The sequence below is a fragment of the Thunnus maccoyii genome, chromosome 5, assembly GCF_910596095.1.
Source record: "Thunnus maccoyii chromosome 5, fThuMac1.1, whole genome shotgun sequence".
Classification (NCBI taxonomy): domain Eukaryota; kingdom Metazoa; phylum Chordata; class Actinopteri; order Scombriformes; family Scombridae; genus Thunnus; species Thunnus maccoyii.
In genome coordinates this window covers 34,564,340-35,141,055 of record NC_056537.1, presented here as the reverse complement: position 1 = coordinate 35,141,055, position 576,716 = coordinate 34,564,340, and the positions used below count along the sequence as shown (strand labels likewise).

The 576,716-nt window shown below is 39.3% G+C and overlaps 5 protein-coding genes, 1 long non-coding RNA gene and 1 pseudogene across 17 annotated transcripts; 4 read left to right on the top strand and 3 right to left on the bottom strand.

Moving 5' to 3' along the window:
* Window positions 1-11,445: 11,445 nt before the first annotated feature.
* LOC121898090 (G2/M phase-specific E3 ubiquitin-protein ligase-like) lies at window positions 11,446-13,287 on the bottom strand. Its single transcript, XM_042413000.1, has 5 exons — window positions 12,942-13,287; window positions 12,125-12,297; window positions 11,964-12,037; window positions 11,824-11,931; window positions 11,446-11,659 (listed from the first exon to the last, which is right to left on the bottom strand). The coding sequence occupies exons 1-5, from the start codon at window positions 12,984-12,986 to the stop codon at window positions 11,475-11,477; spliced, it is 585 nt and encodes a 194-aa protein (XP_042268934.1). The 5' UTR covers window positions 12,987-13,287; the 3' UTR covers window positions 11,446-11,474.
* A 53,113-nt stretch (window positions 13,288-66,400) lies between these two features.
* LOC121897579 (anoctamin-1-like) lies at window positions 66,401-232,177 on the top strand. Its single transcript, XM_042412150.1, has 26 exons — window positions 66,401-66,438; window positions 77,539-77,646; window positions 85,470-85,865; window positions 89,085-89,183; window positions 103,642-103,793; window positions 114,133-114,187; window positions 116,139-116,187; window positions 125,086-125,141; window positions 125,401-125,442; window positions 136,003-136,067; window positions 138,212-138,346; window positions 149,497-149,657; window positions 156,577-156,659; window positions 160,754-160,765; window positions 177,293-177,367; window positions 189,119-189,187; window positions 189,323-189,524; window positions 193,787-193,898; window positions 194,110-194,167; window positions 197,954-198,054; window positions 198,847-198,989; window positions 216,245-216,397; window positions 216,609-216,661; window positions 224,116-224,300; window positions 226,293-226,398; window positions 229,860-232,177. Exons 2-26 carry the CDS (start codon window positions 77,548-77,550, stop codon window positions 230,097-230,099), a joined length of 2,901 nt encoding a protein of 966 aa, XP_042268084.1. The 5' UTR covers window positions 66,401-66,438; window positions 77,539-77,547; the 3' UTR covers window positions 230,100-232,177.
* Window positions 232,178-246,927: 14,750 nt separating this feature from the next.
* On the top strand, window positions 246,928-248,846 carry LOC121898089 (annotated as a pseudogene).
* Window positions 248,847-253,961: 5,115 nt separating this feature from the next.
* On the top strand, window positions 253,962-301,825 carry LOC121896932 (kelch-like protein 25). 4 transcript variants are annotated; one of them, XM_042411042.1, is made up of 13 exons: window positions 253,962-254,173; window positions 260,436-260,505; window positions 272,500-272,731; window positions 273,356-273,461; window positions 280,073-280,318; window positions 282,003-282,092; window positions 282,374-282,537; window positions 284,334-284,481; window positions 284,737-284,933; window positions 291,141-291,246; window positions 291,388-291,531; window positions 291,723-292,139; window positions 300,913-301,825. In XM_042411042.1, exons 3-12 carry the CDS (start codon window positions 272,550-272,552, stop codon window positions 292,107-292,109), a joined length of 1,770 nt encoding a protein of 589 aa, XP_042266976.1. In that variant the 5' UTR covers window positions 253,962-254,173; window positions 260,436-260,505; window positions 272,500-272,549; the 3' UTR covers window positions 292,110-292,139; window positions 300,913-301,825. The 4 variants fall into 4 exon arrangements, with proteins under 4 accessions (XP_042266976.1, XP_042266975.1, XP_042266977.1 ...); XM_042411041.1 differs by having other exon boundaries at window positions 260,436-260,550; XM_042411043.1 differs by lacking the exon at window positions 260,436-260,505 and having other exon boundaries at window positions 282,398-282,537.
* Window positions 301,826-317,665: 15,840 nt separating this feature from the next.
* On the bottom strand, window positions 317,666-488,751 carry LOC121896710 (A-kinase anchor protein 13-like). 3 transcript variants are annotated; one of them, XM_042410646.1, is made up of 47 exons: window positions 488,519-488,751; window positions 447,987-448,030; window positions 438,073-438,229; window positions 433,325-433,422; window positions 431,732-431,809; window positions 431,241-431,508; window positions 428,758-428,950; window positions 417,919-418,144; window positions 411,773-412,583; window positions 407,085-410,390; window positions 401,292-401,362; window positions 381,812-381,884; window positions 376,011-376,114; window positions 370,205-370,391; window positions 368,461-368,638; window positions 364,295-364,354; window positions 361,054-361,113; window positions 360,623-360,803; window positions 355,729-355,837; window positions 354,016-354,058; window positions 353,600-353,711; window positions 348,570-348,732; window positions 345,974-346,041; window positions 345,796-345,853; window positions 342,630-342,804; window positions 341,431-341,537; window positions 341,102-341,248; window positions 340,886-340,995; window positions 340,623-340,766; window positions 339,886-340,011; window positions 339,642-339,759; window positions 338,019-338,139; window positions 335,765-335,895; window positions 335,594-335,670; window positions 335,410-335,476; window positions 335,072-335,186; window positions 333,623-333,705; window positions 333,314-333,505; window positions 331,576-331,731; window positions 331,408-331,478; window positions 329,427-329,471; window positions 328,791-328,841; window positions 328,465-328,659; window positions 327,923-328,204; window positions 325,428-325,547; window positions 325,077-325,305; window positions 317,666-324,191 (listed from the first exon to the last, which is right to left on the bottom strand). In XM_042410646.1, the coding sequence occupies exons 2-47, from the start codon at window positions 448,017-448,019 to the stop codon at window positions 324,133-324,135; spliced, it is 9,558 nt and encodes a 3,185-aa protein (XP_042266580.1). In that variant the 5' UTR covers window positions 448,020-448,030; window positions 488,519-488,751; the 3' UTR covers window positions 317,666-324,132. The 3 variants fall into 3 exon arrangements, with proteins under 3 accessions (XP_042266580.1, XP_042266582.1, XP_042266581.1); XM_042410648.1 differs by having other exon boundaries at window positions 328,791-328,838; XM_042410647.1 differs by having other exon boundaries at window positions 345,796-345,850.
* LOC121896711 lies at window positions 340,254-341,228 on the top strand. 3 transcript variants are annotated; one of them, XR_006096090.1, is made up of 4 exons: window positions 340,275-340,333; window positions 340,435-340,479; window positions 340,592-340,716; window positions 341,142-341,228. It is a non-coding gene; the product is annotated as an uncharacterized LOC121896711 (long non-coding RNA). The 3 variants fall into 3 exon arrangements; XR_006096088.1 differs by lacking the exon at window positions 340,435-340,479 and having other exon boundaries at window positions 340,254-340,333; XR_006096089.1 differs by lacking the exon at window positions 340,275-340,333 and having other exon boundaries at window positions 340,342-340,479.
* Window positions 488,752-495,545: 6,794 nt separating the features above from the next.
* ska1 (spindle and kinetochore associated complex subunit 1) lies at window positions 495,546-512,825 on the bottom strand. 5 transcript variants are annotated; one of them, XM_042412582.1, is made up of 10 exons: window positions 512,809-512,825; window positions 509,150-510,043; window positions 509,006-509,046; window positions 506,629-506,719; window positions 503,860-503,945; window positions 502,318-502,433; window positions 501,742-501,836; window positions 498,540-498,677; window positions 497,109-497,278; window positions 495,546-496,305 (listed from the first exon to the last, which is right to left on the bottom strand). In XM_042412582.1, exons 5-10 carry the CDS (start codon window positions 503,939-503,941, stop codon window positions 496,157-496,159), a joined length of 750 nt encoding a protein of 249 aa, XP_042268516.1. In that variant the 5' UTR covers window positions 503,942-503,945; window positions 506,629-506,719; window positions 509,006-509,046; window positions 509,150-510,043; window positions 512,809-512,825; the 3' UTR covers window positions 495,546-496,156. The 5 variants fall into 5 exon arrangements, with proteins under 5 accessions (XP_042268516.1, XP_042268515.1, XP_042268514.1 ...); XM_042412581.1 differs by lacking the exon at window positions 512,809-512,825 and adding an exon at window positions 510,230-510,317; XM_042412580.1 differs by lacking the exons at window positions 506,629-506,719; window positions 509,006-509,046; window positions 509,150-510,043; window positions 512,809-512,825 and adding an exon at window positions 505,159-505,312.
* Window positions 512,826-576,716: the final 63,891 nt, after the last annotated feature.

The window sequence follows — 576,716 nt, the reverse complement described above, 5'->3', positions numbered from 1 at the left end:
CATTCTGATACTAAAAAACCATCTAACACTGTCTCCTGGCTGCCTAATCAACCCACAGGTTTTTTTCGCTGTGGACACTGTGCACAATGTTCTAACTCATCGGACACCAAGTACTTCACACATACACGTACTGGTAAAAAATACTTCATTAAATCTTTCATCAATTGCAGTAGCACACATGTTGTCTATATGCTGAAGTGTCCCTGTGGCTTGGTTTATGTTGGACAAACAAAAAGAGCTTAAAAGACTTGCATATCTGAACGTAAGACACAAAACATGGACTATGCTATGGCTCATCATTATGCACAGGCCAATCATGACTCTGCAGCATCATTAAAGTTCTGGGGAATAGAAAAAATTTCACCTTCTCCTAGAGGTGGTGACATCATCAACTCACTGCTTCGCAAAGAGGCATTTTGGATTCACACTCTGAACAGTGGAGCCCTTTGGCATAAATGAAGAACTGAATTTGTCATGTTTCCTCTGACTTGTCATACTTCATGGATGTTCGCATTTGTACTTTAGGTACTTTTATTTCTGTAACTCTCTAGTAGGTGTTCTGTTTTGTTTTTTTCTCTTTTTTGTTTCTGATATGGTGTTGTTCTTTTGGCATTGATGAAGACCTAAGTATGTCATGTTTTTCTAGTTTGTCACTTTTGATGGATATTTGTACTTGGATTTGATGCATTTTATTAATTGTGAGTGGTTTGTGCTCTTTCGTTCCTGACATGTGTTGGGGGTGTGGCACTCAGACACTGACCATGGACACTCCCACCCTTGGATTCATTATCCAATAGATTTGAAACCCTGTTCAACCTATTATCTAATTACAACTGCACTCCTGGTTCAGGTTGATTACATATGTTGTTTGCCTCATGTCTTTGTCCACCCTGACTCTGATGAAGACACAGGAGTGATGATTTGTCCAAGCAAGTTTGTCCAGGCAAGTTTGAGTCCAGCATCTTCTTTGCCTCTTTCTGATGAGCTTACTGCCATTCCTGGCTGATGGGGGAAAACACCAGCTACAACTATAATTGGTGTGAACTGGCATTGCAGTAGGTCTTCTAGTAGCCAGATGTTTGGTTAGATTTATGCTTTATTGGAAGGGTTGAACTGGATTCCCAACTGGACTAAGTGGGCAACTACCCTCGCACCCCAGACCCCCACTTAGTTTCTGGTAATTGGCTAAATGATCTTTTTAAATATGACTTATCTGACGAAAAATTAACGTTTAAAAATCATATATTCTTTGGACCTTGTATGTGTCTTGTAGCAGCACTCACAGCTTGTGGTCATTGCATGTCTTTCAGCAATAATATGTAGGTTAATCATAACTATAAGGTGTTGTTGGTGGAAACCTTGAACTTCAGTATTTTGTTTACACTTGATGAAGACAGGATGTCTCCATCCACGCTGACACTCCTCCCCACAGACTATTCAAAACTAATTCAGCCACAGGAGGAATAACAGGCTTGTTGCTTGTGTGTCTCTACTGTATGTGGTGTGTGTGTGTGTGTGTGTGTGTGTGTGTGTGTGTGTGTGTGTGTGTGTGTGTGTGTGTGTGTGTGTGTGTTTGTATCTCAGACCAAATGATTATCATTGGACAGCCTAATACCATCTAAAGTTAAATGACTTGGAAACAACATCAGCACCCTCAAACGATGCACACGTCCAAACACATAGTGCAGCCTTTCTGTGTGTGTGTGTGTGTGTGTGTGTGTGTGTGTATGACCTGTGCTGTTTGCTTGACTGGCTGCATGTTGACTTGACAAGGCTCTTTGTCCTTTTGAATGAAAGCCTGTGGACACACACATACAAAGACAAACGCACACACACACACACACACACACACACACACACACATCAACATGTCACAGCAGGAGGTGAGAAAGGAGTCTTTTAGCTAATGAGCTTTTTTCATCCCTCTCTCTCTTTCCCTCTCTCTGCCTCTTTAGACAATTCTCCCCATCTCTGTCTCTCCTCTCTCTGTTTCAGGTTTTGCCTCTGTTGCTCTGATGCTGTTATTTATTTATTTATTTGGTCCAACTCAGTCTTTAGCAGCCTCTGTAATGTTTCTGTCTGTCAGATATCCTTCTAAATCTAGAAGGGTGCTTATCTTAAGTTGGTTGCAGAACTTTAGAGGTGGATATCATATCTTGAACTCTATTGGCTCACATTAGGGTTAAATGTATTGTAGCTGTGTATCACCATATCTGTGTGAAAACATTTTGCATGAATACATTCAAATGTGTGGATGTGTAAAAATGTTCTGATCAAATGAATTCAAATATTTGAGTCACCAGCAACCACTGGTGCAAATTGTTTTCATTAGTTCACAAAATGTTATGCACAGCTACAGATCTCCTTATAGATTCAAAAATTAAATGTATTTGTTCAGATATTTTTTACACATTCAAAAATTTGAATTCATTTGATCAAAACATTTTTACACATCCACATATTTGAATGTATTTGTTCTGCTCAGACCTAATGTCAACTCTGTGTCCTGTATTAGACTACACAGTCAGCTAAACCCTTCCTCATACTTTATCTCCAAGGAACAGACCAGTGTGTTGTGTCTGGACAGGTTTAATATTAAGACGTGTGAAACTACAAAACAACCAATATACAAGCAAATATTAGTTCTCACTATGGATTAAGACTCCTGTATAGGATTTGGAATATTAATTTTCCTCCTGCAGGCAAACATTCCAGCAAGCATGAACACTTATTATTCACTTTAAGTCAATATGTAATATAATGTAAACATCCATCCATCTGCCATCTACCCATATTTAATCAGCTACATGTTGCACATGCCATCTTTGTAATTACAACAAACTAACAAAATAAACACTCAGAAATATACTTCAACTACCTCTCACTCTAGTAGAACAGAACCATCTTGTCACAAACCAGGAAAAAAAGAATACTACTTCCTGTCACGTGTGCTACTTACATACTGGGCGAAAACTACAGTACTTAAACTAAACACTAGGTTTTAGTAACTGCTTCAAATAAAATACAAGTCCATTACACTACCTGCCTGGCATTAGTAATGATGCCGTTTAATCATCTAGTCTTCTGGGGACACAAGGAGGATACGCTCAGGTCTAGGTCTGAAGAAGGTTTTGATTATCTTGTTCTGGATTACTCTCTCTACTTTCTGGTTAACTCCATCTTTACCTGGTAGAGCCTTCACCATATGCCCATTGGCCATTCATTCCTTCTTACTTGATTATCCTTCATCAGAACAACATCTCCTTCCTTGAGGTTTGGTCCATTGTAGAATCATTTCTGGTGGTTTTGAAGTATGTTCAGGTACTCTTTACACCATCGAGCCCAAAGTTGTCAGCCAAGACCTGAACTCTCTTCCACTGGTGTTGGAACATATCACCCTTGGTGAAATCTCCAGGGGACCCTTCAGGAACGCCATTTTTGGGGTGTCAAGACTAGAAGGGTTCAAGATCAGAGGAGCTTCTGAGTCGCAAGAGACAGGCATGAGCGGTCTTGCTCTGAGGACAGCTGAAACCTCTGCCATCAGAGTCCTAAGGATTTTGTGGGTCAACTCTGGATTTCTGGCTTGCAGGAGCATGGAATCTAGGCTACATTGTGCTATCCCTATCATTGTCTCCCACAACCCACCCATGTGAGATGAGGGGTGGGGGGGCCTTAATTAGACCCTCTTCTGTGAGCACCTTTTTACATAAGTGCCATCTAGTGCTACTGCTGTCATTAGCATAGCCATGAGTGATGTGAATAAGGTGAGCCACTGCTTTGACTAGAGAATTCCATTTGGAAAAGTGCTCAAAGCGTCATGTTCCTAAAGTACCTTTTGAGACTGTGGTAGTGATTGTGGTCACTTTAGGGCGTATTTCAACATCTGACTCTGGGTTGATGAGATTGAATTGGACCCCTTCTTCATCTGTAACATTCTCAATTTTCATCAGAAATGGTGGGCCAGGCAGCCAATTAGTAGGTAGGTTACATGCAGTTACTAATCAAGAGCCATGGTTGGCAGGATTGTGCTCAGGTGGGAATGTACTTCCACTGCTCTAGCTGAGAAGACTTTTATTCTCTGCACACGATTGTTCACGTACACATGGAATTGTCTGTTCTTCTTCTTATTATCATTATTATTATTTAGAGAGTGACTGTCCATGTTCAGCTAGCTTGGCCTTACCTAAAACGACACCACCTTCACTACGACCACTCTAATGAGTGATCTTCAGGTAAGCTTTAGCAGATATGAAGTATCTTGGTGTACTTGGCTTGAGACATAGAGGATGACACATATGAGCGAGGCACATGCTGCTCTTTAAGATCTTGCAGAGAATCTTGCCATCTTCTCCATTCGTTGTACATGTCCTGAGGCAAGGAGCTGTCCCACTCAGGGCCACTGCTGGACAGCTCCCTTAGAAGTTTTCCTTTTATCATTACAGAGTCCAGGAATCCTAAAGGTTCAAAAAGGCCATTGATTGCTGAAAGCACTCCACAACATCTGAAGGTCTTCTGATTCTGTGGAACTTGGAATATGAATGTGTCAGACTGATATTTAAGCTAACTCCCAAGCTACATTGAACTGGAATCTCGTCCTCTGACAGATCTAAGTCTTTAATGTCCTGGGCACAGTATTCAACGGGAAAGGCATTCATCACTTCCAGTCTGTTGGATGCAATTTTGTGGAGAAAAATGTTGGATTGAGCAAGCATTTTTTAAGTTCTTTAAAGAACATCAATAGCTTTTGATTCAGTAAGAAAAGACTTCAGGCTGTCATCAACATAGAAATTCCTTTCTGCAAAGTGCATTAAATCACTGCCATACTGCCCTTCTGTTTTCCCTACTGCCTTTCTCAGTCTGAAGATTGCCACAGCTGGCAAGACATGCACTCTCATGTGGTAAACCACATCCTTGCTGAGGTTGTTTTCTTCATACCAGGGAAATCGCAAGATGTCTCTCTCCTCTTCTTTAACAACAAAACAGTAAAACATTTGTATGTCCACTGTGATGGTAACAGGTTCCTTGCGGGAATGGAGAAGGACCCCAGTTATTAAGGTCTGGCCCTGCAAGTTGCATTTTGTCCAGTGAAACTCCATCAAATTGAGCACTTGAGTCAAATACCACACCTATATGCTCAGGTTTCTGTAGGTGGTAGACCCTGAATATTGGGAGGTACCGTCATTCCTTTTCTTCTTTGATCAGTGGTGCTAGCTCTGCATGGTTATTATGCAGCATCTTCTGCATAAACTTGAGAAACTGTGGCCTAATGTCCCCTTTCTTGTCCAGTATGCACCATAGAGACAGAAGCCGTCTGTGGGCGTTGTCTCTATAATTTAGAAGAAAACGTCTGGGTATGCGAAATGGCATTGGGGCAACCCAACTATTGGTATTGTCTTTACTGAAGGCTTCAGCCATCTTCTGCAAGAACATCATGTATTCAACAGATGGTGCTAACTGGTTGTCCCTGTCAGTGTGGCAAAAAATAGTTTCTCTTAGTATCTCCAAAGTAGACTCAGTGGCTAGAGCTGAGACATTCATCTGGGGGGAAATGGCCTTAGGAATATTCTTGAAGCAGAGTGTCTCCTCCACACTGATGTGACTGTAACATGGGGGAAAAGCCTGGGGCATCCATTGTCTAAGTTATGTGTTTTCATGACACAAAGTTCTGCTGGCTTATGAGTGTTGCCAAGACATACGTCAACTAAAATGACCCAGCCCAAGTGCAGTTTCTGTGCGTATGGGTCCAGGAGTGGTATCTGTTCAGCTATTGGCCTCAGATGTTGGTGATGCCAAGCAGCTTCAGGAGTGGGTATTTCCTCCCGTTTGTTGGCAATAGCACTGCACTCAATGAGTGTGGGAAGAGAGAGACTAATTTTCTTGTCAATGGAATCCACAATGAAGCCATGTGCTCCTCTGCCTGATGTTTCCATGACCCCAGCACAGGTCTTCAGTGTGTGTGGCTCTAGTGTGTTATCAACATTGAACATGTCAAAAAAACTTTGATCTTGCAAGTGAGAAACTGCTTTGTTCATCAAGGACTGCATACATCTGTTTATGTTATGTTGCTGGTCCTGGGGGAAAACTTGAAAAGGCAAATCTTGGAGCAGGAATTTTCCTGAGAAGTTACTTCCACAGACTTAAGTGGACATTGTTGTCACATTAGGCTGGTCTTTGTCTTCCTCTTCCTTGCCATGCTGTTTAGGAGGGCAGAATGTGCTGGCTGACTGCAATAGCAGACTTGGATGAAGAGTGGATAAGTGCCTGTCACTCCTGAATTCAAGGTGCTTGATGTCAACCTCACATTTTTCACCTGGTGAGTAGTGGATGCAAGACAGTGTTAGCAATATTTTCTTTAATGAACTTGTTTCTGTCCTATGCAGCTTGCGATGCATAGGGCACAGCTTACTCATATCTTCCACTGACTTTTCTGTCTGTGATTTTGCCTCTGCAGAAAAATCTGTCTTGTGAACAGTGACTGATTGCTTTGTATTGGAAAAGTGTGAGGATCCTTCTCTCTTGGGGGTGGTAGAGAAGTGAGAAGTAGTAATGAAGCTTGGATCATTCCTTGCTTTGGCTTCCTTCTTCAAAAACTCAGAAGAGAACCAAAATTGTGGAATTATCACTTTATATTCTTATTTAAATTTTGACCCAACCATTGTCCACTCGTCTTGCAGGGAAAAGGGAAGCTTTTTCACAATTGGGCGTATTCCTCTAGATGTGTCAAGTTAACTTAAACCTGTTTAAGTACCCATCTAGCTTTGCAGTCTCCACTTCAAGCAGCAAATCTCCCAGTTCGCAGAGCTTGAGATGGTCTTATCTGCTTAGTTTTAGAAAATTCTCTATTTTCATGAACAGCCACCTCTATCGCCTCAGGAGAACCACAGCACTCTTCTAGTCGGAGCCAGTACATATTCAACCCAATAGATGGCTGACGGCTGTTGACTCCCTTAATTCTCTAAGCATACTCCACTGAATCTGGTCCCAGCCACTTAATATGCAGGTTCACTTCTGAGAACCAGTTCTACTGTGATGCTCTTAGGGATTAAACAAAAAAATATATATTTTTACCAAAAAATTTTTAAGCCACAGCCAAGTCCTATTTCCCATTGGCAATTTGTAGAGCATGTTACAGGTTACATTACTTGACACCTGCTAAACAAATAACACAATATGTAAAATTATGAGATTTCACCACCACTCCACACATAACCATAGCTGCTCTTCTCTAATGCAGCCATACATTTAAATACTCTAGATCAGTAGTGTTTTAAGGGAAGAAAATGCTTTTGAACATCTTTTCTATTGGCACTTTTCATTTTTGTCATCTCAATGCCATTTTCAATCTATGAAATGAAACTGATACTTTTTCTTTTTTGCAAAGCTTTTCTCAGTTTTTACTTTGAAATAATCAGCCATCTACATAACTTTTCAGTGCATACTAGGGATGTGCAGAGGGCCGAGTATTTGTATTTGTATGTATTTGTTGAGGCAGCAAAATTATTTGTGTTTGTATTCGAATAAAAGTGGAAAGATGTTTAAAAATTCTGGTTTTGTTTTTAATACACTTTTAATTTTAGAAAATTAAAGTGCTCATGAATAAATTACCTTACGAAGGAGGTCCCCACACTGGGTCTCAAACTGGAGTCTACCAGATGGCTGCACCGACTACTGAGCTAAACCTTTTCTCATTGCCTCATTGCAGACATTCCTCTACTTATTTATACACCCATAACACAGAGACAGCACACCATGTAACCACTGTCGATAGCTCAGTTTTATCTCTGGGGAACAGCCCCAACTCCAGGAGTGATGTCCAAATTAGGAAATGTGCATCATGTAGCAGGTGGATGTGACTCCCCTCGTTGAGACCTGCTGATAGACGTAACAGCAGGGCAGAGAAGAGAGACTGTGATAGCAGTGTAACCGACCTGCGCACTGGTATTTGACATGTTTTTTTTTTCTTCCCGAAAACAAATAACTTTTAAAATATTTGTATGAAACAAATATTTGTAAAAAACCCACTATTTGTGCTTTGCTAAGTAATGTATTTGTATTTGGGCACAGCCCTAGCACATACGTTTCTATTTTTCATATTAATTAATAATTATTATACACATAAGATTAAGGGAAGACAATGCACCTGAAATAGTTATATTTGCTCTGACTTGTTACATGAGTTTGCCTAATTTGCATAATTTCATGATAAAAAATAAAGGTTATAATACAGAAATATATTGTATGTGGGTCTATATTAATAAGGTTATTAAGAACTTTAACATAGGCTAGGCTATGTTGCAAATTGGGCCTACTAGTACAGAGAAAATAGATGATATAAAGTAGGCATGTCAGTGATTCATCAATTATGGCTTAATTGCCTTTAACAATTCAACCAAGTAAAATATATTAACCAGTAATGCAGAAGAAGAGGGATGTGTGGTCAGCTGTCAGAAAATGTTCTGTAGATTTGCTGCAGTATGCAGTTTTTCCCACCAGGTGGAGCCTCTTACTTTTTAATACGACTGAGTTACAGGTGTGTTTGAGGAAGAAAAAAGTCACAGTGTGCCTCTATCTGCTCAGTGTTGTGCTGTTGAACTATAAAGCATAAAGCTGTGAAAACTCCAAGGAGTTATTGTCTGGTGGCTGTATGGTTTAGGTATCTGAGGCTCATGCTTATGCTAGTGCTAGCATATTGAACAGAAGCAGCTGCTTGGTTAATGCAGGCTGAGAGCTGCCTGTCAGACAGCAGGACTCTAATTACACATGCTTCCAACAAAATCAACACAAAAGTGATGACCTGTATAAGTGACACTCCCCTGCTCTGTAAATGCATAATATAAATGCATTTTGGCAGTAGCAGTAAATGGACCTATAAAGTCGGTGTGACAGTATTGTTTGTCCTAGGACATTCGTCCAGCTGAGCAGCTGTTTCCAGGAGCTGGACTAACGTTAGCTACAGTAAACACACATCACTCCATCATGTAGATCAGGACTGCAGATTATTTTATATAAAACTAGTCAAACTGAAGTCTGTTGTGGGGAGATTGCGGTAACCTGTTTTTCATTTACATTTGAACACTATAATACCCACTGTGCCTACAAATTTTATATATTTATTTTAGTCTAAAACACAAAATGTGCAATATTTTACTGACTACTGTATATCTGAACAATTTATATACTGTACATAACCACCTACCATACAATATGTACTGTACATAAAATAACGTCATTTTAGAATTTACCATTACTTATGTTTGACACAAAATAAGAGTAGGCTACATTAGAAGTTAAAAGAAAAGATCAAGTAAACACCAAGTTACTTAAATGATCAATTAAATAACACAAATTTGTGTGAGATTGTTTCTTGCATTTACACAGAGATCTGCAAAATGTCAATCCAAGGCGCTTTTATTAAAGTAGCATAGATTAATTACTTTGTATGATTAATTTGATCATTCTCTTAATTTGCACAGGAGTCAACATTTTATTTAGCTGTTAATATTCTTTTTATTTTATACTTAGTTGTGACAAACCTTATAAAGTCGGTTTAGATATGAGCACTGCAAACTATGATTACATTTCCGAAATATCACTGCTGAAGATGATTTACAGGTCCATGTGATGAATTAACGATATGGACACTATAAACAGCCGCACAGTCGTGCGTAATAACAGTTGTTCCGCTATTGGAGAATGTCGTGCTGTCACTATTCTGTCTGGTTTGTGGACGAAGTTCGTCAAGTGACGTAATTCCTGGCCTATAAAGGACATTAATGTAGTGATTTGTGTGAAAACGTCAGGTGGTTAACAGTTCACTAAGCTACACTAAGGCATTAGAGGCCACAAACTTTTAACAATTCCCCAAAATATAAAAACATACTGGCATTTGGCATGGTATTTCAGCGAAAAATCCTCCTGCAGTCCAAAAAGCATTTTCTCCATAGACTACCATTGCAAAAGAGACTTCTGTAAAATTGTTGACAAGACACCACAAACTGCAAACAACATCAGTTATGACTCTTTCTATTATAAACTTGATCCATGGAGGTTTTATGTTTGTAAAACTTTCCTCGAGCCAAGAAAAGCGATTTAAAAATCTGTGATGTCATCACAATGTAACGTATATGGGCCAAGTGGGAACTCGTGGGCGGGGCAAGTGGGAGAAACACTACTGCGCAAATTCAGTGGGCTGCACAATGTGGAAGCAAACCCAGAAACTAGAAACCTTTTTGGTGTATTCTTACCGGACTGATTGGATGCCATTTTTAGTCCATTATAGCTGTGAGAACGATCGAGAGAGAAAGACATGTTTGCGCGCAATTTGAACATGTGTACCTCAATGAAAGTTTTGTTTTTTTTGTTGTTTTTGTTTGCTAAATGTCATTCAAACAACGTATGACGATATTTTGAAGAACTTCACCGAACCATACTAGACACCAAAAACGCCATACGCACGAGAAACATAAACGATCTGGAACATGGCCACCGTCTACTGGAGGAACACATTCGTCTTCTACAGACGACGTTCTAAACTCTCGGTTAAGATTTTTTTTGTTCTAAGTTATGTCATGGTAAATTACAATGCCTTATCTCTTCTCCTTGGTCTTAAAAGTGTTGGAATCAGATCGTACCAGATGTAACTGTTAGTGCTACGTTCTTACAGTAACGATGATTTTGGGATTTGCGTTAAGTTAGTCCAGTGAACAAGCTCAATAATGGCAATCCACACCACTTTGTGATAAAATTTAAACATATGTTTTTTTGGCTGAACAACATTAGTATGGGGTTTTAAATTGTAGCCCAGGTAAATGCAAACATTTTGAGCCATATTGGGTCTACATAGGCCCAACACCGATCTCTGCCACCACAGGTAAATGTTGATTTTTGTTTTATTTTGAGTCACTATCAAGGCATAGTCCAGGAAAAACTAGCAGATTGTACAAATAGGCTACCCTTACCCCCGACAAAGTTGTCAGATTATCAGTTTTACTAGACTATAGTGAGTGTGATGTGTTATGTACAGCTAGTAGTGCTGACAATCCTAACATTTGCATAATTGTATCTATTTTGTAGGGCCACAACAATCTGGCTCAGATCATTACTGAGCAACTGGATGCAGTGAGGGAAATGTTTGTTGAAGTGGACTCCATTCTCCATCCACAAGCACCCCCACCTTTGATGTTACCTTTGCAACAAACGGGTGGGTGTCCAAGGTATGTTATCCTTAGCCAAGGTATTCATTCATAGTAAAATGTTTTGTTTTGTTCTCTGTATTATGTCCACATCAATGTAATTGTTAACTGTTGGGGATAATGAGTTACTGACAAACGCATTACTACTCAACTCTGATTGTCGTAGCTCACACCCAGCAACTATAGAGGCCCAAACTTGCAAGCTATCTAAAGAAAATCTGTCATGCCATATGCAAACTATTGTAGCCATTTCATCAAAACTCCCAGCAAATAAAATTTGTGCTAATGTATGTCTGATGCATAGTGGGTAGACGTATACAGTTCACACGTGTTGGCTGTGGGAAATTTCTTCTGCCGGTCATGAATGAACTCCACGGGTGGCTCTGGAGAAAACCCAATGGGGGGAACACCACTAGATCCAGTTGCAAATATTAAAATAATTGACAGTGTGGTGTCAGTTTCTCCCTCTAGAAAAAAAAAAAAAAGAAATTTGAGATTATATACATATTCATAGTCCAACATACATAGTATGGTCCTTTATTTTAAATTGTATTTTGTATTGTGGCTGGACCTGAAAGGAAATGTTCATTCAAGAAGTCCTGAAATGATACTAGATTAATGTGTCACTTACCTTCTGTGTCCTGGAGGTAGTCTCTCCAAAATAACACCGCCTGGTTTTCTGCAGGCTGCTGGCTGCTCCCAGACATGGAAAACCTGATGTTGAATAGGTGGTCCATTGCATCTGCTGTCAGCCCAGTCGGGCTGTAACACATCCGGGGCCTGAATGCTTCGGGGTGCTCCCAGACTTTTGCAAGACGAAAAGACACTTCAGGCCAACTGTGAATCTGAGTAGCAAATTAAAAATTACTTGGAAATCAAATTTTCTTCGCTGTAGAATATTAGTACAGTTTTAAGAGGTGAAATGAACATACCGTTGAAGTGGTAGATGGATTCTATTGATGACCTGGAAGGTCAGGATGTCTTTAACCAAGACAGTCTTGTCCTCTACCTTCCTTATGTGTCGCAGGCAGCCTGCATTCGCAAGGTAGTCTTGTATAGCACTGGTTAATGTTTGAATATCTTCAACTGAATCAGCATCAGCAATCTGAAAAGATAAAAGGCAAACCTGTTTAATGTCTAATGACACTGACTTTTGGGCGAATGACTCAATCCTGCCAATTAATTATAATCGAGACACATTAGCACATCTAACAGAGAAAGCGTCATAAGCTTAGAGGCATACTCCACAGATTTAGTGAAAATGCATCATTTTGTTCTTAGTTGGGGTTTTGCTGATTGCTCTGTTGTTTAGCTTTTTCGCTAGACAGAAAATCACGGTTGCCATTGTAAGTATGAATCTCAGAGTTCCCTCTTATGGACAAGGAATTTGGGTTCCATACTTACAATGGCTAGCAAAAGCTAAAGATGCAGAGTATGGGTCTCTGGCACAACTGCACTCACTTCCAAGGTGCACAGAGAAGGGAAGGGACCCTGATGAAGGCCACAAGCTGAAACGCGTCGGTCAACTAACAAAGTTGTTCTTCATGCTACAAGTGTTGCTGGACTTCTCATCTCTCTAGCAAAAGCTAAAGAACAGAGACATCAACAAAATTAGCACCTGGATCAATCAACAACACCACAAATAAGTAGAAAATGATTTATTTTCACTAAATCAGTGGAATATGCCCTTAAGACAGTCCAATTACAGTTTCAAGTATGTTTTATAATTACATTACTACTATAGCTTACTCTTTGGATGTTTTCCCGCAGTTCCAAGTCATTCACATCCTCCATGGTCGGGGACACATTTGCTGGTCCTTTTACCAAGCAATCAAACAATGTCTTGGACAAAATGCCAGGTGATGGTCCACCATGTACTATACTAACTGCAAAGGCTTGCCCAACGAGAAAATAGCTGTCCTCTCGAACAGCTGTAAATTACAGACAAAACAATTACTTTATATCCATTTTTTAAAAATCTTGGAAAATGACTGCATTTAATATACACTGTGAATATGAACAGTACAGTGCACCTGGAAAATATATACCCAATCAAGACCAGGCTCTTAAGAAACAACCCCCCAACCTATCAATGTCCAACCAAAACTCACTATTTTTCTTCGTACAATAAAAACAAACTTCCGTTAGTAAATTTACTAACAACAAATTGTGTCTTACCTTTGCTGTTTTTGTTGTCTGGTCTAGTGCATGGTCACATAAATCACTAATTATAGCTACTCCAATGTCTCTGGGTCATTTTGAGTTGGTTCCAGCCATTTCTTAAATATGGGGAAGGAATTACAGTAAGTGATATTATTTTTTCCTAGGATAGCGAAGTCATGACCCGCCCTACTCTGCCTCTGATTGGCTTAACCCTGATATTTTTATCCTAATCCTAACCAATCTCACTCCTCATGCCTAAATTTAACCAACCCAACCAACGAAGGCACCAAGTACTAGGCTATCAGAGGCATAGTAGGGCAGGTCATGCCTTCGCCTTCCTGGGATTAATAATTTGGTTTACAGTAAGCCTGCTTGCTAGTCTTTGATGTGAACACACGGTCTCTGTTTCCATCTAGTGACATGGACATGTAAATGAAACTAAATGAGTTTTACAGTATGGCACACGAGAAGTCGGTTTTAACTACCTTTTTATGAATGACACGTTGGGTTAGCAAAAGTAGTTCTCATGTTTTATTCTTGAGACATGATGCAGAGCAAACGCTGTTGCGTAAAATTAATTACTACACTATGTGACCATTTACAAGATCAGGCTAAATTAGAGTTATACCAAAAGGCTATGGGAGGATTTGAGTAGATTTATTATTATACATTTTTTTCTCTTCTCTTCTACCAGACAATGCAGGGCTTCCCTTACGAACCAGACAGAATAGCGACCCCACGTGTGTCTACATTGAAATTACATAAACCATAGCCTATGTGATGTTACAGTTTTTTTTTGTTTGTTTTTTGTTTTTTGTTATTTGGTTTGTATAATGTATACATCTCGGCTAATATATTAGGTCTGGACTTGGATTTGATTTCTCTTACTGACTGAGGTGTCTGATTTATTGTTCTCTATTTGCCAGAGTGAACGTTAATATTGCCAACATCTCTGCTGTGAATACTGACACCTGATATGTCTGTTTTTAATTCTTAATTCAAGGAATGGTTACTCCAAATGCCACTTTCCGGCTCTCTGGATCCTTTGATCCATCTGTATTCTGTAAATATGAACTCCATCCTTGTTGCAGATGAGACTTAACTTCCTTGACTATTTCTCCTAATTTCTATCTTTTGTTATTATTCAGTGTGCATAGATCGACATCAGGTTCTGCGATTATCCATGATGGTACAACTGACCAACATTAATAATGATACAAATTTCCCCCGCCTTAGATCTTCGCTTATTTCCAAAGTTTCTTCTTACTTCTGATTTAAGAGAGACCATTGAATTTCTGTCTAATCAGCGCTATCAGCTGGGTGGCGTCGTCATCGAATTGGACATCGCACGCTGTCAGCTGGGTGCCGCCGCCGTCAAATTGGACATTGCACAATGTCAGCTGGGTGGCACCGCCGTCGAATAGGACATCGCGCACTGTCAGCTGGGTGGCGCCCCCGTCGACTGGGTCACGCATACCGTCGACTGGATAGGTGGTGCACGGATTCGGTAGGCTTTTAAATGACACGGCTCTCCATAACTTCCGGCTAGGACGATTGTAAGCCTGCAGTGATGCAGACTCACTATTTAAGGGTTTCATAGTCCACTTATACTCTGCGCTAATTTGATTGGGATGGCCCTTGATATGGTGAGTCGCCACATGAAAGCCCAAATGGAGGGGGAGTGGCTAGGGCGAGGGGATAGGGGCTGGTTTGGGATTGGCCCTGTGTCCTGTATTAAGCTTTGCAGTCAGCTAAACTCTTCCTCATACTCTTCCTCCAAGGAACAGACCGCTTGTTGTGTTTGGACAGGTTTAATATGAAGAAGCGAGAAACTACAGAACAGCCAAAAATATACAAGCAAATATTAGTTCTCACCATGGATTAAGAGTACTGTACAGGATTTAGAATATTAATTTTCCTTCTACAGGCAAACATTCTAGCAAATATAAACAAGTTATTCACTTCAAGTCAGTGTGTGATACAAGGTCATGTAAACATACATCCATCTGCCATCGACCCATATTTAATCAGTCTTTCTATAAACAACAAACTAACACAATAAACTCTCAGAAAAATACGTCAAGTCATAAAAGTTAATTACACTCACTGGCATTGCCACTCAGAAGGCCAGAAAATACAGGAGAGATACGGATAAAATTGTACTCTCACTCTGGTAGAACAGAGTGACAATAATATAAAATATATATAAAAAAATAAAAAAATGTTTTAGTTTTAAACGCACTATGTTATTTCTGCCACTAGAGGTCTCTGAATCAAAACAATGGAAAAGACAGAGTTTGATGATGTTGTTAAGTAGTGTGGGATCATGGGAGTTGTTGTCTTCATTGTTAAACAACCAGCTTCTCCCAGTTAGGATTCCTTCAGTGTTCATCGTTCAGGAGATTTTTACTGGGAGCCAAATTATCCGCAGATGTCTCCTCCTCTCAGTGTTTCTCTGATGCTGTTTGGTGGACACTGGATGTTTGGAGGGGCTGTAAGCTGAGCTGTTGCTAACATTTGCTCCGCTTGTTTTTCTGACAACTTAAGATCCAGACATTCAGTAGGTTTTTACTGGGAGCCGTATTATCCGCAGAGGTCTCTTCCTCCAAAATAAACGTACACAGGGATTAAAACCGAACTACCCCAGAAGTCCAGACTTATCTACTGCTGATAACCATACTTTAAATTCCTTGCTGGTTACCTGGACCGCTGCAGTGTCCTTCAGTGTTCTGTCAAAGATTTTGCCTATACTCTTGACTGGCTTCTCTGTCACTCATGGAATCTGGACACCTCACAAAGAGAAGCAGCTGGTCAGCCACTCATCCCTTCCTCAGGACTGAAGACCTGGACCTGGCTAGCTTGAATCATTCTAGCCCATGAAATGAGCCTTTCACAGCCATGGAGGCGCCTCCTGAATCCTGGCACTGATATTGTCATCACAGTCAAGTCGTTCTGCAGACTTGACAAGCATGTTCATCACCAAGGCAAATAAGGACACTGAAATCATGCAGCCTGTGATGATTTCCTTCTCTAGGAAATTCCATGCAGATGTTGTTGCTCCAGAGGTGACTCCCATACTGAAACTGTTGTAATATTCCAGGACGAGGTCTTTGATCCTCCCTGCAACACGGTCTTTTATTAGTGCTGTCTCCACCAGCTTAAATGGAATGGATTAATGCTGTCCAGTCAGGTCTCCTCTGCTCTCTCTTGCATCATTGTTCAACTGAATGACCACTCCTGTGTGCTCAATGCAGCCAGGCACGCGTGGGACAACCCCCTTCTCCACTGCTGTGTCAACATCGGCATTCTTCAGAAGGTAACCTGTCAGGCATTGTGCAAGAATCTTGAAGATTTAGCCTTTCATGCTGAGAAGTGTGATGGTTTTGAACTGTGTGATGTCATTTGTATTTTCCTTACAATTGACACAAACAACCCCACACTGAAGCAGTCCTTTGCTGCATATGCTTCTACTCATTCCATATTTTTATTTGAATAAAACATGTATTTTTAAATGTACATATATACTGTGTGTATATATACTTTATATACACATATTCAATTCAGTTTTTATTTATATAGCACCAAATCATAACAGAAGTTATCTCAGGGCACTTTTCACATAGAGCAGGTCTAGACCGTACTTATGTTAGAGAAACCCAACATTCCCCATGAGCAAGCACTTGGCGACAGCTGCAAGGAAAAACTCCCCTTTAACAGGAAGAAACCTCAAGCAGAACTGGGCTCTAGGTGGGCGACCATCTGTCTTGTGGGTCTGTTGGGTTGAGAGAGAAAGAGGGAGGCGGGAGAGGGGAGAGAGAGACAAAGAGAAGCATAATAACAACAATAATAATAACAACAAAATTCACTTCTCCACTCTATATGCAAATAATATGGTTGGGGAACCAGGACACCCTAATGAGAAATGGGCTACTGGAACAAGACATAGATGGAGTAGAGCAGAGAATAGGGATCTGTTGGAATGCTACTATACAAGTATCCCCGATGAGAGGGGCTACATGCAGAGGTTATGGGATATATGGATGCTTCGAAACCCAGCATCTAAGCTGACAAAGAAACAACTACTCGCTCATTGTTCCAACAACCCCGAACACGAGAAGCTCAAAAAATACCAAGGGCTGAAAGAGGAGCTAGAAAGGATGTGGGGAGTAAAGGCAACAGTGGTGCCAGTGGTAGTTGGAGCACTGGGGGCTGTGACCCACAAACTGGGAGAGTGGCTCTAGCAGATTCTGGGTACAACATTTGAGGTCTCTGTCCAGAAGAGTGCAGTCCTAGGAACAGCTAAGATACTCCCAGAGGACCCGAGACACCCCGGGGGATTTTTTAAAAATTTTATATATACATGAGGGCAGGACCAGCGTACATGGAACGCCATAACCAGATGGCTGGCATAGTGTACAGGAACATCTACACTGAGTATGGGTTGGAGGTCCCAAGGTCAAAATGGAAGACACCTCCTAAGGTGGTTGAGAATGACCAAGCCAAGATCCTGTGGGACTTCCAGATCCAGACTGACAAGCTGGTGATGGCTAACCAACCGAACATCATGTTGATTGACAAACAACAGAAGAAGGCAGTGGTGATAGACGTAGCAATCCCAAGCGACAACAACATCAAAAAGAAGGACAGTGCAGTCCTAAGAACAGCTAAGATACTGCGCAGAACCCTCAAACTCCCAGGCCTCTGGTAGAGGACCCGAGCTTGAGGAAGACACACCACCACCCCCCATGGGAGGGGGGTGAGAGGGAGATTTTATTTTATATGGTACTATGCAAAAGTTTCAGGCACTAAAAGTAAAGTGAGAATGCTTACAAAAATATTGTTATAAATTGTTTTAATTTATCAATTAATTTCTTACAAAGTTGAGTAAACAGCAGAAACCTAAATGAAATCAATATTTGCTGTGAGCAGTTTTGCCTTTAAAACAGCAGCAGTTCTCCTCGGTACACTTTAACAAAGTTTTTCATGGTAACTTGCAGGTAGGTTGTTTTAACCATCCTGGAGAAAGAATGTTCTTCTGTGGATTTATTATTTAGGCCATCTCAGGTGCTTCTCCATGTAATCCTAGATTGACTCCATGATGTTGAGATCAGGGCTCTGTGGGGGCCAAATCATACCATCTGTTGCAGGACTCATCATTCTTCTTGTTGCTGAAAATAGTTCTTTATGACTCTAGCTGTATGCTTGGGGTCATTGTCATGTCATGAATAAATTTGGGACCGATCAGACACCTACCTGATGGTATTGCATAATGGATAAGAATCTAAACATCTAGGGTGCCTAAAACTCTTGCACAGTACTATATATATAACAAATATAGAGTTATATGCAGCGATCTCCCTGCAGCTGCATCTCCCCATTGATAGATGCTGTGCGCATTAACGCACGAGGCACAGCAGCCTAACATCAACATGCCAACAGGATTATGTTGCGTGTTGTTATTCTACACATCCAATAGGTCAGCTGTTACACACACAGTCCAGGTTCATACTGTAAAGCAGCCATCCTCCTGATAAATCCTGAGCTTATGTTGAGCAGCGCAGCAAAACTAAAAACTGTACTTATCAACTTGACAGGACAGAGGAAACTATCCAGCATTCTAATTGTGGAAAAACAGGAAAAAACGGGTGCTGGATTACGTTTTTTTAAATTCCCCTAAAAAAATGGAAAAACAAAATAATGCATTTCTTTATCCTGTTATCAAACAAGTTGAACACAGAAGGCAGCAATTCCTGTGCCTAGTCTGCTGGAAAATAGAGGTTGTCAGTTGAGTAGGCAGACCTTCAATGTGGCCCAGAACATATTGCGTTTAAACTGCATGAATGCATGAATGTGGCCAAATGTGGCCCAGACCACCTCCGAATGTGGTCTGAGTGATCTATCTCAGTGTGTTCTCATAAATTATCATAAATACGTACATATGTCACATGTACTTCACTAGTATTTGAAAAATGTATTCGTTTAGCATTCATTAATATTAATTTCCAGTCATCTCTGCTTATTGTATTCCCAATGTTCACTTCCCATGAGCACCTGCTTTCATTAGTAGAATATTTCTCCCAGTTTACAATTTTGCTATAAAAATAACTTTTTATGGACTGAGACAGATTTAATAATTCTTTTGAAGGACCAATTTTTACTTTGTCTTCATAGTCAGAGACTGATATAACTGCATATTTGCAAATACCTGAAAAAATTTTCTGCTCAAGACCACACTCTGTAGTCAACTGACAGAAAGATTTCATTACTGCTCTAATGCATGGTTATTTCATGTGAGTCAGCCCCACTTCCTGTCAGACCCTGAATCCAGTGTCTGTGCAGGTTGGGAGAAAATGAGTGTTATTTATCACAGGTGCAAGAAGGGAAAAGGAAAATTAATTAAGACATATACACCATATAAATTCAGACAGGAATCATGCAGAATTCATCTTAAGACTCATTTTATGAGTCTCTTATTCTATTTATTATTTGAAATAATATTATCAGTATTCCTAAAAAATATTTGCAATTAATCAAATTACCAAATCAACGAACACACAAATAGGTTATATTTTGATCCTTTTGGCAGTTGCCTGCTTTGGCTGTTTGGTAATCCAGTCCTGGCAGTAACATGACAAGAATGTAACAGTGCACCAGCAAAAGGCAAGGAAGAAGACTGCTGGCTAGCAAACCACAATTTAAATATTGTAGGCTTCAAAATAATCAAACAAATCATCCTTGCAAATGTTTTATGAGGAAAGAAATCCATTCAATATATTTATTAAATTATATTTGACCACATGAAAAGCAGCACTCTCCAAGTTAGAGCTCAGTATAGCTCTCCTTTTTTTCTGTCACACAATTTGATAAGCGTTATCAGACTGAATGAGCAGCTTTTCTGTAAACACAATTAAGTCACATTGATCTTAACAGCAGAGGGTCACATGACTTATATCCTCAAGCAGGAACCACCCCCAGCAGAGCTCTGTGGCTTTTCTTGTGGAAACACCAAGTGTTCCACAGCTTCGATTAGTTTAATGAGCACACACTGGAAGTAGACACTCTGACCCCCTCTGTAATGACTGGTCATCTGTGTGACAAGCCACATCATAAATATCTGATGTTAGATGACCTGTGAATACATGTCTCTTGACATAGACAAGATGGGCTTGAGAGATGAGAATGTTTTAGCAACAGGGAGTGTAAAACCAGTAATGTGCAGTTAGGCTGAAAATCAGATAACAAGACTAAAAGTCTAGACATAACAACAGCTCCAGCTCTTTATAAATTAATAAGAGTGATCTTTACAGTATCTGTTGTCCACAGCTGCTCTATATTATATGAAAAGCTTCTTCTTCTGTTCATTAAATCCCTGCATCATCTGAAGGCAGTAGGACAGATATGTTGATATATCTATAGCCTCTGATTTGTGCTGCGCTAGAGCACAGTGCCATTACACGGTGCCCTCATCATGCAAATGATGCCATGTTGTTACAAAATAACCACACACTCCTTTAGACATGTCAGACTGGTCAGTTATAACTTGATATTCTGTTTATTTACGTGGGAGATGGGTTTCTGTGTCTTATTAATCCGGTGCATCACAGATCTCAGAGACACTATTGGTATGTGAATGATTTCTCTTGTTTGAATGCATTTGTTTATTTTTTTCTTCTGTTGATTTGTAAAACACCTAGAAATGCTAATTATGGGATGTTTAAAAATGACAGCGGTGCGCAGTTTACCGATGTTCATTTGTGCCTTTTGATGTTTGATGGCGCTGCATGTTACTTTATTGTATAGTCTAAAAATGTTTGTTCAGCGTTTGATGTGACAACATGGTGGTTACGTTTGCCTATCAGGGGCATCATTATGGTGTTTAATAGATGATATTTGCATGACATTAACAGAGTCAAGTAGTTGGTAAATATTATGTTTCATGATGTTTATGTAGGCCTATGATCAGTATAATGTAAAGGTATGCATTTAAGGATTATTTCTTATATGTACTGATGTTTATCTGATTTACTTGGATGTGATTAGTAAAGATTATAATTTTGGCAGTAGCCTAATAGTATGTTTATTTTCTCTTTCTCTTATTATGGTTTTATTTAAAGGTTATCAATGGAAAACCAACTGCTGTGGATTGTGGAAAAAACTTAAATAAATACAAAGAAAGAAGATTCATCAAAAAAGGAGTTGAGTTTCCTAGTGCATCCTCTGTTGTCTTCTAAGCCATTTTCAAGTTTAGGCAGACATTGAGGCAAAAAAACCCCAAATAACTCGACACAGGCTCTTTTCCAACTTTTTTACAACAAAAGTAGCATTTCATGTTTTATTTTTGAAATACACTGTGGTACAAATGTTGTTGTGTAAAATTAATTATTAAACGATGTGACCATTTACGATGTCAGTAACAGCAGAATTGTAGCTGAAATAGCTTCAATCCAATAATCCGCTTTACCACATTTTTTTATTTATTCCTATTGTCATTGTACTAATCTAATAAACTAATAAAAAGCCACTCTCTCTGCCTCTTGCTGCAGATGGGTGGTGCTGTGTTCACATCGCTACGCTTTGCCCCTCTAGACAACATTATGATTTCCTGAAGAGGTATCTTTTCATTTGATGAGCTCTTGTTATTATGTTTCACTGTGATTGGCTGAGCTGTTTCAGAGCAATGAGACCAGTGATGTGACTGGCTGAGAGTATATTAATTACCACACCCACTGCTCTATATTCACCTTCATCCAGCTCTTTTGCATGTTGTGCTGCTGCACATACATGAATCAAAATAGCAGGTGTGCCTGGAGATGCCCAAGACCTACCACTCAGTGCAGGCCACACTTGCACAGTCACTATCATGATAAACAAATAAGTAGGATCAACCATAAACACATTCAGGAAATGGATGAAATTAAATTTAAAGTTATTTAAAAGCACATGTACGGTTCCTAAAAGTGGATATTATTAATTCTTTTTAAGTCTCATTAAGGAGAATAGATTTTTAATTCTAGGTGACAGACATGGTGTGGTGCAGTAGACTGGTGAATTGTGGGATACACTTAGCTCTGAAGACCATTCCAAATTGGTATCGGGAAAAGTGTACTGTGTGTTGGCATTATGATGGTGTGGGACACACCTGTTCCCTGCTGGTGGCATGAGAACAAGCTCTTAAGTGCTTAAGACTGCAAGTGTATATACTAGGTTAGACCCATGGGTTTTAAGCTGTCTGACACTTTGACACTTCTGACACAGCAGTGGCCAACAGTAGTCAATTGCATAATATGGATACTGTTGAGGCTCTGTTCTTATCTACACTGAGTTTTGTGGTCATTGGAATTGCATACATATGAGCTGCAACTGGGGTCACATTCGACACCAAACTGATTTTGTTATAAAGGTTAATTACAACATAACTAGTCTTCACTGCATATTAGTGGTTGAAAAACAAAGAGGTTGATAGAAAGCACACAGTGTGAGTGCACATAGAGAAAGAGTAGTGAAAAAAGGCACACACTTAGGGCCAAGTAAATTGATCTAAAATGAGAGGAAATAGTGAAAGAAAAATGAAGAATAAAGACAGATGAGAAAGAGTAGTAGATAGAGTTATGGAGGAGGGGGAGTTGATAATTGTGTTTCTGACAGAGGGAGAGAGAGAGAGAAAGAAGAGATAGAGTTGCTAATGGTGTGTGGGATGTTGGTATTGATCAGTCACACAGACAGAGAGAGATGGGACGTGACACCATGACCTGACACTGCAGCTAATCGAAAACTAATTCCCCGTCTCCATCATCATCATCATCATCATCATCATCATCACCATCATCATCATCATTGTCGACATCATAATCCCATCACAAACACAGGTTTACAGCTGTGATCAACTATCGTCCAGCAGCTATCATCTTTGCCAGGATTTCATCTTAATGGGAATTTTTAAGAAAAAGAAGAATTTTCCAATTAACCAATGGGGATCCATATGACATTCAAGTAATAGTAATATAGTTAAACATATTAGGAAAAACACTTTGTTAATTTCTTTTAGAGAGTAAGTTGAAAAGATGAAAGTCTCTGCATTAAGTATAAAACTGGAGGCAGGACATACAGTAATTAGTGGAGCTTAGCATAAAGACTTGCAGGTGGGGGAAACAGCTAGCCTGGCTCTGTCCTGCATCATCTATATAGCAGAATACCCATATCCATTTATTTCTGCATGGACTATATGAAGGATTTGAAAAAACCTTAAAAACCAAACCTTAAACTGCAGTTAATTACAACTTGCTTATTATATTTTTTTTTTAGCTCTGACCATTGGTTCTATCAGTTATGACAACATTGTACTCATCAAGCAAATTGCTGAGGTCTGGAAATATGGTGACGTCTAAAAAAATAGGTTCAACACAGCATGAAACATAAGTCACAAGCATGGGCTCCCCTCAAGGCTGCATTCTGTCTCTGATTTTATAGAAGCATGGTCCTGCGCTGGAAGAGTTTGTACCAAGCGGCAACTAGTTTAGTTTAGTTTAGTTTTTCTTTTTGCACAATTAAAGAAAAAAATAAACAAAAATGACAAAGAACATATAATAAACAATGCGGCGAGAGGCAGAAAACCCAGTGGGCTTATTTGAAGCCTCCACCTAAAAAAAATGTTAAAATTTCACAATCTCACAGAAAATATTATGACTACATAAAAGTGACGGCAAACTAATAATAACAATATATATAATAACAATAACAATAATAGAAACAGAAAAATGTGTGTGCGTGTGTTTGTGTGTGTGCTGTCACTTTTCTCATTTATAAAATATTCCATTGATTTTATATAATTTTTTAAAGTATTAAAATTTAAAATGGAAAGTCAATGAGAGCAATGTTTGAAAGCTCATATCTCAAAAACTAAAAGTGCTAAAGTGTTCAAACTTGATGGACAGGTGACCCATGTAGACATGCTTAACATATTATAGAATGGGACCAATAGCGCCACCATCTGGTCATTTGTATTTGTTGTACTTTGTAGAAATACAAAGAAAAACTGATCTTGATTTAGGCCACAGACTCGCTTTATGCACCAGTCTCGAACTGCATAGAATACACAGGCTTGCTTCCGGTTCAGATTTTGAAACATTTGTCATAACAGTGCAGGATCTATTGCAGGGACCTCTCTGATGGCTGTGGACTCTGTGACAGCATTAGCCTGAAGGCTGTAGTCTGGCACATTTTCTTGTTCATTTACACAGTCTGGTTGTCTTGCCTCAAGTTCTTCAATACACTCCAACCTCACTAGTGCAGATTCAGGTGCAAGATTAGACCCTTCATCAATCACACCTCTGTTCTGTTCATAATCTTCGACAGCATCATCAATCTCCTTGCTGTTTTTCTCATATTTCTCTGTTTTGTTTGACAATGTGTTGAACAGACACAGAATGGTTATAACCTGGTAGTTGAGCTGTGCCACCATTGTAGAAGGACTGGTATGTGGGAAAAGTCTTTTCAATTCCTGGTCTGATCAGTAAGGGAGGTAAAGTTTCAACAATGTGCCATAGTATTGCTCTGGATACTTTTTCTCTCTCAGAGGGTCGATGAAATCTGATTATGTTAGGCTTATCATTATTTCTCCTTTGAACAAATCCCATGTCATTTAGCTATGTCAGTAGCAGAAGTTTTTTTTTGCAATTTCTCTCTTCACCATAGACAATCCTGCTAATACCTGCAGAATCAGCCAAGCACATCTCCTTAAACTCTGGTGTTTCATCCCTGGCTTTGTGTTTGTCAGTGTAAGATGTCATCCACACATTTTCACTCTCTAGCATAGTGGTTTCCAGGTATGAGAGTGGACGACTCATTCTTACTGCATTGTCATCTGTTGGTATGAACATGACACCACGTGAACACTTTTTCATGTTAATACCACATGCACAAGTCACACATTCTTGAGCACTGACCTCTCTGTTTTTTGAGTATGCCTGCATGATTTCCCTCATTTCATCACATTAATTGACACTGTCCATGTTGGAGTTCTGATGACTGTTTTGAGGTATTCAGAAAGGCCTGCCACCTTCATAGTTAGGTAACTTGTTGTATTGTATTTCCTGGGACAATGTACAGTTTTAAACATAAATGTTAACATCTGATGTACTGCACCAGAGTTAGCTTAAAGCTAATTTTCATCTGCAGTCCCTTACAATTAAAACATATAACAGCACAATAACAAACAGTACAAAGCAAAAAACACAAAGGACACATTATACAAAATACAAAGCTACACACAATAGCACATCACATACACCCACAATGTCAACTAGAAACTGATAATGTAAGCTTGTCAAATTAAAAGCAAGATTATTTGCATTCATGAGTTGACCAAGAGATGAAATTAGATTCAGTGGTTATAGAGCTAGAGCTGGAGTAGTTTTTAGCAGATTTTTTAATTTGGTTTTGAACGTACTGATGGAACTGCAGCTCTTCATATCATCAGGTAGGGCATTCCACTGAGTTGTGGCTTTCACAGAGAAAGCTGACTGCCCAAATGCAGTGCGACAAAATGGTATAGTACAGTCTTGTATAAAGGATATTCTGGAGGATCTAACAGAACTTACTGAGCAAGTGTACACAAAGTCACATAGTGGAGGAGGGGCCAAACCATTTAAAATTTTATAATCTAGGCACATATTTGAGAATTATCTCAAATTCTCAAAGCTCAGTAAATTGTATTTCTCCAGTACCCTACAGTGATGGAAATGCACTGGCTTTTTGTCAAGAGTTTATAGAGTTTGTTTGTATAAGGACTCAAGAAGTTTTATGGCTGTTTCTCCAGCCTGCCCCCAACATGTGATTCAATAAGACATATGGGAAAGAATCATAGCATGCATAATATCTTGGCTGCATCCAAACAGAGACAGTTTCTTATATTGTTTTTTAACATGTTTCTTAAAGTTCAAATTTGGATCCAGTGTCACACCAAGATATTAAAAATCAGTGACTATGTCAATCCTCAAACATTTACCTAAAACATGGTTTTAGAGAAAAACATACCCTTTGTCTTGTTTACACTTAGACTCAGACATGATTGATCAAGCCAATGTGTGATCCCTTCCAATGCAATTGTTACCTTTGCAGCAGCTAACTCAGCTGTTTTTGCATGAGTGTACACAACAGTGTCATCTACATACATTTGCAGTGCTACATCATGACACCGTTGAGGGAGATCATTAATACATAGGCTACATAATAGGGAACCTAAAACTGACCCTTGTGGAACACCCATTGTGCACTTCATGTTACTGGACAGTGTGTCACAAACTTTGACACATTGTATCTTATTAGATAAATATGAAGACATCCATGCCAGTGCTCTAGATTAGAAGTTAAATTCAGAGAGTTTCGATATTGAAACATCATGATTGACTGTTCCGAATTCTTTACATAGATCTAAAATTACAGCACCAACTACTTCTCCTTAATCAAGTCTCGATTTAATTTGCTCTATTAAGTGCAAGGTAGTGGTTTTGGTGGAATGATTTGCTCTAAAGCCAAATTGCATACAATGTAGACCAAAATTGCTTCAATTAAGAAATGTTGTCAGTTGTTCAAAGACAACTTTCTCAGCAACCTTTGAGAGTACTGGCAGTATACTTATTGGTCTGTTGTTACTGGCTTAAAGGCAGTCTCCAGATTTAAAAAAAGGCATGACAATGGTACATTTCCAGTCATCAGGAAATGAGCTTTGTTTAAAAGAGAAGTTAATTAAATGAGCAATAGTGGGAGTTAAAATATTTTTGTGTGATTTAACAACCATGGTGTCAAATTTGAAAGCATCCCTACTTTTGGGGCTTTTTAAGGAGCTGATGCTTTTGCTTACTTGAACCTCATTAGTCTCTACAAGCTCGAAAACCTGGCCTGTAGCATCTATAGGAACAATATCCAGTTTCCTTTTTATAAATTGTTTTCCTAACTCATATACAGACACAAGAAAAGACAGAAGCAACAGTAAAATGATCTTCAATTAACTTTCCCTGTACTTTGAGTTTAAAATCTCCTTAAAGTGTTGGGTCCCTCCTTGTGAGATTATCAATGTTTTTCCAGATCAATTTACTGTTGCCTTTTGCCTCATTCAAAATATTGAGATGAAAATGAGATTTAGCTTCTCTTAGCTCTTGGATAACTTTGTTCCTTAAACCTTTATAAATCAGCATGTCAGTGTCTCTTCTAGTTTTAATTGCCTTCCTTAGTGCAGCATCTCTAGATTTCATTAATTTCCACAAATATTCTTTAAACCACGGTAAATTGTTTTTATTTTTAGAATTTATCTGTATCTTCACATAAAATCTTTCCCTCACAGAGTTGATTCTGTGAGTAAAAGTATCATAGCCATAGTCCAGATCATCAGAGGACAGTACATCATCCCAGTTCAAGCTGTTAATTTCACTGATAAATTCTTCTTGCTTAGCTCTGGGTATTCATTGAAGGATCATTGTCTTGATCTGATAAACCAGTGATTAAATTATAACTTTTGGTTATTCTTTCCGGTGTGTAAGTAAATATCTGATCAATTTGTGTACTGGAGCATTTTGCAATCCTAGTTGAGCCTTTTACTAGTTGTTGGAATTTCTCTGTGATCATTTTTAGTTTTTTCCTCTTAGATTTATCTTCCTAGTTCACATTAAAATCACACATAATAATTCTTTGTTGAGATAGCACTCTTTCGAGACTGAATTGATCATATAAAGTGTCATCTGCTGAAGGGGGCCTATAGACACCTATGATGTTAAAATACATTTGTTGGGATAACATTATTTTTATCCCAACATATTCTAATGTGTTACCCGCATTGTAAACCACGCGCTCAGATTTGATGTTGTCTCTCACATAAAAAAGCACACCTCCTCCTCTTCCATCAGGAATGTCTCCTCTGAAACATTGGTATCCGGGCACCATGAACACACCTGCAGGAGTTGTTGGTTTCAACCATGTTTCAGTCAGACAGAGAAAGTCTAGATTTGAGTCAGACACAAGATGAGTTAGCTGATTGCTCTTTGCAGTAATGCTTCTGATGTTAAAATGTCCATCAAATAGCCCCCTCGGTTTTCAGCTTCGGGTCCCATAAGACTTTTGCATGACTGCTTCCTCACTGCAGGGTTTCGACACATAGTTGTGTTGGTAGCAGGTTTTGTGAGAAAGACATTGGACCTATCAAGGTCTCCACACCCCAGTGGCAAAAAGTCATTCATTGAGACATCATGCCTGGTGTTAACAAAGTTTAGTCTGTTAAGGGAGACCCCGGCTCAGAAAGTTGCTGCTCACTCGTCACTGGCACCAGAGGAGTCCCAGACACACTCGGGCACAAATGAGCACTGAAGTTCTGCAGCACTCCAGGGGTCACTGGTCCAGGATTTAGCTGAACATCTCTGGAGAGGCAGAGCAGCATGAAGAGGAGACCTGCTGTTCTCCGAAGTGGGGTGGCAGATGACCGGTCCACTGGATCAGTGATTCGCTCTGGTACCTAGGCTCGTCCGTGCTGCAGGACAGCGGAATAGATTGCAAAATATCCCAGTAAGTTATGATGAAAACTCACTGTAGGAGCGTCAACTAGCCATGAGCCAGCATATGTCCCAAGCTCCATCACTCGGTGTCCCAGTTGTTTTCCATCAACATTGATTGCTCTGGCCAGACAGACATGTACAGGCAATACAGCAGTGAGCACCAACAGTAGTCCAATAAGCACTCCATGAAACACAGCCCAGGTCTTTTTGCTGATGAAACACTGCTTTGAACTTGACGCAGTTTTTGACAGGCATGCTCTGTGGTCTGTGTCTGTGATAAACAGCCTCGGGGAACAGCCCTATGCAGCAATCCCATCCAGGATCCTGGTGGCCTGAGGGTAGAAGCTCCTCTTAAGCCCCTCAGCACCGGCCCAGTGCACCCGGCTCTTGACCTCAGCGGGGAGAAAAGGCCACCATCCGGGTGGTTAGGATCCCCAGAAGATCCATGTGGCCAGGACCATTTCCTTCTATATTGATGATGGTACAGATGGTCTTGCTTGATGTTTAATCTGATGTTTACATTTGAAAACCTGGTAGCAGAGTCGGCAGGGGGGTGGGCCGACCACCTCACCATCCCGATGAGTGACCCACAGTAATATGCCATCACTGTCCAATAATGTCCAATATTATTCACAAAAAGTTTACAGAAGTGCACAAATTTAGTGAAGCTGACAGAGAGGCGACTGGATTGGTCCATGCCTTCTTGAGTCCAGGGTGCATAGGCTCCAGCATACGTGGGTTACATTACCAGCAAGGATCCTTTAAGTTTTCTTCTTTTCTTCATAAAATAACTCTTCTGTTAGCTTCTTTAGTGCTGTATCTCCTTTGTAATATTGGTAACAGCAGGTAGCAGTTAGCAGTTGACAGCTAGCTAGTTGTTTTGATTTGAAAAATATATCCAAAGATGATGTTTTCTCTTTTGTTCTTTCTGATCAATGCTATTACTTCTTCTAGAGTTCTTTCTGAAGATTATTGAAGATTATTTTGCAAAATGTTCCACTTTTTTAAGTCCAAGTTTGAGATGTAATCAGGAGTTCACTCCCAGTGCAGCCACTCCTCCGGAACTCAGTATTTGATGTACCATGTTCTGGAGAATCATCCATATGGTGTCTGTGAGAGAAAATTGAATAGTAGGTTGTCATTTAATGTATTTCTTGTATATATCATACATGTTACAAATAGTGTTCGTTTGCTTTTTTTTGTTTGTTTATTAAGTGATCAAGCAATTTTCCACTACATGTCCCTCCTACGGAGAATGATTGATGTCCTAACTGTAGACCTGCCTTGGTGAGAGGACTGACAGATTGCATTTTCATTTTCATTTTGACACCAAAAGGGCATGCTGACATGTACATGTAAATGCAATAGACTGGGGCTCTGTTTTGCTAATTGCATTTGAATATTGTCCACTATACGGTCTTGACCTGCTCTATGTGAAAAGTGCCCTGAGATGACTTTTGTTGTGATTTGGCGCTATATAAATAAAAATTGTTTGATTGATTGATTGTACAGTAGGTTAAGTCTTTGAAGATGAAATGTCAAATTTTCAAATTGAAAATTCTATTTTAATTTTAAGTGTGACAAATATCGCTTGCATAAGTTGAAAATCATGTTACATTGTTTATATTGCATTTTAATTTTCAAATTAAAATGACAGCTTTTCCATTTTCATGTTAAAACAGTCATAGAATGCCCATACATTATGTGAACATGAAAATACAAATTGTATTATTGTATTTTCATATTCATTTTTATTCAAATAATACATAAATATATGGAAAATTATAATGCTATTGTGGAATTACATTTTCATTTTCAAGTTTACATATAATTTAAATATAGGCCCATATAGGCTTCCATATCGACATCTGTTCATTGTAAATGAAAATACTCCCCTTTCAGAGATGCACCCCTTTAGGTTAAACTAATAGCAATTAACTAACATGTCATCAAATCTGAAAAAGCACCCTGCATAAGTTTCACGTCAGTCAACGTCAGATGGCAGTCTTACCAAGTCAGATCTGTATCACTTTCAACACAGCACAAGTCTGATTTGAATGCAATCAGATAAACATGAATCGATTAATAACAACAGTAATAATAATAATGATGATAATAATAATAATAATAATAATAATAATGATAATAATAACAACAATTGAAATAATAATAAAGTTTTAATAAATCGATTAATCAGCATTTATAATTTAATGTATTAAAAATATATTATCTAATAATGAAGAAGACGAGGGGCATGCAGAGAGTAACTGTCGGAAAATGTTCCATAGATTTACTGTAATACCTAGTTAAGTCACAAGGTAGAGCCATTTACTGTTTAAGGAGATGGAGTTACAGGTATGTTTGTTGACCACCATTAAGGGCCACACAGAAGAAGAGGGAAAACCTAAGTTAAGCTTAGTTAACTTAACCTAAGTTACTGCATTGCCTATTTCTTGCCTCAAATGTTTCCAGCAACATATGTTAGTGTACTGTCTAGCTGTAATATGAGAAACTTTATGATACAGCCACCAGGTTGAAAACAGATGAGCCAAAACCAAGCACCATTCACACGTCAAGTCTTGTCATTGGTTCGCTCGCTCCACGTGACAGTGTCCTTTTCAGACATACTTTATATGCTGCCCTGCAATGCTACTGCTTTCATTCACAACACAGCCATACTGGCTCTACATTTCCCTGAAATGTTACTAGGTCTTGAGGTGGGAAATTGGTGGTACAGATTTCCCTGAATATCGATTCCTGCTCCCATTGACACATGACCCCATGCAGGAAATGTTCCTGAAAATTTCAGGGATAGGCTGTATGTGTGAAAGGGGCCTATATTATAAATTGATAAATCAAATTAATATCCAACACAGTGCTTTACATAAAGCATGTGACCTAATAGAAATTAAAATCCCACCTTTACGTCCTGTCATTCAGTGATTGTGCACAATCAAATATTATAACACAGGCAGCACAATTCGCTCTCTAATAACATTAAATGATGTAATCTATAGGAAAATGTATTCATGCATTCACTGTGAAAAGTGGGGACAAACGTCCCCGTACGAGATGGTCATTAAAATCCATCATCTTCTTCCTCATCATAGCATTTTTAATTATTTTTTAACCTCTGTTTTTGTGTGATGAGGATGAGATGATGTTCATCACACCACTTTCTCTGCACCCTCTCATGCACCAGGTACCAAATACTGCACGAGCATGCAGCTCTTTCTATAAATGTCCTATCGGAATAAAACTGTAAGGAACATTAATCTAAAATCACCCATGTCTGAATAACAAAAATTCTCACTTTACAGATAGATGAAGCCAGTAATGCTACATGCTCCATGTTTGAAAAAGGATTTAGGCTAAAGTAAGAGAAAGGAGAAAATAAACTAAAGTGTAAACTATTTAAACTCTAGAGAGAAACTAAGGCATTTGTGGGGGTTACTGGGATCTACCTGACAAAGATGGGATATTAAAATGTAGCTGTACACAAAAACTGGTATTGGGAGCATCAACTGAATGTAAGAATAGCTTTTTCTAAAATTGTTTTACCTTTTTACTAGTGTACCTGATACATAACATATATCAATCAAACTATAAGGTGTAACTTACCAGTCACTTTGCTGATTTTACTTGTTTCTATCAGTTGAAAGATTCATGCTAAGTGACTTTGTAGTTTGTTTACCTTTTAAGCTAAGCAATCGATACAACAATCAATACGTACAACAGTAAGTGAGCACATCACCGTTCAAAATGCTGTGACATTCCGTACTGAATCTGACTGTCTTTTTTTCAGTAATACCTTTTAGTACAAAACTAGGCCTATACTGTATAAGTACATCTTATAGGGTAAAAAGATCAGCAGCAAACTATCTGTAACACAGTTATCACATTATGATTGTTTCTGTGGCTTTCACTGTCTTTTAATAAACTTTTTATGAGAAAATAACATACTGTGTATCACAGCTGAGCTGACAACAGTGTTCTCAGTCACCAGTGAGGAGCTCTGCTGCTAAAAGCTGCTGATTGTTCAGTGACAAGAGTGATTCAGTATAGTCAGTTTTGTTGGAAGATTTAGTGTTAGATTTAGATTAGATTCTTTCATTCATGTACTGATCCCCTCTAAATCATACACCATCAGCCTGCCACCAAGCCTTACCATCAGTCAACCCACATAAGCACATGTCAGCATTGGCTTAAATACAGGAGCAATTATAAGGCAATCTGTATGTAGTATGTATAAATTATGTACCTGTATACATACAGTACATGACATTACATATTTTATGTGTATGATGTTGACAGGTCTAATTTTATTCTCCCACTCTTCTTTCTGTCTGTCTGTCTCTATCGCCATGCTGTCTGTCTCTCTATCTCTTTCTTTCTCTTTACTTTCTGTCTGCCTGTCTGTCTCCATCTCTCCATTAGCGAAGGTGGCTCCCCGGGTCGATATTTAGCGGGGTGACAAATGGTAACGCCCACTTCTCTGTAAACATCCAATCATAGACCTTATGACTCCTAGGTGACCCCTGACCCCTTTTCCATCCCCAGGGGGAAGTAGGAGAGTGTGTGTGTTTCTTTGTGCACACAGCGGACTGAGAGCACTGAGTGATTACGATGTCAATAAATGTGTTTATTTGCCAGGGGTGGTGTGGAGCTGTTCCTGGAGTTGAAAAGATGTTTTGACGCACTTTGTTGCAAGGTGAAGTGCAGACAAACGCTGTAATCAGATCGCCGTCTGGAGAACAATGTGTGGTCAAAATAATGAGCAGAAATCACATGGCAAAAACCTTCAACACAATCAATACGACTGACAGGAGAGACAGTGAGAAAAGCAGAGAGATGAAGGCCCTTTGTCAACTCTAACGGGACTTAACTCACAACCTCTGTGGACACTCTCTGGCCTCATAACTACTATGACAACATTGTGAGTGAGTGAGTGAGTGGGTAGGGTGCTCCTTTAGTATTGTTTTAGTACAAGATACTGGAGATTAGAGAAGAGGCAAAATATGTTTTCATTGATATGAACTCAAATAATTACCATCTCACTGTTGGCCTTCAGTTTTTTGCAGGATGATGACATGCAAAGATTGGATTAGTTCAATAACTCAGCCACAGACTTTTCCTTAAAGGTTATATATTAGTGATGTGCATTGTTGACTTTTCCAGAAGTTAACAAGCACCACAGCAGCCTTCTCACCCTGTCTAAACAGCCCTGTTCAGCCAGTTTGAGTGCCTGTTCCTTTAAATGATGATGAGCTGCTGCTCACCTCATCCCCCTCTTCTATTGGGTGTTCTGACACAATTACGACTTAGCTCTGCCATGGCAACTGCAGGTGCATTTGTAATGCTAAACGGAATGCAGTGGAAAAAATACCTCCCAAACAGTGTTAAGAACATAGTGAGTTTGTATTCTCCCTGTCTAAGGTGATCTGCCAGAACCCACTAGCTGCATTCAGCTGTGGAAACATCTTTTTTTTAAAATTTGTTTTATTTTGAACATGTTGAATGAAAAAAAAAACATCTTATAACCAGCCAGTTTGATGTCATCTAGTGTGGGCAGGATGTATTTTTCTCACTCCACAGCCTGGTTGAGCCAGTTTAAGCCCACATATCCTCACCAAGACTTTTTCTGCACAGATACCATTGGCACAAACCACACTGTTGGTCCAGTGATTTCCTCAATAACATAGAATGAAGTTTGGAATTCCTGTTTCCTTGACAGTCTACTTCCAGGGTAGTTCAAAATGGTCTTAGTATATGTCATGTCTTACCTAGATCACCTCTTAAGTGTCATTGCATGACCTGAATTTATATCAACAGTACCCCCTAATCTATGTTACCAAATAAAGGAACATGGTTTCAATATGAATTTGTGCGTGAGTTTAAGAGTACAGAGAAGTCTACAAGTTCATGAGATGGGCATCCTCTCAATAACCAGTGTTTTGTTGAGTTGAGCCCACAACACCAAGATGGCTCAACATGTGTTTCGTCATCCTAGAGCACCTGTTCCTGATGGGGCCTATTCCAGATAGTAGGTTCAACAAACTCATGAATGAAACAAATGAAATGAAATGACCTATTACCTAGAGCTGGGTTCTGCTTGAGGTTTCTTCCCGTTAAAGGGGAGTTTTTCCTTGCTGCTGTCGCCAAGTGCTTGCTCATGGAGGAACTGTTGGGTCTCTGTAAATTAAAGAGTACGGTTTTGACCTGCTCTATGTGAAAAGTGCCCTTAAATGACTTTTGTTGTGATTTTATGCAATATAAGTAAAACTGAATTGAACTGAATTGAAATGAAACATGTCTGACAGCTCCTTCAGGCTTGGAAGGAGGGAGGAGACAGACAGAAACCTAGGATTTGTTGAAGAAAAGCTGTCAGTGAGCAGGCTAGGTTCACAAAGTAAGTTACTGCTGTAACTGACCCAGAGTTTAAGGAACTGGGAACTGAAGTTTCAGGAACTGAAGACCCACAGTTTCCACTAAACCTGCTTTCCACTAAACCTGGTTTCTGGAACTGCTCCCTGGTCTCAGATTAATGCCAGCTATCTCCTGAAGAACTATGCTTTTTCGTTAAATCTACTCTCATTTTCTAGTCATCTGTTCATCCTCATGAGCAAACGAAATCTTATCTTGTTTATTTATGCATCCAGTGAATGTGCTTCTAAGTGCCATTTTGCATTCCAACACAAACTGAATAGGTAGGTTTGAATGGTTTATTTCCTCAGAAACGTTCAAAAATCAACAAAATGTGTGTCCCTCTCCTAAGCCAAAATAAAGTAAGTCCCTCCCCAGTGCTTAAAAAAATATTTGATGTGCCTCCCCCATTTTGCACCACCCCACTCCTCTCATAAATAATGAACAGTCCCTAAATGAAGAAAGCTGTTTATAGTTATTTTGTTGATCAGACTGACAATTAACACAGATTTTTAACTAGTTGCAGGGTTGCCAGTTCTGTGTGACAAAACCAGCACAATGGCCAAATAAAACCAGCCCAAATATCAGTCCAATACCAGAACTATGAATATGCCTCTTCCAAACCAGACACATTGCTGGGTTCTGGACCGAGCCTTTGCGGTCCTTCACAGTCCTGTTGGCACCCTTCCCTGGCTGCTGCTGTGTCATTGTCATTATTGTTATGATTGTTGTTATGATTGTTGTTATTCTGCCCCCCCCCCCCCCCCCCCCCCCCTTTCCCTCTTTCTTTCTCTCTCTCAACCCAACCGGTCAAAGCAGACCGGCCACCCACCAAGAGCCGGGTTCTGCTTGAGGTTTCTACCCGTTAAAGGGGACTCTGTTGGGTCTCTGTAAATTAAAGAGTACAGTCTTGACCTGCTCTATGTGACAAGTGCCTTGAGATGACTTTTGTTGTGATTTGGCACCATATAAATAAAAATTGATTGAATTGATTGACTGCTTTTAAAGTCCACAGCACTGCTATCATTGCTAAATGTACAGTAATATCTACATGGTAACACCATAAATGTTTAGTGTGCCAGCATTAAAATGAATTTTCCCTTAACAGTTCTTTCACCTAGGTCCAAAAGTGGCCTTGAATTAGATGCAGTGTATTATAAATAAAATATAGCTCTGTGGTGTAGACCAGTGGTTCTCAACCTTTTTGTCATCTCAGGGATCCCGTCTGATAAGATTTAGCTATTCTGTAACTGTCTATACTTTAGATTGGCTGATTAACAGCGAAGAGTGTGAAACTTATACATTATCTCATTGGGCTAACTTCTAGTCAATAAAATAATAGTGAAATTAAAATATTCCACATTTTTCTGGGGACCTTCTCAAGGACCGCTGGGGGACCCAGACCCCAGGTTGAGAACTGTTGGTGTAGACCAGTTCACTGACGCACAAACTAACCTGTTGCTTTGTCTTTTCACTTTCTCTTCCCTTTTCCCTGTGTGTGTGTGTGTGTGTGTGTGTGTGTGTGTGTGTGTGTGTGTGTTTGTCACTCAAAGTCCCCATAAAGATAGAAAAAACAGTTTGTGTGTGTGTGTATGTATGTGTCAGTGGCAGCTGGTGACTCAAAAAATTGGGGAGGACAGGAGGAAAACCAACATGGAATCTTACAACAAACCACATCAAACTATATCATTATCCCACCTGATGAAATCGGAGGGGTGGGGGGCAATTTTATATGCCAATAAAACAATTTGCTTGAGTGGTGAAAAGGCTGCTTCTTTAAAGACGTTTAGCATATACATATTGTCTCTAAATAAAGAAGTGCTTATTTTAGCCATGGAGTGGATCAAATGTGTCATTTTACCAACAAAGTGAAACAATTTATGGTTTTGTTCTATTGTGACAACAAATTTATGTTCTCATCAAAAACAGACAACATATCACATGATTTATGCGTGTTTCCTATATATTTTCTTAGTATACAGAAATATATAAAGTAGCACAAAGCTTATAATCTGGTACAGGAACAGATCAGTGCTGAATACAAGAAAGATTGAACACTAAAAACATTCACAGATCTAAAAGTGGAGGTTCACATCAGAAAGTATTAATGCATCAAATACATGACTTACACACTCTTATCTATATGTACGATATACAAAATATAGTCTACAAAGCTGACATGTTAACACTAGGGGTGTTAACATGAACACAAAACTCACGGTTCGGATCGTATCACAGATTTGAGTCACGGATCAGATCATTATTAGGATCAGCGAAAAAAAAGGGGGGAGACAAATAAAACTTTGTTTTCCATTTACTCTGTAACACACTTACAGACAGAAACCGCAAGGAACTTTTGCCCATGGTCTTAAATGAAAACAACATTTAAGATGTCCAATGTTTAAATAAAATAAAATAAAATATATAAAATATCCAATGCTCAGTTATTGCAATATGAGGCATGAAACCTTCCTTTTTTAAACAGTGAGTGAAACAGCCTCTGTCCACATCATCAAAACTTGATGATAACAAACATTCACCGCTAACGTCAGTTAGCAGCTAGATAGCTAATAAGCTGCTCAGCTGCAGCACATTAAACAGCAGGTAAACATAACTCAAATGTCACGTCGGACCCGTTAAATGCTGGTTTGTTCGTTGCTCTTAAAAATCCCTGTTAACGTTAGCGACATGCTGTCGGACCATGACTTGTACTTATAGTAGTTTGTTTATTTTGTCTTAAATGAGACATTAAATTTTGCAATTAATCCGCAGTTCATATGCCTGCCGAACCGTGGGGGGGCGATCCGTATGGATTACGGATCAACTACAATCCGTTTCTCCACTAGTTAACACTTGTTGTTCTAGTTACTTTAAGCTTATTATTCAAAATATGACTCAGCTTAAAAACGAACTAAAGAAACTGTCAGAAGCAAGCAGCCAGACCTCCTGCACTCTTTCACTAATCCAGTGCTTCTCAATTATTTTCTGTTACGCCTCCCCTAGGAAGAAGGAAACATTTCACACCCCCCCACTCTCCGCCGCGACTATAAATAGTATAATTTGTCTATAAAATTGTTATAAGTACACCTCTGCATAACACTGTATCCTTATTGACATTAAGAAATAAAAAAAAATAAAAAAGAAAGAATAATTTTATTAACATTGTTTTTTAGTCTGTAACAGAAAAGATTTAAAATGCATCAATTTGCCTGAAATTTAAATAAAATTAAATCCTTATTTAAACTATTAACATTTTTTGACTGACTGCCATTTGATACTGAAAAATAAAATCAAATAAAATCAATAAATAATAATAAATTCAAATTTTTCAGCAACATTAACTCAGGAGCACAATATATAAAACACTTTAACCTACAAAACAAAACTGAATAAAACAATTTGTGCTGATTTTTTTTTTATCAAAATGAGGAAGTCAGGATTAATGGCTACAATGAGCACGTTTTGCAGTGCACAGCTTTTCGAAGCGGGGTTTGAAGCATGATACTGCAACTCTCAGCTCCTGTTCAATGTTTAGCTGGGACCTGTACTCGGTCTTCAGTGCAGCAACAGCAGAGAAACCAGTCTCACAAAGATATGATGTTGCAAAAGGAATAAGAATGCCCATAGCCTTCTGCCCTAAGAGTGGATACTGCCTCTCTACACTCAGCCAGAATTCACTCAGTGTCTGTGATGTGAACCTCAGTCTCAATGTGGAGTCAGACGTCATGTCAATGAACTGGTCCTCCTCTGCAGAGCTGAAAACAGTTGGAGCTGGTGCATTGAAAGGATCTCTGACCCAGTCATACTGGGAACTGTTTTCAGGGAAGTACTTTTTAAAGAATCCCATCAATGATGAAATATGCTGCTTGACATATGGAATCACTGAGGTGGCATCATAGTCAGTAGTGTCAACCTCACTTAATTCAGAGGAAAGGTGCCTTGAGGCCAGTGCTTCTCTGTGTATAACACAGTGTGTCCACTCAGCATTGGGTGAGGCCTTTTTGATGAGTGCCCTAAGTCCTTTTCTCATCCCTTCCATGGTCTGTGCACCATCACTGCAAACACCAATGCAGTTCTCCCACTTTAGCCCATTCTCAGTCAGGAAGCAGTCTAGCATTTTGAATAGCTCTTCAGTTGTGGCTCTGTCTCTGACATATTTACAAAAAAGTAGATCCTCACACAGGGAGTTTGTCATGTCAATACGTACATAAGACACAAACAAACAGTCTTTGTTGCTGTCAGTTGCTTCATCGAATTGTAAGGCAAAACATTTGTCTTTGAGTTTATCTACCAGCTGTTCTTGAAGATCGTTAGCAATGTCATTTATACATGTCACTGGACAGAGGGATAGTTTTTATTTTTGCAGCACTTGCGTCATCCAGCATGACAGAGACCATGTCTAATGCTGCAGGCAGTATCAGCTCCTCTGCTATGGTGTGGGGTTTTTTGCACTGAGCAATTTGGTACGCCACCTTATATGATGCTAACAGTGCTCGCTGGTTTTCTGAAGAAGCATTCACAAAGCAGGATGATTGTTGGCAATATTCGGCACATTTTCGCTGAAAAAACTCGAGCGGCTTATCAGTGTGATTGGGGTGTAATGTCTTTAAGTGACGCCTTAATTTATTTGGCTTCATGTTGTCCGCTGCCAACATTTTAAGACACAGTAAACACAGTGGTCTTTCCTCGTCTCCCACCGTAGTCACAGTGAAGCCAAGCACTACAAACGCTTCATCATATTTCCTCGTCTTAGCTTTCGGGTGACTTTTGTTTGTCTTATTATCTTCGTCTCTCTCTGCCTTTCTTTTCATCCCTGTTAAATATTTTTCCATGGTGTCTCTTGAGGGTTTGTTCACTGCACTTCATATCTCCTGCTCTGTGCTGTGTGTGCGCATGCTCACACAGCACAGCTCAGAGATGAAATTAGCGACCAAAGAGACAGAAAGAAAGAAGCTGTATCTGACTCACATTATCTGATGTCTTCTTCTTTCTATCATGGAGATGAAGTATTCATGTCATAACGTCCATTTGTGACTGTTGGTCATCTTGTATGTTAGTCAACAGAACTTTGTGGCTGCCGCTTAACCAGTCTGATATCATTAGCAACAATGACAAACAAGCTAACTCTCCTAGTTGTTTCTCCTGTTGCTTCTCTCTCCAGCCTCCCCGGCAGCGTCCTGCTGCTGCTACGCTGCCCAGTCAAGATCATTTCTCCCATTAGCTTAACAACAGTCCTTAACAGTCCTTCCATGGATGTATAAAGAGTCCTTCAGGCTGCTACAACAAGCCAGCTGTTGCACTGACTAACACAAGGAGCTATCTACTGCTGCTACTCTGCCGTACAGTGGAGAGAATTGAAGATGAAATCTGGAAACTATCATTGGACCAACTCAATGTCAATATTTCATTCTGGTTGTTGATTGGTAAGGGAGAACAACCTCCCTTGGAGCATCATTTTACGTGTCATGGCCAATCACAGATTAGCATGAAAAAAAATGAAATTCATTAAGTCCAATGTAAGAGATCCCGCCCTGCGGGGGACAGCAGGCACCCATCCTCCTCTGTCCCCCACTCCACCTCCACCAATTGTGCCCCTCCCCCCCCCACCACCACTTCACACACTGCCCTTTCTCCTCCCTCCCTGCAGGTGTTGCTGTTGAAGCATTTCAAACAGAATTTCAGTAATGGATTTTTTCCAAAGAAGAGAGAAAAAATACTTTATAAATAATACTGAGATTTGTAGGCAACCCTGTAGACATTTCAGAGGTGCTAAGGCTTCGGTAGGGCAAGGTTTGTAACCCAGTGTGTCATTGAGGCAGTCCCAGCATAGTCCCAAAGTCTGTTCTTGGAGGTCATTGCTGGCTTTAGACAACCACAACTCCCTACTTGCTGACCAGGCCTCAGGAGGCAGGTGCTCAATCATCTCAGGCACATTACTTGCCCATTGCCGGATCTCGAAGCCCCCCATGCTAAGCAGCTGTCACAGACCATCGACTAGGGCCCTGGCATCTCTGACTCCGCAGGTACTGTGGAGGCAGTTGTCCATACAGAAGGAATGCTAAATCACCTCTACAAGCACTGAATCTGGTGTTTTATGGTCCTCAGCATGCTACTGCACAGCAGGGACTACTCATGCTGAATGGCAACACCTGCCACTCAAAGATACCTGGTTCTACAGTTCTTTACATGTCCCGCCAGAGGAATCGCAGCACTGGTTGATCACTGTGCAGCAAGCGGATCTGGTGGAACATTGACTTGATGTCCCCACTTACTGCCACGGCATACTGGCGAAACCTAAGTAGGACACCAATCATGGATTGGCCCAGGGTTGGTCCAGGCAGCAGTTGGTTGTTGAGCGACCAGCCATTGTAGGAGAAGGAACAGTTAAAAACAGCCCTGTCCTTTCCATTATGGTGTATCATATGATGTGGTATGTACCATGACTCCGTAGTCAGTGTGACCTCATCAAGAGGGATCTTTGCCACATAGCCAGCCTGTGTAAGTTTGTTCATTTCTCTGCAGTAAACATCTGCCTTTCTGGGATTCTTAGCCAGCCCTTGTTCAGTGCTGCGTAGATTTGCACAGCTTCTTTAGGAGCATGTAAAGTGGTAGGTGTGTGGCTGCAGAGCAAGGGGGTAGCATAGCGCTGGATCCCGTCAACACCTACCTGTATAGAGGCTGTCTGCAGTAGAGTGAGTGCTTGCTGACTCTGCTTAGAATGACAAGCTGTCTTCTCACCTACATAGGGAAGTGTATCAATTTGCCAAAGGCATTTCACATTCCTAAGAAGTTCTGTGGCTGTACACACAGCAGCGATGTGCAGATAAGAGGGCTGAGTGGGTGATGTCTGCATAAAGCCAGTTGGACCTTGGAGAGTCCAACCAAATCCGGTGCAGATGGCTGTGGGTCCACCTGGAGGACTTGGGTGCACTGGCTGTATTGGTACTAGCAGATGTGACATATCTGAGCCAATGAGGAGTAGCAGTTGGGCATGATGGATGGATGGCAAGGACAATCCCTTGAGATGCTCATAGCACTTCTGAAGTGCAGCTACTGGGTAAGTGTGCTCAGATAAGCTCAGGCTGTTGGCTGTGAAAGCTTGGTCAATCCAATATTCCCTGTTGGGCTTACACAGAGGGGAAACTTGCAGGCTGACTGAGGCACCGTGGAGCTCTGTCACTTCCTGCTGAACCATCCTCAGATGAAGAGTTTTGGGCTGCCTAGCAAGTTGTAACTGCTCTACAGCTTGTGGTAGGACAATGGTTTGCTCAGAACCATCGTCGAGCACAGTGTATGTCTCTAAGGTGCGGTCCCCATGGTGAAGGAGAACTTTGACTACGGTAAGCATCACCTTCTGTGTGTGACTGGGTGGATGGAGGTAGAGCTTGGATCTTGAGCTGCTCACCATCAAGACTTTCTGAAATGTCTACTGAATGGCCTCATGTAGCACTGTAAGATGTAACTCCTTCCATGTCTTGCAGGGTCGTTTAAGAGTGCAAGTAGTGGCTTTATGATTGCAGCTGCACTTCCAACACCGGTCCCCTTCCTGGATCCACTTCAGAACCTTGCTAGTGTTGAGCTTCTTGAACTCTGCACATGAGTTTAGATAGTTTTCCTTATTATTGCCAAATGGACAATAAGGCTTTGGTTTAGAGAAAGAAGAAAGCTTAGGTTGAGCAGACTCTTGAGTGGTTGATGAGTTACCGATGCAAAGGAAGATGGCGGTCGCCTTCTTTCTGGGGCGTGTGTCATGCTGTTCTTTCTTGATAGATATGGGCCCTCCATCCTCATAAAGGTAAGTGGCTCTGCTGGCCAAACATTTGGCTTGAGCTTTCATCTGCAACCATGCTGCAAGATCTGGCAGAGTATACGTCAGGTCTGTGCCTGTCTGAAGAATACCGTGGCACAAACAGTATTCCACACATCCATCACAGTGTGAAGGGGGTATTTTACTAAGGAGGCAGTCGACATGAGAGCCACACTTGAGCTCAAATCCACCCTGGCCCTCTAGGGTCTGAAGCATGCCCACTAGAGACTGGATGGAGAGCACAAAGGAATCAAATGCCTCTGCATCCCCAGATCTAATGGCAGGTGAGTTGAGTATGGTTCCCAGTTCACTCTGCACCAACTGCCTTTGCTGACCATACTTGTCCTGCAGGGCATGGAGAGCAGCTGTGTATGGTCTGGGGTCATGCATGAATGTCATGTCAAGGGTCATCTAGAGCAGGGCGAAGTCATTCTCACATCCACTTTCAAAGACTGGGAGTGCTGGCTTGGGGATGCCATAAGAGGAAGCAATTAGGGTCTCCATTATTGGATATGCCCAGGGGAGCGCTACTGAGGCATGAGTAGCAGTAGGTGGAATGAGGCCCATGTGAAATCCAGCAGTGAGTGAGTAAGGAGGCGCCCCAGCATAAGGTAGCATAGTGCCTCCAGAGCCTGGCAGTGGTGGCCCTGTATCTGGAACGGAAGGCTGTGTTGTATCCGAAGATATCTGGTTCAGCATAGCTCTGAGCCCAGGAGCTGGCAACATGGCACCATGCAATGTAGGTACTGAGGTTGGGTGTTGTGTCACCAGGACTAAAGCAGGGAACACAGCAGCAGGAGCAGACACTGCAGGAGGCAACATAGTAGTTGAGACAGATACTTGCACTTCTTGAGCTATGCTGGGAGCAGGTGCCGAACTCTGTGCTGGGGGAACTGTAGTTGGGGGATGTGGCCATGCTGGTATTGAACCATAGGGAGGCTTTATATCCAACAGAGTGTTTAATCCTCTCCTCTAGCATAGCTGCTTGGACACTGGATAGAGCCTGACTTGCACAGAAACGATGTGATGACTGAGCTGAGTGTCGTGAGTCCACACTTGGAGAGGAAAACTGGATATACTTTCTCCATGGCTGCCTTAGTCTGGCTAGTCTGTTCTACTTGGAAGCGGGAGTCTGTGGCAGCAGGCTGCTGAGAGGGAAGATACTCAACATTGTAAGAGGCCAAGTGCTTCGGTGGACGGTGGTCTCTGTGTGGTCGACTGGATTGTGGCTCTTGAGTATCCGAGGGTGCTGGCTCCATAGTGTTTAATCGGAACCCAATCTGGCTTGAAGGACCAATGTGAGGAAGGCAACCTCTGTTAACTGGTCTGGGTTGGTACACTATGGAAATGATTCTGATCAGAGAATCTCTTGTGGTAGAAAAGTTTGTGTATTTCCACAAGTTGAACATAGAGGTATTGCAGTGGTTTATGTGTATCCTTCACGCACACATCAGAGGTTATAGACAGTCCGTATTATTGCCTCTTGGCAGGTTTTCACCGTTGTAACGATAGGGGAATCTGCCCCGCTCATTTACTACTTCAAAGTCGGGTGGGGCTGTGTGTTGGGAAGATGAGAGAGGGAGAGAGCCTGTGTGTGACACTAATTAAGAGGTAAAACTGGTAGGCTTTCATACAATCAACACCAACAGCCATTCTATCAAAGACCTTAACCAGGGTACTGTCACTTGTCATATCTTACAACAGTTCACGTAGCCTCACTGAAACAATGTAACCTAACTAAACACAGTGCAGTTTTACACAGACATTACAACTACATTAGTAACAGTACACTACTAATAAGATGTGAAGTTCTTTGTGACTTTTGCCTACCTGAAAGAATGAATGAAAAATATAAACAGCAGCCAAGCCATTGCTTTAGAGAGCTGAACATCGCCCACAAGCATCCTCATGCCTTTCATACTCAAACAGAAACGAAAGTGTGTGCTCATAGAAAGACTGCATGCTTTTACTTTGAAATGTGGAAATGACGTCGTCAGCAGGTGATCACGTGCTATCCAAAAATGCCCGAATGATACAAGTGGATTTTCGTTCGGACCAGTGGAAAGTTTGTCTCAAAACTCCACAAGCGTAAAACTGATATTCATAAATGCTTTATCGATTCCTAAATAAGAGTTCACAAATGCCTGTTTGAGAGTTGTAAATGTTAAGAAGATATTCACAAATGCTTTTCTTTTATTTTTAAATTAATTTAATGTATTCATAGATATTTTTTTTTAATTTGTGGAGTTTGTATGTGTATTTGCAGACTTGTTTTACATTTGCAAAATATTTTTGTAAGTTTACAAATCTTTTTTTTGTATCTGTGGAAGGTGTTTTATATTTACAGATTACACATTTACAACGAGATTGTTGATCTGTTCACACAAATCATTATGATACACATCTCTCTATATATAAATGTTGAATTGAAAGTGATGTAGTATTTATGCTTTATTTCTAGAGCAAAATAAGGTAATGTGCTTGTACTGTCCTCCATACATGAGTGAGGTATTTTGACAGCCAGATAAACTCCTTACTTTCAAGACTCCATAGACAAGATTGTATTTTGCCCACAGTTTTATTGGCTAAGGAAGGGTAAAACTCAAAACAGATACAGGAGGTGTGATTATTTAAACTGCATTGCATTTGACAACAAGCTATTATGTGCTTAGCTTATTAAGTTATCTTTTTAACTAAATTATTTTTTTGTACTAATCGTATATAAACATGAATTATAATAACGATGGAGCAATTAAATCTCCAGACTAGTGTAAATAAGTCTATGATCAAGAGAAAATATAGCTGTAGCTATCGCTGTGTATGAAGTAATATAGAATGTAGCTAACATATATTGTATACTCACAAAATGATCAAATTATATGAAAAGAAACTCTAGAAATGCCTTTAAGCATGAAAAGCAAAGATACATACAGACGATGTTGCCATACACATAAGATGTGTGCATTTGGATGCAGATTAACTAACTGCAGGTCTGTGATACTGTCTTTCAGGACGCTGAACATTAACTTCCTGTTTCCTGTCTAATCACATGATGTGGAACATGGAGTAACTACTGAAAATACCACATTCAACCACTAGATGGTGCCTAATCAACAATTGAACAAATTAAATACAACTGTAACAGAACAATACTATTAGGAAATAAAGGCTTTGAAGGGTAATAGGACACTTTACATACACTATAAATTAACAGGTCAGATTCTATACTTTAATCTTATACTGCACAAAAAACAATAATGCATAAATATCACTGTTATTGCTAATCATTGGTATATCCCAGACTGTGATAATGAAAAATTTAAAAAAAATAAAAAATCCCCCTTGTCTTTAGTATATGGAAAATGTTTAAACTTTTTTCTTTTTTAATAAAGGTTAGTGGTATTACCACAAAAACTGACATTTAAAGTGTTAAAATTCTGAAAATGAATGGATATTTGGTAGTTATGATCAGAACTTAAATTGGTTAATAAAATAACTGAGTGAAAGTGAAAAAATATTAATATATCATATTTTCATGGCAGTTTTTGATGGGGACCTTTTAGGTCCCTGATATGCTCTATTGATAGTATTTAAAAGTGAGGCACAACAGTTAATATCTTCAAATACGTGATCTGGGGCAACCACTTCCTCTGGATGAAATTACAAAATGAACCCATAATTTTTCTCATGCTATTATAGCCAGATAAACGTATCAAACCACCTGTTAAAAGGCACTAGAATACAGGAAATGACATCTGCTCTGTTAAAATTTTTCTGGGGGAGGTCACCCAGATCCCTGTTAGATTGTTCCACCCAAATTTTCAATGCTTCCTACACCCATGTTCACACTATTATGTATCAAAGGTCCAGGGTCCTCCAATGCCTGTCAGACCATGTATACAGTAATGAGTAATCCACATACACCCGGGTATTAATGCACAGTTGATATTAGGTATTTTCTTTGTGTTGCATGCATCTTAAGGAATGTAAGAAACCTTTAGTTGAGGCACCATGTTCATGTGTCATAAAGACAAATGTGGATAACATCTAGTGTGAGGCCCTTAGGTGTAAATTCATTAGCTTGATAGGAGTGGCGCCAAGATGTTTGGCAGATTGACAGCTACATATCATCACTCCTCATACTAAGGAGAATACCACTGATAATGGAAAACATATGTTGAAGACATGGCAAGGTATAAAAGATCCCTGCTCAGTTTGCTTGTTGTTCATTGTATTTGCATGTGACAGGAAATAAAGCTGTATTCAAACTTATGCTTCTTTGTGTGTCTCACTCTATTCAGGATCATCAAATTTACCTAGTTACAACAGTGATTATACAGTAAATACATCTAGACTCGAACACAACAGTAATTACAGACACTCTGAGGAAAAGATGCCTCGGGTCCTCCTGTCATCTCCTCCTCCCTTTGTCCCTTTGTCTTCTCTCCTTTTTTCCTCCCCCTTTTCCTCCTGTCTTCTGTCCTCTGCTCTCTTCCTGTTGTAAACAATGTTACGTCATTGTGACATCATCTGATACACAGAGGAGAGAATAAGCCTCTCATTACACACGTACAGTACACACTCACACATTTACACACGTACACAACTTGACATATATCCAATGTAAAGCCTTCATCGGACCTCCAGTATGCAGCAATTATACTGGCAGACAGCAGTTCTATCTATATGAGAGCATTAATTACATACTGACCTGATCCACACAAAGAGAGAAAGAGAGGAGAAAATTCCAGAACATTAATTACATACAGTTGACAGAGAAATGGGACAAGGTGACATCTTAACACTCCTCTCATGACATCATCTGAAAACTTTTGTGGCTGCATGTGTGTGTTTCATATTGACTGAGGGAAATTAGGCTATTAGCACCCAAGATTTGGGGCTAGGGTAGCGTGTTGTGAATGGTTGGTAAGAGCGATACATTCAAGAAGTTTAGAGGGTGATGTGTTTTTATCTGCTTCTATGGAACTGAAAACACATGAAGAAAGGTGTAAGGAATGAAATTATGAATATGTTCTACTCTTTATCGGGTTTGGGAAAGTTTGCGGTGTTTCCATCAGCTAAAGAATGATACATAATAGAAACAATGTGAGCCCATAAGAAAGCTAAAGCCCAAAAAATAATGAATGACCTTAGTGTTTGACATATTTGTCACTTATCCACTGTACTCCATCTGACTCTCCTGCTGTCTCTGCTGTGGTACCTGGATGTTCATATTAAGAGAAAATGAAACATTCAGAAACAAATCAGCTGTGTGTCTCTGGATACTCTGCATATGTTAATGTTCACACCATAACAACCAGTTACAGGTAAACAGCTGCTTTAGCTGCAATGTTTATCATCAAGCCTCAGGGTCCATGCATGAAGTACAATTCATTTGCAGTTGTTCACGTTGTACAATGACAAATCCTATTTTTCAGGGTATTTCCTAATTTCATTATCTTAGGTGCAAGTCAATTCAGCACCAAATGTCAGCTTGTTCCATTATCCAACTTGTACAATGAAAATCGAAACGGGAAGTCGAGAGCTAGAAACAGAGACAGCTTGCCTTCAAAGTAAAAGTTGCACGTTTTGAAATGTGTTGGCTGCAACGGTCAATTTAAGGAGAGCTAAACTAAATAAATAAACAAATAGCCTAAATAATGAATATAATTCATAACTTCTTTTACACACTTTGGAGATGAAACTATGTAAAAGGATACAGAGGCGGCGGAACAAGCCCTGGGGATTTTCAAAGTAAGCGCAGCGTTTTTTTACAAACGCTAAGTCCAACTTTATGTGTGTTTGTGGTCTTGTTGTGTGCATGACTTTAGCAACTTAACCTCTCCAACCAAACACATTTAAATAGTTTACATGCCCACCAGTGTAGCTAACTGTTAGTTTCAGAAGAAACGCTAGCAATGCTAGCTGTTGTTGCTAATAAACTGCTGTTGTGTGCTAACTTTACTCTTTTATTATTACCAGCTGTTTGGCACCTCATTTGGATATTTGCTCATCTAAATCTGTGTGAAATGTCTACATTTATGGTAGAGCTTGTCATGGTAATTGTCTGAAAACACTAAACATACGTGAAATAATACACAAAACTTTGCTGGGTTGAATATTAAAAATGATTATTGTACAATAAGGAGACAGATCTCACACAAAGGTTAGCATCAGCTTGTCTCAATGAACATAGAGCAAACCTAATCCATTACTGTTTGTGAAAGAACAGAGAAATTATCTGTGATTGGTCAATATAAATTATTTTAAACATTTTCAGCCAATTGGCATAAGGCCATGAGATGTTATTTGATCTGGTCACGCATTCACCTCATGCATGTCACCTATATGGCGTCTTAATCTCCTTAAAACATAGGAGCCCAGAGCATCACCTAATTTGGGCATGAGTCAGGATGGGAGAGAAACCAGTGGGCCTCAAAGAATAACAAAAGAACATTGCTCTCTAACACACACTGTGTATTAAATACATTTTTTTCATGTACAGATGCTATAATGTGTGAGAGTACATTGATTTAGTTTTGTATTTGAGCACTGTCACTAGTCTTCTGACCACTCAAAGCGCTTTACACTACATGCCAACATTCACCCATTCACACACACATTCATACACTGATGGCAGAGGCTGCCATGCAAGGTGCCAACCTGCTCATCAGGAATTCTAATGCACACTGACACACACACACCCACACACACTATGACATGCTGACTGGAAGAGCAACAATTCATGAAATAAAGTTAATTTTACATGTGTATTGTGCTCCCTCCACCCATTTTAAAAAGCCTATTAAAAGGCTGAATGTCTTAAATAAGTAGAGGTAGTTATAAATACCTGCTAGCTTAAAGAAATGATGTGTTGAATGATGTTATGAATTATTATTGTTATTATTAAATGCAACATGTTCACTAAGTACACAAATAATTTATTGTAATTTGGAATTTTAACTGAAATAGCTGAGTAACACATTAAAGGCGGTTCTAATCCCATACACTGTTTGACAAACTCAGCGAATATCTCCTCACGGTCCACTAGCTCTCCGTTCTGTGTGCGCACTGAAAAAATATCCAGTGTTAATACAAAGCACTGGCTCTGTAAATGGACATGTAAACACAGGGAAGGGGTGTATTTGTTTGGGTGTTTAGTAGGGATGTGCAGAGAACCCAGTATTTATATTTGTATCTATGTTTGTTGAGGCAGCAAAATTATTTATATTTATATTTGTGTTTGTATTTGAATAAAAGTGGAAATAGGCGTAAAAATCCAGTTTTTGTATCTTAATGAACTAACTATCCCCACACCGGGTCTCAAACTCAAGTCTCCCAGATCATAGACAACTGTGCTGAATACTGAGCTAAACTGAGTGCATCACCAATGAGAAGACAGACCTCAACTCATTTATACACCCATAACACAGAGACAGCACAGCATGGAACGTCAACGTCAAAGGCAAGTATTGCTTTGCACTTTTCATTTATTGCCTATTTTTTACAACCTAACTTTGAGGAGAGGAGAAGTGGAACAACACGTTATGGAGAGTCCCTTGAAAGCACTTTGCTAGTGTCAGTAGCTCAGCTTTATCTCTGGGGAACACCCCCAACTCTGGGAGTGATGTCCAAATTAGGAAATGTTTGTCATGTAGTAGGTGGATATGACTCTCCTAGTTGAGACCTGCTGATACATGTAACAGCGGAGCAGAGGAGAGAGACTGAGATAGCAATGTAACCAACCTGTGCACTGGTATTTAACATGTTTTTCTTCCCAAAAGCAAATAATTTTTTTAAAAAATTGTGAATAACAGTGGGTACAAAACAGGTGAGGTACATAAATACATAAACAGCCAAGAGAAAGACAAAAACAAAAAGAATGGGGGATAAGTATCATCTGAGTCTGAGTATCATCGGATAATCTGTAATTCATTTGTAATTAAAAAATGAAAAAATGGTAAATCTGTTATTTGTTTCAAAACCAAAAACGGAAAACTGTTTTTTGTGTCAGAATCACATAAATAAAAACCATTCAAAAACGGCCTGTTTTTGTTTTTTGCCAGTTCCTTTTATCGTTATTCCTTTTTGGATTGAAAAATGAACAGGTCTGTGTACAGAGAAATATGATGGGGTGAAATAATTCATCCATGTTTCATATATTGAGGTAGACCTCAAACTGTGTTGACAGATGGTTGGTTTAAATATCATGATACAAAAATTGCACCATCTTTTGAATTTGGTTTTCTGGTTTTTCGTTTGGAAACAAAAAAGGGATAGATCACATGAAATACAGACAGACAGACGTTTTGCCTTTCATAATTGATGATTATAATTGAATAATAATTAATTATGCTCTTACTGAGAAGTGCTGCACATAATTTTGTTTTATAAGCTAAAATGATAATAAAACTGTTTTTCATATCAAATGAACGAGCTGTCTTTCATTTTCAAATATTCTGTTGGTGCATGAAGTAATGCAACAGTTTTTTATTGTATTGCCGGTTCATGTGCAGCTGAGTGACCATAATTATCATATTATGCATTATAACGCATTTTGGGCCAAATCCACAAAGAATGGATTGCACCCACTAAGCGCAGCATAGCCTTTGCACCTGCAATCTGCCTCATCTTAAGGTCCTATTAAAAAAAAAATGCAGCTGAGTGCAATTTGCCCTTGTTTAGGCGTCTGATTGAGTGAGGAGAGCGGTTTCCAGTGTTTCAGGCTTTTTTCCACATTTCAGCACACAGATTGGTTCATAATGAAAACTGCACAAAACACAAAAGCCTCAATTTGCATGTCTTTAATTAGCAGAGGTGTGCACACACGGAGCTCTCCACAATCACAAACCAACTTTCATGTATTTTTCATCTTTTACTTTACTTTACCTTTACTTTTCTTTTACTCTAGTATTTCGCATCTTTAACAAAAATGTCAAATCTCAAAATACAGCTCTTAATCCTAAACCTCAGGGCAGGTCTGAAACGTGTTAGATTAATGTCTGAATCTTACAATAATGTCGTTCAGGTGTCACTGAATGTATCCGGGATGTTGCAGAAACATCAGTACTGATGTTCTGTTTGTGGCCCACAGCTGGTTGTGTGTCTGGCAAGACACTTAACCCCAAATTGCTCCTGATGGCTGTGCCATCAGTGTATGAATGTGTGTGAATGGTTAGCTTCCTCTGATGGGCAGGTTGGGACCTTGCATGGTGGCCCCTGTACCCATTCAGCGTATGAATGTGTGTGAATGAGTGAATGTGATTCATAGTGTAAAAAGTGAGTCTTGGTTAATCAATATTGCTTAGAAATGTGTTGTGAATGTGTGATGTTTTCTTGGCTTGGTTTGTTACTTGATGAGTATAGGTTAGCATAGAAATCTTTGAAGATGTCGTTTATTTCTTCTGGTGTCTGCATGATCGTCTCTGCTGAGTTCATAATTGTTGTGATTGTTGTTTTTTCTTTATTTCTCTTGATTTGGTTGGCAAGGTATTTTACAGATTTATTACTGTATTCAAAATTTTCATATCTAAGTCAAAATATGAGACATTGAGTTTTCCTGTATGTTCATTCAGCTGTATTTTGTATTTCTGTAAATCATTCTGGGTTTGTGCTGTGGGATTAATTGCATTGATGTTTTCTAATTCCTTAATATTGTATTCTATGTACTTTTCCTGTTCATTGTCTTTTTTCTTATATGTGGAGTATGATATGATTTTTCTAGATTACTTTTCTAGACTACTTTTCCTATTTCTAAAAGTAGTGGTGGTGTTATTTCTGGTGAATCATTTATTTCCAGGAAGGAAGCCCACTCTCTTTTAATGTAATTATCAAAGTCAAGATGTTGAGTAAGGACATATTAAATCGGCATCTACTGGATGGTTTGTGAAGATGGTAAGTCCAGTTGAGAGAGACAAGAGCGTGGTGAGATTTGTGGACTTATTGAGTTACTGGTTTGGAAGAAGTCAAGTAGTAGGAGTGATGAACCGACAAAAAAAAAAGAAAATTCTCTGGCAGTCGCGTGTTTTAAGCGCCAACCATCGCTAAGACCATTCATGAACTGTTTAATTGTTTCGGTGGATTAGTAGATATGTGTGCTGGTTATATTATTAGCTCTGTCTAATGATGGATTTATGACTGTATTGAAATCTCCTCCAATTATTATTGGGAACTCAGACAAATTGGAGAAAGAGGTGAAAAGGGTATGGAAGAAGGATGGGTCAATGGGGCAATTGTTATCGGGCTGTTATTTATTGTATTATATTATTGTGTTATTTTTTATAAACATTATAATACTTATTATGACAGATCATCCTTCAAGATCTTTGATGATATTGTTATGAATAAATTAGATGTTTTTATGTATTAAAATGGCTATCCCTCTTTGCTTGGAGTTGAAATAAGCAGAGAAAATTTGATTAAATTGTGGTGTTCTTAATTTATGACCATCGGATTCAGATATGTGAGTTTCTTGTAAGAGGTATATATCTGGTTGCAATTTGTTAATGTGGTTGAATACCTTGAGTCTTTTTGCCTGTGAACCGATTCCATGGATGTTCCGAGTTAAAAATTTAAGTGAGTTTGTGGTGACAGGGTGTGGGCATCTGTAGCTTGTATGGTTTTTGCGTTCTGTGCTTGGTTGTGTATGTATGCTTGAGTATATGCATATATAGACTTGGCTATGTCTATGAGTAGGTGGGTGGGAAAAAAAATAGCATGAGTGAACATGAGTGGAGTGTGTGTGAGGGTCCTTGTGTGTATGTGTCCGTGTATGTGTATGTGTATGTGTATGTGTGTGTGTATGTGTCTGTGTGTGTGTACATGTGAAGGAGCCAGTAGGTAGGTATGGGTCCTCTCAGTGTATGTTTTGGATGAGGGGGGACTGACATGAAAGGAGGAGAGACAAGGGAGACAAAGACCAGATGAAAAAAATTGAGAAAGTGACATAAAAATACAAGATATAGTCATAAAGACATAGACTTTCTTTTTTTAAGTGCTACAGTGCCTAGTGAAACCAAAGTGCATTATCATGAGTAGGTTAGAACTGTCGATTGAAATGAAAATTAGGGAGTCTGAAGATAGAAATATTGCCGGATGACTAAGACTAAACTATGAGACTAGAATAGCCAGGAGGTTGTTTTTTTGTCACAGAACAGTTTGCCATCAATGCATTTTCTGTTTTCTGACTGGGAATAGTGTTTTACGTCTGTCCAGTATTTCTCGGGGGAATTGGTCGTTCAGTGCCTTTTAGTTGCCTGCCATGCTGCTGTACCTGTTGTTGTAATGTTTGAACTTTGCAACAATGGGTCATGGGCGTTTGTTTGTGGGGGGTTTTTGTCTGATGCGGTGAACTTGGTGGAATTTGTTGTTTACAGTATCCGGGGGGATTTTGAGATGAGTGGTCATGAATTCCTTAATCAGCCTTTCAGGATTGTAGGTTGGAGAAAATTAGATTAATGCGAGACTATAGATCGAGTATGTTTTCTGTCATGTCCTTGTTTTCTTTAGCAACAGAGGCGAGCTGGGTTGTGAGCGAGGTAACGGAGTGTTTCAGAGATTTGTTGTCTTCTGTAAGTTCTGTAAGTGTTGTTCCTAAGTGAATTCCAGGCTTTCGCGGAGGTGATGGAATTCTTTATGCAGTATTTCGACAAGAGCGATTTGTGCGTCAAGACCAGAGAGTTTATTGTCAATTGAAATGAGAATATCACTGACCTCAGTACAGCATGATTTGTCCGGAGAGTTTTGGATGGAGTCGGATTAACAGAGTCTCTTTGATGATGGTGTTGAGGCGGTGTTGTCCATGTCTTAGCTTTTTTAATCATCAGTCATGATGCAGAGTCAGGTGAAACATTCATCAATATAATCCTCAAGGTCTTCCAGGTTGTACAGTTATGTTGATGTAGTTTATTATAGTCCAGAGAAGGGTTTATTTTATTGAAAAAAATCACGGTTGTAGTTCTGTTTGTGATCTAGCAGCTGGGGGCTGCCATCTTGATTCTCGCACTGATTTTGTCAGATCTCACGGGCACAGGTCTAGCATTCTCTCTCCTGACAAATTATTTGTGTGAAATAAATGTTTGTAAAAACCCAGTATTTGTGCTTTGTCAAAAAATGTTTTCATGTTTTGGTGAGCTTAAGTCAATCTGACACGGTGACAATGAATTCTGATGAAAATGCATCCTTTATAATTATAATGTGGAAACAATAAACCATTTATGAAAGAATTCTGAACCTCAACTGAGAAAATTCAGTGAGTCACCAATTAAGTCTTGAAAAACAATCTTTAAATAACATTCTGAAAGGATTTATTTCTTGTACTTATGGATGGATAAAAAAAACAATAAGATAACAATAATGATACCCTTTATCATGCAAAACTCCCTTCCTACTCTAGTCAATTGTGTAGACTGAAAACAACATACAGGAGGAATTAGAATCATACTGATGCATTACTGCCATCTTCTGGCAACTGAATATCAATTCAGAAGAGGAAACATACTGATGACTGGACTGATAATGCCACAAGGAAAACTGCAGTGAATCAAAGGGAAGAACAGTTCCAAACTATATTATTTTTATTAAAGAATTCTAACAATCAGCTTCTTAATGGATTATTAAACATCTAACCTATGTTTGTAATTTATCCTTTCATGCTGGTATTCTGTTAGTTAAGATGAAAATAGGTAATTTCACTCTATAAAAACTGAGATAAAGACAACTGTCTTCACTTTCATGTTTTTAAAAAGTTATTGAAGAGTCAAGTTAATAACATGCAGTGATGGTACATGAATAAATACAGATGGAGAGGAGGAGAGAGGAGCTCATTCCCACTTTAGTGGACTTTCTGGGGAAGATCTGATTAGGAGAGATGGCATACGTCTCATTTTGGATGGAGCTGCTCTCATATCTAAAAATATGGCTGAGTTTATTAGTAGACCAAAATCATGACAATCCAAAGTTGAGACCAGGAGGCAGAGCTGCAGTACTACATGCTTCTCTGCGCTTCTATTAGAGCAGTTACCCACCCAAAACCACATAGTGGTCAGTCTGTCACCTGACCATTTAAATCTATTAAATCTAAAGTAAACAAAAGAGGAGTCATTTATAAAAAATTAAATAAAATTAACACCACTACTGCAATAGTACAACAAAATAGGAGAATTGAATGTGGACTCTTAAATATTAGATCTCTGTCATCTAAAGCTGTATTAATAAACAACCTAATCTCAGATTATCATATTGATTTATTTTGTCTTACTGACACCTGTGTGTCAGTCACTCCCCCCAGTCATATTAATACTCAAATTTCTCGAGACACCAGCCATGGAGGTGGAGTATCTCTATCGTTTAGTCTGGCAAGATAGTCTTAAATGTTGTTGTATGTTTTGATGTGGGGGACTATGGATGCAAATTAGCTTCAAACTAACTGCAGCATCTTTAATGTTTAAAACTGCACACTGTCCCAATCAATAAATCAAATCAATCAGTCAATATATAGGAAGGCCACAGATAACCTACTGAAGGAAACTGTCGTGTGACATTTACATGAGGGGAGATTTGTGCACTGTCAAGAGTGACTCAACTCAATTGTCGTTGAGAAGTGTGTCATCACCTGTACACTGTTGCCAGTGTGACTTTTTTTCCCAACTTTATTGAGCAAATTCATTTTATTCAGCACATGAAGTATGCATGTTCCAGACACTTTTCCATTAAAAAACTTGCTGTAAATACTTCACAGTATAAAAATGATATAAAAATAAGTTAAACTGTACAACACATGACAAAATGTAAGGGAAGAAAATAATCATAACAAAAACAAAAACCTATGGGGCCTGCTAAACAACTGGAGTAAGTTTGAAATGTCTAAATAATTAATGGTTTTAGCCAATTTATAATTTTTGAATTTCAAGTTTTCAATAGTAGTCAAATATGTTTCAAAATTTGTATCTTTAAGAATATAAAAGAAGGGTAATATTTTAAGTCATATCATTTTATGGATATAATAGTTTGCCAAGATATTAATCAAGTTCATTATGAAGGTTTTGTCTGCCGAAAGGTTTGGTTTGTTAAAATGAGTAATATATCAATTTTTGTTTTTCTGTAAATCAAACCTAAAAGAAGTAGCATGAGAACAATCTACAAACACATGCTCAATACTTTCCATCTCACAGTCACAAATATTGGATCTGTTGTTTACAATTGGGAAAAAATGAGATATTACCTTTAACAGGGTAGTACCTGTGTACAATCTTAAACAGGAATTCCTTGATTCTATTGATTCTATTTATAAGGTGACAGAAAGATAATGTTCCATTGTTTTCCATACAACTACCTATATTTACATATGAATATATGAAGATTGCAATATAGTAGGCAAGAATAAGGTGCAGGCTGTTGACAAATCATTGGACATTTGAAGTCAGTCGGGTTCAATCTCTAGGAGGAGTTTGTTAAAATGCAACGTCTGGAAATGGCAAAATCTGCGCAGAAATTGAAATTAAATTCAAAATGGCTGATTTCTGTTGAATTTAGGGTATGGCTCCAAGAGTCTTTTTGTGCATCTGGCTGGACATGTTACATGTGCCTACCAAATTTCATTAATCTACATGGAATTGAAAGGCAGGGCTTCAAATTTGAAATTTTGTAGGGAACGTGCAAAGTTTCATAAGTTTAAGAGCATGTTTAGGCCCTCAAAAATGTGTTTCTTTGGGAAGACAAAAAAATTAAAGCTGCAAGCAGCGATGATTGGGTCATCACCTTTGTACATTTCAGGGTGTGCCGCAGTCCGAGGGCTTTTGTTGCGGGCATGCAGATGTGTTCAGGACTGGGCTCTTATCGGACGTTGCACGAATGACTTACATATCACTTCCTGTGTCCAATATGTGCCGCTAGAGAACAACCACTAATTATACAACATGTTGCTGTATATCATGTGTAAACCACACCATATAAATTTCATGTAAATCCAATGATGTTTGTCTTACAAGGTTTACTTCCTGTTGTCAGTTGGTGGTGCTACGACTATGACCCAATATTGACATGTAGACATGCTCAGGCAAGGACTTTTATCAAGCAGGTGAAATTTGGGGCAGATTAGAGAACGTCTGGTGGAGTTACAACACCTTCTTGATTCATGGTAAAACACTGAAGTTCGGCACATCACCATGTCAAGGGCGTTTGATGAAAACTCAATATTTTGATAGCTTTTCATCACAAAGGTCTTTAGAAGACACTGACCAAATTTGAAGTCATTCAAGTTAAATCTCTAGGAGGGGTTTGTGAAAATACAATGCCTGCAAATGGCAAAAACTGTGCAAAAATTGCATAGTTTATTCAAAATGGTCGACTTCCTGTTGGACTTAGGGTATGGCTCCAAGAGGCTTTTTTGTGTGCCTGGAAATGATACATGTGCCTACCAAATTTCGTTCATCTACATCAAATTTAAAGGTGGGGGCTTTAGACATTGTCCATAAATTTGGGGCAGAATGGACAAAGTCCAGTGGAGTTACAACAATTTCCTGTTTCATGGCGAGAAATGCAAATTGACCAGCACACCATGTCAGGGGCGTTCCACGACGACTCATGATTTTGATAACTTTTCATTGTAAAAGTCTTAAGATGAAGCCAATCAAGTTTGAAGTAGGTTGCCTCAAATCTCTAGTAGTTCATTAAAATACAATGTCTGCAAATGGACTAAAAACTGCAAAGTTAATTGTTCCTGTTGGACTGAGGGTATGGCTCCAAGAGGCTTTTTTGTGTGCTTGGACATGATGTGCCTGCCAAATTTCGTTCACCTACATCAAATTTAAAGGTGGGGGCTTTGACTTTGAAATATTCTAGGGGGCGCCCTTGAGCCGTTTTGCCACACCCAACCCAAGACCCATATCAGATAAAATGATTTCCTTTTCTCTGTTTCATGAGTTTTTAAGCATCTGTAGCCCCTGGCAAACAGTGCATCGCCATGGCAACAGCTTTTGGTGAAAACTCAAAAGCTTCAGTATTTAGCATCATCAAGGTCATACAACTTAGCTGACCAAATTTTAGTTGGATATGGTTAAGCTGACAGGAGTACTTAATAAAAGAATGGTGCTTATGTCTTCCTGTTGCCAGTAGGTGGCGCTGTGATTATGATTCCGTATTGGCCTGTACATGTCGTCAGACCTGTAGAATGTCAAGTTACAACAGTGGAACATTGCACGAAGGAGTTAAATATCATTTCCTGTGTCCACTATGTGGTGCTAGAGAACACCCATTAAGTAAAGATCATGTTGCTGCATATCAACTGTAGACCAGACCTTGAAAATTTCATGTGAATCAGATGATGTTTGTCATTTAAGGCTGACTTCCTGTTGTCACTAGGTGGCGCTATGACTATAACTTAATACTGACATGTAGATGTGTTCAGGCCGGGACTCTAATCAAGCATGAGAAATCTGGCGCAGGTTGGACAATGTACATTCAAGTTAATTACAATAACTTCCCGCTTCATGGTGAAACATCGAAGTTCACCGCACCGCCACAGCAACTTTGTTCAGTGAAAACTCAAGATTTTGATAACTTTTCGTCGTAAAAGTCTTTTGACTCAATATTGATATGTAGAGGATTTCAGGACAGGGTTCTTATCAAGCATGAGAAAATTGGTGCAGGTTGGACAATGTACATTCAAGCTACAGCAACTTCCTGCTTCATGGCGAAATGTCAAAGTTTGCCGCATTGCCACAGCAAGGGTGTTCAGAGGAAACTCAAGATTTTGATAATAGTCTAGATGACACACATTGATTTTGATTTTGACCACTACATTCAAAATGGCTGACTTCCTGTTGGGTTTAAGCTATGGGTCAATGAGACTTTTTTGTGCACCCTGGCATGATACATGTGTGTACCGATTTTTGTACATTTAGGTTTAATATAAGAAACCCACCTTATAAACTCTGAATTACAATATATTAGACTCAAACAATTTGATAAAATATTCTCATCCACACTCAACACAAAACAAAGAGCCGTTTCTATCCTAGTCAATAAAGACATCCCATTCATCCATAACTCTTCACCTATTAATCAGACAACATTCACATTTGCAAACATTTACGGCCTTAACAATGATGACCCATCCTTTTTCCATAATTTATTCTCCTTACTATACAATTCAGCAAATATCATAATAGCCGGAGATTTCAACACTGTTATCAATTCTACAACTGACTGCTCTAGCACACGCGGTAACACAAGAAGCTGGCACTCAGCTGAAGTAATCAAACAATACATGAAGGATCTTGGACTTGGCGATAGTTGGAGAATGAAAAATCCATCATCTAGACAATATTCATATTTTTCCTCCCTCCATCAGTCTTCCTCCAGAATTGACTTCTTTCTTGTAAGCAATTCACTCACCCACCACATCCAAGAAAACACAATCCATCCAATCATAATCAGCGATCACGCTCCAGTTTCCTTATCAATAAAAACTCAAACACATATCAAGTCTCCCACAAGATGGTGCTTCAATACATCACGCTTGGAGGATCCAGATTTCATCACATTAATCCAGGGAGAGTGGGCATCCTTTCTGGAGATGGATGACTCTCCAGAAATCTCACCATCACTCTTATGGGAAACAGGAAATATCAGAGGAATAATGATTTCATATTCATCACATAAGAAACGACAGCAACAGGAACAAGAAACTAGCTTAGAAACAAAAATCAAACACCTAACACACCAACTAACCAGCAATCACTGTGAACAAGAACAAAATGAATTAGCTCAACTTAAAACCCAATTGGAAAGCATCATATACAAGAAAATACAATTCATTATTCAACAACTCAAATATGAAAACTTTCAGTACAGTAATAAATCAAGTAAATATTTGGCTAATCTATTACAACACAAAAAAGAAATAGCAATAATCCCATCTATACTCCATTCTACAGGTACAGTCACACATAATCCACAAGAAGTCAATAATATATTTCATAAATTTTATAGCAACCTTTACTCCTCAAATCACAAACCCAGTCAAATAGAAATAGACACATTTTCAAGTACTCTGGACCTACCAACAATACCATCAGATTTAGCCCGCTTTTTAGATTCACCACTCAGCCCCGAAGAACTACATAAAGCTCTGCTCAAAATGACAAACAATAAATCACCTGGACGGATTTCCTGCAGAATTCTACAAACATTACTGGAACATATTATCACCACTATTCTTCAGAGTAACTACAGAAATAAAAACTACCTCCATTATACCCACCCACATGAACACCGCCGTAATGACCTTACTGTTAAAACCCAATAAGGACCTAACCCACCCCTCCACTTATCGCCCCCTCTCACTAATTAATACAGATCTCAAAATTATTACAAAAACATTAGCAACCAGAATGGAAACAGTCGTTCCACTTATAATCCATCCCGACCAGACAGGCTTCATTAAAAATAGACACGCTTCAGACAATATCCATAGACTTTTTGATTTGATCCATACATCACTGCAAAAACAGAACAAAACCATTACTGTATCACTGGATGCGGAAAAAGCTTTTGATAAAGTAAACTGGACTTTTTTATTTTCCACCCTCCACAGGTTTGGCTTTGGAGAGTCATTCATCCACAGGATAAAAACACTATACACTTCACCCAGGGCCACAGTTATTACAAACAAGATCACTTCACCAAGCTTCACACTCCACCAGGAACCAGGCAAGGATGTCCACTCTCTCCATCTCTATTTGCAGTTTTTATCGAACCACTCGCCACAGCCATACAACAAAACAATGAAATCAAAGGAATACAATATACTTATTCAGAACAAAAGCTTAGCTTATATGCAGATGATTTATTATTACACCTACAAAATCCTTTCACATCATTACAAGAAACATTCAAAATAATCAACAACTTCTCCACAATCTCACACTATAAAATGAACTGGAACAAATCCACTATTCAACCTTTGACTGAAAATGCCTGGGATTCTGCAGCCCAAGATTCCTCTCTCCAACTCCACATTGGTAGTATCAAATACTTAGGCATTAATATTTCCACCAGGCTGTCAGAGTTGTTTAACCTCAACTACACTCCTCTGCTGTAAAACATAGAGGATGATTTTAAACGCTGGACCAAGTTACCACTTACTCTTATTGGACGCATTGCAACAGTTAAAATGAAAACCCTTCCACAAATTAATTACCTATTGTCATTACTTCCCATTACCCCCACTGACAACTGGTAAACATTAAACTCTTTAACAACTCAATTCTACTGGAAAAATAACAAAACAAGAATCTCACTTTCAACATTCAATCAATCAATCAATCAATCATTTTTTATTTATATAGCGCCATATCACAACAGAAGTCATCTCAAGGCACTTTTCACATAGAGCAGGTCAAGACCGTACTCTTTAATATACAGAGACCCAACAATTCCCCCATGAGCAAGCACTTGGCGACAGCGGTAAGGAAAAACTCCCCTTTAACAGGTAGAAACCTCAAGCAGACCCCGGCTCTTGGTGGGCGGCCATCTGCTTTGACCGGTTGGGTTGAGAGAGAGAAAGAGAGAGGGAAAGGGGGAGGGGGGACAGAAGAAAAAAAATCACAACAACAACAACAACAAGCACGAGCAGCAACAGCCAGGGAAGGATGCCATCAGGACTGTGAAGGACCGCGAAGGTTCGGCCCGGGACTCAGCTTTTCCTGTGAGATGAGAAAGCACAAAAAACTCCGGGGAAGAAGCAAAGTTAGTGACATGCATTGATGTTACATGAATGCATACAGATGGAGAGGAGGAGGAGGAGAGAGGAGCTCAGTGCAACATGGGAAGTCCCCCAGCAGTCTAGGCCTATAGCAGCATAACTAAGGGCTGATCCAAGGCGAGCCTGGTCGGCCCTAACTATAAGCTTTATCAAAAAGGAAAGTTTTAAGCCTACTCTTAAACATAGAGAGGGTGTCTGCACCCCGGACTGAATCCGGTAGATGGTTCCATAGAAGAGGAGCCTGATAGCTGAAGGCTCTGCCTCCCATTCTACTTTTAAAGACTGTAGGGACCACCAGTAAGCCTGCATACTGGGAGCGCAGTGTTCTAGTGGGATAATACGGTGTTATGAGCTCTTCAAGATATGATGGTGCCTGACCATTAAGGGCTTTGTAGGTTAGGAGAAGGATTTTAAATTCTATTCTAAATTTTACAGGAAGCCAATGTAGTGAAGCTAAAATGGGAGAAATGTGGTCTCTTTTTCTGGTTTTAGTCAGAACACGTGCAGCTGCATTCTGGACCAGTTGGAGAGTCTTTAGAGACTTGTTAGGGCAGCCTGATAATAAGGAATTGCAATAATCCAGCCTAGAAGTAACAAATGCGTGAACTAGTTTTTCTGCATCTTTTAGGGACAGGATGTGCCTGATTTTTGTGATATTACGTAAGTGAAAAAAGGCAGTCCTTGAGATTTGATTTATGTGGGAGTTAAAGGACATATCCTGATCAAAGATAACTCCCAGATTCCTTACGGTGGTGCTGGAGGCCAGGGTAATGCCATCCAGAGTAGCTTTATCATTAGATAATGTGTTTCTAAGGTGTTTAGGGCCAAGCACAATAACTTCAGTTTTATCTGAATTTAGTAGTAGAAAATTGCAGGTCATCCAGGTCTTTATGTCGTTAAGGCATGTTTAGAGTTTGTTTAACTGATTGGGTTCATCTGGCTTCACTGATAAATATAATTGGGTGTAATCTGCGTAACAATGAAAATTTATGGAGTGTTTCCTAATAATATTACCTAAAGGAAGCATATATAAGGTGAATAGAATTGGTCCAAGTACAGAACCTTGTGGAACTCCGTGTCTAACTTTTGCCTTCACGGAGGATTCATCATTAACATGTACAAACTGAAATCGGTCTGATAAATAGGACTTAAACCAGCTTAATGCAGTTCCTTTAATGCCAATTAAATGTTCCAGAGCGCAAAATCACAGGGCGGCCTTGAAGCACCAAACTTTCTTCAATACTTCTTGTCAAACCAGCTACAACATTTACTCAAATGGATCCATAAAGATAATTACAGTATACCATGGTTACAGATAGAACAAAATCAATCACTACTTCACTCATAGACCTCCCATTCCTACCACAATCAATCAAGAAACAGAACTACTACAAGAACATCACAATCTCCTCAACTCTAAGAGCCTGGTGGAAAGCCCACAAAATCACCAAATCATCACTGGCACCATGTAGGTTCACCCCGATTTGGCACAATCCGGACTTCCAGCTGTACAACACTCCTGTTCACTTTCCATCATGGCAACAAAAAGGAATCACTCACCTCCACCACTTATTTGAAAACAACCAGTTCGTATCATTTAATACACTTATCCAGAGGTATGGGGTTGGGAGAGACCAATTTCTCCAATACCAACAACTAAAATCCATTATTAAATCTAAAATCAACATATCCAACAACATATTACAGCCTTCCCAATTAAGTGAAGAAAAAAAAATTACAAACCCCAAAAAAATAATTTCTAAAATTTATAAACTTTTTTCACTGTCAGAAACCTCCATAACACTCCCAACCACAAAATGAGAAAAGGACATGGCTCTATCTCCTAACCCCGATTTCTGGATACAAATCAATAAAAACATATTTTCCATGACGACCAATACAAATTTACAAATAATACAATATAAAACCATCCACAGAATACAGATCACTCAAGGGAAGATGTTTAAAATGGGATTGACTAATACAGACATCTGTTCACAATGCACCTTGGGTCACACAGATGATTATTTTCACATCATCTGGTCTTGCCAGCCAGTTCTTTCATTTTGGACAACAGTTACAGAAAAACTCTTGTGTATCTTGGGCTGCAGAATCTCAGCATCCCCATCGCTCTGCTTGCAGGGAGACTTGACACACATCACAATCCCAACTAAACACAAAAACTCATTATTGATTTCTCTAACTATCGCCAAGAAAATAATTTTTCAAAACTGGAAATCCAAACATTCCTGCCATATCACTGACTGGATCAATTTACTCTCAGAACACATCAACCTTTATATTAACACTTCATGACATCCAACCTTAATTGATTCAACTTTCTCAAACCATCTACACATCTCAAACCATCTACATTGAAATAAAAGTTTTAATACTATAGTGAAATGAAATAAAGCAACAACTATGTGACTAGATTAAAGTTTCATAAACAGATTCAAATATAAATTCAACACAACCCTTACTTTATAATATAAAGCATTCAATATGACTGTTGTTTTAATAATACAAGAAAACTTCAACCTGAAATTCTTCAAACATTATATCTTTACATTCGTATCACTTTAGAAAATTCAATCTTTCATATATGATTGTCTATATGATTGGTTTTCAGGTTGATAGATAAAAAGACAAAAAGACTTAGGTGATTTCAAAATACAATTACATAGTTACCAAATATTCATTAACCCTTTGTCACTAAAGGGCAGTAGTGTCACATGTAGTAAAAATTGTAATAAAATCTAGAATTAATATCTCCTAATCCCTGATGGGATTCCAGAGGAGTGGCTACACTGGGAGTGAATTCTTGATTACATCTCAAATTTGGACCCAAAAAAGTGGAACATTTTACAAAATAACTCTCAATAATCTCTCTCTCTCTATGCACCCTGGACTCAAGAAGTCATGGTATATGAGTGGGGGTCACTCATCAGGATGGGGGGATGGTCAGTTCATCCCCCTGCTGACTCTGCTACCAGGCCAGTCCAGGTTTTCAAATGTAAACATCAGATTAAACATCAAGCATGACCATCTGTACATCCATCTCAATATCGAAGGAAACAGTCCTGGCCACATGGATCCTCTGGGGTTCCTAATCGCCCGGATTGGGCCTTTTCTCCCTGCTGAGGTCAAGAGGAGGTTCTGGGTGCACCGGGTCAGTGCTGAGAGGCTTAAGAGGAGCTTCTACCCTCGGGCCACTGGGATCCTGGATGGGATTGCTATATAGGACTGTCCTCCGAGGCCATTTATCATACCACAGAACATGTCTGTCAAAAACTGCGTCAAGTTCAAAGCAGTGTTTCATCAACAAAAAGACTTGGGCTGTGTTTCATGGAGTACTTTTTGGACTACTGTTGGTACTCACTGCTGTATTGCCTGTATGTGTCTGTCTGGCCAGAGCAATCAACATTGATGGAAAACAGCTGGGACACAGTGATTGAGCTTGGGATAAATGCTGGCTCATGGCCAGCATGAACTTCGATGCTAATTTGTGCCCAAGTGTGTCTGGGACTCCTCTGGTGCTGGTGATGGGTGAGCATCAACTTTCTAAGCCGGACCTCTCCCTTAACAGACTAAACTTTAACACCAGGCATGATGTCTCAAGTAATAACTTTTCGCTACTGGGCTGTGGAGACCTTGACAGGTCCAATGTCTCTCTCACAAAACCTGCTGCTGATACCACTGTGTGTCGAAACCCTGTAATAATGAGGCAGAGGTTATTCAAAACCTTCCAAACTGTCAATCATGCAAAAGTCTTATGGGACCCAAAGCTGAAACAAAGGGGGGTATTTGGTGGACATTTTAACATCAGAAGCATTATTGCAAAGAGCAATCATCTAACTCATCTTGTGTCTGACTCAAATCTGGACTTTCTCTTTCTGACTGAAACATGGTTGAAACAAACAACTCCTGCAAGTGTGTTCACGGTGCCCAGATACCAATGTTTCAGAGGAGACATTCCTGATGGAAGAGGAGGAGGTGTGCTTTTTTATGTGAGAGACAACATCAAATCTGAGCGCGTGGTTTACAATGCGGGTAACACGTTAGAATATGTTGGGATAAAAATAATGTTATCCCAACAAATGTCTTTTAACATCATAGGTGTCTGTAGGCCCTTTCTGCAGATGACACCTTCAATGATCAACTCACAGAAGTCTTGAAAAAGTGCAATCTCAACAAAGAATTATTACTTATGGGTGATTTTAATGTGAACTGGGAAGATAAATCTAAGAGAAAAAAACTAAAAATGATCACAGAGAAATTCCAACAACTAGTAAGTAGCTTCAGTACACAAATTGATCAGATGTTTACTAACAAACCAGAAAGAATAACTAAAAGTTATAATTTAATCACTGGTTTATCAGATCAAGACAATGATCCCTCAGTGCATACCCAGAGCTAAGCAAGAAGAATTTATCAGTGAAATTAACAGCTTGAACTGGGATGATGTACTGTCCTCTGATGATCTGGACTATGGCTATGATACTTTTACTCACAGAATCAACACTGTGAGGGAAAGATTTAATGTGAGGATACAGATAAAATCTAAGAATAAAAATTTACCATGATTTAATGAAAATTTGTGGAAACTGATGAAATATAGAGATGCTGCAATAAGGAAAGCAATTAAAACTAGAAGAGACACTGACATGCTGATTTATAAAGGTTTAAGGAACAAAGTTATCCAAGAGCTAAGAAAAGCTATATCTTGTTTTTATCTCAATATATTGAGTGAAGCAAAAGGCAAGAATAAATTGATCTGGAAAAAGATCGATAATCTCACGAGGAGGGACCCTAAATTTACAGGAGATTTTAAATTCAGAGTAAATGGTAAATGGACTGTACTTGTATAGCACCTTTCTAGTCTTCTGACCACTCAAAGCACTACACTACGAGTCAAATTCACCCATATTCATATGCTGAATGGGTACAGGGGCTACCATGAAAGTTCCCAACCTGCCCATCAGAGGAAATCTTATCATTCACACACATTCAGTGTGTGAATGTGTGAACCCCAGCTCCCCATCAGGAGCTGGGGTTAGGTATCTTGCCCAAGGACACATTGACATGCAGACTGGAGGAGCCTGGAATCGAACAGCCAATCTTCCGATTAGTAGACGACCTGCTCTACCTCCTGAGCCACAGCCGCCCCTTAGTACAGGGAAAGTTAATTGAAGATCATCTTACTGTTGCTTCTGTCTTTAATTTTTTTTTTCTTGAGTCTGTATATGAGTTGGGGAAAAAACTACGAAAAGGAAACTGGATATTGTTCTTATAGATACTGCAGACCAGGCTTTTGAACTGGTAGAGACTAATGAGTTTCAAGTAAACAAAGCTCCAAAAGTAGAGATACTTTCCATTTGACACCATGTTTGTTAAATCACACAAAGATATTTTAACTCCCCCCATTGCTCATTTAATTAACTTGTCTTTTACACACAGCTCCTTTCCTGATAACTGGAAATGTGCCATTGTCATGCTTATTTTTAAATCTTGAGACCATCTTGAAGCCAGTAACTATAGACCAATAAGTATACTGCCAGAGAGTACTCTCAAGGGTTGCAGAGAGAGTTGTCATTAAACAACTGACAACATTTCTTAATACAAACAATTTTGGTCTACATTGTATGCAGTTTGGCTCTAGAGCAAATCATTCCACCAAAACTGCTACCTTGCACTTAATAGAGCAAATTAAATCAAAGGAGGAGAAGTTGGTGCTGTATTTTTAGATCTGCGTAAAGTATTCACCACAGTCAATCATGATGTTTTGATATTGAAACTCTCTAAATTTAACTTCTCGTCTAGAGCATTGTGATGGATGTCTTCATATTTATCTAATCAAATACAATGTGTTAAAGTTTGTGATGCATTGTACAGTAACATGCAGTGCAGAATGGGTGTTCCACAAGGGTCAGTTTTAGGTCCCCTATTATTTAGCCTGTATATTAATGATCTCCCTCAACGGTGTCATGATGTAGCACTGCAAATGTATGTAGATGACACTGTTGTGTACACACATGCAAAAACAGCTGAGTTAGCTGCTGCTCATGTCTCATGTCTGAGTCTAAATGTAAACAAGACAAAAGGTATGTTTTTCTCTAAAACCATGGTACAACCTCCTAACGTTAATATTGTCATCAAAGATGAAAAATATCGACATAGTTACTGATTTTAATTATCTTGGTGTGAGACTGGATCCAAATTTGGACTTTTAGAGATATGTTAAAAACAATATAAGAAACTGTCTCTGTTTGGATGCAGCCAAGATATTTATGCATGCTATGATTGTTTCCCATATGTCTTATTGCGTTACATGTTGGGGGCAGGCTGGAGAAACAGCCATAAAACCTTTTGAGTCCTTATACAAACAAACTCTAAAAACTCTGGACAAAAAGCCAATGCATTTCCATCACTGTAGGGTACTGGAGAAATACAATTTACTGAGCTGGATTTACTAGATTATTCTCAAATTTGTGCCTAGTTTATAACATTTTACATGGTTTCGCCTCTCCTCCACTATGTGACTTTGTGTACACTCGCTCAGTAAGTTCTGTTAGAACCTCCAGAATATCCTCTATACAAGATTGTACCATACCATTTTTTCGCACTGCATTTGGGCAGTCACCTTCTCTGTGAAAGCCACAACTCAGTGGAATGCCCTACTTGATGATATGAAGAGTTGCAGTTCTATCAGTATGTTCAAAACCAAATTAAAAAATCTGCTCTGTAAGCTCTGTAACCACTGAATATAAATTTCATCTCATGGTCTTCTCATGAACGCAAATAATCTTGCTTTTAATTTGACAAGCTTACATTATCAATTGCTAGTTGACATTGTGGGTGTATGTGATGTGCTATTGTGTGTAGCTTCGTATTTTGTATAATGTGTTCTGTGTGTTTTTTGCTTTGTACTGTTTGTTGTTGTGCTGTTGTATGTTTTGATTGTGGGAGACTGCAGATGTAAATTAGCTATTAGCTAACTTTGGTGCAGTGCATCATTTATGTTAAAAAGTGTACACTGTCCGGATAAATAAATACAATACTTCTAAACAGATAATCACACAATTATCAAAGTTATACCATTCTTCATGTATTTACATGACAAATAACATAACGTAACTTACATAATGATTAGACATTTCATTTACATCAAATTTAGGTTTGGAAATTTAGATTTACAGGGGGACTCCAGAAGTGTGAGTTAGAGTTTATGACTCTGGGTCTATTTAGATAAGAGAAGGGGTTTCTCTGTCCATGTTTTTTCAAATGACCCCAAAGGTCATCTATGCTTTAAGTTTTGGTCATAATTCAGTTATTGATCAGAAATGATCTCTTAGGAGGTCTGTTCAATTTCCATTTTGTCACAGTGTTTAAGTTTTGGGTAATGACCTGCTAACAGACATTCAATGGGCAAAGATGTCAGTTCAGGGATCAGGGGTGAGGCCCATGGTGTTTTAACCATGAATTATCCATGGACCATCCAATGCATGTATACTGCTTAAATGTGTTCCTGAATGGTTTTACAATATATGGTAAAAGGTGACATGAAATATGCATATTTTAATTTTATTGAAACAAGTTTAAATTGTTTTGTTCTATTTGTAACATTAAGGGCCCTATCTTATGCCCGGCGCAGAGCGGCGCTAAGCACAGCGCAAGTCTCTTTGCTATTTTAAGACCGACGCAGTTGTCATTTTCCCATCCAGCACTCACGTTGTTAAAATAGCAATGGCACTTGCGCCCATCAGTGCGCCCATGGGAGTGTTGGTCTAAAAGTGAGGTGGTTAGGTGCATTGTTGGCGCATTGCTATCTTGAGGCAGCAGAGAGCGATTGCGCTATTGACCAACAAAAACTTGGTCTAAAGTCAATGGCGCAGTGTTTCACTGTTATTTTAAGGGCACATTATCAGGACAGTAATATGCACCTACACAGGCGGGTGCACAACATACACTCTGCTTGTTACACACACAGGATGCGCAGCAGCGCACAAACATGCAAAAGGTAACAAATAAAAGGATTACAATGTGAGAGATTATTATTGTGTATATTAGTATATTTTTAAAAATACATGCCATAATGCTTAGTCATAATATTTATTAGAATTAACTAATCACAGTAATGACAAATTAAATTGTTTAATTATTTGACCAAATCGTGGCAATACATGGAGGTATTTAAACAGGCGGACAACAACGGATCAAGGAAAATAAATCTAGACAGCTTCTAGCTGCTGCCAGCAGCAGGATCAGCACCTTGGAGAGCTGATCAAGTCCTGAGAACTGTGTTGATGATTCTTTACATGATTAAAATTAATGATTTAATTTTTGAACAATATTTAACAAATATTCTTTAACATTTTTGAGAGTACATTGATCAGGTTTTCATACTTTCAGCAATTAAAACCCTGCTGATTTGACTTGTCACTCCATGAACAAAAAGATTTTAAAGAAACCAAAGCTGTAATTAAAAAAATAAACCTTTTCAAAAACCAAACGAAGATAAATTTGCAACAAATTAATGAACAGGACCTTAAACTGGTGGTCTGGGGCTGACCATGGGAGGGTCCAGGAGCAGCAGTGTGCTCATTATGGACAAGCACGAGCAGATTTGTTGCCTCTGCAGAGAAGTGCTCCTTCTAACTACTTGGCAAATGCGCTGTCATAATAGCAATCCGCCAAGGTGCAAGCGCAAGCAGGCTTTTAAAAGGAAATGGGAGATGACACTGTATTTGGTTTATTGCATGTTACACCGAAAACACACCCATGATTAATTAGGAGACTGTGGACCATGCGCCTGGTGCATCGACCATTTTTCTGCCGTTAAAATAGCAAAAGTGGATTGGGACACACCCTAAATGCAATTGCGCCATGGGCTTCAGACCATGCGTTTTAGATCGTTAAAATAGGGCCCAATGTCTTGTTATCCCATGTACCGTATTTTATTTTTGAAGTAAACACCGCTGAAGGTTTTAGTGTAGTCAGATTAAACTTTATTCGGCATCAAAACTAAGATTACAAGAAATCAGCCAACGCCTGAATTTTCCACTTAAACGCCATCTGGAAGCAGATAGTGACGCCTGAACTGCAACTCGGCCGACTTGCTGACTGCAGCCAACCCGAACGGGAGCTTGACCGAAAGACTCTTTTCAGAGCAGCCTGAAATAGCTTGACTCCTCTCCACCAGTGGTTCAATACCACTGCACTGCAGAGACTCAACCCGGTCGAAACCCGGCCTGTCACACTTAACTGTAACTGTAGCTCCAGTTTAATCCACAACAACACTGGACCTGCTGAGACAACATCTCTGCAGCAACGAAACTCAAATCAACAGTAAGGCATATAATAGCTTTGTGATCAAGGGTTGATGTTGAAATTAAAAGATAATTTCTTTGGAGAGGTTGAATTAGCTTTTCCCTTAGCATTCCCTGTTGCAATATGTTAGCCTCAAGTTACACTTCGAGCCACTATTTCTCAACCATTATCTTATTTCCTTATTTTATTTTATTATCATTTATAGGTCTCAATATTCTTTTATTCATTATCTTATGCTTTATCATGTATCCTCAAGACATTTAGCTATTAATAAATGTCTTGATATATCTTAAGAAGCTGTGGTTGTGGTTTTCTTTGAGCACAATAAACAAAAGTCACTGTTGGGACAAGAACTTACGGTTTTGAGACTGATTTATTGACCAAATTGAAATTTAAGTTTTAATGTTTCCTCTGGACATTCTGGTTACTTCTAGGAGGTGGTGCCCAGACGAGATTATGTTTTATATTAATAAAAGTGTTATGTTACAACACAATAGCTCCTTCCATAGCCATAACAATAGCTACAGCCATGGCAATAGCTCCAGCCATAGCCATAGCAATATCTCCAAATATAGCCACAGCAATAGCTCATGTCATAGTCATAGCAATTGCCACAGCAATAGCTCCAAATATAGCCACAGCAATAGCTCATACCATAGTCATTGTAATTGCCACAGCAGTAGCTAAAGCCATAGCCATGGCAATAGCTCCAGCCATAGCCATAGCAATAGCTATAATAATAATAATAATAATAATAATAATAATAATAATAATAACTTTATTTATATAGCACCTTTTAAAAACAGAGTTTACAAAGTGCTTTGACAGACAAAGCAAAAGCAGTACAATGCAAAGCAAAGACATGAAACAGAAAACAATAACAGATCTGACCTTAAAAAGATAGTGGCCAAAGGCAAAGAAAGACGATAAAGAGATGATAAAAAGTTTAAAAGAAAGATGAAAAGTTTCAAAAAGTTTAAAAGAAAGATGATCAAAAGACAACATTACATAAAAGCAAGTCTGTAAAAATGGGTTTTAAGAAGTGATTTAAAAGAAGTTACTGATTCTGCGAGCCTTATCTCCTCAGGCAGGTCGTTCCAAAGTCGAGGGGCCCTATTGGAAAAAGCATGGTCACCTTTAGATTTAAACCGACTTTGGAACAGCCAGAAGGGCCCCACCTGAGGATCTAAGGCTGCAGGCTGGCTCGTACGGGGTCAGCATATCTGTTATGTAGCTTGGAGCCAGACGTGCTTTAAAAGTGATCAATAAAATCTTAAAATCAATTCTAAAACGAACAGGGAGCCAATGGAGAGAAGCCAGAATCGGGGTGATGTGATGTTGTCTGTTAAAACCAGTAAGAAGCCTAGCTGCTGTGTTCTGAACTAGTTGGAGGTGGAACAGGGATTTTTGTGTTATACCGGAAAGGAGGGAGTTGCAGTAATCTAGTCTAGAGAAAATGAAAGCGTGGATGATTTTTCGAGGTCGGAATGGTGGAGCATTGGTTTAATTCTGGAAATGGTTCTGATTTGGAGGAAGCAGGACTGGACAACTTTGTTAATGTGTGGTTTGAAACCTGATAGCCATAGCTCCCAGCCATAGCCACAGCAGTAGTTCCAACCATGGCAATAGTTCCTACCATAGCCATAGCAATTGCCACAGCAATAGCTCCAGCCATAGCCACAGCCATAGCAACTATGACTATGACAAAAAATAACTTGGACTATGGCCACAGCCACGGCGACAGAAATGGCTATAGCCACAGCAAAGGGTGCGCCCAGTGGCACTGTGGTCACAGCCAGTGCTCAATACTCCATATATGTTCCCAGGAGTAGAGAATGCCCTCTCTGGACCAAGAGTCTTTTGGGACCTCGATCAAGTGGGAGGGTCCTAGTTGAGTGGCAGTGTGGCCTTTCTATATGCAGGCAACCCTAGCATTTGTTACACAGATTGCAGTGAAATGATTGAATGAAACAGACTATGGACTATGGAGTTATTTTGTTTCAGCCAATAAGAGTTGACTGGAAGCTTTGTGAAGAATTTTATATTTTATGAAGACTTTGTTATCTTAGATGAATCTAGGTGAACTGTTCTCTAGACCACTGAAGAAGTGTCAAGCCTGACTACAAAACCCAGATTAGTCAACACGTAATTTGATTGGTGTACATAAAGTGCTTTTGCCATTGTTATTAGCAAAGCTGAGTTAGGTTATGTGAACACAAACACCATTTCCTTCTGTTTCCTGTGAGAACTGATCTTTGACCCCTACATCTTGCTCCCAGCATTGAGTCAGACACATGCTATCCCTTGAGAGCTTGGCAGCCTGTGCTCTACAAGGTCCCTGCTTTCCTTTGCTTGATTCTCTGTATATTTTTTTAAAACTCTTAAAGTCTAAAAATACACTTGAGTGCGGATGTTGCTGCTGTGTTATATAAGCTTATGGGATTGAAGTGTCAGGAATGAGAGGCTGTACAGAAAGTTTCAGGATCTTAGTTCTCACAAAGTAAACAATCATGGAAGGACAGTTTCCTGGAACGGCTTCACAGAGAAAATCTGCCCAGAATTATGTTCGGGCTTCATCTTTTGGTTACTTTCTAAAATACTTGAGAAAGAATGTCACAGGTTTCCTGAGGGGAACACTAACAGTAGAGAAGTCTATCACTCAAATTGTATTTAGTCTATATCCAGAGTTTTATATACCATAGGAGTGTGATCATTCCCACGATAAAAAAGATTGTCCCACAAATGTCATGGTAATAATGGTATTTTCCTGACCTTGAAATTCGTTTTGCATGACCAGCGCAGAGCACACAGTTCACAGGTGGGAGGAGAGGTGTAGACAGTTGGGAGATTCATTCAAATGAAGCAGTGCAAAGACAGTTGTTGTATTTTGATTGAAATTTGGTCCTAGATGTTGCACTAAAAACAGATGTCTCAGAACCATGTCTATGTTTGGTGCAACGTCAATCCATGCTGATTTGGTGATTTTATCAACAGGTTTGATTTTATCAAACTAAATATGTGCTTCAAGATGTGCGGCAACAACAGATTAATGCTTAAAATATAAATAAATAAATTTATTTCAATGAAACACAACCAAAATCAGCACAGAAAATAACATTTAATGTGGTTAAAGCAGGAAAGTCAGTAAATCAGTCTGCATTGATAAATGAATGTGGGAGATTCCAACAGTGTCTGCTATCCACAGCCGTTTATACTGTATGAAAAACTTCTCCTCCAGTTCATTAAATCCCTGCAGCATCTGAGGGCAGCAGGACTGATATGTTGCAGCCTCTGAGAAGTGAAGCACCACAGTGCAATGCCATTGTGCTTGGCAATTCATTGTGTTTACCTTCATCAAATCATCTGATGTCACCAGGCTGCTACAGTATAACCACACACACACTTCTACACACATCAGACTGGTCATTATAACTTGATATTCCGATTTTTTATGAAGGAGATGTTGGGTTAGCAGGGCTCATCATAGCCTCTTTTCCAACTTTCTTTCTAGCAAAAGTGGTGTCTCATGTTATATGCTTATAACACATTGAAGTGCAAAGGCTGTTGTGTATACATTAGAATTATTGCTGAAATAGTGTTGGTCCGATATAATCATATATATGGTTTTACCAAATCAATTTCTTTATTTTTTTCCTATTGTTATAACACTAGTTAATTGATGAAAACAACTACTCCATCTGTCTTTGACTGCAGATTTGTGGTGATGTCAGACATTTCCTGCAGAAAAGCTTTCCATTTGTTGAGCTGTCATTATCATGTTTAACTGTGATAGGCACAGCTGTTTCAGAGCTATAAGAGCAGTGATGTGACTGGCTGAGAGAGTATTTAATAATCACCACACCTGTTGATCTATAGTCACCTTCACCCAGCCCATTTGCACATTGCCCTGCTGCACAAACATGAACTAAAATAGCAGGTGTGCATGGAGACACAGTACGTGCGCCTAAGACATACCACCTTGTACTTGTCGTTGAACTTGCACAGATAAAATCGGGCCCAGATGTCTTATTTCTTGCTATGTGATCTAATGAATATATTATATAGATAATATGTTCATAATTCCCTCTGTCGTAAATGTTTTCATCATTGTTTTATGCTAATTTTTGGTTGAGGAATATTCATGCAGCGGTTCTAACAAAACTTAAAATTTTGCTTCAGATTTTTGCTTTTTAATCGACTGTTCAGGAAATAACAAAATGTGTTTTGAGTAACTAATTTTACTACCTTTTTCATTTTACAGGAGATAAGCATATTTTAGTTATGGTCCCAGGCATGGTATTGCTTTATCAGTGTACAATACTTTGCACTGATAACTTTCAATTTTAACTGATAACTTGAAATAAAGCAAGTTGTATGAGCTGTGGTGGGAAACAAATGACTAATCTCTGATGATTTGACATGTCATGGCAAAAAGGATTAAATGTTGTTGCAATTTGGTTGTAAATGGAAGAAGAATCAGTAGTTTTGTGCATTTTACAGAATGGATTACAGTTACAGTGAACTTTGTTATAGATTGTTTACATTCAGCTAGGATTTTATCTACTCTAGAAACATCTCAACAGTGCTCCTCATTTTTAAAAGATGTGGTAACACATAGTTTCAGGTTGTACATCACTGACATCATCTTACAGTGTGTGATGTGTTCTACAGGGTGTCCACCACAGTGCGCTCACACACACACACACACACACACACACACACACACACACACACACACACACACACACACACAAGCTTCTATTAACTTATGAGAGTGTTGCTTGGGAATGTTTTCAGTTAGTATGTCATGTTGACATTTCTTTGACACGTAATGCATCACATTTGAGCTATCACTATTGCAGTGATTAGTAGCCACTGGCAGAGAGAGAGAGAGAGGGGAGGGAGAGAGAGAGAGAGAGATACTATGCATGTATCAGGGTAGTTGATCTTGCAGTGATTGCAGTTGAGTAGAGACAGAGAGAAAGTGAAGGAGGGCACGTTGTGTTCATCAGAGTTTAATCGTTATCTAAGTTTAGATGTTGGCTCACAGACAGCTTCTCAAGTAACAAGGCTGCAGGCTCAGTTCAGCCACTCCACACTGAGACAGAAACAGCGCTACACAGAGAGCTTTACACTGATACAAGCAAAGCCACAGAAAAGTTGCAAGTCACAGGGAATAGTAGGAGAGGCAGGAGAGGGGCCTTGTCTATTTCAAATAATACACGCAGACGTAGATAGAGGAGAAGGACAAACTGGACTATTCTGTCTGGTACCAACTCTTAACCAGTCATCAGTTTATCTCTGCTTTCTACCTGCCAGACCTGGACAATGACGGAGGAAGCAGAAGAGGAAGTCAACGTCTCTCCAAAGACTGAGCAACAGACTCCACATTTTCTACAGGATATCATCTTCCATGGCAAGTTTAGGGTGAGTCTCCACATCACAATGTCCACCATATGTAGTTTATTTTAAGTTTAGAGCCTAATTTAGAGCCCATTTTAAGCTAAGATAGCTAATACGGTATGTCAGGCTGAATCTTGTGGAAATAATGTGTAAAGTGATGCACAAGGCATGAGATAGATCTTTCCATGTGATGGTGATGATGATGATTAGGCATAAGAAAAAACATGGAGTTTTGTTTTTGAATATTTCAAAGAATGAAGTTCAACATCAATTACTTGAACAAAGGTAAATACTCCTTTAGAAGACACCTGATTTTATTGCCAGTAGTTCTAGTTTAACATGACTAAAGCTTTTCCGTTACCAACTGTCTTCACATTTGTAGTTTGTTTTCCCTTGTCCTTACAAAGGGAGAAAGTAATAGATTATAGCATTTTTGGTCCACTTAGAATTCCCACTTTTTACATCCCACATAACAAGTCATATAACTGATTCCCTGGACAATGTTGATAGCCTGTCACCTTACGCCATCACTGTTCCCTCAACCTATGAGGAACATCAAAACAAAGTTCAGTCTGCGTATTTACAGGAGAGCTCATACTGCACTTAACCATAGCTTATTTATGACTCCTCTCTGGTGGTCTGAGCAGCTGAGAGCTGATAAATGAAGAGCTGAATTAGCACTGCAAGGAAGGAGGGGACATAAGGCCTCATTTGTGAAAGATTTGATCTTAAGGGATTTGGCTGGCGATTTTTCTATATTTCTTATCTTTCTTATCTCATGTGCAAGCAAAACCACAAATTAACTAATCTACTAACAAGTATTTTGCGTGCATCCAAAGTCTGAAACTAGTATGACAAGAACAAACTGACACTGACACTGGATGCAGAAAGCACATTAACCAGAAAAGATTTTAGACGTTATGGAATTAACATTCTCTACAACTGATATAAACCTTCCCTCAGATCTGTGGCGAGAGTTTATAAGTAGACTTCATGAGGAGGAATACTGTAAGTAGGCTCAGGTCACAACGTATCTTATAATTCACACACTATTTATGTCTCACAGAATTTACTCAGAAGTGCCACAGTAAGCATGGCAGCTGCCACCCCTACTATGACACCTAACTGCCTCCCCAGCTTCTGAAATCATAGTTTTCATTCACAAGGTCTCTATGCTGTCCAAATCCGTGAAATATGTAGAGAATCCAGAAGTCATAACACAAAACCTAGATAGGGCACTGTGCCAAATGTGAACTACACAGCTGCTTTCACACACAGCAAGCCAGCCAGCAACTGACAGCCTGCTGTTGAGTTGCATCTGGAGCTGAGGATGGACATCACAGCTTTATCTGTGTAAACTTCAACTCAAACAAGTCAGTGATGAATGTGATTTACTGCACACTAAGTTGGATGGTGATGTTCCCAACTTCCTTAGTTTAAAACTGCACCAATTCATAATATAAATATCCTTTTGTGAGAAAGTCCTGCATTCAGAATTTTACTTAACCCACATCAATCATCATTTAGGCAGTGAATAAAACAACAAAAAGGAGAAAGGGGTTGCTCATGGAGCTGAAACTAAGGAAAATTAGCACTTCAGCTAAGAAAGCTTGAGGTCCTTTGAACTGGTTTTACAAACTTTACTGAATAGTTCAGTCTCACAGCCATTGATGTAAGAAGTACTCAGACACTGTACTCAAGACACATAGTACAGTGTAAAAATACTGTTACAAGCAAAAGTCCTACACTCAAAATGTATTCAAATGTATGGAAGTATCAGCTAAATGTATGGCTAAGTATTCATGATGCAAAGTTATTATGTTGAATTATTACTATATTTGGTATATTACTGGATTAAAATAAGTGATGCATTAACACGAATGCAGCATTTTAAGAGGTAAGTTCATTGGTAACTGATGTACAATTAGTATTTATTCATTTAGAAGACACATGTCCAAAGTGACATACAAATGAGATACAATCAAACATACACTAGATCAAGGAGAAACTTTTGAGAGTAAGTGCCTTTAAATTTGGTTCCACCTGACAGGCATGACACAAGGCTTGCAGGTACATAGAGTAACATATAAATTCCTAGAAGATGAAAGTGAAATGAAAGTGAAGTGACCTGAGCTCTTTTTGGCTTGTTGAAGACTAGACATGCTACCATTAGTAGAGGTTTTACTGTGCCTGCTGACAGTGCTGCCAAAGGGCGTTACAGTCAAGGCAAGAGATGACCACTGATGGCCTTATCTTTCTGATGTTATGATGATAAGAAAAAGTAAAACACGCTCTCTGAAGTGTAGTGGAGTAGAAGTATGAAGTAAAATAAAATGGAAATACTAAGAACAGTACTTCAAAATTGTACTGAATACAGTACCTGAGCAAATGTTATATTCCACTCTCAGCAGCCCCCAAAGACAGCTGTTCTGAGAAGATGTGATGATGTCATGATGAACCCAATATCAGGGTACTTGCTCAGTACCCAAACAGCAAACAGCAAACTGCTCGAGACATGACATTAATAACAACACAGTGGAGCACTCCTCCTCCCCTTCATTTTGTTATTCTCATATAGGCAGGAGATTATAAGATGCTTTAAAATTAAGTAATTCATTAATTAATGCAGTTAACTTTTTAAAATAAAAAGGCTGCGGAACATTTATCTTAATTGCCAGTTATGTTTCATATTCTATTTCAGTGGAAAAAGGACACTAGTGAAGGGTTTGGTACACAGTATACTGGAGCAAGAGACTGAAAATGGTACCCCATATTCATTCAGTCAAGAATTAATTCTGAATCTAATTGGACACCAAGAATTGGAATCTAGTCGAATCGAATCATGAGATTGCCAAAGATTCACACCCCTAATGACAGCTTTTATTCAGGAAATGTCTTGACAGTTCAGAGTGCCATGACATGAACACACGTCACCTCAAATTTGCAGCCAAAGACAGATGGAGTAGGTTTTTTTCATCAGTTAGTTACTAGTAGGGGTGGAGCTGAATCCCAGTATGGTATTCGGCAAAGCAAAAATAGTGGGGTTTTACAAATATTCATTTCATACAAATATTTTAAAAGTTATTTGTTTTTGGGAGGAAAAAAAAACATGTCAAATGGCTGGTTTTCCTCATGTGAGTGTGGTGGGTATTGTGTGTGTGTGTGTGTGTATTATACACTGCTAATCTGTATATAATAAACAAAAACATAAACAATATGGGACATTTTCAGAATACAAGGCAGTCTCGAACTTGGAAGTATACCACGAGTCGACCCTCACTTAAAACTTCCAGAAAAATTGCATTGCATTGTCTGTGTTTGAAAGTATTGTTGTCAGCTTGGTTAAATAAAACTACTGTATACGTGCATTTCCTCTGACTTAGCGGCTGTCCAAAGGTAACGGCTTCTAACATTAAATTTAGTTTGCTTCTGACTTAGCAGTTTGTCTGGACATGTGGCACCGGCAATATGCTGGTGATTTCAACTTGTTTTTCCATCACAAGCTTAGTGCGACATGTTTCCCGGTACAAGCTAATGCTATTTTCTCTTTTGTGAAAACAGGAGTGCAAGCATATTATTTTTTGTTCTGCTATTTTGCTAATTGTATCTCATGGCAGCCATGGGTTAGCTTGCACCAGTGTTTGAGCTTTAACAGCCATTAGTGTATCCTTATAGCTGTCCTCTTTTCATAACAGCAGTGGTGGAAAGTAACTAAGTACATTTACTTGAGTACTGTACTTAAGTACAATTTTGAGATACTTGTATTGTATTGTGTATATGTAGTATTTCCCTTTGATGCTACTTTATACTTCCACTCCAATACATTTCAGAGGGAAATATTGTAGTTTCTACTCCACTACATTTATTTGACAGCTTTAGTAATTTTTCAGATGAAGATTTGACACAATAATATAACAAGCTTTTAAAATACAACACATTGTGAAAGATAAATCCAGTGGTTTCCAACCTTTTTGGCTTTTGATGTCTTACAAAAAGCATTGTGTAGTAGGGATCACATTTCAGATGTCTGTGAGTTGTTAACAGCTCGACCCAACAGTGATTTTCCCCTGTGAACTTCTCACATGGTTTCATTTCAATAAATTTTCAAATGATCCAATATTTCACCAAAAATCAAAGATTAGAGAAAAAGTCCAAAAACTGAAAACAGATTTGAATATCAGAACTTTGTTTTTTCTTCTTTCCTCTCCCATTAATCAGATTTATCTGGTGACTCTATGGGGGGACCTGACGCCTAGGTTGGGAACCACTGGACTAAACTAGCTAACTGTATATAAAGTAGTTCAAACTAGCTCCACCTCCAGCAGCTACAGCAGTAACATGCTGCTTACGAACTGATACTTCAGTATTGATGATGTAATGATCTCATATACAGTAGGGGTGTGTCTGAATACAAATACATTATTCGGCAAAGCACAAATAGTGGGTTTTTTATGAATATTTGTTTCATACAAATATTTTAAACATTATTTGTATTCAGGAAGAAAAAAAAAACGCCAAATATCAGCACGCAGGTTGGTCACATCGCTATCTCAGTCTCTCTCCTCTGCTCCGCTGTTACATCTGTCAGTATGTTTCAACAAGGGGAGTCACATCCACCTGCTACATGACACACATATCCTAATTTGGACATCACTCCTGGAGTTGGGGGTGTTCCCCAGAAATAAAGCTGTGCTACTGACACACCCAAACTGCTCCCAAGGGACTCTCCATAACCTGTTGTTCCCCGTCTCCTTTCCACAAAGTTAGGTTGTAAAAAAAATAGTCAATAAATGAAAAGTGCAAAGCAAGAATCACCTTTGAAGTTCTTTCCTACTCGTTACATGATGTGCTGTCTCTGTTTTATGGGTGTATTAATAGGTAGAGGTCTGTCTGCAATTGTCAGCAATGAGTAGAGTTTTAGCTCAATAGTCAGCACAGTCGTCTATGATCTGGGAGACTCCAGTTTGAGACCCAGTGTGGGGACTTCCTTCATAAGGTAGTTTATTCATAAATACTGTGTTCACATAGACATTTATTAGTGTAGAGTTTAGTTTATTGGTTTGAGTGTGTATCAGGAAGTGGATGTTAGTTTTAAGATGATTTTCTTTTCAATTATATTCTTCTCAATGATTTTCTTTTCAATGATATTTCAATGATATAATAATCATATATTCAATCATATATAGTTTGAGTGTACATAATTATTATAATAGTTTATTGAAGAACATTTATTTTAACACTTTAATATCCTAAAATTAGAAGTGTGATAAAAACAAAAACAGGATTGTTATGCCTCTTTCCACTTTTATTTGAATAAAAAAACAAATACAAAAAATTTTGCTGCCTAAACAAATACAGATATAAATACTGGGCTCTCTGCACATCCCTAGTTACTAGGGCTGTACCCGACTAAGAATGTTGTCAGTTGAATTGGATTTGGCTGTTCAATGCAAAGATTCAAATATTCATTCCTTTTTTTCATATAGACTATCTGGCAATCAGAAAATCCATTGGCATGAGTTTCAATGAGGATTTCAACCATATTAATATAGTCAAATTCAATAGAGTCAAGGAAACACATTTTTGAGCAATTAAAGATCATCATATGCAGACAGCTGCATATGATACAATATGCAATTCTTTGCGGAGAATAATAATAATAATAATAATAATAGTAATAATAATAATAATAATGATAATTAAAGCTGCAAGCAGCGATAATCAGGCCTTTGCATCTTCACGCAGGTCAGACGGCACCGCAGACGAAGGGCTTTTATTGCAGACATGCAGTTGTGTTCAGGGCCAGGCTTTCATTGCACATTGCACGAAGGAGTTAAAAATCACTTCCTGTGTCCACTATGTGGCACTAGAGAACATGCAGTAATTATACATCATGTTTCTGTGTATCAACTGTAGACTAAACCTTGAAAATTTCATGTCACTCAGATGATGTTTGTCATATATTGCTGACTTCCTGTTGTCACTAGGTGGCGCTATGACTATAACTTAATACTGACATGTGGATTTGTTCAGGCCAGGACTCTTATCAAACATGAGAAATCTGGCGCAGGTTGGACAATGTACATTCAAGTTAATTACAATAACTTCCCGTTTCATGGTGAAACATCAATGTTCACCACACCACCACAGCAACTTTGTTCAGTGAAAACTTTGATAACTTTTCATCGTAAAGGTCTTTTGACTGTCTGTTGGAATTCATTAAAATACGCCTGTAAATTGATAAACAGTGCTAAAATTGCAACGTAAATCTAAAATGGCTGACTTCCTGATGGACTTAGGGTATGTCTCTAAGAGGCTTTTTTGTGCATCTGGACATGATATATATACCGACCAAATTCATTTACATCAAATTTAAAGGTGGGGGCTTTGACTTTGAAATTTTCTAGGGGGCGCCCTCAAGCCATTTTGCCCCACCCAAGCCCAAGACCCATATCAGACAACTAATTACACCCCTTCTGACACATGTGCCAAATTTCGTGACTTTTAAAGCATCCCTAGCTATTTAAAAAACAGCTTCCTGTTTCATGGTGAATAAAGCGTTGCCATGGCAACAGCTTGAAAACTCAAAAGCTTCACTATTTAGCATTATCAACATCTTATAATTTAACTGACCAAATTTGAGTGTGCATCTGGTTAACCTGCTAGGAGTAGTTAATAAAAGTATGTGTCATATAACTTCCTGTTGCCAGTAGGTGGCGCTATTACAATGATTCAATATTGCCCTGTGTATGTCTTCAGACTGGGACTCTTATCAAACATGTTAAATTTGGGAAAGTTTGTTTTGCAATGGTGAAACACCGAAATTCGCCACGTCGTCACGGCAATGGCATTCAGTGAATACTCAAGATTTTGATAACTTTTCGTCACAAAAGTCTTTAGATGACACTGACCCAATTTAAAGTCTGTCAGGTTAAAGCTCTAGGAGGAGTTGTTAAAATACCACGTCTGGAAATGGCAAAAACTGCGCCACAATTGCACAGTAAATTCAAAATGGCTGACTTCCTGTTGGACTAAAGGCATGGCTCTAAGAGGCTTTTTTGTGCGTCTGGACACAATATACGTGCCTACCAAATTTTGTTCATCTACATCAACTTTAAGAGTGGATACTTTTAATTTGAAATTTTGTAGGGGGCGCCTTCAAGCCATTTTGCCACACCCATGCCCCAGACCAATAAAATATTAAATTTCTGACCACTTCTGATGAATGTGCAAAGTTTCATAAGTTTTCAAGCAGATTTAGGCCTTCAAAAATATGTTTCTTTGGAAGAAGAAGAAGAAGAAGAAGAAGAATTCCTTCAGTTTCAATAGGGCCGAATGGTGCAAAGGCCCTAATAATTCCTTCAAATACAAGATTGTCTTCACACTGTTCGGTGCTCAGGCTCTAATATTAAACCAGGACAAACACAGAAAGGTTCTACCTCTTTGGAGTTTGAGCTCTAATTATAAAAGTTAAATGTCATTCCAATTTTTTATTTGAATTAATTTCTGTAAACCACCAGATGCGCATGAGTTCTTTCCCCTTTAAATCTTTTTTTCAGCACAGACATTGTCACATGGCTTCATCCTTCCATCACTAGCTATAGTCAACTCCAATCATGTTGAATTTCAACAACTCTTGCCCAGCTGTGGTGCTTTATCATATGCTAAACCCGTCAGGTGGAAAGATTTACTTTGCTAGAAAAAAGATGGCTCTAAATTCTGCAACTATGAAACATGACAAAAACTAAACTGCTCATATAAACAAACACACACTTCTACCTCTATATGCTGTTCCTATGTCCTAAATCCTTACCCTTTCCTGTCTGTTCTCATGTATATGCTGTCAGCTGTTGAAGGCTCTAACTCCAGAGGAAAACACCCGCTGCCAGCATGGCCTCTACTTCCAGGATGGTCAGAGGCGTGTTGACTACGTCCTGACCTACCCTGTAAAGAAGCCAGCTGGGGGTCGATCCAGTCGACAGTCAATGCACCTGCTCACTGAAATTGCTGTAGCCCGCAGCCTACGCTGTGGACCCCGGAGCCGTGACAAACATGTCCAATACCACCAAGCAGAAATGGCAAGAGACACATCATTATCTCCACTGTCATCACCGGAGTCCAGTGTGGAGCTGGGCTGCCCAGGAGGGACCTTCGATGGCCAGGAGGATCATAAGTCATTCAGGAGGGAGGAGTTTGAGGGGAAACTAAGAGACATGGGGCTGGAGCTGGAGAAAGACGAGGATGTGAGTTCTATGTATTATATCATAAATCATAAAATATATATATTTATATATATACATATATATGGATGTTAATACTGTATTGATTAATTGTTGTTAATAATTTAATTGATTAAAAATATATAGATGAGGGACATGCAGCGTAACTGTCAGAAAATGTTATGTAGATTTTCTATAGTTCCTGGTTGAGTCACTAGGTGGAATCTCAGAGTTACAGGGGTGCTTGCTGACCATCCGTAAGGGCTACACAAATTGTAAAACAAATGCTAGTTTTGGTGATGAGCACTGCAGCATAAAGTGAAAATTCCACACAGTTGCTGTCTGGTGACTGTCTGCTGGTTTAGTTAGCTATATGAGCTTCATGCTAATGCTAAACTAGCATTTTGAAGATACTAGTTTAGAAGCTGTTCAGTTAACACAGACTGGGAGCTGCATATCAGAAAGCAGAGAGCACCACTGTAGCTCAGCTCAGGACAAGCAGGACTCTTATTACACATGCTTCCAACATAATTAAAACTGTATTGAACTGTATGAGTGACACTCCTGCGCTTTAAGTACAAATGCATTTTAGCACTGGCAGTAGGTCTAAATGATGAAAGATTTCCTGGACTGATAAAGTTGGAGCAACAGTATTTGTTGCTCCAACTGACCTAAAGTTGCCAGTACCAAGTGGAAGGTCTTGATTCCTATTTTCCTGAAACTGAGTGCAAATTACATTTGTTTGCAAATTAATTATCAATATGGACATTACAGAAGGACTGAGAAGAACCTTCTCTTGAGAAGATTCTAAGAACTCTTGCATACAGGTTCATAACAGGAAACTACATGTGAAACTGAACACTCAAAGGGCCTTTTCACACCTGAAAGTCCGAACCAAGGTTGATGTTTTTTTTTACATTGTATACATTTGATCCATTTAGTTTTGGTTTCGCATTGCAATTATACAAGCGCACTACAGAACTTTACATGACAGACTTACGTCCTGTAGTCATCACCTACCTGGGCTGTGTCTCCCTATATTTGACATTGATTGGTTTGTTGACGGGATTGCATTTGACATAAGGTGTGTCGTCAGTTCAGCAGGTGGCCTTTTATCACCATTGGAATTAATGGAGAAAAGTGAAAGAACAGATTCATTTTGTTGCCACTACATTGTAGGACACCATGCTTTCTTTTCTTTAATTCCATTGGATAAAACAGCCCTTCTTTAATTCCAAAGTGAGGAGATGAGTGAATTCCACAGAGACGTGGGGTGAGTGTCTCAACCCATATGAACTGACCTCCCAAGTGCAAGTGGGGGTCTGACAGCATGACACTGACCAAAATCAAATACTGTGACAAAGAGGGAGGTTAAACAGACCTCCTGAGAGACCATTTCTGACCAAATAACTAAAATTATTGCCTTAACAAAAAGCAACCAACACACATCAACTACAACAAAACTCTTCAAAAGTAAGGCATAACATGGCTTTGTGATCAAGGGTTGATGTCGATTAAAGTAAAATTAAGACGATAATTTCATTAGAGAAGTCGAGTTAGCTTTCCTTAGCATTCTCCATTGCTTCATGTTAGCCCCAAGTCACACACTTTGAGCCACTATTTTAAATGATTTTTTCTATTATCATTTAAAGGCCTTATTATTCTTGTGTTTTATTATCCTATGCTTTATAATATATCATTAAGATGTTTAACCATTAATAAATGTTGTGAAGTTGTTGTGGTTTCCTTTGAACACAGAAGACAGAAGTCATTGTTTTGAAAAGAGCTAATGATTTTATGAGACTGATTAATTGATCAAATTGAGAAATGAATTTAAGCTTTAATGTTTCCTCCGGATATTAAAGATTTCCTTTTAGGATATGGTGCCCTGGTCATTACAAGGTAATTAATTAATAAAAGTAGGTTTAAAGTCCTACAATATTATATTATACTATATAGACTACAGTTTCTTTATCTTCAGGCAGTGTTGTAGTACTCGAGTCCAGGACTTGAGTCCTGATTTTAAGACTAACTTCAAGTCCAAAAATCCCCAAAAATCTTTTTTAATTCTTATAAAGAAAGAAAATGAGAATCAGCAAAAATCGGACTTGGTAGGTCAGACTTTTAAAAAATTGGAGACCAGAATCAACCAAGAAAATTGCAATCAGTGCGTGGTCTGGGGGAGGTTTCACACTTGTAATTTTGGTTTGGATCAAGCTGAAAAGTCCAAAAGTGTGGACCAAACGAGGTAGGTGTAAAAGAGCCCAAAGTTTCCCCTTGTGTATGTGTGCATGTGTAACTTCAGTGTCCAACACAATTTAGAAACTTTGAGTTTCACACAATTTTCTGCTTTGAAGCTGTATGCAGATGTTTGCACAAACCTTTATGGAATTATTATTTACGATTTATAATGAAATATGTATTATTATTATTATTATTACTATTATTATTATTTAACATAATTTTACAAGCTGAAAATCTTTTAGACCCTGTATTTTTCCTGAACAGTTAATCCAGACATTGACATGCCAGTAATGTCAGTGCTGCCTTATAGGGATATTTTTCATTTGGCACAGTTTCCCAAACCTCCAAATGTCTCCTCTCTCAGATCAGATTTCAGTCTGTCACAGTACAATCATCTGTTTGAGATGCTGCTTGATCTATCACTAATGGGACTTTCAAACTGTGAGTTGACAATGAATGAGCCAGTAAGTTAGGTGCTCACTATTAATTTGATATTTTATTTAATTATGGAATCTGATGTGTGGCGTGCCATCTTATGCATGAGCATTTAGCACAGAGGGAAATGCATCTGATCTCCCTTTTGTGTCCAGATGTGTCCTAAAGGGCTAGGGAGCGTGTATAAGATCAAGTCAGGAGAGTCTTTGCTGAGCATGTCCAAATGATATGGTATATCCACAAATCATGCCATATTTAAATCCTGTGACGGTCATAAAGCCAGGGATAGTGCCTATGCTTCTCCATACAACATTTTCCCTGCATTTGAAAGTTCCTATTAGAGCATTTAAAACTACACTGTAGCAATTCAATTTTGCAAAAAATGTTTTTGTGACAATTTGGTAGAGAAAACAAAGGAAGTGGGCAGTATCTTTATAGAACTTTCCCCTTTCATGGTCCAGATTGCTCAGTGGATCAGCCACAGTACACTGTGCAAGTACTTGATGCAATTCTGTCTCACTTGGCACATATTTTTTTGCATACATTGTGCATTGTATGTCTCAGGCAAAGATTCCAGGAGTGTGCTTTGTGAAGATCCATGCTCCCTGGAATGTTCTCTGTCGAGAGGCTGAGTTCATGAAGCTAAAGATGCCCACCAAGAGGGTAAGATTTATGGTCTCTCTTCATTGTCTCTGTCTGGGGTAAAGAATGAAGAATCCACTTTTCTTTTATCACTTTTCTATGGAGTCCATAAGGGGACATGGGCAAATTTATATATATATCGAGCTGTTGTTTCAGAAGAAAGGATAGCCCCACTGTTGTTTCAGAACCATGGATAGTGCTGTTTGTGCTCTGGTCTACTTAAGAAATGTATTCTTTCATTTTGAAACAGTAACCTTATGTCGTTGTTATGCTTTTCTGAGGCTATTAAATCAATCAAATAATTGAATTTTATTTTATGAGAAAAAAATCCACCCTCACAATTTTTAACAGCCTCCTCAGTCACCTCATCCTAGTACTGGGCCTGCTTTTACTCAAAAAGTAGCAATACAAAAATATAAAATACTCCTTAACAAGTACAAGTCTTGCATTCAAAATAAAATTAATAAAAGTACTCACAATGTAAATTGGTCTCACTCATTGTTATATTTATTATTTATGCTTTATTGTTGCTTTATTGCTTTATTATTTATTATTTATTTATATCTATGTTATTATGCTTGCTTGCTTGCTTATTATATGTATAGAGAGAGAGATAATCTATAAAAGTCCTCTAAAAAGCATTCATCCCTCTTGGAATTTTTCATGTTTTATTGTTTTACAACATGGAGTCAAGGAGGATTTAATGTGACATCTAGGATAATCACAGCTTGAAAATTTACTCTCAGAAACTACTGACCTAGGACATTTAGGGGATGTATGGCTTACTGAGGTGCATTGACAATAAGTGGGATTTCCTGAGCTTTTTTTTAGAAAGGAGTGCTCACTATCCAGTCTCACACAGTCAGTATCCAGTGCTACACCAGAGCACAGTGGGCGTACACTGTGTTTACTTTCATCAAATCAGCTGAAAATGACATCAGGCGCGACACTAAGCGAGTTGTTGGTGTTTTTGTGGAAAATGGGTCTTAGACATCTCACAACCATGTCTGTTTCCGGAGCAAAGTCACTCCTCTGCCATTTAGTGATTTTATCAACAAGAGCGAACTAAATACTAAATACACTAATGTGCTGCAATAACTGATTAATATATGACATATACATAAGTTATTATAATTAAACACTCCCCAACCAAGTATCTGTATTGAACTGTAAGTGAATGTGGGTGATGTCGACAGCTGCTTTATACTGTATGAGAAGCTTCTTCTTCAGTTCATTAAATCCCTGCAGCATCTGAAGGCAGCAGGGGCTAGATGCATGTGTAGATTCATGACTTAAATTGTGTGCACGCACAAAGCAGAAATATGCATGCGCATGCTTTTCATCAGATTTATAAAGTTGTGTGTTTTATAAATCTCAGTCATTGTGGAACTGGGCACACGTACACAAGCCTCATTTCCACTCCCACAATTATCCATAAACGGATGAAGACACTGTTATTACACACGATCATTACGCACAGCTGCATGGCTCTTTATACTGTTCATGTCAGTAATTCATCACATGGACCTGTAATCAATCGTCAGCAGTGATATCTCAGAAATGTAATCAATGATCAGTTTGTAGTTCTCATATCTAAACCTACTTTACAAGGTGTGACACAACTAAGGATAAAAAAGAATGTTAACAGCAAAATAAAATTTTGACCCCTGTATAAATTAAAAGAACGATAAAATGAATCACAAAAACATGACCATCATCATAGCGCCACCTACTGGCAACAACAAGTCTTAAGTGCCACTCTTTTGCTAACTACTCCTAGCAGGTTAGCCAGAAACACATACAATTTGGTCAGCCAAGGTGTAAGGCCTTGATGATGATAACTTCTGAAACTTTTGAGTTTTCATCAAAAGCCGTTGCCCAGGCAACACATTGTTCACCACAAAGTATGAAGCTGTTTTTAAGGGGCTACACATGCTTGAAAACTCACAAAACTTTGCACACACATGACAGGTTTTAAAGTCTGTAATATTGTATAGGTGGCAGGCATGGGTGTAGCAGAATGGCTCCAGAGCACCCCCTACAATATATCAACGAAGCAGCCTCTGCACCACGTTAAACCTACATGTACAAAAATCGGTACACACATGTATCATGCCAGGGCGCACAAAAAAGTCTCTGGACCCATAGCTTAAACCCAACAGGAAGTCGGCCATTTTGAATGTAGTGGTCAATTTTAGCGATTTGGCATCCCTTGTATTTTAACAAACTCCTCCTACGGAATTCATCATAACGACTTCAAAATCAGTGTGTCATCTAGACTAGTTGTGCAAAAAGTTATTAAAAGATTTAGCTATTGTTTAAGCATGTGGCTGTGGCGTGGCGTTGAGTTTTGATGTTTCTCCATGACAGAGGAAATTGCTATAACTTTAGTGTACGTGCTCCAATCTGCACCAAACTTCACATGTTTGATAAGAGTCACGGACTGAACACATCTACATGACAATATTCCGTCAGTGATGCAAACTGGCTCAATAACAGTGCCTACAATATTTCAACGAGGCAGCCAACGCCACATGTTAAACCTACATGTATGAAAATCGGTACACACATGTATCATGCCAGGGCAGTCAGGCAGGTCAGTTTTTGTGATTTTCATGCCTTGTATTTTAACGAACTCTTCCTACAGAATTCATCATAACAACTTCAAAATCAGTGTGTGTCATCTAGACTAGTTTATGTTTTTTCGCTACATAGTGGACATAGGAAGTCATATTTAACTGCTTCGTGCAACGTCCGATATTCATGAAAAAGCATATGCCTTTCAGTTGACCTCTACTAAATATGTTGCTGCATTAATGACCCTCTTCTGTAGCACCACCTACTGACAACGGGAAATTTAGTCTTATGTGACAAAAATCATCCGATTCACATGAAATCTGCAAGGTGTGGTCTACACTTGAAATAAAGCAACAGGAAGTATAATTAGAGGCTTTTGTCTAGCACCACATAGTGCACACAGGAAGTGACATTTAACTCATTTGTGCAACGTCTGATAAGAGCCTGAACATGCCCACAATAAAAGCCCTTCGACTGCAGCACACCCTGACGTGCATAAAGGTGCGAGGGCCTGATCATCGCTGCTTGCAGCTTTAATTATCATTTTTCTTCCAAAAGAAACACATTTTGAGAGGCTAAACATGCTCAAAAACTAATGAAACTTTGCACATTCATCAGAAGTGGTGAAAAATTAAATATTTTATGGGTCTTTGGCATGGGCGTGGCAAAATGGCTCCATAGCGCCACTTACAAAATTTCAAATTTGAAGCCCCTCAATCAAAATCAACTTAGATGAATGAAATTTGGTAGACACATGTATCTTGTCCAGATGCACAAAAAGCCTCATCCAGCCATACCCTAAATTCAACAGAAAGTCTGCCATTTTGAATTTCATTTCAATTTTCGTGCAGATTTTGCCATTTCCAGGTGTTGTATTGTAACAAACTCCTAGAGATTTAAGCCCACCAGCTTCAGATTTGGTCATTGTCATCTAACGACCTTTGTGATGAAAAGTTATCAAATTCTTCTTATTCACTGAACACCATTGCCGGTGAAGCGGCAAATTTCAGTGTAACACCATGAAATAGGAAGTTGTAACCTTATGCTTCATAAGGGTTCTGACCTTAACACATCTGTGTGTCAATATTGAGTCATAGTCATAGCACCACCTACTGGCAACAGGAAGTTACATGTGCTGTACTTTTATGACCTGTGCCTAGCTGGATGAACAGATCCACCTCACATTTGGTCAAAAAAGCCTTAAGACCTTGGTGATGCTATATTGTGAAGATTGTGAGTTTTCACTGAACACCGTTGCTGTAGCAACACAGCGAATTCGATGTTTTGCCATTGCAAAACAAACTAACTCGACTCCACATGGTCAGATCTTTCCCAGATTTCACATGTTTGATAAGAGTCCCTGTCTGAAGACATATACAGGCCTGTATTGAACGATAGTAATAGTGCCACCTACTGGCAACAGGAAGTTATAGGCCCCATGGTTTTACTAACAACTCCTAGGAGGTTAAACAGATCCACCTCAAATTTGGTCAGCTAAGTCATAAGACATTGATGATGCTAAATAGTGAAGCTTTTGAGTTTTCATCAAAAGCTGTTGCCATGGCCACATATTCACCATGAAACAGGAAGCTGCTTTTGAGGGCCTAGGGATGCTTGAAAGCTCACAAAACTTTGCACACGCATCAGACAGGGTGTATTTAGTTGTCTGGGTTTTCGGTTTGGGTGTGGCACAATGACTCGAGGACGAACCCTAGAGAATTTCCAATTAAAATTAATTAAATTAATTTGACGTACATGAAAGAAATCTGGTAGGTACATGTATCATGTCCACACGCACAAAAAAGCCTCTTGGAGCCATACCCTAAGTCCAAAAGGAAGTCAGTCATTTTGAATTTACTTTGTGATTTTTGCGCACCTGTTGCCATTTCTAGGCGTTGTATTTGAACGAACTCCTGCTAGACATTTAATCCAACCAAGAAAGTAAGTAATGGTGTAGCATGATATCGCTACATTTTAATTTCTCTTGAAGGTTAGAAATTTACAAATTATTATGAGATAATGAGAATTGAGCAGTGACCTGGTTTGACAGTAGGAGCAGAGCGAGAGCATGATTGGCAGCTGAGCTGTCCTGAGGGACACAGCTGTCACTGGAGACAGCGGGATGGGTTGAAACTGGTCTGGTGCTGGTTCCCATCCCTCTCTGCTCCATTCTGTCAATCTCCTCCCGCAGGTGCAGCCAAAAAGTCAGAGACTTAAGAGCCACAAGATATCTATTTTGTACATCTGTATTGCTTTAAAGAGCCACGTCATACTATGTACACTCTTTGAACACATTGACAAGACTCCTGAGCCTTAAAATTATCAAGTTATCCCTCCTGAGCCCTGTGCTGCTACCCATTCCATTTCAGATCAAGATAATGTTTCAAATTACATGTGAAACAACAACTGAATCAACTGATTATGCTGACTGTACAGTACATTACAGTAAGGAATTGCATTCCCAGTCAAATTTCCAAACATTAAGGTTTAAACTAATACCCTAATTGCCCTACCCATTGGGTGAAGATCAAAATTAACCACCGCACACTCAAATGACTTTAGTGTGGCTTTATTATGAGCAAACAATACATTTCGCCTGTAGCTTCTTCTGGTTTGCTCAGCACAGTAATAAATAATAATAAAGTCACAGTAATGTAATTTCAGTGTTTAGTGGTTAATTTTGACCTTTTCCTAAGATGTTTCTGCGACTGACCAGCACCTGACTGCAAATACTGGCTGTGTATGGGGAGTTCTGTTCACTGCCCTACCCATTACTTGGGCCTATAACCCCTGTAAGACATGCACCCCTTTACATTAATCTGATCGCAATTTAACACGTCGGTCTCTGAATAATCACTTTTATGTAGAAATCACAATGGCAATCTTATTAGAAAGAAAACACAAACTTCAGGCACTCATACATGGAGCAGGAATGAAAAACTCTAGGATTAAGTTAAAAAGCCTTTATTCAACATGGATACTTGCAAAAAAAACAAAAAAAACAACCGGTTTCGACCATTTTTTATTGCAAGTAGCCATGTTGAATAAGGCTTTTTAACTTAATCCTAGAGTTTTTTATTCCTGCTCCAAGCATGAGTGCCTGAAGTTTGTTTTTTCTTTCTATGTGATGACCCTTATCTTCAAGAGCACCTGCGTTTTTATTGAGTTTTATATGATCAAGGCAGTCCTCAAGCACACCACTACCTCTTTTTCACAAGTTTTGGCAATCTTATTAGGTTGGACCTAGTAATATTTCATTATCACTTTCAAAGTGGTACAAGTCTGAACTGATTGCTGTTGGGCCTCATACACCATGTACATGAGACAAAGGCAGGCCTGCATGCAGTCATAAAGCCCGATAACAAAGAGAGGCACCAAGTCCAACAAAAGACATCCAAACAGACTTCATGCTCTGCTCAACTCACACCGAGGTGTGAAATCCAGGAGAGTAAAATTCTCAGCTCCAATTTGACAAGACCTGATGGAAATTCCCAGAGATTTCCTCATCTCGGCCGTGACATCACTGAGAGTATAAACATCGGACGCGCTCTCTGAACTGTGCTTCCAGCAGTGGTTGCTCCTTCCAGCTGTTTCCACGGCTATGAGGAAGTAACTCCTATATGCACGTTAAACTGTAACAAGGCTGCACCATCTCAACCTCACTGTACACGTAGAAATTTTCTTTGTGTTCAACCGAGCATGTTACTGGATCCAAAGAAAACTGCTGTGCAACCCAGTGCTCTTCCACCTTTCCTGCAGAAGAAAGACAAAGGATAACCATTGTGCCCCGCTTGTCTTTAACTGAGTCAACTGTGTCACCTGCAACGCCACTGCGGATCAGCTGCTGTGGACACGCCAACAGAGCGAGAGGACTGCCCCGTCAGCATCCAAGCTGAGGAACTAAGCTGGCCCAGAAAGATGGACTGAAATACGCCCTACGCTTCCTTAAGCGACACAAGTAAGAGGCTTAAGTTTGGGCAGAGATAGGCTATTAAAAAGCATGTTATTTTCAGCCTCAGTGCTGTTTGTTGTGAAGTTAACGGACCGTGAGTCTGGTTGTTGCTGTTGATGATACTGTGAAGTAGGGGTGCACAAAAAACCTGACATGAGTTAGCTCACTAAATCCCATAGATGGCGCAATGATGCTGCGCCAGTTTTCACCCAGACCCAACTCCAGTGTGTGTCATGGAGAGACCGCGAGCAATGGAGTACTTGTCAGAAAACCAAATACAACCTGCCCCATCGGCAATGAAGGCAATCATTTGGACATATTTTGGATTTTATTATCTTGAAGGGAAGAAGGAGCTTGACAAGGCTAAAGCCTTTATCAGGCATTGCAGTGCACCTCCGCAGGTTTGTGCAGTTTGTATACTGCAATGTATACTGAACAGACAAAGCTATTATTGCAGGTGACTTTAATCTGGTTCCTTCATGAATGGCAAGACAGAATTCCTACTCAGTTCAACACTCACTCATTTAACCCTTTGATTTCTGATTTTTCCAAATATCTTGACCTTGTTGATATATGGCATAAAATGAATCCAGGAAAAAAGCAACACACATGGAGGAACAACACAGGGCAGACTCAATGCTCTAGATTCAATTTGTCGTTAATAACAAGTAATTTTGTTGAAATGTCCTCTGACTGTGATATTTGCCCTTCTCCCCTTACTGATCATTGTGTTATTACTTTATCTATTTCGCCCAATGGACAGTTTAACACAACCAAGGATATTCCACTGGAAATTTAATTATAACTTACTGAAAAGCAGTTCATTTTGTAAAAAGATTTTATCCTTAATCAGTAAGGTCAAGCTACAAGGTGATTTATCCCCCCATGAATAAATGGGAATGGCTCAAATATAATGTTAGGAAAACTGGCATTCAGGAAGGAAAAAAACTGGCCAATTTAAGAAGAAAAAACAGGTGGATATTACATCCAAAATGAACTACCAAACTACTAACTAAACTCATCTGAATAGTGATGATAACCTCAAACTCCATCAGCTGTAGTCAAAATGAGATGACCTTTACACAGAAAAGCCAAAAGGTGCTTTTATTCGTTCAAGGGCAAGATGGATTGAGGACGGTGAATAGAATTGATCAGAAAGAATCTGAAAAAAATACACAGGCCAAAAAGGTAATAAGTAAATTAAAGCTGCAAGCAGTGATGATCAGGCCTTTGCACCCTTGCGCACGTCGGAGTGCAGTGCATTCAAAGGCTTTTATTGCAGACTTGCAGATGTGTTCAGGACGAGACTCTTATTGAACATTGCACGAAGGAGTTGTGCTATGTGGTGCAAGAGAACACCCATTAAGTATACATCATGTTGCTGTATATCAACTGTAGACCACACCTTGAAAATTTCATGTGAATCAGATGATGTTTGTCATATAAGGCTGACGTCCTGTTGTCAGTAGGTGGTGTTATGACTATGACTCAATACTGACATGTAGATGTGTTCAAGACAGGATTCTTATCAAGCATGAGAAATTTGGTGCAGGTTGGATGATGTACATTCAAGCTACAGCAAATTCCTGCTTCATGGCAAAACGTCAAAGTTTGCTGCGTCGCCACAGCAATGGCGTTCAGCGAAAACTCAAGATTTTGATAACTTTTGATCATAAACTAGTCTAGATGACACACACTGATTTTGAAGTTGTTATGATGAATTCTGTAGGAGTTCACTAAAATACCAGGCATGAAAATCACAAAAACTGAACAGTAAATTCAAAATGGTCGACTTCCTGTTGGGTTTAAGCTATGGGTCCAAGAGACTTTTTTGTGTGCCCTGGTATGATACATGTTGATACCAATTTTCATACATGTAGGTTTGACATGCAACAGGGGCTGCTTCGTTGAAATTTCGGAGGGGGTGTTATTGAGCCAGTTTGCAACACTGATGGAATATTGTCACGTAGATGTATTCAGGCTGGGACTCTTATCAAACATGTGAAGTTTGGTGCAGATTGGAGCATTTACACTTAAGTTATAGCAATTTCCTCTGTCATGGCAAAACATCAAGACTCAACACTACGCCACGGCCACGCACTTCAAAGATACCTAAATCTTTTAATAACTTTTGATCACAAGCTAGTCTAGATGACACACGCTGATTTTGAAGTTCTTATGATGAATTCTGCGGCAGAAGTTCATTAAAATATAAACATGCAAAAACGCCAAAATGTACTACTAAATTCAAAATGGCCGACTTCCTGTTGGGTTTAAGTTATGGGTCCAGGACACTTTTTTGTGCACCCTGGCATGATACATGTGTGTACCGACTTTTGTCCATGTAGGCTTGATGTGGCGCAGGGGCTGCTTCGTTGAAATATTGTAGAGGGCGCTGTCAAGCCATTCTGCCACACCCATGCCCATCACCTATACAGTGTGTCTTTTAACTGATGAGGTGCTTGTCTTGACTCAAATAGCAGCGGGTTGTATACATCATGGCTATGACTAATGGTCAAAGTCTAAGCTGTAAAATGATGGATAGACAAATTTCACTTTGTAAACGCAAATCAACATGGCATGGTTTGAGTCACTGTAGCCAAAAGTGGCAATGGAAAAAGCCTATATTTTGATGTATATCAAATGTACAGCACACACTTTAAATTTCATGTAAATCAAAGGAAATTTGTCACATAAGGCTTGCTTCCTGTTGCCAGCAGACAGTGCTACAAAAGTGCATCATTCATCCAGCAATAAATTTAGTGAAGGTTGCCTGACATGCATATGCAGTGTGATGAATATCTGATGTTGCACAATGGAGTTAAATACCACTTCCTGTGTCAACTATGTGGTGCTAGAGCGCACCCACTAATTATATGTCAATTTGCCATATATCTTGTGTAGACCACAACTTGTAAATTCCATGTGGATCAGATGTAGTTTGTCACATAGCGCTGACTTCCTGTTGCCAGTAGGTGACGCTATGAGTATGACTCAATATTGACATGCCGATGTGTTCAGCTCTGGACTCCAATCAAGCTTGTGAAATTTGGGGCAGAATGGACAAAGTCCAGTGGAGTTACAACAGTTTCCTGTTCCATGGCGAGACATGCAAATTGACTGGCACGCCAGGTCAGGGGCGTTCCATGAAAACTCATGATTTTGATAACTTTTGATCATAAAGGTCTTAAGATGAAGCCAACCAAGTTTGAAGAAGGTAGGTTCAAATCTCTAGGAGGAGTTTGTTAAATTACAACGCCTGCAAATGGCAAAAACAGAGCAAAAATTGCACAGTTAATTCAAAATGGCTGACTTCCTGTTGGATTTAGCATATGACTCCAGAGGCTTTTTTGTGCGTCTGGACATGATACATATGCCCTGTGAATTTCGTTTTTCTACGTTAATCTGGAAGGCAGGGCTTCACTTTTGAAATTTTCAAGGAGGCACTGTTGAGCCGTTTTGCCAGGGCCATGCCAATGATCTATACAAAATTTTAACTGGTGTCACTCCAGACGTGTGTCAAGTTTCGTGACTGTAGAACCATGCCTTGCCCCTCAAAAACAGCATCATATTTCATGGCAAAGAATGTGTCGCCATGGCATCGGCGTTTGATTGTGGGTCATGAGCTGCAGAATGTAGCATCACCATCTTACATCTTAGCTGAGTCAATTTCAGGTGCATCAGCCAAATTTACTAGGAGTAATTAGACAAAATATGTCGCATGTTACTTCATGTCAACAGTGGGTGGCACTAGGACTGTCACTAAATATGGGCCTGTACAAGTCTTCAGACCAGGACTCTTAACAAGCATATGAAATTTGGAAAAGATCAGACTATGTGGAGTCAAGTTATAAGGCTTTGAAATTTCATGGCGAAACATTGAAATTCGCTGCGTCGTCATGGCAACATCTTTCCACAGAGAGTCACAAATATCAAATTTTTCACCACTTCTGATGTATGTGCAAAGTTTAACAACTTTTTGTGCACATTTAGGCCCTCAAAAATGTGTTTTTTTTGGAATAATAATAATAACAATAATAATAATTCCTTCAGATCCAATAGGGCCTTCGCACTGCTTGGTGCTTGGGCCCTAATAATAGAGAATAATAATCGCTTCAGTTACAAGAGGGCCTCCACACCGTTTGGTGCCCGGGCCCTAATAATAATAATTCCTTTGAATACAAGAGGGCTTCGCGCTGGTCAGTGCTCGGGCCCTGATAATAATAATTCCTTTGGATACAAGAGGGATTCACGCCGGTCAACGCTCAGGCCCTAGTAATAATTCCTTGAATTACAATAGGGCCTTCGCACCACTAGGTGCTCGGGCCCTAATAATAGAGAAGAATTCCTTCAATTACAAGAGGGCCTTCGCACCGCTCAGTGCTCGGGCCCTAATAATAATAATTCCTTTGGATACAAGAGGGCTTCGTGCTGGTCAGTGCTCGGGCCCTAATAATAATTCCTTCAGATCCAATAGGGCCTTTGCACCGCTAGGTGAGACGAGAATTCTAACAGAAGCTGAAATTTCCATAGCTGAGCTGGGCACTACCATTTCACAGATGCCTAATGGAAAGTCACCGGGCCCAGATGGCCTCACAACAGAGTTCTTCAAACACTTCTGGACTGAAATTAGAGAACTGATCTATGATGCCTTTAAAGAGTGTATAAACAATTCTATTTTATCACCTACCATGAAACAAGGCATAATTACACTTATACCTAAACCGAACAAAGACAAATTATCCTTAGACAATTGGAGACCCATTATCCTACTATGTGTAGATTACAAGCTTAAAAAAGGGCTAAGTATGATAATTGATGAAACACAATCTGAATTTCTCAAAGGGAGACATATTCATAATCATACTCGATTAATCCTAGATCTTCTTGATTAAATATCACTGATTCCTCATGATAACTTTATTTTATTCTTAGATTTTTTTTTAAAGCCTTTGTTACCTTGGAACACCCCTTTTTATTTAAAACTTTGGAAATGTTTGGTTTTGGAACAAACTTTTGTAACATAATTCATATGTTTTACAATGATATTAACAGTAGTGTGTCTATTTGCCATGACTTTTCAAATAGACTCCTAATTAACCAGGGAATATGGCAAGCATGCCCGATTAGTCCTTTATTATTTATTCTAGCTGCAGAATTGATTGTGATATTCCTTAAAAACTCCCCAGATATTCATGGTATTGAAATACTGTGAAAAGAATTTATAATTAGTCAATTTTCTGATGATACACCACTGTTTAAAAAAAAAAAAAAGGTTACAAAAGCAATTGATAAGATCAGTCTTTTCTGCAAAGCATCAGGTCTGACTATGAACCTTAGAAAATGTGAACTTATGACTCTTCATAGCAGTGATCTGAGTAGCATAGCCAATATATCAGTTATAGAAGAGATAAAATACCTTGGTTTAGTAATAACAAAAAATCTGTAGAGAAGATTTAAATGTTATTCCCAGGTTGAAAGGTGATCAAAAGTCTTCAATTCATTGGTTCAAGTGAGACTTATCTATATTGGGTCAAATTCTTTTGTCTAAAGCTGAAGGTTTATCAAGGTTTATCTATTATTGTCACTCTTTGTACACTTCACCAAAAGTGATAAAGTCATCTAACTCCATATTTTTTAAGTTCATATGGAGAAACAAAAGTCATTATTTACACAAATCACATTTAGTCGGGGATTACATTAATGGGGGATTGAGAGCCATGGAATTCAAAGCTCTAATTGCGGCTTTCAGAGTCAAACGGTTAAATGAATGTATTTCTCAAACTCAATCTATATGGTACCATATCCCTAACAAAATATTTAATAATGTTGGCGGGATTGATTTCTTGCTTAAATGTGATTTTTAGGTGTCTTAAATTCCTGTAAAACTGTCTAACTTCCACAAACAAGCACTACTTTATGGAAAAATGATATTTACCCACAGCTTTTCACCACACAATTCCTTATTGTTATTACCATATATAGAAAATCAATTTATAAAGCTAAATTGTATGACAAAGGTTTAACATTTGTGTATGACTTACTAAATTCAGACAGACTCTTATTATCCTTTGATGAGTTTACCAGTAAGTACAAAATTACTATTTCAAGAAAAGGGTATGACAAAATCTGGAAAGCAATTCCTGTTCCTTTACAAAACCAAACAATAAAAGTAAAACCAATCCATAAATAGAAGAAACAAAACAGCTGTTGTAAAAATGTGGATATATAGAAACAAAAATGTAGAAACAGCTGATATAATGATGTAAAAATATAAAAGTAGAACAGCAGTTGCTCAGGGAGTGGAGGGCCGTGGATTTGTAAAGGACCACCAATTGTGATACTAGGGGTGTGCCCGAATACAAATATATTATTCGGCGAAGCACAAATAGTGGGTTTTTTTTTATGAATATTTGTTTCATACAAATATTTTAAAAATTATTTGTATTCGGGGGAAAAAAAAACATGTCAAATATCAGCGTGCAGGTCAGTTACATCGCTATCTCAGTCTCTCTCCTCTGCTCTGCTGTTACATCTGTAAGTAGGTTCCAACAAGGGGAGTCACATTCACCTGCTACATGATGCACATTTCCTTATTTGGACATCACTCCCGGAGGTGTTCCCCAGAGATAGAACTGAGCTACTGACAAGCGCAGAGTGCTCCCAAGGGACTCTCCATAACCTGTTGTTCCCCTTCTCCTTTCCACAAAGTTAGGTTGTGAAAAATAGTCAATAAATGAAAAGTGCAAAGCAATAATCGCTGTTGAAGTTCTTCTCCACACATTACACGCTGTGCTCTTGCTGTGTTATGGGCATATAAATAAGCAGAGGTTTGTCTGCATGATGGTGATGCACTTGGTTTAGCTCAGTAGTCAGCACAGTTGTCTATGATCCAGTGTAAGAAGCTCCTTCATAAGATAGTTTATTCATTAACACTTTAATATATAAAAAAAAAAAATTCAATTAAATGATCAGTTCATGCAGGAGTGGCAAAGTGATCTTTAAAGTGATCTTTATGTAGATTTAAACAAGAGCTTATATTGGAGAAGTATATTGTATGAAACCAAAAATACAACACCAGAATTCCAAAAGGTCATTGAAAGATATAATGAGCTGGATAGAAACCAAAGGATCTGCAACTTTTGTAATGACAACCGTCAGCTAGATAGATATATTTTGTTTGAATGTCAGAATGTAAGCATGATGTAATACAGAGAAAGGTACTTGCCAAAGTACTATTTAAACTGCCCATCTATGTTGAAATTAATTTCGTTATTACAATCAGACAAGCCAAAAGTTTGTAAATTAGGTGCCTTTTTGAAGAATGTCCTTCCTTTGTTTAAGTAACATTTGTTGTGCTTAAGCCATGCCATGTGCTATTGTTTTGTTATTATTGCATGTTCTGTTTGTTCTCCACACCATGTGATCATGGTTTTGAGTTAAAAATAAATTAAATATATAAAACTGAATTGCTGGGTACTCCGGGATATGCAAACTGAGGTCCGAGAGCCAGCTAATGTTCTTCATGCCGCACCACTTCATGTTCACCATAATACTGACCCCACTGCCCCTGTTTTTCCCTGAGCCCCCCGTCTTGTGTGATGTCATGAGAACCCAGGCAACTGTTTATCATGATCTGGTACTGTACTGGTATTACTGGTACTACTGCAGGTGTAAACCATGTTTCAGTGAGACAGAGACCATTGCAGTCCCTGAAGTCCTGCTAGAACTTTGGGGGGGGGGGGGGGGGGGGGGGGGGTGCTGTGTGTGCTGTCAGCCTGCCCTAATAACTGAATATTGCACAGCTCAGATCTTTTTATGTTGAGAAGTGATACGCAAAAGGGGTGTTTTAGAAATGCAATATATATATATAGTAACTTTGATTGTGTGTATGTGTGTGTGTGTGTGTGTGTGTGTGTGTGTGTGTGTGTGTATTTGGGGGATTTCTAGGTATATGAAGTCAAGCAGTCAAGCAGTGTTGTGGAGAAGATCTGCTCTCTAGTTAGTAAAGTTCTGGACCCTCTCCATCCCCATGTTGAGGAACACCAACCTGAGAACATCAAACACCTTTCACACACATTCTCCAGGGAAAAACAACACCTGTAAGTACACCAGTTAGATAATAACTTTTGTAGCCTAACATGATTTACAGGCCACACAACATTAAAGAAGAATTAAGCTAATGTGTCCATTGTCTAGCAAAAACAGTGTTTGAGTGTATCCTGAGTGAAGGAGAGGCACAATAGAGTGAGGAATGGCATACTCATTGGGGTACAAAAAAAACAGTAAACTGCACCCCTAAGTAAGATAACATAAGCGTGATGGCACCTTGAGTACAGTGACCTAATGGAGTCCAACAGGGCCAAGGGCAAAGAAAGCAAGCAAGTGTCCAAAACTGAAGGACACCTGTCTGATGCAGCCACCCACCCAAAGGACAACACCAGGAGCACAGGGCCGGGTTAAAAGACCTGGAGTGTTTCTCACCAATAGGTACAAGACAAGCAAGGAGGAGGAAGCCATGTTCAAGAGTATGTAAGGTGGACGCCAGAGGGACACTATGCACACAGATATATTGGCAGCAGTTTAAGCTGAAACTGTCTCAGCCCTGGCTAGGGCTGGGCAATATGGAACAAAATCTTATCAGGATAATTTTTGTCATATAAGTCGATATCAATATCACGATATAAATCAAATAACTATTTCTGTCAAGTTTAAAGGTTCCTTTTTACTCCTACATGAGATGTGAAGACATCACAAGGTTAATATTGGTTAAAATGTTATTTATTTTCTGTCAGAAGTTAAACATGACAAATGTATTGTAGAACATTGTAGAACTGTATTTCAAATAAATAAAATGATCATATAATAAACTAAAATCTTAATTCTGACCACTCAGAGGCCTCAAGTGTTAAAGGAGAACATAAACAAAATGTAAAAACTAAAGTCAATTACAAATAAATAAAATAGGTAATACAAAATAAAAAAGTCTAAATTCTGACCAGTCAAGAGCTTCGAGGTTTTACAGGAGAACACAAACTAAATTCTTTGGTCAGTTCCAAATAAATAAAGTAGGTATTAATACAAAATAAAATCTATAAAAAAACAACTACTTCATTGTATCCTTTGTATATATTCAAACTGTTTTAAATTGTTGGGAAAACCCCCCACAAATAAACAGACAAAAAACTAAAAAACATTCTGTATATATCCTCAGTACAAATTCAAGCAGCTTTCAAATATAAACAAAGGAGAACATAAACAAAAACATTCACTTAATTGTGGTCAGCTTATGCTCCAATGCAAAAGAAAAAGAAAGGCACAAGACATTCCCATTAGTGCAGTACTGTCTCTCATTGCTGTCAATGTTTTGGACCAGACATTACCCTACTACAGGTTGAAAGCAAGAAAGTCAGGTCTGTCTACTGCCTCAGATTTTAAAGTTGCCCTGTCGTAGGTCACAATATTACCCCTTGTGCTAAAAACTCTCTCAGAGGGGGTGCTGGTTGCAGGGATGCACAAATAATGCTTTGCCAGGCAGCTTACTCTTGAGAAATTTCTCCCGTGTATCTTCCACCACTGCAAGTGGTCGATTTCTGTCTGCATCTGGTGCCAGCAGGTAATTGTCAAGTTCCTTTTCCACTGTCTCTTTATTGCTGAGTCTTGTGCTGCTGGTGTGTGATTTCTTAAAGAAACTGCCCAATGACTTTCTCTGTTTCTTGAGAGGGCAGCATTGCAGCTGCTTCTCCCTCTTCTTCTCCTGCTTCCTCTGTTCTGACTGAAGTGGATGGGTCTTGGTGGATTTCCTCTAGCATCTCAGACACTGCTCTCATTTTGATGGCATTGATCTTTTCTGGCTTGATGTATTGTACTTTGAGGCGTGGATCCACCAAGTGGTATTCAGTGACTTCCAGTAGTGGATTTAAGGCCTCATGCATGGACTCCATCACATCCATGTCCTGCCAGGTGGGAACCAAGTGCCTGGTCTTCTTATCTGCACTGAGTACCTGAGAGATAGCCTTGTACTGCTCTAACACCCTTCCATTCATTCTCTCACGTAACCCCACCTGGTGGGCAACTCTGTCACCAGCTTGTGTTGGGGTAGGTGATGCTCCTCCTGAGCAATCACCATGTCTCTCTTCTTCTTTCAGGAGAAAGTGAAGGCAGCCACCACTTTCTTACATACCCCCACTGCTCGCTCCACCCTCTTTTCCTGCTCTCTCTGAGGAATAAAAGATAAATAGACAAGTTAAACTTAATTAATTTAAGATTTCTGTGCAGAGATAAAGCTCAAATTCTGAAAAACTACTACACTTAAAATTACTAAACCTAAAAACAAAAACTACTAAAATACTACTAAACTACTATATATCATATATATTACATTTGTATATGATTGTAATTGTATATATTTCTCCTGACCAACTTACCAATATCTGAGTGAAGTACATGCCCAAAGCAAGGCAGCTGTGTCCAGTTGTTGAGTGATGTACTCTTCACTATGTTCGTCCCACTGTCTGTTGTGATGCAGACTTGTTTGTCTTCACTCAGTCCCCAGGATGCAAGTGTTTCTGTCAGTCCCAAAGCGATGACTTTGCCTGTATGGTCTTCAGAAAAGTAGGCATACCTGAAGACATTTGGTTTTTAAATTCCGATCTCGATCAATGAAGTAGGCAGTGAGGCTCATATATGGTTCAGATGTGCAACTTGACCACAAGTCCGATGTGGTAGCGAAGAATGACACACTTTGCAGCTCCTTTTCAACGGTCTCTCTACACTCCGTGTATAACTGGGGAAGTGCCGTCTGAGAGTAATGTTTACGGCCAGAGAGTTGTAACGAGGGTCAATTACTTTAATCAGCCGCTTAAATTTGGTTGTCTGTAACTCTATTCCAGCCACATGATTGGTTCGGCACAGCGCTATTCTCATTATCATTGGATGTTTGTGTTGTCTGTCAAAACATGAATGGAATGACTTCTATTGACATTGTCAACAATGTCTTATATTTCTATCGAGGAAAAGTTATTTCTCGATAACTATCTTTATCATTTTATCGCCCAACCCTAGTCCTGGCTGATTTTGGTACTGAAGATCTCAACAAAATCTTGCTGATCACTATTAAAGCTGTGGTACTGGCAATAGTTAGAGCAGTGCAGAAACAACTTTATGGTATCTGTGGATAGCTACAAGTATCAAGGAAACAATATCACCACGGTGCACTGTCCTGATGGAGCAAGGAAGCAGGGTGAGATCTGACCCATAATAGTTATATTTGTGAGAGTGGAGTTAATGAGGAAAAAACTAATGCTGAGAAATGATGCATACTGTAAGAATATCTTCATCAGTGAGGATCTCACAACCCTGAGGTACAGGCTCTTCAAATATGGGGGAAATTGTCAACACACATTCATCAGAGATGTCAAAGTTATATGCAAGAAGGATGTCCAATATGCCACCATCAACACTTCCAATAATTTTCTCCTCATTGGATATGACAACATGGATTGCAAATCCTTTGGCACTGACATCTAGAACAGACATGGGGTACAAACAAGAGACTACTGACTTTATTGAAAGATGTAAAAAATATGTGTTTCAATGAGACTAAAACAAGTGATATAGATACCATGGATATGCTGGAAAATTTTTAGGGGATGGATTTCCAAATATTTGTTTGGCAAAACTGGCATTCAGGTGGAGTGATAATTGCAGTGAGGAACTCTAGCTCTAATGTCGGTATGTTTGATGAACTAACAGATCATTCTTGATGTTGGCATTGAAAATCACTATTTTCTAATTTTTGGCAATATGAGTCCACATACCACTCTAGAGGGGGCACTCTGGGGTAATTAGAAATGTCTGACACACCATTAAAAAGAAAATTGATTGTCATACATTTCAATAGTTATGGTAATGCCTTGTTAGAAATGTGTAGAAACCTTGCACTCTGCATAGTGACTGGTGGATACGGAGATGATAGTTATCAGGAACGCAACTACAGTTAATAACAGAAGGACTGTATGATAATGACCCCTTTTATTTTAAGTAAGGTAAGACATTTCTATGTACTCGAGTTTGATCATTTGTTTTCTGCATTGTTGTAATACTTTTGGATGCAGGTAGGGTAGGGACTGTTATTGAGTGGGCAAAATTGATACAAATTGGTAAATGGGATAAAGAAAAGAACAAGTTAAGAGGAACCATACAGCTTGACAAAATGTAACTGAATGAAGTAACTAAAGAAGTCTGCAGTATTATTGACAGATTGCATTCCATATAAAGTTTGAAAAGAGGAGAAAAACCATGACCTCCTGCAAAAACAGTATGGTTTTATAACAAATGAAGACAAAAAAGACAATCTGAGAGTTAATGCAGTCAAAAAGTAAAGACAACGTAGTCAAATCCTGCTTAATGCTTTTATGAGCTTTTTGAAAATTTGTTTGAATGGGATGGACCAATGAATGATTGGTCCTTAAAGGGACCATATCATGCTTTCTGTGATTTTCTTTTAATTATATATATATATATATATATATATATATATATATATATATATATATATTATTATTATTATGGTGTTATGGTGTCACATATCTATGCTAAACATGGTCAATAATAATAATAGCTAGTTAAGGTTGAAGGATTTTGGAGTTCTTTGCATAACAGAGGTTGGCAAAATTCACTCTTGTGCAACATTAAACAGACAGCATGTATATCCAAAATCATTTATTAAAAATGAGTAAAAGAGCAAAACATGCCTGGGTCCATGGGTGGGGTTCACAATTAGGTGCGAACAAATACAGACTCCGGAGAGACTGAGTTTCTTGAGGACTCCCTTTGTTTCTTAAAGTCTTGAAACATGTGGTCAGCCAGTGAGACCCAACATTGGCCAACCATATTTATTTGAGTTGAAGTACATAGAGGAGCTAAAACAAATGGAAGAAGAAAAACAAAGTATGGAGGCAGAAAATCAACAGGGCCATCAGGAAAGTCAATGTACAGTAATGGTTACCTCAGGGAAACTGCTGGTGTTCCTGTGGTCACTCCTCTTCTGATGAATGAAGAAGGAAACTTTTTCTGCAGATGTGATCTGTAGCTACCAGACTCTGAAAATCCACGGATGAAAGTAATCCCAGCTATGCAACTAATACAAATGGATTTACAGCATTTATCAATACTGTCATCCTGGAGACTGTTTAACCTCTACAAAATAAACTGGAAGAAATCTCCACATGGTAAGAAAAATGTGATTACAACACGAAACATACTGTGTGAGGAATTACAGAATGTAGAGGCCCTATTTTAACAATCTGTAGTGCATGGTCTGAAGCATGTGGCACAAGTGCATTCAGGGTGTGTCTAAATCTACTTTTGCTATTTTAAAGGGGGAAAAAATGGTCGATGCGCCAGGCGCATGGTTCAAAGGGGTTGTCCATAGTCTCCTAATTACTCATGGGTGTGTTTTCGGCGTAACATGCAATAAACCAATCAGAGTGTCATCTCCCATTTCCTTTAAAAGCCAGGTACGCTTGCACCTTGGTGGATTGCTATTATGATGGCGCATTTGCCAAGTAGTAAGAAAGGCTTTGGTTTTGTTGATGTACACAATAATAGTCTTTCACACTGTAATCCTTTTATTTGTGATCTTTTGCATGTTTGTGCACTGCTGCGCGTCCTGTGTGTGTAACAAGCAGAGTGTATGTTGTGCACCCTCTTATGTAGGCGCATATTACTATCTTGATAATGCACCCTTAAAATAACAGTGAAACACTGCGCCATTGACTTCAGACCAGGTTTTTGTTGGTCAATAGTGCAATCGCACTCTGCTGCCTCAAGACAGCAAAGCGCCAACAATGCACCTGACCACACCTCATTTTGAGACCAACAGGCCCATGGGCGCTCTGATGGGTGCAAGTGCATTTGCTATTTAAACAACGTGCTGGACAGGAAAACGACGACTGCATCAGTCTTAAACTAGCAAAGAAACTTGTGTCGCGCTTGGTGCTGCTTTATGCCAGGTGTAAGATAGGGCCCTAAGTCTCTATTGTCCAGCGGTATAGTCCATTAATGCTGCACAGTGTGTATCTTGTCATTTTATCCTTGCAATTTGGGAACTTGCAAGCAGGAACCATTTTATTCCATCTACTAAGTTACTTCTTTAGCAGGAAATAGTAATGGGCGGACCCATTCTTTTCACAGTATCAGTTCCTTCGAGTTGATACATGTAAATGTATTGAACCTTTCACGTTTTGATACTTTTTGCAAAATATGCTGTCAGTTTCTCTGTGACACTTAGTTATAGTACATGCACATTCGACAGCTAGTGCTGCCTGCCCCACAATATTTCTCTTCAGTGCATTACCAGTCATCATATACATTAAGATAAAATGTTAATTTAAATGCATTGATTCAGCATCCCACTTGTATGTAGGTAGGCTATATAAGCTCAATAAGATGTTACAGAAATGTGATGTTACACTGACCAACATTCTGTCAGTCTTTTTGAGGGGCAGGTAGCAGACCTAGTTCGAGAGAGCAGTAGTTTGTTCAGTCTCATTCAATTTAACCTGCCACCTGTCAAGATTCGAGTCCAAATAAATCGCTTCTTGTTCACTCATAGTTCACGTCCTAGTTCGAGAGAACGGTTCATTTGATCTTGTTCAGTGAGTAGCTGCCAGGCTATCTCGATTCGAGTCACTCACTGATATTCTCATTTGAGACCATGATTCCTGCTTATTCATTGGTGCTCATTCATGTTTTGAGCAACTGCACCACTATAGCAGGCAGGCAGGCAGTGTGAGCAGTACCCTACAATAACAGTGAGTGGGTGTGGGCGGTATGAGAGGGAAAAGTCCAGGATTCATGAGCACTCGGTACGTTTGACAGGCTGACCCGGTACATACCGGACACTAAAAAGATTTGTTCAAAAAGATTTGTTTGTTAATTTTTGCCCATCATTAGCAGTAACTGATTCTGAGCTATCCACAGCTTCCAACGTAAACAAACCAACCTGCGTAGATGAATATGCAGAGTGGTTTGGTTAGCTGGCAAGCTGCTCTGGATACAGATCTCTATACGGTCAGTCATAATGGCTGCTACAGACAGCTAGTTTCTGTGTTTACTTTTGTTCAGACTCAGAAACAAACTTTTGAAGCGATTCATGTAAAAATTATGTTTATTTGGAAAGATGCAGGAATCTCAGTAGTTTGCCACAATGTCCGTCACTGTTTGCAATAAACGTCTTTTTGTGAATCACCCAAATCTCGGTCATGGAGCTGGAGAGAGCAAAATTAGCATGACACATAGAGCCACAATATATGGGAAATATATCAGGTTGAAATGAATCAGAATATTCCTTTAAGATTTGGCAACCTGTGGGAGACACGGTGGATCCCCCTAGACTGAGCTTAATTCTGGCTTACTGAAGGATCAGACACTGGTTGTGACATGTACATGACATATGTAAGCTAACTAGTATGCCCAGTACACGTGTGTGTGTTCGTATCGAGTCTGTTATTTATTTATTAGGGGCCGAGCCCAAAAGTCAGAAGACAATATCCTAAGGGCGAGGACCCTATTGTTTTTCGTGTGTTTGTTTGTTTCGTTCTTTCTTCCTTTCTTTCTTTCTTTATTATTATGGGACTTAAACCCTAAATTTGACCCCCTAAACATGCTCAAAAACTCACCAAATTTGGCAGGCACATCAGGTCTGGTGAAAAATTTGATAAAATGTAAAAATTAACGCCTAATGTGCGCTCCCTGGCGCTACCTATGTAACAAAAATGGCCGCCACGGCCCGTAGGAATTATTGTTCCTATTATTATTTGTCTCATCAAGACCTACAAATTATACACTGACACCCCTGAACTAAATCCAATTAAATCCGTTAATGGTATCAGCTTCAAACTTGATACATGACTTATGACACTGTGCTGAAAAAAAGTTGTTAAAAACTTTGTAATAACTTGAACGGTTTGGATTTAATAAGCCCTGAAAGTTTTAGTGCCACATCACATCTTACAATATAAAACAATGGGGAGGCAATCTATGGGCATGAACTTTGTGTCAGACAGAGGCTTCTGATGTCTAAATTATAAGTCTGACCACTTTCAAACCTGTGTCAATGGATTCGCCACGAAATTTCCTACTAGAAAATTATTTTTAATGTAAGATTTGGCCAAAGTCATGGGATTTATGAGGAGATTTCACAAGAAGTGTTCTCTAAAATCCTCCTCTCCAACTGCTCCTGGTGATGTCACTCCCTCAGTGCTGTGAAACATTCCGCAATACACACTCATTATAAAATCACAGGAGGAGCAAGAAAAGACTTCAAAACTCACACTCTAACATCTCAAAAACAATAAAAGATAGAAAAAACATGTAAATTCAAGATTTGTAGGTCAAAGTCTCATGACTCATTTAAAGTTCAAATGAAGTCTGTATCTAAAACTATGTGGAAGCAGTAAATGTTCAAAAAGGTGTGGGTCTCTCCATTCAAATCAAACTTTCACCAGGTCATGTGGGTTAAAAGTCTGTCCTTTTCTAAAAATAGACTTGATGAAAATTAGGAAAATAATTTATTTTACACACAAACTCATCAGGACTTTTCAATTTACTAATTGAAATTCAAGTGAATGGGCCCAAAACTTGCATGATTTTGATGACACAGGTGTGAGCAAGACAGACATGTCTCACCCTGCAGAAAGTTCTCATCCTGTCAATCAATCTTTCAAAATAAAAGCACACCACACTTGTTATAATTATCCCTCATTTTTAAAAAGCAAAATGATCTGATCCCGACAGGCTAGAGTGTGAGGTCCTGACCAATGCTGCTTGCAGCTTTAATTCTCCAAGTTAAATCCTTCCAAAGAGATCAGTGGGATTTTTTTCATGGACTGTGAATACTAATGTAATGTTAAGTAGATGCAAAGTGATATGCCTGCTGTAATAACAGAAACATCACCAGTCAAAAAAGCTTGTGGTGCTAAGTAGGGGTGCCTGAATAGAAATAAGTTATTCAGCAAAGCACAATTTTTTTATGAATATTTGTTTCATACAAAAATTAAAAAAAAAAAAAAATTTCGGGAAGAAAAAAAAACCATGTCAAATACCAGCGTGCATCTCTGTCTATCTATCTATCTATCTGTCTTTGTCTTCTGCTCCACTGTTATGTCTGTCAGTATGTTTCAACAAGGGGGGTCACATCCACCTGCTACATGACACATTTCCTAATTTGGATATCACTCCCAGAGTTACGGGTGTTCCCCAGAGCTAAAGCTGAGCTACAGTGCTTTAAAGGGACTCTCCATAACTTGTTGTTCCACTTGTCCCTTCCACAAGGTTCAGGTGTATAAAATAGGCAATAAATGAAAAGTGCAAAACAATAATCACCTTTGAAGTTCTTCTCTACACATTACATGCTGTGCTGTCTCTGTGTTATGGATGTATAAATAAGTTGAGGTCTGTCTGTCCATTGGCAATGCAGTTAGGTCAGTAGTCAGCACAGTTATCTATGACCTGAGAGTCTCTAGTTTGAGACCCGGTGTGGGGACCTCCTTTGTAAGGTAGTTTATTCATGAACACTTATTGTAACACTTTAATTTTCTAAAATGAAAAGCGTAATAAAAACAAAAACAGGATTTTTAGGCCTCTTTCCACTTTTATTCGAATACAAATACAAATAATTTTGCTGCCTCAACAAATACAGATACAAATACTGGGCCCTCTGCACATCCCTAGTGCTAAGACAAAATGACTGCATCATTATTACTATTAATTCTTTATTTATCTCAATATCAAAGAGAACCAGGCCTTTATTCCTATTTACGTCTGTTCCCTGGTTAATGCAAACTCAACACTTCCCCTATGTTTACCTGTTTTCATAATATATTTAATAAAATGTACATTTCCACAGCATTCATTTTATCCATATGGTAGTCATGGGATCCTCACCACTCTGTTACTCAGTTTCTCTTTTTAACACTTAAAAACTGTTTTAATTCCCTAATATTTTCCAATTGCTCTCAGTCTGCCACACTGTAATTGGAGAATAATAGATTACTGAACTGCAGCTTAACAGCAAATTTCTTTATTCTTGTTTAAAAATGATGGTTTTTGCATGTTAATATTTTTTTCCTGCTTACCGTTTTGTGTTCATGGTTTAGATCACATTTACATGATTTATTTACTTCTTCTACTGAGCTTTATTTGATGCCATACTTTTGGTCCCAATTTTGAAGAAGAGCATCTTGGTCATTCTAAAATCAAGGCTGAGAGGTGAATTTTGTGGGTCAAAAAGGGTTAGTTCTCTTAAAAAAAAAGTTTTACTGTAGACTGTGGTACAGTATATACTACAATGTGTAGATGTCTTTATGTCTGTATAGATTACCAGACAGTAACAAATATTTGTGCTTTTTTGTTATTTTTGTGTGTGTGTGTGTATAGGTTTGACCTCTCAGACAAAGATTACTTCTTCGACAGCAAAACCAGAAGTTCAATAGTAAGTCCACTGATGTTTGTCTGTTATTTATCATAGACTGAATATAAAGATGGATGTAGAGAGGTGTGATGTCACCCACTCGTTTGCATTGGAGCTGGTTTGAAGCCCAGAGTTGCAGATTAGGTCACTAGTTTGGAGCCAGGACCTTTCACACTCTGGAAACATGCCCTGCTACCTCTGACCAAAGCTATGCTAGTTTACTGGGAACACAGAGGAGTGCACACTTAGGCTAATGTTAGCTTCTTTAGCTAAATTGTGCTAACAGGGCAGGTATGGTTATCATGAAAATGAAACTAAGTGAATTACTACAACAATAGTCCAACTCATTGAGTCCTGGAGCCGGGGTGAGCAGCAGGTAAGCGAACATCCATATGGCAGACAGTAAGTCGTCAGATTTTATTAACGAATTAATCATCACAACCTGGAAAGAATATAGGGATGAAGTAAGCAACATAATGCCGAAGTAGTCAGGCAAGCACTGCCATTTATTGTTTAGGGTCACAGTGAAAGAATTCACAAGCTTACAACTCAACATAAACATAAATCAACAAAGTTCTGTGTGATTAAATAACTGAAGCATGCAACAAAGGAAAGGGCTGTTGGTGGAGCCAAAACAAAGAAAAAAAAGAAACAAAATTTCACTTCCTAATCCCACAGAAGCTCATTGATGCTAAAAACATTATCTTGACTTCAGTTTACATTCTCCTCTCACTCCATTCACACACCGTTCACCCCCATGGTGATTGTGATGTACCACATAATCAGAGCTGATACCTCATACACTCAGGTCCTTTTGGATCCACTCAGTTATTAGATGTATTGACATGCAAACCCAATACCAGCAGCATTAAAGCTATAAGTGGCCTTTGAGTCCTTAACATGTTCTGTTTACACCAAGACCCAGCATGTAACCTTATTTGGACCTAAGCCAGGATGGAAGGAAAGGAGTGGGCCTCCTATTCTTTCTTTCTTCATTCTTTCTCTCAAGGACATGCACACATTAACAGAGCAAAGGAACAATGATCATCCTTGCACAACTCTGCACATTAAAATGATAAACCAATCCCTTGGTCTTTCATTACCTTTACAGGCCAGAGATGTACAAACAAGGTTTGTAACCTGTTAATGTTTTTAACACCAACTAGGCTTTGAGGGAAGCTAAGCACAGTCTGGCAGCTGTTTGTTGCCATGATGAAAGGAGGGATTACTATCTGTTCTGTCCTGATGTGCCTCTGTCATGTCATAGCACTGACTTTTTATTACATTTCAGTCAGCCAGCACATGCAGGTTATTGCACTTTGCATGCCACTGAAGTGGTGGTCACTCCAATAGTTAAGTGGCTACGCTATCCAAATGGCACTGTGGTAAATGAATGGTGTGTGATTGTTCTGTACATTGACAAATGCTAACCCTAAGCATATTTCTTTTCTTGGTGGTGATGAAGCTTGTCTTGAGGCCTCTTATGGATCATCTTTTTTCCTGCAGTTGTATTCTCTTTGTAGGAACTTTTGTATCTCATACCATTTAAAAATAGAGTGCAAAGGTGCATTATATTGTTTAATAGTAATGGCCTCCACCATAGCAAAGGAGTGCAAAGTCCAAGTAATTTCACCCAAAATGAAAACATCCGTATTGGCTTCAACACACTGGATTGTTATTGAACACAGGGTTTATCCAACAGTATTGATGATAGTATACAATAAAGTTTCACTGTGAGTCCCACAGAAGTCATGCAACTTTCAGAACCTTTTTGGCTCAGTTTGAACAGAAACAACCAGGGATTTGGTTGAGGTCATTCTTGTAATTGCAGGTTAGAGCTTTAACATAGATTTACTATATATATTACCAAATTATCAAATTACACTGAGTACATTGAGTTTTTTCATCTGAAAACTTTTTTTCAGCATCATGTTGAATAAATTCAGTTTTTCTGTCTCTCATCCACTTTCAGGTTTTTGAAATACTAAAAAGAACAAAATGCAAAGCCAAGTACAGCATGGGTAAGTCTGGATCTTTATCTCTCAATGCTTGACAAAACAACATTACACAAGATTAGTTTAACACACAGTCTGCTAAGTATTAAAAATCAGACTACTAGTCCAGTGCTTGCTAGTCATAATCCAGGTCTCAGGTATATGCTTGTATTTTGAGTTAATCTCAACCAAATGTATTTATTTTTAAAATATATTACCCATATGCCTTACAAACCTGGTTCTAGTCCTCATTCATTTGGTTCAATGAAACTACTGTGTTAGGTAGCCATTGAGTTTTTTTAGATTTTTTGTGTGTTACATCAAGCCATTTAATTTTTATGTATCATTACCAAGGGTTTATTCATTCAGGAAACATTTTTTCACCCATCATGGTGTCAAGTTGTATCGTACCTGAGTGTAAGGATCACAAAACAAACATTGCGTTGTCTCTATGTATCTATGTAGGACATACATAGAGAAGCATTATTGATGGTGTTCAGCACTGTCACTGCAGTTCAGTAGCTCCAACAGCTACTACTACCTTGCTGTTGTTGACTGCACAGGGGGGACAGAGGATGACGAAGAACCGGTATCTTTTTCACCCAACCCCAAGAAGTACAAAGAAGCTGAGAGATATTTGAGATTATTGTGGATAAGCTAAATATAATAATATAGAAGGCTTCAGTTTTTGGAGCTGATCAGATTCAAATGTTTATATGATATGAATTGATGTGAGGTGATCAACTGATCATTTCTCTAGAGAACAGTCTCCACTCTGAAACAACAAAAACACACAGTCCAGCGGCAGTCGTACAGTGGTATTAGAGTGATTTCACTCACAAACAATCTTTTTCTGAACACAGACACCTGCTGTAGAGAACACATTTACCACAGAACAGACAAACTTTCTATTTTAGCTGTTACAGAATTAATGTTTATTAGCTACAGCTGATTTAATCTGTTGCCGGTGATATGTAATTTTAACCATAGACAACCGCTACATATGTTTTCATTGCTAATGAAAAAGTGTGAGGAGAGATGCAAGATTTGATATGAGATTTGCTAGTCAGTCCCTCCAGGAGTTTGCAGTTTTATTGTTATGACCAGATTTTGTGTGCTGGCCAGGTCCACGCCAAACATGCTGGACCCCAAATAAATTTATTTTGGTTTCATCTGACCAAAGAATGTGCTGCCAGTATTCATCAGGCTTATTTTCATGTTATTTGGCAAAGTTTATTCTTGCAGTTTTGTGCCATTTTGTGAACAATGGTTTTCTTTTTGGACATCACCCATAGAGATTGACTTCATCCAATGTCCTTTGTACTGTCTGAGCAGTCACTGACCACAGAGAATCCTTGTGCCAAGTCTGAAGCACTTGCCCATCTGTTTTTCAATGCAAGTCTGCATAAATAGTGAATTGTGCATGCTGTCATTTTTCAAGGACGGCCACTGCATCTTTTCTTATTGGTAGTGCGTAGGGCTGTAGTCTGCTGGTCGACTGATCGATTAGTTGGTCGATCTTGTCCAACTAAATTCTCATTGGTCAAATAATCGCTGTGTTACTTTCATAACGAGAGAAGTGCTACATCAATAGCTCTCCAGGATTAATCCATTATTTCCTGCGGCTGGAGAGACAGACTAACAAATTACGTGTGAAAACATGTATTCAAAACCCCCCCGTTGTTTTCACAACTTTGAACTCGCCCAACCTAATGGAGACTGCTGGGTCTAATTGTACTCAACGTTTACTGAGCATTTACTGAACATACTGAACATTTACTGAATCAGTGTTTCTCCTATAATTATCACAACAATTGAAAAAAATAATTATGATAATGATTATATTACTTCAGACATGCGGCTAGCCGCTGCTCTGGGTCAATCGGCTCTCTGAAGTTGCTCCTCTGCTTCTTCAAACTTAGTGCCAGCTGTTGCAGTAGTTCTTCAAATTGTCCGACGGACATCCTGAAGTACGTCCTGGAGAGGCCGTGGTACAGTTTAAGCTCCTCAACCAAGCAGTGAAACTCACCAAGTTCTCCTCTCTTTTTCAATATTGAGTGTACCCAGGTATTTCGTTTTTTTTTTCTTTTTGCCACACCCAAGACCCATATCGGATATCATGTTTCCCTACTTCTGACGTGTGTGCCAAGTTTCATGAGTTTTAAAGCATCTCTAGCCCCTCAAAAACAGTTTCCTGTTTCATGGTGAAGAATGTATCGCCATGGCAACAGCTTTTGATGAAAACTCAAAAGCTTCAGTATTTAGCGTCATCAAGGTCTTACAAGTTAGCTGTCCAGAGGTGGATCTGGTTAAGCTGATAGGAGTAGTTAGTAAAAGAATGGGGCTTATGACTGTTGCCAGTAGGTGGTGCTGTGACTATGATTCGTATTGGCCTTCAGACAGGGACTCTTATCAAGTATGTGGAATCTGGGGAAGATGTGATGATGTGGAGTTGAGTTACAACACTTTGTATTTTCATGTTGAGACATCGAAATTTGCTGAGTTGCCACAGTAACAGCGTGCCATGAAAACTCACAAGATTCACCATTTTGCATCTTCAAGGTTTTAAGGCTTTTCTGACCAAATTTCAGGTGGATCTGGGCATCCTCTAGGTCAGAGCTTGTAAAAGTACAGAACCTGTAACTTCCTGTTATCAGTAGGTGGCACTAATACTCATCATTCACATGTAGGTTTTCAGGCCAAACTCTTATCAAGCATGAGAAATTTGGGGCAGATTGTACAACTTAAATTCAAGTTACAACAACTTCCTTATTCATGGCAAAACATTGAAGTTCGCCGCATTGCCATGGCAACGAAGTTCAATGAAAACTCACCATTTTGATAACTCTCATTGCAAAGGTCTTTAGATGACGCTCACCAAATTTCAAGTTGGTCGGGTTATATCTCTAGGAGGAGTTTGTTAAAATACAATGCCTGGAAATGGCAAAAATTGCCAAGTAAATTCAAAATGGCCGACTTCCTGTTGGACTTAGGGTATGATTCCAAGGGGCTTTTTTGTGCATCTGGACATGATACATGAGTTATGTATATGTTCATCTATGTCGATTCTGAAGGAGGGGCTTCGAATTTGAAATTTTCTAGGGGGCACTATCATGTCCTTTTGCCATGCCCAAGCCTAAGACCCATAAATTATTAAATTTTTCACCACTTCTGATGCACGTGCAAAGTTTCATGACATTTTGAGCATGTTTAGCCACTGAAAAATACAATTCTTTGGGGAGAATAATAATAATAATTAAAGCTGCAAGCAAGGCACCTTTGTGCATGCCGGAGTGCACCACAGTCAAAGGGCTTTTATTGTGGGCATGCAGATGTGTTCAGGACCGGGCTTTTATCGGACATTGCACGAACAAGTTAAATGTCACTTCCTGTGTGCACTATGTGGTGCTAGACAATACTCACTAATTATACTTAATTTTGCTATATTTCAAGTGTAGACCACACTTGCAAATTTCATGTGAATCAGATGATTTTTGTCACATAAGACTAAATTTTTCATCGTCAGTAGGTGATGCTACAGAAGAGGGTCATTAATGCAGCAACATATTTAGTAGAGGTCAACTGAAAGGTATATGCATTTTCATGAATATCGGACGTTGCACGAAGCGGTTAAATATGACTCCCAAAGCCAAAGCGGGTGCCAAGTTTTGTAAGTTTTCAAGCACCTCTAGCCCCTCAAACACAGCTTCCTGTATCATGGCGGATAATACATCACCATGGCAACAACTTTTGATGAAAGCTCAAAAGCTTCACCTTTAGCATCATCAACGTGTTACAACTTAGCTGGCCAAATTTGAGGTGGATCTGTTCATCCTGCTAGGCACAGGTCATAAAAGTACAGCACCTGTAACTTCCTGTTGCCAGTAGGTGGCTTTATGACTATGACTCAAATTGACACATAGATTTGTTCAGGTCAGAACCCTTTGAAGCATGAGAAATTTGGGGCAGACTGAACAATGTACTTTCGTGTTACAGCAGCAGTTTCATGGTATAACATCGAAATTCACTGTCGCAATGGTGTTCAGTGAAAACTCAAGATTTTGATAGCTTTTCATCACAAAGGTCTTTAGATGACACTGACCAAATTAGAATTCAGTGGGCTAGAATCTCTAGGAGGAGTTTGTTAAAATACAACACCTGGAAATGGCAAAATCTGCGCAAAAATTGAAATAAAATTCAAAATGGCTGACTTCCTGTTGAATTTAGGGTATGACTCCAAGACGTTTTTTTGTGCGTCTGGACAAGATACATGTGCCTACCAAATTTCGTTCATCTTAGTTGATTTTAGAGGAGGGGCTTCAAATTTGAAATTTTGTAGGTGGTGCTATGGAGCCATTTTGCCATGCCCATGTCTAGGACCCATAAAATATCAAATTTTTCACCACTTCTGACAAACGTGCAAAGTTTCATAAGTTTTCGAAAAGCTTTTGCCCCTCAAAAGTGCAAGTCTTTGGGGAGAGGAACAATAATAATTAAAGCTGCAAGGAGCGATGATTGGGCCCTCGCACCCTTGTGTAAGTCGCCATGTGGCGCAGTTGAAGGGCTTCTGTCACTCGCATGTAGATGTGTTCAGACCTGGGCTGTTTTCAGACAGTGCAAGAAGGAGATAAACATCACTTTCTTTGTCCTCTATTTTGCCTGCTGCTTGGGTTGCTTCCTTGAAATTTCATAGGGGCACTCTGGAGCCAGTTTGCATTACTGATTGAATATTGTCATGTAGATGTGTTCAGGCCGGGACTCTTATCAAACATGGAAAGTTTGGGGCAGATTAGAGCATTTACACTAAAGTTATAGCAGTTTCCTCTGTAATAGCGAAACATCAAAACTCAACGCCACGCCACAGCCACACGCTTCAACGATAACTAAATCTTTTAATCACAAACTAGTCTAGATGACACACACAGATTTTGAAGTTATTATGATGAATTGTGTAGGAGTTCGTTAAAATATAAGACATGTGAAATCACCAAAATTGACAACTAAATTCAAAATTGCCGACTTCGTTGGGTTTCAGCTATGGGTCCAAGAGACTTTTTTGTGCACCCTGGCATGATACATGTGTACCGATTTTCAGGTAGGTTTAATGTGGCGCGGGGGCTGCTTCATTGAAATATTGTCGGGGGCGCTGTAGAGCCATTCTGCCACACTTATGCCAGCCACCGATACGATATTATAGACTGTAAGACCTGCCATGTGTGTGCAAAGTTTTGTGAGTTTTCAAGCATGTCTTGGCCCTTAAAAACAGCTTCGTATTTTGTGGTGAACAATGGCTTCAGGAGTTATAATCATCAAGGTCTTACACCTTGGCTTACCAAATTTTATGTTTCTGACTAACCTGCTAGGAGTAGTTTGCAAAAGAGTGGCACTTAAAACTTCCTGTTGCCAGTAGGTGGCGATATGACTGTCACTAAATATGGGCCTTTACATGTGTTCAGACCGGGACTCTTAACAAGCACATAAAATTTGGAAAAGATCAGACAATGTGGAGTCAAGTTATAAGGCTTTGAAATTTCATGGCGAGACATCAAAATTCACTGCGTCGTCATGGCAACACCTTTCAACCAAAAAGTCACCAACTTCAGACAACACAAACTCCAAGGTTTTGAGGCTATTCTGAGTAAATTTGAGGTGGATCCTATCACCGTGCTACCCACAGAGAGTCAAAGCATAAAACATGTTACTTCCTGTTGCCAGTAGGTGGCGCTATGACTCAGATCCAATATTGACACATGGATGTGTTCAGGGCGGAACTCTTTACAAGCACAAAAGGTTTGGCTCTCTTAGGATCATGCATGCCGGAGTTATGGCTGTTCCAATTTTCATGGCGAAGGATCGAAACTCACTGCCCGGCCACACCCCCTTGGCAATGTCGAAAACTCACTGTTTTGATCTGTTTTTCATCTCCAAGGTCTGTAGATGATACTGACCAAATTTGAAGTTGCTGAGGTCAAATCTCTAGGAGGAGTTCATTAAAGTATGTAACCTGGAAATGGCAAAATCGGCGTCAAAATCACAAATTTGATCCAAAATGGCCAACTTCCTGTTGGACTTAAGGTATGTCTCCAAGAGACATTTTTGTTGCGTCTGGTCATGATACATATGCATACCGAATTCTGTTCTTCTACGACGATCCGTGTCTAGGGGCTCAATTTTCTTAATTTTCTAGGGGGCGCTGTCGAGCCATTTTGCCCCACCTTTTTGCAAGACCCATAAAATATTTAATTTTTTACCACTTTTGATGTATGTGCAAAGTTTTTAAAAAAAAAAAAACAACTTTTCATGCATGTTTAGGCCCTCAAAAATGCATTTGTTTCGGAAGAAAAATAATAATAATAGAGAAAAATTCCTTGAGTTACAATAGGGCCTGAGCACTGACAGTGCGATAATTCCTTAAATTCCAACAGAGCCTTCACACTGTCAGTGTTCGGGCCCTAATTAAAGCTGCTAGCAGCAATGATCGGGCCTTCGCACCTTCATGCATGTCGGGGTTTGACGCAGTCAAAGGGTTTTTATTGCAGGCATGTGGATGTCTTCAGGCATGGGCTTTTACTGGACATTGCATGAAGTAGTTAAATATGACTTCCTGTTTCCACTATGAGGCACTAGAGAGCACCAACAATTGTATGTCATGTCGCTGTATATCATGTAGACCACACCATGTAAATTCCATGTTAATCAGATGATGTTTGTCATATCAGCCTGACTTCCTGTTGTCAGTAGGTGGCGCTCCGACTATGACTCAATACTGAAATGTAGATGTGTTGGCCAGGACTCTTATCAAGCACGATAAATTTGTTGCAGGTTGGACAATGTACATTCAAGTTACAACAACGTCCCGCTTCATGGTGAAACATCGAAGACGGCAATGGCCCTGGCTAGGCGGCAAATCTTGTCAGTCAACATTTTGATAATTTTTCATTGTAAAGGTCTTTCGATGAAACTGACCAAATTTGAAGTTGGTCGAGTGAAATCTCTAAGAGGAGTTTGTTTAAATAGAACGCCGAATTTCGTTCATCTACGTCAAATTTAAAGGTGGGGGCTTTTAATTTGAAACTTTCTAAGGTGTGCCCTCGCGCCATTTTGCCACGCACATGTCCAAGAAGCATAAAATATTAAATTTTTCACCACTTCTGATGCATGTGCAAAGTTTTCAAGCATGTTTAGCCCCTTAGAAATGCGTTTCTTTTGTAAGAAGAATAGAATTCACACAATGAAATATATAAAGGATATACATATGTATATATATGTATATATATATATATATATATATATATATATACATATATATGTGTGTGTGTGTGTGTGTGTGTGTGTGTGTGTGTGTGTACATTGTTGTATTTTAACATACAACAATGTATGACATCCATACATTCTTGTCATATTATGCCACATTTTGATTTGAATTAAAAGCAAATATATACATTGTCATGGATACTGTTATGCTCATCTGTCAGAGATCATAAAATACAGCTGTAGGCTATAACAAAACAATGGACAGATGATGCGGTTCTGCTGCACATTATATTTAATTGACATGATGGTTCCAAAGTGAGTATGTCTCATTTTGTTAAATGCCTGTTGCCTCGACTCCTCTCTCTTCATGTCTCTTCCTTGCCTCCTCTGCTCGCATCTCAGGTGGGAAGGACTAAGACACAAGGAGAGGGGGCAACAAACAATCAAACTAAACATCATACATTTACTGAACAAATTCATGAAAATAAAATGCACATTTCTTGATAGAAATATTGTATGTAGGCCAATAGAAAAGAATAGGCCAAAAGAACCCCAAAAACATTGGCATCTCATAATTTTAGAGCCGTTATAGTAACTAATATGTTTTGTGTTGTGGACCAATGTAGCTATTACACATTTTGATGTGAGACTGGGTTGAGCAACTCCACCCCAGTGCAACATGATAATGTTTGTAGTTATTAAGTAGACCATTATTTCCCATAGACTGTATGTGAAGATGGACAACATATCACCACTTCCTACCACTATGTAAAAGTGAAGCCTTTTGTCTTACAGTACATGACAGCTTTATGATTCCTAATATTATTAGCCCAAATTTATACTCAAGCTACAAATAGATTCAATGGCTGAACCCTAGTGACAAAAATTAAATTGATTTGTTAGAACTCTCAAATACTTTGATGACTTGTATTTTAACATTTCCAGCACCTTACTCCCAGTTCATATCCATCAAGGAAGGGCAGAGTTGCATTCTCAGTGAGTGATGGAGACCATAGCAGCAACCTGAAACAGCTGGAGTGAAGCTTGATTAGGACTGAAGTAGAACCTGCAGGACATTACACCACCTGTTCCTTAGATGAATATCATTCTCTCAGTCTGCCCAGCCAGGAGAGACAGCGTGATGGTAATCTGGGTTGGTGTGTTCATGGGAACATAATCTTAAATTGTTTCAGGCAGAATCACGCAGGGGTTGGGCTGTAGCTGCTGGACATTTGTGTAATCCTTCACATGCTCTTTTTGTGAAATCAAGTTTTGTTCCATTAATTCTGACGTGATGTCATGATTTTCCTTAGTTGACACTACATGCAGTCGAAAGTTTTGAATGTGACATATAGGACTTATGAGCAGTGTTGGGTAAACATTGTTGCAGAGAACCTGAACTGAATTGAATTATTTGCAAAAGTAACACTTAACTGAAAGTTAAAGTGTTCACATCAAACAAAAATGCTCACTTGGCTCCTCTGATGGAGTTGTGACAGAGGTGGGACGCATGCACTGTTCTCAAAGCTTCACACATAACCACCTGGAGGTAGCCTACTAATGAATAATAGAACTCCAGGCCTCAATGAATCTGTTGTGGTCATATTCACTGTGCTTTGATATAAAGATGTGACACCTGTTATAACACCTGTGTTTGTGTTCTCTCTGCAGGTATCACCAGTCTCCTGGGCAGTGGTGTCTATACAGCAGCCTACCCTCTTCATGATGTAAGTAGGATCCTGGCACTAGTAGATCTTTATTATAGGTGGTACTGGTTCCAAATATATATATGCTTGTGTTTTGAAGCTGTTGTAATCAGTCACATTTTTAATAATCACTAAAAGATTAGTTGAAAAAAAATGCTGGCACTAGTAAACTACTAAACTAAAACTTCTGAATTAGTCCATCCTAGATTATGAAATCCTAGTATAATATGCTGTCAGTGTGTGTAGTGACTAGTGTTACTGCTTGTCTTTCCTTTTTCAGGGAGATATTGATGAGGAGAGCGCAGAGTTCAATGACAGAAAGGTAAGAAGGTTATTTCTAAACTTATTGAAGACAGTATAAGAAGCTTAACAGACTTTTATTCATATTTTGCATTTGTACCACAACAGCTTTATGCATGGTCATAGAGTATAGAGTCCACATTGGAACACCCACTAGGACCACAAAATAATCTGTCACCACTTCAGCTTTAATCCTGGAACACAAACAAATTAGGTCTGTTTGAATATGCTAATCGTGTGTCAGTTCACTGAATATTTTTTTTCTCTTGCAATGTGACCCATACATATGGATCCATTTTATTATCACAGTAATTTGTGAAACAGTCATGAAATTTAATCTATAGATTTGTGTATATGGACACAAATTTTCCATTTTTTCATGACACTCAGTATGACTTTCAAACTACTGTATTTCAAATGGAAGTATGTTTCATGCCTGTGCCACTTTTTTTTTCTGTCAGTCGGGACTTGGGAGCACAGAAGCTGTATTGTTTTTTCTCATTAACTATAACTGCCACATCACTCAACATTTAATCACAAGATTTTATCGCTGTTTTTATTTGATTTTAATTTTATCAGTACAGTAGTGATGTGCGGATTGCAGGCACCATAGTTAAGCCACGCATCAGGCGGGCCAAGTCATTAACATTAATATAGCAGGGTTGCAGCTGGGTGAAATATTACATAATTAATGAGGAAAATATTAATAATATTAATATTAGTTGTGTTGTTATTGTGTTTCTTCTCCTTCCTCTAATGAAACACAGTGCTACTGCCACCATCTGTTTTGTCACCAATATGACTATGTTTCTGCAAAGCTCCATTTTCCCGTACACACTACCACACCAAAAAAGAACTTCTTCTTAAAACCAGCCTACTTCAGTGCATAGAATGTATAAAAATAATGAACACAGCCACTGTGATGTCAGCCATCGGTTTTTGGACTTGTGTTTTGAAGCCACGAGTTTGGCATTTTGACTGTCACCACCTTGGATTTTTGGAGCCAAAACAGGCCTAAAACCATTAAAACAAAATGTTCTTACTGGAGAAACTGAACATCCTGCTCCTTAGAGGGTCTTTTAGTACGTCCAAATGCTGAACAAGACTTTTTTTAGGCCACCAAAATGTTACAGTTAACTTTCATGAATTGAAAACACACTGAATTAGCGACGGCTACAGCTACACTCTGTAAATCTTATGGATCTTATGGGTTATGCCATGGTTACATCACATAACCAACATTTTTGCCATGGTAGCAACTTGTCAATCACAATGTAGCCACGCCGAAAAGCATACGCTGCTTTATCGTCAAATTTATGCTGTCATGCTGTATTGAAGAAGACTTGAAACTGGTGATTAAGACCATAAACTCATTAGGAAAGTGTTTACTGATGTAATACATCGAGTGAGAAGTAGTTTGATTTTCCCACAGACTTCCATATTCAGACTTTTTTTGGAGCCAGTGGAGTCACCCCCTGCTGGCCACTGTACTTCCGCATTGACTTTTTCCAGACCCAGAACTATCTGCTTGACTTCAGTGTAATGTGTAGTGTTACACTGGGGGTGTGCCTGAATACAAATACATTATTTGTATGGCAAATACAAAGCACAAATTGTGGGGGTTTTTTATGAATCTTTGTTTCATACAAATGTTTTAAAAATTATTTGTTTTTGGGAGGAAAAAAACAAAATATGTCAAATACCAGCACGCAGGTCAGTTACATCGCTATCTCAGTCTCTCTCTTCTGCTCCACTGTTAGGTCTATCAGCAGGTCTGAACGAGGGGAATCATATCAACCTGCTGCATGACACATATTTCCTTATTTGGACATTACTTCCAGAGTTGGGGGTGTTCCCCAGAGATAAAGCTGTGCTACTGACACACGCAAACTGCTCCCTAGGGACTCTCCATAACCTGTTGTTCCCCTTCTCCTTTCCACAAAGTTAGGTTGTAAAAAATAGGCAATAAATGAAAAGTACAAAGCAACAATCACCTTTGAAGTTCTTTCCTACTCATTACATGGTGTGCTGTCTCTGTCTTATGGGTGTATAAATAGGTAGAGGTCTGTCTGCAATTAGGCGATGAGTAGAGTTTTAGCTCAGTAGTCGACACAGTCATCTATGATCTGGGAGACTCCAAACAGCAATTTCCAATTAAAAATACAGGGAACCTCTCTGTTTGTCAAGAAAGCCACTGTTCCCCCTGCCGTGCGTTTAGGTCACGCCACGGCCTTATTGAAGGGTAATACTCTTTACCCCTTATCCTGCGTTAATATGAAAACTTACTCCATCCTTTAAAATTCATGAATATGTAACCAAGAGAATCTCTTCTTGGGAATGATGCCTAAATACATTGTTTTAGGTATGGTGAACCATGAAGCCCTTACGGAAAGAAGAGATCTGTCCACCTTCAATTTTATCCATAACGATGTGGAATACCTGGCTTTGTGTCAGGACAGCAGACAGGTTCCCGCCAAAGCTATCCAGCTGCAATTTAACCAAGGGATATCTGTCAGAGAGTTTTATAATATGTTTACAGCTATGGGGAGACACCTGAAAGATTTACCTCTGAGCATCAACAGAGAGGAATTTGAACAGAGATACTCCTTGTTTGTGTTCAATCTCAATGCTAGCGAAGATGCAGATGCCTTGTCCCCCATTTCCAATGGAAGTTTAAGACTGGAGATGAGATTTAGAGTACCCCTACCTCATACAACCACTCTTTTTGTTTACATTTGTTACAAATCTATTTTGGAGATCAACTCAAAAAACAAGTTGTTGGTGGATTATTACTGAGAAAATGAATAATCATCAGTTGGAGGGTCTCATGTGTCATTCACTGGGTGATGCATTTTGCAGCGTGTGGGCCTCAGACCAGTTACCTTTACTGATGAGCTTGTTCAGACTTCCTGCCTACATGATTGTCATCACACACCCCACCCACGAACCCAGAGAGCACTGGCTAGCACTCACTCTGGATAAACATGAAAGTGCCACTTTCTTTTGGCTTGTTTGGATTCCCGCCTGATTTTGCCTATTACCCAAGAGCCATCTTGCAATTTTTAGAAAACCGCTCTGAAAAAATATTATACCAGAAAAGATAACTTCAAGACGTGTCTATGGCTTGTGGTCAGCATTGTGTTTATTTTTTATGTCATAGGGCCTGCAGGTTACCTTTGGAGGTTGTGCTATCCTCGTATCATGATGATGTGATTAAAAATGACAAGATGGTATCCAGTTTTGTGAAAAATATCAACATTGTATTTTCCGTTGACTTCATCTTCAACTTCATCTTCTCCTTCATGCAATCCCTCAGTTGTAAGCCAACGATATTCCTCTTGAGCTTGAGGGTTAGTTACTGAGGATAGAGGGATGTTGAGTTCCGAGTATTTAAAAAACCTGTCCAACTCTTAGAAGGTAGGGTCTGATTTTTAAACAAATCAATCATGTGTGACCCTTTTACCACTTTTCCTTTATAAATAAACTCTCCCTTTGAGGTACACCCATCCTTGCTTTTGGCTAATTTATTCATGATATACTGAGCATTTTTACGATCATGTGGAGGAAGGTTTTGTAACACATCATCTGCTGTTTCATCCAGGCTTCTTCTTCTTTCCTCTTCTTCTTCTTCATTTTGAGTCAAGGTTCTCCTTCCGTCATCAGAGTCTTTAGTAACAGTCAGAGCTTTCTTCTCCCTTTGTTTGATCAGGGTTAGGTATCTTTGCAGCAGAGCGTTGTATTTTTTTATTTTTTTTCAGGATTCAGCCCCGGTTTGTTTAATATAGCCTTCATTTTTACATCCAAATCATTTTCGGCCGTACGTCTCATGGATGGTGTCCGACAGACATAAAACTGTCTGACTCATACGGTTAAACTGTTGAAACGTCACCAGAAACATCTTTTGACTCACCCTCTGTGCCATTTGTTTTAGTTTTTATTAATGAGTGCTCCTATAAGCTGTCCCAACGATAGGAACAACCGCTGAAAGCGGTGGTAGAAGAAACCCTCCAGATCCGTGTGCCCTGTGTTTGCATTTTAGGCTGTTTTTTTTATCCGCCAACAATTTGATAATTTTCTTTTGTCTTTTGAGTTTGTTATACTGATCGGCTGACAGGGGTATATTTCCTCTTAAAACATTCAGAGAGAGTTTACAGAGACTGAAGAAAGTCGGAGGAGCAATGACTATGAATATCTTTGTCTCTGAGATGTGGCATAATACAAAGCTCGCCATAAAGGAGCGTTTCTTTTTATCCATGCTGACATGTGGAATTAGGAAGATCTCGATTTGGGTAGATAGACGACCAGCCACTGATCAGGTAACAACCCCGACCTCAGTCTGTATTGCTCTGGACAAGTAGGGGTGAGGTCAATGATTAAATATCCATCAGGATCTTTAGTAGTATCTTCAAATGATGGTCGGAGGCTTGAAAAATGACTTCGTTCAGGATAATCCAGTGATTCTGATCAGGCGGAAACAGGTTTTCATCTTCGAAAGAATCAGGTATTTCAGGTCTTTCAACAAATTCAATATTTTTATTCTTCTTTTGCAGTTCAGTATACATGGGTTGAAACAGAGTGTATATCCATACAATATTTTCAGGTACTCAAGACAAAACATCTTGACAATTTTCCACGAAAACGCCTTTTGGATACTGACATTTTCAGTATCCAAAAGGCAAGGTTTGACCTGTGGAAATCAACCATCTCTTATCAAACACAACTCGAAACTCTTTCTGAAATCTTTCTCTTTTCTCTCTTTCTCTTTCTCTCTCTTTCTGACACACTCAGCAGTGCCGTTCTACACGTACCCCTCCACCAGCTCGAGTTGACCCATTTGCAACATTCGTGTGTCTGAGTAATGCCCTTCATGCACAGCACTATTTGCTTGTTTTTAGGCTGATAGGCATAACTTTAAGGACCCGCAGCCACAAAGTCCTGTATGCTATCACCACCCAATTGGTCTGTCAAATTCCCCAAATAATTTCCCAATTTGAGTCGAGGTTCTCCCTCTTTTGACATAGATCAAGCTGTCTGCGTTGTAGAAGAGAACCCGCTCCAAATAGCTGTACATCTTTAAACGGCTGTAGGCTGTGGTGAATGCTGCAATAAAGACATTGTCAACCTTGTTTGGTGGTGCAATATAGTGATCGCCGTTACTCCATTGAATGAGAGCCGTTGTATCGTTGAGGAAGGAAAAGTATTTGATTTTGTATTTTTCTGAAAACATGTAACTGAAAAATTCTTCGGGGGCACTGACTAGGTCTGGTTCAGGTTATTTCTCTGCGCAAACTTCCCTCAAAAGGTATTTAAACAGAGCTTAGACACTTGTCTTTTAGCCTGGTTTGATTTAATTTTGTTGGCGTCTAGCAAAATGCCCTGATTGGTCTTGTAATCCCTAATGTACTTTTCTCTACTCTCTTGATCTGTAGCCTCAGGGGGGTACCCTGATGCTCCCTGTTTACCCTTCAGAAAAGTGTGCATGTACTTGACAAAGATGGAATCACTCTGTCGATCAAAGTGCCACACCTCCGTGACATTACATAATTGATACCCCATCTCCAAGGCCTTGTTAAATTCGGGAGTGACCCAAACCCTCGTCAACACTCTGGTGTTGTCGTTGTGTGTACATGCACCATCCTGAAAATTAAGCTTGGCGCATGTACAGCAGAAGACGAACACCAGTTTACCTGCAGCTGTTCTGTGAGGTAAAACAGGGAAAAACAAACCCAGAGGTGGGTAGACAACGGCCCTGATTATCCCAAAGTAGTTTTGAGGCTCTTGGAAATCTGTGTAGATTATTTTAGGGTGTCCTAGAGGGTAAGGAAATGCACAGTTGACGTGGGGATACAAGAATGTCATATATACGTACTGTACAGTTTCATTCGGATGCGCCATATAACTCAGCCTCACAGCACTCATCCTACTGCCGTACAGAGCATCATGGGGTGAGAAAGGTTGAGGAGCTTTGTAATGTTCAAGAAACTCCTTCAATCCCTGATGGGATTTTCAACTCAACCCAACGATGCTCTCTCGTGATAATCACTTTGATGCCATGGGCAGACCGTAGCGTCTGTAATTTCTCTTTGCAGACCGCATGCAACGCGTCAAACAGTCTGCCGGTCAGAGGACAGGTCTTGTGAGGCTGAAAACAGGACGGACAACCTTGGTAAAAACAACCCAGAAACTCCCATGCAAATTTCGCACTATCCACCTCTGCATAACCGTCTACATAGTATCATCCTATCTGTTTTTCACCCTCATTCAAAGTGTGTTGAATGAAGATGTTTTCTGTACGCACTACCCACTCTAACCACTGGATGATGGCGTATAAATAGGATTTGAATAATTCGATAATTGTCGGGTGATGGAATGACCAGGGTATTAGGAGGTAGGAAATTTGTGTGAAACACTGTCATGCAGGCCAAAGCGATGGTGACGCAGCTGAATGGGTTCACACCCGTTTCGTTGATGTAGCCTTTTCTTAAAACGCAGCAGGTCTCCGAGAGAATATCCACATCGTTTTGACAGCTTCTTTTTCAAAATTGAACGTGCCGTGATGTACCGTCTCATACCACATGTCAAATTCTTTCTTTCCCTCTTTAGTCATTTGCCCAACACCGTAAGCCTCAGGCAGGGGTTAGGGGCCTACGTAGTTCAGATGATTCTCTGAGCTAAACCCATGGGGAAAAAAACCCTTGGTTTTATCAGCAAAACCTAAAGCTTTTGGCAGGGCCAATAGATGCATGGTGAGAAAGCTGAGAGAATCAATGTACTTGTGTTCGTAATCTGTGTCTGTGAAACAAATGACTTTGCTGCCTTGCACGATAAGACTGGGCTGCATATTCAGAGCAACCATGGTGTTGATCACAGTGTAGCTGTCAAATCCTTTGACATTGTGAGCGATAGACAGATTTTTTGTACAAAGGTTGCCTGAAATGCGTGATAAACCATTCAGCCCAATCCACACCCTGAGCCTTCTATCTTATACCGTAGAGCATTTTTGTGCATACCAGAAAAGGGACATGTATGCCTGATGAGTGTACATATGTCTCAAAATCGTAGAATATCAATTTCTAGGTATGTTCTGTTGGCGTCGACAAAGGTTATATGTAACACCAGTGCACCTCATTCTATTTTACATTTCAATGTATGACAGTTGTGTGGTTTACCTTTACCGTTCATAGCGATGTAATGGCACATTTTGCATTTATCGCATTTTTTACGCAACTCACAGTTACTGACATATTTATTATTACAATGACCTCTGCATCGGTGAGTCAATAAGTTGTTATAACCCATGTAACAATAATCGCACGCATACTGGGTGCCTAGAAAGGCTTTCATGTTTATTACACTGTAGTAGTGGTTTTTGAACAGAAACATATACAGCATTTTTTGTCTTGTTGGGGTATCGGTCACAAATTTAGAGTGTACATTTATCATTGGTCCTGAAAAGAACTACAGCAACAGCTAACCCGAGGTTGAGGTGTCCCTGGTAAAACAACAAACAGGGTGGCTAACCCCAAGGATTAAAGGAAAAAAAAAAAATTTTCAAGCCACAGCCAGGTCATATTCCCCATCTGCAATTTGAAAAACATGTTACAGGTTACATCACTTGTTGCCTGCTAAACAAATAACACAATATGTAAATTTGTGAGATTTCAGCACCACACATAACCATGGAACTCTTTTCAAGTGGTCCTTGGATCTTGGGTTACTGTTCTGACTAATGTTCTTACTGCCTGGACGGCAATCTTGCAAGGAGCTCCTGTCTGTAGCCGGTTGATGGTGGAGTGATGATGCTTCCACTTTCAGATAATGGCCCCACTAGAGTAGGCTTGCCACGGTGGTCGATGTTACCAGTGTTACACAGTGTTGGACATACACCAATTACATGACTTGCCCACTGCCCATACTGTAGTTTTGTTTTTTCTTATAGAAACAAACCCATTTATTTCATTGTTATGTATCAGTGCCCATGTTCATCAGATTAAAAAACTCCAATATGTAAAGCATCAAGTGTGTTAACAATACTTAGTTGGACGGCGGACACTACAATTATAAACTGACAGTGTCTGCTTCAGGAGCGTCTGCAGAAGTAGTGTTGCAGCAAAAAGTAACAGCGACTCTCCCGCTCTCTGCCTGCTCAGCCTGCTCTCGGTGTGTGTCTCTCTCTGGATGACAGGCGAGTTGCTCCGGTTCTGGCTCTAAGTGGCAGTCGTCCTCTTGCTCGTCCCCGTCTGTGTGCACCGCAGCCTGGCTGTACACAGAGGACAACCCGTTGGCAGCAGCCTGAAGCCCGCCGCCACTAACTCTTAAATAAGGGGAAGATCTAAACTAAAAATCTATTGTCAAAGATCAAAATAAGCGCTCTACAAATGAGCCTCATTGATGAATATCTTATTTTGTAAAATGTCCGGTGTAACCAGTAGCACTGCTGTTGAAGTGATTGTGGATGCGAGCAGAACAGAGGGAAAGGTCAGCAGTAAGTTGTCAGTATGGCAGTAAATGTACAGTATAGACTCCAGTGTAACAGTTAACAAATGCTAAAAAGTGCTGGAAAAGTGAAGATGGTTAGCTCCAAAGTTAGCAACAATGGGTTAGCCTAACCTGAAGACGCAAAACAGAGAAATAGAACGGAGAAATGTGACTGCAGAGTTCACTGTGCACTTTAATCGATTGGATGAAGATTATGTATGATTTCAGTCAGCCAAGATTTCCTTTGGTTGACTACAGCCTTAGTTAAAATCCACAGCATGCAAATCGGCAAAAATGGCCGACTTCCTGTTGGGCTTACGGTTTGGGTCCAAGGGGCTTTTTTGTGTGTCTGGGCATGATACATGTGCGTACCGATTACTGTGTATGTCGATGAAACATGCTGCAGGGGATACAGTTTAGGGGTCGCTGTTGAGCCATTTTGCCACGCCCATGTTCAGGACCTATAAAATATCAAATTTTTCACCACTTCTGATGTATATGCAAAGTTTAACAACTTTTCGTGCATGTTTAGGCCCTCAAAAAATGCATTTGTTTTGGAAGAAGAAGAACCTTCACACCGCTTGGTGCTCAGGCCATAATAATGATGATAATAACAATAATAATAATAATGATAATAATAATAATAATAATAATAATAATAATAATAATAATGTCTATTGGATCTGAAGGAAATTATTATTATTATTATTATTATTATTATTATCTCTTCAAAAACAATAGGTTCCTCGCACTTTCATGCTCAGGCCCTATCACTTTAAATACAATAAAATGCCACGCTTACTGGATGTTTGACCTTTACTAAATGTAGAATATAGGTCACACTACCACAAATACTTATGTCTGTATTCTATGTCATTATGAATTTGGTATGAGATGTTTTGACAAATATTTGATTTTGGTTACCCAACACCACAACTGAAATCCCACAAAATACCAATGTCTAATGTTGTCTGTAACCCACATTAGATGGACATTAACACTCTGATGTTTAGCAGATGGACTTAAAACTAACAAAATATCAATGTCTAATGATGTTAGAATTTCAAGTTGTGTAGATGTTAACATTGTGATGTTTACCAGATGTTGGGCTTTGGCCACCATACCTCACAAATGAATGTCGGTATTCTACATCAAAATGATGTTTGGGAGATGTTGGATTATGGTTACTTAACACCATGACTTAAAACCAATAAAATGTCAACATCTAATGATGTATGTTTCACGCCTGCACCACATGCAGGTGTGAAACATACTTCCAATTTAAATACATTAGTTTGAAAGTCGTGTTGAGTGTCACGAAAAAAATGGAAAATTCATGTCCATGTACATGAATCTATAGATTAAATTCCATGACTATTACACAAACTGCCGTACTACTGGGTTGGTGGATCTCTTGCTGTTGGGGTGAATGGTTTTCTTTTGCAACATGTGCTTGTTTTTTTTCTATTGTGATAAAATAATCTCAACTCAAATGTCCACTTACCAGCTCTTTTCTGAGCTTCATGCATATTTGCAACAAAGGCAATGTCAAGAGTGAACTTCTATTCTCCAAGTCTATTTTTCTTCTTGCTTACATTCTTAGCACTTTATAGGGACAGTTTTAACTGACATGTTTCAAAAGCTCTATTCACTTTTCAATTGTACCTTTTTTAGAAAAATGTTTAAAGAATAAAGAATAAGTCAGGTGATATTCTATATTTTTCTAAAATTGAATAAATCCCTACACCAACAATGAATTAAGATTTTGGAGTTCTGTTCTTTAATCTTACATTGATCTGACAAACGAAAGATAAAATTTTAGAAAACTGAATTCAATTTTCCTATTTCCTGTTATTGATTTTTTTTCCCCCAACTGAGGAGCATTACACAGATTAGGGAGGCTCTTTCAGCTCAATTTGTGTTTGCCATATGACCTACACATTCAGGCGCTAACCAACTAGCATGGTTTTTCTAGCAGACAACTCTCCTTTTACTGTCATACATACAGAAGTGAACTTTAGTATTTATATTGCAGGAAAAATGCTGAAGTCATAATAAAACTGGAGAAATGATGCACATAAATATTGTTGATTGTCTTCCTCAGCTTTTGTATGAGGAGTGGGCAAACTACGGTGTCTTCTACAAGTACCAGCCCATTGGACTTGTGCGGTAAGGATGTAAACTTAGCTACCCTGTTAAACAACTAATAATGAATTGTTGTGATTTTAGTTGTCTGTGTGCTTGTGTCTCTGGACTACAAAATCACAAAACACCCTTTGTGTTAAGTCTGGCCTTGTTAGTGATAATGTTTTTTATTTCCTGACTTCCGAGTCCAGCGCAGGTCCAGAATGCAAACCTGTACTTGCCCCGCACTTTCAAAGCTCAACACAAACTGTTTATGATCTCTAAACCAAATATGTGCTGGTCACACCCACTGACTGTATATAAGTAAGTACAATGTGTCTCCACTTCTTACCATTATGCAAAAGTAAAGCCAAAATACCTCCTTTCCGGGAGCTGCCATCTTGCTTATGTGCTGTCATTTGGAGCCAGAGTCTGTGCAGTAGAGTCATGCAGCGGGATGACGGCCCGTGGAACAGGCCCCCTCAGCCATTCCACTACCTGACGGAGGTTTGAAAGCGGCTGTCACAGCTGTCAATCATGACGTCAGACCCCCTGTCTATATCATCAAATAACATTAAAAACAAACTTATCAGAAAATGAGTACTTGGACAAACATCAGCATTATAAGAACTACCTAAAATGACAGAAACCATCTTTGGGAAAAATCTGTTTGATGTTTACTTTGATTTTTTTAGTTTGGCTCATGTCCCATCCACTAACATGGAGGGAGCGGGACTTATGACCCATACTGCAGCCAGTTACCAGGGAGTGATCAAAATGTTTTGGCTTCACTGTTGGGGAGCTGTCATGACATCCATATTTATATACAGTCAATGGTCCATGTGTGTTTGTGCCTAGTGAATTTGCTTGCATCAGCTTGTATTTCACGAAATTAAAGCACAGTGCAGTCATTGATACTACAACAGGATGGCACCAAATCCTACACATACATAAGTTTAAAGCCACCATGACCTGGAGGCAGGGCATCGTCGATGGTGGTTCAATAGGAACGAGTGGACTATGGAGGCACTGGAGGAGAATGAGTCATGGTACGGGTGCCTCTTCCTCTCTGCCCCACTAACTGCCTCAGAGAGAGACAGACAAACAGATAGAGGGAGACAGTTATGAGCAGCGACATATTGGTGAGAAAAGGGAAGCAGGAGCGTGGCTTGGGTACCCGCCGGAAGAAGCAGCAGCAGCAGCAGCTTCAGTGCAAGCTGGGTGCAGATTGACAAACACTGGCAGCATGAGTGACAACGAGAGGAGGAAAAGACACCTGCACTGTGACTCATTCTCCTCTGCTGCTTCCATCATCTCTCCCTCTTTTTGTTTGCTCTCCTCAGCCCCTGTTCATATCTGATTTCAGCTAAAGATGCACTTGCACAAATACAACCACAGGAAATTTTATAGTAACTCGCACACTCTCAAAAAATGTGTACCAAAAAAAAAGGGTGCGACCAAATGAGGAAGTTGGTAGCACCAGTGGTACTAGTGGAAAAGTTACTCTGGAGCCCTGCTTAGAAGGTTTCAGACTTTGGTGAATTTTGTTTAAATTTATTTGTCTGTGTTATTGTGTTAATGATTTATGGGTGTGTAAATGGTACCCATTGTTTTGTAGAGAGAATCACTTTATCCAAGTAACTGCGACCCAAAGCGTATTTGTACACTTCAGGTTTATTATAGTCCGTTTTGTGAGTGTTGGGCTTTGAGCGCTTCCTGTGTACACATAGACGGAGGGCTGAAGCTGGTACTCTGCTAACATGCAGTCCCAGACATTGTGTAAGATGATAAATTCTTCTGGATGTTATGTTTGAAAATGTGGGGGTTGTATTATAGACAAGAACAAGACATTAACAGATGTGGTCTTTGAATGCAGTGAGAACTTACAACCAAGATAGTCTTGTATTAGGGCCAGAATGTCAGTAACCTCTTTGAGTGTTGCCATTATCTTTTATATTGTTCTAAAGGAAGATATTCCAGTGTTGGCAAGGGAAGACTGAACCTTGATCTGCCCTCTAGTGGATATATTTTTTTTTAATCCTCCAGATACACTGAAAGTATACAACCTTGTATGTGAACACTGCTGCTCTCTCTGTGTGTGCAATGGTAAAGATTCCTTTGTCTTGATACCAATATGTTAGTTTTGTCTGAATAATGAAATCATGATTTGCATTTTTTGTGTTGTTTAGGAAGTATTTTGGTGAGAAGATTGGCCTGTACTTTGCATGGTTGGGTCTGTATACCCAGATGCTGATTCCTGCCTCTCTTGTGGGAGTCATTGTCTTTCTGTATGGATGTGCCACAGTTGATGACAACATACCTAGGTAAAGACACATGCATGCACATAAATACACTTTGAGCACAAAAATGAAGCAAAGTCTATGAGCTATTTTGATGGGACTTGATTGTCAACTTATTTAATTCTTTACCCACTCATTCTCTGCTGCAGTTTGTTTTGCCAAAGCAGTTGCTGCTAATTCTACATGTTTTGCTCTTGCTTAATGTACGAGAGGATTCTTTTTTATAACTAGGGCATAAGTGTCATTAGTCAAAGGATTTGACTTGCAATTTTCTGTGTTTTTCTTATTGACAACAAATCTCATGTGCAGATTTCTCATCTTATTGACAACAAATCTCATGCAGAGGCAATCCAACAATGAATTAATCCTACTATATATAATATGCATATAGAGAACCCTTTCAGGTTGATTCAAGACCACCCTGTTGGGGTTCTTTTCACAATAATGGCCCACTCGCTGTACATTATGCTGCTTATTACACAGTTATTTACTAAAGAAATCAATAATCTGGCACAAAATATTGATTTAGAAGTAATTTTATTAATTTAAAAATGATTTTATTGCTTCTGCTAAAAAAAGAAATAGTCCGTTAGATTCTACGGTTGGAACTGTGTGCATAGCAACGTGAATATCTATGAAAACTCTGTAGCCTTCTTAAGATTATAAGCTTTGTGGTTCTTTATATATTACTGTATACTAAGAAGATACATAAGAAACACATGTAAATCATGTGATATGTTGTCTGTTTTTGATGAGAACATAAATCTGTTTTCAAAATAGAACAATACTATATATATATATATATATATATATATACATATATACAGTACAGACCAAAAGTTTGGACACACCTTCTCATTCAATGAGTATCCTTTCTTTTCATGACTATTGACATTGTAGATTCACACTGAAGGCATCAAAACTATGAATTAACACATGTGGAAATATGTACTTAACAAAAAAGTGTAAAACAACTGAAAATACGCCTTATATTCTAGTTTCTTCATAGTAGCCACCTTTTGCTCTGATTACTGCTTTGCACACACTTGGCATTCTCTTGATGAGCTTCAAGAGGTAGTCACCTGAAATGGTTTTCACTTCACAGGTGTGCCCTGTCAGGTTTAATAAGTGGGATTTCTTGCCTTATAAATGGGGTTGGGACCATCAGTTGTGTTGTGCAGAAGTCAGGTGGATACACAGCTGATAGTCCTACTGAATAGACTGTTAGAATTTGTATTATGGCAAGAAAAAAGCAGCTAAGTAAAGAAAAACGAGTGGCCATCATTACTTTAAGAACTGAAGGTCAGTCAGTCCGAAAAATTGGGAAAACTTTGAAAGTGTCCCCAAGTGCAGTCGCAAAAACCATCAAGCGCTACAAAGAAACTGGCTCACATGAGGACCGCCCCAGGAAAGGAAGACCAAGAGTCACCTCTGCTGCGGAGGATAAGTTCATCCGAGTCACCAGCCTCAGACATCGCAGGTTAACAGCAGCTCAGATTAGAGACCAGGTCAATGCCACACAGAGTTCTAGCAGCAGACACATCCCTAGAACAACTGTTAAGAGGAGACTGTGTGAATCAGGCCTTCATGGTAGAATAGCTGCTAGGAAACCACTGCTAAGGACAGGCAACAAGCAGAAGAGACTTGTTTGGGCTAAAGAACACAAGGAATGGACATTAAACCAGTGGAAATCTGTGCTTTGGTCTGATGAGTCCAAATTTGAGATCTTTGGTTCCAACCACCGTGTCTTTGTGCGACGCAGAAAAGGTGAACGGATGGACTCTACATGCCTGGTTCCCACCGTGAAGCATGGAGGAGGAGGTGTGATGGTGTGGGGGTGCTTTGCTGGTGACACTGTTGGGGATTTATTCCAAATTGAAGGCATACTGAACCAGCATGGCTACCACAGCATCTTGCAGCGGCATGCTATTCCATCCGGTTTGCGTTTAGTTGGACCATCATTTATTTTTCAACAGGACAATGACCCCAAACACACCTCCAGGCTGTGTAAGGGCTATTTGACCAAGAAGGAGAGTGATGGGGTGCTGCGCCAGATGACCTGGCCTCCACAGTCACCGGACCTGAACCCAATCAAGATGGTTTTGGGTGAGCTGGACCGCAGAGTGAAGGCAAAAGGGCCAACAAGTGCTAAGCATCTCTGGGAACTCCTTCAAGACTGTTGGAAGACCATTTCAGGTGACTACCTCTTGAAGCTCATCAAGAGAATGCCAAGAGTGTGCGAAGCAGTAATCAAAGCAAAAGGTGGCTACTTTGAAGAAACTAGAATATAAGACATATTTTCAGTTGTTTCACACTTTTTTGTTAAGTATATAATTCCACATGTGTTAATTCATAGTTTTGATGCCTTCAGTGTGAATCTACAATTTTCATAGTCATGAAAATAAAGAAAACTCTTTGAATGAGAAGGTGTGTCCAAACTTTTGGTCTGTACTGTATATATATATATATATATATATATATATATATATAAATAATATGAGAGATAGATAGATAGATAGATAGATAGATAGCCTGTTTAACAGTGTGAGTATCCATAATAGTATGGTTGAAAGAAATGAGAAAAAAGTCAAGAGGAAGAACAGATACAGAGAATGGGAGACAAGGGGAAAAGTTTGATTAATGATTTGAGACAGTAGGGCCTCTTCTGCTTCCTGTCTGCTTCTCATCATCCACAGGATATTGTGACACATGCTGCCATTTCAACTCAATGCAGGCATATACCACACACGCTTAGTACAAGTGTTAATATCAGAGTTTCACTCTGGCACACAACCACACAGTAAGACAAGCCAGATCCCCTGTCAGTCTGTTTCAGAATGTTCTCATTGTGTCCACAGTGTAAGGAAGTTGACTGCTTCAATCAGACTGCCTGATGGGAGTAATTCCATGGAAACATTTAAGGAGGAATAACAACCAATACAAATCTGTATTTTGAGATCTGAAAGACACCAATTAAAGAGTTGTTACTACCATTATATTAAACAGATTTAAATGTTGTGTTATTTTAATATTTAAAATATGCATATACATTTTTTTTCTGTTAGTCTTTTCTCATGTCCTCTCTAAACAACAACAATAGAGAGGAAGAGGTCCTGTTGAAGAGAAAGCCTAAAATTGATGATTGTGTAGCAATTATACTTACACACTCAGGCTCTTGGAAGTGGTCAAAGTGACCTTCTCTGGCACTAAGTATTTTTTAGACTTTTTTTTTTTTAGTCTTTTTGAGCTCATTATCTGTGACAACTATAACTTTTGGCAGCTTGATTGATGATTCAGACCACAGTCTGTTTCTGCAGTGAAGATGCTGGAAGGCGCTTTGGAATTGTTTTCATTCGTCATTAATTTATATCTTTCATGGAAGAACCTTCATAAACTGATGGTTAAACTGGGCTAACAAAACATTTTTAGGCCTGAGTAACTCCTAAAGACGCACAATTACAACACTGGTACTCTTCAATTATGATGTGACAAAAAAAGAAAACAAGGAACAACAACCAAAACCAACATGGAGAGGACAGACCCTGCTAGCAAAGTGGGGGACTTTACCACCGTCAAAGCTACTCAAAGCCTAAGTAGGGGCCACCCATTCAAAACTTAACTGAAGCAAGAAATAAATGACTTCAAAAGTGACTTAAAAAAGGACATTAGGCAGGGATTCAAAAGTGTTGCTGGAGATGTCCATAACCACAAATCCTTCAAGTAAAAGTAGTGGACATAGAGGGAAGGTCAAACCACAATAATATCCACATATGACATAATATAAAGCACTAGTGAAACACTTACTAGTGAAACAAAATATAATGTAACACAAAGGGTCGATGAGTACATGATATTACATGTGAAAGAATACACACGTACTCACACACATATACAGATAGTAATGTTGATATTACAACACAAGGTTTAGGTTAGTGATTTTAAAACAGAGATCTTATAACCCCGACAGGTTTGGGGTAGCTACATGTTAAGGAGGAAAACAGTTAGTGATTAGGGTTCCCAGCCGGTGAAATTAGGAGAGGTCACACTGAACAGAAAAAAGATGTGTTTTCAGCCTGGATGTTGATTTGAAAGTATCAACAGAGCTTGCCTCCCAAATGTGCAGTGGTAGATTATTCCAGAGAAATAGAGCTCAGTGGGCAAAGGTTTGACCACCAAAAGTGTTCTTATTGAATCAAGGAACTGGAACCGAGAGTACATAAAGGACGTGATGGACTATACAGAGCAATAGGGCTGGAGATATATGAAAGAGCCAATCCATTTAAAGCCTTAGGTAAGAAGGGGGATTTTGAAATCAGCTCTTAAAAAAAAGTGCATTACAGTAGTCTATTTTAGATGTTATGAAGGCATGTATGAGGATTTCATCATCTGAATTTGATAAAAAAAAATATTTATCTGGGCTATTTTATGAAGGTGGAAGAAGGCAGTCTGTTATATACTTGATATGTGGCTCAAATGTAAGGGATGGATCAAATACTGTTCCCAGATTCTTAATTGTATGGGTCTGAGAAATTGTGCAGCCATCAAGATTAATGTATAAGTCTGTAAAAAGCTATATGAATCTAGCTGGACCAACAAGCAGCATTTTGATCTTTTGACCTCTGTGCATTCAAATGCAGGAAACTATTGCACCAGTGATGGACTTCTGACAAACATTTCTCTAATTTAACTAGCTGGGAGGAATCACTAAATGTTACAGGAAGATACATTTAGATTTGTGTGTCATTAGCAAAGCAGTGATACATCATGTTTTGTTTTTTGAAAATGTAACCCAAGGGCAGCAAATAAACACAAAACAGAAGTGGACCGAGTACTGATCCCTGTGGGACACCATATTTGACCTTTTTAGAGCAGGAAGACATTGTTTTAATATTTGAAATACTTTGTTTTCTATCAGTCAAGTATGAATGAAACCAAGAAAGTGCCAGCCCATTAAGACCAATACAGTTCTCGAGTCGTCGTAGGAGGGTGTTGTGGTCCACAATGTCAAAGGCAGCACTTAATCAAGTAACAGCAAAACAGATGAGAGATCAGAGTCCATTGCAATTAAGAGATCATTAGTTACCTTGGTCACTGCAGTTTCAGTAGAGTGTTTGGGTCTGAAACCAGACTGAAACTCATCAAGAAGGTTATTACTGGATAGATGGGCAGGGAGTTGACCACCTTTTCTAACAGTTTGGATATGAAGGAGAGATTTGAAATCAGCCTATAATTTTTCAGAGATTGTGGGTCAAGGTTGGGTCTTTTTAGTAACGGTGTAACCACAGCTGTTTTAAAAACAGTGGGAATGATACTAGAGCTGAGGGATTTATTGATGATGTCAAGAAGAGGGTTTCCTATCACAGTGAACATGTCTTTAATGAGGTTGCCAGGGATGGGATCCAGAACATGTAATTGATTTGGAGCTAGTGACAATTTGAGAGAGAATGTTTGAATCAACTGGATCAAACTGAAAAAGGTGGCTGATGGTTTGGTAATAAGTATGAGAAAGAAGTAGAGGGTGAGAGGGATCAGGGAGGGAGGGAGAGGGACACAGCTTTACCAGTGATATCATTCTTGGTTAGTTTAATCGTTTCAATTAAAAAGTTATTAAAAACCTTGTCTGTAAAGCAGGAGACCAGTGTGGGCGGGATTGTTTTAGTGAGCCTATCCATAGTGTTGAATAGGGTAATATTTAGATTTAGCTTGCCTTAGGGTATATTTATATATTATAAATATATAAATATACCCTATATATATTATTATATATAAATATATAATAAATATATATATATTTATATAATATGTGAAAGGTATATAAAAAATGCAGATGAAAAAATGCAGATGCACACATCTTACCTCAAGATGTTGCTACAAGCCTCCTCTCTCAAACAATGTAAATACATTTCCCCTCTCACTCCAGTCTCTAGATTCCAGATACAGATTCTCTCTTCCTTTAAACACTTTTTACACATATCATACATTCTCAAAGTAAACTAATCCTGCTGCCACTAATGATGTAAAAATCTCTGAGCTAAAGCTCTAACTTTTGGCAAACAAATTTCTCCTCAACAAAATGGGAACTTTTTTTTTCTCTTATTTTAGGGATTGTCTGTCGGCCCAGTGGTTTATAACACTGTTCTCATGGTCAGCTTTCCCTTTTTAGATGACAAGGTTCTGTGTTCAATATCCGCTCTTTGTATTGCTCCTCATAATATTGCTTTTATGAACAAAGTTAGACATTTATCGTGTACCATCATTCAATGCAACTTGAGTGCTCTTCAATATTACTTAAAACGTAGATTGATATGGATGTTAGCAGCATCTGTGAATGTCAATTAATGTTGTCTGAGTATTCCAATTGTTTAACATCATGCCACTTCTGTGCCTTTTTAGATCCAAAGGTTGTTAGTTCAACCCCTGCTGAGGGCAGCACTCATTTGAGTTGATGGCAAAATAAATGCAGAAAAACACAGGTGTTTTTAATCTGCTAATTGATGTTGCTAAACTGTGATTTCAAATAAGAAACCTCACCCTTTCCCTTTCTCTGTTTTCAACTGTCAGTCACCTCAAACCTTTAGGTTTCATGCACGATTCAAAACTATCTTTATCTCACAAACACAAACAACACATACAAAAACAACATCAGATACTGGCATGCACAAACACATACACATAATTGTCAAGAAAACTGTCTGGATTTTTCATGCAATTAAATGTCTATACATAATGTTCAAATCTCTGACCTAGAAGCTTCATTTTAGGCAAATCAATTTTTCCTCACAATGTGAATTTGCTCTGTGTTTCATTGACCCCCTGATGGCTCAGTGTTTGAGGTAATGGTGTGCTTTCTCTGTTAGATTGCAAGATTGTGGGTTTGATACTAGGTAGGGCATTTCTCATATCACTGCTTTTATGAATAAAGTTGCTTCATATGTTTATCATGTGCTGTCATTCAATGCAACTCCAGAGCCCTTTAATATTAGAAAGTCAGTGTGACAACTCTTTTCTATGCAAGTAAGTCTAAATATGAAAATCTGATCTTGCTCCTCCTTTGCTGTTATAAGGAGACATTAAGGGCATTTGCTCACTTAATGTAGCATCTAAAGTTTTCTGTTCAAGTTTCCACAGTGCCAGAAGATTTCAGGTTTTTTAAGCTTCAAATGCATTCTTGGCTTTGAGACTTTGCTTCAGTAACTTACAATTGAGTAATGTCTTTTTGGCCTCCCATTTGTGTGATACTGCTACATTAAGAGACAGGTTTTTGATGACATTTACAAAAATGAAGTGTTACAACTCTAGTGGTTGTAGTTTGGACTTGAAGTGTGAGAAAACACAACTCCACTTATCAGGCCCCACTTAAAAAACCTGCATTTGAAAATGCACACATCCAAAGTGAATATTTGAAGTTTCCAGGTCATGAGAAATGTGTGGTTTTCAGATACAAGCACAATTTTGCTTTTCAACTTCAAAGCTTGCTACAAATCTTTGTACTAACCCAAGTTTTCCCAACATCATGAAAAAGCCAAAGATTTCAAATAAATTTATTTTCACTTCAGCAAACATTTACATAGGATCTTACTAGTGGTTTTAACATAACGCAACTCAAGAGTTTAAAAGTAAAACAAAACACTTCCTCTTTAGCATTTCTGAACATTGAGAATTAATTATTATTATTTTTTTTTTTAATCTTAATCTTCTCAAATTTATATTTTAAAATGAACTTGTTCAATGAAATTAAGTTTTAGCCACAAGAGGAAAACATTACTGAAAACAGAAAATTGAAAGCTAAAGTTTAGGTTTAACTTTATAGAATGAAGTGCACACCTATGGCAGTTCTCAGGGGGACATCTTGTCTGGCCACAGTTACTCTTTTGATTGAGCTCAGCTGGACAAAAACACATGACAATATTACCACTTTCAGTGAGTGGCAGAGGCAATGCCATTATTAATAATTCCAATCTATGAAAGCTAGATAGTACATGCAAAAGAATGTTCACTGAGCACCACCTGACCCCTGGCCATAATGAAGGCAGGAAAGTCTGTCACGCTGAGGTGTGTGACAGAAGGTGGTTTGAGGAGAGCCTCCACTTCAGCCTCCAGGGCGGGTGAGCAGTCAAGAGGTGCCATTTTGAAGAACAAGGTCTCACAGCTTATGCAGGTCTAGAACTGTGGCAGTTGACCTCTAAGGCTGTAACCCCTTATCATATATGTATCACATATGGCCACTTTCCCAGCAAATTCTTCAAAGAGAGTGACTTCGGTTACACTGTCCCCATCACTGACAACAGTTAGTAGTTTTTTTGTTTTTTTTTAATAACGTCGACTTTGCTGCCATCATCAGAGCTCCAGGATATAACCCTTTCTTGGGGGCTTGTGGCCAACACCTTGATTGCCATTTGGGGCAGGGGGCGGGAATAGGGGGAATCTGGTCCCCAGTAGTTTTCTCAGAGCCATGTTAAATAAAAACAAAAAACAAACAAACAAGACAATCATACGCACAAAGCACATTTAAGTTAAATTCTTCAATAACAAGTCAACAGGGTCACTGGAAAATTGGTGGTAATGGGATAAAGTCAAAAAAACATCCACACTACTTCAAAGGAAACATTGCATACAACACACTCACCTGTAGCACTTCAAACAGAATCAAACATGAAGGTATTTCTTCTTCTTCCAAATGCAAAGGTAGCACAGATGCAGGGGAATTTGCCGCAATTTGGTCAAATAATTAGAAAATTTAATCCATCATTACTATGATTACCTTATTCTGATAAATATTATGACTAACCATTATTACATGTATTTTTTAAAAGTATGTTAATGTAGCCTACACAATAATAATCTTTCACATTGTAATCTTTTTATTTGTAATCTTTTCCATGTTTGTGCACTGCTGTGCATCTGTATGTGCGTAACCAGCACAGTGTACATGCGTTGTGCACCCGCCTATGTAGGCGCATATTAATATCTTGATAATGCACCTTTAAAATAACAGTGAAACACTGTGGCATTGACTTCAGACCAGGTTTTTATCAGTCAATCACACAATCGCTTTCTGCTGCCTCAAGATAGCCAGACACATAGACCAACACACCCATGGGCGCTCAGATGGGCACAAGTGCATTTGCTATTTAAACAAATGCACTGGGCGCTGGACGGGAAAATGATACCTGCATCTGTCTTAAATTGGCAAAGACACCTGAGTCATGCTTGGCGTTGCTTTGCGCCGAGTGTAAGATAGGGCCCTCTCATGTTTCCACATACAGTATTTAATTTTATTCGGCATTAAATTCAGGTTACTACAAGCCAACCAAAGCCTGAATCCTCAGCTTAAATGCCTAAACAACAAAACAACGCTTTAACTGGATGTCTGTCTGCTTGCTAAGACCAGTACGGCAAATGGGAGTTAAGCCTAAAAACTCTTTCAGAGCAGCCTGAAACGGCTTGACTTCTTTCCACCAGTGTTCAACACCTCTGCACCCACAAAGACATACCCACACTCCACAGCCTGATCCAGGCTCTTTAACTGCCAAACACTGCTGGTGACTCTACACCAAAACAACACTAGACTTGCCAAGATGATGCCTCGACAATGATGAAACAGTAAGGTATAACATGGTTTTGTGATCAAGGGTTGATGTCGATAACATTAAAATTAAAAAAGTAATTTCTTTAGAGAAGTTGAATTAAAGAGACAAAAGGGACCGGAGCACACTGATTAATTCACAGCTTTTTATTGTGCAACAATTAAAGGTTGTGAATTAATCAGTTCGCTCCAGTCCCTTTTGTTCTCTGGAAGTCTGCTGTTCTCGAACTCAGCTGCATTTTGCTGGAACCCTGTTTCAACTTAAAGTGGAATTAGCTTTCCTTTTTCCCACACTTAGAGCCACAATTCCTGAATAATTTATTATTTTATTTTCATTTATAGGCCTTATTTTTTTTATTTTTATTATGATCTTATGCTTTATCATGTATCCTCAAGACGTTTAGCTATTAATACATGTCTTCATTTATCCTAAAAGCGTTGTTTCTTTGAGCTGCAGTAAACCAGAGGTCACTGTTGGGATGAGAACTTATGATTATGAGACTGATTCATTGATGAAATTGAAGAAGGGTTAGTGCTTCCTCCTGGCGCTAACAAATTCTAACCAAAAAGAAGGTGGTGCCCAGACGAAGTTATGTTTTATATTAATAAAAGTATTATGTCATAACATTGGCAACGTAGAAAAAAAACATTGCAAATGAAGTGTTCAGAGCAGGTTGAAGCCCTGGCTTTTGACTTCTATATAAGTTCACCTCTAGTTTTGGAACTCTGTGCATGTTTAACATAGATAGATATAACAGTATGTAAACAACTGAAAATCACAAAAAGCATAATATTTAAATGTAGGGATGCACGATATTATCAGCACGTCATCAGTATCGGCCGATAAAATCTCTCAAATGAAATATCGGCATTGGCCATTTCTGCCGATTATGAGAGGCCGAATTGTTGCCTTCTCCTCCGCCGCCTGACTGTGCTTCCCTCCATGGACTGTTTCACCCTGACAGTCCAGGTGCTTTCTCCGCAGGCTCCACTTCACTTAAGCTACCCATCAGACCCACTGCTTCGTCCCACTTTAACTTGAATAACAAACCGGGGCTCGATGCTCTGGTTAGACCTATGTTCGGCTGCACAGATAGGAAACACTTCAGCTGACAGGATGTACCACTCTGTTTGGGGGGGGAAAATAAATCTTTTTGGTTTATAACGACAGTTGGCAACCAGCGTATTAGGTGCATTACCGCTACCTTCTCCTCCGGAGTGTGGACCAGAGATTAAATCCTACACATTAATTCTGTCTAAAAAACTTCTGCTCCACCCACTTGGCAGGTTCATTAAAGTTTTAAGACTGAGCTCCTGAACTCCAGTCTTCCTAAATTTTTACTTCATATATTGTCTTTCTTGATCATACTTAGTACAATCTATGCTTGCATGCATAATAGTCTCCTCAACCAGCTGGAAAAAAATATGTGCATATATCGGTATCGGCATCAGCAATATCGGATATCTGCTAAAAATCCAATATTGTGCATCCCTATTTAAATGCTTTTTTGCAATGCAAACAAAATGTTTGCTAATCTCACTAGCTCACTGTGCTTTAGTGTGTATGTGTGTGTTCCTTGTTTTTCAGCATGGAGATCTGCCACCCAAAGAACAACATCACCATGTGTCCTCTGTGTGACAGAGTGTGCAGTTACTGGAAGCTTAGTACTGCCTGTGGAACCGCCAGGGCTAGTCACCTGTTTGACAATCCTGCCACTGTTTTCTTCTCTATATTCATGGCTCTGTGGGGTGAGTACTATGAATGCAATAAAATACATGAATGCAATTAATATCCTGTTTATGAGGGCTATTCCGCTAAACTTTGTGGTCAATATGGCTGTAGTTTGTGATGCTGTTTAATTGACCCATCATTAAACCTTTGTTACTGTGACTACAACTGTCAAGCTTTCCATTTTAGAACATGTATGCAGTTTACAAAGATTACTGTGGTAGATTTACCATTCAAATTTTTTAAACAATTGGTACTTACTCATTTGTAGCCGGTGTATCAATAATGTTGGCTAAAAGTTCTTGAGCTGTAACTAGCTAGCCAAAGTTCAAAGTTGTGTCTGGCTGACTTTATAATGCTTATGCTTTAATGATTATGGCTGTCTTAAAAGATGTCCCGAGATTGGGACATCTCTATTCAAGACCACTTAGAATTAATTTTACCATTATTTCCATGATTAACTTGATGAAATTACTAAAAGAAACTTGGCTGTTGTTTGGTTGAAATGCTCTCTGCAGCAGGTGTCTGTACCAAAGATCATTTGTGAAGGAAGAAAGTCCACTCTGTAACTCCACTGTGTAATCGTGAGTGGATTGAGTGGACTTGTAGTCAACAACTCAAACAGAGTGACAAATATTCTCTCTAGATGATCATGTCACATATTGCACACTTTCATTCATATAATATTTATAATTTAGAACCATAGAAACTTGTTGATGGTAAATGTAGTCAGTTTAAGCAATAAATTCCTGTGTGTGACATATTGACCAAGAAAGCTGAGTTTTTTTTAGTTTTCCTGCTTCCCAACCATGCCAGTAGTGCCTACATGTACTAGGATGCATTGCACGCATCCTGTCCAATCAGCTACTAATGTTGTGATCATGCACACAGCCGGCAAGTACAGTAAAATACGAATACGAATACTGAGGTGTATTTACAAAAGTTTTTCCTCATCAAGTTGTACTGGTGTGCAAGGGTCATTACAAAAACGGCAAGCTAGAGTTAGTTATGTGAATCATTGCAAACTTGCACACACATTTTGGACAATGACGGGACCAGCAAAGCAGGATGCAACTGCATACGGTAAGTTACTATCAACGCTCATGCCAAACTCCCTTATAAAAATACACAATTTAAAATAGGCCTTGTTTGTATATGTACAACAAGCAACATGTATGATATTTTTAAAAAAGAATAATTTTAGGGGCCACTGTTTAATTCGGCACCTATTTTGTAGGTGAATGTGAACTTATTTCAGTAAAAATGGCACTTAAATGACTATTTACAGTTTTTCTCATTTGCTTACGTTTCTCATCCGGTACATTTCTCAGATCAGAATTGAAATTCTCAACACTACTTGTTCAACCACCACATCATCTAGTCACCTGTGCACATCATAAAAGCAATTTCTCATTATTTTGAAGAAATTGCAAATGCTGTGGCACTGTCATGCAAATGATTAGGTACAATTCTCTGCTGTTTCCAACATTATCAATTGCTTATGTCATGTTGATCCAAATGTATTTTACTGGTTCTCTGTTGAATAGTCTTATCCCTCAAAACATCTAGGCATTAGTTCATTGCCTAAGTCATTACATGCAAAATGGTTGAACCAGTTGTCATAATCTGTCAAGTATATCCTCTATACATTTCTATTAGACTTTTTTTGTAAATATGTGAATTGATGAATTGCTCTCAGGTGAATCTTGACTTTCACTAATGAAGGGTAATGTGTGAAGTGGTAGATCAACCAATTATCAACCTAGGCATACATAGGCATGTCCTTAGTCCTTAGCTTGTCCTCCTTAGGATAAAATAAGGGCCACAATTGTGGACCATGTTCTCAATCATGGTCTTACACTGGCTGGGGCTGATCGAAGGATGCAGCCAAATGTTGGGAGAACAACGGTGCCCTCAATCATTCAGACATTTTTTAGACAAAACAGGTGTGTAATCCAACAATGTGGACTGTACTATAACACTGTATACTTACTGTAATGGTTCATATTGCAGTATTTCGTTTGCATTTTATAGTATACAGTAAATATACTTTATACTTTATACTGTACATATACTGTAACACACAGGCACCCACATATACAGACAGGTGACAAATTTAAAAAAAAACTGGTACAGGTCTGAATGCTTGACCCCTACAGTGAGGGGATCCGGTGGCCCTGTTATGCTGTGGGGGCACTTTGCTGACCAGATCTCAACCCAGTTGAACACCTATGGAAGATTTTGGACCAATGTGTTCGACATCATCAAAACACCAAATGAGGGAATATCTTTTGGAAGAATGGTGTTCATCCTTCCAGTAGAGTTCCAGAGACTTGTAGAATGAATGCAAAGAAGCACTGAAGCTGTTCTAGGGGCATGTGGTGGTATTAATTTTAATCATGTCAAAAATTATCCTACACAGTTGTCAGGAATTGATCAGCTCTCCAGGGTGCTGATTCTGCTGCTGGCAGCAACTAGAAGCTGTCCAGAGTTCGTTCTTTCTTTAGTTTAATCATTGTTTTCACCTCATTTATTTCCCCATGTGTTCCTCATGTCATCATGTATTAATGCAGCAAGAAAGTCGCTCTATGTCTGATCCGTTGTTGATATCCGTATGCTGAGTCTTGACAGACACCCTCAGCTTGATGGGTCTGTTTTAATACCTACGTGTATTGCCATTAGGTCAAATACTTAGACAATTTCATCTGTCATTACTGCGATTAGCTAACTCTGATAAATATTAGGACTAACCCTCACTTATGACATGTATGTTTTAAAATATGTTGATGTACACAATAATAATCTTTCACATTGTAGTCCTTTTGTTTGTAATCTTTTGCATGTTTGTGGGCTGTTGCACGTCTGTGTGTCTGTAACAAGCAGAGTGTATGCGTATTGTGCACCCCCCTATGTAGGCACATATTACTATCTTGATAATGCGCCCTTAAAATAACAGTGAAACACTGCGCCATTGACTTCAGATCAGGTTTTTGTTGGTAAATCGTGCAATCGCTTTGAAGACAGTAATGCATTCGCTATTTAAACGTGGGTGCTGGATGGGAAAATGACAACTGCATCGGCCTTAAACGACACTTGTGTCACGCTTAGCGCCACTTTGTGCTGGGTGTAAGTTAGGGCTCTTTGTTTGTTTTTCCTTTAATTTGTCACCCGGTTGTGTATGAATGTGTATATACAGTGCTGCTTGAAAGTTTGTGAACCCTTTAGAATTTTCTGTATTTCTGCATAAATATGACCTAAAATGTGATCAATTTTTTACATAAGCCCTAAAACTTGATGAAGGGAACCCAATAAACAAAGGACACAGAAAGATTAAATGTATTCATTAATTTATTGAGGAAAATGATCCAATCTCACATATTTGTAAGAGGCAAAAGTATGTGAACCCTTTCTTTCAGTAACTGGTGTGACCCCCTTTTGCAGCAATAACTTCAGCCAAATGTTTTTGGCAACTGCTCATCAGCCCTGCGCATTGGTTTGGAGGAATTTTAGCCCATTCCTCCTACAGAACAGTCTCAACTCAGGGATGTTGGTGGGCTTCTTTGCATGAACTACATGCTTCAGGTCCTTCCACAGCATTTCTATTGGATTAAGATCAGGACTTTGACTCGGCCCTTCCAAAACATTATCTTTCTTCTGTTCTAACCATTCTTTGATAGAACAACTTGTATGATTAGGGTCGTTGTCTTACTGCATGACCCACTTTGTCGAGTTTCAGTTCACAGGTGGATAACTTGACATTTTCCTATAGAATGTACTCAGAACTCATAGCTTCTTCAATGATTGCAAGCTGTCCTGGTTCAGAGGCAGCAAAGCACGCTCAAACTATGATACTGCCACCAACATGTTTCACAGATGGGTCAAGGTTCTAACGCTGGAATGCAATGTTTGCTCATTGCTCATAATGCTTCTCATTCAAGCCAAAAAGTTTGATTTTGGACTCATCCATCCACAGAACATTGTTCCAATTGCCATCAGGCTTATCCATGTGGTCTTGAGCGAACCATAGACAGCAGCAATGTTCTTTTTGGAGAGAAGTGGATTTTTTCCTTGCAACTCTGCCATACACACCATTGATGTTCGATGTTCTCAAGATGGTGGACTCATGAACATTGACTGTAGCCACTTCAAGAGAGGACTTTAGTTTCCTAGATATTACCCTGGGGTCCCTTGTGGCCTCCCAGACTATTACACACCTTGCTCTTGATGTGTTCTTTGTTGTATGACTACTCCTGGGGAGGGTAACAATGGTGTTTGATGTCTTCCATTTGTGCACAATCTGCCTGACAGTCGACTGGTGGAGTCCAAACTCTGTAGAAATGGTTTTGTAGCCCCTTCCAGCCTGGTGAGCATCAACAACTCTTCTTCTAAGGTGCTCAGAAATCTCCTTTGTTTGAGCCATGACACACTTCCACAAACCTGTGTTGTGAAGCTCAAACTTTGATAGTGAAGACCCAGATTTCTCTTCTTTAGATAAGGCAGGGCCTCCCAGACTTACACTTGTTTTTCATCCCATTGATTGAAACACCCGACTCTAATTTCCCATGCATACCACGCATAAATATGTAACAGTGGATCATTTTCCTCAATAAATAAACAAACAAGTGTAATGTTTTTGTCTCATTTGTTTAGTTGATCTCGCGTAATCTAGTTTTAGGACTTGCATGGAGATCTGATCATGTTTTAGGCCGTATTTATGCAAAAATAGAGCAAATTCTCAAGGGTTCACAAACTTTCAAGCAGCACTGTAAAAGAGCTCAACCAATGATAAAGCAACAGAAAGGTCAACTGTGTAATACAGTTTGTTTTCATTCATCCGACATTCACATTCACATTACTGACAGTTGCATTATATAGTAATTTAACAAGTATAGTAATTTGCTGTCACTAACCAAGATCTGTAAAGCCTGATGATAATAACTGATTCTTAATGTTACGTCACATAGCTACATTTGTTTACAGAAACAGGCTAGATGCTAATTCTAGCAAATCCCAGCAATAAAACACAGATGAGATTACGTACATCCACTGTAATAACGTTATCCACAAACAGAATATTTTATATATGACATTTGTGTTTGCTTACGGTTGAAGTTGTCTTGGGGGAGACACTGTGGCAATACTGCTCCATCTATATGCTAACGTTAGCATGTGCAAGCAATTTCTAGCGAGGCTAAAACATTACAAGTTGTCACGTTGCACTGTTATGCTGAAGAGCTGCCATGTTGTGACTTATCAAATGAAAAGTTGTGAACCGTATGTGTGTCTGTTTATGCTTGTTGTTATAGCAGTGGGAAACAATGCAGTGACTTTTTCAGCTCCATTGCATCCTGCCGTGTTGTTTTGGTCTCTCACCTTAGGCAGTGGAAGTTTTTTAGTGAGGAGCGTCAGCCTGGCATTGTGAGCCTGAGTTCAGGGCGAAGAGAACCTGGAGTTACAGACAAATCGCTACACACATTGTACAGTAATCATACTTTAAACTGAGATAGGAATAACATTCATGACAAAACGCTCCTGCTCCCAAGCATCCAGATATCTATGATGTCACAAAGGTGATGTTTTCTCCTCTAGCACACAAACAGATGGCCACTGTGCAATAAGGCTACAATTATATGTAGCTATTATTTAAAAGAAATATGGGCAACTAGTGTATATATCAACTGTTCTTTTATTCAAAAAGTTGTACAAGAAAGGGAATTACATATAGTAAAGCCCAGGGGGATTTGAGTGGATGAACCTGGTTAAAGGGAGAGTGACCACCATAAGGGATGCTCTACCCATACCTGGCATTCTATTGGTTGGGGAATTTTAACAGGATTGTGGCACACAAACTCTGAAAGCGAGAGCAGTAGTTGAGAGCAAACATTTCATGAGCACAAAGGAATAGCCTGAGTAGAGGGAGAGGGACTTAAGCAACAGCACAGGAAATCTGTGCACAAGCAATATATCTGAGTGCAGGCATACAGGTTTGAGCAGGAGCAGAGACAATCCAGGAGTCTACAGAATCAACTTGAAAGCAAGAGAAGAATTTAAAGTGGAACTCACAGGTCTTGAGGGAAAGTTTTAAACCATCTGAATGTGAAATAAATAACTTGTGCTCTCAAATTGAAAGACTATGCTCTTAAATAAAGAGCATCTATCCCTATATTTATCTTCAGGAGGAGAAAATAGGGAGAGAGGGAGAAGTCAAGTCAAGGCAATTAAAAAGCACATTTGAAAACAAACTGAGTTGACTAAAGTGCTGCAAATTACATGTACAAGAGTAAAGATAAATGACGTCAGTATTGAAGTCACGAATAAAAGACAATAATGAAAAACAATGATAAAATACAAGGTAATATCAAAGTATATACACAAATGTTACCATGATTTAACCCAGTTTGTTGCCCACTAAGTCCCCTACATGACAAGATGAGGTAAAGGGAATCTGCAGCCATGTCTTTCTTCATGACTTTCTCTCATGCCTCCTCTTGAGCCCTGTTTCTTTATTTTCTTTGGCTGTTTTAATTCACTGCAGTCCACCAGTAGACTGGTGTATCACTGAAACATCACTGATGTATGGGGGAGAGGGGACAACAGGTGTGTATGTGTATAGACTAAAATGCCATGCTTACTTGTCCAACATTAGTTCCCAGGCAGCAGAAACCCTAAGATGATAACCCATAGTCATGCTGAGGTCATCATGATTCTGTGTTACAGGGTCATTCCCAGTAAATGTGTGTTACTCAATATAAAACAAAAAACAAAATTGATATGAGGACAAACAAACAGTAGGTGTGCAGCAGGGTCAGCAGCGGAGCTGCGCCTCCATCCCAGAAACCGACAATGATTCAAGTATAGATTGTAATTGAACCATGTACTCTGAAAGATATTTCAGTGTATTCTGTGTATTTGTCTTATTGTATTCTCTGTGATCCAAAGCCGCCATGTTCATGGAGCATTGGAAGAGGAGACAGATGAGACTGAACTATGAATGGGACCTGACTGGGTTTGAAGATGAGGAGGTGAGTGCCCAAATTACATGTTAACTTATTTAGATCTGTCTAGTAAGGATGATGAGTTCACAATTTCAACATTAAGACAATGAATGTACAGGTTGTGAATTGTGATACAGAAAAGGAGGAAGTGAACAAAAGCTGGTTCATACATAACCTTTAAGATTCCTGTGTTTGTAGAAGTTCTGAATTGCCCCCCTTATAAAGCATATAATTATCATAATTATGCTTCTATCATTTTTAGTTTTACAGGGTGATTATATTTTTAGAGTTTCAATTTTAAGCATTTTGGTCAAAGGCAATGGAGGGAATTTTTAACTATGTGATTTGGAATCAGGTGTCAACTGGAAATTGTACAATCTGGAATTAGGATTCAGAACATCACACTTGTTGGAAATATTCCTTGTAAGATAAATAATTAAATAGACCAGTAGATTTGGTGCAAATCTGACAACTTCTCCTTGTCTACCGTTTATACTTAAAGTAAGCACATGTGACCATAACCACTGTACTATAAGACCATAAAACCTCATCCCTGGCCTCCTGTCACTGTTATGGTTGCTGGTAACAGGATTTTTCTGATTAAAGGATATATGACATTCAGAAACAAATCAGATAAATCTGCCATGGCTAATCTTTTGTTAAACCAATGCTCATGCTCATAATTACCCATTCAATGCTGAGGTATTCCTTATCAATTTGTTAAAATATGTCATCATCTAATAAACTGTTTGGGAAATGGTTCAAAAAAATGTTGAAAATATTATCTCTGTTGTGCTTTATTTGCGATTTCATGGCTTAGAACTTGCAATAAACCACAATAACAATATATGCGTTTTGGTGTACGAGTGTCCCCAACCACTTGTGTATTTTGTTCTTACCAAAGAACATTTTGGAAAAAGGAAAACTTTGATGAATGTCAAATATGTTCTTAAGTAACATTTCACCAATAAAATAGTTTTAATTAGCTGTTTGGTAAGATCTGTTTATAAGCCTGAATATTTTTTTAAAATCTCATCAGCACAATCTTTTTTTAAGTGATTAATATATTGGGTTTTTGTGAGGGTTTTTTTCATCAGCACAAATAAATAATGAAAAACTAAAGGAATCTGTGGATACGCACAAATTAAGATGGAATATGTGCACCCAAACACTTAAATGAATTAGGCCTTTGTTACAAACTAAAACCAGACTTATTTTTCAAAGAATGACACTCTGCTAAGGTCTTTTTCACACATTTTTATACAGTATATGAACAGCATCATACTCAAAGTGTGACTTTCTGAGATCTGGGAACATGCTGACATCACTACAGTCTGAGAGAAACACAAGTAGTCAGTTTGAAGACAAACAGTTTACCCAGATTCACTAAACAACTAAATTTGGACAAACTGAAATGTCATTAACAGTCCCTCATTGCACAGGAAAACTGTGCATGTACAACTACAGTACAGTAGTCTCTCATTTCATTATGCCACCTTAGTCCCACGCAGCACTTTCTACCTTGCGGCATGAATGCTGCAAAGTGTGTGTGAAAAGGGGGGACACTAGAGGGCAGCAAAGCTTTCGCATAGTATCGCTGGACTGATTTCCAGTATGGCAGAATCATCTCAGACTGGAAATTAGTGTTTACTTTATATATACTTTTGGATAACGACTACATTTTTTTCCCTACTGCTGTTTAACAGGTAGTATTTATGAGTCACAGTCAAATCATCATTTCATGCTCATTCTGTTGTTTGACAACAGAAACAGGGAAATATGTAAATTAGAATAACAGATTGGGAATTTGGCTGTGGTAATGATACAGCGAGGGGCCTTCTCTGGCTTTGGGACAGAATGGCAGATTGAAATGAGAGAATACTGTAAGTACAGTAGGGGTTTGTCTCCAACCTATCTGATAGTCAGACAGGTTGGTTAGTAGTGAAAACTCTGAGTTTGTTAACCCTGAGATAAGGGAAACTCCTCCTGCAGAGCCTGAAGCAGCTGTCAGACACCACGTTTAGTTTCCTCACACAAATTTCCATTCAGTCCACATTAAAGCATGTATTGAAATGCTTTCATTTGCAGAGGTTTAAATCAGAATCAAAATCCCGGTCAGATATTTGTTATACAAGGAATATCTAGTGTCACTTCTCCACTAGGTATATAGGTAATAGGAGGAAAACCAAGACCTGTATTTTTAGTCTTAATCTTCCCATACCTATTTACCATTCCCTCCTGAATGTACAAAATTTACATCCCCCGAGTTACATACGTCCCCAGAGCTTAGTACGTCCTAAGTGGAGTAGAGTGTCTTTAAGTGTGAAGTATCAGTATGAGATATACCTATTTGGTACTTTAGCCTATATATAGTACTCCCTCAAAGGGGGGAAGTTGCTTCTAGAGCCATTCAACATAAAAGAGATAGGGAAAAAAACACTTACCTAGTAGGCTTTAGCAGCAATCAGTGAAGAAAAATACGCCTTTATGGAAATGAGTATTCTCTTTATTCGAGTATTACAATATAAGTGCTATTCAAAATCCAAAACCAATACAGGGTTTTAGTATATCATGCAAAAATGATCTAAAACTAAGTGTCCTTCCCTGAGCAGAGAGAACTTGAGTTCTCTTTTTTTCTCTCTTTATACCATGCAACATGAGCTGGGCTATGCCCTATGACAGTTGGTTATTATATGGGTACTCTGGAAAGAACCCAGAAGTACTGGAAATAATACACATACACACACAACGCAGGTTGTCATATGATATATATACACAGACAAGGCAGGTTGTAGCATGTTCAAGGACATCTACTTTTGTCAGGACCTAATCACCCAGAGCATAAAGCAAGGTTATTATAGTTAGGTTAAACTAGTCTAAAAACTAAAACTAGGTGTGAAAAAACATTTTAATTAACTGAAAAAAATAATAAAACATAATGAAAAATACAAAACTATAATAACTTGGGCATAAAGTTAATTTAGACAGAACTCTTAATAAGGCTCTGGCCTAGAGCTCATCCTCTTTGAGGGTCCAAGGGTGGGGGGACACTACAGCATGGGGCATCCGGTGTGGAGTGCCATTCTTAACTAAAGTTACCGCTTTTATACGCATCAGTCATTTCTGTCATGTAGTTAGAACAATAGTTAGAACTGAAGTGTTTAGTGCACATAATCGAGTCATCTCTCTTAATTAAAAAAAACAACAAAAAAACTAGACATTATAAGATCAATGAATAATCATTTCATATTTCTAGGGCTGTAGTCTCCTGGTCGACTGGCCGATTAGTTTGTCGATATGCTCTCGTCCAACCAAAGTCTCATTGGTTGAATAATCGCCATGTTACTTTCATAAGGAGAAAAGTGCTATATCAATTCATTAATTCATTTCCTGCGGCGGGAGGGACAAACTAACAAATTACCTGTGAAAACAGGGGCATATTCAAAACACCCCCATTGTTTTCACAACTTTGAACTCACCCAACCTAATGGAGACTGCTAGGTCTAACTTTACTCAACATTTACTGAGCGTTTACTGAATCAGTGTTTCTCCTATAATTATAACAACGAGAACCCCCCAAAAAATTCAATTTAACTAATAAATAAATAAACTCAGAGTTCAGGGTTAGTCTCAGAGTTTGTTAAACCTGCCTTCTGGAATAGACCAGTGATCTGTCAGACTTCCTCACAGGAATGTCACTGTGTTCCTAGTTCTCAGCTATTAAATTGGTGAGTACAGTGTTATTATTACCGATAGAAACTCTGGCTAGAAATACGAAAGTAAGATGCAATGTAAAACTGGAGTAATAAACAAATAGGAAACCAAGTCACCAATCTAAAAATGATCTAGTGCAAGAAATGTTTTTTAGCTACTGAAGAAAGGTAAAAACCCTATTACTGCCATTTCCATATACACATGTTTTTGTTCATGTTTTGCTATTTTTTTATTCACAAGTATTTTCAAAAACATTCAGTTTCTCTTCAACAAAGTAAAAGCAGATAGTGAGATGAATGTCATAATCATAATTAAGGTTATCCATGTTGTTTTTTACTAACAGTTCCCCCCACCCCCCTTCCCCCACCCCCCTTCTCTCTTTCTCTCTTTTGGTTTATTTTTCACAGGAAGCTCTCAAGGTTTGAATAAATTCCCATTACTTATAACTCTCCTCCTCTCGCTACTCTTTGTAGCCTTTCTGCTGCTGCTACCTCTGCCAAATTCTGATCATAACACATCACAAAAAAGTTATGTGTGTTAGTTTAAGTGGTAAATGTATTGTTTGTTCTACTTACATGGCAAAAAACATAGTTGTTAGGATTTGCAGACTCAATTAGTGCATTAATGCTTTCCCCCATGCATTTGATAAAAAACAATATTTTACAAGTAGCCTTGTCAAACCAAAAAGTTCCAGGAACTATGGAACTAGAGGAACTAATCTCAGGAACTAAAACTTCCTTTTGCACATTCCTGTTTGTATTACCACTGTAAAGAAGGCAAATTAGACACGTGATGGTATTGTGCACACGCCCAGAAAAGACATACCCAAACTAAAATGGTTACTATTCTTGAACCCTATGGATTACAGACATGACCCTGGTCTCTTTTGAAAGGTAATTCTTTGTAGTGTCATGATCAAGTTGTCCTCCCAATCTTTCCCTAAGTGTTCCTCAAAATTTGGTTTAAAACGTTGAATCAACTCAGTTGTACTGTCATCTGACCTCTGCACACAGTTAGTGATTTTGGAGAAATCTGTGTTAGCATGTGCAATATCTCAGCTTTTAGGACCAATTATCCAAGTGTTGTTCTAAAGTTTTTCCATTATAACCGTCATGCTGATATTGTTGCTCACATTTGGGAAGCTTAGTTTGCATCTGTGGCCACTGATGTGGCAGCAGAGCAGAGATAACAAGAAGGCCATCATGTGGCATGGCATTGGGCAGAGTCATTGTTCTACCATAATATTTGTAGGAATTTGTGCACTCAAATGATTTTAAGGGGACATTATGAATTATTATTGTGCATGACTTTGTTTAGCAACATAACTCATATTAGAGTATGTATAATAATAGGGAAATAGTCCTCCTGTTTGGCCACACAAGAGAGGTCAATTAGAATTAAAATTGGTATTAATCTTAATTATGATTTTGCAAGGGTGTAGGTCTTGTAAGGTTAAGTGACTGAGACACAAGTGCAAGAAAAACACCAACAAGTTCACTTTTAGTTACAAACACTTATTACTAATGCTACAGCTACAAGTACAAAACACTGCAGAAACAACAAATTACAAACTAACAAGAGGGAAAGGAGAAACTGGTACACAAGGCTATGGCTAATGAATGATTGAAGTGAATGATGCAATTATCTATTGTGCAGTTGGTATGAGAGACATGATAGACAGATTAGATAACTGTTTCCTTAGAGGCAGCGAGTCAAATCAACAGTGCAACAGCTTATTTCTGATTTGCTAATTGAAGTAACCAATTATGAAAGCACCAGTGTTGAAGGAAATTGATGGAGATTTTTTCAGAAATACCTACCTTTCTCCCTGGGGTGGCTTCTTGTGGGGAATGGAGTAAGATTTGCTGTGGTAAGTAGGCTGAAGTCGGGAACTGATGAATAAGTAGGCCGGTCTGGATCTAGGAAAGTTCCCCTTGGAGGAGAGCTCCTGGTTTAGGCTCTCCTAGTTTTGATTCTGAACTCATGACTCTAGAGTTTGAGGTTTTGACTGCCATAGTTGCAACTTGCCTTGTCTCACTTGCGTTGTTGTAACTCGCCTTGTCTCACTTGCGTTGTTGCAATGTCATCAAGCTCTGCACAAGCCTGATAACGACCCATTCATTTGAATCAGGTGTTTTGGTGCAGGAAAACAACTAAAACATGCAGGGCAGGGGTGCCCCAGGACCAGGATTGAAAAACATTGCACTAGAAACACCAGAAGATGACTGCCTCCAGAGACATATAGCTAGGGGGTGGCATCAACCTGGGGAAGGCCACTAGGCCCTCCCACCATTCCCACAGCTCCACACCCAGGCTGTGGTGGCTGTCTTACTCCCTCACCGATCATTTTGACCTTTGGTGCAGAGGGAGACTCACATGCAAACAGCAAGAGCACAGATCTCATCAGTCTAATCTTCTTCACATGCTGGAAATGGCAATTTTAGGATTAGGTGAACTGATTGAATAAGCAAATTTAACAAACTGCCCAGCACACAAACCAATTACACTATTCCAAACTATTATAACTCTATTCTGTAAATATATATATTTAATATTATTTTGTTTTATTTTATTTGTGTTTACCATACTTCTGCTCTATTTTTTTCTTTATTCTTCTATATTCAAGACACATTCTTTGTATGCTTGCATACTTGGCTAATAGAACAGATTCTGATTCTGAGTCGAGTGCCTGTCTCAGCTTGCTCCTTGGTAGGTAGGCACTTTTTTCCACCACACAGTTCTTGTTGCATTTGCCTGTTTTCCTGGCACACTCTGAGCGTTTTCTGTACACATATTCACTTCTGCAGTCGTCAAACCAAGAGCACTGCCCAACAAATTAATTTTTGATTGGCTAGACTGTGAACTATTCTACAATTTCTAATATGTTTTTCATCTCTAAATCAACTTCCTGTTTATTTTCCCTCTCCTATTTTCTTCTGCATTTCTTTTCTCTTCTTCTGTCCTGTTTTGAACCTCACATAATTTTGTACACTCTTCCCATGCAACTAAATATTAGTTCATGTAAGAATAATCCCAATCTGGATCCCCAACCAGCTTCAATGGATCCATATAGCCATGCAACATTGTTATTGCCCAATTTTCAGAACTGCCTTCTTGGAGCCAGCGCTCAGTGGACCACCTGGGACATCATCGCAAAAGAACAGGCAATAATATAAACCAGACTTCTTTTCTATAACAGCTGTAGGTCTGTCTGCATCTGGATCTGTTGATCCTTTTATCTTTTTTTTTTTTTTTTTTTCTGTATTTGTTTCTTAAGTTTCCTACTTAGTTTATCCTGCTCCTTAAAGAGCACTTTCTTTTTACTTTTCTTACTTGGGGAAGCCCCTATAATGAAAAAAAAAAATTCTGTCCTACCTACCTTCTGTCAGTTATAGTTGGTTTAGTCAAAAGTCATATGGGGGGAGGTCAGCAGTCATCGCTGTTGTCCAACAAAACAGATCTTGGTCTCAGGTTCAAATCCACCACATTAGAGGAGAGAAAACATATATTAGTCCTCAAACAATCACAAAAATCACACACAACAACAAACAAACAAATAAATAAATGACTGTACTTAATCATGTCTCTCTCTTTCTTCTTCTATACTTAAGTAACAGGGGTCTTGCTCTTGTATTTCACCAGTTTGAGAACACTCAAATCTTCAAACTTTAAATTAGAGTCCTCTTGGTTCTTTCAGTTGGTCCATAAGACTGAGGTGAGAACCAAGGTATGTTTTAATTGTTTGTTTTTTCGGTACAATTGACACAGACAGAAACCGGAAACGGGTTGTTTTTTTGTGTTTTTAAATTTTGGGCAAAAAACAAAAAACACAAATTCAGCTCAGTTTATTGTTTTCTGTTCTTACTGACAGACCAAATTTACCACTCAATGTTTCGTTTTCATTGGTGGGTGGGCCTTCAGCGACCCTGTGTTTCTGATTGGCCAATGTGTTATATCAGTTATGTTTGAACTGTACTCTTCAAAATAAAGGTTCCACTTCTTTGCCTTTAGAAAATGCAACGTCAACACAAAATATATAGATGGACAGACAGACCTTTAGCCTTTAATAATTGATTATTATAGTTGAATAATAATTTATTAAGACCTACAATGACAATAAAATATTTTTTATATCAAATGAATGTGCTGTCTTTCATTTTCAAATATTCAGTTGGTGAATAAATGTTGTATTATGTCTATTTTTTAAATGAAAGCGCTTTGGTAAGTTTTCCTCAGGATGTACTGTGGATAATAAAGTCTGTTCTCAATAATTAGATCAATGGCATAGAACCAACAGCAAGCGTGCCAAAAGTAGTTACAAAAAATGACCAGTAGATGTCGCACTATGTGAATGTCCTCAGTGGGTTTGTACACTCAATGTCTCAAAAAATAAATACAGAAATGTGGATATGTTGACAGCTAGACAAAAACAAAACAAAACAATACAGATAGGCATCTATAGATCGATGTTTATGCTGTGAATGATCTACAGAGACAGTCAGCTTCATATGAAGCCTCAACTATTGTGCAGTAAATCTGTTAAGTACAAATGTAGTCAGTCAGCTTGTATAGACATCAGAACTAGGAGGTTCTTTTTACTAGACCATATCAGATAGGATAAATCTCTAACCAGTCTGCAGAATTACATTGAGTGTGTTTTGCCAGTTATCAAGTGGCTCCATGTGATCACAGCTGATGGAGGCAACAGTCCAGTGAGAGCTTGATTCTAACTGATGCTACCTGGATGAGATGTCCCAAACAGATTTACTGCACAATAGTTGAGGCATCATATGATGCTCACTGTCTCTGTAGATCATTTGCTGCATAAACGCTTATCTATAGATGCCTATCTGTTTTGTTTATTTGCTTTTGTTTTGTTCTGTTTTGTTCTCTTTTTGTATCTGCCCACATCTCCGCATTTCTATTTATTTTCTGAGACACTGAGTGTACAAACCTATTGATGAGGAGGTTCACACAGTGCAACACCTACTACTGAGTTTTGGCATGCTTGCTGTCAGTTCTATACCAGTGATCTTTAGTATCCACAGTACATACTGAGGAAAACTTACCAAAGTGCTTTCATTTACAAAATAGACATAATGCGTTATGGTCACTCAGCTGCACATGACCTGGCAATACAATAAAACACTGTTGCATTACTTTATGCACCAGCTGAATATTTGAAAATGAAAAACAGCATGTTCATTTGATATGAAAAGCATTTTATTGTCATTGTAGGTCATAATAAATTATTATTCAACTATAATCATCAATTATTAAAGGCTAAAGGTCTTTCTGTCTGTCTATATATTTTGTGTTGACATTGCACTTTCTAAAGGCAAAGAAGTGGAACCTTTATTTTAAAGACTATATTGCAAACATAACTGATATAGCACACTGGCCAAACAGAAACACAGGGGTGCTGAAGGCACACCCACCAATGAAAACGAAACATTTAGTGGTAAATTAGTTTGGTCAGTAAGAACAGAAAACAAGAAATCCAGCTGAAATTGTATTTTTTTGTTTTTTGCCCAAAATTGAAAAAACAAAAAAACAACCTGTTTCAGGTTTCTGTCTGTGTCAATTGTACCGAAAAAACAAACGGTGAAAACATACCTTGGTCATAGCAGCATGCAGGAAAGGTGAAGGAGAGGTGGAAGAGTAGACTTGACTTTAACAATCATTCATTAAAACAGGCCTGGAGAAAAAGGTATCACCATCAAAAATATCTTTGTTCTGTCAAAATAACATTATTAACTAACATTTAAAAAATAGATTTTTCGCATTTGTGAATCCATTCAGAATTGTAAAAGATAAGAATCGCAACTCTGATGTGAACTGATTTTTTTTAGCATTCACTACTATCTGATAAAACCATCTAAATCATAATCTAAAACATGAAAACTAAGATTTGAAAGGTTGAAAGTTGGTTTTGAAAGTATAAACTTGTGGTTGTAAAACTGAAAAATAGGATTTGAACATTTGAAAATAAAATTTCAATGTCTGAAATAATCGCATCACTATAACAATGTGTAATATTTTCAATGTTACAAATCTGCGTTTAGAAAATTGCTTTGCAGCAATTCAACTCTTCAACCCACTTTTTTCAGAGATTGAGATCTGCTCTTTCAGTTTTGTGAGCGCAAAGCTGAAAGAGTTTTGTCACAGTTTTGTCACAGTAACAATCTGAAACTGAAAAAAAGGCAGTGCAAAAGACCAGACTAGCCAGGCCGGGAACTCACAGATGCTTAACCAATCACAGGGCTTCCAGTAGAATGTAAGGCAGCCAGCTGACAGGTATCCATCTAAATGCATTTCCATTGCTCACACTGGACATCAATCAATATGGCATGGAAAGGGACTGTCTTCAAGCAGGGATGGGTATCGTTAGGATTTTATCAATACTGTAAATGGGTCTCTGGATGACGCTGCAATTCACGATCTCGCGAGACCCGATGTGCGATTCAACATTAACAACCCTTTACAAAAAAAAGCTGAGGACATTACTGATCCCAAAGAATTTGGTGATCACAGTCCAATTACACAAGTTCAGTCCTAAGTATCTTGGCATTGATAGCATTTTAACCTGGAATATTCATGTTGACTGGGCATGTTCTCGTCTCCCCCAGAGAATGTATTTTTTATGGAGATTGCATCTGTATGGAGTCAAACAAAAAACTGTTTTGGAGAGTGTAATCAGGTATGGAATGACTGGATGGTTTGGGAACCTTCCTGCATCATCAAACTCAAAGTTGTCACATTTGGTTCAGGCTGCAATGAAAATCATCAGTCAGAAAGATCATCATAATCTTCAGTCTCTCTTTGTACTTACACAGGTAAAGAGAATCCTCTGTGATCCATCCACTATTCTATACTCTCAGTGTGAGCTGTGACCGTTGAGCTGTGATGATACAGAGCTCAGCGTTGTAGAATGAATCGGTTTAAGAAATCTTTGTGCCTCTGTGAATTTTAAACAGTAAAACCATAAACTAACTGATATCTATCTGTCTGTCTGTCTGTCTGTCAGTCCTGATTCAATACTCCAAAATGGACAAACTGGAATACCTTGAACAGTATACTGATGAGTGTTTTGACTATGTTGGATTTAGTCAGAGTGCGTTTCGTTATTAGTAATAAATAATAATTGTCAGAGATAATTATGAATTATGAAATCAAGAAATTATTAATATTAATTAATAACACGAGGCACCACCCAGAAACCGGGGCCGATAACCAAACAATAAGGTAGTCTCATAAACAATTAATTCACTTAGGAGAGCTAATATCTGGGATATCAGCTCCACCAAGTGAACAGTGAAGGTTCAAGTCCAAGCTCTGACTCTCTCAATCCGCCATTTATCACAGTAAACATGCACAATAATGACAAAAGACTTCTCTTTAAAGCTATATCAGTATTTATTAATCTTCACAAAATGAACAAAGACAATAAATGTTCCAATTAACAAACACTATACTACCAACTAATACTAATAAAACAACACACATGAAACAGCAGCTGTGTTTAGTCAAGACATGTAAGCAAAAGTGTGTGTGTGGGGGGGGGGGGGGCATCTGGCAAGATGACTTTGCACGAGATTCAAGATGGCGTGACTTAAAGAGGAAGTCATGTAATGTGACGTGAGAATCAACTGGCAGATGTCACCGCAGCATTCCAGTTAAACAATAGCAAGATGGTGCCAACCAGTGGTTGGTGGTGTCTCCGCCCACATGTGTCTGATGGCGGATAATGAGAGGGAGAGCGGCGCTGTGTCCCACACTATCTGACCATCAGATGTGTAGAAAACGTGCGTGATTATGTAGGTGTATGTGTGTGTTAGTAAAAAGAGAGGGAAGGAGAAGGAGGAAAAGCCAACTCTTGGTCCCGCAACTGTGAGAGAAGTGGTTTCTTTATTCATGGAGAGCGCGCATACGGCCGGTAGTCTGTGTGCACGTTGTCTGGTTGTGAACTGACAAAGCAACTCACGGTGGCACAAACACAGCAGTCCCGAGTGGGACTATACAACAGTCTAGCATGGTGAACACAAACTAAACAAGCAGCAACTTCAGATACTCCTCAGAGTATAGCAGAAAAAGGAACTTGGCTGTCCGTTAAATCACACAACGAAAATACAAGCACTAAGCTAACACACAAAAAAAAACACACAAATCTAATACAATCTCTGCCCAGACAACCTCTTTTGTCACTCTTGGAAGCGAACTGGTGTGTGTTTCAGTCTGTCAGTAAAATCCAGCATGTGTGGTACTGGTGGTGCCTTCCTTATTTCCTCGAGGTTGACAGCTGCTGGTTTCAGTGGGGCAGTGAAGAAACTCAGGGTAGTCATCTCAGTCGGTAGACAGCGGGGCGTAGAAGTTATCAGTGTCTCTGTGAAGAAAATCCTTTCTTCCTTCTGCAGGCACAGTGAGAGCGCTGGGTTGCAAACAGCTGTGTGTCGCGGATCCAATAGTAGTGTTTGGTTGAACACAGGTCAAAGTCTTGTCTCATCCAGCGAAGGGAGAAGCTCCAAAAAAAAAGGGAATAAGTACACATGCACAATTTACCTTCACTGATAATCTGGCTGGCGGAGAAAACGGACCTTCTCCTTGCTTGGTTACACCAGAGAGCCGTGACGTCTGTCTGCAGCAGGTACTTAAAGGGGGGGTGATGTCACAGCTGCGTTGCCATGGCCCCCTGTGGTGTTGATGCGTCTCTGCCGATCAGAGATGAGAGCTTGAGGCTTTCTACTGAGTTCACACTAAGGTGTGAACTGGCAAAGCATCATGGGAAATCTGGGAAGTCTGTGAGCAGCAGGGAACAAAGGAAAAAGGTGGCCTCGTAGCCAGGCTTCCGAGTTTACATGTAGGACAGCCTTGTCTGACCCCATGTTGAGGCCCAACAACCAGCTTATATATATCGTATGACGAGAGAAAAATGTCTATCATTTCATGTTATGCTCTACTGTTTATATCGTTGTGACGCCAATCAAATTCGCTATTTGAAGTCTATCCATCTTTTACACGGATTACATTGATAAATTACTCCTCTTGGCTTTTTACTCACAAAACTTTTATTGCACTTACAGTAACATAACAAGTTTAGTTGTCATGAACTCTCCACCGTTGTCTGTCTCTTCTGCTGCACTGCACACACGCAGAGGACTCTGGCCACACTGAGAACGAGCAGAGAAGCAGTGAGACGGTGACCATAAATGACAGAAAAAAATGCAATAGAGACTGTCTTTATTTATGTTATTTACCAAATTTATGTGCACTCTTTTAATTTCATCTCAGTGTGTGAGAGTCTCTGCTACAGCTGCAGTGTTGAGCAGAGGTGTGTGGGTGTGTTTGTGCTTTAGAACGTAACAGCTGTGAAACAATCAGAAAATAATGTTTTATTGATCTGATTCACCGGCTTTCTCACTACCAGCGTTCTCTCTCTTCATTCACTTTCTAGCTCACTTGACCACAGCTGTGCTCTCTCTCTCTTTTTTTCTCTCGTCTTTTTTAAAATGAGTCGGGAAGCCGATAGAAAAGTCTAACTTTACTTTTAATGTTATCAAACGAAGAGAAATGTTGTCCTAGTAGAATTTCAGGGGTTAAAACATAGCTTGGAGTTTAGCCAGGAGCAGATCCTCACCTTAACCAAAGAGAACAGTTGAAAAAATCCGTCCAAACTCTCACTGAGAAAATAGTAGCCATTATCAGAGACAATAAACAAATGAAAGAAACTGTACTAGATCTGCAAGCACGCTCAATCAATCAATCAATCAATCAATCAATTTTTATTTATATAGCGCCAAATCACAACAAAAGTCATCTCAAGGCACTTTTCACATAGAGCAGGTCAAGACCGTACTCTTTAATTTACAGAGACCCAACAATTCCCCCATGAGCAAGCACTTGGCGACAGTGGTAAGGAAAAACTCCCCTTTAACAGGTAGAAACCTCAAGCAGACCCCGGCTCTTGGTGGGTGGCCATCTGCTTTGAACGATTGGGTTGAGAGAGAGAAAGAAAGAGGGAAAGGGGGGGGGGGGGGACAGAATAACAACAATCATAACAACAACGACAACAACAGCAGCCAGGGAAGGATGCCATCAGGACTGTGAAGGACCGCAAAGGCTCGGCCCAGAACCCAGGGTTTCCTGCGAGATGAGAAAGCAAAAAAAAAAACTCAGAGGAAGAAGCAAAGTTAGTGACATGGATTGATGTTACATGAATGCATACAGATGGAGAGGAGGAGAAAGGAGCTCAGAGAATCAATGCGAGACAACCTCCTTTTTCTCATTATCCCAGAGCCTTTGGACCACTCTTCCTCTGATCCTGAAAAAACTTTTCAGAGAAAAAATTTCTTGACCAATTCATTCTGTTATATTTTCTGCCAGGCCTGTACAGTATACTTACATGTTACACGGTCTTAATTTCATAATGGACATTTGTGTTATGATTTAAACCACCCACACATGAAGGAGCTGGGAATCAAACCGCCAGTCTTCTGATTAGTGGACAACCCGCTCTACCTCCTGAGCCATAGCCACCCCGAACTACAGAGTAGAACTTAATGTGAACGTATAATGAGTGTCGGAAGGAGGGGGAGAAATATGGTGCTGCAAATAACAAAACGCATACAGGCTGTGAAAACAGTGGTTTCACACAGATTCCAGGTTTATACGGTGGAATTGTTTGTAATAAAGCAGTCCTTATGGATAAATTCTGAGCTCCATCAGAGCTGTAAGAACATTTTTATTTTAAGCAGCTAAAAGTAAGCCTACTGCCCCATACCCACTCAATGTCTGACTAAAGACTTCGCCCTTGATTGTATGTTTTTAATAACGTTTCACCACATTTAAAAAAATCAGCAACATTTTCATTAACTAGCCTATGTTTTATGTTACATTTTTGAACATAACAGAAAACAGAGTAAATAAGCAATAAATATCAAAATCTCTATATTAAAACTCTGTTCAATATGCAGGTAGTCGCAGCTGACATGACAACTCACGGTTGCATGGTTGTCATAGTAACACAACACGCTTTCCGGCTTGGGAGTTTTGCAGGAGCTCAGCAGTCAGAAAAAGAGTAAGCGTCAGAGCAGTGATGAAAAGATTTGAGACAGTAAAAAGCTCAAATAAATGCTGAAAGATCTCAGCTCTCAACACAGACAACTGAATCTGAGCCATTCAACAAAACTACTCAGGTAACAGCTTAACGGATAGGTGTTCCCTGCTTGTGGAAGATAGATGTCATTGTTTATGCACTCACTATAGTCTGTTTTTCTTATAATTTCTCTATGCTTATATATATATTTATCTTCTAGAATGAAAGCAACTGTAACACAACCCTATTTCCCCTCGGGATCAAGAAAGTATTTCTGATTCAGATTCTAATTGCTACAGTAAATTAATTAAATTCTTAATTGTTTCTCATATATTTCTCAAATATGGCTCATGCTACCTTGTCATACATAGCCTCAGTTGGACATTTAAGAGAAATAAATCAGTCAAAGAGGAGATGATACGATCTCTTAGGGATCACACTTCTCAGATTTGTCTCATAAAAATCTCAGACTCATCTCATGTTTTTCTCTTTAGCTACAATAACCAACCGCCCTACTTTGAGGGGTTAATCTCTGCAATGGAAAACAAAAAGTAAAGTGAGAACAGTTGAGCCGAGCCAGTACCATGTAGTGGTAAAACAGCTTAGACTGTCTCGTCTAATGACCCCCCACTACCACAGCTAGAGAAGTCAGCTTTCACATGGAAATGATAATGCTGCAAGCTACACAAATGCAAACCAGCCAATGAAAGCAGTAGTAAAGTTCTACATTTAAGAACTCCAAATATTTCAAATGTGGAAAACCAAAAGTCAATTTTACTAATTTAAATTGGTTCAGGTTTTTTTATTTTCATCGCACAGTAATAATGTTTATTACCTGACAAAACAGACTTCTTATATATTACTGATGTCTTCTGCTAAATTCGGCATCATGTTTCACTCAGTAGAAGTGTTGGGAATATGTGTTACAAAGTAAAGCCCTACCATAATTCCACTACTTTTGGCAGTAACTAGTAATGTAACTAATTACTTTTTCAAATTACACAATGCAATTACAATTACTGAAATTTAAATGGGCACATTACTTTTGCCTTACATGAATATAGTTAACAGCTGCAGAGGATAGCAGACAAACAAACCCACACAACATCAACACAACATCATCCGACCTTACCGTGTCTCAGAGCCATGTTGTAAAGTCACATCAACTCTAAGTTTGCACTCTATCTCATCCAATTCCAATCAATAAAATGTTTAATCTCTCAGGTCCAAAGAAAATCCTATCAAGAATTTACATAATTCTTAGCAGTTCAGACACTTCAATATCTCTCCCAGTCTCAAAGTGGGGAACGACACATCTCCATTAGTACTGTTGGCCCTCATACACCATGTGCATGAGACAAAAACAGGCAGGGCTTTAACTTTTTGAGGCACTTGTCCTTCGGACAAGTAAATTTACCTTTCACTTGTCCAGGCACAAAAGTCACTTGTCTGGATAAAAATGACTATAATTATTATAATTACTTCTTTCATTTTGTTTGTGAATGCAGAATGCAGAATTCAGACAAACAAACATTTGAAAGCATCCAAACAGTGTCAACATATAAATGATTCAATGTATGAATTTCATTAAAGCCATTAGTTTCCTGTTAATGATCTTTTCATTTGATCCTGAATTGCAAAGCACTTTTTAAAGTCTATTTCTATATGAGCTTTATAGATTAATCACTGATCATCCTTCCTAATGATGATTGACAGTGTTTCCCCTTGGATTTTTTTCAGAATGGGTAGTAGGCCCCCTGAAAATACTAGTTTTGTCATGGGGTGGGCATGTCATTGATACGTGGTGTTGACAGTGTCGTCAAAGAAAGGTGGTTGTCTGTATGGGTGTATTTCTCTACAATTAGCTGAAATGAAACAAGTGCACAACAATTAGGTAAATAAATATTAAATAAATATTAACAATATTTATTCACCTAATTTTTAAATATTAATAATATTTATTCACAGCACATAAATAAACATAGGCCTTATGGATGATAGATGAACCAATCAGTCTCTATCTTAAAAACAAATCTCGATTCTCACACCGTCTGTATGGTCCTCAAAATAGATCAGTGTTTGAAATTAAACAAAAGAACAAAACTGACCTGTAGGAAATTAAAAACAACAGTTTGACTTATAGAAAAATCAGTCAGATGAAAGATGAATCAGCATTTTGTGTTTCCTAATAACTGAAGCTATCTGTCAATTTCAGTGCTTTAGTGCTGCAACAGTTACTGAGATCCTCCTTTGAACAGCTTAAGAAAACATCATGTTAATAGAGTTTCTGAGTGTTAATACTTGTATTACATATCTGTAAAAATTTTATAGCAGGTTTTAATCTTGTGCTTTGTTTTTTTTTTGTTGAGATGTCCTTTTGTTTACATTTGGATAACGGATTGTGCTTTTAAAAATATTTACAGAACAGTAGTTCATCTAGATACAGGTGGAAGTCAGACCTTACCATTTTTTTCTGCCTCCTGCTTTGAATGTGCTCATGTCTCTCCATCACCTGAAGCCCAGGCTGCCTCTAAGTGTTTCTCTTTCCTCCTTAAACATTTTCCTTAAAAGTTGAATCAGTTGTGTCTTCTTTACTCTCTCCCTGTTTTTCTTTCAACACCATTACGTCCTGTAATTCTTCCTCACTTCTGTCTCCTCTCTCTTAATTCCTTCACTCACTCTCTGGAATTGTAAAAAGACTTCCTTTTAAAAGTCTGACAGAGCATGAAGCAGAACTTCAACTTGTATGGTGTTAATTACAGTAATTGTGGACAAATGACACATAGGGGGAATGCTATCCAAATTATCAAGCTAAATTAACATTACTGTAATGTAAATCCGCAGCAGATAAACGGTTAAAACAGCTGTCAATTTAAAAAACTTTAGCTTCACTGAAGAGCTTTTCTAGCTACTTTGTTGTCTTTTGTAAATTAAAGAGTATGGTCTAGACCTGCTCCTTGTGAAAAGTGCCCTGAGATGACTTTTGTTGTGATTTGGGGCTATATAAATTGAATTGAATTGAATTGAATTGAACTGAATTGAATTGAATTGAATTGAATTGAATTGAATTGAATTGAATTGAATTGAATTGAATTGAATTGAATTGAATTGGAATTGAAACTGAATTTTGTCTAATATTATTATTTGATGCCGCACATGTCAGTTAGTGTCATATATGATCCTCTGAACTCTGATTCATTTTTCTGTCCCATGAAAGCGGCTCCAGTCTGCCTGCTAACTTCAGCATGGAGGGTTCGTTGTTTGTTTTAAACACCCACGTAGCAAAAGTTGGTGGTGGTTTTTTGGTCAGTGTTAACAGTAATAGCTGTCTCCGTGTCATACAAGGATACAGTGCTCAAACAGAAAACAAAATGAGCACTCCTAGAAGCTACAACAAACTGCGGTAGGGAGCCAGTCTGAGCTAGCAGCTATAAAGTGATGAAAGTTTGCATAAACGCTATTTCTGAATGGTGTTTACGTGCATTTAGCACTCCCACTATCCCTCTAGTATACGTTACATTTGTTTTTATTAGTTTCTTCCAGGAGGGACAGGGAATCAGGCAATGGTAGGGGAAACACTGCACATAATGTGAAGACATGTTTTTTTATGACTTTTAAGTAAATTTCTCTTCCACTTGTCCTATTAAAAATCCACTGTCGAGCCCTGCATGGCTAACGTAAGAAAGTAACTCCCATACGTTTGTGACTGTAACTAGGCCATACAATCTCAACCTCGTGTTCAACTGAGCGCGTTACCAGATCTGAAGAAGACTGCTGCCTGCAGAAGAGGGCAATGAGTAACTTCTATGCCCTGCTCGCCTTTAAGTAAGTCGATTCTGCTGTTTTCTCTGCAACGCCACTGAGGATCAGCTGGCGTGAAACCAGCTGACAGAGTGTAATGATGGCCCCCCGTCAGCATCCGAGCCGAGGAACTGAGCCAGACCCAAAAGACGGACTAAGACACATCCTACTTGGTTCCTTAAGCGACACAAGTAAGAGGCTTAAGTCTGGGCAGAGATAAAAATGTGTGTTATTTTCAGCTTTATTGCTGTTGCTTTGTTGTGAAGTTAATGGACTGTGAGTCCGGTTGTCACTGCTGTGAATATTGTGGAAGTATTACTGCTGTTTGCTGCTTGTTAGGTTGTGTTTATCACAATAGACGGTTTTGTGTTCGTCCAACCGCTTGGACTGCTTTGTGTTAGTTTGCCATTGTGTGTGAGACCATGGATTGCATTTTATCCACTGAAATCAGACCGTGGCTGTCAAATAAGGATTTTTGCGCGCCATGTCTCTTTGTAAATAAAAGCAAGCTCCACTTCTCCTCACGATTGCTGAGACCTTTTGTTCTTTGATGCGATTATCTCCTTTCTCCTCTTACTAACCACGCACTTACACGCTCCTACACACACACATACACACGCACGTGGTGAGCAGATAACTTAGTAACAGAGTTCAGCTCTGTCTTGCATGTTGACTGGCAGTCACCATTAAATCACAGCCTCTGTTCAAATCTCGCAGTCACATCCGCCATCTTGAGTGGAACTCCCATGTGATGTAACCCCACATGGTTCACATCCACCATCTTGTTCGTCCTCCTAACTCTCACACCCCCCAACCCCCCCACACACACTACCACTCACACACACACACACACACACAAACACATATTGTTGCTGTATATTGTCTTGATGTTTATAATTGCCATTTATTGTTGCTTGTTCTTGCTTTAGTGTAGTTGTATGATACTACACTATATTATTATTAATTGAGGCATTACTGATTTGTTACTGATACTGCTAACGTTAATAAACTCTTTTGTGCATTTAAAGAGAAGTTTCCTGTGATTGTGTGTATAGATACTGTGATAACAGCTTGGTGACAGGGTCAGTGCTCAAATTCAAACCTTCACTATTCATGCTATGATGTTAATATTGCTCAGATGTTGACATTCTTGGATGAACACCCTTTTTGAGACTGTTTTTTGTAATATTTATGAACCCAATTCACATAGGCTGGGGGGCATGGAATTCGGCTGATCTGAATATTTAAATCCAAACAGATAGAAATTTTTGAGCAAAAAACTTTTGAGCAGAAATTTAGTTTTGACACCCATTATGTGTATTATTGGAAAAATCACCTGCATTAACATCATATGACAACACAAGCAAACTATGTGATTATGTGTACAACGTAAAAAAAAAATCCTCTAACTGAAACATTTCTTGGCATTTTCACTGTAGAATTCCAATGTAGTATTACAATCATGACTCAGTGCATGTACCTCTTGGAAGGAGCTCATTCAGAGTTCTCTAAAACAGCTGATAGCATGACGGAGGGTGCCAGAGAACAAAGCTAAATGTTCTGAAACATCTGAAAAAATATCTTTACACACTTGACTGTGTCTTAAATGAAAGTGAAAAAACTCCTGCAAGTATTTATAATACACATTGGTACTTGGTCCTCGCACTTTATCATCATACTTTATCAGTGTACTTTACATTGTACCTAATCTCTGTACTTCATCAGGTATATGTATGAAGGTCACGTGGACAGAAATATTAACAGTAAACAGTAATATAGTGCCAGCAGTATATCAGACAGTGTGCATATTTCACTTTTGTTCTGTGTCCTGCAAAATTCTTTCAAGTTAAGTTTTCTTGCACTTCACATCTGTGTTATGCCATTAGTGTATTTCATTTAAATTCCTTATTAAAACGGCTCTTGGATGGAATAGTCTCTTCAACCACAGGTATAATGTACATATCTATCTATTAATTCCACTTTTATTTGACTGTTCTCCTAGATTCTCCACTTCTTATGTCCATCTTTTTTTTTTTGTGAATTGCCATCACAGGACCACCCCAGGGCTGAGTATGAATTCAGCGTCATGCAGAAGTCTCTGAGAAAACATCAGGCATTACATCAAAAGGTAAACATGTGGTTGGCTCTTCATTCTTGCATCTTTCAAGTTGTATGTGTTACCAGTTCATTAATATGTTTTAGAGCACTTTTTACAAACCCATGTTTTTTTATCTCTACATTATTTTGCCATGCTGCCGCTTCAAACCCTTTGGTTTGTATTAATACACAAAGAGTGTCTCTGTGTCTTATGTCTGTACACTTACTCCCGTGGCAGAAAGTGTGTTGCTTACATGGCTAGTTACTGGGTTATGTATACATGTACAGTGGGGTTCAAAGACCAAAGAGACCACTTTCCCATTCACTTGAATGGGACAGTGGTCTCAGACTATGTATATACATTCATACTATGTGTAGGTACATTGATTTGGCTCTGTACAGGCTAAGGGGGTAATGTATAGATAATGGTGATGCATTATATTGTATAACTTCTGTTAAAGTACTACCAGTGGTTTGCATTTGTATATGGTGTCTCAGATTATTTTACATACAACATATTTATTACAGTTTAAAACCCATATCAGAACATCAACAGTAACCACTGAAATGTGACTTTATTTAAGAAATGTATAAAATTAGCTTACAGTCCCGACAATTACAAAAAAAAAGAACCAATGCACCACAGTCAGATATGAAGAGATGTTAAAGTAAGTTGGTGCCTAACCAGGTCACCTCCTTTTTCAGAATCTTGTCTTCACTTCACTCTTCACTTCTTCTCTTTTTGGAGGATAGAATATCTTCCTCTCTAGTTTTGTAGTTGTCACAATGGATGGTGGCAATCACATTGTGGAAGCTGAAATATATTCAGAAAAAATGATCCCCTGTAAAAATAAAGGGATAGTTATACAAGACACTTTCTGGCGAGCCAAAGGGAAAAAAAAGGAGTCTGTCTGAGTAGCAGATGGAATTTGAGCTCTGACCAGTTTGATTAGAATTAGTGCTTAAAAGTATCTCACCCAAAGCTGACACACAGCTTTGCACAAGTAAACAGAATGCTACAGTGTGGCTTGGGATGTGATGTGACATCACACTGCACTGAGATTGTACAATACATTTCACTGTAGATTCTGCATTTTCATTGAACAACCAAACCAGCCAGTGTCATATTGAGGAAAACTGTGTAGCCACATGGCTTTACCCCAGCCATAGTTACTGTCATTACTAATATACTGTTTTGTTCCCCCAGACATAAAATATTTTAAAATACTGTGAGGCACAAAAAGCCTTGTGATTGTGGTTGACAATGTTATATTACAGTGTTACTGCTCCAAGCAGGAGGAGAGGGAATTTGTTTTCACAGATTTCCTCACTATAATTTGACATAATAATGGTGCCGGTGATCATTCCTCTGGTACTTACATATCACATTTTAGAACTAGAAGTAGGAAAATTAGTTTAGGCTTGAATTAAATACTCTTTCCTAGATTCCTAGATCTATTAATTCTAATGTTATTGTCTGACTGTACTGTCATTACACCTACTTTGGTCCATAACCCTATCTAATACCTTATTGAAATCTCCACCTAAAATTAAGGGGTAACCCCCAGCCTCAAACAGTTTGCTTTCCAAATCTGCAAAAAAGCTGGGTTAACTCCATTTGGAGCATGTATATTTGCCAATACCATAAGTTGGCCAAGTATGTTTCCAACCACAATAATTATTCTACCTTCATCATCCTTTATTGTCTTTAAGCATTGAAATTGAACATGTGTACTGATCAGAATTGCAACTGCTTTAATTGACTTGTCCCTGTACTAAAAAAATTCTGCAATTCTATGTGAGAGCTGCAGGCTGCTAGCTGCTGCAGGCAGCTGCTGGCAGTTGCTGCTACTGATGCTTATGATGCAAATTTCTGCTCTGGCAGCAAATTTTTCAAATTTCTTTGCAACATCTACAGGTGAAATTGTGTTAAATAATACAGAATTGTTAAGCATCCCCATCTTTACAACTTTGCTGAAATTCTTACCATGGAATATTACATTTAAAATATATTGCAGGTATTAAGTAGTATGGTGATTTTTACTTAATGAACACAAGTTGGGTCTATTGGTGCCATGGTTCTGTATGTCTTAAAGATTCTCATGGAGAACCTATGTACCAAGTTTCATTTCTTTACAAACATCAGAATTGCAGGAATATCATGTTATAATACTAATTTAGCACCCCCTGTGGGCAGAATTGTATGACATGTTACACACTTGTGCAGTGTGGCAATGGTAAATGATACCATAAAATGAACACACCAGCTTTGTCCAGGGTCATCTAAATGTTATGTACCAAGTTTGGTTAAGACTGGATGAAATATGTATTTACCAAATAATCCAAATTGGTGGAGATTTTTGAGGTGCAAATGGGCATGGCCTATATCAGTCTACTTGACATCATTCAAGTAATGCACTTTGCAGATATTATTTGTATAGGCCTAATGGTTCATGAGTTATTGGCCAAAATGTAAAATGCACAATAACTGAGCACATGGTGGTGCTGTTTGGCCCATTTTTTTAGTATGTTGAGCATTTCCACGTGGGACACCTGTCCATGAAGTTTTGCCCCATTAGTTTTTGAGATATTAGTTTCAAACAACTCTCCCATAGACTTTCCATTATAAATTTTAATATTGTAAAAAATTATATAAAATCACTGGAAAATGCTAGAAAGATGAAAAGCAATAGTACAAATGTCCTTACAGAGCTGAAAATTTTGATATTTGAATGGTTTCTGTCCCTCAAAGTATGGAGGAGAAGCAAGCTTGCAAAAAACGTGCAGAAGAATAATAAAAAAGATTCTATATAGTGTGAATGCTTTCAGCATAATAAATAAAGAGTGAACACATCACAGGGTGTGATCTGTGAAGCAAATACAATAGGGGCATTGCACCACTCAGTGCTCAGGCCCTAATTAAGTTTTAAGTTTTTTTCATACCTTTTATAGTAAATAAATTTTAAGTGCACTATGGTGCCAGATCTTTATAGCTTATAGCACTGATCCCAGTTTTAACGTGACCAAGCAAGAATGTATTAAGATTACATTTTTTCCATTAGAAAAATGTATTTGGTTTGATTTTGGCCATTGTGCTATTGTAATGTGCATACTAAACCTTGGAAGACTGAAAGAGTTGCTTTTTGACTCGCAAGTCACATCTCAAAGACTTGAGACTTGACTCGGACTTGGCCTTAAAGACTTCAGACCAAAAGACTTAAAAACAGCTCCTTCAGACAGCACTCAACATTTATAAGACAAAAGACAAAATGTAGGTGTGAATGTACATCTCTCTGTTTCTGATGGCACCATTGCACATACGTGGTTTCCGCATGAAAAAACAATGTTTGCAGTTTTTTGCAATTGCCAAGACACAAAACTGGTACCTGTGGCACAATTATTGAAACCACTAACTCACGTAACCTATCTATAGACCAGGTATGCTACACCATAAGCACATTGTCTGCTTTACACTAAGTTTGAAAATCTAAAACACACTTTTTGCAAATAACTACACACATATATCTATATTAGACACATCATTCAAAATTAAAAGCCTCTGTGTGTTGTTTGCTTAACACTGCCAATGAAAATACCACACTCAATTATCAATCACCTGCACCCAGAATGCACATGTGAAAACACCTGCAAGCAATTAGATCACTTAGAAATCAGAGCTTGAACACTGTAAATAGGATTCAAGTTTGGTCTTTGGTGTGCACAACAATGGAGGCCAATTTTGGAGAGAGTTAGAGGAAGAGGTGTTCGAGTAAGAGGAGGACAAGGACTAGGAAGACCAGGAAGAGGAGCAAGAAGAAAGGGAGGAAGAGGAGGAGGAGGAGGAGAAGGAGGAGGACACACAGAAAGAGGAGTGGCGAGAGGACAAGTCAAGAGAAATCGGAGAACTGTCACAGATGAAATCCAGCCCACTTTGGACGACCACGTAATCAACCATGGGTTGAGTTTACAGGAGGGTGGTCAGGGGGTCCAGCCTAATTTGAGCTGCTAAACTGTAGCAGGTGTCATCCGGACATTTCAAAATGAGAACAGGTAAGAAATCCTACCCTCTATATGATTTTACAGTATTTCATAAGAAGGAGATCTTAGACCCTAAACATTTGCATTCTGTTTTTGCAGAATTGCAAGCCGACCCCTTCACAGGAGGAAGAGATCACCTGTTCACACAAGAACAGGTACAACACGTCATAAACATGGTCATTGCAAACAATTGTACACTTTTGCAACAAATGCAATACCACATCATCACTGATAACACAATATTCAACATAAACAGGGTTAGTTTATCCACACTGTACTGTTTACTGAAGTGCCATCAACTTAGGATGAAACAGCTACACAAAGAAGATGGGATGGACTGTAACTGCAATATACTGTATTTTGTTTACAGTACAGTACGGTAACTATGTTCATGGCATCTTCACTTAAAGTGTGCAGTTGGCGTCTTGAAAGAGCTATTTATTTGGTGTTTAAAGTTGTGATGCAAAAATATAATTTTTAGAAGAGTTTATGTAGGTTTGAATGAAGTGTTTGCTTTTGCAAGAGATGTAAGATATTTTGTATTTTGTGTATATGTTTTTGATTTTTGTGTGTAAAGTTTTGACAAAGAAGGCCCTAGTTTCAGAAATTGGGTTTTAGCAATAGTAAAAAACTTTAATATATCCCTAACTTTTATATCAGATTTCATCACAGTAGCTATCAGAGTGCAGACAGTACTGTCAAATACAGTAATGCACACAATTACAATGACCTGGTGTCAAAAAAACAAGGATTAATTTTTGCATGTTGCGTGGACATTTTAATGGCTTGTGGATTTTATGTCCTGGTAAACTGGTGATAGTTTCCCAGTGGCTATCAAACTCACTGCAGGAACGAGACATGGCCATTGCTCCCTCTCCTCTACCTCACAGCAGTACAGCATATTTTTGATTGGTGATGCAAAAGCATACAATCATGTTAAACCATGATCACAGGGCTTTTTCTCTGATTCACAGTATTTTGAAATGTTGTCTTTTGCCTTATTGGGCAACCATTAAAGCTGTGGAGATGTGCGTTTCTGTTACTGAATAAAATGCTGAAGGAGAATTTAAAATATGTTATTGCTGGTGGGACAAAATAGACATTACTTAGGACAGTAACTATAGCTGTGGTAAGGTAGCACATTGTAGAATTGTGTGGTTACATACAGTTTTCCACATATAACTTCCTCATTTGGTAGTTCAGTAAACATTGCAGTGAAAATGCACTGTTAAATCTCAATGCAGTGTGGCATGACATCATATCTCAAACCACAGTGCAGTAGTCCATTGAAATGAGAGTTTACACTCTTATGTTTTATTTTCTTTAGATTATGTTATATTGTTTTAAGTTATACTGTCTTACAGCTAAGTGAACAATAGATAGTTGAATTCTTTCATGTGAATATGTTTCATTGCTGGATCAGCTAATTAAAGTGAGCTGTGAGATTCGGCCTTCAACTTCTACTTCTCAGTAAACAGATGCAGAGAAGAAAAATCCTCAAGGAAGAAACATAGATTAGGTTATGAATGAACAAAAGGAATACTGTGTATTAATTAAAAGACACCTCTTAGGATGACAAATATGGGATGTTCTGTGACAACACTGCATGTACAAATATGATTTTGAACTTCATACACTCTCTTCCAGCCTAGCAAACTGGGGGATCTGAATTTGCAAATGTGTACTCTGGATATTGCAATAAATCTCTGAAAGATAACATGCTCCCTGTGAATTCATCTTAAATATCCACCACATCCATTTACCTGTTTAAAGTTGTGTGTAAACTCAGCACCCCCTGGTGATATTGTACTGTAACAAATGATATGCTGTGGCACTAGTGCATTGTAACCGTGGCAAAGATGCACCATTCTCACGACAGGTCGGGACACTTTCAAGTGCTACCAAAGTAGGTGTAATTACAGTAAATCACTAACACTGACAGAAATATGCATATCTCTTGGTCTTATATGGAGGACAATCTACCCACATGAGAGGGATTACACAGTTTATTCCCATGTGCATCAAGTGTATATAAGAAATCACATATTACCTGTGGATAGTGTCCTACGCAATTGGGGATATTCTGATTTCAGATCATAGTAACATTACCCTACATGTAATACCTTATTATAAAGTGAGTCGGTCATACAGGTGATGATTTTATTCATCCTTTTTGCAGGACATAACGTTTAGAGAACTATATTTGTAGAATATATATTACAATCAGCCCTTTTTGTTGGTATTGCCTGTGAGGCAATCAAAGCTTTTATTAGAGGATGTGTTATTCAATATGCCTTGCAAAGAAATGGGATTCTGTTCAACTTCTAAAGCTACAAAAGAGAATACAGGTTAGAGTCCAACCTGAAACAAATGAGGACAGTAGATTATCTGAAAGAGTTGACCCAGCTTAAATACAAATATAATTCATTAATTAATTTTTTAATCTTAAAACAAAAAATCCTTATGTTTGGCAGATCAGTTCTTTTCTGATGACCTAAACCTGCCTAGGCTAATAGCAAGCAACAAGAATATCATGTAAACCCATCCCAGAAACACAAATAACTGAAGCCCTTCAAACTATGCCTGCTGGTAAATCACCCAGTCTCCACAGATTTATGGCAGAATTCTTCCAGTGTTATTCTGAGGAATGGATACCTTTTATGCAGAAAATGATTAAAAGGTTAAACAGAATTGGTCTTAAAAATAATAATCACTGTTGGAGATGTAACCATGTGGCAGGGAACCTTACACATATACAATAGGAATACCCAATAATTCAGAAATACTGGCACCAGATACAAAATTTCAGTCAAGAGATAATGGAATATAGGCTAAAATAAATTCTCTAAAACTCTAATAATCATTAGCAGTGCAGACATTTAGTGAGCAGCTTCTCATTTTAGCCAGGACTGGCCATCAATTTCTCCAGTTAAAATAAGAAATAAAAAGTCATATCAAGTGTCTCTAATTAATGTAAATTCGGTGGGTAACTTGATGAGAAAGCAAAATTAAACTCTGTTACACCACTTTACAATAGCAAGTGGACTGAGTGTGTCTTTAGTTCCAACAACTCCAACAAAATGTTTCAGTCCACAATACAATGATGAATGAATATATACACACACTCTTTCAATCACAATCAATTCTGCCTCCCTTAGCTCAATGTTCTATCATGCACACTATCATTTTCCTATGCCATCTAAACTTCAGTGTTCTCTTTTCTTTTCCCTCCATCCTGTCCTCCTCCTTTCCCTCTTTTCTTAGTTGCTATTTTATTATTCGTTGTGTTTTTGCTTTGTTTTAGTTTTATTTGTTCATTCTAATTAAGACTCTGTCCTTCAAAATTCTGCTTTCCCTTGGTGTTTAGTTTTATTTTTATTATGGTAATTAGTGAAGTTGTTTTTTTCACATTTATCATTTTGATTAATGAATCAATATTTAATGGTTTTATTTTTTCATTTCACCCTCTGATCCAAAACATTGTAACTGTAACTCATTATTATAATAATTTTTTTATATATGTTGTTGATGATGAATTGATGGTGATTGTAGTTATTATAATATTACATATTTTACATATTATTATATATGACGATGAGAATAAGAGGGATGTTGATGCTGATACATTATTATTATTATTATTATTATTATTATTATTATTGTTTATTATCGTTGTTGTTGTTGTTGTTGTTATTATGGTTGTTGTTGTTGTTGCTGTGGATGTGTTGTTGTAGTGATATCATTATCATCATCATTATTATTGTATGAATGCTATAAAGACTGGTATGATAAAGATTAGGATGGGATATAATTATAAAACAGAATACTATTAGTTACTATTAATTTAGCACAGTTCATAAGACAATGATTATGATGTTGATTATTATTATTATTATTATTATTATTATTATTATTATTATTATTATTATTATTATTATTATTATTATTATTGGTAGGTTGAGACGGGTGATGATAATGGTATTATTATTATCAAACAGAATACTGTTATTAATATTGCACAATTTATTGAATGACGATATTACACATATAATAGGATGACAAAGATGATGATGATGTTGGCACTTATTTGTTCTGGGTTTTTCTGTTTGTTTGTTTGTTCATTTTGTTTTGGTTGTTTGTTTTAAATCATTACTATTATTATAATTTGCCTATTATTATTATGAATTAGATAAGAATTAGTTTAATTTACCACCAGACAACATGCACATCAACACACAGACATCTGTGTGTTGATGTGCATGTTCATTCTGCATGTTCATTCTCAACCTATATACTGCATCAAACCTGCTGACACAGTAACCAACAATTTTTTACTTTATTATTTTCCTCTGTATTTTTTCTAACTTTTTTTTCTTATCTCAATTTACTTGTTTTTTAATTAATGAAAAGTCAGTATTTGGTAACAGGACGAATTTCGTCAATTCAGTAATTGAACTTACTTAACTATTTTCATTTCTACCATCCTACAAACACAGCAATACACACATCTTCACATTCAGGTCATACACAGACATGCAGTTAAAAATTACACTGGACCTCCTCACTGAACAACCCACTCTATTCACATAATTGTTCTCTTTTCTTTCTATTCCCATTCTCTCTCCTTTTTTAAAAATGTTTAAATATTTTATTCATCTTTATTATTTATGAGTTTATTTTTATCAACTTGTTTGCATACCCATTGATACATCTTTGTTATGTTTTATTCTGTTATGTTTTATTCATCCCTTCATCCCAACCATATTGTCTCTGAACGATGGGACCACTAAGCCTCTCTCCAAATAGAAAGCTGCTCCTCAGACCCAGTTGAACAGACCCCTCCTGTAGGGTTGGGGGCTGCTCTAAAGAGGATCTGACCTGCAACAGGACAGCCACCTCCCCTTTTGCCCACACACACACACAAAATTTAAATCAAATGTAACCCAGGTCACAAAGAGTTAACAACATAGAAGTACCTTAGCCAATCAGAATGCAGGTCCACAGCACCATAGGGAAGCTACACGGCATACACTAATCAGATGCTGGATGACACTGAGGGAGATGACCTGCTGCTGAACAGTAAACATGTAACTCAGATAAAACAGTAAATACACAATATAATGTTGTCAAATTAGAATGGTAACAGCTTGTACTTTGTTATAAGCTCATAGATGTGTGTGTGTGTGAGAGAGAGAGAGAGAGAGAGAGGCCCTGCTCACTGAAACCTGTCGAGTGACACAGAGGAACTCCCAAATTGGTATGTCGCGGTAAAAATTAATAATTAAAGCTGCAAGCAGCGATGAACGGGCCCTCGCGCCCCATGCACGTTGGGCTGTGACGTGGTCGGTGGGTCTGCACGTGGACTTCTTCATATGCAGGCATTTTTCGGACAGTGTGGTGAAGCTATTTGGAGCTAGAAAACATCCACAAAGTAACAAACACACCTGCGAAATAACGGCATGTTGTAGTTTATGTAGTTGAGAACATACTATGTAATATCATGCAAACCTGATGATGTGTGTTGTAAGGCAGACTTCCTGGGCACAGTAGGTGGCACTATGAGAAAGAGACAATACGGAAGCATAGTGAGTTTGTGTCTAAAACAAATGAATTTCCTAGATAGATAGACAAAACATGTAAATTCAAGATTTGTAGGTCAAAGTCTCGTGACTCATTTAAAGTTCAAATTAAGTTTTTATCTAAAACTATGTGGAAGCAGTAAATGTTCAAAAAGGTGTGGGTTCGCTCACACTCTCCATTCACATATATGAGTATTTTTCTGTGTCCAGCTGCAGTTACTTATTGTCTCTACACACCTGACAGTACACATGTCAATCAAACTTTGACCAGGTCATGTGGGTTAAAAGTCTTTCCTTTTTTATAAATAGACTTGATGAAAATTAGGAAAATAATTTGTTTTACACACAAACTCATCAAGCGTTTTTAATTTACTAATTGAAATTCAGGTGAATGTGCCCAAAACTTGCATAATTTTGATGACACAGGTGTTAGCAAGACAGACATATCTCACCCTGCAGAAAATTCTCATTCTGTCAATCAAACTTTCAAAATAAAAGCACACCACACTTGTAAGAAATATCCCTCATTTTTAAAAAGCAAAATGATCTGATCCGACGGGCCAGATTGCGAGGTCCTGACCAACACTGCTTGCAGCTTTAATTAAATGCTGCACCACGAGGTGCTAGGCTAAGTTAGCGAGTTCAATGCTAACAAAATTTGCATTGAGTGATGAACAGTGCAACTGTTGTAGAGTTCAACTAAAGTTAAGCTGTTTGACAACTTGACAGCAACTCGACAACAAGAATGTCAATGTGACATATAGAGTGTCTAATTAGGGACTGAGCCCAGAAGGCAGAGGACTACTGTAAAACAGAACGAAACGCAAACAAAACACTCCTCTATTTTTTTGTGTCCAGCTGTAGTTACTTGTTGTCTCTACACACCTGACAGTACACGTTTCAATTAAACTTTCAAAATAAAAGCACATCACACTTGTAACAAATATCCCTCATTTTTAAAAAGCAAAATGATCTGATCCCAATGGGCCAAAGTGTGAGGTCCTGACCAATGCTGCTTGCAGCTTTAATTGCTCAATGTTTTCCGTGGCTGGTAAAGCAACATATTAAGTTAGGTTTTGTTAGGTATTTTATTTCATTGGTATAATGAATCTGATTTAAAAAGAACAGAAGACATAAGAATATAGTGTGTCAAGTTCACACTTTAGATTTGTAATTCATATAATATTGTTTGTTTTAAAAGTATATACAACGTTAAGATAAAATAGAGATTTAGTTTCACTTTACTCACAAATTCATTTACTGTAAAGGTTATGTAAAATGTGTTGATTGTACAATTTACATGTATATATTTTGTTGAAGTTGCAGGAATTAAGAATTCCTGACAAAAAGGCAATTAATTAATGAAAAACTCTGGTTATGTCAATGACTGCAGGTTAGGTTTTTTGAGTTGATTTGAAGTTGATGGCAAGCCAACCCAGACAAGACCTCTAGATCCCTGGATTGAAGATCCCAGGGCCAAGAACCGCCAACCTTACCCCTCTCCTGCCATGGCAGTAGGGTAAAGGTCATAAACTGCACAAGGCCAGCACCACTCTTACACTCAACTCCCAGCCCCACTTGCACAACCCCAAATCCCAAACTCTGACTTTGATTTTTGTTTTTGACTTGACTTGGAAAAGACACTTACCTTCTTCATTCTTCTTCAAATGCATTCCCTGTGAGGGGGTACCTCCACTACCAGTAGTATTAGGAACTGTTTGTTACACAAACATTATACCCTTTTCTGTTTTTGTTATTGTTGTTGTTGTTTTGCTTTTTATTTCTTTCCTCTTTTGTTTCAGTTTGTTTGAGTCTCTTGTCTTGTGCTGTGTCATATGTTTTTCTTTTGTTTGTTTTGATGTTGGCCACTTGTATTTCACTGTTTGTTTTCATGTTGTAAGTCTAAAAAGAAAGTTTCATGATGAAAAATCAGTCAAATTGACATGTTCTGTTGTAATAGTTTTTGCTTTGCCCAAAACTTTTCAGAAGACAGTAGTCAGCATTCTCTTACAGGCAATTCATGTCAGTTACATTTATACTAGGAACAAACAATTTGTCCCCACTGAGTTTCACAGATCATCTACAATTACAGGGGACTTCATTAAATCGGCATTTTGCAGTTGTAGGGAATATGGGTTTTTTAATTAATTAATCTATTTTTGTAGATGGATAAGCTCACATGTCAAGACCGCCTCCCCGCCTACATGACTAACATTGTCATGATGCTGTTAATGGTAAGAAGAACCTTGTTCTCTGCATATAGTATAGATAATTGATGATTTATTTATGACAGGTTGTAGAATGATTATTTATTTTCCTTTACAGTCTATGTATTCTGTTTCTAATCCTGTGCACCTTTTTATTGTCAGATTGGTGTTACATTTGCCATTGTGTTTGGTGTGATCCTCTACCGGATCTCCACCAAAGCTGCTCTTCATATGAGCTCCAATCCAATCACACGGAACCATGTACAACTAACAGTCAAAACCACAGCAGCTATTATCAACCTGGTGGTCATACTTATACTGGACGAGGTGTATGGAGCTGTGGCACGATGGCTCACTGTGTTAGGTAAGTTTTTTTAGGTGTCGAACTGGCTCAGGGAGTGTGTGGTTGTCTGTCTGTGTGGTGTATAAAATCAACGTCATACTCAACAAGGCTTATGGCTTCGTTATCCATTTATTTTTAAACTGCACAAAAATTGCACATTAAATTAAAAATGGCCGACTTCCTGTTGGACTTAGGATATGGCTACATGAGACTTTTTTGTGCATCTGGACATGATACATGTGCCTACCAAATTTCATTCATCTATGTCAAATTTAAATATGGGGGCTTTTAATTTGAAATTTTCTAGGGGGGTGCTATCAAGCCATTTTGCTACGCCCATGCCCAAGACCCATAAAATATGAAATTTTTCACCACTTCTGATGCATGTGAAAACTTTCATGAGTTTTCAAGCACGTTCAGCCCCTCAAAAATGTTTCTTTTGGATGAAAAATAATAATAATAATTCCTTCACTTACCAGAGGGTCTTTGCACGGTTTGGTGTTCAGGCCCTAATTAAAGCTAGAGGCAGCGATGAGGCCCTTGCACTTTTGCGTCAAGGTGCGCCACAGTTGAAAGGCTTCTATTACTGGCATGCAGATGTATTCAGGACCGGGCTGTTATCAGACGTTGCACAAACAAGTTTAATATCACTTCCCGTGTGCACTATGTGGTGTAAGAAAACACCCACTAATTATACTTCATGTTGCTTTATATCAAGTGTAGACCACAACTTGCAAATTTAATGTGAGTAGTATGATTTTTGTCACATAAGACTGAATTTGCTCTACACAAGAGGGTCATTAACACAGCAACGTTTTAGTTGAGGTCTGCTGAAATGGATATGTATTTTCATCAACATCGGATGTTGCCTGAAGGCATTAAATATCACTTCCTGTGTCCACTATGTGACACTAGAGAACACCCACTAATTATACGTCATGTTACTGTATATTGTGTCGACCGCACCATGTAAATTCCATGTAAATCCGATGTTTGTCATATAAGGCTGACTTCCTGTTGTCAGTAGGTGGGGCTATGACTCAATATTGGCATGTAGATGAGTTCAGGCCAGAACTCTTATCAAGCATGAGAAATTTGCAGGGTGGACAAAGTACATTCAAGTTAAAACAACTTCCCACTTCATGGCGAAACACTGAAGTTCGCTGCATCACCATGGCAATGGTGTATAATGAAAACTCAAGATTTTGATAACTTTTCATCGTAAAGGTCTTTACATAACACACTGACCAAATTTGAAGTTGGTTGAGTTAAATCTCTAGGAGGAGTTTGTTAAAATATAACATTTGTAAATTGCAAAACTGACTTGCTGTTGGACTTACGGTATGGCTCCAAGAGGCTTTTTTGTGCATCTGGACATGATACATATGCCTACCTACCAAATTTTGTTCATCGACGTCAAATTTCAATCAATCAATCAATCAGTTTTTATTTATATAGCGCCAAATCACAACAAAAGTCATCTCAAGGCACTTTTCACATAGAGCAGGTCAAGACCGTACTCTTTAATTTACAGAGACCCAACAATTCCAAAATCCAAAAATCTTACATTAAAAATTTTTTAGTAGGAAATTTTGTGGCAAGTCCAAATGGTTAGACTTATACTTTGGATGTCAGAAGCTTCTATTTGACACAAAGTTCATGCCCATAGTTTGCCTCCCCATTGTTTTACATTCAAAGGTGTGATGTGGCACTGCAACAGGGGCTTCAGGGCTTATAAAATCCAAATTGTTCGAGTTATTACAAAGTTTTTAACAACTTTTTTTCAGCATAGTGTCATAAGTCACCTATTAAAGTTTGAAGCCGATACCATTAACGCCCTTGGAGAAGATAGTGTTTGAGCACATTTTGACACTTTGGGGGTTAATATTTACATTTGATCAAATTTTTCAGACCTGATGTGTGTGCCAAATTTGGTGAGTTTTTGAGGGGGGGTCAAATTTAGGTGTGAAGTCCCGCAATAATAAGAAAGAAACAAACAAACAAACACACGAAAAACAATAGGGTCCTCGCCCTTAGGCAAGGACTATTGTTTTACAGTAGTCCTCTGCCTTTTGGGCTCGGTCTCTAATTAAAGCTGCAAACAGCACTGATTGGGCCCTCGCAACTTTGCGCACATTGGGGCGTGCCGCAGTTGATATGTTCAGGACTGGGCTCTTGTCACTTCCTGTGTGCACTATGTGGTGCTAGACAACACCCAGTATTTATACTTCATGTTGCCATATAGCAAATGTAGACCACACCTTGCAAATTTCATGTGAATCAGATGATTTTTGTCACATAATGTGTTCAGGCCTGGACTCTTATCAAGTATTCCTGGTGGACTCAGGGTATGACTTCAAGAGACTTTTTTGTGCATTTGGACATGATACATCTGCCTCCCAAGCCCGAGACCCATGTCAGATATCATGTTTCGCCACTTCTGACACGTGCCAAGTTTTGTGAGTTTTCAAGCATCTCTAGCCCCTGAAAAACAGCTTCCTATTTCATGACGAACAATGTATCACCATGGCAACAGCTTTTGGTGAAAATTCAAAAGCTTCAGTATGTAGCATCATCAAGTTCTTACAACTTAGCTGACCAAATTTTAGGTGGATCTGGTTAAGTTGATAGGAGAGGATAGTAAAAGAATGGGGCTTATTACTTCCTGTTGCCAGTAGATGTGTTGTAGTGTTGTGACTATGATTCAATATTGGCCTGTACATGTCTTCAGACCAGGAGTATTATCAAGCATGTGGAATTTGGGGAAGATCTGATGATATGGACTCGAGTTATAACAGTTTGTTTTGCAATGGTGAAACATTGAAATTCACTGTGTTGCTACAGCAATGGCATTTAATGAAAACTCACAATCTTCATAATGTAGTATCATCAAGGTCTTAAGGCTTTTCTGACCAAATTTGAGGTGGATCAGGTATACCTGCACAGGTCATAAAAGTACAGCACCTGTATAGCACTATGACTATGACTGAATACTTACACATAGATGTGTCCAGACCCTCATCAAGCATGAGAAATTTTGTGCAGATTGGACAATGTACTTTCGAGTTACAACAACTTCCTGTTTCATGGGGAAACATCTAAATTCGACGCATCGCCACATCAAGGGTGTTCAAAGAAAACTAATGATTTTGATAACTTTTCACATCAAAGGTCTTTAGATGACACGTCAAAATTTGAAGGCAGTTGGGTTAAATCTCTAAGAGGAGTTTGTTATAATACAATGACTGCAAATGGCTCCAAGAGGCTTTTTTGTGCACCTGAATATGATATATCTGCCTACCAAATTTTGTTCATTTATCTCAAATTTAAGGGGAGCCTCTTGCAATTCGAAATATTCTAGGGGGTGCTCTTGAGCCATTTTGGAACATCCAAGCCAAAACCCATATCCAACATCAAGTTTCGCCACTTCTGATGAATTTGCAAAGTTTTGTTAGTTTTCGAGCATTCCTAGCACCTTAAAAATTTCAAAAGTAAGCAGGGGACGCTATAGAGCTGCCATGCCGCGCCCAAGCCCATTTCCAATATCAAATTGAAGTACTTACTAATTTGAACAAGCGTGACTTTTTGTGCATCCTAAAGGCCTAAAATATGTGTTTGTAAAATGAAAATCAATGCATGAAATCCAAAATGGCTGACTTCCTGTTCGGCAAAAAAATTCCAAAATAAAAAAGAATTTCAAGGTACAATGATGAGTGCAATGATCCCACCAAATTTCATGAACATCAAAGAAACTTTTTCAAAAATGGACTATGGAGCCTGCTGGTCACACCCAAGCCCAATCACTGTAAAAATTACATTTTCCCCCCACTTCTGATGCATGTGCAAAGTTTTGTGAGTTTTTGAGTACGTTTAGCCCCTCAAAAAAGTGTTTCATTGTGGAGATGAAGAAGAAGAAGAAGAATTTCTTCAGATACAATAGGGTCTTCGCACCGCTAGGTTCTCGGGTCCTAATAAATCAGCACAATCTTAGAAGGGTTCTTCCCCTTCGGGGTTTGAATCCTAAAAGTTTTGTTGCCTCAACAAATACAGATACAAATACTGGGCTCTCTGCACATCCCTAGTTCAGAAGTGACTGTATTGCCTGTTTTCATTGAAAAATATGATATAATGCACTCAGCTCACAATAATAAAGCAGGGTGCTGAATCCTTAAAGTAGTTAAAATGAATAAAAAAGGCTACAACAGCACACATAGTTACTTATTTTTAATTGTTTTTCATTGCAAATTGCACAAAATCAAATAAAAATATCTGTTCCTTTTTAGAGGTTCCGAAAACAGACAAGAGTTTTGAGGAACGACTGATCTTCAAGACCTTCATTCTCAAGTTTGTCAATGCTTTCAGCCCCATCATCTACATTGCTTTCTTCAGGGGAAGGTTTGTAATGTCACTATATTTTAAAGTGCAAATTTGTAGATTTCAGTTAATTGTTTTTTCTCTTACTTTCCTCCATGCTTTCATTCTAATATGTTTAACCAAACTTAAATAATTTAAATAAATGTTAAAAATAATAAATACATTTTTAAGATAAAGAACACCTGATACCTTAAACCTTGCTCTTAAACTTTCAATTAATTTTTCCCACTAGACTGGTAGGCAGACCAGGCAGCTACCTGTATGTGTTTGAATCCTACAGAATGGAAGAGGTGAGCCTTACACTTACAAATTATCTGCAGACTTAAGTTTTTGTAACCACACTCCTGGGATTAGAGTCCAGGTGCTTCTTGCATGCTCCTCTCATATCACCCCACCATGTTGACCTTTATTTTGTTCACTCTTACATTTGGTGTTGATGAAGTCAAAATCCAAAAAGTTCTATTCACTTACTGTTTTTCAGTTTATCCAAAGCACATTGAGCTGGACTTGTGTGTCAAATTTCAAGTCAATCAGACTTACAGTGTGAGGGGCGTGGCCTTTCCAAAATTGGATTTTTGGACCTTAATTACAACGCCACCATCTGGCTGATTGGGTTCATATTACTTGGGAAGCACATGCACATCATTTCCAGTTATTGTGCCAAGTTTCATGGTTTTAACTTATTCCAGCCCATGGCAAGTTGAGCAAATGCAGCAGAAAAATAACAGTGATTAAAGCTGCAAGCAGCAATGATCAGGCCCTCACACCTGCTTGCATGCTGGGTTGCACCACAGTCAAAGGGTTTTATTGCGGGTATGTAGATGTGTTCAGACCTGAATTCATACATTGCATGAAGGAGATAAACATCACTTCCTGTGTTCTCTATGTGGCGGCAGAGAACACCCACTAATTATACATCATGTCACTGTATATCAAGTGTAGACCACACTTTGTAAATGTCATGTGAATTGGACAATGTCTGTCACATAAGACTGAATTTACAGTGGTGCTACACAAGAGGGTCATTAATGCAGCAGCATATTTGGTGGAGGTTGACTGAAATGCATATGCTTTTCATAAATATCAGATGTTGTCTGAAGGAGTTAAATATCACTTCCTGTGTCCACTATGTGGTGCTAGAGAACACCCAATATTTATACATCATGTTGCTGTATATTATGTGTAGACCACACCCCGTAAATTCCATGTAAATCGGATGATGTTTGTCATATACAGCTAACTTCCTGTTGTCATAAGGTGGCACTATGAGTCAATATTTACATGTAGATGTGTTCAGGCCAGGAGAAATTTGGCGAATAATGGTGAATAGTAAAGTTTCATGGCAAATAAAACATTGCCATGGCAACAGCTTTTGACAAAAACTCAAAAGCTTCAACATTTGGCATCATCAGCATCTTACAATTTAGCTGTTGTCAGTGGGTGGCACTATGACTTCGACTCAATATTGGCATTTAGATGTGGTCAGACTTGGACTCTTATCAAGCATGAGAAATGTTTGTCATATAAGGCTGACTTCCTGTTGTCAGTAGGTGGCGCTATGACTATGACTCAATATTGATATGTAAATGTGTTCAGGTCTGGACCCTTATCAAGCATGAGAAATTTAGTGCAGGTTGGACGATGTACATTCAAGTTACAACAACTTCCTGCTTCAGTGCGAAATATCGAAGTTTGCCGCTTTGCCAAGGCAACGACGTTCAATGAAAACTCAAGATTTTCATAAATTTTCAAAGGTCTTTAAAGGACACTGACCAAATCTGAAGCCAGTCGAGTTAAATTTCTAGGAGGAGTTTGTTAAAATACAATGGCTGAAAATTTCAAAAACTGTGCTAAAAGTAAATTCAAAATGGCTGACTTTCTGTTGGACTGAGGGTATGGTTCCAAGAGGCTTTTTCGTGTGTCTGGACATGATTTATGAGCCTACCAAATGTCGTTCATGTATGTCAAATTTAAAGGTGGGGGCTTTGACTGAAATATTCTAGGGGGTGCCCTCAAGTCATTGCGCCACACCCAAGTCCAAGAATCATATCAGACAACTAAATACACCCCTTCTGACGCGTGTGCCAAGTTTTGTGAGTTTTCGAGCACCTCTAGCCTCTCAAACACAGCTTCCTGTTTCATGGCAAATAATGCGTCACCATGGCAACAGCTTTTGATGAAAACTCAAAAGCTTCACCATTTAGCATCATCAATGTCTTACAACTTAGCTGACCAAATTTTAGGTTGATCTGTTTAGCCTGAAAGGAGTAGTTAGTAAAAGTATGGGGCGCATAATTTTCTGTTGCCAGTAGGTGGCGCTATTACTTTGAATCAATATGGGCCTGTACATGTCTTCAGACCAGGACTCATATCAAACAAGTGAAATTTGGGAAAGATCTAACCATGTGGAGTCAATGAAAAGTCACAAGTTTCTCAATATAGCATCATGTAGGTCTTGAGGCTTTTCTGACCAAATTTGAAGTGGATGCGTAACTTCATGTTACCAGTAGGTAGTGCCGTTAATATGAGTCAGTATTTACATGTAGTTGTGTTCAGATCGGGACCCTTATGAAGCATGAGAAATTTGGGGCAGATTGGACAATATACATTTGAGTTACAACAACATTAAAATTTGATACATCGCCATGTCAAGGGCATTTGATGAAAACTCGAGGTTTTGATAACTTTTGATAACTTTTCATCATCAAGGTCTCTAGATGACACTGACCAAATTTGACGTCGCTCAGATTAAATGTCTAGGAGGAATTTGTTAAAATGTAACACCTGTAAACTGCAAAAACTGTGCAAAAATTCACAGTAAATTCAAAATGGCTGACTTCCTGTTGGACTTGGACGTATGGTTTTTTGTGCGTCTGCACAAGAAACATGTGCCTACCAAATTTCGTTCATCTATGTCATATTTCCGTGTGGGTTCTTTTAATTTGAAATGTTGCAGGGGGTGCCCTCAAGCCATTTTGCCACACCCATGAAATTAAATTTTCGAGCATGTTTAGCCTCTCAAACATGCATTTCTTTTGGAAGAAGAAGAAGAAGAAGAATTCCTTCAGTTTCAATAGCCTTTGCACCGCTAGGTGTTCAGGCCCTAATAATTCCTTCAGGGACAATAGGGCCTTCGCATCATTCGGTGCTCGGGCCCTAATAATTCTTTCAGTTACAATAAGGCCTTCACACTGTTTAGTGATGGGGCCCTAATAATAATAATTTCTCAGTTTCAAAAGGGCCTTTGCACTGCTAGGTTCTCGGGCCCTAATAATTCCTTCAGTTCCAAGAGAGCCTTCACACCACTGGGGCCCTAATAATAATAAACAGGCACAAACTGAGATGGGTTCTGACCCCTTCGGGGTTTGAACCCCAATATCCCATTACAAACAAATAGCAGTTCTACATCTTTGAGGTTTGAACCCTAATTAAACTCAATGTTCTGGGCCTTGGGTTGGGTAGGGAATGGTTGTTGTGTTTTGATTGTTCACCTGTCTGTTTTTTTGATTGATTGTTTGTATTTTACTCTCTTTCTCTGTACATTATGGACTTATAAGCTACCTTATTTTCTATTTACAATATAAGACTAATGTTAGCTTAGTTTTGTTTATTTGAGGAGAATATGGTATATTCATGCTGACTAAAGAAATTATCACTTGTATTGCCTGTGTTCTGTGTTTCTGCTTTCTGAGAAAGAGTTGAATTAATTAAAGAATTGTAGAAACCTTTAAGATAAATTGTGAAGAGTTTTAATCAGTACAGTGATTTGCATTGAACTATGTTTAAGCAGTTCAACTAAATTGTGTGCAACCCTTTTTTTAACTGTTATTACATTTTTGTGCAGGAGGTGTGTCCACATAATCATGCAGAAACTGCTACTTTTTTGATTCTTGTAATAGAAGATAGAAAATATGTTTGGAAATCAAAAGACTCGGCATGTGGCCAAGAATTGTCATTAATAAGCTATTCATCCTGATCAACAATCCTTTAAAACATCACATATATGTTGTAATTTTGCATTACTTTTTAAAATGCACTTTTGCTGTGGTGGACTGTAGTTTTGGACTGTTTTACAGTGTGCTCATGGAGGCTGTCTGATGGAACTGTGTATCCAGCTGAGTATCACCATGTTGGGAAAGCAGCTAATTCAGAACAACCTTTTTGAGATTGGATTACCGTAAGTATGCATGTATTTTACTTTCTTTTACACTTTTACACTTTATATTATGTATTTCATGTACTGCTATTGTCACTAAAGGATCATGGTACTCTACCCATCTGACACAGACATGATTGTGTCAATCGTAGCTGCTGCAGGTGGTCAGGTGGTGTTTGGTTCAAAATAAATTACTTTAGATTGATTATATATCATTACGCATCACATTGCCATAAAGTACACTTGGCTTGAACATAAAATCTTCTTTGTCAAATTACTGTCTCTCTTTAAGTTAGGAACAAAGGCTCCAATATTAAACAAATGCTTTACATTCATCCCCATCTAGCCTGTGGGCACATGGGATATTGTTTGTTTCTTCTCTAATTATGTGCAAATTCAGACATTCCTACATATGTCACTTTAGCCATAATGAACAGAAAAACAGCCTTGTATCCCTTTTATTAATCAACATTATAGAGCAATTAAATTTGAAAAAAGGATACATAAATGTTTATTTCTCATAGAATGGAACTGGCTCATGTATCATCACATCCTAAATATGGCACATTGATACCATGGTAACAGTTGGTTGTGTATGGTGGGGAGATCATTGCCCCTGTTCAAAGATGCTCTCTAGTGTCAACTCAATCAACTTGTAAAACAGTAGCCAGCATAGCCAGCTTAATCAATCCTAACCTATACCTGTCCAGCATTAGCAGGACAGCATGGCAAAATAACACTAGAAGAAAGACAAAAAATATATGCATGCTTGTGTGTTCACATTTCCTCTACATATGTGCATGTGTTCCTCAGCAAACTGAAGAAGCTGATTCGCTTCATCCGGTCAAAACGAGGGGCTTTTCAAGAAGAAGAGAGACAGAAGAAGCTGCAGAGATATGAAACTGACCACTTCCTGGAGCCATTTGCTGGGTTAACACCTGAATATATGGAAATGAGTCAGTACCACACACATGAACATATCCGTGTATACACACACACACTTTGTGTCCTCAGCGCTAGGAAAAAACAAGCAAAACACTCACAAGTATGATTTTACGTGGCCTTTAACCTTGTGTTGATTAAGATCATCTATAGACAAATATTTGGCTAACACCTAAGAGTGAATCAAAGGTTGTATGTTTCATTAGTCCTTCTGAGGCTAAATGATTATTCCTCAAATCACATTAATTTTTACATTGTTCACTGTTCAAGATTTTGTGGTCCTTTGTGGCATTTGCATCTTCATACAAGACTCTCATCTTCTTTAAGCACCACAAATCCTGCAAAGACATATCCATTGCAAACCTTCTGCTCACAATGACCTCCGGTCTCCACCACAGTGAATCCTTACTGGCGGTGCATTTCACGCACTGACTTATCACTTAGCATTACATTCATAAGCTATGATGTTTGGAAACTCAACAGGTAATACAAATAAGTATCAGATTTGAATGTTGTAAAAACTTGTCAGACTTGTCAGTTAGTTGTATTGAATGGTCTTGTTACACAGGACCATCTGAGAAGTCATCCTTGGAAACTGTTTGGAAAAGGGCAGGCACTTTTAAAACATACTTGGCAAATGACTGGATGAACCTTCTGTCTATCACCGTCTATCACCATCTTACCTTGCAAGGCCGCTGGATTCGCAGTATGAATGTTTTTGCTGCCATTAATGGGTTATTTTGTAAACACTGTTGGAGGAGTTGGAGCAAGGCAGTGATGCTGTGGATGAACCAGTATGATAAAATGGTGCATCCCTCATAATTAGTTCTAATTCTGTGAGACCGCACAAGCCCCTGCCCCTCCCTCTTTGACTTCCCTTGTCACAGCCACCGCACACATGCAAATTGAACACCCTGCAGAGCAGCATGACTAGTAACAGCCAGGTAATGATAGTGTTTGCCCTAAGCCCCGGCATTGTTTGTTACTGTTGTGAAATTAAACCACTGTTAAAACATCTCAATACAACAGCCAGCCTGATAGCTGAAGGCTTTGCCTTCCATTCTACTTTTAAAGACTGTACGAACCACCAGTAAGCCTGCATTCTGGGAGCGCAGTGTTCTAGTGGGATAATACGGTACTATGAGCTCTTCAAGATATGATGGTGCCTGACCATTAAGGGCTTTGTAAGTTAGGAGAAGGATTTTAAATTCTATTCTAGATTTTACAGGAAGCCAATGTAGCAAAGCTAAAATGGGAGAAACACATGCAGCTGCATTCTGGACCAGCTGGAGAGTCTTTAGAGACTTGTTAGGGCAGCCTGATAATAAGGAATTGCCATAATACAGCCTAGAAGTAACAAATGCGTGGACTAGTTTTTCTGCATCTTTTGGGGACAGGATGTGCCTGATTTTTGCGATACTACGTAAATGAAAAAAGGCAGTCCTTGAGATTTGATTTATGTGGGAGTTAAAGGACATATCCTGATCAAAGATAACTCACAGATTCCATATGGTGGAGCTTTAGGCCAGGGTAATTCCATCCAGGGTAACCATATCATTAGATAATTTTTTTCTAAGGTCTTTAAGGCCAAGCACAATAACTTCAGTTTTATCCCAGTTTAGTGGTAGAAAATTGCAGGTCATCCAGGTCTTTATGTCGTTAAGGCATGCTTGGAGTTTGTTTAACTGATTGGTTTCATCAGGCTTCACTGATAAATATAATTGAGCATCATCTGCATAACAATGAAAATTTATGGAGTGTTTCCTAATAATATTACCTAAAGGAAGCATATACAAGGTGAATAGTATTGGTCCAAGTACAGAACCTTGTGGAACTCCGTGTCTCACTTTTGCCTTCAGGGAGGATTCATCATTAACATGTACAAACTGAAATCGGTCTGATAAATAGGACTTAAACCAGCTTAATGCACTTCCTTTAATGCCAATTAAATGTTCCAGTCTCTGCAAAAGGATGTGATGGTCAATTGTGTTGAATGCAGCACTAAGATCTAACAGGACAAGTATGGAGACAAATCCTTTGTCCGATGCAGTAAGGAGGTCATTTGTGACTTTCACCAGTGCTGTCTCTGTGCTATGATGCGCTCTAAATCCTGACTGAAAATCCTCAAATAAACTATTGTTATATAGAAAGTCACATAACTCATTAGAGACTGCTTTCTCAAGGATCTTAGAGAGAAATGGCAGGTTAGATATAGGTCTATAATTGGCTAAAATGCCTGAATCAAGAGTAGGCTTCTTAAGAAGAGGTTTAATTACAGCTACTTTATAAGACTGTGGTCCATAGCCTGTTACTAAAGACAGATTGATCATATCTAGTAAAGAAGCGCTAACTAAGGGTAAGGCTTCCTTAAGCAACCTAGTTGGGATGGGGATGGGGTTGATTGGTTATCATCATTGAAGTTAGTTCAGAAAAGTCAACTGGAGAAAAACAGTCTAAATATATGTCAGGATTTACAGCTGTTTCTAAGGTGCCTGTGTTTGGGGAGAGAACGGTGCCTGTTGAGGGCAGGAGGTGGTGAATTTTGCCTCTAATAGTTAGAATTTTATCATTAAAGAAGCTCATAAAGTCATTACTACTGAGAGATATAGGAATACATGGATCAATAGAGTTATGACTCTTTGTCAGCCTGGCCAAAGTGCTGAAAAGGAACCAAGGGCTGTTTTTATTCTCCTCTATTAATGAGTAATAGGCGGCTCTGGCATTACAGAGGGCCCTTCTATATGTTTTAAGACTATCTTGCCAGACTAAGTGAGATTCTTCCACACCAAATCCTTTCAAATTTTCATGATGTTTGCTTTACTTTGCAGGTTTGAGAGTTATACCGTGGAGCTAACCTCTTATGTTTTATCATCTTCCTTTTTAAGGGGGCGATGGAGTCGAGGGTTATTCGTAATAAGCCTGCGGCACTATCAACAAGATTATCAATTTGGTAGGGACTAAAGTTAAAATAAGAGTCCTCTGTAGTATTGAGACATGGCATTGAATTCAGTACTGATGGAACTGCCTCCTTAAAATTAGCTACAGCACCATCAGATAGACATCTAGTGAAGACATTTTTGTCTAATGTTGTGTAATCCAGTAATAGGAATTCTAAAGTTATTAAAAATGATCTGATAAAATAGGATTTTGTGGAAAAAATATTAAACGTTCAATTTCAATCCCATAATTCAGAACAAGGTCCTTCACAATCCTGTTGGCATCCTTCCCTGGCTGTTACTTTTGCTGCTACTGTTGTCGTTGTTGTTATGATTGTTGTTATTCTGTCTCCCCCCCCTTTCCCTCTGTCTTTCTCTCTCTCAACCCAACCGGTCAAAGCAGATGGCCGCCCACCAAGAGCTGGGTTTTGCTTGAGGCTTCTACCCGTTAAAGGGGAGTTTTTCCTTACCAATGTCGCCAAGTGCTTGCTCATGGGGGAATTGTTAGGTCTCTGTAAATTAAAGAGTACGGTCTTGACCTGCTCTATGTGAAAAGTGCCCTGAGATGATTTTTATAAAATCATCTCAGGGCACTTTCTCAATATCTCAATATATAAATAAAAACTGATTGATTGATTGATTGATTGATTGAAGGTCGAGGGTGTGGTTAAGACAGCGAGTGGGATTATTTACACACTGAGAGAAGCCAATTGTGTCTAATAATGAGATAAATGCAGTTCTGAGACTATCATTATCGACATCCACATGAATATTAAAATCACCTACTATAATCAGTTTATCTGTACTAAGGACTAAGTTTGATAAAAACTCAGATAAGAATTCAGAGTACGGACCAGGAGGACGGTACACTATAACAAATAGAACTGGCTGTAAAGTTTTCCAGGTTGGGTGAGAGATATTAAGAACAAGGCTTTCGAATGAGTTATAATTAAATTTAGGTCTAGGGTTGATGATTAAGCTTGAGTCGAAAATGGCTGCAACTCCACCCCCTCGGCCAGTGTCTCGAGGAATGTGAGTATTAATATGACTCGGAGAGTGGATTCATTTAGGCTGACATATTCTTCATGACACAGCCAGGTTTCAGTAAGACAAAATAAATCAATATGATGATCTGAGATTAAATTGTTTTCTAATACAGCTTTAGATAACAGAGATCTAATGTTCAAGAGTCCACATTTAATTATCTTATTTTGTTGTACTATTGCAGTAGTGGTTTTAATTTTTATTAGATTTTTATGAATTAATCCTCTTCTGCTCTAACTGCTCTAATGGAAGTGCAGAGAAGCGTGTAGGACTGCAGCTCTGTCTCCTGGTCTCAACTCTGGGTTGTCATGGTTTTGGTCTACTAATAAACTTGGCCATAGACAAGCCATAGACTAGCCAGAGAAAACTACGGAGTCCGACATTGTTTTTGCATATGTACACACCGACTCAACATTCATTTTCGTTACCGCCAACATGGATGACAATCGTACCATATTTACGTTTATCCTTAGCCAGCAGTTTTAAATTTGATTCTATGTCACCTGCTCTGGCCCCAGGAATACATTTAACTATGGCTGCTGGTGTCGCTAACTTCACATTATGGACTATGGAGCTGCCAATAATCAGAGTTGGTTTCTCAGCAGGTGTGTTACTGAGGGGGGAGAACCTGTTAGAAACATGAACTGGTTGGTGGTGAACCGTGGGCTTCTGCTTAGGGCTATACTTCCTTCGGACAGTCACCCAGCCACCCTGGCTTCCCGGCTGCTCAGTAACTACCGGGGGAGTAGGAGCTACACTAGGTCGGCCCGCACCGGCTACTGGGGGCTGGCTAACTACATTAGTTACTGATTGTTTTTCCATGGTGCTTCAAATTCACTGAGCCTCGCCTCCAGCACTGCAAATAAACTACACTTATTACACGTACCTTTTTCACTAACGGAGGCAGAGGAATAACTAAACAGTTGACACACCGAGCAAGAGAGAGCAGGAGAACAAGAGCGAGAGAGAGAGAAGCCATCGTTAACTGCTTAGTTTAAGTTAGCTGCTAATGCTAGCTGCAGAGCTAAAATAACAAACAACTGTGCAATTAGCGAGCGAACAGTCGCTAAGAGAGCAAGCGCTGAGAGTGCTTGTGTAGAACTAGCGAAAGTTTAAATATACAGCAGGTATTTATCCAGTGATGTGAAATATAGCAAAATCAACTGAGTTGAGAGCAGCAACAACGCTATCAGTAAACACAGTCGGCAACCGGAAATGACACTACGCTTACCGTAGCACGTTAGCACGTCAGTCTCAGTGGGAACAGGGCTGTCACCAGGAAACATCACAGGCAATGTTCTCCCTAAACAAGCAACAGGGGAAAAAACCCTCTGGTGTGCCGGATCCAGCCTTGGTAAGACTCCACACCTATGTCACCCCAGGCCAATTCCATGGCCTGTAGGAGATTTTCCCTGTTATAGGGTTTTCGGTCATAGACCTTTGGGTGCAATGCAGAGAAAAACTCTTCTATTGGGTTGAGGAATGGGGAGTATGGTGGAAGGCAAACATTTATGATGTTGAATTACTCCCATGTCAGCAAACTATTGTGAAAACTGACATCCCAAACTACGACGTAGACAGGAGGCTCTGCCTACTCATGATCCTGTTGTTCATGCCCAAACAAGACATCTGACTGCACTCGGAGTTGACTTATATTGGTTTCATGACATCATTAGCAACAAGTGTCAACAATTTAGAGTTGTAGTGTGTAAGCTATGACATTTTTGCTGTAATTGTGTTAAACATCTGCCACCTGTAGTTACCATTCTGCATCAGAAGTGTATCACAATATAAAATGTGTTTTAGTGAATGAGAATGTGTTTAGAGTTTTGCAAAAAGAGTAAATGAGATCTGCAAATTGTTTCTCACTAGGTGAAAGTTGTTGTTGTGAAAGGTTTTGTCAAAAGAGTGATCGATTCAATAAATGGGTTCAGGCCACTGAGCATTTGGTTCAGAGAATGGGGTTTCATGCTTTAGCAGTTCAGAAAACCTGTAAATTGCACTCTGCCAGCCACCTTTAAGGTGGTATGACTCCCTCTTCCTCCTCTTTCCAACCCGTCCCTGTCTGCAGTTTCCTCTCTGATCCAGCTGAAGCAGGACTACAAGAGTGATAGTTTTAATTATTATCCTCTGAGGGGTTTCCACTCTGAGTCCTGTTCACCAATAAATTCAGACTCTTTCTAAAAGGTCAACCTGATGAACTTTTACTTCCTGAGTGTAAAAGTGTAGATTTAAATCTAATTCAGGTTGATTTTATTCTTAAAAAACTGCAGGATTTGTTCTGATGAGACACAGTTGACAGTTGATTGATTCTCTATTGATTGTAAAATTGATCAAAGTTGCTCTAGTTGGTTCCTCCACTCACTGTGCATGTGTGTGTGTATGCATGTGTGTGTGTTCATACTGCAGCAGCATTGTTGCTGTGCTGCCTGCTAATCAATGAGATGACTCAACAGACGTGTGATGTGAATTCATGTATTCAGTTATCAGTGCCCTTTTTTTTCCACTTGAGCATCTGCCCCCCAAATGTCTGTGCATGGCCCTGTTCCACAACGACCCATAGTAGCATTTCAGAATGACCCATAGTAGCATAATATGCCACTTTCTAAAACAGGAGCATAAAATGCTGCTTTCAAAAACCGTTACAAATGACTGTTAATAAGTAATTATGTTCTATGATGTGACAACATCAACATCATTAAGGTCTGGTTAGGTTTAGGGGCAAAAAACACTTGGTTAGGGTTAGGGAAAGATCATGGTTTGGGTTAAAGTTTTTACTTGAAACATAGTTAGTACTTTCTTAAAGTTAAGCAACCTTTGTCATCATGGCAACAGTAAACACCATGTTATAAAAGTTTTTAAAAACTTTTTGCCATCTGGCTAACCATCTAGCTATGCCCCCAACACGCCTCCATCTAATAAGGAAGTCTACTTATATTGACATCATCTGAACTGCATCACTTCCCCAGGTCATAATTACTACGGTTGCTAGATGCTGTAAATGTAACTATAGGTAATTTTTGCCAGCTGAATTTTAGACCCATACTGTCATTTTTCTTGTGAAGACAGCTGATTGTTAGGCAATCAGTATAAAAGTGCATTCACAACAAAAGTCAGCTTGTACAAACAGTGATCCGTGACAGTTAAGTGACCTGTGTTCATTCATATATCAGAGTTCAGCAATGCAGTGCAGCTCGCAGCAGGCCTTATCGAACATGACACACTCAGACACAATTTTTAAACTTCTACACTCTGATAAAACACACATACCCACTATCACAACAACAATGAAAAACAACAAACTGCTGCAAAATCCCAACTTGTTCTTACAGTATTTTACTGTAGAAATAGCAATATGAAAACAGACTGACATGTCTCTATAAACCACTACACACTGAGAAAACACAGCCAAATATTCAGGAAAACCTGAAATAAAAAACAAACAAAAAAACAGCCGCTTCATAAATTAAAACTGGCTAGATGAGACTGTCCAAAACGTCATCAGTGTTACAGTATATCCATCAATAAAATCTCCAAAACTTCACAGAGCAGCCCACAAAGACCACTGTAACCTAATGAAACATCAGACACAGACAGCTACTTCTCAACATAGTGGGGTCCTTTTATTTTCCTAAATTGTTTGGTGACAGGAAGTAAATGTAAATGGCCTGTACTTGTATAGCACCTTTCTAGTCTTCCAACCACTCAAAGCGCTTTTTACACTACGAATCACATTCACCCATTCACACACATTCATACGCTGATGGCGGGGCTTACCGTCCCAACCTACCCATCAGAGGGAATCTAATCATTCACACACATATGGCACAGCAATTTGGGGTCCAGTATCTTGCCCAAGGACACTTTGACAGGGGCTGGGAATCGAACCACTGGTCTTGTGATTAGTGGACGACCCGCTCTACCTCCTGAGCCACAGCCACCCCTCATGCAACCACTAGGAGGTTGTATAGGAACATTACTCCCCTACAAACACTCTGACACTTAAAACATGATCTTCAAATCTTCACAAGATGACTGAAAATTGGATGCCTTTAAAACTTCAGCCTTAATTATTTTACTATAGAAATATCATTAAAAACACTGCAGCAACCTACAGGCTGACAGCCTTTGAACTCCAAAATTTAATTGGTGTTATATCCACAAGTAGGCAAGCAAAACGAGACAATATGCTTTTATTCCAGGATCAGACTACACAATATTTTTGTCTTTCACAATGGTCACCATGTTAGATTAGGCAATCATAGTGCCATAAATTCTTGCCATTTCTTGGTTGGGAGACTGGCGACACTACAAGTTTGACTCCAACCAATCATTATTCACGACCTTGTGTGAGTTCATAGATCACTGAGGAGGAGGGTTTAAAAAATTGTCAATCATGGCTACAAAAGCGCTATTTGTGATGCTGGCGGTCTTGTATTCTGAAAAGAAAAAGAAAAGGAAGATCCGTTCCTGGGTCAAAGCTGTACAGCAGCTGTCTGGCTGAGCTGAACCGCATTTTATGTTTCAGACAGCAGGGAAAGCAACAGCTCATCTCATCCTCTACAGGGTGATTCAGACAGGGAGACCTGCCGTCAGTCATCAGTGACTGGCTTCTTGATTTCTGAAAGCAAGAGAGCGGTTACTGATTACCTGATGACTGACAGCAGTTTTTCTTCCTGAATCAGCCTGTAGAGAAGGCGGAGATGAGCTGCTGCTCTCCCCGCTGTCTGTGACACTCAATGCAGCTCAGCTTGGCCAGACAGCCGCTGGAGAACGGCTTTGACTTTCTGTGTCCGTGCGTATGTGCGCCAAAGAGCACTCTTTTATCCTATTGGTCAACATCAAGGAAAACATTGTGGGAAATGTTGAACTAGGCAGGAATATTGAAAAAATTCTGACATGCTAGACTTTTGCCACAGGGTGTCGTGGGCATCCTGCCACACGACTGTTCTGTCACATTACAAGCCTGTTCATTGCTCTCGTGTTCATAATCGGGTCAACGCTCGAAACAATGACAAAATCGTATCAAAGTCAAACTGACATTGTATAGACTGATCACAGCATTCGAGAAATTTGACGTCCTTTCCCCTCAAGGGTCATGTGAAGCGATGTCCATTTCTGATGACAGTTGCAGCTGATAACAGCTGGATCAGCTGTCAGTTGGCTTTAACAGCCGTAGCAACTACTGGCAGAATGTGTTTATATTATTTATTAATTATTTGCATCTGTATTTACTGATATTGTAGTTGTGAATTCATTACTTAATAGCCCAGAATATGATTAGGGTGTCTTTTGAACACTGGAAATGTTTTATTTGGCTAAATGTTTGAGGGAAAATGGTGTAAGAAACCCAGTGCCCCCTTTTATTTTGCTATCCTGGAATGTCTCTGAAAGCCCCCCAAAAAAGGTCTGGGGTTAATCAATGATAACCCTTAATCTCAGGATGTGGATATATATTCAACTTTGGGTTTGGAATTACTTCAAAGGTAAACTGTAAGTCTTTTTCTCAATGTTAAAGTGTCAGTCTGAGACTTCACAGAAGCAACACTCCTCTCACTCTACCTCCAAAGACCCCCAATTGTATTTAAATGTGGCATTAATGACAGACTAAAAGCAATCACACTCTTTCATCAACTCCTCAAGTCGCAAAAAAAAAAAAAAAAAATACTAGATTAAAAGACTTTTCCTTGAAAAAAAGGACTGTGTTACCACAACCTCATCATCCTATTTTGATGAGTTGGGACAATCTTATCACTGTCCTGTCTATCTATCTCAAATTCTCTTTCTCTCCCCTCCCTCTGTGACACAAATACATACACACACACACACACACACTAACTTTGCCCTTATTCTCGAAGTCAAAATCTGATTCAATATGTATTGAAAGCGTAATTACCTTAAAAGTTAAAAATTGTTAATCAGGAGATGCACGTCAAAAGGATCCAGTTCTCGAGTCTCTATGAAGAAAATTGATCAAGTTGATATTAATGTGAATATTGATGTCTCAGTATCATGTAAGGAGGGTGCCCTCCAGAGGACACCCTTAGAATAAATTTTATGAAATATTAGGCATGTGCATTTAACTTCAAATTACTGCTAAATTTTGTGTGAAGGATTATTCTAGATAAATTGTAATGAGTAAAACCACATATCCATAGGGTCTAGCAGAAATGCAATTTTGAGTATACATAACATATATGCTTATATATGTGCATTATTTGATTTATTTGACTTGTTTAATCATAAGTCTTGGTCCCATTATATGTGATAGTTAAAGATATGTCTAACCCTGCATGCCTTGATATTAATAGTGAGAACTAGTTAGGACTGTAAGGAGAATTTTTGGTATGATTTGAGTTAAGGGAGTTTTGAAATACTGATTGCAGTACACATATATTATTTGAATGAGTGTAACCATGATTTCTATGCAATTTATGTTTAAATGTGAATGACCATGGTGAAACGAGGAATCTGTGATTTTAAATTAAATCTCGAGTAAGTCATCAGTTAGTGAATCAACCCAGAGGGGTTCATGTGTTCTCTCTCAGACAAAGAACTTTTTGGTTGTGTGGGAGAATGTGTATCTCCACCCTAAAACACGCCCATGCTTGAGGCCAAAATAAAAACCAAGGCCAACTTACTGGATCATGCTTATACCAACATTGAAGGAGCATTCAAAACAGTACGCCATCCCCACCTTGGCTCATCTGACCACATCGCTGTGATGCTTACACCAGCATATAGACCACTGCTTACCAGAACAGAGCCTCTTCGAAACAGGTAAGGGTCTGGCAGGAGGGAGCCATGTCAGCACTACAGGACTGTTTTGACTGTACTGACTGGTCTGTCTTCAGAGAGGCTGCCACCAAAGATCAGATCACAGATGTCAGTGAGTATGCTGAGGCTGTCTCAGGCTACATTCAAAAATGTATGGGGGATGTCAGTGTCACAAAAACCATCACAGCCAGCCCAGGCAAATCAGAAACCATGGATGACCACTGAGGTTCAAGCCCGGCTGAAAGCAAGAAATTCAGCTTTTAAATCTGGCCATACAACTGCCTTTAGGTCTGAGAGAGTCAATCTGAATAAGGCCATCAGAATGGCAAAAAGAGCCCATGGACAAAAGATTCAGAGTCATTTTCAAGACCAGAGAGACACTAAGAGACTGTGGCAGGGTATCCAATCTGTTAGAGATTACAGGTCTGCCCCTCAGGACTGTGATGATAGCACTGACTTCCTAAACTGTCTAAATAATTATTTGGGCGGGTTTGAAGCACTTAACAAAACACCAGCAGTGAAAGCCACTCCACACCACAACAACCAGGTGCTACATCTGGACCCAGCTGATGTCCAACAGACCCTGAGGAAGATCAACCCATGGAAAGCTGCAGGTCCTGACATGATACCAGGGTGCGTGCTCAAGGGGTGCACGGATCAGCTGACTCATATCCTAACAGACATATTTAACATCTCTCTGAGTCAAGCAGCTGTACCATCATGCTTCAAAAGCTCAGCCATCATCCCAGTTCCAAAAAGCCCACAGTTACTAGTCTAAATGACTACTGACCGGTAGCACTCACTCCCATAATAATGAAGTGCTATGAAAGACTAGTCAAGGATCATATCACATCTGTCCTTCCCCCCTCACTCGACCCACTTCAATTTGCCTACCACCTTAATCGTTCCACTGAGGATGCTATATCCACTGCACTTCATCTGAGCCTGGAGCACTTTGAGAAAAAGAACACACGTGTATGGATGTTGTTTGACGATTTTAGCTCGGCATTCAATACCATAATCCCCCAGCATCTGGTGAAAAACTGGGCCCACTTGGGCTAAATTCTCCACTGTGCAATTGGATCTTGAACTCTCTCTCAGACAGGCCTCAATTTGTGCAAAGTGGAGTACGAATCACATCATTAAGTACGCGGATGACACAACAGTGGTGGGCCTGATCCAGAACAACCAGGAGAACACTTACAGAGAAGAGGTTAAGCTCTTTGCAGACTGGTGCAGGAACAACAACCTTGTACTGAACATCAAAAAAACCAAGGAGATGGTGATTGACTTCAGGAGGAAACGGCCCATGCATACCCCGATCCTCATCAATGGAACTGCTGTGAAGACTGTACTGAACACTGAGTTCCTGGGGGTTCATGCGGCCAATTACCTGTCCTGGTCCCTGCACACCTCCTCTCTGGTGAAAAAAGCTCACCAGCATCTACATTTCCTGTGGAGGCTGAAGGGGGCTTATCTCAATCCATCCATCCTCACCACCTTCTACAGTGGCATCACTGAGAGTGTTTTGACCCGTGGCATCTGTCTCTGGCATGAAAACTCTAACACCTCTGACAGAAAGGCCCTGAGGAGAGTGGTGAGGACAGCAGGGAGGACTATTAGGGTCACACTGTCACCTATACAGGCCCAAAAACACCTACTGGCTCAAGCGACCAGCATCCTGAGAGACTCTACTCACCCCTGCAACAGGCTGTTCTCCCTCTTGCCTTCAGGCAAGAGATATAGCAGCCTGCGTAGCAGCACTGTCAGGTTCAGTAAAAGTTTCTACCCGGCTGCTATCAGACTGCTCAACAAAATAACACACCGCTGACTGTGCTTTTGTGTTTTTTGTCTTTTCTCTCATCAATAGCCCTGTTTTTTTTTAAATCTGTGTTTTTAATGGTACCATGCTTGTAATTTCGTTCTGCTTTGCATCACTGATGTTTTCCTGAATGACAATAAAAGGATCTTGAATCTCCCATCAAGGAGAGGCACATCACATCTCTAAGGACTTCCACCATCTCAACTTTCTCATATCCAGTGGTCTCCTGAGTTTAATTTTCTCCTTTTTCTTTACGTCAAGCTACATACAGTATTGTAAGTCCAAACAAACTTTATGTTGAAATTATTTTGTTTAGTAACTTACTTAGTAACTTGAAGTATAGTTTCGTTTCGACTGGCAAAGTTATTTTAGTAAGAAATTTAGTCAGTCAAGGAGACTTCAAAGTAAACGACCTGCTCTTCCACGGACCAAGACATCTTCAAGATGCTGTTCCCAGAGACAACCAAATCAACTTGTTTTTGTCTTCCCCATCTAACACTTCAACCCTGTGGTGATTCGACGAATCACCTGAAGAAAACTGTTAACCCAACTCTGTCTTACAGCTCCTGCAACACTCATGAGTGGAAAACATTCGCTGGGAAGCTGCAGCTTAAAAGCTGATCTCTCAGCTACAAAGCTGACTAACACACTGTCCTGGACACACGAGACAACCACTGAGTCATCACTGGTTCATCTGAGGACAATGCTACAACAAAAGTAGGATAAACAAACCTCAAAGAGTTGGTGTTGTTTAAACTGAAATTCTACAGTTAGCTAAATTTAAAAAAAAATTTAACTTCTATTTCTCTCTCAACCCAACCGGTCAAAGCAGATGGCCACACATTTAGAGTTGGGTTCTGCTTGAGGTTTCTACCCAATAAAGGGGAGTTTTTCCTTACCACTGTCGCCAAGTGCTTGCTCATGGGGGAATTGTTGGGTCTCTGTAAATTAAAGAGTACAGTCGAGACCTGCTCTATGTGAAAGTACCCTGAGATGACTTCTTGTGATTTGGCGCGATATAAATAAAATTGAACTGAATTGAGTTGAAAGTTGATTAGTCAGATTACCTATTTTTCCAGTGGGTTTTTCCAGTGAAAAAATGATATAATTATCATTATCATTATAAATAATAATAATAATATGTTTCTTGGTGTGAGTGTGTATGTAAGCACAGAGGAGCTATCAGGGAGAGTCGTTATAAGCGCAAGGAAAAGGATAATAAAAAATTAATAATGGTGATAATAATAACAACAAGTAAATAAATAAATAGGGAGAGGAACTGAAAAGGAACAAAGAAAGGAAAAAAGATAAATTTTAGAATTAAAAAAATAATTACATTGAATTTTCTTGGCAGGGGTGACTGGTGATGTCCCAGATACAACCACTTTATGACTTTCCTATTCACTCATCTCCCCCTCCTGTCTGTCAAACCGCACCCCGCCCGCGGGGGCGCCCCGGCCTGCCACCCCTCAAGGCAAAGCAAGGAAAGTGGGAAGAAAAGTGATACGGAGGGGAGGAAAAGGGAGAGAGGGAAAGAAGGAAAACAAAGAAAACAGGGGAAAAGAAAAAGGGAAAAGAAAAGATCTCCCAGGTAGAGCCAATTTATCCTATTTTCTTTGTGTGTTTACTGTTTGGTCTTTGCTTTGCTTTTCTTCTGAATTTAAGTTTGGATTTTTGCTTATTGCTGCGTGGGGCTGGGGTTTCCCCTTAGCTGCCTCCAAGCCCTGGGGACGAAGCTGACTGTTGGAGGAAGCACCCTGCCACCCCGCGCACTCACTCTGAACAGAGAGCCTGTTACTGTGGGGAAAAAGATTTTTTTCTCTTCCTCTTTCTTCTCTTTTCCTCCATCCCCTCCCATCCCCTCGCCCCCCAAAGGACAGCAGACCAGGGCACCCCAGCGAGGAAGAAAAAAATTATGTTGATCATAATTAACACAGATCTTCTATTTTCAACTAGATGGTGAATCAGAAAACAATAAAATATAAGACTTGGGAGTAATACACTTGTAAAATACAGTTGAATCTGCTATTTGTCCACTCTGGTATGAAACTGCAGTGATATAGCCCATCAGACCAGTCCAATCAATGACTGTTTTCCAATAATGAGGTGTGTTGGCTGGTAAAAGAACTCAGGAAGGCTAGTCTCATGTATCTTCACACATGGCTCCTTAGAGATCCTCCCTTGCTCCTCAGAGCAGAAATAAGCGCCTCATGATGGTGGACCAGAATGACTTCTGGGTCAAACAAGGAGTAAGGATCGAGGAGCAGTCTGATTGGGAAATTGAAAGGTATTCATAGGGTGCAGGTGCAGGTGTTTTCGCACATCATATGCCACTGATAGAGCAGGTACTACTGATACCTGCAGAGCAGGTTGTCCACTAATCAGGAGGTCAGAGGTTTGACTCCTGTCCACATGTCAAAGTGTCCTTGGGCAACATAGTCAACCCAAAATTGCTCCTGATAGTTGTGTGAGCACCATGCATAGTAGCTTGTGTGCGTGAATGTGAGTGAAATGGAGAAACACTGTAAAGTGCTTTGGATAAAAGTGCCATATAAAATGCCGGCCATTTACCATTTAGGATAAGAATATGAATATGTTCTTGTATGAGGCCCATTGTGTTCTTTCAGATAAGTTAGACTTAAGCCAAAATAGGGCCAAAGTCACATCTATTACTGAGATCCAGTAATAGAAGCACAGCAGAAGAATCCAAATCTATAGCAAGTAGAAAATCATTGACCACTTTTGTAAAAGCAGTTTTAGTCAAGTGACAAGCCCTGAACGAAGATCAAATCAGTTGAAATAGATTATTGTTTGATGGGTCGAAAGTTGCTGACACTATACTTAAAAAAACCCTCCTATGGGGGGTGGTTGTGTGTCTTCTCCGAGTTCGGGTCCCCTACCAGAGGCCTGGGAGTTTGAGGGTTCTGCGCAGTATCTTAGCTGTTCCTAGGACTGCGCTCTTCTGGACAGAGACCTCAGATGTTGTACCTGGAATCTGCTGGAGCCACTCCCCTAGTTTGTGGGTCACAGCCCCAAGTGCTCCCATTAACAATCACACCACTGTTGCCTTTACTCCCCACATCTTTTCTAGCTCCTCTTTTAGCCCTTGGTATTTTTTGAACTTCTCATGTTCCTTCTTCCTGATGTTGTTGTCGCGTGGGATCGCTACATCTATCACCACTGCCTTCTTCTGTCATTTGTCGATCAACACGATGTCCGGTTGGTTAGCCATCACCAGTTTGTCAGTCTGGATCTGGAAGTCCCACAGGATCTTAGCTCAGTCATTCTCAACCACCTTAGGAGGTGTCTTCCATTCTGACCTTGGGATTTCTGGCCCATACTCAGTGCAGACTATGCCAGCCACTTGGTTATGGTGTTCCATGTACACTGTTCCTGCCTGCATTTTACACCCTGCTATTATGTGCTGAACTGTCTCAGGAGTATCTTTGCACAGCCTGCACCTAGAGTCCTGTCTGGCGTGGTAGATCCCTGCCTCTATTGATCTTGTACTAAGTGCCTGTTCTTGTGCTGCTGTGCTGTCTTTCAGTCCGGCCTTGTATTGCTGGATCTTGGTTGTTTCGTCCTGGACAGTGGCTCTGACGCTCACCAGTCCTCGGCCTGCCTCGTTCCTTCAGCTGTCCTGAACATCTGCAATGCGGCCTTCTGGTAGTTCAACCCCCGCAGTTCTGATCATCTTCCCTCTTTTTGATACCATCCGACCACACTTATCACATCAGAATGAAAGGTCTCTTTGTTTCTTAGAGTCTTGAAACATGCGGTCAGCTGGTGAGACCCAACACAAGAAGGTCCTTGGTTTGAACCCTGGCCATTCCAGGTCCTTTCTGTGCAGCTTTTGCATGTTCTCTCCATGTTTGCATGGGTTTCCGCTGGGTGCTCCGGTTTCCATCAAAGACACGTATGTTAGGGTTAATACTCCTGTCAGTGCCCCTAACCAAGGCACTAGCAAAGGAACTTGCGTTGGTCCCCGGGCACTGCACTGTGGCTGCCCACTGCTCCTAGTTTGTTTGTGTTTATAGGATGGGTCAAATGCAGAGGATCAATTTCACCATGGGGATCTATAAAGTACTTCTTTTTTTTCTTGATCTACACATCAAAGGCTTGTTCAAGTAACTCAACTTGCAGCCAGTGTTCCCTTGTTATAAAAATGGCTGTGCCTCAAGTTTCCAGCAGAAACTAAGTTAGCTGGCATCAGAACTAAGTTAAAGTGTGAGACATCAAATTGTTATTCTAAGCAAATAGGGGCTTTCTCAGTGTCAAATCATGGCTAGACTAAAGGTTTCTAAGGAGGTAGTGCATGGAGGCAGACCAAAAGTGACAACACCATCAAATCAATATGTCAAGCTTAGCTCCCTGATAGATAGAAAATCAACTTCATCACAGATACAGTATATGCTAAATAAACAATGCAAGACTCCTATCAGCAAAAGTACTGTCAAATGCCTATGTAAAAAAAAGCACACATTCTCATCGCAAATTTGATGTACACATTGTCTATACATCTGGCCACATCTCTGAACTGGAGAACACTGGTTTCCAGTACATTTGACCTTACCACTAAAGCAACATACAGTATATTTTCATCAGTCTAGGCTGGATTTAATCACAAATATAAGACTGATTTAGTAATGATTCTCTTCTAATATCTTCTTCTGTCTTGTTGTGTGTCCAGTCATTCAGTTTGGTTTTGTCACATTATTCGTGGCATCCTTCCCTCTGGCTCCACTCTTTGCCCTGCTGAACAACATCATTGAAATACGACTTGATGCCAAGAAATTTGTGACTGAACTGCGAAGACCAGTGGCAGCTAGAGCCAAAGACATTGGTGGGTTATATTCAAAGTAGCTCTAGTAAAAAGGCATAAATGCATGAATGTATCCGATAGAAGAAGGAATACAGTTGGACTTTGGTGAAATCTTGTAAATGCTCCTGTAAACAAATTACTTTCAACCAACCAGCTACAAGAAATCATTTTCATTATCTTCACCGTGCAGGCAATAAATCATTCTTATAACTTATTTTTGTTATGTCTACAGGTATATGGTACAACATCCTAAGAGGGGTAGCAAAAGTGGCTGTCATCATTAATGTAAGTAAAATATGAATGTATTAATTTATGCTAATGTCTGTGCTTGAAAGTACAGGTATTCAAACTTTTTGGGGGGCTCTGTATTCCAGCACATTTGATTTCAAATAACGCAGTGACAAGCAGATAGTTTAATTTAAGGATTAGCTTTTATCAGTTTACAAAACAGGTGGCCACGGGGTGCCCAAGCTATGTTGGGGAGTCCAAAGAAGAAAACAATGTGTATGATTATTCAGTTAGTACAATAAAACACTAAAAGAACAAGACATACTAGTCAAAACAATGAATGAATGATCTGCAAGTCTATGAAGAAATTAATTCAATGGGGGAGCAAAATTATAAGCATATCTGAATCATATTGTAAATCATGCAATGTATCGCTCAAAATAAGCAATAAAGGGAAACAGGTAACAGAAACCAAATTAAGAAATCAAAACAAAAAATATATTTTGGCACTGTAAATTACATGTTTAATATGACAGTACAAATAGTAGAGAGCTCTTCACATGTCCAAAATAACCTATGAAAAACTTACACAACCTCGGAAAATGTAACCAGAAAATACCTAAAGATTGAGTGTAAAGAATTCATAAACAAGTTAAGTCAAACGCAAGTGGAAAAATGAACATTGGTCCACTAAATGGAGCTGCAGTGTCCTTGCTGCAGCTTAGCTCTCCCCACAACTGCCATTAAGTGAACAATAACAATACCCCCATTGTTTTAATTAAGAACGAGAGGGAATGAGAGACACGGACAGTACATGTCAGTATATATATGTCCAGATTAACAACTTAATATACTACACATTCTGAAATGGTCTAACCAACGTCCTGTCTGATCCAGATGTCTTTAATGTCACTTTAGTCCTGATAATAAATTATATATATAACCAAATACACTGCAAGCACATCAAGTATCTGAGTTAATACAAGACATGTGCAACATTTTTACAGAAACACACTGAGTCAGTATTGATGTGCAACTGTATTTCATTTGGATAAACAACACAGAAAACAATGATGATCAAAAGTACAGCTTTATGTAGATAATATAACAATTTGAATTTTAACTCTTTTAATTCTACCTGGTGCACTTTTCTCCAGTTTACATCCATAGACTGTTTCCATCAAGGCACTGCAGGCTAAAGCTGATGCTAATGCTAACTCCAGGATGTAAACAGCTTGAAGGGGCTGGTATATATACACAGGGGAGTAAATAAGAGAATGGGGGGTAGGTGCACAGATAGGTGTGGGGATCAGGTGACTGGGATAGGTGTGAAAATACTGAGGAAAACCAGCAAAAGTTGTAAAAATGTGCAAAATCACTGAACAGAAGTGACCTTCCTGACAATTTTTGGTGCCACCTCTTGAACCAAATACACTTGCTCTGTATACACTGAATTAACACTGTACACATTTAAAGCTACTGGCACAATAAAGAAATGGAAGAGAGAGTTAATTTTAAAGAAGAGCACAGAGCCATAGCTTTATCTGAAAAAACATTTTTAGAATGTTGCATGGCACTTTCCATCCTACATAGCTTTGATCATGTGCAAAGGTTATGAGTTCTCTGGATCAGTTGTTTTCAATTTCACTCTGACATTTTACAACATGATAAATGAGATAAATCTATATGGAAGCAACCACTCACAATGCCAGGGTAAATGAAAAAACTCTTCTAGTCTGTGGCAATAGACCCAACTAGCTTTTTCAGAGCTTTCAACAAATCTCAAAGTCTTTACCAGCAAATAGCACTAACATTCAGCGCTTAGTTAACGTGACAACACATGGTCATAAGTGGACGGAAATGGTAACCTCTCTCTCTGTTCAAAAATGGTCTCTGGCATCACATGTGATAGTGCTATTTGATTTGATTAGTCAGTTGCTATTTGAGTCAACTGACTCCTGGTCACTGACCTTTGACCTATTGCTAGTGGAGGCTATGAGAGATTTGCCTGGTGTTCACTGGTGGTCATTCAGTCTCTTGTCCCTGCTATTTCACCATTGCAGTCACACAGCTGTCACGTATGATGTCATATACCACTGTAGTTCTCTCAAGGAGAGTTGAGTCTTTAGGATGTGCCACCAGAGGTGATGGTTTGTAGTGAAAACTGATTCCCTGTAACTTGAACCATTAGTTATCATGTGACCAATGCTCCAGACTTAGGTCACAGGATGACATCTGATCCAGTTTCATTCACCGGTGAGGATTGTGAGATGTGGTTGAAAGCTCTAAAAATCTAGTAAATTGACTTTAGATTGAAATTATTTTTTCATACATATTTCCCAAGGTTTTATTCCATGTTTAATTGTAGCAGCAGAATTAAATATGTTTCAACACTCATCCTAATACCTCAGTTATTTGCACCATAATAATAACCACCTGTGTGGTTAATAATGTTGGGCCTCAGACCACGTACATTAGGCAAAAGCAGGCCTGCACACAGTCACAAAGCCTGATAACATAGAAAGGCACCAAGTCCAACACAAGGACTCCAAACCTTTAACCTCCATCATGCTCTGCTCAACTCACACCTAGGTGTGAAATCTGGCAGAGTCAAACCCTCAGTTCCCATTGGACGAGACCTGCCAGAATCACACGGGGATTTGTTCTTTGGTGTTTTCACCCTTTCCTCTCTACTAATTCCACTTGTGTGTACACACGCATTTGTTTTGATGCTCACACACACACACACACACACACACACACACACACACACACACACACACACACACACCTCTGTTGGGGCTGTATATTGTCTTGCTGTTTATAACCGCCAATGTTTACTGTTGCTTGTGTTTGATAGCTGTAGTTGTATGATAGATGTTGAAGTATTATTGATTTATGATTGATATTGCTGAAGTTAGTAAACTTTGTTGTGCAAGAGAAGTTTCCTGTGATTGTATGTATAGATACTGTAATAACAGCTTGGTGACAGGGTCAGTGCTTGAATTCAAACCTTCACTGTTCATCCTGTAATGTTAATATCTCTCTGAAGTCGACATTCTTGGATGAAAACCCCTTTTGAGACTGTTTTCACTGTTTGGTTATTGGTCCCTGACCTCAGGGTGTTGCCCCGTTATTGTTAATTCACATTAATAATTTTATTGATTTTTAATCGTTAATAATTATTAATTATTTATAATAACTAAACTTTCTCTAAACTGAGTCCCAACAATAAGGTCACATGAAAATCTTATGAGAGTCACTTTCTGCCGATACAGAGTCTGATTGATAAATATATTTTCATAGCAGCAGATTCATATGAATCTGGCACATTGAAATAACAGGTGTAGTCTTGTGACTTTGGCTATGTTCACACTAAATGGTGAAGCGTCCCAAATCCAATGTTTTTGCCTCCAAGTGTCTCAGATTGGATTTTTTACATTAGTGTGAACAGACCAGATCTGTTTTTTTTCATATCAGATCTGGCACTGCCACTTGCATATGTGGTCTTAGATCTGATTCATATCTGATCTCTAGCTATGCGACAGCTGTCAGAACAGACAGATCAAACTTCTTTTTTTTTTTTAACGTCTCACTTCTCTGTGTATGTGCATATTGCCTGTTGTAATCATTCAGAGTCGGTACCTCACAACCTGGTAAAAGTAGAAAAGTCACCCACTTGTTTTCATTCTCATCGTCTGTATTGTCTGCCGACCTCCACAACAAGTAATTCTGAATATGCATGCTAGCACAGCCATGCCTTCCATGTTTATGATGTGACTGTCACACAAATTACATTGTTATTATTAGGGATGCACGATATTATCGGCAAGTCATCGGTATCGGACGATAAAAGCTCTAAAATGAAATATCGGCATTGGCCATTTCTGCCGATTATGAGAGGCCGATTTATTGCCTTCTCCTCCACCACCTGACTGTGCTTCCCTCCACAGACTGTTTCACCCTGACGGTCCCGGTGCTTCCTCCACTTCACTTCACTTAAGATGCCTGTCAGACCCGCTGCTTCTTCCCACTTGAACCTAAATAACAAACCGGGGGAGGCTAGCAGAGGCTAGCTGGCTGTGCTTCCCTCCTGCTCAGCTAATGTTAGCCCTGGCTCTCTATGTGGATCCAACCAGAGCATCGAGCCCCGGTTTGTTATTTATGTCAGCTTGGGGAAGCAGGAGTGGACCCAAATGCAGAGGCCAGAATGCAGATTAAATGAAAAAATCTCCTTTAATCATGGATGGTCATGAATAGGCGAACAGAACTAGACGAAACAAAATGAATGATCCAACAAAGACTCAACTCAAAACCAGACCTTAAATACAGACTAAACTAATCAGGGAATGGGTTACAGGTGACGAGACACAAGGGCAGGCTGGTGAGTGATTGGCTGAGGGAAACACAGGAAGCAGGGCAGGGCTGATGAGACTGATACAGGGCAGGTGTGGGGAAGACACAGAGCAGAGCTGGGCTAACAAGGGTGAAGCAGGGCAGGTGAGGAGGAGTACATGAACACACAAGGGAAACACAGTAACAAAACCAAAACCCAAAAAACACAATACTCTAATACAACCCACACCAACCTGTCCAAGAGCCATCATGAACCCAAACTAACGTACACAACACACCAGGCTAAACAACAAAAGGCAGTCCAAACCCACTACCCAAGAAAACCCATATGACCCAAGGGACTACACAGAAGTGCAAACCAGGAGACCCCAAAAAACACAAGAACCAGGCAGGGTGTGACAATTTAGGTTCAAGTGGGAAGAAGCAGCGGGTCTGATGGGCAGCTTGAGTGAAGTGGAGCCTACAGAGGATGCACCGGGACCATCAGGGTGAAACAGTCTGTGGAGGAGCTCCTATGTTCGGCTACACAGATAGGAAACACTTAGGCTGACAGGATGTACCACTCTGTTTGCGGAAAAAAAATCTTTTTGGTTTATAACGACAGTTGGCAACCCGCGTATTAGGTGCATTACCACCACCTTCTGCTCCGGAGTGTGGACCAGAGATTAAATCCTACACATTAATCCTGTCTAATAAACTCAAAGAAAACTCTACTGCTCCACCAACTTGGCAGGTTCATTAAAGTTTTAAGGCTGAGCTCCTGAACTCCAGTCTTCCTAAATTCTTCATTCATATATTATCTTTCTTGATCATACTTAGTACAATCTATGCTTGCATGCATAATAGTCTCCTCAGCCAGCTGGAAAAAAATATGTGCATATATCGGTATCAGCATCGGCAATAGGCCACAGTGAGTTGGAAATATCGGCATATCAGATAACGGCAAAAAATCCGATATCGTGCATCCCTAGTTATTATTCTTGTACGCATGTGGCGCACATTTCAGGTAAATCTGTGCATGCGTGGCAGTTTAGGACCTCAATGTTATGTCAAAGTGACACCGATAAATGTCACTTACAAACATGAATGTGAACTATTAACAGAAAAAGATCGGATCTGACTAAAAAGTCAGAATTGTGCATTAAGGACTGTAATATATTAAACATATTGATATGGTATGAATAAATGTTTCATTGTAAAACACGACTCCTGTAATTGGAGTTGTTGGAAATACAGGCACACTCAGTCTACTCACAATCTTACAGCGGTGTTACAGGGTGGAGTTTCCTCCCACATTAATGATCTTTGGCTGAGAACAGAGAGCGGTTCACAGAGAGCACACAAACCCAACAACAGCCAAGTTTAATTAACATTAATTAGTTGGGGTGTGCAGCTCTCCCTCTCAGATGATTCAATCCGTATTTAGGTACATAGTCCACGATCCAATACAAAAATGATACAGCTATTGTATTTTTTTTAATAACGCTGTGTAGATTCATTTTCTCATTTCTTTCAGTGTGGGAATGTCATGGAATGAAGCAGGTGTGTGATTGGGAAATGTAGCGAGGCAGCAGGAGAGGGGTGGGTCGCACACACCACCACACACACACATACATATACACATAGAGAGGCTACAGGCACAGTGCATAGAGAGAAGGGACTTTGGGATGATTTGGGACAAGTTTTTTTTATCAGTTCTTTCAGAATTTTGTTGGGAATTTGTGTTGTTTATCAATGTAGCCAAATCTCTGACTCTTGTATCGGTTTTCCAATTTGTACCACTTCATCTTTTCGCCCCTATTAATTAGCAAAAGCTGATATGATCTGCTGATTTTGAAGTTTGTCATTTTACCTGGCGAAAGCAACAGTCAGTGCTGACTAAAAGTAAAAAGCTGCTACCTGAATGTTTTTTACACTGCTACTGTTTTCTGCCAATGAGAAAAAGAGAGAGATGGAGTTTAGCAAATCTATGTATTTTGCCGATCAGGATTCCAGAACTGAGCAATCCCTGCAATTTTAACCAATACTGATTCCTTTAAAATGTGCCCTTATCACCCCCATACAGATCCTTTGGCTCAGGACATCTCTAGATATCAATAGAGCAGCATTGTAAGCAGCAGACAGTTAAGCTGCTTTTAGCTTTCTATAAAGGGTTAAAAACCACTGAGATCTCACCTGATGTGTATGTTCCTCTATGTTATACCATGATGTTGTGGAGGGGTTGTCTTGTTTTACCAGTCACTTAATCATAGCACTTCTCTGCTTGGACAGTGTTGATCAGCTGGTGTGTGGGTATGCAGTAGTTTGGCTAACGTTCTTGCTCTTTGCTTGGAGAAAAATGTTCCATCTCTTACACATTTCCACTCAGGAGAGTTAGTATGAATTCTGTTTATGTTCAAGAGACAGAAGCCCTCTAGTGGCTGTAGTAATTACAACAGGAGCAAATGAGTCAAACAAAAGTCTGCTTAGGTAGGAGGCCAGGGTGGCTGGTTAGGTCAACAAAACATCAGACTTTAATACAGAAGATCGCTGTTGGTTTCGTGTTTCCAAGTGTGAGACAATACAGTTCTTAAACCCTGATCACGATTGTCTCCTAACCTTAACCATGGGGTTATTATTGTAACCATGACAACAAAGGTATCCTAACCTCAAGGAGGGCACTTACTTTAAACCAGACCATCATCTTTTCCTAAACCTAACCAAATGATTTTTGTGCCTAAACCTACCAGACATTAACCATAGTGTTGTCATGAAACATAAGAATTTTTAAATAGTGATTTTTAAACAGTTTTGGAAGGCATAGACAGGGGAGTCAGTTCAGAAAACACTTATTTGTGTTGTTCTGGAGTGCGTGAACTGGCAACTTATTTTTTCATTCACTTTGGAGGATTTGTTGGGAGTCCAAGGCAGCAGAGAATTCTACTCCTTGGGACTTTTTGCCAGTAGAAGTGGTGAAGCCTCTTGGATGAGTGATGAAACATCTTCAACTGTACTACTACAGTCCAGTGAACTGTTTAATTATATATTTTTATATTCTACATTGTCTTGTTTATGCATGCAATATGAAATGTTTATTCATATTAGTCTGATTCCCATTTTTGTCCTTAATCTCTCACTCCCACCCCTACCACCACCTACCCATCCACAATTCCTAGGCATTTGTCATCTCCTTCACCTCAGACTTCATCCCTCGGATGGTCTACCAGTACATGTACAGCCCTGATGGCTCCATGCATGGATTTGTCAACCATACTCTGTCCTATTTTAATGTCAGCCACTTCCAGGATGGCAAAGAACCCATGGATCCATTGCACCTTGGCTACCCAGTTGGGATCTGCAGGTGGGAAATCAATCAATTCACAGTTGTCAATTTCATGATAAAATCATGTTCAGCATTTTAAACATCAGTATCCCACCATTGTGTCTAACTTGTTATAATTAATCAAGTGAAATCAGTGTTGAACCACTCTGTAGCCTCTGTCTCATGACAAAGTAACTGTTAGGTTATAGGGACAGTTGTCTTGGACATGATTTTCCTTAGGTGCTATGCTTAAAGATTAGTGTTCAAAGATCCTGTGCAGCCATGAATAAGTTAATTTTTATTTATATAGCCCAATATGACGAATCTCAAATTTTCTCCTTGTAGTAAAAATTCGAGCTGTAGCATTCTGAACGATTTTCAGACTTTCTGTTCTAGCACAAGGCAGGCCTGAAAGGAAACTTACAATAAACAACAATAAACAAGTCTGGATGAAACAAAGGCACGTATTAGAGTCTGGACAGAAAAGACTGAATTTAATGCTAATCAAAAGTAACATCAATGTATTTGGCTGTCAGACTTTGCGAAATTGCACAGTTGTCAACAGTTGCTTTCAGCTATGATGGCTGCGTCGTATATCCTGCATCCATTTGGAGTGCTGTTTGTGCTTGTCCTAAAATTAATTAACGCTACACGTAGGTAAGATAAAATAAGCACATGAAGGGTAGGTGTAGTTTAGGGGCAGAATGGGGGTGTGACATGGTCAGGGTCAACAGCGAAATAACTTATAAGCAGAAAATTCTGCAGTGTGGGATTGGGATGTGCAATTGGGATGTGCTTGTGGGAGCTGCAAGCTGCTGGCTGCTGCTGCAAGCTGCTGCTCCAGCAGCAATTTTTAAAAATCTTGTAGTGCCACCTACAAGTGAAATTGTATCAAATGCTTTATAATTTTTCAGCATCCCTATCTGTACAACTTTGCTGAATTTGTTACCATCAGATATTGTATTTAAGAGATATGGAACATTATCAGTAGTATGGTGGTCTTCCACAAATGGCCACAAGGTGGGGCTATTGGTGCCATATTTGAATATGTTCAGCAACATGTCCACATTGGACACCTGTCCATGAAACAGGAATACTTTAGCACTTGCAGTTTTTGAGATATGAACTTTCAAATATTCCTCATTCCCCATCGACTTTCCGTTATAAATTTTAATATTTTAAAAAATTATATAAAATCACAGGAATATGCTAGACACAAGAATATCATAAATATCCTTTAAGACCTGAACATTTTGATATTTGAATGGTTTCTGTTGCTCAAAGTATGGAGGAGTTGACAGCTTGCAAAAAATGTACAGAAGAATAAGAATAACTAGAAATGCATTTCCTGTGAAAAATTTGTGCTGAAAGCTGAAAGAAAGCTGAGAGCAAAGCATTGCTGAAAATACTAAAGACTTGCTCAGAATCCCCATCTGTACAAATAGGATTTGATTACCATTCCTCCCACACACTGCTATTAGAAAATGTAATACTTTAAAAATGTATATAAAATCACTGAAACGTGTTACAATAAAGAAAAATACAAGCACACATCTGCTGAATGAGCTGCACAGTTTCACATTGGAATGGTTTTTATAGCACAAAGTAGCAAACTGCAAGGCACAATAAATAATAATAAAGAAAGAAAGAGCGAAGATAACTAAAGAGTTGAAGAAATTGTGAATGCATCAGCATTTAAAAATATGAATTCAAATTCTAATGACTGTGAAAAATTACAAAGGAAAGAAATGAGCTTTCTTTACAACAGGAATTCTTTCAAAGCATAATAGAGGTTTGTCAAAAAAATCTCTATTCACACATAAAGACTGTACTGTAGACTCCAACAGGATACCGGCCAACAATTAGCCATTAGTTAATTGAACCTCAATACACATGCTGCAAGTGATGCAGAATGGTGTCTGACAGAGAATGATCAAGACGAGGTCTTGAATGCAAAATAATCAGTATTTGGCTTATCAATAAATGTCAAAATCGAAAACCAAACCCAAAAATGTCTTTTTGTCTCTAAAGGTATAAGGACTACAGAGAACCTCCTTGGTCAACCACTCCATATGTGATCTCAAAGGAATTTTGGGTGGTGCTTGCTGTTCGATTGGCCTTTGTCATTGTTTTCCAGGTAAGGCAAAAAATGCAGTAGTAGGCAATATATAGTGGTCATATTTTTTTTTTTTTTTAGAAATACTATGGTGGTGAAATATCACATATCTTAATGAATATTTAACTGTAACTGTGGAATGTAAACACAAGGATTGATATACTTCTTGTTGTGGATATTTTGAGCGATGGTCAGCACCTCAGTGAAAAGCGGACACAAGCCTTTGATTTCTTAAAGCTGAAAATGTTTATTGAAGCACTTGATCAAGGAGAACTGAAATAGCGAACATCAAAGTCATCTGCAACTTGCATGCTGTCTCTTTCCATTCTGCCCTCTGAAAGTCTGACCCTTAGTTTTTAACCTAAGCAGATCAGCCTACAACATGAAAAATTAGTCTAATTAGTTCACTAGTTTCTAAACAAGGCACTGCATTTTACCTGTGTTATTTCAGGTCACGTTGCATGGAACTTCAGGTCACTGTCAGCACATTCTGGTTTGAATGTCTGATTGCATCTATAGAATCTACACATTCACCTATCTGTGTTGTCTAGGAAGGCCCTCTCCAACCTTGGTAACCATGGAAAAGCTGATTTACCCTTTATCAGAGAGGTTTCTGCTTTCCCCAAAACAGACAGAGAGGGTTCTGAAGTCTCAAGGAGAGGAGAGAATGTCTCCTTCCTGCTTAAGAATTACAGTGTGACCTCAAGGCCCAGGCTTGACCCAATGTAACCCAATTTGTAACCCCTAAAGATGGAAGATTCCATAACACTTTTTACACAGTAACTTTTTTAAATGACCTTTTAATCTATACACAAACATGCACACACAGTGTAAATGTTTTGGGCACTAAAAGTAAAGTTAGGATTCTTTCAAAAATAATTCCACAAATACAAGCTTCTTAAAAACAGAAAGAGACAACAAAAAGATTAAAAAAGGATGTAACCAAAAGTGTTAATGCAACAACTGTGGCTGACAACAAAACAAACACCACCCCTCCGGTTTCCGCTTAGGAGGAGCAAAGATACTACACACGAGGTGATGTCTCACTTCACTCTAAATCCAGACACCACAAACGGACAAAAAAACATATAAATGAGGCAGGAGTTTTTTTTTCCTTCCTGTGAATTTTGTTTTATTTTTTTCCAAAGCCTCTTTGGCCATTTCATGCCACTGGGCCCGGGGCTGAAGCCTCGGTAAGCCCATGCATTAAAATGGCGTTGATGCTGATTTCTCCTGGGAGGGCCAAATTCCTGGATGGGTCGGCCTGACCCAAAATGCTGGGACTGAGGCAGCTTTCAGTTTAGCTTGTTCAAGACAATTTGCTGTTAGCCTAACAAGCACGCTGTGGCTAAAACATTTTGGCGGTGGCTCGGACACTGTGGGCAAAGCAATTGAATAAAACTCTAATAATAATAAAACTCTGTAGAACACTGGCATGGATGTCTTCATATTTATCTAATAGGATACAATGTGTTAAAGTTGGTGACACACTGTGCAGTACATGAAGTGCACAAAGGGTGTTCCACGAGGGTCAGTGTTAGGTCCCTTATTATTTAGCCTATATATTAATGATCTCACGCAATAGTGTCATGATGTAAAACTACAAATGTATGCAGATGACACTGTTGTGTACACACATGCAATAACAGCTGAGTTAGTTGTTGCTAAGCTAACAATTGCATTGGAAAGGATCACACATTGGCTTGATCAATCATGTGTGAATCTGATTCACACATGATAAATCAAATTGAACACCCTGCAGAGGAGCCTGAGCCACATCTACCTTACCTGCCTTCACAGCTAGAGCTTTCATTCTTTTTTCAGGTGAAAGCTAAGGCTCTCGTCTTTTACGCAATCACGCTGTACGCTTGTGTCGGAAAATGATGACGCCATCATATCACATTACGTGCGAGTAATAAAACCGGGTAAAACGTAACAATGACGCGGGTTGGCGCGGTGGAGCGGAGTGGAGCAGAGTGGAGAAGCAGGTCAAAGTCAGAGAGATTGAGAGAAAGTTGAGAGATTCAGATTCAGATATTGAGAGAGTAAGTGTATTTTTGGAGCATATACGTGTCTTTTTTTGTCGTGATGGCGAAGAAAAGAAGGCTTTGGGGGTTTTGTTTGCGGGTGGTGACCAAACAGAAGAGGCACTTTCTTCTGATCTGGACTCCTTCAGTGAGGATGAAGACCATTTTGCTGAAGGCATCGATCCATATCAGGATATGTAAGTACATTTTTAGGGATTATTATTTGTTTATTTGTTTGTTTTTTACATTTTAGAGAGTTGTTTTTTGTGCTGTGTGCATGTGTGTATGGCGGGTGTGTGTGTTTTTTGCGGGTGTGTGTGATTTTCGCAGGTGAGGGAAGTTTCAGACTTTCTGCACAAAGCAGAATGTTTCTGCTTGTCAAAGGATTATATTTTCAAGTTCATCATTATTTTTAATGATATGGTTTTTTTATGTTTTTTCTAATGTCATTTTCATTTATCTTTGTTTTAGCCCCACTGGAGATGAGGAAGCAACAGAGGACCACCCAGAGGCAAAGCTTCCCAACACACATTTTGTATTTTGTAATTTATGACACAATTTAAATACTTAGGCCTATATCAATCATACTGGTTTATTGGCTTGCATGACCTTTTAACTTACGTTGTACAGATTTTAGGGATATGAAGCATTTTAAGATATTCTGGGAAATGACATCATAATAAGCAAAAATACCAACGTAGGCACTGGGGAAATATGTCTATTGCAGATGAAACTAACAAAACGCCTTTGCACTCTGCTCATAAAAATGAGCATATCTCAAAAACTAAAAAATTTACATAGTTCAAATAACTTATGGAATGTTAAGAAATATTTTGTTCATGTTCCTACATTCAGAAATGTTTTGGGTCAATGTATTTTGTGTGTTTATTCAGTAAAATTTAATGAAAAAACATGTCAGATTTTTGTATTTTTTTAAATATATGACACAATTTCAATACCTACATCAATTATTATGGTTTATTGACTTACATAACCTTTTAGCTTAGGTTGTACAGATTCTAGGGATATGAAGCATTTGAAGATACTCCAAAAAATGACATCACAATAAGCAAAAATACCAATGTAGGCACTGGCGGACCATTTCTATTGCAGAGTTCAAAGGGTTAATAGTTTATGCAATCATATTTGAACATCTCTCCTCTCCTCTGTCCTCCTCTCTTTCCCTCTCCTTCCCTCTCCTCTATACTCTCCCCCTCCTGTGGCAGCAGCTCTTCCCTTTTCTTCTTCTCTTTTTTTTTGCTTGAGCACCTGCCCCTCAAAATGTCTGTGCACAGCCCTGCTCATTACTCAAATCTCATCCCCTTTTACTAGAAATGTTTGGTAATTGTACATATCAGAGGAACACAATGGTGATTTTTAGTAGTTATTTGATGTTTTCTGTAACTTCATGTTTTGTCCAACATGACAGGATTCCCTTCCATTTATCTCTAACAGAATGTTGTGATGCTGATGAGTGACATTGTGGACTGGCTAATTCCAGACATCCCTAAAGACATCAGCCTCCAGATCCACAAGGAGAAGATTTTATTGGTGGATCTCTTCATGAAGGAAGAGCAAGGCAAGATTCACATCCTTGAGAGCAGGGCCTCCACAGGGGGCAAGGAGAACTGCAGCAGGAGCAACAACAGCACAATGGCTCACCCACGCTCCGGACTGCACACCAACAGCTTCTAATGCTACTTACAATTAATTGAATGGGGTCTCAGTTGGCAAGTCAAAGCTTGCTAGCAGCCAGCTTGCTCAGGCCATTCTAAACACTGTTTTTGTTCTTGCTCAGAACATTCCAAAAATTCAGAGAGCATCTGGCTGATAAGGTGTAAGGAAATAAAGGGGACTGTATTGGGCCAAATATGTTGAAAATGTGTGTGGAGAATTGTAAAAATGTATTTCAATCTGTACATGCATATTCAGATTTGTGAATGTCAACGATCTCTAAATGTGTATTCTGCTTTGCAAGTATAACAAGAATTTAGAACATGTAAATTAATCTGTGTTTATGCGCAGATTTGTGAATGTGTACACAAATCTCTGTGTGCATATGATTTGTACTTGTATATAAGAATCTGAAGATGAGTGCTCCAAAAAGTGTAAGTGGCCTTTTACACCAAAAAGTTTGGGGGATATTTATTAAGCCTGTCGCAAATTACAGTCAGAGGCACAGCATTTTTTTTCTCAATTTAGCAGGGTATTTATTAAGACCACAGATGTAAATGAGCCTAGCAGCAGTTCATCTGATTTGCATTGCAAGTGCCACTGCATAAGACCTAATGCAGAGCTGTTTTTACCTGTGATGCACATGTCTAGAAAACAAAGGAGTGCAAAAGAAATAGTTTTCTGATGCTTAACTTGCAATTTTTATTGAATAGATAACTAATTTGGAACTGTAAATGTGTATTCATCCTACAAGAGGAAACTACAAGAAACAAAAGAGTAAAGTTGTGTGAGATATAGAAGGTTTTTGCATTGCTGCTCTTATATGTAGTGGTGCTAAGTGGAGAGTTAGTAAGTTAGTAACTTGCCATGTAACATTTGGTACACTCCACCATGCCTGAGAATTGCAAATATTTATGTTGATCTCTCTGTAACTTTACGTTTAATTTTCCTCGAGCTAAGGCTCACAGGGTCTCACTGCCAGGATGACACTTCTCTCTCATTGTAGAACCTCCATTGCCACAAGGGAGCATCTGAAACAGCAGGAGCATGGTGCAACGTAGCTGAAAATATCACTTTGCTCTTCCTAACTGCTCTCACAAGAAGCAGAAACAGGCTTACTTACATTTTCATGGCTTTCTAACATTACCTAACAGTGTAGCATTGCTGCAGTGTTTCCCCTGAAACAACTTCAACATTAAGTTAAACTGATTTTATGAATTGCATATTGTGTTTGTTGTTAACATTACAATGGATGTGGGCAATCCTCATACTGTATTTTATTGTTGGGGGTAAGCTTGCATTAGTGTCTAGTGTGTTTCTCTAAACAAATGTGTAACATGTTGTAATGTGTAACATTAAAAAAGGCATTTATTATCAGGCTATCTAAAGAGAGCTAAGCTCTCTTTAAGTTACTCTGTGATTTGGTCAAATAGTGTTCCCTACACAATTAGCAAGAATCAGATCGGACTCACTATCTGTAAATACTCAATATTCGGATCATTATTAGTTTCCATATTGCACCTTGAGACTTAGCACGGTACTGAACTCTCAACCTCTGTAGTGCACATTTTGTTACAAAAAGTGCACACACTACACAGTTGACTTTTATGCTGTTCTATTATTGGCAGTTTATTGTTGTTGTTTTTTGTACTGTAACTATAAATGAGTCAGTTCCTGTCAAAAACATGCACATGGTTGGTTTAAACAGTTGGACATTTGCAGATCTCAGCTCCTTTATTTTTTACAACTTAAACCCCCCCGGAGAAGGAAAGATGTGTTGAAATATAAACAAAAAATATTGAAATAAATAGATTGCAGTGTGCAGTTCTCCTCATTTTTGTTTACAATTTAGACCCCACTATAATCACACACTAAGGTAGATATACTATATAGATATGATAATTTAACTAAAAGTGTCATGTCATATTTCAGCTTTAAATTCTAAAGATACCATTTACATTTGCAAGACCATTTGCAAGACCAAAGTTGTGTACATGATTGCTGAAACAGGGCTGTTACACTCCACATGTATCAATATCAAAAAATTAGCTGTCCTTAAGTTGGTCAACCTGTTATTTATTAAAGGACAACTAAACCAATTTTCAAGTTGATTCCTATGGTTCTAATGTGTGAAGTACCTACATATGAATGACATTAAACTTTCTTAAGCCTTCTCTGTATTAAAATATCCCTCTTCATCCAGCTGCAAAAGTCCACCTGGTGTGTGTCTGCCTAGATGGTGTGTGTCTGCCATCACCTGGCGGCAACGCACACAAAAAAGCAGACAATAAAATCAGGATATTTGGAGAAAAAAAAAAATGATGTTGGAATCAGAGATGTGGCGCCGCTTTTATGTTTACTTTGTAGTGCACTTTTCATTCACAGTGAATCTCAAAGTGCTATATGCTACAGATTTAAAAACGCACAACACACAACATAAAGAAAATAACAAGTATTGAGATGAAAAAGCCTTCCTGAATAGAAAGGTTTTTAAGCCTGTTTTAAAAGAGTCTAGGGTCTGAGCTGTCCTCAGATGGGTAGGAGGGCCATTCAACAAGCGTGGTGCAGCAGAGCAGAGAGCTAAATTCCTCATGGTGTGGAGCTTTGTACTGGGGGCCCAGAGGAGCAAGCTGCTGGTGAATCAGAGGTTGTGGGTGGAGGTTTCTGGTATGATCAGTTCTGTAGGTGGGGAAGTGGAAGTTCACTGGATTTGTATGTAAGTTGCAGACTTGTAGTCAACCCTGAAGGAGACAGGGAGCCAGTGCAGCCCGGTCATGGCTGTTGTGGTATCTGATGCACCACCATAGAGACAGACATACTTGCCTGAAAGACTGCTCTCCTAGGCTTGACCCTCAGCTCATGACTCCAGATCCTGAGGTTTCACCTCCTGTTGCTCTGAGTCACATCTTCAGACTAGCAAACTGCAAGCATTCCACCGACATGGCAGAAAGCAAGAAGAACCAGAAACCAGCATCAAGCAGCCCAAAAAAGCTGCCTAAAAACAGCTTAAAAACAGCCTAAAAACAGCAAACAGTACAGAGTCTTAGATAAGACACTGTTTTAAAGTTTCAGTCTGCCCGCCCAGAAGTTGCATCCTAGCCAATCCCAAGGGTTGCAGAGTTCTGGGGAAGCAAAGTCAGTCCCCCCTGTCCACAGACAGGTGGGTACAGTTCTTGAATAAGGTTACTCCATTAATCAAAGTATTTACAATTTAACAATTGCATGATTCCTAATTTTGCAATTTGGATGGTAGCTTTAATGTTCTGAGAGTGGAACAAGCAGAATGGTACTAAACATAATAGTATTATCATGGATAATGGGATTATGTTAGTGGCATATGTCTTGGCTTAAAGGCAGTGGAATAAAAGTCTAACTGAAGTACATAACAACACACATGTGACATACACACATATCAACAACAATAATTGTCCTATCTAAAACTAATCCATGGGTTTTACAGTCCTCTGATCTTTGGTCTGACTGCAAACGGCAGGGGTCCATGACGTTTGTGTGTGTGTGTGTGTGTGTGTGTGTGTTCAGGTAAATGTCTGTGAGTGTCTGTATGTCACTGGAGCATGGCATATAGTGCAGCATGTCTTGTGCCTTATGCTGGTTTGCCCAGTGATCAGTTCTTGGGTTGGTCACTCAAGTCCTGAAAATCAAAATCCACAGTGGGATTAAAGTTGGTGCCAGCTCATCTCTGTGTGTGACTGGCACTTAGAGGTGAGTTATGATAACCAATGTGGGGGTTGTTTATCCAAATGGTACTATCAATTCACACTGGGGTGTGAATTGGTCTTCCCATCTTGCTGGCTCATGTAGCTTGAAGGATCAAAGGTGGTTTGGGTCACTGGTCTGGTTTGGTGACCATTCAGGAGATGGGGGGTTCCTTATCCTTTCTGTTTGCACAAGGTTGTTTAGATGGTCTGGTCAGTGAGGAGTTTGGGACTCTCACTTAATTGGCCAGCATTCCTGGGGGCTGAAGAAGGAGCTGGTCTGTTGTTTGAGGCTTGTGCTGTCTGCCTTCGAAACATGCAGGGACTTTATCCTGCAGGTGAAGCAGCCGATTGTGTTCCCTTTAGGAATTCAAGTTCCCCCTTGAGGATGCCGTCAGTTGATGGAAACGGCAGAAGCACCAAAGCACAACTGGATGTATGGAGTGCAAAATAGGCCAAAACAGCCATTTTTGTAACTTTGGGGAAAGATGCAAAATCCTATAGGCTAAGTTTTGCTATGCAGAGTTATTTAGTGAATAACTGAGTGAATGAATATTTAAAATAAGGGAGGAAGGAAGTAAGGATATGTATAAGGATAAATATATAGCAACTTTATACACATACTAACAACACCCATTTAAAGAACTATCCAAAGCACAAGCTGTCATGTGACTGTGGATGGATACCTGCTGTTGTCTATTCAGTTGAGATATGCTACCTTTTCAAAATATGTTCCTTTATCATTATTATATGAAATAAAATGTATGGAAACAAACAAAAACCCTATATTTTCATATTCCCCACTTCAACATCTTTTCTCAACTGAGCTATAATTAGAGATGCAAGATGTCTATGTGTTTATAGTATTTCATACACAGTTATAAATTATGGAGATGACGTGTTTGCTTTGGTTTGGTTTGGAAACATGGATCCAAACACACATCAGAAAATTGTAAATTATGAGACACTAGGTGTCTACCCTGCAGGCCTAAAAAGGGAACAAAAATGCATAATTCGTAGACATTCCTCCAATTTTCAAGTTGATGGTAAGCCAATATATAACACTACAGCATGGTAACATCATTCCTCAGGATTAGGCTATACACTGAAAGTGTTTCACAATGAAAATGTGTGGTGAGATAACCAAGGCTCGAATTCAAGTGAAAAGGCAATAATTCTTGCAAATTAATTTCCAGTAACTAAGCACATTTTTAAAAAACTGTAGGAGGCCTATTACTTTCATTACAGAACCTCAGTGCAGGTTACTTGTTTAAATTGTAATGACAATAAAGCTGTTTCAATAGGCAGCAAACTTTTTCATGTATCTACAAAAAAACAACGTGGAATTGAGAGGAAAAGTAGTTGTTGGCCCTGAAAACAACAAAATATTCAAAGAGTTCCACGCAGGTCCATTTGGCGCACACTGTGGAACTGTCAACTGTCAACCATCTCTGGCAGATTTGTCTGGCCTGGAATGGATGTTGACATTGATAAATGGATAAATATTGAATTATTTCCTTTCAGCTTTTCCATAACATTCTTTGTTTTTGAACACCAGGTCTCACAGTGCGCCCAGTGTCAGCTTAGCCAACTATCCATTAAGCAGGAGCCCAAGTATATTCAAATATGTGTATGTAAGCCTGTTGTGCACAGATATGCATATGCATGGGTTGGGGATGTGGGTTTCATTAAATCACAGAATTTCAATATATGAATTGTGTTACTTAAATTTTACAGTGGACCAGCCTTTGGAACTACTTGGGATGGATTTGGTTGGTAAAGTCACCCGAAGCAAACAAGGCAACCAATATATCTGTGTTCTTGTGGACCACTACATTAAATGGACCAAAGTATTTGCTATTCCAAATAAATCAGCTGACGTTGTCTCCCAATGTATAGTCAATTTTTTTTTTACAGATTTGGGGCACCAAAGAAAATTTTAACAGATCAAGGGCCTGAATTTGTAAACCAGGTCAGTAGTTTGGCTTGCTGAATGAGCCACTATGGCCTCACTATGCATCAAATGTTTAATATATATAGAAGATAATCTGTTGGATCCTGTGCTATTTGCAAAACATATTTGGGGTTTATTATAGATTTAGGTTAATGTATGTTCTCAAAACAGATCAACCAAGAGTTTTGCAGTTACCTTAATGTGGAGTGAAGCCTTTGTGCTCCATATCATCCACAAACCAATAGTTTTGTGGAAAGGTTAAATGGAATATATTAACAGATGATTCTAAATGAATACAGTATTCAAGGAAACATTGGTGTCTTTTGAATTTGTTACTGATGACAATTAACGCCTTTTTTGTTCTACCTCCAGAGCCTTGTGTAAACTAGTCGAGGACAAACCCGACAAATGGGATGAATACCTTGACACAGTAATGTTCAGGTTGAGGACAAAGAAACAACTGACAATCAAATTCACACCATTTTATCTGATGTTTGGAATGGAGACATGGTATCCATGTGAAGTGCCAGAGACTTATAAGGAATAATATTATCAATTACAAATTCATGAAATAACTTCCTAAATCTGCAGTGTTATTTCTGAAAAGGTGAACAGCACAGTTGAAACAGTCCCTCCAGTGCCCTCAAAGAAAAACTGGAGAGCATTGTTAAAGCAAATGTCCAAAAAAACATTACAGGAGACAGAGGGCACTAAACCAGTCAAATTTCTCTATGGGCCAAAAGGTCCTGCGAAAGAACATATGGACATAAGTAGAAAAGGAGGAAAACTGGAGTGCAGCTGGCTGGGACCTTATACCATAATCCATCTTGCAGATAAAAGTGCTGAATTATTGGATGAGAAAGGAGCAGTGTTTCCAAAAATGACTACAGATCATTTAAAACTTTTCAAAGTCCAGAAATAGAAAGGCCATCTGAACAATCCCCTCCATTCGCACCTTTTGAACTGACCATCATTGTTGTACCTGACAACCAGCACCCACCATCATCTCCATCCTCTCAACCTGATTTGTGAACTGGACCACCAGATCAATGTCATCCTCCCTCCAGTAGACCTCACATACACACCAGAACACCTAACAGCATCTGATGAAACTTCTCCCCTGCCGCTGATGGATTTGTCATTTAAACAACCACCATCAGGCCTGTCACCTTCCTGTCGTGTCTCCCAAGCCACTAAACTGGAAATAGTGGCACCAGAAGAGACCAGGGAGGACACTGTGCATAGTTCTAAGTATCTAAATACATGCCTGATCATATAAACTCAAATGTCAATCTGAATTCTTATATGTTTGTCAGGTGTGAGGTGCTATCTTTGATTACCCAGTGTAAGTATCAAAAGTGCATGGAGTGAGGACAGTCATGTGCTGCTTTCCAAAGTAGGTCCATGCAAAATATTTAATATGGACACACAACAGCTTGGCCCTGGAGTTGGAGAGTGAGGTGCATATTTCAATGATATTCAAAGGCATAAGGCTTGTAGCTGCAATGTATTAATATTGTATTTTCTAATGTTCATCCAGGGAATAAATGCATATCTGAGACTAATGGTGAGGCAGCACAATGAGGAATGTATGCATAAAGCATACCACATGGACACATTTGCCATAACAGCCATGTGGAACAAAAAAAATAAGAGACTGAAGATGTGCTGCATATTTTAATGTTCAGTGCTCTATGTTATTTTGTCTTTTATTACTTATGGTAATTTTCATCATGTTCTGGGCTGCATGTCTATTAATTTGGGTTGTCAGTACAGACTCAATGCCTTAGATGTTATATTTTGCAAGGCGTATGTCGCAATTGTGTAATTGCTTTTATTTCTCTTTGTCAGTTGGACCCAACCATGTATGATGTTATGCTAGGAGTTGTAAGCGACTGCCACTATTGGTTTCTTGTTGTAAGGATGTGTAGTAGAGAGCAAAACAATGTCTCACCCACTTCAGAAGGACGTGACATTGTGTGGTGTCTTCGCTTTGAAGGTGTGTGACATGGAAAATATCACATGTTTAGAGAAATGCATGACATTTGGGTTTTTCTTTGTTACTTCAGTTTGTAGAACACATCCTTAAAGACACCCCAATCAGCTTCTCAGCTGATAATGAAGCTGTCAACAAAATGAGAATGGAGATAGCAACAAATCTACTGTCAATCTGGTCTGGCTTTTTATGACTCCTATGTGTTATTGAATGAGTGCTTTTTAATGTTTGTCACTTGCATTAGTGTCTGGGGAACTGGGAAATGATTAAAATAAGGGGAATTTCAGTAATCACACCAGTCCATTGTATGGTAATTGATAAATGACCTAGGTAACTTGTGTCACTTCTGTGGAGAGGAAGAAACTTTTGATGATGCAGCAGAAGTTCTTTGGGTAACTCTGACTGGACGTTGTTGGTTGGTGTGCAGCATACACTAATTAGTGAATGAACCAGGACTGTTGCTGTGAAATATCTTTAAAGCAGTGGTTCACATTTTTTACAGATTGCCTGTGATACCTGCAGAAGGTGGTTCCACACAAAGTATGTGGACAATCCGTCGGTGGAGGATAAATACTCATGCTTTGCATGTTTATAATTGTGACAATAAATGGCAATAAATTATGTAGCTTGCAACATTTTCGTGGAGTGTGTATTTTTCCATTATGTTTTCCCTTTGGGTAAATCATTACTCCTGGTGCAAAATCAGTCAGTGAAAACAAAGACTATGCCTTTATTGATTTTATAAAATGTATAAATAGTATATTAAAACATATAAGAACATACATGTGATGATACACATACACAATCATTGTGGCTCAAATAAGCTATTCACTTAATAAGCATTAATAAATATAACAATGACATTGGCAAGAAATACTGTGTAGTTGAGGTTTCCAGGTTTCAGTAGAAAGAGAATACTTTTTGAACCATTTTGCTTCTTGTATATCCAGCTGTGCTTCGCACTTACGCCAGTTCTGTGAATACGTACAGTAACCTGTACGGGAAACGGTCGATACGTCCAGCTATCAGACCCTTCTCAAACGAGCTCCTTTGATTGGCCAAAAGGGTTCTCTGATTTCTGAACAGTGCCCACCCTTGGCTCTACAGGTGCACAAATCAATTTTGTTCCACATTTCACTGAGACATGAGATGCAAAAGTGAGAAGTGACAAGTGCAGAACTTGTCACTTTTTTGAGCAAAAAACTGTATTTGAGACTCGTAGCGGCAGATTCAAGTTCTGCAGTGATTCGACCATCATCCACGACATCGATTCACCCCTGACTAAATGTTGAAATGTCAGCTGAGTATGTTTACCTCATTATTTGACACGTTGGCCTCCTTTAATATGGACATCTGACACTGTGACATTATATATATGACTGATAATAAGGAAAAGCATAATAGGTCCCCTTCAACCTAGAGTTCAGCAGCTTGAGCTATGGCAGATTATTATTTTGAGATGGTGTAGTGTTACATGCTGGTAGTTGACTGCAGTATGTATTGCTGCTAAACCTATGGCTAAGCAAGTAGAAGTTACAATACTGTATGTTCTGTGCTGGTGGGCTGCCATGCCATATTCTGTCTTGGTCTGTTGCCAGATTAGTTATTTTTTATGGGAGAAAGCCTTGCCAAAATAATCAAATAACTTTGTCTTTGAAGGAGAAAAATATTAATAATAACAAAAACATGGCCTAAGGTTTGGGTCAGAATCCTAACTCCAACACTGTGTCACCATGTGGCCATTTATACAGCACTGTTCATTCATTCATTCATTCTCAACCAATGGGCCACAGCCCACAGGTGGGCTTCAGAGGCAGTAGTACAGCTATTTCTGCTTTCTTACGGTGCAAACGCTTTTCTGCTTGCTCTCACCTCTGCTTGCATTTTTCTGCTGCTGTTCTTGTTTTTCTTCTACGATAAACTATGAGCAGCGGCTCCTGGATACTTATAAATCACTGGGACTAATTTTTTGTAGATATAGCAGGCTATTTGCTATATTTCAACATTTTTATGACCTATGTGAGTGAGGCCTACCAGCAGCACAAGCCTGTACTGCAGTGACTGGAAACATGTCACTTAGCTAAAGCTAATTAGCAGCACAATGCCTCCCTTCTCCACAGTTGACTACCACAAACTTCTACAGAAGATTGCAGTGATGGAAACCAAAATTCAGTGGTTAGACGTGAACGTGGAAGTGAATGGACTATGTGCGAATGACACCACCATACCATGGACTCAAAACAGTGGACAAGCATGCTAACACACGGCTAATTAGCACAACCAAGACTACCAAGAAACAGGAGGTCTGTGAACCGGATAATAAATCTACAAGTGTCAGTCCTCCCTGGAACTCTCTTGGAGCAAAGCCTAAGAGTAAATCATTTCCTGGGAAAATGGGAGGACGAGTAACAAGCAGAGCCCAGCACCCTGAGATTTGTGATGCGACTGGCTGACCTGCATTATCATCCAGGCAGAGCGCCTCTTCAACCCCTGTTCTTAATAGGACACAGCTATGGACAGCTGCAAAAGGGAGAACTAACAACAAACCTCCCCAACAACCGAGTGTGCAACTGGAGAACAGATTTGCTCCACTGCTGCAGGACCCTGGATCTCTGTCTGATGACCTGGATAACCTCTCATCATATAGCAGGGTAAGGACTGAGAGTAAATCAGAAAGTAAAAGGCTACAGGTAAAACTAATGCCTGGGCCTCAAACTCTGATACTATAAAAGATTTAGGAAGCATGTGCAGTAAAAACACCAAAATACTCTGCTTTCCCAAGGACATGGTCTCTGACATGACTGAGAGAATCCTGCATATCGTGGCTGCACATCCAACTGTGAAAACCATCATAGTGCACATAGGGACCAATGATGTTAAACAACAGTCTGTACTGTAGTAGTACTGAACCACCACTGTTGAACACAGTCAGCTCTTTGAAAAATGAGGTGCTGAGGAGTTGAGATATTCAGCAGATTGATGGCACTGAACACATGGCTTTGAACTGCCTCTACCAATGGCCAAAGGTTTGGGTCAATAAATGCTCAGTGCATTTTATTGACAATTTCAGCTTTTCATTTCTTTTTAAGGCAGATGGTCTTTGCCTCAACAAGTCAGGAGTAAAATTGTTCTCCTCTAACCTATTTTACTTCCTGTCATCCATTTGTTCCCTCTGCCATGGACAAGAGACAAGAAGAATCAAAACAGGAGGAGGACACAATGCAGCAGAAACCTTGAAGGAGACCACCTCAGCCCCCACCTGAAGAGAGCTTTAAATGTGAAAGTTATCTGAACCAAGAGGAAGAGGAGTCTCTACCCACCCCAACAATTGCCTGTGAGGATTCAGCTTCTTCACGACCCCAACCCTCATCCTTGTCACCCTCCTCTCCGGTCACCCTTTCCCCCTCCTCCCGCCTCTTGGAGTTCACTGACCAGATGAAAGAGCTGGTCACTGGTGGGACCAAACTTACCCACCGCCCTACTCCTATTTTCTCTCCCCTAAACCCCACATGGCATCCACCTTCACCACTTTTGACACAATCGTCACAGCTACTGTCTCCCCAGCCTGATAAATGCACAGCATGTCCAGTTCTTTGTGTACATAATGCAGCAAATTTTAACTGATATCTACTGGGTCTAGGCTGCAAGGCTGATGGGACTCATGAATCTTCCTAGGACACCCAATGTGTTGATAGCTTCCTCAATTCCTGTCTTGATAGGTAGTAGAAAAAGAATGGGGAATCTGCTAGAAACAGAAAGCACTCAATCGCTTCTGCAAACTTATCAAATTTAGCTTCCATTCCTCATCAGCCACAGCCTGTCGCTAAAATTGGGCTGATAATGCTTTTATCACACTAAATCTAGCTTTATTAAACATCTGGGGTCTCATTAATAAAACAGTGCGTAGGATACACACTAAAAGTGTACGTCCGCACAAAAGCCGAAAATGGCGTGCACCAAAAAAATAATCAGATTTATAAAACCATGCGTACGCACGAGTGCACGTATATTTCTCTTTATAAATCACAGTCCACCTGAAAATGTGCGCACATGGATCAGCTTCATATCCCGCCTTCCACACGCCCACATTCAACCATAAATGGTCGATGCAAAAGCATTCATGAATATTGATGTACATGTGTATCTTTCGCCACACCAATCAGTCTCTCTGTCTTTAGATGTCTAGTCAATCAGTGTCGAGAGTCAGTGTATTAACTCTCTCGTTCGTCACTCGCATTCGGGCAGCTGCAGTTGAAGGAGAACGATAGCCATGAACGGACTTTTACTGTTTTATTTCCCTGTTTTCGGACGTCTTGAAGTTATGTGTGTAACCCAAAACAACCATAAACAACTTCATTAAACCTTCCTGTGTATCGTAAAGTCAGTCACCTGTGGTTAATGTTTACCACACAATGCAGCGGGCCATCTCCCAGTTAACCAGTATAAATAGTTTTTACATCACACACTCAATATCTACAATACAATTAACACTGTATTCGTTTATATTTTTCATATTTACTCCAAAATCCAGCACACAGGTGTTTCTCTAGGCCTAATTATACACAGTGGGTGCAGGTGGTGAAGATGAGCCAGTGAGGTGACTGGAGAAGTCAGTGTGTGTGCCACCGCAGTGTCTCCAGTGTCTCTGCTCTTGACAACACAGTCGTGTTTACTGTAGCGATTTTACACACATAAACTACATGGAAACTTAACTCATACCTGGTGATATATGCACAGTATAACGAAATATTAAAATCCTTTAATGCTCTGCCCTGCAAATATGTTTTATTTACGTTTGTTTAAGTTATGTTATTTAATATCATCTTGGATTTCTACAATCGATGATGACCATTTCATCAGTTATTTAACGTGGCTGAGGTGAAAATGAATCAGTATATTCACGCTTAGCTAATATAGGAGAAAGGCAAGCCAGACTTTGCAGAATCCTGCCACCTGCCACATCCTGACATCATTCATTTCAGCAGCTGCTGCGCTGCTCCACACTCTCCTTTGCGCTCCGGGTGAGACAGCGCTGATGAAATGTTGAGCGGACTTTAAGATCTGAGTTGGCTTATCTTTTCAAATTGAAAGATGTTTATGGAATAGTTATAGCTCACTATAAGCCCAAATACAGATAACACTGCTGGTTTGAGTGTTCATGATAACGTGGATCTATAATTAGGCCTAATCTTTGACATTAAGTGAAATTAAACATGTGAGAGGATTATTATGGCCTACAATCTGGCTTCAATTCACCACCTCACCATCTGCGTCGTCGATTTCCGTCTCCAAAATGTTGGTACGCATGGGCCAAAGTTTACGTAGAGGTGTGCACATTGTCCCGTCAACTTTGTGTTTATAGATCACAACTTTTGCGTGGGTACGCCTCTTTCAGGCCCCGTTCTGTGCGTACGCAACGGTTATAAATGAGACCCCAGGTCTTTGGCAGGAAAAACATTTTCAAGCAATGATTTTATTGTCAAGCACAGTCCTGATTTCATGTTTTTAACTGAAACTTGGGTAGACCAAGAAAAACAATGCATCTGTTCTTATCAAGTCAGCCCATCCCAACTTCAAATTTCATGAATGAAGCTAGAGTGCATAAGAAAGGAAGCTGAGTTGCCATTTTGTTAAATGATTCACTCCAATGGAAGCAGATTGTTTCTTTTGAATATGTGAATCTTCAGTTGAATTCCTCCTCTCGAGCCATGTTCCTAAATATCTACAGGCCACCTAAATACTGTACAATTTTTGATGACTTTACTGAACTGCTGTCTATAATCTGTACTGACTTTGACTATGTAGTTATTGTTGGTGATTTTAACATCCATGTTGACAGCCCTATGGACAGAGAGACTAAAGAACTGTATTGTGTTCTTGATAGGTATGGACTAAATCAGCATGTGACAGAGTCCAAACACAACAAGGGGCACACTCTGGATTTAATCATCTCTAAGGGTCTGAACATTTCGAAGGTTGTGGTGACTGATGTCGCTCTCTCTGATCATCCTTGTGTTTTCTTTGAGAGCACTATCTCTGTGCACACAAATGTTCAAGCAGAGGTAATCACAAAACAGTATGGGCCCTATCTTGCACCCAGCGCGAAGCGGCGCCAAGCGCAGCGGAAGTGTCTTTGTTAGTTTAAGACCGACACAGTTGTCGTTTTTTTCTGTCCAGCGCCCACATTGTTAAAATAGGAAATGAACTTGCACCAGTCAGAGCGCCCGTGGGCGTGTTGGTCTAAAAGTAAGGTCCAGGTCCATTGTTGGCGCATTGCTTTCTTGAGGCAGCAGACAGCGATTGCGCTATTGACCAACAAAAACCTAGTCTAAAGTCAATGGCGCAATGTTTCACTGTTATTTTAAGGGCGCATTATCCAGATAGTGAAATGCGCATACATAGGCGGATGCACAACATACACTCTGCCTGTTACACACACAGGACGCGCAGCAGCGTACAAACATGCAAAATATTACAAATAAAAGGATTACAATGTGAAAGAATATTATTGTGTATATCAGCATATTTTAAAAAATACACGTCATAATGGTTAGGCGTACAATTTATCAGAATTAACTAATCGAATTAATGACAGATAAAATTGTCTAATTATTTGACCAAATCGTGGCAATACATGAAGGTATTAAAACAGGTGGCCAACAACGGATCAGACACAAATCGACTTTCCTGCTGCATCAATACATGAGGACATAAGGAACACATGAGGAAATAAATGAGGTGAAAACAATGATTAAACTAAAGAAGGAAATAAATCTGCACAGCTTCTAGCTGCTGCCAGCAGCAGGATCAGCACTTTGGAGAGCTGATCAAGTCCTGATACCTGTGTTAATGATTCTTTATATGATTAAAATTAACGATTTAATTTTTGAACAATATTTAACAAATATTCTCATTTTTGAGAGTACAGTGATCAGGTTTTCATACTTTGAACAATTGAAACCCCACCGATTTGACCTGTTACTCCATGACTGAACAAAACGATTTTAAAGAAACCAAAGCTGTAGTTATAATAATAATAAAATACATTCACAACAAATAAATAAACAGGATCTTAAACTGGTGGTCTGGGGTTGGCCACGGGAGGGTTCAGGAGCAGCGGGGGCCAGTGTGCTTGTTATGGATTGTGCACTTTCACTTTGCACACGAGCAGATCCTTTTCCTTTGCAGAGAAGCGGTCCTTCTCTCTACTTGGCAAATGCGCCATCATAATAGCAATCCACCAAGGTGCAAGCGCACCTGGCTCTTGAAGGGAATGGGAGATGACACCGTGATTGGTTTATTGCATGTTACGCCGAAAACACACCCATGATTAATTAGGAGACTATGGACAACTCCCTTTGAACCATGTGCCTGGCGCATTGACCATTTTTCCGCCATTAAAATAGCAAAAGTGGATGTGGATACACCCTAAATGCACTTGCGACCGTGCACTTTAGATCATTAAAATAGGACCTCATATCACTGATAACACCAGTGAAATATTTATTCAGGTCCTCTCTTCCACACCCGCCCTCTCTCAGTCAATGAGCTTGTAGATACTTTCAATTCTAAAAATAGAGCCGCAAGCGGTAATTCATGGGTCCACACCTTTTTGCGCTTAACAGAAGGGAGCAGCCCAATTGTCGAAAATTAAAGCCGCAAGCAAAAACGAGTGGGTTTCAGGCTTCACAAAGGTGAGCAAAGTCACTTCAGTTAGTTTAACTGTTTAAGGAAGGAGTGAGACTAATCACACACTTTTTTAATAATCAGAAAGCCTGCAGCATTTCAATAATTGCACACTCAAAGTTTCACCATTGATCGCCCTTCATCGGATTTGAATGGAACTCAGTGTGTATGTTCAGAAGATAACGTGGGATGTCTCCAGTGAGTTTAATCAGGATTACTTAAAGGCATCTTTAGGTATGAGCAAATATGTACTTTTTAGTGCTGTCCACCAGGTTTTCAGATACATGCTTGTAGCATTTGTGGCACCCCCTATGGGTCTGGCTCAAAATGCTTTGGTAGCCCTATTCCCAAACATGGCATGAAGTTACCTACCAAGATGGCTGGACAAATGCTTAATGGGCCCATATTTGCTAAGCCCCACCCACTGCGAAGATTTTTGGTTGACTACAGCCATGTTTTTTGACCGATCTTGCTCATTTATAAAAGAAATATGTATCTCCATCCCACAAGGGTGTATACCAAAGATGGTATTGATTGAGTAAAAATCCAAAAAGGAGATGTTATATTACTGTTTTTGCATTATGCAAATGAGCAAAAAATCCATCATGAATGACATTTATGGTCCAAGAGACTTATTTGTGGAGCAAATTGAGTGTGACTAGTGTGTGTAATTTCAAGTCAGTCGGATTTACGATGTGAGGGGTGTGGCCTTTCCAAAATTGAACATTTGGGCCTCAATTGTAGCACCACAATCTGGCCGACTAGGCTCATATTTCTTGAGAAGCACATGCATGTTGTTTCCATTTATTGGGCCAAGTTTCCTGGTTTTTGGTCATTCCAGCTCACGACAATTTGAACTGCGATAGAAGACAACTAATAATAATTAAAGCTGCAAACAGCGATTAACGGGCCCTCGCACCTCGCGCAAGTTGGAGGGAGCAGCAGCTGTCGGATCAATGTTGTAGATCTCTTTACACAGCTCTTAATTTTCAGGATTATCAGAAACTGTTTGAATAAAATATTATCTCTGGTGTGCAGTACGTAGTGCTGAATATGACTTATAAGAAATTGTGTATACATTTGATGAACTATGCATCATTTATGCCTTGATTCCTGTTGCACGTAGGCAATACTACATAAGTGAAATATTAATGCAGCCATACATTTACCAGTGGGCAACTGACACGGATATACATTTTCATGAATATTGGACATTGCATGTAGGAGATAACTATCACTTCCTGTGTCCATTATGTGGCGCTAGAGAACACCAACTAATCATTTTTCTGTATACTGTGTAGACCGCATCATGTAAATTTCATGTAAATCCGATGATGTTTGTCACATAAAGCTGATTTCCTTTTGTCAGTAGGTGGCACTATGACTATGACTCATTGTTGATATGTGGATGTGTTCAGGCCTGAGGCCTGCACAATGAAGCAGAATTTGGAGTTAGTGAGGTTACTTCAGGTTTAAGTCTGGGTTTTCAGTCCTACGATGGTGGTTTACTTCTTAATGAGGTACATCACCATGGCAACTTACGCTGAACAGCTAACCTGCTCCGGAGCAGGTTATGTTCGAGATAATAGATCAGCGGGTATAAAAGCACCGCCTACTGACCAATCAGTTCTCCTGGAAAGTGGCATCACCATTTGTAGGAGATCCTGTAGAGCTTGGTGCACGGATTGTGAGAGGATCGCTTAGAAGGGCAAGAGTGTTCAGGGACAGGCAAGATCTGCTGGCTCTCCCTGATGATCTCTTATATGAGAGATACAGATTCTCATCGGAGGGGATGAGATATCTGCGTCAGCTGCTGCAACCATATGTTGCAAGTGCAAGGTGGCACGAGCTCTAACAGAGCTACTGGACGAATTTGTCATGTTCCCTGGCCACGTGCCCACGCAGTCCATAAAGGACGGCTTTTATAACATAGCAGGTAAGTTAGACATTAACCTATTTGACATTTGACATTATTTAACCTATGACATATACTGTTGTATATTAAATGCAGCCTACTCCTTTCATAGGGTCCCCAGAGTGATTGGTGCCTTAGACTGCACACACATTCCCATCTCTGCACGTTTGGGTGAGGATGAGACGAATTATGTAAATCGCAAATCATTCCAAAGCCTTAACGTTCCGATAAATCTTGCAGTGGTAATGTGCAATGGCCATTTTAAATGTGGATATTAATAGCAATATCTTGCCTTAAGCTAGAATTTATGTTCTACTTGTTTTTATTTTCTATTCATTAAATATAGTACATCTATCTATCTATCTATCTATCTATCTATCTATCTATCTATCTAGTCATACTAGCCATACTACCACATTGCTTGCATGGACACTAAGAGTTTGTAGGAAATGCAGCAGCTTGGATAATTAAATGTTATTCCCTTTTAGCACATTCACACAGCACAGGTGTCACAGTTGGAGTATCTTTCTCTCCACCATGGTGTCATTTCACATGCAAATGGATGCTACCTTAATGCTGTTATTGGAAGTATGATCAACCCCAAATGCTTTTGCAGATGACTTGTGACCATCAGTGTATGGTCACCAGTGTGGAGGCAAAGTGGCCTGGGTCCGTCCATGACACCCGGATCTTCAAGGAGTCTGCACTGTGCCACAGATTTGAGGAGGGTATGGCAACTTTACATTGAATATTATATTTTGTTATGTTCTTTAGACTGCATTTTGTGATACTGATCATGGCAATATTCCCTTTTATCTTCAGGGATGTTCAGTGCTCCTGAGTGACAGGGGGTACACCTGCCAGCCCTTTTTGATGACCCCTTATCCTGACCTTGCTGCAGGCCCACAAAGTCAGTGTCACCCTTACCAAGACCAGGGTCATGATTGAGATGACTTTTGGCATGCTTAAGGCCCACTTTAACTGCTTACGTGGGCTCAGGGTGGCCCCAGACCGGGCTTGTAGGATCATCTCGGCCTGTGTAGTGCTACAGAACATAGCTACCATACGAAGGGAGAGGGCCCCCCCTGTTAGCCTACAACCCCCTGATATAGTAGATCCTATCACCCTTGACTACTCTACTTGCAGAGCTGTGAGAGAGGCCATCACACAGCAATTCTTTACATAGACAAGCAGGCCTCTTTTTCTTTATATTTAGTCTTTATTCATTCTTATTTAATGAGGCTATCTTTTGTTCTCCCATTCCTGAAAAAGAAAAAAAAGGAGGACTACATTTTAGTCAGATTGCTTCCCATACCTGGAAATGTATACAGGAACTATACTTTACTGAATTACCTTCTTCGTGTACTCTAGTTTTTCAACCTTGAGTTTCACTTTTTTTTATCATGTATCTTTTGTACTCAATATCAAGCTTTTTGTACTCAATATCAAGCTTTTTGTACTCAATATCCAGCTCTAGGGTCCTCTTATAGAGAGACCTCACATTGTCTGCTTCAACCTGAAATAAATAAACACATACAGTTGCTTTAACAGTTAAGCATTGTCCCTTTGCAAGGCTCACTTGAAGAAGGTGCAAATGTCACATTTGACTACCCTGTATAAATTAAGGTTAATTCATTACCACTTGTGATCCTCCTGGCCTAGAAGTGGAGGCCACAGGTTCAGGGGATGAAGATTTCCCTCTTCCTGCAAAATCATCATAGCAATGGATGCAATCGATTCATTTTAGGATAGAGAGCACTTGAAGCAGTTAGTAGTCCCATTTGCAGACCACCACCATTAGCAAGTAATTCAAGATAAATCAATTACAGCCAAGTGTCCACATTCTCACCATCTGTGCTAAGATAAAATTGGTTACAAATGACTAAAAAGTGTACCGTCAACACTCTCTCTGAACAGACAGACACTGTCTCATCATCTAGGGCCTCCACCTGGGAAAATCTATGATCAGCAACCACAGATGACATGCCAGTGTGTATGACAGGTTGCTTTCACTGTTACCTCTGTATGAGACAGTGTGTAAGTGGGTGTTGGCAGCAACACCAATGTATCCCTATCAACTGTAGAGAAAGTAAACACAAGTTACTTACTCCCATAATAATTAGTATATTATAATTGTGTTTTATTAGCAACCCAGTAGTCTAGCATTAACTAAATGACACATACCCTGTACAAATGTGGCCCATTTGGAGCAGCTGCCACTTCCACCAGGGTCTGAAGAAATGCCCCCCCTCCACTCCTTCCATTAGCGGGCAACCCTCATTATTAGAAAGGGCCAGCTCCTCAGCAGGAGTGTACTCCTGTGTAGTAGGGCCCCCTCCTGTCTTCCTCATCTCATTCTTTTTCCTGTTGGCTGCAAGCAACATCAAAGCCATGTCATTGTGCTTTTGTATACCAGTATCATCCTAAAACAGAGACTGATTTACGCACCTACTTGTTGTATTTATAAGATATGAAATTAAGCCCACTTACCACTTTGAATTATGTTTTTATGTTTATTTTTTATTTGCTCCCACGTCCTTTTTACACCACCGGGGTTGCAGCTAGAAGAATGAAGCTAAAATTGTCATACACGCTATAAGAATACATCTAAACAAAAGATTAATGTAATGAAATACACAAATTTAATTATAGTCAGATCTACTTGTGCCTTAATGATGGGGCAGTGATATTATAAGCTTATTAACTTACACATTCACACAGTCAGCAATTTTTTGCCAACTTTCCTTCCTGCATTTGACAGCAGCAACTGTATTGCTTTTGGTTTGGATGATGTGTCCTCCTCATGTATTCCTTGTATTTGTTTAATATCATAGTTTGCTCTTCATTAGTAAAGTATGCTGCTCTGCTGCCAATAGACTTGTCCATGTTTATGATTGGTCATATGCTGCAAACACCACCTCTTTTATGTGAATGCGCTCAGGGCTAGATTGTGAAAACCTGGGTTGACTTACCAAGTTGATAACCACCGCTGTGTGACCACTTAGCGTGATTGCGGTTGTCAGGGTTAGTGAAGCCAGATAACGAAAAGATATCCCGGGTATGTTGAATTTGCTTTGTAGTACAGGCCTCTGGACTCTTATCAAGCATGAGAAATCTAGGGCAAATTGGACAATGTAAAGCCGAGTTACAACTTCTTGTTTAATGTCCCAAACATGTTTTGAGCAAAATTGTCCGGCACGCCACGGCTTTGAAATTTTCTCTAGTTCTGATGTATTTGCCAAGTTTTCGAGCATCCCAATCCCCTCAAAAATGCAATGGCGTGGGGGAATAATAATAATAATAATAATAATAACAATAACAATAACAATAACAATAACAATAACAATAACAATAATAATAATAATTATTATTATTATTATTATTATTATTATATTAATAATATTTTTTACAAAAATAATAGGTTCCTCGCACTTTCAGTGCCAGGGACTGTTGGGCCCCTGGCACTTTTGTGCTCGGGCCTTAATAATAATAATAAGCAGCGATGAGCGAGCCCTCATACCTTGTGCATGTCAAAGGGAGCATCAACTGTGGTTTGGCTACTTTAGATCTATTTACAAGGCTCTGAATTTTCAGGATTATTGGACACTGTTTCAGTGGGCAAAATATCATTTCTGGTGTGCAGTACATGGTGCTGGATATGACTTATTAGAAATTGTGTATACATTTGATGAATTATGTGTCATTTAGGCCTCAATTCCTGTTGTGTGGCGGCAATACGAATATTGGACATTACTTGTAAGAGATAACTATCACTTCCTCTGTCTACTCTGGTACTAGAGAACACCCACTAATTATGTGTCATGTTCTGCATATCATGTATAGAACACACCATATAAATTTCATGTAAATCGGATGATGGTTGTCACATAAGGCTGACTTCCTGTTGTCGACAGGTGGTGCTGTGAGTATGACTCAATGTTGACATGTAGATGTCATGTTCAGGCCTGGACTCTTATGAAACATGAGAAATTTGGGGCAGATTGGACAGTGTAAATGGAGTTACAACAACTACCTGCTTAATGCCCCAAACATATTATGGGAAAAATTCACTGGTACACAACGCCAAGGGCATTCCATGGGCTCTTTAATAAAATAATAGGTTCCTCGCACTTTCAGTGCCCTGGCACTTTTGTGTTCAGGCCCTAATAATAATAATCATTACAAAAACAATAGGCTCCTCGCACTTTCAGTGCCAGGGACCATTGGGCCCCTGGCACTTTCGTACTCGAGCCCTGATAACTAGAAAATTCTGCAATTTCTAAAATTGTGTGTGAGAGCTGCAAACTGCCAGATGCAGCTGCTGCTACTGCTATTGCCACTGCAAAGTTCTGTTCCAGCAGCAATTTTTAAAAATTTTGTAGCACCACCTACAGGTGAAATTGTATCAAATACCACAGACTTGTTCAGCATCCCCACCTGTAAAACTTTGCTGATTTGTTACCATGGAATATTATATCTAAGAGATATAGAATTATATAATAATAATAATATATAGTACAGTGGTGTTTCACTAATGGCCACAAGGTGAGGCTATTGGCACCATGTTTCAATATGTCATGCACATTGACATGGAGAACTTGAGTACCAAGTTTCATTTCATCAAATACATCACAATTATAGAAATTTTAACTTATAATATTACTGTAGCACTCCCTGTGGGTAGAATTGTATCAAATGTTACAGACTTATGCACAGTAGCAGTATGTAAAACATTCCCAAATTTTCCCAGTTATGGCCCATTAGTGCATCAGGCCATGCCTTCAAAAGTTTGGTAACCAATTACAGACAAACGGTAAGTGATACCAAAAAACGAACAGCTAAGCCTTGTTCAGGGCCTCTAAATATGTTATGTACCAAGTTTGGTTAAGATTGGATGAAATATGTGCCAACAGAAGTAAAAAATGTGTTTACCAAACAATCCAAAATGGCAGAAAAACTTTTCAGGCACAAATAGGCGTGGCCTATATCAGTCTACTTGTCATCATCCAAGGAACACACTGTGCAAATATTGCTTGCATAGGTCTCATGGTCCATGAGTTATTAGCCAAAACATAAAACACATAAAAACTGACCACATGGTGGTGCTGTTGGTCTCATTTTATAATGTGTTATTGACACCAAATTTGGGAATGTTGTACATAATACCATATGGTATTGATTTATTTTGTCTTACTGAAACCTGGCTGTGTCATGAAGAGTATGTCAGCCTAAATTAATCCACTCCCCCCAGTCATATTAATACTCACATTCCTTGAGACACTGGCCAAGGAGGTGGAGTTGCAGCAATCTTCAACTCTGAAAATTATGTAATGCTGTTTTTGTTACAAAGTGTCCACATCAACCAACAATGTAATAATAATCCATGATGACAAGTCTACTGCCCTTGTATTACATTGGCTTTAATGTTGTTACTGTACATTACATTCAAACTATTGGATATCTGTGTAATATGGGGTTAACTTTTCACATTAATACTGAGAAAAAGAAGAGAGGAATCACTGCGAGGTCTGCTCAGGTGACAAGTACATTCATAAAATATAAATGTCTATGATTTCTGTGAATGTTCAAACTTTTGTCCCTCTATGCATTATTTTCAAAAACTATGGCAGAGTGGACATGAACAGTAGAGGGTCCGCTGTCAAGGCTGGAGGTGTCCTCATCTTCTGCACTGTAGCGTGGCACGAGCTGCTTCTGTTAATACAATACAATCATGTGTAAATTAATTAGTATATGGATCAGTTTGAGCTCAATGTAAGTATATGTGAACACTGAAATACAAACGGTACTTAAAGTTCAAAAATTGATTGTTCTTCATGCGGAACCTACGCTTTATCGCTGTCTGTCCTTTGACTGTCAAGTAAGTTTTGTATTTATCATGCTTAGTTTGTCCAAATACTGTTGCTTCACATTGCGATTCAATTTCTCCCAGTAGGATTGCTTTTCTTTCTCTGCTCCCTTTTTCATCTCTTCCATTCTCCATCAGATTTCACCGATTTAACCAACTTATTAGCTAAAGGGCTCTGGCACCACTGTGCAGTAACAGAGTGCATTCCTCTAAGGATGGTGCCCCCGTCCCTACATGCAACGTGGGATGACCACCTTCACGTTCCCTATCAGGGTCCACTGTTGATTTGTGTTTTAAAGGGAAAATAAAAAGGAAGAAAAATATGTTTACTGGCATTTTATCATTAAGAAAATACTTAGACTTTAATCTTTGCTTCTCACATATTGGGTGATAATTGTTTTCTTACATTCGTGTAAAGTTTTATTAAGTACAGTTTGCATTTAATGCAGCTAAGTCACGACTTTAACAATGTTTTTTGAGGGGGGGGGGTCTTCAGGTCACCTCTCTGTCAAGCGTAAACGTGCCATTGTTTTGCTGCCGCCATTAATATCAACTCCCCACTTAAGCTGATTGGTTGATACAACTATCAAAATACCGCCTACTTTACGATGATGCATTTCATTGGTCTTGGCTTTTGCGTATTGGTCTAAGAAAACGTAAGTCAGTTCGGCAAAGTCGTTAAAGTCCCGCCTACTCTTGGATTTATTGGTTTTAGAGGCCAGCCCTAGATCAGATTGACAATGAAGATTGGTCGGAAAGACGTCAGTCTCGATAAAGTGAAAAGCCATTGGTTCTTGATGCGTGTGCACTTTTGAGGGTTTTCTTACAAAACCAGTCAGACAGGCACAGGAACGGCCAGACACACTTCAGCTGCTATTGTCAGTGAAATGTTAAGTTTTTATCGCCGAAGCTGATGCTTTACATTCTGTGGATTTAACTTTACATCTGCGAATATTATAAGCGTGAGTACAATAACATTTTTTTTGTTTTTATTTCTTATTCGGACTGTCAGATGCAGACACATCGTGTAATCACAGTATAACCAAGCTATCTGCACTAGGTTATATTGTTGTAGAAATTAGCCAATTTAACGTTAGTGTTTTATCAGTTGACGGTTGCAGAACAACATATTTATATTTACTCCTTGAAGCGCCGTTGATGTGAGGATGATGTCTTTGTATCGTGAATAACGTTACTCACCACAGTGTGGGCTTTTTTATAGACTGCTGTAAGATAAGTAGCGTTAACTTGAAGTGCTTCGGTATGGCTATCATCAATACTGAAGTTGGTGCATAGCATAGCTAGCTAACGTTGCACCTCGTTTATGTAGTCACAGCTGAAGTTCTTTGTTATTTCCCATTTGACAATATCAACCGCTCTAGCTAATGCTAGTTTATCAACAACATGGTCAATATTAAGTAACTTGTATATTCAGTGTTACCCTCTAACCAGCACCATACGCAGGTATTGCTGGGTGAATGCAATGGGAGAAGTTCTTTAGTTATTAGCTTGAAAGCTAATTACTGCTAGCCAAATTCTAATGGTCAGTTTGGACTAACTTGTTTTAAATAAAACCTATTCATTCTGAAATAAATGCTTCCTGGTGTAGGCCGTTGTATTGTTAAAGCTTGATTTATTTAGTTTTTACGCCCTTTTCATTCATGGTTTACTGTTAATAAAAGTCGTTTTCCCTGTCGACATGCGTCTCCCTTTGCCGTAACTTAAAGCCTTATCTCCAATCCCAGGCGTTTTCCGATATGCTGAACCCAATCACAACCTCACCCTAATCAGTTTTCTCTGCGATTAACCATAATATAACCATAACCTAGATCTAAACCCCAATCGCGGAGGTGGCGCTGACATACTACTCTTACGACACAAGACCGGTCAACCTATCTTTTTTACCTGGCTTTGTGTCTTTGTAACGTTATTCTACCAACAGGTAACCATGTTATTTAACGTTGGAATTTCATGTCACAGTCTAGTCCTCAAATGATAGAAGTAAGTCGTAGGCTATATACTGTTGCACCACACAAAAATATTTCGTAGTTATGTTCATAGTTGATGCAGACTGAGCTACGCTAGGTTTGACAGACATACACACACATGCTCTCTGAGCTGTACAGGGTCATGAAAAATAAATGAAGCCTCCATTAAAATTCCCTTCATCCTCAAACTTTGATGAAAGAAATTAATTATATTAATAATGTGAATGATTCTACACTTGATTTCATATTTTCTACACTTGATTTCATATTTTATGATTTTTTATTTTACTTTTATGTATAGTTTTGAAGAATATCAGTGGTGGAATGTAACTAAGTTCATTTACTTAAGTACTGTACTTAAGTACAATTTTGAGGTACTTGTACTTTACTTGAGTATTTTTATTTTATGTTTCTTTATGCCTCCACTCCACTATATTTCAGAGGGAAATCTTGTACTTTCTACTCCACTACATTTGTTTAACAGCTTTAGATACTAGTTGGTTTTCAGATTAAAACTTTACGTAAAATAACATAATGATTCACTATATATATGTATAAGTTACACTGCATTGTTAAATGTCAAACCAGTGGTTCCCAATATTTTGGCTTGTGACCCATTACAAAAATTTGTGTCTCCTTGTCATGTTTCAGATGTCAGAGATACTAGAATATCCACCAAAGAGACATTTCACCTCTAAATCTCCCCTCACATGGTTTCAAATAAATAACTGTTTGATGCCCAAAGAAGTAAAACTCTCCAATATTTCACAAAAATTCAAAGATTAAAGGGGACCTGTTATGCTTTTCCTTATTTTCAGTCATAAACATAACACAAAAAGTAAGGAAATTTGTGTTTGGTAGACACAAGATCTTTGTTGTAACAATGCTTCTTGGCAATAACTCTTATACCGTTCGAAAGCCTGTTTTTTTTTCCCTTTTTAAATGGTGCCACATTTGTAAGGAACATGCATTTGTGGGATGAGCAGCAGAGCTGAGTATGTGGCTTGCACCGATGAAAAATTTGCCAAATTGTTTCTGCCAATGCCAAACAGCTTATTCTGCCATTGACATTGTTTGGTGGATTGGATTATTGAAGTTTGAAGAAACAAGACATATTGGATATTTAACAATTTATTCATTTAACAAACAGGAGCCTCAGTAGGATGTGGAAGAACCATACACAGCCACAACAGCCTGGCACCTCCTCCTCATGCTGGTCACCAGCCTGGTCACACACTGCTATGGGATGGCATCCCATTCTTCAACCAGCATTTGTCACAAGTCAGCCAACGTGGTTGTGTTGGTCACTCTGGCACGAATAGCACGCCCAAGCTGAGACATTAATACGCGGTTCACCATTTCATCCTCTCCACTCCCAAATTCTGGACGTAGTCTCTGATAAACCGCTCTCCGCGTCTTCTCCACACTTTGACCCTGCGATCCAACTACCGTAGGCAGAATCTGGACTCATCGCTAAACATAATGTTCCTCCACATGTTCAGATTCCAGTGCACGTGTTGCAGACACCAGCGCAAACGGGCCTGACGGTGAAGGTCAGTCATGGCAGGCCTACTGGCAGCACCTGAGGGTACCAGAAGCTCAAAACAAGAGTCGATAGCAACAGCAAAATAAACTGTTTGGCATTGGCAGAGAAGATTTGGCTAATTTTTCATTTGCGCAAGCCACATATACAGCTCTCTTGCTCATCCCAGAAATGCATGTTCCTTACAAATATGGCACCATTTAAAAGAGTAATAAACAGGCTTTTCAAGGGTATAAGATTTATTGCCAAGAAGCATTGTTACAACAAAGAAATAATTTACCAAACACAAATTTCCTTACATTTTGTGCTACGTTTAGTTTGGAGATATAAATAAAATATGAAGATACCAACTTCATATTTTGTGCATTTACTAATTAGGGCCTGAGCCCAAAAGGCGAAGACCCTAATTTATTTCGTGTGTTTGTTTCTTTCTTATTGTTCTTTCTTTATTAATACACCACTTTAACCCTAAATTTAATTAACCCCCAAAGTGCCAAAGTGTCAAGAGCGCCACCTATGTATCTAAAATGGCCGCCACGGCCCGTAGGAATGTCGTAGACATCGAACCAAAACTCAATTATTCGTCTCATCAAGACCTACAAATCATACGCTGACACCCCTGACCTAAATCCAACAGGAAGTCCGCAGTTCACCCATGAAAGTACGACTTTGCGCCAATTTTGGACCTTGAATAAACGCTATCTCCTCCTAGGGCGTTAATGGTATCGGTTTCAAACTTTAATACATGACTTATCACACTGTGCTGAACAAAAGTAAGTAAAAACTTTGTAATAACTTGAACGGTTTAGATCTAGTAAGCCCTGAAAGTTGTAGTGCGACATCACACCTTACAATGTAAACCAATGGGGAGGCAATCTCTCGGCATGGACTTTGTGCTAAACTGGGGCGTCTAAACTATAAGTCTGACCACTTTCAAACCTGTATCAATGGATTTGCGTTGAAAATTCCTACAAAAAAATGTGATTTTTTTAATGTAAGATTTCGCCAAAGTCATGGGATTTATGAGGATATTTCACAAGAAGAGTACTCTAAATTCCTTCTCTTCTCTCCAGCTGAGAGGGAGAGAGAGAGAATGGGGGGGGGGGGTAAAGTAAGACCTGTCAGCCCAGGTCTGAAAACATCTACATGCCTGTGACAGAAGCCCTTGGACTGCGCATCCACACACACATCCAACAGCAGTGTTCAATCCTTACTTTTTTTCAAGGAGTACATGTGCTCCTAAATGGAAAAAAAATAGGAGCACACTGAAAAATGTTCAAGTAACAGTTTCTTAAAGAAAACAATTCATTAAATACATATTTATAATTTATCACATACATATTTAAACTGTGTGTGTGTGTGTGTGTATGTAAATCACAATTTATGTTGTTTTTAGGGGTGCTCGATTATGGCAAAAATCATAATCACGATTATCTTGTTCAATATTGGATCACAATTTTTTAACATGTTTACTTTTTGACTGTCTTTTTTGCCAATTGCCGATGTTGATATATGCACATATTTTTTCATAGTATAATCTATGCTTGCATGCATAATAGCCTCCTCAGCCAGCTGGTTAAAATATGTGCAGATATCGGCAATCGGACACAATGAGTTGGAAATATCAGCATATCGGATATCGGCAAAAATCCAATGTCTTGCATCCCTAGTTAAAAGTTTTTACATTCTTAAAAATAGACTTGATGAAAATTAGGAAATTAATTTGTTTTACACACAAACTCGTCAAGGGTTTTCAATTTACTAATTGAAATTCAAGTGAACGGGCACAAAACTTGCATGATTTTTATGACACAGGTGTGAGCAAGGCAGCCATGTCTCACCCTGCAGAAAATTCTCATCCTCACACCGTTGAGATTTGATGTTTCGCTATGACAGAGGAAGTTGCTATAACTTTATTGTAAATACTCCAGTCTGCACCAAACTTTACATGTTTGATAAGACTCCCGGCCTGAACACGTGTACATGACAATATTCTATCAGTGATGCAAACTGGCTGAATAGCGCCCCCTACAAAATTTCAGTAAAGCAGCCCCAACAGCGGGCAAAATAGTGGACAAAGGAAGTGATGTTTATCTCCTTCTTGAACTGTCTGAAAACAGCCCGGGTCTGAAGACATCTATATGCCCGTCACAGAAACCCTTCGACTGCGCCGCGGCCCGCTGTGCGCAAAGGCGCGGGGGCCCGTTCAACGCTGCTTGCAGCTTTAATTAAAACATGCTCTTTCCAATGGTATGATTGTTTTTATGGTAGACTTTGTCATACATGGGCAATATTTCCATTCATTCTGTAAAACACTTACAGCAAGGAACTTTTGCCCATGGTCTTAAATGAAAACAGCATTCAAGATGTCCAATGGTTAATTAAAATCTTAAAATATATAAAATATTCAATTGTTAAATTAAATTGCAAGCAGCTAGATAGCTAATTAGCTGCTCAGCTGTAGCACATTAAACAGCATGTAAACATGCAGATGTCACTTTGGACCCGTTTGGTCATTGCTCTTCAAAATCTCTGTTAGCAATCCGCCCTCTGGCCATGACGTATACTTACAGCAGTTTGTTGAGACATTATTTAATGTCTCATTACAATGAGACATTAATCCACGGTTCACATGCATGCCGAACCGTGGGGGCGATCCGTACGGATCAACTACGATCCGTTGCACCACTAATACAGGGACACTGATTGCAATCAAACAAGTCACAGGTGTGAAACTTACCCTTCATAGCCATTTAAATATGTGTGTATCAACATTCAAGGGTATGTAGACCTATGATCAGGACCATCTGGGTGATTTCAATTGTCATTATGATTTAAAAAGGGCACACTCAATTATGTGAAAATAAATGGCTTCATCTGACCACTATCCCTGAATAAAAGAAAAGTTTTCAGCATGATCAGTCATATTTTCCAAAAATAATGGCCAATATTTCACAAATTCTGCTATGGCACATTGCACTGCTATGGTACATCAAGTATGAAGCAAATCCAAGATGGGCTTTCAGGAGGCTTCTGTTGATTTCACCTGGAATGACCCATTACACAGCAGGGCAAAGTAAAATAAACTGTTTACCTGTTGGAGGTGTGCTGGTTTAATTTCATGTAAATTCTTAACAATAAAAGTCACCCATTATTTAGTCATTTAAAAGCTTTTAATATGAAGCAGTAAAGTAGGAAATGTTGGTTTTGCATTGGCGGTAACTTAACATGACTCTGATATGGTAGGGCTGTCCAATATGACCAAAACTTCATGTCTTGCTAACGATGCATATCACAATATAGCACATTTTCTGTAAATTCAATGAATAAATAGTTTCTGGTCAGTGTCCCTGTGCCCCCCTCCCCTGGCCATCTTTTGCGCTGATAAAATTATTTTTTTTGGCGTTTTACTCATGAAGCAGTAACATAATGAGTGTAGTTTTCATTAACTCGAGTAGTTCACTTGGTTCACTGTCTCTCATCTGTTGTGCAGCACACACACACACACACACACGCAGAGGGCTGAGCCCCACCTGTGGTGAAACGGAGAGCAGAGGAGAGTACCATAAATGATAGAAAATGCAATAGACTCTCATACTGAGCTGAAATGAAACAAGTGAACATAATTTAGCTAAATAACATAAATAGCCTGTTGTGCTGTCATTTATGGTGGCGCTGCTCTCTGTGTTTCAGCAAGGGCAGGGCTGAGCCATCCATGTGTATTTGCTGCACACAGCACAGCAGAGGAGAGCCAGTGAACCAGGTGGAGTACTTGAGTTGACAACTAGGCTACACTCGTTACGTTACTGTAAGTGCAACAAAAGCTTTGCGAAGAAAAAGCCAAGAGTAATCAATGTAATCTGAACAAAAGATGGATAGACTCCAAATAACGAAAAATATTGCCATGAAGAGTGTGATTTGCGATACTAAATGAACAATAAAAGACTTTTTTATATTGTCACATGATATATATTGTCATATTGCATGGCAGGCCTCAGGAAAGCTGGCCAATCAGAACAGAGTCAGCTTATTGGGAGGGGGTCCTTAAAGAGACAGGAGCTAAAACTGCCTGTTCAGACAGAGGCTGAACTGAGTGAGGGGCTGCATAAAGGGCCAGTATAAGAAAAATAAGGAGTTTCTGTTAACTGTGAATCATGCAGAGCTACTCTAGTGGAGTCCTAGAATAAAAATATAGAGCTGGAAAAGATAGGTCCCCTTTAAAGGTGCAATATATGACATTCAGCCCCACTAGATGTCGCAGTAGTGCCAGCATCTCAGACCAAAACACAAATGTGCATATCGTTTACTTAGTAAAGTTTGGGGGGAAAAAAGAGAAAGCAGCCCTTGATCAGCTCACGAAACTTGTGTCAAACTGTCAAACTAGGCAGTGCTGATCAAATATGGATCAAGATTCTGTTACTGCATCGCCTGTTTCCCGCCTCTCATGCACTAACATGCATACGTGACCAGACCTGCTATCAAAACAAAGAACAGAGAAGCTCGGATGGCAGGAGTGTGAGAGGAGCGTATGGCAGTGTGAGGCAGGAGTGTATGGCAGTGTGAGTGCAAACACAGCGATAGTCGGACATCGGAGGTGAGATCTAACATGGCGGCGCCCTGTTGCTGAATGAACTGAGTAAACACGTTAACTTTACAGGATTTACAAAAGATTTAAACACCTCCTGATTCAAATTACATTCACCGATCATCTGTCACCACCAACCCGGACCAGTACATCTTTACAGTGGAGGACATAACGGATCTTGAAGCATTCATCGACAACTACTACAACCGGCAGATCAACATGGAGCCAGACGCAGCCTGGCCCAAGCACTGACTCTACTATATCTTTACATAGCAAATATTTGTTGGCAGACATCTAGTGGGGCTGAATGTTGTTTATTGAAACTTAAAAATAAAAGTTTTGAAAATTAATCTAAATTTATGCAGCAGAACTTTATTTTTTCTTCTTTCCTACCCAATCTACTACTGAAGACCCCTCAGATTTATCTTGTGACCCTTATATAGCAGTTCAAATTAGCTCCATCTTCAGCAGCTACAACAATAAAATGTTGCCTATGCACTGAATGTTAAATTTATTTAATATATTAGTCACATTTACATTGTGATATTGATACTTTTACTTAAGTCAAGGATCTGAGTACTTTTTCCACCACTGATTATTATTGGATATGAAGTAACTGTTACCACAATATTGTCTATTTGGTACATTCATATATAAGAAAAATAATGGAATACTCTTTTAGTAGTTAGCCCACATGTCAAGTGAGCTAAAAAAAAAAAAAAAACGCTTAGTAGGTACAGCAATGGAAAGAGTGTGTCACTGACTGTTAGTCTGGCTCTGTGATTGATATGGGTGGCACTGGAGTGTCCAACTTTGGTCTTCTGGAGTGACAGTCTTACTTTGAAAATCTACCTCACTTGGTATACACACATTAAAATTTGTATATCACCCTGGATTGTTTTGAGATGGATTTGCTGATTCAAAGTCACAGCATTGTTGTAATGGACCTACAGCACTGAATGGCCACTTAATTTTGGTTTTGACTAACTTGCCATGGCATGATGTTGTATTTGGTAGCTGTGTTATCCAACTAGGTTGTTTAGTCCATTCAGTGTTTAGAGTGGACTTTAGACTGTACTTTCTGAGCACATGAGTAAGGGTTGCAGGTTTGCTTAGGGTGGCCGCTCACCTCAAAATAAAGTTGTGATGCGTCGTAAGTTGTATTCAGGTCAGGATGCATGCACACACTGCTGAAGATTATTCAAGGTAAGTCTTTTTTTGTTGAGTTTAGTTTATAGTATCTTGTTGGATGTTTAATAATTATTGTGGTAACACAATCACATCAAGCTGATCACCGCTGAGTGAGCGGCTCAAGTGATGGGACATTAGTTATTCTCTCAGGCTTGACATAAAGATTAATGTGCCGAATGACATGCATACTGAATGCTAACCAGTATACCTGCTGCAAAGTTGGCCTCTTAATGACAACACTGGAATAAAGATAGACATTTAGACTATAGAGGCTACAAAGAATAGACTACTATAGGAATAAATGCATTTGAAAAGTTTACAGTATTGGTTGGTAAAGTTGTTTTTTTTTTCCTGAAAATACAACTGGAAAAAATGGGTTTGTCTTATATTCGGGGTCTAGACAATTACATGTTCATAACATGAGATATTCTTTTTGAACGTATAAAGTACTGGTGTAAAAGGACTCCTACAGGGAGTGTTGCATTATGGCTTGTTTGTAGCCTTAATGTTGCTTGGCTAATGAGTGTCTTAAAGTCTGTATATAGTTAGTGTGTTAGTCAGTCCTGTTTTTCTGCCATGAAGGAAATAAATACATGACGACTGAAAAAAAGTCCAAAGAGAGATGTCCACAGAGAGACATATCTGCAGTAGAGACATCTTCCAACATCTCTACTGCAGAAACGGAATATGTCAAACTATCATCTGTGACAGTGGTATTTGGTAGAGAGCTCAAAGACAAACAGGAAGTCTTCTAAATGCTAACTGCTGATGAAAATAATTTTGACAGCTTTCAAGAGCCTGATAGAGTGTGTGAGTATGTAACTATATTATGATGTAAGTTATATTCCAAAACAATTTTTCCAGAAACAGGTGTTTGGAAAAGGTGGGGTTGTCCTGTAATCAGGGTGGCCTTATAATTGTTAAGGAACCAATTATTTTATAACAACTGATGTTTAAATATTTTTTTTATGGCAGTTACCACAACAGTTTTATTTGTGCAGTAAGGAAAAAATCAATACCGCAGCAGCTCTAGCATCATCAGTATAACTGGGCCATGCTGTGTGTAGCCCATAGATTGTATAAACATAAGGTGTAGCCACAGTGTTTACAGTTTAAAAGCTCAGTGCTGGGCAGGTGACAGGTGTGTTTATGGTATTTGTGCATTCTGAAAGACATCACAGTATGGATATAAAGTCACACAGCTGACGAACTGCTAGCCTAGAATGCAGAGTATGCCTGTCATGTGCCTGTTAACGTGCACGTGATGTGACTATTGTCAGACAATGACGCCTGGTTGTTAGAGGCAGGTGCTCAGTTTTGTGAGGGGGCTTTGGATTGCGTGTATTCCTATTATTACCAGCATTTCATCCTGGTGCTGGTTAAAAGTTAAACAGTTACTGTCATGGGGCTGGTCTGTGCCCTAATGCAGGGATTCTCAAACTTTTTGGGGACCCCTTACAGGGGAGAAATTTTTCCTAGGAACCTCTCATAATCGTAACACCGATATCATGCTTACTACCATTTTTGCTCCTAGATGCCACTGGAACTATTTGTATTCTAAAACTTTTCAACCTAAATACTTCAGACCTGTTTCATAGTGGTAAACAGAAATGTGATTCAATTGAATCATGTTAATACCACTTATATACTTTAAAACAGAGAGTCATTTCATTCAAATTATATTTGGACTCCGCCCAGGCACCTCCTTACAGAGCAGAAAGTCCTCCCAAATGTTCTCTTCCCATGGATAGTAATCCAAAACAATCAACTGAGCCGCAGTAACAATCTCTGTTCATTCATCCAACTGAATAGAAAATTCGTAACGGGAATGCAATCTATTCAGCAGGTGTGACTGAACGTCAACCAAGAGCTCCTCAGTTCACACACAGAAAGCACAGCTTTCAGGTTATTAGCTGCCTCTGTCCCAAGCAAGTTCTTGTTCAATTGTGAGTGGCTTCCTACTTTTACCAATCCATTGAGCCGCCATATAAGAAGCCTTCTGTGCTTTCTCTGAAGTTGTGGCCAGGTTCACCATCCGTGTTTTCTGGGAGATGTATTCCTTGCTCTTTCGACTGAAAAATTCTTTTAATTTATCCTCATATTCTGGGTGCTTTCTAATCAGATGTCACTTTAGTTTGGCTGGCTTTGTGGCTTTGTTCGCTAGCAGCTAAAGACACATGATGCATTTTAGTCTGCTGTTGCTGTTCTCAATAAAAAACAAGCTTGTCACATTTTATAACTGTAGTCATATTTTCTCAATTTAGCTAGTTTTGGCTTACCGTCACTTGATGATGTGGACTGACTAGAGTATTTCTCCATGCTTGCCAGCTAGCTAGCTGGCCAATAAGCCAAGCTAAGCAGCAGCAGGAACAGTTTGTTTGCACCCTGAGTGGAGTGAGTGATTCATGACTAGGGGTGTAATGGTATTTGTCCTGAACTGTCATGGTACGGACAAATAACAATAAAAACCATTGATTTCTGAAGTGGTCAGACAGCATTTCGTGAGAACCAGTTCTTAGAGAGAAAAATGTAGTTTAAAAAGTATGAAAGTAAAAGTAGTGGTTTGGTCCCGCTGACTGATATTGTTACGCCCTACCCTTGGTCGACCCTATGAGGTAAACAGCAGTCCCCATTTACCCAATTTAAAACTTTTAACAAAGTAAAACACCTTTTTAAAAATACCCAAGCCCTGGGATTTAGGGCTTGGTTGTTTAGGCTTGCAAAGCTTGAGGCAACTTCAAACGCTGAACTCAGTGCATCACTTAAGACCAGAGAAGTGGCCAACTGCAATACATGCCCCCACCCAGGATTACCACCAAAAGTAAGAAAGGCAAAACAACAAAGTGGCAAGCTCTTCCAACCTGCCTGGTGGCTACTTAGTCAGGGTGCTCAAAACTGAAACCTCACGCTGCTGAAGCAGTTACCCAGTCAAAGCACAACTAAACAAGACACAGCGAGAAATGATCTAACAAAAGATCACACACACTAACACATTTACTTCACCTCATGGATATTCAGATCCCGGACAAGCCCTCATTTGTTATGCCGCACCCTTGGTCGGCCCTATGGGGCGAACAACAATCACCGTTTACTCAATTTAAAACTCTTTTAACAAAATAAAACACCTTTTTAAAAACACCCAAGCCCTGGGATTTATTGACAAAAACATACAAAACAACCAGGATACTTAATAAATGCTATTAACAATCAAAATGCAACAGGAAAAACTAAATAACATAATATCCCAGGCTGAGAGGCAAGAAAAGCAATCCACAATCAAGAAGCTTCTGACTGCAACAGGAACCTGGGTTAACCCTTCCTCCCTGGGCCAGGTGCACCTCATTGTGGACTGATTGTAGATGACCTGGGTGGAGCAACAGACAGCATCTGTGCGTAAGCAGCATATTAATGCTGTAGCTGCTGGAGGTGGAGCTAGTTTCAACTAATTTACACATAGTTAGACCATAAATCAGCATTAAACAGCTGTCAGCAGGTGTCCTGACTCCTTGCAGGAAACAAAGGTTGTTTCCTTTTCCACTGAAGCAAAATGAAACTTTCAGTAATAGTTTTGGCCAATGAGCCATTGTTGGATATTTACATTTTTCAAAATAGAAGACCAAAATGTAATTTTCTAGCTTTCTTTTTTTTCTGCTGTACCTATATCGTAATGAACCGTGACGCAAAAACTGAGGTACATACCAAACTGTGAATTTTGTGTACCGTTACACCCCTATTCATGACAGACTTACGTGATGTCTCACAATCATATATCAGAGTTTTTATTGACCCAAAGCTAACATAGGTGGGAGTAATGGACACAACGTTGGCTACATACCATAACCCGAGATTCTATGAGTTTAGGCATACTTGTTTTATTGCACAGCTCGGTACAAATGATGTATATAAAATTATTTTGGGGACCACACTGGTCCGGGGACCCCACTTTGAAAACCACTGCCTTAGTATTAGCAGTATAGCTGTGAAGGTAGCAGTGGTTAACCAGGTTAGACTTCTGTGAAGGAGCATAAATGAGCTACACCTGGTGTCCATTGGAACCTGACCAGGCTCACTTAAGAGGAGTGACCTTTAAGGTCATCAATCAATCAATCAATTTTTATTTATATAGCGCCATATCACAACAGAAGTCATCTCATGGCACTTTTCACATAGAGCAGGTCAAGACCGTACTCTTTAATATACAGAGACCCAACAATTCCCCCATGAGCAAGCACTTGGCGACAGCGGTAAGGAAAAACTCCCCTTTAACGGGTAGAAACCTCAAGCAGACCCCGGCTCTTGGTGGGCGGCCATCTGCTTTGACCGGTTGGGTTGAGGTGGACCACTTATTCTCATTTTAGTGACAATCTCAGCCGCTCCGAAACAGACAACAGAAAAATGTCTGACTACTGAGTCTCTCCCGAGTTGCGATGTACATCGCAGAACAAAAAGACATTGCACTGTCAGTTTTTTCCCCCCAATATTGTGCAGCCCCATCTCACTCCTCAGATCAGATATTAAGAAAGTGTCGTAGGACACACCCTGGTAGCCCACTGGTCAAGACACATGGCACATAACTGTAACATCTGCAATTTGATTCCTGCAGCTGACCTTTGTTGCTTGTCATTCCCCATGTCTCTCTCACCTTGTTTTCATCTTTCTACTAACGCTGTCATATAGGTAGTAAAGGCATAAAATGCCCCAAAAATATTTAAAAAAACAAAGAAAGCACCAAAGCTTTTACTTCAGACATTCTGGTTGCAAGCTCACATTTCATGTCTGAAAGCAGCCTTTCCAACAAACTAAAGAACAGTTTAAAATGTAAGACTTTGCCCAGAAACTAGCATCTTGTCAATGAACTGACTGTCTTGCTCCCTTACTCAGTCACACACACACACACACACACACACACATATATTGAGTGGCCCTGGGCAACAAGTCCAGTGGTGCAGCTATGCTAGCTGTGGATAAACAAGCAAACAAGCTCAGGCCTAGTGACTACCAGTCTCTTTACAAGGCCTCAGTCTTTTCAGCTGATCTGTTGATATTCCACTGGTGAACCATGCTACTGCAAGCTTGTATGTGTGTCAGTTCAGGAGAGAGAGAGGGAGTGAATTTAAGCGGTCAAGGTAAGCACTAGTTTGCAAAAATCATGAATCTTAAAACTTTAACCAACGAGGATCATTTCAAGAAGTTGAAGTTGTCTTTGTTAACTTCTAAATGTGGATTACAGTTTCCCTTAAGCAACATTCTTCACGTTGTTTGACAGTGTTAGATGTTCTGTATTTGGCTGTTTCAACGCTTTATAACATGGTGTGAAACTGTAATCTAAGACTCAGATGATCTTTGATCATCTAAACTCGGGACAGAATCATTCCTATACAAATACTGTTTAAATAATTTGCTTATAGTAATCAAGTAGTCTGCATACAGTGATCATTTTGCATCTTTTCATACCCAAAACATATGGAAAAAAATTTTTAAACTATGGCAATTATTTTTCTTTTTTTAACTTTTTTTTTTAACCTTACTCACATGATACACTATGATATGCAATTAGTGGCTGTGGCACCATTATCAGGTGTTGAGGCACACCTCCACAGGGTTGTATGGAGGTGCAGGGTGTGGGTATGGGCGTGTTTATTTGTAACCACTGTGAAACTATCTGAAAATAACGTTTCATTTCTCTCATTCACTCGCTTTCTTGCCATCACTGCTTCTTCTCTTCACCCACTCTCTAGCTTGCTCGACCTCTGCACGCTCTCTCTCTCTCTCTCTCTCTCTCTCTCTCTCTCTCTCTCTCTCGTCTTTTGAAAAATGAGCCGGGAAGCCGTCAGCAAAGCCTAACTTTACTATTAACATTATTAATATAAGAGAAATATCATCCCCTCTTCCTAGTAATGTTTTTGTCCTCCCTCATGGCAGGGTTGCTTTGATTTTCCTGTAATTTGGTGGGATCTTTTCTCTCAGCATTCTATCCAGAAATGTATGTATATGTATATATATGTGTGTGTGTGTGTGTGTGTGTGTATATATGTGTATATATATATATATATATATATATATATATATATGTTTTGGGGGATTTTTTTGTCGGACAGGAAGTCAGCCATTTTGGATTTCTTGCATAAGGGTTAGGGTTAGTCATTTTGCGTACACATTTGAGACCTTTAGGATGCGAAAAAACTCGATTTGATATCACAAATTGGCTTGGGTGTGACACGTTGGCTCTATAGCGCCCCCTAATTACTTATACTATTTTTGAGGTGCTAGGGGTGCTCGAAAACTCACGAAAGTTTGCACATCCATCAGAACTGGTGTTACTTGACAAATGATATGGGTCTTGGTCTGAGATGTGGCAATATAGGTGAATAGTGCCCCCTACAATATTTCAAAATCAAGGCCCCCGCCTTTAAATTTGACGTAGATGAACGATATTTGGCAGGCACATGTATCCTGCAAATCCACAAAATTAAGACGCGCGATGAAAAGTTATCGAAGTCCTGACTTTTCTTGGAACGCCCTTGACGTGGTGTGCCGGTAAATTTGCATGTTTCGCAATGAAACAGGAAGTTATTGTAACTCCACTGGACTCTCCATTCTGCCCCAAATTTCACATGCTTGATTGGAGTCCAGGCCTGAACACAGCTACATGTCAAAATTGAATCATAGTCACAGCACCACCCACGGAGAACAGGAAGTCAGCCTTATGTGACAAACATCATCCGATTTACATGATGTGGTCTACACAGGATATATGGCAAATTGACATGTAATTAGTGGGTAATTTCTAGCACCACATAGTGGACACAGGAAGTTAACTCCTTTGTGCAACATCAGATATTCATGACGGTGCATATGCATATCATGCGACCTTCACTTATTGTATTGCTGCATTAATGACCCACTTGTGTAGCACCATTTACTAGCAACAGGAAGCAAGCCTTATATGACAAAGTTCCTTTGATTCAAATGAAATTTAAAATGCGCCGGTGTCGCGTTGAGTGGAGTATTGTTCCCCGAGGAGTAGTGCCATAGCAGAGGCCTGCATGGCTGCGGCTCCAGTGTTTAAGATCCCCATGTCTGTGTCGGACAACGCGGCCTCATCTCCCCCAGCCGGCGGGATAGCTGCCTGGCTCATCTCCACCGCCTCTCCCAGTTCAACCAGTTTCACATTTGCAGCCACTCTCTGTGAAGGTGTAAGAAAGCCCAGGTGTTTGTGATGAGGGTCCAGCATTGATGTGATCATGGGAGTGGATGACACCAACTCATCACACTGAACCTGTAAATGAATTATGAAAAAAATGCCTAAATAGGCAACGCAGATAAGAGACATTTATGTAGATGTAATTTGGCCTACTCCAGTCCAGTCATCATTGGTTATTTATTATGGAAATCCTGTCAATCAAATAGTTTAGCGTACCTTCATTCAGTTGCTGAGGGACGACTGCACTTTTGCCTTGAACTTGATGACTCTGGGCCCGTCTCCTTCTCTGCGCGTGAGATGGGTGTTGATGAGGCTGAAGGTGATAGGATAAATGTTGGATATGGAGACGTCCTTCTCTGCAGACATGACAGTGGTGGCACACTTCAGTGCTTTCAACACAGGCTGTGTGTCCTCCATCAACTTCCAGTGCTCCTCCTTCAGCTCCAGGACCCTGGCATCTTGAAGCTTGGTTACCGTTCAATCTGACAGGACAGCGACAACAGCCCACCACTGCTCCACCAGCCGATCGAACATCTCAAAGAGTTCCACCGTGTTTTACATGATTGCATAAGCCGGTGGGTTGCCAGGGCCATTTGCTCCTGTTTTCTCTGCAGCGTTTTGCTTGCAACAGTGCTGTGATTGAAGTGGCTAACGAGTTTGCCAGCCACAGAGTAAGGATGCACGATATTGGGTTTTTTGCTGATATCCGATATGCCGATATTTCCAACTCAATGTGTAGCCGACCGGCAATCGGCTACACATTGTGCGGCACCACACCAGACTGCGGCCAGAAAGTTGAGCCAGAGTCAACTTTTGGAGAAACGCACCCCGACATCACTGCGGCTGAAGGCTGCGGTGGCCAATCATAGCCAGAGATCAGACTGATCAGAGTTCTATACTCTGCCATGAGGGAGTACAAAGACGTTACTAGGACGAGGGAAGGACATTTCTCTTCGCTTGATAACATTAAAAGTAAAGTTAGACTTTGCTGTCTGCTTCCCAACTCATTTTATAAAAGATGAGAGAAAAAGAGAGCAAGAGAGCAGCTGTGGTCGAGCGAGCTAGAGAGTAAATGAAGATAGGGAGTGCTGGTAGCGAGAAAGCTGGTGAATCAGATCAATAATACATTATTTTATGATTGTTTCACAGCGGTTACATTCTAGAGCACAAATAAACACGCCCACAACTCCCAAACACCTCCGCTCGACCCTGCGGCTGAACACTGTACCATCTGATTTGGTCTGAATACGGCCTTACAATGAGTCTTTAAACGGCCTTTAAATTCACTTCTGACCTTGGTAACGAAGTAATATTTTTCACTGTGTTGTGCACATTTATATAGCCTGCATGAAAGATGCGCTTTTTGTCCATCTACAGAACATTGTAGTTTCACCACGGGAGACCTACGTCAATAACATCTGCCGTCACATGATTATGTAGCCCAGAGTAAGTGCTGTCAGATTCTCTTACCGTGGTTGTCTTTTCCTAAGTCCGTATGGATTCTCCTGCCCATCTTTCCTTGACCTCATGACATTTTCCATCGAAGTCAAGGAAAAGTGGTTAGGAAAAGACGACAGGAGATACTTTTTGACCACAGCCATAGTTCATCAAATATATACACAATTTCTAATAAGTCGTCTCCAATGCCACATACTGCACACAGCAAATAATATTTTACCCAGTCACACAGTGTCTGATAATCCTGACAATTCAGATCCATGTCAACAGACCTCCAATAGCGATACCATTTGCTGCTCCCTCCATGCTCGTGGAGTGTGAGGGCCCGTTCATCGCTGCTTGCAACTTTAATTATTGTTATTATTATCATTATTATTATTATTCCCCCACATACACATACAACATATTTTCTCAAATTTTTTTGCCCAACAGGAAGTCAGTCATTTTGGATCTCGTGCATCAATTTTCATTTTTCAAACTCGTTTGAGGCCTTTAGAATGTGCAAAAACTCACTCACCTACTTACATCAGGAAGTCAGCCTTATGTGACAAACATCATACGATTTACATGAAATTTACATGATGTGGTCTACAAATGATATACAGCAACAAGACTTATAATTACTGGATGTTGTCTAGTGCCATATAGTAGACACAGGTAGTGTATATCCATGTCGGTTGCCCTCTGGTTAATGTATTGCTGCACTGCACTTTCACTGATTTTACCACTGAAATCTCAGTGCAGCAATAGTGCAAAAGGAAGTGAAGCCTAAATGACACATACTTCATCGAAAGTATACCAAATTTCCAATAAGTCATCTCCAGTGCCACATACTAATAATGTTTTACCCATTCACACAGTGTCTGATAATCCTAAAAATTCAGAGTCGTTTCATCAGACCTCCAATAGTGATACCATGGCTGCAGCAGATGCGATGGCCTGTTCATCACTGCTTGCAGCTTTAATTAGGTTATTGTATTGTTGAAGATTTGGGCATATATATTGGAGTAGAAAATAATAAAAAATTATAGGCTAAATCTCAACAAAAAAAGGGTGTTTTTCACTGAACGGCACAGGATAGCCTTTAGTCTCAGTTTACTTTCTTTTGATGTTTTATTATATTTTTTGTGTTGCGATTGGATTATGTTCTTTCATTTCCATTATCATTTCCATTATGCAAGTTAATCTGGCGTTCTTGTTGACCACATCTGAATGTGTATGTATGTTTATACATGCTTACATACAGTATAATTGCTGCCATTCTAACATTGTGACTTATTATCACTCTCCTGTTTTCTGTCCTTATTGTAATTGAATAGTTGGAGAAATTGTTCCCAGTGACTCTCCGGAGGTGCCATACAAAGCCACCATGTCTGTGACTGTTCATGAGAATCGTAAATCCCGCACCAGTACGGGCTCCATGAACATCTCACTGTTCCACAAGCCCTCACATCCCGACAGTGTCCTGACCCACCTAAACACAATGAGGAAACAGTGCATGTTCACAGATGTCACTCTGTGGGCCGGGGACCGCTCCTTCCCATGCCACAGGTAAAGACATGGTGACATCCTCACTGAAAGTGGTGTCTCTACTGCCTAAAGTGTCAGTAGAAGCCCTAGAAACTACCACAACACACAATAAACAATCAACTTTTTTAGTAGCAATGTTGGTCAGTTGGTCGACCACTTTGGTCCAGATTAAAACATCTCAACAACTATTTCATAGATTACCATGAAGTTAGGTATAGATATCCATGGTTCCCAGACAATGAATCCCAATAACTTTAGTGGCTTTGAGAGAGAAAGACCGCCATGAAATTTGGTTTTGACATTTATGTCCCACTCAGAATGAATTGTAAACACTTGTGTGTGATCCTTTGACCCTTGATCTAGCACCATCATTGGGTCCAAAATTTCATTTGTCTAATACTTTGGCTTATAAGTAAATACCTGCAAAACCAATGACATTGGCCTCAGCCTGAACTTTACTTTGTGTTTAGTGTTGATTAGCAACGCATAGCAGTGCCTTTAGTAAGTACTGCCTCACAGAGCTGTCAGCATAGCTTTAGACTCTTAGGCTTGTTAGAGGTACTTGTTACCTTCTTATTTTGCTTTTGGTTGTTTTAATAATCTGTGAGTCTTAGTTCACTGACAAAAACCCTTTGTGTCTTGCAGGGCAGTATTGGCAGCATGTAGTCGTTATTTTGAGGCCATGTTCAGCGGTGGACTACGAGAAAGTCTGGACAGTGACGTAAATTTCAGAGACAGTATACACCCTGAGGTACTACTGCTCTTAGTGAAGAGAATTATACTGTGTATTTCCCATTTGTAGTGAAAGCTTTTGTGTGCTTCAGACAAAATGCTACAGTGTTAAATAGCATCAGAAAGTTCTTTGGATGCATTCATAAAGTTGTGTTTTCCAACCATTTTTGTATAGCACCAAAACCAACTTGAAGTTAGGTCTGTGACCCTGTGGTGATCCAGGGTGGTTCAACAGCACGGCATGCAATTTTAGCAGAAGTCTTTTTTTTGTTTGTTTGTTTTTCTTTTTGTTTTTGTCTTCTTGAGAAAATCATGGTTTGTTAGCCTGATTATGTGTCAGCTGAATGGAGTAACAGTACCTGATGAACACGGAAAACACTTAAAATCAAGTTGTGGCAGGAAACAACGTTGGCCTTCAGCTGAGTCGCCTTACACCTTGGACTTATGAATGGAGTCTGGCTGGACGTGCCTTTAGATTGTATGATTGGTGGAAAACTACTTGACCTCACATGTTAAATGGCAGCCTGCATGGCAGCATGGTGACCTTGGAGAGCTTACACCAATAACCAAGACAAAATATTCATACAGATGGGTTTTTAACTACCGAGCATCAGCATTGACCCCCGGTCAGCTATATATGTTTGTGAGTGTGTGTATGTGCTTTTTTTTATATATATATATATATATATATATATATATATATATATATATATATTCCTTTCAAATATTAATACTATGAAGGATTAACTTTACAACTTAAATTAACCTCACATTAATTAGTTAACAAAAATAAATAAATACATTTTGCTGAGGATCAGTCTACATATTAACTAAGAAAACAAAATTACCATATTTCCTCTAGTAGTTGCCGGGGCCTTTTATTTTCCTGAACTACAGAGGGTACTAATCCTTTACTGGAAGCAGGTTTATATTCGCGAGAGGCCTTTATTTCCAATTCCCTCTCTTAAGTATATTTGCTCATATTTAAGTATGAAGCCTCCTTGTTTTCTGATCAGTTTCTGCTTGCTCTGTTAATTTTTGTCACTGCGTTACCAGTAATTATTATAATCCGCACCAGAGACTTCTACTGGCCTAGCCAGCCAACATCCAGTTTAGCCCTCTGCTATCTTGAATGGGGATAAAATAATTAGTCATGCAGCTCTTCTAGATTTTCCAAATGTTATTGGACTGAATAGATCAAATTCTGATAGTGAAACGAATCATTTTGCAGGGGTTGTGTGAGTTTTGTTACATTAGTAATGTAATGATAGCTCAACAGGCTGCACCTGCAGTGGTGGTATCAGGTTGGTGGGTATTCATCGATGATTTCAATATCTGTAGAGCGCTTTCTTTGATCTTAAACGTCAGATTTTTAGTTTTGATCTCCCCTTACTTATGAGTTAGTGATGGCGGGTTTCAGGCTGTTGCCCGTAGGTCGTCCTCCATGTACAGCCAGGCTGCTGCACACACAGATTCAGGGACGAGCCAGAGGAAGACCGCCACTTAGAACCAGAACCGGAGCAACCTGCCTGCCATCAGAGAGAGACACACCAAGAGCAGGCTGAGCAGGCAGAGAAAGACCCGGGGAGACATGAGAGGTGCTGCTCGCTAACAGCTATGTGTGTTTGCAGCAGAAAGCAGGATGGAGGACAGACGTCTCACTCCACTACACTGCGCTGCGACTCTGCTGCTGCTGCAGATGGTCACAGAGCAGACACTTTCAGTTTATTATTGTAGCGTCCGTCATTCGACAAAGTATTGATAACACACTTAGTATTTTATAAATTTAACTTCATAAATTTATTTTAAAAAGTTTTTTTATTTGAAGTGGGTGCTGTTTTATTTGAATGGGTTTTATTTCTGTTTTTTTAAAAAGCAAAATGATGGTGGGGGCGGTGAGCGCTGTATGCCCAACACAGTAACACTACCACAGCAAGCCTAGCACATATATTTGTCGAGCTCTAGTAAACAACACTGCAGATTAATGTTATGTCACATATGTAATAAAATTAGTCATATGTATCGTAACTGTGTATCATCATATCTAAATGTGTGAAAACATTTTGTATGAATACATCAAATGTTTGAATGTATACATACGTTTTGATCAAATAGATACAAATTTTTGAATGCATAAAAAATATCTAAACAAATAGATTTAATTCTTGAATCTGTTAGGGGATCTGTAGCTGTGCATGATTGTTTGTCAACAAATGAGGAAGATTTGCACGAATAATTTCCAATATGTGAGTGCATAAAGAAGATTTTCACGGTTTGCAGTTACAAAAAAAGTTTGCAGTTACACATCAGGTTTGTAGTTAACACATCTATCTGTTTGTGGGTGAAAAACGTTCACACAAAACTCAACTGTATGTATGAATCCCAAGTTTACAGCTACAAATCAAATATACAGTACAAATCAAACCCACAGGTACAAATACTTTTGTTCCACATTTCAAGCTGCCTCCTGAATAACCAATGGGGATGCTCAGATTAACAGATCATTGGACTAAACTATCAGGAATATCATTTCACTATCCAACCACAGAGCTGGGGGGCAAGCCTTTCTGGCAGTTTTTCCCTGCAGTCTGCCAAGGGGCAGATTGCTAGTGATGTGCAAAGCAGTTCTTTTCTCTGTACTGAATCACTAGAATCAGTTCATTTAAAAACTTTGTTCACTGAATTGTTTGGTGCTTGACCAGAGCTCTGACTGTGTAGTCCCACTCACTGAATTGAAACATGTCTGAATGGTGTGTATTGTAACGGCTAGCAGAGTAAACGGCTAATGCCAGAGGTAACAGCTAACCTTCAGTCTAGAAAAGCCTCCCCTAAACCTATATTGTATATCGTATTTTGTGAAGCACCTTGTAACTCTGGTTTGGCTACATGTGTATATATATTGTATAATATGTGCCAACCCGTGTTGCCCATCTCCATGCAGTTACCCTCATTACCCACAGTATAATGGTTTAATGTGTGGTTGACATTTAACTTTCTGCACAAAGCTGAATGCATGGCTTTTGCAGATCTGCAATGTACATTTTACTTTTTGCACACAGTGTATAGAACTGTCCCAAGGAAGGAAAAATATTCATGTGCTTACAACATGAATACAAATCCTGTGCATTTTATAAAAAACTGGGTTCACTGGAAGTTTATGAATTCAATATAAATCAGCAGTGTATCGCTATCTTGAACACACCACTGATTGTCATGGGAGACATGAATATCCATACTGACAAAACCCAAGCAGCTGACTAACTGTCACTTCTGTCCTCGTGTGACCCCAAACAGGTCTCCACCTCTCCCACACACAAAGCGGGCAATACTCTTAATCTGTTTTTGACTCGGAACTGCTTCAAAGCAAATCTGACTGTCACCCCCCTACATCTGTCTGACCACTTCATTCAATTCACGATCACCTTACCGGAACATCCTCATGTTCCTCCGCAATTGGTCTCCTTCCGCCAAAACACCCGGCCCCTCACACCAACTCAACTTTCCAATGAGGTCTTAGCTACCATGCTTCCTCATAATACTTCCTCTGCTCCCGCCGCCTTCCACTCTGCTCACTGCAGATGTGTTCACTTCGGTTTTTTTTTTCAACTCTCGTCCCACTCCCTGTGTGCTGGACCCAATACCCTCCAATGTTCTACAGACCATTTCCCCCCCACTTAACCCCACAGTCACACACATCATCAACTCCTCACTTACAACAGGTGTGTTCCCCACCACATTTAAGCAACCTCAGGTCACCCCACTGCTCAAAAAACCTACACCTACAACCAGGGCTGGGTTGACCAGCCATGGTTGAAAACTACAGACCAGTTTCACTCCTGCCCTTCCTATCAAAAATACTTGAGTGCATACTTGAGTCTTTAACAAAGTCTCTGAATTACTCTCTGAGAACAACCTGTACGACCCGAATCGGACTGGCTTTAAGCGGGGGCACTCTACCGAGACTGCACTCCTGTTGGCAATCATTGTGTTCAGCTAGAGCTGCTGGTCAGTCCTCAGCCTTGTTGCTGCTAGATCTGTCAGCTGCCTTTGACACAATTAACCACCAAATCCTCCTCTCCACACTCCTTGGTATCTCAGGATCTGCCCTCTGCTGGTACATGTCCTACCTCTCAGGAGGATCTTTTAGAGTATCTTGGAGGGGAGAAGTGTCCAAACCCCATGGCCTATCCACAGGGGTTCAGGAACCTTCACAGGATTTTGTTGCTATGCTGACAAAACCCAGCTCTTCATGTCATTCCTGCCAGAAGACCACACGGACTCAGGTCGGATCTCATCATGCCTTGCCAATATATCAGCACGAAGGAAGGAACACCACCTTCAGCTTAACCTCTCTAAGACTGAGCCTCCTTGTCATCCCAGTCAGTCCCTCTATACAACAACAGATCAGTATCCAGCTTGAATCTACTCAACTCATGCCTACAAAGTCTGCCCGAAACTTATCACGTGGCCTCTAATGCTTGGTTGTGTCAATTTGCTCTGTACAACATCTGGAAGATTAGACCCTACCTGTCTGATTATGCAGCACAACTCCTGGTACAGGCTCTCATAATATCACACATGAGCTACTGCAACTTTTTACTGGCAGGCCTCCCCACATGTATGTTCAAACCTCTGCAGATGACCCAGAACACAGCAGCATGGCTGGTCTTCAACCAGCCCAAAACGTCATCCCACTGTTCATGTCCCTCCACTGGCTCCCAGTTGCTGTTTGCATCACATTCAAAACCATGACACTCGCTTACAAAACAGCAACTAAAACAGCTCCCACCTACATGAATTCCCTCCTTCAGGTCTACGTTCTCTCCCGCTCACTATGCTCTGCCAATGGAAGGTGCCTGGTACCTCCACCACAACAAATCACTAGCCAGACTGTTCTGTTGTTCCCCGGTGGTGGAACAACTTACCAAACTCTGCTTGATCCGCAGAGTCCCTCTCAATCTTTAAGAAAAGACTCAAGACCCAGCTCTTTCGTGAACACCTCCACACTTGGACTGGAAAGAAAAAATCTGCTTCTATGCACTCTATGCATTGCCTCTGTGCACTGCCTGTTGGCACCTACGTTTTATCAGACTCGGACTTAGCTTTATGGCACTTACATTGTTCTCTCTTGACTATTTTCTTGCTTGTGTTGTATCAGCTCTCAGAGATACGTCGCTTTGGATAAAAATGTCTGTTAACTGAAATTGTAAATTGTGAACATACCCCATTCCTTTAGCGAATGAATTACATGAATCACTCACTCCGTGAGTGAGTGTATCCCTGCGAAGTGATTCGGGTTGCTAACATTTGGCTGCAATGAGTCAACAACATTGGTCTTGGACAGCAATCTAGATATATGACATTATCTATATTGATATTATAGGCATAGGCTTACATTAAACGTTACTGCACGCTCTGCCGTGCACGCATGCGTGCACACACAAAATATTACTGTTTTGAAAAGAGGACAGCCATAAGGATACACTCACTGAGTGGAGCACATATGTGTGTCGCCTTTCAAACCAGAGTTGCAAGGCGCTTCACAAAATACCATATCATACAATATAGGTTTAGGGGAGGCTCTTCTAGAGTGGAGGTTAGCGGTTAGCTCTGGCGTTAGCCATTAGCTCCGCTAGCTGTTAGCTTAGACGTTAGCTCTGCTAACGCCGGGGATCATGAGGAATATACTCCGTTCAGCTGTGTTTCAGTTCAGTGAGTGGGACTCAAAGGCCCTGTTTACACCTGGTATTAACATGCGTCTCAGGTGATCGGATCACAAGTGGACAGCTCTAAATACAGGTGTAAACCCTACTCAACTGACATCCTAAATTTTCCTGCAGACTTGGCACAGGACCTTCCGTCCAAAGCTGTTCAACTTATTTGATTTGAAAGGCTCGCCCCCCTGACTCCATGATTAGGTTAGGGTTAATCTAAACATCCCCATTGGCTATGCATGAGGAAGCATCAAATGTGGGACAAAAGTACTTGTATATGTAGGTTTGAGGTGTACTTGTAGATTTGATTCATAGCTATAAACTTGGGATTCACACATACAACTCAGTTCTGTGTGAACTTTTTTCACCTACAGATAGATGTGTAACTGAAAACCTTTTTTGTAACTGCAGATCTTCTTAATGCACTCACACATTGGAAATTATTTGTGCAAATCTACTTCATTTCTTCCACAAAATGTCATGCACAGCTACAGATCTCCTTATGGATTCAAAAATTAAATCTATTTGTTCAGATATTTTTTTACACATTCAAACATTTGAATTCATTTGATAAAAACATTTGTACACATGCACACATTTGAACACATTCATACAAAATGTTTTCACTCATTCAGATATGATGATACATAGCTACGATACATATGACCCTAATTGAAGCCCATAGTCACAGTGTTGTCATATGAAAAGACTACAACTTTTTTTTATTTGTTAGATAAGTTACTCATACCTTTTCCATTCTTTTTCGGTCAGATAACTTCTTATGAACTAAGTTGTATGAGTCATGCAGAGCTTGTCTTTAGAGCTTGTCTTTGTCTTATACAGTTGTACATACTATTATGTCAACAGTAGCCACAATAAATATTAATTGGTTAACTCTTATTCTTTACTCTCGCAGGTCTTGGAGCTTTTGCTGGACTTTGCCTATTCATCTCGAGTTATCATAAATGAGGAGAATGCAGAGTCATTGTTAGAGGCAGGAGACATGTTGCAGTTTCACGACATCCGGGATGCAGCAGCAGAGTTTTTAGAAAAAAATCTGCACTCCTCCAACTGTTTGGGGATGATGCTGTTATCAGATGCCCATCAGTGTAAAAGACTGTACGAGCTGTCATGGAGGATGTGTCTGTTACACTACGAGACGGTAAAGAGGATTTACATTCTTTTCTGGCTTTTTGCACAAACATTAAAAGACTGCCCCTCTTGTGTGGGATATTCTGGTCCCCCCCCCTTTACACTTCAGATCATTTTACTGTATTGCCTAATTACTAAGTGCTTGCAACTGTGAAATGGTGGATAAGTGTTCTAAATCGATCTACTTAACATAGACTGCAAGAACTGAATCAGGCTGCAGGCCAAAGTGTGGGTGCACTTCAAAGTCCGACCAGCACAATACCGGTTTTGGCTGGTTGGATGTGGTTTCTGCTCCGTTTTAGTCTGGCAAGCAAAACAACACATGCTTATGCTGACTGAAATAGACTGATTGTGCAGTAAGTAAACAAAATACCATGTGTACCGGCAACATAGCAAAAAAACTAGTGATTCAGGCTGAATTTGAAAAAGAATTGTCATTTTTGCCAACACCTAAAAGCTGTCCAAAAATGACATTAAAGTTTGGCTACAGTCATATTTCAGTACATAGTACATACAGTACAGGCTAACTACTGAGATCTTGAAACGAGCATCATTGCTACAAATAGATCCAATGGGCAAGAAACACATGCTGGCAGATCAGACAGGTTGGAATCAAACCCCCAGAGTAAGCCACACTTATTTGGAAGAGAAAATGATGGGTAACGTTATCCAAACTGTATATTGTGAACACCCTTCTGTTTACTTACTCACTTCATGGTTCAACTTTGAACCTTTTTGTTTCTTGCACCATCAGACTTCATGAGTGCTGTGTTCCCAGATCTCAACAATTACTTTGGTCAATGCTATGGTGGCCCTGAGAGCTTAATGCACCACAGCTTAAGGAAACACATGCAAATAGACAAAGCAGAAAACATCTTTCATACAATTTGATAACATGCGCATCATTTAGAAAAAATGTTGCAAAGTGAGAAAACACAACCAAATACAGTAAACACGACCACAGTATGTTGAGCTCTAATGTAAATGATACAATAGCCAGATATACAACAATAAAACCCAAGTTGTAATTAACAGAAGTGTTCCTTTAATTTCTATTGACCACTTTTATGAATGCAGAACTTGCAAAACTGATTGTGTGACTTGGTGTCAATGATGTCACCCCTCTGTTTCTGTATTCGCACTTCTGTATCTGTATCTGTATTTTGAGAGAGATGTTGACTGAATAAACTTGAATGGAGCCAGCATTTAGCACTAAAGGCACTTCCAAATTGGCTTCAGCTTTTGCCGTAGTTGGATGATGAAACTGAAACCAATATTGGCACGTGTGTGGATATGAAAGCATGAGGGGAAGTACTTTGTTTACTATTTTAAAACCTCCATATTTTAGTCATTTGATTGTATAGATTTAGCTGCTGATGGGCTTTTCTTGTCAGTAAATATAGTGAAATGGTGTTGGGTAATGAATTGGATCTGTAATGTATGAGATTTCAAAGATGACATAATAAGGCGCAAGCAAAAAAGCCTGAATAAACAGTTTGTCTGCACCCGTGGCCCCCATCACAAACACCATAAATCCAGGTTCTTGTTTTTGCCAGATGTAGCAGCTCTAAAAGAAAATAATAGCTCTAATGAAATAAAGAAGAAGCAAGACATTTCACCAGAAGATCCATGTTTAGCCTATATTCTATCATTATTGACAGGTTTAATGTATGATGGGTTTTGTCTTCCTTTAGGTAAGAGAATCAGAGGATTTCTATAGTCTATCGAAAGATAAGCTGCTGGAGCTGATACTTAGCGATGAGCTGGAGATAGAAGATGAACAGGTGAGTGATCTTCTCTTTCCTTTGTTCGTTTTTCCCTCCTTTTTTCCTCATTGATAAAATTGCCACAGCTAAGGCTTCCTGACTAGCCATCCCACACAGATACAAGCTATTCACTAATTTCACTACCCCGTTTTTCTCATGACAATCTCAAATTAGTTGCCAAAATTGTTATCAAAAACCAGTAGTGCTTTCAATGAACGATTATCAATTTTTGCTTCCAGATGCATTTGTTTAGGTTGATGATGTTAATGTTGATTCTAGATATATTTGACTTGTGGCAGGTTGTGTTTAACTCTGTGATGCAGTGGGTACGGTACGACTTGGAGGGTCGACGTCACCATTTACCAGAGTTGCTGAGGGGCATCAGGTTGGCACTGCTGCCATCTGAATGTCTACTGGAGGCTGTAGCCTGTGAAGAGCTGGTGATGGCCGACAAGAGAAGCAGGTAGGCAGGTGTTTGCATGAACAGTGTCAAACAGTATGGCCTATAAAATATTAGAAAACCGTGAAAAAAGCTCATTACAATATCCTAGAGCACAAGGTGACTTTGTCAGTCCAGAACCCAAAAACATTCCATTTACAGTAATATAAGAGCAAGGAAAGCAGCAATATAAGAGAACCTGGAACCATAACATTTTTGGCATTTTTGCTTTGAAGATGACTTCAACAATTTGTCGATTATCAAAGAGTTGCAGATGAATATTCTGTGAATTGACAAATCGATTAATGGAGTGTATGTAAACGTTTGTTTGTTGAAACCCCGTAAACCATGTGACGTCTGTCCCTCTGTCCTTCACCAGCTGTTCCTGCTGTGGTTGCTGTTTGTTGCTGCTAGTCATGTAGCCTATCTATTGTTGTTGTTGTTGTTGGTGTTGTTGGTGTTGCTATGGTCTAGACCTGCTCCATGTGAAAAGTGCCCTGCGCTATATAAATAAAATTGAATTGAATTGAATTGTTTTCCTACTTGGTTTTAAGTTTTAAAATATATCACAAAACCACCAAATTCATGTAGGTACAGTAGATTGTGTAAGATAGTGTGAATGAAAGAAGCAATGGGTTGGCTTGATACTCCTTGTGTTTGGCCTTGATGAAAATTAAGTGTGTTTGAGACCAGACAAGAGTCTTGAAATCAAGTTGTGAAAAACCACAAAAAGTTTAACCTGTGATTGACTGCCCTCTTCAAAAGAGTGTCTATGTACTATGGCGATCACCCAAATTATAACTAATGATGGTTATGTCAATTAACATATTACGTAAAACATGGTATTTATAAACAATGGTTGAATGATGAGTTTTGTATTTCTTTGTCATTTGTATTATTTACATGACTATATGATTTGTTTTATGTATCATCTCAAAATCAGACAAAAATTAGATGTTTCTTTCTGTGCCTCTCCTCTCCTCTGCTCAGCAGCTCCTGGGGAGCTGAGAGGACAGTGGCCGGACAAACTGCCTTCACCAGGCTGACTAACAGCAGAAAATTACTGAACCAAAATAGTTTGCATATCAGCTCCAGGGGAAGAAATCAACAGTGTTTGTTTTTATTGGTTGATTGATACAGTATAATAAGTAAGTAATAATAACAATAATAACAAAAGTAGTATAATAACAATAAGTTCGAAACACATATACAGTGGGATATTTGTGTGATTAAAACAGCTGCCTACTCAGATTACACTTCACTAAATGCAACAGCAACCGTTTCGGTGCGTAAAAAAACGCAGGCGATCTATGTGAGACTATCTCGGATTCAGTGTGGATTGATACATTTAATAAAATGGAAGCGCATCTGTTCTGTGAGATAACACATTCTATTTGAATTAGCCACGGCCTCTCTCTCTCCAGTTCGCCAGCCGTCCCTCACCATTCAATTGGTGCTGGAGACGGGAGACTGTCATGTCCTCACACAGACACGATTGGCCGCAATAGTGTAGTGTGGCTCACTGAGCCACTTGTGTTTACATGTCCATTTACAGAGCCAGGGGTGTGTATGAACACCAGATTTTTTTTTCAGCACGCACACAGAGCAGACAGTTAGCAGACCATGCGGAGATTTTCGCTGAATTTTACGAAGTGTATTGGATTAGAATCACTGACTTTACCTTTAAAGGAAACTTGTGGAAATTAGGACACATTAGTTGCTGTATTTGTTGATAGAAAATTAGGCTGTGCTTTTAGAAAAGACATTAAACAAATTAACATTAAACATCTCTCCAGTAATGTTTTAACTGTCCTCTGCAGGTCAATAGTAGAAGAGGCAATGCAGTGTAAAAAGAAAATCCTTCAGAATGACGGAGTTGTGACGAGTCCCTGTGCTCGACCACGCAAGGCAGGACACACACTGCTTATACTGGGAGGCCAGACCTTCATGTGTGACAAGATATACCAGGTAAAAGACATGCACACAATCCTTACACTTAGATGACCTATTTTCATGTGTGACAAGATACTGCATGCTGTATGAAATATAAGTATCGTTTTAGCTTTGGTTCGATTTCATATTTATTGACTTGTAGGTTGGTGTATTTAATCCTAGCTACCATCCAGGTTGAATTTGGTCAAATGCGAGACATTAGCTGTGCCTCTGTTCATTGCCTTTAACTCATATTCCATCAACAAATGACTCTGGTTGATTCATTTTTAGGTCGACCACAAAGCCAAGGAGATCATACCCAAGGCAGACCTCCCCAGCCCTAGGAAGGAGTTCAGCGCATGTGCCATCGGCTGTAAGGTTTACGTGACAGGAGGAAGAGGATCAGAGAATGGAGTGTCTAAAGACGTCTGGATCTATGACACTGTCCATGAGGAGTGGTCTAAAGGAGCACCCATGCTTATAGCCAGGTGAGTTACATGTTACATTATAGTAAATAGAATGATGACAAACTCATATTGTTGTAGTTTTCTACTATTAAGTGTGGTGTCTTGCAGTATTCTTCAAGTTAAATTGTCTAATTCAAAGTATAAAACAAAGCCAAATCCTGAATTGCAGTACCAGTCAAAAGATTGGACACACTTTCTCATTCAAGTGAATAGGAGGTGTGTCCAAACTTTTGTCTGGAACTGTATATTTATATTCATCTTATTAAAGGTGGCCATGAATGTAAATATTACCGTTTATCACTATTACCAGGTATCAACAATTAAGGGCCATTAGCTGGTGCTGACAATTATTGGCTAAATTTGCTGATAGTGGAAGTATACAGCTGGAATTTTGGAATTTTCTTTCCCTTGTGTGTACATAAAAACAACAAGGCATGGCCTGAGCTGATTCATGGGATCAGGTTTAACAAGTACTTCATTCAACATCCCCTCGAGACACATTTTACCCCGCTATCTACCTTGACCCTATTTTGGAACTATGGCTTGCTTGTTTTAAGCAATAAAATATGCTACTTCATAATATTAAGTTCTTTTGAATGTGAAGATGTATCACTCTATGTTATGAGTTCTCCATTGATTATGCTGCTCTACTGTCACATTGATGCCCTTGTTTTTTGAAGTCTTACACGTGCATACACCTGATTAAAAGTCTGGTGACACATGCACTTCTAAAAAGCCAGGTCTCTTACACAAAAAATACACAAAAATTTCCGATTTAATAGAAATCAGGTATGACAGAAACATGTCAATAACTACTCCAATGCATGTAAACTCACTGAATAACATTCTTTTAGGTGGAATAGCAGCTCTGTAACTCTATGCTCAAATCAAATCATTTATAAGACAACAGAAGCAGGGTGTCACTCATTTTCACCGAAAGGTAACTATGTGCAGCCAGCACCGTGGCAGCAATAAGCAGCACAATGTCAATGCCTTCGAAGGACGCTGCAACCAGTTGTAGATGGGATGAATTTTTTCCTCCAGTACCATTTTGCTATACATCAAAGTAATGCAGTTGTCAATTATTGACCAGAGACAATAAACTAATTGTTCTTGTCTCTTGTTTCCCCCAGTTTCAAGATCATGTGTTTACCAGGATAGCAAGTGATTCAGACACTGTTGCATACATACAGTTGGCATAAGCAAAACATTCATTTAAAAAAAAAAAAAAAAAAAAAAAATTGTGTATAGTTCAATACAAGTGACCAACATGAAAACAAACGCCTCTGGAGGTCTGTTGACACAGCTCTGAAATTTTAGGATTATCGGACACTGTGTTAACGGGTAAAATATTATTTCCTGTGTGCAGTACACAGGGCTGGAGATGACATATTGGAAATTGTGTATACATTTGATGAACTATTTGTCATTTAGGCCTCACTTCCTGTTCCAATGCATTTACCAGAAGGCAAATGCACTTTCTGTTTCTGCTATGTGGCACTAGAGAACATCCATTAATTACATGTCATGTTGCTGTATATCTTGTGTAAACCACACCATGTAATTTTCATGTAAATCAAATGACGTTTGTCACGTAAGGCCGACTTCCTGTTGTCAGTAGGTGGTACTATGACTCAATATTGACATGTAAACATAGCACAAAAAGTAAGGAAATTTGTGTTTGGTAGATTATTTCTTTTCTTGTAACAGTGCTTCTTGGCAATAAATCTTATACCATTGGAAAGCCTGTTTATTTCCCTTTTTAAATGGTGCCACATTTGTAAGGAACATGCATTTGTTGGATGAGCAGCAGAGCTGAGTATGTGGGTTGTGCCCATGAAAAATATGCCAAATTGTCTCTGCCAATGCCAAACAGCTTATTCTGCCATTGACTCTTGTTTGGTGTTTGGTGGATTGGATGATTGAAGTTTGAAGAAACAAGACATATTGGCAATTTAACAATTTATTCATTTAACAAACAGGAGCCTCAGTAGCATGTGGAAGAACCATACACAGCCACAACAGCCTGGCACCTCCTCCTCATGCTGGTCACCAGCCTGGTCACACACTGCTATGGGATGGCATCCCATTCTTCAACCAGCATTTGTCGCAAGTCAGCCAACGTGGTTGTGTTGGTCACTCTGGCACGAATAGCACGCCAAAGCTGATCCCACAAGTGTTCAATGGGGTTGAGGTCAGGACTGCTGGCAGGCCATTCCGTCTTCTCCACTCCCAAATTCTGGAGGTAGTCTCTGATAAACCCCACAAACCGACAAATGCTGGTTGAAGAATCTTAGCTTGGTCATTCTCAACCAACTTAGGAGGTGTCTTCCATTCTGACCTTGGGATTTCCATCCCATACTCAGTGCAGGTGTTCCTGTACACTATGCCAGCCACTTGGTTATGGCGTTCCATGTACACTGTTCCTGCCTGCATCTTACACCCTGCTATTATGTGCTGAACTGTCTCAGGAGCATCTTTGCACAGCCTACACCTGGGGTCCTGTCTGATGTGATAGATCCCACCTTTGTTGATCTTGTACTAAGTGCCTGTTCTTGATCTGCCATGATTAGTGCTTCTGTGCTGTCTTTCAGTCCAGCCTTTTCCAGCCACTGGTAAGATTTCTTGATATCAGCCACTTCTTCTATCTGTCCGTGGTACATGCTGTGTAGGGGCTTGTCCCTCCATGATGGTTCCTCCTCTTCCTCTGCATTATCGGGTTTCTGCTGCCTGAGGTGTTCACTTAGCAGCTCATCTTTGGGGGCCATCTTCCTGATGTATTCCTGGATCTTGGTTGTTTCGTCCTGGACAGTGGCTCTGACGCTGACCAGTCCTTGGCCTCCTTTATTCCGCTTAGTGTACAGTCTCAGGGTGCTGGACTTTGGATGACACCCTCCATGCATTGTGAGGAGCTTCCTTGTCTTGATATCAGTGGCCTCTATGGCCTCCTTTGGCCAGTTTATTATACCAGCGGGGTATTTAATGACTGGCAGGGTGTACATGTTGATGGCACGTTTCTTGTTCTTCCCATTTCAGGACCTACTTTACTCTGTGTGGGTATTTGAATAACAACAAGGGATAGTACCAAATAAGGCTGTTCTAACAATGCATGAAGTATACATACACAAAGCACATGACCTACATAAGCAAAGGTTATGTTTCCTGAGAGTCTATGCAGGTGCACCCTCGTTAAGCAACAGCTCTAACAAAGTATATAATAGTACATCACACAGCAGCACCTAAGCAACTGTTCTCAACAACATTAACCACAGCGCATCACAAACGCTTATATCAAAGTTTCATATCTCATGTGGTTTCTCAGTCTGCAAAGTAAAGCAAGTATCTTCTGTTCTCCTTTCCCTTTCTCTCATTGGCTGGGTAGAATGCACTCTTGACCCCTGACCACAACAATATGCATGAGTGTTGTGTGATTGGGAGTGGGTGTGCATGTGTGAGGAATGGTGTGGTTAACAAATAGACAGGGGAGACATGTAACATATAACAAAAGAAAAGGGGAAACGTGTAGCATACAACAAGAAGAAAGTGGAAACGTGGAACATGATGACACAGACATGACTATGTCATTGACTGACAACCAAAACAAGGCAGTGGTTTGAGGAACACTTGGAGACTATGGAGTTTCAGGTGTTCATTTATATGATTCTTGTGACAGGTTGCACAGTTACTTTAGAATAGCCAAGGTGTCAGTTCATTGTAGCGGAAGAGTTGTCCATCAACGTACAGTTTACCATCCGAGATGACAGCTTTCCTTTTTTTTTGTCAAGGAACTCTTTCCTAATAGGGAAAAGACTTTTGCGTCTCTCCAGAATTTCCAGAAGAAACTGATTGTTCATGCCAAAATTGGTTCCTCTCAGTTCCTTTCCTTGTTTTTTAACCAGTTTTGTGTTTGTAGTGTTCAAACTTGGTGATTATTGGTCTCAGTTGTTTGTGGCTCTTTTTTACAGCGCCGAAACAGTGGACAGGGTGAAATGAGATTTGGTTCACTTTGTCTGATGGGATCTTAAGTTCAGTGGTCAAGAAATCTTTCAGAGTTTTTTCAGGATCAGAGGAAGAGTCATCCAATGGCTCTGGGATACCAGAAAAAATTACGCTGTCTTGCATTGAGCACGCTTGCAGATCTAGCACGGTTTCTTTAATTTGTTGTCTCTGGTGATGACCACTATTTCCTCATTGGGAGTTTGGACGGATTTTTTCAACTGTTTGTTCTCTTTGGTTAAGATGAGGATCTGTTCCTGGCTGAACTCCAAGATGTGTTTTAACCCCTGAAATTCTTTGTGTAGCAGTTCAATGAGGGAAATCTTTGCATCCAGAGCAGACAATTTATGATCTATGGATATGAGTGTGTCACTAACCTCAAAGAAGCAGTTAGAAGTTTCTGTCTGGGTGGCTTAGTCCGTGAATGAGTCAGGTGAACAAGGGCATTTGGCAGAAGGTGCAGAGGTCATTGTTGTTGTGAGTCCTTTTTTCCTTTTTTGCCCATTGTGCCAAGCTGGTCGAAACACTTGTCAATATACTGTTCCAGGTCTTCCAGTCAATATACTGTTCCAGGTCTTCCAGTTAGTCTGTTGTGGAGTATTGAACCAGGGATAATTATGTCCTTAGCTTTTTTGTTATGAAGTGTTGTTAATTCAGCAGCAGAGCACCGCCATGTTGAATCGCACACCAGGTCTTGCGAGATTGGGAATCACAGTGTTAATCTCTCAAAAGCAAAACATTCAAAAGAAATGAGAATTATTTGGAAATGTATACAGAGGTAACATAACACTAGAGCTGCAATGATCAATCGATTAGTTGCCAAATATTACATTAATTAATAACTACATTGATAATCAATTCATTTTTTTGAGTAATTTTTTAAGAAGAAAAAATTCAAATTCTCTGATTCCAGCTTCTCACACCTGGGACACACTGGATGCGTGAACCTCAGCAGTGCATGTGCGTCGCTGAACTGCTGCGTCTCTCACGCTTGTAGCGTCCACACTGGAAGCATGTCTGCTGCGGCGCTTCTGCCACTGGCAGCCCCATCTTTCTATCGTGTTCCCTGTCTATTTCTGCTGAGGACCGCAAGCGTCACACTGCGAAAACAGGCTAGACCTCGAATCTCTAGATGAAGAGACGCGTGTCTCACACAGGCAGTGTGGCTGCTCTAACCTGTTAAAATGGGCGCCAAAATGAAAAGCAAGAGGTTCCATGACGCACACGCATTGCTCATGCATCCAGTGTGTCCCAGGGGTCAGTGTGAATATTGTCTGATTTCTTTAGTCCTCTGTGACAGTAAACTGAATATTTTTGGTTATGGACTATTGGTTGGGACAAAATAAGACATTTGAGGACACTCCCTTGGCTTTTGGAGACAGTTATCAAAATTTTTCACCATTTGCTGACATTTTATAGACCAAACTATTAATCGAGAAAATAATTGACAGATTAATTAATGATGAAAATAACCATTAGCTGCAGCCCTACAGAACACAATTGTCTACTTGATCATGCTTGTCACAGTTAATGGCTGCCCTGATAAGTAGCTTTACTGTAAAATTATCAGTCACAACATAACTTAAATTCTACATTGTATATCAAAATAATGATCATCTATATATATTGACTTTCTGTAGTCAGAATGGAACCTCAACCATGTCAGAGGTTGACAATGTTGTGGCAGAAAGAGGTGGACAACATAGGAATCAGATGGTCGAGACACAGGTGTCAGATGGGGAATCTCTTTTATTTCACAACGGCTCACCAGACAATGTAAACAGAGAAAATTCCAACATTACAGAATGTGACATGCCTTTTTATACTGAAGATAGGCTATGTGTGTGTATGTGTTCGTGTTGCATGACAAGTCTCATCCTGTTTTACCAGACTCTTTGGCACCCTCAAATTCTTAAGAAGAATGGGACATTTCTCAATGTCACTTAACTTTGGACTTTAACCAAATTTGAGTAGGTGTCTCTGCAATATGTGTGTGTGTGGCATTCCGCCTCTTTCCCAATATCTCCAGGTGTCTCCTGTTTTGGTTTGTTGGACTGACAAACCATAGGTACAGGTCACCGTGACCTGGCACTCATTCCAGGTCACAGTTGTCTGGCCATCATTCTCCCACAACAACACTATACCATGTTTAATGAAAGGCCAATATCAGCAAACCAATACATTGTCTGATGGAGGATTTCCTCCACCTAATGTGGGTATTCTCTTTTCCAGGTTTGGCCATGGTTCAGCTGAGTTGGAGAACAGTCTCTATGTGGTTGGAGGACACACAGCCATAGCTGGTGTATTTCCTGCCTCTCCATCTGTCTCCTTAAAACAGGTAAGAAAAACATTGAATTTTTATGAGAATAGTCTTTAGAAAATACAAAGTCAAGTACGAACAGTATAAATGTACATGTTAGCTAATGCCTGTTAAAACATGAAATGAATGAAAATGAATGTCTGTGTAATATTTTCCTAGGTTGAGCGGTATGACCCTCTCAGTAATAAATGGACTATGATGGCTCCTCTAAGAGATGGAGTCAGTAATGCCGCAGTCGTCAGTGCCAAACTAAAACTCTTTGTTTTTGGAGGGACGACTATACACAGAGACAAGGCTTCCAAGGTTGGTGGTCATTAAGTTCTCTTAAATTAACTCTGTCCTCACAACACACACCTACGTTTTGTTTGTGTGTGTTAATAATGTAATGTAAGATATATAAAACAATATGGTCTCTGTAATAACACATTCTACCCTGTAGCTGTCAGAAATCTCACAACTTTATCCAAACCCAATTCTCTGTCTTCTGTATCTAGGTCCAGTGCTATGACCCTGTGGGGAACCGCTGGAATATTGCAGCTGAATGCCCCCAGCCATGGCGCTACACGGCAGCTGCTGTGTTAGGGAGTCAGATCTTCATCATGGGTGGCGACACTGAATTCACTGCTGCCTCTGCTTATAGGTTTGATTGTGAAACCAATCAGTGGACTCGAGTGGGCGATATGACATCCAAACGGATGAGCTGCCATGCTGTGGCCTCAGGAAATAAACTGTATGTGGTTGGAGGTTATTTTGGGACACAGCGGTGTAAAACATTGGACTGTTACGACCCCACGTCAGATAGTTGGAACTCCATCACCACTGTTCCTTATTCGCTGATCCCTACCGCCTTTGTCAGCACATGGAAACACCTGCCTGCCTAGGTGGGAGACACTAGGAGCCAGTAATTCCAGGTAAATTCTGAATGAGTGGTTGAAGGACTGACACTAACAGATGTTTGCTGATAAGCTGTGTTCAGACTATGTGATTTTTGAGACATGAGCTGTTGTGCTAGCTGTGCTTGTGTGTGTGTGGAGACTGTGCTGTGTTTGTGTGACAAGTGACAACTCTGACCCTGAATTTATCAGGAACTCCAGTTCTTTCTGTTGTTTCCCTCCAGTCACTGTCTTTTTTCTCTGTGTGTTCATGAATTGGAGTCATAAAGCACTGGATTAAGTGCAGATTTTTAAGTTGTAAACACCAGCCCACACAGATGCATTGTATGTTCTTTTTTCCAGCCTTGTTATGGTCATCTGTCACAGCTATGTCTGATGGAACAATTTCTCTTTTCATCAATACAGTCGCCACATAATCGGCTGTGTTTACTCTCGCTTTACACATGTAAACAAGACCTGAAGTGTTATTTTAGGCTTCGAGTCTATTTTCTTGCATTTCTTGTGAGGGTGCTGCTGCTCTGCCATCATGCTCCTTTGTGTTCAGTCTGAACACACCTTCAGATGTATGCATCAAGTTTAATTTGGCAATATTTAGACCAAATGCCTTGTGTCACCCTCTTCTTTATTTAGACATTTCACAATGGAACACAAACTACCACATAATCAAGGCCCAGTGTTTTTATTAATTTTAGCCCCAAAAAATACCTGGGGTATTAAGAATATTCTGCTGTAAGTGTTCAACTTTGACATGTGTTGAATCTGAGCTCAGATTCCCATTCACTTAAATGAAAAAGAAACTTTTGACTGGTACTGTACATGTTTAATTATTGGTAGTGAAAAGTCAAACTGAAAACTGAAGCGACAAGGTCTTCAGTCAATTGCAAATTAATAGCAAATAGCCAAAACTGTACACACACTGCACTGTTCATGGCTATACTGCTAACTTCATACTCTCTGGTCGGGTCACGTCAGCCTCACTGACACACGCACGTCCTCTCTCTCTCATTCTCTCTCTCTCTCTCTCTCTCTCTCTCTCTCTCTCTCTCTCTCTCTCTCTCTCTCTCTCTCTCTCTCTCTCTCTCTCTCTCTCTCTCTCTCTCTCTCTCTCTCTCTCTCTCTCTCTCTCTCTCTCTCTCTCTCTCTCTCTCTCTCTCTCTCTCTCTCTCTCTCTCTCTCTCTCTCTCTCTCTCAACTGCACACTTACTATGCACTGAACTATTCCTTAAAGGAGCTACGCTATTTGTATAGCACAATTTTGTTTAGAGTGTATAGCCGGCTTTCTATACACTGGCAGAAACTATGGTTTATATTCACCAAGACAAAGCTGTGCTATAAATCACTGTCAGTTTAAAATAACTAAAAATGAGCAGCCCATATAAGAAATTATCGGTTTTTAACATTAAGCACACAAATCTCTCTTTTGCTTAATTGAGTTCTGACTTCACAGCCTGGTTTCCAGATCCCATTTATGGCAGGAAGCATTTTTTAGCATTTTTTAATGATAACTGATTATGGAGCCTGGCCCTTTATCTCTAGAAAAAGGGTTACTGATGGTATTGCTTCCCCTCAATGAATTGCTCAGTGGTAAACCAAACAGTACCTTAACTTATTTATGTCAGCTGGCATTGCTGCAGTGTAGAAATCAAATCTCAAGTCAAAACAAGCACAGAAATCTAGACCATTAATGAAAGATTTAGATGTTTCCTTACTTTCAGTTTATTGATACTGTGACATTTTTGAAGAGCTGATTAAATTGTCAAATTTAGTTTGCAGCATTATACCACTTCACCAGAACTACCATTTTGTAGGCTTGTCCTTAGCTGAAACTGCATCACCAGTGGGTTTTCCAACCATCAGACTGGGCCCCTCGCATTTTCCCGTGAATCAGATATACCATCAGAACCTGTGGGCCCTCAATCAAAGATCTAGAAACGTCCAGGCGTTGCAGCTCTAGAAAATTTGGTATTTCTCTGTCTCTATAACATTAAATGTTCATGAGAACATGAGAAACAATCAAAGCTAAAGTCTCGGGGGCTGTCATCCATGTCCTTCCTTACTGATTTACCAAGCATCGCCTCACATATAGAAACTGTTTTTAATGAGTTGTGCTCCATTTAGCGCACACCTGAGATGACCTACCAAAGTTATTTTGATTAAAATAGCAAAATTTATGGTAAGTCTTACCCTATCTTCAATTTGTCCTAATGTTGCTAATGTCCTAATGCTTGTTTTAGCCATGACTTGTGCTTTATGGTGGATAATCCATAATTAGAAAATATTTTAATCAAAATACTTCTGTGTTGATCATCTACCACTTTTTGTTTGTATGTTTTTGTGAACTGCAGCCTGCCCTGTCTGTTTCTGAGGATGTCCACCCACATCCTGGAGAGCATTCGTGACTTGATAGATTTGTGCTTTTTTTAGCCTCATTATTATCTTCTTCTCTTGCATGTTCACCTCTTTTCTCCTCATACTGACAGACAACTCCACCTCAATCTAAATGGCAACTCTCAACTGTCAGTAAACTCTGAGCCACGTGAGCTCTTTTGTGCTGAACTGACATTGACACAACACACAGCTGCCAAACAAACATTTAGTAGCCAAATGTCCAATTACTTTTGAACCCATAAACTTTGGGCACTATATGTTAGTTCTTTCTATATTGACAACAGTGTTTCCCTCAGGATTTTTTGTCAGCAGCAGTTTTGTTGTGAGTGCACAGAGCCTATGCGTTTCCAGTCACTCACCACTAGCTGCAGCCAGCTGCTCAAAGTGGAAAAAGTGTGGATGGTTTGCATTTGTTGTGATTATTATGTACAGTGTGAAATTTCATCATTTAGCAGCATATAGGGGGAAACACTGCATAAACCTATTCAGATAAAAGCATAATCACAATAATGTATACTGTTAAACACAGGTTGTCCTCAGGAGTACATAATGTCCAATCTACACTGAAGTAAAACAGTTAAAAGGCTTTCATCCCGAAGTTATGCTCTTTGTCCTCTAACCTGTGCAGTGTGATGGCAGCATATAACTATCTTCCATCCATATCTGCCCAGCATTGCATCCTCTTCCACATCGTCAACCCCCTTCTTCCTTTTTCACCCACCCCCACTCCTTCAAAAATTCATGATGCGAAATTGGATTCCCAAAGCTGCCTGCTCCCTTCATATCCATCTTGTCATTTCCTTTCACCATCATGCTTGCAGCTCCTGTATTTCTGTCTTTCATTCCCCACTTGTGTGCACTTTTTGTGTACTTCAAACATTACAGGCATACATTTATGTTACGTCTTACCCTGTCCTCAATGTGTCCTAATTTTTCCTTACCTTGTCTTATTTTGGCCTTGACTTGTTCTTTGTGGTGGATAATACTGGAAATTAGTACCACTTCCAGCACTCAGAGCAGTAGTAACAGCCACGTCTCCCATGGGTCTCCGCCGGGCTGGCTAATTGTGCATTGACTTTTCAGAGAGGGCAGTGTTTGCTTCACTTTGTTTTTGTGGTTATAATTTATTCATCATCAAAATAAAACATGAGGCAAAAACTTTAAATTAAATTAAGAATTAAAACTGATTTTGCTCATACTATTATTGTTATTACTCTATTTTAACAGTAAGGAATCAGTGAATTGCACATATTCCTTCGACAAAGTCATAGTCCTCTACAATGCAACTCTACCTCCCAGACTTCAGTCACGTAAAAATAAACTGAGAGATGCATGCAACCAGATGTTCTTTGCAAATTGTCATACTCATGAGCCAATGGGATTGGTCACAGCGTCCATACACAAGACACAGACCAGCACAAAATATCTAAACACAGAATATCGCTGACTTCAGCACATAGTTGCTAGTGACAGATCAAACGTCGGAATTCCAACGGAAAAACAATAGCAAGACTCGTATTATTGTTATTGAATGGTCAATCAGAGATGGTAGCTGTTGCAACAGTTGCTGTACTATTTATTTTCTGAAACTACTTTAATTCATTTACTTTTTATGAATGTAGTTTGGATCATTTATCTAAAGCAGTTTTCAAAATCTGAGGCGCACCTCCCCAGAGGGGCCTAAGGGAGTTAAATGGGGGACGTGGAGGGAGAGATGTGAGGCAAGAGCCACAATTGGCATCAATACTGGAACTCTTGAGTCATAATTCAGTATCTCTGAACACACTAACATGTTTTAGTATTCAGTGTGACTTACTGCTAATGGAACTGCAAATTGCTATTTCAGCATAGTTTTAGTAGTGCCAATTTGCCAAACTGTAAACAAATATGGTCTAAAGAAAGATATCTCAAATTGTAGCCCACAGCTAACTCACTGAAATGTGTACTTCCAGTTTATATCTCCAAAGTATTATGGGAACTGTAATTCCAAGAAACCAGAACAATAATGGGGATGTTAAGTCTGATCTGTTTGGGCTTGGTTAGGAGCAGGTTTGGCTAACAGCAATAATTTAGGATGTTCAAAGATAATTATTAATTATTAAAATCAATAAAAATATGAATAAGAATGAATAATGGGGCACCACCCTGGGGTCAAGGACCAATAACCAGTGGATACAGTCTCAAAAAGGGGTGTTCACTTTAAAAATGTTAATATCTGAGAGACATGAACAGTCATTTTTTTTATGATTGACATTTTATTGAAATTTCAAATGGTGCACAATACAAGCATATATGTCGATAAGGATGGTTAGACATCCAGCAGCATCAATGTTTATACTAGTGTGGAAAGTGTGAGGATATCCGCAGTACATATTGTCCACTATCAAAGAGAAACAAAGACAGACCACAGAGGCAAAGAGGCAAACCGCCAAACCAACAGAAACAAAAAACCCCACCTGAAACAAAACTATATCATAGCACGTTGCAAACTCAGCGATACTGGGCACAGCGTTGATAATGAAGGGGCACTAATATGAACCCCCGCCATAGATGGAAAAAAAAGGCTGACATGCCACGAACCGAGGTGGTGATACTGAGAGGTACATGTAAACTTCTGGGACCCTGTGTCCCATCCTGACATGTCCCTTAGTCCTGCCCCCTAATGGCAGCTAGGTAACGTTCCCATTTCAGATTGAAACTCTCCACCCTATTCATGAGTCTGTATGACAAGCCTTCCCGACATGAACATTCATAAGGTGAACAGTGAAGGTTTGAATCAGAGCACTGACTCTCTCAGCCTTTACCACAACATATATACAAATAATACCAAAACAACTTCTCTTTAAGGTGTAACAAAGTTTATTAACGTTAGCAATATCAATAAACAATCAATAAACATCTATCATTCAACTACAAACTATCAAAAACAAGAAACTATAAACAACAAGCAAGCAAATGGCACATTTAGGTGTGTGTGTGAGAGGAGGAGCATGATGGCGGACGTGACCGACGTGGGAGACTACGTCAAGCGAGTGTTCTGGTCAGGGGAGGTGACCGCAAGATTTACACAGAGACAATTGCTAATGGCGTCTGCCAGCCTAACACGTGTCTCTGAGAATAAGATAGCTTGAGGACAGAGCTAAGCTCTGCTACCAAGTTATGTGCTCACCAAATATGTGGTGCAGGAGCATATGTGTGCGTGGTTAGTAAGAGGAAAAAGGAGTGAAAGCACCAAAGCATAGAGAGATCCTAGCAGCCATGGGGAGACGCAATGACTGCTTTTTATCACTCAGAGATGCAGTGAACGGACTGTGATCCATCCACCATGGTCGCTGGACTTTTAATAAATAAAATGAAATTTACTGGCTTCACACATAGCGGCAAACTAACACAAAACAACCCAACGAAGCTTGGCGAAACACAAATCCGCTTTAGCATGATGAACACAACCAAAAACAAGCACCAAACAACACTAATACTTCTACAGTATTAACAGCAGTAATAACCAGACTCACAGTCCGTTCACTTCACAATTAGTTAACTTCAATGTATTGCTTAAGGAAGCGAGCAAAGTGTGTTTCATTCCGTCTTTCCGGTCTGGCTCAGTTCCTTGGGGCTCAGATGGTGATAGGGCCGTCTTCCCACTCTGCCGGTGGGTTGTACGGCAGCTGATCCTTCTTGGCAGAGTTGCGGAGAAACAGTGGAGTCAACTCAGTTGAAGAAAAGCGGGTTATCCTTCTTCTTCACTTCTGCAGGAAAGGGTGACAGCACTGGGTTGCACAACTGTCTTCTGCTTCAGATCCAGTTACTTGCTCGGTTGAACACAAAGAAAATCTCTTCTCATCCAGCGAGGTTGAGATTGTGCGGCCTAGTTAGAGTTAACGTACCTACAGGGGTACCTCCTTATGGTAGCCATGGGAACAGCTGGAAACATGGTTTTGGAAGTGTCTCAGTTGTTTATACTGTTGGTGACATCACAGCTGGGGAACAGGATCCCTCATAGGTTCTGGCTGGTCTCATCCAATGGTAGCTGAGAGTTTGACTGGATTTCACTCCTGGGTATGAGTTCAGCAAAGCATGGTGAGAACTGAAGTCCGTTTTGGACTCCTTTTGTCCGACTTGGTGCCATTTCTTTGTTATCAGGCTGCAGCCAGTGTTTATGACTTTGTGCAAGCCTGCCTTTGTCTCATACACGGGGCATATGACGCCCAACAGACATAAGTCGTGACGTTTCGACTGTTTCGGGTCCAAGCCAGTCCAAGGTTCTTGTCTTTTCAACAGTGTTCCTTGTTGTTTAAATAGATCTGAGTCCAAAAAAAAAACAAATTTATGGTTAGTTTCTCAATACACAGTTTCACTAACGTAACGTTACAGCTATGGTAACTTTACTCTTGCAACTAACATTACCCTTTTCAAAGTTCATGTTTATTTTATTAGCAGCCTGTTACTGAGTAATGCTAACTAGCTTAATGTTAGGTTACTATGCTAACATTTGTGTTTGTATAATTAGCTTACATGTTTTTTTAGACTAAAATGCTAGTTGTGTGTCGGCAGCAGTCCCAGGCAGGGGCGGAGCTAGACTCTCTGCACAGAGGGGGCGAAGCATTCTCAAGGGGCCCTTCTAAAACAGTCATTTTAAAATTCACAACTGTAAAATAGCTGATATATCCTATCCATAATCACAAATTGTTATTGAGCCATGCAAGCCTTTGTCCAAGGAAACATACAGTGAAGCCACTTTAAGACAAGCTTGTTCTGAAGAACAAAAAAGAAAACATGTTGCCAGCTGTGTTCAAATGTTTCTGCACTAAGGACTGGATGTGATGCTCTACATACACCTACTGATGAACAGTTCAGCATCACCACCAATAGACAGCGACAAACCAGGTGCACTGTCTCAGAACCATGTCTTTCTTACACAGGAATAACATAAATATAAAATAGACACAACTGTCTACAACACTACAAGGCCTATTCAAGTACAAAGTGGACAGTCTACAACACCACAGGCAGTGACACAGACAGTTGCTGAGATGCAGTAAGCATGGACAGTCTGACTGATTTCTTCATAACCAAAATTTAAGTTGTTAAAGACTGATTATGGATGTTTCACTCACCAGTTGTTGTCCCTGCTTAGACTGCTGTAGTTTAGTGTAAAGTTAGTCAAATTGTGTATTTCTCCATCCTCCATAGAACAAAATAATCCGAACAGTTTCACAAACTTTGTACATTTCACGGTCACTCTTAAAAACTTCATCCTCCTCTTCTTCATGGTGGTAAACCTGCCAACTACTTTGTCCTTATTAGTGTCAGTGTCCCGCTCAACACACAGCAAAGTGAGGTTGGATAGTTTGGCCTCATCCACGCACGAACACAATAGCTCTTAATAAGTTCCCCTATTCCTGCTGCACCCGCGGGGTTGCACGCTATGTCCCCAGTGGGGCCCCTACTGAGCGTGGGCCCTGGGGCGGCCGCCCCCTCTGCCCCCGCGGTCGCTCCGCTTATAATCCCAGGAAAAGAGATCTGACAAGGAAGAGAGAAAAAGGCAAAACGGGATCCCTGAGCTGCTGCCTCGCCTCTAAAACAACGGACAGCTGCTTTCCATTAATTTCCTTCTCCAGCAGGAGGAGACAGTAAAGGAGAGGAGGAGAACGAGTGAGAGAGAGAGAGTCTGTGTGTTGTGCAAATTCCTCTGATAACCAGTAAATTCATCAAATTCAGTGCCCTATATCGCTATATTTTCCAAGTTGACCCCATGACACCACTTTGAGTGACAGCCCCCTCATTTGCATAATAAAGCAGAACTGCATAAAGAAATGTAAAGAAGAAATTACATAAATAAGAAATACATAAATATGTTTGGAGAAATAAATAGGAGGAAAAATGCAAAGGGAAAGTAATACAGGGATGGCATATTTGCGCGGCTGCCAGTGTCACTAATGAGAAGGAATTTCTGATTCCTACATATAGAACCTTTTAAAAAAATAAATAAATAAAATGGAAAGTAAATAAATAGGGGACTTTATGTGCAAAGGGAAAATAGTACAGAAATAAATGCATAAATAAAAAATGAATAAATTAATCAATAATGTGGAAGGTAAATAAATTGGGGAATTTATACAAAGGTAAATAAATACAGAAGTCAATTAAAACAAGTCAATTGTTACATTTTATCAAGAATTAATGGCTACATTTATTTTAATATTATTTTTGGTGCATTTTATGGCATATTAATTTATTTATTGAGTCATTTATTTATTTATTTATTTACTTTTATTTTTTATTTTGGCAGTTTCAGGCCTCCTTACTACACAGCAGATTTGAGTTTATCATAGACATAATGGTATCATGTTTGCCAGTCAACTAAGCTTCCTCTTTCCTCCTTTCCTCTTATCTGTTCCAGGTGTTGATTTTTTTCATCCACTGAGAAAGGACTGCTGGCTGGAAGAGAATCGCTGAGACGCCATCCTGCAGCTGGCCGGGGGCTGTAGCTAGATACAGGACCAATCCTTTAAAACAACTACAAAAGACCACATTTAACTTTATCCAAGCTGCACCTCACAGACTCTGAATCAGTCCTGAGCAGTTCAGCTAACAAACCAACAGCACATCACCCAGGTCTTAACATATATAGAGAGAAATATTCTCCACATGATGCTTCCCAAATAATGTGATAATACTTAAACAGACACTTTGGTAGACCTGATGGATGGACATGTGCTTTGTACCACTCATACAAGCCTATGAGTGTTTGTGTGTATGTATGTTTCTTTAATGTCTTTGTTAGTTAAGAAATCCACTACTCAATGATTCCATTTCTAAAGACATAAGCTGTAATTGCATGAAGCGCTGCCAGATGACATTTACATACTTAAATGGTTTCCCTCAAAAATGCAACAGAACAGAAATGAAAGCCGTAAATGTGATATCCAGTTCTTAATAGATTGCACAGTACACATGGACTACATGTACTGGTATTAGGACCACATTTGCACCAATAGAATTTAAATGAATGGACTGACTTGGAATTTTCAGTCCCTACAAGAGAGCAAATTTAAACTGCCATCTGTATCATCTACATTAACCCTTAAATAGCCAAGCACATATAAATATTTTTGGAAAGTTAATTAATTGCTATTTATTCTAGGACAAAATTACAATTTCATGTTTTTTTTGGGGGGGGACATTTATTTTTCAATTTACACTCTGTATCTCCCGAGATACATTGCCCATTTAGGGTATAAATTTAACATTAATTGTTCATGTGTCAACTTTTTACGTATGTATTTATGTTTTGCATATGTAATTTTTAAAAAGTGAAAAAAACTGAACAATATACTGAAAAATATATAATTACGTTAAAAAAATACCACCAATCGCTAAAACTGACCACCTAACTATATGTAATATTACACAAACTCCTGTGTGTGTGTGTGTGTGTGTGTGTGTGTGTGTGTGTGTGTGTGTGTGTGTGTGTGTGTGTGTGTGTGTGTGTGTGTGTGTGTGTGTGTGTGTGTGTGTGAGAGAGTGAGAGAGAGTGAGAGAGAGAGAGAGAGCAAGACAGATGTCACCATACTACATATCATGTATTATTGCAGACAGAAACATACAATTTTTACACATTTCACACAGCAATTTGAAGAATTCTTCTAATCATTACCTAAACATCTTCCCTCATTTCTTCTGGTTTGCTCCCTCCTCTGCCTCATCACTAGAGCTGCCAGTAAAATTGGCGCTGTTGCCATCCTTACTGGCTTTCTGTATACAGCTGATCTTCCTCATTGGTTCCCTCCTTTGAATCTGATCAGGTGGCAAAACTACAGATTTCACCTGACTTTCTTGCACTGTAGAAACTGTTGACAGAAATTCCCTGAAAACATGTACACTGGTGATTTAATCAATAATACACATTTAAGAGTAAAATAAGTGGTAATAAATATTTCACACCTTTATATTATTATCTATATAGGCCTCAAACATAAGTATATCTGTGAGTGATTATCCCTGTTTATACCCCCATCTGGGCAATGTATTCTCCAAGATACAGACATTCCGTGCTTCATTATTAAAGTTGTGAAAATAGTCATTTTTTTCCCAGCAAGAACAATCATCCTTAAAAAATATTTTCTAAAACAAAATCCCTCCAAAATATAATGAATATGAAAAAATAACAACACTTACCTCATGGCCAGTGTCTTTGTCCACATATGCTGACATTTTGGATTTTGACTCTAATGATGAGTAGATTTTAAGATGTTGGCACAAAGTCACATGACCTGAGTACTTGACCCATCCCCCCTTCAGTGTTTTTATGAGATAAAGTGCAGCCACTTAATGCCCTTCCCCCCACAGTCTGTCAGATGACTGTATCAGTGTCGGGAAGGTTACTTTTGAAATATAATAGGTTACAGATTACTAGTTACCCTGTTAAAATGTAGTAAGTAATGTAACTATTTTAATGACTTCATCAAAGTAAAGTAACTTATTACATTTGATTACTTTTCTAACAAGTTTTTTAAACTGGGCATTAAAGTTAATTTAGGCACATACTGCCAAATGAATGGAGCCTTGCTAGACATAGAGACAGCTCCTTGTAAGCCAGCACATATTCACACACACACACAGCTGACAGACGCAACAGCATCATTAATCAAGTGTATGGATAGAGGCACACTGGCACCAACATGTTCAGTAGCGTTAAAAATGAAACTTGAACATAGCCTGTCATGGAAGCCTTACACACGTTCATGCACACACAGAAGCAGCAACATCAGCATAAAATCCAATTGTACAACTAACAAAAACTATACCCAATAAACAATCATTTTGAAATAGGCAATAGGCTACTACAGTCAAAAATTGAATCGTAAATTAGCTTACTTTTGATGATTACAGCAGGAGACAACGGGACTTGGTGTTGAACACTGAAATTATTTCATTGTAGCCCAGTGATTCAGTCACATGCTGCTGCTGACGGGGAAAGGGCTGAATTAGCAGCCACGCACGTGTCGTTACTATTTTATGCGCTGAATTCTCTTCCTCTTGCTCCTTACAACATCTTTTTGTGACAAACTTAAGCAAACTGCTTTGTTTCACCATGTCGTTTATCTTTACCTACATTAAAAGCAGCTTACTAGCAGAAAGTAGGCTTCTATTCCTCTGTGCAATGCGCAGGCTGTACACTGAGTGAAAGAGGAGGGGCTGTTTGCAATCTGGCATTTGCGAAATGCACTGCCACTAAAAAAAATCTGACCTATCATCATCATATGGTGCACTCGAATTTGTCCCACGGCTTTTTCTCAGTAACTGTAACAGATTGCAATTATATTTATTTTGTAATTACATAACACTGTTACATGTAACTAGTTACTAGCCCAGGATACAGAAATTAGTTAATTATTAAGGGTTAAGAAAAGTCAGACTAGGAAGGGAGACCCATTTTCCTGCACATTAGCCACGGATTTACTTCAGTTAACCCCCACTGCACCAGAGAATATTTTGCTATGTGGCAAATTTCAAATCTACAATCAGCATTTCATTAGAAATTTTTTTAACATAGGAATTAAATTAATGCTGTTCTATTCTCAGTGGAATAGTGTGGTATTTTAAGTTGTGGGTATTATTTGCCTGTTGTTTGTCATAGGAGAGGCCCAGCAGCTGCATCAAAAATGTTCTAGCAATGACAGCAGATTCTGTCGTAATTTCCATAAGAGAATATGCAGTTCATACAGTAATAGCTGCATGGAGAATATGTAGCATAGTGATTTGGCTTCAAAAACAAATGGATGAATATGATTTGATAGTGTTTGATTTTTTGTTAATTAGGTTATTTTGGCCAGTGTTGGGGAAGTGAAAAACTGTTCCATTACTAAATACTCGTTACCCTCCTTATCTTAAGTATAAGAATTTATTATTTTTTCAGAGTCAAAGCAACTCCTTTCAAATCTACTTTTTAACTAATAAATGATTCAAAGCAAACCAGATTACTAATAAGCTAGCATTTTTTAAAACCACAAACTCACTCAGACTACACACTAGGAAAACGTCTCGGAAAATCAGCGGTTCAATCCCCGGCTCCTCCAGTCTGTATGTCCAAGTGTCCTTGGGCAAGATACTGAACTCCAAATTATTCCTGAAGGCTGTGCCCATCAGTGTGTGAGTGTGTTTGTGTGAATGATTAGAAACTTGCATGGCAGTCTCTGCCATCAGGGTATGAATGTGTGTGTGATTGGCATGTAGTGTAAAGCGCTGTGAGTGGTCGGGAGACTAGAAAGGCTGCTATATAAAATGCAGTCCATTTGCAGTCCAGTCCATCTAATATAGGGCCAATATCTCGAATGTGGAGACCCAGTAACAGATTGCTGCTGGTGCCTGGTGGAGCCTCAGTAGCCATGTACCCAAAAACCTTTTAAATTACAGCACTGACTTGGCCTTGGCTTATGTTTGCCTTTCCTTAGTGCCAGAGGCTTGATAGTACTTTGCAGAGCTCTAAAATTATATTTTCCAATAAGTTGTACAATGTAAAATAATTACAAAACACATTTGGGAACATGATCTGTGGATTTAATTAAAATGCATATATGGCAATTTCACATCTCAAGTTGCACATGCACTCCTTTGTATTTTAAATGGCATGTCTTTGTGTTGAAGGAACCTGTGCAACTGAAGCAGTAACACTAGAGGTCTGGCTCTGGGCTACTGGTGTCACATCAGTCATAGGAAGGTGTTTTATTTCAGACAACATGGTATCTGATTGTGATCTTTCTAGAACAAATATGAGAAGCACAGAACAGCCTCATGTATAGTGTCCTGCAGAAACAAGTGTTGTTTAGTAAGAAGCTGAACACTAAACTGAATTGTAGTGTTTTTTCTGTAACACCTATGCACTTTTGATATTTATCAGTACATTCCTTAGCAATGATTTCTCTTTGTCTCCTAAATGTAAAATATTTTCTACATGCTACAGATTATACCAGCTGTCACAATTTTAAAAAGTTGCACAAAAATACATCAGGAATGTTTCTGCAGGACACAGATGCATCATGGTTAATACATGGTATTGTCTCTGTAGAACTGTACAGTATTTGCTGGTGTTGTTACTGAGCTGCCATGGGGATACGATAGGCTGTGGTAGAATGTAGAAATCTGAGTTTAATTTGCTTTGAGTTTTTTCAATTTCCTGAGGATTTCAGCTGTTGCACAGATGTTCCATGCTCTTTAGTATGTTCAAACAGGTTTTTTAGAAGTGCGGAGGAACTTGTTTTTGAAAGAATTGATGATTTTTGAAATGATTTGGGAAAATGTAAAAAAATATCTTTGCAGAAAAAATGTTACCTACCTTATGTTTTTACTGGTGAAAATAAACTTCGACTGACTTTTTAAACTTTGGTCTTGTTTGCTCTTTGCTTGTATGTGTAGAGGAGAATGGCAGGTTCCATGCAATCATGCAGGAATAAGCAGAAATCATGTCTGTAGAAGCAAGACGTGGATGCAGCAGAGTCAAGATGTTCCTCTGCATTACCAAAAACAGGAATTGCTTCCCATATTATCATAGCCACCTGTGCATGAAGAATGAATACTTCAGCACTTTTAGTTTTTGAAAAATCAACTTTCAAACATTCATTAGAATTTTTCATATTTTAAAAAATGATATAAAATAACTGGAATATGCTAGAAAGAAGAAAAGTCATAGCATAAATGTCCTTAAAGAGCTGAAGATTTTGATATTTGAATAGGTTCTGTTCTGTTCTGCATACTTTGTTCTGAAAGTATGCAGAAATAGTGATTGAAAAACATATGGAAGAATAATAAATAGCTTTGAAGAACAATAAGAACAGCAGACTTGGTCAAGAATGTAGGGAAAAGTCCCCTCGTTACTTCAAATGCAAACAGTACAAACCCTCAAACAACAGGACCAGCGCCTTCTTCAACCCCCCAGGAATGTTGACCTACAAGACATCAGTGAGATTTCCAAACTCACCAGACCATACACCACATCCAGCAACAATCGAGATATAAAAAACCCCTAATCTCCTGCATGGCACCTTAACCAGAGCACTGACCCTGCCACCTTTGACCTTTCAAGCCCTTAAGAGCCAGGAACATGTAAAAACCAATGCATACTTCAGTGTGAGCTGATAGCACAATTTGGATAAACATCACCCCAACACTTGCTATTATAACTCCCCTTGAGATTAACACACACACACAAATGTAACACATGGCCTTGAACCCTGCCGTTTTCAGTCAGATCAAGGAGAACAAAGGACTGAAAAACCCATGGACTCTAAAATGTAGTTGTAGATTTTGTCTAAGGACAATTAATATTGTATGCAAGTATGTGTGTGTATATCAAGTAATGTGTAACTTTTATTCCACTGCCTTTTAAGCCTTTCACAATTAGCATCACTTTCAGCTGGGGCACAAGAAGGGGCTGGATTTACCCGCTGATTGACAGTCTTAAATAAAAATCTAGGGTTATATTAATGGGCAGAAATAAGTTCTGAAAAATGGTGTGTTCTGGCATCCTGAGCCATATTGTTATAGAGTAATAATAACTTAATAATATCGTAATATCGTTGGAGACAGGATTTTTTTCATCTGCACTATGCTTTCCTACATTCCCTTTTACAGCTGCAAATAATGTCGTTTATCCAAGGCTGCTTTCATTCTGAAGGCTTAGACCTAACCTTAAGAGGTGCAATAATATTTAGTGAAGACAAACGGATGAGGATGAGGGTGTGGGAATATTCAGACAGGTGGACGCTTTGACTATCAAACAGTGTGCAGAACTTTGAGATGCTTTGCTCATTAAAGATGCGAGTGCACGAGGAGCAGGGTGAGACAGTATTAATAACTGGTGAATCACAGATAAAAACTATATATTTGTGATCGGATACAGACATATTCAGTAATTCCATGGAGGATATTTTTACACCCAGGGTAAATACAAGGTCAACATGTGGCCATGATTATGTGTTTGTCCGCACACATACTGTTTAAAGTTAAAAGAAGTAGCGACGTTTAGCAAATCAGTAGCGTGAATTACTGGAGTCATCAACATGGATATTAAAATTGCCACAAAGAACAACTCTGTCATTATTTAAAACAAGTGGATAAAAATTCAGGGAGTTCTGCTCAAAAGCTGCCAGTGTTTGGTGTTTAAAAGTAAGAACTTCAAGGAAGAAAATTCATCACAAGGTACTTGTGATTTGAGGTTGTTCCTATAAACACTCACTAGGCCGCCACCACAACCACTGACCCTGGGTTGGTTGAAAAAGTCATAGTGTGGAGGACACAGTTCAGCAAGCTGGCTATGATCATTAGTTTTCAACCAAGATTCAATCAAAAACATAAAATCCAAATATGCAGACAAAATAAAATCATCTAAAATGGAAGTCTTACTGGATAGAGATCTCACATTGAAGAGTGCCATTTTAAGTGTATTTGTGCTGGGAGCTAAAGTTGATGTATTTGTCCAAATCTTTAATAGATTATTCATATTTCTAAATGGGATGTGCACATATGGTTGACAGACCTATGTGTTGTGATTATAGGAATATCAAAACTATGTGAAACAAGACTTCTTGAAGATTTTACCTGATTGTACAGCAAGATCAACATTCATAGATAGCAGAGAAGACCCCTTGTAATTTGGGTGAAGGCAGTCGTATTTAAAAAGCTCAGTTCAATTATGAAAATAAGTAAAATTGTCCACATAATGTTTTTGGTATTGCAGTAAGCTTTCAACCAGATATGGAGCTGGCATTAGTGGCTGAAGAAAGGGCCAGAGATGACATATTGTTTACCGAAGAGAGTCTTTGAGTATCTCAGACTGTTGTGATTTTATGTCATTTAATTCGACATGTGCAGCGACTGTAGAAATGGAGGGGACAATATTTTCTTGACTACATTTTGGAACAGCACCGGTTATGTCCCGTGCTCTGGCTCCTGGGAGGCAGAGAGGTTTTCCTTTAGGAAGGGATACATGACAAACGATGGATGATCTGACCACAAAAAGCAAAGAAGGCCCCTCAGCAGGCTCAGACTGGCAATCTGGTAATTCTGTCAAATGTCAGATTGGTTGGCCCACCTAGTGGGCCATGTAAGAGAAAATTGAATAATAGATTTTCATTTTATAAATCTTTTGTATGTATGTCACAAATGTTTTCAAACTAAGGGGTCAATGTTTGTTTTTAACTGAATGTGATGTAATGTCATTGTCATTCTGGTATACATGTTGGTGAAGAAATCCTACTCTTAGGCTAGTTGAACTCTTGAACTTGTTTCTATCTGAGGGTTATTGACTGACCATGTGGTTTCTGTGGGATCATAGTATGACCATACTTGTTTGTTAGAAGGTGTAACAGTTTGTTTAAGTGTCCATTTAGGGACCAGACTGTTTTTAGCTTTGCGTCTGGAGAGGTATAAAACTGTCTGGTCTGTGTTCGCAATCTTTAGAGAATGGGCAGGCTTTAGGGAAAGGGCTGGCTGAACAACCTGCTTTCTCTCCAAAAATACAAGATGACTGTATTTTTGTTTTGTGTTTGGACATTTGTATAATTGTTGCTGATTGTGTAATGGATTGTACATCATCTACAACTGCTTCAACAAGCTTTCTTTATGTTTCTGTGTGGTTCTTGGAAACAATGAAAAATTTCCACCACAGCCGCAAGGCCAGCAATGTGGGAAAAAAAATTGTGGGAAAAAAAATTCAACCTGCCAGCCACAGCCTACTTGATGTTGGAACAGGCCATCTGACTGGGGGCTCGGTTCCAATTGTCAATAGGCTACCTATTGTTATGGAATTTTCCATTTTTAGGGGTTACAAATTGGGTTACACTGAGTCAAGCCTGGCCCTTGAGGTCACACTGTAATTCGTAAGCAGGAAGGGGACATTTTCTCCTCTCTTTAAGACTCCAGCTGTCTGTGATGTTTTGGGGAAACAGAAACCTCTCTGATAGAGGGTAAATCAGCATTGCCATGGTCACCAAGGTCGGAGGAGTGCGTAGATTCTATTGACACAATCACACATTCAAACCAAAACAGCTGAAGTTCCATGCAACGTGACCTAAACTGTCACGGGTAAAATGCAGTTCCTTGTTTAGAAACTAGTGAACCAATTAGACAAATTTTTCTATTGTAGGCTGATAAAGACTAGGACTCAGACCTTCAGAGGCCAGAATGGAAATAGACAGCATCGGAGCAGAACACTCTGGTGTTTACTGTTTTCAGTTGTCCTTGATCAAGTACATCAATAAACCTTTTCAGCTTTAAGACATCAAAGGCTCATATCCACTTTTCTCCACCGAGGTGCTGACCATCACTCCAAATATCCACAACACCTATATTGTAAGGCAGGTGTAGGAAGTACTAACATCATCCTTCCCCCACCCTTTCAAGTGGATGCGTGCATCCATATGACGTTCATGTCAGAGGTCAAGTAGGAAATAATCAAATCAGTTCAAATTGAAAATGAAGCTAGCCCATATAAATGGGTAAAGGTTCACTCATTAACATTCTGCCACCAAATGAAGAGGAGGAGGAAAGAGTCTGGACAGATGAGCAGGCTGATTCCAGTGGAGAGCAGAGGCAAGAAGAGGAGGCCGCTGCCGAGGACAAGTGAAAGGTGCATGAAAACCTCCCAGCAGGTGATACTGCTAACGTTAGTTCATGTTGTGACAGTGTTAACAGCGGAGCTTAGACCTGACCCTCACCATTACGCAAGTGCCATGCGAGCGCAGCTTTTCAACTTTAAAATTAATCACGAACACATTACGGAGCACTGCATCTTGAAGCATTCATGCTTATGGCTACAGAAAAAGACATTCTTATGGCTTTGGACACTGATGGAATAATTGACAGGATGGCAGTGTTGGGACTTAGGAGCAAGTTTGGTTATTAGCAATAATTAATAATTATTTTTGATAATTATTAATGTGAATTAATAACAGGGCACCACTCTGAGGTCAGGGACTAATAACCAAACAGTGAAAACAGTCTCAAAAGGGATGTTCATCCAAGAATGTCAACATCTGAGAGATATTAACATTACAGGATGACCAGTGAAGGTTTGAATTCAAGCACTGACCCTGTCACCAAGCTGTTATCACAGTATCTATACATACAATCACCGGAAACTTCTCTTTAAATACACAACAGAGTTTATCAACATTAGCAGTATCAATTACAAATCAATAATGCGTCAATTAACAAATATCTATCATACAACTACAACTATCAAACACAAGCAACAATAAACAATGGCAGTTATAAACAGCAACACTACAGAGATGTATACGTGTGTGTGTGTGTGTGTGTGTGTGTGCGTGCAGGGGATGTATGACAGAGGAAGGAGGAGGAACAAGATGGCAGACGTGAACCACATCAGGTTACGTCACAGGAGAGTTCCGGTTAAGATGGTGGACGTGACCGCCGTGAGATTTGAATAGAGATTTTTGGAGTTTATACCCTTGGTGACGTCATGGCCAGGAAAAGGAAATCCACAGGCATTTCTGGGTCTCGTCCAATGGGAGCCGAGAGTTTGACTCTGCCGGATTTCACACCAAGGTGTAAGTTGAGCAGAGCATGATTGGAGTTGAAGTCCATTTGGAGTTCTTTTGTTTGACTTGGTGCCTTTCTTGTTGTCAGGCTTTGTGACTGCATGCAGGCCTGCCTTTGTCTCATGCACATGGTGTATGAGGCCCAACGGCAGAGAAGAGTGCACTGATGAGACATCTTCTCACCACTTAAGTTAGAACATGCTATTATTTTCTATTCCCTACTGAAGGCTACTGTGCTATGTTGTTCTTTTAAATGATGTCAAGGCGAGAAAGTTAGTATGGCTCAACTGATTAGTGACTCTCAGTCCACTCCAATAGGGTGCAGGCATGCTGCTTGTCACAGCCTGACAGTAGCAGTGAATGAATGTTTAAATAGTGTTGGTAGCATGAAATCCTGACAGACAGAATAACTAAAAGTTATAATTTAATCACTGGCTCATCAGATTATAACCTAACCCTATGTGCCAGAAAACTGACTAATAGTAGATTTAAGACCACAGCAACTAAGACAATGATCCCTCAATGCATACCCAGAGCTAAGCAAGAAGAATTTACTGATGAAATTAACAGCTTGAACTGGGATGATGTACTTTCCTCTGATGATCTGGACTATGGCTGTGATACTTTTACTCACAGAATCAACTCTGTGAGGAAAAGATTTAATGTGAGTATACAGATAAAATCTAAAAATAAAAACAATTTTCCGTGGTTTAGTGAAAATTTGTGGAAACTAATGAAATCTAGAGATGCTGCACTAAGGAAGGCAATTAAAACTAGCAGAGACACTGACATGCTGATTTATAAAGGTTTAAGGAACAAAGTTATCCAAGAGCTAAGAGATACTATATCTCGTTTTACTTTGATTTTAAACTCAAAGTACAGATAAAGTTAATTGAATATCATTTTACTGTTGCATCTGTCTTTAATTTTTTTTTCTTGAGTCTATATATGAGTTAGGAAAAAAAAATACAAAAAAGAAACTGGATGTTGTTCCTATAGATGCTACAGGCCAGGTTTTCGAGTTGGTAGAGACTAATGAATTACAAGTAAACAAAATCAACAGCTCCTTAAAAAGCTCCAAAAGTAAAGATGCTTTCCAATTTGACACTATGTTTGTCAAATCATACAGATATTTTAACTCCCCCTATTGTTCATTTAATTAACTTGTCTTTTAAACACAGCTCCTTTCCTGATGACTGGAAATGTGCCATTGTCATGCCTATTTTTAAATATGGAGACCGCCTTGACCAGTAACTACAGACCAATAAGTATACTGCCAGTACTCTCAAAGGTTGCTGAGAAAGTTGTCATTAAACAACTGATAACATTTCTTAATACAAGCAATTTTGGTCCACATTGTATGCAATTTGGCTTTAGAGCAAATCATTCCACCAAAAACTGCTACCTTGCACTTAATAGAGCAAATTAAATCAAGACTTGACAAAGGAGGCGTAGTTGGTGCTGTATTTTTAGATCTGCGTAAAGCATTCAACACAGTCAATCATGATGTTTTAATATCGAAACTCTCTAAATTTAACTTCTCATCTAGAGCACTGGCATGGATGTCTTCATATTTAAAGTTGGTGACACACTGTCCAGTAACATGAAGTGCACAATGGGTGTTCCACAAGGGTCAGTATTATTTAGCCTATATATTAATGATCTCCCTCAACAGGGTTATGATGTAGAACTACAAATGTATGCAGACGACACTGTTGTGTTTACACATGCAAAAACAGCTGAGTTAGCTGCTGCTAAGCTAACAATTGCATTGGAAAGGATTACACATTGGCTTGATCAATCATGTCTGAATCTAAATGTACGTTTTTCTCTAAAACTATGGTACAACCTCCTAACGCTATGATAATTTCATCAAAGGTGAAAAAATAGACATAGTTACTGATTTTAAATATCTTGGTGTGACACTGGATCCAAATTTGAACTTTAAGAAACATGTTAAAAAACGGTTAAAACCATGAAGTACAACTTAGCAAATTTTAGACATATTAGAAACTGTCTCTCTTTGGATGCAGCCAAGATATTTATGCATGCTATGATTCTTTCCCATATGTCTTATTGCATCACATCTTGGGGGCAGGCTGGAGAAACAGCCATAAAACTTCTTGAGTCCTTATACAAACAAACTCTAAAAACTCTGGACAAAAAGCCAATCATTTCCATCACTGTAGGGTACTGGAGAAATACAATTTACTGAGCTTTGACAATTTTAGATTATTCTCAAATTTGTGCCTAATTTGTAAGATTTTAAATGTTTTGGCCCCTCCTCCACTATGTGACTTTGTGTACACTCGCTCAGAAAGTTCTATTAGATCCTCCAGAATATCCTCTATACAAGATTGTACTATACCATTTTGTCGCACTGCCTTTGGGTGGTCAGCTTTCTCTGTGAAAGCCACAACTCAGTGGAATGCCCTACCTGATGAAGAACTGTAGTTCAATCAATACATTCAAGGCCAAATTAAAAAATCTACTAAAGACCAATCAGCTGTGTGACCACTGAGTCTAGTTTACATTATTAATTTCTAATTGACATTGTGGGTGTATGTCATGTGCTGTTGTGTGTAGCTTTGTATTTTGTATTTTGTATGGTGTGTTCTGTGTGTTTAGTTTTTTTTTGCTTTGTACTGTTTGTTGTTGTGAAATTGATACATTTGTGGACTTTAAAGTAATGATTAGGTGTTTTTTCATATGACCTCAGATTTGAAGTCAAATAACTGTGTTCCAGAACAATGACATTCTCCTTACGACATTCTAAAGTCAACAGTAGTTACCAGCTCATCTCCGGGTTAGCTTTTGCTAAAATAAACAGAAAACACAGCCACATTCCTGCCCTCAGGGCTTGTCCGGAATTCAGTGATGATGTGCGGACAGTATTAAAATCAGTAAAACATAATAGCTCCATCCTCATGAGTTTGCTAAGTGTGCAAATGTCAAATCACTAGTTTTAAAGTCCAAATGTGCCACATATACAGTATGACGCTTTGACTGTTAAACCAATTACATGATGCTTGAGCTGCATAATTGTACGTGTTGGCGAACCAAGCGAACTTTCTGCTCTAGACACATGTGCCAAACAGTACATCTTTGAAATATCAAAACACAAGTCATTCACTGTCAGTGAATGTTTAATGTCTTTTGACCACTGACAAGTGGCAGAGATGGAGGCAGCTATGTGTGACACCCCCTGTCACACTACTGGTAAACTCTTGTTCTGTGTGCAGCAAATTTGTCTTTTTCACACGTGATATGCTCACACAAAGCTTGAAAGTGTGCATTCAAACCCCAGCAAGCTTAAGAACCATTGCTGCATTAACAAACTGATCATATTAATGTTTCATAGTGTAAACAATCACACTTGGGCGGCTGTGGCTCAGGAGGTAGAGTGGTTCGTCCACTAATCGGAAGATCGGCGGTTCAATTCCCAGCTCCTCCAGTCCGCATACCAATGTGTCCTTGAGCAAGATACTTAACCCCAAATTGCTCCTGATTGCTGTGCCATCAGTGTGTGCATGTGTCTGAATGATTAGATTTCCTCTGATGGGTAGGTTGGGACCTTGCATGGTAGCCCCTGTACCCATTCAGCATATGAATGTGTGTGAATGGGTGAATGTGATTCATAGTGTAAAGCGCTTTGAGAGGTCGGAAGACTAGAAAGGCGCTATACAAGTACAGTCCATTTACCATTTACTTCATTAAACTTCATCCATTGGTAGAACAAGCTTGTAATGTTTACACATTTAACTTAACTGTAGCTCCACTCTCTGTTATGATGCAGAAAGACTTGAAAGTGGGGATTTGGGGAATATAAAACCCTGATACAGACACAAGATTGTTGTTCTCTGCTTATGGCCAAATGCACCCTTTTAACTACACACAAAACCTATTTTTTAAGCGACTGTTTAATGTACAGACATGGATCTGGATGGCATTTTTGTCATTTCTAAATTACCATGAAAAAGCACAGATGGATGGTAATATTGTCTCAAATGTGAAGATGCTGGCAAAGTACACCTTCAACTGTTTTTATGCACACTGGAATTCTATGGAGGAAATGGCAGATGCGGTAGTGGAACACTGTAGTCTACTGTGCAGGGAAAAGAAGATATTAGTGTTTCAGAAGACATGGAGCTCTTCCAGAAAAACCTTTTAACTTCCCTCATAATTCACCTGACAGCATTCTGAAAGTAGCCTCATCAGCAAAGTCTCTATATCAATTACTAAAGAAAAAAAATGAGTGAGGACAAGAGGAAGCGCAAGAGAATGAAAGAGAATGTGAGGTGGAGAAAGAAAGAGTGAAAAGAAAAAAGGTGAGTAAGAGTGTAAGATGTGATCTGAGGGTGAAATAATGTCAGGTTTTCTGATGTGTAGCTGTTGGGTTAAAGATAGTGGAGGAATTTGTGCACTCAAATAGCTTTATGATTTAATGGGGGAATTATGAGTTATTATTCTGCACAACTCCAACATGAAATTATTCGTCCAGCGACATAACTCATATTAGAGTAGGTATAATAATAGGGAAATAGTCCTTGTTGGCCACACAAGAGAGGCCAATTAGAATTATGATTGTTATTAATCTTATTTATGATTTTGCAAGGGTATAGGTCTTTTAGGTTATGTGACTGAGATGCAAGCACAAGAAAACAAGTTCACTTTAGTTACATACACATTTATTACTAATACTACAGCTATAAGTACTAAACAATACAACATTTTACAAATAAGACACAAGATAGAAAGAGAACTGGTACACAAGGCTATGGCTAATGAATCATTCGAATGCATGATGCAATTATCTATTGTGTAGTTGCTATGAGAGACCTGATAAACAGATTAGATGACTGTTACCTGAGAAGCAGTGAGTCGAATCAACAGTACAGCAGTTTAGCTCTGAATTGCCAATTGAAGTTACAAATTATGAAAGCACCCGAGTTTAATCAAGTTGATGAAAGCTTTTTAGGAATACTTGCTTGCTCCCTGGGGCGGCTTCTCACAGAGAATGGAGTTCATGTGCTGGGGTGAGGAGCTATAGTCTGGATCTTGTAAATTGACCAGTCCGGATTTGAAAAATTCCCATTGGAAGAGAGCTCCTGGTTTATGCCTGGATCCTTAAAGGTATAATATGTAACTATTCTGCATTAAAATGTCTAAAACAACTAGACCTATATTATATATTTTGTTGAGTTGTGTACTTACATTATCCCAAATGTTTCCAACAATTTTCAAACCCAGAGAAATCAATTCAATTCAATTCAATTTTGTCACGACAAAAGTCATCTCAGGGCACTTTTCACATAGAGGAGCTCTAGACCGTACTTTATTTTACAGAGACCCAACAATTCCCCCGTGAGCAAGCACTTGGTGACAGTGGCAAGGAAAAACTCCCCTTTAATGAGAGGAAACCTTAAGCAGAACCAAGCTCTCAGGAAGATGGTTCCACAAGAGAGGAGCCTAATAGATGAAGGCTCTGCCTCCCATTCTACTTTTGGAGACTCAAGGAACCACAAGTAACCCTGTAATATCTCCGCAAAGGGTGGGGCTTAGAGAATATATGCCATAACTCTTTAACTGTTTGTCCAATCATCATAAATCTCTGTAGATAACTTCAGTCTGTCACTGGGGATAGGTCTAGCAAAGCATTATGAGCCTGGCCCATAGGGAGCTCCACAAATACCACAAAAGTGTATCTGAAAAGCCAGTGGACAGAATTTTAAAATTTTAAATTTGGTGTGCATGCTCCGGGGATGAGTATCAACCAAAATCTGATATTGATCGGTGAAAGTGGGCATGGCCTATCAAATATTTGCTCATAACTCAAGATGCCTCTGAGCAATCCTGATTAAACTCAATGGATATATCCCATACTATCTCCTGAACTTGCACACCAAGTTTTGTTCAAATCCAATGATGGGGGGACGAATGGTGGAACTTTGAGTATGCGATTATTTCAATGCTGCAGGCTTTGTGATGATGAAACAAGTGTGTGATCAGTCTCAATGGAATTAAACTAGCTGAAGTGACTTTGCTCACCTTTCTGAAACCTGAAACCCACCGTGCTTGTGACTTTAATTTTGACCGATTGAGCTGCTTCCTTACGTTGAGCACAAAAAGGTTTGAACCCGTGAATTGCCGCTTGCAGCTATTTTTAAAAAGCTATAACTTGTTTGTTTTGTCCATACAAAACCTGATGTGTAAAAATTACACATCAGCCATTTTACTGGGGGTCATGTGCTAGACTATTTCTTGGCTGGGAACAGTGACTTCCTGGAGTCTCCGCTGATTGCCTGGCAATTGCTCAAGAAATAGTCTATGGAAATGTAATGAGCACATTCACACTCCCAAGAGGATGAACTCCATGGTCTTTCCTGTAGCACCACCATCAGATGATACTGTGCATTTAAACCTCTGTAAGAACAACTACATAAATAGACTAAAGTTAAACCTGTCCAACACTTTCATTGTGCGTCTAGGGGACACTAGCAGTCTTTTCCTCTTCTCACCTTTTCACCCCAAAGTCATGTTTCCTGATTAATTCCCACCTCCATACCCCCAAAAGTACCACACAACATGCATCACTTGACAAACAGCAAGATAAATAAAGCTTTATTATTTATTAAAAAAAACAATCATCCAATTAAACAAAATGCACAGTCATCAATACTTTGGAAGTTCAAATTTGTACATAAAACATATTTACAAAATTTGTTGCTTTGCCCTTTTTTTCTTTGTACATAAAATGAGAATAATTAATTTTGTACCTTCTGTTTTTAGTACAAATTAAGTTCAAAAAGTCTGACATACAGTGCAAAAACTGTAAGGTCTAATATGAATTTTTAAAATTCGCTATGAATCGTTTAGTAATGTTCTAGCCCATGCTGAGTGAAGAAGAGAAGAGCTGGACCTCCCAGCTGCCACAACCCTCAGCAAAACTCAAGATTATCAGGTTTCACTTCCTGGTCAAACCACTGAAGTCAAAGGTCAAAAACAGTTTTTGTGATTTAGCTTATTTTCTTTCGGGGATCTGTAAGTGGAAGATTTTGGTTTCTGATTCTGTAAAATGAAACTGTAAAATTGTACGAGGGAAGAAAACAATGCAGAATGGCCCTGCTAATGTATTCTTTAAGTGGAGTAATTTCTACTGATTGCAATTACAATCCACTCAAGGACACTGACACACACTAAAAGACATCACTTTGGGGGGTTGTCTGGATCAGAGATGGGGATGGATGATAAGTGTAAATTTGTATTTAAAGAAATCTTCCACTTCCCAGCAAGATTCTGCAGAAAGCCATGTGGTGGTGGAAAATGGGAAAGGAGTACTGCTGAGATTTACAGAAAGAAAGAGTTGATTATTTGTGTGTTTGGCTTGAAATGTAGAACAGTCTTATGATGGCTTTTTGTAATTAAAGAACACCCTGGTCTTGCGTCTTATGAAGGTGAATACATTTGGACTATGTGCTTGTTAATCTTTAAGTTTCAGACAGGTGCACCTCTCTCTGGTTGTTTAATATACAAATAGCATCACACCATATGAGATAAACATGTATCTATATGAATTTCAAAATAAATTCCCAATTGATGAAAAAAAACTTATGAAGTTCACAATTAGAAAAAATTTCATGAAAAATGCTTGTGGCACATCCTGATTAATAACATCAAAGACAAGATCAGTCATAAATTAATAAGGTTTTTAATCTAAAATATTATTTTTTCCCCTTACATTTGGTAGGCATGTGTTCTAAACCATTTCACAACATCTCATCTACCACTCATACTTGGAAGGCTGAATCTGTATTCAAGTCAAATGCAAATCAGTATTTTTCATGTCAGTGATTTTTACATCTATTGTTAACATTTTTTTTATCATGAGAAAGGCTCATTTAACCTTTAAGGCTCTGAGTGGGCAGGCCAGTGTGTGTTTAATTGACAGCTAAGTAAAAAACTTGGTTAGCGGTGGTGTTGACCACACCAACGTCTAAAATGAATGATGCTGACATTAATGAGTATCTAGCAAACTGATGTTAGCAGTGCACTTATCCCAGAGGGAGGCATTACTGGAGAGCCAAACTGGGTTGTTGTTGTTCTTTTTGTGTTGTCTCAGTCTGTGTTTTTGCTGTTGGTCATGGCCTCTGTCAGCCTATGACAGAACAATGAAAACTTTATGCAAATACAGTTTAAAATGATGTTCAGTGTCTTTGTAGACTCTGACTAGGTAATGTACAGATGGGATGAAAAAAGAAAATAAAAATTTCTCCTCTTTTTTAAAGAGAGCACAGGAAATCTTATTTAGAGAGCAGGGGTCTCATTTATAAAACAGTGCGTAGGATCCAGACTAAAAGTGTACGTGCTCACAAAAGCCAAAAATGGTGTGCACCAAAATACTAAACAAAAAACTCCTGATTTATAAAACCGTGCGTACGCACACCTGCAGGCAATGTTCCCTTTATAAATCATAGTCCAACTAAAATTTGTGCACATGAATCAGCCTCATACCCAGCCCTCTACATGCCCTCATTCAACCATAAATGGTCAACGCAAAACCCTTCATGAATAGTGATTTGCATGTGTTCCTTTTGCCGGACCAATCAGTTTCTCGCTTGAGACGCCTGACCAATCAGAGAGTCAGCGTATCAGGCAAGTTTTCTGACTTGCTGAAGTTATGTGTATAACCCAAAACAACCACATACAACTTCAATAAACATTCCTGTGGAACGTAAAGTCAGACATCTCTGGTTAAGTTCTTACAGAACACTGCAGCAGGCCAGTTCCCAGTTAACCAGCTTTAAGTAGTTTTTACACCACACACTTAATATCTAAAATACAATAAACACTGTATTCATTTATATTTACTCCAAAATCCAGGTGTTTCTTTAATTTACACAGTTCATATATGAGTGCAGGTGGTGAAGATGTACCAGTATTATATCTTTTAAAATTGAAAGGTGCTTATGGTCTAGCTATGGCTAACTAGCAGAAGCACAAATAACACTGCTGGCTTGAATGTTTAAGATAAAGTGGATCTATAATTAACATGTGATATGAAGTGAAATTAAATATGTGAAGATCATTAAACAATCTGGCTTCAATTCACCACCTCACCATCTGCGTTGCCAACTTCCCCTGTCTCCACTCTCCTGTCAAGTATGTTTTTATAGATCACAACATTTGTGTGGGAAGTGGTGTACGCCTCTTTCGGTCTCATTTTGAGCGTACGCAATGGTTCTAAATGAGACCCCAGATCTGTAGGCTGTAGCAGAAAACATGCAATTTAATTACAGTGGAGCTTTAAGGCACAACTAATGTATTTAAACATATTTCTCCCATTTATGTGCTATTAATGCTGTGTGATACTGACAAAATATATCACTTTTGATTTGAATATGCAAGGATTATTAATATGTCTCCAAAGGAACCTGAGTCTGTGTTTTTTTGCTTTCAGTTTTGGTATAAATCTGCTCCTCTTAGCAGAAAGGTAGGAAATGACACTGTATGCTGAAATATTATTCTTCAGACTGCAGCCTCCTATCAGTTCACTGCAGGGACCCCGGCAGAGAAAAGGAGGAGAAAATCAATGTGGTACAAATCTAAGGCTATGAGTTATTATTCTGGATGGATGGGGGAGGAATATGACCCTCAAGGCAGCCACTGTGTGTTGGTGTGTTATCAATATTAGCAGGGGGTGGAAAGGGAAGGACTGCAAGGAAAGACAAACAATACTTGGATTAAGGAGAGAGATTTTGAGCAAGGGCTGGATACTAAACAAATTGTTTCCTTTTGCTCCTTGAATTTTTTTGGTTGTATTTGATTTGTCCTTTCAGCTAAAGTAAAATGCATCATAAAAGCTGAGGCACAAAGGGATTTCAAGTAACATCTGAGAGGTTCTTGTAAGAAAAACAATTTTTAAGTAGTACCAACATTTTTATCATCATTTCACTCATGATCCAATGCATGTATGAATTGTCTTTACAATAAAATTACAAACAGTAATCTGTTGGAGCTTGTCTAAAATTAAAAACTATTACTCTATAAATCCTGAGTTCACTTCATACTGTATTCAATTAATGTGACTCTATATTCAACCTGGCTTTGGTAAATACTGTAAATTCTCAGTAGTCAAATTGCCTGGATCTGACATAATAGTCATGGGAAAAAATTAAATAAGCAGTAAATATAATGTACTGGCACAGATGGTAAATTCAATATATTGTTAATTTCCACAGCATTACTCCATCAGGTCAACATAGTTATCCTCAGCACTCTGTGACTCACTTTCTCTTTTTAACAGTAGTACTGTTCTCAGTCAGATCAATTCACTTCAACTGATTCTGCTTTGTTTCACAATAAAAGTCCTTAGGGGAAAAGGAAGCGATAATGCTCCCTGGACTGCTGGAAGGACTTTAATATGAAAAAGATGGAGGAAGTGCTGAGCAAGAGCAAATATGGTAAAAAGGAACAGATCAAAGGATACGCAACTAAAATATGACTGTACTGATGGGAGAAATGAGAAATAAAGTCCTGGTGCTCTCCTGAGTGGTCTCCAGCCACTACATGAGAATTTACACTATTACTAATAGTCAGTGACTGGCAGTTTCAGTCTATATATAAATGTCTATAGCCCTTTATAAACACAACAAGATTTTTTTTTAACATGAGCTGTTTACGAAGTTGATTTTCAGTGTAAACTCATTGATTGTCTCTCTGACGTCAATACCGTCACTGTAGACGACTCTCTACAAATTAGGGCTGGGCAATATGGCTTAAAAACATTCCCAATATTGACATTTATTACAAAAAAGGCAAATGTTTGCAAAACTACTTGCAAAATAGTCCAAATGATTGAAGTCAGCATGGATGTTAAATCCCAGTGCTGCTCACAATCATGACAACTTTGGACATTTACAGTTCCATGGCAACTGAGCAAACTCAATCTGCCCATGAGGACCATGTGATGTGGTCAAAAGCTCCAGAGTAGATTCTACATGCAGTTTGAGGTGAGACTGTTTTGTCAATTGATCTTTCCAAGGTCAAGAATTAAGTGTCAGTGCAGTCAACTGTGTTCCACTGTTCTGCATGCCATCAGAGAAAGCTCTTTGTTAGTTTTTGGTTAAAATTTGTTTGAACAACAGAATATTGTAAAACAACAACATATGATCATATCATCTCAGTGTAAAAGTCTACATTAAATAATATTGGATTTTCACCCAACTCTACTACAAAGTACTACTGTTCTCATGGGGAATGCTTCATCTTAGTTCTGTCATTTCAAAATAATTTAATAGTAATTTATTGGGACTTTTCCTAGAAAGTGTAATTTGATCCTAATTATTACCTTCCAATTCATTAATTTCAATTAGATAACATGCAGATATGTTAAAATTTGTGAAATGTATCTATAGGCAAACATTTCACGGGTACATTTCAGGACTAAAGGAGATGGTCACCTAATAAAAACTATGAACTTGAGACTGGAGGTGATTATTTGACAACAGCGGTATTAAAAATATCTGCTTTGAGCATGCACTTCATTCCACTGTCATTACATTCAACAGACAGATACTTAAGGCACTAAAACCACAAAGTCTTTGGTGATCATTCCCACTCTGTTTCTGTCTTAACCACTCATCAGTAGACCACGAGACAAGCCTGTTTGTCTAGTTTCATCCATCTCTCTCTGGTGACTGATGAATCATTGATTGATCGTGTCTATGGCCTGTTGCACACGTGGACCACTCACCCTGTGAGATGATATACATTTCAAGCACAAGATAATAACTTGTGTGCACGAGATAAAAATTCTTAAAACTTACTGAAACAAAATTAAAATAAAATTATTAGGAAATGACAGATGCTTAAAATACATCAGTACTCTTCTCAAGTATATAAAGTGCATATTAAATAATGACTATTCCTGATCCTGCAGTGACAGTTGAACTGCTGTGAGTTTCACACTGAATCATGATTGAGGGTGATCAGGGATGCACTGATACTGAGCTGATAGAGTATGTTGTAGATACTGACATGTACATTTCAGGACTAAAGGAGATGGTCACCTAATAAAAACTATGAACTTCTTGAGACTGGAGGTGATTATTTGACAACAGCGGTATTAAAAATATCTGCTTTGAGCATGCACTTCATTCCACTGTCATTACATTCAACAGACAGATACTTAAGGCACTAAAACCACAAAGTCTTTGGTGATCATTCCCACTCTTGTTTCTGTCTTAACCACTCATCAGTAGACCACGAGACAAGCCTGTTTGTCTAGTTTCACCCATCTCTCTCTGGTGACTGATGAATCATTGATTGATCGTGTCTATGGCCTGTTGCACACACTGACCACACACTGTGAACTCTGCACACAGCGTGAACAGTGGCATTTGTTAATCACTCTTATGTTGTTTGTCAGCTTGACAGATAAGATTTGGAGATGAAGCAAATGTAGGGACATATCACACATGTGATTAATAGTTCCTCAACTTGTTCAGCCTAGGACCCAGATTGTTCACTGATTCTCAGGAGTCGCCAGCACCACAAGCATTCAAAGTTAGCATTAAAAATACTTCAAAGACAGGGCAGTTATTATTGGTTTGTGTTAAAGCTAAGGTTTGCTACAGTTTCAAAGTCTTAAAGAGATTTGCCTTAAAGAACCATGTGATAGTCTTTCCCCGTTTGATCCTCCTTAGCTATCCGTCGCATCTCAATCTGATCGCAGGTTGCAAGGGTTATTGGCACATTTGTCGAGTAAAATCCTCCTGACTGAATCATCTCCTTAGCATAAATTCACCTGGTGTCTCCAGGACGAGGTCATTACTTCTGTTTCCCAGTAATTCAGTCTGTCACTCTGAGAACAGGTTAGAGAGCAGCTGTCTGACAGGAAGGATGGGACACAGTGTCCACAGACCAAACCATCAGCAAAGAGAGCTTGGGAATTTTATATCCAAAGAGAGAGTTCAGGAACACTAAGGGTCGTGTCTGCTGCACTGGCCAGCTGTCTGATTCCTTACGGAGATTAAAAGTTCATGTGTCCACTGTCCAGGTCTTCAGCAGAAGAAGATGTCTCCATCATTCTGAGGATCCGACATCACTTTCACTTTGCTTTCTAAAGACACAAAGACACAGAAATACAAACATCATCTGCAATACAATAAATATGAGGCAATTATTATATTAGGCACAATTTTAGCATAGTTTAATTTGTGAAAACAATAGGTTGATAAATTGATCAATTGATCAATAGAGAATTAATCATCAACTCCCTTTTGATAAATTATTCATTGAAGTAAGCAAACAGTATCAAAAATTCTCCGCTTCCAGATTCTCAAGTGAAAATATTTTCCCATGATTGGAAGTATTTTGGAGTTTTGGACTGTTGGTGACATTTTGTAGACCAAACAATTGACTGATTATTGATAAAATAATCAGTAGATTTATAAGTAATGACAATAATTGTTAGTTGCAGCCATATGCAGGAGCCCAACTGATCTTGGATTTTTGAGGCTGATATTAATATTTGAGTGTTTTAAAAGATCCAAAAACAATACATCAGCTAATACACATTTTTACATAAATATATAACATAAACAAATATTTTTCATAAGAAACACTTTCAATTGTTTTTTTTTAAAGAATTGTGACCAGGATATGCAGTGATTTTGACATTTTACAGTGTAGAAATACACTGTCAATGCTCTCCAGTGGACAAACATGTGATGGAGAAACACGTTTCTTGTACTTAATGGCCAACATACACATATTATCAAATATACAGAAGTCTGGTCTACTGTTGACTGGCTTTGCTACTAATCTATTTTCTCAGAGTCTTCTTCACACTTCACAAGCCCCTTAAACTTTTGAAGATAAGAGGGTAAAATGTGCATGGATGAAGTAAACTGACAGAAATAATTCAACTGAAAACATTTGATTTAAGGGATGCTTTTTTCAAACAAGAAAATCTGTCAATGTCAGGACTTCCTGTTCATCCTACCTGTTTGTGTCTGCTCTCCTCCTTTCCCCTTCTTCTTCTTTTTGTCTTTCTTCTCCTTAGGTTTGGCCAGCTGGAGCAGTCTGGTGGGGAGCTGGGACTCCTTCTCGGCCCCCTGAGTCTTGGAGGAGGAGGAGGAGGACGAGGAGAAGGGGTTGAAGTTTTTGCCCATCTTCTTGGATCCAATACGGAGGAAAGGTTCTTTGACCGGGGCAGAGGATGAGAGCTCAACCTGCGTTACATGAGGAGGAGAAGTAGTATTCTTTAGGTGTTCCCACCCCGGTTGTGAGAACGTTCATAAAGCAATAAAAAAATGTGTTTGTTCTCATTCTGTGTTTCTGGTGAGGACTTTACCTCTTTTGACTGTTCTGCTGCTTCTTTGGAATCCAGATCCAGGGACCCGGAGCTCTGGAACCTTATTGAGTCTTCGGAGGTGGTGGAGGGAGTCCGCTGGTACCTCGGAAACTGCTCCGACTGTAAGTAATGCAGTGAGACATGACATTCAGTCACAGTATATGAAGTCAGAAAGCCTTACGGCATTATTTAGAGTTGAGAGAAGATCAATCTCTTCATTGGTTAAAATTGGCTCTTTCACAGTGTTTCCTAGTTTATTTAACCCATTTTGTGCATAAAAGGTGATGATCGAGATATTACATTTATTAGTGATGTTATAAGGTGAAACTATACACGTATTTCACTTACTGCATGTTAGACATGGTGATGCTTTATGTTCATCTGATGGCATTCACTTGTTCAGCGTTATTTTTATATGAACTGCAAATAAACTGAAATAGTTTTAATCCAGACAGAAACTTCACCAGTGAGACTAAACTGAAGTTGAATCAGAGAAGCAGTTTACGGCCTTCCATTGGTTGACTCTGCTGCCAATCAAAGGTGTCTAGTTTCTGTCTCCTTCTGGCTATTTTTACTGCCTCCACCTCGGTTTTTTTTCTCTTGTCTGAGAGCCCAGAAGCCCCACCCCGCTGTGATGTGATGGTGTTTATATAAAAACAGCCCCCACTGCACTCACGGCATTGCTGTTCACTTGTGTATTCAAAGTTTATTATGCATGTCCAAACAATTCACACTAGACACTGCTGCACTTCCTTGAGTCCTCAGCAGTACACATGCCAAGTTTGAACTTGAGTCAGAGTCCAGAAGCCCCACCCCGCTGTGATGTGACGGTGTTTATATCAAACAGCCACCGCTGCACGTACACACGGAGCTGAGCGGCTCGCTGTTTGCTTGTTTATTCAGCGTTTATTAATATTAAACATGTTGCATGTCCAAATTGCACCAAAACAGCATCTGTGTCCACAGTAAATCACCTGTTGAGTGTTTGATGGTTGTTTGTTTGTGCTTTAGAACGTAACTGCTGTGAAACATTCAAAAAATAATGTTGTATTTCTGTCATTCATGGACTTTCTCTCTCTCTCTTAGAGAAAGCTTTCCCCCACTGTCTCTCTGTTGCTCACTCTCCCTCTCTCTCTCTTTGTCTAGTCTTTTTTTTACAATGAGTTGGGAAACCCACAACGAAGCCTAACTTTGAATGTTATCAAATGAAGAGAGATGTTGTTTGCTTTTATCTCTCATGGCAGGCTTGTACAGCTTTGAATGGCCAAATTGCACCAAATTCAAGAATGCACTCCCTTTTGTCCCCAGCGGTGCACCTGCCGAGTGCGAAGTCAAACAAAGTCAGACATACATACATACATACATACATACAGAAATTAAAAACAGAGAAGATCTAGCTGTCTACACAGCCCCCTGTAACCACCCGCGCCCCACATGTCATACACGTGTGATCGGTGAAGAGCACTTTTAGTCTTTTAAGTTTATTTTCCTCCATTTTTACACGGTAACTACAGTCATTGTGTATTGGGCTCTGAGTGTTTCAAAAACACTGGTGACTACGCTCAACACTGTACCTGAATGCTGTGTAGACACACAAATGGTGCACTTGCTGCTACTCTGCTAAAAGTGCTTTCTCTGTAAACACGGTGTAAGACTTCTTTTTAGTGATGTCACTGTGTCATCAGGAGCACTTTGGGGTTAAGTATCTTGCTCAAGGACACATTGGTATGCGGACTGGAGGAGCCGGGAATCGAACCGTCGATCTTCCGATTAGTGGACGACCCGCTCTACCTCCTGAGCCACAGCCGCCCAAGTGTGATTGTTTACACTATGAAACATTAATATGATCAGTTTGTTAATGCAGCAATGGTTCTTAAGCTTGCTGGGGTTTGAATGCACACTTTCAAGCTTTGTGTGAGCATATCACGTGTGAAAAAGACAAATTTGCTGCACACAGAACAAGAGTTTACCAGTAGTGTGACAGGGGGTGTCACACATAGCTGCCTCCATCTCTGCCACTTGTCAGTGGTCAAAAGACATTAAACATTCACTGACGGTGAATGACTTGTGTTTTGATATTTCAAAGATGTACTGTTTGGCACATGTGTCTAGAGCAGAAAGTTCGCTTGGTTCGCCAACACGTACAATTATGCAGCTCAAGCATCATGTAATTGGTTTAACAGTCAAAGCGTCATACTGTATATGTGGCACATTTGGACTTTAAAACTAGTTTCATCTCTTCGGGCTATCAACAAATCCCAAACGAAGCTCCACACAAAGTCAGACAACAGGTGTAATCAGACAGAGGAGGCTATGTGGGTGTGGACCAGTGGAAGAGAGGAAATGTGCCTCTGACTACTGCTGATAGAGAAAGAAAGTGAACTGCAATGGGCTAGCATGGTCCTCCTTGTTTGGAGCACTTTATATTCAATTGTTTTTAGCCTGGCTGCATCTGTATGGATTACTGTACAGGCTGAAACCCCCCAGATGCTGACCTCATTTCTCCTCATGGCCTCCAGTCTCTCAGTGTCTCTCCTCAGGGCCTCCTTGTCTCTCTCCAGCCTCCTCTGGGCTTCCTTTAGCCTCTCTAGGTCTCTCTGGTACTCGTCTTTCTTCCTCTGCAGTGTCTCTTTCTCCTCTGCCAGCTCCTGACGCCTCCTCCCGGTCTCCTCCTCTTCCTCCTGCAGCCTCTCCTCCCGTTCTGCCAGACTTTTTTCCTTCAACTCCCATTCCTTCTCTCTCCTCTTCTTTTCTTCCTGATGTGCAGCCTGCTGTTTCTTAAATACACAACAAAGGTGTATACATGTTACAGTAACTGTAAGATTTGTAAAAAAAAAAGATGAAAGGTGTAGTAGTGGTGTAAAAAGGCAATAAAAAGTGTGAGATTCCAATACAAGACAAATATAATGCAAAACTAAGTATCAAGGCTCAACAGTATCAGCTCACATCAGCCATTACTCATGATGTGAAAAGAAACCAGACTGAAGAGGAAACAGCAGTGAAAACAGAAAGTGCAGCAGCACTAGTGAAAGTCAACCTGCAGGCTGGCGGCCTCCTGTCGCTGTCTCTCCAGACTCCTGTGTTTCTCCTGCTCAATGAGGGAGGAGGGGCGGGAGGAGGAAGAGGATGAGAGCGAGGAGGAAGAAGAGTGTCTTGAGGAGTTGGTGGTGAGCCGCTCATTCATGGCCTGCCGCTGGTCCTCGATGAATGAGTCCTGCTGGAGCACCACAGCCTAGAGGCAGGGAGAGAAGGTTACATACACAGCACATGGAGAAATGAGGTCTCAGTAATCATTTTATATGACACAGCAAAGTTTATAGTCATTCTTTCCTGATTGTAGAGGAAATAATGTGTTTGTGGTACCTGCAGTGAAATCAGCAGGTCATGAAGATGTGTCACACTGTGCTGGACCTGCTGGACAAACACAGCGTCACTTTAAACTAAAGGTTCAGTATTTACAGTTTGAACTATTTTAAGATGCAACAGCCATTTGTCATCCTAGATTCATGTATGTCACAATAAATGATATGATGTTGATATGTTATACGTCATCAATATCATCATCATCATCAATCCACATGATGTCACAGGCTGATCTTGTGGTAAAAACAGATTTGAAAAGATTTGGGAGCAGATTTGTCCAAACAATGAAGTGATCATCTCGACTTTCATTCTGACATGATATTAAGTTGCAGCACAGCCAAGTCAAGACAGTGAAGGAAACCGATGATAAACTGCAATTAAACAAAGGAACAATGACACACTTTTCAATAGAAAGTTTAAAGAAGAACATATTTAGTAAGTGAGAATGTGTGTTTCTGTAAGTGAGAAAATATTTTGTAATTTGGGTGAATTAGCTTTTACAAAATACCAGACTCTGAACAGCAAACACACAAGTGACCTTCCGTTAGGTGCTAGCACCACGGTAACACTGGCAGTGAGTGTCATACAGAGGCCAGAGGGTGGGGAAAGGGTGAAATATGAAACCAGCATGCTTACCTCATTGTTTCTCTTGACCAACATCTGTAGGCTGGCAGTGGCTCCCTGAGGCAGACACACACACACATTTATTTTCATTTGAACATTTACAGCACATTTAACATCCACACAGCCATACTGTTACATAACACTGGCAGAGAGTGTCAAGCAGGGAGATATTGGAAAGGTATGTAGGGGCAGACGTGGGTTTGCTTTTTACTAAGTAGCACCAACCATGAAGCTCAAGTGAGGAAAATGTTATGACATGGTTGTGACACTTGTGACATCAATGTCTGCTGCTGGGATACACTCCTTGCTACAGATACAGAAATACAGAGCTCATATTTACACTTTCAAGACAGTCTTGGATGTCAAGATAGCTTCATAGTTGCTAGCTTTATTTTGTAACCAACGGGCAACTGGCAGCAGAAGTGCTGCCATGAAGCTAGAATACTGGCTGGCATTTTTACTGGACCAGATAGCATATAATTCATGTCAGTAACATTGACACACATAGCTGAAACATTATGCCTGCACATTAGCCACAATAGGCTGTGGTTTCTCTAATGGTCATACAGCACATGGTAATACAGTCAACAAGTTATTTCTACAGTGGAGTGAGATAAGGCACAAGAGTTCATTTTACCTATGAGAAAAGGAATTATGATGGTGATTATGTGATTATGTGGAGGTGGTCCAAACAGGACTTCCAAGCTGCTGCTTCCAGAGTTTTAAAGGTTTCTCCACACTTCAGCTCTGAGACTGATCAATAATAAACTGCAAAGACAGCAAAAGTGTGGCTTTGACTAGCAGAGGTGCACACACACACCTCTTTTACTTCTCTCGCATCTAGTCTATTGAAATGTTGATCAAATTACAACTATTATGTGATTCAGACAGGTCTGTAACAGGTTAGATTCATGTCTGAATCTTACAAATGAATGTTGGTCATGTGTCACTGAATGGCCTTATCTGTGAAGTTGCAGAAAAATCACTACTGATGTTCTGTTTTTTGCCCACAAACTATAGAATTCTTTCCTTTGAGTTTATCTAATACCTGCAGCATCACAGATAGGTGTGTCTCCAAATTAAGAGATGCTGTATGCATTTACACACAAAGCACAGCAGCAGTAACATTTTTTTAAGTTTTAAATGACCCGACGGCCTCCTTCCAACCTCTCCTTTCTCATGGTCTACATCAAGTGGTATCTCTCCAGATAGAGAGATAGTTTTAGTTTTATTTGTCCAGATTTGGAGATTACAGTCTCTGGGATAGTTGTTGCCTCCACTCAATACTATGCCTTAGCAAACTGTGAGTTAGGTTTACCCCCGTCCCCCAAAAATGCCCAGGACCAGTTTGGCTTAGCCCCAGATTTATTCATAACAGCTCTGTGAGGTGAAGCTGTACTTAGGCATAGCAGTGCTTTGCACTAGCTACATGCTCACAATGACAATGCTAACATGCTGATGTTTAGCAGGTAATGTTTACCACGGTCACTATCTTAGTTTAGCATGTTAGCATGCTAATGTGTGCTATTTAAGTAAAGGGATCACTGCAATCATTAAATTTCATGCTCTACGGAATATGAATGTCTGTTGGTACACTAGAGGTAAAGTCAATGACCAAAGTCAGTAGGATTCATTGTGTGGGGACCATAAATGTCTGTACAAAACCTCATGGCAATCGATCCAATAGCATTGCCATCCATGAAGCCATGCTGCTGGTGTGGCAAAAAGTAAGTCAAAAGTGTCTTTTTTCAAGTGCTAAGGCTTAAAGAGAGGTATGTCTGAGAGAGCGTCAGCTTGATTGACAGGAATCTTAACTTATCATGCTCATTCCACTGGGTCTGAAAGAGCTGAACAGTTTTTCCATTTCTGCTTCGTTTATCAGGTACACTCGGTGACACTGAGATTATTTTTTCAAGAGATCTGAGTAGAAAATGCTTTCATCAATAATACATTATGGATACACATGTATAACCACATACAGACACACACACACCTTCTTCAACACACTGTCTGACTCAGTCCTGCGGAGGTCCAGTGATTCATCGCCCTCTTCCTTCTCTCCATCTAAGGAAAGAGAGGAAAATAGGGGTGTAAGGATTGAAGGGAGGGAGGGAGGGAGGAAGTGAGCGAGTTTACATGTGTATGAATGTATGTGTCCTACTTTTGCTGCTGTTCATCTGATGACTGTCGAAGCCTCCAAAAGTCTCAGCTCTCCTAGGCAGACAAACCGATCCCACACTGCCCCCTGTCAGGCCAACTGGAACACTGCAGCCTGCTCCACCGACACCACTGTTTAATAAAGCATGCAGGGTCTCCACTGCAGAGAGAACGATTAAAAAGAAAATACATGGTATTAACATTAAATCTTTAACTAGGGCAGTGCCCATTCAAAATGTGCCTGTTCAGAACGGGCTGACTGCTTGGCCTCTGGTACTGCTGCTTCAATGCATAGAAATATGAATACTTTTGATGTGAGGTGTGATTGAGTATATACACAGATGTTAAGTACTGTAATCATGAATCTTTTCTCATGTCAAGTGAAATAAGGGCTGCATTTCAAAATAAAACATATAACAGAGAGCTTTTGAAAATATGTGCATCCTACAATAAAGCGGATCGATCATATCGGGCTCTTAGATTGTTTATTTTCTGTGATCATTTGAATGGGTATGTTTGCTCAAAAGATTTGTGCTCATATGAGACACACTGGTTTTGAGCTGCCTGTGAGAAGTAGCCTAAGAGTCTGTCCATTCTTGATTAAAAGCTCTGTTTTTGCCGTCTTCTTTTCTTCTTCTTTTTAGAGCTCACCATGTGAAAAAACATTTCTGAGCTCTGATCGCCATCTGAGCTCATGCTTATGGTTTTATCATTATGGAATACAAACAAATCAAAAACATATACTTACCGGCCACTTTATTAGGAACACCTGTGCAATCTAATGCAATCCAATACAACAGCTCTGCCATAAATTCTACTTTTACAAAGCTTATACATTTTCAGTTTTTGTTGACATTGTCAGAAAGGTGATAATTCACCTTTATGTTTATTATTGAGGTCGTAGTGGGTGGTGCTGGTGTACTGCAGTGCATTATATTAAAAAGTGTTCCTAATATTTTGCCCCCCTCATGTTTTTTAATGGAGTGGACAAAATATTAGGAACACCGTTCAATTAGATTACACAGGTGTACCTACTAATAAAGTGCTTGGAAGGAAAAAATATTTTTGGTGAAAACAACTCATGCAGGGACTTGAGGGTTCAATGAACATTCACACTCAATATTTTTTCAGTATTTTTTTGTCATTTAAGGATTACGCACGTCATCTAGCCATTTCCAGTTAGGCCCTATACAATTTCCAAATCATCAAATTTTTATCCTGAGCAAGATTATCCACTCACACTAATCCAAATTCATTTCCAGATTCAGAGAAATGCTCCATTCCAGGGGTGGAGGACAGTCACCACTTCAACACCCAGCTCTTTCCTTACTCCTGGACAGCATACTCCACACTCAGACACAGAGCTGACCGGCTCGCTGTTCACTTGTTTATTCACAGTTTATTAATAATACATATGTCACATGTCTAAGCACATCATGTGAAAATACTTTTCTCTGACTCGCTGTACAGCTCTGATCTTCGGCTGTGCTCATGACATACAGTCGCAGAGCCCTGAAGCCTTGTTGCATGTCTAAATTGCACCAAACTGACACTGCACTTCGTTGGGTCCTAAGCAATACACCCACCAAGTGAGAAGTAGATCGGATAAACAGTTGTTGTTGCAAAGTGCAGACAGAGAGACAGACAGAGAGAGATACAGTGAGTCCTTGTTTTATAGACTGATAAACACACAAAATATTACATAACCTCAGAACCATGAAAAAGAGGCTAAGACTGCTGACCTTCCCTCAGGGCATCCTTTATGATTGGCTCCCCCTTTGTGACATCATCAGGTGTGGCCCTGAATAACATGCGTTCCCTGACTTGTGGGTTTATATCATCGGGGACAGGATTACAGTCACCCAGGTCTCTGAAGATGTGGACCTTCTCCTCCAATAAGGAGATGATCTGTTCGTCTTTTCTTCGTAAAAGCTCTGCAATAAAACACAAATGAATGCATGAAGAAATGGAGATGTAGGAATAGAACCTAATAGAATAGAGTAGAATAGAACAGAATAAAATAGAGTAGAATAGAGGAGATGGACTGTCACCTCGGATCTCCTTTGCTCTGTTCTCCTGCTGCCTCCTGTCCTCCTCTGTCTCACTGGGAACGCCCTCATCCTCATCTTTCTCCCTGTCAAACAAACAAATACACACCAGAGTCAGTGCACTCACCGTCCCATGCTCATGTATAGTATACACGAAAAAAAAAAATATGAAAAAAAAAATGAAAAAAACTCATTTCAGAAAAACACAACCGTTGAACTAAGACACTGAAAAAGCTGAAAAAGAATCCATATGGGAGGATCTTTCAGAAGCTTTCTATCCACTTGGGTCCTAATCAGATTTTGAACAGTTGAAGCACAACCACATCTCAGTACTTAACCATCAGTCGCCAAGATAAAAACAGCACATACTTTGTGCTCGTGACTGAAAATTGACTGAAGCGAGAGGTAAAATATCATCAATAAAAAAAACTTGATTTGCAGGCAGGATCTTATTTTATGTACTTGCCCATCATCCCTTTTTACTTAAGACAACATTTGACTCACTAAACTTATTAAAATGTGGTAACACTGTGAGATAGAGCTTTTAAGAGGAGCAGTTAGATAATGACAAGCTTTAAGAAAACCAGTCAAACTTTTTTTCATTCATACCACCATATGAACAAAAAATGAAGTTGAATGCACCTAAAATGATCTACTCTTCAGTTCCAGGTATTTACATGTTATTCATACATGCATATGCTTACAATACTTTCATGTTACATTATATTCAGTTGTTCAAGTAACTGCCTGTACTAAAGCGTACATGTTTTCTTGCTGTTGTTGTCGTTGCATATGAAGCATGTTGGGAATATGGCCATTGCCAATTAAGCAGTTATCTAGTAACTTCAAAATGTTGTCTTCTTGTGGACTGTCCATTCAGTTGTAAAGCTGTGAGTGTGCACAGCTATGTTAGGTGTGATAGGTCAAACCAGAAACCACTTCTGCAAGATCTAATAGAGACACAACTTACAGTTTGGTAAAAACTTAATAATCTGAGTGCTGTACTCAGACTGTACTGTACTTTATCTGTCGTTTTGCTTTTCTTAAGCCTGGGCCACACAGCCTACCTCTACCTGAGCAGCGCGTGTGCATCCCTGAACTGCTGCCTCTCGCAGGCCTGCAGTGTCCACAAAGACAACGTTGCTGCTGCTGCGGCACCGCTACTGCCAGCTCTATCTTTCTACATAGTGTGAGCTCGTCCAGCAAGGGGAGAAACTTCCCACTGAAAATATATATAGGGATGGACACCTGATTGTGCCCCATCACACTGAGTAGCTCTTCATTCTAAAACAAACAGTGTTCAGAGCTACTTGCTTTAGACAGAACAAAATAGAACTCAAGCGGCATCAGTGAACTTAAAAATCCACATCTGGTAACTCTATTATGACAACTATGATGTAGTTTGTAGTGAGTAAGAATGAGAACATCATGTGTGTGTGTGTGTGTCCTTACATGCAGTGCATGGCGTCCTGTATAATGGCCCTCCATGTGATGCGCTCCTCCTTGCTACTAGCCAATACCTCCACCATTTCTGGTCTCTCTATACCAGCTGTGATTAAAAACAGACCTGCAGGGGACAAATCATGAAAGCCTGAAGCAGTGTTTCCGATGATTAACCTGATTCATTGATCCATATTAATGTAATATTTGTGCAACAATGTATCACATTATATGAAACTCTACCTGAACAATTTAGTTGTTTAAACTTTAAGAACAGCATGTAATGCTTTGTACAGAAAAGAAGAATCACAAGACAAATGCAGTAAAGGAGAGAAAAGAAAAAGACTCACCTCGTTCCTCATTAGCAACTTCTCTGACAATCAGATTCTGTAGAGAGATGACTGTAGAGCGTTGATCCTGAACACAAACACAGAATTATATCAATTCCAAATCAAACCGAATCACTGAGAATATACTCCATATATATACCCAGCATATATGGACAAAAGTTTCTTTTTGAAATGTCAAACTAACCAATGAAGCAAAGACATATTTCTGGTCTTTTTCCTGAAGAAAGACCAACACATCAGACAGGAGCATGGCATGGACATCTGCAAAACCAAGAAACAAAGGATTTACACAACTTTTTTTTCACTTTCTGTTTACAAATGCATGTTATATATATATAGGATGAAGAGTGGAAACCTTTGAGTCGTCCGGCTGAGTTTTTCAGTTGCAGTGCTCCGTCATGCAGCAGCTTCCTCCCTCTGATCAAGTCCTCTTTAGCAAACATCTGACCACTCTTCATCCTCATGATGGACTTACTGTCAGTGCGACTGAAGATCACACAAAACAGAATCCATGTTTACAGTTCAGTCACTTAGCTCTTGTCCAGACTGAGTTACACATACAGTAAATGCATTGGTAAAATACATCGTTTCCAGCTGACAGTGAGGATCTATGGAAGATTTTCAATGCCTAAATGAAAGAAATCAAACAATGTAATAAATGTACAAAGTTATTTTCATTTCCTTTTTATGTATGTATTTTCTGTGTCATAAATACATGAAAAAACATGTAATGACAGTTATTTAGCTTTTATACCTGAATGAACCACACCACAACACAGAAAGCAAAGTGAAGAGGTGTGTTGCATTTTAGCAGCATGAATCAACTAATGCTAAATACAAAACAATGTCATTATTTTTCATGAGCAGGTGAAGGGGAGCTGTTTTTTTTAAGAAAAGAGAGGCACAGTAAATGCACACATAAAAAGGAAATACATATCACAGTGCATATTCTATGTCACTTTTCCTTTTCATTTTGGCAGTATAATCCCTCAGGGTAATAGCGCCCCATCAATGTACATCCACTAAAAGTGCTTGTTTTTGCCACTGGCAGGCTCAGATTGTTATCATAAGTGTCTGACAACATTATGGAAAGACCATACGGAGAAATAAAACATTTTTTTACCTTTCACTTGATGAAGTCTGTTTGTTATTGTGTCTAACCAAGTCTTGCTCAAGGAGAATTCTTGTCTGAAATCTTGCGAGAGTTGAATTGATGTCGAAATCAGCTAAATATTCAGACATGACAGAGTTGGAGAGAGGAGTGCCGGGAGGAGTTTGTCGTGTTGGAGAACAGAAAGCATAGCTTAGTGTTATCTTAAAGATTTCATGGCTGAATATTTAGCTGATATCGACAACAACTCAACTCTCGTGAGATTTCAGAACAAGACTTCTCCTTGAGCGAGACTTGGTAACACACAATACAAACAAACTAGATCAACTGAAAGGTGACGAAGAACATTTTCTTTCTGTGTATGGTCCTTTCCATAATGATGTCAGACACTCATAATAACAATCTGAGCCTGCCAGCGGCAAAAACAAACACTTTTAGTGGATGTACATTGACAAGGCACTATTGCCCTGAAGGATTACACTGCTGCTGGCTGAGGCGCTCTCACTCAATACCGGACTCATTTCAAAGATTGTTGTCTCCATTGTCACTGTCAGTTAGACACAAAAAGATGGGAAAAAGGGTCCAGGTTGAAAAATGCTGAAGTTTCCCTTTAAAACATTCCCTAGAGATCCTTCTGGTTCTCTCTGGAAGCACTTTGTTCTTCTTGTAACTTAATCTGATACATTAACAATGACACTATTGAGAAAAATTCCAGAGATCAAGAGATGAGAAATTCAGGAACAATGTGACGGACATAAAGTTTGAAGACTTAGTTTGAACACAGTCTTCTCCTATTATAAGGCAGTTCAAGTTATTTTTATTCTTATGTATTCATCATCTTCTTTTTAATTTGAGCTAATCTGGATTTCAACAACAATTGTTTTTGTTATCTATAAAGATCTTAAAAATATTTGAAAACTTCTCTTAGAAAAGAGAAAAAAAAGAAAATCAAATGAAATTTTGACTTCACAGTCAACTCATATTGAGGATTTTGTTTAACAGTTATATCTGTAGTAAATCGTTAATTTTTTATAATAAGAGAAAACAGTTTTTTCCCAAGATGTATTTAGTAGCTGTTCTGGAGCTTTTGATCACATCACATGATCTTCATCAGCTATTAATAGACTTTGCGATGAGTTTTCTCAACTGCTGATTCCAAGGAACAAAGTGAGCTTTGAACCTCAGCTTTTATGATTTATTTGAGACTATCTCAGTGACCAATAGGAAGGTTTTTCAACATCAATACGCTGTGAAATATGTTTTACAAGTGAAATATGAAGTCCAACAGAACAGAAATCATTCAATACAAACTTGGTCACAAAAACAGTATTTAGGGCAGTTCTGTATATTTTTACTGTAGTGTGCACCTCACCTATCCTATAATCTAGCAGCTAATACACTAGTCTACATTAGAGTGATTATTTAGTTTGTCACCAGAAACTGACTCCAGCACAGCCACTATATATACTGTATGTAGTGTCTAGTCAGTCTAGTATACCTGTAGACCTCCCTCAGTCTTCGCTTCTTCTCCTGCTCGTTGACTTTGCTGTCCACAGCAGTGATCAGCTCCTTCACACACCGCAATGCTTCTGAAACACAGCTGTGGTCTTCATCTGTATCTGTTAGAGCAAAGCAGTCACGAGGTAAACCCATCTTACACTGATTTGGTTCTATTATTCCATTTATTGTATGATGCCACCATGGAGTAATCCACACGCATGATCAAAATAATTTTCGCTGCCAACGTAAATCTACTGGTAGGGTCCCTGTTACAAGTGAAATTTTTACAACAAGTGGCCAAATTTGATCCCCTACCACTCGTGGGACGTGGACTGTCAACCTCACATCCCAATCTGCCTAACTCTCAGACATCATAATTCTGTCTCTAAAGTATCCCGTTCAGTAAATTATGAACTTCTGATTATGAACTTATGAACGAATCTTATTACCACTACACGCAATTCCATCCTCGCCTCCCCCTCCCTCCAAATTTGGTCTGCTGAATGTGAGATCGCTGTGTAAGAAATCATTTGTCAAGATTTTAGTATGTCCCAAAATGTAAATAGTTTTTGCATCACAAAGTCATGGCTCTGACAACTACACTACTGACAACAGGAAATCAGCTTTACATGACAAACATCATCTGATTTACATGAAATTTACAGGGTGTGGTCTACACATGATATACAACAACATGGCATACAATTAGTGGGTGTTTTCTAGTGGACACAGGAAGTGATATTTAACTCCTTCGTGCAACATCCGATATTCATGAAAATGCATATGCATGTCAGGCGATCTCCAATAAATGTTTTGCTATATTAGAGATCTACTTGGGTAGCACTGCCTACTGGCAACTGAAAGCAAGCCTTGTGTTACAAACTTCCTTTGATTTACATGAAATTTAAAGTGGTCTACATTTGATATGCAGCAACATAACGTACATTTAGTGCATGTTTTCTAGTGATAGTTATCTCCTACATGCAATGCAGTATTTGGGAAAATGTATATCCATGTCTGTTGTCCTCTGGTAAATGCATTGTAAATGTAATGTAATATAATGTAGTGCTGCAATAACAGCACTTCGACTGTGGCACGCCCCAGCGTGCACAAAGGTGCGAGGGTCGATCATCACTGCTTCAAGCTTTAATTATTATTGTTATTGTTATTATCTTTTTTTTCTGTTGTTTCTGTGTGTAAAGTGCTATATAAATAAAGTTGCTTTGATTTGATTTGAATTTATGCCATGGGTCAATATTCTGTCTTTATTCCATTTATCATACATTACATTTTTAAATTGGTAGTTATATGTTTCTATTTGCAAAAATCACTGATGAGTTCACAACGCTTCAACTGGAATTTGAATTTCCGTTTTCATAGTCAGATTGTACAAGTGTAATATTAACTATGCTGTCATATATTTACAACTTCTACAGTTTCAATGATGATCTTACCCACACATAACTACACAGTTTTTACATGTGTTTCAAAAAAACTGCTGTCATTGCTGCTGGAGACACAATGTCCACAACGTTCTTTTATTTCTATGCAACACTGGGTGTTTATGACAGAAACTATGGACACTTTCAGTGACTCTGTAGAGATGTGTCTTCATCCTTACCTTTGGTGTGCTGGAGTATCCTCTGAATGAGAACAGGATATTTGGTGATCCTCTGGGTGACCAATAAAATGCACTCTGGAATACTGAGCCTTCGCACAATACTGCTGCTCATTATCCTCTGCACAGACAGAAAGGTTCAAAAGTTAAGAATGCAATATCATGAAGATGAACCAGAGCTTTGTACTAATGTCCCATTAAACATATGCAGCACATAGAAAGGAGCTGGTGTGAGATGAGTGCTGACCTTGATGAAAGCCTGGAAGCGTTTATCTTTAGCATGCAAGTCTTTGTAGAGATTGACAGCTTCATTGTGGCGACTGCAGAACTTCCCATAAACTTTCTTCATACGATCAGCGCTGCAGCCTGAAAACTGAAATAAAGAACAACATATTTATTTAACTACTGGTCAGCCATTAAATGTACTGCAGATATCTGTGATCCCCAGAGGGCATCCAGACCTTTACTTAAGTGCTACCATTAACCACAGTTTCTCTTTTTATTCAAGTCATATCATTTTCCAGTGAACAGAATTCTATCCTTTGTATGTATGGCTGTAGTGAACATTGCGGCCACCAGGGGCATTAGTGACTGTTAGTCTCTGTCACATTTCCTGTAACCTTTAACCACCAACTACTTCCTCTGTGGGATGCTAGCACTTTGTTGAACTTTCAAAGATGCTGCTGCTATGAAAAGTAAGACAAAATTAAACATATTATATATGTATCAATAGATTAGACTCTTGTCTTTTCAGTCAGCGTGGTCATTTTCAAAAAGCCATGTTGTAAATACACAGCAGAGTATACAACTGAAACCTTAACAATCTGCTCTCTATTTGAAGGTAAGGTAGTTTCAGTGGAGTCTGGCAGTTAAATAAATCCTAAAAACCTTTATTTCTAAATGAATCCCAAGAGCCTAACAATCAAGAGTGGGTGTTGTTTTCATCCCTGCAGCATTTTCAGAAGGTCTGTTCTTCTTCCTCACCTGATTGACCAGGACTTCACCAATGCTGCAGATGAGGAAGCTGTTATTGTTCTGTCCCTCAGCTGACGAAGCTCTCTTTTGCTCAAGCAGCAGGGTGAGGAAACGTGTGTGTGTGTGCAACAGGTCATCCAAAACTGGGAAAATCTACAAAAAAATACAAATAAATCAGATGTAGTGCGTGGGAATTTCATTATCACTCGTATTATTAGTATTAATATTGTCTATGCATGGCCATTTGTTAAAGTGATCAGCACACTCCTCACCTTGTCCAGAGTGTGAGTGTCCAGTTGCAGCTCTTTCTGAATGCCTTTATAATAAACTTCAGACATTATCTTCAGTGTCCTCACATGGTGGAACTCCGTCTGGTACATTTCTGTGGAGAGAAAAGACTCAATGTCTTGAGTGGCTACACCTACCCCTCAAGTTTGTCTGCTCTGGTCTATCTTTCTCTAAGAGTGAGTAACACTATCTGTATTTACCATAGATGACGTCTTGTCTCTTGATTTCATCTTTCTTCAGAGTTTTCAGGAACTTCTTATCCACTGTACCACTCCAAGAATCAGCTTCCAAATCTTTGATGTCACACTCAAACTCGCCCATCAGCTGACTGTCCATCATCTCTGTACCTTTAAACACCACGATTTCAGATGTCACATACAGGAATCAACATAAATGACTACACTTTTCTTGTTGTTCATCCTTGTCAGACACAGTCTCTCGAGTTAGGATGCAAGAGAGTGAATTAAAAAGGAGTTTTTACAGTAACTGTTTTTACAGTGTGTGTGTGTGTGGGTGTGTCTTGAGCTACCTTCATCAGTGAGTGACTCAGTTGAGGCATTGACTTTGCTCCCCTGATGAAGAGAGTCAGTGGACTGGGACAGAGACTTCAGACCTTTCAGCGGGACGTCATCTAAACTATAAGCAAAAAACCATGGACAGTTTTTGAGGTCTACTCTCTGCCAATAACAACATCAACAACCACTTTTATTTGTATATCACTTTTCAAAACAAATATATTAAATGCTTCTCATTCAGAGGAAGAAAAATAAACACATAAAAAATGATAAAATAACAGTGAGAACAAAAAAGTGTTTTAATCCACACAGATGAACCAAATTCACCAAACTTACCAGGGCACAAATATACTACTTAGTGCAGGAAAGGGCTTCCAAAGTGTTGGAGGTCCTTACAAGTCAAACATAACATTTCATTTACTCTTCAAAAATGTGCAACAGTATAAAGAAGACATGACCACATCTGGATTTTTGAGGACCATTATTTGAGGACCTTAATGATCAAATAAAATCAGCAGATAATTCGGGCTGTGCTGATTAGCAGCTGATGCCACTGCTAATGGAACCCTAGTGAAGGGATGAAGGTGAATGTGTAATAAAGGGTTACAAATTATTTAAACCTGCTTTAATCATATTTTTGAAATCAAATAAAATGACTGTGTAATACAACAGGGCTCGCTCATAATACAAATTAAACCAAACTCTGCAGCCTAACAGAGGTCTCTCTTTAGTCTCTTTTACTTTACAGTTTTGATTTGACTTTGGGCATTCACTGTATGGTTGTCTTGGGCAGCTATTTCCAGCAAAAAACTCTCTGTACACCACCGCAACAAACATCATCAAACAGCAGGCTAATCTAGTAAAAATACTGACTTATTTACCCCCAGTGGCCAGGAATAAGTAATGCAGCTTTAAATGAATGTTTTAAGTAGCAGAGTGAACAGTGTGACCAGGTCTCAGTTAAGAAGATGCAAATGTTGGCCCAGTGCTGGGCTTATTTTGATGAACATAACATGGTAGGCTATCAGTACTTTGCTCAAAGACATGGACACAGGTCACTAGAATGACTCTCTTACCATTTGGCCACACTACTTCTCCAAAAATATATATAGTAAAATCACAGTTGTGTCTTACGGCGTTCTGCTTTTTGGTGGCAGCACAGCACTGTGCTGGTCTGTGTGTTCTGCTGCTGTGTGTATGTGAGGTTTCTCACCCTGCTATGTTGCTGGTGGAGATGCTCTTGGCCAGGTTGCTGTGTGAGTTGAAGATGCTTGGGTGTCTCCGTGAAAATACTACAGGAAGCTGGTCATCAGGGGTAGTTACTGTGGACCAACGCTCCCGTGATGAGGAGGATGACGTTGATGAAAAAGAAGATGCTGAAGATGTAGCTAGAGACAAACATAAATGTGTACATTTTAGACATACAATACCAGCAATAGACTTAGATGCCTCACTTGTTAAATATGGATTTTATGTAGATCACTTTTTCAAATGTCCCATTTCTTCCCTTCACTCTTGCCATTAACCTAGATTTTCATCTATCTACAGTATACTGTTTTAATACAAACTAATAAATATCAGAAGGTGGGAAGGAGTATTAAACTGCTGTAAAACAACACATTAAGTAGATGACAAAATACAGTATATCTTACATATAGCATATTAAGAACTCCACAACATTGTTGTCCTCACTATTTGTCTTCTATTTCACGGTCAGATACTGATGATGATGATACTGAACGCCCATGTGGTGGAGGCATTTTATCATCACTCATTATAGCTGTCTTTTTGGAGGGCTACTCAAAACTAAGGAAAAGGGGAATTTCACTTTATTACATCTCGGGTCTTATTTCCATAATTGGGTCAGTCAACTCAATTGAAAACACAGCACAGTGATATCTTTATTGTTTGGTGACCTGGCTCTGCCTTATCACTTAGCTTGATGAGGTGAAGTGATTGAAGTGAGTGATTAAAGCAAAGCAGCAAGAGAAATGCTTGTGGAGGCACTTGTGGTGCAAAGAGTGGGGGCTGCAGTGGCAGAGCAAAGCAAGAGCTGGGTACTGGTGACAGCTTTAAATAGACTGGCAAACATACAGAGAGCAGGGAATGACCAGCAGAAGTTGAAAATCTGAAAAATGGAGTCTTTGTTGCTGATATTTTTCTGCTTTAGGACGTAAATGACATGAAAGATGCCCTCCTTCAGGCCAACACGACCAATATGGTTTGAAGCAATCACTAAGCAATTGACTTTGCCATTACTGATGTAGACACACATTAATGTATTGGGTCAAAGTTTAAGACAACCAACAGCTTATTCCTGTGACCTGGTTTCATTGCATTTCCCTTCCTTACTTTGAGTTAAAACAGGTCACGTGTAACCAAACTGAAACACCTCATCTCTCTGGAGCATGAACACATTTTATATCTTACATTACATGGGTTGGTAAAAAGAACCTTAATGGGTCTTTGGACTAATTTGGTTACTGACATGACAGACTAGGGTTATGTTTTAATGAACTCAATTCCCACAGCAACACACTGAAAACAGCTTTGCTTGTAGAGGGGAGACTTGACACTGTTCATTTATTTATATTGGTTATTTACTGCTTGATGTGGTTTTTGGTGAGAGAGGTGATTTTGGTAATTATAAAAATAATAAGGTAATAATATGGTGCTGCAGGCTGATGTGTGAGCAAGATTGTTAATAGAATTTGATTCATAACTTGTTTGTGGCCAGTGTAAAAACTTAAAATGCGTGCTCACCTGTTGATATAATGTTAAAAGAAAACTCCCTTCTTGCACCTAATGTACACAAAACATCATAAATCCTTTAACGTTTAGGACATTCCTGTTGATATGTCCTTGATTAAATGTTATCCTGAGAAATGTATTTGCTTAAAGTTGAATGGACTGCCTAATAAATGCATTTATTATCTATAATCTTAATGGAGAGGCTTCATACATTTCTGCATTCGTTCATTCATTAGTCCCTCTGATCCACGTCTCTGATTCATTTCTATAAGTTCTGCATTTCTATTCTAAATCAAAGAGACAACTCCTCACGATTCACACTATCAGGTCAAGTTCAGTAGGCATTTATCCATCACTCCTCTTCCTTACCCACACCAGAGCCAATCAACAATCACCATACTGGTTCAAGCTCCTGCTAACATCTGACCAACACCAGCATCTGACTCTTCCTGGAATCAGAGTAATTGAAATGGAGTGATCATGTAATTATTTGTGTATCCTGTCAATAGCAACTGATGGGATTAAGTGAATTTCATAAAGGTTATGATGGTCAAGCTAGAGTGAGGCCGTATTCAGACTAAATCAGCCATTGTGGCGCACTGCCGCAGAGGTGTGAGGGGGTGTTAATCTGACGCGCCAGATGGTTTGTTACACAGAACCATCTGAGAAGTCGTCTATGGAAACTGATTGGAAAAGGGCAGGCACTTTCAAAAAATACTTGGTAGGTAATTAGATGAACCATCTGTTTATCACCGTCTATCACTGTCTTACCTTGCAAGGCAGCTGGATTTGTGTTGCTGACTGGACAAGTACATAACTTGAAGCCTGACAAGATGGATTCTTGCGTGATATCATGATCTTGTGAATCCAGCTGCCCATGTTTATTTGTGTTCTAGAACCTAATTGCTGTGAAACAGTCAGAAAATAACATTTTATTTATCTGATTCACTGGCTTTCTCGCTACCACCACTTCCTCTCCTCACTCACTCTCGAATTCTCTTGACCTCAGCTGCTCTCTGTCTCAGTCACTGGTGCTCTCATCTCTCTCTCTCTCTCTTTTTCTCTTATCGTTTTTAAAAAGAGTCGGGAAGCCAACGGCAAAGTCTAACTTTACTTTTAACATTATCAGACAAAGAGAAATGTCTTCCCTTCTTCCTAGTAATGTCTTTGTCCTCCCTCATGGCAGAATTTTATAGCTCTGATCGGTCTGATGATGTCGGGTTGCGTTTCTCCAAAAGTTGACCCTGGATCAGCTTTCTCGCTGCAGGCCAGTGCAGCACCACTGAAGCCAAACCCCCTGCAGCCTAAACGCACTGCCCCCATTCAAATGAATGGGAGGACTGATGTTTTTGCTGGAACGCCTGATTTGGTCTGAATACAGCCTCAATGTTTCTTGAGGTTCATTCTAACAATCATGCACCACTTGGATCTAACCTATGATTTATTAGCAATGTTGCGTTATCCATATTTATACTGATTAGAACATTGTTTACTCCACTAGTTACAAGGATGGCAATGTTGGCTGTAAGGAGCATCATCAGTGTCACTGGTGATTATTCATCTTGTTGTGTCACATGTTCAAGTTTTGAAGTTCTTCCTTGACTTGTGATAATGCCCTTTGTTCTTACATTTACTCCTCATGTTGACAGCTGATCCAGGAACAGCTTCTGGCACCAATGACTGCTGCTGGAAACAAACACAAGACATCATTAAGTGGGAGACGTCACTCAGTAGTGCTTTACATTATGGTCATGGATAGTATGTGTTGCTCTCCTGATCACTGTGTAACGTGTGTGTCACACCTACCTTTGTTTTGCTCTTTGTACACACAGCCAGACTCTCTCTGCAGCTCTTATGGACATTAACACCACAGTCTGCAAACATATGATAATCATTAGAAACAACTTTCAATGTTTTCAGCAGTATAAAGTGACTTTCTCAAGTAGTAAGTATCATAAAACTAACTAAAACCCATACTGCAGTGTTACATTCACTGTCCAGTCAGCTGTCTGTGAGGATAAGCTGCAATTATACAGTACACACAGGAGTGTGTGTGTCACATTATGACCTCATCCTTCATTTCCTGCACACACACTGTTTATCGAGCAAAGTTTTCCTCCACAGTAACACTGCTCTCGTAGTCATGGCGATGACAACACACACACAGACACACACAGAGTGATGCAACAGACTTCAAGACAGATAGAGAAGTTAGCCAGGCAGCAGGAGGCCCCTCCTTCTATCCTTCCATTCATGGAACAAACAGTGATCCATATCAACATGTCTAAAGCCTTGCTGCGAATGGACTACGTCAGCAAAATCCGAAACTTCAGTGATGGGCTCTGAACACTGACATCTTCATCTACACAGAGACAGTGACAGCAGACTTTCCTCCTGTTACTTATTCTCTTCTCATCTCACAGTATTTTAAAAGATTCAGGAACTTAACAATTATTGTTTTGATTCTAAAATCTAACAGAGTTATGAGCTACACTGTATGTTGTATTTATTGTACATTATAGCTACTTTTCTTGTGATACAGGTTAAAACCTCATGTGGTGCCAAATGAGCTCTGCCTTGTAACTCAGCAACAAACCTCACATTGGCTTCAAGTCACATATTTCAAATCAGAAACTCTCCACATGTAACTTTCTGAAATTGTCCAACATTCAGGGGGCATGAATGAGAATTTCTCACCTCATGAGTTTCTATTCTTAAATATCTCTCATTTATGTGGTTTTGTAGTGGTTTTTATGATGTATTATTTTATATTGCTGTATGATGTATCTTTTTTGTAGCTTTTTATTTATGCTATTATTATTATTTTAATCAAAGTGTTTTAAAGTATGTCATATCAAATAGGCACATTTTGGATTAAGACAACTGTTGCACTTTTCCAGTTAATGGACCAAATATGGTCCCTTCCATGACCATGTCCCTTCTTGGACACTCCCCTTACCTCTCTGTTAGTCTGGGACAACAACTGGCCTGAAGCCACATGACCATATATGCGAACCATCTTTGTAGATGCCCCATTGGCTGATATGTTTCTGGATGTACATGATTAGTTATCTTTTATATTTTATATAATATTTTTATTTATATTTTTTTTACCTTTTTGCTTCATACCTAACCTGCTCTATTTAAATGTTGTTTGTGATGTGTTTAATGATGATCTGATGAAGGCCACAAGCCAAAACACATTGGTCCAACAATAAAGTTGTTCTATATACTACAAGTGTTGCTGGAGTTTTGATCTCTTTAGACTTCTTTCCCTTCTCCGTGCACCTTGGAATTAGGTGAAGTTGTGCCAGAAACCCCTACTCTGGATACAACATTCACACCCACTTCACACAGTGATTGGTCTGCTGTGCCAAGGCTGGTCTCTCTAACACCCCGTTCTACCCTCTCTATAACGACCAACTTCTGACTCCGCCTTTGAGTGAAGCTGTTCGTAGCAACAGTGTAACACTTGATTTCCAATGTGGTTGGACAACACATCGTACAAACCAATTCTGGTCGACCATAAACCTTATAGTTAATCTTAGAGTTAATCCTTCCACGGACTATGATTAGGGCTGTCAAAATGAATGAATTTTATTCGATTCAAGGTCCTTCTCTTCACTCTCAAAGCCCTCCACAACTAGTGAGGCCTACCTCACTGACACTCATGCCCACACCATGTGAGACCAGTCTCCTGTCCCATCATCATCCAACACCAGACCAAGGCTGACAGGGTCTTCTCTATAGCCACCCCCTCCTTCTGGAACTCTCTCCTCAAACACATCCACCACTGCACCCATCAACAGTGCTTTTAATATTTCATTTAATATCCTGTCTCTGTAGTGTGGTTTCAGTTCTCTAACACCTTTTATCTTTATCTTGAAAACCATTCTGTATACAGTTGAAACTGTATTATTATTAATTAATATGAGATGATGATAATCATCCTTTCAACTCTGCCCTGAGGTGCACTTTGATTAAAAGTCAAAAAGCAGTATGAAGTTAGAGAGAGCAAGCAAGTCAGACTAAGAACTGAATAAACAGAACACACACACAAAGCTCAATCAAAAACACCATCTCAGTCCGATGTTCAGTGTTATAATTCAGTTGAGTGTTAATTTGATTGTAGCATCGGTGGTTAGATTCCCAAGAGATAAATGGAAATGAGAGAGAGATGCCATTGTGAAACGACTTAAGAAAAAGAGGTGGCCGCAGAGGAGGAGGAGGAGGAATAAAAAGAGGAAGAAGGGAGGAGGGAAAGAAAAGAGGAAGAAAATAAGGAAGAAGGGAGAGAAAGTTAAAATGAGAGAGAGAGGGGAAGAAGAAACCTTGTTTGGTCCTCAGAGCAAGGACAAAGTAGGAAGAAAGAAGAGGAGAAAAGACAAAGAGTTTGTCTTACTGTTGCAGAGGAAGGCGTCCTTATTGTGTAGAGGTTTGATACAGTGCTGACAGGCAGTGGAAGGAGAGGGACTGACTGGGATGAAGAGATGACCATTTGCAGTCTTCTTTTCTCTCTCCTTACTCTCTCGTTCCTTCTCTCCTCTCCTCTCCTTCTCCTTCTCCTGGAAGCAATAAAGGAGAGATACAGATAATCAATATAGTAAACAGTCAGGAAATTCAGCTGAGAATATGTTTATACACTAAATAAGCAGTTATATATGTTTTTGTATAATCACATTATTTAAATACTTTCATAATTCAAAGTGCTTTATCATAAAGCAGTCCTGCTCAGTACTTAACAACATTACCCACAATGGCCTATTATGCCTGGATATACAGTGTTAGCTATCACTGCCTAAGCAGTATGACAAAATCTCATGAAACTTTAGTCCTGACACCATGATGGCAGAGGTTTTTCTATTTTATGCAAATTAAATCGACAACACAACAACAAATCCACATGGCTGAAGTTGCTACTGTGACACAGGAACCAGGAACTGTAACACACAGCAGTGAAGCATCTCACAGTCATGAACTGTTTTGTTTGTGCTTTTAATAACCAGAACTGAAAATACTAGAAGCTGTATGACATGTATTCATGATCATCTGGGAACCATGAATATCGTGATATTGATCTTCCTGCAGCTACAAAAATCATCATCTGGGAATCATGAATATCCATGATAACATGAAACTTTTTAATTCCTTTTCAACTGTTTTAAACAGAACTTAATTCATGAATCCAGTGATCACTTCAGCAATAAATAGAAATGTCACGACACATGTATTGATGATTGTAGTAGTTTTGAGTTTTCACATTCACACCCACATTCATATTCATACTCACACTTTAATGATAAAATAAGTACATGTTCCATTGGTAACACTACTATGGTATTATCCTGTCTGATCTGGTATAAACGTAATAGTTTGGTTGCTTAGTTACAGCATCAACGGAAAATGAAACTTGTAAGCAAACCAGCGGTAAAGACATTGCTGAGAGAATGATTCAAAAACAATGCAGACAGACACCTAACTCACACAATTGTGACTCATACTTTCCATCATCCCAAATATTTCGGCAGTAGTAGCATTAGCAAGTAGATGCTAATTCAACTTGAAACAACTTGTAGAACACTATTTTTTCTATGTTTATGCCCTGTGGAATTTCCAGACAAAACTGCACAAAACATGGTGAGCAGGGTTTCAGTGTGTCAGGAAGTTCATGCTATATTTGTTCTGACATTTGTGACATTTGTCATGACACGCAGACACACACACACAATCACACAGAGCACAGCTATCCTTGTTGACATGACATTGACTTCCATTCATGGTGGACAGCCTAACCCAAACCCTAATGTTAACCTAACCTTAACCTGACCTCAATTCACACCTTAACCCTAACCTTAAAGCAAGGGTAGGTCATGTATTGTGATGTAATGTAAGCCTTTTCTGTTATATTTGTTTAATTTCTCTGTACATCCCAACAGCAATTAATAAACCAAATGCTCTGACAATAAAAAATATCCAATATCTGTAGCTGGCCCAGAGCTGTAATAAGTCCGTCGAATTGCTACCTGTCTGTCAACCTACCTACCTGCCTGCCTGCCTGTCTGCGCACACTCTGTGCACATGACACAGAAAGTTTGGAGGCCAGGTGAGCAGTGGGATACCGACAAATAGGAAGTAACAGGACTCCATGAATTGCAGAAGGAGAGAAGAAAAAGACAAGAATTTCAACAGAAAACAGAATAACCATTGCTGGACGATAGTCAACAACTCAACAGCGCATAATCTTATCAACAACGCCGGAGAGAGAGAGAGAGACTTTCAATGGAAGTGAATTCCGCTCCCAGCAGTGAAAGGCAATATCACTCGAATTCAAGCAGGGAGATGAGACACAGACTTTAAACAGGTGTGAGGCGGTCCTGTTTACCATTTACTAAAGTTTGTGTTTGTGTGAGTGAGTGTTGTAGTATAGTTGTGTTGCGTGTGCGTATGAAACACATGCATATGCCTGTATTTGTCTGGTGGGAGGGGCTTAGGACAGAGAGGAAAGGGGGGAGAGCTGCAGGAGGAGGGCTTCATTTTCAAATTCTGGCTTTTTTTTTTCAATTTCAATTAAATTCAATTTTATTTATATAGCATCAAATCACAACAGAAGTTATCTCTACACTTTTCACATGCGTTTTTTGCCTTTTCCAGAACACTACCTACCCCAGCTTTAACCAGAACCTCAGAAATGACATTTTGCCTCATTAGGACCGGGCTTTGGTGCCCATGAGGACTACTGGTCCTGACAGATCGGTGTTTATACCAGAAAAGGTCTCAAAGAGGTAGCAAAAACACACACAAACACACACACAGACACACACACTACCATTCTCTTACCTCATCCGATCTGGTTTCTCCTCTCCACTTTACAGAGCGATTGAACCTCTTACTCAGCATGGCTGACATCAGCTTGTTTCTTTTACTTTTTTCCTGTCTCTGTCTTTCTCCTGTCTGTCTCTCCACTCTGTCTGTCTGTCTGTCTGTCTGTCTGTCTGCCTGTCTCTCACTTTTTCTATCACTCTGTCCAACACTTGTGAATCCCGTCTAGGTGGATTTCTTTCTCTTTCTGTCTGTCTGCTTGTCTGAGCATCCTGTTGCTGTCTTTTAGATTGAATTATTGTGTACAAGCTGCTGCTGCACGTCTGTCTGCTTTAAAATCAGGAAGTGAGCTAGCAGACATCAGTACATCAACACACAGATCACTGGAAGTTCCTCTTTCACGGCACCTTGTCTGTCTGCAGTGTTTTGCAGAATTCTTGTCATCGTCTTAAAGCTACCGTTCAGCATGTACCCAAAACATATGATTCTATCAAAAATGTTGTTGACAGAAATGGTGAATAATCTTTTATTAGGCACCATTAGGTGTTGATAGTAGATTACAGATTTTAGTGAATTACACTGTATGCATCACATTTTTCATCAACTTTTATTTCTTTTATTTTATTTCAACTTTTATCATTGTAGTTTTAGAGGCTTAAGCTTAAAAATATTCTTATTTATCTTAGTCTATAGTGTATTCTGTTCTGTTACATATGTATATATACATACATATATGTTTGTATGTATTGAGCTTCACCTCTACTTTTAGTTTGCGGGGGAGGGGGAATGTTTTTAAACGACTTTAAATGTGTCAAAAACTTTTAAAGAACCTTTTTAAAAAGTTGAAATAGTTTAAGAGTTGGATTATTTATGATGCAAAAATGAAACACCCCAGCAAACTTAAAACTAACCTGAAATCATATTAAGAAGTGGAAAATAATCCCAAATGTGTCTATGAAACTATGGCATTAGCAATGCTGGCAGGAGGAAGAACATGTTGGACAAAAACTGTAAATAAATATTCTGCAGAAATCAAAATCCAGTTTTATTTTGTATCTCTTCTTCTTTTAAATATTCAAAACTTGTGCATTTCGCATTTACACTGTTAACATTTTACACCTGTAGTTCAGTTCACATGATCCAGACCAATGAAAACAAAGATGCTCTGTTATGTATGATGTGTGTGTGACTGACAGGTAACTCATTCATTTTGGTGATGTCATCCTGCATCATCAGGCTACAGACTACTTAGGAGATTATATTCTTAATGGTTCTCATGATCAGCAGAATTTAATGGCGCTTAAGTTTTAAATTGAAATACTAAAATCATACATCTATTACCACAATAGATGTTGACATGTGGTGGGAATCACATGAGCCACACAAGAGTCCGTCTGAAAGCTTTTCAAGCTGTCTCAGCCCAGCTGTTTGGCCTGCACAAGAGTTTGATTAACAGCTTTCACTTCAGAGTTCAACTGAACTGAAACAAACATGTTAGGTGTGAAAACAACTTCACTGTTGCTTTCCGTAATTAACCTTGCTGGCCACAGCGTTATGACAGAATGGAAGTTTCACAAGTCACTTAAAGTAATCAGTGATTATTTAGGAGGAAATTGACAGCTGATTACGCAAACATGATACACATAACGCAGTGACACAGTAAGACCGAGCCTCCTCCTGTCACTATTGATGTCTTATGCCAGACATGTTATTAAGGCTATTGAGTATATCTCTGATTATTCTCATGATTATTCAAGTACTATTATTAGAATAATTTTAAATGTGAGAGGAAATGATTCATGATTCATGAGATTCAGATTCATGAGTTCTAAGAATCAACTTCATCTAAAATGAACTGTAGCCCTATTTTCTGTGCATTAGATTTCCTTGATCTAATGGGAAAAAGAGACCTACTAGATAAGATATAGATTTCCATAATATGATTATATAATAATGATTTAAACTATCAGAACAAATGTCAGGGCTAAAAAGGTTAACTCAGTTGCAAGCACACACACACATACACACACACACACACACACACACACACACACACAGGAGGGTAGATGTAACACGTGTGTGTGTGTGTGTGTGTGTGTTCACTGCACATAATTCACATACTGCACATCTCGTTTTGTCTTGTGTTATAAATCCAGTGCACCCCTTTCCTTTACAGCGGTGCACTTTCACCCGTCCCTAAAAGCCCAAACTCACTCTCACCGGGAATCCACATAGTAGGTGAGATGTGAGCAGCGCATAAGTGCACTTTATCCCTTCAATCCACACTAACTCCTTGACTTGCGTTTAGCGTCTCTGTCCACAGAAGCAACCAACAATGCAATAAGCAAAACACTAGGTCACTAGGTATCCTGCTTTACCAAGAACAATTCTGGTGTATAAAAAATATAAATATGGTTTCAAATACCAAAAAAAGTCCACACTATGACACACAGCACTAACATGACAAATAAGAATGACCAAATATGACCGTCAGTCTCAAGTCATTGTACTGACTGCCATGTCAGGGACTGCCTAATATTTCCTTAAGATATTGGTCAGTGTGAATTTTGCTTGTGCATGTACGCTGCTTTCATTTGTTGTGGGTTTTATTACCTTTCCTTTCTTGCTCATCTTGCTGCGGAGGTAGCTAAATGTCCGACTGATTTTGGCACCTCCTTTTCCCTCAGTTTCGCTCCGCAGCGGGCCTGGCTCCTCCTCTGAAATACTGACAAACACAAAGAGCCATTATGAAACCATTTCTGTTTTGACACACATTCTGTAGCAATGAGGAGTGGAATGGAAATTATGAGAAAAGTCTGCCAATTTGAATACTTACTACAAGAGACAGTGCATGTGTTGGTGTACAGTGTGTTGATTGCTTTTTTTAACAGATGAAAATACAGTAAAGTACAATTTGACAGTGAAATCTTTTTCTGCTTAAGAGTGAGGTTTAAAAGCATAATTCCAGTTAATAATAGAAACATTACTAACAGTAAAACAAAATTAGCTTAATCACTTTCCTTTCTTACCTGTATTCAAGTGATCCAGAGTTACTGGAGAATGAGCTGGCCCCTGTAGGAAGCAGACAGGACAGACACCATCTGATCAGACTAACACAGCTGCTATACTGTATGGCAGTGATGTTTCAATGATACCTTCAAGAAATCTGGTCAAACTGAATGTTGAGGCAACAAGACAAGGGATCAGTTATCAGCTTCAATGTGGGCATAAGCAATAGGTAGGTAGTTTTCCTGATCTACTGTATTACAATCAGGTACATTAAAGCTGTTTCCACAACAGCCCGACTGATTACTGTCCCATCAGGTCAGCCATACAAATAAAGACCAATCGATAAAGACCAATCAATAAAGACATTTGATCAAAGGGGTGTTGCCGTCCAGTAAAAAACATCTGCAGGGGATACAGCTGTGATTCCTCCCTCTAAGCTCTTACAGGAGCCTGCTCTCTACTTGCTCTTTGTCTCCTACAAGGTGCATTTAAGGGATTGATAGACCCTTGATGATGGCGAAGGGAGAACGATTTCCAGGTCACGGCTGCAGGATGGAGGAGTGAGGATGGGAGGAAGCATAAATTAGCAGAATGGAAAGCAGCCTAGGTGCTCTGAATGTGAAGACTGCTCATAAACTCAATCTCACTGTTAGCTTTGCTTTAGCTTTTACTATTGGGGGACATTGTGGGCTTTGGATAGAGTAGAGTAGTCGGGAGTAGGTAGGGTAGAGTAGTATGGAGCATTTTTAGAGGAGGTTGGATGGTTGTGTGTGTTCTTATCATAATGTGTTTGTGATTTTGTCTCTTTTATTGTTTGATTTGAAAAGTAAAATAACTAAGTTGAATAAGAGCTTCAAAATAGTTTGAAAGTATATATTTTCATTTGTGACAGAACACGTCTAGCTGTGTCCCCCTGCTTCTGTTCTTGGTGCTGGGGTTAACACTATATTGGTCAGACAGCAAATGATTGTATTTTTCTAAAATGTCAGAATATTCCTTTAAAGGTAAGGCGATTTGAATGTTTTAAGGTTTAGATGTCAATAAAGGTCTAGAAGTAATTTCATTTTAGTAAAAGGACCAAGTAGCATTATTATTATTAAGTAGCATTTTGATAGCGGCCACTTGTACAAAGCAGGGAGTATTAAAGGATAGACAGAGGTCAGTTACCATATGTTTGGAATGGGAAAAATTAAAATGGACAGAACAGACACCCCTGAACTCTTAACGTCCAAAGATGCTTGTAGTTTTAGGTGTAAAAAGCTGAGGAGTTGCAAGGAGGTGCCTTGTTTGTCCATTCTGATTCTGTGGCTCTAGGGAGGTGACTACGTTTAGTGAGCACTTATTTTGGTCGAGCAGCGTTACAGGACACCACACTGAGGGAGGAAACACAGGACAACAGCCATGACAGGCATTCTAAATTAATCGTACTTACTCCCTCCCCCCTCTTCCTCTTCACTGTAGGAAGTGCCAATAGAAAAGAAGTGTCTATTTTTGGGGAGGAGCGGGGAGATACTGAGGGAGAAGCTGATTCGGCGCTTTGATCGAGGAAATCCAGTCACTAAAGGGTGTAGCAAGGGGAGTAGCAGGAGGAACAGGAAATAGAAAGCGCAATTTAATTGCAAGAGATGGATAATACATCAAAATTCAAAACCACAAGTGAAGTGAAATGAAAGATAATGAGAAGAAGAAAAGAATAAAAATCCACCAAATGAAGGAGAATGATTTTAACTCACCATCTACATCCTGGTGACTGATGGCAACCATTGAGATGGATTTGGTGAGGGTTTGATGATGGAACATGGCAGGACAGTGGGTTGCCATAGACAGGACCTGGCGAGATGTCTAAAAACACACAGACAAACACAAGTGGACAAAATAAGTTAAAATAAATGAAACAAACACAAATTCAACCTGAAGATGTATACAGTAGTTGACGATCCAAAAGCCCAAGTGTTCAACCAAAATGCAACACATCCATATTCATATGATAGATTTAGAAAGTTTCATTTTGGGAGACGTATGGTACTTTTTAACATTTCTACATTGTACAAACGCAATTGGAGTGGAAAAGTAAAAGTCTTTGCCCACCACTGAGCTGCTGCCTGGAAGCTGCTCACAAAATAAATGGACCTAATAGGTTTTTGATGGAACTCTGGTATGTAAGAAAGACTGAAATATGTAGAAAAGCATAGGCAATGCTTTCCAAAGCTTGGTGATCTTCCTAATGTGTGTTCTTACCCCCACATAGACCTTGTGAAACAATGCCATCCAGAGTGCAAGACATCATCTCTTCCAATAAGCTGGATATTTTTTTTGTCATGGAAACTAATAGAGGCCACACCTCCTGATTATGCATATCTGCATCAGCCCATGCTTTCTGGTCACAGTGGTGGTGTTGCTTTAATGTATAGGAGTATTTTAACTTGCTCTCCTGCTTCCTTTGGTGCTTTCTCTACTTTTGAATTTCTGGGATTTGTGCTAAATGGTAAATTACCTGTATTGTGTATTATAGTCTATAGACCACCGAATCAGAACACAGCCTTTCTTAGTGAATTTTCTGAGTTCCTTTCTGTTGTCATGTCAAGATATGACAGGGTTTTAATTTTAGGTGATTTTAATATACAAGTGCTTTATGCTGTCCTTCTAATACATTGGCTACTGATTTTTTGCATCTTATTGACTCTTTTAATTGAGAATGCAATCTGTGACCTGCCCAATACATGTTAAAATCATATGCTCAATTTAGTCCTTTCCTTTGAACTTTTGCTTAGCAATTTTGTTCTATACGACATCTGTGTGTCTGAACACAATGTTATTTTATTTGATACTCAGCTTCCTCTATCCATACCAAAACTGCCTGCCCCAACTCGCTCCCGTATAATCAACTCTACCACACCCAGCCCGTTTTCCAGTGTCTATAGTGCTGATTCCACAGTCCCAGTTATTGAATCCTCCTCTACCCGTTTAAACACTGATGAACTAACAGACCTCTTCCACAAGTCTTGTCTGTCCATCCTAGACTCTATTGCCCCTTTTATGACCAGAAATAGGAGGACTAATGCAGACCCTTGGCTGAAGGAATCCACATGCTCTATTAGAGGGGATTGCCAGAAAGCAGACCGTAAGTGGATAAAAGACCGACTGCATGTCTCCTATGAAATGCATAAGGAGCTTCTAATCAAGTACCAATCCTCTGTTAAAGATGCAAAAGCAAAATAACTCTCAGATATCATGACCGAGAGAAGTCATAACTCCAGGATCCTGTTAAGCACCATAAACTCTGTAGTTAACCCCTCTGCTGCTCCACTACAAATTCTTCTTAAATAGGCTGTGAGCAATTCAAATATTTCTAAACAAAATTGACAGCATTTGACTGTATTCAGACCAAATCGGGTGGTGTTGCCCACCGCTGCAGAGGTGCAGGAGTGGAGGTGTGTGGGTGTGTGGACTTGTTTACTTGTGCTCTAGGACGTAACTGCTGTGAAACAATCAGAAAACAACGTTTTATTGATCTGATTCACCAGCTTTCTCACTACCAGCGCTCCCTCTCTTCATTCACTCTCCAGCTCGCTCGACCACAGCTGCTCTCTCTCTCTCTCTCTCTCTCTCTCTCTCTTTTTCTCTCGTCTTTTTTAACATGAGTCAGGAGGCCGATAGCAAAGTGTAACTTCACTTTTAATGTTATCAAGTGAAGAGAAATGTGCTCCCCTCCTTCTAGTATTGTCTTTTTACTCCCTCATGGCAGAGCTTACAGCTCAGTCTGATCTCCGGCTGTGATTGGCCACTGCAGCTTTCAGCCGCAGTGAGTTGAGTTGCGTTTCTCCAAAAACTGACTATGGCTCGACTTTCCAGCTGTAGTCCGGTGCAGCACAGCAGCAGCCGAAATGTACTACCCCCTTTCAAATGAATGGGACAACTGGCTTTTTTTCTGCACCGCCTCATTTGGTCTGAATACGGCCTTAGGTCAAATATCTTGCACCCTATCAAAGATTTCTCACTGACTGTTGACGACCCTCCTGCTTTTAATAATTTCCACCCTGTCCTTTTATCCCTGCTTGGTTGCATAATGGCAGGCATGAAACCCACTAGCTGTCAGCTTGATATAATTCCAATAAAGCTCCTAAAACAGTCACTTGCAGCAGTTGGTCCTAGCATACTGAAGATTTTTAACAGTTCTTTAGCCACAGGTGCAGTCCCATCTTGTTTAAACATGCCATAGTTCACCCACTCCTTAAGAAACCTGGTCTTGACCTGGCTCTTCCAAATAATTTTAGGCTAATTTCTAAGCTTTCTTTCTAATTTAAGGTTTTAGAAAAGGTTGTTTTTAATCAGATTCTGTCCATTTTAAACCAAACCAATATTTTTGAGAAATTCCAGTTAGGGTTCCGCCAACACTGCAGCACAGAGACAGCTCTCCTAAGAGTAACAAATGACCTCCTCTGTGCTGCAGATGTCAGTACATGCTTATCTTAATTCTTCTAGATCTCTTCTAGATCTAGATCTGCAGCTTTTGACTCTGTCAACCACACAGTTCTCCTGTATTGCTTGACACAATGGGTTGGCATTTCTGGAACCACCCTTGATTGGTTCCACTCTTACATTTTAAACAGACAATTCACTGTTTCCACTGGAAGCTCATCCTCAACACCTGCAAATATTTCATGAGGGATTCTGCAGGGTTCAGTTTTAGGTCCACTTCTTTTCTGTGTTTACATGGTCCCATTGGGAAGAATTATCTAAACCAATTACATCTCTTTTCACTGCTACCCTGATGATACTCAGATCTACCTCCCCCTCAATTCCCAAAATCAGGCAAATGTAACCCAATTACAAAACTGTCTCCAAGACAGGCTCAAAACTTCCTTCAGTTAAACGAGGACAAGACAGCGATCCTACTTGATAGCCCACCACATCATACCACTGTTACTGCCAAGAAGCTCAATCACCTTTCCGCCTACATCAGACCACATGCTAAGAACCTGGGTGTTATATATGATAGTGATCTAAATTTCAACAGGCAGGTAAATTCCGTTGTCAGGTCCAGCTTCTTCCAACTCAGAACCATCTCCAAAATTAGGCATTTCCTCTCACCCTCTGACTTAAAAAGAGTCATTCATGCACTAATATAATCCCAGCTGGACTACTGTAACTCTCTCAGGCTACAATTTCCTGTTTACAACTAATCCATGCTCTTGCCCCTACATATATCTCAGAACTTCTCACCCCAGATCCCACACAGCACCACCAGTCCCCTCAGATCCTCCCACCGTGGTATGTTGGCTGTAACAGGGCTTTTACTGTAGTGGTTCCTTGGCTTTGGAATAGACAGGCTGAGTCTGTCTGTGCTTTTAAGATGCATTTTAAGACCCATTGTTATTCTCTTGCTTTTAATTGTGTTGAATCTGTTTTTATTTCTATCTGATTTCTTGGAATTTAAATTGAGTTTAAATTTGTTTCTATATTAATCATACTTTATTTTCATAACATCTGTTATGTACATATATGTCCTTATACTTGTATGTGTATACATATGTCTGTCTTTGTGAAGCACTTTGGTGCAAACCCTGTTTGCTTTTTGAAGTGCTATATAAATAAAATAAACTTGAAACTTGAAACATTAACTTTAAAAACAGATTTATATGACAGGTTCACAATTGCTCAAGACTGTTGTTTTTTTTTTAAAAAAAAAAAACAACAGTCAGGTGTGCATATGAACATTGAAAGAGGATTTCCCCGAGGCAATCATTCCTTCAAACTTTTTCTCACAAGTATATACAGTACATGTCAGAACCAAGCGGGTAGCTCCTGGTCTGAAAAGTGTAGCCAATTCGGAAGTGCCTCAAACCTGCATTCTTTCTAATGGCCAGCAAGGGGCGACTTCACTGGCTGCAAAAAGAAGTCTGATTGTATAGAAGTCTATGAGAATACAACCCCACTTCTCACTTGATTTATTATCTCAGTAAACACTTTCCTAATAAGTGTATGGTCTCCATCTCTAGTATCAAGTCTTCTTCAATGCATCATGATGTTCATTTTGTAAATTATGGCCCCATTTAGAGTAAAATAGATGATAAAGCACCACACGCTTTAGGGCATGGCTACATTGTGATTGACAAGTTACTACCACAGTGACAACATTGATTACGTACTGTAACAATGGTGTAACCCAGGATACACAGAGTATAGGTGTAGCTGCTGCTATTTCACAATTTCACAATTAACTTCATTAAAGTTAATTGTAACATTTTGGTTGCCTAAACAAGTCTTGTTCAGAGTTTGGTTGTGATAAAAGGCCCTCTAAGGAGTCAGATGTTCATTTTTTCTGGTGAGCACATTTTGTTCTAATGGTTGTAGGCCTGTTTTTCGCTAGCGGAAATTACCATTAGCATTATCACCGTTAACCATAGATCGTAAACGCACCATGCTGACCAAGCTAGCAGCTAGCTCTGCTGGTCAGCTCCACCCTCTCGTCCAAATACGGTCACTTCTGGCTCCAAAAATCAAACATGGTGATGGTGAAATCCAAGATGGCGATGGTCAAATCGCTAAACTCAAGGCTTCAAAACTGCAGTCCACAAACCACTGGGTGATGTCACTGTGACTATGTCCATATGTCCAGACACATACCTGATTATCAATGCGGATTCCATCTCCTTCTTGTTCCTCCTCAGTGAGGGAGACCAGCGAGCCTCTATGCTGGCCGTCCAGGCGTAAACTCCTCCCGCTGGTCCTCTCCTCTTGATCACTGAGACTGGGGCATGCTGCCTGGACCGCTTCGCTCTCCACCACCAGACCCTCCAGACTGTAGCTGTGTGGAAGGAGAAAAGGCAAAACATATAACTGACTGCATTTTATCATGTCCTTTACATGCTGTTGTGCCATACAGAATGCTTTTCTAGATCTCTGAATGTGTTCATACTACATTTTATTTGAAGATGACGTGTTGTACACACTTGACCATCTTTGGAGTATGTTTTGTATTTAAACAATCCTTCAGAAATGCAAATAGGAGCAGGTTTCTTCAGCACATTATCAGCAGTTTGACCTGTACTGTTTACCTTCTGTTGTCTATTTGCTCTTGATCAGGATGAAGCAGGTTGGATGGACACCAACTCATACTGGAGACATGGGAGAGATAGACAGATGAAGGATGGATGATGGAAGATGTGGGAGAAAGAAATGATTAGATGGTTGATGAAAGGAATGTTTCAAATCAAGAATGATACGCAGGAGGATTAATGATGATGACACAATGATGTTTTAGATGAGAGATACAGCGCTGCTTGAAAATTTGTGAACCCTTTTGAATTTTCTGTATTTCTACATAAATATGACCTAAAACATGATCAGATATTTACAAGTCCTAAAACTAGATAAAGTGAACCCAATTAAACAAATGAGACAAATAATAAACTTTTTAATTTATTTATTAAGGAAAATGATCCAATCCTACATATTTGTGTGAGGCAAAAGTATGTGAACCCTTTCTTTCAGTAACTGGTGTGACCCCCTTTTGCAGCAATAACTTCAACCAAATGTTTCCAGTAACTGTTTATCAGCCCTGCACATCAGCTTGGAGGAATTTTAGGCCATTCGTCCTTACAGAACAGTGTTAACTCAGGGATGTTGTGGGCTTCTTTGCATGAATTGCCCGACTCAGGTCCTTCCACAGCATTTCTTTAGGATTAAGGTCAGGATTTTGACTTAACCACTCCAAAACATTATCTTTCTTCTGCTTTAACCATTCTTTGGTAGAACGACTTGTGTGTTTAGGCTCGTTGTCTTACTCCATGACCCACTTTTGTTGAGCTTCGGTTCACAGGCGGATACCTTGATATTTTCCTATAGAATGTGCTGGTACAACTCAGAACTCATAGTTCCATTCATAGTTCCTGGTCCAGAGGCAGCAAAGTAAGCCCAAACCATGATACTACCACCACCATGTTTCACAGATGGGTTAAGGTTCTTATGCTGGAATGCAGTGTTTGCTCATCACCAAACATAACGCTTCTCATTCAAACCAAAAAGTTCAATTTTGGTCTCATCCATCCACAGAACATTGTTCCAATCACCTTCTGGCTTATCCTATGGTTTGTCTTGAGCAAAGACGGCAGCAATGTTCTTTATGGAGAGAAGTGACATTTTTCCTTGCAACTCTGCCATGCACACCATTCATGTTCAATGTTCTCCTGATAGTGGACTCATATACATTGACTGTAGCCACTGCATGAGAGGCCTTTAGTTTCCTAGATGTTATTCCAGGTCCGTTGTGGCCTCCCAGACTATTACACGCCTGCTCTTGGTGTGATCTTTGTTGTTCGACCACTCCTGGGGAGGGCAACAATGGTGCTGGATGCCTTAAATTTGTACACAATCTGCCTGACAATTGACTGGTGGAGTCCAAACTCTTTAGAAATGGTTTTGTAATCCTTTCCAGCTTGGTGAGCATCAACAACTCTTTTTCTAAGGTCCTCAGAAATCTCCTTTGTTTGAGCCATGACACACTTCCACAAACCTGTGACGTGAAGCTCAGACTTGATAGACCCAGATTTCTCTTCTTTAAATAAGGCAGGGTCTCCCAGACTCACACTTAATTGTCCTCCCATTGATTGAAACACCCGACTCTAATTTCCCCTTTAAATAAATAATTCTAGAGGTTCACATACTTCTGCCATGCACAAATATGTAACATTGGATCTTTTTCCTCAATAAATGAGCAAGTGTAAGGTTTTTGTCTCATTTGTTTAACTGATGTCCCTTTATCTAGTTTTAGGACTTGCATGGAATTCTGATCAAATGTAGTTTAGGTCATATGTATACAGAAATAGAGCAAATTCTAAAGGGTTGACAAACTTTCCGCAGCATTGTATGTCTGAACTATGTTGAAATGATGTTTGAACAACAGTACAGATGGCAAAGAGTCCTGTTCTTGACATCTCAAAACCCAGGTTTCTGCCTTTGATTTCAGAGCATTAAATCAACTTATAGATGAATTAAGAATTGATACCTTTGAGTCCTGTTGACTCAATGTGATGGTATGCTGTATGTTACAGTATTAACATGCATTCTATCATCTCATAGCTGCTTCCCTTTTTCCACTTTTCCAGTGCAACAAAGAGGTAACCTTGATGGATTCCTAAATGTTATCAGCTGCAAACAACACACACTCATGTGTGATGTTTTGTGTATTTGATCCTGATATTATAACTGATGATGGTCAATCTAAGAGAAGAAGCTGAGCCAACAACAGACTGAGGTACTTCTGATATTAAAGGATTTACCCTACATCTGCTCCCTTGTTCATTATTTTCAATAATCCTTACATTTTCTGAGTAATATGTTATTCTGCAAAACCATTTGTGCATTTTCTAAAGTGTAATATAATATATGTCATATATCTATAATATATAAAAAGGAAGGACATAAAGATGTTGAAGTCAATGAATTCAGTTGACAAAAAGACCTCTGTTATTAAACTGCTGTTATAAATACAGCAGAAATACACAATTCATCTACAAATCATGCTGTCATTTTTTATATTTATCATCAAAAATAACTGATTTTTAGTCAGATGTTTCCCTCCAGCCCAAGCAACTGCCGAGATGTTGATAAGTAGTGCTGTGCTGGAGCTGACACATCTCGCTACACCATATTAGAGTGAATCAAAGAGGATTTTTCCCTTTCCACCCTCACTTCAGCACCCTCAGTCCTAACACATGGTGCTGAGCTACTTCTTTCATTTCATTAATGAGTTTTCCATTGGATACCATGCATGGCACTGGGAGTGTGTGTCTAGACTGTCATGTGAACAGGCTGAGACTGGAAAGATGAAAGCACCAGCTCTCATTGATAAAAGACGACAATGCAAAAGAACACCCAACACTTGATTGACATGGCATTGATATTTTGACAGAGTTTTTAGAGCTTCAAATATTGTTACTAAATACTAAATTCCCTTTTTTTATTCCATGTGGTACAAAATGAAGCACACAGTCATCTTAGAAAAACCAAAGCTCTACGAATGTCATAAGAAGATTACTACATTCTTGTCTTTCAGACACTGTTCCAGTCATTTGTCTGTCTGAACTGCTCATGTCATTAGTGACTAACGTGAGCATAAAAGAACTAATTGAATTCAAAAGCAGAATTACTGAGTGTCTCATGCGGAAAGGCCTGAACAGTGACTCACTGACATATCAATGTCTGTTCTGACCAGCCTTTTGGCTCAGAACACATAGCACAAAGTTGTAAAAAGAAGACAGTGGAAATCTAAAGAGATGGAGTGGATGAAATGTGTACCTTCTCCTGTGAAGGGGTGGCTTGGCTCTCTTCACCTCTCCAGACAGGCTCTTCAAAGAACTGAAAGAAGGGAGAGATGGATTGTTAGTGGAAAAAAAGGGAGGGATGGACTGAAAGAGTTGAACAAAAGAATGGGAAGTGAGGTGGATTTTATCTTTTAAAGTAAAAGTAAGTGACAATGTGCTAAAACAGGTCTTTTTAGATTTTAACTACTGAAATTAACAGGGAACGTTGATCTGGTGTTTTTTATGCTAATCATTGTTCACATCCTAAACTGTTAATCTTATAGAAAGTAGAAACTCATTCCACTAACCAAATACATACATACATTAGTGGATGTGATTAAGCAAGTGTTAATATAGGCATGGAGGTAATTATAACAATAATCAGACACACACAGAGTGCAGAGAAAGAGCAGAGAAGCAGCGAGAGGGCAACCATAAACAAAAGCAAAATACAGTAGAGACTGTCTTTATTTACGTTATTTACCAAATTTATGTGCACTCGGACTGTGCTCCGGCACAGCACTACTTATCAACACCTCAGCAGCTGCTCACGCTGGAAAGAAACATCTGACTAAAAATTTATTATTTTTAATTGATTTCTAAGTTGCTATCAACACTCCTCTGCAACTCCTACCAGTGCACCATTGAGACCATTCTCACTAGCAGCATCATGGTATGGTAGGGCAACAACACACAAGCAGACCGTAAACACCAGCAGAGAGTGATCAGGTCAGCCCAGTACATCACAGGAATGGCCCTCCCATCACTGCAGGTTATCTACCAGCAGAAAGTCCTCAGAAGGGCCCATAATAACATCAAAAACCTCACCGACCCCCAGCACCACCTCGTCACACTCCTGCCATCTAGAGTGTGGAGAGGAGTCTGAAATGCAGGACCTCAAAGCTCAAACAAAGTTTCTACCCCCAGGCCGTAAAGCTGATTAAGACCTCAAAGCCACTGCCACTGAGTCCTCCCATCCCTCCATTAACCAAACAAAGGACTTAATGCAACTTCGCACAAACTGAACAATTTGCACATGTCTGAACAATATGCACACCTCGTTTGTCATTTTGCACTTACTTTTATACTGTTCTTAGCACAACTGTTATCACCTACTACCTCAGTATGTATATATGTATGTGAGTGGTGATTGGATATGAATTTGTGAGTGTGTGGATATGAATGAGTGGGTGTTTGTGTGTGTCTGTCTATATTTGTCTTTTTAGGGCCCAAGCACGAAAGTGCCAGGGGCCGAGCAGTCCCTGGCACTGAAAGTGTGAGGAACCTATTGTTTTGAAGGGATTATTATTATTATTATTATTATTATTATTATTATTATTATTATTATAGGAGGCCATTGCATTTTTGAGGGGCTTAGGATGCTTGAAAACTCATGATAATTGGCACACACGTCAGAAGCATATTTTTGCAAATTCTTTTGCACAACAGGAAGTCAGCCATTTTGGATTTTGTGTGTCAATTTTTATTTTATGAACACATGTTTGAGGCCTTTAGGATGTGCAAAAACTCATGAAACTTTACACCTATGTTCAAACTAGTAAATATTTCAATTAGTATCACAATTGGGCTTGGGCATGGCATTTCAGCTCTATAGCGCACCCTAATTACTTTTAGCGTTTTTGAGGTGCTAGGGGTGCTCGAAAAATCATGAACCTTTGCAAATGCATCATAAGTTTCAAATCTTGATATCTGATATTGGTCTCCGGTTTGGGTGTGGCAAAATGGCTTGAGGGAACCCTCTAGAAAAAAAACAAAATCAAAGGCTCCACCTTTAAATTTGACCTGGATTTACGAAATTTGGTAGGCAGATATAACATCTCCAAACTTAAAAAAGCCTTTTTGAGCCATAGCCAAAGTCCAACAGGAAGTCAGCCATTTTGAATCAAATTAGCATTTTTTTCACAAAGGCCTTTAGAATGCAAAAAAACCCATGAATCAAAGTCAAAGTCCCCACCTTTAAATTTGACGTGTATGTACGAAAATTGGTAGGAAGATGTAACATCTCAAGACTTTAAAAAAAAGCCTCTTGGAGCCATACCCTAAGTCCAACAAGAAGTCAGCCATTTTGAATCTACTTTGCATTTTTTTCACAAAGTGAAGCCATTGACAGGCATTGTATTTTAATCAACTCCTCCTCAAGATTTAACCCGAGCAACTTCAAATTTAGCAGGTTATATATAAACACCTTTGTGATGATAAATTGAGAAGCTTTTCAGTTTTCATGGTGTCACCCTTGGCCAACACCCTTGGTGTGGCATGCCAGACCATTTTGCTGAAAACATGTTTGGGGCATTAAACAGGAAGTTGTTTAACTCGGCTTTACATTGTCCAATCTGCTCCACATTTCTCATGCTTGATAAGAGTCCAGACCTGAACACATCTAAGTGTCAATACTGAGTCATAGTCATAGCGCCACCTACTGACAACAGGAAGTTGGCCTTACATGACAAACATCATATGATTTACATGAAAATTACATGGTGTGGTCTACACATGATATACAGCAACATGAAGCATAATTAGCGGGTGTTCTATAGCGCCACATAGTGGACACAAGAAGTGATAGTTATCTCCTACATGCAATGTCAAATATTCATGAAAATGTATATCCATGTCAGGTGCCCTCTGGTAAATGTATTGCTGTATTGTGTTGCTCTACAATAACAGCAGTTCGACTGCAGTGTGGAGCGAGGGCCTGATCATTGCTGCTGCTTTAATTAAACTTAGTTTCTAGTGGCTGTGTGTGTGTCTGTATATATTTGTCTTTTAAACTTAGTTTCTAGTATATTCTGAATAGAGTAATTGACGGCACCAGGTAGAGACATAGCAAACTAAGAATTTCATTGCATTGATAACTTGTTTATTTCTGCATGTGACAGTTAAGTCTTTGAGTCCTTTGAATCCTTAATACAATTCAAAATTCTTCATTGCTTTTACTGGTACCCTAGCAGGTTATTCAGACTGGTTTTAAAAGAAACACCAGACTGCTGGAGATGTGACAGGGAGGTGGGCGACTTGGTCCATGCACCATACCCAGAGGTACAGATCTTTTGGACTAGACTCCATGAGTACATCTCAGAGATTGAGGGGGTAGATTATGAGTTTTGTCCTGATGTATACATACTTGGAAATCCTCAACCCATTGATCAAGTTGTTAAACCCCTAGCACATTGGATACAGACAAGTATTACGATTGGTAAACAGGTAAATGATAAAGTGGAAAGCTGTAGGAGGCCCATTATTTCAGGAATGGATCTCAGAACTGTGTAAGGTGGCAGCTTTTGAAAGAATATCTAATAGTCTAAAAATGAGTAAGTAAAATACAATAATAAATGGGAAATGTTTCTGCAGTTTCACTCACTACAGAGGTACCAGTGAACACACCTTTTAGGTTGACTGATTTAGTTAAGTGCCAGGCTCATAAAATACACAGAGTATGCTTGTATTGATATTTACCTGTGACAGCATGTTATCTGTATCTGTAAACATACACATTTTCTCTGTAGCATGTACAGCTCTTTGTTGAGACTGTTATGAATGCAGGAGGTCGGATGTGGTGATGGCGCCACTGAAGGAAACAATACATGGACACTATTACTTGGACACTATTTAAACATTCATTTCTAAAGGACTATGAGTGGACACTTAACAGTGGTACTGTTGACAAATTTATATAACATGTCATGTTAATACTGTTGTTTTAATTTACTTTATTTTATAATTTATTTTATTATTATTTAATTGTTTTGATTTATCTTTTATTATTGGTCAATTATTACTTATTTTATTTTATTGTTTTTGTTCTTCTGTCTGGTGTTGTTCAGGGATTGTATTGTTATTGGATTTTCTATGATGGCGCAAATGCCTCAGTAAATTATGTTCTGAGTCTTTTATGCAGAAGATAACCTGGCAGTAGTGTAGAGTTTAACCCAGAGACTTGTCTCTCAAAAATATGCTGCTGCGCTGAGCCTGGAGGCTGGTGGCTCTTTGCTCTTATGTGCATCACACAAGGACTAAGCAGTTCTATGAGGAGCTTTGTGCTTCAGGATGCTGAGAGCCACTATTAGTCTGCTGATACTTTTTGAGAGGAAACAACATAGTCTACATTCAGCAAGTCTGATAAACCCACTGAGTCCATACCTGCGCTGTGCCACGTCCATATCCGCAGTGGCGTTCCTTCCTGGCTCCCAGCTGTGTCGACGGTATGGAGACAAGGAACGGATGGAGGCACGCAAGATGGCGGAGGAGACGGGATTTTCTGGAAGCTTATCTTTTTTCTCTTCTTCTTCTCCTCCTCCTCCTTCTGTCTCTCCGCCTCCTACAAACCCCAACAGAAAATCATGACTGCATTTCCCACTGTGACTTTTTTCAAAACATTACCTTTCTTAATAGTGTGAATGCTGATTCAGCAGCATTCACACTTGTTCTTCCAAGCTTTATTAGTGTAAATGCTGACAAACTTTATTTATTAGTGTGAATGCTGATAAGCATGAGGAAGAGCCTTGTTTTTCAAATTCAAAGCCCCCAGATGGCAATAGGAGCTTACAGGGGCCACGGACAAGGCTAGAATTTCAAAATAAGTCATTAATTTCAGATTTCTGCATTTTTAGCAGTGCTTTGCAATTTATTCTTCTTCTTTATGTTTTTCAGTTGACTACTACTTCTGCATATTTTAAGCTACAGGAACCATTCAAATGTTAGACTTGCTTTTCTTGCATTTCTTTTTTCACCTTTTCAGGCAATTTATTTCAACTTCCAGCTTTGACAGTATTAGGTAAAGTTTAGCTTCCAGCTTTTCTAACAATGAATTTTAACTCTTAGCTTCTTCATTACATTTCAGATTCCAGGTTTTTCAGCAATGCAGTGCAATACATTTGAGCCTTCAGCTTTTTCAAGCAAAATTCATTTCAGATTTGAGCATTTTCAGCAATGCTTCGCAATTTATTTCAGCTGTCAGCATTCACATGCATTTTCCACAGGAAACGCATTTTTAATTGTAAATAAATTGAATGGAGATATTTCTTTATAAATCGATCCAACTTTATTAATTCTAATTATTCTTATTTGTGTGCCCATAATGCACATTATACATAGTAAAATAAGGATACACATAGTATGTATACTATTATATACATACTTTGTAAACTAATAATTGAATTATAAATGTGATAATTATTAAAAAATAAAAGAAAAAGTATATAACCATGTAGAATAAAGGATGTGCAATGCTCAGATAACAGACAAAGTGTAGGTTACTGTGACTATAGTGAAAATTTCAAGCAACAATAGAAACAAAAATCAGTGACAGTGAATGCATCAGCGTAACTTACAAATGTTACAGATTAAGAGAACAGAAATATAAAGTATGAATGGAAAAGAAAAATGAAAACCAAAAAAAAAAAAAAAAAAACTGTATTGAGGGGTGCATCAGGATGCAAGTATAAATAGTATTAAGATATTTTATCTCAACTGTGGTAGGTCCAAAGCTGACTTGTCAGTTGTTACACATTTTAACTGAGAAATACTAAAAAAACTGGAAAAACTACATCATTTTAAACCAATTTATACCTGTATTTTATGTTTTAGCTTTCTGCTGTTAGATGAAACAGTTCACTGTGGTTTACAGTGGAGAAGGTCCTCTGGTGGGAGGGAAAATGCAAAAGAACTGCTGGTAAGGCTGAGTAGTAAAACCACAAAATGTTGGTGTTTTGATATTGAGAATAAATAGAGATAACATAGCAGAGAACTTTTGAAATAACTATATATGAATTGCAACCCGCTTCAGAACCAAAACTGGGAGCAAAACATGCCCAGATATTTTAACAGAATGAAATCTCCACCCACTTACGACTGCTAGAATTCAAGAACAAACAGTGTGGTTTACCTCTCTCCTCTGTTTCTGACTTCCAGGAATGCCTGGAGCTGCAAGGGGCCATGGTGTCAGAAGTGTCAACTGACGAAACACCTTCATTGGGACTGAAGGCTCCCTGCGTCGATGCATCATTTGTAGAGGACCAAGAGACACGAATCCCTCTGCCCCTGTCTCCAACACGGGGGGCTGGATCTACAGGCTAGTAGGAAAGAGAAGACTGACGTCAACAAAGGCTCTACTTTCATTAAAAAGTGCACTATTGTAAAATTAAACATACAAACATATCCACAAACGATCAGTGGAAACACCCTGAAGTCACAGAGGAGGAAACGCACTCGCTCTGTTTAACTCAACACCCCAGCACTAATAACGACTAGTCATATAATGGAGTGAAAAACTGCTAAATTTACTATTTTTTATAATTTTCCAAATGTTTCCATCTTTGAGGGGACCTTTGGTTCTCATAGCTAGTCCTACACAAAAAGCCTTACACACCTTGAATCCTTGGTATTAAGGCTGCAGTTAAGAAACAGTTGTCGGGGAAACAGTAGCCAAATATAGCCTAGCCACATGTCATCTCTTTCAAGATTATGAGAAAACTTGGTGGAAAAGGCCTCTTCCAGAACAAGTGAGTCATGTTGAGCTCACACTGGGCTGGACAGAGTACATTCTGAGCAAACAGGGTTCTATAGAGTTACTGTACTATAGTCCAAACCTTTATGGTGGTACTACGAGTCCTTTAAACAGTTCTTCTGTAACAACATGCCCATACATCTGAGAGCTTTATTGCCATGTGAATATGCCACATCAATATTATTAATACTACTGATTTTTAATATAGTGTAAGGACTACAGTATGTGATCTTTATAGTACAGCTAATCAACTGGTTTTCCTCTGGTCCCTGCCAAGCTGCAGGGAGAGAGTGTTTTCTGGTGTGTTGCATAACACTCTTTAGCGGAGGTTTTCCCAATTTTAGTGAAAAGGTAGAAATGTATGTCAGCACTATTACTTCTGACCCTGACATGAAAAGGGTAACTAATGAAAGCCAGCTGCTGTGCTGACGTCATCAGTAGATCACTCAGTGTAGAGTGTGATAGTCCCCTTAGAGGGTCCTTGTTGAGGGTCTTCAAATGGTTGAGGAGACCAATTCTGGAACCACAAACCTTCTTGCAGTGTAGAAACTGATGTGAGATGCTGCTTGAAATGGAATGTGGGAGAGCCTTTTTGGTGTGGACTCTCTCCTTTCTTGCTGCTAGTGGACTCTGACAGCCAGTTGGAGATCGTCTTCATGGAATGTGGCTCCTTCATGTAAACTGTTTCTCAATGTGGTTCTGTTTTGAGCAAGGTCTTCCCAGTTAGAGCTGTTTGTGTGGAATGCTTTTTCTGACCTCCAGGTGCTAGTCGGCCAGAATTTAATTCCGTGTAGAGGACCTGTTTTGCAAGGTGTGTGTCACGCATTTGTATTACATGGCCTGTCCATCTCAGCTGGTGTTTAAATCAATGTTTGATTCATCAAGAACACTGATGTTAATATGCTTCTCTTTCCAGCTGATTTTCCGCAGGCATCTCTGGTGGTAGGACTCCTGGGCTCTTATATGTCTACTGTAGGTAGTCTAGGTCTCTGCACCATAGAAAAGTGTGGGCAAGATAACTGCCTTGTAGATCAGCAGCTTGGTCTTTGCAAGTAGGTCAGAGTTTTCAAAGAATCTTCTGGGGAACTTTGCAAAAGCCCCGCTGGCACAGCAGATGCAATGGTGAACCTCGCTGTCAATGTCTACCCCTGGGGAGAGGTGACTTCAAAGGTAAGGAAAGGCAAGTTTATTTATATAGCACATTTCTGCAACAAGGCAATTCAAGGTGCTTTACATAAAACATTAAAAGCATCAAGACAAAGTGCAAAAGAAACACACCATAAAAGGACGATTAAATACAATTAAAAACAGCCATTAAAAAGGCACGAGAATAAAAAATAAAACGAGCTAAAATAGAATAAGACAAGTATAAAATAAAGCAAATAAAGCATAAAAGTTACAGTGCAGTGTAAGAAATAAATAATTTTTTGGTTTAATCAAAGGCAGCCGCAAACAGAAAAGTCTTCAGCCTTGATTTAAAAGAACTCAGAGTTGCACCAGACCTGCAATTTTCTAGGATTTTGTTCCAGATATGCTGAGCATAAAAACTGACCACTGCTTCTCCATGTTCTTGGTCTTAGGCCGTATTCAGACCAAATCAGATGCTCTCTCTCTCTCTCTCTCTCTCTCTCTCTCGCTGGTGCTCTCAGCTGCTCTCTCTCTCTCTTTTTCTCGTCTTTTTTAAAATAAGTCGGGAGGCAGACAGCAGAGTCTCCATTTACTTTTAATGATATCAAACGAAGAGAAGTGTCCTCCCCTCCCCCTAGTAACGTCTTTCTCATCGTCTCTCATCAGTCTGATCTCCAGCTGTGATTGGGTGCGTTTCTCCAAAAGTTGACTCTTGAGCTTTCCGGCCACAGTCCAGTGCAGCGCCACAGCGGCCAAAGCGCCTGCAGCCGAAACACACTACCCCATTCAAATGACTGAGAGGACTGGTGTTTTCGCCGCACTGCCTGATTTGGTCTGAATACGGCCTTAGTGAGGACTCGAGCAGCAGCGTTCTGAATCAACTGCAGCTGTCTGATTTATTTTTTAAGGAAGGCCTTTAAAGACAGTGTTACAGTAGTCGAGTCTACTGAAGATAAATGCATGGACAAGTTTTTCCAAATCCTGCTGAGACATAAGTCCTTTAATCCTTAATATATTGTCCAGGTGATAGTAGGCTGATTTTGTAATTGTCTTAATGTGGCTGTTGAAATTCAGGTCTGAGTCCATGACTACACTGAGATTTCTGGCTTGGTTTGTGGTTTTTAAAATTACTGATTGAAGCTGAGCACTGACTTTTAATCGGTCTTCCTTGGCTCCAAAAACAATTACTTCAGTTTTGTCTTTGTTTAACTGAAGAAAATTCTGGTACATCCAATCGTTGATTTGTTCAATGCACTTACTCAGTGCTTGTGTTGGACCATAGTCCCCTAGTGAAATGGTTATGTAAATTTGTGTGTCATCTGCATAATTATGGTTACATATTTTGTTATTGGATTTGTGGAATGGCAGAGGTGTGCCTGAAGGCAGAAGAGGGGCAAGCAAGCCGGCCTGCTAGCCAGGCTAAAAACTACCAACAGACCCGCTTTGCCAACACTCTTTCTGGCAAATGTCTGCTCGCTGGATAACAAAATGGACTTAATGAGACACCGAATGAGCAGCTACAAGGAAACGAGGAAATGCTGTGCACTTCTGCTTCCAGAGACATGGCTAAACAACAACATGCCTGATGCAGCTTACCAAATCGAGGGGCTACTCTTCTTCTGAGCCGACCGCAATCAGCTGTCAGGGAAAACCCGCGGAGGAGGACTCAGTGCCTACATCAATAAGCATCGGTATACCAACTGTTCTCTGGTAAGCAGCCATTGTTCCGAAGCAGTGGAATATCTGACGCTGAAGTGCCGGCCACACTACCTGCAGAGTATTTGGGTGTTTTTACTGCACATGCTTCTTACATCTTTTACAGCATAGTCACCAACAATCAGAGTTTAAGGCCCAGTCGTTAGTTTTCCCTGTAGGCTTTTATTTTCAGATTTACTCTCAGTCCTTATCCTGCTGTTTGAAGATGAGAGGTTATCCAGGTCATCAGATGGAGATCCTGGGTCTTGCAACAGTGGAGCAAATCTGTTCTCCAGTTGCACACTTGGTTGTTGGGGAGGTTTGTTGTTAGTTCTCCCTTTTGCAGCTGTCCACGGCTTTGTCCTACTGAGAATGGGGTTGAAGAGGCGCTTTGCCTGGATGACAATGCAGGCCAGCTGGTCGCTTCACAAATCTCAGGGCACTGGGCTCTGCTTGTTACTCGTCCTCCCATTTCCCAGGGAAATGATTTACTCTTAGGCTTTGCTCCAAGAGAGTCCCAGAGAGGACGACCACTTGTAGATTTATTACCCGGTATGCAAACCTTTTTTTGAAACCATGGTAAAGTGGTGTCATTCCCATATAGTCCATTCACTTCTACATTAACTTCTAACCGGTGAATTTTTGTTTTCAGCACTACAATCTCCTATAGAAGTTTGTGGTAGTCCTCTCTGGAGAAGGGGTGCATCTTGCTGCTAATTAGCGCTAGCTAAGTACTATGTTTCCAGTCACTGCAGTACAGACTTGTGCTGATGGTAGACTACGCTCACAAAGTACTGAGGAGATCATAAAAATGTTAAAATATGGCAAAAACCTACTATATCTACAAAGAATTACAGTTCCAGTGATTTATAAGTATCAAGGAGCAACTGCTCGTAGTTTTTCACAGAAGAAAAACAAGAATATCAGCAGAAAAATGCAAGCAGAAGCAAGAGCAAGCAGCACAGTGTCTGCACTGTACATTTTCAAGGCTTACACTGTCAATTGTTATTGTTGGCGGGGGTGCAGAGCTGTCCGGTGGGGACTGATGGAGAATCTTGGTCTTTTTGATGTTCATGGCCAAGCCAAGGAGTGTGTACGCCCTGGCAAAAGCATCAAGTATGCACTGAAGATCTATTTCTGTGTGGGTGACGATGGCGTTATCATCTGCATACTGAAGTTCCACGATGGATGTGGAACTTCAGTATGGTAACTAATGAAAGCCAGCTGCTGTGCTGATGTAAAACACATCTGACAGTGATGTTTATGTACCACCATAGATTATGAGCTTATGGAAATTTACATGCAAGCTGTTAAACTGAAGTAACTGTTTTGGAGCCAAGGAAGAATGTTTAAAAGTCCGCACTCAGCTTCAATCGATAATGTTAAAAACTACAAACCACGCCAGAAATCTTGGTGTAGTCATGGACTCAGACCTGAATTTCAACAGCCACATTAAGACAATTACAAAGTCAGCCTACTATCACCTAAAGAATATATCAAGAATTTCAGGACTTATGTCTCAGCAGGATTTGGAAAAACTTGTCCATGCATTTATCTTCAGCAGACTCGACTACTGTAACACTGTCTTCACAGGTCTCCCTAAAAAAATCAATCAGACAGCTGCAGCTGATTTAGAACGCTGCTGCTCGAGTCCTCACTAAGACCAAGAAAGTGGATCATATCACTCCAGTTCTCAGATCTACACACTGGCTTCCTGTCTGTCAAAGAATTGATTTTAAGATACTGCTGTTGGTTTATAAAGCAGTGAATGGTTTAGGGCCAAGATACATTTCTGATCTGCTGCTACATTATGAACCATCTAGACCTCTCAGGTCATCTGGTACAGGTCTGCTTTCTGTCCCCAGAGTAAAAACTAAACATGGAGAAGCAGCGTTCAGTTTTTATGCTCCACATATCTGGAACAAACTCCAAGAAAACTGCAGGTCTGCTGCAACTCTCAGTTCTTTTAAATTGTAGCCGAAGACTTTTCTGTTTCACACTGCCTTTTATTAAACCAAATTTGAGGGTTAATATTTTACATTGCACTGTAACTTGTAATCTCCTGTTTCAACTGTCTTATTCTTTTTTTAGCTTTTTATTTCCAATTTGAACACTTTTTAATCATATTTAAATGTCTTTTTACTTGTGTTGCTTTTATATTCTGTCTTGATGCCTTTTATGCTCTATGTAAAGCACTTTAAATTGCCTTGTTGTTGAAAGGTACTATACAAATAAACTTGCCTTGCCTTGCCTTGCCTAACAGGAGCAAACACATGAATGTATGAAGTTATTAGAGCTTGTCTTTGTGTTTGTGTGTGTGTGTGTGTGTGTGTGTGTGTGTGTATTTTGGCATGGTTTCTACCTTTTTAAAGACATTGTCATCCAGGTCAGCACTGACTTTCAGGCTTTCACTGTTGCTCTGCAACAAGCACACCGACACACACTCCTCTCTGTCTGGACAGACAGCTGAAAAGAAAAATGGGAAAAGTTCAGTGATCAAAAGAAGAAAGATGTAACATTTTATTCTTAAATAGAACATGTCATGCCATGTCTGAGCAGGTGGCATATTGCAGGGCTGGTTATAAACCACAAAGACAGGAAGTTGACCTCATATCACCGAAACCACAGAGAAACAGCCTGCTTGTGCAGGAAGGATGTTTGTTTACTGCTGTGATGCTGAAATGACATCAATCAAAGTGTTAAAGCTAACTGATGAAGTTCACATTACATAAAAGTTGATCATCTGTGTCATTTATCTGTCTAGGTCTAACCCTGAGGTTAAATGACATTGTGCTGTTTCATAGGCTTGGTTTATTAAAGAAAAGGTGCCTAAATCTTTTTTAACTGCACAGTGGCCACAGAAAATGCCTGTAGTAATATACTGGGAGACCTCAAACAACTTCTGTCAACCGTTTAACCACTGTTCGTAATCAGTGGTGAGGATTTTAACAAAGCTTCCATTTTTTCTTTTGGTGATTGAGATTGTATAAATAAGACAATAACTCTACAGTGTCCTGATACAGAACATAATGGACTACACAACTAACTGTTCTTTGCCTGCACCTCTACCATTATTTACTACAATCAGGGCACCTTCATCTATCTATCTCGCTATATAAAGGAAGGAATCCCTGTCTGTCTGTATGTATGTAAGTTTGTCCTTTGCATATCTTGAGAACCCTTCATCCAAACTACTTCATACCTGGCAGGTGCTGGGGAAACGAGGAAGTGCAATGTCAATGTGAGAAGTTGTTTGGATGAGCGGTTCTCGAGAAATATAAAAAAATACCTAAAAAATAATGTTGGTTTGCTTCTTCTGCCCGTAGAGTCAACAAACAGAAATATGGACAGCGCCACTCTGCCATTGCAACCCACATTGTGGTCAGAGGTGGGGCTATATCCATAGTGTTCACAACTTGAAAACGTTCAAGAGACTTAAGCTCTAATATTGTTACTGTGTAACGTTACTGTAAACAAAACGTGGCATGTACGTTCAAGACTTAGTGCTGGATGTATCAGGAACTTTCAGAAATACATTAAAATACCTCATAAACAACGTTGCTTCTACAACGTTGATTTGCTTCTTCTTCTGCCCGTGGAGTTAACGTACGGAAATAGGGACAGCGCCACTCTACCATTGCAATCCACATTGTTGTTAGAAATGGGATTACATCCGTAGTGATATGAACTACCATAGAGAATGAATTGAAAACATTTAGAGAGTTAAGCTCATGGATGTATTGTAAGAGCTGGATACAGTGCTGCTGCTCAGCCTTGCAGCCAATTTTTCCCGGTGGTCACTCGCGGTATTGTGGCAAAAATCCCCCTGCGGCCAAAAAAGCATCTTCCCCATAGACCACCATTATAAAAGAGACGCTTGTAAAACTGTTGACAGGACACCTCAAACTGCAAACAACATCAATTATGACTCTTTCTATTATGAACTTTTGATCCATGGAGGTTTTATGTTTGTAAAACATTGTGATGACGTCACAGATTTTTAAATCACTTTTATGGAGTGAGATTTGTTTCATAATGATTTGTGTGAACAGATCGACAATCTGTGCGTAAATGTGTAATCTGTAAATATAAACACCTTCCACAAATACAAAAAAAAGATTTGTAAACTCACAAAAACATTTTGCAAATATAAAATGGAAACGGAAAATACACAAACAAATTCCACAAATAAAAAAAATATCTGTGAATACATTAAATTAACTTACAAATAAATGAAAAGCGTTTGTGAAGATCTTCCTAACATTTACAACTTTCCAACAGGTATTTGTGAACTCAGTTTTTATTTGTGAATCGAAAAAACATTTATGGATCTCAGTTCTACGCTTGTGGATTTGCTTTTTATACACAGAGTTTTGAAACAAACTTTCTGCCAGTCCGAACGAAAATCCACTCGTATCACTTGCTCATTTTCTGATAGCACGTGATTGCCTGCTGACGACATCATTTCCGCATCTCAAGTAAGAGCACGCAGTCTTTCTATGAGCTGTTTTTTTTTTTTTTTTTTAAATAATCAGCGATAGGTAACGTGCATTCATTGTTTTGTGTTAATGTCATACAGTGAGTATTAGTGTGTGTTTATCTGTTCTATGTATATTATCTGGCTCACATTTTTGTATACATTTCTGTTTAAGTATGAAAGGCACGAGGATGCTTGTAGGGAACGTTCAGTTCTCTAAAGCGGTGGATTGGCAGCGTCTTCAATTGACAGTGACCCACACAGTCTATGGCCCTGTTAACACCTGGTATTAATGTGCGTCTCAGGTGATGCGATCACAAGTGGACAGCTTTAAGTACGTCTGTTCACACCTAGTATTAACATCCGTCTCCGCATGTGTCTTGAGTGACCACTTGTGATCAGATCTCACTTCCCCGCTCTATATGCAAATAAACATGTACATTATTACTGTTCGCAAAGACACATTTGTTCATTTTTGACCGGCAGGATTATCGGTATTAATTTCTTTGATAACAGGATAAGAAATATACAATGCATTGTGTGCTCCCTTACGAATATCAAATGCCCGTCCTATTTATTTGCTCTAGTGCCGCGTCTGAACATATATGTATGAATATATATATATATTCATATATGTATATATATATATATATATATATATATATATATATATATATATATATATATATATATGCAGGAGGCACAGCAGCGTAATTTCATTTATTATTTAAATCTTCAACACACCGACAGGATCAGTCAGGATCTAATGTTAATTAATGCTCTGTGTTCTTCTACACATCACACACAGTCTACGTTCATACAGTTAAAATGTATCCTGCACCCTGCTTTTGTCCCAACAGCCCGCAGCATGAATGTTTCCTGTTAGCATGGCAACAGATGCCGGTTCAGTAGCTAACGTTAGCTTAGCGTAATCTACATATTAACAATGAACAATAAAACTACAATACGACATTTCTAAACCAAAACAACTATCAAAACCAACAGCCATTCTATCAAAGATCTTAACCAGGGTGCTGTCACTTGTCATATCTTACAACACTTAATGTAGCCTCACTGAAATAATGTTATCGAACTAAACACGTGCCGTTCACACAGACATTACACCTACATTAGTAACAGTACACTACTAATGAGATGTGAAGTGCTTTGTGACTTTTACCAATCTGAAAGAATAAATGAAAAATATAAAGGATGTGGTGGCTGATAACTGAAGAAACAGCCAAGCCACCGCTTTAGAGAGCTGAACAATGCCCACAGCCATCTTCATGCCTTTCATACTCAAACAGAAATAATATAGATAATAGATAATATACATAGAATATATAAAAATACACTAATACTCACTGTATGACACTGTATGACATTAACACAAAACAATGAATGCACGTTACCTATCGCTGATTATTTAAAAAAAAAAAAAAAAACAGCTCATAGATAGACTGCGTGCTCTTACTTTGAAATGTGGAAATGATGTCGTCAGCAGGCAATCACGTGCTATCAGAAAATGAGCGAGTGATACGAGTGGATTTTCGTTCGGACTGGCAGAAAGTTTGTTTCAAAACTCTGTGTATAAAAAGCAAATCCACAAGCGTAGAACTGAGATCCATAAATGTTTTTTCGATTCACAAATAAAAACTGAGTTCACAAATGCCTGTTGGAAAGTTGTAAATGTTAGGAAGATCTTCACAAACGCTTTTCATTTATTTGTAAATTGACTTAATATATTCACAGACATCTTCTTTAGTTGTGGAATTTGTTTGAGTATTTGCAGATCTGTTTTATATTTGCAAAATGTTTTTGTGAGTTTACAAATCTTTTTTTTGTATTTGTGGAAGGTGTTTATATTTACAGATTACACATTTACACACAGATTGTCAATCTGTTCACACAAATCATTATGAAACAAATCTCACTCCATAAAAGTGATTTAAAAATCTGTGACGTCATCACAATGTAAAGTCTACACTGCAAACCCAGAGGCTAGGGTATGCGCGTATGCGCCAGGCGAGCAATTCCTATAGGACTGAATGGGTGCCATTTTTAGTCCGGTATCCAGCTCTTATAATACATTCATGGTATGCGCCAGCCGAGCAATTCTTATTGAACTGAATGGACACCATTTTCAGTTTGGTATCCAGCTCTTATAATACATCCATGGTTAAGCTCTATTGTCATTCTTCACACACAGGAACTTGGTATGTATGTTCAAGACATAGTGCAGGGTATCACAGGCACATTTTGAACGGGCACTACAGTTCATCTGATCAACATCAGTTCAACTCAAAATTGTAGTCTCTAGATATTCTGTGTGTAAGACATTTAGGGTACATGGGTAAATTATAGCATCTACTGACAGCCTGTGTGTAAGGTGTTTAGGGAACATTGGTAAATTATAGCGTCTACTGATGCATGTCTGCGCCTGTCATGCAGACAGGCGTTTAGGGGACGGCAATATTCTCTGTAGGTGCTGAGAAATTGGCCTGTTCTGAACAGAAATTTAGTACCAATTTTAAATAAATTTCAAACAAATTTCCTGAAAATCAGCAAAATAAAATGCAAATGAAACCCTGTTTTCATCCAATCCTGTTGTGTGAGTGCTAGGAGATAAACAGCAAGTGGTGCCAATTCTCCAGTCAGTGCCATTAAACCATTGCAGAAAAGAGGACACAACAAGATGACGTCATTTAAAGAGCGTCAGTCGAAGCTCAAATGATGGAAAACCATGTGGGAAATGGAGATATGACAGTTCTGTTTGTTTCATGTATTCATTTGAGGAATGTTACAGTCTGCTCATCACTTTTTTTGGGATGTTAAGGTTCATCTGCAATGTTAAGATTTCACTTTTTTTGAATTTCTGGCATTTCCACTCTGAAAATGCATAATAAAACAGATGGATAGCAACACACTTATTGAGTGTCAGAAGCAGGTAGATGAGTTTATCAGAGTAGGAATCGTCACCTACTTCCAAGGTGTATGGAGATGATTTCAGAGACACCAGGATATCCTTTGTACATCTGTCTGCATGTTAAACAAGGTTGTTTTCTCTTTGACATTCTATAACTATAATGTTAAAATGTCAACAATATGTTTAAAGCTATGTTCTATTAATTGCTGCTAATGAGTTATTACAATTGTTTTTCCCTCCACAACAGCATGGAATACTATTGGCTCAAATGTATTCAGAAACTAATTTTGGTAGATAGTTTGTTTGAAATGAAAATGCTGATTGAGCATGACAACAACAGATTTTGTGGTCTGTTGTTTCCAGACTAATGAAGTGTACCATCTCAAACAATGTTTTTCTTTATGTCCATATGCTGTTGGCAGAAATACTCTGTGGTAATTTTTGTAGTTGGCTTCAGAGTTAAAATATCAGCCCCACAACAATTAGATATCTGAATCCCATGAGGATCATTCTTCAGCTCCTGTTTAGGGAATGCTTACAGACAAAATTCCATACAAGTTCAGAAAAAGACCAGTTCAGAAACTGTGCAGCCTTAAAATATACTAAAGCTCTTCATGGTCTGCTCTGCTGCATAACGGGAAGATCAGTGACATCAGCATGTTGAAGTTGATTGGTGTAAAGACTAATCAGTTTCACAGTAATGATTTCCTCCACATACTGACGCATTATTCTTAACACTGAAATGGATGGAGAGTCTTACCTGAACATGCTGTCACTGTGCTGGGTTCAGGGCAGGGATGAACAGGGTAGAAAACATCCCTCTCCCTCTGGATCTAACAGGGATAAGGAGACAGAGAAAGAAAATGAAGAGATTTATTTGATGAACAGCAGTGGTACATCAGCATTCATTTCATTCCATTGTTTGGAGTACTTTGTATATATTTAAGGGTTCTTTGTCGCACCAAAGTTTTCTGCTATGGTACCATCATCAGAACTGTGTGTGTATGATCATTAAAATAGCTGATATATCCTATCCTATCCATTATCACAAATTGTCACTTATCAAGCCAAGAAAGCCTATGTCATACAGTAAAGCCACTTTGTCAGACAAGCTTCTTCTAAAGAACAAAAGAAGAAAACTTGTTGTCAGTCTTGTTCAAATGTTTCAGCGTGCATCGACTGACAAGTGCTTCAGCACCACCACCGATAGACAGTGTCAGGCCAGGTGCACTGTCTCAGCGCCATGTCTTTCTTACACAGGAATAACATAAACATAAAATAAACACAGTGGTATACAACACTATATGAGGCCTATTCAAACATAACGTGGACAGTCTACAACACCACAGGCAGTGACACAGACAGTTGCTGAGATGCAGTAAGCATGGACAGTCTGACTGATTTCTTCATAACCAAAATTTAAGTTATTAAAGACTAATTATGGATGTTTCATTCACCAGTTGGTGTCTCTGCTTAGACTGCTGTAGTTTAGTGTAACGTTAGTCCATTTGTGTATCTCTCCATCCTCCATAGAACAAAATAATCCGAACAGATTAAGGAACTTTGTACATATCACGGTTCCTTTTTAAAACTTCATCCTTCACGGTGGCAAACCTGCCAACCACTTTATGTTTGTCAGTGTTTACGTCCCGCTCAACATACAAAAAAAGTGAGTTTAGATAGTCTGGCCTCATCTATGCATGAACGCAAATGGCTGTTAATGAGCCTCACATGGCTGAAACTTTGTTGCGAGTTTCATTCACAACTAACACAAGAAGACACAAATATCTCATATCTTGGCTAAAATTTTCAGCGAAGTTAGTCATGAACTTTGAATCGCTGCTTCTGCAGTCTTCACTTCCCGCAGAGTCAACAAGTGGAAATACAGAGAGCACCACTCTGCCATTGCAACCCACATTGTGGACAGAGGGAGAATTATATCCATAGTGATAAGAACTACCACAGAGAATGAATAGAAAAAGTTAAGAGAGTTAAACTCTACTGTTTCTGCTGCGCTGCCATGTTAGGTCACACACTACGTCCCCAGCGGGGCCCCTACTGAGCGTAGGTCCTGGGGCAGTCACCCCCTCTGCCCCCACGGTTGCTTTGCTTATGTGTGTGTATTCTCAGTGTCACATCAATATTATAACATGATGTTGGAACAGCGTCCCACCCACTGACTCCACATGTGACTGAATGCAAACACACTCCTACCCACACTAGTCATGTGCCTTTTATGTGTGTGTCTCAAATGTTAAGAGCTATAGTGTGAGCATATCAATGTATACCAGATTAACTACCATACTGCGACCACACACCGACACACACTACTGCATGCACACAGATCACAAGCAAATGATTGTTCCGCCCCTGCAACCAGACACAGCCAGTCCAGTGTCATGTCAGAGAAGTAGGAGGGGGCTCTCTGGGAGACTTCTGTATTGTATTATACACACGCACAAAGGCTAGAAACTTTGTGCGCTTTGTGAAATTGATAGTTTTGTTGCAAGCAGACACACACAAATGATCCATATCTGAGAAAATATGGAGACCAAATTTAGCAGCTGTTCAAACAGTAGCTGGTTTGAATTGCTGAGCAAAATTCTAACCGAATCCAAGTGTGACCTGAAGACAAATGACATACATGTACGACAGCAGAGACTGACCTGGGGTAGGGTTGATGGCATGCAAGATGGCATTCAGCATAAAAATGAACACTGCAAGGTTCAGTTGGAAAATAAATATTATTTCTGTACAACACCAGTCTGAACTCTACCAGAAAGATGTGATCTGAACCAGCTGTACGCACAGTCATCAAATCCAAAGGATAGTAGCTTATTTAAGTAAATACTGTGATTAACAATGACATTTTTACAGATCCACAAAGAGTACAGGAAAATGCGGAAAATAAAAGTTTTTAGGGATTTTTTTAATCTTATTTTTGTTTTTAATGTATAATAAATCACCCAATATATTGTTATCAGATTTTTACTTTTTTTTGTTATTGTTAAAGGTGGGGCTGTGTGATATGACCAAAATCTCATATCCCAAAATAGGTAATTTCATATCCTGATAATGATACATATCATGGGATAGCACAGCAGCACAGCATATAGATCATTTCTGTAAATTCAATATATAAATGTAGTAAATATACATATATATATATATATATATATATATATATATATGTGTATATATATATATATATATATATATATATATATATATATATATATATATATATATATATATATATACATATATATATATATATACACACACATACAGAGAGACTCTCACACTGAGCTGAAAATGAAATGAGTGCACATAAATTAGGTAAATAACATAAATAAACATAGTCTCTACTGCCTTTTGCTGTAATTTATGGTTGCGCTACTGCCTTCTGCTCTCCATGTGTGTGTGCTGCACACAGCGCTGCAGAGGAGAGACAGTGAACCAGGTGAAGTACTCGAGTTGACAATTACACTCGTTACATTACTGTAAGTGCAATAAAAGCTTTGTGAGTGAAGAAGAGTAATTTATTATTATAATCCGCACAAAAGATGGACAGGCTCCAAATGACGAAAAATACTGCCTTAAAGAGTGTGTTTTGCGACACAACGAAATAAACGACAGAGCATCATATGAAACGATAGACATCTTTTTATCGTCACACGATCTTTATCATCATATCACACAGCCCTAGTTATAGGGTGAGGTGTGATTTCCTGTTATACAGCACAAGAAGATGTATCAAAAAGATGGCCTTCCACAAACTCCTTCATATGTAGTTTACTCTCTACTTCTAGCTTCTAATAATTTGCAAGTCATAGATGGCATCCTGTTCCATGTGGAGTCACCTTTACACTATGCTTCACACATAACCCTTTCCATCAAGGCAGCCTGAGGGCTGGTTGCCAACTGGTGCCTGCCCAGTTCTTTACATTTTGACAGCCTAAGAACCGGCTCTTAGCCAGGAAAACTAGTTCCAGAGCAGCACCAACTCTTTGCTGGTCTAGATGTTAGAACCATTCACTTCAGGGGCTGGGGGCCGGATTATCCTGACCAACCTAAACCAAAATGCATTGCATCTCTTCAGACTGCATAGTTTTCCTGGATTTTGAGCCACGCTACAAGCTGTTAATGTTTTTTCAGACAAGAAAGTAACCATGTAGATTCCGTATATGTGGTCAGTTTATCTAAATAATGCCTGTTTGGAAATTCACTGCAACGTTCTCAGATGTGAGGAGCCGCTGGCCGGGTCAGTCATGTGACACAGTCATGTAACTGCATCATGTGACTGTCTGCTTGAGTATACTTCAGTGTGAACAGTATGATGGTAATGGCATACTTAATTGTTCATTTAGTAGGCAGTATGCAATAGATACTCAATGAGTATGTAGTAGGCAGTACATTAATATGTGATTTCAAACACAGCCAAACTGTAAAGCATGGATGTACAAAGAGAAAATAAAGCTGTAATCCGGCACTGTTGTTGTGCTCAAGTTCTTCTTTCTTCCGTTTTATGACGGGTGGCAATCTGCATTATGGTGCATTACTACCACTCACTATGTTGGAGTGTGAAGTGCTTTAAGTTAGTGTTAGTGTTGCTAGGAAACTGGAAGCATGTACAGTTACATAACTACTTGGCTCTCCAGTCTAGGGCTGTCGCTATAACCGCAATATTGCAATCAAGCTATAGACAAGTCAACCGCAGTGGATGACAAGCAACTGCACTATGTTGATGTTTTTCCCTTTTTTTATGAGGCTAGGCCCTTCTAGGCACTTTAGTGTGTGTACTGAATGTTCTGCGGCTCCCCTGGTCCAAAGGATCCTGCCCGCTGTGCGCAGCATCTCACACACTGAGCACCAGCTGACCTGGTGCCCAGCCCTCATAACAGAAACGGGCTCCGGGTGAGCTGACAGGGGGTCGGTGCTCGTTTATATGTTGGGACTGGTGCTCAGCAAAACATGTTGCCATGTGTAAAGATGTTACACAGTGTTTGGACATACACCAACTACATTACTTTCCCACCGCCCCCGCCATCGTTTTGCTTTTTTTATAGAAATATAACCTGTTTAGTTCATTTTCACATATCAGCACCCACGTTCATCAAATTAAAAAAACTGTAATTTGTAACATACTAAACGTGTTATCAATACTTAGTCGGACAACGGACGCTACAATTATAAACTGAAAGTGTCTGCTCTGTGACTGCCTGCAGCAGCAGCAGAGTCGCAGCACAGAGCAGTGTGAGAGTAGAGATGTCTGTCCTCTCTCCTGCTCTCTGCTGTAAACACACATAGCTGTTAGCAAGCAGCTGCTCTCATGTCTCTCAGTCATGTGCTTGTTTTGGGCATAAACTCTCCTGCTCTCTGCCTGCCCTCAGATGGTAGGTGGGTTGCTCTGGTAGCTGCAGCTTCACCGTCACACATGCGCACTCTCTCTCTCGATCCTACACTCACTACACACTGAGCTATTCCTTATGCTACTTACACTGATGGAAAGCCTGCATACAATCTAAAGGCATGTCCCACCAGACTCCATTCATGGAGACTTGTCTGTAGGCTAACTTTGTTTCCTGCCACAACATGTTCATCAAGTACTGCTGCTCCACATAATCTAGACTAACATACCTTGATTTTCACAAAAAAAACAAAACAAAAATAAAAAACTCTAATATCACATAGACTGCGTACTGCACTGTTAAGCCACCCTGAATCACCACAGGGGAAATTCCTTCACCACGACAGCCCTACTTCAGCCCATGGAAAAGCAAGCTAGTTCTTAGAAGGTTGCTAGTTGAACCAACTGCAAACCGGCACCAGCACCAGCCCAGAACTAGAACTAGAACTAGAACTAGGAAAGGGGGTAACAGTGGCTCATGATTTGGATGTCCACTCTAAACTAACTTGGACAATAAACCAAAGTGTGGTTTCAGTGCAAATGAAGGCTGGGGACAAACTACAAGAATACACACAAGATCTGTCCTCTGATCCTGTCTAAGTGTGAGTGTTTACAGATTAAACAGGAAGGAACTGATTGAAATATACTGTATATGTGTTAGTTATTTACAACCTAACGTGTTTCAAGCAATGGGTTTTAAATTGACTTGAGGATTTAAAAGTCATCCCACTGGTCTGTTGTGTAATTCCTGTAGGCTGAGCCATCAGAGTGACCTCATATTTAGTTGTCTGATTGTTAATCGCTGAAGCCAATGACTCCTTTGTCCACTTGTCTCAATGGATCTGTTATTCTGGCTCCATGTTCTGCCTACTCTGTCTATTATCAACATCCTGCAGAAATGAGAGATCTGCACAAAAGAGCAACTCTCCAACACGCAGGCAGCATTTATCAATCTGCACCTGAGTCGCAGATGTTAGATGTTTGTGTAGAGTGCAGACAAACTCTCATTTTACTTGATCATATGCAAATTCAGGGAAATGTTTCTCACTCTAAATTTCTTAAAGAAATGTAGCAACAGAATATACTGCAGATATTTGCATGAATGAATATATGCACTTTTCAATGGATTTAGTGGTTTTGCTCTGCACGTGTTTGATGATGCACTCTGGCTGTTGAATATATTATAACTGTGACGGTCCTCTGACTTTTCCATGGCCCTTAGGTTTGTGTCTTGCCCTGGGCTGCTGTGTTTGTTTATTTCTCCCTTTAGGTCCAGGTAGGCGCAGACTGTATCAGTGCAACTGGGTGCACCTGGCCAGTCCATCCACAATGCATTTAGGATCAGTCATCCCCATTCCTTGGTCTCTCACTTCATCGCTGGCTCTCCCCCCTGCACCACGTTTTCTTTTGTTTGGTTGGGTTGCACTTCACTTTAGTTTACACCATACAACACCACACATTCACACATTCACTCACCAACACTACTGATCTACTGACTGACTATTTCATACATTAGATTAATATTTTGTTGCTATTTCTTAAAAAAATAAATATAATTGATAGATTTTGAGCACAACCGTCAGTATTTCCCTTTATTTGTCATAGCCTAACAGCTAGGTCATAACTAACATTGACACCTTGAGGAAGAAATCAACTGAAAATGCGACAGAGCATCTGTTTAAACCATTTTGGTCACACTCAGCGGACAATTTTGAAATATTTTTGACAACAATTTGGTTCCACCTATTTCATTTATTTGTTTCTGCAAAATGTTGAATAGTACTATCTTTGTTCAGATTAACATCAAATGTAATTTGGCAAAGGTGGTGGATATTCTGCTTATGAAAATCAAAGTTAGTGAAATGTAGATCATATTTTGATGAGCTAGAACCCTTTTGTAGTAATACTGCATAGAAAATGTTGGATACAGTCATATGATGCATATAATACTGTAAAGACCTTCGCGTGAAGGTTAATTGTTCCATGATAACTTGTGAACAGTATACAGAATATTTATTTCTAGAACAACAAAGACAACTTTGTCATACTTTGCTAACACTTAGGGCAAGATGTACTGAGGGTTTTGCATCTGTTTTTCAGGTGGAGATGAAACGCACTCTGCCCTGTCTTGATTATGTAGTCTGCTGGATTTACTAACATCATGCAGTCTGCGACTGTCAATTTTGCAGGGAAATTCTCTGCCTCTGAAAAGCAGATGTAAACAGAGCGCAGATGGAATTTACAAGAGCTACAAAGCATTAAATATATCCTTATATATAACCAAAAATCTATTATTAGAAACAATTATTAGTGTTCATCAAATGTAAACTTGACCAGTCAATGAATTGTAAAATCACTACAGGCTGCCACCAAAATTTTCAAGACATGTATTTGTGTGTTTTGCTGCATTTATCTCAGTATTAACATCCATATCAACACATCTTATGTGTAATCTTGAGTAGTTCATCTCCAGTAGAGTTGAAACACGGACAAAAAAAATTGTAATCAAGATCTTGATGATCTAACAGAAATCTTGTTGCTGAAGTGCATCTTTGAGCTTCCTGCTGCCGTCCAGGAACTGACTGCATAATGAGCCACAGCCCAAACTCATACACAACCACGGCACACATTTGCTTGATGCCTTTTTCTTAGTAAATCTGGCCATTAGTGTTTTTCTCTCAACCATTGTACAACAGGATCTGGTTATATTACAAATTGGAACCGATACGTAATAAACAGTATGTAGACCATTCATATGATAAGGATCGGTACATATAACTGATCATACTGTAACTTCTTTATATGAACTGATATACTGAGGACACAACTGGTCAATCTCTCAGTCTGTGGTAGATTGAGTCTAAGAACCAGTGTTCTTGTCAATATAATTTCAATAACTAAATCCGGTGGAAAAAAAAATCAATAACATCATCAAATATTGTAGTTGTGTTTACACTGCAGTCTAGCCCTATTCAGTCCTCAAGATGAACTATTTATGCTGGCTGATGTGCCAAGTTGATACTTCTCTTATAGATAGCTATCCAGATAAGCTGGTTGGCTAGCTTACTGACATTCCAAGATCATCAATGCCTCCAGACAGGTAATAAGACATAAATATAATATAAATAAAAACGCTCTGTTTTGAATAATAATTTGTGTCTGATATAGTTTGTCCACAAACAAGTTAAATTAACCACTTCTTCAAGTTCTTTAAGACAACATCTGCTCCGTCTCCCTCACTGAAAAAAAATCTAAAAAAATCTATGAATATGTAAATATTGTTCATTGCAAAAATTTTCCTGCTGGGCACAAGATGTCTCGTAATTCACTGTAAAGTCCATTCTCAGTGGGCTTCAAGTTTCCACATCACACTTGTGTAAGTCACATACTGGACAACGATTGGCTCTAAACTAGTTGTGATGTCACAAATCCTGTTTGTAAGGTACTTGTGTTAAACTGAGATTTAAGGTGAGCACAGAGAAACTTTGTTTGTTTTTTTCTCCAGCAGATGAATGTGAAAAAGAAACTCAGCACATACATCATTCACAGTGTCAAACATTCAACTGAAGGAAGAATAAGCAAAACACATTTCTGAGTGGAGAGGGACTTCAAAGAAATTGGCCAAACTTCATTCTGTATTGTATTGTATTAAATTACATTTAAATGTAATTCTAAATTTCCTAGAGGGGTACACATCTGACCTGATATGTGCAGCATAGTCTGTTGGCTGATACTTAATGGTTCTTTGACATTGCACACAGCTCTGAGATACTGAGAGATCATGTCTGGACTTGGAACATCATCAACATGCCCATCCCAATTTCTCAAAGCCCAAGGTGATGTCTTGAAATTGCTTGTTTTGCCTGACCAACAGTCTAAAACCCTAAAATATCCAGTTTACTATTACATATGTCAAAGGAAAGCAGCAAACCATCACAATTAAGGAGCTGATAACAATGAATCTTTAGCACTTTTGCTGAAAAAAAACAAACAAACCCAAAAAACAGGACTCAGACAATTATTCAATCATCTAAATAGTTGCAGATTAATTTTCTGTTAATCGACTAATCGATTAGTTGTTTCACCTCTAACTGTATTTGCTTTCTTACTGACTCATTCATTACAGACTATAAGAATAAGTGTGTTTAGGAAAGGTCCACATGGAGCTACTAGGTAAAGATAGATCTAAAAATGCTTCATTGGGTAAAAAAGTTAACGACTAGTCAACAACTAAAACTGGCCAGGACATGTAGATATTATAGATTGTAACCACTTCTGCTAGTCTGAACCTACTTTAGGTAGTGATTACCATTTTCTAAGCATGCCTTTCATCACCCCTATAAAATTGGGCCTGGACTGGTATTCAGAGTTTTACTTGTGTGTGGACAAAAATAAACGCACAGAATGAATCATAGAGCAAGAGTTTTCTGTAAAGAAAAGGGGTCCAAACACGTACCAAGTGTGCACAGCATTCTGTTGTAGCATCTCCATCTTCGCAATGGATTTCTCTCTCAGTCCATGTTGGACTTTGTATGAAAAATTTAAAATGAGGCCCTCCTCCTTCTGGGGAACTGAGGGAGTATTGAGGTGACCTCTATTTCTTACAGTGGAAAGTGTCACACTAGTCACTTTATAGTCAGTATGGATGATTGTCAATCACTGATGCAAAATACCAAATATATGGCAAGTGAGTATTGTGTGAAGATATTGAAGAAAACAGAGCCTTCCCTGTATTGTGATCTTTACTTTGACAAATACTGGTAAATCTGCCAGAAAGCAAAAAGCATGAGTCATGAGGTTTCCACAGTTCAGAGGCAACATATAGATGGTGCCTCAGCCTGACATGCTCATTGAGAAGTTATCTAAACCCTAAAATCTACCGTCAGACATTAGAGACCTCTAATGACATGTGGCCCTTGGTCTTCAGAGAGTAGGAATAAACAGCATGTTGACATCTTGCAGATGAAGAGAGGATATGAGCAGCGTGGGAAGAGAACACCATTGCTGTGTTTGGTGTGGCATATTGATGCATATCTCCATTTCATCTACCAGCAACTATGATCTGTAATTAACCTTTTTTTGGAGGTTTGTTTCACATATATATTAATCTCTTCAGCACACAGTAAATATGACATCCTCCACAAAATACATTAAAATTATTTCCTATAAAAAAGCTCCACCAGCTGAGCAGCTAACTTCTGGTTAGCTCTCTGCTAACTTGAATGGGGATAAAATAATTGAATTGTGCTGCTCTTCTAGACTTTCCAAATGTTATCGGACCGAATGGATTTTCTGGTAGTGAAAGGATTCATTTTACAGGGATTGTGATGCTCAAAACAATTTATCTGCCATTTTATAGCCGCAACAGCAGCGACAGAGTACACTACGGCGGAGCCTATAACGTAAGCACATATTGACAATGTTTTGTAATTACTCTCAGTGCCAGAAGGAGAAGACAAAAGTCCAGCAGTCCAGCTTTAACAACAATGACTGAAGCAACCTGTTTTCTCTCTCTTAGTGTCAGGACTCAAATCTGAACACACAAAGTGCTGGAACCATTCACTGTTTTAGAAATCATACAACATATCAAACAACAAAGATACTACTCAGAACTTCAGCTCTTGCCTAATGTTTGCCTAGAAACTAATGGAGCATGACTTTTTGAGGTGCAAATTTGTCAAGCCGTGAAGTAATATGGGCTAAATAGGGGTTTCCAGTTGCGGCCCAAACATTGCTTGCTGGGTGCTTTCCTCCTCCTGTCCTCCCTCCTCTGTCCTCCAGCCTGTGACCCACATATTGATCATCAAGGATGTTCCAGTCCCTTAAATGTGTCTCTAATTTGACATGGATGAGTCTTCCAGAGGAGCAAGGAGCTACAGGTGTATCCTATGTGGAAGTTTTTCCCGTACTGCAACACCCTGTATTACTGTAATATTATTATTACTGCATAATTGACATACCATAAATCAGACAAAGCACCTGTGGAAACAGGAATTAAAGTCTTAGTATAAAAAGGACAGACTGACTCTACCTGCAGCCTTTCACAAAATAGATTTTATTTTGAGCATTTTGAGCTGGTTTTATTGCCCCCTCATATCTGTTCTGTGCTTTGAGTAATACGTTTATTTTAATGGCCAGTTGGTGTTATTTCTACCAGTCACATTGACTGACGCTGCAGTACATCTATATGTGTGCCAATGGAAAGCCAAATGGCTCCATGGCAACATGGTACTTCCTGTGTGTCATCCAAAGCATGATGAAAAATCTAGTTCCAAAACTCAGAAAACTCTTCTTCTATATAAAAATGAGAGAAATAAAAAGAATAGGAGTGGAAAAAAATAATATGATTTAGTTCTGGGGTTTCAGCATGAATACTTTTTTTTTTTAACAGTACAAAGGTTGAGAATGCCCCACCAACCCTCTCCTCTGTCCACATATACACTTTTGTGGTTTGTTTAAAACCTTTGGACACACACACATTTTAAATGACATGAACCTTTTTTCTCATAAAAGTTGCTCTAGAATATGTATAGTACCACTGACATGCAAGATGATGGCATTTCCAAGTAATCTGTTTAGTTCTGAAAATAACAACTTATAACATGCCAAGCTGAGACATATAATGATTGTGCTAAAAGCCTGTAGATACAGGGAGAGAGAATAAAAAAGCCTAGGGCTGAAGTGGAACCTCCATATTTGTTACAGAATTCAAAAATCAAAAACATTCCAATGTCTTGCAAGACATCATCATTAAATCTGACCAATGAAGCTGCAGATAAAACACACACACACACACACACACACACACACACACACCTACCTTAATTAACACCACATCCACAGTCCTCTCTCCTTTGGCACAGAAGCTGTACCTCCTCCTGTGTCTCTCATACATGCTGGCAGTTTCACCCAGTCAGGACTCAAGTCATTCCAACTGCAGCGATGTGCTAATAAACACACAGTGTAGCAACCATTCTGCAGGTTAACTAGAACCACTACTGTATCACACCTCTCTCCATTTCTCCACCATTTCTCTGCTCTCTCGACTGCAACTCTGTCAGAAAAACAAATAACGTGAGCAGCCGAGGGTGGAGTCCCCAGAACAAAAAAAAAAAAAAAACAAAAAACAAAAAAAACGGTCCAACTTGCAGTTTTCAGAATTGGAGGCTGTTGAATTTCTTGCCACCAAAAGAGATCCCCACCATAAATCAACTGAAACTTAACATTTGTGTATCACAAATTACCTACTGAAAAAGAGGGAAATTTGTCAAAAACCCTTACTAAAATTCACTTACTCTGGAATCACAAATTCCAAACCAAATCAAGATGAAAAGTCAACTGTTGGTTGCTGCATTAAAACAAAAAAGAAGCTCTGAGTCTGATGCATAATCCAATAAAGTCTACATATCTTGTGTTCCTTCTCTGTGCAGTTTGGGTTGGAAAATGAGCCTCTCTGCCCACATCTGTTCATAACACCGGCCCCTCCCTCCATCCCACTCTCTCTTCCTTTTTCCTTCAGGCCCTCCATTCCTCTCTCTCTCTCTCTCTCTCTCTCACACACACACACACAGACACACACTCCACACATCACATCTGTCCTTCACTTTGAAATAAACTCCCTCTCATCCATTTGCTACCTCTCTCCTGCTCACTCACTTGCACAGTAACAATGGAGCTCTATCCGTTAAGTGCCTCTGCACTTCTGAGAGAAGGAGAGAAAGAATACTTTTTATCTGCTAGAAAAGGAAAAAAAGTGAATGAGTGGAAGAGTTTCTCTGCAACTGTGGTGAAAAAAAGGGATCCAGCAGAGAAAGAAAAAATGGCGACCATCTATGCATGGAGGTCTTTATGATGTTCTTCCAACAGGGGTATGGTAATTATAAAAGGTTTGCATGCTTCATTTATATGCTACTGTTACACCCACATGCATGATCAAAGTAAATTCACCCCTCTTCAAATATTTGCTTTCCTTCATTAGATCAGTGAGTGATGGTGGGAGTAATACAGACCACAGCCAGTTCAACAGCCTAACAGTTGCTTTGTTTGTACTCCTTTTGTTTACACATCACTCCATGTCTTAGTTAGGCATGTTATATATTGTAAAGTTGGGTAAATATAATTATTACACGGCTTTGTTGAATACTCGATTCTGATTGGTCAATTACAGCATTATACGGTCTGTTATTTCTGAATAGCTGACCACTGCTATGAATAATAGACCGTTGCTAAGGACACAGTTCTGTTCATAGACTCTGGAGGACCATGTCCAATCATATCAATCCGCAGAAAGAAGTCCAGTAAAACTACCAACTACAGCTCATTTGCAACACCCTGTGGCAAAAAAAAAAACGTTAGAGATAATGTCTGTGACTGGGCACAGATGTGACGGCAGCCTGAAGAGCTACTGGGCTCCAACCATTACAGAAAGGGAAACATTTAGCAAGATCCTGTCCTCCAATCCAGGCAATGGTCGCAGATCTGGTGAGTGCCTCTCTTAGTTCCGTATTGCTACACACTAAGTTAAGTGATAAGTGGTAGTGATAATAGTAATATTGTTACCAGTTGTAACATTAGTAACAATTATGTTTCCAGGTGTGTCAACTGCAAAGCCCCAGAAAAAAGTAAACGTAGAGATGAATTTTCAGCTACTGGGAACGGGGGCTCATGGTGCTAAAGGACTAGCAGTTAATGTTTTACTCAGGGGCAAAGCGTGTCGCATAATTTGAGTTAAGCTCTGACTGACACATAAACAATTTAAATGTTTTCTATTTAGGGGGATAAGATGTGTTAATATAATTTTGTTTGTGTCACTAGATTGATGGGTCAGGATTCTACCAGAATATGCTAAGATATTAGCCTCAGTATCCCACAGTGCTTTGGTCATGTTTTGTTGAATTTCCTGGCCTAGACGATTTTTGTTCTTTAAGTGATGTTAATAAGAATACAAAACAATATTTGGTTCTCATACCTAGCACTAGATGATGGTATTCATCAACTCAATTAGTTTGTTAGGTTTCTATTTTGTAATTAGTGGAGGGAGAATTTCTGTTTAGCAAGGTGCTCCACCTAACTACTCCTCACTCCATGTGGAGTGTTTTCAGCGTTACTGGAGTGGAGTATCAGATACTTAATAATTCAAGGAATGCTTTTGACTGAATTTCTTACCTTGGTTAACATATATGAGCCAAATAATGATGACTTTGAATCTTTCAGCAATTTATTTTCAATCTATCATCCCTCACAGTTCAATATACAATTGCAGGAGATTTCAATTGTTCATTAGACCCCAGTAAAGATGCATATAAATAAGACCCATAATAAAAGCAGAGAAATTATTCATCAGTTTATCAAGACTTTAAATCTAAGAGATGTATGGGGGGTTAGAAACCCTGAAGTATTGTTCTATTCTTGTTTCTCTAATACACATAAATCATACTCCCAAACTGATTACTTTCTAGTCTTTGCAGATTTGATCTCTAAAATTAAGGAATGTAATTACAACAGTATCTTAATTTCAGATCATGCCCCTAATAATGTTACGTAGATCCAGGGCTCAAAAAGGATCCACCAAAATAAAGATCTAACCTCCTTCCTTGAATAACAAATTAATATTTATCCACTTATTAATTATGCTCTGAACGGTACTCAGAGGGATAGTTAAAGCCTTCGAAATATTTTTGTGGCCTCCACCTAACTTTTGCCCTCCTACAACTTTATCCTGGAGGCCTTTTGAAAGCTCTTTTCCAACCATGGTGAATTCTTTGCAGTATTATGCACTACTAGTAGTGGAATCCTCAAAAAACAGCTGGTTTTATTCAGAAGTTATCAAAATCACTACGATTGATGTCAGATATTCACAGGGTATGATGACTTTCTATAGGCACTGAACCTGTTTGAATTACTTTGTCGGTTTGGACTTGGGAGAAAACTTTTTAACTGTGTGCAACTTTTGTATAAAGGGCCATATGCAGAAATAGTCACTAACAACAACCTATTCAAACCAATTTAAATCATCAGAGGATTGCCCTTTATCACATCTCTTTTACACTTTCACTTTCACAGGCAATTGAGCCTTTAGCAAATGTAGTAAGAAATCATGCACTGATCTCGGGCATATGTAAAGGTCAACTTGAACATTGCATAGCTCTCTATGCAGACGACATCATCCTTTTTCTTAAACACTTGGGTGAATCTATTCCAGCTCTAATGGATCTCATTAAAAGATTTGGCAATATTTCTGGTTACAAAATCAATAGCCCCAAATCATCCATTTTGCTGTTTAATTCAATTGAGAGAGATAACCCATCCGATTATGTTGGTCAATTCAACTACTTTGAATTGACCAGTTTGACAGTTTTACTTAGTTAGGAATTCAAATAACTCACAGGTTAGAAGAAGTTGTACAGGCTAATTATACCCCTTTTATAAAATCTATTTGTGAATCAGTCGATAAATGGTCATCACTTCCAATTTCCCAAATACATAGGATTAATATACTGAAAATGAATATTCTCCCCAAGCTAATACATCTCTTTCAAAACATCCCCCTGCCTACTCCTCCAAACTTCTTTTCTAGATTAAAGAAATTGAACTACAGCTTTATATTGAAATATAGAAACCCCAGACTTCGTTGACCCTTCTGTATTTGCCTTATGATAGAGGAGGGCTACAATGCCCAAATTTGGCGTAGTATTACTGGGCAACTCAAGTTAGAACTATGAGGTTTTACAACTCTACAAATTACGTACACACTCAAAGACAAATTAGAAAGACTTCAAAGTATATAGGGCCCATTTATAAACTATCTTAGGGATAAGGATTTATCTCATTGGACGAGTCTGGAGGAGGATAATTATTATATCTTCTTTAATAATGGTTATAAACATTTGTTGTAGATGATTGAGTGCACTCCAAGTGATTACATTGAAGTATTGTAAAAGTGTCCATTGTTATGTACCCCCTCAGGTGTTTGCTCTTTTTATAAAAAAAATATTATTACAGTTTGTTCATCAATATGTAGATATTTATGCATATATTAGCTATATGTTTGTTAGTAAGTATTCATACATGAAGGGAACTGTATGACCATCTAAAACTATTCACACTAAACACCAAGGAACAGGTGAAAAACCTCAGTGTTATTATTGACTCTGATCTAAATTTTGAATGTCACATTAGAAACGTGACCAAAGTGTCCATTTATTATTTGAGGAACATTGCCAGAGTCAGACTGTTCCTCTCCTTGGCAGACACAGAAAAGTTAACACATGCTTTTATCTCCAGCAGGTTGGACTATTGTTATGCCCTCCTGTCTGGTGTGTCTAAGAAAGCTATTGGTCAGTTACAGCTTGCACAGAACACAGCAGAATGTGTTCTGATGAAAAACCAGACAGAGAGCCCACATCACTCTAATTTTAAAATCCTTACCTTGGTTACCTGTCCGTTACTGCATTAGTTTTAAAATTCTTTTATTAGTTTTTAAATCACTGGATGGCTTTGACCCATCTTATCTAGCTGACATGGTTTAGATCCTCTGGCTCTGATCTTTTGACTGTTCCTGAGGGCAGAACCAAAAGACAGGGAGAGGCAGTCTTTGTTAATTATGCCCCAAATCTCTGAAACAGTCTGCCTGAGGATTTGAGGAGCTCTAAATCTGTTGACACTTTCAAATGAAATCTTAAGACACATCTTTTCACCATTGCTTTCTGCTGAAGCTTTAAATTTTAATCTGATGGTTTTTTTTTTTGTTTGTTTGTTAGTTTTATTGTTGCTATCTGCTTTTATTCTGAGCACTCTGTACTGCATTTTATGCATGAATATTGCTATACAAAGAAAGTTGTTTATTATTATTATTATTATTATTATTATTATTATTATTATTAAAGAAGTAAGTTGTGGTTGTCACATACCTCTTCTTCTCTGACAGTAACAACAACAACTACAACAATAAGAAGAAGAAGAAGAGAGGCTATAAAAATGTTCAGGAAAATTGGCAAAGAATGTTGGGCTATTAGCAGCTTGACAACAGAATGTCTGGTATCTGCCTACAAAAGGCCTGTCAGTAATGCAGTCCAGTCACGTGTGTGTTCAGTGTGTACAGGCTGCTGATTCTTCAGTTGATGAAATTCGTTCTCAGTAAGTAGAAGTGTAAAACACTGTTACTCACTAACTAGAATAGAGCTGCAACTTACAGCCAATAAGTGGAAACAATCAAATCCATCTGTAACCAATCAGCAGCACATAAACACAGCAATAACCATGGCAACAGCTGTACACCATCCAGCTGTGATGCAGAGAGAGAGGGAGAGAGAGAAAAGGAGAGAAAGATTCCAACATGGATTGAGCAAGAAAGAGAATGACATCTGGAAGTAGTTATACCTGCTGTGACCACAGGGAGGCAGCAAAGGACAGACACTCACCTCTCATATACACAGAAAACACATGCTGCAGTGATAATGAGAGAAGGTGAGTGGAGCAACAGTGTTAGAGGTTCACTTCTCACTGCTGTAGACTTTGTAAAGGCTTTCACACTTACAGTCCAGACAGAAAGTATCTGGACAGTTACTCAGGTTTTGTTCTTCAGGCTCTGTGCTTCAGCACATTCAATTTGAAATAAAGTAATGGGTGCTACATTTAAGCGTCAAGTCTCTCAACACAAGATCTGTGTTGGGGATCATTTCAAATACTAAAGGCTTTTAACCTCTTAACATCCACTGGGTTGCCGGCGACCCACTTAATCCAGTTGTAAGCAACTTAGCATCACACAGTAATGAGTAAAAGCAATTGGCACAATTTGGCCACTTGGAGAAGTTTTGGAGAGGTTCGGGGACACCAGTGGCACCGCAAACTAAAAACTCGCTCCGCTAAGGTTAGGCCTAAAGGTCTGGAACTTAATATAGGTGTGGTTGACAAGATGTGGAAGGTATGTGGTGACTTGCATAGTTCTGGCATAAAGCATGTCCTAGTTAATACATGCATTTTGGACTTACAGTTATCTGTTATAATTGTAAGTTATAACTTCGGTGAAAATTCCAAAAAAAAAAAAGAGTGGATGTTAAGACGCTTTAGATATGTAACATTAAGTAATAATATTTTTAAATAAAGTATGTGAAATATGTTATATTATGTGTTGATATGCACATTTCTAAATATCGGCAGATACAGAATTATTACACCTTAAATTATCTGTCTATTTACAAGTGAATTATACATCTGGATCAAGCTGTTTTGTTTTGATGTGCTATCTTTAGTTTAATTAATTTCTCATACTGTAACTTCTTTGATGTTAATGCCAAACTTTGTGCATTTACTCTTTTAAATGATTTTGGCATTTACCTTTAATGAAGAACATTCTGAATAAAATATTTTTATCTAAGTGAATAAAGTAATATATTATCGTCTTCTGTCATCTCTACTGCATTTTCCTGTTTATTTACACTTCCTCCCCTCTCGGTCTCTGACATTACATCATGCAACTCAGCCAAAACACAACGTGGTGAGGTAATCCTGCCCCCACACACATACAAATATATTCACAGTAAGGTCCAGGCCCTAAGGTTCCCATATCTCTACATGTGACCCTGCTGGTCCGGGAGACAAGCTACTGCGTCACAAGCAGACATCGGAAAAGGATTTATATGGTTATATCTGTGATCTTTGCTTGGCCTGGCCTGGTTTTAACCTTGAAAGTCTCGGAGAGTACAGCTAACTCATGTTCAAGCTGCACAACTAACTGCCCCTTTGGGACAAATAAAGTAATTGATTGATTGATTAATCGTCTCGAGTTTGCAGGCAGAATCATGTGACCTACAAGTTTGGCATATAGCTAGTGCTCTTATCTGGAATCTTATCTTCAGGCAAATTTCCATAGGTTTGCACTGCAGCCTGATTCGTTACCCACCTAGACTGCTCTGTGAGCTATGTTTTATTGTGCCAAAAGTTCACTTTTCCAAAAAACAAATGAGGAGGGAGAACATTTAACACTGTTGGTGTACTCCCTAGAGTGAGATACTTAGTTATGTCCACAGGTAGCACAGTGGAGGGATAACCACACAACAGATAAATGAGACTTGAAAGCAGCAACTGGAGAAAGGTCATAAGATCACAAAACAACATAATCTCAACTCAAACGTCCACTTATTAGCTTTTCCTGAGTTTACCACCACATCTACCATGACATGTGGTCAATAGGTAGTTATTCTTTTACAATTATAGATAATATTATATCATACACCACACTGTTTGATTTCATTTAACACTGTACATTAACAGATACACTATTTTTTATTCAAGTGTGGTGAGATCTTCAGATATAAAAAGCCAAAAATCCACAGAGGCAGATCTGTTGTACAAGATAACCTGCCCAATAAAAACATGATCCTTACCTTTACCTGTAGACAAGCCAATGTGATATCAACAAATGTTACTTATGGAATTATATATTATGTTTAAATTACTTTCAATGTCACTAGTAAATTACTGAAGGGCTTGCCTGGACACACCAATCAACTGATGAGAGAATCCCTGCAGGTCTAACAGCTTTAGTTCAACTCTGAATGGATCAAGTATATTTGTATGATAAGAAAATGGCCTTGTGTTTCAAACTGCATATGAACATCTGTTTTCTAAACGCTCTGTGTTAACTGTGTTCACACTCCATGGAATGAAGACTATTGGACAGAACAATTTCAAACAGGAATTTCACACATCAGGAAATATTTTGACCATAAATCTGTCTTCATACTGTGAATATTGTATTATTGTGTTCTAGTGGTTTGTAGTCTAAGACATACAGAACGTCTAACGCACGTTACCCTGAACAGAAACTCACGTGCAGAGTGTGTATGCTGTCTGAATCGTTCCTGGTCTGTTGAGGCTCTTCTTTTGCTGCTGGGAATGTTTCTGTGGAGAGGACAGAGAACATTACTTAATCAGATTATAAGAAGTATAACAATGTGTTTGTCAGTAACTTTGTCATCCATGTTATGGTAAATGGACTGTACTTGTATAGCGCCTTTCTAGTCTTCCAACCACTCAAAACACTTTTTACACCAAGAATCACATTCACTCATTCATACCCAACCTGCCCATCAGAGGAAATCTAATCATTCACACACATTCACACACTGATGGCACAGCCATCAGGAGCAATTTGGTGCAAGTATCTTGCCCAAGGACACATCGACATATGGACTGGAGGAGCCGGGAATTGAACCGCCGATCTTCTGATTGGTGGACGACCTGCTCTACCTCCTGAGCCACAACCGCCCCTTATTGAAGACAAGATGCAATCAAATCTGTTCCTAAAACTCATATCAAAAATGACTGTTTGCAGCAATCACACAATTACAAGCAGTGTTGCTTAGGGATGGGTGATACCAAACTTTTTTTAATTCGATATGATACAGATACTGATAATTTCTTAAATAGGTATGTGACTTTTCAAAATAATGGTCATAAAATCAAATCACATGACATATACCAGCCTTTAATAACAAATTTATTACAAAAGCAATTAAATAAAAATGTTTGTGCTATTAAGTGTAACACAAATGTCCTGTATTTTACAGAAGTACAGTACTATGATTACATAATAATAAAATAAATAAATAATTATAGCATTGATATGAATAAAATAAATTAAAAACAACAATATACAAAGTGCACATTTTCACAAATCTTATTGATTTTACTTAGATACTATTTAATTTGTTTAATACTAAAAACATAACCTCCACCACTTCTTTGGCAGAGGTAATAACTATTAATATGCTTTGCTTATCTAAAAACACTCCTGCAACGTCTTTTGTCAGACAGAGGGTGGTGCAGGAGACTTGGATGTATGGGCCTCTTCTTGTTTTGTTCAGCCTCCTTTTAACTTTCAGGGTGTGTTGTTTTTAAACGTTTGAAGAGGTTACTTGTGCTGCTGCTGTGTGGCACTCTGGCAACAAATAGTGCTGTATTTTTATCTACAGGTGAAAAGTAGCACCACACCATGCTATGTTTCCTTTTTGCCGTTCTCTCACAGGTTTGATGCGGAAGTGTGTGCACATTGCACAATCGCACATAGTGTGTGCGCTCGGTTCTCATATCACATAGGTTTCCACAGTCATGTGACAAGGGATAGCTAAATATGTCAGGGCTGTTTATTGGCATACAAAAGTACTGAAAACATTTTCAAGTAATGCATTTTTCCGTCAATAAGATTTGAAGACTGATAGTAGCTTTAATGTCAACCGTGTGGGCATTGATTGACAGCTGTGATTGACAGCTGCTGCTCTCAGGGACTCGCACTGAATCAGATTTTTGTTCCAATATTTTGGTAAGTTAGATGTTACTTAATTATGATACCTGCCATGTTAGCATAATTTAGATAGGTGTGTTTCCAGAGCGTGAAAGGCTACACCCTGCACTCCTGATTTGGAAGGTTCTGGCTCCAAAAAGAAAAAGATGGCGCTGCAACTCTGGGCTTCAAATTGGCTCCACTGAAAACCAACAGGTGATGTCACACCTTGCTACGTCCATCTTTATATATAGTCTATTGTTCCTGCCTTTATGGAAGGAGGTGATGTGATAACTGGCTTATTACATGCCAGGTGACATTAGACGCCTGCACAGTGCTGCTTTAAAGGTGCTTGAAGAATTGGAGGCACCATCCAGAACAGTGTAGTATCAAGAAAGGCACAGCAAGGCAAATTTGTGTTAGACAACAGACCTGTTGTGTCATCTTCTTGCTTTACTTATGTATGTAATGTTGTTGATTGTGTCTTTGGCTGTGAGTTCAGTCAAAACCCTTTAATGTGCACAGCAGTGCTGTGGTTGAAGAGATATAATGTAGATACTGACAGGAAGCTGCTGCACGGTTGGCCTGCTGATTTCTAAGTATATTGTATACTCCTTCCGAGTCCTATCTGAGTCGGAGACAGCCCTAGTACTCTTAGATGAGTCAGTAGAGTTTCGGGTTATAATAATTAGGGGGTAAAGTGGAAAGCTTCAACCTGACCCAGGCTTCTAGCCTGGAAAAAATGCTGGAACATTCTGAACATTCAGGGCTGCCACTCTGGCTGGCTGTTGATTTATTGTAATTGTAACCTGCCTTGGTATCTATTCTCTGCTCACTGCAGTGGTTTTGACTACAGTGAGCATCAGATTCATTCGGTTGATAAACCTGAACAGAACTCCCTTAATCCTGGTCTATGATGTAATCATGGCTGCTAGCATCTCTGGTATCATCTTCACCAGCACCAACACTGCAGCACTACTGCTTTCTATTTGAATGAACTGTTTTGGCCACTAGTAGAGATTCAGATGGCAGAACAGTTTTGTATGACATATCTAATTCTTCATGTCCATCTGCCCATTAGTAACTTGTGAACTTGGTAATAGAAATTTGACAAAATAATCCAACTCACGGTCTGCTTACTAGCTTTTTCCTGACCAGTAAGTGAGTAAGTGTTTTGTTAAATTATGATTGATGATCTGAGGTCAAGAATGAACTTTCATGTTTAACTTATAAGCAAACAGGGATGGAAAGTCCAAAAAGTCCCATGGACGAAATCGTAACAGCTACTGAGCTCACATGTCAACAGATCCATCTCCATGACATCTGAGCAAACTCCATCCACTGATGATGACCATAAGATACGGTTGAAGTCTCAGAAAAGAGCTAGAAAGTGGAACCTGAGTGGGGATTGTTTAGTCAAATCCATCAACCTTGTCTAGGAGAACCTTCATTTGAAGACTGCACTGTTTCCTCCTTTAGTATGGTTCATTTCAACAGGTGGAAACAATGACTTCAGGTCTTGAATGTTACCAAATGACTAAAAAATTACGATCTCTGACCACTTCCAAGAAAGCTGTGGTTCAATTCAATAGAGAGAGTTTTCCCTACAAACTAAATTCTACAACTTATTAGTATTTCAGCTACATTTACACTGCCATTGCAGATAAGGACAGGTTGAATCAATTGATCAGTCGATCAATTGATCAATCAATCAATCATGTCATTTGTCCCCAAGGGGTAACTGGTTGTGCAGCAGTGTAACACAACATAGGTTAACATAGGCATATTCAAATATGTTTATGGGATTAAAAGGTAATTCTGCATTATTATGATATAGCTTTTACACAACATTTTGGACTTGAACAGAAGGCAAAGTGAATTTTAGACATGGCACAATTACATACAAAGTGTATGCAAAAATACAACAGAAAAGAAAGATAGGAAAAATACATATTTGCCCAAGGTGGCGCAAACTGGCACAAATATGCGTCTGTGCGAGTTGAAAATTAAACTTGAGCGAAAAATCGCTTGTGTATCACGAGGCTTTATGGATGTACTTCATAAATGTACAGAGAGTAGAGGGGGAAAAGAACAGAGACTGTAGGAAAATAACAGAAAGAATCACAGTTTCTGTTGAGTTCTGAGTTCAGTCAGAGTTTGAGCTAAAAAAAAAACACACCCAGAAACACTCCAACAGACACAGTTGGTGTGTCCGTTGCTAGCTAGCTTGCAGTTAATGTACAGTTGTTATTTTGGCTGTTTGGGGCAAATAAACACAAATGGTCCAGTGGTCACACTTGCACGAGAAACACAAGGAGAAAATGTATCAGTGGATTCACTGAGAGGAGAGTGGAGGACTAAATAAGTTTTAAAATCCATCAGTGATGCAGACTATGAAAGGACTGGTGCATCAGGTGCCAAATATCATCAAGCATTGTCTCTTCCTGTAAATGTCCTGTCATGTCAGAAAGAAGTTGAAAGGAACATGAACATAGAAGTCATCTCTGTCTGAATGACAAAAGCCAATACTTTAACAGATGGATGAAGCCAGAAATGTTACATATTCCATGTCTGAAAAGGGATCTAAACTACCAGTGTGTTCTACCTGTAACAATAGCATTATTTACTAGTCTGAACTGCAATCTCGATATCACAGTTTGTATGTAGTAGAGAAGGTGTGACAAGTACAATAACTTGTACCTCAATAAAAATGACAAATGTTATTGACAAGATTAACAGTAATGAAGACAGGGTCAGATTGGCTCAACCACAGGACCTCGTTGCAGTGAGGCATCAGTGCTAACCACTGAAGCACAGCACTGTCCGTACAGGAGGGGGTGACAGACAAATAAGGGAAAGAGTGCGCACACGCACACACACACAAACATACACACAGCAGGTCAGTCACTGCATCACAACTACAGTATTAGAAGATGACGATGTAGCTATGCATCACTGTCCGGGTATTAATTACACACACACACACACACACACACACACACACACACACACACACACACACACACACACACACACACAAAGTATTCATTTTATTTTCTTGCAGTTTTAGTTTACTAGTTGGTCATAGTGGGTAACACTCCACACACACAAAACACATCCACACACTGACACACATACACACACCACAACCATTTCTCAGACTACCTCTAGTTTCGCTGTCCACTGTTAAGTCTTGATGACATCATGAGGTTGCCTGGATACCATGCCCCATTGCCCCATACAAACACTGGAGCAACATCAACAACTGTCTCTCTCTCTCACACACACACACACACACGAGCACGCACGCACGCACACGCACACACACACACACACACACACACACACACACACACACACACAAACGCAAACATTTTTCCACTGTGTCTCTTGGCTTCCCCCTATTCACTCTGAAAACAAAGCTACTATCTAACACTGTTAAAAATGGAGGGTGAAATAAATGAGTCACTAAATGTCAAACACAAAATACATGACTCACAGCCCTGACCTTAGCAAAATGACCCAACAAAGATCAATGAGATAGGAAAGATTAGGACTGTCAGAATCATTATTTGAATGAGGGCCATTTTCAAAATGCAAGAGAAACTTATATCATTAGAGTCCTAACAAGTTGTGGTGAATATTCCAGTCAATGACCGCTGACATGACAAGTACCATCTGCAAATTTTGACATTAATTCCATGAGTTAGCCAAATAACAAATTCCACTCTTTTCCAGGTTAATGCACTCTCTACAAGCAGGTGTTTTTACTATTTTTACTCAGCCAAAGAAGGTTTTAATGTTTGAAAAGACAGATAATATACTCTCTCTTTGCTAACAGAGTGATCAATCTTTCTCTAGACGAACAATGTAGCTGATCGCATCACATCATATTCAGACTGGTAGCTAGCAGCTGGCTGGGGAGGTGATGAGTGAATGACAGACAGCTGGTGGGCAGTGAACTGCTGACTTCCAATAAAGTTTGTTGTATCATTGTTACTTATCATGTTAAAAGTTCTGAATTTGGACAGCAGAGATTCAAGGCTCACCCTGTCTTTGAAGCTAATGTTAACATAAGCCTACGCAGGTTAAGTTCAGATGTGATACAACAGCAGTCTGTCATTATTATGCAGCTTTTATCATTCAAATGTAACATCATATTTTAGTGTCCTGTTGATTTGTGAAAGTGAATTGAATAGTGTTTAAAACATCACTAATGTAAGATTTTACTGAAGGTAAGCTAGACTGTTGATGTGTGAAGATGGCCATTTGATGTGTTTAGAGACAGAAAAACATAGTGTGTAGGGCTGATTAATGAAAGTGTATTATTAAGTTATTTACCTGTCTGGGATGTGTCTGCTGCAGTGACCATCTCTTTCTTTGTTTCCTCATCCCTTTTCATGTTATTCCTTTCTCTTTCCTTCCATCCATCCACTGTATCCAGAGTGTCTGAGTCTTTATCCAGGTCTTTGAACATGCTATCCTTATTATCCATAGCACCAGACTTATGATCTTTGCACTGGAACGAGCCACTGCCTGCATCAAGCTTCATGTCCAGTAATGAATGGGATGACTGGAATTTGCCTGTTTCCAGATTCACGGGGGGAGTAAGTTCCTCTGAACTGGAATCAGCCACGGGAGCCGAGTCTCGAGGGGTAACAGGGAGTGTTGAAAGCGGCAAAGTGGGAATCTCCCGTTCATATGGTGTGTGAACCTGCCCATCCAGATGCTGAATACTTTTGCACTTTTTTGCCTGCATGTCTGTAAAACTGTTTTCACATCTCTCACTCTCACTATGCCCTGCCTTTGACTTGTCTGAACTGTCCCTTTGTACCTGACCGCCTACCTCATTCTCAGCAGTTACAGATGCTATAGGGTAACTATCATTCTTATCATGTCCCTCAAAATGTGACTCTAACTCACTCTCTGCTTGTATCTCACTCTCTTTCCTACAAAGTGACTGATCTTGTGGCTCGCTATGCTCTCCTAGTTTGGGATTCTCCTCAGAATCAAGGCAGGATATGGCAGAAGCCTCTGGATGTTGTCCTGTGTCTATAACAGGACAAGGGAGCTGGCTCTTTTGTTGCAGCTGGATTCCTGTCAGCATATGACCTCGGCTGTCTACCTCAGTTATAATCATCTCATTAGCTTCTGGCAAAGATTTTATATTAACTTCCAATAGACTGTCTTCTTTGGGTAGGTCACTTAGCGAACATGTTAAGAATTTGTTTTTTTTAGTTTCTGTTTGAATTTCCTGTTTGTCAAGTTGTGGTAAACTAGAAGTTTCTGCAAGTGTTGACAGGTCAGGGTTAGCGTGTTCATTGCTACCTAGCTGTGGTGTTTGTGGGTGTTCTGTTTCAGTTTGACTCTGTAACTCTACGGAATGTGAATCTGTGGGCAGTCTAGTATTAGCCTGCTCTTCAGAGCTAACAGTAGGTTTAATGAGTAAATGTTGGCTCACAGTCTCAGCTGTATGTGAGTCAGCTAACAGTTGGCAGTTATCTTTGTCTTTGTTAATCAGCTGTGCAGTCATTTGTGTGGATTGAATAATGTTGAAAGTATTATCATTATCAGTTGGTGCATTAGCATCCAGTGGTAATGGTGGATCATTAGCTGCTGCTTTGCTAGCAGACTCCTTAATCTCTGACTGATTGTCTGCTAACTGTTGGTTCACTTCTATGCTAGCCAAAGCTGATGCTATAGCTACTGTAACCACTGCTACTGCTGTGGCGACCAGGTCTTCATTGTACTTCTGCTGTTCCTTCTCTCTGTCTATGGAAGGAAACTCCTCACCCTCCACCTTTTTCCCTTCATGTATGGAAAATAACTCAGTTCCATGCACCATCTCGTTGTCATTTCTCTTTCTTTCCTTACCCACTTCCTCATCATCCACCCACAACTCTTTTTTCTTTTCCTTTTTGTGCTGCTGATCTCTCAGCATCTCTGAGGCAAAACAATGCTCTAAATATTCCCTCATAGTTGTCTCAGCACTTCCTTCCCGTATTTGAAGTGGTGAAACATCCGCTGTGCCTTCAAATGGCAGACTCCGAGCTCCCACAAGGTGTGTTTGTCCCACAGCTTCTGTAGGTTGTTCAGATTCCATACATTCTGTGGGCTTTCCGTTGGGATCCACAGGTTGTACTGCTTTGTTGGAGTCCACAGATTGTACATGCTGTGTATTCTGTTCAGGAAATTCCACAAGAAATGAGTCCTCTGTGAATTCTGTGGGATCTGAATGTTTGACAGGAAGTTCCTCTGGACAGTTGGATTTCACCAAACCTGTCCAGTTCACAGATGCTACAGCTTTACCAGCAACAGTAAAATCCTCATTTTCAGCTGATAATGCCTTTGATTCCACATTATCCATTGTTTGTTGGTCCGGACTGGTAAGACCCTTTAATTTAATTTCTGCAGGGTCTAATAATTCAGTCCTCATTGGGTACACGGTTTCCACAATTTCTGTCTTTCTGTCCATTTCATTCAGTTCTGAAGCCGTGACCCTAGAATCTGGGTTAAGGTCATCAGGTCCAAGAAGGTTTGCGCTGTCCTCCTCTGATAATTCCCGTGAAGCTGGACCATCAGTCAGTTCTGTTTGTTCAAGCTCTGTTGAGCTAAATCCTGAAGTAGTATAACTGGATTCTGAATTTGTAACACAGTCAGGTCCATGAGTGCCCCTGGTCTGGCCCTCTGTCTGGCTGGGTAGATGCATGGCGTCCTTGTCAGCTTCCTCTCTCCGGGTTGGCTCAGGAGTCCTGGGAGACTGGACGTCTGCCCTTCCTGTTATATCCTTGGCTTCTGACGCTGTGTCTGACTGAGTATTCAGATTTGTTACTTGTTCTCTCTGTGCCTGTACCTCTATCTGGCTCTGAGACTCTATACTGGAGCTGGAGCTAAGCTTGGCCTCTGTGCCTCCTCTCTTCCCCCTCTTCTTCCTCCTTTTTTTTCGGCCCTTTGCTCCAATCTCCTCACTCTCCGGCTTCTCCTCTCCTCCCTCTTCAAGCTCTACTGTTTCAGAGCTCTTTCTGATGTATGTTGTCTCTCTGTTACTGACCTTCTCTCTGCCTCGCTCCTTCCACTCTGCCGCAACTTCCTCCTCTTGCTGTGATCCGTGTACTTCCCGTCTTTGTGCTCCAGGCCCATGTGACAGTACTGGCTGTGTTCCAACAGCATGTGGCTGACTAAGAGCTGCAGACAGTTGACGAGAACTAAGACCCTGTTCTAACAGCTGTGGAGCGCTAAGACCAGAAGCTTGGGCCGAGCTTAAATCGCATTCTTTCTGCTCTCTTGTTCCTTGCTCCAGCTGTTCAGTCTTTCTCTGATCCACTGTGTCAGCATCATACCAAACTGACAGGGAGTTCACCGCCTTTATATTTGAGTCTTCATTGGCACCCTGGTCTGAGTTTTCATCCTGATACCATACAGTGTTTGCAACCATTTCTGGTCTGTGTGGAGGTGATTCCATTCTGCTCCCAGTCTGGCCTCCATCCCGCCACAGCACTCTGTGGGGTTTTCTTTGTGTGTCCAGGGACCTGGGGCTAGTCCTCCTGCCAGGCTGAGGACTCTTGTGTGTAGAGTCAGGTTGACTCGGGTCCCCTAGGTCTGGCTGGCTTTCTTGGGGATCCTGGGATTGTTCCTGGCCCATGGTTACTGAGCGGAGACAGAATTAGATTAAGGATTGCAACTCAACAAGTTAACAGCTGAGATCTGGAAACACTGCAACATCGCTACCGTACAACGAAGTTCAACAGGTCAAGAAATACTAACAGTCAGATTAGACAGGTTTTAAACAAGCCAACAGTTTATCCACATTATCTAAGCCACTTTATTTGGAGGTCAAACTGAAAGTTAGTGCAGTTTATATATCATAAAAGCAGGGTGACGGTTCATATACTGTGATGGATGTTTACAATAGATCATCTGGGTGATAATTTTACTATTGACCTTCATATTCTCTTCCAAATTAATTTGAGTGACCTGGACGTTTGTTTACAACCTGTCTCATTTTCTCATAGTGTTTCTTGACCTGTGAGGCCCCAGTTTTGAAGTTGATGCAGCATTCCCAGATTTCAGCAAGTAAGTCAGTGAGTATTTAATTATTACTCATAGGAATGATTGCCAAATCCACAAAAATAAGACCAAATATCTAATCATATTACCAATGGATCACATGAATATCCAAAGTACTCTTAATGACAAACCCACAAAGAATCATCACTGATACTGCAATTCCCTTTGTTCTATGGAGAGTTTTAGTGTCTTTCAGCTCATTGTTTTGGTTTTATGGCCTTCAAACATTACTGTTTTAGTTCACTGTCATGGGTCTCATCAACCTGGTGTCCAGCAGCAGGCAGCTGTTTTGAGTGAAAAAACTCTGATAAACATTGGACATTACCTGCACAGCACCAATACTGTGTGTTGCTGTGTTTACAGCCTATTGCACTGCACCCTAGTGGCTCAAAAAATCATTTATGCAGCTTTAAGTTTGCATTTAGTTTGGTTTAAATGACTAATCTGTTGTGTATGTGTTCATTCATTAAATTATTTGTTTCCTTTAAGTCATCACTATTCATTTTTCACTAAAGATAAACAACTTTTGCATCTGAAGAGGACACAGAGAGTTGCTCTACATTAGAAAAAGTTACACTGAGTCACTCTTGGTTTCCATGTTACAGTGACACAAGCAGAAAAAGATCCTCCAGTGTGCTTGTGCCAGCACTGCAAAACAATTTCTCCTCGGGCATAAGAAAGTTAATCAAAAACCAACAGTGACACAAGCAACACCAGTACGACCTCTGTCATTTTTCTGTCCAGTCAAACTATGTCCCAAATCATAAATTGATTTTTAATTATTTAGGTAAAAGAGCTTCCAATTATACTCTACAGTAAATATTATGTGGCATAATGTCTGGTTTGCAATTTAAAATAACCAAAAGAAACATAATTTTTAGACCTAAAAAAAGATTTACAACACACCCCATTCATTCAGTGAATCTAACACTGATCCACTCTTTCAGCACAGTAAAACTTACCTTTCCTTCCTGCAGCTGGTTCCAAAGCAGAGTGAGGATTAGTTTCATTTACTAGACGACTGTCAGTGTCACCCTGCTCTGTCTCTGTCAGTGTTTCTGTCTCTATCACTCGGTCGGATATCAGCAGCTCAACTTCCCACTTCTCTCCTTCCTGTTTTTCTACAACAGTGGTGGTAGGCAAGGCAACAGCCTTCCTGTCAGTACAGTTCTCATCACCACCTGGTCCAGATGGGTTTATGGGTAACTGAGTCTCCTCTGTTCCAGGACTACATAGATTTTTTGTGGCTCTTGCCTCACCAATCACAGATCCCACCACTGGTTCTATCGGTGACTGCGTTCCCTCTGTTACACTTCCTGTTGTCTTTGGCTGTCTCTGTGCAGTTCCTTTACCAGCCTCTGGCGTGCCTCTGTTATTTCCTGGAGATTCTGTGGCACATCTTGTAGTTTTTGTAGTTCTCCTTTTGTTTTTCCTGCTACGTCCAGCATGAGAGATAGCAGTTGGTGTACCTTTCTGTTCTCCACCAGTTTCCTGGCTCTGACACAGAGTTCCAGTGGTACAGGGTGTCTGAGTAACAACAGCAGAGTCCTCCCCAAGCTGTCTCTTCTCCAATGATGAGGGACTTCCCTGTTCTTCCGTTATTGTGCTACAGTTTTCTATGGTTACCACAGCCAGGCCTGCACCCTCCTCGCTCTCCTGTTGGCTGTTAGAGCGGGGTCGCAGCTCCCAGTCAGGGCTGAACTGCTCATGATTGATGGAGAGGGATGTGGAGGCATGTTTCAGTGTGATAGTACCACCAAGATCTGAGATTCCCTGCAAGAAGGAGGAGAAATCCATATTAAGTGATGATGGAAAAATGTTATTTCACAACGAGCAACTGCCCAAACTGGACTACCTGACGAGGTAAAAACAGATATGTGATCTTAGCATTAAGAAAAGCTAAACTGCTACTAAATCTATTCATGCAAGATCACGTTGTAACCGTACGCATGTATGCACATGCAGAGATGAGGACAAAGGGGATCAAAGTTGTGAGTTGTGATGTGTATTTTAGGAATTCCTAATTAAAAAGTAAATGAAACAGATTCAGATTTTATTTACTCTAGACCACACATTGTGGTATGAAGTACTAACGTAAAAAAATACAGCAGTACAAATGCTAAACAACCAGAAGAGATCTATAGCACAGAATAAGTCACTCAAAAAGAGACAGGACATTACTCAAAAATGCACCTAGTTTACATACTATCCTTGGTTTATCTGTCTGCAATAATAATATAAGTTTAAACATAGATGGTTGGTTTACAAAATATTTTGGCAGATACTTATTTCTATTCTCAATGATGCTTGTGATTTTACACTCAAACAAAACATGATACTCATCCTCCAGACAGTTATTATTACATGAATTAGAAAACCTTTTATTCCTTTCCAGACCTTTGTATTTTCCTGTTATTTTAGGAATTTTGCTATTAGAAACTTGGAAATTACAAATAGCCTGGCCCAGTTCCTATTTTCACAAAGTAGATACTTTTCAAACCTAAAGTCCTCTTTAAAGTCACAATATAAATCACATGATGACATACTCTGAAGCTCATAGTGCCACTTCTGTAAAAACTGATCTTTTAACCTCTGCTCAACTGCAAGCTTCATCTATTTAATATGATCACATCTCTGATCCAACCAAATGTAGAAGAAACCATATTCATCTTATATCTGCTGGACAGATGTAATCCATGGTGATACATACGTTCCGGTGATAAAAGAGTTTAATAAACAATTATACATTGCCCAGCTGAGCTTTGTTTCCTTCTCCGTCAACAAACTCCCCCAGTAACCAATAATTCTCTTTTTCATACCAATACATAGTGGATATCTTCCTAATTCCCTATATATCATTTTATTACAAGCTGACATTTTAACTTTTAATGTGTACTTAGGGGATTTCAGATGTAACCTTTCTAAAATGGCCGTCTTCTCTCTCGTTTATGCTCAACTTCCATTTCCTACAAAAATAATACATTTGATCGGTCGCTTTTTGAAGTCCCTCTTTTGTTGTGGCCATAATGATAGTGTCACCTGCATACATTAATACCATGAGTTTAATAGAACTATCTGTCTTGGCGTCACCACATCTAGCTGGCTCACATCCATTTTGTACCAAATATTCCTCATGATCATTTATAAATAATGCAAATAATAGTGGGGATAGGTTTTCACCCTGTCTGACCCCAGTCAAGCTAAGAAAAACTCAGATTTGGCTCTTTTAACAAAAACACAGAACTTCATATAGTTATATATGCTCACAATTACATTAAACAATCTACTATGCATGATCAACCACATCTGTCTGGTTTTCCTTCAAAATACTATTATCTTCACAAAACTTGTACAAACTTACATTCAGTATATTAGTAAAAAGCTTGCTAAAAACAATGCTCAATATCCCCATTCCTCTTATACAGCACCAGCCACTCAGATTTGCTGCCCCCAGCTGGCAGCCAGCTGGCCATATCCATTCATTCAATTCAGATAACCATGGATCTGTATGGGCCCTGTCATGGACCAGTCGGCTATTCTAGGCGGCTGCATCTGTTGATTGAAACAATAAGGCCATTTGCCCAACTTTTACTGATTATCCCTGAGATCATGTTGAACAATTTAACATAAACAGGTAAGAAGGTACAAGCTGTACTCTTAATATATTCATTCAAAACTGTCTATACCATCAGCATCACCACTCTTAAGGGTAACTATACCTTTTGCAATTTTCTCCTCAGCCTTCAGTGCTTCAGTAGCAAATATATGATCACTACTGACGTCCTCTGTTAACTCATCCCTTTGGGGTTCACTATCCACCAGTGCTCATAGAAGTCTTTCAAATGGACGAGACATTCTTTATCCTTATTATTGTCAGCCAACATATCCCAGTATAGCTTTTTTTTACTCTGCCTAATATAAAGGGGGAACCAATCATGTAGTCAATCACAGTATTATCAGTTGAAGTAATTTTTCCTTCATATTTATCTTCCTCGCATCTGCAATTTAAGATACAATGGGCAAGGTTTTTGCACATATCTAAAAGAGCTGTGCCATAGCTGCCGTAGTCTCTAGATGTATCCATTGACTTTCTCCTCAAAAATATTTGAGCCTGTTCCAGTTTTTTGGCAGTACACAAATTTTTTCCAATATGCTAGGGCAGCTGTGGCTCAGGAGGTAGAACGAGTCGTCCACTAATTGGAAGATCAGCGGTTCTATTCCCGGCTCCTCCAGTCTGCATGTCGAAGTGTCCTTGGGCAAGATACTGAACCCCTGTATGTATGTGTATGAATGTGTGTGAATGGTTAGTTCCCCCTGAAGGGCAGGTTGGGACCTTGCATGGTAGCCCCTGTACCCATTCAGCGTATGAATGTGTGTGAATGGGTGAATGTGACACATAGTGTAAAAGAGCTTTGAGTGGTCAGAAGACTAGAAAGGCGCTATACAAGTACAGTCCATTTACCATTTGCTCATTCACATCCATTTCATCTTTCATGTACTTATCCATAACCAAATCTTCTCTTTCTTTGGTGTGCACATTTATGTCCCCACAGACGAGAACATAGTTGGTATCAATAGAAAGGTCAAGGATAGCTTGTGTTAGATCATCAAACATATCAACATTAGAGTATCTTCTCTTGTATGGCAGGATATCAGTTGCCATGAGCACCAAGTCTTTCTCATAGTTCAGTATATTTCTATTGATTTGTACACATATACAAGCATCACTATGGACTATTTTCTGCACACATTTATCCCCGATAGCATTACTTACTGCGATTATGACTTCACCTGATCACCAATTTGTAAGATTTTATCGATCCTTGATAAACACTTGGAAGCCCATGAAATTACATTTTTCAGTCAAGTCTGGAATGTCTGTCTGTTTTTGTCTCACTGAAGCATAAGACATCGTATTTCTTACATATTTCAAGGAAATCTGGGATTTCTAGTTAACTTCTTATGCCACACACATTTAGGAAAATTATCCGCAGATTCTGACACCATTGGTCTTCTATTTGTACTCAGGGCCTGTCCTTGAAGTCAATTCCAAAAACTTTGTGGTCAACATCATTGTATCTTGTCAGGAAGAAGTCATTCGGGTTGTTGATGGCAATGTATTTACCATCCTTCTTGCAAATGACTTTGCCATCTCTGATGAATGTTTATGTGCATTTCTCCTCAGCATATTTAAACATACCTCAAATTAGTGTGGTCCTCACAGATGAACGCTTTCAGTACATGTTGTTTTCCTTCAGCTTCATCTTATTCATCATAAAGTCAATCTTCTTTCTTCTGCCAGTCTGACTATCACTGGATGGTTCTTACCCTGCTTCCTTGCACCACCCCGCCTAGGTGCTGTTGACATATCCTGCTCCTTAACATCCAAACCGGCAGCCTCAGCAAGTCTGCACACTCTCTCTATCAGCCAGTCCTCACTCTCTTCACCATCCCACTCCTCCTCGATACTGTTGATTCTGACATTTTCCTTCTGGCTGTACTGTTTGAGCTAATCCTCTTTGCATTCCAGAATATTGTTATTGATCTTTTGCTTGTCAACAGATAAGTCCAGTTGTTTCTGGACAGCCTTGACAATAGCAGGTACCGCTGCCTTGATGGTAATCAGCACTATTTTGGTTAGATCTTTGGTAAAGAAGTTGGACAAATTTGAGTCCGTTTGACCTCAACTGCTGCCATTATGTCTGCATGCATAGTGTCCTCTTTACTCTCACCTCTCATGCTCGTTATGATAATTTCATCCTCATCACTTGTCTCATAATGATTAGATAGGAAAACTCCTGTAGAGGCACAACTCTTTTTCTTCGTCTTACCGTTATTCATGAGCGGAACGTCCACTTACAAGCGAGATGGGCTGTCACAGCATGAACATAGGTCAAGTGTTTTTTGCTGACAGCAATCTCATTCTCGTTTTGAGCACAGTGGTCATCCAACTTCTCTCTTGGCTTTTCAGTGACAACCTCATCCACGAAACCCGTTTTAGAACATTGTCTGCTTGTAGTAGGCTTCTCTGTCAACAAGCTGGAGCTGAGGTTGCTTCACCTGTTCAAAGCCTTGTCAAAAGCCTCCAAACAGGCAATTATATTAACTGTATTAAGAGTATTTTACATTTAATGTTTACTGAGGTTAAGCACCTATGACAAAGTACAACTTAGCAAATTTTAGACATATTACAAACTGTCTCTCTTTGGATGCAGCCAAGATATTTATGCATGCTATGATTCTTTCCTATATGTCTTATTGCATCACATGTTGAGGGCAGGCTGGAGAAACAGCCATAAAACCTCCTTATACAAACAAACTCTAAAAACTCTGGACAAAAAGCCAATGCATTTCCATCACTGTAGGGTACTGGAGAAATACAATTTACTGAGCTTTGACAATTTTAGATTATTCTCAAATTTGTGCCTAGTTTATAAAATTTTAAATGGTTTGGCCCCTCCTCCACTATGTGACTTTGTGTACACTCGCTCAGAAAGTTCTATTAGATCCTCCAGAATATCCTCTACACAAGATTGTACCATACCATTTCATCGCACTGCATTTGGGCAGTCAGCTTTCTCTGTGAAAGCCACAATTCAGTGGAATGCCCTACCTGATGATATGAAGAACTGTAGTTCTATCAATACATTCAAGACCAGACTGAAACGTGTACTAAAGACCAATCAGCTGTGTGATTACTGTTCACCTTCATTTACACTTCAGTAAGTGGTTTGGATAATATGGTTAAACTGACAATTTCACTCTGTTGAAAGCTGTGTCTACTCCCATCCCTATATGTAAGCAATAAAGCTGTGAATAAAGTGTTACAACTGATAGAAGGCAAAAATCACAAACACATAGCACAATAGGAATGTCCAGAGTTTTCAAATACATTATGTAATACACAAGCCTAACAGTAATGTAACAGCTCCACCGTAGAAAACAATGCAATGTCTTCCTTCATTAGGCTTCGCATCAGAAATATCTTTCTGTAAGAACATCATTCCTCTCAGCAGGGGTTGTGTTGTGAAATGTTGCTTTCCTTTTTCTGATTTTGAGCTAAAGGAAACCTAGTCAAACAAGTAACATGTCGAGGCTGTCAGCTCACCTTTTTGTCTCTGTGAAGCTGAATGAGTCTTCTCAGCTCTGCCACCTCATCTTGTAAACGACAGCCTCCACTGCTCTCTGTTCCTGCGTCCCCCTCCCTCTGCTTCAGGCTGGAGAATGTTAGGGTGTAGGTACCAAGATTTGAGTGGTGCTGAAACACTCGGCCCCCTGGGTAAAAGTGCAGCTGATCCTTTGGTTCCACCTGGATATCTGAGGACGTCTCATATCTGAGATGAAACAGACATATGTCTATCTGAGCAACACAAGGAAATATCAAACATATAACAAAACCAAGCTGTACTTACAACAATTTTCTGTCTTTTATCGGTCACACACACAAACCTGTCCATTGAACTCACTCTCTTGTCCTTTCAATCATGTTTGAGAAAATAAATAAATAAATAAATAAACACTAGTGAATAAGTAATTTAAAGAAATGCATGTCCAAGATTCTTACCTGTCTGCCTTGTGTAAGAGTAAATACAAACACTGTGGCTGTGAGTTTGATTTCCTTTCAAGGAACTGAAGTTAAAAACAGTTGTCTTACCAAACTGAAAGAGTCACGATATATACTAAATAAGTAAAAAGTCAGAACAAATATACACCAAAAGACAAATCCTGGCAAGCACACAACACCCAACATGTGTGACACACACAGCTCTATGTGGTGGATGACATCACATCACTCATCTAGACTTTGTAACCACGCCCTCCCCAAATCCTCCCACACCACTAGGATCAGCTGAGCTGCCAATCAACACACTAAAACTTATTGTTCTCAGAATGCCTCTTACAGTTCATCTGCATGCAGCCATTTAAGAGCTCCTTCAGCATCAAAGTGCACAAAGATTCAACTACTGACATATATGCTCCTTTTATCTCTGACAGCAGAACACGACATTGCGTGTCTTCGTAACAGCTATTTTGTACATATTTATCTGACAACTGTTGACATGATGCTGACTGTTAAGCTGACACACACCAGTGGTTTCTCTGTTACTTACATCATTAGTAAATGTCAAAAGAAAGTGCTTGACTGTGTACTGGACAGATATTAGCACTCACACACACACACACATTCCAACAGAGTGATGTCTGTTGTAAATTGGTTTATCTTCATAGTGACAGCATTAACGCTGTTACTGTTTTTCCTAGATTGTCCTGTCAGCCAACTTAGTTTTTAATTGATTAGAACATAGAATGGATTGCCAGTGAATTGTTGCCTCGGATCCATGACATGACACTGTTTGGATGTTAACATCATGAAAAGAACAGAGGACAGGTTTTCAGTTTATGGCCTGGAGATAAGAGAAAAATGATTAAGGCAGTTAAAGGTGGAGGTTTGGTACAATTTTAGGCAGGGGTTATTTTTGTAGTGTGTACACGGTTTCTCACTTTTACCTGGTGCAACGATCTAGCTGACGGGGACCTAGCTGCAGACTCTGTAAAAGACTTTTAGAAGACTTTTAAGTGCAAATGACTTTGTTTTGGAGTTTGTTAAAATTGGTGAACATGTAGATATCCTCATAGTTCTGACCTACTGAGTAGCAGTGACTGTTTGTAAAGGTCTATACGATTGAATTCACCTTCACTCTGCTAAATAAGAATACTTTAGGTTAAAGATCTCAAGTAACTACCTTTAACAATAGAATAGAATAATATATCTATATCCATTCAAAGAATACATTAGACTCAGATTTAATTTATTTGATGACTTTTAAGAGTAGGCTAAAAACTTTCCTTTTTGATAAAGCTTACAGTTAGGGCCGACCAAGCTTGCCTTGGATCAGCCCTTAGTTATGCTGCTATAGGCCTAGACTGCTTCTCATGATGCAATGAGCTCCTCTCTCCTCCATCTGTATGTATTCATATACCATTACTGCATGTTACTAACTTGACTTCTTCCCTAGAGTTCTTTGTGCTTTCTCATCTGCAGGAAATCCCAGGGACTGCGCTGCCATGGGGATGTCCTTCTCCTGCCGTTGCTGCTGTTTGTTGTTGCTAGTCATGTATCTACTGTTGTTGTTCTGCTTCTCTGTGTCCCCCCACCCTTCTTACCCAAAAGCAGATGGCCACCCACCTAAAGCTGGGTTCTGCTCGAGGTTTCTTCCCATTAAAGGGGACTTTTTTCTTACCGCTGTCGCCAATTGTTGCTCATGGGGGAATTGTTGGGTCTAACCCTAAATTAAACAGTATGGTCTAGACCTGCTCTATGTGAAAAGTGCCCTGAGATGACTTTTGTTGTGATTTAGGGCTATATAAATAACATTAAATTGAATTGATTATTAGAAAACTGCCATTTCAGTGAATCTGAACATCAAAACGCTTGTTCTAAAGCTGTAGATTTATCAAGAACATGTGGTCAGATGATTGGCTTCATCCTAAAGGAAATAAATGTGGAGCATTTTACATTTAAGAACATCCTTTATGGGATAATTGTGGAGTAGAAAGTATCCCATGCATCATCATCATCATCATGAGAATAGATAAAATGATAAAATGGTAACCTATTCATAAGATTTTTGTAAATAAACCAGGTTGTCTCCAGGTTGGCACCCTCTTCATCAGCCATAGCTGCAAGTGAGTCCATGAGTACATCTTTTTTTTAATTTGCTGCTATGTTGATATTCAACTCACCAGTTCCACAATCCTCTGGCTCAAAGTTTTGTAACCAGGGCATTCAGGGGTGAAATGGGAGAAGGCATAGTTCTGGTTCAGGTTAATTTTCAGAAACTAATGTAGTAAAGGAGCAAAAGTAGTTTAAAAAACAGTAAAAAATTTAAATATGAGGATCCACAGAAACAAGTCGAAAAATCTTTTCCATGAATTGGAGGCAACCATGTACATCATGGTCGGCGAAAAACCAAAGGGAAAGCCGAGAACCAAAAACGAACTGGTAGGGTGCTGAAGTAATGATGATTGATGCAATGCCTTTTTCTCATTCCTTCAAATCAAACTTGACACCTTTTCTTGCAACCTTTCCACAGCCACCTGCACTCCGCTTTTTCCTAACCCTCCCCTCCTTTCAACTCAACCTCTAAATGAGTTCTCTCCAATCTTCCCCTCTGATCTTTCCCATATCATGACTGCAATTAAGAAAACGATCAGCCCCCAGGACCCCATCCCTTCCAAACTTATAAAGGCCTGCCTCCCTACCATCTGCCCACTCATCACTGCAACTGTAAACTTTTCCCTCTGATTAACTATGAGATGGATCTCCATGAAATTTGGTTCAGACATTCATGATCCCCAGAGAATGAATCCTAATAACTCTGGTGATCCTCTGACTTTTCATCTTGCACCATCATCAGATCAAAATTTCATTTTCTCCAATACTTTGGTTTATGATTAAATACGAGCAAAACTAATGAAATTTTCCATCAGCTCAGCTGTACTTTGTGTTTAGTGCTAATTAACAAATATTAGAATGGCACACGAAACTAAAATAATGTACATGGTAAACATTATACCTACTAAACATGTTAGCATTGTTACTGTGAGCATGTTAGCATTCAGCCTCACAGAACTGCTGGACTCTGTAGACTCTTAGTCTTGTTCTTAAAGATCCCCTCCAGATATGTTTTAAGATGTACAGTTAAATTATATTGTTAAAATCCTTGGCATTACATCTAGCCCTCCCTCATTAATATCCCAGAATGTATGAACATGCAAATATTTTTCATTTCAGAAATTTAACTGCTGAAGACAAGATACCTCCTACTTCACTGTAAAATCCATTCTCACTGGAGGCTTCAAGTTTCCACATCACACTTGTGTAAGTTGAATATTGGACCAGTACTGGCTTCCAAATGATTTGTGATCATGCTTGTAGGCCCAGCCCCTATAATAGGATAGTGGAGGGGAACTTTAACTGGTCAACACTAACTAGTTGGTGATCTCTCTTCTCTTCCCTGATGAAGAGCAAATTTGGGTTCAAAACTGCAATAATGTAAAACTGATTTCAAAAGAGAGCATTCTACAGTGCTGCAAGTCATTGGGAAGCATAAATCATCTACCCACTTGACTACCTACCTACCTACCTCTACCCACAAGACAGATCAGAATCAATATCGTCTTTATTGGCCAAGCATGTTTACGCATACAAGGAATTTACCTCCGGTTTAGTGGCTCTCAATGTGGTTACACACAACACAACAATCTTCAGAAAGATACACAAGGAATGAAAGGTGAAAGCATTTCTGTGAACTGTAAACAGGATACAAGCAGTGCAAAGTAGCGAAGAGTGCAAGGAGTGCTGAGATAAAATATTAAATGGTAAAAAAAAGACAGAATGCAGGGGGTTATATAGAGTATATAAAGCCTGTTCAAATATACAGTAATGAATGAAATGTTTTCCATATTTTGTATTTTAAACAAATATGTATAATTTGTAGGTGTAGTGGGTATTATAGTGTGGCAGGGTTACTGTCAATGATATCAATATGTATGCGCACTAAGAATATCTTCAGCAGTGATGAAAGTGCAGAAAAAAGCTACGTATGCAGGGCAGAGTTATTAGACAATATACAGGGAAAATTAAATAATGATAAATAATGATAGGAATTTCTGCAATAACAACAGGTTTCCTTGTTTCACAGAAAAACATAACTTTTAAGATTTGACTGTGACCCACACCCTCCCTGTCTGTGTTATGGCTCTCTGACTTTCTCTCTGTGTCTGACACTTTAACAGCTGTGTGTGTAACAGCATTGTTCTGTGAAGGATTGGTTCGTGGGCTAAGCTTCGACTCTGCTGACACTCATCTCCTCTCTCTATTTATCTGTCCTTACAAGCCTCCACCCCTTTTTTTCCCTTTTCCTTCTCCAACGGGGGGAAAGGACTGACTCAGTGCCTGTGATGTCATCACTATAAAAAAATATGAGGGGAGGAGGAGAACAAGGCACAGGGAGAAGTTATAATCCCTTCTGCCTATGAGAAGTTGACTCACTATCTCTACCACTAGATTAACACATACACCTCAAGAAACACCTTTTAGAGTTGCTTTACAGGTATTTCTTAAATAAGCTTTGGGCTAACAGTACAGCACAGTGCAGTTTGCAAGCACTAAATTACTTTCCTTTTCATCCTGTAAAATGTGAGAGCTACATTTTCTCATTTTATGTGGATGTAAATACCCAATAGGAGTGGGCAGTATGGCCCTAAAATAATATCATGATATTTCTGGGTATTTCTGTGATAATGATATTCTTGATGATATGAGAAAATACTTGAGATTTTTAGGCGGGATTTTTGGCTCTCCTCGTATTCAACCAGGTGCTTCTGCTTGAGGTGGTGAAATAAATTTGTTGTACTGCCCCCTTTTGTTGTTACAGTCTTCTTGCACTTCTTACATATTACAGTGGTTTGTTGTACATCTTTTGTAACCAAACCACTTCCACACTACTGAAGTCGCTCCCCTTTTTGGAACTAACTCCACCGCGAAGCTGGTAGCAATGTTACTTTTGCTTTCAGCCATGTTTGTTGTTGCTGTGCGTAATGGTATGATGTCATTATGTCAACAAGTTGGAATATTGCCATTATCACGATAGGATTTTTTTTTTAATCATATTAAAAATTATACCGTTACTATGGTGAAGACACCAGCTAAAGCTGTAACCTATATTCTATGCTATATTCAGTTTAACATTATATAGTACTGAAGATTGGTGGTTACTTGTAAAACTGTACATTGAACTGTAAAGAAAATAATTTGTGTATGTATAATAAACTCGATCAGCCATAAACTGTGCAGTAAACAGAATTAGAAGCTTTGCGATTGGTTGAATATGGTAGTCTTTATCCGCCTGCCGGAAATGTTTTCCTCACTGTGACTGTGCTAAGGTTTTCTCTTAATGATATCTTTAACATTTCTCAACACAAAACACCAACGTGTCCTTAGTAACTCAGCAATAGGATATGTTTATCTTAAGGCCATCAGTCATAATTATTTCTCCTTCGATTCTGAGAAATAAAGTTTTTTTTGGTCAGGTTTTAATAGCAGGAGGCTAGGGAAGAGCATTGTGTTGTGGGCGGATGTGGTGCGTTCGACTCCTGCTCTGGGTTGTCTGCTGTCGGTGGGCTTCATTCCATTTCAAATTGCCGCCGTCCGCCGCAACCTGAATCTAAACACCAATATCTGTGTTAAGAAAAGGTGTTTTATAGCCTGTGATTGTGAAATGTGAAGTTGCTAGTTTAATTTTATATTTCCAAGAATATGTGGCTGAGTATATTTAATATAAAATCCTCTTTCTTAAAAAATAGTCTTCCTAAATTAATATTGAGCCACGTCATCCAATAAAGCACTTAAACATTGTACGTTGGATACACCATTGTTGGTGTGTGTGTGTGTGTGTGTGTGTGCATAAACGGGATGAACACGGGGATATAAAAATGGACTTTACATTTCACATCCCTCATTTAATCCCTGAACTTGTCACTTTCATATATTTCATCAAGCTGGACTTTAGATTCTGTGCATAGCATACAACCTCTACTGTTACATACTGTAATTATTTATTAATTATTTATGTTTAATTTATTCTTGTCACCTTCATATATTTCATACACTTATTTTCTTTTTCCATACCACAGTCCATATTTCCTTTGTAGTTGATATGTCATTTAAACTTTTACATCCCATTTCAAAAATATTACTATTCCATTCTGTAAATAGAGTTTAAAAGTTCAATTTAATTTTAATACTTTAACTTTATTTCATTATTATTCTTATTATTACGGTAATCTTCATTGAGTGAATGTATATTATGTTTGTTTAGTTTGTCAGTTATTACGGAGATTCTTGCAGGTTCTCTATCGTTGCTATGGTGGTTGCTATGAAGGCTGCTATCATAAAGCCATGTAGTTGTAACTGTTTGATGATGTTCTTTCAATAAAACAGATTTTACAGCGCACCAGGGATGAATTGAATTTGGATCTCGAATTTACGTTTTGGCTCATTGGCGATTGGCTAAGGCATTTGAGGAGGGGGGAAGGGGGGTGTGGGTCAATTGGGTATGGGGCGGGAGGGTTATTATAGTCTACAGCCATTGTTGCTTCAGTATCGATCAGCTCATAACAACTCAAATCTGCACATTTTACAGAAACCTGCGTCCTTACACTCTGTTCTATCAAGAAAAGTATCTATATTGCTGTGATGATTGATTTTTCATTGTTGGTTGTGCAGGGAAATACATTTGGTTGTGAATGTGGTTCATAAATGGCACATAAATCGGCAGGTGAACCCATAGCTGCCAGAACATGATTTGAGTTGGAGGTGCAAGATTGCTGACTATTAAATACTTCCTCCCCAAAAAATGTTTATTTATAAAGAGTTTATTAAATACCTGCAGAGATGCGACCGCAGCAGAAACAATAAGTGCATCTCCCTATTGAGAGAGACTCTGTACGCATTTACTCATGAGACACAGCAGCCTAACTTCATTAATTATCTGGATCTAATGTATCAGGATCTAATGTTAATTAATGTTCTGTGTTCTCCTACACATCCAAAAGGTCACACACAAAGTCCAGGTTCACAAAGTTTGGAGTAAAGCAGCGTCCTCCTGATAAATCCTGAGCTCCATCAGAGCTGGCTAAATACAATACTTCAGAAGCTAAAAGTTTGATTCCGTGGTTCATATATTGATGTCTAAACTGTGTTGACGGATTGTTTGTTTAAATATCATAATATAAATGCCCTTTATGAAATTAAGACTGTGTAGTGTGTTAGTATACTGTACAGGTCTGTCAGAAAATATAACAGTGCTGCTAATTCTCAAACAGTTTCACAGGATTTTTCAGTTGCCCCATCGCGTCTGCTTGCCGAGCATGATGAGAGACAGACAGATGCTGCATCTCAGTTGCTCGTATGTGCCACCTGGTGGTTGTTGTTGCGCACTGCAGCTACTCCTGGATCAATTATTTCACCTCCATCACTGCCGCAGCGGCACTGAAATGAGTGACACATGTATGTGAAATAGTTAACAACCATTAGGTAACATGTGGGAACTTCTGCTTGTTACTTCAGATAACGCTGTTTGTGAAGGACGACACAGGCTATTTCCACATATGTAATTAATTAGGCTATTAATTCACGCTACGAACTAAATAATATATAACATGTTTTGGATAAAAGGTATTTCATGTCTAAATGAAAAGAACAAATTAATTATTTATATGTAGGCCTATTTGTTTATTTTATTAGATCCTGTGCTTGCATAATGGTGGGTTTATAATGGCCATTCTATCCTCTTGGCTTTTATTTTGACATTTTTACACTTCACTTCCGTGTCCTGTCTGTCCACCGTGCTAATGTCTGTCACAAATGAGAAATGAAAAAAAGAATTTGCAAAACCCAAAATTGCACCGTCTTTTGAATTTGGTTTTCTGGTTTTTCGTTTGTAAACAAAAAAGGAATAGATCACGTGATTTTGTTTTTTGTTTTTGGTTTATAATGAAAAAAGGAAAAAAACACATGACTTCTGTTTTAGGTTTCAAACGCAAAAACAAACTGGCTGAATGACCGCAGACCATTCAATATTCAATCCAAAAAGGAATAACGATAAAATGAATTGGCAAAAACCAAAAACAGGCCAGTTTTGATTGGTTTTTTGTCACTTGATTCTGACACCAAAAACGGTTTTCAAATAACAGATTTACCGTTTTTTGGTTTTTGAATTACAAATGTATTACGAATTATCCAATGATACCTAGACTGTTCCTCAGCCTCGGCATTGATTCTATAAGTCTCTGAACTCTATTGGAGAGATGAACACCATTCCTCAAAAAGATATTCCCTCATTTGGTGTTTTGATGATGGTGGTGGAGAGCGCTGTCTAACATATCAGTCCAAAATCTCCCATAGGTGTTCAACTGGGATGAGATCTGGTGACTGTGAAGGCCATAGCATATGGTTCACATTAGGGATGCAAGATATTGGATTTTTTGCCGATATCCGATATGCTGATATTTCCAACTCATTGTGGCCGACTGCCGATGCCGATATATGCACATATTTTTTTCCAGCTGGCTGAGGAGACTATTGCATGCAAGCATAGATTGTACTAAGTATGATCTAGAAAGACAATATATGAAGGAAGAACTTAGTAAGACTGGAGTTCAGGAGCTCAGCATTGAAACTTTAATGAACATGCCAAGTGGGTGGAGCGGTAGAGTTTTCTTTGAGTTTATTAGACAGACAGGATTAATGTGTAGGATTTAATCTCTGGTCCATACTCCGGGGCAGAAGGTGGTGGTAATGAACCTAATACGCTCTGTTTTTTCCAAACAGAGTGGTACATCCTGTCAGCCAAAGTGTTTCCTATCTGTGCAGCTGAACATAGCAGTTTCTCGATGGACTGTTTCACCCTGAAGGTCCTGGTGCTTCCTCCGCAGGCTCCACTTCACTCAAGCTGCCCGACAGACCTGCTGCTTCTTCCTACTTTAACCTGAATAATAAACCGGAGCTCGGTGCTCCGGTTGGAGCCTGTGGAGGAAGCACCGAGACCGTCAGGATGACACAGGGCACAAGGCAACATATCCGCCTCTCATAATCAGCAGAATTCGCCGATGCCGATATTTCATTTTAGAGCTTTTATCGGCTGGTACCAATGATGTGCTGATAATATCGTGCATCCCTAGTTCGCATCATTTTCATACTGATCAAACCATTCAGTGACCCCTCGTGCCCTGTGAATTGGAGCATTGTCATCCTGAAAGAGACCACTCCCATCAGGATAGAAATGTTTCATCATGGGATAAAGGTGATCACTCAGAACAATTTTGTATTGATTTGCAGTGATCCTTCCCTCTAAGGGGACAAGTGGACCCAAACTATGCCAGCAAAATGCCCCCCACAGAATAACAGAGCCACAAGATCCCCTCACTGTAGGGGTCAAGCATTCAGACCTGTACTAGTTTTTCCCTGTAATGTGTCACCCATTCATTTATTCATTCATTCATTCATACATACATACAGACAAACAAACAGACAGACAGACAGACAGACAGACAGACACACAGAGATTCCTTACTTTATATAGAGAGATAAAGAGATAACTTCCCTCATTCAGAGTTTCTTTGGTCTCTTTTCATACTTAAAAAATATGACAAGAATGTGAACATGGATTCAATAAAAAACAGAATCAATGTAAAGAAACAGAGTCAGAGTAGACAAAATGAAACAATGCCCAACCCTAATCAATACGACACAAAGGCTCTATTTGTGGACATGCTACTATATAGGTGTGCATTATTTTCAGCAGGTGTTCACATTAGGTGTTCACATTATTGTGTCTATCCACTGTGTTCAGCAAGATAGGCTATGATGATAGTTTGCTGATACTGGCCTTTTATTACACTGATCTAAAATAAATCATGTGATCTGATGAGGTATCCAAGGAGGGTTGAATCGAGGGCAGCTGGACTTGGTTGAAGATTCTTGAAGACGTTTTGCCTCTCATCCAAGGACTTCTTCAGTTCTTCTTCATGTATCTTCAAAGAAGTCCAGTTGCCCTTGATTCAACCCTCCTTGGATAACCATGACCTGGATGACTAAGAATCTTCACCAAGATCTGATGGTCTTGTCTCAGTATAAGTAGAGGATGTTTTAATTATCTATGAATGTAGTGTTTTTACCATATAGCAGACATCTAATAAAAGACAGAATTTTGAGGAGATAGTTTTGCCTCCACAGGTATGGTAGCACCTGTCATTTGAGCTGTAGGAGCATCATGCTTCAGATCACATTCCAAATAAAACTAATACAATTCTGAGACTATCTGTCCCACATTATGGGCCTTTAAAAGTCCATATTCATTAAATCCTGGTATCAGGTACTCACTGTGTGAAGAGCTCTAACAGCTGCTGGTGTCCCCTGGTCTTTGCCAGACATGCTGGAGTTTGTCCCTGAGCGTTGGTGCGCCTCAGTGCATCCCTTCCTCCTGGCTGCTGCAGGAGGAACGATGCCACTTTCCTCAGACCATGACCGGCTGCCAAGTGGAGCAGACTAGAGTGCTGCTGGCACTGAGACTGAGCTGGACAGAAAAAAAAAGAAAAAGTTGAGGGGGCAGACTGCAACTGACTGGCTAGAATGAAGCAAGGTAGACACCTCCTCCTGGTGGTGAGAGGAATGTGGGAAAGAGGAAGAATCAGAAGGTCAGAGGAGGATTGTACCAGTATAGCAGTTAACTGACGCTGTATTTAAAGATGATCTTTGTCTTGAATTAAACCCAGTAATGGCTCCAGGTTTCAGTTAAACTTAGCACAAATCTTATTATCTTTTCTCATTTGCTTATGCTCTTCAATAATATTCTCACAAATGAACTGCTGCATTTAAACCACAAAGTGTTCCACAGCATATGCAGTGTGATTATCACATTTGAGTTAGGCCTATGTTTTTTATTCTTTGTTCCCACAGGTAGCCTACACATGATTTGCTTTCGTTTTGATTATGCTAATAACAGTTATTACTTACCTGGAATGCACAGTGCATGTCCTCAGTGGATCAGGATCAGCATTATATTTATTATGCAAATGGGGTATCAGCCTGACATCACCAAACTATGTTAGAGTTTTTTGCTCTGCTCTGCTCAAGCTACAGCTGATACTAAGTCCTAACTTCCTGCAGGAGATTCAGAATGAAATCATTTTAACAGTAAGGCATTGGTATATTTTTCATGTTTAACCAAATGGTTGACACTGACACTCAACGCAAGCTAAAATCACCAAAAAATTGATTTGTTTTTTAAAAATAACAATATTTAGACATTTTCTACATTTTTTGTTCGGGAGGTTGTTTTCAAACATTGTGTGGACCATATTGACTTCATCATGTATTTAACAAGCTTAAGAACAGCTCTCGAAACAATGAGGACTGACATTACATCTTATTAATGACAAACTTGAAGAAATTAAACAAGACAACAGTACATAGGCACAGCTAAATGCCATAGCTAAATGCTAACTTCAGTATGCTAACATGCTTATGCAAAGCTGGTATAATGGTCACCATCTTAGTTTAGCCTGCTAGAGTGCTAATCAGGGACAATGAGGGAAATAAGTGGATCTTTCCCTGACAAAATCTGATGTGTTGTATTTCATAATTGTCTGTTGTTAATAAACCTAAAACCTGTCCTGTGGACACATGGAGGACAGCAAGTTGACTGATCATTTATCACAGCAGCTCAGTCTATAAGGTCAATTCTAGTAACTAATATCAATAATGCTAGCAGTAAGTCTAATATCAATCAGTGTATCATAAGAAGCCAAAACAATTAGACATCCTGTTTAAACCATGGAAGTCATTTTTGAATGGAGCAGCATCCATGCATATAATAACCAAATGGTGTCTTCAGTCATTAAACATGTACTGTATATGACTGCTTCTCTGGTGGGAGTGTGATTTTTGGGTCCAACAAAACAAATCAGCTCTGCTAGTAACCGTCACTATCATTATAAATCAAATCCAAAAAACAGGGGGACACTTCCAACTGCTAATTGAGTGGGAGACTTTGTTTCTGGTATGTTTGACATAGAATTAACTGACTGCTGATTATGAGATTCAAAAAAACAGGACAAAACATAATGACAGAGATAAAAAAGACAGAAAATGTCAGAGATAAAAGAGTGAAGTAAAGAATTCACGCAGGCATTTCAGCGCTTGACATGCAGGAAAATAGGCTTTCTCTGAGAAAAGTCTTGATAACCCAGATTTTATTTATAACATGGGTAAGAGAAAAGTGTTGCCCAAGACAGACACCATGTGTCCACAATGATCTTGGTTTGATTCTGCCTGGGGACGTTTGTTGCAAGTCATCCTCATGTGTCTTACATAAAATCAGTAAGAGATAACGAGTGTACTAGTAGAGCTAGTTAAAGCTACAGCTTCTTTTTGTTGATACAAGAAAAATGTTGTTTAAGTAACAAAAATGCCCAGCATGCTCAGTCTCATCTAAGTTATGTCCTCCAATGAAGGCTGGTGGTTGTCAGGCATAATATCTAGTATTCTGTCTGGACATTCACTCAATAATGACAGAGGGCAGCACTGATATTTTAAGTGACGGCATTATTTTGTTTTCAGAATTTTAATGTTCATTTAATCTTTTGTTCAAGCATATTTATTTGGATATTGCAGAGTGTATGGGCCACATCAATAGTTTAAACATGTTAATTTCTTAATGATTAATCATCCATTGATTATTAACAGGTCCAATAATCAATTAAGGAAACTGCTTAGTTTGTATCCCTATAAGAAGTGATTATTCAGATATTATCTGTGCGCATTAGAACAGTGAACTAAAAACTGACATTCAAAATAAAACTCACCACTGCAGCTGTCCAGCCATGCCTCTGTACTGTGTCTGTCTGTGCCTGTGTGTGTATGTGTGTCTGTCGCTGTGTCAGTCTGTGTCCGTGTGTGTGTCACTGCTCGGCTGTCTATGTGTCTGTCCATATCTGTCAGTGTGAGTGTGTTGATGAGAGCGTCTCTAGAGTGTGTGTGCAGTCCCGGTGAAGTCCTTTGGTGGCACAGAGTGAGGTGTTTCAAGGCCAGCGCTAGGCTCTGATCCAACCTCTCACACTCTTTCAACGGAATCTGACAGACAGAAAATACAGAATGACAAAATGACAGTTATTAGTGTTATTGCTTTTCCCTTCATGCCCTCTCTACCTAATAAAAACATTTCTGTACAATTAAGCAGCATGAACATAAAGACAGAATTATCAGTGGGCCTTGCCTAAACAACAATTTAAGAACATTTTAGAATGGAGTGAAAATGAATTCCTTCCTATATGCAACATTTTTAAGCCCTCCTTACCTGCTCATCGTCCAATAATAATGCTTCCTGTGGAGCTGTGTTATTGAGCAGGAAGTGGGCCATGTCGAGAGCCAGGTCCTGCACACAAACACATACACATATACACTCATCATTATTCTGAAAAACTGAAAAGACCTCTCAGATAATTGTGTGGTGCCTTCACGTGCAGGAATTATTTCAGTGATCAAGAGAAGAGTCCATTTCAACTTATTTGTCATTCTTAAACATAATGTCTAGAAATACTACAGCAGCTTCTTTCTGTCACCATGACAACACTGTTTTCTTGTTATAATGAGAATCCTTTTCACATATCAAGATATTTTCCATGTCATTATGACATCTTATTGTTATGAATAATGCAAAATTATTAAACTTTTCTTGTTAACATCACTTTATCTTCTTCTATCACAAAACTATCTCATGTCACAAAAGCAACATATCTTATTAAAACAGACTTTTCTAGTGGTAACTTCTGTGACTTGTTAAAATGAGTAAATAGTCAAGGAGGAGACACTGTAGCCTATATTTTAGTTAGAAGTGACTGTGATTGTTTTATATGGTTTGATGAAGTTTTCATGCTTGGTATGAGACACACAGTATCATCTATCCATTACTGATTGTCACACCCTGGCTCTTGGGCCATAACAAATATGAGGAGACACACCATATTAAAGGTTTTAACAGAAGTAATTGAAGTAACTGAGATTAACTAAATAGATAACAAAAGTACACAAGAACATGGAGTATGGAGATCAGTGCAATCAGTAGTGTAGGGTGTGCAGGAGAGTGAAGATAATGTGTATATGTTCTAAGGTGCGTAACATAACATAATATAAAAAGGAACCAAGGCTGCAACATAACCAAATGGGTGCCTACAGGGAAGGAGAGAGAGAGAGAGAGAGAGAGAGAGTTAGGAGCAAACAGGACTTTGTAGACTAGGAACCGGGCCCAGGCTTATCCTGTGCAGGGTCAGGAGTCCAGGTCACAGAGTGACCAGGTGGACTGTGTCTCACATAGAGGTATACTCACATTCTTACCTATAGGCAATTTTTAGACAGGTTGTTATCATAATTATGTTTTTGTCCGGATTAAAAACTATATGTAAAACCATTATTGTTTGAAATGAAGCAGTGTTCAGCCTCTAGTCCAGGTGGAGGGGTTGTGGATATGTGGTACTCAGCATTGGATGCTTTATTAAGTTTGCCACATACATTAAAACTGAATGTGCATTTAAATGCACTGTGATAAATGTCAAGTCCTCGTGACAGAATTTTAAACTCAGTGATTGGATGTTTCTTGCCAAAATGCACCTTGGGAGTCATACTTAACTTCTACCCCAGAGTTTTTATGTACACAGGCTTGTAGGTTTGACTTTTTAATCAAAGAACCAGATTCTAATGCATTTGTTGACGTTTTGTACTGATGGTTACCAATATATCTGTGATATATCAACCCCTCAATGTATCTGTCGTGCTCCAACTTTTACAGTTAATATAATTTCTTTAATGTATGAGGAAAAATATATATTGTTCGATATAATCCTCAGAAAGGGAAGTCATCCAGTTGAATGGATTAAAATGACTGTCTTATTACCTGAACAAAGCAGAAGATCTCCTGTGAGTGTGTGTCCACTGGTCCTCCAGGCCGAGCTAAACACAATGTCACCAAGACCTGCTCACACACATTATGGGCTACACACACACACACACACACACACACACACACACACACACAGAGGTAAAGATTTTATGACTGTATCTGTGAGGTAAAACATCTCATAAATACAACAACAAGGTTCAAAGATATACGAATAAAATTGACTTGACTCACTCTGCTGCTCTAACCTTCTCTTTTCAACACAAATACTGTTCCTATTCATTACATCATTTCCATTTTTCTCCTTTGTTGTTCTTTTGATGGCTGTTAGGCTACTGTCAGTGAAACACACCCTGGACAAATGTTTCACATTGCGAGTCATAGTTCAGGTCATTCCAACCCTTCTGGCCCAAATTAAATGCACAATATATAATTTTAGCCGCTAGGGGTCTCTCAATCAAAACAATAAAAAAGACGGCGTGTGATGACGGTGTGAAGTAGTGCGGGATCCTGGGAGTTGTTGTCTGCATTGTTAACCAGCTTCTCCAGGATAGGATTAATCCAGGATTTTACCAGGAGCTGAATTATCCGTAGAGGTCTCCTCCTCTCCGTATCTTCTTTGGTAGACGCCGCTGTGGCAAACAGTCACAATACCGATGTATTTATCTTGTAGGTGTATGATCTTTGGTAGACGCAATTGTAGTGGACAAACAACGCCGACGCATGCAGCTTGTACGCGTATACTCTTTGGTAGAGGGTTGTGACGCCATTGACAGGCGACAAAATGTAACGGACCGTTACCTTGGTTAAAATTACAGATTTCTCTGGGTTTGAAAATTGTCGGAAAGATTTGGGATAATGTAAGTACACAACTCAACAAAATATACAACATAGGTCTAGTTGTTTTTAGACATTTTAAAGTGGAATAGTTACATATTATAGCTTTGAGAGATTAACTTTTATTTAGGCTTTAAATAATTGAGACTCAGCTATCATTTCAATACCAGCAGCAGATGTGAGGATTTAGGATATGTACAATGTCCCTGAAGGTGGCAGGGAGCAAATCATGTTCATCTGTTATGATCCCTACATTGTAGCTGACAGGCTGTGTCAATATGGAACATTTACCATGTTAATGATCCACCATGACTCATCTATTATTATAATACCTGTTTCACCCACTTTAATTACAGGTCAGGATAAACTATCAGATGTGTTTGGTAGAGGAATGGCTTTTTATGAAATAAATTGTGTTTAAGCTTCCTTAAACGCAATTTTTTCTTATTTATGTATATCATGTTAAAATCCTTCAGATGGACTCTTTGAATAAAATCAAAATGGTTCCACATGTTGCCTTATTAGTCTGACAAGAAGCATAAAGGCCTGCTGTTAATCCTGACAACATGTCCAGTCCAATGCCTTCAGAAGCTGTAAATGTTTCCGTCTCTCCATCCATCTAATCCATTAGTGAGGAATGTCATAGTGCTTTAAACACATGCTGTTCTCATCGGACAAGAAGCCAGGCAGGAAACTGCTGCTGCTCTGGAGCAGTGCAGTAGGTAAGGAAGCTGTATACCGACTATACCAACTCCTTTAGAGTTTGTCATAAGTGGTCTCCTTACCTGTAATCTGATGAGGAGTTGGTACCAAAATCATCTCTCTGTCCATAGCAGACAGCTAATTCTTTAGAGAGTAACTATACACAGGCTGCTTGCACTGTCATCTGGAGGTTACTGCAGGTCCTGCCAGACCCATGTGCTGTAGCACATCACAAAGCACTCTTGTGCAATGCTACATCACGGCTTGGTGTGGTCACAACCACAACAGACCAATTCTGATGTCACCCACCAGTAATACTGGGTGAAGAGATAAGTTACTCTTCAAAGCTGAAATCCAGTACTTGTAGACTGCTGGAACCATCCAAAGGTTTAAATCAAGTTCAGAGTGGAGCAAATATGGCAGAGTTGTTGTGGAAGCCTGCTGAGTGTCTGAATCATCAGCCAATGCAAAATTAAAAAATGCACAAATCCAGTAAGTGTGATATGTATTTACACTGATTTTATAGTGTGGACAGACATGGTGTGAAACATCTGGCATTGTCACGCAGGTGTGCCAGGTGTTCAACATTTCTCAATAGCAGATCCCAAAAATAACACTCTCCATTCGCCAAATGCAGTCTTTGGTGAGTTAATTATGGAGACCACCCGCCACTCTGGCCAGTGGGAAAAAACTAATTTCCTGCACGCGCTGGAGAAAGCTGCAGGTTCGCTGTGTTTGTTTGTGGGGGTAGATAACTGGTTCACACTTCAGCATATTAGGTGGTTGTGATGTACCTTGACACTGGTGGCCACCTGCCATAAAATGGAAAAAAGAAAAGTTAGCGCTGCACACCCAACGGCAGGCTGAGGAGACAGCCATCAGTAAGGGTGAGTCTGGGACGGTGGCAGGAGCAGGAGAGCTGCTCAGGCTTGCAGGTAAAGATAATGTTATCCTCTGCCTTCTGCTTAGAAATGGCAAATTTACAACTCACGGCAACCTGATATAATATAGTCTCTGCCTTTTGTTGATATCTAGTGATGGCAAAAAATGATGTTGCACATTTCCGATCCATTGTCAGCATAGTCAGCACACATTAGATCGGAAGGCTAATTTGGACTAATTTACTATATTACGTGTCACCCTGAACGTCCTGCCGAACTCCGCTGAAAAATCTGGCAGCTCAATAAAGCGTTGCTTGTTGCCACACATATAATGTACAAGTAGTAAATCATTTAAAGCAATTTGCTAATCACGATCCTTTTAGTAAATTTGGCCTTCTATTGAGACCCAAAATAGTTCTTAATTAAATCATCACTGAAACTCATGCCAATGGATTTTCTGATTGCTTGTGCTCCTGTAGTCTATACATTAAAGTGATGGCATCTAATTCCAACTTGAGCACATTTACGTGTTGAAGTGCATGTTTGCACACTACTATAATTGATTGACAATCGTACATGAAACCAAGATGACATGATATATAGTAATAATAGCAAATTGCAATTGTAAAAAGCAATTTATTATTTTGGCTGGTGAAAAAATCAGTCTGGCCGGTTAATTTTTCATCTATCGGCCATCTTGGCTGGTAAACTGAAAAGTTAATTTTGGACCATGCGCAATAGTAAAATATGGAAAACATCTCCAACTTTGTGCCGACACTTAGCTGATAGTTCACATGGACATATCAATGATGCACTCATTATAAAACTAGTTATGGATATTAGCATTTAAAGGGGACATATTAAGCTTTTCCTTATTTTCAGTCATATATGTAATGTTACAATGTCAGATGTTCATATTGACATGGCCAAAGTGAGCCAATGTCAGCTCATGATGTATTTCTTTATATGATCATCTGCTCTATGCACAGCGCGTGAGTTCACTGCTCTACTCTGCTAACATTATGGCATTTTTCCATTGTTTTGGGAGTAGTTACGCCAAGCCATGACTCCATTACATAGCAGGGCAAAGTAAAATTAGTTGTTTACCTATTGGAGGTGTGCTGGTCGTCTGCAGCTCTTCATCAAACATCCCCGCATTATTTCTAACTGATCTACTTAACAAACAGCTCCAAATATCTTCAGATGTTGTTGTTGTTTCGACCAGTTTTTAACGCTGCTGATTAAGCTCTGCTAATTCAGTAAGGAGCATGTTTCACTTCCTGTAAATTCTTCACAATAAAAGTCTCCCACTCTTTAGTCATTTAGGAGGTTGAATAATGGGCCAGTATAAGATAAATAAGGAGTTTTTTGAACTGTGAATCATTCAAAGCTACCCTAGTTGAGTACCAGAATAACAATATAGAGCTGGAAATAAGCATAATAAGGTCCATTATAAGGGCTGATAAACTCCTATAACTAAATTAATTTAGTAATTTCATAGCCTGGTTTTAATAGAGTATTTTTTTTACACTTTAACAAGAATATTGATATGGAGCATAAGGACTACTGCTGGGAGAAAAATCTTTGAATTTTTCTTAATTTTATGAGAACATGTCATATTGTAAATTCTCAAATAAAAGTAGATAGACACATAGATAAAAGCTGGTTCAAAACATCGTGGGTGTGTGATCTGTGTTATCTGTATTTCCAATCATTTCTTTGGTGGCAAAATTGGTTTTGCCCGTGTGTGGTGGGAGGTTCATTCAAATGAGGCAGCACAAAATGAGTTGTTGGTATTTTGGTGGAAATTGGGTCTTGGATGTTACACTGAGAATAAACATCCGCTTCTGGTGCAAAGTCACTCCCCTGGTAGTCTGGTGATTTTCTCATTTGTCAAATGTCACCATGAACCACAATGTCCCTGGTTCCAGTCTGGCCAGGAGCATCACTCTCTCCCTTCTCTCCTGTCATCTCTCCACTGTCTGCAATAAAGCCTTAACATTTCTTGAAAAATCAGATTTTATTCTTGAAATCTCCCACTTTTCTACCCAAAAGAGTGACCATAATACTCTATCTAACCACACAATTCAAGGAGAGGAGGAGAGTATTTGTCATTATTACTATAGGGATTGGAAATGGTCAATTGGAAATGGGCACTGACAACTTTATGCAAAAATGTAGTTCATCAGCATATAGAAGTAGCTCTACAATGTATGTTAGTAGAGATTCTTCCTCCACATGCAAAGTTCTTTATAGTTATAGTCCCTTTGAAAGCCCACACTGAATGTGAGTGAATATGTGTGTATATATACATGTCTGATATACCTGGACACACAGCCTGCAGTGTCACATGGCTGACTCGCAGTGTGCTGGCGAGATGTCTCTGGGTGGATCCCAAGAATAAAAGATAGAACTCCACCTCCTCTTCCTGCTCCTCTCCCACGTCATCATCGTCCAGCTGAACAGTCAACACACACTCTCCCTGAGAAGAGACAGAGATGCAGTGTTATTAACTCTGTATGTGCACAACAACATATACATACACAAAAACACCTTGTTTTTAAGGCAGACTGTACACGATCAATTTATTCCATAAAAACCCTTGCAGATAGATCCGAGTCAAGACGAGACTAGTAGCTGAATCCAACAACACACTGTAAGCAGCAGGGCCCTGTAGGATTCAGTTCCATATTATTAAGTCTACTATATGAATGAATTGTATAGTATATGGTATTGGCAGTTTGTTAATAATAATTAATGCACACAAGGTATCAGCTACTGATGATTTCAAATATAGAAAACAGTGGGAAAAAATATTCATCTAGTACATTATGCTCCTGGGGAAGATCATGTGATGCTTTTATTTATCTGTTTTACTGTCTCATTATCAGCTTGTCATCTTTAAAGCTTTGAATTGCACTACTATGTATGAAAGATGCTATACAAAAGTAGTTTTGATTTGATTTGATTAGGGATGCCCATCAAAACCTAGTTCTGAATTGGAACCAGTTCTAAAATTTGAAGAACCTGTGGTATTTTTAAGGTTGGTTCTTTTATCTGTATTTTTTTTTACATTTTGGTAGAACTTGAACACGCAGCAGCATCTCCTCTCTGTCCTCTCCTCTGCTCTTTGTGTAGGTGTTGATGGAGGGCGGGGCTTAGCTCCTCCACACACACACACACACGCACGCACACATGCACACAGAGCAGACAGCAGAGCTGAGAGGTGGAGACAGTGAACCAGGTGAGGTGAAAGAAAGTTTACTTGAGTCGATGACAACTATGCTGGTTACTGTAAGTGCAATAAAACCTCCGTGAATAAAAAGCTAATAACAGTAATTTATCAAGATACCTGTTCAACAAGCATAAATGTGTAGACAGACACATTTCAATCTAAATAAAGTCATTCATTTGCTTTTAAAGACTATTCTAAAATCAGACAGCAAACCTGACATTTCAACAAAAATGTGCCTAACACAACAAACTTCAAGCCGTCTGACTTTTGTTTAAGTCACTGTTTGTCATTTTGCATTGTGAGCCTGAGAGAACAAAATGCTAGTTTTGACCTATAATTAAAACCAAGTGAAAAACTATGTGTGGTTAAATGCTAACTGTTCCCATGTTTGTAAGAAGAAAAAGATGAAGTCATCTGTGATTCTGTTGCTCTGTTTTTGCACAGTCAAGAGGCTACATACATCCCAGTTTAACAGCTGTGTGTGTGTGTGTGTGTGTGTGTGTGTGTGTGTGTGTGTGTGTGTGTGTGTGTTGGGTGGGGGGGGGGGGGGTTTACATTCCCAACCACAGCAGTGAGTCAGCATCACGAGTAGCTGGCTGGCATGTTGGGTTAGTTTGTCTAATTTGTGTGTTCCTATGCTCTCCTCTCTCCTCAGTAGCTGCTCCTGTAATGATGGGATGGACACTGTTGTTATGTGTCATAGTAAAAATGAATGGAAAGACTGAAGATCCCATGAGAGGTGGTAACAGAAACATATTAAAAACACAGTGAAAATGCATTTAGTCTTCAGTCCACATACTGTGAAACTGTGGAGACAGAAATAAAATTGATAAAACAGATTTCAGGAAATCTGACATAATCACACTTAAAAATGGACCGTCAAGATACTACTGCAGTGATGCACACAAGACCAGGGGAAAGACTGAAGAAGCTGAACAAAGCCTTTTTCACATCTTGACTTCTAATGCACGAGTGTAATAAAAACAGTGTTAATTGCTGCCTCAAAATGTTATTAGAACCACCTTTTCCTACTATAATAAGACAAAATATCTGCTGTATAATTTTGATGAAGCAACAGTGTGCTAATGCCAGCAGGGCTATCAATATTCTAGGGTTTCCCACAGTGTTCTATAGAGGACAAAGGTTCAGGGAGAGCATGTTGTGGAGCTTCATCATTTGTGTGTTTAATGAGTGAGGTGACTGCTAGTAACTACACTAATAACAAGATGAGATGTGTCAGCATCTGTCTGATGCAGTGCCGCACTTGATAGACTGATCGGTCATATCATACATACGTTTTGCTGTAATTAATCAGTGCAACACATCACAATGTAGGGGAAAATTAGAAGTTTTAAGATTAATTGACGGTATTTCAAATTTAATACAAGAATCACAGATTCAGCTACAATGATACACAACCACAGATCCAACCCGAAGTCTGCATATCACTGTCCTAAACCTTTCAGACTAACTCTCTGCACTCCTGTGCCCGCAGTGTGACAAGTTAAAAGATCATATAGTCTGTTACAAGTTACCAGTTTTAAAAGAAAGTCAATTCATGGTCTGTAATAAGGTCACAAATTCTGTAGTAGGTTAAATGGATCATAAATTCAGATCAAATATGACCCTATCACCTGTGATTCTTTCTCCCTGTTCTTCAGGAATTTGATCAGTATGTCATACTGGTAAAGTGGTCGTAATCATTTGCTAACAGGTTTAGAGTGTGGAGCCAGTGTTAATGTAACATTTTGAGTAAGTCAGAGTAAAGTTCTGCGGAGCGTGGTAAACTGTGTGCCAGTACAACCCGCAAATACATCACAAACAGATGTAAACAATAAATACCCAGTCTGCAGCATTTAAAGGTGCAGTCTGTAGTATTTAGTGGCAACTAGCGGTGAGGTCGCAACCAATTGAATACCCCTTCCCCTCCCCCTTCCCTTCCAAACATGTGAGAGAACCTACGGTGACCGAATAACCCGCAAAAAGCCCTCTCTAGAGCCAGTGTTTGGTTTATCCGTTCTGGGCTACTGTAGAAACATGGCAATGCAACATGGTGGACTCCCTATGTAGATATAAAGGGCTCATTCTAAGGTAACGAAAACACAATGATTCTTATTTTCAGGTGATTCTACACTAATTAAAACATACTTATGAATATTATATTCCATTTCTGCCAAGTCTGTTCTGCAAGATGCCACTAAATTCTCCACACTGCACCTTTAAGTGAAAAATTCATCCTCCTTAGGGACTGACTAAAATGAATCCTGCCCAAGTTTACTATTGTTTGTGTGGCAGAAGATGAGCTTTCTGGGATATTTCTGATTCAGCATTTGAAATATATTGAACAATTGATTGACTGATTTAACTCATACTTTTACCAAATGGCTGCATTTATATGGCACCTTTATCCAAATTTGCCTCTCATATATCCATTCTCACACACACACACCCTAATGGCAGCAAGCTATGGAAGGTGTTGGCCTCACCATCTGGGTCAATTTGGGGATCAGTGTCTTGCTCACGAACAGTTCAACATGTGGAAAAGCACAGAAGGGGATCTAAATGCCAACGCTATGATCAGTGGATGACCCACAGCTGCCCCGCAACTTTTATCATTAAAGGTTCTGTATGTAGAATTGTGAAGCAATTTATAGGCCTATGTATTAACGTTTTTTTATTGCTAATGAATGAATGGGTAGTAGTGTAACATAAAAAATAAGATCTTCCCTGGCTTTCTCGGTTGTCTGTAACAGCCTGTGGACAGATTTCTTTGTGAAGGACCCAGGCCGAATTTTCTGCGAAAATCCAATCAAAGTGACCAGCATAATGACACAACACAACAAAAACTGTGCTGTCCAACTGGAAATACCCTGCAGGTATTAGCTCTCCAACTAATGAAACAGCTAGCTGCCTCCATCAACCACTACACATTCCACAACGAAACACCCCCCAATGACAAGTCGCACACACACAGCTAAAACATCATTATTTCCTCAACAAAGGAACAGAAAAAAAGCTCCAGAGTGATAGCAGGACATAGCTTACCCCTCTTGTGTTTCCTGTTGGTAATCCAAAGGTCGTAATAAGAACACATTTGACAACAAAACCACAGCATGTTGCTCCCTGACCACAGCTCATTGATGCCCGACTACAGCGCGTTGCTCCGCGGCTACAGCTCACTGAGCCTATCAGTGTTTTTAGTAAGCATAGTTGGCAAAAAAAAGTTGACGGTTTGGGGGTTGGGTTAGGTTCAGGTGGTTGATTAACACATATTTTTGTGAGCTAGGTGATGAGGATTGGCTCTCACTGGCACACATTGGAGATCTTTTATGTAATTATGAGAATTGTAAGCATAGAAAAAGACATCACCTGTGACCTGCAATCATGCCACAAGCACTAGCACCAAGGTGTTGACTGCAGCTCATTTAACAACCACAGATTTCACTAATGAGAAGGAATTTCTGATTCCTACATACAGAACCTTTAACAAAAAAGTACAAATATCAAATCTTCATCATATCTGTATGTTTTTGTATTGAATATGTTATTTCAATAAAATTCTGCTTTCTTCTTTTTGTTACTTGTTTTTTCAACTGTTATCAGCCAATAAAAATTAAAGCAGTTGTGTCAAGGATGGAGGTTGGGGTAGCAAAGCTTTGGTAAAGCCCTTATGCAATATTATTAAAATTTGCAGAAGCTTAAAAAATGTCTGTATGAACATTTCCACTTACAGTTAAGAAATGATGTGTGGTTCCTGTCTCATGTTATCTCACAAATACATGAAAGATCCCAATCACCTCCACACAGTAAACAGATTTTGAATCTTTTTTGGAACCAAACCAAACCAAACTAAGTTAAGTTAACTTTGAAACACATAACATACAAACACATATAAACTTGTGGCGGCACTGATCCGGGGATTGCTGAGCAAGAGTTGATGTAATCTCTCAGCCTCCCTTCCTATCAACCAACTGTCTGCAACAGCAGTATGGAGTAGACTGCATAAGTTATCACCTTCCGGTAAACACGCTATGTCACACAGATCATCGTCGAACACTGCTCCCACTCTGAACACCCCAACTTTGATCTGGGCACAGGACAGGCTGGAAGGGGAAAACCCTGGCCTTGTCATCACCAATAAAAGAGTACACCTGAGTAAGCATTTTAGTAAGCATAGTTGGCAAAAAAAAGTTGACGGTTTGGGGGTTGGGTTAGGTTCAGGTGGTTGATTAACACATATTTTTGTGAGCTAGGTGATGAGGATTGGCTCTCACTGGCACACATTGGAGATCTTTTATGTAATTATGAGAATTGTAAGCATAGAAAAAGACATCACCTGTGACCTGCAATCATGCCACAAGCACTAGCACCAAGGTGTTGACTGCAGCTCATTTAACAACCACAGATTTCACTAATGAGAAGGAATTTCTGATTCCTACATACAGAACCGTTAACAAAAAAGTACAATCAAATCAAATCAAATCTTCATCATATCTGTATGTTTTTGTATTGAATATGTTATTTCAATAAAATTCTCTGACACTCTGAACACCCCAACTTTGATCTGGGCACAGGACAGGCTGGAAGGGGAAAACCCTGGCCTTGTCATCACCAATAAAAGAGTACACCTGAGTCTGTACATTAACCAGGAGACCACTCACGCTCATTAAATATAAACCAAGAACTAATAGATACCGGCGGTAGGTACAGACCAACTGTTACCATGCATGCTGAACTGCAGCACTTTACATCCAATAGGATTTGCTTGCTGGCCGTTCGCGAGATACATTGGATCACGGCGGGGTGATATCATGTATGAGAAATAAAAGAAAACATTTAGAGGACACTGTTGCATAAAAAATGACCAGAATTATTATTAGATTATCAAAATAGTTGCTGATTAATTTTCTGTTGACTGACTAATAGGTCAACAGAGTCAATCGACTAATGATTGCAGCTCTTCGTCAGTCGTCACATCCAAATCAAAACTATAATCTGCCAAACAATTGTAATGTGCTGCCTCAGCTTTAGCTGAAATGGATCATACATCTTCAAGGTATGAATGCAATGCAAGAAACACTGGTTTTAACATGTTATTTAATCTCATGCTCAGCCTTGAATCTAACCACACTGCAGTTTTTTCACTTAATTATAGGACTCAGTAATAGCCATTTGGTTCAAAGAGTTTTTTTTACAGTTTGTATTTGGACATTATCCATGTTTCAATACCGTAATACATTCCCAGCAGTATATTGGCATTGATGCTTTTTAGAAATGTTAGCTTGAACTGCACTACATTTGCTCTACACAGCAGCATTAGCTCAGTGTATGACAGTACTGAAGTTACTGTGCATTAGAAGTAAAATACAAGTGTGTTTAATCAACTGCTAGCCCAGTATGGATGACAGAACACAACACTCAACATTTTTGTTTGTTTCAGGCTAATACACAAAGGATGTTATTAATTCTAAAAAGCCATTAATGGTGTCTGTGTATGTGTGTTTGCTCCCTTTTCAGCTGATTTCCTTCCCTCATGTCAACCATAACACAACACACGCATTTCTTGCTGAACATGCAGTTAAAAGCCTGTTAACAGCCACGCCCACACAAACACAGTCTAACAATAGGGCACAGGAATATTTCAGATCACACTCACTCACGCAACCCACACACACACACACATACACATAGATACACAAAATGAGGATGTCCACACAGATCTTTCACTCTCACTCTCAGTCACAGTCACAGACTGATGCAGTGATGATAGGCATGGTTCACATTTCCTGCTTGAGCAGTTGCAGATGTTTCACTGTTTATAAATACGGAAATATTCAGGCTAAGCTAACTTTACTTTCATTGGTATTCAGCTCAGGTGCTCTGCAGGGGGATATTTCCAGAGCACATTACCAACATATGCATACATGCTAGAACACTAGATTTACATAAGAAGTAGGACTGAATGTTGACAATGGCTCTTTAACTTGCTAAGATTGAGAATATTACTGGTTTTCTTTATTTTACCTTTTAAACAAAAAGAAGCTCATCATTTAGTGCTCTACTGAGTAAAAGTATGGTGTCCCAGCACCTTTACACTGCATTCAGACTGAAAACTGCAGGCGTGTTGTTTAAAGTGGCTATAATTAATATGTTTTAGAATAACAATGTATAATGTGAGAGGCGTGGCTCGTAGTGATGAACCTAAAGAGAAATATCAGTGACTCTGCAGCTCCTCTCGGCTTCACAGAGCTTTATAGTGAGTTTCAGCTCATTGTTTAGCTGTCCGGCTGCAACTTTACAGTTTTGGTTCACTCTCCATGCTCTCATAGCATCATTTTGGGCTGCAGCAGGCAGCTGTTTTCAGAAAAAAAGCTCTAAAAACCCAGCGTACACTACCTGCTCAACACCAAATTGCAAACAGACACAGTTAGCTGTAGACTAGCTGGTGAACATAGTGGAGCATTTAGCAGCTAAAGAGCCAGATATTTCCCTCAGGAGTTGGTAGAGAGCAAAAACAGAGTCTTACATTCACCAGGTGGACAGAAACATGACTCTAAATGAATGATAATGTTGCTCCGTAACTGCTGGATGTGGAAATAAGCAACTGTTTCAACTTAAAAGCTGATGATGTGACAGTGTTGTGTTCACTACTTGGTTCCACTTCCTCAAGTGGCCAAAAAAAATCAGTTAATGCAGATGTAAGGTATCTGTAAGACAATGAAATATGATCCAGGAAGTCGAGTTGGAGCGACAGATTATGGCGTTAAAACACTTATCAGACACACAGCAGTTTTGTACTACTCACAGACAGGATGTTACAAATGGAAAGATATCTCAGCAGCCACTATTTTATCTCAGCAGCTGTGGCTCAGGAGGTAGAGCAGGTCGTCCACTAATCGGAAGATTGGCGGTTCGATTCCCGGCTCCTCAAGTCCGCATGTTGAAGTGTCCTTGGGCAAGATGCTGAACCCCAAATTGCTCCTGACGGCTGTTCCATCAGTGTGTGAATGATTAGATTCCTCTGATGGGCAGGTTGGAACCTTGCATGGTAGCCCCTGTACCCATTCTGCGTATGAATATGTGTGAATGGGTGAATGTGACTCTTAGTGTAAAAAGGACTTTGAGTGGTTGAAAGACCAGAAAGGCGCTACAAGAGTACCGTCCATTTACCATTTAATCTATAGGTAAATAGCAGAAACACACAGAATGTGTGCACACATGTTTGTGATTGGCCATTGCAGAACACTGAAAAATGTGTAAAAGTTGGACCAGGTTCAACTTGCTCTTGCAGAAAAAGGATCAAAATTGATAGAGCGGAACCAGAGATATTGTCTTTTTTTTTTCTGCACATTCCTCGATCTTGTCAAGACCCGGTGCCTACATTACCCACAATGATCAACTGTAACGATTCTGGTGTTTTATCCTAGTAGCGGCTAATGTAGCCTGGAGCTGCTAGCCTCATACAGAGATGAGGAGCAGGCTACAGAGGTCTGGTGACGTCAATGCTTTCAGACTTTTTTCATTTTCAAACTTGTAGTCTTCAGCCTAAATCGATGCTGACTCAAGTGACATCACTTGAGGCAGTTTATTAGATTTCACACAGCTCCCTCTGGAAACACAAAAGTGTTGCTTTGAAATGCTTTATAAAATTGTATTACCTCAACAAACTTTTCCTGGGAAATGAATCTGATGTACACAAGCTCTTTAATTCTCTATCCATGTCTTTGGTAGTTGGTAGAATCAAAACTTCTCCAATTGTGTGCGGTTTCTTAGCACGAGCAATGTGGTATGAAGCCAAAAATGATGCCTTCAATGTCCCGTTGTGGGACAGTAGCTTGCTGCACAAATGAAGCTCACTGGCTGGCCAGATGCTCTTCCTTTCATTTGAAAAAGTTGACTATTCAGGCGGTTTTAAACACTCATTTCAGATGGTCTCAAGGCAGAGAACACATCTGAAGCGCTCACAGCCACTCTCACGTGTGACGGTAAATCCATACTTTATGTATGCTGCCTCATACTTCATACATCTTTGGCTTTTTTGCAGCTGTGTAACCTGGGCTGTTGGTCTGCTCGTCAGGTCTTTTCCTTTTCAAAAACATGTCAGTTTTTGGGAAGTACCAATAGCTAGCTAGCTAAATTTCATTAGAAAGATTAGAAAGATGGGCATGGCAAATAAGATTTTGATTGGTTATATATTATAAATTATATTTTATAATAATACACAAAATAATAATAATTTGATTTTTTTTGGCATCTGAGTGCGCACACACACACACATACACACACACACACACACACACACATACACACACACACACACGCACACACGCACACACAAAGCCAGAGAGAGACAAAAAGGAAGTGAGAGAGTACAGCACATGTGGATGGCAGAAAGTCTGAACTCTTATTCTCTGCTGCAGCATATCTACAGTCCTGGACTGATAAGAAAAGTAAAAAGAGAAACATACTGGACTTAACAGCTGCACACTTCAAAGTCAATTGTTTGTATCAGACTTGAAACAAACAGCAAACTACATCTTGGGTACTGGCATTGACATATACAGAGTGTGCGTTCAGTACAGTGGATTTTGCAAGGCATGAATAAATATCAAAGGTATGGTGTAGATACACAGCAATAAAGTGAAGAATCAATTGTTTCACTAGAACTTTGGAGGTGTCTTATGGAGTTGATGACCTCTAGTAGCACTATGGATCACTTTTTTTACAAGTGGGTCCTTGTTTGGTTTGTGGAAGCACATGCACAGCTGTGTGCTCACGATACACAGTCAGCTGCCAGCTGTTCCACTGATCTACAGTCGTCAACACTTTTGTTAAACCTCAAGGATACACACAATGAATTTTGGTGAGTAACACTCAATGTAAACACATTTTTTGTATTTTTTTAAGAATACGTATTACTTTTTGGGTAGATACATCTAGTGTTAATGAGTCATTTAGAAGGTATTTTAGTTCCTATGATGCTGTGATGATGGGGGATACTTACATAGAGTGGAGCTTGTTGGGGACTCAGTTTCATGACGCTGGACTCTAGGAGACAAGACACAAGGGGACAGAAATGTAAGCATTTATTTTAACAGATGAAAATATGTTTTGAAAAATATTGAAATATTAAATATTGAAATACTATACTATAAGAGCTTTGTTGCATGTCATCCGAACCTCCCTCCCCAAATCTCTCTCTTCCTCTCATCTCTCTATACTCTCCCTGTGGTAAAGGCATAGGCTACAATTTTGAAAAATAAAAAGTATCATAAAAAAACTGATGGAGCAGCAGTGAGTGGAATAAATGCTCTCTAATGATGGAACAAGAAAACAGAAACTAGAAGAAAGGGAATAATAAATAAGATAAATGAATTAAACAACCTCATCAATCCTATTCATGTACTTATTTTTCAACATTAAGCATACAGACATATAGAGGACATTTATAAATGAAGTTGCATTTCAGGTCCATCAGTTGTCAAAAATGGCAACAAAAACCATAAGCCAGCAAAATGAGTTAATGACATCACAGGTTAAAAAATATAGAACATTATATATATATATTATATATATATATATATATATACATACATATATCTTTGCATCAGCAACATTTGACAGGTAATTGGGTATTTTATTCATGCTGATAATAAAAAGAGGCTGTCTGAATCCTGCCCAAACCCTCCTGACACAAACGTACTGGCAGTCCTCTTTCCACAGAAACACTCACACTGGCAGCATGTCATACAGGTTAAGCCACGTTTGGAATGCAGGAACTTTCCTCAGGTCCTAGGTTCCTCTATCTATTTTTCCACTGGAGGAACCAGGGTCTAAATGAAGTTCCAAGGAGATTGTTTTACCCCCCCAAAAGTCCCTGCTCAGGGGGATAGTACTTTCCAAAAGTACAGGGACTTTAGAGGCAGGGTTTACATGGGTGACCGTCACTGATTAGTCAAACACACACAGCTCAGCTGCTTCCACTTGTTGTACTGCTTCATTCATAAAACAAGGAAGTATCTCTTGTATCGATTTAGGACCAGTTTAGGATGAGAGGAGGACATTTCTCCTCGTTTGATTACATTAAAAGTAAAGTTAGGCGTTGATATGAGCTTCTTGTCTCATTTTAAAAACAGCAAGAGAGAAAGAGAAAGAGACAGAGCATGAGTGAGTGAGAGAGAGACAGAGAGAGCAGCGGTGGTCAAGCAAGGAGAGGGAGCAGCAGTAGCGAGAAAAGCAGTGAATGAGAGAAATCAAATGTTATTTTCTGATTGTTTCATGGAAGTTAAGTTCTAAAGCAGAAATAAATAAATGACTGTGGAGACATATGCTCTTAGTGTCAGTTTCATTTTCCTCCTTTTCATTCATTCATTACATCCAACTGATGCAGCAGTTCATACAAAGACCAGGACAAATCTGTGTTGTTGTTTCTTCATTGGGTCTAATTTGCATGATCTACCTGCTTCCTCAGATGTGGTGATAGAACTGCACAACAGGGACTTTAAAGTTCCAAGTTTAGTCCCTGAGATTAATTCCTCTGGGTCCAAAATACCTGGAACTTTTGGTGGAAATGGGGCTTTTGATTCAGTTCATGCAGCGGTATTCAGCTGTCTCCTATTCATACTGACCACTGGAAGATCCCTTCATAATGCACTTACAATGGAAGTGATGCAGGACAAAAGACAGAAAAAAGACACATAGAGGCATGAGGGAGAGCACAGAGTTAAAGCACCCAAATAACCATCACTCTGACAAAACACTCAATGCAGAGTGAAAAAGAAAAGACAACTACAGAGTGAAACAGATGAAAGAGCAGGGGGAGTTAACAGATCATTATATAATTAAAAGAAGTTCTCTTTCACATCAAACATCCCAAGATGAGTGAAAAGTGTTATTCTTGCAACTGCATTTATTTTTTTTTTTGACACAAACATAGCTGAACTATGTCATGTGATATACTACCTCAGTACATTTGAGGTACACCAGCAAATATTACTGGGACCACTACAGAATATTGCAGATTTTCACTTAACACTTAATATCCAGGAATTCACATTATAGACACTAACAAACTGACCACACACAGTCCAGCCATACTAGGTTTTGACCTAGTCTTATTGCTACTGGACTTCCACTGCAGCTCAACAGACCCTGTTTACACCTGCTATTACCATGCGTCTCCACATGCGTCCTGAGTGACCTCTTGTGATCGGATCTCACTTCCCCATCCTCTATATGAAAATAAACACGGACATCATTTCCGTTCCGCAAAGACCAAATTTGTTTGTTATTAATTGGCAGGAGGACTGGGGGGTCCACTCCGTCCAAAGCTGTCTTCAACTTGTTTGATAACAGGATGAAGAAATATATAATGCAGCGTGCCCCCGTATGAAAATCAAATACCCGTCCTATTGATGTATATATATATATGAACAGGAGGAATGATTACAGCGAGGAAAACCTCTTTCACTGTTCATATGGGCACCTGACTGTTGTTTTAAGACAGACTTGAAAAACTGTGAACCTGACTGAATACTACATGTTAACCAGTCGTCATTCTCAAGCTGCTGTGCTGTGCATCGATGTCTTACACTCCTGCCCACACCCGCAAACATTCTGACCATTCATGCCCGCATAATAGAGTTGCATTGATTTTTTTGTCTTCTCCCGTCCCGCAGGTAAAACAAAAAAAAGAGACGCATACCTACATTTTGCTATGGTAATAACAAATTTACGTTCTCGTGCATAATTACATTTATAGTAGTGCAATAATTACAGTTATTCTAGTGCAATAAGTAGGCTACACTTGTTCTACACTTGACACTTGACTTCCTGCTCCCGCCCACAGCAAAGTTAAAACCACATGCTCCTGCAAGATTTGCATCGGGTCCCGCAGGACCCCGATCCCAACGCAGTGCTCTAGTCTACGGGCTCCTTCCAGATGACTGATCAATATATAACTGTCAATGTGTTTTTCAGTTGGTTGTTTCACGTGCGTCTGATGGAACAGGTGTGATTTATACTTGAATCCATCCAGCTGTCTACCAGGGCCGTCCCTGACTCAGGATATTCACATTCAACTCAGAGTCGTCGCGCTGTGCTCCGTTTCCAGCACCCCTCTGTTTCCATCACAGTTATGTGTTTAGGTCATCGAAAAGAATCTGTAAAAGTTTACAGCATGTCCTTTGTTACTATTTACTCTGTAAAATGACGTGGCAGAAACAGACAGTAATTTGACTGACAAAATAAGAGTCTCAGGCTTTTGACTGACGCATCAACTCAGTAACTTTTAGGGAGCAACTCTATTTTTTTTTTACACAAGCCAAATACATAACTACTAAATTTGTGAAATGGATCCTGAGCACTGCAAAAATGTGGGTGACCTACACTAAACAATGTGCTTGAATGCATCCTGTGTAGATACTAGGGGTATGTGTATCCATCCCAAACTGTTCGGTACAGGATGTTCAGTTCAATATGCTCCATGACCCCAAAAAAAATAATGTCAAAATAGTTCAATAATGCACTTACTCACAAGTGCGGAACAATAATTCTAGAGCGCGAGTTCCACCTGGAACGTTTTGGCGGCACACCACTTAGCTGTAGCATGCTTGTGGATGTATGCTAGCTGGCTTACTCAAGTTAACGCTGACCAAGCACAACACTGTTATTAATAAATGCACCATTATCCCCGTATTTAAATGATATTACCTGTGCCCATCCCCCCCTCCCCTCTCTCTGTGATAGTCGCTTTTCACTCTGCCTTTGAGTGAAGCCGTCTGGAACAACTATGAACACATTTGATTTCCGATGTGGTGGGACAGAGTGTTGTAAGAACCAGTTCTGATCGACCATAAATCATCATGAAACTGCTGTCAGCAGGTGTCCTGACTCATTGCAGGAAACAGAAAGGTTGTTTGTCTTTTTCAACTGCAGCACAATTCAACTCTTTGTAACACATTTAGAATTTCTCAACACAGCTAGAAGAATGTCTTCTGTTCAACAAAGAAAAATTCGGATCAAGATGCTGAACAATCGCTGCAAGCACAGTGTCTCATGTACATGAAATCAGCAGTGTGGGCATAACTGGCTCACTGTTCACTTCACATTATAATTACAGACATGTCATAAAGCCGGGGTCACCGCCGAGCTCTTCTAAATAGAGTGATGTGGTTGGCCCATTCATTGGCGAGGAACAGGAAGTCGGATGAAAACAGAGGAGCCTCACAAGTCTTCCTCACAAAACTCACGAGAGAAAACAAGCCTTCCTCACAGCACCATGCCCCCCCCCCCCCCCACACACACACACACACACAGTCTGACAGAGCCAGACAAAGGCATATCCCAAAGCACATGCCTTTTTTTTAACTGCCCATACATAAGTCTGAGTGAGAAACATAATATAATACAGTGTATTTTTAAAAAAAAGTTTGTTTTCATTGAGACATCTGGTGGAAAATAATCACGTTCACAACAGTAAGAAAAATGTTGCTCAATTAGCATTTTCAAACAATGAGATATCGTCTCTGTAGCCATGACGGACAGACAGAAAAACACTCCCATACGCTGTGTTAGTATGTGAACCATAACAGCACCTGGGTGTTGCTCTGTTCTCAACGATAAGCATGACCACACACACACACACACACGCACACACACTCTGCCGTTGTCACTTGTTGCACTATGATTACAAATTCTGTGTTTGATGGACCAAAGGTTTTTTGTTTTTTAATTTACATATCATCAAGCTTCAGTCTGATTTTGACATCTGATGACTGATGAAGTGTGGGACTTCAGTGCGCTGTCACATCAGCAACATCACATATTGGAATCAGCCAATTTCAATGGAATATTAAGGTCTACAATCATATTAGCTGTGTCACACCATTCAGTTTTTATATAAAACTGCTCTGCCGGAGTCTAAACTGCTAGACTAAAGAGATCAGGCATGGTTTATGGTCAGTTGTGAGACATGAGTGGATGACACAAATATGTTGACAGAGTTGTATGTCTTCTACCGTGATCAGCTGGTTGTGTCTAGAGGTGTAACAAGTTCACAGTTCGGTATGTAGCTCGGCTTTGGGATCACAGTTCGGTACGATTTCGGTACAACAGGAAAAAAAAGAAAAGTAGAAAATAACATTTTGGTCTTTTATTTTGAAAAATATAAACATCCAACAAAGGCTCATTGACCAAAACTATTACTGAAACAATTTAGTTGTGCTGCAGCGGAAAAGGAGTCAGGACACCTGCTGACAGCTGTTTTATGCTGGTTTATGGTCTAACTGTATATAAAGTAGTGTAAACTAGCTCCACCTCCAGCAGCTACAACAGTAACATGCTGCTCTAACACTGATGCTTCACTATTAATCATCTAATGATGTCATATATAATAATATATCAGTCAGAAGAATCAAATCACTACTACAGTTGTTCTGAACTCAAACTCAAAAATGTGAAATATTTGCCTGCCAATATTTCTTTTACAAAGAGTCATGAATGTGCTTCTAGTGAGTGTCAAAGCTCCAGCAGACAGTCTGACAGCAGCTCCAGTAGCTACTGACCAGCTCTACATTGCTACACTGAGTGGTGGTCAGTTGGTGTCACACTATATACATAGCCACGCCTCCTACAGTCGCTGTGCTGTTTATGTTTTAAATATGCTGGGATGGAAGAAATTAGCAACAATTAGCAACCAACATTCCAATCTTAGGTCACATGATGACAACTGAATCATCTCCATAACAATCTGATGATCTAGTGCTAGTTGTGCTAGTGCTGGTTTTGTAAAACTTTTATTTCTCTTTAAACTCAAAAGCACTAATGATGGCCTTCAACAGTTGAGTCAGTAAAACAGATAAACGTGAGGATGTTTAGTCACTAAAGGTACAGTGCATTGAAGGACTAGTCCTTTGTGCTTAAAGGTTCCCTATGATGAATTGTGAAGCAATTTACATGTATTAATGTTTCTTTTATTGCCAATGAGTGGATGCAAAGTAATGTAACATAAAAACTAAAACTTCCACCGACTTCCTCCGTTTGACTGTAACAGCCTGTCAAGGACCCGGGCTGGATTTTTCAAAGTGACGTTTTTGTGCGCTCCTGAGTGCCTTGTCTCTCTCCCACTGACGTCAACAACACAAAAACAAAAACTGTGCTATCCGACTAGAAACACCCTGCAGGTATTAGCTCTCCAGCTAATGAAACAGCTAGCTGCCTCCATCAACCACTACACATTCCACAACAAAACACCCCCGCAATGACAAGTCGCACACACACACACAGCTAAAACAACATTATTTCCTCAACAAAGGAACAGAAAACAAGCTCCTAAGTGATAGCAGGACATAGCTTACCCCTTTTGTTTTTCCTGTTGGTAGTCAATGGTTGTAATAAGTACACATTTCACAACAAAAGCGCAGCACATTGCTCCCTGACCACAGCTCACTGAGCCTACTGGTGTTTAGTAAACACGGTTGGTAAAAAAAAAAGTTGGTGGTTGGGTCGGGTGAGGTTCGGGTGGTTGATTAACGCATGGGGGGGGGGCTGACTGACAGTGAGAGATGCTTTGCTGGAACACAGTGCAAAACACAATGTTGGAGATTGTTTTTGTCATCATGAGAAGCTGTAAGTGAGGAAAAAGACATCATCTGCAATATTCTCACACCACAAGCATGAGCACCAGGACATTGACTGCACCTCATTTATTGGCCACAGATGTCACTAATGAGAAGGAAGTTCTGATTCCTGCATACAGAACCTTTAAAGCTTTAAGCATGAGACATTAAGATGACTAAAGTTTATAGCATCAGATCCTCCTGTCCTTCTGTCTGTCTGGCGGTGTAGATAATCCCCACCCCCTGGTGAAATGCACTTATGTGTTTTGTGTGTGTGTGTGTGTGCCTACTACTCACCCACCTACCCTCTCATCCCACAGCATGGGTTCATCTACACAGAACATTGACTGACTCACAGATGGTAGTAAACAAAGCAGTCACAGTTTACAGGAGCACCAAGGGAGAGAGAGAGAGAGAGAGAGAGAGAGAGAGAGAGAGAGAGAGAGAGAGAGAGATAAATGAGTGTAGAACATGGATGAATTTAGGAGAAACTGCATTCCTTGTTCAAAGATTCTTCGTCCATTCATTGCAAGTTGCTCAGTGGCTCATGAAGCCTAGAAAACTTCTTCCTTAACATTATTAACAATGACTGATCTTTGGAATTTGTGATTTGATTCAGAATTGTAGAGGATTAGCATTGTTATTCTCATGTGTATCAATCTTTTCACCCACCCCTGACTCTTTGGTACTTGGAATCAGTAATGCACTATTTTACACTATAAGACCCTTCTGAACTAACAGAGAGTTAGTGAAACAAGAACAATCAGATGGTGACGCTGGAGAGAAGAGGTGCACTACACTACAATCACTTCACTAGGTATGGATGCAGCTCATGTTTAAACATTTCCACTGATGCTGTATTAAATGGGCTTGGTAATCTGGCCCAGAGATCCTGTATTGTGCCAAAACACCTTCATGACTACTTTTCAGCCTCTTGGGATTTGGAATTTTCCAAAAAATGCACAGCTACTAAGAGAATAAGAACAGTAAGAGAAAGAGAGGAGGCGAGACAGTTTCAGAATCTAGCCTCATGTAAGGCTCTTCATGGTGAGGTAAAGGATTCATATGATCACAGAGTTATCACACACCGTCCTTTTGAAAAAATGAAAGTATTTTTAAAGATTTTTGTCTCTAGTAGGAACCAATGGGACAGACTAACATGTTGTTGGTTTTAGTTTTTTCATTGCATTTGTTGAAAATAAAAACAAGATTGAGAGTCTACAGCCACGCTAGCAAATATCAGCATGTTTCCATTCTCTAAAGGACCATGTTAACATGTTGAAGTTAAGCTGGTGTAATGTGTGTTTTAACATCTTGGCATGTTAACGTGCTAATTAGCACTAAACACAAAGAACACCTGAGGCTGATGGGAATGTCATTGGTTTGGTTATTAGACTATATATAGCATCTACAAACTATTGGACAAATGAACATTTTAGATGGAAAGTTAAGTCAGTAGGATTCATCCTCTAGGTACCATAAATGTCTTTTATTGTTTAAAGTTAATTCTTCAGCTATAAAATACTATGTAACATCATCAACACATCATTAAAATGTAATCTTATGTGTCTATGTAAGAAATAAAGATGATTAGCCAAAATCTTCTGCTTTCTGTTATTCTCAAATAACAATATCAGCAATGGCCTCAAAAATCCAGGATCAGTTGGATTGTATTTTAAACCTGAATTAAACACAAGAGCGCATTAAAGCAGGCAGTCAGATGTTAGAGACAACCAGACTCTGGACTGTATATGAAGGTAAGGGCTGTGAACCAAGACATCCTGGTTATTGTGCCACAGCTTCAATCCACCCATGTATCCACAAGTAGTGGTGTGAAGAAATGTCTGCACAGACACTCCAGATACAAGGATTAATCTGTACCTCCAAAAATAGGTCATTAGCACAGTCACAACTGTCCAATATGACAGGCATGACCCCACAACCAACTTAAATCAGCTAAACTCTGTCCCATTACAGGAAACTGCTGGAGTGATTACCACACATGGACACAAACTACAGGACAGGCCATCTGAGCTGTGTGTGTGTGTGTGTGTAGGTACGTGCAGTCTTGTGCATCTGAATGTACCAGTGCAACTGCCATAATGTGTGCTGGCATCTTCATGTGGAAGCTGAGCAGACTCCAGGGGCCGAAGTGTCATGATAACAGCAAGGCCACTTAAGATGACTGGTCCATCGCCTGTGCAGAGAAACAAGTACTTAAGATAGCCAGTAGAGAGATGACTTGAAGAGGAGGAGGAGGAGGAGGAAGAGTAGAGGGGAAAGTGTTCACTTCAGCATGACTGATATTCATTATCAGCCCATAGCAACCATTTGAGCTCATGTTCTCAAGAGTTCTAACTGAGCAAGTTGAACTCTGGAGTCCAAACCGTCAAGCACAGGAGGACGCAGTATTAATTCTTTCTTACAACTTCTAAATGGTACCAATCATTTTGTCATATTTTAGATTGTAGAATAAGCATGAATTCATTTATTTTCACAACTTTTTTTTTTTTGCTCCACTGCAAACCAAACATAGACATGCAATGATAATAAAATATCTTTGAATTTCAACATTGTTCAGGGTGAATGGTGCATTATTTAAACAAAATTCAAGGGTACCAAAAATTTCGGCCATGTCTGTAGAACGGAGCCCACACTATCACTAACTGCACTCCCTGAGGAAATATGATCTCATTTTTGGGAAAACACAAAAGTGATGTCAGAGTGAAGGGTCATTCTGAGTCACATCAGTAAGAATCCAGGAAAGTGGTTGCAGCACTGTCTCAGATTTTGTTCACATTTTGTCTATATGATGTTAGGGTCCCAAAACCAAAGCCTGTAAAATGTTTTTGTTCAATTCCAGTGTTTTTATATTTTTCTGGCTCTTGATGTTTTTTTTTAATTTTTACACTCCCAAAAACATCATAATGTTTAATATCTTGTAGTGTAGAAGACAAACATGTTCTCAGTGTGAGCTTTTTTGGCAAAAAGTGCAAAATTCCTATATGAGAGTGATATCAAGGGTATTAAAAACCCCTTTTGGTATCAATCATTATTTTTTCTTCAAATATAATATTGTATTAATTTTGTGCCAATATTTAAGGTCTCTACCACTAATAGACATGAAGATATTAAGAATAAAACAAGGTGTGGTAGTGATGTAGTGGTACCATTTTGGTCCTATGAAAATGACCAAAATATGCTACCACGCCTTTGTTTTATTCATAATATATTCATATCGCTCATATTGGTTCAAAAATGTGGGTTTGTAGTACCCTCAATATCACTCCGCAAATCTAGGTCCTTATAAAAATAAAATGGTTTTAATGGTGTTGGCATACAGAGCACATGTTTGTCTTCCATCCTACAAAGTTTGGTGAGGCTAGGAAGAATACATGTCAAGACATTCATGCCCAAACATGTCTTCCGAGATAAGCTGTATTTGAGACTATAAAAATAATAATATAAAATAATAATATTAAGGGCTGACATAATATGAAAACATAGGATTTGAATAGAAATATCTTACAGACCTTGGTTCTGGGATCCATTCATGATATAGTTTTAGCAAAATCTGAGACGGTGCTGCGACAACCTTATCTGATTTGACATGGAATGATCCAGAAGCAGACAGAGGGGTCTACAATATGCGTTTGAAGGATTTATCCGTGATGTCAAACTGACGCAGCAGCGAAAACAGGTTAAAGAGATAAAAATAGAAGCTAAAGCCCACTGATCACTGTGTTAAAGTGAACCACCATATCATCTGGCCATTGAGACAGAAGACAATGAAATTAAGGAGCAACACTGTTCCTGTAAAGCAGGGTAGGTCTTTATTCACTGTTACAATCATTCAAAAGCAAAAGCAGCATGTGCATACATTCAGTATACCTTCAGTGGCTAGCGTAGCATATAAGTGTTAGTTACTGACTGATGTGCTGTACTCTGCTAATGGTAGTGCAACAAGATTTTGTGCCAATCTGATCGGACTAATTCATACCCTGGACCTCTGGAAAGCACTAGATATCAGCAGTATGTCAGTCCAGTCCTCCACAAGCTTGCCACGGCAGTGGCATAAGCCAAGGGGGGTAAAAATAATACCACAGCCTGTAACAGCTGTTGTGGTGGCAAAGGCCAAGATGAACCAAAAAAGGAGACACATCTTCTGCGACTACAGTAATGACAGGTGAACTTGTTTACATTTGGGATTTAGAAATAAAGATAGAAATATTATCAGACTAACCATATTCCTGCTGGTGCCTTTCCAGAAGCCTGTCCCCTGATTGCATGTTATAGTCCCACCGTTTTCATTGAGAAATGACCACCTGCCATCATTTTAATACCCAAATGCTTGCTTCTTCTAGCAACATATGATAAATGATGTAGCTATGGCGTTTGTCCACTTGATTCATAAATAGCTTATTTGTTCAACATACAATTAAATTACCCTTCTGTAATAGTTAAATCCCCATAGACAGTATAATATAGGTGATTTTTCTATGTTGCAGGGCCTTGACTGAAGTTACAGACGAGCGTTTGGAGTTATTGAGAGAATTGACAAGCGCACATAGCGGACAGACCCCCATTAGAGGTAACAGTAGGTCAGGAGAAGTACCCTCTTGGAAGTGAGCTACCAGGTAAAGCAGTTGAGAAAAACTTTAGAACTTTAGAAACATTAAGATTAAGATTCCTTTATTTTTCCTGGATTTTATGGAACAAACATGAGAAATTTGGACAAAGTAAAGTGGAGTTACAACAACTTCCTGTTCAATGCCCCAAACATGTTTTGGGCAAAATTCACTGGCATGCCATGCCAAGGGCCTTCCATAAAATATGAAAAGCTTTGCAATTTAGCATCGCAAAGGTCTTTAGATGTAACCTACCAAATTTGAAGTCGCTCGGGATAAATCTCAGGGAGGATTTTGCCTGTCAATGGCTTCACTTTGCAAAAAAAAAGAAAAAATCACAATTTATTCAAAACGGCTGACTTCCTGTTGGGCAAAAAAACTGAAAAAATATGTATTAGGCCTATGTCGAGAATAATGAGAGCAATGAACCCATCAAATTTCATGCACATCAAGGAAATTTTGTTCTAAAATGACCCTGCATTAGGGGGAGCTATAAAGCCTGCTAGCCCGCCCGAGCTGAGTCACTACACAACAACTTTCATGAGTTTTCAAGCACCCTAAGCCCCTCAAAAATGCACTGGTGTACTATAATAATAATAATAATAATAATAATAATTAAAGTGCATATATAAACTGTCACCATCCAAAAAAGCAAAAAATATTCAAATTCAAAGCCAAAGTATTTATATACAAAGATGTGATTAAGGCTGTGTCTACGTGCATTTTATAGATCATTGCACAGGTGGAAATCAGGCTTGCACAAGTGTGCACAGTTTCACATTGAGATTTATAAAATGTGTTCACACCGCTTTTTAAATCTAAACCTGGACTTTTAATTCAGTTTTTGGTATTTGTAGAGTAGGCATATATGATTTGTTTGGTAGTTTGAGTGTAAGATATAATCCAGCCAACAGAACACACAGTAACTCAACAGAACTGAGCAGAACACACACCGCCACTCCGTGTCAGATATACATAAAGGCTGCTTAACCACATTTGTGCATGCAAAAATGCACAAACACACATGTGGTTTAAGTCAGAAAGGCAGAGAGGGGGCTATGTTTCCACAACTTGTTGTAATTATGTGTTATACAACTGAATGCTGACACTGGCTGTTCTTTTACAGAGAACTACAGCGAGAAAGCTGGAGACTAACTCAGCTGGCCAGAAGTTATGTCTGGTATGGAAGGAATGAGAGAAGAAGGGGAAGGAGACAGAAAGAGAGAGACAGAGAGTGGAAGGAAGGACCGGAGGGAGAAGCACGGAGACAGAAAAGGTGCAGCAGCTGCTAATCCAAACAACCTCATGCTTTCAGCTGTGGTGCACAGCAGCCGTTCTACTCTGCTGCACACAGAGCTGCAGTGTCACTCACTTCCACTGGCTACACACATGAAGTGGCAGCAGGCTCTGGCCTTATCACAACAAGCCACTGCAGCTACAGGCGTGTTCAAGCTGCAGCTGGTGTCCAGAGCCGGTCGGGGGTAACACACCCCTCGTCTGCATTTCACCTGCACCGCTATAACACTCACTGATAAACTAAGCTTTAATTGCAATGTACAGTACCAGTCCAAAGTTTGGATACACTCTCTCATTCAAGAGAATGGGAAGGTGTGTCCAAACTTTTGACTGGTACTGATTTTCTGGGTCCATGCCATTTCCTGTGCAGCCAAAACAAGAGTTCTACAGAAGAACAACCCAGAACAGAATTAAAGAAAAAGGGATTGTTTGTGCCACAGTTCTGCTCTGATATCCATAACAAGAGGGAGAAACACACCGTGAGGGAGGAAATACATCAATTTCTTCAGTAAAAAGACCAGAGGGAAGAATAAAAATCAGAAAGCACAAAGCAGAAATATACCCTCCCACAGTTAACCCTTAATCAACAGACATTGTCCAGGTGTTTCTATCCAATATTTAGACCCGTCCATAAAAAGAAATGAAGCATAATTTCACCAAATGTCTGTGTTGTATTTGCAAACCAGCCATCACCATCCTGACACATTAACTGGTTAAAACAATACTTCATGTAAACATCAATATTTCAATAATGCACCAGGTAGAGGGTTCCTTGTACAATTAACAGCATTAGTTCAATGAATGTGGGGGGGGGGCAGAGTTAAAGGTAGAGTCAGTCATTCTGGGGAAAGATTGTTGATATTTCAACACCCAAACAAATACACCCCTCCCTTCCTGCTCCTCTAGAAGCTCCGCCCCCCCAAATTCATGGGTGTGCATTGCCATGACAATGTCCAAAACAGAAATATGGCCAAATTCAAAGCGATGCGTCAGCTGTAGAGTCACTTCTGTTCCTCTCACACGTTATCTTGAACGGTCAGCTGCAGCTCCTGGGGAGCTGAGAGGACAAACTGCCTTCATCAGGCTGACTGACAGCAGAAAGTTACTGGACCAAAATAGTTTGCAAGTCGGCTCCATGGCAAGAAATCAACAATGTTTGTATTTATTGACTGATACATTGATACAGTTAATAAGTTCAAAACACATATACAGCAGGATATTTGTTTGATTTAAACAGCTGCCTGCTCAGATTACGCTCAACTACATGTGACAGAAACTTACTTGAGGAAAAAAAAAAAAACAGCAGGTCTCCTTGAGGCTGTCTGGGATTCAGTGGGGACTGATACATTTAACAAAATGGAAAGGTACCTGTGGTGTGAGAAAACACTTTCTATGTCAATTCTATAATAATCCTCTCTCTCTCTCCAGTTGGCCAGCCCTCCCCCACCATTAAACGGGTGCTGGAGATGGGAGACTGTCATGTCCTCACGCAGACAGCTGCTCTGATGATTCTCCCCTTTCCTGCATGAGCACAAACATCCCCTGCCGCTGATTGGCTGGAGTAGTGTTGCGTGGCTCGCTCCGAGCCGCTGTGTTTACATGCCCATTTACAGAGCCGGAACGCACACAGGAGGGAAAGTTAGTGGACCTTGAGGAGATATTTGCTGAATTTGACAAAAAGTGTATTGGATTAGAATTGCTGATTTTACCGTTATTTAAGTTAAAACAGCCCACATAATCAAACTGCAGAAAGGTGATCAGTAATGACTTTGATGAAAAATCATACACTTAAGATGGAACTGGCAAACACACGTAAAGAACATGTGTGCACAGTGCATAAAGACATATGCCCCATAACCACAATGTCCAGGGTTCTATTCCAGCAGCGGACCTTTGTTGTCTCATACCCCAAATGCCTTTATTAAATATATTAAAATTCAATGTATTTAACATTCACCAGATCGAAAACATGCCATATTTAATGATGTATTAATCTTATACAGTGACTGGCCAGCTGTTTTGGAGTGTGATGATTAGACACCGGTATATTCACCATTATGTCATTTGGGCAGAACAAGTACAACTCTATGTGTTAATAACTACTCACTCTACTGACAACCCTTGACATTAGCTAGCTTCGTGGCTAACTAGGAACTATTTTAGCATGAGATGAACTGCTAGCAGAGTTTTATTAGTGTTATATAGTGGCTGTCGGCGATATACTGACATGAGGGAAAGTAATAGAGTAGTTGTTCATTTACTCTCTAGAACTGTCTTACTGACTGTTTATAAAATAAATGTAAAATCAAGATCCGCAGGCTTTACACCATTCGACTGTTGATTGTATGAGAGAAGGTGACTGTGGTGACTAGCTTACTGTAGCAAAACCAGGCTGACACCACTGCTGTCAGGGTTATTTAAGAAATACAAACGCAAAAATGACACTTGTGATACTGGTAATAAAATAGCTCAGGCCCTTATCTTTGGCTTCCCATTACTTTCATTTCTTATTACTTATGCTGATTTCAATTTATCTACAATAAGCTAAAATCTTCCAATATATCAGTCAGGGTCTAACAAGCACTGCTTACCAAAAAGCATTAAAGTAGTGCACAAGTTTGCCTGTTTGCTCAGCTCAATGGAGCATTAATGGCATGTGTATGAAACACTTGTCATCATAGATGCAACAAAAGTGTCATTAGCAGATCCATATTACCTACAGGAAATGAAGTTTTCTTAGTGGGACCCCATGCAGGAGAATAAGGGAGATTTAACATTTCCCACCAATCCTTGATTCAATGTTAAACTGCAACAGTAGAGTCTCTTGTACTGTAGGTATAATATAGCATTTAAAAACAGTCAAAACACTTCTCTCAGCATATCTTCCTGCCAGTCTGTGAGCCAACAGCAGCCTTTGTGATTTCAGAGCTGTCGGAATAGGTTAGCTGGCAGACAAAGGAGACATAATCTCTGTCTCTTTTCTCTACTCTATCTCTCTCTCTGTCCTTCTCACTGGACCCACAGGGTTTTTGTCTAACACCTCAGTGTAATGGGACAAGATGAGCTTTGTGTTGCAAAGTTAACTACACAAAGACTAATACTGTCCTTTCTCCCTAACATTCTTTGTCTGACTGCTTCCAGTCTTTGTTGGCTAACTTGCCAAGAGTCGTTAAGTATTAGCAGCAGGTTAGATGTTTTTGGTCACTGGCCATAATGACTCCAAGATTTTAAAGATGTCAAGCCGTTCAGAATTTCCACTAGCTTGGATTATTACTTCAGGGATGTGGGGTGACCGTGTTAAATGTGTGTCCTACACAAAAAAAAATCTGTTAAATGGAAGGCAGACTAACAAAGACAAAATAACTACCTAGAGTTCCTGTTCAATAATGGCAGGGAGTTGTGCTCAATGTCTCTTTTTTTCTTTGTCAATTGCTTCCCAAATAGGACTGAATGTTGGTGTTGATGAGCTGATATAGTATAAGGTTAGCAAATCCTTTCCATGTCTACTGTCAGACACAAACAAACTATGTGCTGAGATGAACAAAAACTTCAGGATTTAAATTAAGGGAGGACCAACAAGCTCTCCAAAAAGCAGTTACATTAAGATATTCAAATCTGTAATTATTACTGTGGTTAATCAACACATATATGCACTAAAATCCCTTACCAGTGTATGCAATAATAAAAATTAGCCAAACTCTCATCTGAATGGGGCTTTTGAGATTTCCACATGGTTATGAGTGGTCATATATTTACATATTATCACTCTGGACCTCAAACAGTATTGTTTTCTTTCCTAGACGCTAGTCTGTTCTCCATCTAGTGAGCCACTTTCATAATGTGAAATTGTGATTGGCTTAGTGGCTTATAAGGTATGACACGAGTAATACAACAGAAAAATGATGACATTTATGTATCTTGTGAAAAAACGTAGCTGTAGCACTGGTGTGTGTATGTGTTTGAAAGGGGTGTAAAGATGAACCGATGCACATGGGAAAATATGATGTGAGAGTCAGAGATTCTGGTACATTGATAAACAATATGGCTGAAAGTGCGAGGAACCTATTGTTTTTGAAGGGATTATTATTATTTTTATTATAATAATAATAATACCATCCCAAAATGGTGGTGGTGTGTGTGACCCACCCGTCTCTAGCACTACGTTTCCCAATCACAAACCTGATTCAAGCCATCCACCACATAACCAAGTGCCTCTGGCACTTTCGTGCTCAGGCCCTCAATGTGCCGGGGGAACCACACATCTTGCTACTAATTTATGAAAGTGATTTATGAACTGACAGAAAAGTTACTGAAAGAAGCTTCAACACTCTGAATATACCTGTAGCTCCACATGGGAGCCACAGCCTATTATGTGTCTGGGCAAACATCAGCAGCCAGTAAAGACACATAAACTAACCTAAATGAAAACCAGTGTTGTGTCATTTAATGTGCAACTGCTGCATGTTGGCCACAGTGAAGCAGACAAGTCGACTGGTCGATTAGTTGGACGATATGCTCTCGTCCGACTAAATTCTCATTGTTCGAATAATCGCCGTGTTGCTTTCATAAGGAGAGAAGTGCTACATCAATAGCTTTCCAGGATTAATCCATTATTTCCTGCGGCGGGAGGGGCAGACTAACAAATTACCCGTTTTTTTTCACAACTTTGAACTCGCCTAACCTAATGGACATTGCTGGGTCTAAGGCCTATTCAGACCAAATCAGGTGGTGAGGCGTATGGCCGCAGGGTTGAGCGGAGATGTGGGTGTGTTTTGTGCTTTAAAATGTAACTGCTGTGAAACAATCAGAAAATAACATTTTATTGATCTGATTCACCGGCTTTCTCGCTACCAGCGTTCTCTCTCTTCACTCACTCTCTAGCTCGCTCAACCACAGCTGCTCTCTCTCTCGCAAGTGCTCTCAGCTCTCCCTCTCTCTCTTTTCTCCCGTCTTATGTGGCCAATCACAGCCGGAGATCATACTGATCAGGGTTGTTAACTCTGCCATGATGGAGGACAAAGACGTTACAAGGACGAGTGGAGGACATTTCTCTTCCTTTGATAATGTTAAAAGTAAAGTAGACTGTGCTGTCGGCTTCTCGACTCACTTTGAAAAAGACGAGAGAAAAAGAGAGAGAGAGCACCAGTGAGAAAGAGCAGTTGTGGTCAAGCGAGCGAGAGAGTGAATGAAGAGAGGGAGCGCTGGTAGCGAGAAAGCCAGTGAATCAGATCAATAAAACGTTATTAATTAAGTAATTAATTGATGTACTCAACGTTTACTGAGCGTTTACTGAACGTTTATTGACTGGGGCCCTCATGAAAACTATTTTGGTTCTTCTGTCAGTCAGCCTGGTGAAGGCAGGTTAGCCAGCCACTGGTGAGCAGCTACTGCTGTCAGACAGGTGGTTCTGCAGACAGAGACGCTGAACGCAGGTCAGAGTTGGTGTGGACTGAATGGTTAGTCACTTTCAAGGATACATGCTACAACCTCTGTCTAGGACAAACCTCTATTGTCTTCTGCTGACAGCAGAGACAATACTAGGGTTTTTCATATTAGCCCGGGTCAGCCTACTTACGCCGCGCCGAGCCAAGCCAACGCACGATGAAATGCGTCTCCACTACAGCCTCGCAGCAGGGCATAGTCGTGGCGAACCACACTGCTGTGTCCCGCTCACTGGCAGGGCCGACCGTGGCCAACACCTGACGAGCCCCATCTTCCCTCTCAAACAAGCATAAAATGGCTTGTTTTATCCCAACAACAGTCCAAAACCCTAAGATATTCAGTTTACAATGATATACAACGAAGAAAAGCAGAAAATCCTCACATTGTAGAGCCTGGAGCCAGGGAATTCAGACATTTTTTCTTAAAAATAATTTAAACATTATGATGATAATTATCAAATTGTTGCTGATTATTTTTTTGACAATCAACTAATCGATTCATCGACAAATCATTGCCCTCAATCATTGTACGCAACCCTCCACAAGAAGATTAACAAAGTGTTACTTGACAATTAATAAGTAAAGTTGTTGGCCCCTGGGCCCTCAAATTAAAATAGAAATGAAATGAACACTCAAGACCTTTGCCAATAATATGTAGGCCTAATCTGTATCCATGGCAATCAAAAGCATGGATACAGTTCTCAGCGTGGCTCAGTTTTCATTTTAGTCCTTCTTAAAGACAATAGGACACATCTGGCATGTGTATGACAGAACCTTGAAGTCTGTTGTGAGAGGTAGCAATTTTTATTTTAAGTAGGACAAAAAAGAGCTGAGAGTAAAAAACTTTGTGAAATTAATACATTAGCATTAAATAATTCGTGCTGACAGTTTTATATTGATATTGTAAATTCTTGACAATGTAATGCCATGCCAGCCAATCCTGATTAGTGCACACCTGATGAAAGACTTGCTGGTGTACTGGAAAATGTCCAGTGACTGTTATACTTGGCATGTGCTAGTGTGCCAGTTTAAATGTGTGCAACTGCATGACTGCAAAGCAGATCAGTTAAAAGATATAGTCCTGGGGAAGTGAAACGGTTATTACCTAATGAAGACCACTGATGAGGGAAGAGAATGGCTTTATCATCTGTAGGAAACTGGTTATCACTGGTGCTGCCTCACTCATGACATGCTCTTTTGTACAGACAGCTGACACTGTACTGAATCATTGTTAGTTTTACTCAGCACTTTCAACACGACGGACGGAATAAGATCAGCAGCAAAAACAACTGTTGTGTCACATAGCATATCCTGTCTTTACAATAGACCATGTGACTGTCTGACTGACTGAGACTGATCAATCAGCTGACCACAGACACTGTGAAATGGATTAGTAAATCAATGCCTATTTGTGCTCTTGCTAGGCTGGGACAGCGAGGAGTCACACTTGGTCTCTCTGCTACCATATTTCTGGAGGTATTGATTTAAGCAATATAACACAAGAGTGTAATATTGTGATTATACAACATTTATCAACAAAATAAAAGATATAAACAAAATGTATTCATATTGTGAGGCAGTTCGCTCTAAAAATTAAAAACTTTTTGCTTGTGTTATCTCCGTTTCCATGGAAATACATGGGGTATGAATAATACCTGGAAAACAATCACTCACGTCAGTAGATTCCTATGTAATGAAACCCAGTTTACTACTCCAGCAAGTAGGCCAAACCTTAGCAATGACCCAGCAACAGAGACGATTTCTAGTCCCTGCTGAGTCAGCCAGCCAACTTGAGCTAATGCTTTCTAGAGATTGTGGGATTTCCCAAACTGAATAAATACCATACATATAAACACAAAACTGCTTTGCTAGCTCAGTCTTCTTGTAATTAAGATATCCTCTGAAAAAATAATTTTTCTATGGACAGATTTAGCTACTTCACAGACATTTTTAAGCTAGTAGTGCTGTGTCACTGACTCACCAGCACAGCTGATGGAGGATGCCGGAGTGGAAGCTGAGATATACTCTCAACTGAAGGTAAGAAGGTTACGTTTTGCTGTGTATGGGGGTGCCGGGTAACGATAAAGAGAGGTGAAGGGTTCTGGCTTTTCAGTGGGTGTAAGTGTGTGCGTGTATAACTCGTCCCACAGCCTCAGACTTCAATCCACTTAGTAAAGTTACGGTTACAGTTATGGCTAAAATGACAACAGAAATAAATAAGTTTGCCAAGTTCACATCTCTCCGAAATTCAAATCAACCACCAGTCGTCTACCCAGAAGTGACTGTTGTCGTTAGTGTGACGTCATGGTCTGTAGTTCTAATGAATGGCGGTGTAATATTTTTAGTGATGAGGCTTTTTTCATATGAGCACGGCTAGGTGTGCTGTCATGCTGATTTAAATGTCTAGTTGACCAATCAGATTGCTTGGTTGGAACTACCTGTTGTATAATGTTGCTTTGTAATGAAGTTTTTCGGTGTCATCACAATCTGAAACACCTACTTTCCCAGTCAGAGTAGTGACGTACTGAGATCAACCTGTCTTTTGCAAGTGAAACCTAACAGGATCACAAGTGTCTCTAACTTCAAGCTGTGTTGCAGTTCATTCAGTCCAGAGTCTGTATGAGGAACTTTTAAAGCCGACCGGCTCTGTGATCTGGTGTCATGGTTATCAGCTCTGAGCTCAACTAATGATTTTAAAAAACTAAAATAGCAAAGGCTTTATAAATAAAAACACCTTAACCCTTCACAGTAGGGATGTAACAGTATTCGTCCCAAACAGTCACAGTACGGACGTTATGGTTTGGTGCATGCAGTCCTACCACGAATACACTCCTTGACCCAAACAGTTACTGACAAAATAGTTTAATAATCCGCTCACTCCGACATGTGGAACAATAATTCTAGAGCGTGAGTTCCACCCAGAACGTTTTCACAGCGCACCACTAGTATTGCTCATGGGTATATTAGCTGGCTTAGCCAAGGTAGCTTGGTTATCCTGTCGTCAGAATGACAAACGAGAGACCCATGACACTGGCCCAATGCAACACTATTATTAGAATATGTGCCATTATCTCCGTAGTAAAATGATACAGCGTTTCTCCATCCCCCTCCCCCTCTCTGTGACGGTTGGATTTTCACTCTGCCTTTGAGAGAAGCCATTTAGTATTAATAGTGAAGCATCAGTGTTAGAGCAGCATGTTACTGTTGTAGCTGCTGGAGGTGGAGCTAGTTTACACTACTTTATATACTGTTAGACCATAAATCATCATAAAACAGCTGTCGATACAACTAAAGTGTTTCAGTTATGGTTTTGGCCAAATAGCCATGTTTGGATTTTTAAATTTTTTTTCAAAATGAAAGACCAAAGTGTTATTTTCTACCAATCTTTTTTTCCCCTGCTGAACCAGAATCGTACCAAATCGTGACCCCAAAATAGAGGTAAATACCAAACCATGAACTTGGTATACTATTACACTTCTACTTCACAGGTATGCTGGTGCCTTCTAGATTGGTGATGACATCCGACCTTTTCATATAACTCACCGTGGTGAGTGTGATAGCTGTCTGCTGTAATGAATGGAATGACTCTGTGGTAGATAGCATCCAGAGGTTTAAGGGTGGTGGCGGCAGCATGAGCATACATACAGTATATATCTCCATGATCCAGTGTGGACAATATGGTAGATTGTATAATGTGTTTCTGCTTTGAAAAGAGAAACAATCTCTATTTCTGGTATAAGAATCTACTTTGATTTTTGGGTTTTTTAGCAAGATGTTTGACATGAGTTTTGTGAGACAATCTGTCATCCTTAAGCAGCTGTTGTTGCTGCCTGATTGCTACTGCTGAAGGACATTACTATCTTCCAAGAATGTGTGTTGACCAGTGATTCTAGGATTTTGGACAGACAGAACAGCTTTGATAGGGGCCGATAGTTGTTTGGGTCACAAGTGTCACCATTATATTATTACTTAAATAAAAAAAAAAAACAGTGAGAGGACAGACAACCACATATTTGTTAATTTGATGTTGGGGTACTGACATCAAAGATTTACGTTTAGCATTGATATTTTACATACTTACGACTTTTTGTGTGATCACACTACATATGACATTCCCCTGTCTACATTTAACCAGCGACCCACTGCCAGAAGAATCACAAACCACTCAGAAATACATAGTGCAGAAGAAGCAGCCTTTAGCCTCTGTTCCATAAGACTCTGTTTTAAGTTTTGTGAGCATTAATATGTCAAAGAGTAATGTAACTTAAATGCAGAAAATATAATTGAAAATGTAATTGATGTGCCTTATCTTTAGCAGCATGTGCTGTAGTAGGGAATATGAACCTCATGTCTTAGATTTTCAGGAAGCATTGGTTTGCTGCTGTAGAAGCATTGGTATACAGTGCAGGATACCTACATTTTATGCGTACATGATTTTTTTTTTTAAACAAACAAGAATCTTAAATACTGTATAAGCTCCAACGAAGTTTTGACTGACTGAAGACAGTAAATGATGACACTTTTTTTCTTTTTGAGAGTACTGTTCCCTTCGGCTCTGAAGTGTTGTACACCATGTGTGTTTACCTTTGATAAAGTCGGCTGTCAGGGAGTGGTGTGGGCATGTTCAGGGATTATTTGTAATAAAAGCGTGGGAGCCAGTGCTCCAGACAAAGTCATGCTAGGCTCACATGTGACCTCCACAGTCAGGCTTTAGATGCCATTGAGCCAGAACAGCCTTTATACTCACAGAGAGAGTGTTTACTGTAGATACAGTGATATGCCAAGCAATTACTGTTGCAAATATAATTACATACACACACATGCATGAACACGCACACTGACAACAAATTCCACAGGGATGTGAGTAGTGGCATCCACAGTTCAAAATTCACTTTTTCCTCAGTGTCCCGCAACTGTCCTGAATTCTACTTTCAAATATCTCAGACTTAACAACCACTGTTCCAAATTGATGTTCTTATTTTTCATTCTACACAATAAATATAGTTTCATATGTTTGTTTCAGTAATTTGCATCACTTCATTGACTCACTCTGGTCCGCCATGGAGGAACGTAACCATTTAAATTGCCAATATGTGGTCAGTTTATCTAAATAATGCCCATTTGGGAATTTGCTCTGACATTTTCAGAGATGTGAGGAGCCGCTGGCCGGGTGAGACCGGCCCATCATCTCAGGAGTCGGGATGCTAGCAGCTGAGATGATCGGCCGGTCAACATCCATCATCAACCCGGGGAGAACATGATATGATGAACTGATCTGTGCATCTCTTTAGTGATTTACCACTGGCTCTAATGTCTTTGCATTTTTATTAGAGATGCACCAACCCATCGGCCACTGATCAGCTGGGTGACCAGCCCCAATCACTCTAATATATCTGATTTTTTGCTGGTCAACTTTACATACATGTGCTGCACACAGCCACACGATGGTTCATGTCACACACACAGTGGCACAGATAGAGACTCAAAGTTATGCAAAGTAACATTACAGCACTTCTGCTGCTGTTTTTTATTTGTTTAAACATGAATTTACCCGTTTTATTTATCGGTATCATGATGCACATTGTCATCATGACCACAGACAGGCAGGGCTCAGACAGTGGCCTGAACATGGGCTACACCCGGACCAGACTCGGTCTGCTCTAGATGGGACAGATGATGAGTTGGTCCAGCCCAAAATAGCATATATATATAACACAGTGTTTACATGCTGGAACGTGTTCAGCTGTTTACACACAGTTTACCTGAAACCAGGTGATTTTACCTTTTAAGGAAAAGTCTGACATTAATGTTTTATTGAAAATCAACTAAGCTGTGGCTCTGCTGTTAATACTGCTGCTGTTTTTGTTCATATTATATTTAATTTACCTTCTTTCTAATCATCTGACTCACTGACATGAATCCTGCTGTGTGTTTCAATCTGTAGGGAAAATATAAAATAGTCAACTTGAATTAATACAGCTGATAAATATTATTAACCTAATATGTTGACCAAATAAGGAAAAAACTGTACACCCCTCGAGTGCCTACAAATTACTAATAAAATGACATGAGAGTTGATATTTACTATATGAGTAAAGTGCTTTTTATCACAGTAAAAAAGATCATATTTAGGAAATTACAAAACATTATAGGTGAGAAATAGGGTGGGAAAGTACTTCGTGTTACCCACCAGGGTTCATCTGCACCACTGACAAATATGTTATCAGTATTTTACTTTTAGTCGACTTTAATAAACTTACTGTGTTCATGTTTTATGTTTTATATGAACAATGTCTTATTATGAACATACAATTTAATTTTCAATTAAAGAAAAATTACAAAAATGTTTGTGTGTGCTGTCAATTATAGTTCTTAGAAAGAAGGAAAATTAGAATCAGTCAAAATCAGAACCAGCAGGTCAGAAATTAGCCAAGAAAATTGCAATCGGTGCATCTCTAATTTTGATATATGATGTAATTCCTCTTGGAGGATAAATGTTGGTCTCACAGATGAAATCTAACAATTGTAGCTGCCATATTAGTTTGTATGAATGTAAAGCTTCATGTTTTTACTGTACAGAACAACAGCACTGCCTCTGGGGTTCTATATGTACAGATATCACCACATTTACATACATATAAATGTATTCAAATGAACAGGTCAGTCTATATTCAATTTTGTTTTATTCTATTAAATTACATAACAGTTTGGATTTCTATTATAGCTACATTACAGAGTGAATAACATCATTTACTGCATCTCTCTGTCAATTAGTGTTAGTAGAGCTTTGAGTTGAGATTATTTGTCACAGTACAGTCAGTTAGATGTGTTGAAGCTGAGCTGCTGCTATCAGCAAGTACACTGCTGTTCCAATCACAGAATGATTGTACTGCGTCCTCCCATCCTCAGAAGTTTGTACTCCTGAGTTGAACTTACCAATTCTTAACTTCCAGTTATGCAAGTCCGAACTTTGCATACTTGGTATTGAGAAAGGCCCCTAGGATTGATTTAGTGTGTGTAAGGGCTCATGTGACGTAGTGTAGAGCTTGTGCCAGTGCCACCTCACGTTTTTTACAAATTTGAACACCTGACAATTAAAATGATGCATATGCATAATTATTTCATTTGTAATGATAAGTTTCTCTACTGTCCCAGAATTGTCCAAGCAGCAACCTCTGGGGCTGAAAAGTGAAGCCAACGTGGAAGTGCCAAAAACTACAGCTGCTCCAATGGCTGTAAATGACTATTTTCTGTGGTGTGATGATGATGTTGACTGTAACCATGGATGTGTAATAACAGCTGGATAGGGCGCCACAGCTCAGCCTTGCAGCCAATTTTTCCCAGTGGCCACTCGTGCTATTGCAGTGAAAAATCCCCCTGCAGCCCAAAAAGGATTTTCCCCATAGACCACCATTGTAAAAGAGACGCCTGTAAAACTGTTGACAGGACACCTGGAACTGTAAACGTCAATTATGACTCTTTCTATTATGAACTTTTGATCCATGGAGGGTTTATGTTTGTAAAACTTTCCTCGAGCCGAGAAAAGCGACATGGATGCAACGTCATCACAATGTAAAGTCTATGGGCTGAGTGGGAGCTCGCGGGCGGGGCCAGCGGGGGAAACACTACTGCGCATATTCAGTGGGCCGCACAACGCGGAAGCAAACCCGGAAGCTAGAAACTTTTTTTGGCGTATGTGCCAGGCGAGCAATTCCTATAGGACTGAATGGGCACCACTTTTAGTCTGGTATCAAGCTCTGATAATACATTCATGACTGTAACGCGAGTCAGTCAGTATAACACTAGCTGTTAGCAGCCACATTTTAGCACACACCTGCTGTGGGTTCAGATGTTGACAATCACAGAAAGAAGATGAGCCAGAAGCACAGCGAGAGATGTCACAACAGTAAGTGTTGAAATCTGTTCCCCTTCAAATAGTGCTCCCTCACATTACAATAGTGTGGTCCCACACACAGTGGTACCCTCACTGCAAGGTAAAATAAGTTGTTTAGACTACCTGTTGGAGATGTGAGCCTGTCGTCTGCAGCTCCTCATCAAACATCTCACTATAGCTGTTTCTGCGTGTACTCTTCCTCTCCACAGTGTTTAGAACTGACCCACAGAACAAATAGCTCTAAATATCTCACAATCTTGTTTTATCGACCTGTTTTTATTGGAAAATAGTGCCGCTAACAAAGCTCTGCTAACTCCGCAATAAACACATTTCATTTCCTGTGAGTTATTCACAATAAAAGCCTTCTGTTAGTCTTTTAATATGAAGCAGCAACAGCAGGAGCCCGCTCAACCCGAGTTACATGGTTCAAGAACAGGCATTCGGGGTGCAGAGTGGGAATGAAAGAGGTGCCATTTTCCCCTATTACAAGTCAGTGTACCATCAAAATGATTTAGAAACTGTTATTTTAAGGTGAAATAGTTGCTTAAAGTTGCTTTAATTTCAAGCGCTGGTGGCATCTCTGTAGGATATGACTCATCACATCTCTGAAATGGTGTTCAAGCAAGCCCTGAGGGGCCACGTAATTCTCACTGTGATTAAAGATAACTGCTGACAGTGCCATTGGCCAGAGTGGCACTGAGCTGCCAACTCTTCTCCTTAACAAAGAAGTCTCAGAGGGAAAACTTTCATAATGCGTTCAACAGTATTACATGGTTAGGCATTATAAAAAAAGATCTTTTATTTACTTACTTGCGCAATTTGCTAACGTCATGGAGCAGTAGCTTAAGTTGTGGCCTCTGACAAACAAACTCCCTTTTCTCAGCAAAATGAATGAAATATGAGCAGAAAGCTGGGCTAAACTTTTTAGCATCTAATAATTATCATTCCACTTCTTTTGCTCTGTAGATTTTTACATGATGTGTTCTTCAATGGACTGCAAATGTCTCTCTCTCTCTCTCTCTGCCTGTCTGCCTGACACATTACATGTCCCCTGCCCCTCGCTTAAAGAAAACACATTCTCTGCAGTAGCTGTGGCTGGTGTTCCAGATGAGAAGGGTCTTCGGTGCCTTTTGGTAAAATATTAATGTTCAGTGCAATGTGTGCTTCTGCTCAATGTGTTCATATTCAATTTCAACAGAAAAAGATTACGATAGAACACAAATGAACTTGTTCAACTTGTACTCCATGTGCCTGTAGTTTGTCTGATAACTATAGACAAAGCAACATTTTTTTACTGACAGAAATATTGGCAGATTTAAGGGGGCATATTGATTTTGTTCACATTGCAATTATCAATTTACCTCTTTGGTCCAGAATGGTTCTGTTTTTGAACAGCCATTTACAATTCTATGGATGGATTCAGTGTGGCGTTTGCATGCTCTCTCTATTTTGCAGGGCTTATCTCAACTGCAGCCCTGCATGACCGTCAACGGGATGAGGGAGTATACAGAATGGATGGGTGGATGTTATGGGTGGTGGTGTCAAAATTTTGCATTTCTTGGGTAATTAACACACAAAAAAAAATCAGGTTTTCCTGTAAGTGACAATGTAACAGTTGAAGTATTTGCTTTCCTTATTATTCATTTATGTGTTAAAATGAACTTGAATTATCAAGATATAAAAAATTCCTCTGGCTTATTTTCCTCACTGTTAATGCCGCAGCACTGAGTTCTCTTAAATGAGGTAAATGGTGGAAAAGGTACTAACAATGAACTTAATCTGGGTGGGAAAATGTAGTAATAGTTTAATTCTATTCAAGCAAAAGAACAACACTGGACATCAAGAAGAAGTATAACTAATATATAAATAAGTATATAATACATTTATCAAGATGTTCATGAATAATTGATTCATCTTAATCTTAAAGTTAATAAGTTTATCAATTAATATTATTATTATTAACCGACAATGGGTATTGCCACACTTATTGTAGCATTTCCTATTAATACAAAATGGTAAAATGCATCTATTTATTATATTAGTATGTAGTATTGAAATGGAACACAGCTTGTGTTGAAATACAAGCTTGACATATGATGCATTGGATTTTACAAGCCTAGTTAATACACACGTACTAATCTCAGTTGTAGCAGCCTGATTTTGAATTACCACTTTCCTCATGGAAAATAATGAATGAATGAATTAATTAATTAGGGTCAGCCTTCACATCAGTCTCTCTACTCAATCTCAGCCAGCTTTTCACACTTATCTTTCTATATAAAGCAAGGAATCTCTGTGTCTATATGTATGCATCCCAGTTTGTCCTTCGCATATCTCAAGAACTGTTCATCTGATCTACTTCATACCTGGCAGGTGGATTGCTGAGGAAATGAGGAAGTGCAATTTTGATGCGTGAAGTTGTTTGGATGAGCGGTTCTCGAGAAATATATAAAAATAGATCATAAATAACGTCGATTTGCTTCCTCTTCTGCCCGTGGAGTCAACAAATGGAAATACAGACAGCACCATTCTGCCATTGCAACCATCCATTGTATTAATGATTTGAAAACATTTAAGCGACTTAAGCTCTAGGCATGTGTGTTGAAGACTTAGTGCAGAATGTCTCAAGAATGTTCAGAAAAATATAAAATACTTTATAAACAACATCTAGAACACTGATTTGCTTCTTCTTCTGCCCATGGAGTTAACAAGCGTAAATATGGACAGCACCACTCTACCATTACAACCCACACTGTGGTTGGACGAAGGATTACATCCACAGTGTTAATGACTTGAAAAAGTTGAAGAGACTTAAGCTCTACTATTGATCTGTGTGCTGTGAACAAAACTTGGCATGTATGTTCAAGACATAGTGCAGGATGTCTCAGACACGTTTTGAATGGGCACTAAAGTTCATCCCATCAACTTCCGTTCAACTCAAAATTGTTGTCTCCAGATATTGTGTGTGTTAGGCATTTAAGGAGCACTGGTAAATTGTACCATCTACCAATAGCCTGCATGTGAGGCTTTCGGGGAACATGAGTAAATTATAGCATCTACTGAAAGCCTACATGTGAGGCATTTAGGGAACATGGGTAAATTATAGCATCTACTGAAAGCCTACATGTGAGGCATTTAGGGAACATGGGTAAATTATAGTGTCTACTGATAGCCTGTGTGTGAGGCGTTTAGGGAACGTTGGTAAATTGTAGTGTCTACCAATAGCGTGCATCTCAGGCGTTTAGGGAACATTGGTACATTGTAATGTCTACCGATAGTCTGCATGAGAGACCATAGAGAGATGGGCACAACTCTCTACGTATTGAGAAATCAGCCCGTTCCGATCAGGCATGTTTTGAACGGGCACTGCACTTGTCTCTCCACATGAAGCAAGGAATCTCTTTCTCTGTCTGTCTGTCTGTCTGTCTGTCTGTCTGTCTGCATGTTTGCATATCTAAAAAAAACATTCATCCGATCTACTTCATCAGATCAAATCAACTTTATTTATATAGCACTTTACACACAACACAGTTGTTCCAAAATGCTTCCCAGCACACAGAGAGGAAGACAAAACAAAACAAAACAGCAGAGGAAAAAAAGAGAAAGAAGAGACAGACTTAAGGGAAAATATCTGAGCTGGAACTGCTACAGTCACAGTTAAAGGCTAACGAATAGAAGTATGTTTTAAGATGACGCTTAAAAATCTCAATAGTGGGGGAGAATCGGATGGTGGGAGGAAGACAATGCCATAATTTTGGGGCAGCGACAGAGAAAGCCCTGTCCCCATAACACTTTGTCCTGGATCTGGGGACAGACAGCGAAGTCTTTGGTCAGATCTCAGTTCTCTGACAGTGTGATATGGGGATAGGAGTTCTGTCATGTAAGAGGGGGAAATCCATTGAATACCTTGTAAACAAAAAACAGAAATTTAAAATAAATTCTGTAGCTAATAGGCAGCCAGTGTAGAGAGACGAGAATCTTTTTTGACCTTGTCAAAACTCTTGCTGCTGCATTTTGAAGTAGTTGGAGTTGTGATAAACAAGACTGTATGATACCAAAATATAACGAGTTGCAATAATCAAGGCATGAAGATATGAAGGCATGGATGATTTTCTCAAGGTCAGAGGTACAGAGAAATGATCCAAGTTTGGAGATGACACGGAGCTGCATGAAACTTAATTTTACAATCTGATTTATTTGTTTGTCAAACTTCAATCCTGAATCAAAAAATGACTTGCATGTGATTTAACAGATGGAGCAAATGGGCCAAGATGATGAGAAATAATGCTGGTCAAATGCTGAGGTCCAAATAAAATAACTTCATTTTTTTATTCTGTTTGCAGCCATCTAGGATTTGATGTCTTGGAAGACAGTTATTGAGGTCATTTAGTTTGTTGTAGTTATTGAGCCCTAGGGGGAGGTAGATCTGTGTGTCATCTGCATAGCAGTGAAAAAAAATGTTATGCTTTTGAATAATGTGACCTATTGAGGGCATTTTTGTGAATTAAGGCAACCTCATCACTTCATGTATGTGAATTGGATTGATGAAAATGAGAGTAGGCTGAAGAATTGGCTTGGATGAGAGAGGACGGGTCATCAGGGGTAAGCCATGACTCTGTGATGAAAAAACTGTTTAAATTTTGGGATATAATGAAATCTTGACAGATAAATGATTTGTTAGACAGTGATCTCACATTCAGCAGACCAAATTTGGAGGGAGGGGACGGCAAGGATGGAATTATAGTGCATGTAATGGTACTAAGATAATAATAATAATTTACTGAATGGATTTGAATTGTTTTATTGATTGGGACAGTGTGCAGTTATAAACATTAAAGATGCACTGCACCAGGGTTAGCTTGAACCCAATTTGCATCTGTAGTCCGCCACAATCAAAACATACAACAGCACAACAACAAACAGTACAAAGCAAAAAAAAAACACACAGAACACCCCATACAAAATACAAAGTTACACACAACAGCACATCACATACACCCACAATGTCAATTAGAAATTAATAATGTAAACTTGTCAAATTAAAAGCAAGGCAACCTGCGCTTATGAGAAGACTATAGATGGAGTTTAGACTCAGTGGTAACACAGCTGATTGGTCTTTAGTGGATTTTTTAATTTGGCCTTGAATGTATTGATTGAACTACAGTTCTTCATATCATCAGGTAGGGCATTCCACTGAGTTGTGGCTTTCACACAGAAAGCTGACTGCTCAAATGCAGTGCGATGAAATGGTATGGTACAATCTTGTATAGAGGATATTCTGGAGGATCTAATAGAACTTACTGAGCGAGTTAACACAAAGTCACATAGTGGAGGAGGGGCCAAACCATTTAAAATTTTACAAATTAGGCACAAATTTGAGAATAATCTAGTAAATCCAGCTCAGTAAATTGTATTTCTCCAGTACCCTACAGTGATGGAAATGATTGGCTTTTTGTCCAGAGTTTTTAGAGTTTGTTTGTATAAGGACTCAAGAAGGTTTATGGTTGTTTCTCCAGCCTGCCCTCAACATGTGATGCAATAAGACATATGGGAAAGAATCATAGCATGCATAAATATCTTGGCTGTGTCTAAAGAGAGACAGTTTCTAATATGTGTATGTGTCTAATAAGTGTTTGTGCAGGATGTCTCAGACACGTTTTGAACTGGCATTGCAGTTCATCTAACTAAAAAGCAAGGAATCTGTCTGCCTGCCCACCTGGCTGTCTGTCCGTCCTTCACGTATCTGGAGAACCGTCATCTGATCAACTTTGCACTCAGCGGGTGTATTGCTGGGGACTCAAGGAAGTGAAGTGTCGAATTTGGTGCAATTTGGACATGTGATACGTTTAATATTAATAAACAAGTGAACAGGGAGCTGCTCAGCTCTGTGTCTGAGTGCAGCAGGGGCTGTTTGATATAAACACTGTCACATCACAGCGGGGTGGGGCTTCTGGGCTCTGACTTGCTGGGGGGGGGACAAAGGCACGCGCCCTGTTCAGTTAAACTGCCCGAGAGAGAAGAACGAGCTTACACAAGAGAAAAAAAAACAGAAGCAGAGGTAGTAAAACTAGCCAATACGAACGCAGACATGTTTGATTGGTGGTAGAATCAACCAATGGAAGGCCGTAAACTGCTTCGACAGTTCAACTTTTGTTTAGTCTCACTATTTACCTTGTGTATTAGGGGTGTCACAATTCTCCAAATCCATGATTCGATTTGACTTTCAATTTTAAAAAACGCTTTCAAATTCTTCTTTAAAATAGATGGGCTACATGGTATCGAGTGTGATATAACTGCCATATTTTGTTTTGGAATGTACCACACTAAGGCCATTTAAATAACTCATTTAAAATATAATAACTTATTTCACCAGTTAACCAGTAAGTAACCAGTAAGAGCCAGTAAATGGCAGAAGGGTACTTTACAACAGCTTGAGTTTCCTCATCTGCAAAAACCCACCAGGATTAATCCCAGTGGCTGTTTGCAGATGAGGAAATTAAGTTTTTACATTATTTCATCTGTTTTGTTTCTTTGCTTGGTTTGTGCTGCCTGCTTTATGTTTGCTTTTGATTCTGTGGCTGCCTGTTTGTTTATTTTAGTAGATCACATGACTTGTATCTGTTTATAATGTGTAATGAGGTGAGATTACTCCAGTTAGCCTCTAGGGGTTTTCTAAATCTCACCTGCACAATTTGTTTCTTCTCTTTTTTGTTGTGTTATTTTATGCTGTTTTGTTTTTACTGTGCAAACAAATAGAAAAAAAAACAAACAAGTTTAAGTTTAAGTCTTGTTACACTTTTTAGACGGCCCCTGCACACTCATCTCACAGCCGGCTGCACATGTTATTTGTCCAACTTGGAGGATGGCTTGTTTTTGGTGAAAATGAGATTGTAGCTTGTTGCCTTCCTAAGAGATGTTGTTTGTACTTTAACAAGGTTTTGCTTATGAATAGGTCGACCTGTAGTCAAGGTTTACTGAGCGTTTACTGAATCAGTGTTTCTCCTATAATTATAACAATGAGAACCCCCGCCAGGCCAAAAAATATTTTTTAATGCCAAAAATAACACCAAATATCCATTCATTTGGAAATCGGCAGCGTTTGGGAGCCTCAATGCAGCGCTGTTCCAGTATGTGAGTCTACCTCTGTGTCATTTCCTGGGAAACTCTTGGCAGCGTAACTCTGTTAAGGAATAGGGCAGTGCTTAGTATGTTTGCGTAGCGAGTGGGAATGAGCAAGGTCTGCCAGGTCAGTCTGGCAGTAAATGTACAGTACAGACAACAGTGTACCAGTTAATAAATGCTAAAAAGTCACGTCTGTTGCCCCAAGTGCTGGAAAAGTGAAGAGGATTAGCTCCAAAGTTAGCAACAATGGAAACAGAGAAATAGACTAATTGACTGATCGATTAGTTGAAGATTATGTACGATTTCAGTCGACCAAGATTTTCTTTGGTTGACTACAGCCCTACTTATGAGTAACTGATCTGTGAAGTTCGAATCTGTCAATATATTTCCAACTTTACTGAAGTGTGCGCATAGCCCACAAACTTTAGTTTGTCAATGACATGCTTGTTGTGTAACTTACACAACTCACAGAGAAAGCAAAATGTTGCCACCCTGGTGACTTCAAGGACGCAAGAGGATTTTCTAGTTCTGTAGTTTCTCCATCGTCTCCGACTCCAGCAGTGGCTGTGGTGTCTCGAGAAGTAATGCAGCTGCAGGCTACTGGGAAGCTACACAGTGTCATCTTTTAAATGTTTTTTTTTTCCTCCGGACATGCACCAGACATGCACAAGTAGGAAGAGGTGAAGAGGAAAAAAAAAACTGGGAGAATTACCAATCATGTTTTTGATTTTGAAGGTTGAAATCGAATGCTCATTTCGATTATCCATTTAGAATCAAAAAACTTGACGCCCCTTTTGTCACTTTTTGACATTTAAAGTGTGTTTGATGTTGCTGGCCAGCTTTGCACTGGCCACCACTCGCTTGCCTCAAATGGCCCCTTCAGGGATGAATACAGTATTGTGAATAGAAGTGGATTATGTTCATTAAGTTTCTAGTTAAATGGGAAGACAAAACAGGTTTAGTTAGGTCCAAAAATGGCATTCATTCAGACTAAAATGAGGGAGCCCATTCTAACCAGCAAACATGAATATGTTAATGTTGTTTCTATTCTGATTTGAAGAGCAGGTTTAGTAAGTGGTTGAGTCATGGCTCTTTCTGCTCAGAAAAACTTCAAACATTGACCTATAACAGATTATTCATGCTTTCATCTCCTCATGACTACTGCAGTTCTCTCTATTCCTGCTGCAGCCACAAGCCAATGTCTAAGCTCCATGTAACCTTCCTTACAAAACACTGTCAGGCTCTTTACAGGAACATGTATGATCACATTACTCCTATTTTATCTTTTTTACACTGGCTGCCAGTAAGGTTACTATAAATAATTCTTACCTATCACTTGTAAAATGCAGTATTGCCTGGCTCCTAACTGTATCTCATATCGCCTTATGAGCTAAGGCACAGTTGTACACCCCGGGTGACAACCTCCTGACTAAAGAACCTAGACCAGGTCAAAGCCCAGTCTATGTCTGGACAGTGTATGAAGTGCTACAGGGCTTTTAATTGGTACATCGCCGGGTTACCATCAGACATGGACATTGCCAGCATTTTTAAGATGTTTGTTTTTATGTAAGTTTATTTATTTGTATAGCACTTTTCATACAGTAGTTGTAACCCAAGGTGCTTCATACATAAAGGTTCTATATGTAGAATTGTGAAGCAATTTACATGTATTAATGGGGTTTTTTTTATTGCCAATGAGCAAATAGGTAGTAATGTAACTTAAAAGATGAGACCTTCCCTGACTGGGTTGTCTGTAACACCCTGTGGACCTGGGCTGGATTTTCTGTGAAGATCAGAAAGCTACTAACTAGAAGTTACAGAAGCTAGTGAATTGATGTCAGGACTTCAGCTCTGCTGTTTCCAAACTCTCTGCACTATGGTCAGCAGCCCCACCTTTACAACCTCACTCGCTGCTGGCCTTGTCTATGCCACACACACCCAAAACAGATCATATATACCCAATATCAATGAAAAGGATGCACTTGCAAGTACATGCAGGCGGACACACTTAAGAGAATGTGATGTAAACAAAATGCTGTTGTGTGTCACAGCTTTAACCCCCGACACACAGTAGATCAACAAGAAGTTACAAGGAAATACAGAGAGCACAAAAGACATAGTAGCAGAGTGAGAGTCAGAGTATGACTCAACACTAAAACATCCAACACTGGTTAGCCCCCGCATACCACTGCTTATTGCTGTGTGTGACACTGAGACACAACTACAGGGAAGAAAAAGACGAGAGAATAGAGGGTGTGTGTACTATCATGCAGTGTGTATTTTTGCCTTTTAAAGAGCTTGAGATAACACAGTGCTATAAATAAAGGGTGCTTGACAGCCAACATATTCTCAGTGCTTTATCCCCCCTTCGAGAAAAAGGAAAAACATCTTCTCAGTCTAAATGTCTGGCTGTCCCTGTGTTATTACATTCTGTACAGGAAATGTCTTCTATCCTCACCACACCACTCTTTTCTCTCTCTCTCTCAATGTAAGTCTGCCCATTTTTCACATTCCCAGATTTCCACCGTTGACCTTTAAAGGTAGAGTAAGTGATTCTGGAGAAAGTGTTCAATTCACTTTTTTGTCAGATTCAGCAAATAACTCCTGATGGTCCACTAGCTGTCCAGTCTGTGTGTGCACTGAAAAAAAAATCCAGTGTTCGTGCACAGACCTGGCTCTGTAAATGGGAATCAAACAAAGTGGCTCAGACCGAGTCACATGACACTATTCCAGCCAGTCAGCGACAGGGGGGCATTCGTGCTCATGCACAGGACAGAGGGAAGTCATCAGAGCAGCTGTCTGTGTGAGGACATCTCACAGTGTGTCTCAAATCACATACTTCAGTTAGTACACTTACATGTAGTACACTGTGTACACTATGTACTTACTTGCATCATGCTCAAATTTCGACAGGGTAGTGTCTCATATCAAAAATGGCCAAAAACTTACCTCAAATTATGGCCGCAAATTAGCATTAGCTAGCATTAGCATTTGTGTTATCATTCGCGCAACCTACTCATAACAGACTATTACATCAACCCAATAAACATACTGATGGCTTATATCCGACAACAGTATAGTGGTGCTTAGTGCTGAAAGTCACATGTATAACTTACATTTCTATAATGCAGCGATGTTCACCATAGTTACAACATCCTCAGCTGCCATTTTCAGTTTGAAAAGAAGTCCCTCCCCCTTCCCCTACGTAGTCAAGATGGCGACCACTGAGGGTGAGAAGTGTCCATAGGTCCATTCTCAACTTTTTGACCGTTTTGAGTACACCATCCAGGTTCTCATAGTGCACTGCATTTTTCCATACTGCTCAGCAGGAATGCACTTATGCACTTAAAATATTAAGTGTAAGTACGGAAGTAGGCAATTTAAGACAAAGCATCAGTCTCCTGTCTCCAACATTGGTTGAATGTTGGGGGAGAGAGGCCATGGCCGATTCACATAGAAATAGTTTTTTCATGGAACAGATATTTGGGGGGACTCAAAACAATTCCACCATAATGTAGGGTGTTATTGTACTCACACAATGTGTGAGTGAAAATCATTAGTAGCCCATTGACATTAATGATTGTGTGAAATTCAAGCAGCAGCACTCATAATTCTGCAGCAGTGGTGTGCCGCTGCAGAATGAATATGGGGGAAACAATGAAATACGTTTTTTTATGCTCCGAGTCTGTTTCTGTCACATTTAGTGAAGTGTAATCTGAGCAGGAAGCTGTTTAAATCACACTACTATCCTGCTGTATGTGTGTTTTCAACTTAACTGTATCAATGAAGAAATAAATACAAACACTGTCGAATTCTTCCCCTGGAGCTGACATGCAAACTTTTTTCAGTTCAGTAAATTTCTGCTGTCGGTCAGCCTGGTGAAGGCAATTTGGCCGGCCGCTTTCCTCTCAGCTGACTTTCTTCAACTCAAAGCTCCCTCTTTTATCGTGTGTTAGCCACTGGTGCATAGTGTAAATAATAGAATATGAAGCCGTCATGCCAACACTTAGTAGCATGAACCATGCTTTCATTCTAGGCAGATCTAACTTCTTGGAAACTGGAGATGAGACAGTTTGCCCCATGTTTTAACTTAATATCCACCTTGTTTGCGACTACTGTTTAAGTTTTCACCCCCTGTTTTAACTGTACATCAGGGTCCTGTGTGATATAAGTAAAAGGTCTACCTGCCAACTCTCTTAACTGATTTCTGCTATTTGGTCCTCCTACCTAAAACTAATGCAGTCTCATACACCAGCCCTGCAATCAACCTGCCCTTCATTACACACTTATTTGTATTATTACATTTGCACACTACATGTAACGTTTATACTGTGAAAAATTTGCACTTTCCCGGTCAGTATCTTGTACAATATTTTAAAACTCAGAGGCTCTTTTCACTTAGAATGTATTTTATAATGTTAACCATATTTAATTTTTGTTTAATTGTAATTTTTATTTATATCTTTACACTTGTCCTTTGTGGTAGTTGTATTTCTTTCTTACTTTATATAGGTACTTGTGTTTTCTCTTACCTTTGATTTTTTTATTGTTATGCGCCACGACACCGAGGCAAACTCCTTGTATGTGCAAACCTACTTACAAAGAAACCTGTTTCTGATTTCTGATTATTGTCATTTTGGGGGCGGTAGTTTGTGCTACTGTTAAATTGTATTGTGACAATTGGGTTGATAAAATATTAGAAACACCTCGCACCACATCTCACTTATTCTGAGATGTGGAACAGTAATTCTTGAGCATGCGTTCCACCTGGAACATTATGGCAGCGCACCACTTAGCTATAGCATGCTAATGGGTGTATGCTAGCCGGCTTAGCCAAGGTAGCCTGTGTCGCTGCTGTCAGAATGACGAACAAGAGACCCATAACACTGACTAAGTGCAACACTATTATTAAAACATGCTCCAGTTTCTCTGTAGTGAAACGATACCGCGTCTCCTCATCCCCTTCCCTTCTCTGTGGTGGTCAGCTTTTCACTCCGCCTTTGAGTCAAGCTGATCAGAACAATGGCCCTGTTTAACACCTGGTATTAACATGCGTCTCCACATGCTTCTTGAGTGACCACTTGTGATCGGATCTCACTTCCCCGCTCTATATGCAAATTAACACGGATATCATTTACGTTCGCAAAGATCAAATTTATTGTTGTTTTTAACCAGCGGGAGGACCGGGGAGACGCTCTATCCAAAGCTGTGTTCAACTTGTTGGATAACAGGAGAAACAAATATACAATGCATTGTGTGCACCCTCACGAAAATCAAATGCCTGTCTCATTGATTTACTCTAGCGCCGCATTGGGAAAAAAAATATATAACAAATATAGAGTTATATGGTAAATGGACTGTACTTGTATAGCGCCTTTCTAGTCTTCCAACCACTCAAAGCGCTTTTACACTACTAGTCACATTCACCCATTCACACACATTCATACACTGAATGGGTACAGGGGCTACCATGCAAGGTCCCAACCTGCCCATCAGAGGAAACTAACCATTCACACACTTACACACTGATGACACAGCCATCAGGAGCAATTTGGGGTTCAGTATCTTGCCCAAGGACACTTCGACATGCAGACTGGAGGAGCCGGGAATTGAACCGCCGATCTTCCGATTAGTGAACGACCCACTCTACTTCCTGACCCACAGCCGCCTCCTGCAGCGATCTCTCCCCACAGCTGCGTCTCTCCATTGAGAGACGCTGTACGCATTTACGCACAAGACACAGCAGCATAACTTCACTGACTACTTAAATCTCCGACACACCGACAGGATCGGTCAGGATCTAATGTTATAATTAATGTTCTGTGTTCTTCTACACATCCAATAGGTCAGCTGTTACACAAACAGTCCGGGTTCAAACAGTGAAATTGTTTGTAGTAAAGCAGCCATCCTCCTGAGAAATCCTGAGCTCCGTTATGTCGATCAGCACAGCAAAACTAAAACCTGTACTCATTATCTTGACAGAACAGAGGAAACTATCCAGCAACGTTAGACAAGCGAAAAACAAGTTATTTTCTGTTTGTTTTTTTATTTCTATTCTGACTGTCAATTTGATGAGGGAAACGGGTTAGGGGAACGGAAAAACAGAAAAAAATGGGAGGTGGATAATTACGTTCTTTTAATTCACATGACAGATGGAAAACAAAATAATGTATTTCTTTATCCTGTTAACAAACAAGTTGAACACAGGAGGCAGCAATTCAATTCCCATGCCAAGTCTGCCGGAAAATATGAGTATTTGGTCAGTTGAGTAGGTGGTCCTTTCATTTGGCCCAGGACGCTTTGCGTTTACACTGCTAAATGAATGTGGCCATATACGGCCCTCCAAATGTGGTCTGAGTGACCAGATCTCAGTGCGCCTTGGGTACGTTCACACCTATGCTTAGAGATGTCCACTTGTGATTGGATCACCAAAGACACATGTTAATGCCAGGTTTAAACAGGGCCAGTTCGAAGAGAGAAGAATGTAGCCTAGGTGAAAAGTATGAAAGTAGAAGTTATGGTTTGGTTCCTCTGACTGATATTTTTTTTTATTTATCCTTGAAATTGAAATCTCTTTTCCGAGGGAGACCTGGCCCAAACAGCGAACCAGTTACAGTTTAAATAGACATAAAACACAACAGATAGGGAATACAAACATCAAACACACAAGGAACAGACTAAATCCAGCTCAAATGAGGCAGTTACATGGACTTTTAATATGGCTTTAAGTTTTTCAATATATTATATATATTATTATATGTGACATCATTAGATTATTAATACTGAAGCATCAATGTCTAAGCAACATATTACTGCTGCTGGAGATGGAGCTAGTTTACACTACTTTACATACAGTTAGACCATAAATCAGCATAAAACAGCTGTCAGCAGGTGTCCTGACAGGAAACAGAAAGGTTGTTTTCCTTTTCCACTGCAGCACAACTAAACTGTTTCAGTAATAGTTTTGCACCATTGTTGGATGTTTACATTTTTGAAAATAGAACAAAATGTTATTTTCTTTCTTTTTTTTCCTGCTGTACCGAAATCGTACCGAACCGTGATCCCGAAACCGAGGTACATACGAACCGTGAATTTTTTGTACCATTACAATGACACATAGGGTGTACAGCCATTTATGATAGCTAGTGACGCTAAAATCACAGCTGTAGTCAACCACACACATTCTTTACATCCCTGTGGGAAAGTCCAATTGGTGTCCTATCCTCTACAACTGGTAGAACATCAATACATCAGCCTACAATAAGGTCATTACAACCGGGTAACGTTAACTTCTTTAGGACACATCATGTAAGCCGCATCAAACTACGTAGGTTGGTTTTAAATGCCGAGTTACAGCACGTAGTTGCGAAAAAGTAGTACAAACCACAAAACACACCAAGTTACAGGAAAGAGTCAAAACAGGCTGCATTTCAGCCCTTTTACCATAGCAGAAGCTCACTATAACAATACAGAGTTTAAATCAGACAGGGAAAGGGGGTTACGACTTTTCTCGTTTTTTGGCCAGGCTATCTTCTTACCTTGTTGCAGTGTTGACTTCAGACAGTGAGATCACTCCCCTGCACTGCCTTCTTCTCTGTTTCACGCCAACTACGCATGAATATCTTACGGAAAACCTTTAAAACATCTCTCCCGCTTCTCAAAGTCATAAGCACAGACGAAACTCTTGAGCAGTAGCATTTTCTTTCACGAAAAAATCCTTTTTCAAGTTGGACCTTGTTTGGGAAGACATTGGGTCCATGCTGAGTTAGTCCCCGACGTCAAGCGCAACAAAACTGAAACACGATATTTCCGGTGATCATATTTTTCAAAACAAATCCCTGTGTCGTGACAAACCTGTTGCGCATACCGTAAACTAAAAATACATTCTGTGAATTTGCTTTCCCTCGGGAACATTACATAGCACATTATTGTGGGAGCCGCAATAATTTACGTTTTAACGCCGTTACAATTCCTCGACTTTATTTTGAAGGTGAAATGACCTTACTTTTTCTAGTATCCGGTCTTTCTCACTTCGGACTGTGGATTACTTTCCTTGCTGTGAGATGTCTGCACAGTATTTCATTGTAGTTTAAATAAAGTTAGGACAATTCCACATTAGATACGTTTAGATTCGGTTAAGTATATTACGTCTGTTTATTTCAAATTGGTAAGTTTAAGGCAAAGTAAAATCGTTTAATAAATACAAAAAGAACGGTGAGAAAATTAAGACAATCTACAACATTTCTGCAGAGAGATGTGTGTGCACTCTGTGCACATAATCTCATAAATTAAATAATTTGTGTCATTATGGCCTGCACACTATAAATGTGCTCTCTCCAACTATACTGTAGCAAAGGATGACCTCTCCTGGTAAAAGTGTGCATCTCAAAAGAGTCGTCAGACCTCATGCAAGAATCAATTATGGGATTTTTCTCATACTGTAAGGCACTACTGCCCAGAATATTATACAAACAATATTAATGGAGACTGAGAAAACAATGTCACAGTTTTTAATGGGATCCATGTAACAAAACTAATGTATTGTAAGTAAGTAAGTAAGTATATTTAGTATAATACCTTTCACAGACCAAAGTCACAAAATGTGTCACAAGAGTAAAATTATTAAAAAATAAGACCATAAAAGGCAGTAAAGAAAGAAAGCCAACAATAAAATATAAGCAATAGAAACAGATTCATACACATTCACACACTGAATGGGACTGGACTGGAGGAGCTGGGAATTGAACTGCAGATCTTCCCATTAGTGGACAACCTGCTCTACCTCCTGAGCCACAGCCACCCCGAGACAAAGTACAAGACAAAGAACACTGGGAGAAACAAAAAGGTAACTTAACTATCCAGACAGGGCGTGACAGAGAGAAAAAATATTTTATAAATGGTACTGAGATTTGGTAATGTTTTATTTCAACCAACCCTTTTTTATATTTTGATCTCCCTCTTGCCTCTCAAAAAATAGAGGAGAAGCAAGTTCCTCTGCCTCTATGGACCAGCCTCCACTGGGTAAGAGTCAAAGTAGTTCCTTGTCTTGGACAAACTCAGTTCATGTCACACTTTTCAGCAACATGTGAACACCTTTTTCTCTAAGGATTAATATCCTTTAAACAATATAATTTTGCCAAGGTTCTTTCTTAAGCTACCACTTTGTAATTGCAGAGTGTGAAGTTCGGCAATGTGGTATTGCCTCAACTTGTGGAAGTTGCTAACAACTAATGACAGGATGCAAAAGTGATGATTGTCAATGCCATCCCGAGTTCCAATAATATGTTTGTGAAGATTGAACACATCCTCTGAACCTATGTCAGACCGGACCGTGTGGTCGACAAGAGAAATACTGCATTGATGAGCTGCTGATGAAATGTTTGTTGTTAGTCGAATGAAGCACTCTGCTAAGCGGATCACCTTGACAGTACCTACGGATGGAATCATCCGGCCTCCATTGTTTTTCAAGGTCAACAGGTGGTAACTTTCAGAAAATGATGCAAGTGCAGCATCAGACACCAAACTGTTTCGGCACACATTGCATAAAAGCTGCTTCATCTCCTGTCGAACAATAAATCGACAGGGGGGTGATTGGCAGCCACACATTTCTCTGTTCTCTATTTCTCTGTTTAGCATCGTCAGGTTAGGCTAACCCATTGTCGCTAACTCCGAAGCTAACCCCCAAGTTGCATCATTTATTGACACACTGTAGTCTGTAGAGAGCACCAGCAAGATAAAGAGAGCAGTGTGGTCGAGCGAGCAAGAGAGTGAATGAAGTGAGGGAGCGCTGGTAGCAAGAATGCTGGTGAATCAGATCAAAATTCTCTGATTGTTTCACAGCGGTTACGTTCCGGAGGACAAATAGGAGAATCCATAAAATATGACTTTTTAAAATTAATGAATTTGTTAAGAAAGTATAGTTCACAATACTCAATCCATCTTGGACTCAAGCACATGGAGAGAGTGGAGTAGAGCAAAAAAAAGATTTTTGTCATGCCAAGTGAATTCATCATGTTACTAAAGTTATCAGTCTTGTATCTTAATTAAAATAGATAAGTTTTGGACATTATTACGTGTTAATTGAAGTCAGTGTAAGCTACAAAACAAGGTCATAAACTTAGCATAATTGTGGATCTGAGCCACTCTGTGAAACAGTTTTGTCAAAATGGAGGTTGTGGGGTAAAACGTGCCAGTGATTTTGGGGGAAGTTGAGTCAATGGCTCAATTTACTCCCAAAAATTATTTTCTGATATTCTAGAGACTAGAGACACTGCTGTTACAAGTGCTACAATGTTGATGAATAAATACCTAATTGTTGACTAATGTTAAGTTTAAGCCACAAACAAACATGCTGTACATATAGACAGGCGACATATTAAAGGAAAAGCCAACATAAAGTGTCTTAGTAAGCTGTTAGGCCACCAGAGCAGCATCAATACACCTTGGCATTGATTCTGCAGTCTCTGAACTCTTCTGGAGAGATGAACACCATTCTTCAACAAGATATTCCCTCATTTGGTGTTTTGATGATGGTGGTGGAGAGCGCTGTCTAACACATCAGTCCAAGATCTCCCATAAGTGTTCAGCTGGGTTGAGATCTGGTGACTGTGAAGGTCATACTATATGATGCACATCATTTAATACTCATCAAACCATTCAGTGACCCCTTGTGCCCTGTGAATTGGGGCATTGTCATCTCTCGAAGAGACCACTCCCATCAGGATAGAAATGTTTCATCATAGGATAAAGGTGATCACTCACAACTACTTTGTATTGATCAGCAGTGACGCTTCCCTCTAAGGGGACAAGTGGACCCAAACCATTGCCAGCAAAATGCCCCCCACAGCATAACAGAGCCACCAGATCCCCTCACTGTAGGGGTCAAGCACTCAGACCTGGACCAGTTTTTCCTTTGTCACCTGTCTGTATACACAAAAGCACATTTACACACACATTATTTCTGTAAGTAACACACAAAGATCACAGTTTAATCTTTACTGAAAATGTTTCGGTAACATGTTGAACAACAAGACACAAACATATGGTTTTACTTAAAAGTACAAGTTTTTGCCTTTGTTAAATTGATGGCATTAACAAAGTTTAAAATTATTTGTAATTTTATAATTAAGTTGTTTGATTTTGTGTAATTTGTATGTCAGTATTTAATGGTAGCGCTATTTACCCCATCCCCATGCTCATTTTACCCCTACCTTGGGGCAAATTGTGCCGTAGGACTAACTTTTTTTGATGGCTCATTGTTCTAAAACCATAATAATTAGATAACTTGTTTTAATTTCCATGGATACACAACAACCTGAGGCATACATAGTAACTATTATTTGAAACAAACACACTTTCATTTTGCAGTAAAATCATCAAATGTAAAAAGTGGCTCATGTTACCCCGTTCTCCCCTAATCATTTAAGTATAATGGGCCAATCAATGCATTTATTAACTGTTGCTTTGTGAACTGTTGTTCTGTCATCAGTTTTTAAAAGGAGAATCTTTACCATTTATTTCAGATTCCTGTGGTTTAATAGGGGCTTTTACCTTACTGAGGGAGAATATTATAAAAAAACCTCTGAGTTATATGGTGGTGTTCCATCATTCATTGCCAACAGAGTCAAATACTCAAAGTATGTTGCAAAAGTAATGTGGATAAGAACTGCTGTTACACTTACCAACGTTGATGAGTTCAGTGCTTCAGGAGATTCAGATACAGGTACAGGATAATTCCTAACCACTTGTCCTAGTTGACCCGGCTTTTTTGGGCACCTTCAAATTAAGTAAGAAATCAATATTAGAAAAATCTAAAAGGGACATTTACTTTCAATATCAGGTTAACTTATGTTAGCAAGAGATCAGCATTCCAATCAGTTTCCACTATACATTAACACTGTTTACCACAAAGTAGACCATAATCTTATGACTTGAAAATACTCTAACCTTGTTCAGATGGTCTGGAAAGGATGCAAAAACTGAAGGGATCACACATTCCTTCACACACACAGTTTGCCCAGTTCTGTCAAAATCATCTGCCTTGAAATCCTTCAGTCTGACAGCTATGGCCCAAGCTTTCCTTAGTGCAGGATCTTTGGGGAACTTTTGACAAAAACAAGGTCATCTCAAAATGACTTCTGGCATATAGCTGCATGGTGCATCCACTGCAAAACTAGCAGCATAAATACTAGATCTAGCTAATTTAGGGTAGCGAACGTTAGTGTGTATGATCTCATGAGCAAAAACACATTCCAGCTGATCATTTGCTATGAAGTAAATTATACAAAGAATGAGATCATTGTTAAGTAAATATCACATTAAACCCCTGGTCATGACCAGCGGGTCATGTAATGCTTTAATGATTATTCAGTAACATGTTTTCATTAGGTCATCATAAGTAGTCTTAAGCGATATTTCATGTTCACTAACTTACATAACAGTAAAATATAATAAAATTGCCACTTGTGAAAAGTAATCCTGCAATGCCTATTTTGAATGTTTCGTCTGTTTGTACAGCCAAATGCAGCACATGACTACCGCATTATCCCAAGCGGTCTATGACACCCCCCCTCCGCCTTCCCGTTGTCTGACGGGGGTTTGAGAGCGCTTGTCACAGCTGTCACCCCCGCTTTCCATCGTTAAATAACTAACTTGGCAGAAAAAATAGCACTTTAATGAGCATCAGCGTAGCAAAACTACCTCAAATGACAGAAATTTCTGTGAGATCAATTTATTTGAGGTGTACTTTGATTCTTTAGTTTGGCCCATGTCCCGTCCGCTGACATGGAGGGGGCGGGACTTATGACCTATACTGCAGCCAGGGCTCACAAGTAGCGCCAGCCACCAGCCAAATGCTGGTAAAGTATGCAAGTGGCTGGTAGACTTGCTTCACTCACACTTCACTCACTTCAATAGCTGGTAGAATTTTACCATTCACTAGGGTTCACCTTTGGAGAGCTGTCATGAAGTCCATATTTATATAGTCAGTGGTGTCACTGCGCGCAATGCCACACCCATTTATGACGTGTGACCTTTTTTTTCCTCATTAGAAGCCTTTTCAGCAATGGTTTGGGTTGTTATGTGTATTCCTTGAAAATATATTCACTGCAAAGCTAAACTGTCCCATCTGCCAGTTGTCCCAATTTAATAATACTCACCCAACTACATTTGTTGAAGTAGCTGAAATAAAATCACTGAACGCTGTTGAGCTAAGATACAAATAGATGTCTTAAAATGTACAGTTTTAACCTCAACGCCACCTCAAGTGCAAATCACAAACTCGTTATTACCGGCTGTGAGCTTACAATCATGTCTCTATGTCTTATATGTTTAAATATAATGTATAGCGTAATGTATAATAATAATAATAATAATAATAATAATAATAATAAATAACAAGCAAGCAGGCAAAAAAGATATTTTATGAAAGGAGAACGATAAATACAATAAACAATAAAAAACTGATAAAAAGAGGTAAGAGGATAAAAGGCGATAAAATCATGAGATAAAAGAAAGATAAAAGATAAAAGATAGATAAAACAGGTAGTAAATAAGCTGATAACAGTAAAAGGCAAATAAAAAGCTGAGTTAATCAAAAGCAAGACCATAAAAATAAGTTCTGAGCTGATTCTTGAAAATATCAACTGAGGATGCTTGTATTAGGATGTCTAATATGTGGTGGGAGTTTGTTCCGGATCTTTGGTGCATAGCTGCATAAAGCTGCCTCACCATACATTTTGCATTTTATTTGTGACACATTTAACAAACCAGCGTTAAGCGACTTAAGTGAACGGTTTGGAACATATTCTGACAAGCAGTCTGGGAGGTATGAAGGTGCTTGACCTTTTTGAGCTTTAAAAACAAGTGAAAGAATTTTAAAATCTATCCTTAATGTTACAGGTAACCAGTGCAATGACGCTAATACTGGTGTAATGTGTTCCCTTTTCCTAGTTTTGCCTAGTATAACCTAACATACAGCAAGATTCCACCACTTGATCATTCATTAATCTGGTAAATTATGAATTAATGATCGGCACTGAATTAAACATTATCATGCAACTTAACTCTTTTCCCACCTCTGACTCAGGCTCCGTCACTGCTGCTGACTTTTTATACGCACACAGCTCGCATATACACACATGAACGTTTCTACGTCCACTGGATTCAAATGAAGGCTTTGCCTTTTATTCACCTGTTGCCATGGTGAATCGTAGTATCGGAAATTCAATGATGATGGGTTTTTTCATTCCCTATGCACAGCTTAACTCAACGAACATACTCGGAGTTGATTGAACTGACTCTGAGCAGCTGTTCTGGAACAGAGAACTCAGAGATTTCCACCTCAGGATTCATCAACTCTGAGTTAGAGTTACAGTCAGAGTTCCTTAAACTGCTTTCTGGAATAGACCCCAGGACCTCTACATATGTTTATCACCTTATTTTAACAATATCCCAAACACAGAATCTCATGTTGTCAACATAATTATCATGAGTATATATACATCCTTAAATATTGGCTATAGTGAGTGATGATTCAGCTTTCACAGGATTAAAATCAATCATCAATTAACTGCTTTCCTTTGATTTTTATTCAATTTAGTTTCTTAATCATACATACACACATACATACCAGTATATGAGCAGGTTTGCACATACAGGTGTGGATGATGAAAGCATATACCCAGATACATTTGGTAAATGTGTACATTTAGATGATATTTTGAGTAGAAAAACACTAATCACAGTAGTTCTTTTTAGGGACACAAAGTTGCTTTGTGATTTTGAGGGATGCCGTATGGTTGACTGGCAACCTGTGCAGGGTGTGCTCCACCTATCGCCCATTGTCCAGCCTGCCCATCATGACCCTCTAGCTTACAGGATAAGTGGTATAGTTAATGGATGGAGGAATATACTATATCAGTCAACAAGGCCTCTAGCCTAATGAAACTACTGGTTATTGTCATTTAAGTGATGATTCAAACAACCCCACATGTAGCATTTGACATGCCAGCATGGTGGATAAAATAACCTTAAAGGTATGCAGTCTATAAAAACCTTCATGCCATAGTGGCTACCATTTACCAGGAAATGTGCACATTTACAAATTATTTCACAATAACAACCATATATATAGAAAAACAACAAAACAAACACATCTGCCTCATTGTGGTGTTGATTCATAACAACATATAGCGGGTAAGGCCTCCCCCTCGTAGTTCCCGTAGGCGCTGGCAGTGTCGCAGCATGTTCAGAATCCCCTGAAGTCGCTTGTCCACCTTCATCTGAGTAAATTCACGGAAGTCATCCTCCACCACAAAATACTGACCTGAAACACATTTCATCAGATCAGTGAGACTAGCGCTGTTTCAGTTTGCAGGTACACATGATGTCTGTCACTGAGGGTCTCTCAGAGGCAGACTTACTGACTTATTTCAATAACCTTGTTGAGTAAAACCTAGATGGGTCTTTTTGTCGTTGGGTTTTTCTCAGCCAGGTTATCTCCAGAAGTCAGTGAGCAGACTAGAACTGCAATGACTAGTCCATTACTCGACTGAAAGAAAATTAATTGGCAACGAATTTGATAATCGATTAAATCATATTTTAAGGAAAACTGTAAAAAAAAAATTAAAAATAACAAAAAATTCACAGGATCCAGTTTCTAGAATGTGATTTTTTTTTCTTTGACTCTAAACTGTATCTAAATAATTCACTTTTGACAGATATCCGTCTGTAGATGGAGCTCTTGCACTCATGCAATATTGAATCGAATCGAAAATCCAGTCAAATTCAGACCTTGTGAAACTGAATCAAATTGATTGGAGAAATCAGTGGGAATACCCAGCCCTACATATGAATAATGTTTTGAAATAGACCTGAAAAATGTAATATTCAAATAAACAGAAAGGTTTATGTGTACACAATGGATAAACATTGATGCACTGATGTATGAAATGACATCAAAATGTCAGAGTTCATTCTAGTCAGTACTTCTTGTAAAGAATGTCGTACTGCGCAGACAATATCTCTGTAATGTTTCATCTACTTGTCCTGCTAATTAAGTTGCATAATTCAAACATACTGATCATCATCTTCCATGTGCACTAACTGCATCAGAGATTGTCAACATACCTTTTGTATCTTTTGTTTCCTGATCCTTAAAGCGCTGGTACAGCTTGCGTGAATGGTTGTTGAGAGTTTTCGCAGACTGATGGAGGATCTTGTATTTGGCTGCAACAGCTGTGTTAATGCTCCTCACTGCTGCATTAAGTTGATCGTATGATACACGTCCTTTCATATACCTGAGTGGGACAGAACATTCAGTCTTTAAATAACATGAGGCTGGCCTACAATAAGAAATGTGTCTCTTGGCAATACAAAACAAACAACCTACATGTGGAGCTGGGGGATATATTCTATACTTGTAACTATCACTATCACTAAATACCCAGAGTGATATTCTTCACATTAAAGTTCATGTGAAAGTTAATTGAGTTCATAGTAAGGTGTTCATTTGTGAGTGAAATGCATGACTTGAATGATAATAAACCACGCCCCCCTCATTAATTATATAAGCTAAATAACCCTGACAGCAGTGGTGTCAGCCTGCTTTTGCTACAGTAAGCTAGTCACTAGTCAGTCACCTCCTCTCATACACTCAGCAGCAGTTTAGTGGTGTAAGTAGGCAAGTCAGTAAAACTTGATTTTATGTTTATTGGTTAAGCAGTCAGTAAGACAGTTCTAGCAAGTAAATGAAAATCATTTGATCTCATTAGTCTAAAGCTGAATGATGCATCAGCAAGTCTCTTAGATCACATCTTTGAACAGTTCACACATAGTGATCAAGGGCTGATTTGATCTGGAGCTTTTTGTCAGCGATCTCCAAAAACTGTTGGCAAGTGGAAATCAGAGCTACGGCTTCTAATTTGAACATACAGTAATTAAAAAGACAAATACATCTGATTGAAAAGAGCCATGACACTGTTTACATAAAAGTTGGTACATTTAGAGCTGCAACAATAAGTAGATTAGTTAATTAAATTGATGGACAGAAAATTAATCAGCAACAATTTTAATAATCGATTAATGATTTGTGACAAAGGGACAAATATTCCCCAGTTGCAGAGTTCTCAAAGTGATGATTTGCAGCTGATTTATACTGTAAACTGAATATCTTTGGGTTTAGGACTGTTGACATTTGATGATGTCACATTGGGCTGGGAGAAACTGTGAAAAATGAGCATAGACCAAACAATTCTTTGAAATTGTCAGATTTATTGATAATGAAAATAAGATAGTTCTACAAATATTAGAAGTAACATTAGTAAATAGTAAATTTGCATTCATTATTGGGACAGACAATTGGAAAGTCCTGGGACTGATATATCTTTGTTTTATTATTACTCATCCTACTCTCTTCTCTTGTCTTATGTAGTAGATCAATGTGTAGCACTTTGTTTCTGCACTGTTGTTTCCTTTTGCATGTGCAAAAAAAACAAAACAAACATTATGAACATTATCATTCATTACACATGTTGGATATTAGTGAGGGGATATACTTACTGAGGGATGCTCTCAAACTCTGGCATAGTGATGAACTCCATCTCTCTTACATAGCTCTTGTTGGTCTTCTTGACATGTTCTGGTTGGGGGTGCTGTACGTCTGCTGCTTCGCTCTGCTTCATTACAGCTTCTTTTCCACTGAGAGATGAGATGAAGATTAAACATGAGACATCAGGCAGTCGTTCAGTGCATTCAGTGTTGGGAGTCAGAGCAGAAGTCATTTGCAATTGTCAGGGTATTGCAGACTTGGAGACTTATTACATATGTTTCTTTCTTCAACACATCTATTAACGACAAATGTTATTCACAGTCTCCACAAAGTTACGGTACAATCCAGCGCACCTGCAGAGCATCCGCCCCACACTAAACTGATACAACTGCCGCTTGTAAGACTCACTTTTAATGCTGTTGTTCATAATTTGTGCTGTGAGAATTCAGATTTTAACAGTCAGAGAAAAAAAAAGTCTGCGTACTGGTATCAGTTCATTTATAAAATCCTAGGCCACCACATAGAATCTCTCCTGATAGGCTGCTGACAGCACTGTCAGCTGAAGAATCAATCACACTGGTCACAGGAAGTTGTACAAGTGTCTCCTTCAAAATGTAGTTCAGCCGACTTCGCTGCATTTAACACTGGAGCTGAGGGTGTCAGAGTCCAGGCAGGAAACACAGTTGCTCTGCTGTTTGCTCTACTCCGTTTCCATCATCCCTCTCTGTTTCCATCACACTCATGTATTTAGGTCATTTAGAGACAAGAATCTGAAAAAGTTTACATCCTGTCGCGCTGTCACCCTGCATTAGTCTATCTACAATTTTTTTTTTAAAAGCAGCGATTTGGCTGACAAAAGATGTCTCTGTCATTGTAAAGTCTACTCTCAGGGTGAAAACAAACTCTGCAAATACATTCATCTGCACCGTGAAGCTCAAACATCCAACTGAAGCAAAAACAAGCAGAACACATTTTTGAGTGGAGGGGGACAAAATAATTTGTTTTCATGTAGTACAGTACATCTATTCTAAATACTAGGGGATGCATGATATTATCGGCACGTTATCGGTATCGGCCGATATGTCGCCTTCTCCTCTGCTGCCTGACTGTGCTTCCCTTGATGGACTGTGTCACCCTGACGGTCCCGGTGTTTCTTCCACAGGCTCCATTTCACTCAGCTGCCCGTCAGACCTGCTGCTTCTTCCCACTTTAACCTGAGTAACAAACCGGTGCTCAGTGCTCTGGTTGGATCCACATGGAGAGCCAGGGCTAACGTTAGCTGGGAGGCTAGCTGGCTGTGCTTCCCTCTGGCCATGCTGCAGCCAACGCTCACCTAGCCTCTCAGCTAACGTTAACCCCGGCTCTCCGTTTGGATCCAACCGGAGCATCAAGCCACAGTTTGTTATTCAGGTTAAAGTGGGAAGAAGCAGTGGGTCTGACGGGCAGCTGAGTGCCTGCGGAGGAAGCACCAGGACCATCAGGGAGAAACAGTCCACCGAGGAACTGCTATGTTCGGCTGCACAGATAGGAAACACTTCGGCTGCCGGGATGTACCACTCTGTTTCATGGATGTATAAAGAGAACTGGATACAGCGTCGGAGGCAGGGCTCCATTCATTCCTATGAAAGTTGCTCAGTGGCGCATGCATGGATTTATAATAAGACCTGGATAGGACGCAGCTCAGCCTTGCAGCCAATTTTTCCCAGTGGCCACTCGCGGTATTGCAGCGAAAAATCCCCCTCCGGCCCAAAAAGTATTTTCCCCATAGACCACCATTATAAAAGAGACGTCTGTAAAACTGTTGACAGGACACCTCAAACTGCAAACAATGTCAATTATGACTCTTTCTATAATGAACTTTTGATCCATGGCTTCAAAGCGTGGTGCTCTTCCTGTATCCACTTCTCTTTATGCATCCATGCTCTGTTTGGGGGCAAAAAAAACAAACTTCTTTTTGGTTTATAACGACAGTTGGCAAATATATTTTTGCATAAAAAGATGACTGTAATTTGTCCCCTATCATTTACATTGAAAGCAGGAATTAGGATAGGATCTTTTAATGGCCAATATTAACAGAGAGAATTATTACAGCATGCAAAACCTCTTTCCATATTTATGTTCACCTCACTATTGTTTTCAGGGACTTGAAAAATTGTGAAGCGCTCCTTTAATATTGTCATTCTGTTTGTCCTGTCTGTTTGTAATTCTACCACTGCAACATCTGTCCACTCTGTATGTACAACTGTCAGGCTCTTAGAAGCGGTAAAACATGTTTTCTCTGACAGTTCGCATTTTTCAGACTGTGTTTTTGTCTTTTTGAGCTCCTCATTATCTGTGACACTGTTGTAGGGCAGAACAATTAATCAAAATTTTATTGAAATCCAATATGGCCTACTGCAATTTTCAAATTGCAGGAGGTGCAATATTTGTTAAAGGTGAAATGTGTGTCAAAATACCATTTGAAATGAAATACCGTCGTGCTGCAGAGATGTCCCGTCCTACACATCATATTCTACAGACTACGGAAAACATCTTTGTTTGGTACAGATCCCTGCAAAAAATCACTCCATAATCATTCTAATATGTTTTTCAATGAAAATGAGAACAATGATGTAAAAATTATCATTCCCTCTAATATCACAAATCATATCACAATTGCAATATCAGTCAAAATAATCGCAATTAAATTCTTTCCAAGAATAATTCAGCCCTACGCTGTTGTCACTATTAGTGTACCGACCCTAGCAGACTCAATATAAATTGATTTGAAGACACTGAGCAGCCTAGCAACATTAAGTATACAGACAACCCACAATGCAACACTCTCTGTAGGAGCCGCTGTTACAGCAGTTCTCTCCCCATTCAAATAGATTTGATGTTGTGAACACGTAATTGTATAGTCCTCTGATGTAAGATGACTCCCACTTTTTTCAAATTTAATTTCCAGAATAAAATATGGTCTTACATTTGGGTCTATACAGTAATTTGATGAATTCTTCATTAGATCCAATTATTAACTAGATACAAGTGATACAGTTTGTACTTATTGACTGATGTACTTAGTACAAGTACAAATAAGAGGGCCAGGTTTGGCAAGCTGGTGAATTAGTGGGCATCAGATTTGAATGTCCTTCATTCCAAATACAAAACGCCCAGTGTTCTGTTGAACATCATGCAAATACATACGCTTACAGTAACATATTGTTTTCTCACTTTGCTGTGCATTTCTTCCTGGGCATGTGTGCAGGTATGTTATCTTTAAGATGCTGGACATCCTCCACATCCTTTTGGAATAACTCCTCAAGTTCCTGAAACAAAAACAAATGTGTTTCATCACTGAGAAGCATGTCCTTTAAGAACCAGGCCAAGTTAGCAAAAGAAAGCATATTTCACCTACTCACACAAAACACAGTTTCTGCTTCTTATGTTATATGTTTATGCTTAAAATGAGTTTAGAACACCAGTGTTTCCCCTTTAATAGTACTCGGCGGGCCGCCAGGCCAACGAGAACCCCCGCCAGGCCAAAAAATAGTTTTTTAAATGTAACGCCAAATTTGGAAATCAATAGCGTTTGGGAGCCTCTGTGCAGCGCTGTTTTGAACGCAAGTCTCAAAACTCCAATATTGGTCAGGTTCTCATTTATAAAGCAATGAAAACAAAGCAAAAAGAGGATGTAATTGATTATACCTGATGTACAACTGGATGAATGTTACTGTAAAGCAGCAGCATAGATACACTGACATTGACTACACTAACATTAACCAAACAAACTTCAGGTCTCCAGCTTACCTTCAGGTGTTTTAGTTGGTCTTTATGCTGACCAATACAGTTTTCAAACTCCCCCACAAGTCTCTCAAGTGCAAAGAGTTCTTGTCCAAGTTTCTTAATGTTATTATGAGGAACTTCTAGATGTGGAGAGAGACAAGAGGACATAAAAAATAAAGTGAAAGAACACAGTCTTCTCTCATGCAGGGCTAAGCGACATCTATTGTTATTGCAAGATGTGTAAATGATCTAAATGGTAAAAACGGAGTTATTACAATATGCAGAAAAAGGTTATTTTTAGTCAAACAATAACATAGATGGTAGCTGCTACATTAGCAGTTTTGAGTCACAACAGTCCTGTAAACTGTGACGTGATTAGTGACACTACATGTTCACCTGCTGCAGTTTACAGGACTATCATGACTCCAGGTGGCTAGCTGTCTGACTATCTGGTAGTGAATTTAACAGATGCATGAACAAGAAAAACAGAGTGAAAATGACCCTGCACACTCATCTGTGCTCTCAGTTTGTGTTAGTTGGTGAGGTATCATCTCTGGTTATAGAGTAGAGGGTGATACGTAGGGCTGGCTGATATGGAAAAAAATATGATCACCATAATTTTTTCCATATTGATCAATATTGATATTTATCACAATATATAATTTGATGACCGCCTGAGAAGAATTTTTTTTAAACATCAGCTTTAAAATGTGGATTAACAGTCAATTTTAGCACAAGGACATAGGGAAAAACTCAGTCTACAAGTCCTGATTATCACTAGCAAATATTTTAATTTGAGAGAAAGAAGAAGAATTTTAACCCTTTAAATGTCAGTTTTTGAGGGAGAGAGACAGGGAGGAGGAGAATTGTGACCTTAAGTACCACAGAATTTCTGTCTCTCTCTCTCTCTCTCTCTCTCACACACACACCACTAGCTGACATCCTTATCAAAACACACACACAACAACACACATCATTTTAGTTGCATACATTTGCTATATTGGCCTACAGTGCTCCCTAACAAAGCAGCAATGCCCCTAGTGGAAACCAGGAAAACAGCATATATTTGCCCCACAAGTCAAACATGAGAAAACTGCTCAATCCAGTGGAAAATAGTAAAAACTAAAATTTTGAAGCCAGGGCTCTAGATTTAAAGCCAGATATAATAGAATGCTTGATTTTATGCTGTAATGGCCGTGGGATCAAAAATTATGGTTTTTAATGCGTTTAAGGACATTTTTGTCCACAAAGATCTGAGGGTCTTCATTTTGGCTACATGGATTATTATAGATTTATTATAGGAGCGGAGGTTGAACTTCTAAAATTAAAAAAAAAACAACAAAAAAACCAAACCCTACACCCTTGTCAAAACGTATGCCATATGCATCAACACAGCCAAAATGATTTTTTTTTTTTTAAAGCCAGAAATGGCCCTAGTGAGGTGTATGGCATAATCGACCATAAGCTTAAAACAAAAACACCACCAACAACAAAAGACAAACAATACAGACTGTTAGGATTTTTGGCCATATCGCCCAGCCCTACTGTCAAGTTAATCTGTCGTACCTGCAACTGACAGGTCCAGCATACGTTGAATGGATGATATCCTGTCATGAATGTGGTGGCTGATATCCTCCAGCTCACTCATTTTCCTAACACAGGACAAAGTAAACATTAATATTGACACATTATGTACATACAGATAATGTACCTGAAGAATTTCCTGAACAAAACTAATAGCTGAGAAGAACTCTTCAATTCCTCATATTCAATTTGAAAACATAAAAATGAAAAATGAATGGACACATTAAATCACAGTTTCAAATTTGTGAAACCTTTATTCTATTTGTGAAAACAGAAAAAAAAACATTTCCCCCCCCCCCACACAGGCCACACGAGAGCAGGCCCAGATCAAAAACTACTAACGTTACTTGTCAAATCCGGACTTTCAAATCAATGTGTTTTAATTTGTCTCTGGAGTCTCCTTGTTAATCTAGTCCAGATTTCACGACTCTAAGTATAGTGGTTTTTAATCTGGACTTGATGTAAAGCGGTCTAGGTGGTAAAAAGCAGTGAAATCGCCATTTTTTCTGTTTTCATAAGCAAAATAAAGGTTTCACAAATGTGAAAGTGGGTTTAAACAGCGATAAGGCTTTTGCTACGATGTCTAACCCTTTTTCACAAGTGTTACTGGTGTAAAAACGAGGTTAAGCCGTTAAAAATCACTATTTATGTTTCTTACTTTTTCCCTTAAACCCGAATCGATAGCTAACTTCAGCGTCGTCACAACTGTGGTTGTCTTTCGAGACCGCAAACACAAGCACAGAGTATCAACCCAACCCACAACAACATTGCCCTGTGAGCAGAACAGTTTGGACAACAGTGCTACAATAAGAGCAAGAGATTGCATTTTTCATTGAGAATTTGGTGTAAATTATGCCGATTTGAAGACAACCTCAAAATTATTTACAAAAAAGTGTAACGTTAACGTACGTGTAACTTACTTAAGGCTAAGCGTAAAATTAAGTAAAGTAACGTTAATCGTAAACTTCACGCTAAAGATGATGCGTGTCCTGTCCACGGTTATGCAAAACAGCGACAACAAAGGCCTGAATACAATAAATGTTACGATCTTGTACACTCTACCTTGAAGCTAGCTTTGAATTTCGTTACGGTTAACACTAACGTTGGTGAACAGTTAGCATTAACTGCCAATAACAAACCAGACGACATTACTGCATCTGGCATAACATCATAACCGGAGACGTTAGCTGCCCTCGGACTGAGACACCTCCAGGCCTGCACTGTCTGTGTGTCTATCTACAAGTAAATATAAAACTGTGCTCTTAATATAAGGTAACTTACGCAATTATGTTATCCGTTTACCTCATGGATATATAACTCTCTGCTTTTCCTCCTCAGTACTGCGTTCCCGGTTCAATCTGAATTTCAAATGTGACACGAGACGTCATGGCCAGCGTACGCTACGTCTCGTTGCCTCCTTCAAAGGCTTCAAAGACCGTCGTAAATATCAGTTTTTAAAAGCGGTTGACAACAAAATTGCGCATTACCGCCACCAAGTGGTATACAACGTGGTTGTACCACAGTCTATGGATTGTACAACATGACCTCGAACGATTACTTGTGACGTGTAAGTCATGGCCTACTTGTGTAGACACGGATTCAGACACGGAGAAACATGATGTGACACAAAAAAGATGAAAAGATAAAAGGGAAATCTCTAGACATAGCTCACCCTGAACACTAAACTATATATTAACAATAATAGATGTCAGTTATTCAGATATAATATTATTCAGAATCCATATTAACAATGTACAAACCAACAGCCCATTAAATTTCATCAAAAAAAAGTTTTCCCAAACATTTTAGCCTTCTTAGGCTGTCTCTCCAACATCTGCCATTGTTTTTTGCAACAGTGAGTGGCTTTTCTCATTGTCTGTTTCTGATGACGCCGACAGCTGATCACAGCTGGATCAGCTTTAACAGCTGTAGAAACTTCTGATGGAGTTTGTGTCTGCACACATGTGCACTGTGCTGACGCTAATAAAGGTGCACAGTTATCACTGCCAGCAGCTGTTTCCTCTCTGCAGCCTGTTACCTGTTTAACAAACACCTAAAACAACCTGCACTCTGCATTTATACTGTGTCCTGTCTCCTGCTCAGAGGCACAGGAACCATTTCTAATCGCAGAATGCGTTTATACTATTTATTGATTATTTGCATCTGTATTTTTTTGATAATCCTGATAATGAATTCATTATTCAATAACCCAGAATATGATCAGAGTGTCTTCTGAACACTGGAAAATATGTATTTGGCTAAATGTTTCAGAGAAAATGGAAATTATGACACTCATATCAAACCTGACACTCAGGAATTTTCAGCCTCACATGTGACTGAATGGAAATGACGATAAATGATGTAAAATATAAATGTGTTTAACTATAGACGTAAAATCTTGTCGAGTGTCTGACAGATGATTTTCTCTGAAGATGAATGTTTGTCGGTTCAGCTGGTGTGAGAGTGTGACATCTGTTTCTGACTTCTGAGGAACTCACTTATAGACACTTAACATTCTAGAATGGATTTGTCATAAATGCTGACATCATAACAGGAAGACAAACACAGTAGTAGATTTGTGTTTACATCCATACTGGGTGAACAGTGAAGCAACTGTAGTCCCCTTTTTTAGGTAGTCTGCCAACTGTAGGACAATGCAGGAGGAGGACCATCCTAAATATACAGCAAATGCAGCTGGGAGGTATTTTATGACCCAGCAGTGGGAAGTTCTCCACTGGCATTGTCATTTACCTGACCTCAGTCCAGCTGAGCAGGTGTGTCACTCGCCGAAAATCAGACCAAAGGCAAAAGTCCAGTTTATAGTTGAGGTCCAACAAATCTCCTGAAAAGAGAAAAACAGCATATTCTGAGTTCAATTCCAAAGATATGAAATGATCTGAAATCAGTTGTTAGAATTAAAAAGATGAGCTGAGGCAGCAAACCTTAGCTTAAAGCTAAGCTTAAAATCTTAAAAATCTTAAAAAGCTTAAAATCAAATAAAGTATGTGTATTGTCATGAATCATGGGTGGTAATTAAATGCAACACATTTGCAGTAAGTACACAAATTATTTATTGTAATTTGGAATTTTCACTAAATTAGATCAGTATCACATTAAGGCATTTTGAAACAGTCTTGTAAAAGAACTGTAGGTTATCAATGTGCATTCTAATGTTTCAGTTTGAGGCAAGTCATCTGAACACAGCACATTCAAACATGGCTACACTCACAATATGAAAACCATATCTAGGTCTTCCCTTTTCAGTACAGTCACAGTGAGGTTGTTTACCTGCCTTCAGAGCTCCTTGTATCACATAATATGCATCACATTGTTTAGGTGTTATAAAATTGGTCGTATATAAACACAACTCAATGAAAATGACCAGAAGTAAGATTTAAGGTGTTTTGAATGTATTACAATAACTGATAAGATGCTAAGAAATGTGAATTTGAACAATGTGTTAGTTACAGAGCTTGTCCAGTGAGACCCAGAGAGTCTGGTATGTTGAGTAAAGAGAGAGACAGTTACCCCAATCCCATTTCACAGCAAAGATGCAACCATCTGAGTGTCTCAGTGCAGATCAGTGAGGTTAGGACTGACAGGGTCATTTAACCTTGTTTCAATGTAAGGGAAAAAACATCCAAATTGTATGATAGTATGACTTACTGTACGTATGATGTATTCATATATATTGAATTATCTCAACACTTTACTGAGTCTTAATGACATAAAAATCCAACATGCTACACATTGGAATGTATCACTAGAAACTGTGACCTTCCACTATTGTGAATTTAAACAGTGTTTGATCACACGACAGAGTCTGTAAAAAAAAAAAAAAAAGATCATGAATGAATGATTAATTGATTTATATGACAAACTGGTGTAAAGTTTTATGTAAATGTGGGAAACATTAGGCCAGTTGTATTATACTAGCCCCTTCTTCATGATTCTCTGTAGAGCAGTGGAGATGAGAAAGAAAGAATTCTTTAGAAAATGAGGGATGTTTGCAACATTTGAGGCCTGCTGTATGATCCATGATACATTTAATAATGTGTGATCTGCCTGTTAAATTTGTTTCCAAACATGCCACTCATGCTGCATTAGGAGGGCTTTGAAATTGCAATAATTCTCTTGACAGTATATATGAGTCTGGTAAAGCACGGATAGGGTTAAGCAAGTCTGAATTTGGGCTCTTTTGACACATTTCACTTCCAGCAAGTTACATTTTGCCAGCCTTAGCCTTCTACCAGAACAACTTACTGTAATGAATCTTGAAGAATCAGGGTAAGATCGCCAGTATTAGTAGGTCACTTCATAACACACCTGACATTATCAATAAACACATCATTCACCTGAATAACTAATCCTTTAAGTATGCAGTATGCACACTTAATGACATTGCATTCAGTTCAAATTCAAAATAAAGCAGAGTTTTGGAAACATTAAGCCTTACATCCAAACAAAGGTTGCAAATTATAGTCACTGTTTAAAGTTCCTCAAATTTCATAAAACTACATCAGCACATTCCCTTTGTCACTATCTATAGGATGGTGAAATAACAAATTACTTAAGTAGTGACTGTAATGATCCACTGGAGTGCTTAGCCCATTAGCAGGAAAAAGTGGATGAAAATTTCAACAACAAAAAGAGTATAATTTTTATTTATTTTGAAAAAGGCAGGGGTCATATGACAAAAAAGATGATGAAGAATCAATACATCTGTACATCAACTGTACAAAGATTAACCATCTCTTATAATCATCCAGTACATTAAAAGACAGTGTTTAAATTCAATTAGTTTTTGTTGACATTGTCAGGAAGGTGATAATTCTACTTGTTACATGAGGTTGTAGTGGGTGGTGGTGGTGTGCAGGAGTACATTATACTCAAAAGAGTTCCTAATATTTTGCCTACTGCATCAAAGTGGACAGAATATATATAGACTTTGTAAGAGTATTATGGCAGAGCTGTTGTATAGGATTGCATTAGATTGCACAGGTGTTTCTAATAAAGTGCTTGGTGACTGTATGTTTCGCTGTGAAAGCCAGTCTTGGTAGGTACAGGTAGGGACTCAGACAGCACACATGAAACCTGCTGAGTGACACTCCATCCACAGCTGTCTTACCTGGTGTCTCACGAGCTCTCTACTCTGGTCCTCTGGAAACTCTGTAATAAAAGAAAAATGTTTTGTTAAGTTTAAAACAGATGTCTTAAATAAATTAAGTAAATTTAATGTGAATCTGTTAACTTAAACTTTTACTACACATACCTCTATGCCCCTGAGTGCTGGTATGTCTCGCCAGCCTGTGACAGGTGAACAAAGTAAAGGGAGCCAGTGTGGTGGTGTGAGTGAGTAGACCTGAAAAACATTGAGGCAAAATTCAAAGGAAAAATTAATAAGGGAACTGTAATACGACTGCTAAAACTGTTCAAGAAAGACTATTTTCATTGATACACATATTTGTTAGTTCTGTTGTAATTTATCTGTGCTTCAGCACATTGGCTTTGAAATGAAACCATGACTATGAGGTTAATCTTTCCTCTTTACCTTGATGGTGTTTATATCCACAGACCAACTGTGTAGGAATTGTAGCTTTTCATTTGACCAATTAAAACAAACTTTATCATGATATATAACATTTGGTGTCAAACTGTTTTCAGTCATTGACTGTCTGAAGTCTGTGATCCCAGAGGACACTTATATCTCCCCTGGTGATTCTGTGTTGGACCTGAACTATAAACTGGACTTTTGCCTTTGTTCTTTTGGCAAGTGGCACAACTGCTCAGCTGCACTGAGGTCAGGTGAATGACAATGCCAGTGGAGGACTTCCCACTGCTGGGTCATAAAAAACATTTGCTTGTATATTTAGGATCATCATCATCCTCCTGCATTGTCCTACAGTTTGCAGACTATCTAAAAAAAGTGGGCTACAGTTGCTTCACTGTTCACCGGATATGTATGTAAACACACAAAAAAAAACTACTTAAATCCAAGTCAGCACTGTCATTCATTCAAAACAACCTAAATGTGTCATTGTCTGAATGATGGACTTTACTCTGCTCTCTACTTATCAGCTGCTAGATTCCTCTGGCTGTTTCCAGGTTATCCTGGTGCAGTCATTGGGTGAGTTTATGCATCAGCATACCAGTGGAGGTCCCACATCTGTCAAACAGGACACATGACATTTATTATATTTTTATATATTTACAACATTACTTTATAGTCTGCATGCACAAACACATTGCTGGTAATGTACACATTTGTGAGCTTAATAAATCAAAAATGCATGTCAAAACACCCTTTATCCTTACATATAATACATACATACATCCTTATAATAATACTTACAATTTCTTCCCTCCTGTCTAACACACCTAGAGCAAAAGTCAGGAGACTCAGCAGCCACGCATTTCTCTGTTCTCTATTTCTCTGTCCAGCGTCTTCAGGTTAGGCTAACCCATTGTTGCTAACTTTGGCGCTAACCCCCTTCAGTTTTCCAGCACTTGGGGAAACAACAGACGTGACTTTTCTTGGTCTTAACAAGCTGCAGCATTTATTAACTGACACACTGTAGTCTGTACTGTACGTTTACTACCAGACTGACAACTTACTGCTAACCTTTTTCTCTGCTCCGCTCGCATTCTGTCTCAACCACTCACTCACCCACTACGCACACATATTACGTACTGCTGTATTCCTTAAATAGAGCTACGCTACCTAGAATTTCCCAGGCAAAGACACAGAGATTAACTCACGTTTCGGAACAGCGCTGCACAGAGACTCCCAAACGCTATCGATTGCTGAATGAATGGACCCAGGCTAACAAAACTAGAGGTTCCCCTCTTCTCTCTCTTTCTCCTCACAGCTGTTGCATTAGCAGCTCAGCTGCTCCTCTCCCTCTGGTCTGAGTGTGGCCTCTTCAAGGCAGATGCACAGAACTCGCTCTACTAAACGGCAGTGATGCAGAGCCTGCTTGATTCAAGTTTAGCACCAGTTGCTATGACACAAAGTTTGCCAGCTGAACTGATAAGCAACATGAGCCACAAAACAAGTTAGCGCCAAGCTGCTAACTCTGTAAGCAGGACAAAGGCCTACCAAAGACTACACCATCCAGCATCAGAACCACAACTCTTTGCTGGACCCAACAAAGAAAGAAAAAGTATCTCTCTCCTTCCATGGACTCAGTAACATACTGGGCATATAGCATAGTAGGGATGTGCAGAGGGCCAAGTATTTGTATCTGTATTTGTTGGGGCAGCAAAATTATTTGTATTTGTATCCGAATAAAAGTAAAGAGGCTTAAAAATCCTATTTTTGTTTTTATTACGCTTTTATATTAAGAAGGAGGGCCCCACACCAGGTCTCGAACTGGAGTCTCCCAGATCATAGATGACTGTGCTGACTACTAAGCTAAAACTTTACTCATTGCCTCATTGCAGGCAGACCTCTACCTATTTATACACCCATAACACAGAGACACCACACCATGTAACATGTAGGGAAGAACTTCAAAGGTGATTATTGCTTTGCACTCTTCATTTACTGCCTGTAAGAAACAGGAACAGAGCATTCAGACAAGTTAAAAAAAAACCCCATACAGCGATTTCCCTATAGTTGTACAGGCCTGGCGGGCCGCCAGGACAACAAGAACCCCTGCCAGGCCAAAAAAATATTTTTTTAATACATATCCATTCATTCAGAAATCAATAGCTTTTGGGAGCCTCTTTGCAGCGCTGTTCCGAAACGTGAGTTAACCTCTGTGTCGTTGCCTGGGAAACTCTAGGTAGCGTAGTTCCATTTAAGGAATACGGCAGTATGTAATATGTGTGCGTAGTGGGTGAGTGAGAGGTTTCAAGTCAACTAGAATGTGGTCTAGTTCTCCAAAGTAATCTTTGATGTTGTGTTCACAGTTGTCTGGATCAAAAGGGTCAATGTCCTTAGCCATAAACTCAAGCACTTCAAGGTGGGGACCCTGTGAGGTCATTTCTGGTGACAAAACTAAGCTAGCACTACTATGGATGTGAGCATCACATGCTACAGTTCTCTCTGTTTGAGAGGCGGGGGCTGAAAAACTGTTATCACTCTCCTGGTAGTGCAGAGAAGAGGCTGAACAGTTCTGTAAGGTTCTAGACTCTGTGCTAGGGAAGAAATAAACTGCTCTACACAGGGGTTCTCCGTTGTTGTCTCTGGAGGAGAAGGCGAGATTAAGCAGTTGTCTAGTACAACAAAACATAGTGGTTGACCATGGTGTTGTGTGGCAGACACCTTGTAGTGTAGCTTGAGCAGTACACTAGCCTTCCCAAACAATGTGGTGGCCTTCACTATGGGGAGTAGCTTCCTGTGGAAGAGAGGTAGCTATGGCACCATCTAGTAGCTCTAATTGGCATAAAAGATTAGGGCCAGTAAAGGTAAATGCAGGTTTAAATGAGTTTACACAAGTAAGTCTGCTTACCCAAAATTTTAACATGCACTAACTAAGATGCATGGCAGAAAACATGGCGGCATGCGGCAGAGCAGTGGCTTCTCAGCTACCAGCGGTCGTACTTAATAACACAGGATACATGGTAAAGTACAGTTTTTTGGAACTACTTCATCTCGTGAATCCCAGTGTGGTGATTAAACAAGAGCTCAAGGTAGTATTGGGCAGATTGAGGCTCCTGTGAAGAAGGGAAACACACTGGCTGAGAGGAAGGAGGGAGCGGTGTGCCCAGAGGCAGAAGAGGGGCAAGCGAGCCGGCCTGCTAGCCAGGCTAAAAGCTATCAACAGACCCGCTTTGCCAACACTCTTTCTGGCAAATGTCTGCTCACTGGATAACAAAATGGACTTAATGAGACTCCGAATGAGAAGCTACAAGGAGATGAGGAAATGCTGCGCACTTCTGCTTACGGAGACATGGCTAAACAACAACATGCCTGACGCAGCTTACCAGATCGAGGGGCTAATCTTCTTCCGAGCCGATCACAATCAGCTGTCGGGGAAACCCGTGGAGGAGGACTCAGTGCCTACATCAATAAGCATTGGTATACCAACTGTTCTCTGGTAAGCGGCCATTGTTCCAAAGCAGTGGAATATCTGACGCAGGTACGGCCACACTACCTGCCATGGGAGTTTACTGTTGTGTTCATTGGAACTGTGTGTGTTCCCCCGAGTGCTAACGCTAACGTGGCTCTTGGGGAGCTACATGACCACATCTGTGAGCTCCAGAACAAGCATCCGGAGGCATTCTTTGTAGTAGCGGGGAACTTTAACCACGCTAAGCTGACGGACACTCTGCCTCAATTCTATGAGCACGTCTCCATAGCAACCAGGGGAAACAACACGCTAGACCAGGTGTACGCCAACACATGGGAGGCATACAGAGCAGTGTCCTGTCCCCATCTGGGCTTCTCCGACCACATTTCTATCATGCTGATTCCTGCTCATTGTCCTGTGCTCAGACACAATAAGCCCACACAGAAGAACATCACTGTGTGGCCCAGTACAGCTGTTCCCATGCTTCAAGAATGCTTTTAGCGAACCAACTGGCAGATCTTCAGAGAAGCTGCTACCAACGAGGGCAGGGTTGAACTGGAGGACGATGCGTCAGCCGTCTGCAGTTACATCAGTAAATTTATTGACGATGTCACAGTCACCAGGAAGATCACCATCTGCCCCAACCAGAAACCCTGGCTGAAGGCGCGGGATGCAGCCTTCAGATATGGAGACACACCTTCACTGACGGCAGCGAGGAGGAATCTGGAGGCTGGAATTAAAAGAGCAAAGGCAGAGTATACTCTTAAAATTCAGGGTCATTTTTCCACCAATGACCCCTGGAACATGTGGAAGGGCATAAAAACCATCATTGACTACAGCAAGAGAGCTACTGAATGCCCCTGGGACCCATCTGTCCAGTGTTGAGGGACTGTGCTCATGAACTCACAGAAGTATGGACAGACATTTTTAACATCTCACTCTCCCAGGCTGTGGTGCCAGTGTGTCTTAAGACTACCACCATCATCCCGGTGCCCAAAAGTGCAGAAGCAAAAAACATGAATGACTATTGCCCAGTGGCTCTGACCCCAATACTCAGGGCTAGTCATGGTCCACATAAGGAACAACACTGACATCAATATAGATCCACACCAGTACGCCTACAGGAAGAACCGTTCTACATCGGAAGCAGTGTCGTCATTTATCCACTCTGCTCTCACCCACCTGGACAGACCGGCAGGAGGTGCCGGAACCTCTGCATCAATGTGGGGAAGATGAAGGAGCTGGTCGTGGATTTTAGGAGGAGAAGCCACATCCCCTCCCCCCTGTTCATCAGTGGAGCAGCTGTGGAAATGGTCCACAGCTTCAAGTACCTTGGAGTCCACATTTCCAGGGACTTGAAGTGGACCATAAACATTGTAAAGAAGGCCCACCAATGCCTTTATTTTCTCAGGAGGCTGAGGCAATAATATACCTCAGTGCTGGCAGCTTTCTACAGGTGTCTGGTAGAGAGTACCTTCTCCATCACCACCTGGTATGGGAACTGCTCTGCTGCTGACAGGTAGGCGCTGCAGAGGGTGGTGAAAACCACCTGAAAGATCACCCGCAGCAGCCTTCCTTCCATTGAGGACATCTATATCAGCAGGTGCAGGAGCAGTGCGGCCCGCATCATGGGGGACCCTACCCACCTGGCCCATGGACTGTTTGACCCCCTCCCCTTGGGCAAGAGGCTGCAGAGCATTAAGACCAGGAGAACTAGGCTCAGATGCAGTTTCTACCCAGAAGCTGTTAGACTGGTGAACTCCATGCCTCATTAAACGCATTTTCACTGTTCTGCCTCTGTGCTGCTATCTGCCATGCTGCCATGTTATCTTAACACGCTGCTCTATTTTTAACACTGCTGTTTTTAACATACTGCTCAGCTTTTTTTTAATCCACTGCACTGTGCACTGTATTTATAAGATTATTTATTTATTATAGATTACTTTTAGACTTATTGCATTGTACGCTGCTGGACCTGAGTACAGATTTAGTTTAATGTGTAAGCATGCAAATGACAATAAATTAACCTTGAACAGTAACAGTCAGAGAATTGACTCTTAAAGTTGACTCAGGCTGGAATGCATGGCAGTAACAGCTAGAGGATAAATTCTATGTTTCACAGGACCGGTGGCACACTGTGGCTCTATCACACACCTGCCGTTCAGGAGAGCGAGTTCTGTGTGTCCGCCTTGAGCAGGCCACACTCAGAGCAGAGGGAGAGGAGCAACTGAGCTGCTCCCACAACAGCCATGAGGAGAAAGAGAGAGAGAGGAGGGGAACCTCTAGTTTTGTTAGCCTGTGTCCATGGGTGGAGTTCACACTGGGTACTGTTGGATCTGGTAGGAGTGCGTTTGGTTATTACTAATAATTCATAATTATCAGAGATAATTATGAATTATAAAATCGAGATATTATTAATATTATTACCAACAGTTAGGGAACCTCACACAGGGACACCATTGTTAGATTTGTGAGGAGCACAGTTGGTTATTAGCAATAACTAATAATTATCAGAGATAATTATAATTATCAGAGATAATTATAATTATCAGTGATCATTATAATTATTAGAGATCATGATTAATTATAAAATTAATCAAATTATTAATATGAATTAACAATTATGGGGCACTACCCGGAAACCGGGACCAATAACCAAACAATAAGGTAGCCTCATAAAAGAGTTCACCTAGAATGCTAATATCTGAGGGATATCAACATTCACAGGTGACTGAAGAAGGTTTGAATTCAAGCTCTGACTCTCAATCAGCCACTTTTCACAATATATAAACACAATAAGGACAAAAGACTAATGTGTGTGTGTGTATGTGTGTGTGAGTGTGTGAGAGAGAGAGAATATGGGAGAGTATGGGAGTGTAGATGGGTAAGTGTGTATCTGTGTGTGTGTGTGTGTGTGTGTGTGTGTGTGTGTGTAGGGGCGGGATGGGGAGGGGGGCAAGATGGCGACCATGATCTTGTTAGATAGCATTGTGCAAGATTTAAGATGGCTGGCATGATCTTGTGAGACTACGTCACACGAGCTTAAGGATAACAGATGTGAAGTCACACGAGAACCAAATAGCAGAAGTGGCCGCGGTGTCTTGGTTAGACAATAGATGGCACTGCGCTCATTCAATTCCATGTAAAACACACGTGTCTCATGCCAGATAAGGAGGGGCAGAGGCGCTGTGTCCCACGTTATCTGACCGTCAGATGTTTAAGAAGATGTGTGTCTGTGTAAGTGTGCGTGCACGCACGTTTGTGTGTGTGTGTGTGTGTGTGTTAGTGGTGAGAGGAAAGAAAGGAAGGAGAAAAGCAACCATGAGGGGGAGAGAAGCGGTTGCTTTGTCCACAAAGAGTGCGCATAGGGATGGCAGTCTGTAATGCATGTTGTCTGATTTCAGATTGACAAAGCAACTTACTTTCTCACTCACGGTGGCACAAACATAGCAGTCCCGTGTGGGACAAACACAAAACAGTCTAGCGTGGTGAATACAACTAAACGGGCAGCAAACTTCAAATACTCCTCAGAGTAAAGCAGAACATATGGACTCGGCAGTCCATCAATTCACAGCACAAACAGAGCTTAAAAAGCTAAAAATAACACATAATATAACCTGTCTCTGTCCAGACATAAGCATCTTACGTGGTCGCTTCAGAAAGCAAACAGGGTGTGTATTTCAGTCTGTCTTTCGGTCCGGCTCGATTCCTTGGCTTGGATGCTGACGGGGCCGTCCTCGCCGTCAGCAATTACTATGGCAGCAGATGGATCCATACCCAGGAGTAAAAATAGGATGAATAGAAAACTGTGTTGGATCTCAAAGGCTGACCACATGTTTCAACAGAAAACAAAGGGAATCCTTAAGGAACTCAAAGACCCACTTCTGGGATTCCACCATATATTTGAAAATGAGCACAGGGTTGGGATAGGCGTGTGTTATCATTCTACCATTTATGTAAATTTCATGATGTAGGGACCTCACAAATGGTCAACTCTACATCAGCATTGGCCTTTTCAGGGCAAGTTGAGCCATTTTGTACCCATGAAATGCTGATTTTTATAAAGTTGCTGTAAATGTCAATATTAGATTGACATTAACAGCAGATATTGCTGGGAATTGACATTTCCCAGCAGATAATTTACAGAATCTACATCTTTCAAACCATACTTGGCCAAGTTTCATCTAACACACAAAATGATTATAAATATAATACTATATACCATTCAGAAATGTAAATTGTTTTTCGTGTGTTTGTTTATTATTACAGGACATCACACCTAAATTTGACTCCCTAAACATGCTCAAAAACTCACCAAATTTGGCATGCACATCAGGTCTGGTAAAAAATTTGATAAAATGTAAAAATTTACCCCTAAAGTGCCAAAATGTGCTCTCTAGTGCCACCTATGTAACTAAAATGGCTGCCACGGCCCGTAGGAATGTCGTAGAGAGATCAAACCAAAACTCAGTTATTTGTCTCAATTAGCCTTTCAAAATAAGACTTTGCCCCAATTTTGGCCCCCGAACAAACGCTATCTCCTCCAAGGGCGTTAATGGTATCGACTTCAAACGGTTTGCATTTTATAAGCCCTCAAAGTTGCAGCGCCACATCACACCTTGCAATGTAAAACAATGGGGAGGCAATCTATGGGCATGAACTTTGTGTCAAACAGAGGCTTCTGATGTCTAAACTATAAGTCTGACCACTTTCAAACCTGTATCAATGGATTCGCAACGAAATTTCCTACCAAAAAATATGATTTTTAATGTAAGATTTGGCTAAAGTCATGGGATTTATGAGGAGATTTCACAAAAAGTGTACTCTAAAATCCTCCTCTCCAACTGCTCCTGGTGATGTCACTCCCTCAGTGCTGTGAAACATTCCGCAATTCACACTCATTATAAAATCACAGGAGGAGCAAGAAAAGACTTTAAAACTCACACTCTAATATCTCAAAAACAGTAAAAGATAGAAAAAACATGTAAATTTAAGATTTGTAGGTCAGTCTCATGACTCATTTAAAGTTCAAATGAAGTCTGTATCTAAAACTATGTAGAAGCAGTAAATGTTCAAAAAGATGTGGGTTCGCTCACACTCTCCATTCAAATATATGAGTATTTTTTTGTGTCCAGCTACACTTACTTATTGTCTCTACACACCCGAAAGTACACATGTCAATCAAACTTTGACCAGGTCATGTGGGTTAAAAGTCTTTCCTTTTCTAAAAATATACTTGATGAAAATTAGGAAAATATTTTGTTTTACACACAAACTCATCAAGAGTTTTCAATTTACTAATTGAAATTCAAGTGAATGGGCCCAAAACTTGCAGGATTTTGATGACACAGGTGTGAGCAAGACAGGCCTGTCTCACACTGCAGAAAATTCTCATCCTGTCAACCGAACTTTCAAAATAAAATCACACCACACTTGTAAGAAATATCCCTCATTTTTAAAAAGCAAAACGATCTGACCCGACGGGCCAGAGTGTGAGGTCCCGACCAACGCTGCTTGCAGCTTTAATTATGATACTTTTTCTCATCAATCAGTAGAAATGTCACTCAATTTAATTTCAAATGGAGCTCCTTAGCAGGAATGATCGATGGATGACAGAGGAATATAAATTTGATGACAGATGAAGTATTATTGTCTATTCATAAACCCAGTGATGGATACTCTAAACATATCAGCGCTTGATATAGACACAGTGGATTATAAGAAAGGTTATGTTGTCTATTTTAGGCTACACACACTGACACTCACAGGCATAGCAGTACATGCCTAAAAGAATACACACACACACACACACACACACACACACACACCGCAACATTGCATGAACTAAAGTTACCATGCTTTTTTTAAAACTGAGACCAGAAGCCAGTGGTTCATTTCCATGAATCATCTAAATCCTGTGGCTGACACAGTATCGGCCCATCTGTTTCAATCTATTAATCCACTTGAACCTGTACCTTTAATCCCAAAGAACTATGAAACATATGTCTGAGCGTCTTAGCGGAGGTCTAACTAAAGTGAGTCACCCATTCAAAGACAGAAGTAGTGCCTTCCATGTCTTCCAATGGCAGACATTGGTATGCATATGTTGGAGGGCACTAAAGCAACCTGTCACCAGTATTTCCCCTCAGAAGTTGTTGCTTGGTGGTGTATGGTGATACTGTGAAAGACGTCAGATTGCCCAGGCTAGCAGTGAGTGCCCCGATCAGGTGGACTGGGAAAGACTTAAGGGGGCTTTGTGTGCTTGAAATGAATAAGTTCACACATCATGTTGCACTCTGTCATACATACAAAAAGTGGTAGGGGTAGTTGTGTGAAGACAGAACTAAACTTAGAGTCTAAGCAATGCTAGCAGCAGAGTATCATCAGAGTTCTTACAGATACATCATGAATGTCTGTACAAGATTTTGTGATAATTCATCTAGCAGATAATATTTCTGTTTGAAGCATACTGAAGCCATTAAAGGCACCCACTGGTGCTATGGTACACACTACAATGTTGTTTGTGAGGCTTTTACATGACATTTGTTGTGTTGAAGGAACGGTAATCAGCTTCTCCAGTTTTCAGTCATGTTCCTGGCAGTATTGGTGGCTCACACATGAGGTTTGTGCTACCTGCTGCAGCATAGGAACAAAGCATTATTTCAAGCTGTCTGTCTGTAGCTTCCACATGTTGGCCATATAAACCCAGAGGATCCCAGTTTTGGGAAATCAATTTGGTCTGTCTCCTTGCTGTGTTAAAGGCAGTGATTAGGTTGCATGAACCCTTTCTCTTCTCTTCCATTCTATTTAAACATGACACCTACTGTAGGTCATGCAGGGCCATCAGAGGCATGCAGTTGCCCAGCATCTGTAGAATATGGGACTTGGGAATATGGGTCTTTCCAGGATGTCAAGTCTGGTGAGAAGGGCTATAGTGGAGGGTAAATGTGTGTAAACACGATTTACTCATCTGTAAAAATTTGTAATTAGGTTTATGCACATGATGTCTGATAACTGAAATCTGATAACTGAAATTTTGGTCCAAGTCTCAAGTCTCTGAGATGTGACTTGCAAATGAAAGAGTTTTCATCTCAACACATCCCTTCTTGGCCACATTAAAACAAGGATCAGTGCTATAAACTATAGATTAGGCAGCATATAGCTCTTAAAGCGGATTAACTTTAGAAGTATGAAGAAACAGTTGTTGACTGAACTTAATTTTGAGTTTCCAGCAGCTGTGATCATTTATCACTAAGATGTAGGAGCTTACAGAAACATTTTTTAGATATTTTATCACAAATTTGTCCTGCAGTAGGCGGCTGCACCCTTTGTCTTCTTGTCTAAAACAGGTTGGATGACATGAACAATCTGTTATTTATAGTAGCCTAATTAGTTTTTATTTTTTTATTTTTCAAAAATGAAAAGGACCCTTTTTAATAACTAAAAGTAGGAATTAGCAGACATAAGTGATTTGTGCATCAGAATATTTTCACAGATTAAGATAATATTCCAAATTCTGGAGAGGAGGGAAAACTATTGAGGTACTCATTTATGTGTATAGATAACTAATTATTTTTTTAATGAAAGGTTTCTTGCATCTTAATTTAGAATTTTCTCCACTTTATTCAGCACCTGCAACTGAAAGTGTACATTAGATTATAGACTCAAGTCGAGTCTTTAGGTTTTAAGTCTCAAGTAAGTTGAGTCTCACAGCCAGGGAGTCCAAGTCATGTCACAAGTCCTCATTTTTGTGACTAAAGTCTGACTCGAGTCCAAGTCTCAAGTCTCAAGTCTCCAGCCCTGATAACTGCTCCATAAAAGAGGCATAGTTTGCAGACAGTTATGAGACAAACAATGGTAAAAAGATGTCTTTTCTGTGTAAACTGGAACTAGTGGCTGAGCTAACTAGCCTGCTAACAGTTATCAGCTAACTAGCTATAGTGACTGACAAACACCAACATGTTCCCAACTGGCTGGTATGTAAGTGGTTAGCTACAGTAGTTTGCCTGGTGAATAGCTGTCAGCAAGCCTCTAAAAGCACATGTTTCGAAAAGACGTGCAGATTAATTTGCTCTGCTACTTTTTGGTGTGATTCAGTACATGTACAGTATGTGTGTGAGTGTTTATGGGGTTTGTGATCTTGAATGTGAGTGCACACATTGGGCCTGATGAACATGAGAGTAAAAGGAGGAACTTCACACTACAGACCTTGAAGTCCTGCACTCACAAAACAGCAATCGGAAACATAACAAATTCAGCAATGTCAATAGTGGTATTAGAAGATTTGAAAAAATGTTAAAATATTACTGCAGCTGTCAACACTGTGTGTATGGTTTGACATGGATGCCAAAAAATGTCTTGCTAAGGCAAGTGGTCACTGACTAAAATGGGAGGTAGTCCAATGGCAGGGATATGACTGTCACTCAGAATACATTCCATCATATAGATTTAGGGATTATAATTTTCACATTAAATAAGTGTTCTCCCAACTTTGGAGAAAGGTAGACTATGTGTACATGACTCATACAATAGGTGAGAAAAAATTCTAAAGATCAGTAAATTGGAGCATTCAAGTTCTCTTAAATCACCCATACGTGCCACTTAAGGACAAATCTGGTCCATTGTCTGTCTGTGCTTGTGCTGTCGTAGATAGCCATGCTGTTTACCAGAGTATCACTGATAGTTTGCTGGTGTGTGTATTAGAGATGGGCAGTATGCCTGAAGAGCAGCTTGGGTTTCAGGCCTTTTGGAAAATGCTATTTCAGCCATGTATGGCATGACGAGTGCAGAGACATGTCAATGCAAGCTCACATTACACACTCAGCAATGATGGATAGCTGTGCACGTCAGAAGAGCTGCTCTCCAGCCAGCATGGAGCAGGAGTCACTTTCAGCCTGGGAATTAAGCAATTTAAATATATTTAACTAGTGCTTTCAGGGGTTTATGAAGGTGGACAAATGACTGGGAAGTTAAGATGCAGAACAAGGCAAAAGTCTCTAGAGGGTGCCAAAATGGCTATGGTCAGACCCGAATATTGTTAGCGATCCACAAACCACTAAACATCAAAACCTGTTTGAGACATTTCCAAACCAACATATTGAAACTATTTAGGAAATTAGCTAAAACTGACCAAAAAGACCTCCAGGATTTCAGTATATATCAGTATTATGTGTTAAAACTAATTAACACCAGTTTTAAGATCAGATAGTTTCTGTCTGAACAAAACAGCGCATTGTAAGGCTTGTCATCTTATTTTGTTATTTGTTAGATCTTAGCGTCCCCATATCTTCATAGCTGCTGTGATTTGTCTAGAATTCTTACTTGACAGTTCAGTGTTTGGAGTTTCCAAAGTTCAAAAGCATGCAAGAGAGGTAGTTAGTGAAATGCTGGGTACTAATATCTGTTAACTAGTTTGTGCATTACAAATAATTTCTGTTCGTGTAGGCATGTCACTACAGGGCGCAGTTGTATCACATTATGAACACCCTTGACCCTGCCGTCTTTCTTCAATTTCTCTGTCCACAAACTCAAACAATGGACACAAACAGAAGAAAGCTACTTACCATCACTATTTTACACTGCCGACTGTGAGCCAGACACCATAATTGAGTACACAAGATAAACCAAGCGAGAACACAGCTTGAACAAAATCATTGCTTGGTTCATGAACTCCACCTGGATAGCCCTCAGTTTCAGCAGTATTTCAAGCTGACTGTGAAGCAACTCGACCTGTTGCTGCAGAGGGTAGGCCCACACATTGCCATGGAGGAGAAGAACTTCCGAAAGCCAATCTCCTCAGCTGAACCACTGACTATTTGTCTTCAGTAAGTTTGTTTTATATTAGTTTAAAATATCTGCACAATTCCTTAATTTCTGTAATGTGTATTTTGTGTGACTTTACCCAAAGAGGTTGACTGAAGGGCAATTGCAAAGGAATTCAAGGAGCTGTGGAACGTCTCTAATTGGACCCCATGTAGTTGTAGTTGATCCTGAATTTGCTGAAGTCTGGCCATCCATGGCTCCAACAAATTCAGGATCAACTACAACTACATGGGGTCCTTTTCGATTGTTCTTATGGCAGTTGTTGATGCCTGGTCCCGCTGGTGGACATAGGGGCATGTGGCAGGAGCAGTGATGGAGTTGTTCTGTCAAACTCGTTTGGCCAAGTGCTCAAGACTTGAAGGCCCAGCATCCCCCAGGATCAACCTCTTCTAGGTGCAGAAGAAAACCTGCCAAGACAGCACCGCCTGTTCAACTACCAGCAAGAGGGATTGTGGAGTATGCCTTTGGCATACTTGCCAGCCAGTTCTTCATATCTCACTGGGTGATTGGTGTTGAACCAGTTTCAGCAGAAGGAGCAGAAGGCATTGGGCTTAAAGGGGATACATTTCCAGCTTCATTAGTGGTGATGGAGCTGGTGATGGAATGTTACCTGTTCAGCAGCTTGGGAGCAACTATTGTTCCACAGAGGCAATAAACATCTGTAACAAGTTTGCTGAGTGTTTCTTCTACACTGCTGGTCCAGTTTCCTGGCAGCGTGACATTGACAGCAAACAACACCAGAAAATTCTAAGAGCTGCTTCTTTGAGCCAAACTGAAAGACCTCGAAATGGGCATTTTTTAACAGATTGCCTGTGTAGTAGTGTGATGTTGTTGCGCTATATTATGAAGGCATTGCACATCCCGATAAATTTTAACATGGATCAAAGTTCAGACTTTTATTTTGAGTTCATACTTATTAAACTGTTGACAAATGTCTTATAATAGAGTGACTTCAGCCAGATATTAAAGTTAGTTGAGTAATGTTGTTACACAGGGGCAATATGTTATTTACATATATACAACATAGCTAGCCCACATTTGTGGAATAAAACCTGAGTGTCACTACAAACAATCAAACCACGGACATAACATGACAGCCTGTACTGACGAGACTCAACAAACCTTTTGTAATTAAAGCCATGAGCCGCTCACAGGAGGTGGGCTTCCAGGGGAAACTGATATGCTTTGTTTTAGCAGTACAGGGACCAAAGTGTCACGGAAAGACGAAATGGAGAGGCTAAATGACTCAGCAAATCCAATAGCTAATAGGAAAAGGAAAAGCAGTGAATATGGAAATGCAATTGGAAAGGGAACTTAAATGCACAATTAAAAGCTGTTTGGTTATTAATTTCTCTTTTTAAACTGAATTTTCATTTTTTATTTAGGAATTCATTAATGTATTTTTAAATTATGTACTTATTGACTATTTTAAAATTGTTTTTGTAAATCCCTTTTTAGTTTGAACAATTTGTTGATCAATAATTATTTTTATTAGGGACCGAGCCCAAAAGGCAGAGGACTACTGTAAAACAGTAGTCCTTGCCTAAGGGTGAGGACCCTATTGTTTTTCGTGTGTTTGTTTGTTTCTTTCTTTATTATTACGCCACTTAAACCCTAAATTTTACCCCCTAAACATGCTCAAAAACCTGGCACGCACATCAGGTCTGGTGAATAATTTGATGTGTTGAAGTGCCAAAATGTGCTCTCTAGCACCACCTATGTAACTTAAATGGCCGCCATGGTCCGTAGGAATGTTGTAGAAAGATCAAACCAAAACTCAATTAAACCCTAACCCTAAATCCAACAGAAAGTCTGCAATTAGCCTTTCAAAATAAGACTTTGCCCCAATTTTGGCCCCTGAACAAACTCTGTCTCCTCCGTGGGTGTTAATGGTATCGGCTTTTAGACTTAAATAGATGACTTATGACACTATGCTGAAAAAAATTGTTAAAAACTTTGTAATAACTCGAACGGTTTGGATTTTATAAGCCCTCAAAGTTGCAGTGCCACATCACCCTTACAATGTAAAACAATGAGGAGGCAATCTATGGGGATGAACTTTGTGTCAAACAGAGGCTTCTGACGTCTGAACTATAAGTCTGACCACTTTCAAACCTGTATCAATGGATTCGCCACAAAATTTCCTACTGAAAAATCTGATTTTTAATATAAGTTTTGGCCAAAGTAAGGGGATTTATGAGGAGATTTCACAAAAAGCGTACTCTAAAATCCTCCTCTTGAACTGCTCCTGGTGATGTCACTCCCTCAGTGCTATGAAACATTCCGCAATACACACTCATTATAAAATCACAGGAGGAGCAAGAAAAGACTTTAAAACTCACACTCTAATATCTCAAAAACAGTAAAAGATAGAAAAAACATGTAAATTTAAGATTTGTAGGTCAGTCTCATGACTCATTTAAAGTTCAAATGAAGTCTGTATCTAAAATTATGTAGAAGCAGTAAATGTTCAAAAAGATGTGGGTTCGCTCACACTCTCCATTCAAATATATGAGTATTTTTCTATGTCCAGCTGCAGTTACTTATTGTCTTTACTTAAAGTACACATGTCAATCAAACTTTCAAAATAAAAGCACACCACACTTGTAAGAAATATCCCTGATTTTTAAAAAGCAAAATGATCTGATCCCGACGGGCCAGAGTGTGAGGTCCTGCCCAACGCTGCTTGCAGCTTTAATGTGTAAATTCATTTTATAATTCCACTTTTTATTGCCCACTGAAATATCACATAAATAAATGTACTAAATCATTTTGTAATTTAGTCTATTTATTTATTAATTGCTTTGTAAACTAATTTATTAATTCCTGTTTTTAACGGTACAATTTGTTTTTAATTAAAGAAATGCTTTATTACTATTTCTGTGACCCTTGTGGCCCCTCCATAGTTAGCAGGACATTAGCCCAAAACTTGTGACAAATTGGAGCTTGAACAGGCCTCCTGAGAAACCCTTTCTGACCAATAACTGAATTATGGCCTGAACTAAAAGTATAAATGACCTCTGGGATCATCTGAACCAGGAGAAGAGATCAACAACTCAGTAAACATGGACAGAGACCTCCCCTCTTTTGGGCCTCTTATCTTACCAGACCAGAGCCATAAACTCGAACTCACATTCCTGAGGACTTTTATGGAGTCTCCCTACAAATCTGAGCCAAACCTGAATTTCATGTAAATTAAATGTCTAATCATTATGTAAGTTATGTTATGTTATTTGTCATTGAAATACACAATGAATTGTATAACTTTGATAGTTATGTGATTATCTACTAAGGAGATATTAAACTTTGATTTTATTACCTTTACTACTGATTCTACTGCCCTCAAGTGACGAGAGTTAAATTCCCGTATGTTAGAGTCAATGAATGTTTGGTAACTATGCAATTGTATTTTAAAATCACCTAAGTATTTAGCTTTTGATCCGTTAACCTTATAGACAATCATATTTTCACAGTTAAAGTAGTTGTATTGAAAGAGTGAATTTTCTGAAGCGATAGGAATGTAAAGATATAATATTTGAAGAATTTCAGTTTGTGTTTTTCTTTTATTATTAAACAATAGTCATATCATATGTTTTTATATTATGACGAGTTGTGTTGAATTTATATTTGAATGTGTTTCTGAAAGTAATATAATCACATAAGTGTTGCTTAACTTTATTTGATGTGCTATAGTATTAAACTTTTATTTCAGTGTAGATGGTTTGAGGAAGTTGCATCAATTAAGGTTGGATGCCTAGACATCAATAAGTGTTAATGTGAAGGTTAATATTTGATATGGTAATAGAAGAATTGACTAATGAAATTAATGTATACTGCTTAACTGTTTTCTTCAATGGTTTCACAATATATGATACAAGGTGACATGAAATGTTCAGACCTACTGACTTTAAAGTCTGAATTTTGTGTTTAAAACTCAAAACTCAATTCCCCAGTGTAAGAAGTTATTTGCCATCTCAAGTCGATGTCAAACTACACCTTAAAAGTCCCTGAAACAAAGAAATTGAATATTCATCAGTAGTTTGGCGTGAAAATGTGTAAAACACACCCAAAACTCCACCTGTCTTGTTCAAAATTACAAAAGCCTCAGAGGAATTTTTCTTTAAGCTGGTCATCAGAATTTGAGAGAAATTCTTTTATTTGTTTTTCGACCAAGTATATGCATATTTAATCTTTTACTGAAACATGTTTAGTTTGTTTTTGTTTTTATTTTTAACATTAAGTCTTGTGTTTCCACATACAGTATCTTATTCAAGTAAACGCTACTGAAGATTTAAATGTAGTCAAATTAAAAACTTTATTTGACATTAAACTCAGGTTACTACAAGCCAACCAAAGCCTGAATCCTCAGCTTAAACACCTGAAGAAGAAAATGATGCTTTCACTGGATCTCCATCTGCTTGCTAAGAGCAGTACAGCAAATAGGAGTTAAACCAACCCAAAGACTCTTTCAGAACAACCTGAAACAACTCGACTCCTTTCCATCGGTGTTCAATACCTCTGCACCCACAAAGACGTGCCCACCGTCACTGCTCTTTAAGTGCCAAACAAAGCTGGTGACTCTACACCAGCTTTACACTGTCGGTATAAGAACTTACAGTTATGAGACTGATTCACTGACTAAATTGAACAAGGGTTAGTGCTTCCCCATGGCACTAACAAATTCTAACCAACAGGGGAGGTGGTGCCCAGATGACGTTCTGTTTTAAATTAATAAAATTATTATGTCACAACAGACCCAGTACACCTGGATTTGTGTTATGTTGTGCAATTACTTTTTAATTTAAAATTTTTTTTTTTTGCATATATGGTAATACATGACAATGCCATACCATGCACATGCTGTGTCAACTAACACTTTCAAGAAAACACAAAAAACTTTCAACACTATTTTTATGTCAAAAACAATACTGCAATAATAATTGTGTGTAAAGTTTTTTATGCAGTTTTTATGCAGTTGTTAGAAAAAATGAAAAGAGAGCATACCTCTTTTGTGTAGTGTTTATAATGTCCTAGAATGAGTATGTGTTGTATGAAAAAGCAATAAACTGGTGTGCTTTTAGATGTATAGTGTTAATACTGTGTTCCCCCTGTTTTGCCACAGTATATGAAGTGGATAATGCATCATAGTTGTAATGATAAAAAGTATGTTGAACCTATGACATTATGATATGTGAAAATTCTATAAATAAAGCTGTTAATATTTGCCTTCACCACAACCAGATGCAGGATTGAAATGCTCCTTATATAATGCCATACCAATAATATCACCCAGCATAATAACACTATATTAACCATAGCGGGAGTACATAGAGATTGTGTTGTACTTGAGTCAAGGTTATGAGTACCTACTGTCCAAAGGATAAGGATAAACTGAAGAGAAATGTGACTTGAGTGTAAAGTCAAAATATTTATTGCACTCTGAAATATTGCCATACAAAATACAATTAAAAAATCATCACCTTGTGCAAAAAATATGCGAATTGAACATTTAAAATATGCACCATAATCAAACACTATCCCCAAAATCAACCTCATAAAGCAACTGTTCTATACAGCTTCTCCCTTGTCATCTCCTGGCAAGAGAAAGTTGCCTCAATGTTGCTGCCAGGCTCAGCCTGAAGTGCTCCTCCTCATCCTGGCGGTTTCCTAAAGTGTTCATCACATGAAACTAAAAATCAGAGAGCTCTTTCCATGCTCTTTTGGGGCAAGAAGGTCAGATCCTTCCATGCAGCAGGGTGCCAGGGCTCTGCAGGGGCCCTGGTGTGCCTGGTGTGGTGGGGCAGGGACTCTTCAAAGGCGTCAAGAGATCTGGTGTGGATTGGTACAGGCTCTCCAGGGGCATCAGTGGACCTGTGTGGGTATGCTGGGACTCTAATGGGGCGATGAGAGGTCTGATCGCGATCAGCCATCGCTCTGTGTGGGGCATAGCTCATCTGGAGAGTAAATGTCTCCATATTAGAACATGTAGCCCTCTCCTGGACATAGGGCTTGAGGAACAAAGCAGTGGAATGAATTTCCACATCCTTTTGTGCTCTGCAGCAGAGCCGCACGGTCTCTCTCTTTCATTGATGTGTTCCTTACTGTTTCGGTCTCTCAGACCACTCTACTTTTTTGTGTCTTCCTCTACATGTATAAAAAACAGAAACATGACAGATTAGTTTGAATTTACATTCCAAATCACATGGTCAGAGTGAAACAATAGTATATATTTACCTTTCCTTTTTTTTCTTTTGAAAAAAAAAAAAATTTTTTTTTTCAAATGAATAGGTAAAATATATTTTAAACTATGACATGGGCACATTGTATGTAAACCTACAAAGGAAGCTGTGCACAAATAAGTCTGTCTTGTGTTTTGGTTAGCCATGATGCTAGCATGCCAGGCTTTACTAGCGATATTGTTACGGTGTATATTACACTGTTGCACAAGAACAAATTGGAGTGTGAGCATAAAAGTGAAACAACGTTACACAAAGCAGTCAGCCTGGATGGTAAAACAAGTAGACATACTAATCAGAAATTCCAAATTGAATGCCAATAAAACACTCTCACAGCAGCAATGAACTTCTCTTCCATATTCCCAGTAGCTTGGTTAACAGCAGAATGCATCAATGCTACATGGGAAACAACACACTTCTTCCCATGGGCATTTTTGGTCTGGTCACCCGCTTATGTGATTGGCAAACGCAGTACCTTGTTGGATGATGTTGCGTTGCATTGTAGCAAAAATTGAGCCAGATACAACTTTTTACCAGACAACTGTTTTGTTGTTTTGCTGCAGCCTTCGAATTTTCACACAGAAGTAACGTTGATCTGAACATGATTTTAAGCTGTCAGTGCTCTGCTCACACTTGTGCTGTATGCCTGCTGCCACACCACTCACTCAAGCTATCCTTTTGCTTGCTGCTACCGCTGCTGACATTTATATAGCATTTTAAAAGTAAATTCAATGCCATATCAGCCTGATCGTGTCACTTTAGGGGAGTTGAGGAAGGAACCATGTTCCCCTCTGCTGCTGCCTCTGGCGTTATGCAGGGCTCTGAGATTCGGATCTGAGGTTGTTCGTCATTTCTGCTGTGGGAAACAATGTCCACTTCAGGGGTTGAGGCCAGAGCTTCTGTGCTGCAGTGCTTCTGGACCAACTTTAAAATGTTTGTTCCTTGCCAATTGGTTTTTGATGCTTGTGCTTACATGCTTGTATATCCAAATTTAGCCTGGATTTTTTAACCCTGGTCAGGCAGTGCCTGTGCAGGAAAATCCGCTACTTTTGGGGACCAGGGATCCTCAGTGAGAGTGTGTTGCTCTCACTGGGCTTAATACTTAAGTATGTAAAAAAACATTTTTTGGACAACATATTTATTAGTTTTCACTTTTACAAGTAGAAGATGGACACATTATGAAATCCACAGGGAAAAACAAGTACAAAAGACTAAACAATAAAAACAAACCAAAAACACAGAGCATCAGCTCAGATTCATACACACGACACCAGAGGTTACAATGATAACATGCAATAAGAACAATCAAGTAAGTCCCTGCAGCATGATGGCAGAGACACCTTGCTCTACATAGTTCAGGTAGGGTTACCAAATTTTATATAATGTTTCCTGCTGCTTCCTTCTTCTGCCAGGTATGATGGTGCCTGTGTTTGGCTTTGCCGCTGCCTGGCTATCCTGGTGTGTCCTACCTCTTCTGAGTTATGCTCTGTTCATTCTGCTGTTTGTCAATGATGGACTAGCTGCTTGGGTGTATGATTGTATGATTGCCGGACTCCCCTGTTTATCAGAGCATCTATGGTGGATCATGATGCTTCCACTCCATGGATTAATTTCCTGCAATCCTTGTTGCCCCTGTTCGTGCCTTTGGCTGGCATTCCCCATAGTGTTTTGCAGCCCCAAAGGTCTCACAAATACAGGAGGATGGGAGGGAGAAGGGCTGGGGCCGGGGCCGCTGTTCACTTCTGGTGAGCTATGGCTGGGAATGTCAGACTCTCCTTTTTCAAACCTGTCTTCCCCGACTCTCTCGGTGATGTGATTGCTCAATTCCCTGGTGAGTGGTAGTAGAGAGTCCCCGTCATCTGTGTCATCTACACACTCTGCCCTGGGTTGCGCCCCGGGATTCCCCTGTTGACAACCAGGTGTCTACACTTCTCAGAATGGTGCTTCTGAATGCTCGCTACATAGCAAACAAGTCGTTTGTGCTAAATGATGTTGTCTTGTCTAAAAAATTGGACTTTCTGTTCCTGACTGAAACTTGGCAGAGGAATATGGAACTTGGCCCTCTCATTGAGCTCTGCCCGAAAGATTATGCTTTTAACAGTTCGCCTAGACTTTCTGGTTGCGGAAGAGGACTTGCTGCGGTGTTCAGGAGCCACTTCATATGTTGCTTGGTGAGCACTGGGTCATTATTAATATAACAGAGTCTTTTAATCTCACTCAACATGTGTCTAGCCCTAGTTTGAATATTGATTCCTTATTTTCCAAGGATCTTTTTATTACTGATCTCAACTGTATTTTATTTGATTTGTTGTTTAATCCACATTCTTTACCTTGCCGCCGTATCATTAGCTCTTGCATCCTTAACCACCTTTCTGCTGCAAGTTTTCTGCCATTTTCCATTTTAACTCTGATATGCACAGTGATGTTGACCACTTGATGAAATCCTTTAATGAACACTGCCTTTCAGCATTGGATAAAGTGGCCACTATTAAAACTAGCTTGGCTCCTTTGATCAAGTCTTCCCCTTGGATAAATTACAATATTTGCTCTCTAAAGAGAAACTGTAGGAGAGTGGAATGCCTATGGAAATCCACCCGACTACATGTCCAGTATCTTTATTTAAAATAACTTTTAATGTCTTTCAATAATGTGGTAAAGGATGCCAGAGCTACCTACTTCTCTAATCTTATATCTAACAATCCTAAAGTTTTATTTTACACTCTAAGTAATATTGTTACTCCTGCATCACCTGCTGTTCCGATTTTTTCAACTGAGGAAAGTAACAAATGTCCTTCTTTCTTTGTGGGCTAGATTAATGCCATCAAGTCCCCTTACCTCCTCCCCTATCTTGTGCTCTTCTCAGCCTACAATCCTGGAGAGGTTTTCTCCAATAACACTCCAAGATTTTACTAACTTTGTTAACCATATGAAAACCTCCTGTAGCCCCCTTGACATCTCACCAACATCTCTGTTTAAAAATGTCATAGGCTCTATTGGTCCTGCTGTGCTCTCCATAATCAACAACTCTGTGTCCCTGCTCAGTTCAAACAAGCTGTCATCCACGTCTCAAAAATTAAGTCTTGATCCATCTCTACCCCTAAATTACAGGCCCATCTCCAAGTTGCCTTTTGTAGCCAAAATTTATAATAAACAGCTCACAACTGCAACAGATGAGCATAATATCTGTGATAAGTTTCAGTCTGACTTCCTCCAGTTGCACTCAGCAGAAACAGCTCTTCTCAGAGTCTCAAATGATGTCTTGATGCATGATGACACAAGAGAATGTTTGTTGTTGGATCTCACTGCAGCTTTTGATACTGTGGACCATCGTCAACCGTTGGTTGATAGACTTGAGCGGTGGATAGGTATCTCTGGGTCAGCCCTGCAGTGGTTTTCCTCCTACCTCTCTGATAGGAGTTTCACAGTTTCTGTTGGCAGCTTTGCTTCCTCATCTGAAACTCTGTACTGTGGTGTCCCCCAAGGTTCAGTCCATGGTCCTCTGATCAGGGTTTGCTGGTTGTTCCTAGAACAAGGCTTAAAACTAAAGGAGACTGTGCTTTTGAGGTTGTGGCTCCTAAACTTTGGAACTCTCTCTCATTGGATTTAAGATATGCGGACACTGTTGAAACCTTTAAAAAGCAGCTCAAGATTCATTTGTTCAGACTTGCCTTTGTATAATTTTTTAAGGGTTTTTTTGTGTTTTATGTCTGTATGCGTGTTTATGCTTTATTTCCTCTGTGAAGCACTTTACGATGTCTCTGATCTTGAAAGGTGCTCTATCAATAAACTTACTTACTTACTTTTTGAATGTAATATGCATGTAATGTACTCTAATAGCACTAAATCAAACAGCACTCTCTGCCAGCCTTTAACAGTTTTTTTTTCATTAATCCACTGCAATAAAATGTTGTTCCTCAAAGCATAAGTAAGAATAGAGTACAGTCTTTTATTGTTTTTGATGACACATATCTGCTTGGGAGGCCCAGGATGAGGGACACTGAGTTCATCTCCAGTTCCAAACCCATTATTTTTTCTGTTTCAGATAGCATATTAGACCAGTACCTTTGCAGCGTATGGCATAACCAAAGACAATGAGTTACAGTACCAATTTCTGTCTTGCACTTAAGGCAAATGGCTAAAAGAATGGGGTTGAAAATATGTCCATGGCAGGGGGATATGTACAGTCTGTGTATAATCTTAAACTGTATTGCTTTGGTATGATTGCAGACTGAAATTGATTTAGCATGTGTCCAGATATATAGCCACTCTTCATCATCGATTGTGACAGACAGCTCCTTCTTCCATATGCCCTTAAACCCCTGTAAAGTAAAAGGGGGTGCAAAACACATAGCCTCATAGAATAGATGGACAGACATCTTTCCAGCTGTTAGAAATAATAGTTTCTCAACAAGAGATCTTTCCAGGTTGTCAGTTAATGTTGTGCTGTGCAATATACAGTATAATGCCTTATCTGCAAATAATGAAAAAGTCCTGTCTGGGGATACTATATTTCTCACTCATTTGTTCAAATGGCATTGCTGTATTATCAGAAAATAGTTCCTTCAGTCTCCTATTGCTACTATCACCCCATTGTCTAAAACCAGCATCAAACAACCAGGCGGGAATCAGGACTGTTCACACTAGGGGTGGAAACAAATTTTGACTCTTCGTTGAGTTGGCACACTAATCTCCAGGCCTTAAGTGTATTAAATGTAACAGGGTTGTCACAACTCGCCCTAATAGTTGTAAATTTCTTAAAAAACAGTAAGTTCCTCAGTGGATATTTCAAAAGGGGAGCTTCAACACCTGGCCAGATAGTCTTTAGATTATTTACGACCCAGTCATAAATATACCTCATATGAGTACATAGCTGACATGTTCTGATATTTGGTAAGTCCAGACCCCCCACAGAACCTGGTAGTTGCAATGCAGCCATCTTAAGCCTTAGTCTGCATTTACTCCATATAAAAGGAACTTAGCTAGCCCCCCAAGGCTGTGTCCTCAGCCCACTCATCTACTCCCTTTTCACCTACTACTGCACTCCCAAAGCTCCAATGCCATAATCAAATTTGCAGATGACACAACCATAGTGGGTTTGATTACAAATAACGAGGAAACCGCCAACAGGGAGGAGGTCCAGATACTGTCTACATGGTGGAACAACAACAACTTGATCCTCGACACCAAAAAGACAAAGGAAGTCATCATAGACTTCAGGAAAAACAAGAAAATGCACCACACTGGACTATGCATCAACGGGGAGGAGGTGGAACGGGTTGCCAGCTTTAAATATCTTGGACTCCATATATCAGAGGACAGTGTGAACACCACACACCTGGTCAAAGGCCCAGCAGCGCCTCTTCTTCCTGAGAACTCTAAGGTGCAACAAACTCCCCCAGAAACCCCTGATAAACTTCTACTGCTGCACAATAGAGAGTATCCTGACATACCCCCCCCCACACACACACTCCCCACTGCCACCACTGCTACCTCAAGTGATAACTGTGCAATATTTCTCCTATACTTGTAGTAAGATATTTTGCTATGTATATATTTCATATAATACTGTATAATACCACTGCCCCCACCACTACCTCATGTGCGATAACTGTTCAATATTTCTCCTACAGTTGCAGTAAGATATTTATTATATTATGATGTACATATCTTGTATAATACTTTTTCAGATTAACTACTTTATTTTATTTTATCTTATTTTCTATGTATTCAGTTTTATCCAAGCTGCTACAGATTACTGCCAAGCTGTATTAATACAATGACAATAAAGTATCTATCTATCTATTTAGGTCTTTCATTACCCTAAAAATAAAACAGTAATCATTTGGATAGGATACAGTAATTGAGGTAATATATTCATCTTAACCAGGGATATGCATCCCAGTCAAGAGACAGGCAAAGCCAAATCTTGCCTCACCTTCTCAAACAGGGGAACAAAGTTTGCTTTGTACATTTGCTTAAATTTAGGGGTTATAAATATACCTAGATACACAAAACCTGCCAGAGACCACAAAGGGAAAGGAAGGCAAAGCAGCAGGTATCAAATTAGGGCTGCCACATGGCATGGCTTCAGACTTGGTCAAATTAATTTTGTACCCAGAAAAGTTGCTTAATAAATCAAAAACATTAAGTAGAGCTGGCATTGATTCAAGATTCATTGATTCATTCATAATTATCATTTTACAACACAAGGTTGTATAATAAAATGTAGTTTGTAGTCCCTTTATGCTACTCACAAAAACAGAAATTATATAAATGGATTAATAAATAATAAGTCATAAAAATAAAACTACTATTGAGGAGTCTCACAGTCTGAGGAAAGAAGCTGCTCTGTAGTCTGGTGGTACGACAACAGATACTTCTTTATCTCTTGCCAGACAGCAGCAGGGTGAACAGGCTGTGGCTAAGGTAGGCATTGTCTGTATTCTTTGGGCTCTGTGCAGGCACTTCACCTCACTGATATCACTGATGTTCTGGACGCTTTTAATCACTTGCTGCACAGCCTTCCTGTCTTGGGCCATGCAGATCTCATGCCAATTTGTGATGTTTCCAGTCAGGATTTTTTTCTATTACTCCTGTAAAAAAGTTAACAAGAACTTGGAACGGGAATCTTGCCTTCTTAAGTTTCGTTCGGTTTTGTTTCTGAGCTTTTTTTTTACTAGGGTGGAGATACGTGATGTCCATGACAGGTTCTCTGTGATGTTGATTCCAAGGAACTTGAAACCGTTCATCTGCTCTACCTCAGTTCCACCGATGTAGACAGGCATGTGTATCTTTGCCTCCTTTTTTCTAAAAAAACAATCAGGTCCTTGGTTTTGTTGACATTGAGCAGTAGGTTGTTCTCTGTGCACCACTCTGCAAGACTGCTGATTTCCTCCCAATATGAACTCTCATCGTAGTTTGAAAACCGGCTGATGGTGGTGTCGTCCGCAAACTTCACAACAGAGTCCGGGGCTGCAGTCATGGGTGTAGAGTGTGAATAGGAGGGGGCTGAGCACACAACGCTGGGGGGGCTCTGGTGACGAGCACTAGAGTGGAGGAGGTCTGACCACCAATCCAAACTGTACTGTGTGGTACTCAAGCCCAGAGTGCTAAATTTTCCAATCAGTTTCATGTCTCTGGATTGGAAATAAATATCAAAACATCATCTGCATATAGACTTATCTTATGATGCTGACTATCAACTTGCAAACAATGTATAGAGTGCATCACCCTTATGGCCTCTGCCAGTGGTTCAATGGCAATAGCAAATAAGAGGGGTGACAATGGGCAGCCTTTCCTTGTTCCTCTGTATGCTGGGAAACTGTCTGATCAAGGCCCATTGGTCAAAATAGCTGCCTGGGAATCGTCATACAGGACCTTGACCCATATCATGAAATTGTCACCAAAACCAAGTTTGTTTAAAGAATGAAATAAATCGACACATTCTGTCTGGTCAAAGGCTTTCTCAGCATCTAAAGAAAGCACTAGACCATCAACATCTCTTTGCTGGAAAGCCTGAATAACAGAGAAGGCGCCTGACATTGTTAAAGGAATTTTGCCTTTTTATGAAACCTGTTTGATCTTCTTTTATAATGATAAAACTGAATGTAAAAAGAGCCCAGGTAAAAAAAAAAAAGTAATCAGTTCTAGTGTGACACATATGAGGTGCTGAAAAAAAGTGTATTCTTTGTCTAGGGGATGAATTGTCCTCCATACATGATCCCAAATCTTAACATACACAGTTGATTGACTTAGCTTGCGAAAAAAGAGGCACAGCTTTGTGGGGGAGTCTGTCAATCAGGGGGTTCAGTATACAATTAAAATCTCCACCCACAATGGCAATGTCTGAGTGGATCTCTGAGAAAGCTGAGAACACCTTAGTTACGAAATCTGAGGGATGGGCAGGAGGATAATAAACATTCAGCATGGAGATAATTGTATGTTGTAAGACACCTTTGACAATAACGTATTGGCCATTTTTGTCTTTGACACATTCTATCATCTAAAAAGGAAGATTCCTTCTGTCAAGAATCTCTCCGCAAGTCAGTAAAAAATTAATGAGGCTGCATTCTGCTCTTCCCTGGCACTCAAACAGAATCAACAAGAACTCCAGCTTGCTCACGGTGGCCTCACTGCATGGATAAAATCAGAACATAAACAGGAGTACTCATACAACATATGTATTAATTAAATCAGCTCGTCCAATCAAATCTTCAACATGATCCATGTTCCTGTTCCACCAAACGCACAAGCGAAGCTTCTTCTTTTGGACAGTTGAATCTTCCCTGCGTTCCATCCACTGTCACCTTTAAAGTTGTCAGGTACAGTAGCGCGTCCATTTTCATTTTCCTTAGTCATGCCTTTATGTTGTCAAAAGCCTTGCGCCTCTGGACCACCTCAGCCAAATAGTCATTGAAGGAAGAGATCCTGGGCCCCTTGAGTGTGTGATCATCCTGGTAAGATTGGCGAGATCTGAACTGACGAGCTGCCTCCATTACTCACTGCTTGTCTGTGAAATTATGGATCTTCATTACCAACAATCAAAGCTCAGATATTTTTTGAAAGCTTTGCAGCTTTCAAAAAATATCTGTCCAGGCTCACGTTAAAGCACCTCGCATTCAAAGTTCTGCACTTTTACTGTACAGACATGGAAAATATAAACATAAACTGATAAAGTTGAGCTCACTCAACAGCAGTGTTTACTCTACAACGCCATCTTTTCCCCCAAGTGTGTAAATATTAAGTATTTGTGTGAACATGAGTGACTCTGCTAGGATACCAGGCTTTAATACCTACATTCTGCAGGCTGCCTTGCTATCTGTAATTGAATCTTTATTTTCCTCCCTCTTTAATATCAGCCAAGATCAATTTCAAACATTCAAGCAGCAAGCTTCTTATTTTAGCCACTTATCCAAATAGGAAAAGGCCCTGCAGCCTGCTAACTTCTTATTTACTCTGGGGACACACAGGAGCATGCATTCTAAGAGCTGAGAGTTTGGGATGGAATTTAAGGGAATCGGAGTGGTATGGGAAGTGGTTTAAGGAAATCAGACAGGTATGAAGGAACATGCCCATTTGGGATTTTATAGGTCATCAGAAGCACCTTAAAGTCTAGTCTAACATGGATAGGGAGCCAATGAAGAGAGGCTATAATTGGTGTAATATGGTCAAATTCCATTTAGCTTATCAATGAAAATGTATTCCATGACTATGTATAATTTGGCCAAAAGGTGAAATATAACAAGAGAAAAGCAAAGGGCCAAGACCACAGCCCTGAAATACTCCATGTTTAACATCAGAAAATGTAGATGTAGTATTATTATAGCAGACACACTGTGTTCTTTCAGATAAATAAGACTTAAGCCAAGAAAGAGTCACATTTCAGTCAGTGTAAGAGTATACACTGATCAGTGGTGTCAAAGGCTGCACTGAGATCCAGTAATAGAGGGACAGAGGTCGAATCTGAATCCATACCGAGTAGAAGATCATTTACCACTCTGGTTAGAGCAGTTTCAGTGGAGTGACAGGACCTGAAAGCTAATTGAAAAGGTTCATATAGATAATTGTTTGATATATTGGTCAAAAGTTGTTGAAACACAACTCTTGACTTATTAAAAAGTGAAAAAACATGGAACCCTTTATTAATTACTTACAGTACTAACATTTATGATGACTTATTAGAAAGTGATACATTTATGACTATTAATGATTTACTAATCAGAAAGAGGTACCAAAAATTCAATAATTTAATAACTTTCTGGTCTTGATGGGGGTGCATATTTTGGAGGTCTGAGATGCAGGTGAGGATGCCTCTCCCTCTAGAGAGAAAGGAGTAGCACCTCAGACAGAGTGACAGTGACTTTATCACACATCCTAATTAAAAACTACAGTATAGGTCGAAAATTCAGGCCGGCAAAAATAACCTATAGTTACTCTAACAAAACCTGCTGCTGACACCACTGTGTGTCGAAACCCTGCAGTGAGGAGGCAGAGGTTATTCAAAACCTTCCAAACTGTCAATCATGAAAGTCTTATGGGACCTGAAACTGAAATTGAGGGGGCTATTCGGTTGACATTTTAACATCAGAAGCATTACTGCAAAGAGCAATCAACTTACTCATCTTGTGTCTGACTCAAATCTGGACTTTCTCTGTCTGATTGAAACATGGTTGAAACAAACAACTCCTGTAAGTGTGTTCACGGTGCCCGGACACCAATGTTTCAGAAGAGACAGACCTGATGGAAGAGGAAGAGGGGTGCTTTTTTATGTGAGAGACAACATCAAATGTGAACGTGTGGTTTATAATGGGGGTAACACGTCATAATATGTTGGGAATAAAAATAATCTTATCCCAGCAAATGTCTTTTAACATCATAGGTATCTATAGGCCCCCTTCTGCAGATGACACTTTCTATGATCAACTCACAGAAGTCTTGAATGAGTGCAAACTCAACAAAGAATTTTTACTTATGGGTGATTTTAATGTGAACTGGGAGGATAAAACTAAGAGGAAAAAACTAAAAATGATCACAGAGAAATTCCAACAAGAACAACAACTAGTAAAAGGCCAAACTAGGATTGCAAAATGCTCCAATACACAAATTGATCTGATATTTACTAACAAACCAGAAAGAATAATTAAAAGTTATAATTTAATCACTGGCTTATCAGATCATAACCTAACCCTATGTGTGAGAAAATTGACTAAAAGTAGATTTAAGACCACAGCAACTAAGACAATGATCCTTCAATGCATACCCAGAACTAAGCAAGAAGAATTTACTGATGAAATTAACAGCTTGAACTGGGATGATGTACTGTCCTCTGATGATCTGGACTATGGCTGTGATACTTTTACTCACAGAATCAACTCTGTGAGGAAAAGATTTAATGTGAGGATACAGATAAAATCTAAAAATAAAAACAATTTACCATGGTTTAATGAAAATTTGTGGAAACTAATGAAATCTATAGATGCTGCACTAAGGAAGGCAATTAAAACTAGAAGGGACACTGACATGACAGCAGTCATGTTTTCTGCTCCAGACACTTGGAAAAATTGTAAAAAATCAAGGCTATAGTAAATAACTCCTAACTCTTGTCTCCATTGTTAGCTAGATTTTCTCTGCTGTTAGCTTATTTCAGCCTTCATAACATATTACCTTGATTTCTGTATTGTTTTGTGTTCTTGATGTTGTATTGTCGTATCTGAAACTTTTTATGCCGCCATCTTGGCCAGGTCTCCCTTACAAACGAGGTTTCTGACCTCAATAGGACTTATCTGGTTAAATAAAGGTAAAATAAAATAAAGAAATAAAATTGTTACTTTTGCTCTATGAATCATGGGGCCTCAGAAAGTTCAGATGCTTCGAGAATATACTTCTGAAACTGTTAATCAAAAAAGGGATCAAGACCTTAGCCGCAACAAGATCATCTTCACTGTACATTTTATTCTATACCTGCTATAGAACAGGACTTCCAATTTTTAAAGAGCTAACTTTTAATGACACTTGTGTCTCAATAGTAGTGTTTACATGCATGTACACAACTTGGACACAAAGTATCAAATGACAGCCAATCTAACAGTGTGTAAGTTCTTCCCAAACCTAAAAGGTCCTTGCCTGTCTGATTGTTTGTTTGCCTGCCAGCTTGCCTTACACCAGTGGCCTGTACAACGAAGCAGGATTTGGGGTTAGCAAGGTAACTTTGGGTTTAACTCTGGGTTTTCAGTCCTACGACGGTGGTTCACTTCTTCTACATCACCATGGTAACTGATGCTGAACAGCTAACCTGCTCCGGAGCAGGTTAACTTCAGAAGATTGGATCACAATCTGTCAACACTGACCACTGACCAATCAGATCACTGGAAAAAAAGAGTCATCATTCCTACAGGATCCCGACATGGACAAAAGTCCTGAGTTTACAATAAAGTGACAAGTAAAAAAGAGCAATATATATTTTTATAGATCAGTAGAAACATTTTATTGTTCCAGACTTTCTGTTTCCACTCTAGCTTTAAAACAGAGACAGTGTGGATGATTTTACACTCTGATTCCATCACTGCAGCTCAGAATGACATGAGACAACCTTATGATGATAACTGGGAATTTCTGAAGAACAAAAGCTTGTCTTTTATTAGAAAAATAATCCACACACTGTTAATTGGCTCCATGATTATAAATGCGACATTTGGGTCAAATAGACCTCATCAGTCACTAACTACTTTTCCACTCTTTGCTTCAGTAGCAGAAACAGTCTGGCATAACTTTTAAGTGACATATTCAGAATGCTTTCTTCATCATCCAACTAAATAGCAAACAATATTCACTCTATACTTAACCCATATATAAGAATTCCTACATGTATTTTAAGCCGTAACCTACTTTTAATATGTGGAAATTATTTCTAGTGTTTCTACATCTTCTTATTCTTTTCTATGATTACGGGCTCGTTAACATTTCACTTCATTGAATATAACTTTTTGCTGTTCCTAAAATAGAAGTTTTCCGTAGGTACTTGGTATTACCGTTCATCTCATATCATATGAAGTACTTCATTCACGGTTCTGATAATGTCACTTGTAATTAACAACCCCACCTCTTTCACATGAATGTAGCTGGATAGGAAAACCCCGGGTTGACTGAGCTAGTTGATAACCAGCTTCGTAGTTCTGGTTATCTGGAGGGCCAACGTCAAGCCAATATATCCCATGTATGTTGAACTTCCTTTGTAGTACAGGCCTCTGTTCTCCCTGTCTCGAGGATTACCTGCCTGCTTGCTCGCCAGTCAGCTCACATCCTCGGGATTCCCTCTGCCAAGCCTCCTCCTGGATTCCTCCCTCTCACCTCTGCCCAAACACAAGCCACTATCTCACCATCCCTGCCTGTCTCTGCAATAAAAGACTAGTTATTCACCTTACTTACTTGTCTGGTGTTTGCATTTGGGTTCAGCCTTGATATGTGACATATGATGCAAGTCAGCCAATTTAACCTTGCTCCGCTCAAAGGACACTATGTTCCATGTGGTCATCTTTTTCCATGGAAAACACGGCTCTAAGCCAGAACAGAGAGCAACAACACAGACATCCACTACCAACAGTAAAAGCTCATAACAGCTCCTGCTGTGGGCATTTACACACTGGGCTACCATCCAGGGGAAGTGTTGTCCAGCAGAGAGTAGAGTGAGTTTAACAGGAAAATCTACTTACTAACTATCTGTATGTATTTCCTAAGTGTGCCTTCATAACTCATTACAAGCCCCTAAACTGAGACATGTCCATGTTTGTTAGTGATCAGTGAAAGTCACATATTACTGGAAGATACCTTTAAACTATGGTCTGTATTGTGTATCTGAATATTCGCTATCGAAATATCCACCAACAGTCAGGTTTACAATTCTACCTACACTCCACCATACATGTTGCCACTACAGATACACACCTTTAGTTCACCCTGGAGTGTGGTTCCTGAGTATCTTCAAAGTCAGCTCAAACACCATTTTATTTGATCCACTTGAAAAGGATCCCATTCAAGTGATGAAGCAACAGTATTTTCACTCAGGACTAAGTTACACCAAAGGCTATTTCAAGTAGTATCAACCTTGTCCTGCTGGCAATGGACTGTGCCAATTAAGGAGAGCAAAGAGAACACTGAATTTTAATGAGTGATGGAGAACTATAAATTATTTCTGTCCTCCTAATTCTTCTCAATCCATTAAACTTTTCAATAGCTTTTTTAATACCTCATGATGAAAAATGCTCTATTCTAGAACAGAGAACAAATGAAAAGCTGACCTGAAAATTGTGTCACATCCTATAGTCTTATTGTGCACTAACACATTTTACTCAGCATCATTTAAAGAGCTGGTATTGTGCAAAACAGGAACAATGAGCTTTGGGTGGATCAGGGTGACGGTGGGGGCCCTCCTGTGCTGTAAAATTATTCATTTCTATCTCCTTGGTCTTAAGTTATTTGAAATTTTGAAATTCAAGGCTCAAGAGCTAGCGGTTGTTGAGGCTGAACACGTTACTATGTCACACCCAACAGTCACATCAAATATGCAGGAAGCTTTAGCATGAGGCCACCACCGCTGAGCCAGCACTACGCTGACAGCGTACATGACATCTGCAGTCAGAGTTTGCAGCGCAGTTGGCTGTGATGCGAACTGTCTTATGTCAGCCATTACTCAAGTTAAAGATTCAGCATAAGTGAACTTGCATTATTCATTAGGTCCTATTCTGATTGGCTGGGGGTGAAGGGTGAAGGTGGGGGCCACACCTCCACTGAATTGAAGTAGGTGCTCATTAATAATGCAGACTATGTAAATAGCTTCTGAATCAGCCTGCTGGAGGACAGATGGGAATCTAGGCTGTAAGGAAAAAATGGATTTAGAGAAATGTAAACAACTTTTGGTGAATACATTTTCACAGATATGTTAAAAATATGCTCAGTATTTTAGATTGGTATCAGCATTAGTATTAGTATTTTATTTTAGACTGAATTTTCAGATTAAAAATCAGTCAAAAAAGGCCATAATACCAGATAGTGAGAAACATTGTTGCTCAGCAACCTTGTTAACCTCAACTGGGTTCACTGGATGGAATTATTTTTACTGCTGGGTAACTTTAGCCTACTGAGAAGTATTGGAAACCATCATGACATTAGACTTTTCATGTTAGAGTTTTCTAAACAGATGGCTTGTGGTATTACATTCTACTGTACACCTAAACAAAAAATTTTCTGATTTTATAGTATGAGCAGTGAGATATGTGTTTTTGGCAGTTCCCTATGCAGCCTATCTGGTCCTGTTGGTACCTGGTATGATACTACTTATGTGCTAACAGTCCTTTAACCCTGGAATGATCTCTGGATTTATCTCCAGATTTACCCATCATTAATCTTAATTTCATACTGAAACCTAAGCACCAGACCCGTACCTGTTGAGTCCAACTGTGAGCTGCAGGCAACATGAGACCAGACCAGAGCGTGGTTCACATGCCAAGATGATGTTCTGTTAAGCCTCGGAGATGACAAGTATGTCTCAGTATGACTCTCTACCTCTGTTCATTTCAGAACTTGCTTGGACTACTGAAAACCCAACCACCACCAGCTACGAATATGTGTTAAATATGTGTTTAGTGTCACAAATGAGAACGAGGCAGGCAGATGGAGGACCCAAATGCACACTCAGTAGACAGACAGGTTGAATGAGGGGGTTTTAATGTTCAAAATACAAATGACAGGCTTACAATTAGTCAGTGGGGAACGAGTCTCAAATCAAACAAAGTCCAAAAGGGGAAAATGCAGGCAAACATGTCAAAAACAGACTAAAGGTCTCAACCACTGGATCAAGCAAGATCAGGAACATGCAGAATCAGAATCAGAATCCGGATCAGGATCAGGATCAGGATCAAGGTCAATGTCAAGGTCAAGGTCAAGGTCAAGGTGGCGAGAACGAAAGAGTCCATGGAAGAAACTATAACAAAGTTGCAGGGAATGGATGATTGAAACTGCTTTAAGTACTGAGAAGCTGATGAGGGAATGGGCAGCAGGTGCAGACAATTACTAGGTAGGAACAGGTGGGTGTAGTAAACAGGAAAGTCCGGGGGCATCTGGTGGACAGGTGGAGAAATGGCAAAGACTAGAGTAGAGAGTGCTGAAGGGCTGAAGGCAGGGACAAAGACAGAAATGGCAAGGGTAACACACACACACACACACACACACAGGGCCTCAGCAGGAATCATGACAGTTTAGTATTTAAATAAACTCTTTGTACTAAATTGTACTCCCAGCTGACTTAGGGCACTGCAAAAATTGAAAACGTGAAAAATTCAAATGTTAGTCTACTTGAACCAAGTAGCAGGTATAATGAGCAAGTGTGTTTGAAGTTGCTTCTTAAAAACATTGCTGGTCTGAGATAAGAAGGTCAAATATAGGCAGGGTTTTTTTAGTTCAGCTACTGAGAAAACTCTTGCCATTTAATGTTTTTTCTGAATGGTTTCTAGCTGTGTACTATTGGAAGAGGACAGGACACCAGACATCTATGTAAGGGAGAGACCATGCAGTACTTTATAGACAAACAGTCCAGTAATTCAACCTGGTATATTTGTTCCAGTCATTTTGAATCCTGAGGCATTTGCCTGTGTTGGATCTGGGAGGAGCACAGCTGGTTATTAGCAATAATTATTAATTATCAGATGTAATAATAAAAAATAATAAAATTATTAAAAAGAATGAATAATAACACCACAATTGCACCACCTGGAACCCGGGACGAATAACCAGACATAGAGGTCGTCTCATAAGAGTTCGTTTAGAATGTTAATATCTGAGGGATATCAACATTCACAGGTGAATGAAGACGGTTTGAATTTGAGCTCTGACTCTCTCAATCAGCCACTTTTCACAATATATAAACACACTAACGACAAAAGACTTCTCTTTAAAGATATAACACTGTTTATTAAACAATAGCTAAGTTAACAAAGTTAGCCGATGCTTGGATCAATACATCACTATCCTAAAATATAATTCTAACTAAGCAAACACACACAACAGCTATGTACAGTGAAAACTCACATCCTAGCTGAGCAGGATGTGTGTTTCAGTCCATCTTTCGGTCCAGCTCAGTTCCTCGACTCGGATGTTGATTCCTTGCGCTCTGTTGGCAGGTTTCACAGCAGTTGATCCTCAGCAGGCGAGCGAGACATAGAAGTTATCCGTGTCTCTGTGAAGAAATCCTTTCTTCTTTCTGCAGGCAATGAGAGCGCTGAGTACAGCATCAGGCTGCCTCTCGAATCTGTTGATTGTGTTTGGGTGAACACGGGGTGAAGTCTCAGCTCATCCAGTGAGGGGAGAAACTTCCAGCTTGGTGAGGGGGACATGTGCACAGGGTTACCTCCTTTAGTAAGCTGGGTCACAAAGAGAGCAAAGCTTCTTCTGATGCAGTTACAGTGGAAAGGCGATGTTCAATTTGTGCAGCCATTTCTTAAAGCTGCAGTGACATCTCAGCTGCGTTGCCATGATTCCCGATGGTGATGGTGCACCTCTGCCAATGAGAGATGAGAGTTTGGGGCTTCCCACAGAGTTCACACCAAGGTGCGAACGGAGCAAAGCATGAAAGGAGATGGAGTCTGTTTTGGACTCCCTTTGTTTAACTTGGCGCCTTTCCTTGTTATCAGGCTTTGTGACTGCATGCAGGCCTGCCTTTGTCTCATGCACATGGAGTATGAGGTCCAACACCTCATTAGTTTAAGTGCAAACACGTTAATCAAAATCTCCACAGGTGGTCTTGGTATGGTCCCAAGTTTGTTTCATGCATGATCCAACCTAAATAAAGGAAATACTGAGGATTATGGGACAAGCTTTAAAGGGAAGTGTATAACTTTTGTTCTCACCATATCTATACCACATGTTTTTCCCATATTTGCTTACAGCACCTGTCGAGGTTTGACTTTGAATTGTAAATAGTGTGTTTGAAGTGGTTACAGTGCCGTTTTGTACTTTTAAAGTTTTGTAGTGACTGTCATTTTAAAAAGAATATATTGTTAAATTTTGTGTATATTTTTTGGAATCACATCTCGGTCAAGTGTTTTTTTCTAGCCTGTGTAACCTTCTTTTTTTGGGTCCCAAATTGGTTAAATTCAAGAATTTCCTTGGTGTAGTTGACACTATTAAAAACTCCAACCACTTCTGCCACACTTGCCTGATACCTGGGTTGTTAACCCCCCTAATAACAGCTTCTGGAAATAATGCATAAAAATAAAGAGGTTTTCAAACTCGTCAGTAAGAAACTGAAGGACAACAATGCCTCGCTGAGATGAAAAAACTACAGCAACAGTACATGAAAGTGAATGATTCTCAGTCACAGTGGCAGCTCAGAAGCTGATGAGCACTAGACTGACTCCCATTTATACTGTTGAGTCTGCAGACTGCAAAATGAACAGCCTAGCTACTCAGGTGATTCCAATGCTAGTGGTGAGATCAATATCAGCAGGTAGAAATATTGCATATTTAAATATCAGTAAAATCTAATTTTTTACTATGAGTTTAGCATAGTTTCTTTGATTTCTGTGGATTGTATTAGTTCTAATTAAATTCTCAGTGACAACCACTATTGTAATAATTATAGTGTATGTGACCTGCCCGACTGGAGGGTAAGGCACTGCTAACCACACCTTAACCTGGGCTCCCCCCAAGACCAACTACTCTATACAGGTTAACACACAGATATGTCTAAAGAAAATTAAATAGAGACATAGCTTCGAGTACAGTTGTATAAAAAATTATTTAAAAAGATCAATTTAAAAAGCAGTGATGTTGTAATACAACCAGAGACCAATTTATTAATATAAAACAGGATAATATCTGTCAAGTAGGTATTTGAGATTTTAAAATACCTCACACACGCTCACATGTCATGTTGTTTCTGAGCCAATGAGAAAAATATTCAAATTACTCCTCACTCTAAAAAGAAAAAAAAATATGATTAACAAGCCAGGCTGACTGGTACAGGATAGCTTTTTTTTCCACATCTATTTCACCATGTGCTCACAGCACTGCCACCACTGCAAACACACACACACACACACACACACAGCAAACTAACACCCCTAGGTGCCGTGTAATACTTATCTGCATGCAGGTGCACAGCAAACCATACAGCTAGAGCCCCCAACAGTACAGCCTGGATACCTAAGGCTAAATAAGGGAGCGCAGAGACAGCATTAATACACCTAACAAAATCATACAGGTGCAGTGGGTTCGTCTCACAAAGTCAACCAATACCACAAATCAATTAAAAATATACTGAACCAAAAGAGTCAAAAACAACACTGAATACAACTAAGCAAAAGAAACAAAGAAAAGAAAACAACAAAAAAAACAAAAGGCAAAATAAACTATAGGCAAAACAGTAGCAAACTATCCTAAAAAAAAAAGAAAAGGAAAATTAAAAGAACAATCCTAAATATCCAACCATGGCCTTCAGTATGATATGTGCTTAATTGTTTCATCCTACCTCTACCATAGTAACACCTGCCAATTATGGCGCAGCTCAAATGCTCCTCAGCACTGGACCCCTATATCACAGAAAACAAGCAACTGGAGAGCATGATTCATAGTGAACAATGGCAATAGCTGGAAAGCCTGTGAGATAATGATAAAGGTACAAGAGGCAGCTGAGGAGTGCAGTTTCAAAGTGCTAAAACCTGAGCAACAGGAAAATAAGACAACACGTTTTTCAGCCAATGGAAACTTCAAAGGGTAACTACACACTAAACCTTTTTTTTTTACGGTGTTAGCTGTTATGGTGGCATATGATGTTAATACAGGTGATTTTTCCAACAATACACATATTATGTGTAAAAACTGCTTTTTCTGCTCAAAATTAGCTTATTTCTGTCTGCTCGGATATGAATATTCAGTTCAGCCAAATTCTCCTGCCTCCCCTACACACTACACACACACACACACACACACACACACACACACAAACACACACTCTCTCTTTCTCTCTCTCTCTCTCTCTCACACACACACACACACATTGTACCACAATAAGATTGACAAATGGACAGAAATAAATGGATGTTCACTCACGCTGAGAGAAGTAAGATGAGGCAATCTTTCTGATGTTGGGCCTGTGTTCTACTGTGGCAATCCTGAGGGTAGCTGGCATTAAAACTGGTTGCATGCATAGATAGTATTGAAGTGCCACTTTAGATTATGTGCTTTACAGACAGCTACGGTCTGAATGCACATAAAGCATGTCTGTTTAGCATTGGCGTGGTCCAATAAAATAAAACAAAACCAATCAGCCCAGTCAGATTTGAACTGATGGTTTTCCTGGTCGACGTGCTTGGTTGGGGGCAGTTATTGATTATCTGTGACTTACTGGTAATAATTTGCTTGGATAATGGTGGCTTAGCTGGTGGGTGGTTCTGTTGAGGACCGTAGAATACGTGCAGGTCAAAATAAAGTAGAGCAGTGCGCACTTTATTTCATATCTTATGACACATAAAATGCCAATGGGTTGGCATTTGGGTCTGGGCCCGCAGGCTGCCTATTGGGTTTCGATGGTCTACTCTGACTGTGTTTGAGCACTGAGCATCAGTTATATAAACACAGATTCCACCTCCCCTCTTTTTATCAAAGTCTTGTGTTCTATCGGTGCGAGATGCAGTCCACCCATCGAGTGCCATGGTTTGACCTGGGCTGCTGTGTTGGAACCAGGTCTCTGAAATAACCCTGAAAGGTTATTATCTGGATTCCTTATCCTTTATTTTACCAGGTAAAAAGTCTCTCTTTTTCAAGAGAGATTTAAACACTGTTACAACCACAAATACAAACAACATAAACAGACTAACACCATGTCTACACTGAAAGCATCTTAGCTGTGTTTTTCAGTCATCCATGTCACATGTGTCTGACGGAACAGTATATTTCTATTTTAATCAATACAGCTGTCTACATGGCCAGTATAACCATGACCCAAAGTGTATTTTTAGGATTCATGTCTATTTTTATCTCTTTTATGTGTGTAACTACAGTAATTATATATTCGGCTCGGAGTGCTTCCAAATTGCAGGTGACCTGCGCTCAACAATGTACCTGAATGCCTCCATTGTAGACACACAGACGGAGCATGTTGCTGCTGCTGCTCTGCTAAACATGCTGCTTGCACTACACTTTCTGTGTAGACACAGTTTAATACTGTCAGATACTACAAACAAGTGAATACAATATTAATATGCAATAACAGTCAATATGCAATACAAGAGTATGGACAAAATCCAGTTAAGATGCATAAACAGGTATAATTTTTGAAAGCTATCTCAAACAAAGTAAAAGCGGAAAATTTAAGAGCAACCACACTGACCAAGAGTAGTATTTTCCTGATCCTTTAGAAATGACTTAAATTCCCTAATAGTAATCAGCTCTGACAATTTCAAGTCCTGTACATTGTTCCTGGAGGAAGGGGCAGCATATTGAAAAAACGTTTTGACCAGCTCCTTCCTAACCTGGGGAACCAACAACTCTAGAATATCGTGACATTGCAACAAACAAAATCTAAAAATAAAAACAATTGTGGTTTAATGAAAATTTGTGGAAACTAATGAAATCTAGAGATGTTGCACTAAGGAAGGCAATTAAAACTAGAGGATGCACTGACATGCTGATTTATAAAGGTTTAAGGAACAAAATTATCCAAGAGCTAAGAGATGCTAAATCTTGTTTTTATATCAATATAATGAATGAGGCAAAAGGCAACAGTAAATTGATCTGGAAAACATTGATAATCTCACAAGGGAGACCCAAATTTTTTAGGAGATTTTGAACTCAAAGTACAGGGAAAGTGTAGTTAATTGAAGATCATCTTGCTGTTGCTTCTGTCTTAATTTTTTTTTCTTGAATCTGTATATGAGTTAGGAAATAGCGAGGTGGTAGAGACTAATGAGTTACAAGTAAACAAAATCATCAGCTCCTTAAAAAGCTCCAAAAGAAGAGATACTTTCCAATTTGACACCATATTTGTTAAATCTCACAAAGATATTGTAACTCCCCCCATTGCTCATTTAATTAACTTGTCTTTTAAACACAGCTCTTTTCCTGATGACTGGAAATATGCCATTGTCACGCCTATTTTTAAATCTGGAGACCGCCTTGGAGCCAGTAACTACAGACCAATAAGTATACTGCTAGTACTCTCAAAGTTTGCTGAGAAAGTTGTCATTGAACAACTGACAACATTTCTTAACACAAGCAATTTTGGTCTACATTGTATGCAATTTGGCTTTAGAGCAAATCATTCCACCAAAACTGCTACCTTGCACTTAATAGAGCAAATTAAATCAGCTTAATAAAGGAGGAGTAATTGGTGCTGTACTTTTAGATCTACGTAAAGCATTCGACACAGTCAATCATGATGTTTTAATATCGAAACTCCCTACATTTAATTTCTCATCTAGGGCACTGGTATGGATGTTTTCATATTTATCTTATAGGATACAATGTGTTAAAGGTTGTGACACACTGTCCAGTAACATGAAGTGCACAATGGGTGTTCCACAAGGGTCAGTTTTAGGTCCCCTATTATTTAGCCTATATATTAATGATCTCCCTCAACAGTGTCATGATGTAGAACTGCAAATGTATGCAGATGACACTGTTGTGTACACACATACTAAACCAGCTGAGTTAGCTGCTGCAAAGCTAACAATTGCATTGGAAAGGATCACACATTGGCTTGATCAATCATGTCTGAGTCTAAATGTAAACAACACAAAGGGTATGTTTTTCTCTAAAACCATGATACAACCTCCTAACGCTGATATTCTTATCAAAGATGAAAGGACTGGCATAGTCACTGATTTTAAATATCTTGGTGTGACACTGGATCCAAATTTGAACTTTAAGAAACACGTTAAAACAACGGTTAAAACCATGAAGTATAACTTAGCAAATTTTAGACATATTAGAAACTGTCTCTCTTTGGATGCAGCCAAGATATTTATGCATGCTATGATTCTTTCCCATATGTCTTATTGCATCACATGTTGGGGGCAGGCAGGCAGTCCTTATACAAACAAACTCTAAAAAGTCTGGACAAAAAGCCAATGCATTTCCATCACTGTAGGATACTGGAGAAATACAATTTACTGAGCTTTGAGAATTTTAGATTATTCTCAAATTTGTGCCTAGTTTATAAAATTGTAAATGATTTGGCCCCTCTTTCACTATGTGACTTTGTGTACACTCGCTCAGTAAGTTCTATTAGATCCTCCAGGATATCTTCTAAACAAGATTGTACCATACCATTTCATCACACTGCATTTGGCAGTCAGCTTTCTCTGGGAAAGCCACAACTCAGTGGAATGTCCTGCCTGATGATATGAAGAGCTGCAGTTCCATCAGTATTTTCAACACCAAATTAAAAATTCTGCTAAAAACTACTCAGCTGTGTAACCACGACTCTAAATTTCATCTCATGGTCTTCTCATGAATGCAAATAATCTTGCTTTTAATATGACAAGCTTACATTATGGGTGTATGTGATGTGCTATTGTGTGTAGCTTTGTAGTTTGTATTATGTGTCCTGTGTGTTTTTTGCTTAACACTGTTTGTTATTGTGCTGTTATATGTTTTGATTGTGACCTGCCTATGGAACTGAAAAACAGCTATAAGCTAACTCTGGTACAGTACATCAAATGGTAACATTTATGTTTAACACTGTACATGGTCCCAGTAAATACTTAAATAAATAAATAAATAAATAAAACCAGCCCAAGGAGAGGTTTGTATATAAAAAGTTAGCCAATGAGAAAGTCTGTGGACATACAGAGATGGCCACTTAGCAGCAGCATACAGAGTACAATGGTGTACAAGACAGCCACAGTCAGTAATAACACGTCAAGCATAATGATATACAGTATCCAGCTTCTTTAGGCACTGGTCAGGTGCATTCATAGAGCAGATTGCCATAATCCAGTAAAGGTAAAAAAGTTTCTGAAATCGAGTGTTTCCTACCCTGGCGGGAGAAATGGGATTTATTCCTTGTGAGGAAGCCTGACCATAGTGGCCAGGAAGGTGGTAGGAGGCAAACTCAGACCTTTGTTGAATGAGTAAAAACTGATTTATTCAGTCCAGTGTACCAAAAAAACAAACAAAAGGTGTCTCAAAAAATGATATGAACACAAGCAAATAAAAATGAACTAGCTCAACTCAGCGTAACGCAGACTAAGGCATGATCACATGCACACAGCTACACTGTCATCCTCTAATTTCTGCTCCCCCTAAACCTACATCTCTCCCCTTAAATAGGCCCTCCACTCTATCAGGCAGAACCATATTTTTGCAGGGGTGTCCTTTCCCTTATACCACTTGGCATATAACAATGCTACTTGTATCAGTCAACATTGTTTGCACAAAACACATCCACAGCATTAAACCTCAACCTGAGCCAAAACAAGTACAAATCATATAGATACTAAACCAAACATTTAATTAAGTAACATAAACCCCCCTGTACTTGGTCTAACCCGGTAACATCACTAATGATGTCACCCAGTGTATAAATACAGGAAGTAGTTGGGTGCCTCCTCCTTTTGTGTGTGGAATACATGGTGGGTATAGTAAGTAACAAAGAAAATGATTAACTTATGGAATGCAAAACTAAACCAATGAACAATAACTAAACTTAACACTTGTTTGTGTTTCACTTTAACCAAAAATGTTGCTGGTATGTAAACTGTAACCAAACATAATGCAAACCACAAACAAAAACCCAGGATAGTATGTGTCTGCAAGTTACAGATTAATGCTGGTCCTATGGCTAAAACAAACAAGCATGGTTAAATGAATAAGCTATATGGCATAGATGATGAAAATAGTGACAAATGGTGTGTTCTCATCCACTTTGTCACATTCCTAAAGAAGGAACTTAATGTCAGTTTCAGCTTGGGAACATGGTTTTTAATGTGTGATTTGAAGTTCTGATCAATAATAATACCTAAATTATATGTTGAGACCATTTCAATTTCAACCCCTTGGATAGTGGAGTACTAAGGAAAGGCAGACTGCAGGAATTCAAGGGGTTGTACTCCTGAAGGGGATGAGTAATAGATAACTGTATCATCTGCATAAAAATGGAATTATAAATTATCACAAAGATTGTTTACATGTATGGAGAACAGCAGTGGTCCTAGTATGGACCATTGGGGCTTTGATACAGAGAGGAAGGAAGAGAAGGGAGGATGCTCCCAAATGAGGATTTTATTACTTTCCAAAATTTCTTAGGATCATTTAAGTTTCTAGTAGTTTCATAGAACTCAGATTTCGCCTTTGTGATGAGGGAAGTAAAGCGATCATGGAGCTGTCTAAAACTCAGCCAGTCAGTCTGAGATTTGGACCCTAGCCCAGGCAACATCCCTTTCTTTTAGTAGACTGGACAGCTCAGGGAAAATCAGGGTTTTTTCCACTTTTCACTCTAAATTTGTAGAAGGGAGCATGTTATAATACTAGTAAAAGCATCATAAAAGTAATTCCAAGCCAGTTCTACATCATTAATGAAAAATGTTGTTCCAGTCAAGTACCACAAATCACAAAGAAAAGCTTGCTCACAAAAACGCTAAAGTGTAATTTTCAAACAATTTGTGGTTTTGATTTTGGGAGCTTAGCTTGTCTGACCGTAGCTATAACACAATGGTCACTCAAATCATTTGCAAAAATACCAACATCAGAATATGTATGAGCATTTGTTAAAAATAAATCAAGAAGAGAGGATTTCTTTGGGCATTTGTTCGGACAAGTTGAGCTTTATGTTTATTGACATGTGGTGGGGAGCAAAAATATTGACGGAATCCAGGTCACTGCAGTATTAATCCAATCTGAGTTTTATGTCCTGAGTCAGATGATGACATTACGAGGAGTTGGGTGGTTATCTTACTGGTATTATTCACATGAAGGTATGCATTTTTGTAATACCTTCGTCAAATGGTATTTTGTCATCACACAATTCAGTTTGCTAAAAAAAAAAAAATAGAGGCAACTGTACAATAGAATTAACAATCTAAACTTAATATTTTTGTAAAGAAAGTAGCACAATTTCATTAGAAAGTAAAAATAAAAAGGCAATGTAATGTAGCAAACAATGTCATTCATGTATGGTGGCCGTTTGAGTTCATGTTCTTATGTGGTAAGGTAGCTACCTTGAACAAGAGGCAGTCCAAGGCAAGTACCAGCACTGAAACCCATGAGGATTTAATTCCCAAAACTGGTGCTTCATCAGATGGTTTGACTTTAAAAAAACAGACACTGCACAGAAGAATACAGTCTGCAAGATTTGCAAACAATAGCAAAGGGTGGCAACACAAGCAAACTGTTTGCATGGTTTGCACACTTGAAAACTAGCCATGTAAGTGAGTATGGCGAATGCCTGAAAATGCGGGCTTACACAGCTCCAGCTCCAGATGCAGTACCAAAAGCTACATCCAGTGTGACACAATATACTCAGTAAGTCATATCTTGTTTCTGAGTCTAGCTGACAGATAATTTATATTAGTATGTTAGTATTAATAGTGTTTGCAATTACCGTGAGATAAAGTGACTGAAGTTGACAGAACTCAGTAGCATAAAAGTAATATTCCAACTAATGATTGTCATCACTCATCCCATGCAAAGTGGGTATAGATCATGGATACTGTCACGCAACACCTTTCTCCAAGTTAAGTTACTTATAAAATTGTGAAAAGGGTACGCATCTTTATCCTGCACAAGCTATAAGATAATGACAGCATGATACACTTAAGAAATACAAAGCAATTTCATTTTCCTCCCTTATGTAACAAGCAGCCAATGAGGTGTATTCAATGTTATCCAAATTAATTTGAGTTTCTAGTGTCAAATTGATCTGCATTAACTATAGTCAGCAGTAATGTTGTCCTTGTGTTTGTGTTATTAATGTCAGAAGTTCAACAAGTCAGGAATGTTCTCCAGGATGAAGGTGGACATGTTTTCTTGTCAACGATCAAGAAAAGACAAAAACATATAAAAAGAAAGCAGCAGAGTTCTGGAACAAAGTTCTATGGACTGATGAAACAAAAATCAACCTCTATCAAAATAATGGAGAGAGGAAAGTGTGGAGATAAAAAGGAACAGCTCATGAGCCCATAGCAGCTCATCTGTCATACATGATAGTGCTTCTGTTATGGCCTAGGCATGTATGGCTGCCACTGGAACTGGCACACTGGCATTTATTGATGATTTCACTACTGACAGAAGAAACAGGATGAATGCAGAGGTATACAAGAGCATTCTGTGTGCTCACATTCAGCCAAATGCATCAAAACTCATTGAACCACATTTCATCATTCAACAGGACAGCAATCCTAAACATATGGCCACAGCAACCAAACAGCTTTTCAGGCTGAAGAGGTGGAATATCCTTGACTGGCCAAGTCAATCACCTAATCTCAATCTGATTGAACTGCATTCCACTTTGCTGAGGACTAGACTAAAGGCAGAGAGAGCCCACAACAAGCAAGAGCTGAATGTGTCTGCAGTGAAGGCTGTGCTCTGTGGAGAGCATCACCAGGGAGGATACAAAGCATCTGCCGCGGTCTATGAGTCCAAGACTCCAGCCAGTCATTGACTGCAAAGAATTTTCCACTAAATATTACATTTAAGGATTTTGTTCGACTTCATGTGTATCTGTCCAGTTATTCCGACATTGATTTACACCTACTGAAAATAAAGCTGAGACTTGGTACTTTAGTGTAGTATCCATTATTTTATTTCAAAGAACAACAAATGTTTAACTGTCCAATGTATATTATACTATTATACTCAGCATGTTCTCCTCATATTCACCTGCAATATATATAACAGTTGTCATCATCATTGTGAGTAAATGGAGTAGTGCTGAACCCTGGCTGATCCCTCAGCTGCAGACATGTCAATGTCACAGCATTGTCTGGATGTGTCTAACAATGATTTGAGTTCTCTGCATTGGCACTCTGTGATGTGTGGTAGCCCAGCACTGGCTGTCTGTGTGCGGGGGGCTGAGTGTGTGTACATTAAAATACATTGCTATCTGCTTAGGCAGAAAGGCAGCAGACGCAAACAGGTGATTGACCTACAGAGAGATTCCTGTTAAAAACGGTTGTCAGTTGGACCCCAACCCTCGCCATGGAATTATTTTCCATTATCATTTCATCTGATTTGATTATTTTTAGGGTTTGGAGATAATATACTTTTTTATTCCTTGTTTTACTATCCAGCAATTTGTAACTTTGTTTTTTGTTTTTTAAAGGTGCTGTAAAAGTTCAAATATGATTATCATTATTATTTCTGTGTCCCTCTGTGAAGTTCAGAGGTCGAGTGGTGCATTAGGACAGGTACACTGACTAAGGCTAAGCAGAATTACAGTCTACCTATCTGAATGCATGGAAGCCACAGTATACCCACTTACTGACATATCACTAGACCACTGACAGCATGACAGTCTGCAGCGACACACATGCTGGATCTCTCCAGCTGATGTCAGCACTGCACAACTGCCAAAATAACATGGATAGGTGACTAAGTGTAATGGTAGCCAGCGGGTACAATGCTGTGCAGTGAGTAAACCTCACTCCCTGACACCTTAACAGATGTGCTGGCGACAGACGCTAGCAACCATGGATTTTAGCCTTCTTGCTAGCATGCCTGAGGTTGTGAGTTTGAGTCCAGTGTATGACTTTGCTTGTCTACACAACACAGGTCACATGAGCAACAGCACTGAGTTGTTGCAAACTTGCTTCTTGTGGAATGATTTAACAATCCCAATGCATTTGGAACATTCAATACTGAATAAAGCAAACATTGCTACTGTCTTTGCAACTCCACAACATGTTTTTGTTTTTGTGAGCAATGTTATTCGCATTGATAGACAGATGTAAGCAGATGCCATTGACTGTCAGTGTAAAGACCAGGTGTGGTGTGGTCACAGCTCTTAGTTCTAATCATAAGACTAGCAACTGAGTTCTGTGCTGTCTTTAGCAACTCAATAGTTTTGGGCCATACTAGCAGTGGGGTTGGCAATGTCAGTCAGTTTATCAATAAGTCAGTTGGTTGGTCCATCATTTTGATCCAGACTCAAATATCATGACAACAATTGGATGGATTGGCATGTGAATTGGTATGGATATGGATATTAATTTCCTCTTCAGGATAAATTGTAATAACTTTGCTGATCCTCTGACTTTTCATTGAGCACCATCATTACGGTAAAATGTCCATTTGTCCAATTCTTTGGTTATGACCAAATTAAATACCTGCAAAATTATGACACTGCTATACGCCTCAGCTGTGGTGTATGTTAAGTGCTAAATATGTTAACATTGTCAGTGCAAGTATGGTGCCATGCTGCTGTTAGCACCTTCACTGAACTACTAGCATGGGTGAACTAATAAAGGTGTGACTAGGCTAAAGCATGTTAAAGCAATGGTTAAAGTAAGTCACATTAATGATGATGATACATATTTTAAGCCCCCCCTCCCCACCAAAAAAAGTACAGCTTCACTTAAAAGGAAAAACTCTATTCATGAGACTTTAGTATGTCTATTGCACACCATTTATACCTGTTCTGAATTTCAGACTATTTATGTAGCACCACAGGGCAACAAGTGAGGTATGGGGGGTGCAACACTAAACCCCTGGAATCCCTTCAAAGACAAATGAACACCACAAATGCATTCCCTCCACTCTCTCCAGTGAACCCCCCCCCCCACCCCCACCCCCACCCACACACACACACACACACACACACACTAGGGTTCAGCTTGATGTTCACAGCAGGTTGTGAGTCGGAAATAGTGGAGCTTCTAACTCACGCTGTTGACAGGGGTGATTTACATGCACACACAGCTCTGTTCACCCTATACCACACACACACAGACAGACAGACAGACAGACACACACACATAGGGCTATATGTTCACGCCACCTATCCCCTGCACACAAACACACTCTTCAGTGCTGTTTGACATTTGGGCTTCTAACCAATGGGCAGGCAAAAGGCACAAGGGCATTTTTAAAGCTAAGACAGGTGCTTATAAGTGCTGCTCTCACACTTGCTCTCCCTACAGTCATATACACCAGCCTGGGGTTCCCTCACACTTGCTCCCAGTGAAAGGAGAAGAAAAGGAAGGCAGGGAAGGAATCTCTTTTTTATTGCCTGTCTTTTCATTCAATCCTAAACCAGCTGGATCAGATAAACCAGCAGATAAACAGACAGTACACAAATACCTGCAGAGAACCGTGGAAACAGTCATTATGTTTGGTTATAGGCGTAATAATTTTACCTGGAATGGAACTCTGAGAGAGCTGGAGGGGAGCTACCCAGCGATCTGCACAGGTAGGCATAGTTTGTATGAGTGTGTATGTGTCTATGCATGTTAATGATATGTATTTATTTATGTACAGTGATAGAGGAAGAGAGAGAGCACTGCAGAGTTGATTTGGCAGCCTCTGTGAGGCTGGCATGAGTCACTAGTGGGACTCTGTGTGCTTGTACACGTAAGGGCCAAGCAGGACTTTGACACCAGAATCACTTCAGCATGAACATGAGCACTGATTTATATATATATATATATATATATATATATATATATATACACACACACACACACATAACCCATAACCTTTAATTAATCTGAGGTTCTTAATGACTTACAGTACGTAAATACAAACCACTTCACCTGACAGTGGTAATCCCAAAGGTATCTTCATTGTCAAAATCATCATCTTCATTGTACTTAGTAGCTAAGCTGACAAATCATTGCTGTTGATGACAGAATGCAATGAATCACAAACAGTTATGGAAAGCAGCTTTTCCCTGCTCTGTCATAGAAAGCCTGCCTGCACACCAGGGCTAATGTATGCAGTGCTAGTCAGGCAGCACTACCATCTGTGCTATGTGGCTCTGTTATGTCCTGAATGTGGGTGTGCATTCTGTGTTCGCTCTCCAGAGTGATGGGATGTCAGATCAGAGGCATAGCAGAGAGGAGCAATGCGGCAACCAATAGTCTTATGAGACATAAGAGATGTTTCAAACTTGATTGTGCTAAAGGAAAACCAGGGCAACTGTCAGTGATAGACTACGAGTGTCCAAATTCCGAATTAGACTGATGGTGCAGCAGTTAGAGTGTGTCAGAGTTTGAAGTTTGGGCTGTCAGTACTGTCAAGCACCTGCCTTAGGCCAATCTGCATAATTTGGACATCCACCAAACTCATGCTAAATCTTATAGTGAGCTTGCACCAGTGTTGTATCAAACACAAACAATTTCTACTAAAAACTGACTTTTAACTGATTTTAAGCCATTTTTTTCAGTGGATCTTTCTGATCTTACTTACTTTTCCATGAAATTTATTCCAGTGCAGGTATTTTAACAATAAGGTGTTTCAATCACCTTATATGACAGTTGGTAAAGACAACATGGCTGTGTGTGAGGACTGTAAACTTGCATACTCACAACTGAAGGACAATATCCACCACCTGGAGACAGAAACTAGGGAAAAGGACAGGATGATCAATGGTTTTGTATCGGTTTCCTCTACTCAGGCGAAGCATATTTCGTATATGCCATCGTCTACGCTTGCTATCCTGGTGGCCCGATCTCCCTCTTCCCAAATGTCACAAGCCTTAATCTTGGACTCTGCTGCCACCGTTGCATGGCTAGTGTCGATCAATGCTGGTACCGGTACCGATACCACCAGTATCGTGGAGAATGGAGAATAGACAGTCTTCTGAGCGTGGACGAGAGGCAATGTTATGGAACACCACCACTGCTGCAGGAACCGTGGACCTGGATGCAACCTCACCACCAGCGGCTGTCCCAGCCCAGCCAGATGCTGCATGGGTTTGAACAGACGCCAGACTCAAGGTCCCTGTTCTTAGTTCTACACCTAATTGGACCTTCGGCTGGTCTCAGCCGTACTGAACTGAGGTGGTTCGTGGCAGGAAGAGAGACTTGGTGGAGGCTCGACCACAACCTCGCCTAGATCCCTCAAACCACTATGCAGTTCTGTCAGATGAGGCTCCAGTCCACCCAGCAGATGCCCCTGCAGTCTTGCTACCACTAGACCTGGACTGCTCTCTGGCTACGGACGATACTGTTGTCTGCACTCCACCTGTTGCTGGCATTGATTGGGTGGCTTGTTGGTCCATCACGGGAAAGCCAAACAAACGGGTTAGGCTCTCCTCCTCCCATTGCTGGATGGGAAGCCGTGATCAGATGATCTAGAGGTTCCCCATGCCCAGAGCCAAAAAAGAAACCTTCTCCCCAGACGGACCCCATCCCCTCATCACAACACTCTCCAGTTCAGACTGCCCATCCACAGTTGGTGAGGTTGCTGCGTACAGTGGTTGCTGAATGTGCGTCGTTTTGTCTTGACAGCACTCAATCTTCCTATCCCTCCATCTGCTCTTCTCTCCTACTACACTGATAGCTGGTGATTCCATAACAATGGCCGAAGAGCAAAACCTATCTGAAAAATGCATTTTTTGAGAAAACTAAAAAAAACCTATTGTTTTCTTGCAGAATGCTATTTGTTATGGATACTCAGTACATAACACATTGTTTTTGGACTATATTACTATATTATGTGTTAACAATATCGTAATAACCATACAAACATACCGTAAACACACATAATATAGTAATATAGTCCAAAAACAGTGTATTATGTACTGGGTATCCTTAACAAATAGTATTCTGCAAGAAAACAACAAGTTATTTTAAACAAGTTTTCTCAAAAAAGTGCATTTTTCAGATAGGAGGTTTTGCTCTTCGGCCATCGATAATCAGGAGTATGTTTCTTCTACACAGCCACAAACTGTCTCCCTGGTGTCACGGCCCCTGTTATCCTGGAAAAGCTCCAGGGTCTACTGCCTTCACTCCAGACCTCCATTAAAAGAATAATTGTTCATGTGGGAACAAATGACACAGTCTGTCAACAGTCTGACCTGACCAGAATCGATTTTAACTATCTTTTTAACTTTCTAAAACAGTGTGGAAAGTCTGTTTTTATCTCAAGTCCCATTCCCACACTGTGCCGTGGTACGGGTCATTTAAGTCCTTAGCGGTCACAGTTGGCTTCAGTCCACTTTTAGGACTTATGATGTGGGTTTTATTGACAGTTTCAATCTGTTTTGGGATTGTTTGTCTCTTTTTAAGAGAGACAGAATTCACCAAAACAAACTAGGCACTCGAATGCTAGCCGCTAACATACAGCATGCGGTGCAGTCCTATCCATGTGACTGACTGTTTACACTCCACACACGCCCCCCGATTCTCCCTCTTCTTCTCTGGCTTCACCTCAGGCTATTGTTTCCAGTGCTAGCCCACCCTAGCACTGGAAACCACTCTATGGTTTACATAAAATGCACTGCTGTCCCATTATCAGCCACTCTGTGTAAATTGGGCCTTTTAAATCTGAAGTCTCTCTCAAATAAGTCTCTTATTCTAAATGATTTTATCTCCTCCATCCTCCTAGATTTCTTGTTCCTCACTGAAACTTGGTTGGAGTCTGGTGAATATAACCAGTCAACTACTTCCCCCTGATTATGGCTTTATAAGCTCACCCAGGCTTAGTGGCCATGGAGGAGGTATCACAGTCATTTTTACAAAATGCCACTGGTGTTTTAATGTTTATACCAGTTTTGAGGTTTTTATGTTTAAAACAGGTGGTACAAATCCCATCCTATGTGTAACTGTGTATCACCTGCCCAAACAGTATGCCATTTTCCTGACTGAATTCTCTGAGTTTCTATCATCAGTTGTTTTAAACTTTGACAAATTTTAATATTCATGTGGATTTTCAATCTAATGCCAGCACCACTGAATTTCTTGGAACTATGGACTCTTAACTTTGTACAGCCTGATGCCAGCCCAACTCACAACTGTGGCCATACCCTGGACTTAGTCTTTATGCTAGCTCTGACCATTGCCTCTCTGGCTGTGCAGGATTTGGGTGCCTCAGACCATCAGTGTATCAGGATTTCCACCTTGTTTCAAGCTGTTCCCAATCCCCAATTACATTGTTGTTACTCTCATTCTATAAATCGATCAACTGCCAGTAATTTCTCAGATGCCTAAATAGCCTCCTCTCTATTCAGCAGTATTAAGGCCCAACCCTGAACACAGACCAATTGATCACCATGTTTAATTCAATCTTTGGAGACATCTTGGACTCTGTTGCTCAGAAAACCAAGAGCCAGAACAACAACACCTATGCTCTTAGTCAATTATGTAGAAAGGCAGAACGTAGATGGAAAAAAGAGAGAAAAAGGCTACAGGTTTCATTTGAAATATTGAAAGGTTGTCTGGCAAATTATCAGCAATCTATCAAAGCTCTCAAAGCAAAATAATTTATCGCCATAACCTCAAAAAAATCTCACAGTCCCAGCGTTCTGTTCCACACAATTCAGCCCTCAACCCTGTTGCTGTTAACTGTCCTGTGCCGACTTTTTTCAACAAAAATTGATCACATATGATATAATATTACACTGTTTACCTCTGCTATCCTTAATGACTTTCAGCCTGTGTCTCTCTCCCACATTTATGATATAATCTCTTATAAGGTCCACCACCTGCCCCCTGTACAAATATTAGATTACTTTGACATTATATTGTCAGATTCAGCTCAAATTTTAACATGTTTAACATACACATCATAACAGTATAGAAATAACAGAATATCACAAAAAGCATGATATGTCTCAGCCAATGCAATGTTTTCTTTGTCCCACTTTTGTCAGCTGCTGTATTTCAGCTAGCTACAGATTGTTTGATCACTATCTATGATGTTCAACATCAGTCACATATTGTGCAGAGCAGTGTTGTATAGAATACTCTTGTTACATAGAGTAGGTCTATACAGTAGGTGTGTGCACCATGCAGCACGTGTTGTATACAGTATAACATATGGGTGTGTGTCGGTGGGGGGGTGTTTGGTTGCTTAACTGCTGTATCATGTTAAGCTGCTATAAGCAGACCTCTGAGAAGTAAAAGCACAGATACTGTTTTAGCTTCTTTTCCACTTCAGCCCTGACATAAACAGCTTAACAAGCAGATACAGTTATACTGTACACCAATGAGTTATTTTCTTATTTTAACACACATATATGCTTCACATATCATATCATAGCATCATGTTCCCTGTTATGAGCCTGTGTACTGCAGCAGCAAAGTGGAACTGTTCATATGTTCTTGATTTGACATGTTTCCCCTTGAATATTACTTAACAAACATTGAAAATTACTGTAAGCACATGTTATTAGTGCAGAGTAATACAAGGGCGAAAAGTAACAGGCCCAAGGCATGGGGCACCCAATACTTTAAAGAGGACCTATTATGCTCATTTCAGCTCTAAATTTTTATTTTTGGACTCCACTAGAGTAGCTCTGCATGATTCAAAGAAATAAAAAAACCCCTCCTTATTTATCTTATACTGGCCCTTTATGCAGCCCATAAATATACACAGTCTCTCTTACAGGCTGTTTTAGCTCCTGTCTCTTTAAGGCCCCCCTCCTGATGAGCCCACTCTGTTCTGATTGGCCAGCTTTACGTATCAGAGTTGTGTAACTTTACCGTCATTGCAAACCAAACATTTCCTGCTATACTGCTTCAAATTAAAAGTTTTTATATGACTAACTTTTTTTGTGAAGAATTTACAGAAAGTAAAAACGTGTTTCTCACTGACTTAGTGGAGCTTTGTTAGCTGGTCGAAACAACAACATATAGAGCTATTTGGAGCTATTTGTTCAGCGGATCAGTTAGAAATAATGCGAGGACTAGTACAAGCAGAAACAGCCACAGTGAGATGTTTTATCTGTGAGCTGCAGACAACCAGCACACCTCCAACAGGTAAACTACTTACTTTACTTTGCTGTGCTGTTTAATGGTGTCGTGGATTGGCGTAACTACTCCCAGAGCGGAGCAGCGAACTCGCGTGCTGTACACGTAGCAATGTCCATATAAAGAAATCAGTCACGAACTGATGTCAGCTCGGGCTGAACGTAGAAAAAAACGTTGGAAACTGAGTGCTCACAGCTGTCTGAAGCCAGGGCTTTCTGTTCACAAGGATTACTGCTACATAAGTTTACCTCGTTATTTGACACGTCGGCCACTTTTAACATGAACATCCGACAATGTTACATTTTATACAGTACTGTGCAAAAGTTGTAGGCACCCTAGATGTTTAGATTCTTATCCATTATGCAATACCATCAGGGAGGTGTCTGATCGTTCCCAAATTTATTCATGACATGACAATGACCCCCAGCATACAGCTAGAGTCATAAAGAACTATTTTCAGCAACAAGAAGTCCTGCAACAGATGGTATGGTATGGCCTCCACAGAGCCCTGATCTCAACATCATGGAGTCAATCTGGGATTACATGAGGAAGCACCTGAGATGGCCTGAATAATAAATCCACAGAAGAACATTCTTTCTTCAGGATGGTTAAAACAACCTACCAGCAAGTTACCATGAAAAACTGTGTTAAAGTGAACTGAGGAGGACTGCTGCTGTTTTTGTGTTTAGGATTCTGCTGTTTACTCAACTTTATAAGAAGTTAATTGATAAACTAAAACAATTTATAGCAATATTTTTGTAAGAATTCTCACGTTACTTTTAGTGCCTAAAACTTTTGCTGTATATGTCTGTATACAGTACTGTATATGTCTGAAAATATGGAAAAGCATAATACGTCCCCTTTAAAAACCAATAGCCTAACAGTGCTGAAAAAAATGCTGAAATGAAATTAAAGAGAGCTGAAGGATCACGATCATCACAAGACACACAATAGTACAAATTAATGGACACCATTTGGGGAGTGCTGGATTCTCCATTAGTGTAAAAACTTCTGTAATCCCATGTTCATGTAAATGACAATATCAGCTCCATTTTTTACATTGTTTGTCCAACACTAATTTCACTCATTGACCAAACAGTGTGCAAAAATGTCTGAATGTCCTGGTTTGTAAATACAGGCAAAACTCAAGCAAGAAAAGCCACACAAGTTTATGAGTTAAGTCCCTGCTAGGTAAAACAGATTTTATTTCCATTTTTCAGCTGTTAGTAGCTCCATGATTTTTTTTCTGTATTGCATTATGGGACAGCAGTGTCCACCAAAACCACACTCACAGCACTGTTGTTTTAGTTTGCCTGCTAGCAATAACAGGTATACTTGTGTATTTTTTCAGTGTCAACTGCATTCTTTAAACTTGACTACCTTTACTATATACTATATAACTGATATATGCAGTGATACTGCAGTGGTCTGATGAACAGAATGCTGACTAAAGCTGACTGAATAACTCAAAACTTCTGTACTGAAAGAACAATGAGCGGCAATGATTTACACATTCCTCCACAAAGGGCCAGTCTGCATTGCTTTAAATATGAACACTGTTGAAATATTTAATTCACTTGGCCACATCCTGTACATTTCTGTCCAGCCAAGGTTTTCTTACTGTCTCATAATGTTAAAGGTTATATGAACAACAACTGTAAAACCAAAGTAAACTGTGGCTTTGCTGTGTGACGTGTTTTGTTCTCTTGAGGACATGGTGGTTAGCTTCTATGTTTGGGAAGGAGTTGTTTATGTTCACAGCTACTGAATGAGAGGTTCATGATCACAGGGATAGGAAAAGGGGAAATGTGTGTTACAGTGATTTTTGCTCCTAAAACATTCCTCAGCTGTTTTGGAATGTAAAGTGGTTTGACCCTAACCTCAGCAGTTACTACCATGACATTGCTGATGCATGTGCGTTCCTCACACACCATGTTATATTGCTATGGCAATGTCACGGAGACGTTACACAAGAGTGTGTATTAAAGACACCAAGGCAAGTTTGAGAGCAAGAATGTGCAAGAACCATGAGTGTGTGTGTTGGTGTACCACAAGTGGACATTGTAACTCAGATGATCTTTTACTTTATGCATGCACACAGTCACCTTGCTGTCTTTACTGACTGTTTGCTTGTGTCCCCAAGTAGACAAAGAGCCGTCATAAAATCTGTCCTTAGTATTTACAGTACACAAAAGGCTTTAACATATAAGACTTGTTGGAGGTCAGTTTTGAAATGAACCTCCAGTTCATATGCAATGTACAATGTATACATCATCATTAAATCAATCATCCTTTTTATACTATAGTGGGACATAAAAATTAGAAATACTGCATTAATTATTCAGGCACTTGGTGTACTGAATATCAAATGAATTCACTGGACAGAGGTGTCAGACTAGAGATCTATAATCAAAACATACAGCATGTAAGATTCAAAATAAAGACTTTGAACATTTTTTAGCAGCAATCAGTTCTTTCATCAAGGCACTGGGCTTTACTGGGACATTTACTTATGTTAATTTGGAGTGCGTTTTTAGGAGCATATTATGATAACACGCTATTGCCTATAAATCAGTGAGTGATTCTTATTAATATGTAAAGGAGAGGGCTGTTATTCCCTCAGCAGTGCTTGCAGGTGGAGGGCTTCCCACCTTCAAAAATATCCAATTAGACAGTTAAGGGTAATTTCTGCATCATATTCAAAGGCTGCGCTATTAAGAGGCTAGGGGAAGCTTAGCTTTTCCAAAATTATCATTGAAAAAAATTCAACCTTCAACAAAAGCATGATTTATTTTGGGCAATAACTACTGGCAAACAGGCTAAGCCTTCCCTAAATTTAGTACTGGCTATTGTGCACCCTACACTGCATACTGGTAAAGTTAAAATAATATACATGTATGTAATAATATGTATGTGTAGTATGTGTAAATATATATATATTTGCCTCTCAAAAAATAGAAGAGGAGCAACCTCTTCTGCCTCTATGGACCAGCCTCTGATATATTTAAAATGGCCATACTTAAAAAAAAAAATAAATAAATAAAAACAATGATTGTTTCATCATCAAAGTTTCAAGACTAAGCAATAATACAAAATTGTGAATTATTACAAAGTTGTGATACATTACAATGAAATCCATGAAGTGTTATCTTTGCTAATTAGAGTCCTTTTCAGATGTTTTTTGAATAATGATAATGTAGATGGTGACTGTAATGATGGAAGTAGATTGTTCCAAAGAGATGGCCCTCTGTATTTCAATGTATATTGATTAAGGGAAGTCCCACAATATGGAAGATGAAAGTCAATGTCTGAGGAAGACTGAAATTCTGAAAAGCACTAGGCAAGTCATGAGCTAAGTGGACATATTTATACATGAATACACAAGTCTGGTATATGTTCACACTGAAAACTGATAGAAGTTTGTATTTTCTGAAGAGAGGAGCAGATGTGTCGCAACTTTTTGCAAAGCTAATCATTCTCAAAAATTTCTTTTGGATTAGGAAAATTTTATTGAGATAAGTGGATGAGTTTAACAGTCAGTTTTATGGCTAGTCTATGGAGTCACATATGTAAATTTGATCATCAGCTTGATTATGATAAAAGTAAGTTGTTTGAAATAATTTCAACTAATTGGAGTGTGAGGAGGTTCAATAAAGGAGGTCTAAAGAGTAACCCTTTGGGAGTGAATGCCACTTCTTTCTTTTTTTTCAAAATTTTCTATAAATTTAAACTTTCTGTTGAAAACAATTGCCCTCTGTATTTACAAAAAGGTTGAATAGCTGAATAATACATAGGGAAGCTGAGTCTGGAGGCTTTGGTGAAGAACATGTTTTTCTAGTTAAGTTCTAGGTTTGAATGTTACCTCTGTGACTCAAAGAGCAGAGTTTTTTTGTTTTACACATGCTCGGGTTCCATTTAATTTCTGATACATATAACATTTGCCAATAGCCAAATCTATCTATCTAGTGATACATTTTTTTTAAAAGAGAGGCTTAATAACTGATATTTTCAAGACCTTTGGAACATTACCTGACACCTGTAGGTTGGTCTCCTGGCAGTTACAACAGTTTTGAATGACTAGGTTGGCACAACATCAAGACAGCAGGTTAAAGGTCCAAAAATTGCCAAATCCAACAGACAGGGCATAGGATGCTTAATGAGGCCCAGTGGAAAAGGCTAGCATGTCATTGCCCTCATTTCCTTGTTTGACAATGTGTCTGAGGTGCTCTGGAATGCTACTATGGCCAGATTAGTTGACATATGTCATCCAAAGTGTTTGCCTCTTGCCCCTTTGGCCTGATCACCACAACTCAATGTTTTTGGGGGTTTAACATGTAGTCTGACAAGTCACAGCAGGACCATGATCACCTAATGACACATTTAGTCTATATAGAACACACTTTACCACAGTAAGCCATAGTGTTATACAGGGTGAATGTCAGCCCATCAAAGAGAAATGAGCAACTGGCTGCATAATTATCATATAGTATAACTGGAATAGAAAGGAATGTCAACAAGTCGTCATACCTAAAGAATAAAATTAATTGATTATCACATTCCAAAATTACCCATCCATCTATTTGTCTATGATGGATTTGTCATTAACATTGAAAACCATTCCATAGTAGCCATCCAGGATCATGATACATAGCATGACGTTCCTATGATGTTAAGTCTCAGCAATGAAAACTACTTTATTAATATTAGAAAAAGACTGTGGTCATGGTTTAATGAACCAACTTTGACTTCTGGTTGGAGGCAGGACATGAACTCTGGCATCTGGAATTGAGGTCAAAAGCTCTGAACTCCCATTCAAACATCCAGGCCTGACAGCCTCTCTGTTGCTGTGTCAACATCACACTACTTCTTACTTTGGCACTGAATGAGTCACTGGTTGTACTAGGCTGACTGAACAAGTGTTCAGTAGTACTGTTGTTGGAGCGGCTGTGGCTCAGGAGGTAGAGCGGGTCGTCCACCAATCGGAAGATCGGTGGTTCAATTTCCGGCTCCTCCAGTCCGCATGTCGATGTGTCCTTGGGCAAGATACTTAACCCCAAATTGCTCCTGATGTCTGTGCCATCAGTGTGTGAATGTGTGTGAATGATTATATTTACTCTGATGGGCAGGTTGGGACCTTGCATGGTAGCCCCTGTACCCATTCAGCGTATGAATGTGTGTGAATGGGTGAATGTGATTTATAGTGTAAAAAGCGCTTTGAGTGGTTGGAAGACTAGAAAGGCGCTGTACAAGTACAGTCCATTTACCATTTTACCATTTGTTGTTGAGAGGACAGTCTGCATTTAGCAGGGTAATATTGCTGTAATGGGGATAAGCAACTGGGACTAAATAATTTTGTTGTTTATATTTTTCACAAAAAAACACATTTGAGTGTGTTTTCTAATGAGAATACAGAAAAGACCTTAATGTGATCTCGTGATCTTGAACATTAACTGGTGTCACACTTAGTTATTGCAAGTTAGATGATATTTCCAGTGAGGTTTGACATTTGGCTTATTTTTTACATTTGCTATCCCTATGGTGCAGTGCTGTAGTTTATGAAGTACAGTATATATATATATATACCCACACCATAAGTGAACTTATTTGCCAGTGTGCATGAACATGCTTTAAATAAAGAAACTATATGGAACTGTTAGGTGACATACCCATATTGGTTTAAAAGGAAATAATATTTCTAATAACCAAATATACTGTAGATGCCAATATGTAGTTTGTCACACCAAGCTTTAAAACCCTCAGTGTTACACCATATTACTTTTTAAAAGGAATGTTAACTATCTCCTCAATAAAGGCTATTTAAATATACAAGTACTAGGATTAAAAAGGTAAAATCACATACCTATTAACATTGGAAAAAATGATGAAAGTCATGTGAAAAGAATGTTTCTGTTCATTGCTACATTATTAAGCTCTCAGTTGTATTTTAATGTTGTAGGTGGCATAGCTTCTCAATTGACAGCTAGTGATGGACCCTTTAAAGGGGAACAAGTTCATATGAAAAAGACACAGTTTGCCTTCACTACTGAACCATGAATCCTGAATAATGAAGATCAGCACATTCTCTGAAGTTCAGTAACATATTAGTTGAATTCTGCAAGTTCACAATATTTAATGTGATCAATGTATGTTTTACTCTTCAACAGCATTCAGATAAATGTATAAATGTAAACACAATATTTTCCTCTGAAATGTATGTCATGAAGAGTAGCAGGAGATGGACCCAAAAGCAGGAGCTGAAGAAAAACTCCTTTATTAAAGACTCATGCAGGCCAAAAATAAAGCTGGCAGGTCAAAGCAAAAACTGAACAACACAGACCTGAGCAGAACAAACTAAACAATATATAACAAAACCAAGGATCCAACAAAAACTGAACTGAAAACCAGGACTAAACATAGACAGAACTAATGAGGGAATAGGGAACAGGTGACTCAACAGAGGACTGGCAAGGAGCTGATTGGCTACGGAAAACTCTGGGAACAGGGCAGGTGTTTCTTATTGACAGACAGACTCTTCCTGACTTTAATTTGATCCGTAATAACAATTAAACACATTTATATTTTACATCATTTATTGTCACTTCCATTCAGTCACATGTGAGCCTGCATATTCCTGAGCATGGGGTTTGATATGAGTTTCATAATTTCCATTTTCCCTGACACATTTAGCCAAATACATATTTTCCAGTGTTCAGAAGACACCCTGATCATATTCTGGGTTACTGAATAATGACTTTTTTGAGCCTTATTTGAACTGATGTAGTTTTGTTTGTGTTTTAGCCACATGCTAAACAAGCACATTTCCAGAAACTAGAAGATGTCACTTGTCAAATGAAGCCTAATACATGCATCGTGGCCTTACAGTTCTTCTGTTATAAGCTTTTTGTGCCGAATAGGCAAAAATTCTATAAATAGGGTAGATGTTAAGGGGTTAAAGGCAATACTTACATGTGTGGTCAGTGTTGGATACTGCAGGAAAGCTGTTACACTGAGAGACACTCTATTATGGAACACCAAAATGACATAAGCATAAATAAATAGAAAAAATCATAAATAAATGATTAAATACATAAATAAAAAATAAATAGATTTTGGTAATGAAACAGGACATAATTAAATGAATATCTTGGATTTCTTTTCTACATTTCCACAAATAATCTTTTATTCAGGCTTTTTATGTATTTCTACATTTATTTATTTATTTCTGTATTTCTACCTTTCTTCATTTATTTATTTCTGTATTTCTGTGTCTGTGTGTTAATAAGGTTGGCGGTCCTAAACTGAGTCTAAAGCCAGATTGATTCCAGAGCAGTGATGGTTTTGGCTCTACTACTTGACCTCATCTTGACCGCGGCCCTCAAAGCTCTGTCTGAAGTGGCAGATGAGTCGAGTGCTCACAGCAGTTTCTGAAGGACACTAATATACGTCTTCATTTGTGATTCACTACCAGCATTTTTAAACCAGCATGGAGCTGCTGTTGACTGTTCTTACAGATACTGAGTGTCTTCTTTGCTTTTTGTTCAGTAAGTTTATCATTGTCATCAGTTAACCTGTTTTAGCTAGCTAGATAACCATTGTTTATAAATTAGATTTTGAGTTGGCAAGAACATACTCAATAAGTATAACCACAAAATCGTATTTCAATAAATATTAAAATGATCAGTCGGCCATAGTTCTTGAAAAGCTTTGTAATTAACATATAAACTAGACAGTTAAAGGACAGACAGTGATGAAGCATCTGTTCAGCATTAAGAACAATCATTTTCTGAACTTAAGTTACGTTTATTGTGAAGTGACAATGATAATCATACAGAACAAAGGAGGAAAGTTAGTTATCTTTTGTATTTCAGTGTTCACATATACTTACATTGAGCTCAAACTTATCTATATACATTTAATTCACTCGTGTGATTGTATTGTATTAACAGAAGCAGCTTGTGCCACGCTACAGTGCAGAAGATGAAGACACCTCAAGCTTTGACAGTGGACCTTCTACTGTTCATGTCCACTCTGCCATAGTCTTTGAAAGAAATGTAGCGATGGACAAAAGTTTGAACATCCACAGAAATCATAGACATTTATATTTTATGAATGTACTTGTCACCTGAGCAGACCTCGCAGTGGTTCCTCTCTTCTTCTTCTCAGTGTTAATGTGAAAAGTTAACCCCATATTACACAGATATCTAATAGTTTGAATGTAATGTACAGTAACAACATTAAAGCCAATGTAATACAAGGCTAGTAGACTTGTCATCATGGATTATTATTACATTTTTCGTTGACACAAACAACACAAACAGCATTAGATAATTTTCATAAATATAAAGAAAAAACACTACATCCAAATTGTATAAAATAAAACAAAAGGAGCATGTGAAGGATTACACTAATATCCAGTAGCCACAGCCCAAACCCTGGATGCTTCTGTCTGAAACTACTGAACAAGCTGATGCTCCCATCAACACTCAAACACAGGGTGCCATCATGCTGTCTCTCCTGGCTGGGAGACTGAGAGGATGATATTCATCTAAGGAACGGTTGCTGGATGTCCTGCAGGCAGCTGCTGCTTCAGTCCTGCATCAAACGTCGCTCTCTTCATGCATCCCTTACATTCCTGTTGTAGTCTTCATCACCCACTGTGATGCAGCCCTACCCTTCACTGCAGGGTGTGGGGCTGTTGATGGGCAGAAGTATAACACAAGATGTTCCAAAATTTAAATATTACATATTTCATGTAGACAGGGTAGTAACTGTTCATGAATAAATATATTCTAAACTATCCCTCATTAAGCAGGAGTGGGTCTCAAATATTGTTTAGTTATATCACTGGTTATCAATAGTAAGTGTCAAATTGCAGTCAAACTTTTAAGAACTTTTTTATTTTTTAGGAAGCTATACTAATCTTACCTTGCAAGACAGCTGGATTCTCAAGATCATGACATCACAAGATCACATGAGAATCCATCTTGTCAGGCTTCCAGTTACAGCTTGTGTACAAACCACTGATGGTTGGGACCAATCAGCGTCCTATGAGGATTCTCGCATGATCTCATGATGTTGTGGATCCAGGTGCCTTGCAAGGTAAGACGGTGATAGACGGTGACAGATGGTTTAATTCTATCATATATATCATATTCTATATCATTTACTTGCCAAGTATATTTTGAAAGTGCCTGCCCTTTTCCAAATAGTTTCCAAGGACAACTTCTCAGTATGACAAACTGTCTGGCATGTCATGTTAATACTAATCTGGTGGATTGTATAACATTGATGGATGTGAACTGAGAGTAAACTGCTGGACATAAAAAATGTAAAAGATTACTGTGAGACAAAAAGGCAGACGTGTATGAGTTACCAACAAGCAGTTACTATCTAGCGAACTGATAGCTGATTGCTAAATAAAGCAACAAAGATTAGCTAATGCTAAATCTTAGCCAGTTAGCTTGAATGTGTTACAGGTTCAGAATAAAGCTCTGGTCCAAACTGGTGCAACACATTTATTCACAGGGTTACCTGTGCAAGACATATTTAAAACAGTTGTCAGCATGTTAGGCCTATTCATATCATTGTGGTGTTAGCTCAGCTTGCATCTGCTCTTCTATCTCTGAACTGTGAACTTCACTGTAATAGTTTCAGCTTACAGTCCTGCTCATGGGCGCCTGGTTATGTTTTAAAATGGGGGAGCAAACTTGGAAAGATACATTGTTGGAGGGGTCTCGGGGTCCTCCCTCAGAAAAAGAAATTGTAATTTAAAACAGATTTCCTGCATTTCTACACCACCTAACCTCTTGGATTAAGTCAAGAAACAGCCAACTGCTCTAGTCTACATTAGTTAGACTGAAGGTGCTATGAAAACCCGGAATGCATCATGAACAGTATAATAATAATTGGGTGGATCAGGACAGGAAATGATTGTCAGAAGAATGGCTACTTCATATTTTTATAAAAACATTATGTATGTATGTATGTATGTATAAATGTTAGTAGGTTGCAGACTACTAGGCCATCTTCAAATACAAACAAGGACAAACAATTTATATAAATTAAATAGTCTTACAACACATCACAAAATGATTTTGATCATTTTTACAGTACTACGTTACAGTGGGACAGGGCGCTGACGCTGTTGTGTTAGCTGTATTCAGACCAAATCAGGCGGTGTGGCTTACAGCTGAAGGGTTGAGCGGAGGTGTGTGGGGGTGTTTGTGCTTTAGAATACAACCACCGTGAAATAATCAGAAAATAACATTTTATTGATCTGATTCACTGACTTCCTCACTACCTCTCTTCATTCACTCTCTAGCTCACTCGACCACAGCTGCTCTCTTTCTCTCGCTGGTGCTCTCAGCTCTTTCTTTTTCTTTCATCTTTTTTTAAAATTAATTGGGAAGCCGACAGAAAAGTCTAACTTAACTTTCAATGTTATAAAACAAACAGAAATGTCTTCCCCACATCCTAGTAATGCGTATTTCCTCATGGCAGAGTTTATAACTCTGATCAGTCTGATCGTCACACCTCTGAATCCGGAATGCTGGCATGCTATGTAAAAGCACACATAGAGGCGGCTTTATGCTGGCTTTGTGTGCTTTTACATAGTGTAAAGAAATCAAATTAAATCTCTTTACAGCTATAATGCGAGTTCTCTGTATAAAAGAGGCTTCTCTCTCACTGCGCTGTCTGGCTACTCCATGGATGTATTATAAGAGCTGGATACCGGACTAAAATTGGCGCCCATTCAGTCCTATAGGAATTGCTCGCCTGGTGCATACACCAAAAAAAGTTTCTAGCTTCTGGGTTTGCTTCCACGTTGTGCGGCCCACTGAATATGCACAGTAGTGTTTCCCCCGCTGACCCTGCCCGCGAGCTCCTGCTCGGCTCATAGACTTTACATTGTGATGATGTCACGGATTTTTAAATGACTTTTCTCGGCTCGAGGAACATACAACCTCCATGGATCAAAAGTTCATAATAGAAAGAGTCATAACTGATGTTGTTTGCAGTTCCAGGTGTCCTGTCAACAGTTTTACAAGCGTCTCTTTTACAATGGTGGTCTTTTGGGAAAATCCTTTTTGGGCTGCAGGGGGATTTTTTGCTGCAATACCGCGAGTGGCCACTGGGCAAAATTGGCTGTAAGGCTGAGCGGCGGTGCCCTATCCAGCTCTTATTACACATCCATGGGCTACTCCGATCAATCAGTGACGGGTTGGACTGAAACAACTCAAAGGGGGGTCAAAAAATGTGTGATTTTTTATTACTTGTTTTTGTCAGTTGCTGAAAATAGTAAAATGATCATTGATATAGGCTGCTTAAATATAATCACCTCATTGCAGTGACTGTATGATGATATGCTTATTTTTAAAAAGACAAAAGTGGGATAGAAAAACTATAACTTTGCTCCCCCTAACTGAATAATGGGGATGCATTTGCTGTGCTTGCTCCATTGCTCAGGCGGTCCTGCTTTAAACTTCTTAATGGACTACACACACTTTAAACATACCGTACAAAATGCTACCAATACTACATGTGTAAGGTGCACCTGACATTTTCGACACGATGCAGAAACAATATGGAGCACACACAATCATGAACAAATTTTCTGATCTGCATGAGTAACACTCTCTTATGTTCCAGTTACTCAGTTTAACTAATTGAAAACATATTATGCCTTTAAACTCTATTTACTGAATGACCTAGGCAAGTAACTAGCCATATTACCTTTTATATGTGCTGGCTGGGAAATGCAATAAACCAGCCCACTTTTCAACAGGCTCACAGGTTTAACTTGGCTGGTTAAATGCCTGCATCCTAACAATATTCTCACTTTTACACACTCTCAGTGAACTTCTGTGGTGGGTGTACATAAACTAAACATTTCACAGACTTTACTGACTCAAAATGGGCATCAGTGCTGTCTGTTAACACACATTAGACTGAATTACACACATCACTAATGCAAATATTATTCCCAGAATCACTAATGTCAACAGCTAGAGCAATTTGCGATTGCTTCCAGCACATACATACATCCCGGCCCCACATATACATTCAAATTCACATAGTATGCGACCCCAACCTTCCCAAGTTACTGTGTTACTGACCTGCGTTAGTCTGGAAGTGTTTTTACTAAAATGTAACCATGGTTACGGCTGTTTCTGACTGGTTTCAGCTGGTTTAACTCCTGGGTTCACTTGGCTTGACAACGTGTTATTGTGAATCCCACTGCTTTTCTTGGCAAGGCATGTCGTGCGTAGCATTCAAGCTCTAGGACTGGCCAGGTGTCCATGCTCGCGCTGCTAGTCTACTATTTCCTAACTGTATGTTCAGGGGGTGTCTGGTGTTGAATAATGGGA

Coding starts and splice junctions, on each gene's coding strand:
- LOC121896932 (XM_042411042.1), top strand. CDS start 272,550: ATGTCTGTGACTGTTCATGAGAATCGTAAATCCCGCACCAGTACGGGC. Junction 280,319..282,002: donor GTCTGTTACACTACGAGACG/GTAAAGAGGATT, acceptor GTCTTCCTTTAG/GTAAGAGAATCAGAGGATTT. Junction 282,538..284,333: donor ATGGCCGACAAGAGAAGCAG/GTAGGCAGGTGT, acceptor TGTCCTCTGCAG/GTCAATAGTAGAAGAGGCAA.
- LOC121898090 (XM_042413000.1), bottom strand. CDS start 12,986: ATGGAGGATGTGAATGACTTGGAACTGCGGGAAAACATCCAAAGA. Junction 12,298..12,941: donor TGCGGGAAAACATCCAAAGA/GTAAGCTATAGT, acceptor TTATCTTTTCAG/ATTGCTGATGCTGATTCAGT. Junction 11,660..11,823: donor CTACCTCCAGGACACAGAAG/GTAAGTGACACA, acceptor TTTTTTTTCTAG/AGGGAGAAACTGACACCACA.
- LOC121896710 (XM_042410646.1), bottom strand. CDS start 448,019: ATGAAACTGAGTCCCCAACAAGCTCCACTCTAT. Junction 335,671..335,764: donor CTCAGCCGGACGACTCAAAG/GTTTCCACTCTT, acceptor TTGGTTTTGCAG/ATGTCCATGCCATGCTCCTG. Junction 328,205..328,464: donor AGGAGGCCGCCAGCCTGCAG/GTTGACTTTCAC, acceptor TGTGTATTTAAG/AAACAGCAGGCTGCACATCA.
- ska1 (XM_042412579.1), bottom strand. Junction 501,837..502,317: donor ACCAACTAAAACACCTGAAG/GTAAGCTGGAGA, acceptor TTTTTGTTTCAG/GAACTTGAGGAGTTATTCCA. Junction 496,306..497,108: donor GGAAACAAAAGATACAAAAG/GTATGTTGACAA, acceptor AATGTGTTTCAG/GTCAGTATTTTGTGGTGGAG.
- LOC121897579 (XM_042412150.1), top strand. CDS start 77,548: ATGACGGAGGAAGCAGAAGAGGAAGTCAACGTCTCTCCAAAGACTGAG. Junction 125,443..136,002: donor CAGAGTTCAATGACAGAAAG/GTAAGAAGGTTA, acceptor TGTCTTCCTCAG/CTTTTGTATGAGGAGTGGGC. Junction 198,990..216,244: donor ACCTGAATATATGGAAATGA/GTCAGTACCACA, acceptor TTGTGTGTCCAG/TCATTCAGTTTGGTTTTGTC.